This window comes from Lycorma delicatula, chromosome 8, assembly GCF_047948215.1.
Source record: "Lycorma delicatula isolate Av1 chromosome 8, ASM4794821v1, whole genome shotgun sequence".
Lineage (NCBI taxonomy): Eukaryota > Metazoa > Arthropoda > Insecta > Hemiptera > Fulgoridae > Lycorma > Lycorma delicatula.
In genome coordinates this window covers 12,304,797-12,871,629 of record NC_134462.1, presented here as the reverse complement: position 1 = coordinate 12,871,629, position 566,833 = coordinate 12,304,797, and the positions used below count along the sequence as shown (strand labels likewise).

Below are 566,833 nucleotides of genomic sequence, written 5' to 3'. Positions count from 1 at the left end.
GGAGTCATCTCTGTCTTTTATTAGGAATTTGAGGTTCGAGTCCCGGTCAAGTACGGCATTTTTCGTTATAAAATTCATTTTTATCCACCATAGTAATTATTATTGGTGGCAGGCTGTCGTTACTTTTTACAAGTAAATGAATACATAAAATAGCAGTTATTTTCTTTTTTATACAAGGAATTACTATACTAAAGAGTAAAATATTTTTAAAAAAACACCAGTTTTAAAAAATTACAAAAATATATTTACGTACAATAATTAATTTAAAAAAAATTAAATTATTGTAATTAATAAAACTTATTTTAACGTCCCAAAAACACAGAAAAATGGTACACATTAAGATCAAATAAGAAAAATTATAAAATCCAAAATAGATTTGGAAACCGTAGGTAGAAAACGAAGATTAAAATTACTCGGACAGATGATCCGCATCAATCCGAATAGAAATAAATAAAATTTCGAGATGATGATCTCGCTGTACAGGTGATCTTGCTGTACTGTATTACTCCCTTTACCTTTTAAGTTGAAAATTTAATGACATCAATGCTCCGTGTATAGAAGTAATCTGGCTAATTTTGGTCAAAATCGGTATAGAAATTCTGGAGATATAAGGTGATTTAGGGGACGACACCGAACATACACACGTACATATGAACATCCGAAAAATTTCCATCCGGTTTTATGGCTTCATTAGGTGTCAAAACGTCAAGATCCGGTAAAAAATGCAAGTGCTCAAACTGTACCGATTACAATACTTTCCGCTATAGCTCTGCTACAGCGCTAGACGGGAAAGAAATAGCAATTGTACTCTACTGTTGAAATAAATGTGATAAACACTGAACTGCTGGAAATTTCCGGTAGGGTTGCCATAGGCCGAGGTTTTTATGTTATTCAGTACCCTTTAAAGTGATGTCAAAACCTTATCCTTTTCATTTAAAATTTCTCAGTTGCTTCCTTTAGAGCCTCTTGAATGGTTGGGTTATGTTGGTCCACATCGAAAAATATATCGTTTCGAAAAGCAATTACTTAATTTAATTTTTCTACGTTTAACTTTTAAAACAGTTTTTTATGGGTTGCATAATTTGTCAATACTGTGCACACACAACCAACAAATCAAACAATATATATATATATTTGTATTGATTAAAATAGAAATAAAACATATAGCTATGTCACAGTATTTTTTTAAATTACCATTAACAGCGATAAGCTCTTAAAATATTTAAATGATTATAGGACAGCAATAAAAATTATTTTTATTTTCGGGGAAAACATCTCATGTTCACTTCTTAATTTGATTTTTTATTATCTTAGTAACAGAGTATTAGTTTTTTTTTAAGGATTGAGTTAATACAAATTGCTAAGTAAGATATAAGTCTAGCTGAATTTGTTTTTACAAAAAAAAAAAAAAAAAGTATACTAATTTTTCATTTTTATTTATTTTTTATTATACTTAAATGTGGAAAATTATTTATCTGTAATTCATAACGGTATGACTTTTTTGTATTAAATGTAAATTAATCTTATTCTTTTTTTTTTTCTATGATTCTGTCATTAATAAATAAGATATTTTAACGTCTACATTTAAAATGTACATACAAGTGAAAAAGTTTGGTTTCGTTTAATACCTTGTTAAAAACTTAGAACTTGTGTTTATTAACGATTTAACAAAGTTAATTTATGCCATGCTTAAAATAGTGTTTTTCGACCCCAATCTATTGTATTTTACTCTAGAGTTTTCAAAAACTACTAAAAGAAAGTTCTAAGAACTATTTTGTTTTTAATTTTTTGATCTCAGATTTCATTAAATATTAGTGATTTTTAATGAAATCTACCCCTTAATTTGGTTCCCAAGAATTACACCCTGGCATAATTTTACTGAAGGAATAACTTTTAATTAGGCTACTCTAGAATTATTTGTAAAATTTTTTAATTATTATCAACAGTGTAGTACTCTTAATATTACTTTTAATATAATAGTTTGTAATGAAGTAATAACAGATTCATCGCCAATAATTAGTCATGATTTTTTAATACTAAAAATTAGACGTTATGTGAGGAATGGGAAATATTATGAAACTGAATGATGGTGGTAGTGTGGAAAGGAAAGCAAACTAAATCGGGCGAAAAAAGTATTAAAATATTGAAAAAATAGGGTTATATAATTTTATGATTTTTTAAAATAATTCATAAAATATACACTATCTTTTATTATTTTATAACAAGTGAGGCAGTTTTATAATTTGAATAACAATTTTTTTTTTTCAATAAAAATCTAATTAGATTTCACTACAATTTTATTTACTGTTAATTTTATATTTTCTAATATTTATTTAATACACTCTTCTGAATAACTAAAATATCTGCTAAATGATTCTATAATATTAGAATGGAAAGAGAAAGTAAGTAATAGAAAATATAAAGAAAAATAAAGCTTGATAACTCGATAATAATATTATATATATATATATATATATATATATATATATATATATATATATATATATATATATATATATATTCTGTAAGCAATTTGTTCTCAAAATACAAGCATGTGTTTGTAAGTATATATTTTTTATATTATAATAAATATATTAGGTTATTAAAAATTTATTAATTGTTTTTATTGAATTCTGATTGCAGGTAAGATATAACCTTGATCTTATCAAAAATAATTGAACGTGACTTGTTGATTAAGTGCACGCTTTTAAACGACATTAAGGTATTGTAACTTTTATTATGAATTATTAATAAAGAACTACTATTATTACTATTATAATTATTATTTCATAAAACAGATTAAACATTTTTATGCCCGAGATACAAATGAAAATCTACTTGAAAATTACACTTTTTTATTGTTTTTTTTATTTAAAATTAAAAATTAATTACTTTAAAAAATAATTAAAGCCCCCCGAGGTGGTCTAGTAATTAACTCGTCATCGCAAATCAGTTGTTTAACAGCTGATTTTCGAAGTCGAAGGTTCTGAGTTCAAATCCTAATAAAAGTTAGTTGCTTTTATACGGATTTGAATACCAGACAGCGGTAGTTCAACCGCAATCACCAAAGTACCGGTGTACTTCGGTGGTTGGGGTTCAATTAATTACACATGTAAGGAATGGTCGCCTTAATCTGTATGCCTCATTTACATGTTATACATATCATCCCCATCTCATTGGACCATAGGGGGATTGGTTATTGTTTTCTAGTTAAATAGATTCCAACGTACACATTGGGAGAAAAACAAATAATTTAAATCTTCTTTGAATGAATTCATGACTAGTTATTTTAAACAATAATAGTAATATAAATTGGAAGGCTTTACTTGAAAAACATCTAGGAAGAACATTAAGCCGTAGGATTCCGATGTTTTTATATTCTATTAAAATAATTAATCCTTGTACTTTATTATCTTAATGTAAGCTAAACTATTCCCGTTATTTCTTTGCTGTAAAGTTTAAATCTTATTAATTCGCTTTATAACAACGTTTAAAAAACGGAAGGTTGTGCTCCAATAATTTTAACATGATAATACACCGATTTAAACACGTAAAAAATTCTGTAACTGATATCTTATTAATTGCTAAACATAACCAATTTTATTTTCTTATTATCGTTGTTCAGTTTAAGCATATTTAAAAAAAAAAATCTGATTTGGACACCACATGATTTCCTTGTACGCCTATTAAATTACAAATAAACAATTTTTTAAAAATGAAGCATGAAGTTTTATGCTTCAGTTTACAAGTAAACATAAACTTTTATTTCATTAATAACTTCTGATATTTTTTTTTTAATTGTTATGATTGAATTATTATTTATGGTAATTTTTTTTTACAATTATTGGTTAATAATTATTAAAAAAACAATATATTTAAATTAAAAAAAAAAAAAAAAAATGGAGATGAAGTCTGATTCGAACCGATGTGCCTTCCCTTGAAAGATACAAATATTTCATTAATTAAAATTTTATTTGGATATTACTCTGGAACCAATGAAAATAAGTACCGCTTATGATATATTGTTGCAAAACTCTTAATGAGGGCTTATTACTACAGTTAAGAAAAAGTAAAAAATTCAAATTATTTTGAATTTTTAGCTTTTTTGGACACTTTTGGTTCAGTCGATTGAAATAAAAAGGATGCACAACTAGATATTATAACAATCCTAAATCCAAAATTTCAATTTTCTACGGCTAATAATTTTTTAGTTATGGGAAATACATACGTACGTACAGACGTCACGCCGAAATTAGTCAAAGTGGATTCAGGGATGGTCAAAATGGATATTTCCGTTGAAATCTGAAAAACGAAATTTTTCGCGATTACAATACTTCGTACAAGGATCTACAAGTACTATATTTAGTAGGAAGATAAAATTAGTGGGCGACTTGCCTTACAAGTAGCAATCAATATTTTTTTATGGAGTAATTATTTTTTATGTAAAAAAAATGTGTTATTACATTTATATAAAAAAAAAAAAATCTATAAAAGTAAACGTACTAATTAAAAAAAAAAAAAATAAAAATAACCACCTTCAACTGAAACTCAAAAAATGGTGTATAAATAGAAAATGATTGGCTCAAAAAATACAAAATAAGGCAAACATGATAAGGAAGTAATGATTTTAGAATATTTTTACGCATTTCACACGGGTATAGACAAAATATATGGTATAGCTAGAAAAGAGGAGAGGATTAAGATTAAGACAGGAAATGATGTTTTAAAACAGGTGAAGAAATTTCAGTATTTGGGGAGCTTTATAACTGATGACCAGACTTGCGCAATAGAAATTAAAACAAGAATATGCAGTAAGCAGGCATTTAATATGAAGGGGGATGACTGCTGTGTGGAAAGTTAAACTTAGCGTTAAGGATTAATGAAATGTTTTATTTGAAGTGTGATGCTCTACTGAACTGAAACATGGACGATGAGAAAGGCAGATAGACCAAGAATTGAGGCTTTTAAGATGTGGGTGTAGTGAAGAATTATAACTGTCAAATGGCAAGATCATGTAACAAAAGAAGAAGTATTAAGGAGTGTATTCGAGAGAACAGAGAAATGCTAAACGTCATTGAATATAGGAAAAGGCATGGTCTAGGAGATTGTAATTTCTTAGACCAAGAACAAAAAGGTGTTTATTGGTGGATGGAATAGAAAGCTTGGTGAATGCAAGTAAAGGAACAGAAAGGAAAAAAGGTTTCAAATGATGGATGGGATTGTGGAAAAGGGTAAAAAATTTGTTGAAGCGAGATAAGCAAAGGACAGAACAAGGCGGAGAGCAGCAGCCGTGACAGGACCTGCCCTAATGGCATAAAACAATGAATGAACACGGGTATTATTTACAGTTAGATTAAAATGTAATTCTAGAAAACCATACTCGGGTATTATTTACAGTTAGATTAAAATGTAATTCTAGAAAACCATACTTTCCAGTAATTTTTTATCAATTTTTTTTGAAAAACAAAAATCAGTATGAAATTACACCTAATCAAAAAATCAATTGGGACTACAATGAATTTAGTATTCATTATCAATTTGTTTCAATATCTAGACTGACGAAAAAGATAATTAATAGAAATAGAAACAGAGATAAAAATATATCGATGATTATTTTACACAAAAATCCTACTCTTTACAAAATGCAAGATGTATTTCATATAAAACAAGTTGAAAAATTGTTTTCATATAATTTCACAAATTTCGTGGCGATAATCACTCATTTTTATTAAAGTTTCTAAAGTTAGATGAAATTAATAACGTCAAGACTAACTAAATAATTTATTTCATTTTAACTTTTAATCTAGAATTTTTGACTTAGCAGAATAAAATAAAATTTTTCTATTGTTAATAGTTACCAAAAATAACGTTATAAAAACAAAAAAAATTTACAAAGCTGGATGTTGTTCAAATCAAATTCCAGTTATTCAAATCTCCAGATAAGTTTTAAATTTAATTTTTTTCTTTAGTAATAAGGTTTCAAATTATATATTTTTTTTCTATTCTGTACTAGCATAATTTTGTTTATCCTAATACGTAGTTAAAAAAAAAAAAATATTCGTCAAAAATCAGAAAGTGTAAAAAGTGATGTCACAATACGTTCTTCTACCTGGAGTGTCTCAAGTAGTAGCGGTTGGCGTTGTTAATAATACAACCAATGGGGGGGGGGGGTACTATAACGCGCCAAGATATAAGATCAGTTGCTGGACTAATTATCCATCCCTATTCTGCGTAACAAATATAGGTTTCTTTTGTATATTTTGTCTAGAAATATATCATTTTATGCTGTGTAAATAAAAAAATTAATTTAAAAAAATAAACAATAAAATTTACTCTCTAATTCGGGGCAAAAATTGAAAATTGTTTTCATCCTGATGTTGCATTAAAGATAAAAAAAAATCTTTTTATGCGTCCACGTTTCAAGAACCCTTTAGTCCCCCCAAAAAAAAAACAAAGAGAGTTTTATTTCAGGAAGTTTTTGTATATATGTTTGTTGGTCAGTGTTTAGATTTATATTTCCTAACTGGCTTAACATAAACTTTTCGAAAGCAGCTCAAAAGATTTCTATATAGGGGAAATATATTTAATAAACTTTTGGACAAATTAAGAAAATCTGATGTTGACATCTCATACTTTCTTATACGCCTATTAAATTGCATATACACATTTATAAAAGTACATAAAATTTTATTTCTCTAATAATTTCTGGTTTTTTTTTCATATTTTTTTTACTGTTATTATTGAATTACTAAGTATTGTAAAAATCTTTTTTACAATAATAAAGCAATATATTAAAATTGAAAAAAAAAATAAAAAGCAGAAATTAAGTCGGATTCGAACCATGTGCCTTCCCGTTGTAAGATCCAAATGTTTAATTAATAAAAATTTTATTTGGCTATAATTCTCGAACCAATGAAAATAAATATCAGTTATGATATATCGTTGAAAAGCACTCAATGAGGGCTATTACTGCAATTAGGAAAAATACCAAAATCCAGATTGTTTGATTTTGGAATTTTTGGACATTTTTGGTCAAATTGATTGCAGTCAAAAGGGAGGCGCACAACTAGATGTTACAACAGCCAAATCAAACATTTCAACATCCTACGGTTAATCGTTTTTGAGCTGTGCAAGATACATACGCACATACGTAGTATGTACGGTCAGACGTCACGCCGAAGTTAGTCAAAATAGATTCAGGGATGGATATTTTCGTTGAAATCTGAAAACCGAAATTTTTCTCGATCACAATACTTCCATTACTTCGTACAAGGAAGTAAGAAGGGATGGGTAATTTACACTTTTAAAAATTTTTTGACTTTTTATATAGTGGTCGTACAAAACTTGAGCTTTAGTACGATGAAATTACTTTAAATAATTTAAAATTTAAATTTTTAGTCAATCGGGATGAAGGAAGCTTTTTTGTTGCTATTATAAATTTAAAATTTGTAAATTAAAGTCCTTTTTTTTCCTGTTTAGTCTCCGGTAACTACCGTTTAGATAATTCTTCAGAGGATGAATGAGGATGATATGTATGAATGTAAATGAAGTGTAGTCTTGTACATTCTCAGTTCGACCATTCCTGAGATGTGTGGTTAAATGAAACACAACCACCAAAGAGCATCCAGAGCATCCGGTATCCACGATCTAATCCCTGTAAAAATAACTGGCTTTACTAGGACTTGAACGCTGGAACTTTGGGAAGACGCGTTCACCACTAGACCAACCCGGTGGGTTGTATATTAAAGACCTGCATAAACACAACCCACCATATACAAAATTTCATAGATCCAAGCTAAACCGTTTCTGAGATATAAAGTCAAATATAATCTAAATATATAAAACGATATGTCGTGAGCGATTCATAATCACCACCCAGAAAATACTACTGAAAATAATTGATGAAAATATTATATGTACTTATTATTGTGTAAGTCCACACTAAGAGAGGATTTTTGAAATTCTGAGTTTAAAGGGTTAAAATGGATTATGTGAATGAAATTTATTAATTTTTTTTTAATTTTTCAGTAAGAAATGATGTTATCAACTTTATTTTTTGTATGTATAATCTTCCTGTAAATATCTAAAAAAAATTCCAAATTTTTTGAAATTCAATCTTGAAAGGAGTAAAGAAAGATATAACATTTTTCAATTATTGAAATTTTTCACTTTTCCGACTTCACTAAACGAGATATTTACTCGATTTGGGGTTAAAAATAATCATCAGAAAAATACGAGTATCTAAGAAAATTTTAATTTTTTTTTTTAATTTTATTATTTTAAGGGATAAAAAACATAATAGTTGTTTATATATTTTCTGCTTTATGATATCGCTGTTGAATCAATCTATATGAGATTTGGTAACATTGTGATGTTAATTTATGTGTGTAATTCTGATTGTGTATTTCCCTAGTGAAGCCACGACAAGAAATTAAGAAAATCAATTAGTAGATCCTTTCTTTCTTTTCTGTTTTTATTTAACCTCTGGAATCACCGTAAGGTACTACTTCAGAGGGTGATATGTATGAATGGAAATGAAGTGTTTCTCAGATTGACATTCCTGACGTGTGTGGTTAATTGAAACCCAACCATCAATAAACACAGGTATTTGTACTGACCAAACTGTTGCTCTGAAGAAATTACAATAAACTGATATTTTTTATAAATTGAACAGGCTTTAATTCTTATTTATAATTATTATTCTTACAAGCATAACTTTAACTAATACACAGGGAACCAGGGAAGGGCGAGCGAAACGAGCGCTGACCGTTTAAACATTCCCCTCAGTCCGCAACGGGAAACTTAAGTAACTATAAGGCGAGGGTGAAGCTTTCACGGAGAATGCAATTTGCATGTATGTATTTTTTTATTTGACAATTATATCTACAATCTGTTAACATGGAACAATGAATTGATGTGTTGAATGCTGATAATTGCCTTCGAGAGAAAGCGGAACAGCAATTAACTCGTTTATATTTTATTTATACTGATTGATATTCTGTAACAGCTGCCATTTTGATGATAATAATAAATTTATTTTTACTTCTTTGTACGAAGGAAAGGAACTACTGTGATCGCGAAAAATTTCGGTTTTTAGATTTCAACGGAAATATTTATTTTGACCATCCCTATATCCATTTATATTAGTTTCGTCGTGACGTCTGTACTTACGTATGTGTATATATTTTGCTTAACTGAAAAACAATTAGCTGTAGGATATTGAAATTTTTGATGTAGGACTGCTGTAACATCTAGTTGTGCACCTCTCCTTTTGATTGGAATCGACTGCACCAAAAGTGTCCAAAAAAGCTCAAAATCCAAAGAATTTGATTTTTAACTTTTCTTAACTGCAACTTAACATATATCAGAAGTGGTATTTATTTTCATTGGTTCCAGAATTATAGCCAAATAAAATTTTAATTAATGAAATATTTGGATATTACAAGGGGAAGGCACATCGGTTTGAATCCGACTTTATCATCTTTTTTTTTAACTTTTTTTTAATTTAAATATATTGATCTATTCATAATTATTAACATCTGATTGTAAAAAAAATTTTGATGAATAATAATTCAATAATAACAATAAAAAAAGAAAAAAAATATTAGAAGTTATTAATGAAATAAAATTTTATGTAGTTTTTATTTTGAAAAAAATGTGAATATATAATTTAATAGGCATTTTAAAATTAAGGCATATATAATTTAATAGGACATTTTTAAATGTGAATATATAATTCAATTTTTATTTTAATTTTAAGAAAGTCATGTGGGGTCCAGATCAGATTTTTTTTATAGTGAGAAAAATTACCATACCTGACCGGACTCGAACCCAGAACCTGCGGATGAAAGGCAGAGACGCTTAAATACGAGTATATATAGAATTTTTTTTACGGGAAGCGGATTTCTGAACTTTTAGAAATGTGGAATTGAAAACGTTCAGAAAAATAAAAACTACGAAGGTGGTTTTGGATAATTGTTGTATTATTTTTACCTATTATTAAAGTTTCACAGTTAAATATTTTTTTAATTTTTTTATTTTATTTTATAAATGTAAACAGAATTACATTTATAGTGAAATCATGTCATTCAAGTTATTCTACGTCTAGATGAGCAATTTTAATATAAATTAATATATATATATATATATATATATATATATATATATATATATATATATATTAAATTTAGATATGAAATCAGAGAGCGGTTATTAATTAACCTATAATTTTATTAAAACTGTTTTTACTTAACCTATCAATTATAGAATGTAATTAGGCTATAAATATAATAATAAGAAAATTAAATAATTATATGATACATAAATTATTAATGATTCATTTATATGAATAAATATTTTCGAATTTATTTATTCGTTTAAAAACCAGTAATTACTAATTTATTTATATTTTAGTCATTTTAATTACATGTAATAAAGTATGAATTCATCATTCGTAATTATTAAATGTAGTTTATATTAAACATAATTTTTAATATTTTTGGTATTAATATACAATATATAAGATATATTTTTATTTTTTAAATTACTAATTATTGCTGCTTTTAAAAATAATTAATTATTTTCATATTTATTTTAAAATTTTGTTTGTTTTTTATTTGTTTATTTTATTATTTCAAATTAATAATATTATTTTTGTAATTCATACCATTTATCGTAAATTAATAATGTGGTGGTCACTACAAGAGAAAAAAAATTACGTTACTAGAGGGTTTTTGTTATATCATATAAATATATATATATATTTTTTTATTTTTGTAAGTATGGTTTTGGTATGGTTAGGTTAATGCCCTTAAGGGCTCTGAGAAACTTCCCCGCAATACGCCAAGCTGAGGGGGGGGTGTCCGGTATATTTGAAATGGAATGGATTGGAAGAGAAACTTGAGGCCACAGCACGCTTAAGACTAGAGGCAATGCCTGAGGTGCCTTTACTGCAACTTGCTGTTCGTTAGTCTGTAACCTGAAGCATGAAAGAAATAACGCGCTATAGTTCAGCTCAGCTACTCTACTGTAGTACACTGCCTTCGGCCTTTTTTTGATGTTGGAAAATACATGGGTTTTAATTAAAAATAACAAGCGTTAGAATTATATTTTTATATATATATATATTTTATGTTTTATATATATATATAATAAACCTTAATCATATATATATGCAATATATTTACAAAAATTAAAAAATGTATTTTATATTTCACATAACAAATTATATCTATCTTTTCTATACTCAATGTTCAAATGAAAGTTACGCTTAAAAAAACATAAAGTAGGCCTATAATTTTTATATTACAAAATACAGTAATATACGGTGAACGTATATATCCGTAAATCCAATTGGAATCTTAAATTGCTTCTACGGGAAATCGATAAAAGAAATTCTATTCAGCGGAAATCACAAACCGTAAACTTTATTTCCTCTAAATGTCATTCATTACTAATAATTTTGCGTAACCGGTAAATTAGTTTATTCCTGTAAGCAAGCACAGCTTATAAACATTCTTTTAAAGTCTCAGGAAATTGGTGATGTGTTAGTAATTTCATATGCGCCTGGAGGTTTTTATCTTTAGTATAACATAAGTTCAATAAAAACAGGCAAAATATTTGTATTAATATAGTTTTATCTTTAACTGAATATACTATTCTATCTTTTTTACTTCCTTGTACGAAGTAAAAGAAGTATTGTGATCGCGAAAAAAATTCGGTTTTCATATTTCAACGGAAATATTCATTTTGACCACACTGAATCCATTTTAACTTGTTTTGGTGTGACGTCTGTACGTATATACCTTGCATAACTCAAAAACGATTAGCTGTAGGATGTTGAAATTTTGGATTTAGGACTGTGGTAACATCTAGTTCGTGGTCGCCTTATTGAAATGGATTGAGAATTCAGGGCATTAGCTTTATAAAAGTAAAACTCTAGGTACGATAGCAGTACACAAAATTTCAGCTCGATACGATTAACTATTACTGTTAAAAATACTAAATGGTGGATAGCCCGTAAATTAAGCGTTTCCGGACATATGTTAAAATAAAGGTTTTTTTATACTTCGAAGTGAAGTACTATCCCCTGAGTTCTTAAACCGGTTTTTGTAAGCACCTGCTTATACATACAGAGTGTATCAAGACGTTCTTCCGGGACTTTCATGAGCTTTTCTACTCGTGAAAATAATGGTAAAGTTTCCTATAAACGTACGTTATAAAATGCTTCCTTTGCGAGTTAAGGCTTAACTTATTTTACCGGAGTAGCTGAAATCCGAGCGAAATCTTTTACTAGCCTTAACTCCCAAACGAAGCATCTTAGGACATATGTTTATATGAACTTTTTCAATTGTTTTCAGGAGTAGAAACGTTAATGAAAGTCCCGGGAGAACTTCGTAATACACTCTGTATATATATATATTTATCTCTCTCTCTCTCTCCCTCTCTCTCTCTCTGTATGTGTGTGTGTGTGTGTGTGTGTGTGTGTGTGTGTGTGTGTGTGTGTGTGTGTGTGTGTGTGTGTGTGTGTGTGTGTGTGTGTGCGTGCGTGTGTGCGTGTGCGTCATTGTCAAAACTCATAATTTTGAATCCACTTTAATAATTTTAGCCATATCTCAGCTATTTATAAACTCATTTGTGCTGATGAAGTGTCATTTTGTTCACAATGAAAGTTTTAACATTTTATCTAACAGAATATAATTCGAAAAAACTAATATGTACGGAGTTATTAATGATTAAACGTTTTTAATGAACGCCATTTTGCAATTTGTTTTTCGTTACAATTTAAAGAACAATTTCAAACTTATTTATTTTATAGATAATATTCCTGAATGGATTCATTTTTTTACAAAATACCTTAAATTCTTTTAAAATATCTCAATCCGTTCTTAAGGTATATTTTTTAAAGAAAAACAAAACAAAATGGCGAAACGAGGGGAGAATAATTAGGATAGGATACTTATCTATGCGAGATTTTTTAATTTAAATTTATAAATAACAAATTTTTTCCAACTTTGTATTTACCTATTCTATTATTTAGTTTCTCTAACATTTCCTTTACATTCGTTTTACTTTTAAAATAAATTTTTTCCTAACAACGATAAGTTTATGGTGTTTAGTGTTTTCTTTTTTTAAATTAGATAGAACATTATGTTTTAACGGATAACAGAGAGTTTTGTTTAATTTTTATTTTACTAGTAGTAGAAATCTGATGTGAACAACACATGACTTCCTTGTACGCCTATTAAATCACATTAACATATTTTTATTTTTTTTTGAATGAAAAATATATTATATCATCTAATTTTTTTTGTTATTATTGAATTATTATTCACCTTAAAAAATTGTTTACAATTAGAGGTTAATAATTATAAATAAATCAATATATTTAAATAAAAAAAAAAGTTAAAAAAAGGAGATCAAGTATGAATCGAAACGATGTGCTTCCCCTAAGAACCAAATATTTCATTAATTAAAATTTCATTTGGCTATAACTCTGGATCCAATGCAAATAAGTACCACTTATGATATATCGTTAAAAAGCTGTGAATGAAGGTTTATTACTGCAGTTAAGAAAATGTCCAAAATCCAATGATTTTGGATCGTGCACTTTTTGTACACTTTGGATCAGTTGAATGTAATCAAAAGGGAAGGTGCAGAATTGGATGTTTCTACAGTCCTAAATACAAATTTTCATCATCATATGGCTAATCGTTTTTGACTTATACGTGATACGTACGTACGTACATACTTAGGTACAAACGTACCTAAGGGTACCTTTGACTAGTACCTAATGTACTAGTCAGAATTGTTTCTGGGATAGTCAAAATGAATATTTCGTTTGAAATCTGAAAACCGAAATTTTTCGCGATCACAATACTTTCTTTACTTCGTACAAGGAAGTAAAAATGAATAATTTTCTAAAATTTAAATAATATAATGGTTTATTTTTTCATTCAAAGTGGTTAAAATTTTGATAATTGACTTGAGAAGATTAAAACTAGAAAATTATCGATCATTTCACAGGAAAACGTGTTAAAAATTAAGTACAGTATATAAATTTGAGAATATATAAAACTGTAAGTGAGAAAAATAAGAATTATTTAATTTATATTAACATTGTATTTTTTTTTTTATTATTTTAATTTTTTTTTTACATTAGAGAAATTGCTACCGGTATTACGTACTGATTTGTTGGAATAATATAATATATGTATATGAATATTAAGTTTCTTTACAAAGATAAGAATAATTTACATATTAACAAACGCTTATATTTATCTGTCATTTTGATGTATTAATTTTTATATAAATAACGTCTATTGATTGTGTATATCATAGAAATTATTTATGATAAATTTAGTCACAAGATTAAAAATAATCTTAAGGAATTTAGTTACAATGTGTAGAAAAATTGTTAGATTTAATAATACATTACTTGTTGTATATTTATAAGCTAAAATGAAGAGCGACTGGTTTTCTGAAGATGTACAGCCTGTTCCGTTGTAGGTCTATAAAATAGCCTTAAGCTGGAAGACGTTTTTTAAATCCTGTTTGTTTGTAATTTGACCGAAATTCACAAATTTTTATTATTTAAAATTTATATACAAGAATATAATTTTACTATATAGTCGAAAGAAGTAAATACATAAGATTACTTTAAAGAAAAGAAACCGATTATTATGTTTGTGTTGTGTAAAAGTTGGCTGGATTGAAATTATTTTAACATTTTTTACTGGTTTTCATTTAAGTCCGGCCGGTTAGGTTCAAGTATGAAACTGCATCATGTTTTAACGAATATAAAAAAAACATACAAAAAATAATGCCTGCAATAAATTTTTTCCTGATTAAATCGTGTTTAACTTATTTACAAACCGCAGGTATTATAAATATAAATACACCACGCACACACACACACACACACACACACACACACACACACACACACACGCACACACACACACATATATACTACACAAGTGCTTTGTACTGACAAAACACTTGTGTAGTGAACTCAATATAAATATATTAAAAACTTTACAAACATTTACATATGTGTGCGTGTTTGTGTGTGTGATATGTATATATATATATGTAGACTTGTGGAGGAAATAATCAAAACGAAATAAAATATTCCTGGATAAACAATGATTAATACGTTATACCTTATTCCGTATTAGTTGATACCGGACAAAATCCTCATATAGGACATTAAAATTAAGCTACGAATACCTGAAATTATGTTCTTACGCATTTTTAACGAAGACACTCAAATTTACATATATATTTATAAGATTAATCTATAAATTTTTTTTTATCGGGAATCTTCGTAAACAAATAAACAATCTTTCGTTGCCTCTTACAAACATTTATTTTCATTAATCCTAGATTCTACTTACAGTATTTACGGAAATTCTTACCTGTAAACAAAGAAACGACATTTAAAGTTTATTCTTTAATGTGTCAATTCCTTTTTAACAATCCTTGTAAATTAGTTTATTTTTAACCTCCTGGACCACCGTTGACCGGGATTCGAACCCGGGACCTCCGGATGATAGGCCGAGACGCTACCACTCGCGCCACGGAGGCCGGCATACCACATATGATTATTACATTTAATCCGTACGGAAGAGGGGACTAAGGTCCCCTCTTCCGTGTAAGCTGGTCACTATTCTATCTACGCATTGCGCGGCAAATTCAATATTAAAGAAATTTAGTTTCTTTACATATTTCTAACATTTAGATTATTTAAGTTGTAATTTATTCAAAACGATTAATTAAGAATAGGTTTATACTTTTTTTTAGAACTTATTTTTTTCTTTTCGTTCCGACCACTACGGACAAGTTTGCATAGTTTGACTTCTTTTTTTCCCCTAAAAGTTTCTCATTATTTTGTTCTGTTGTCGCCTTTCTTCCATCCATTTATTCAGGTTTATACCCTTCTTTTACTTTCTCTCTGGAAACTTAGATTCTCGAATCACTTTTCTAAATTTATCTATTGCCTTTACACAGATCCTTATAAATGTTTGTCAATCTGCATAAATTTTCATAAAATTGTAATCTTCTTTTTCGAATTAAGTCCCCGATTTCTATTCTGTAAATTTCTTTTTCACTTTCCAATTTGTGAATAAAATTCTTTTTTCTACTTTTGTTATTTCTTTTTCTGAAAAAACTACAGACATTCTGCCCCCATACAGTGTTTCTGGTAGGACTACTTTTAAGTGTCTCAATTTGGAGAGTTATATGACAGTGATAGTTTTTATTGTAAATAGTTTTCGTAAGATGATAGGCCGTTTCCACTTTTCTTTCTCTATTCTTCATACTATTTTGACTTCCCTGTACGAAGTGAAGGAGTATTATGATTGCGATAAATTTCGGTTTTCAGATTTCAATGGAAATATCCATTTTGACTAGTTTCGATGTGACGTTTGTGCATACGTTTGTACGTACGTATGCATCTCGCATAACTCAAAAACGATTAGCTGTTGGAGGCTGAAATTTTGAATTTAGGACTCTTATAACATCTAGGTGCACCTCCCCTTTTGATTGGAATCGAGTGAATTAAAAGCGTTCAAAAAAGCTCAAATAAATTTTGATTTTGGACTTTTTCTTAACTGCAGTAATAACTCCTCATTCAGAGGTTTTCAACAATATATCATAAGTTGTACTTATTTTCATTATTTCCAGAGTTATAGCCAAATAAATTTTTAATTAATGAAATATTTGGATCTTACAATGGTAAGGCACATCGGTTTGAATCAGACTTCATCTCTTTTTTTTAACTTTTTTTTTACTTTAAATGTATTAATTTATTACAAATTATTAACCTCTGATTGTAAAAACAGTTTTACGATAAATAATAATAAAAATAAAAAGAAATGAATAAAAAACAGAAGTTATTAATGAAATAAAATTTTATGTACTGTTAAAAAAGTGTATATGAAATTTAATAGGCGTACAAGGAAGTCTGATGTCCACAAGAGATTTTTCCAATTATATTCGGTGTTATGGTTTCTTCCAAATATTAAAATTTTTGAACTCTTCTTATTTCTTTGTTGTCGGAAATTTTAAGGGTTTGAGTTCTGTTCTCTTTGTCATTGGAAAAACAAGTTAGATTTTTAGGTTTTTCAAAAGAAATTTGAAGACCAATTTTGCTTACCTATTAACTTTATTTTGGAATCTTGATTTTAGCCTAGTTTAATATCTCTTGCAAAAATGATAGAACTTCATTTTATTAATAAATTTTCCTCGACAAAGGTTTGTGCACTTTAGTTACCGTAGTTACTATTATTGTTTTTTGTAATTTAGTTTCTTTTTGAGTTTTCTATAAAGCCTCTGTTAGTATTATTAAAGCCTCTGTCAGTATTATTTTCACAACCATGAGCGTAACGAACCCTGTGAGGGTCCTATCTAGACGGGAATAACGAGCGAAGCGAGCCCTGATCGGCTAGTTGCAATATATAAATAATCATATTTTTCATAAGATATTTTTTCCTTATTATTATACAAAGAATCGATTTTTAACGTTTTCCCGTATATTTCAGAAACGTGCTGTATAAATATTTTCGTATTGTTACGTAATCTTATATGAAGACGATTTATACGAGGAAAAAAAGAAGATATACATATTAACATATTAAACATTTTTTCTAATACTGGTGAACTTCACTGGTAAAGGAGTACTGAAAATTTCTAAGTTATTAAATTCTTATATTTAATTATAAGTTCGTAACAAGCTGACTTTAATTGAAATTAGTAATTACAAAAAAGGAAAAGTTAATTAAAAATTATGATTTTATTTTAAACAACAATTTCTTCGTGTAATATCTATTGAATTACATAATATATCCAGAATAATTTTCATGACGCACGAAGAATTTTTTTTCATTTCTTTTTAAGGAATAAAAAAAAACAACGATCATTTCAAACTGAGAATTAAAAATAAAAAAATAAAAAAACAGAAAAGAACCTTTCACCCTTCTTTACCTTATTCCCATTAATGCCTGGAGGGGGTCACCGTTAGTGGGTCAATTACCTAAGGCGGCATACTGAGCAGCCGCAGTCAAAATTACCTGTCTTAAACATGCATACAAACTTACGTATACATATGTATAGATGTATATACATAATGTATATACCAAATAAATATGTGCATATAAAATTCATAAATATATATATATAAATACATAAATAATTAAATATATAGTAACATAAAATGGTACTTATTTGTTTTATTAAGTTTAAATTGAGCCCAAGGAGAGTATAAACACAGAAAGCTAGTTTTTATTATTATTATTATTACTATTACTATAAATATTAATATTATTATTACTAGAATCGACCTAAGTTCCAGGTTGGAGTTCGTCGGGTGAAAGGTAATCGAGTACAATCTTTTTTTTCATACCTCACATGATACCATATATTATTTTAAAAACTGATGAAATAACAGCTTTTTTGGCTTTTTGCTACTGGTTCTGGATTTTTATATCCGATAAAATATTCATTGAAAGTTAATAATTATAAGTAGTTCTGAAGTGAAATTCTTTCACTATTAAAAAAGAAAAGAAAAAATCTCTACTAACCCACCTGGCTGGTCTAGTGGTTAACTCGTCATTGCAAATCAGTTGTTTAACAGCTGATTTTTCAATTTGAAGGTTTAAAGTTCAAATCCTCGTAAATATTTGTTGTCTTTATACGGATTTGAATGTTAGCGAGTTCAGTGGATACAGGTGTATTTTGACGGTTGGGGTTCAATTAATCACACGTCTTAGAAACAGTCGGCCGGTGTCTATACAAGACTACTCCTCATTTAGATGTTATATATATCATCCGCATCTCCTTTGGTAGTGGGAGCAGGGTGTTGCTTATTGTTCAGTAGTTGAACAGATTGCAACGTACATATTATGGAAAAATAAAAGAAATATCTATCTTTACTAAAATAATAAAGAATAAATACTAATATTATGAAAGAAGGTGTAAAATAAAATAAAATGACTTGTTATTATTGAATTCTCTAACATTTAAATGACTATAAGGATTTTAAAAATTAATTTTAATTTTTTTAATTTTATCAAACTTCAAAGTTTAGGTACAATCTCATCTATACAGACGGCTCTGTCTCGGCAGACTATTGTACCACCTGACACCGAGATATTATATAAGCTTAATGCCTGTTCCTCTGCGTTATTTTGCGAGGTCTATGGAATCTACTCCGGCTTGAAGTTATCGAGTTCCGCAGTGATGACAGCTTCCTAGTAATTACAGACTCTAGGAGTGTATTTGAAAGCTTGAGCTGCAGACGTTCTGAATCCATCGTCCAGATTATTCATGATACCCACCGGGTTGGTCTAGTGGTGAACACGTCTTCCCAAATCAGCTGATTTAGAAGTCGAGAGCTCCTGAGTTCAAGTCCTAGTAATGTCAGTTATTTTTACACGGATTTGAATACTAGAACGTGGATACCGGTGTTCTTTGGTGGGTTGGGTTTTAATTAATCACACATCTCAGGAATGGTCGAACTGAGACTGTACAAGACTACACTTCATCTACATTCATACATATCATCCTCTGAAGTATTATCTGAACGGTAATTACCGGAGGCTAAACAGGAAAAAAGAAAAGAGATTATTCATGATATCCTTTTAAGGATAAATAAGTCTGTAGTATTGGCATTGGGTCCCTGGTCATTGTGGCATCCTAGGGAACGAACAGGCTGATAAGGTTGTCAAGCGAGCGGCAATAAATGGTCTCCGAATACAATTGAATGTGAGAGAGACTTCATGAGATCTGTCCGTGTAAAATTACGAGCCAATGAAATAAGTTCTGGCTGCTGAGTCCTCCCACAGCATTACATAATATCCCGAAGGATGTGCTCGAGAAACCTCTTTCCCCAAGCAACAGAAGAGACGAAGTCATCTTGACTCGGCTAAGGAATGGACACCCTCATCTATTTGGCTCTCCTCAGCAGATCTGAGGCGTGCAAGGTCAAATGGATCGTGCATCATCTGCTCTTTGATTGCCCAATACAACTTTGGTTCCCATCTGATTCTGAATTAAAAGGTTAAGAGCAAAAAACTGTGGTAAAATGTTTAATTTTACCACAGTATATATATATATACATTTTTTAGAGGCGGGAAATAAGCTTTAAGAAAAATTTATATATATATTATTTATATATACGTTATGCTTAACAAACTTTCTTAAGTAAAATTTTCTCTAAATCTAATACCTCCTTCAATAGAGGTTAAGATAAGAAAAAAAATTAAAAAAAATCTTTCCTGTATTTTAGGTCAGGGATGTATAAATATATAATTTTTTTTGCTCAATAAAAATTATAATTACAATCGGCTCTCCTGTGGAGCCATAAGTAAGTTTCCTGACAAAAGCACGTGATAAGAAGGTCCTTAAGGAACCCCTAAAATAAATAATACACAATAAAAAGCTGCAAGCAAACGAAGTCAAATATGAAATTTCAAGCTCAGTCATAAATCATAAACCAATAATTTCAGCACAATATAGTCCACAAAACAAACATTAATAACAAATAAAAAAGAAGAGAAGTAACGTGAAATTAGATACGACACCACTAAACTTGACGGTGTTAGATTCCAAACTGTTACGCAGACCCTAAGTTGAGTACATGGGCTCGTTTCAACCGTCGGACGTCTTTGCTGTCAAGTAGATTAATTGCAAAGTGGTTTACATCTCAAGCCTCTGCAGGTATTTGACATTGCGCTGTTGTGCAATTTCACGAACCGATGTGAGCTCCAGATAATCGTGAATCTCATCATTCCGTGAACCATGGAACTTCGGCAGTTACCCTCGCTACTTTGTTCTGAAATCGTTGTATAATTTCCACATTACTAGAACTAGCCACAACTTCCCCACAATTCTACACCGTACGTCCAGATTGGGCGCAGGATAGCCTTGTAAATTAAGATCTTGTTGAATAACGTGAGGCCTGAGTTCCTTCGTAGCAGCCAATGAATTTCCCTGTACCTTGCGTTTAGCTGTTTCCTCTTCATCCTCACGTGACACTTCCAGGTCAAACGCCGATCCAGGTGAAGTCCCAGATACCGCACAGAGGTGTATATTTAAAAAAAAATATTTAGACATTTCTTGATAGCTCTAAATTTGATGTATAAACTTTAAAAAAAGTTTCGATAAATATTTAAACCGAAGGGAAATAGAGCAAAAAAGGAAAATAACATAATTTCAATTATTTTAAGAGTTGGGGGTTGATTTTTTAAAGTTTTTTTTACTATCTACACACGCATTGTTGTAGGTAACAAATTCGCTTTAATAAACTTTTCTCTAAATTTCTCTGAAGAAAACCGAAATTAGTTTTTTCCAGATATCTCCCCATTTCCTTAACTAATTTTGTAAAAAAAAATTAATATGATCAGTGCTCCATATATAAAAATAAATATTTGAACCAAATTTGAAGAAAAACGGTTCGGTCAATCCTAAAATATAAGGCCAAAAGCAGTGCGATACATATGTACGCAAATAGATGAGTTTTATGGTCTAGAATTAGAGAAGCCTAAAACTTGACGATTTGCAACAAAAAAAAAAAAAAAAAAAAAAAAAAACACAAAAACGGATAAATTTTCGACATGATTACTATACTTTCCCCTTTATTACACCTATTGACATTGTGCTGTTGTGCAATTTCACGAACCTATGGGAGCTCCAGATAATCGTGAATCTCATCATCCCGCGTGAACCACGGAGCTTCGGCAGTTTAATTTTTATTTTCGCGGCGAATATAATTCACCGCGAAAATAAAAATTAAATACTGAATAGAAAACAAATCAAGATTATTTTTTATTTTATTATAAATATAAAACTTTTACATACATGTAATGATAATTTTTTTTTTATATCTGTCATTATCAGCTGCAAGTTGATTTTACATGTTTATTTAATTAAAAATTATTTTTTCTCATTTAAAGTTTATAAATTATACTCCTAACAACGTTGTTATTTTTTTAAAGCTTTTTATTTAAAAGAATATTTTCAGTTATTATTAGAAATTAAATCAATATAACTGAGTAGGATTTATTTTGATGTCAATTTTTTTATTGTAATCTACCATATGTTGATGACTTGATTTAAAATGGTTTTTTGATAAAATGAGAACCCAGAAAAATATTTAAACTCCAGCATTTATAATGAATGACCCTAAAGGGATAATTATACGGATGTCTCAATTTTAATTATTTAAAAATACTTCAACATTTTTTAAACAAAGTTCATTTATATTGCAGTCAATTATACTAATTACAGCAAGAAAAACAAAATGCAAATTTTTTAATAAAAATTGTAAAAAAAAATTTATATATGTATTATAATTAGGAAATAAAAGTGTTTCGTACAATTTACTTCACATATAAACAGATGTAAAATTACTTTACAAAATTACATTACAGATGTAGAATTAGTTATTCATTTAACACTTTTTAATTATTATTATTTTTTATTTTTATTTTATACCCGTTAAAAATAAGTTTCTAGTCGCAATGTTAATTATAACTGTGATATAAAAACTATCAATTAATTTTCCACTTTTGAACATATACGTATGCGTGAACGTTTTTCATTGCAATTATGAATTTTTAACCGTAGCATTCACAATGCAAATGATATTATGATCACAGTTTTTAGTTTTTATTTAAGAAGAAATAATTAATTATATTTACATCGCGTTTCATGTTTAAAAATTAAAAATCTAATATAGAAACAACATCGATTTCTCGTTCATAAAATTTGACCTACAATCGCGAAAGTAAGCTTACAGGTTATTAGTAATATAAACTGAATCCACTGATGGTACTAAACTTGATGGTGTACCTCTAAATCTTGAATAATATAGTAATTAGCATCATAGCCGGTTAGTAGAAATGGATAGCATTTTGGTTTTAAATCAGTTAGTTTCGTGTTGAATTCTCGGAAAGAGTCAGTGCACACACGTAAATAAAAAATAAATAAAATATCTACATACACCCATATACATATCCATATATATATATATATATATATATATATGAAATAAGACATATTTTAGTTAAAAATATTTTCTTTATTAATCTCTTGGGTTAACCAATCAACTATACAAAGTTATAAATCAAATTCACTACGTTTCACTTAGAATTCTCTAAGCTTCCTCAGGTGACACATTCATACAGGATACACATCCTGGATACACATCCTGGATCCACATCCAGGATACACATTCATACAGAATTTTCTTGCATTTTGAATGTGTATTATCACCTGAGGAAGCTTAGAGAATTCTAAGTGAAACGTAGTGAATTTAATTTATAACTTTGTATAGTTGATTGGTTAACCCAAGAGATCAATAAAGAAAATATTTTTAAGCAAAATATGTCTTGTTATTTCATTTAATTCTATCTAATCAAGAGGAAAATAAACTTAAACAAATTATATATAAGTTAATATTCATATATATTATTTTTATACCCGTCATCTGAGACCCGTTATCTCGTCATCGAAATCAGCTGATTTCGAAGTCGAGAATTCAAAGGTTCAAATCCTAATAAAGGTTTTGAAACCTTTTATAAAATTTGAATACTAGATCGTGGATACCGATGTTCTTTGGTGGTTAGGTCGCAATTAACCACACATCTCAGGAATGGTCGGCCTGAGACTGTTCAAGACTACACTTCATTTATATTCATACACATCATCCACTGAAGTAATACCTTACGGTGGTTACGGAGGCTAATCAGAAACGAAAGAGGAAAACAATAATTTTGACGTAAAACGCTTCGGGCTATGACAGATCAAATCAAACTGCTAAGCTACTAAACAATAAAACATTAAAATGTTTAAATATATCAAAAGCTAATCCCTCAAAACGATCTATTTTTTGGTGTATGAACCCAAAGTATATTCTGTCGGATACTTTTGAAAGTAGCTATGAAAAATATTAAATAACGGATATTTTGTTTACAGCTGTTTTAGCCAGTGTTTACACAAAAAAACTTTGTTTTTCAAGTCGTTTAAAATGATCTATCCCAACTGAATACTCTCCATTTCAAAGTTTTGAGTTATCGCTTATGAGGGAAAGGTAGAGTGACCCTTTATCTCTGTCTGAGAGAGTGAGAGAGTAAACTATACTTGAATACTCGAAAACGTTATAAAAAGTAAATTTTCTAGTAAATCTAGTGATTAATTTATAGAGCAAAAAACATGGGGTCGGAGATACTGAAAAATATTTAAGCGATCTAAAAGGGGAAGAAAAAAAAATTATTTATCTTGAAGAAATATATTAATCGTTATTCAGATTATTACAAAAGTTAAACGTAAGTAAATATTACATTTTCAAAATTATAATTTATGCACAATTTTCTACGATAAAATACAATGATTTATAATTGTTTAATTAAGTAATAAAATAGTAATTAAAATACCAATGTAATATTACAATTGATAAACTCACAGGAAACTATACGTTTATCCTGGATTGATAGTCAATAGAAACGTATAAGTAAACAAATACTATTAACTGATTATTGAACTGTTATTATATGTTAATTAAGTGTGTAAATTAATGTAATTAACAGTTGTATAGAACATGTAAATTGAATTTCAATATTATTTTATTAACGTTACATTTGTAATGTAATTTGTCCTAACACGCATTCTATAGTATGTAATAATATTGTTATAAGAATTTTAACAAATTACAAAATCTCTTTTATATTTAACCAACTGAGATATTTGTTGTCCCCACAGGAAAAAAGATTTTATTTATTATCCGAAAAGGAACACTATATAGAAAGTTAAAAAAAAAAATATTTTATTACCCCCTTATATCATTTATTAAAAACACACTGTGTAAGTTACAAAATACTGTACAAAGAGGAAGAAGAAAGCCGTTGCTTGACATTAGTATTTTTTACATCTGCTTCAGTTTTCAATACTTGAAATTTTTTATGAAAATTTATCTTGAATATATATATTTTTCATCCTGTTATTTTATATTAAAGGGTATCCTGAGGGAATAATTGCCAAAAGAACTACTTTTTTGCAAGAAGGATAACCTAAATATTTAAAATAAAAAAATCCAGACATTGCAGAGATTTTTCTTCGTGTCATATTAAAGTAGATTTTGTCGTAAATGCTATGTAAAAAAAATAAAACAGATATAATAGAGCGAAAGATTTTTTGGATTACTTTTGAAAGAGGGACATAAAGAAAAGAAAATAATAAGGCTTGTACGATAAAATAATAAGCTCGTAATTTTTAATTGTTCTTAGCAATTACATATACAATCCAAAAAAATTGGATTTTGGACTTTATCTTAACTGCAGTAATAAGCCTTTATTGAGAGCTTTTCAACGATATTTCATAAGTAGTACTTATTTTCATTTGTTTCAGAGTTAAAGCCAAATAAAACATTTTAATTAATAAAATATTTGGATCTTATAGGGGAAGACGTGTAGGGGAAGACATCGGTTCGATGTGTCTTCCCCTAAAGGGAAGTGGGAGCATGTGGTGTTTACATCAGATTTTTTTAAAAACTATTATCACATTTTGTATATTTCATTATTTTTTTGTTAATTATGAAAGCAGTTGATTATGAGAGTTCTACAAGTCTTCTAACAGTCATGAAAACAGGAATATGTCTTTATATATTATTATTATTGTATTAGTAAAAGAATCATTCAGAACTACCTAGCGATCTTTAGTTTCGGACGAACATCAAGCCAACCAATCATATGAACATACTACTACATGTATATTACAAACGGACATTCTGAATGATCTGTCAGTGATATATAGATATATATATATATTTTAATAAATTTTATTTTTATACATTGACAATCCAAGTATAACTAATGTAGAACTGTATTAAAAAGAAAGTAAAAAAAAGAAATTATGCATCTATAATTTAATCGTAAAATACGGTCATTCGGTAACAAATAGCTTTTAAGCCAAAATTGTTAAGAGGGTTATGATACTTTCAGTAATTAAGTAATGAATCAGTAAATCAGTAACTATTGAATCAGTAATTAACTGTAATTCAGTAATCAGTAATTCAGTAATCCGGCCGACATGGCGGGAGTGACTGCGTCTCCACCTTTCAACCGGAGGTCCCGTGTTCGAATTCCGGTCAGGTATGCTATTTTTACACGCTACAAAATTGTCATTTCATCTCATCCTTTGAAATAATATTTAAGTTGGTACCTGCAGGTATTTGACAAACTCGAATACCGTAAAACAATCATAACACGGATTCCAAGAGAATCTACAAGTAACCGGTATTTGTTTGAAAAGAATATCATCCTCGAATTTAGTTTGTTCGTCGATTAATTAATTGTTATAATAATATATATTAAATTTTTCAAGGCTCTTGGTTTTCTAAAAATCGTTAGAAATGTCGTAAATAATATGATAGTTTATTCAAAAAAACAATTAATAATTATGTAGATACCTAACCTGTTTTTCACTCTAACCATTAACATTCACAACTGCGAATTTCCTACATAACGGACGTAATTAATTTTACAATATAACGACCGGTTGTTATGATTTTAATATTTTATAACTTTTTTAATCTAATGATGTTAATTTTGATCTTAATACTTTTAAATTGAAAGAAAATTTCCTGTGATGGTCGAATGACCGAAAATACTAGAAAAAAAACTCAGACGAATTGTTAATAAGGTTGAATTTTAATTTATTTTATTTATATATCAATAATCTTATATACCAACGAGTGCCATGCTTGAAAAATTAAATTTTTTAAAATTCTTTGAACGTTAAAATTTAAAAAAATAAATCAATTTTAAGAAGTAATTATTTATTCATTTCATTTTAATAAAAACATATTCTAATTTAACAAAACAATTTATTTTGAATTACGAATAAAACACTGATTATTAATTTTTATAATTGAATTCGTAATAGTTTATAATTTTGACTTAAAGTTTTGTTTATAATAAAAATAAAAATAATTTTTTATTAGAATTAATCGTTAAGATAGATGATTAAGATAAAAGACTTCCTGTTTATATTATCATCATTTTATAGACTAATTGGATGAATAATAAAACTTGATGATAAGAGATAAAGATAATGTTTATAAAAATCTGGACTTTTACAATTTTATAATCATTTTAAAAGTTACTCTTTTTTCCTGAAGATATTCTGTTATTTAAAATAAGAATAAAATCTAAAATAATAATTATAATAAATAAAATGAAAAAAGTATGATGGATTGATACATAAAAGTGTGTGTCGGATGGATGATTGGATAAGATACGGTGTTTTTTGTTGTTGTTATTGTGAGCATTTTTATACCTAATGAACACCAAATATGGTTTAATAGGTACTAGTTAACAATTTTAAATGTTTACTACAAAAAAAAAAAAGATAAAGAAAGAAATAACAATTGAAATATTTTTCTGTTTCTGTTTAGCTAAACGTTCTTTGTTTATGACGTAATTATCGTCATCATTAATGAACATCTTCACAATTTAGTTACTCGAAGTTTTACAGTAACATACCTAGGTATATTATTGTATATATACCTAGGTACCTAAGTATATATACATTACTATATACCACTGCCATAGGTACCTAAATAGTAAATGTATATCCCGATACAGTGTTTTATAGCTCCAGGGGTTACATTGAAATTACAAAACTATCATATATTGTCTCTAAACTACATTCTAGGGAATGTTAATATTTAAAGAATCTTGTTCTGACTTTTATTATTACAAAATTTAGTTTTCAATGTACCACCTGGTAAATTTGAAATAACGTTTTCTTTTATTGTAAACGAGCATATAAAATCGCTTTTTTAATCTACATACTAGGTATTAATTAACCAAAATGTATTTATAAATATACAAGTATTCGCAATAAGTCAATAATTAAAATTTATTGCACTCAACTGAAAGAAGAATAAGTTTTTGTCCTAGTATTTCTTATTGTTGTAACATAAATAAAGTTCTAATAAACTAGATTATTAGAACTTTTTAAAATAAATCAGTTGATAAGTGTAATTACTCAAGAAATACCGTCGGTTTATATTCAATGGTCAACAAAATGAGAATGTTCCTTCATTTACCCGGAAAGATCAAGGAAAACCACGGATCAAGCATTAAAAAAAGTCATAATACATAAAAGTTAATATTTTATGAAATTGTGCAAATTTATCGTTATACGATAAAAAAACGATATTAATAAAACTGTTAATTGTTGATAATTGAATATTTATATAAGTAAATGAAACATCAGCTTGTCCCAGTACACTGAGATTTATACAAATGTAATGAAATAAAAACGATAATTGAATAAAATCCGGTTATCTGAATGTTATGTTAATTCCAATACCTTGATTTAATTTTTAACTAATTATAAAGGTGTTAATTGCTAAATATTTTAAGTATAGGTTAAATGATTACGCAAAATATTATTCATTTTATCTAAATCTGAAGATTTCATTTAGTTAGGAGAATTAAATATTAATTGGGAATAAATAAATTATATGATCTTTAAATCATTTTGCTATTTAACCCAAAAAAATTTTTGTTTTTGTTTTTTGAAAGAAATGGATTATTATTTTTAATATCAACAATTTACAGGAGACTAGAAGATAAATTCAACAGTGTTACAGATTGAAGAAACGAATGAGATAGGTAAAAAATGAAACGTTTAGAACCTATGTTGAAAATCTCTCTCCTCTTGGCGTAGATGATTATTCCTTGTGGAAAGCAATAAGAGGGTTCAAACGACCTCAAAATTCTGATAAGACCGATTCTAATAAGTAATGGCATTATTCCAAATCATCAGTTTGGATTTAAAAGCGGCCATTCAATCGCTGACAAAACTAATAGCATTATTATTAGTGTTATCTACGGATATAAAGGAAGGAATTTTAATCGGCAGCTTTCCTAGATTTCAACAATCCTTTGACAAAGTCTGGCTATCCGGTCTTTATAAGTTAAAATCATGTCTACCTCAACCGTTTTATTTAGTCCTACCTAGCTACCTGGAACAAGCACTTCGCTAGTTACATGTAATAAGAAGTTACCTGACTTTATCGATACTCAATCAGGAGTCCCACACGGTTTAGTTTTGGGTCTAATTTTATTTTGATCAACATAGCAGAGTCAGTCCGCTAAGTTTGGGAATGACATGGCTATTTTTGGCCTCAAACAACTTTGGCCTTGAGTAAATATCAATCTGCATTGAATCTTATCAACGTATGGCTATATAGATGAAAGATTAAGATAAATCCGGCTAAATCAAATCATTTAACGTTTACAATGAAGATTATCCATTAGAGCCGTGGCTGGGGAGAGGTCACGGTGATGTGAGTTATTATGTTGCACAGCTTCTCTCCGGCCATGGAGAATTTGGTGAATATTTACACCGATTTGTGAAGCGAGAAATGCCCAACTGCATATACTATGGTCTGGTAGATTCACCTTACCGTACATTTTATGAATGTGACATATGGATCGGAAGTAAAGAGCGAGAAGGCCTTGGATGGATTACACCCGAAAACACTGTAAGCTATATGATACAAGGGGTTGTAGAATGGAATGCTATAGACGGTTTGGTCACGGAAATTCTTCAGAGGAAAGAAATACAGTTTCGTGACTAGAGCAGGGAACAGCAAGTATAAAGAAAAAGGAAGAGAAAGACCGAGACCCGGCTACTGGAGGGGATCCGGGAACGGCATAGCTGGACTTGGTTTCCCTCCCTGGTGGCTTGAGGCAAGAACAAGTTCCAGTTGCTGTGACAGGGCCCGGGAACGGCATAGTCGGTCCTGGTTACTCCGCCTCAGTGATATGAGGCAGGCGAACGGGGTGAAAAAAAGATCCGCCCCCCTGGGTTAAGTATTGCTTGAATGCCGATCCAGCCCAGGGGAACAGGAGAAAAAAAGTGGTTGTCCACATATCTACCTGGATAATGTTTACATACTACATAGAAACAATGTAAGGTATCTGGGATTGCAACTGAACCGTCGTTTAAAATGGAGATACATAAAAGAGAAGATAAAGTAATTAAACACTAAGTTTAACCGAATGTTGTGGTTGCTGGGTAGAAGATCTCCTTTATCTTTATCAAAAAATTACTAATATGTAAGGAATTCATGGAAACAATAACGTTGAGGTTGTCCAGAGGTTCCAAAACAAAATATCTAGGGTCTTAGCAGAAAAGCTGTGGTTTGTAAGAAATAATGAGATCTCCGATATATAAGGATGTCGTATATTCATGAGGAAATTCGTGCGAAATACATTTTTAAACTATAAAGGACACGTGAACCACTTAGCGATGAATATGTTGGACAACAGTGCGATATTAGACGACTAAAAAGGGGTCGTTTATTGTACCCGGGTTATGCTGCATGACAGATTTTACCTTTCAGAATGCGACGATATAGAAGCTGCTTGGATGGCAACTGAAATAATAATTATTGGTGATAACCTAGTTTATCATATTAGATTTACATTCTTATATTGATTTTATGTGTTTAACTACGAGTGAAAATAAACGAGATTGGAATTATTCTAACATTATACAGAGGACTATTGATTGTGGTCCAGCCTGTCGTACTTTCGTCAGAAGTTATTCATTTATAAATCGTTCTACTGTTTCTTGTTTTTGTTAAGTTTAATATTTTTAACTAAGTTCTTTTTAGAACTCCTTTAATAATTTGTTTCCTGTTGCAAATTATTTATTATATAATTATATAAATTATTTTATTATTAGTTTTATTTATTACTTATGATTATTTTTTTTTATTTTTGTTATTACGGTTGTGTTGGTAAATACTAATTATGTATTGTAGAGAAGTAATGTAAATTATTGGTGTCTGTATTTCACGAGGAGTATCTCTGGGAACTCTTCATTCATGTTATTATTCGCCAATCCATTTACTTATGGTTTCAATGTATGTAGGAACCGATTGTAAACAAATACTCCAAAAAAAATAAAAAATAATTTTTTATTTTATTTTTTTAATGACGTCAAATTTAGCGACTGGTTAAAGAGATTGGTCTTTGTTTCAAACGAAATCATTTTCACCGTTCCAGACGCCCAAATATTTTATATCACGGGGAAACCGAAAATTTATTATCGTTAATAGTAATTTTGTCTACCAGCAACGGTACATCTATTTGAGGAGCATAATACAACGATTTTTTTCCGTACTTAAAATCATTTTATAATAGTAATAATAAACATTATACAGCCAGACTATTTAAGAAACAATCAACAGTGATAAAAGTGTCACTTAAAGGTATTTCGATATGCTCAGCGTATTGATGTACAGCAGTTTTCTTAGTAAAGAAAACTATGAAAAACCACTTCACTCCTCAGCTTCTCTTTTTAGACGGTCGAAGACAGAGTGCTTGCTTTGTTATTTCTACAATAGGTTAAACCATTTTCGTGTTTAAATGATTTCTATCAGATCGTCTTAACCGTTATCATTATTGTATGTAATATACATTGAAATACATGAAGTATATGGATTTTTCTCAATTCATCGGTTTAATTTTTATTTATTTAAATTTTATTTTTAATATTTCTTAAATGACAAATTAATTTTTTTTAAATTTCAATCTTCAAAGTTAAAATAACTGAATTTTACGAAGCAAAAAATTGCTTTATAGATTTGTTTTGTTTTGGGGAAGAAAAAAAATTGTGAATTTAGTAGAGAGAGATTAACTCATATTTATTTTATGAAAACTTAATTTTTGTTTGGAAATCTCAAATCTCGTATTTTCTGTAACAAATCTTATAAATGTTTGTTCTCATATTTTTATTCTTTGGTTAATAAATTTATTTTTATTAGTATTAAATAATTTTTAAGGAAATAGGATTAAAAGTTACAGGAATTTTGGATAATGACTCTTTTAAATTATACATATATGTGATTCATTATTGGAATTTAAAGTGTCTAGTTTTGTGAGAAATAAATTATATTTCATCTACCATTGTTATGAAAGGAAATTGTGACATTCTAATCGTACAATCTCGTAAAACGAAAATATTTTTCCTTAAAAAGTTTTTTTTACTACGGGAGTAAAATTCCTTAAAATTATTTTTGGTTCTATTAAGAAGGAAATTTATTAAAATTTAATTTTATTAAGGAGATAAAATTAATATTTGACTTAATCGGAAAGCCATGAATATTTTTTACACAAACAAATAACTGAGGTGCTTATTAAAGGAAGTTACGCAATATTAGAGACTAAGAAACCCTATTATTTTTTCATAATTTTGAAATAGCCTAAAATTTTTATTTTTAAAATTGGCTGCTTTAAAAAAAAAATTTTTTTAAGTCTACACTGAAAATCCACCAACCGAAATAAATATTTAAATTTTCTTTCTTTCTGAGAATAAAACAACTTTTTTAATTTTAAAATATGAATTATTTTTTAATTTTCCTAATGTGAATGTCTCAATCTGTTGAACTAAGTAAAAAATAAGCAACCTCCCCCCCCCGAGCCAATGAAATGAGGATGATATCATGTAGATGACATGTAAATGAAGTGTAGTCTTGTACAGACTCAGGTCGACCACTCCTGAGACGTGTGGTTATTTGAACCCCAACCACCAAAGTACACCGATATTCACTGTCTAGTCAAATTCGTATAAAAGCAACCGTCGTTTTGAAAAATCAGCTATTATACAACTGATTTACAAACGAGTTAACTATCAGACCAGCTCGGTGGGAAAAAATATATATATGATTTTATTTTTAAAATATTAAGGTGGAAAAACCATTCGGTATAGATCTCATAAGTAGTAAGTTACAGTCAAAAATCTGAATCTGTAATAAGATTAGAGATATAAACTTTACCTGTAACCTGAAAAATTATTTTTTTTTACGACTTTCAAATACTATATAGATTTAGACTCGCTTTAAATTTTATAATGTAAAGTTAAAACTTTTATTCGAATAAAGCTGTCTAACGCTAGAAGGTCTTACTTGTCAAGAAAGTATAGTTTTGAAAAAAAACTCGGAAAAGTTTTTTAAATCGGTTTTTTAAATAAGAATTTTATAAAAATATAAATTTTAGGAAAGTTTTAATAATAAATACGATTGCTTTTGAAAAATTTGGTTTCTGTTTTAAGAATACAAAAAAATTAATTACCCATTGGTGGTCAAATAATCAAGGATTTCTAGTAAATACCTTTAATTAATTTATTTACACAATAATTTAGAAATGCAATATTTAAATATATGAAAAGCAACAGATATGGTTGTAGTTAATTGAATAAATTTTCTTATAAAAACATTAAATTAAAAAAACTTTTTTCATACTTTATAATACTTATTCAATAATTCTTCAAAATATGACTTTTTGAAATCGGGGCTAAAATTGAGGCGTAGTAACTTATTAATGTTTGACTTTAATTGTGCATCAAATTTTTTTTAGAACAGTATTAATTTAAATAATGAAACATTTTAAAAATTTTATTTAAAAAGCAACAAAAATACTCGACTAGTATGAAAAACAACTTTTCATAAGAAATACAAAGACCAGAAATTTGCATCTTCATAATATATATATATATATATATATATATATATATAAAAATAAAACAATGTAACAAAACGACTAAGAGACTTCTTCCAGATTGAGTTACGGCTCCCTAGAATGCAAGAATATACATTATTTTTTCAACCTTCAAGTTTTCAAACTAATTTTATTTCTTTTAATCTTTGTACTGTAATATCATTATGATAGCCAAAATACTTTAAATATCACAGCATGATATATTATTATACATGTTCTGATATTTATAAATCACTATGCTATACTCTCCAATACTGAAGCAATGATAATAACAACCAAAATGAAAAATATCATAAAATTGTCTCTGAAAAAAATGTAATTTTTCTTTTTAAAAAAAAAGTTCACTTATTTGGGTTTTTACGAGAATATACCACAGGGTCATCCACCAAAAGAAAATAAAAAACCGGTTGATTTGTCGAAGAGAAATATATATATTTTTAAATTTTTATCATTTATGTATGTCTAACCTATTTTTTTTTTAATAGAGATAAAACCAGACAGATTATTAAATATATATATATATATTTTTTCTGTTTAGCCTCCGGAACCACTGTAAGGTATTACTTCAGAATATGAATGAGGATGATATGTATGAATACTATTGATATAGTATAACATGTAAATGAAGTATAGTCTTGCACAGTATCAGATTGACCATTCCTGAAATGTGTGGTTAATTGAAACTGAATCAGCAAAGAACTACATCCACGATGTAATATTCAAATCCGTAAAAAAGTAATTGCTTTTACTGGGATTTGAACCTTAGAACTCTCGACTTCGAAATCAGCTAACGGAAATGCTATGACGAGTTCACCTTTAGGCCAACCTGGTGGGTAAGGTTATATTAAATATCTGAATTTTTTCATTCTGTTTTAAATTATGAAGTTAAAGTAATAGCTAAACTATACAGTTACATATAAGCTGGTTTAAACTATACAGAAATTTTGAAGAAATCCAACGGAATACGTAAACAACAAAACAAATTTTTCAAATTACAAAAAACGATAATAAAGTTTCTAATATATAAAAAAATAAAGAGTAGTAAATGTATTTACCTTCATACAATATAGTACATACATTTGACTGCAATTAAATGATCTATACATAAAAGCATCATTCCTAACTAGAAAAATTTTGAGAGGGAAACGGGTGTAAAAATCCAACCTAAGAAAAATAGATTACATTAATTTAACAAAATTACATATGAGAATCATAACAAGTTAAAGGATAATGTAAACCGCTTACTGAAAAATGAAATGCGATTGTGAAAATAAATGATAAATCGGATAAAATTCAATAATTTCAAAAGTTTCTTCATTTCTGTGTGTTCTTGTTTCAATCAAAATCAAGCCCAGTTTTATATCATAATTTAAGCGTAATATCACATAACATGAACAGTCAATGAGAATGTGACTCGCCACATTTATCCAGAGGATATCACCAGATGACGTGATATATCTGTAGTGTGCCCTAAATACGGACAAATTTTCATGGCAATACAATATCTTTAATTAGATATAACTTATTATTTAAAACTATCATCCATTTATTTGACCAAACTTCCTTCAGTCGATGTACGATACTCACGTACAGTCAAAATAAATTATATTTTTCTCGAAAATTGGCTGAGTGTAGTCTACCTTAGATCCTTCATCGTGTAGATTTTTTAAATGGTTAGAAACATAGTAAAGACTAACACGTGTATTCCAACTGACTAGAAGAGAAATTACTTCGATTCCTCGCCAACGTAGAGCGGCCGAAGGGATTTAGTAGAGTAGGAACCCGGGCGGCTAGGGTCCGCCTGGTCAGTCTGATTGACCGAAGGTAGGCGCTTTGGCAGCGAGCCACGGTTAGTTAGAAAGAGGTGACTATGATTGTTGAAGCTGTCGGGGGAACAGAGACTGCACTGCCGTTGGGCATGGGACGCCATGCAGCCATGAGGTGTAGCGGCATCTCGACGATAGTTTATGAGGTGAATATCACGCGGGACTCTGCGATAGAGCCGAGTGGGAGTAGGAGATCTGTCCGCCTTCCTAGTGGACCAGACCGGAGTCCATAATTTAACCTATGTCTGGGGTTTGATTAAAGTTTGAGTTCATTAAGGGAACTAGGACTAAATTTTCGTTGTTGCGATCAACATGTTTGGTGGTATGTTGTTTTCAATTTGCCTCGAATTACGAGATATTCACGAAATTGGTTCATAATAAGTAGAACTAGGCGCGGGGTTCGCGCTTCCGCGTGCTCGGTTAGCTATTTCAGAAGGATACGATGTAGGACATTCAAGATGTCCGGACGAGGCCTACAGCGAAGACAATAAGCCGAGTTATTAAATCACCGATGCAAATGTCTACGGAGGCATTTACATCGGTGGCATTCCAACGAGGCGAGGCTTATTATTATGAGATGTAAAAAGTCAGAGGGCGACAGACGATTCCCGTTAAAGCCCAAAAGGAAGAGGTTGGTGGGTTGGGAGGGGGGGGGGTGGCGACCGCAACGTCACTAGGCGGGTGTCTTCCCCTACGGGGTTGGAATGATTAGAAGAGAAACAGACGTATCCTAATTAAATTGATTCATGGGGGAATAATCCAGACAGCGCTTGAAATGCAATTACTGTAATACAGTACAACGGAAAATGGAGAAATTCCTGTGTGACTTGAGGTGTATGGCATATAAATTGCAACTTACAAATATCTTACAACTTAAAAAAGGCTTACAAAGTTTCCGGCTACACTGGTCAATTCATGATTTTCAAAATCAAATTTAAGCACAAAAATTCCCAAATTTGATAAAAACATTTTTTAATTTATTGGCTTCCTTACTCTATGAGGAATATTTATTAATAAAGAAGTGATCCCTAATAAAAACAAATTAATTTAAAAGAAAATTGTTAAAAATAAAATAAAAAGAAACCAAACTTTTATGAAAGTAATGAAAATAATTGATTCTCATTTTGGGTTCGGAATATAACTGCCAAAGCTAATTTAACTTTAATAAAAAGGTTTAAATGATGAAGAAAAATACAATTTTTTTTCTTATTAATAAAATCTTTAAAAAGCTACAGCCAGAAAAAACAGAATATATATTTTTTAGCAGTGTGGAATAAATTTTCAAAAAAATATTCATATATAAGTTAAGCTTAATAAATTTGTTTATGTATAGTTTTCTCTAAATCTAACAACGCCTTCAATAAAGGCTAGAATAAAATAAACAATTGAAAAAATCTATCTGTATTTTAATCCGGGGTCTATAATTATAAAAAAAAAAAATGTAAATATTTTGAGGTAGCTCTATAAATGAAGTATAAAACTTAAAAAAAAAATAAAAAATTAAACGTATTTAAACCGAAGGGAAATTGAGTAAAAGAACAAAAAAAAATGAATTATTCAAATTTTAAACGTGGGTTTTTTTTTTAAAAAAAAAAGATTATTTATATTCATTGTACATAACATTTCGTCTTAATAATTTTTTTCCTAAAATTCCTCTAAAGAAATCAAAATTGGATTTAAATTACGATATCCCCATTCCTTTAAAGAATTCTGGAAAAAAAGATCAATAATATATGATCAATGCCTCATATATAGAAATATTTGAGATAAATTTGAAGAAAATCGGTTCTATCAATACTGAGATTATATAAATATTAAAGGTTCAACTTACCAACAACAGTGAATGTTAAATTATTCTAGCGCTTTCGGATTTATCAGGAATAATCGATTAATTACAAAATTTATATTTTTGCATTTAAATAGAAGAATAAAAACTAAAATGAAATAAAACTAAATGATTAAAATTTGTGTATTCATAATCATTTATCATTTTTTTATTTATTTTATTTTAATTTCTATTTTATTATTTAAGAGCAAAACTGTATATTTTATAATTAATCGATTATTCCTGATGATGGATGAATATAATCCGAAAGCGCTAGAATAATTTAACATTTACTATTGTTGGAAAGTTGAACCAGTATTATTTTTATAGTTTATATAAAATACCAATGGTGCCATACTAAGAGAATTTAATCCCGAGATAAAAGGCAAAAAGCAATGCGACACACGTATATATATGTTTTTTTTTTTTATTATCTAGATGAACTAGTTGAACTTAAAATTTAAAGACTGGCAGTACACGATTTTTTACATGGTCAGTATGGTGACCATACTGACCATACTTTCACGTTAATTCTAGCTATACTTACCGAAAAAGTAAAAATTAAATAATTTTAATCATTTGATCTAAACCATTATTTATTCAAAATTATCTTTTCTAGTTTTCATTTTTCATTTATATAAAGTTAAAATATTTTCGTCGTAGTTATTTATGAAAATATGCGTACATTAGAAAATTAAATTAAGAATATTCCATTCGTGGTTAACTGAATTATATCATTGTACCATTAATGTACACAAATACGTAAGTACGCATTGAAGTTACACCACATGGATTTGTATATGTATAAATTTAATAAATAATTTTATATATATAATGACAACACGTTATTTTAAATAATGGCTTACAGTAACATGATGTATATATGTAGGCTATATAAAACAGTTTAACGAAAAAAAAATGTATATTAGACTTTTGTTTTTTGACATCTTAATTAATTATGTATAATTTTTGTTAGGCAGATCTAGCACAAATGTATGTCATCCCATTACATATAATATATATCACTGTATTATTCTTTACATTAATACATTACTCATATAAAAAATAACATTAATATTAAATTAATTTAAATTTTATATTTCCATTTACAATAACTTATAATATTATTATTATAATAAATTCTATATATATATATATATATATATATATATATATACACCTTTAATAATAATAAAAATAATAACATATAATAATAACAATTTTATTTATCTAAATAAACTGGTTTATAAACATTGGTTGACACTTGTCAAGTTGTTATAAAATCTTGTAAATGGTATTGTTATAATATATATAAATATATATATATATATATATATATACATTTGAGCTTAGTTTGTTATTTTGAAAGATAAACCAGAAACAGCAGTGGTTAAAATATATGTAACCTTGCAACATTTGTGACACGAACATAATTCAGCATTACATTGCTCTGAAACAAGCTATAGCATTTTGTTTATTCTCTTTTGAGTAGCAATGCTGATTTTGCAATTTATAATTTATATATATGTATGTAGGCATATCTGTTGGTATTTATATGTATACATATATGCAATAGAGTATTAATGCAATTATTTCAATAGTAATTGCAAATTACAATATTTATTCCATTATTAGGATTTACTTGCATAATACAAATGCACGAGTATAAGATAATAAACAGAGAAAATATTAAAAAATTTAAATCTATTAGAATTTTCTTATCGATTAATAATAAATAAATAAGTAATGTCTTAACATAGTATGAAATCTTATTGAAGCAAATTGAATATATATTTATATATATATATGTATATAAAAACGTTAACTAATTCATATAAGGTTAATTATTTTGTGTTATTTTTTTTTAATTTTCCTCAATAAAAATTTTAAAGGTTTGTTTTTTAAATAAACATTTAATTAAAATTAAATAAATAAATAAAATTGATCTAATTTATAAACTACCAGGTATGTAAAAATAGAATATCAAGGTTTTAATTTGTTATATCACTTGAATGAGGTGTACAGTGTGGATTTAAGGCAAGAATCAAAGAGAAAAAGTATAAATTTAGTTGTGCGCATTGCCTAGATTGCCCACCGGGCTGGTCTAGTGATTAACTCGTCTTATCATCTTATTGGAAATGTTAACACATAATAGTCGTATCTGGGGTCAGAAACTCCACATAAATACTAAAAGAATTCCCAAAATTAAATTTTTTCTGATATATCGATGCCAAGTTTACGGACCGTTCTTTTTCGCTGAAGCAAGCGTTAAGAGGATTTGCTTATTTAGATATGCTACGTACATGGCTCTTTTATCAACAGCAAGATGGACCGGAGAATATTATTTAGCAACAAAGTGGTACGCATCTTCACTGGCATAACTCTGTACAGGATCGTTTTCCAAACTTCTGGATCGGTTGACATGGATCTGATGCCTGAGCATGTTTTCGAGATCACACGAACTGATCCTACGGTTTTATAAGGTTGGTTTTATTATCTTGTGATCTCACGGTTTTATTATCTTGTATTCATGTCTCCGCTACCTATTGGTCTATCCAATTTCAGGCACAGGATTGAAGCAGCTTTCCATTACTTCCGGCATGCTGGTTTAATTACGGGACGTATTCTACTGTCGGTTGAATATTGTTGCCGTGACGAAAGCTGCTCACATAGAACAAAACAGCTTAAACAAGCTATCCTTGCAAGAAAAAACTGTAAGAATTCTTTGTTGTAAATCCTATATTTTGAAATAAAAGAAATCATCTTTAGTTCAGGTAATCGTAATTTTTTTTTCATTTTTGTATGTATAATTAAGAAGGTGAAAATATGTTTATAGATGATAAATGAAAGAGATCTAGAATCTAGAAAGAGAAAGTCACATCAGTATTTTTAATAAAAGATAGATGAAATTGAAAAAACCCTGTAAAGATAAAAGAAAAGTAAAATTAAAAAAAAAAAAACAAAAAGAGAGGTTATTGAATTACAGGTACTTGAAGACTAATATAAGAGAAAGAATAACAATATAAAATAGAAAATAAATATAATTATAAAGAGTAAATAAAAAGGAAAATTAAAAAAATAGATGAAAGGCGTAAGGGACAGGATGTGGAAAAATGGGAAGAAATATGAAGGAAGTAGAAAAAAATTAAGAAGAAGATAGGGAAAAGAAAAGGCAGAAAAATAAGGAAAGAAAAAATTGTAGGAAGGAGATAAAAATTTTTTAAAAAACTAAAAAGAAAAAAGCAGAAAAAATGAAAAGGAAAAGACAGGAAAATAGCATAGGAAGGCAGAGAGGAAACGATTTGTGGAAAACAGAGTAGCGGAAGAACATGATAGTCAAGAAATTGTTAGATAAATGTTTTACACTCGAAATAAATGCGTAGATTAGCGGTACAGTATACATATCATAAAGTTTAACTTGTTATAAGTTAGTCCGTTAAATACGTTACAAGATTAAACTCAAAATCTGTTTAGAAAAATTTTACTTAAAATCTAAACCAAGATGATCCTTTTAATTATTAAAAAATCATCAGTAGACAGTGCTGAAAAGAAAGTATATGAGAAAATGTGTCAATAAATAAATTAAAAATTCTGACAAAAAAGTTGTAATACTTATCTGGCAGTGGGTAACTTATTTTTATATAGTGGAAAAGTAATGATAAATGAAATGATTTACCTAAGATTTCTTTTTTAGACTGCCAGTTATAAAATTATCAATATATGTTTAAATAAAGCAAAAAAAAAATTTTTAATTCATATTTTTTTCTACTCACCACCACCAAAATCACCTTCCAAGAATTTTTTTGATTTTTCTATGTTTACTATGTTAAATGGAAGAAACTAAAAAAAAAATTCTACTGCAAAATGTACAACCTGTACATTTAGATGTAACATTCATTTAGATTCTAACATTAGGTATAAAACATTTACCTAATGTTTTTTTTGGAAAGAAGGTGAGGGATGAACTATGATGAAATTTTAGTGTAATATTATTATTAAATTTTTATAATTTAAACTTTTAATAATATTAAACGTTTAAATAAACCAAAATTTACAAAAAATTAAAAAAAAAATCGATATATTTAAATTTTGATCGGCTTCGCCACCCCGAATATTGCCTCCAAATTGCTCAACTATTTCTATCTTTAATATTCAAATTCCCAGTTCTCAAGAATGTAAATATTTAGGTTTACATCTTGACCAGCGCCTTACTTGGGTAAAACATATCAAATCTAAGCGAATCCAGTTAGATCTAAAGTTTAAAAACATGTACTGGATATTCGGACACAGATCTCGGCTCTCAGTAGAAAATAAATTATTGATTTATAAATCCATCTCGAAACCAATTTGGGCTTATGGGCTTGAATTGTGAGATACATCTAGCAATTCCAATATTAACATACTTGAACGTTATCAGACAAAAACTCTGCGAAAAATTGTAAACATCCCTTGGTATATAAGCAATAACCTCATATACGAGTGTAATGATTTTAAATTACAAACCGTTAGGCAAGAAATCTCTGTGATCAGTCAACGATATCAAAATCGTTTGGATTGGCATCCAAATTATATGGCAGTCAATTTATTGGATAACTCAGTGATTTTTGAAGATTAATGAGAAACAATATTCTTGATTTGATATATCGATTTAGTGGTTTTATAAACCAGCTTTCTCTTCAATTCATTTCTTTTCGTCGTTAACTTTTAAGTTACTAACCACTGTAGCTTCTTAATGTTCATTCCAAATTAAGCTTATTTGATGATTGTTCAATTTTAATTCTGAACAGATTATAAATTTAGTGTAACATTATTATAAAAAAAAAAAAACTAAAAAAAACTTATATTACTACCGTACCTAGGAAGACATAAAAAAATAGGTTAAAAACTGGCAATAAATAAATGATAGTTTTTTTCAATTTTTGGGAAAGGAAGAAATTTGGGGGCAAATATTTTTTTTAAATAGTAAGAAAAGTATGCACGAATGTACTTAATATAAAGTGACACTATGTTTGTAACATTTTGAGAAAATTGACTCCAAATAAACTATCTACCCCACTCCTTGACAATATTCAGCCTAAAATTTTATTTAAAAATCTTCCCATATACACGAGTCTCTAAATTTTATTAAAATGGGTTCATCCAGTCAAAAGTTATTAAGCTTTAAACACGCTAACACACGTACATACGGACGTTACACCCACATTTGTTTTGTTTCTTTGGGTCCCTCGGTCACGATACCTCATTTTTTGACTGATTCCTTCTTGTAGTATAATTCTAGAGCTATAAAGTAAAAAACAGAAATAAAAAAATGAAGTTTAAAAAACTTCAGTTTAAAAAATGTCAGTTTAAATGTGTATTTAAACTGACAAATAAATAATATTTAAAAAGTACTATAAAGGAGTATTTTTAACAGTTTTTTTTTTAGAACAAGATTAAAAATAAAATCAACTGTTATCGTTTCAAATGATGCAAATAGAAGACAGAAATTTACAACCAACTTCTCACGTTTTATATATTGTTTATGAAGTATATGCTCCTTGAATCTAATTTTAATATCTTTTTAATTTGCAGTAGGTGTCCTAAATATCAATTGCTATCTATATAAATCAACTTATAAATGCCCATTCTTTAGTTTTATTTTTGATGTTTCCGAGAACAGATTTAGCCATGATATCTTTACAATCTAATTCATACTAAAGTTACAGTTCAACTAAGTGGTTTTATTAAAAAGTTCACTGACAACACAGAAAAAAAAAGCTAAAAAAAAATTTAGCAAATGCAGCAGAAAAACTATTCTTTAGTACAACGGAGCAGTAGAATCAGAGATATTTATGTTTTGTAATAATTTTTACTTTCTTGTACGAAGTATAAGGAAGTATTGTAATCGCAAAAAAATTTCGGTTTTCAGATTTCAACGGATATATCCACTTTCACCCTTTAAATCCATTTTGACTAGTTTCGGCTTGACGTCTATATCTCTCGCATAACTCAAAAACGATTAGCCGTAGAATGTTAAATTTTGGATTTAGAACTGTTGTAACGTCTAGTTCTACACCTCCTCGTTTGATTGCAGTCAACTGGACCAAAAGTGTCAAAAAAAGCCCAAAATAAAAAAATTGAATTTTAGACTTTTTCTTAACTGCAATAATAAGCCCTCATTGAGAGCTTTTCATTGATATATCATAATTGGTACTTATTTTCATTGATTCCAGAGTTATAGCCAAATCAAAGTTTAATTAATGAAATATATGGATAGGCAAAAAAATAAGGGATAGGCACATCGGTTCGAATCAGATTTCATTTCCTATTTTTTTTTAACTTTTTTTTTTTAATTTAAATATATTGATTTATTAATAATTATTAACCTCCGATTGTAAAAAGGTTTTACAGTAAATAATAATTCAATAACAACAAAAAAAAACGTAATAAAATATATATGTAATTTAATAGGCGTACAAGGAAGTCATGTAGTGTCCACATCAGATTTTTTAACAATAAAATATTTGTTAATTCTATATCTTCGGTTGCTTCATAATAATTTTTTTCATTGTCGTAATTATAAAAAAAATTTACATTAAAAACTTTTTATTGAAAAATTTATGTATAAATTATAAAAAAAAAGTTGAACTAGGTGTGAACTCCTTGGGATTCAATACTTAAGGTGCGTTTAATATTGGTAAACAATTTAGGGAGGAATTGGCCTAAATATGTCAAAAAAAACCGAAACCGTATTTTAAAAAATTTACGTATTACCTTTATTATTTAATTAAATTATTATAATTTATAATATTAATATAGATTTAATTTAATATTTTGACATAGTAAATTATAGCGTAATAAATTTTATTATATGTTATTTAAATTTTAAAATCTGTTTCGTGTACAAATGTTATAAAATTAATGGGTTGTCATGTTTTATTATACTAATGTATGAATTATTAGCAGTTTTATCGGCAAAGCTTAACGTTCTCCTTTACCCGGAGACGGATTTCACTTAATAAAATACATTTTCTGTGTATTTTATAATAATTATCTTTGATGTATTACAAAATAAATAATCTTTAAGACATTATTTTATCAGAAATACTAATAATAACGACACAGTCACAGTAAGTTAATATGAAATGAGTTAGGTTAGAATCGTACATGTATGTGTGTGTTTTATTTGAGCTTTAAGTGATTGCTGAGGGCGGATAGCATTGTGCATTATGGAAATAATACTGGTTAGTATTGCTTTCACAACACACCTACGGGATTGATGATAGGAGTTGACCTTTACGTTGTTATACCGGACATACTAACATGACTGGACCGATGCCTGCCTATACCCGCCCGTCTGGCTTTAGTTTTCTGTTGTCGCCCAATTTCAGAGCCCCACCCGTCATTTTAAAATCGTTGTGTTGAATGGTTAGTCGTCAGAAAATAGGGCGCCTTTAGGTGGTCCTTGAAGTAAGTAACAATTAACATGTCATTTGTTACATATAAATGACTGCATCATTTTATTTATGAGAAAAAAAAATTATTTATATATATCTAATATAGAATAGATACAATTAGCAATCAGATACTCTACTAACAACCAGTTACTAACTTCTTTTCGAATTCGGTAACATTCCTTTATTTAATACAGCGTATAACAAAAAAAATACTTTGATTTCAAAAGGCTTTCAATTTATTAAATCCATTTACGTCAATTGTCTATTGATAATTGCATCAATACATTTTTTAAAACGTTTAATTTTCAAGATCGAAAATCACATTGTAATCATTATTATTAATGTAAATGACATGGACACGTTTTTACAAAGGTGGTTCCCATAGAACCCTTTGGAAAATTTTAAAAATTGTTTGAATTTTTACTTCTTTGTACGAAGTAAAGTAAGTACTGTAATCGCGACAAATTTACGCTTTCACAATTCAACGGAAATATCCATTTTGACTATCCCTGAATCCATTGAGACTAGTTTCAATATGACGTCTGTACGTATGTATCTCGCATAACTCAAAAACGATTAGCCGTAGGATGTTGAAGTTTTGGATTTAGGGCTGTTGTAATATCTTGTTGTACACCTCCCCTTTTAATTGCAATCGACTGGATCAAAAAAGGCCAAAATCCAATTTTTTCTTAACTGCAGTAATAAGCTCTCATTGAGAGCTTTTCAACGATATATCATAAGTGGTACATATTTTCATTGGTTCCAGAGTTATAGCCAAATAAAATTTTAATTAATGGAATATTTTGATGTTACAAGGAGAAGGCACATAGGTTCGAATCGGACTTCAACTCCTCTTTTTTTTAATTTAAACATATTGATAATTATTAACCTCTGATTGTAAAAAAAAATTTACGGTAAATAATAATTCAATAATAACAATAAAAAAATATGAAAAGGTATCAGAAGTTATAAATGAAATAAAATTTTATGTACGTTTTATTTTAAAAAAAAACGTGTTTATGTAATTTAATAGGCGTACAAGGAAGTCATGTAGTCTCCACATCAGATTTCTTGTGATTTCTTATACTTTATCTATTTTTAAGTTGCGGCTGTTATTAAAAATGTTATTTGGGGTAGTTGTCGATCAAAAACGTCAAATGGTACCCAAATGTTTACTAAGAATTATGTGTATTTTTCTCAGTTGTAATGTTAATACTGCATAATTTCTATGATAAAAATCATTTGATCAATGTGGTTTAATCAAACCAAAGCTTATTTATTGAACATTTTAATCTTTTTCGTAATTTTACTCTAAATATTGCATTAAATATTTAAAAACTCTGTGATATATTTGAAATGAAAATCTGTCGAGGACAATGATATTCTTTGCCGGGTTTTTTATTATAATGTTCCTTTTTAGCACCAACCATAAAAATATTGATCTGAGAAATTTATTAAAATTTATTAAGGTAAAGATAAATTTAGTTATTTGTTGATGATATACATATAACTTTGTGATAAATCAGAAAAAAAGTTTTAAATAAAATTTTTACAAACTTTGTTTTTAAGTGATCTTCGAATTTATTTAGCATAACTCTTTATCTGTATTCAATATTAATTAATAATAATTATTACTAATTTATTATAAACGTTCAATCATATTCATATAAGTCTAAATTCTAACTCGGTATATAAATAATTATATTAACGTATGTAATGTTAACATTTATGTAAAACAAACAAAAATATGAGAATTTTTTGACTCCCTCTGTACACCTTCCAAACTATCGTTGGTTTTGTAAAACATTTTTATAATGAAAGCACGCTATTGACCGTTTCGTTATTCTATGATGACTGAGTGGCAAGGTAAAACAGTGCTGGCAACTGCACATGGTTGCCATTACGCATTTCAAAAGGTCCCGTTATATTGTGTCACTTTTTATAATATTGTATCAACATATCTTAATGATCAGAAAAATGACACTTTACGGCTCAATATAATATCTTTCCCATAAAAAAAGAATGGTGCATGGGGTTTTTTGTTGTATGCGCTCACATTTTTATTTTAGCTGCTATTGGCGCAGAGCGGATCAATGATGGTGTGCCGGACGGCTGAGCGTAGCACACGAACGATTTATACTTATCGAACGATCCATTTGTCCGAACGATTTATACATCTTGATGCGAACGGTTTCCTAGTAAAGTCAGTTATTTTTACACGGGTATGAATACTAGATCGTGGATACAGGTGTTCTATGGTGGTTGGGTTTCAATTAACTCCACATCTCAGGAATGGTCGACCTGAGACTGTACAAGACTACACTTCATTTACATTCATACATATCATTCTCACTCATCCTTTGAAGTTAATACCTTATGGTAATTACCGGAGGCTAAACAGAGAAAAGAAAGTATTGTTTATGAATAACGAATTGTCTTAAAAAGGAAATTGTTTGCATAATATGCAAATACTGTACAAGACTACACTTCATTTACATTCATACATATCATTCTCATTCATCCTTCATCCTCTGAAGTAATACCTTACGGTGGATCCGGAGGGTAAACAGAAAAAGAAAGAAACGATAAGAACGGTTTATCTATCATTATATTTGTATTTTGTGGATGATAAAAAAGGAAAACTTTGGTGTTAGAGCTGTGTTAAAAAATCACAACTTAAGAAATAGCTAAAAATATTCAGGACGCGGCGGGCCGTTGTCCTGCCTTTTGACTAGTAATAAATATTATTTATATATATATTTTTAATATAAAATACAGTATGTACTACGGATTTTAATATTTTTAATGATAAATTTTTAAAAATATCTAATTTCTAATAAAAAAATACATGTTTTTTATAGAAGTACATCATTATTTTACTGTTACAGCGCATTCCTGGTACAAGCAAGGAAGTTATGATAGATTACATGAATTTACTTAAAAAGTTAATATAAAAAAAAACCGCTTACCAACAATTGTATTCGAAGCGTTCAAGCGCTTTCGGAATTAAATTCCATCTTCAGGAACTCACATATTTGTTCTATTTGTAATAGTAATTAAAACTTCACATTTAGATTATAAAAAATCTTGATATTTTCTTAAAACATACCAATTGGTCGTCACATGTACGTATGATCATATGTATATGAACATATGTACGTATGTGTACATATGTACTTATGATCATATGTATACATATGACGACCAACTGGTATGTTTTAAGCAAATATCAAGATTTTTTATAATCTAAATGTGAAGTTTTAAATACTATTACAAATAGGACGAATATGAGAGTTCCTGAAGATGGAACTTAATTCCGAAAAAGCTTGAACGCTTCCAATTCAATTGTTGGTAAGCGGTTTTTTGTATATCAACTTTAATTATATACTATACCAACAGGCCATGCTTAACAAAATTACATGGATTTACGTCAATATGCATACAAATATGCTTATCTTCTCATAACACTATAAGTATTAACTATTCTTGTTGTACAGCATATTGGCTACATAACTTTTCTTGATTAAAATAAACAAAAATATTTATTTATATTTCCAATAAAATAATACTGTAATAGATCAACGTAGTACGTAGCTATTATATTTATATAGGGTAGTATATCTGTAAAGTAATTATAAAGTAATATAATGTTTACTGCACTTATTTATTCTCTTTTAATAATCTTTTAATTAATATATATTTATAGATTAAAACATTATATCAAATAATATAAAGAATGTAATATCCTGCAGAGCAAAGTAATAATAATAATGAAATAATAATACTGATAAAGAAGTAGCCAACCGTGTTAAAAAAAAAAAAATCCAGTGTAATTTATATAATATACATAATAGTAGTTGTACTTATTTCCTTAGGTATAAGTAACTGATGTTCGTGTATGTAAGTCTTAAGTATATTATACGCGTGAATGCACGCGGAGTTTTTATCTTCATGTCCCTTAATTTGATACCATCAAGATAGTCACATTCTAAATTCAACACTATTTAAAACATAGCTCAGACGCGCGCTCATAGAAACCATATATATATATATATATATATATATATATATTTAAATTTTTTAACATATTTATTCTGTAATGTTGTATAACATGTATCTTTTGTGATGACCCTAACGTCTTTTTTATCGTCAGGTCATCTTTAACTCCCGCACCAAATTACAGAATAATACTGAGACATATTTGCATCTATTATCACATACATGTATCTCTTACTTCCTTAATATTAACTTGCTTTTCTGTTAATTTTTTTTTCTTTTACTCGAGTAACATGTTATGTAAAAAAAAATTGAGTAATTTGTTTTTTTTTTAGAATTAATTTTATTCGAGTCAAGAATTAATTAATATTATTTTACTTCAATATTTCAAATTTTACTTAATTAACCTCACGTTTGTTTCTGATACCATTATTTTATTATTTTACAGAATCATCCTTTGTCAGCAGAATTAAACACTTAATCTAACGTTACCTTATGTACGAAACAATTGAAAACAATAAAACAGAAAATATAGGGATATTGTGGAATTATCTACTCTATAGTCATTAGTCAGTTATGTTCAGTTTCTTATATACAGTGCTGATGCTACTGGTACTGCGGGAAGATTATTATTCTTCTTTTAATTGAAATAAGAATCTGTCAAGAGTAAAACTAGAAATGTTACATACATTTTACCAGATTTTTTTTACATATATGTTCCTTTTTCTTAGCAACTTCAAAACAAAAATTGATCTGAGATTTTTACCACAAATTTTTGAGGTAAAAATAAATTTAATTATACATAGATAATCAGACAAATTCATTTTTAAAGGAGGAAAAAATAATTTGCATGAAACTTTTAGTTATAATTTTGGTATCAAATTCCAAAATTTTAAAAATTTAAATTTTAAAAACTTTTTTTTAAATTCTTATTTGTAACTAGTTAGAAAAATCTCTCAAGAGAAACTTTTCAAAATTTAAAAAATGACAGAAACCTGAAGATTGTAAGGCTTGTGGTTATCATATTTGTTTAAATTACACGTTGTAATTTAATTTACAAATATAATATTTATAAAATGTTATTTCATTTTTAGAATAGACAAATATGTATAATTAATTACAAATCTACTTACGTATTATAATTACACAAAAATTATACCTTAGTTTCTATATTTTAGGACTTATTTGAAAAGCCATTTGAAATATATCTTACTGTGACTATTCAAAAATTATTAAAAAGGAACCTTCTCTATTTTTATTGAGTATACCGGTTTTAATAACCATTTTTTATTTATTTATTTATTATTTTTTATATTATTTTTTATTGGTATATACGTAGAAATAATAAAAGTCCCAAACGAAAAATGAAACAGTTTTGATTTTATAATTTTATTTAGGATCTTCCACACTAAGGTTCAAATCCTATTAAAGGTTAATACTTTAATACGAATTTTGAATACTAGATCTATGTTCTTTGGTGGTTGGGTTTTAATTAACCACACATCTTAGGAATGGTGGACCTGAGACTGTATAAGACTACCTTCACTTACACTCATACATATCATTCTCATTCATCTTCTGAAGTAATACCTTACGGTGATTCCGGAGGCTAAACAGAAAAAGAGAGAAAGAAAGAAAACAAAAATAGGTTCTTCCACACTAAGCACACCAGAAAATATTTTTTAACAAAAATTGTTAAGAATTTATTTTTACCTCGTATAACGATCGCACTAATAAAATTAATAAATACATTACAGTAATAAATTATTTTTATTACTATTTCATTAATATAATGTAATTACAATTTGTGTTTGTTGAAATGTGATGCAGTATAACGAGGTTATTTAGAAAACCATTAATTCTCTTCAATGTGGTAATAAAGCACAGATAATAAAACAGAAATATTTTGTGATGTATCCTGTTGATGAATAGTTAAAAAAAAACCTTAATTAATTAATTTATGTCAGAAAAAATTATACTAATGTTATTTTAATAAAATAAAACTTGTTTTGTGAGTAGGTTATGCTACTAAATCGGATATTTCATAACTAATACTGAGAATACAGACACACATTTTTAGTAATGCATAATCATAAAACCTGCGTACGTATGCTATAGAAGAATGTTTTATAATATCAGACAAAGGTCAGATTAAGAAAAAAAAACTAGTTGTATCTGGGTCTATTAAGATGATGTGTAATTGTAATAAGGATAAAATCAACACTTAAATGTATAACGTTGATTTGGAAATTTTAATACTCTAAACGATCGAATCGAAATGTTTAAAAGTCCATTACTCTGTCAATCTCTCTCTCGGTCCCTCTCTCTCTATTTCTTTACATCACACGCACACGCACACACAAACACAAGACATATAACGTAATCATAAAACAAAATAATAGCTAATGTCAAACTGGCCCTGTTCCATAAACATTAACCTTTGTCCTCTTCTTCCGAATGTAAGAATGTCAATGGAACCCGTTTGCCGGCAGCATCCTGGTCTTTTTAATACTTTACAAAAACATCGCAAATTCTTTTTATTTTCAAAGTTTAAAGGTCATCAGATGTTACATCTGACCCAATAAAAAATATCTACATTAGTAAATGATTAATCAGTCTGTAAGAATTTTTTTTTTATATTCCAAAGTAAAAAAAAACGTATACATTATGCACAGTATGACATTATTTTACTTCGACAAAACTTCATGGGATGCAGACATAAAAAGAAAAAAACAAAACTTGTTATCTTCTCTTGTTTATTTCTTTTTAAATTTTATTTTAAAGGATAGGTTGACATCATTGTCAAAGGAACAACAAAATTTATCACATTCTTTAATGTCTTTACTACAAGAAAAAAAAAATTATTTTTGAAATTATATCGAAAAATTCTTTAACAGATACATCAAAGTTAAATTAGCTTACAAATTCATGGTTAAATCTTTTAAATTAGAATAATGTATTTTGGTTAAAACCGTATTTATTTTTTCTACCAAAGTACAAATGTAAATGGAAAAAGTTATGTAAAATAATAATCTATCTATTTATCTAGCATCCTGAAAGTTTACGTTTCCTGGGTCATTATTTGGATCATCTTTTGACGTGGAAGGTTCATGTGAGAGAGAAGAGAAGCAACTAAACATGAAGTTCAAGGAAATTTACCTTTTGCTGAGTAGGAGATCTGAGATATCTCTTTCTAATAAGCTACTTTTATACTTAGTCATTTTAAAACCGATGTGGACATACGGCGTCCAACTATGGGGCACAGCAAGCAAGAAAAATGTTGAAATCATTCACCGGTTTCAGCAAAAACTAAGATGTACAGCTGAGCTGTCTTGGTGTGCTAAAAACAGTGAAATCCACAAATATTTGGGTATACGGTACGTCAAGGAAGAAATACGATTCAGTTTGAAATATGAAATTGGGCTAAATGACCACGTTAACCACTTGGCGATAAACCTCCTAGACAACGGTAAGGATGTTAGAAGACTTAAGTGGTTACCCGTTCTGAACCTTAGAAACTCCATCTTGTATTACACCCGCAGTGTTACGCATTTACCAATCCTTCATTCCCTTTCTTTGTTTTTGTTTTCAGTCAATTTGTTACGGGCGCAACGCCTTATGTTGCTGACGGTAAGAAGTGGTTACCGAACAATTTCACGGGAGGCGATCTTGGTGATCGCAGGCGTGAAACGAGTAGACTTGATTGTGTCTGAGAGACAGCAGCATTATACTTCTAAGTCGGGTGAATTGACTTTGGAGAAAATGAAGAAGAGAGAACCGCATGGTGTCGCCCTGTGGCAGGCCAGATGAGATAAGACAGAGTGTGGGCGTTATACGCATGATTTTCCCTAAAGTTGATTTGCATTAGGTTGTACCTCTTAGGTACACCCTAATAAGTATGTGATGCAATTTCTTTCAGAGCAAGACGATTTTCGGGACAGACTACAGAAATTTGGCCTGGCGGAATCGGAAGCCGATTCCATACCAGGATACCAGTCGATTCGACCTGGTATGCATCCGCAATGCGGATTGTTGGACGATGCTTATCATGTGATATATGAATGTGCTAGGTGTAACTTAACGCAACTCATAGATTTGATCTAGTGATGGATGCGTCTTTGCAAATCAGCTGATTTCGAAGTCGAGAGTTCAAGTTCAAATCTTAGTGAAGGCAGTTACTTTTATACGGATTTGAATACTAGATCGTGGATACCGGTGTTATTTGGTGGTTGGGTTTCAATTAACCACATATCTCAGAAATGGTTGACCTGAGACTGTACAAGACTACACTTTACTTACATTCATACATGTCATCCTCATTCATCCTCTGAAGTAATGACTGACGGTGATTCCCGTAGGCTAAACAGGAAAAAAGTTATGACTTAATGCTTGCAGAGAACATTTGTCGGCTTGATATTATCGGGTCGATTCTTGATCTTCGTGTTAATAAGAAAAGCCGGACCGAATGGGTTATCGTAGAACATTTTATTGCATATTTGGCGAGAGAATGAGTCGCTGAAGGGGTGTGAAGTTCTCTTAGACTTTCCTTCTTCGTGTTTAGGTTTGGTTTTATTGTTGTTGTATTGTTTCTGTTTGATTATAATTTTTTTTCGTTGGTTATGTTATGTTACATTATATATTGTTATTGTTATGTTTTGTGTTGCGTTTTATGATTCGCTGTGTGTCGAACTCATTTTTACCTTTCGGGTAGGTAGAGTTCAGTTCCTTCGTTCTTAGAAAATCGTTCAGCCTTGTTTGAAACTTGGCTAGATGTGTTTTGTTTTGGGTTTATGCTAGTTAGTAGTACATCGATGGGAATATCGCTTGTAGCATTCTCATTGGTGGCATCCTGACTGAGGCTTGATTGATGTCATTGCCGAGGTACTCAAGATGACCTCGGGTAAAGCCCATATGGGATAGGTACGGAAGGGTTGGTGTGGCGACCGAATTGTTACATGCAGGGTGTCTTCCCCTATGGGGTCAGGATGTTTCGGTTTTCATTTTTAATTTTTTATTTTCTAAGTGTTTCATCAATCTGATATTTTTATGATTTTGGTTATTGTTTTCTACTATACTACTCATAGAACAGTTCTTCAAAACTACCTTGTGTACGTACTACGTTCTATCATCAGAAGATCTATACAGTGTTAGTATACAATTTTTGAGTAATTTCATTGAATTTTTTTTTTTTTTAATTTATATATGTGATATAATTTACATAAGTCCTACAAAAATTTAACCTATTGTAAAAATAGATTTGACAGAAAAAAATTATCATAATACAAATTCTAATAACTCGTCTTTTTTATCAGAACCATTAATTAAAGATTATAATAAAAAAAAGTTTAAATATAAAAATTTGAAATAATTTTTACAAATACGAGTAATCTAACCCGTGTTTTTAATTTTAAAATGTGCATAGAATTAAAATGGGTTAAATTATTTGAGAAAAAATACAACATTAAATTACAAAATTCTACAAATGTTATCATTTTTTGGCAGTTTCCATAAAATTATAAAAAGTAATGTATTTACAAAAGATAAAACCAATTTCAGAGCAATACTTTTTAAACTATTTAGAAAATCTTACGTTTAGAAGTCAAAGCAAAAATAAAGCTACTAACTAACTTTTAATGTGGCGTGATTTCAAACAGTCAAAAAATTAAAAATATTTTTCACAATTTAAGGAGGCTTTTTTATAATTTCAGTTTAATATTACTTTAACTTAATTTACTTTTTTATATGTTTACTTTCTCGGTTATGTAGATGTACTGTATACCTGCACAGTATACTGTATAAGAGAATGTAATAGAAGTATACACTATTCTGTATAATAGAAGTTTGCTAATTGGGTGAAATTTTGAATTTTTGAAATTTTTGCAGATTTTGATGTTTCATGTTTTTTTATGTTCAATTAAACAACATTTTTTCAACATTTTTATGTTCAATTAAGAAAACACAATTTTATTATTGAAAAATTTCGGTAGGATGTACACATACATTATCATTGTAGGCATGTTGACATATTTTTTGAATGATATTTTTAAGCTGGATTGACGGATTTGGATGAAATTTGGCACAATGATTTCTGTAATTGGATAATTGATGATATTTAATTTTGGTCTCATCTGACCAAGGAGATAGGGAGATACGGCCTGTACGGATGCCTTACCTCAAAATTTTACTTAAACGGTAGGACATTTTTTTCACGAAATTTAATACAATCTTAGTTATTTTCAAACCCCAATAAAAGGGATTGGAAAAAAAAAATTGTTTTTATTCTTTTTTCGTTTCTGAACTAGTCACATATCTGTTTTTCCTGTTTAGCCTTCGGGAATCACCGTCAGGTATTACTACAGAGATGTACGAGTGTAAGTGAAATGTAGTCTTGTGCAGTTTCAGGTCGACCATTTCTGAGATGTGTGGTTAATTGAAATCCAACCACCAAAGAATACCGGTATCCACAATCTAGTATTCAATTCCGTATAAAAGTAACTGCTTTTACTAAGATTTGAACTTTGGAACTCGCGACTTCGAAAAAACCTGATTTGCAAAGATGCGTTCACCACTACACCAACTCGGTGGATAAAAAGCCACAGTGGGTAAAAGTCATATATCTGTACTAATTAAATGATTCCATTACTTTAGTTATTTGGATATCTATTCCGGTAGCTTCATTGAAGAATGGGGGATATTAAATCTTTCGTTAGTTATCGGTTTGCTTAATATTTTCACTGTAAATTAACCTATTTTTATTAAATTTTTTACGATGATTTTTGAATGTAGGTTACAGATTGTATTTCGTTTTGGTTATATAGGTGAAGGAGGTTGGGAGGTACTATTAAGAGAAAAATTTTGCTGGAAGAATAAAACAACCTTTTTTACATAATTTCCCGACGAAACTGAGAAAGTTATGCTACTTTTTGCCAGTTTTTTTTTCAATTACTGTTTAAATTTCTATTTTTATAAGTTGGTTCGAATTAACCAACCAACTAATCTTTAACGTGGCTCAGTTTCAAAAGGTTGAAATTTAAAGAATTATATACTTTATTACATTTTTAGAGTTGATTTTTACTAATTTGGGTTAAGTTACTTTACCTTAACTTCATTTAAAAATTTTTTATAAGTATGTCTCTAAAAAGCTATTTATATAAAAAAAAGCTACCTAGGTAAGGGAAGACAAAAAAATTTGCTTCTTAATAAAAATAAGTACAAGTATCCAGAGATATATTGTAAAGAGGTTCACTAGGGCTCTCTGGTATGAGGAATTTATATTTCTCCCATAGTTAACTGTCTTTTTTTTTGTCTTCAGTCATTTGACTGGTTTGATGCAGCTCTCCAAGATTCGCTATCTAGTGCTAGTCCAGCAATTCAGGAAGAGTTGTGACAATCCATTAAGCCCATTTCTGTTTTGTATTTAAATTTTTTTTTTAAAACTACTTCTTTACTTAATAAATTTTAATAAATGTACAACAAAATTAATATTATTTTTTAAATTAACGAGTAGTATCTACCAATGCAGCAATCAGATGGTGATTGCTGAGTGAGGGATAAAAATCGGAGTTGTATCCACGTTTTGTATTGAAGAAAATTTTGAAACAAAAACTTTTAATGAAAGAAACATTATACCTTTATTAAGTAGCAAGAAATCTTATTGTAAAATTCTATAAAAATGCGAAACTCGTTTGGTCGTAACTGCTTCAATATCATACAAATAAATGAAATGCCATAAGGTCGAGTTAAAACTGAACTAGGTCTTCGTTCGATCAATAAACAATAAACATTCATAAAAATGACCTAACAATGCTCAATTAAAAAAAAAATTAATTTATTAACTGATGTATTAATTATCACATGTACGGCATATATATCTTGCTCTGAATAAAATATTTTAATTAAGTTGAAAAACAAAAAATTGTAAGAAAAAATGAATAAAAACTTCTTTATTTTAAATTATATTCTTTATTTTCTTGTAGATATGTTTTGTTATTTCCATGAACTTCTGATTTCTCTTTTATGATGACAACATAAACCAAACCTGGAGAAATTATAGCGCCTAAAGGATGTTCAACAGTTTGTAACACGAATGACTGACTAAATCAGTGACGGAATTAAATTGCTCTCTACCTACACTAATACGAGTGACAATATTGCCTTTAGCATATATATCTTCTTCGTTTCTAGCTCATTTTCTTTTACATGAATTATTATTTTCTCTACAAGGCGGTATTAGAATAAATTTTAAGTTATGAAAATAAAGGAGTCTGTTTATACCGATACTTTTACACTCGTACGCACTTGCACGAGACACGCACACTCTTACAAATAAATAAATAAAACATAAACAGAACTTCGTTTAATAAATTCTGAAAGGTACGTTGCTTGTGTATAACGAATTTTCTCAAATAACAGATTTTGCTTGGGGAGAATATATTTTTAAATTAATATCTATAAAATTATCAAATGACAAGAACAAATATACTTAAAGTTTATAAATTATACTAATATTAATTTATAAATAATTTTTTTTTAAAGAATATCATCTTGGATCTTTGGTTTTAGCCAGAACTACACTGCAACGGATATCTATGAGGGTAGAAAATAAAGCTGACAATAAATTTCATAATATTACCGGCTACGTTGGTCAAGTTATTCAATTGATTTTTGAAGAAATTTTCTATCGGAGGTTTTTTCAAAAATTCAGTTATTTTAAACTCTACTTGTATCGTTTTGATAAAAAAATCCTTTTGATTGAAAAACAACACAATATGAATTATTCTTTTTACAATATACGAATGTGTTATAAAATATTAACCAAAAATCTTCAGTTATTTCTTCATCGACATTAAAAAAACGTGTCGTAATAAATTTAAATTTTATTGATTAAAAAATTATTTTTTTTATTAAATATAATATTACTTGTTTGATTAAATTTTATCATTTGATTTTTGAAGCTAAGATGTTCAATAAAATAAAGGAATAATCAAAATGTTCAATCACCTAAATCTCGAAAAATAAGTTCGATGTTTTGAAGATTTGCAGGCAGATGCGCATATGGAAGCTTTTTTAATGATTAAAATATTCACCAAACTTGAATTTAAAAAAATAAAATCGAATTAAAAAAAATCATTCGATCTTTTTAAAATTTAGGAGCTCCCTATCAGGAAAGGGGTAATAAGCTGTTTCAATAATTCTATTGCTTAACAAATCACGTTTTGAGCATTAGGAATTTGAAATATGAAATTTTTTTCATTTTGGGGCTCCCATACTCACGAGGAAACATTCGGGTAAAAACAATTTTCAAGAAAATCTGTAAGTAGTGATAAATTAAAAAAAAGAAGTAAAATTATTTAAAAAATACAAAGATAATTGTAAATCAACAATCTCGTAATTTTCTTATAAGAAGGAAATTTTTGGCTAATTTCTTTTTCAAGAAATACTAAAAAGTAAGGGCTAACAAAAAATTAAGATTTTTATATTTTAAATGCAACGGGTAACTGCGAGATGGATTTATATTTAAAACAATTTTTTGAAAATTAAAAAAAAATACTTTAAACTACCACACGCCATTGGAGTGGGCAACAAATTTTTATAGTTATTTGAAGGCATATTGATGAAAAAAATATAGATGTAAAAGACTCCCATTCTTTTTTTGAAATAATATTATAGAAAAAAGGAAAGATACATAAAATCATTTTTTTGGGGTGTGGGTAATCATTTTTGGTAATTTGTGATCTCGATAAAAAAAACTTCAACTTTTGTAAAAAAAAACCTTTTTTGCTAATGTGTCCCAGTAAAGATTTGAAATTTTATTTTGGTTAAAACACCCTCCCTTTTTATAATTTTTGCAAAAATTTAATACATTCTTTCTTCCCGAAGGTAGTATTTTTAAGAAAATCGATCAACCGGGTCCAGAGTTTTTACATATATACGTACAGTCGCCACCAAGTAATGGCGAGGTTGAAGTAGCCACGATTACTACCCAATATATTACACATCATGTTTATGCTACTAAAAGATTGTGTTCCAATGTTTCAGAAAAAAATAGTATAACACTGACGTGCGGGCTGATCATCCAAGCTCGCGTTACGTGGTGGTTACTGTATGTAAGAACATCTGACAAAATAGATTTTTCTGACTTGGGAACATGGGAATAACAAATTTTTTCGCAGATTATTTCAATATTTTTTTTTTGTTGATTTTTTTTACATGTCTCTTTAAGGCACAAAATTAAAAAAAAATCTGATGGGGAACTACATGACTTCCTTGTACGTCTGTTAAATTACATATACACATTTATTTAAAACGAAAAGGGCATAGAATTTTATTTCATTAATAACTTCTGATTTTTTTTTTTTTTTGGTCTTCAGTCATTTGACTGGTTTGATGCAGCTCTCCAAGATTCGCTCTCTAGTGCTAGTCGCTTCACTTCAGCATACCCCCTCCCACAACGCACATCCCCAACAATTTATTTTACATATTCCAAACGTGGCCTGCCTACACAATTTTTCCCTTCTACCTGTCCTTCCAATATTAAAGCGACTATTCCAGGATGCCTTAGTATGTGGCCTATAAGTCTGTCTCTTCTTTTAACTATATTTTTCCAAATGCTTCTTTCTTCTTCTATTTGCCGCAATACCTCTTCATTTGTCACTTTATCCACCAATCTGATTTTTAACATTCTCCTATAGCACCGCATTTCAAAAGCTTCTAATCTTTTCTTCTCAGATACTCCGAACGTCCAAGTTTCACTTCCATATAAAGCGACACTCCAAACATACACTTTCAAAAATCGTTTCCTGACATTTAAATTAATTTTTGATATAAACAAATTATATTTCTTACTGAAGGCTCGTTTAGCTTGTGCTATTCGGCATTTTGTATCGCTCCTGCTTCGTCCATCTTTAGTAATTCTACTCCCCAAATAACAAAATTCTTCTACCTCCATAATCTTTTCTCCTCCTATTTTCACATTCAGTGGTCCATCTTTGTTATTTCTACTACATTTCATTACTTTTGTTTTGTTCTTCTTTATTTTCACGCGATAGTTCTTGCGTAGGACTTCATCTATGCCGTTCATTGTTTCTTCTAAATCCTTTTTACTCTCGGCTAGAATTACTATATCATCAGCAAATCGTAGCATCTTGATCGTTTCACCTTGTACTGTTACTCCGAATCTAAATTGTTCTTTAACATCATTAACCGCTAGTTCCATGTAAAGATTAAAAAGTAACGGAGATAGGGAACATCCTTGTCGGACTAACTTTCTTATTACGGCTTCTTTCTTATGTTCTTCAATTGTTACTGTTGCTGTTTGGTTCCTGTACATGTTAGCAATTGTTCTTCTTTCTCTGTATTTGAACCCTAATTTTTTTAAAATGCTGAAAATTTTATTCCAGTCTACGTTATCGAATGCCTTTTCTAGGTCTTTTGATATCTTTATCATATTGTTTTTTTTTTGTAAATAAATTTTAAAATCAGAGGTTAATAATTATTTATAAATCAATGTATTTAAATTAAAATAAAATAAATTAAAAATAGGTGATGAAGTCGGATTTGAACCGACGTGCCTTCCAAATATTTCATTAATTAAAATTTTATTCGTCCGTAATTCTGGAACCAATGAAAATAAGTACCTCTTATGATACATCGTTTAAAAGCTCTCAATGAGGGCTTATTACTGATTTTGAGCTTTTTTGGACACTCTTGATCTAGTCGATTGCGATCAAAAAGGGAGGTGCACAACTAGTTTTTACCACAACAGTCCTAAATCCAAAGTTTTAACATCCTACGGCTAATCGTTTTAAGTTATGCGATATACATACGTACAGACAACACGCCGAAATTAGTCAAAATGAATTCAGGGATGGTCAAAATGGATATTTCCGTTGAAATCCGAAAACCGAAATTTTTCATCACAATACAAGGAAGTAAAAAGAATATATAAACCCACAAATTTAGTTTGCATAAAGATAATATTTATATTGCTACGTTACATTGAAGTTTAATTATATAAATAAATATAATATTTGTTTTTAAAGAAATGTTCATCTAAAATTTTACGACTTTGTTTTTTTTTAAATATGAGATTTAAGCAACTATAAGATAAATTGATAACTGGTTTTAATCATATAGTTAACATTCCTGTCTTTCCTGAGGCATCGTTGTTAATAAAAATAATAGTACATGTAAGTTGTTAATCTACGTATATTTTTTAAATTGATAGTAAGCATGAATTATTTTAGTAAATAATATTAATGTTGATATTTTAATATTCATGTTATAAATTTTTAAACATTACATTTCCTATTAAGTTTTTTTTTAAACTTGTTTACATGTCTATGTAGTTTTTAACTATAATTCTTCTATTATTTTTATTATATTTTGTTGTTTTTTTTTTTATTTCTCTTATCTTGCTCTTTATAGCAATCATATATTATGTCCAAATATTTTTATTTAATGAAAGAAAAATGTTTGCTCTTGTGTCTTCCTCAAAAAAATTAGAATTTGTTTCAAGATACAAAGGTGGATATCAGACTGCTTCTATACGTGTAGACATATATTTATAAAATTAACAATGTTAATTTTTCCATGAGTTTATATTTATGAATATGAACTTTTTTTCTCTGTAAATGTTTACGTATTTTCTCTGTAAATACAACTTTATAAATATTATTACATTTTTATATACTTATTGCGTATGATGTATTTAAAAAGTATTTGAAAACAAAAAAAAATTTTTTAAGAAAGTTTGAGGAAGTAATCTCGGGGAGGTACTCCTCGAAAAGTGATCAAACCTAGTATTTATAGAAACAATGCTTTCAGTTTTATTAATACATTAAAATTATTTTTTACATTGACTAAATCTTTTCAAAAATCAGTTACTATAAAACATTTTATTTTAGTTTTTAACTTATAGATTCGATTTCTGTTTAGACTTTAAGTTTTTAAATTCAGCGAAGACAAAATGAGCGAGGTCTATTTAAGCATAATACCAACCAAAATTATTGAACCAGAGCTTCAACATGAGCCCTTTGGTAATCATAAATGAAAACCAAATAAAGTAAACTACTTAAAAAAGAAAACAAAACATAAAAAATTCTTAATAAAAAAGGTAAAGAACCAAAAAGAGTATAAATTAAAAAAACAAAAAAAAAACATAAATTATGTTTTTTTAGGGTTTATTTTTCTTTTTCTTCTTTGTTTTTTGTTTTTTTAATTTAGTTAATTGTACAGTCTACTGTTTCACGTAATCACTGGTACGTTTTCATTTGAATTATTGTTCGTTAATATCATATTTAACAGATTTAAAAAAAATCTAGTTACAGTTTAAATAATAGCATCTACCTTCCCTACGTTTATTTCTTCAAATCGATATTACATTATTTGTCGCTTCCGTGATTATAAAGGTATGGTTAGTTACATTTGAAAAAAAAAACAACATAACCAGATTTATTTTGTTAAAAAAAAAGTAATTGAAAAAAATTAATTTACAAATAAATTACTTTCATGATTCATACTCGTTAAAAATAGCATTAGTGTTTGTTAAATTAATTATATAATAACATAGCAATATTAACCATTTCCGAATAAGTTAAAAAAATCACTGATTATTTAATTAAAGAAAAAAATACGTATTGAAACGATGCATATACACATCGCCTATTATTGTGAGATAGGCAACATGCATGCATATTTGATACGTGTTTAAAGAGTAAAACCGTGCGTGAATACCTTGTCATAACAATTTGCATTACATTACGATTATATTCAAGAATAAACTTAATTAAAACTTCTCTCAACGTAACATTAAAACGTTCCTTAACACGCCTGCTTGCCAGCCTTTCTCTTACACAATTACCTTTCCAATTGCTCTCATAATAAGCATGCGCTCTTGTATATACATGTACATTATTTAAAACACATACACGCACACTAATATTATAATACTGAATACACAAATATACATCGGGGTTCATCCTCTTAAGATATTCTTCGTTGTTAAAGTCTTAAAGTCTTTGAATTACCAGGAAAACAGCGATAAAGGAAATATAAAGAAAATCCAATTTCTCTTATGTAGAAATTTTAATTATCATAGCACAGTTATTAATATTTAATAACGTAAAGGTAATTTCTATTCTATGCTATTCTATCTTTATAGACTAAGAATTCTTCATTTATGATTATCTGATTACGAATAATTTTTAATATTTCTTAAATTAAAATTGTTATTTCATTACTCTTATATGTACACAATACTAAACCCCTAAAAGCAATGTGGATTTGATGGATTTTTTTATTAGAAGGCTAATAAAAATTGTAGTTATGAACATAAAATACAAATAAGTTAAATTATTTTCTTATTTTAGATCTAAATAAAAATAATAAAAAAAAGAAGAATTTAGACCCAGATTAGTAGAAAGCCAGCAAAGATTTGCATAACTTTCCCTCCTAATCCGGGAAAAAAAACTTTTAAATAAAATAAAAGTATAAAGAAATAGCAAAAAAATAAATAAAAAGAATAAAGCATAAACAAAGAAACTAGCTAAGTAATAAAAAGAAACTAGGGAAGTGTTGCGTGACTTCCTGACTACGGTGGTCAGGTTATAACTACCAAAGTAACATTTAAACATCAAAATAACCAAATTTCAAAAAAAAAATTTGATTTTGTTACTTGAAATATCTTTCTTAGTGGGGAAAATCTTTGAAAAATTTATTTATAAAAAGGTAATCCCTAACAAAATAAATTTAAAAGAGAATTATTTGAAAGGATAAAGTATAACTCTTACGAAAGCAATGAAAAAAAAAATGCTTCTCGTTTTGGGTTTAAAACATGCGATAACTACTTCAATTTTAATAACCCTTTAAGAAATTAAGAAAAATACAAAAAATAATTTTAATAATAAAAATTAAACGAGTTAGAGAAAAAAACGAAATATATATTTTTTACCCCTGGGGATATTTTTTTTTCTTAATTCTCTAAAAATATTCAAATATGTAGGGTTAAGCTTAACAAATATGCTTAAATAATGTTTCTCTGCATCTAACACCGATTTCAATAAAGACTAAGATTAGATCGTAAAAATAAAAGAAAAACTTTTCTGTGTTTAAGGTCCAGGGTTTTAAATTTTGGGAAATGGTACACATTTTTTGATAGACCTATAATTGTTTTTTTTTTTTTTTTTTTTTTTTTTTTGTATAATATTCCAACATAATTTAAATTTTAAGAAATGGGGGGTTATTTAAAAAAAAAAAAACACTGATTATTTATTATACATTGTAAGTAACAAATTTGTTTTTATAAAGTTCTCTCTAAAATTCCTTTGAAGAAAGTCGAAATCCCTTTTTTCGGATATCTCCTCAACCTACTAAGGAATTTTTAAAAATAGTTAATTTAATAAAAACCCCTTATATAGAAATATTTGAGATAATTTTGAAGAATATCGGTTTGATCAATCCTGAAATATAAGGCCAAAAGCAGTGCGACACACATACAAACATACTTATGTTTTCTGGTCTGGATGAATAACTTTTGGACTCTAAAACTCAAAGATTTTCAGAAAATCCGATACCTATTATCTTTTACATGATTAACAGATTTCATCTTTGATATAGTAACCCTAGCTATATTCGCCGAGAAAGTAAATAATGATTCTAATCTTTAAATAAGATTTTGTGGTACGGGATCCATCCATTTCCCCATTCCCCTTTTGTAACCAGAATTAAATCGCGTCAACCGCCTTCATTCAGAAATTATCAAAGGTTAAAACTTTAAAAGGTCAACTAAAGGTTGAAAATTATAAAAATCAATCTTATATCTATCTATAATCAACATATTAATAACCACAATACATATTAAATAAGTTTTTTTACACAAGAATTAGGATGCAATCCATATTCAATACATCCTGCAGGAAATAATAATCCCGCTCGAAATCTCTTCAGATTGATGTTTGAAGATATCGAGCAAACATCTGACGAAAAAAAATAGAATTATTATAGTTCAATACATAACAAAATTTCTTTATATATATATATATATATATATATATATATATATATATATATATATGTATATATATACATAAACACGATTTTTTATAAAGTTTAACCTTTCAAAATGGCGACTTCTATGTATAAAAAAAAGAAAATTAATACGATGGAGTGTAAGGTTGTATCATGAAGCAGCCGCTGCTGTTGCAGATTGACAACATGGTCACTCCTGTCTTTCAAAAGCGATTTATTTCTACGTTATATATTATTTATAGTTTGTCTTTTAACGACTACACGTTAGATACTTCGCTCTTTTAAGTTTCATTACATCTTAAAAATAAATAAAGTTTGTCTTTGATTCCGTTCCCTTACTACCACACATCATTGTACTCTTAATATACTATTAAATATTATTTTCTACTTTTACTTTCCCGTTAGTTAGCGCTATAGCTGTAGAAGGGAAAGTATTGTAATACTTTCCTGCGGGATACATGCTGTGAACACCGTATATATGCGGTTTTCACTGTTTATTTACATTTTAATACCTAAGGAACCCAAAAAATTAAAAAAAACTGATGGAGATTATCTGAATGTTAATATTCGTATGTACGTGTGTGTGTTCGGTGTTGCCCTCTAAATCACCTTATATCTCCAGAACTACTGAAGCGATTTTGACCAAATTACTTTTATATATGAGGCATTCATACTGTTAAATTTTCAACTTAAAAGGTCAAGGGGTGAGGTTGTAGAGCAAAGTCACTATCAGTATCTTCAGATTTTGCCTAATTAAGGTCTAACTTTTGTTAAGTACATCTGTTAACAATTAAAAAATAACTATATTAGCAAAAATTGTTTTTTGCAAAATTGCACTCGTACTCCAAAAAAATGCTATTATATTCGCCTGCTATGTTGTGACGTCATAGTTGAGCGCTAGAATTAAATAAATGAATAATATTTAAAAAAGTAACTCGGTCTGGCTGGGTCTCGAAATCGATCACCCGGTTGACCCGGTATCTGGTGCGGTAAGCCTTCCGATTACATCAGTCTGCCGTACAAGCAAAATTTCTTCTATATACGTTGTTAAATTACAATAGTTTAGTTTAGGCCAACCGTCGCCGTCAGTACCGCCACACCCGCGCGAATTAAATACAGTACGCACACGCGCTTTGAATTAATCATTGAATTAAATAAGCGAAAAAATATTATATTTAAATATAATGGTAAATATTTTAAACTAAGTTTGAATGTAAGCCGTGAATAAGAAATAACCTACAGTTTTAGGACTCAGTTTTAGGACTGTAGGAAAGTCCTACAATTGTGTTATCAGCTTTTTTTAAAAATAAACCTACTTTTATCTTTTACTTTTTGAACATTTTATTTGAACAAATATTTTTTTAATTATTTAAAATAAAGGCAAATACATAAGACGAAGCGGAAATATACTCGTAAAGTCAGTGATATCTGGTGAGGGTGGAAAGCGGACTACCATTTTTTTTACAAGCTAAACCTTTTGCGTGTGATATGAAATATTTTAGTGTGAAAAAAATATAACTACTTTGGTATTCAAATTCGGTGTCTTCTGAATAAAAAAAAAGACGTTATCCATTTTCTATTATATGGCTGATAAAGTAATATTATTGGCGTCATTGGCTGAACGTTCCATAATCAATGACGTAAAGTATATAATAGATCATAGTTTTCATCATATAAAGTACGTTTGAGCAACTTCATAAATGTTTAATAGCATTAGCGCTCTTCTCAATAGGTCGCCATTTTGGAAACGTAAAATTTTATGAAAAAATATTTCATCTTCGTCTTTGGCTTAGTAGTAAAAACATTTACTGTTAAACTACAAAAAAATTAGAAAAAGTGTTCGGTCGTAACTGCATTACAAACACAACTAAGTAACAAAGGTCTAGTAAAAATAGAACCTCATTTGGGTCGATGAATTAATTAATTAACTAATCTATTTTATGTTTTTACAATCCAAAATTTTAATATATGTATATAAAAATTTTAACAATTTTTCCATTTTGTAGTTAAAATATGAGAAATGTAATTAAAAAAAAGCACAAATTTTAATTAAATTTTTTCAAAAACTTTTTTTACTAACCAGAACACATATAAACATTTAAATAGAGTCACACACTGTAATACTACATATAAAATTATAACTGTAATTAACGGTGACTTCATTTTTAAACAAACATTGAGTTCTGCCAGAGTATTAACCTCGCGGGAAAAGAGTTAGAAATACAATACACTACTAGCATTGGCTTCAAGCTCTATTTTATTTCTCTCCTGAGTTTCAAATAAAAATTATTGCATTACAAATATTTCAACCAGCGGAATGATTACATATATATCTTTATTTATTAATTTAAAAAAAAAAAATATATATATATATACAAATTTATAAAAAAAAATGGCTTTTTCTATTAATCTCAAATCTAGAACGGTACGTCATTACTAATATGCTTTTATTATTTGATTGCTTACAATAATAAATAGTTTTATTATAAATGTAATATATATCCTTGTAATATGTTGCATTATAAAATGAAATCTTTTAATATAGATTAAAAAAAAAAAGACGTTGGAACAGTTAAACAGTCAAATAATGGTATCAGATAATTTCATATTAACATAAATATTTATGTAATAGATGTTAAAAAAAAAAAAAAATAGAAAACCATCTGTCCACTTTAGATGTTAGTTCAACGTACATTCAAATAAATACTGAACACTGTTATAATATTTATTTTCATTGCATTACAAAATCAAATTTGAAAACATTATTATCTTAAATGACAAATCATTTTATTGAACGTTGATAATTTTAATATGAATATGATATATAAATAAAAAATTATTAATATAACGCATTGTATACAGTAATATTATTCGTAAGTTGTAATAATTATTTCGATCGATTTTCTAAATATATCTATTTATAATTAAAGTATTTATATAATACAAGATACCGCTTCATCGCGATCTGCTTGGAAGGGTCGTAACGTTTGAGCCTTTCACCGGGAATATCTGGGTTCAAATCTCGTATCAGGTATACACATTTCATGCATGAAAAACACTTCCATTCAATATTTTCATGAATAAGCTTAAAATGTTTACAAGTCTAATTGTCAGAAAAAAAAAATTCGTCAATAATGGACGAAGAAATTCATATAATTTTTAATATTGATAGATCAAAAAAATAAAACCAAGAAATAAGCAGATGTTTATTGTGATCAGAATATAAAAACACATTAATATAGATCACGTCAATAAGAGATAAATTACAAATATAAAAACAGATTGTAAGATAAAACTAGCCGGTCAGGCTCGGTTCGCTCACCCGTCCGTCTAGGAAGAGGGGTTCGCCCCCTGGACACTCGACGCATTCGTATCCTAATCATGTTTGTGAAAATATTAAATATTTTACAGATATTCATTAAAGAAAAAAAATTGTTATTTTATTTAATTAAATTTCTGTTGCCGTGATGACAAATAAAATGTGAACAACCAACCAAAGTCAACATGCTTTTTATTGGAGAGAAGAGAAATAGATATGTTTAAAGTCTACATTAATTATTTAAATAAAAATACATGAAATAATGCAGACACATGAAAATAAAAAATGATAATTCACAATTTTAGATGGCGTTTATTAAGGCTATTTATATTTAATTCATCTTTATGTACACCTTGAACAAACAGAAAATTCAAGTTTTTTAAAAATATTTTAAATAATGTTACTTAAAAATTCATCGACAAATTAATATTATTTAGGCAAGAGATAATCTTGAAACTGCATTTTAAATAAATTGGTTGGAATTTTTTTTTAATTTTTGGTTTTTTAATTAAAAATAAACGAAATAATATTCTCATTATTACAAAACGAATGAATTAATATTTAAAAATAACAAATACAAATTTTGAAATACAGAAAGTCACAAAAAACATTGTCAGTATAGGCCAGGCGGTATCTGTTTTGTTTTGAACTCTTTCTATGTGAAAGCTAATTTTTTACTTTAATGCCTCCGAAATATCATCAGACATGATTAATTCGTTATGCGCCAGCTGAAAAAGGTATGTTTAAATTTTTATTAAACAAAATGTAAAAAAATGCAAAATTATCCATTTTTAACTTCCTTGTATGAAGTAAAGGAAGTATTGTAATCGCGAAAAAACTCGGTTTCCAGATTTCAACGGAAATATCCATTTTGACCATCCATGAATCCATGAATCCATGTTGACTAGTTTTAGCATGACGTCTGTACGTACGTATGTATGTATGTATGCATCTACGTACGTATGTATCTCGCATAACTAAAAATCGATTAGCCGTAGGATGTTGAAATCTTGGATTTAAGACTTGTGCACATCCTGTTTTGATTGCAATCGACTGAAATAAAAGTGTCCAAAAATCCCAAAATCCCAAAAATTAGGGTTTTTAACTGTTTCTTAACTGCAGTTTCTTAAACCCTAATTGAGGGTTTTTCAACGATATATAGGTGGTACTTATTTCCATTAGTTCTACAGTTGTAGTAAAATAAAATTTTAATTAATGAAATCTGTTGATCTTAGGGTAGAAGGCACATCGGTGCCTTCTCCCCTATTCAATTTTTAATTAATTAATTATTTATATTACTTACTTAAAAAATATACAGAATACTAAAAGTTAAAAAAAACTGATAGAATGAAATATCAGAAATCTTTCATGTCATTTTTGCTCTTATAAAATGGTGTCACTTCTTTATTCATGAGACAAAATAATAAAGTAATAATAAATATAAGTGCATTTATACAAAGGTCATGATATACCTATAGATTAGTATAAAAAATAAATAAAATATATATATATATATATATATATATATATATATATATATATATATATGTTAAAAAAAATAATCCTTTCATATGCTAACGGTAATAAAGAAAAAAAATTCAAATAAATGGGTAGGTTGAATAAAACTGGATAATGTAAATATTCTGTATTAATAATGCATATAGGAACAGACATTTTTTTATTATTATTATTATTATATTGTTATATATTATAATTTCCCATTAAAAAAATAATAATCAAATAATATTTCAATGTATTCAAATCTCATCTTGTACTGAGTTTTGAAATAAGATAACAGTCAATGTTAAATTGTATTAAAATATAAATATACAATTTATTTGAAATATTATTTAGTTTAAATAAAAGAATAAAATGGAATTTATTGGTAAAATGAACCCCCTGCAGGTTAAATTTTATGAAACATTAATATTTTTTATAAAATTATATTTTTGACAATATAATTTATTAATAAATTTTGCAATATAATATTTTATTTTATTAATAAATAATTTATACATATGACTTTCTCTAATATATCTTGGTTTACTTGTGTGTTTGTATACGCATAAAAATATATTAATTTTATTTAAAAATATCATCATTATATATAAAATTCGATTAAATGCATTTTTATTAAAATGACTAGTGTTTTATATATATATATATTTGTTAGTTGATTAAATGTAATACATTTAAATATATGCATTTATACCGAGTGGACTGAAAGTCAGTTTCTCTCATTAATAATAACAAAAAAAAAAAAAAAAAATGCTAATAAAGAAAAGGATTAATATACAACAGAAAGTGTTGAAAGCGTTGTCGTCTCGTCTATACATTAATCAGCGTTTAACTAGATATTTTCCTGATAAACGTTTTATCCCGTTTATGAAATTAATTAGACGATTAAAATCTCCCTTTAACCAAGAGGTTCCGCTCCGTAGACCATCACCGTTTACATTATCCTTATGCATTTGAGAATACTAGTGATGAATAACAACTAAATTTTTTACAAATTATAAAAACTATCAGTTTATTTAAATTTTTTTAACATAGCTTCCGCAGGTATACTTTAATAAAATAATTAAAAAGTGAAAAATCCACCTTACCAGTAAATAAAAAATACTCTCTCTAGATCTTTCGGTTTTTCAAATCAACATCAGAAGATTAAATATAAAGTCTGCTCTGGTGGAATAAAACAAAATTAACAGAAACCATGTTATCAGGAATATTTTAATTGATTAATTTATGATATTTTATAACTATATCTCTTTATGTTTATATTTAGGGTATGTTTAAATAATTTAACCTCTTTAAAAGATTTTTGTTCATCAATTAGATTTTTGTGGTTACTGTAAATATGAAATTTCTCTAAATTAAAGGTATTAAAATAATTATAAGAAATATCTAAAATCTTTATGTAAAATTATTAGGATTGTATGTATGACCGTTAAGGTGTGTTAACCATAATTAGAATTTTTTTTTTTAGATTTATTTTTCGTATTTACAGTAAACATAAAACTCTAATTAATAAACAAACATTTTTTAAACAGGATAAATTATTTAAACATGCCATAAATATAACAAACAGATATAGTCATCACAATTAAAATATCATTCCTGATAACTTGGTTTCCGTTAATTTTATTTTATTCCACCAAAGCAGACTTTACGTTTTCTTCAATATAAAAAAAAATTATTTATTAGCTCGGGAATAAAATCTCAAGCTAAGAATCCCTTGTTTTACTTCTTTCGAAAGAAATTTGATCCAAATAATTTTTTTTGTGTTCCCACATCAAATATGAACTTCGGGTATATTAAACGTGGATTTTCAACAGACCAATTAACACCAATTATCACGGTTTTCCTGGGCCATTTAATTTAAAGCACGATTCATCAAATTATGTCACTGATCTAGATAAATGTGAATAATAGACTCCTCAAATAATCATCTTCACGAAGTGCATGAAATAATCTTGGCCGATAAATGTTTATTCGTGAAAAATCCCAACTAATATTTCTATAACCTGTAGTTTTTTTTTCAAAAATCAACTAGTTCAGAACTATTGATCGTGAAGCAACTTTAATGACTAATATTTTCATATTTTACGTCCATTTTATGGAAGTCTTGTCATTGTGAAATTCGCATAGAATTCTTAATGGATGGCAGTAGTGTAATATTTTTCCAACGACATACCTGTTCTAGTTTTCGGAATATAAATGGCATTATTTCAATACAGGTAGATTATTAAACTGAAAAGTAATTGAATAGTAATTATATTAGTTTAAACAATACCAACTGAGATTACAAAATTTCCCATCTATTAAAAAGATTTTGATAAATAAAAATCGTTTAATTAAATTTTTTTAAGTAAGGTAGGAATTCTGTGAAATGTAAATGTATTATACGTTGAAAGAATGAAAACGTTTTTTAAATGAAAAATGTTAATAATTAATATATTCATTTAAATTAGCTTTATATTTTATAATTTTGTTTATACACGCTTATATTGACGTATTACAGTTAGAATACATCTGAGCTAGACAGATTTTGACAAGGTGAAATATATTTCATAATAGTCTTATTAAAAAATTTGATTTACTACTTATTAACAGAAAATATTATCAATTTGTTATTGCTATTCAATTTTGTAAATTATAACAGATTCGTATCAATTATGTTTGGAATTTTGGAACTAATGCAAAAGAAGCCGTTTCAGTACCAAGTATGGTTAGCCAAACCATTCCTACAAAATTGGATTGGCTTCTGTATCTATAATCTGTCTTTCGATACAGCCATATATTATCAGGAATAAGAAAAAAATTTAACAACATTTAAAAAAAATAAATATTATTATTTTCATCTTATAGACAGCTAAACTAATCGTTTATTTATAATTCTTTTATAGGATACACATATTTATACCTTACAGGAAAAATATTAACCGTGAAAGACAAGAAAAAACTAGTAGATAAATTTTGATGATATCAATAAAGATACCATTCAAAGAAAGATTTATTTAAACAAATTTTTTAAACGCTATATAAAATTTAAAAAGTTGTAAAACAGGTTAAAAGAGTCGATGACATTCTTTTATGGTGTTTTATAATAAAACATAAATTTTCTTTACATATCTAGGAAGAGAAATCTATTTTTTTTTTTCAAGAAAGGAAGACATTCTTTTATTTGCAATGCAAATTATGTCCGATTAATTTTACATACCGCACTTTGTATTTTCAATAACGAACATGTATAGTTCCCAATAACGGAGAACAGTGTTTGTTTATAACACTTTTAAACATAAATAAAACTGACTTTAGTTTTTTTTTTTTTGTAATAGATCAGAAATAATACATTAGAGATAAGTAAACTTTAATAGCAATCTGTTCTTCTCATACGTGTATTCATAAGTCGTAAGTGAAATTATAAATACAAATTGATTGCTATGATTTTTATTTCTATCCTGTCAGGACTCGCCTCGCTCGTCCGACCGTCAAGCCAAAGGGCTTTTCCCCCGTAACCCAGGTCGATCCAGGTGAACCCTGGAGCTGACTCAGACTCTCCCTAGGATTGCAGAGCTCTCTTGGCTCGCCATTCCCGTCTAATCAGAGGGCTCCGCCTCTGGATTCTCACAGTGTTCGTTATCTACATGGCTGTCAGAATAATGCTGATGAATAATAACAATTAAAGTATTCAGGTTTTATAAAAACCTCAAAAAGAAACTAAATTACAAAAGACAGAATTGCAGTAAATATGGAAACTAAAATAAATACACCTCTGGCGATGAAAAATTCATAACTTATTTCCGTTGCTATAGTGGTAGATATTTAATAATGATATAAAAGGATTAGTCTTTTTTTTCTTTAATAAATATCTTTAATTCACAACTTTACCCCCAAGGGGACTAGGGCCTCATTATATGCCTTAAAACCTTTCCTGGGATAACATATGAATGTATCCTCCAGATCTGAAAGGGATCGGTTCGTTGTTTCTCGCGTGATGCGGTAATAAACAAACAAACTAATGGACAAATTTTTGGAATCATATCTTACGCATAAAGCCAAATTTCTCTGTTTGTTAGTTAAGGTATAACGTGAGAACCAATCGACCGATTACTTTCAAATTTGCAGGATACATTCGTGCTATCCCAGGGAAGGTTTTCATCCATAGACCGAGTCCCTATTCCCGTTAGGGGTGAAGTTCTGAATTAAAGATATTTATCAATGAAGTAAAATCATTTTGTCATCATGGAAAGAGAAATAGGTTGTGGAGTTTTCCTCCAGAAATATCAAATGCCTGTGTACGTTAGTTACTACTATTCCGTCTTTTGTAATTTAGTATCTTTTTCACGTTTCTATAAAGCCTGAATACCTTAATTGTTATCTATCAGTATTACTTTCACAGCCAGGAAGGTAACGAACTGTGTGGTGGTCCAGGGGGCAGATCCCTGGCTAGACGGTTGGACGATCGAAGTGAGTTTGTATATTTAAATATCACTTGTTATTCTTGACATTGAAAATATTGAAAAATAAAAATTTAGGTTCATTTCATGAAAAAGAAAATATAAATTTAATTGAAAAATCTATTTTTTAGAAATCATTTATTTTACCTTTATCGATGTAACTTAATGAAAATTGAACATCGCATGAGAAATCAAAACTTTTTTTAAGTGTATTATATATACTAGTATATACTAGAATGGCAAACAATTATGTCTATAAAAAATGAATGATATTTAAAATATCATAAATTAAGCGATCTGACATGAATCACTTCTGAAAGTTACACAACGTTCTCAATAAATTCAACCCTTAAAAACCAGTTTTACTACGGTTTTCCACTGTCCTCTTCAACGAACGAATATACTTTTAAATAAACCACAAAATCCCAAAAATCTGATGTTGATATTCAGCTGAAGTGTCATCTCTGTGTTCCTCCACAGAGACTAGCAATATAATAAGCATCATTACTCTCAAACAAAGCGACTGTAATTAGTAGATGTCCTTTATATTTCAAGTAAGTTACAAACATCGCGAAACTGGAATAGATAATAGATAAATTACTATGTTTATTCTAATTTTTTATGAAACAATAAAAAAAAATTCCTTTCGGCACGCCGGAACGCCTCCGCCTTCCGAGATAGATTTCACCGGGGCAAAATAGGGGTAGGCGTACTTGGATTGATCGATCCTGTATTTATTAAGGGAGCTATGATTTTTTTTGTCCTTGAAACCCCATTTTTTCCACTCCTTGACCCTTATCGAAAGAATAGTAGGAATTTTAAACGAACTCGATATTTTACTTAATAAGTAATTTATAGCCATATTTTGTTTTTTTTTTGTTTCAAACAAAATTTTTAGGTAATGTTTATAGGACTAACGACCACTTTAAACCGATTCGATACTGTGCCTATTAAGGGAGGTATAATGTTTTTTGTCTTCGAAACCTCATTTTTTTCCATCCCTGGGCCAATGGTTGGCGATATCAAAAAACTTTACTCAGAAAGTTTTAGGCCCTTATCAAAAGAATAGTAGGAATTTTAAACGAATTCGATATTTTACTTAATAAGAAAATTATAGCAAATTTTGTTTTTTCTAAATGCCCCCCACCCTATTTTCACTTCCATGGGCTGATTTTGCCCATTAACGAACGGGACCAAGATGTTGGGTTGTTATATTTTATGTATCAATTTGAAAGTGATTGAGGCAAAATTACGGCAGTTATCGTGTCCACAAGAAAGTGAAATATATATATGTATAAACTTTTGGACTGACGGTGGTTTTGGTGGATGTGAAACGCGAAGATGTATCGAAATTTTCCGGAAGTCGAAACATGATACCCATTGTAATAGGTATTTCTTATGAAATTTACCTAATAGTAATAAAAATTAAAATCATGTATCATTTACAAAAAATAAAAAAAAAATAAATAAATAATCATGAAAACATCAACAACAAAAAATAAAAATAATTATGTTTAAAAAAATTAACAGGAATAAGTTAGATATTTAAAATAAAATTAAACTGAATTTCTGGAAGCTTTCTTTAGAAAAATAATTCGTAATTGCATTGAAAAATAAAAATAAAAACAAATGGACAAGACATTACTTTAATCTACACACCTCTCAAATTAGACAGGAAGTATTGAATTAAAAAAAATGTAAATCTTATTAAAACATTACCTTTCAGAGTACGGAAAATGTGCAAATCTGAAAGTATATCTGATATAATCTTTATGTATACACAAGTACGTTGAAAAGTTTTCTAATCGTGTTTGCTAATATGCAAATAGTATTTATATATTTTGCATATATTCTACTTACTCTTATTAAAAAAGTCGTACAAAAAAATTTTTTGATATGTGTGTATTTGTGTAAAAGAGAGAGAGAGTGAGTGAGAGATAGGGTGAGAGAGAGAGAGGAGTGGGAGAGAAAGATTTTAAGTAGATAAGTGGTGTTACGACTGACAATGTAGGTGTTTTTATTATTTTGTTATTGTGAAAACCTGTTTATCTAAAAGTAACAAATTAAAGTATTTTTTTAAATTTATTATTTAAATCTAGTAATTTGCAGAGTATTATTATTACTATTATTATTATTATTATATATATATATATATATATATATATATATATACATATCTCAAGTATTTACATATCTCAAGTATAGATAGACAAATCACAGTAATATTTGCTTAGCGTCTAGGCAATAAAGTTTTAAATTAGAAAACAATCAGGACTTAATTACTTTCGCAAATTACAAAATGGTGGCCCTGTTTATTTTTAAATCCGTTATATCTCCAAAAATATAAGTTTTATTAAAATGTATGTTCTTGCTGAAATATTAAGCCTTTTATTCTGAACAGAATGACATTTTATTTTTTAAAACCGGTTAATAAATAGCCGAATTATGGTCAAAAATTGATGTTATAATTTCGTGTCGGTTTTCATGTCCGCAACTTTGCGTTCAATTCGATTAAATATTAATTGTTTTTGTCGAATGATAAAAAATGTCGAATAATATGACGCCTTGGTTCAATACCCCGGTTAGGTTTAATTATTCTAAATATTTATTATTCGCTTGTTTATTCAAATAAATAAGTCTTTATTTCATTTATAATATAATTTATTTTTATTATACTTTGAACTTGTAATTCATGCATATATATCATTATTATATCAATTAATTATACATTCTTAACTAACACGTTAAGTCTTCGAAGGATGGAACAAGACGACTGACTATTCTAGTGGAAGCCAGCGTAAAATAATGCTTTGCTTTTAGCGTAGATGGAGCGAGTGAGCCGCCAGGAGCTGTAAGCCGTACGGAGCTGTGTGCAGCTGTCCGAAGGACTTTTAATTTTTAAAGTCCTTTAAAATAAAATTTATAGTTCACATTTAAATACTTCGGTTATATTATTAATTCTAGTACTGTAAATTAGTATCAAATTTAATCATAATTTTCTCACAATAATAGACCTTATGACAACATCAAATACAAAATTACAACATCAATTTTATCCCATAACTCTACTATTTGTCAACCGATTTAAAAAAATAAAATGTCATTTTCTTCAAAATAAAAGGCTTAATAGTTTAGAAAAAACATAAATTTTTATAAAACTAATATTTATAGAGATATAACAGATTTAAAAATAAAAATGGCCGCCGTTTTGTAATTTGCAAAGATATTGAAGCGAAGACATTTTTTGCTACTTTTACAATTTTATTACCAAGACGCTTCCCAAATATTAATGTGATTCATCTATTCGAACTTGAGATATAAATTTTAATATAAAAATAACAAAATGGAGGATACGAGAAATTCCCATTTTTCCCAAAGATATCTTTTATTTAATTTTACTAGTAGAATCCGAAAAAGTAGCCAGCTCACCATTTTAGAGACATTCTGTATAATGTAAATTTTTAATCAATTATAATAAAATTGTACTGATTTTTATCTTCTATTAAAAAAAAAAGGATTTAAATATTCACGCTGAATCCTCTTCTCAACACATGCCCTACTTTTCTTAAGGGAATAATTATAAAATAAATTTGTATTAAACCAGAATTATAAATAATAAAAATTATAAATTTAATTGTAAATAGATCGTTTAAGGAAAGTTGTATATAAAAGTATTTGAAGAAATAAATCAATAATTTAACATTTAAATAAAAAATAAAACCGATAAAAAGCGGTTTGGGTTTTGAATTTACTTATAAAAACGAATTTATATTTTAATGATCAACGATTCTAATTTTTCATGTATGTACAATAAAACGCTAGTAGAAATGAATGAGATAGAATGTTACTTAGTATCAGTTTCCGAGTTGGAAAAAATCCAGCCAATACAAAATAATATGGTTTGTATTCTTGTTTAGTTTTATGTATTTACTACAAAATTGTAATTTTTGTATATAAATTTCTATTTTTATTCGAATAACATTAACTATCCAGTATAATTTATCAGTTACTGTAAAATTTAAATTTTATTTGTTTAGTGTTAACCAATCTTTTTTCTTATAGCATTAAAAGAAAAAAAAAATATCTGCAGTTTTGTTTTATGTTATCGTGGAAATAATTTACAAATAATTTTTTAATTCATAATTTATCTTATTTTATATTCTAATAAAAAAACAATATTTTTATTTAAAAATAAATTTTTTATACAATATTACAATTCAGTTAATAAATCTAACAGTAAAATGATCCATCAAAGTTTAATATTTTAAATATCTTCACTTAATAAAAATTTTGATATTCGAATAAAAATAAATGCAAAAAAAGAAATCGTTTATTAGTATACTTTCAAAAGAAAATAATGTGATAGATTTATATCTGATTGGAATGGTTTTTTTAAACTGAATTGTTTTACATAAATTTATATTTGGGATATTTATTACTTTTTATTTTATTTTTTGGATACAATCCAAATGATTTTCCTGTTTTGGTAAGAAATAAATAAATAGTATTATCAAATAATCATAATACCAGCTTAAAAATGTGAGTTTTTTAAAAATAATTTGTTTTTAAATTTAAAGTATATATTTTTTAACTGTCTCACTTAATTCTATAATGAATTTATTAATTCATACCTTTAAATTAATTTCATGTTTTTACTAATCATTATTCTTTTATTAGGATTGCTATATGAAAATGACGAGAGCCACATTTTCTTGGAAAAAAAGCAGCTGTAGTTTTCCATTGCTTTCAGCTGTGCAGTATTCAGAGGACTGAGTGATGTTGACATGGCCGTTTAAGTCATTCTGACTCACGCCCCTAACAACTACTGAAAGAGCTGCTGCCCTCTTTCAGGAATCATTCCTTAGTCTGGCTCTCAACAGATACCTCTTCGAGGGTATATGGACCGATGGTTGCACCTTCGGTCCAGCTACTCTGTATCCCTGAGTACTCAAGCCCCCTCACCAACGGCAAGGTCTCATGCTTCATAGAGGAGGAAAGGAAACTTGGCGTTTATAGACCTAGAAAAGGCATTCGATAACGTAGACTGAAATAAAATGTTCAGCATTTTAATAAAATTAGGGTTCAAATACAGAGATAGAAAAACAATTGCTGACATGTACAGGAACCAAACAGCAACAGTAATAATTGAAGAACATAAGAAAGAAGCCGTAATAAGAAAGGGAGTCCGACAAGGATGTTCCCTATCTCCGTTACTTTTTAATCTTTACATGGATCTAGCGGTTAATGATGTTAAAGAACAATTTACATTCGGAGTAACAGTACAAGGTGAAAACAAAGATGCTACGATTTGCTGATGATATAGTAATTCTAGCCGAGAGTAAACAGGATTTAGAAGAAACAATGAACGGCATAGATGAAGTCCTACGCAAGAACTATCGCGTGAAAATAAACAAGAACAAAACAAAAGTAATGAAATGTAGTAGAAATAACAAAGATGGACCACTGAATGTGAAAATAGGAGGAGAAAATATTATGGAGGTAGAAGAATTTTGTTATTTGGGAAGTAGAATTATTAAAGATGGACGAAACAGGAGCGATATAAAATGCCAAATAGCACAAGCTAAACAAGCCTTCAGTAAGAAATATAATTTGTTTACATCAAAAATTAATTTAAATGTCAGGAAAAGATTTTTGAAAGTATATGTTTGGAGTGTCGCTTTATATGGAAGTGAAACTTGGACGATCGGAGTATCTGAGAAGAAAAGATTAGAAGCTTTTGAAATGCGGTGCTATAGGAGAATGTTAAAAATCAGATGGGTGGATAAAGTGACAAATGAAGAGGTATTGCGGCAAATAGATGATGAAAGAAGCATTTGGAAAAATATAGTTAAAAGAAGAGACAGACTTATAGGCCACATACTAAGGCATCCTGGAATAGTCGCTTTGATATGGGAAGGACTGGTAGAAGGAAAAAATTGTGTAGGCAGGCCACGTTTGAAATATGTAAAACAAATTGTTAGGGATGTAGGATGTAGAGGGTATACTGAAATGAAACGACTAGCACTAGATAGGGAATCTTGGAGAGTTGCATCAAACCAGTCAAATGACTGAAGACGAAAAAAAAAATATTAGGATTGAATTTACAAGCGAAAAGAATGAATTAAATAAATCTTAAAAGAAAACAAAAATAATTTATTGAAATAATTAGTTTTTATTTTGTTTTTTTGCAGGTAAGATTCACAAAAATTGACTTGTTTATGGAAAAGAATACAATAATGGAAAAAATACTATTGATAAAAAGGTATGTGTTTTTTTATGTTTATTAAAAAACAAAATGTAAATTAAAAACTGTTCAATCTTTTTAATGTTTAAACTACAGTTAGTGTGCTAATAAATCGACTCATTAATCTCTCATATCATCTTTAGCTCTCTAAATTGTATTAGTCTTTAAATTTTAAAATTTGTTAGGCTTTGTTAGTATCAAAACCTAATACTAACATAGTATGTTAGTATACTTTAACAAAGTTAGTTATTATTCCCCAAAAAAATAGATTAATATAATATAATTAACTGTGTAAATACAATAATTTCCATATGTAAAGCGAACATGACCATCATTGAGTCTTGATAAGAACCTATTTAACAATTTAGGTGTAAAACCTAAGGCATAAAAACAATTAAGGCGTCAGTTTAGGCTTTATTTCCTCATAGTTTTACATAAATTATGAAAAAAAGAAAATAAAGATTTCTCGGACGCATGACCCGGATAAATCTAAAAAGACTAAATAAGCAAAACTTTCGAAACGTGATCCCAGCAACAATCTCTTATCTACAAATTATTAAAAAAAAAACCTCCAAGCTTATAGTTACATTAAGGATATTATCAAGAATTTTCATCATGAATTATAAAATTTTTACTTTCCCGGCGAATACAGCTACAATAGCTTTATTAAAGGGGATAGTATAGCCAATAAATAAAAAATTGGTATCGGGATTTTTGAAAATCTTTACGTTTAGCATTTTACTCGTACGTATTTGAACTAAAATTATTATATATTGTTTATGAAATTTTATGCTTGATTTGGGAAATAAAAAAAAAACGAAACATATAATCCTCTTATATTTTCCATACATTCTAATTATTCTCCTTCCTTCATCTTACATTTATAAACCTTTCTTTTTTCCGTCTAGCCTCCGGTAATTACCTTTCAGATAATACTTCAGAGGATGATATGTATGAATGAGTATAGTCTTGTACAGGCTCAGTTCGACCATTTCTGAGATGTGTGGTTAATTGAAAACCCAACCACCAAAGAACACCGGTATCCACGATCTAGTATTTAAATCCGTCTAAAAATAACTGACTTTAATAGAAATTTGAACGCTGGAACTCTCGACTTCCAAATCAGCTGATTTGGGAAGACGCGTTCACCACTAGACCAAACCGATAGGTTATATTTATTAACCTAATGATACCATATATGACTCCGTCCACGAAGGGAGTACATGTACATTATATCCTCCAAAAACTAGGGCCCCATCAAATGCATTCCTACTAAATCGAAAGAATTTGTCGATCTCCTGGGCGGAATTGTAGAGTCTCAGCCTTTCATCCGAAGGTCCCTGGTTCGAATCCCGGTCAGACACGACATTTTTATAAGCTACAAATTTCCATTTTCACATTTCGTAGGTTTCTTTGGTAAAGTAATTCATCAGTAAAAGAGAGATTAACATTGTGGCCTTCAGTGGATTGTATGATTGGACAACTTGTCGAGAGAATAACAGAAATATTTTTGTTAATCTTGCGAGGAATAACCAGAGTAAAAAAAATTTCAAAACCTGATCTACAAAGGACCGGAACGCAATCCCCAACTCTGTTCATCTTAAAATAAAAACGAATATATAATATTAAATTCCCGGCAGGTTCTGCAATTAATAGGAGAATAAATAACAGTAATTTAACAGTTAATATGTTTCTTGTTATTTTTTTTTTTCAATAATCTAACAGAAGGATAAATATTGTTTTATTTTAATCTGGCTTGTCATTAAAAGTCAGATTTTGTTTTTTAAAAAAAGATGAAATTCCGATTTCAAAGGACGAATAACAAATTATTGTAACAATATATTTATTTTTTAATGCATAAAAGGGTTTCAAAATAATAATAAAATAGTAATCCAAAAAGAAACATACGACGGACAACTTTATAAATTTACATTATTGGACTTTTCAATCTTTATTTCTTTAACCCTTTGGACGTTAATATATTTTGTGCGTTTTTTTTTTTGTTTTGTTGTTGGGAAGACTTAAAAGGATTGCATTTTTTCTCCCTTCTTTAACTTTAATCGGAAGTATACGTTTAAGTGTAATGTCACCTTTGCCATTTTCTCTCTTGTGACAACCTTCATTTCCATACAAAATAAAAAACTTCCCCCAATTTTTAAAGCCGTCCACTCTTTATGTGTACTTTATATATATAGTCTTTATTACAATACATATTTCTATTTCTCCATCTAATTCATACAAGTGATACCGTATAAAGACTTCACCATCATATATATATATATATATATATATACATACGTATTATGTAATTAGTTGTATAGGCGGACATGAAATACCATGATGGTTATTACGACAAGACAATGCGAAGGGCATTTTAATAAATGAATAAAACATATTCACCGCTCTCCTATGATCACGTGAACTAATCTCAAACACCCTTCCTACCTACTCCCCTCTCTTCTACACTTCCTACTCCTCTTCTATTCTTTTCAACCCTACCATCACCCTACATAAAATAATAATAATAATGCCTCTTTAAATATATACACATATATATTTCATTGTTCGATGAAATTTACCTTTCGAAAAAATCATTCTGTATAAATTGTCCTTGATATTTTACATTATTGCATTTCCTTTTTTTAATATATATATATATATATATATATATATATATATATATATATATACATAAATTTATATAAAATTTGATATACAGTGAAGTAAAGGATAAGATATATAATGTAGTTTCTATGTCGTTTGAAATCTCTTTTCTCAAAGAATAACACGTTTCTCAATATGTGTATAAAACAATCACTACAATTGCGGAAGAAAATTTAATTTCATCACTATTAAAAATACTGAGATTCACTAATGAAATTGTTCGTTTAGTAAAAACCAAAATTAAATGTAAATAAGAGAAAATTAAATTATGAAAATTAAATATTAAGATAGAAGGTAATAATGTACTAAGTTGCAAAATTTTGTTAACTAATAATAATAACATTTAAATCGGAAATCAAAAGCTGATTGGCATAAGCAATGAGGACTTTCTTAAAGAATAAAAAAAACAACAAATATTGGTTAAAGCATGATGAAGGTGCTCAAACTGAAATGTAGCGTTTTATGGTAGTGAAGTATGTTGAATTAGAAAAGAATAAATCCTAATGTGGTGTTATATAGAGAATGTACAAAATTAGGAGGCGCTTGAAAAGAGATTAGGAGACTACGTTCATCTGTTTGTGGTAGACCTTATATTAAATATATCTAGTTTTAATTAATTCAGTATAAAGGGAAGTATAGAAAATGAAGACCACCAAGGGGCATATAAAATAAATAACCGAGGATGTAGATTGCAGCAGTTATATGGAGCACAGGAGTTAAGAATAGAACAGAAAATAATGAATAATAGCATTAAACCAGTCAAATAACAGAAAATTATTATTCTAATCAATCATTCGCTGAACATTTTGTCTTTTATTCCCTTCAAACGTAACAAAAATTAATTGAAACAAAATGATTGACGGCTAAAAAGTTGAAATTAATGCAAAAAAAACAATTTGGTTTTTTTTTTGTAGTGAGTGCACAATGTTTGGAAGCTTTTAAAATGCGTTTAAAATATTACAAAATGAGCTTGTTTATTCTTCATATAAATTTTACTGACTTTGATAACCTTTCTTTATAACAATCATCATTATCGCGTAGTTTACAAAAATTCAGCTCACTTCCTAAATTAACGACCCAAAAGAAACAGCGAATAAAGCAGGTCAGCGAACAAAACATTTAAATAAAAAAACAGTCCGGTTAATTTTGATTCGAATTCTAATCATTATATACCAATTTGAGTTTGTAACTCATTTATAATAGAGTCTACGGTATTAAAACTACTGTCTACATCATTATTATAAAATCTAGCCAGGGGTGAAATTTAGAAAATTTTTCTTTTGATAAAATAAACTTTAAATTACTTAATTTGGCCTTAATCAAAATTTTGATTTTAACGAGAACAATTTATGGAGTACAGGAGAACAAAACCTTTAACTTTTAATTTTTTTTTTCATATGACGCATTAAAAATAAATTGCAGGTTTATCCTTGAATGTATGAGGATACATGAACAGTAATATGTTTTATGTTTAGTTTAGACAGTAACAAATAAGTGAAGAGTGAGGGGATTACAGTACCGTAACAGAGTTTTGAAAGGCTGCTTGACTGGCATACCCTGAAGGATTTAAGTCCGGCAAGCAGTATACATATTGCGGAGACAATTGAACCGAGCACAGGACCTTTAATTTTAATAATCCAGTGACTACCATAACATAAAACGTACGCATACATACACACCTACAGGATACTTACGGTAAGGTACGACACTATAACACGTATATGCATTGCGGCGAGCGGAGCACAGCGGGTCGAAGGTAGCTTCTGGCGTTTTTCGAGCTCGCTACCGGTTCAGGCTGAATATATACTACACGTACACATTTACAAACTAACACACACTTAAAAGCCTTCATTTCGTATACAACAGCCACTGCTAACGTCTCTCCTCATTTATTACACGTACGAAATGAATTCTCTTTTTTATTTCCTCCAGGTGCACATTTATGCGCGCACACATGCACACACACACACACACACACACACACACACACACACACACACACACACACACAAACACATGTAGAGAAAGAGATATAAGGATAAAGAAAGAAAAAGAAGTTCATACACATAAATTAGTGAGCATAATACAACTACTGTGGACAATAGCTCATGTATATTACCTTTACTGGTAGCTGGGTTCAAATAATTTAAATAAGTTTCATTTTGTTGTAGATAAAATGACGAGTTATTTGTAAAGTAAAAACTATTTTTAAAAGAATAAGAGATATAAAATAATAAGAAATGATTTTTTATCTATTTCAATAGATGTTGATATATCTAAATATTTTACTTTTCAGGCGAGCGAATATAATTAGACGTAAGGGGAAAGTAATTGGGTTGCCGATTATTTTTGCAAATCTTTACGTTTTAGGATCCAACTAGTTCATCTAGACTGACAAAATAACATATGTATTATGTGAGTGTGTATGTATGTGGCACTGCTTTTGGCTTTACCTTTCAGGATGATCGAACCGATTTTCTTCAAATTTAGCACAAATATTTCTACAAATAGGGAGAGAGGATCACGAAAAAATTAATTTAGATTTTTTTCAGAAGCACTTTAGAAAAAAATTCGGAAAATTTGTTTTTTTTAAATTGCTATAAATTAAACAAAAAAATATTTTCAAAACACCAACCCCCTCCTCTTAAAATTGAATTTTTTGTTTTATTTCCTTTCGGTTTAAATATTTTCCAAACTTTTTTTGGAAATTAAAAATTAACGTAACTTTATCTGCAGTATTTGATACCATAAAAACTGTGTTTTATTGTTCACATTTTTAAACATGTATATTTAAAAAATTACTTTTCTCAACATCAGCATTATTTCGTCTTGTACATATTTTTCAAATTCAGTTAGGCTCCTCCAATATTTTGGTAAAACAAGGTCGTTGTGAAATGTCGAAAACAGAATTCCCATCATTGTCTTCAAAGAAATATAGACTTATTATACCAGGGGATCTTACTGCGTATTGTAGTTCTGTTAAATGATTTTCAGGCATTTTATCATGATTATTTGTTGTCCGATACCGGAAGTTTTCTTTATTCATACAAGCGGAAAACGATACATTAGTCATTTGCATATCGTGAATAACGCTTTCGTTTTGAAGATTTGTGCCTGCATTACTTAAAACTTGATCGTCATTTTGAGCCTGTATTATTTAAAATTTATATGATACGAATGTTGTAGTAATTCTTTCGTACATTGTTGTTTCAATAAGCTGTATAAAGCTGAACGATCGTTTTGGGATACGTAATACTGCGGTTCTTACAGTGTCATTGTTTCAGATCTACATAATTATTCTTTTTATCAGAGGTATATTTTTCAGTACTGAATAAGTTTTTAAAAATCTGTACCTAAAATTAAAACGGTACGGGTTGACAGCACTGAATTATTCTGATAAATATTAAAGTGGTAACGGAACAACAGTTTTTTGATTTTTTTTTTTAAGAATGATTAAAGTTCCCGCTTCCACCTGTTGGTAATAAAGTTCTCGCTTTATTATAAATAATTGCTGTTGAAAAAAGATTTTATTATTACCGAATATTAACCATCATACCCAAAAAAGATTATGCTTATAATCACCCTTATTAATGAGTCACCTATTACTGTTATGAAAGTTATTAAATTACCTTTATAAAAAAAATTAATCCTACAGAATACAGCAAAACAATATAAAAAATCTGATGTGGACATCACATGATTTCCTTATACGCTTATTAAATTACGTATATATACACATTTTTTTAAAATGAAAAGTACACAAAAGTTTATTTCATTAATAACTTCTCCTATTTTTCCATTTTTTTTTCATTCTTATTATTGAATTATTATAAACTTTTTTACAATAAGTTAATAATTATTAATAAATCAATATATTTAAATTAAAAAAAAGAAATGAAGTCTGATTCGAACCGATGTGCCTTCCCCTTGTAAGACCCAAATGTTTCATTAATTAAAATTTTATTTGGCTATAACTCTGGAACCAATGAAAATAAGTACAACTTATATATATCGTTGAAAAGCTTTCAAAAAGGGCTTATTACTACAGTTAAGAAAAAAACAAAATCCAAATTGTTTGGATTTTGTACAGTCGATTGTAATCAAAATGGAAGGTGCACAACTAAATGTTACAACAGTCTTAAAAATGAACATACGTACGTACAGACGTCACACCGAAATAAAAATGGATTCAGGGATGGTCAAAATGGATATTTCCGTTGAAATCTGATAACCGAAATTTTTTGCGATCACAATACAGTATAAGGTAGTAAAAATCATCTTGAATGGTTTCAAAAACTTGAGGACATTAAAAGAGTTTATATAAAGTGCACATTTTGATTGTCAAAAAATCGTCGTTACTATTTTTAAAGTAATTGGTTAATAAAAATATTTATAGATACAGAAAATAAAAAAAATACTTGAGAAACAATAATACTTAAACAAAAACCTGTTTATTGGTGATAATTATTATTTTTTTTACTTTATATCCAGTTTTCAAGTACTGTATTTTTTTTTTTTATTTCCTACTGTATTATATATTTATGAGCCAAATATTTGGTTATTCAATTTTCAATCTTTCTTTTATTGGTTCTACTATCTAAAATTATAATTATCTCCACTTACACATTAATTTTCACGTCCTCATCATTTCGATGGTTTAATTTTGTGTTTAGCATTTTCAAAGTTACCGGAGACAGATGTTAATTCAAAAGACAAAACCGTGGTAACATTAAAATTATGAGGCATTGTTCAAACTTTTTCACATTTAACCGACGTTTTTTATATATGTTTTTCTTTTTAGTAAAGTTATATCGACGACCTTAATAAATTTTATTATTCTATTATATTTTAAAATTCTACCATTGATTGTACGTTTACATTTAACACTGTTCAATAAACTCGGTTGTATCTTTTATTAAAATTTATTTCTTTTCGATAAGAAATCCAATCCGTCTGAAATTCCGTTTAATTTTAAAACCATCGAATTAAATTCAGTTACCTTTTATAGTATGGTATAAAAAAGTCGCTTATAATAAAACTCTTTCCATTTATTTAATAGAAGTTGTTTTTTTTAATTTAATCACAGTAAATTACAAAATTCAAAATATGGAATACATTCAATTGTAATATATTGATATGACGCTATCGTATTTTACCGGAAATCGAATTTAAAGCTAGCTTTATGAGTAGAATACTAATCGATATTATTATTTTTTTATTAATTTCATTTTTTTTTTAAATTATTTTAATTCTTTAAGAACTACTTTGAACATAGAGAATCTACTCGGATCGTACAGAATTCCAGATCAAGAGATATTGAAATAAATTGGTTTACATTTTTTATGCCTAAGGAAAAGTTAAAAATATTCCATACTACAGTCTAATGTGTTAATAAATTATTATTTAATAAATTATATATATACATAATATGTTATTACAGTCACCATATTAAGTTATTTTAAGTTTACTTAACATACAGTATACATATACCTATATTTTTTTCTTCATCGAATAAGAATTTGTATGCCTTTCTCTTTACCGGGATAAATAACATTAAAGTATATAAATTTCTATAGTTAGGAGAGTTGTACCGCTTCAAGGTACAATAATGCATTGAACTGTTTCTTATAAGCTTACCCTTGAATACTTCAATGACTGGATCGGACCGGACTGGACAAAGCTGAGTATAATTACTCTAACTGTCGTTTGTATATCGCTAACGCAAATTGATTTTATTTTACGTACATACATAGACCTATACTCTACTTATTACTTAGCAATTTATACATACTTCGCTAATTAAATATATTGTTTTATTGTTTAATATAAAACCATTCTATTTTAAAATTGTCAATTAGAAGTTAATTGAATAAAAGCTCTTATTTATTCAAATAAAATTATATAGAATGAATTTTTTTATTAGTAGCCTCAGTAGGTAAATTCCTTCCAGTAATAAAACGTTACGGAAATAGCACAATTGAAATAATTACATGATTTTTTCTCATAAAATTACATTTTTATTCTCTTAGAAATTGTAAGGTTAGATTTTTAATTAAAATTAATTTATTTAATTGTTAGACGAAAATAAATGTATACCGGGTGATTCAAAAAGAACTTTACAACTTTAAAAGTATATAAAAATTTATTGAGATAAATTATAGATTCGGTTGAGATCTCATTTCATAGAAAAACACACCGAATTTATCACGCAACATTCACTTTGGTTCGATATGGCTTCTATTTGTAACACTACACACATCCCACCTGAAGTTGATTTCATTCCAGACTGCAACCTCTGAAGCTGCAGCGTTTATTCGAAGTCTTCGCTCAACAAGATCGGCAGGAAAAGTTGGTACATAAACTCGATCCTTTATGAAACCCCATAAGAAAAAATCTAGCGGTTCAAACCGAATCTATAAGTTATCTAAATAAATTTTTATATGCTTTTAAAAAATGTGAAGTGCTTTTGAATCATCCGGAATATATGTATTTTTTTTTCTCTTCAATCATTTGACTGGTTTGATGCAGCTCTCCAAGATTCCCTATCTAGTGCTAGTCGTTTCATTTCGGTATACCCTCTACATCCTACATCCCTAACAATTTGTTTTACATATTCCAAACGTGGCCTGCCTACACAATTTTTCCCTTCTACCTGTCCTTCCAATATTAAAGCGACTATTCCAGGATGCCTTAGTATGTGGCCTATAAGTCTGTCCCTTCTTTTAACTATATTTTTCCAAACGCTTCTTTCTTCATCTATTTGCCGCAATACCTTTTCATTTGTCACTCCATAATCCACCCATCTGATTATAATGCTCTATTAGATATATGCTATAGATTTACTATTTATTACTTGCTTATTGTTTTTCAATTAAAACAATTTTTAAGAAATTCTACGATAAATTTTACGGTTTTTATATTTTGATACAAAAAAATCTGTAGTCTTTTATAATTGGGGAATTGATTAAAAAAACTTTCAGTTCGTTGACTTTAATTGTTTTAAGGATTTAGTCTGATTTTGTTTCGGTAGGTTTTCCAAGAAAATTAACATTTTAAGAATTTCTAAACAAATATACTTCGAGGTCAAGGATGGAGACTACTGATTGTAAATATTATATCCTGATTAATTTTGAGCCTTCATTAGAACGTAGTTTATCAATTCATAAAAAGTAATAAAAGTAATATTAGAAATGAAAAAAATACTCTGACTTTCATGTTATTTATTTATTCTTTACTAACTACAGGCCTAGTTCCCTAATCGTAGCTATCATTTTATAATAATTTTTTTTTCCTGACAAGAAATTAATTTTAGTAGCTATGATTAGGACTTGGATATTCCCTAATGAAGTGAAATATTTACATTTTTTTATTTGACGTTGACAGTTCGATCTCATTTTTAGTTAATATGGTTCAATATAAAAAGATAAGGTTAAAAAAAATTGTTATCTTTCGTGGAATTGGTTATTTATACTTATAGAATGGAAAAATAATGTTACATGAAAGAAGTTTAAAAACTTTAAAAAATCGTTATTTTTTTAATTTGTTCTGTACCCAAAAATCACCCAAGAATTTTTTTTTGATTTGTCTACGTTTACTATGTTAAATGGAAGAAAGCCAAAAAAAATTCCGCTGAAAAATGTACAAAAAATTAAAAGTTATCTAAGATTAATTTTTTGGAGGTGGGAGGTGAATTATTACGAATTTTTTTATTTATTATTCTAAAAATTTTAAATAAACTAAACAAATCTTTTAAATTGAAAAAAATATTTTTATAAACTTTTATCGGCTCCCTCACCCACCAATATTGCCCTCAAAGTATTTTTTCTTGGCCACTTGCACTGTTACTATGCTTAGGAAGGAATTAAAAAATCTGTTAAAAAACATGCAATAAATAAAAATATAAATTTTTCTATTTCTGGGGAAGGGGAGAATATGGGGGCAAATTTCTTTTAAAAACGGTAAGAAGCATGCATGGATGTACTCAGTTTAATGTAAAGTGAAGTTACGTTTGCAAAATTTTGAAAAAATCGACCCCAAAGAATCTATCTATCTCACCACCGGGAGATATTGACCCCGAAAATTTACCAATAAATTTACCAGTCTCTTTGTCATATTTCATCATAATCGGTTTATCCAATCAAAAGTTATTAAACTTCAAACACGCCAACAACACACGCGTATATGTATATACGTTCATACGAATATTATCCTCCCACTTTTAAGTTTTTTGGAGTGTCTGAATCTTGAAATGTCAAGAAATACAAAAAAATATATATTCCATTTTTTAAATGGAATATATGAACTATGCCTTCTTCAGCATAGTTCTAGAGCATGGAAAATTATGAACTAAATTTTTATATATAACACACTTAGGTTACAGTATAACTGCATAATTATTATAAAGAAACATTTAAATAAAAATATATTTATTAACTAACATATTAAAATAAAAAAAAAATCATAATAATATTGTATTGTTAAAATTGTAACATGCAAGTAACCTATATTGTAATGAATAAAAATTAAAATAAAATGAAAGCAGTTTGTATCACATATTTTTAAAATTAATATTATATTCAGTGCACTATGATATACATAATAATGTTAGGAATAATAATAATATTAACAATAATAAATTTTGGGAGTGGTATGAAATATATAATAATAATAAAATAGACACATCAATATTTTATGCTGATTTCTAGGAAAAATGGGAAATAATTATCATACAATGCTTATCTTGAAATCTCCAGGCGATTTACATCGTCGACTAATTCATTCATTTCATTTTTTTTTTTTTTACTTCCTTTCTTTCTTCTCATTTCTTTATTATTATTTTTTTAATATACATTATATGTACATAACTATATGTGTTAAAAATAAATAAAGGACAGGTCATTAAATTAATTCTGAATTTTTTATTCCTTCTGCAATAATTAAGTATATGACGGAATAAAAATTTGTAAACAATCAAAAACAATAGTACATTAAGGAACGAAACTGTTTTGGTTATATTTTAATTATAAATGCGTCGTATAAATCATTTAAATTTACTTTAGAAAATAACATTAACTATAAACTTTTATATGACTGTAAACATTTTCATTAGAATAAACAACAATGTTAATGTTTTTACATGTACATAAAAACATACTGGAATCTTGTGACGCTTCAAACGGTACGAATTATAAAATAACGAGCATAAAACACTGAAAATATTAAATGGACACACTTAGGTAAAATTTAAATACCCTTTTATCCTAAATATGTGTTTTTTCGTCATAGAAAATCCGCCAACAGCAATTTTTGATGAAATAAATAAATATTTTATTCATAAAATTAAAAAAAAAGCTGGCAAAGTATTGCACGACTTTCCCGGTTAATAATATTAAAAATTAACAAATTTAGAACTAAAAAAACAAAAAAATAGGATATATATATATACATATATTTTTTAGAGATTGGGAATAAAATTTAAAAAAAGATTTTCTAAAATTAATTCATATATAGGTTAACCTTAAGAAATTTACATAAGTAAAATTTTCACTAAATCTAACATCTCCAAAATTACATAAAAATAAAAAAATAAAATTTAAAAAATATTTCTCCATTATAGATCTAAGGTCTTTAATTAAAAAAAAAAGGATAGACATTTTGTATACTTCAATATATAGAAGTATATACTTCCAAAGTTGTAAACTTTAAAATTTTAAGATATGGCGGGGCAGATTAATAAACAAAAAATGGATTTATATATATTGATTGAAGGTGAAAAATACGCTTTTAATAAAGTTTTCTTTCAAATGCCTTTGAAGGAAATCGAAATTGGTTTTCTCCCCCTCTTCAACGAATTAAAAAAAAAAAAAAAATTAATGAGATAAATGCCCGATAAGTAGAAATATTTGAGTCAAATTAGATGAAAAACGGCTCCGTCAATTATGAACTATAACACCAAAAGCAATGTAACAAAAATACGTATGTAAGTACATAATAAGCATATGCATGCAAGGTACTTTTTTTATCTAGTTGAACTAGTTGATCCTGTAAAAATAAAAAAAAAATAACGTAAAGACACAAAAAAACTTGATACCCCATTTTTGCCCACGCCATCATACCTCTTTCATATAGCTACTCAAGCTATATCCGCCGGGAATGGAATATTTACGTATTATTAATATTAATTTTAAATTACAGATACAACATTTTTCGATTCTTTGCATAGAGCTTACAACTGTTTTTACAAAAAAAAGACTATTGCAGTTAGAAAATAAAAAGAACTTTTGAGTCGTATGGTATTTAATTATTTAAGGGTTCAGCACGTAAATGGGGTGTCTTATAATAAAAAAATTTGTTACGGATGTAGGATGTATTCCGAAATGAAACGACTGGCACTAGACAGGGAATCTTAAAGAGCTGCATCAAACCAGTCAAATGACGACCAAAAAAACTAATTAAAAAGATTTTAAATCAAAAATTATTCGTATAATCACATTTTGCTTTTCGGTTTGCTTGGAATTTCTCCCGCCACCACCCCTAAACCATAAGACCGAATGTCTGTGCCACAAACGGCTACTGAGCCTCGAAACACTTTAGCGACCAGTGTCCCAACTAGCTCCTAGATCTAACCTAAAAGCGTATAATCACATATTGTCCATGGCATATAACAAATAAAAAACTCCTTATCAATATCTAAGTACATTTATAAAACCTAGTCTGATATATTAAGAAAAGGCACCCATTTACTTTGACTATAAATCTCCTTGATAACAATAAAGAAATTTTTTATAAAAAAAAAAAAAAAATCAAGATTCTAGCCGTGGTTGTGAATGTATGTCACGAATCATAAGAACGTTGCAGTGGAACTGACATGAAATACAATTCATTCCACTAACTCACGTAGCTATTTTCAAGATAAAAAGCATTCTATGCCAGACATACTAAGAAAAGTAAAGACTGAAGTAATTTACCGTGATGTTCTTCAGACGAATATACTATTTGCATATCAGCATAACTAGCCCTCTAAACTACTAGCAACATTCAACCCTAAAATTTATTCACCTTAGGGATAGCATAATGTCATCATTACTCTGAAGAAAAGCAACTATGACAATTACCACGTGTCACAACCAGTCGATTCAGTCGATTGTTAAAGGTAGCGTAAAGCTAGAAAAATGAATGAATTCCTTTATTTTGTAAAAATGGAATTTTACTCAGTATCAACACGGAACGTAGTCGTGTGATTTTATTCCAGTAATGAGAGACATTAATGGGAAGAGGGTGTCTTCTTTAAAATAATTTTAACATACTCATGTCTGCTTAGTTTGTAGTTATAAAACTGATTTTAAACTTTTCTTATTTATAAAAAAAAAGTAACTTATTCATAAATATCCATTATTCAGATTTCTATAGTACTTCAAATAGTTTCAATAGAGTAGCTGGAAAAAGATTCGTTAAATTTTAGCGTAAAGATCTGTTAAACTATTTTATTTTTTAAACCAAAATATTCTATAATAATAATAAAAAAAAGTAATTTATCAATTTTAATAGTCGATGGAAAATCAATTCTTTTTATTATCTTTATTCTTCTTTTTTTGAAAACATAGATAATTATCCATAATGTAATAATTCATTCATAATCAGTTTTCTTTCATAATTAGGAAAGATTTTTCTTTAATTCATTTCGCAAAATTACTGCAGTTATCGTGTCCACAAGAAAGTGATAACTTTTGAACTGACGGTGGTTTTGAGGTCTGGCGGATGTGAAACTCGAAGATATGTCGAAATTTTCCGAAAGTCGAATCATGGTACCCATTACAAAAGGTAGCTTTCTTATGAAATCTAACTAAAATGTGTATATGTAATTTAATAGGCGTACAAGGAAGTTATGTGGCGTCCACATCAGATGGTTTTAAATACATAAAATTAATTTTTTTTTTTTTTTTTTTTTTTTTTTAACCTCCGAGTCCACAATGAAGCATTACTTCAGAGGATGAGAAGAATGATTTGTAGCGTGTGTGAAAATGCCATGCCTGACCGGGATTCGAACCCGGGACCTCTGGGTGAAAGGCCGAGACGTAAACATTATTTATCTCATCTGAAATATACATTAAAGAAAATTAATTTAATATATTTTACAAAATTTCTTTGAAAAATCTGAATAATTTGTAAATTTGAAATTGTTCATTCAGAAATTTTACTTTAATTAAATTGCGGTTAGAAAATTATTTTTTTTTTATTTTTTGTTAACTTGTTATTTCCAGATGGAAAACACTAATCAGTAAAATAATTGACTAATATATTGAGCAGAAATTTGAAAAGAATTCATAATAATCTATAAAAATTGTAAATAAAAGCAATATTAATGTGTATATATAACCCAACTTCTTTGTATTTCCATTTTGTTAAGTACAATGTAAAAAAAAAAAATGGAAAATAAAAATCCAATCTGTAATCATACATTTAATCAACGTCGGTTAAGGTCATCTTTCATATTAATAAATTACTTGTGTAATTTAACCTTCTTACTTCGTATTATATGTACATTACTAAGCATTTATTTACAAACACACACACACACACACGCATGCGCGCTTACGAATAAGTAAGAAAAATACTAAGCGCCTGTAGTTATTAAATGCAACAAATTTATGAAAAAATGGTTAATAACACAATAATTACGAGTAGTAAATATAAATAGAATAAAGTAAATATTATTGTATAATATATTACAGCATAAACAATCATTACAAGCAGCATTTAAATCTTATTACAAGATTTATTTAATGTATTCATCATTAACTGTACAGGCAATTTATAATAAAATTTTCCTATTAATAAAACTTCTATTTAAATTGAATAGAAAGAAATATTATATGCTAAGTTACGGTATTCATTCTTTTCTGAGGAGACAATTGTGTAAAATGTAAAGATGAAGAAAAATTCCTTACCCTGATTAAACAGATTAATAAAAATCAAAATCTAATGTGATTTATTTAATTAGAAGAATATTTAAAATTTAAAAAAAACATTTTTTCAAAATACGATTGATAAAATGATGAAAAATGAATTTTAAAGTTATACGTATATACGTTAATAAATCAACTGGCTTTCGTTCCAAATTTTTATTTTTTTTTTGTGTATTTAAAGTTGAATTAATGAAGGAATAAATCATACATTATTAAAAAAAAAATTGTTTTCGTATTACTTTCGGTGGTTCAGTGATAGTGGGAAGTGAAAATAAATTTTCTTCACTTTTTGAGGTACGAGGAGTACAAAAATACTATTCACTTAAATTGTGTTTTCTTTCATAATTATTTATAGATCTATGTATAAAATTCTTTGGCTCAAAAATTTCCAAAATTACAAGATCAATTTCATTTAAATTTAGATAGGCTGCAGTAGAGAATGTGAAGTTGTGCATCTGAGAATTTGATGAATATTGGATGAGTCGTTTTTGATTTATGATAAATTTAAGGTCGAAAAGACTTTAGATAATGTTGACTGGGTAATGGTGTATTTTTCACCATTCATATATTTCACTGTGACTCACTTATGCAGTGAGTCTAAATAGTGAGCAAGTTGAAATATTTTATGCTTGTATGAATTGACTTCTAGTTAATCGAGTGTATCTAGTGCGTTTTACTGTGAAATTTACTGTACGTTTCTGACTGCGAAATGGTGAGGGAGTTGGAAACGAAAAGTCTGTCTGTTACGCAGTACTGTGCAACAGTATTTTTATATTTATCTGAACTTTATCGAAATTTTTAAAACCAAAAAAAAAATGGTTATAGAAGTTAGAAGTTTAATCAGTTTTATTAAATATTTTTTTTTTTACTTTACATAGATAATTTAAATCATTATACTTTTTGCGTTCAGGATAATACAGTACATTAGAATTTTTTTTGTAAAGTTTGTTGAATATATTCTTTCATTTAAAAAAAAAAGAAAAAAACACGTACTAATGATGTTTTATTATCATTATTACTATTATGAAAATAAAGCTAATTTGATAAAACAATCTCTCACTCTCTCACTCTCACTCACTCACTCACTCACTCACTCACTCACTCACTCACTCTCTCTCTCTCTCTCTCTCTCTCTATATATATATATATATATATAGTCAAGCTGGAATGCTGGATGTATCGTATCGATTAATTCTGTCATCAGCTAATCAAAAACTGTTTTAAAAAAAATATTAGATGATTATATATCACATTATTTATCTATATATTAGCATCCCCATCGCATTGCTATATCGACATCCCCATCGCGGTTTCGCCCGCGCTCTATGGTTACTTGCGTTTTCCGTCGCGGTAGGAGATGTTTAGCCAGTCATAACTGGCTCGCTTGCCCTTCCCATCTAGCCAGAGAACTCTGCCCCTTGGATCTCGCTGTGTTCATCAAACTCATACTTGTGAGAATTAAAATGATAAATAAAAATTAAAACGTATTCAGTTTATAAAAATATCAGTGCATAATTTCTTCAGAGTATCTGTTTGGTCAGTAGAGAACCCGAAACGCCGAGTGATCTAACAATGTGAATTTCAAAACAGTCGGCCTCAATCTTAAAAATATTAGTTACAACTGGTTACAATGTATTTTAAAATGTAATGTTTAATATGTTAAAAATGTATTTTTCCCGGTTGCTAGCATTATTCGACAAACACCAGTGGAGATGACAGTACTTCGTTTCTCATTTTATTTTATGTTTTTATAGGTAACTGAAGGTAGGTGCAGCCAGTCGCGTCGAATATACCGTAACGTGGCTGTTTTGAGCCGCCACGACATACACCGTTGCCTTTAAGCTTTGAACTTCAAAATATCCTTTCTTAATGTGCTCTTTAAGAAGACCATACTCCTATATACAAATTTTCATCAATTTATCTTTAATAGTCTTTGCTGGATGTCAATAGAAATATACATTTTGACCATCCCTGAATCCATTTTAACTAGTTTCGGCGTGACATCTGTACGTATGTATCTCGCATAACTCAAAAGAAAAATTAGCCGTATGATGTTGAAATTTTGGATTTAAGACTGTTGTAACGTCTAGTTGTGCACCTCCCTTTTTGAATGCAATCGACTGGAATAAAAGTGTCCAAAAATATCCAAAATCCAAAATATTTGGATTTTGGACTTTTTCTTAACTGCATTAGTAAGCCCTCATTGAGACCTTTTCAACGATGTATCATAAGTAGTACTTATTTTTATTGATTCCAGAGTTATAGCCAAATAAAATTTTAATTAATGAAATATTTGGATCTTACAGTAGGAAGACACATAGGTTCGAATCCGACTTCATCTCCATTTTTTAAACTTTTTGTCATTTAATTAAATATATCGATTTATTAATAATTATTAACCTCCGATTGTAAAAAGATTTTTACAATAATTAATAATTCAATAATAACAATAAAAAAATCAGAAGTTATTAATCAAATAAAATTTCATATACTTCTCCTTTAAAAATATGTGTATATGTAATTTAATTAATATGCATACAAGGAAGTCATGTGGTGTCCAAATCATATTTTTTATGAAAAAGGTTCATCACAACAGCAACGACCATTAGTCTGGTGGAAATTGGTAGCGTATTAAAAGGTGCCATGCCTGATCGGGATTCGAATCTGGGATCTCCTAATGCCTCCTTGAAATGCCAAGGACGCTACTTATTCAGCGAAAGAGGTCGGCAAATTATTTTTACTGAAGAAAAGAAAGAAGAAAACCATTTGCAGTACTTTTTTAGCTTCTAAATGACTGCAGGGTTTTCACGGATTTAAATAATATTTTAAACGTTTTTTTTAAACTGGAATTATTTCAGTACCAGTCAAAACACATAGAATAGTAGACTTCTTTGATATCTAACTTAAATACTAAATATTTGTTCAATTTATTTTTTTGTTTTAGTCTTTTCGTACCAATATCAGAAGTATTTCTTTAATTTATTAAATAATTAGTAATAAGTGGTAAATAATAATAAATAATTTAAATTGTTAATAATAATAATTTATTTTAAATTATCTATTCATATTTGACAATCTACCAATTACAATTTTCTAATAAATTTTTAATTCTTGTTAATTTTTCTATAATATTGTCGCAGATCACTACAATACAGTTTATGTTTTTTTTAAATCTGCTTTATTAATATTTAAAAGAATTTTGTTCACTCATATTAAAGAAAACGACATTTAACATCAGCCATTTCATTGCATTTAAATCATTTTATTCTCTGTATGATCAAGACGAATCTTTTTATTATATGAAAACAGGTTTAGCCGTTACTAGAGTTAGAAGGGCGTACAAACAAATAAACAAATACCACCCAAAAATATAAAATCTCCACCACCTAGCGTAGTCTGATAAAAAGTAATTTAAAACTGCGTCCCAAATAAAATGAAAAAAAAATGTTAATATTGATTTAAGTAAACTGTAACATTGTCTACTAGCCTGAAGCTTCTTTTAAAAGTTGAAATTAACCAAATATCACGTCTATCGTATCCCTGCAGGCAACGTCCCTATAGCTACGCACGGGTTATATACGTTTACTGAATAGTCTGCCATCAGAAATTTGAACTTTTTGTTTAAACAAGGTAAAATATTGGACCCTAGAGGCCTCATATCATTGTACTTTAAAGCTCACTTTTAATGTATTCATTCCTGTCAGAAGCTTAACTTGCTGACGGGTTTTTACGTAACTTTATTATACTTTTATAGTATGTTTTAAAATGTATAAATTGCTTTTATTTTATTTATAATCATCATTTTGCGAGATATTAAATGATATTTACATTATAATATTGCAGTTTAAACATTCTAAATATACATTTTAACAAACATATATGTATGTTTTATTCGCAGATGGTTTGTTCGCTTGTAATATTATCTTGGAAACAACATAAATATACTAGTTATTAAATATAAAATTACCTTGCTCGTTAATAAATATTTTTATTATCAAAAAATATTGTAAATTACTAAAAAATAAAAGATTAATATAACAACAAAAATAAAGGATGGAAACCTTAGATATCAAATATTATTACATTTTAAATTCCTACCGAACCATCTTAAATGTAAAAAAGCTGACAATTGTAAGACTCACGATGTTTCTGATGTAAGGCTTACACACGCATGCGTATACAACTTAATTAAAAATATTTAACATTATTACCCCCCTCTGGGCTGGGGGTCTGACTCAGATGCCTGATGGAGGGCGTGATCATGCCGACTTACTTCAGGTCTTTGAGGAAGGGGTCTCTGATAAGGCTCTTTTTCGACTGGTTCAACGGAGTTGGCGATAAAGGCATTTTGTTCTTCTACACTGGTGACAGAGACTAGAGAAATTGGTGAAGCTTCTCAGGCGTGGCTACTGAAATTAGCGGTGGGATTTGGCCACCCTCAACTACCCTCCAGGCCTTCTTCGGGCACCTTGGGTTGGGAAACCGGTTAGTGAAGGTGGTCTATGGGCAGGACAAGTGCTTGTCGATAAGTCGAACATCACTGTTTTATCTGGTGATGCGGTTGAAGTTGGGGGAACCACTTACGTTATTGTCACTGACTCTGCCAGGCGGGAGGACAGAATGTTTTAAAGCTTTATGAAGACCATCCCTGATGTGGTGATAGCAGTGAGTGGGGTGGGTTTTTGCGGGTCAGTAGGAGGGTCGGTAGCTACATCTTCCGGTTAGTGAAATGTACACCGGAAGTGAGCTGTACTCCTTTGGAGCGTAGAATTATGGTTGCTCCGACGTGGGATAGCCTCGTCCAGGAGGGGTGAGACGCTTCAGCATCTCATCACCGATAAGTGGACGGGACTCCTGGCGGAGCCACGGGGAGGCAAATCAGACTGCAGTCTCGGTGGGGGATCTCTCAGGGTGTTCCTCACTAGAGGAAAGGCGTAATGACCGGAGTCCCAGTGGAGGGATCCCTTCGGGGCCCCCTCATTTGAGGCATTGTGAATATTCAAAAGAACGAGTCCTTGAGTTCTGGGCCGGAAGTTGAGCCGGGTGGAACCTTGAGTTTTGCCGAGGTAATTTGAGGCAATGGCACCCTCCGGAGCTTTTGTTAATGCTTAATTGTGGGTCGGCTCTGGAGGGCGAGATAAACAAGATGGAAAAAATAATAAAATAAAAACATTTAATATTTTATTTAAATATAATTTTTTTTTTAAATTTAATTCAATGATTCTAACTAAAGTGCACGCGTATACCGTATTTAATTCGCGCGGGTGTGGCGGTGTTAGCGATGATGGTCGGCACTAACAAAACTAATGTAATTTCACAACTTTACATCGGACGAATTACGCTTATTAGGTCGGCAGACCGGTGTAGCCGCAAGGCTTAACGCACCAGACACCAAGTCGACCGGGATATCGAGTTCGAGACCCATTTAGGCCGAGTTACTTAAAATAATATTCATTTATTAATTCTACCACTCACCTTTGAAGTCACAACATAACAGTAGTTTAGAGAATTTTTTGGGGTGGGGTGCAATTTAAAAACAATTGTTTTTTGCAAATATTTTTATTTTTTAATCGTTAACAAATGTACTGAAGAAAAATATGAACTTAATTAGGCAAAATCTCGAGATACTGAGGATGACCTTGCTCTATAGCCTCATTCCCTTAACCTTTTCAGTTGAAAATTTAATGCCATCAATGCCCCATATATAGAAATAATCTGACCAAGTTTGATGAAAATCGATCCATTAGTTCTGGAGATATAACCTGAATTAGAGGCTGACACCGTTATACACACGTACATGCGAACGTACGTTCCGGATTAACATCCGGAAAATTTCCATAGGGTTTTTTAGATTCCTTTGGTGTCAAAACGTCAAGATTCGGTGTAAATGCGACGTACCCAAATTGGACCGATTACAATACATTCCCTTCTAGAATTATAGAACTATCTAGACGAAAGTGTAAAAAAATGTACATGCATTATGTTGTAGATATAGAAGCAATTCATCAGTTTTAGGTTAGTTTTTTAAACGTGTATCTTATATAGTTAGTTTTCGTCTAAAAGCTAAAATGTTGTGAAAACTTTTTATTGCATTCATAGAGAAAGTTCAGTAAAAATTCGTGGAAAACAAAATTTCACTTAATATTTATCAAACGTTCCGAATATGTTATACTGTAAATTTTCCTTACAATTTACTTCCAAAGGTCATCTATATCCTCATAAAAATTGAAGATTTCCTTTTACTGAAATTAAATTCAAATTAAGAAATTGAGTTTAATATCAAGCACAGGGTAATTGTTGTGAATAATAAAATTTCCGACCCCTTAAAAATAACCTTTCAATCATTAAACATAAAAAATTAGCTCTATACTATCTATTTTTCAGTATTAGACTATCGTATCCTATAAGTCAAAAGTTTTAAATATAAAGAGTAGAGTTACGAAAAGTAATTTTAAAGCAAATTGAAAACAAAAAAATATAGCTTAGAAAAAATAGGAGTAAGACAAACCTGGCCTAACCTAATTTGCGGCTATTTAATGTTTTAAACAATTCGTTTTAAAAATTATCTGTGGTCTACAGTATCTCATAAATACTTGGTCGACGGTGAAACAATAAAAGAAAGAAATAAAATAAGATTTAGCAAAAAGAATTTATTTAGCAAGAAGAATAATAACTCCGTGGAGAAGTAGTAGACTCTCTGTCTTTCATCCGGTTTTGAATCCCGATCAGGCATAGCATTTTTCATACGATAGAAAATTCCATTTTCATATTCTACGCACAAATTTCAAATTTATGTAGCAAGGTCATTAAACAAAAAGAAAAAAAAATGTAAATCACTAAAAAAGAGTTTCATTTAGAATAAAAATTAATGATGCATTCATACTTATGAAAAATTATTTTTTTAACGATAAATTCAGTGCAGAAAATAATAATTACAGTTTTCTAATAGTTTCTCGTAGATTATGCATCGAGCCCATAATGATAGCCGTTAATGCACGAGTGCGAAGTAAGTTACGACACTCTCCAAGGTTCGTGTCATAAATTTCACAAAAGTCGCATTAATAGCCATTATAGAGAGTTGCATACCGTATTTTTTCTACGGCTAAGAAAATATTGGGATTATTGATTTAAATCATTGACTGTTTACGGAAAATTTATTTTTAATTAAGAAAAAAAAACAAAAAAAAAACATTAAACTATATATTTCTGTAGCAATTGGTTTATTAATCAATCACAAGTTCTGCCTTTTATTTAATATAGATCGGTGTTAGACATTTCTCCCTCAGAATCTTGACAGAATTAATAAAAGGATAAACATTTGTCAGATTACTTATATGCATGGGGCATTGATGTCACTAATGTTCAACTTAAAAGGTCATGAAGGTGAGGCTGTAGAGCAAAGACACTCTCAATATCTCGAGATTTCGCCTAATTAAGATCGTACTTTTCTTAGGCACATTGGTTAACAATTAAAAAATAGTAATAATTACAACAAATTTTTTTTGTAAAATCCACAGAAAATTCTGTTGTAGTCGTCCGCTCTACGTTGTAATGTCACAGGTGAGCGGTAGAATTAAATAAATGAATTATATTTAAAATAGAAAAAAAAAATTAAGTTGGCCTGGTTAGGTCTCAAACTCGATTTCCCGGTTGACTCTGTTCCTGATGCGTTAATACTTGTTGCGGCTACACCAGCTGCCGAACGTTCAAGAGAAATTTATTTCTAAGTAAGTTGTGAACTTACATTAGTTTAGTTAGTGCCCACCATCGCCGCTAGTACACATCCGTACGAAACAAATACGGTATGCGCGCGTAGTTAGAATCATTGAATTAAATAAACGAAAAAATGTTTTATTTAAATAAAACGATAAAATTATAAATTAAGTTATGTGGGTAAGCCGTGAGTCAGAAATAACCCACAGGTTTAGCTGCGGACGGTAAAGTCCTACAACTATGTTTCAACTTTTTTTACCGTGCTATTGTATGCTGTTTTATAGATTCTCCGTTGAACTGTTGTAATACGAAACGAGCTTGGTTAGATAGAATTCATTACGGTGAATGATACATTATATATATATCGCAAGAGATAACAAAAGGACAATTGTGTGTGATATAAAAAGATGAAAAATTACTAATTTTATAGAAAACTGGAGTGAGGGGTGTTCGAGAAATGTTAGGTAGACAAATATCTAAAATATTATGTTTTAAGCATATACAGTATACCTATGTAAAAGTTCCATAATAAAGACCAATACAACAGGTACTGTTTGAATCAAAATTTAACTGCGTATTGCATTACGTTTATGGAGATCATCTAATAAAACAAAAATCCCTTTCGGAACTCCGGAAGGCGTAGGTAGATATTACCGGTGTTAAGTAAGGGATAAAAAAGATTTCCTCCTAAAAGTTAAGAAAAACCTCAAATTTACACAATACGACTACGGTTGCATGTGAAAAAATGGTTCACATGCTTAGCATACGTCAAGCACTATTTTCTTTCAATTCCAGCAACATTTTGGTCGTCATCCCTAGCCGTAAGAGTTGGTCATATCAAAAATTGTTTAAGACAAGAGTTTTAGGTAATGTTTAGAGGACTAACGACCACTTTAAACCGATTCGATACTGACCTACTAAGAGAGGTATGATTTTTTGTCTTCGAAACCCCATTTTTTCCATTCCCTGGGCAAATGGTTGGTGATATCAAAGAATTTTACTTAGTTAGTTTTTAGGCTCTTATCCAAAGAATGACAGGAACTTTAAACGAACTCGATATTTTACTTAATAAGAAAATTATAGCGATATTGTGATTTTTCGAAAATGCCCTCTCCCATTTCCACTCCCGTGGTCCGATTTTTCCCATTAACGAACTCGAAGAAGATTTTAGGTCGTTATATTTTATGAATCAATTTGAAAGTGATTGGCGCAAAATTACGGCAGTTATCGTGTGCACAAGAAAATAAAATATATATATATAAACTTTTGAACTGACGTTGGTTTTGGAGTCTGGGAGATGTGAAACACAAGATATGTCGAACATTTCTGGAAATTGAATCATGGTACCCATTACAATAGATAGCTTTTTATGAAATCTACCTAATCATGTTCACTTGATATTTTTAAATGGATGAATTTTTTTTTAGAATTAATACATCCTGTAAGCCTATAAAAACAAAATATTAATAATTATTATGTATTAATAAACCAATAAATTTAACTTAAATTACAAGAAATTCAGCCATAAAAACTTACGTAATAATAAGATAAAAAAATAAAAAATATAAATAACAAAAGTTCTTTCAGACCGTATCTCTCTGTTAGTAATTTTCACAAGGTTGTTAAAGATAATTTCTTAATAAATAACTATGACTTAATACACAAACCTTTTACAATAATTACTCATGCTAATTGACTTAACATATAAGGTGTAGTTAAAGAAAAAAAAAAGGAAAAACGAAACAACAAATGATTTTTATGCAAAATACTCATAGAGTTGTTAATTTATTTTCGTTAAAATATACAGTATTTCGAAAAAAAAAGATTTATTTATGTGTTCGTTATATATATATATATATATATATATATATATATATATAATTTTGTAAAACATTTCTTGTTTGACTTGTACATTCATCACATAAAATGTCTAGTTATAAGATATAATATTCCACTATATGTTTGTAGGCTTATTTATTATTTATGTTTTAACTTTGTATAATGACAATTGACATTTTCTTAAACTTAATTTGCCCACATATTATTACGATATAATTATAATTATAAACACATGTAAAGCAGTCAAACACTAATGAGTTAGCATTTAGTCTGTCACTTATTAAATACAAGTCTTATGTAATGTAATTGCTTTACAATGTATTATAAGTACATGATTTTTGTTATTATTATTATAATTTAACGTTACTTTACATATTACAAAAATCATGATAAGTATCATTTATATCTACTTAATAAATCTCTCTCTTTCTCTCTCACACTCTCTATCCCTTTGTCGCTTTGTACTGCTTATTTTCCTAATTATTATTATTGCCTATCAAGTCGTAAAGAGCCTAGTTTTAAATTACATTCATTATAATAATAATAATAATGCAAGATGGCTAATCCAAAATTATAGATAAATTAACTTTATTATTTGTTATTAAATTTTATTTATTTTTTAGAGTTTTCAATAAAATTAACGAAGTTCTTAATTTTACCTATATGTCTTTTATTATAAAAAAAGAGCAAACATTTTATTATTATTATTTATTTTATTTATCTTGAGAAATCCTGTTATAATTTTTTTACGTTACGCGAAAAAGTTGTTAAAACTTCATCATTTTTTCAATTTAAATAATTTTCTAAAAACGTGCATGATTATTTTATTCGATTTTATTGTAAAAAAAGTTCTCTAGGTTATTATTATTTTTTTTTTAATTTTTGAAAATATTTAAATGGTAATTATAACAATACATCGACTCTCCTTTGATTTAATGAAATTTCGAATATTCCTTATTTAGAACCAAAGTTATTCGTTGCAATTGAAAGTATTCGTCGGAAATGCTTTTCATCCACGTTACATTCCTCGTAATTTACACAGTATTCTAACCAAAAATTTCGTAATTCAGCCCTGTTTAAGTGCAGTATACAATAATGTCGGACTAAATAATTTGGTTTCAGTGAAATTAAATTAAGAATGATAATAAATTCACTTTAGACTCTTTATTTTCTATTTAGCCTCCGGAACCACCGTAAGATATTACTTCAGAGAATGACGTGTATGAATATAAATTAAGTATACTGTATTGTACAGTCTCAGGTTGACCATTCCTGAGATGTGTAGTTAATTGAAACCCGACCATAAAAGAATACCGATATCTACAATCTAGTATTACCAGGATTTCAACCTTAGAACTCTCGACGTCGAAATCAGATGGTTTTCGAAGATGATTTCACTACTAGATCAACCAGATGGGCTAGATTCACTTTAAAATAAATTAAGTTAGATTAAGCTTAATGTGTGGGTTTTGGTAAATGTACAATATACATTTTTACGAAGTAAATAACTTTGTTTATGTGAAATTTAATTGAGTTTAATTAGGTTTAGATCAAGGTTAAAATTAGGTTAGGTTAGGAACGATTCCGTTACCCACCGATTTGGTCTAATTCTGAACGCGTCTTCGCAAATCAGCTGATTTCGAAGTCGAATGTTCCAATATTCAAATCCTAGTAAAGGCAGTTAATTTTATGCGGATTTGAATACTAGATCGTGGGTACCGGTGTTCTTTGGTGGTTGAGTTTCAATTAACCACACATCTCAGAAATGGTCGACTTGAAACTGCACAAGACTACACTCATACATATTATCCTCATTCATCCTCTAAAGCAATACCTGATGGTGATTCCCGGAGGCTAAACAGGGAGAAAAAAGGAACGATTCTGTGTACTGGAGTTCATTCGATATCAGTAAACATAATCTTACCTTAAGCTTAATCTAATTTAATTTATTTTGAAGTGAATTTTATCCTATTTTTAACTTAATTTCAAAAAATGGAAAAAACAAGATTTTTTTTGAAAATATTTATGGAGTATTTATACATACAAGCTTCAAATTTAGCCTCAAAGAACGTTTTGATATGATAAAGCAACAAGCCAAATTTCAACAAAATCGGTCGGACAGTTTTTGCACATTAATTTTGCAATCCAGATTTGAAAAAAAACGATGTTTTCCAATTTTGTACAGCCTGAAATAAAGTCTCTAGATACTTGAAAATTTAATTACATATAAAAGATCACTCAAACTTTCAAATGAACTTTGAACATTTTAAATCAGTTAATTAGGAGAGCCTAATTGCATTTTTGTTTGTTTTTAAACAACTTTAACATCTTCACGAATTTTTATTTAAATGAATTTTGAAAAGCACACCTTAAAAGTACTTGGAATGACACTTCTTAAACAAAAGAGTTTCGATTCTTTAATTATCTTCGCAGATATAACCGATCAAAGTTGACTACTATTGTGTAAATTTAGGTATAAATTATTATCGTAAATTAACTGACAGACATATAGCAATAATTCGCGTTCGCCAGTATGATATCTGAACGTTTTAGCTTGCAAGACATCAATTTAAAAAACATCAAACAATTTTGTTTGTTAAAATTGCAAGTACGTTTGAAAAATTCCCTAGGCTCTCCTAATGAACTGATTTTAATTTTTCAAAATGCATTTGAAAGGTTTAGCTCTCTTTTATATGTCATTAAATTTTTAAGTATCTAGAGACTTTATTTCAGGCTGTACACAATTTGGAAAAATCGCATATTTAAAAAAATCTATTTTACAAAAACTGTCGGACCGATTTTGTTGGAATTTGGCATGTTGCTTTATCATATCAAAAGGTTTTTTCAGGCAAACTCTGAACGTCCTATGTGTAATATAAGCACTCGAAAAAAATTCACAAAAAATTTTGTTTATTTTTTAATTTTTTTGACAGTTAATGCTATTTTTTGATTTGCAACCGATGGTATTGTGTGTAAAATTTAATGAGTAACCTTTTTTCTCTCTCGATCTTTTCTCTAAATTGAACATTTACCGAGTTATTTAGAGAAATAAGATAAATACAAAATGGATATTTTTTTCGATTTTTTTACATTTTGTTTAATAAACATTTAAGGACAACTTTTTCAAATGGCGTATACTACAAATAATTTTTAATGATATTCCGGAGACATTACAGCAAAAATTAGCCTTCATATAGAAAAATGTCCAACCCAAAACAGATACCGCCTTGACTATATCCACAAAAGAAAAATGAATTACACTTATTAGTGAAAATGAATGAAAGTTATATTGTAAAATGTATGTTTTATGTTTTTAAAAATATTTCGACACAGTTTTATGATTTCAGATAGTTGTACAATAAATAATAATATATATTAAGATAAATAAACAGAAATTTATATAAATAAAAATGTTAATGTTCGTTTGTTCAAATTCCTAAATCTCCGAAAATTCTTCACCAATTGATTTGAAATTATGACACAACGTTGCATTCGAATACGCGCGCGTTTTTATGTAAGCACTATTTATGTACCTAAGATATCACACCTACGACAGATAAAACATGCTTTTTTTTTAAAACAGCGCTATCTGTTGGACGTAAAAGCAACACACGTTACACAAAATATTTTACGGTTCCATTTTAATGTTTCCGATATGTGTGTCCGCTATAGACTAAAAAACTATGGACCGATTTACGTGCGGGGAAAAAGGGAGAAAGGGAAAAGGGAAAAATTGAAAAAGGTAAAAGGGAAGAAGATAAAAAGCGAAGGGAAAAAGAAAAAAAGGGGAAAACGAGAAAACGAGAAAAAGGACATGGAAAGGGGGAAAAGGAAATGGGAGAAAAAGGAATGGAAAAAGATAAATAAGGGAAAGATAAGTAGGGGAAGGAAAGAGAAAGTGGGAAGAAAAGGGGAAACGGGGAAAAATAATATGGCAACAATTAAAATGGGTAAGTGTAAAAAGAAAAGTGTGGGAAAGGGAAAGGGGAAACGGAAAGGGGAAATGGAAGTGGGAAAGGGGAAAAGGAAGAAAGGGTAAAAGGGAAAGGGTAAATTTTGTGAAGTTCCGTAATGTTCATTTTGTTAATGTTTTATTAAGCTTTCAATTGTGTTCATTTAATTTAAATATATATACTCAAATTTAGCAATAGCGAAGCACTGTCGGGTTTGCTAGTTAACTAAATAATAACATAATAAATAATAACTAAAAAAGTTGATTTATAAACAAAATCTGGTATCGTAACAGAACGTTAAGTTAAACGATCCCGGCAATTGTTATTATTTTACCTAAAAACGCTTTCAATTTAAATTTAAATTTTGTCTTACTTTTTTAATTTCTATAAAGTTTTTTGGTTCAGCGTAAACAAAAATAGCCAAAATTATTCTAATGTTGACCACTAAGAAAAATAAATTAAAATTGGCACTTATGCAGTTTGATCACACAACTTTTTTTTTAGGTTAGGTTTTTTTTAGGTTACAGTAGTCTTAAGGTTCTTGTATACATCCATTTTATAGTAGTAAATCATTCTAAAAATTTTGTCGACCCTCAAATTGGTGCATGTACCAATCACATCGAACCAACATGGCAAAAGGCAAAAAGAAAGCATAAGCAAAGTTTTGGTACCCACAGACAACATTTACAGTTATATCTGAGCGAATATATTTGATTCTATATATATATATATATATATATATATATATATATAGAAACAAGTTTATGAGGAATATCCGAGCAATTAAAGTTTTGTTTGATGTTTGTATTTTTGTTTCCTTGTACTACGTACAAGGAAGTATTGTAATCGCGAAAAATTTCGGTTTTCAGATTACAACGGAAATATCCATTTTTACTAGTTTCGGCGTGATGACTGTACGTACGTATGTATTTCATATAACTCAAAAACGATTAGTCGTAGGATGTAGAAATTTTGGATTTAGGACGGTTGTAACATCTAGTTTTGCACCTCCTCTTTTGATTGTAATCAACTGAACCAAAAGTGTTTAAAAAAGCCCAAAATCAAAACAAATTTGGATTTTGGGCTTCTTTTTAAGTGCAGTAATAAGCTCTCATTGGAAGATTCTCAACGATATATCATAAATGGTACTTATTTTTATTGGTTCCACAGTTATAGACGAATAAAATGTTCCGAATCGATGTTCGAATCAAAATTCATCTCATTTTTTTTTTAGCTTTTCTTTTAATTTAAATAAATTGATTTTTTAATAATTATTATCCTTCGATTGTAAACATTTTTTTTACGATGAATAATAATTTAATAAAAAAATAAATGAAAAAATATCAAAAGTTATTAATGAAATAAAATTTTATGTACTTTCATTTTCAAAAATGTGTATAAGTAATTTAATAGGCGTACAATAAAGTCATGTGGTATCGATATCAGATTAATCAAATAAAATTTAGTTAATCAGTTCTTCTGTTTCAATTAAATGCGTATTAAGCTTTTTTCATTGTTTGCACAATTTTTGGATTGTCATTAAAATTAAAATTTTGTTTGGGACGGAAAATAAGTGCCTTAAAATTACATAACTAAAGGTAATTCATAACGTATGCTTTAAATATTCGCCGAACCTACATCTGTTAGGGCGGTTAATCATTTTATAAATAACATGCGAAGCTCCTCGACAGGTATCGGAAAGCACACCTAGTACAGATAGACGTTTTATATTATAAACACATACTACATTATAAATGATAACAAAATTAAATAACTTACGTGATGGAAAAACTATTCTATAATTCATTTCATTAATGTAGACACTCAAATAAACTATACTTAAATAAAGAAAAATCAAATTTACTGTATTATTGTAGTTGCAACGCACAAACACACTACAGTGGCAGCATATAACGTTCCGTGCCTGTTCATACAGGTCCGTGGACACATCGGATAGCGCGCAGGCGCATCACAAACAACTCTGTTATCTGTTAGTTCACCTGTACTTGTAGAGTAGTCAGTTAATATTAAGATACAAGTATACGCGCTAATTTAAACATTTTTGAATTAGCAGGCCTTGTAATATCAAAATGCTTCATATTGTCTCTTAACTTTATTTACCAATTTATTTCGTTTACCCTTTTAAGACCCTAATTTCAAAATTTAATGGTAATAATTAAATTTTAAATATTATTACCATTAAATTATGTAAATATGTGTACAAGGTTTAAACGAAAGCAAAATACGCGATGGAATTTGAAAATTTCTACTAAAACGGTTATTTTTTTATTTTGGAAAAAATTTTGTAAAACAGAATTTTATTTTTTAAAGAGATAATTTAAATTTATGTTAATGTACCCAATTTTATTTTCCCAGCGAATGTGTATGTGTATGTGCGTGCGTATGTATGTCACACTGTTTTTGGTCTTAAATTTCAGAACTCACTTAACCGATTTTTCTCAAATTTTTTTATGTTGGGATTCGATCGCATTAATTTTTTTCAAAATTCATTTACAACATGGGGAATATCGCGTAAAAACTGTTTTTGATTTACTTCAAAAGTATTTTAGAAAAAACCTTATTAAAGCAAATTTGTTACCTACAATCCATACACAAATAATCCAAAAACCTTTCAAAAATCAACCTCCTCTTAAAATTGAAAAATACGTTTTTTGCTTTTGCACCCTTCGGTTTAAATATTTTTCAAAATGTTTTTGAAAGTTTATAAATGGTCGACATTTTTAAAAATTATTACCTAAAGTGCAGAAAAATGTTTTTGAAAATTTTCTTTTGTTGTTTTAAGCTCCACTGAAGGGAGTGTTATTTTTGGAGAAACTTTACTGAAGTAAAGTTTTTGTTAATCTTAACCAATATATGAATATTTTTAGAAAACTTTTTCTTAAAAAAATTTATTTCCCACCTACAAAAAATATATGTTCTAAGTTTTTTCTGGCTCTAACGCTTTAATTTTTATTATTAGCACCTTTATTATATTCTGGACTCAAAATGAGAAGCCATTTTTTAATTACTTTCATAAAAGTTATTTTTTCAATATTTAAAAGAAAAAAAAAACATTCTTTTACATAAATTTTTATTTTGTTAAGTATCATTTCATAGTATTGAATTTTTCCTAAATTTTCCCAATAGAGTAAGGAAGCCCCTAAAATAAAAAAATTATTCGAAATTGGGAATTTTTTTTTCTGATGAATTAATTCACCACAGAAGCTTATTAGTGGGAATATAAAAATTGAAATTTGTAATATATAAATTTGTATGGCATTTTTTAAAAAGATGCTCACGCCTGACCGGTATTCGAAGCCGGGACCTCCGGATGAAAGGCTGAGACGCAACCACTCCGCCTAAATCAAATCTTATCCCATCAAAGTAAGAATTTGAGCCTTCAAATTTATCTTGATAACTTTGAAGCCTTTGACTTTTTTTTGACATAGCGGGCGGCGGATTGTTGGCACATAGGCTGGTGGCTGGCTTACCGCGCTATTAACTATCCTGAACAATTCTGCCAATGTTCTGCATACTATGTTAGTATTCAGACCTATACGAGATGTTTTCGTAAAGGAATGACCATCTAACCGTTTCACCCGTCCTATCAAACTATCTCTCTCGCACACAATGTGCACAGCTATACGCCGCCCGCAATACCTTTGACCTTTCAAAATTTAAATGCAGGGTTTAAATTATTTTTATTGCAAAGCTTTTTTTTAATTACGATAATTTGATTTTATTGTTATGTGCCTAATATTTTTATTGTCACTTATATAAACCTTACATTATTTCAATAATTAACTGTATTACAGAATTTAATGGTAATATTCTACCGTATAATCTTAAACATTAAAGGTTTACATTCTTAATGTAACTATGTACAGTATATACTACAATCTTTTTTAACCAGTATTACTTTATACTGCATTTATATTTAATATTTTGTAAATATTGTATTATAGTGTCTGATAGTTAAAAATACTTATAAAGAGGGTATCTAAATAAAAACCCGTATTTTAATTTAAAAAAAAAAACAAAAACTTCCTTTTTTGTCAACAATGTTTCATATTTTTATTACAATTTAAAGTACAATGTAGGAGTCTAAATATAAAATAATATTTCAACCAAATTACAGCCATGGCTCAGTCGGCAGGTGTCTTCTCTTTTAATAAAATGTTAAAGTACATATTCACATATTTGTAAGTAAATTTCTTTAATAAAGCGACGAATTTCGTTCTTCAACTACAGGAGTGTCTGCAGAAAACATGTTACTCTTCAAATAACCCCAGAAAAAGTAATCACAAGGTGTTAAATCACACGACCTTGCTCGCCTGTACTGAAACGAAAAACTACACCATCTGAAAATCTGGTCCGCAATAACTGGATGGTTTCACGTACTACATGCAGGTTGTACCGTCCTGTTGGAATCATATATTTTCCATTCCATACCTTTTAATTTTTAAAAACAACGTTCGAGTATCTCACCTAAAACGAACAGCATTTACTGTAACAGTAACACCAGCTTCGTTCTCGAAGAAATAGGACCCAATCACTTCCCCAGCCCAAATTGCGCACCATATCGTCACTTTTTGTGGGTGCTTAGAATGTGTATGAACTACCTTTGGGTTTTCACTACCTCAAATTTGACAGTTATGTTTATTCACAAAGCCGTTAAGGTGGAAGTAAGGCTCGTCACTAAAGATTATTTTTCGTTGAAATTCATCATCCACTTTCTAAAGTCCCAACATCCTATTGACAAAGTTTGTTCGTTGTTCTCTAGGTTGTTTACATATCTTGCGTTTATTGAATTTTTTATGCATGAAGGAGAAGGTTTTTTTATCTAAATTTCATCTACTGTAACCCGTGAAATGTTTAATCGTTCTGTTTGGTGACGTATTGATATTTTATGATTTTGTTACACTCTCACTCACTGCAACGAAATTTAGTGCAGACCGACCGAAACGTAACGTTCACGCGGCATTCACTTTGAGGGAATCTTACATTCACATCTAGATAACGCTACAGCAGAACTATAGCTTTTAGAAGGGAAAGCACTGTAATCGGTCTAATTTTGGCATATGCGGATTTCATCGAATCTTGACGTTTTGACACCTAAGGAACCCAAAAAGCTAAAAAACGGATGTTAATTTTGGTATGTACGTGTATTCGGTGTTGGCCTCTAAATCACTTATATTACCAGAATTACTAGATTGTTTTAGAGCAAACTTGGTCAGATTACTTCTATATATGAGGCACTGATGATATTAAATATTCAAATTAAAAGGACAAGGGGGTGAGGCTGCAGAGCAAGGTCACCCTCAGTATCTCGAGATTTCGTCTATATTTTTCGTAGGCGCATTTGCTAAAAAATAAAATTAATTAAAAAATAACAATATTGGCAAAAAAAAAATTTTTGCAAAATCGCACCCTCCCCCAAAAAAATACTATTGTAGTAAAATACTATTGATATGTTGTGACGTCACAGGTGAGGTTAGAATTAAATAATTGAATAACACTTAAAGTGTAAAAAAGTAACTCGGTCTGGTTGGGCCTCAAACTCGATCGCCCGGTTGACCTTGGTACCTGGAGCGTTAAACCTTGCGGCTACACCAGTCTCCCGACCGGACAAGAAAAATTTGTTTTATGCAATTTGTGAAATTTCATTAGTTTAGTTAATGTCGACCGTCGCTGCTAGTATCGCCATACCCGCGCGAATTAAATACGGTATGCGCGCGCACATTACTTAAATAAACAAAAACATATTTATATTTAAATAAAATGATATTTTAAATTAAGTTATGTGTTAATGTGCGTGTAAGCCGTGCATCAGAAACGACCCGTAGTTGTAGGACTTTTCCGGAACGCGGATTTAGCCAAGTGACAGGAAAGTCCTACAACTGCGTTATTAGGCCCGGGAACTACAATTTTTAAAAATGGTCAATATTTATAAACTTTCAAAAAATGTTTGAAAAATATTTAAACCGAAGGATGATAGAGCAAAGGCAAAAAAACATACATTTCAATTTTAAGAGGGGGTTGATTTTAGAATGTTTTTTTGATTATTTATACATGGATTACAAGTAATAAATTTCTTTTAATAAATAAATTTTTCTCTAAAATACTTTTGAATTTCGAAAAAATGAACGAATTTCGAAAAAAATTAATGGGATCGATTCCCTATATACAAAAAAAATTTGAGCCAAATTTGAGAAAAATCTATTCAGTGAGTTCTGAAATTTATAACCTAAAGCAGTGTGACAAACATACGCACGCACATACACATACATAATTATGGTCTCCATTGAACTACCGTCAGGTCTAGATGAGCCAATTGGATCTTAAAACGTAAAGATTTGACTTCCTTGTACGCCTATTAAATTACATACACACTTTTTTGTGCATAATATTATTTCATTAATAACTTATGTTATTTTTTTCATATCTTTTTTTTGGTTATTGAATTATTATTTTTTATTAAAAAATGTTTACAATCGGAGTTTAATAATTATTAATAAATCAATAAAATTTAATAAAATTAAAAAAAGAACATCCAAATATTTTGTTAATTAAAATTTTATTTCCCTATAACTCTAGAGAGCCAATGGAAATAAGTACCACGTATAAGTGAGCTCTCAATGAGGGCTTATTATTGAAGTTAACAAAAAGTCCAAAATCCAAATATTTTTTGATTTTGGGCTTTTTGGACAATTTTGATCCAGTCGAATGCAATTAAAAGGGAAGGTGCACAACTAGATGTTGGAACAGTTTTAAATCCAAAATTTCAGCATTCTACGAATAATCGTTTTTGATTTATACGAAATACATACGTACGTACAGACGTCATGCTGAAACTAGTCAAAATTGATTCAGGGATGGTAAAAATGGATATTGTTGAAATCTGAAAACCTAAATTTTTCGCGATCACAATACTTCCTTTACTTCGTACATGGAAGTAAAAAGGAAAACATAGTTGTTAAAGCTGTGTTAAAATGAACAGCTAAAAATATTTAGGTTTTTGAACATTATTTGTAAAAGATTTTCGGTGTAAAAGTTTTTTTTTTTTGTTAGTTCGCTAAATTCATGAACGTTATTTAGTTACAATTGTCAAAAAAATTTAACAGAATCATGTGTAATGAAACATAAACTACGTAACATTTCGCGGCGGGCCTTAGCCTCACCTTTTTAGTTTGATTATTATATTTACTAATATTTTTTAAATTTAATTCACTAATTAAACAGAAATATTTTCATTTTTTATTAAATATTTAATACATTTGAGGCAAAAACGTGTATTTTACTATATGTAGTAGAAGAATGTTTACTTTCAACTGTATTCTTGATCGAAAATATATTGAAAGGCTCGTTTAGCTTGTTTAATTTAATCCCATTAAATTAATCTTTTTTTTTTAATATTAATTTAATGAAAGATGTTTTTTTAAATAAATATATTTTTCTTAATAACCATATATTAAAAAATAATACCATAAAGTACATTTTGTAACATTGACCTAATGTCACATAACAATTTATATCTAGTTAATACAAAATAAATTTTACATTAATAAATTTTCAATAGAGCTAACTAATCACGGATAAGTTACTAAGCTATACGCCAAAGAGATATGAATTATAATAACTTTAGTTGCTTTCTGGTTTGCAATCAATCACATAACATTTTACACCCTACAGCTAAAATACTGATTGTTATAATCCTGCAGTTATAATACTGCAAATATTTACGTAATTTTCCTTACTATTATACATAGTTATTACATTAAAGTGGTTGATGATTGCGTTTTCACTTGCATTGAGATATGTATTACATAAATTATAGAATAATTTGTTCGGTGTACGCGTACGCTTCGTAGATATATATATAACTCATCTATGTCACTACGCTAAATAGAATATATTTCCATAATATTGATATTCATATACAAAATGCATTGATTTATTTTTAAAAATTGCAATTAATTTTTATAATAAATGTATATTCTATACGAAAATCAAATTAAATTATTTTATTAAAAGGAAACTGCATTTATTAAATTAGTTATTTAAATTACATAACTAAGCGTAGGTTAAACTGCATTCGCAGGATATTATATTTATATACCCGTACATACACACACTTTATTTTGGAACAAATTAACTCTTATTTATTATTATACCAGTTTTATCACGTATTTTTTTCTTGTTTAAAACTGGAACAACTTTCTGATAAAACTACTACCTGAGTTTACTTGAGTATATATATATATATATATATATTTTACGAAAACTTGATTATTTTCTGATATCGGACAACAATTACGAATTACAATAATATACAGATTAATAAATAATAAAGAATATTTTCAATTTTTAAGCATAAAAATTTAATTTAGCAAATGCACTTTTTTTTTACCACCGTAAGTTGTTACCTCAGAGGATAAATGAGGATGATACGTGAATGTAAATGAAGTGTAGTCTTGTACAATTTCAGTTCGACCATTCTTGAGATGTGTGGCTAATTGAAACCCAACTACCAAAGAACACCGATATCCACGATCTTATGAAAGTAGTTTACTAGGATATGAACCATAGAACTTCCGACTTCAAAATCAACTGATTTGCGATGACGAGTTTACCACTAGATCAACCCGATGGGTATCAAATCCATCTACCTCAAACCAATCTATTTATTTTTTTCGGTATGAGATCCCGCACTCCAAGTCTTGAAAAAGGCGGGGCAATTTAAAAATTTTTAATTGAAAGAGTAGAATTTTGACTAATCATTTTAAAAGAAATTGAAAAACAAACAGTTGTGTGGTAAAAATCTTCAGGCTTCGACAATTTTAACCAAAATGGCCGCCATTTTATTTATTTATTTTCACAGCATGTTTCAAAAGTTACTTACAGTTAACTCTAACTAGTGATCTCCTATCAAAACATAAATCGTTTTTAAGGTAAAAATATTGGCAAAATTTCATGTTTTTAATATTTCAGTTATATTTATATTATATAGTTATTATATTATATTACATTTATATTATTTAGTTATTTAAGAGGCATTGTAAAACACTTTTGAATCTAGTTGTGAAAAAAATTAAATGATTATCATTTTGGTTGGAGTTGTCGTAGTCCGAAGTTTATAACGTCAGAACTTTTATTTCTCGAAGCCCTATAAAATTATGTATCACAAATTTACCGTTAAAATTTTTTTTTTTTTTTAACCTTTGAGCTGCTCCCTAGGAACTTGATGGTGGTGTTATATCGCAAAGTAGGTCATCTAGATGAAGGAACATTTGATAAATTTTTCATTTCTTTAACGATCAACTTCTCATACTATATGAATACTTATATATATGTAATTATTATTAATTTAATTGTATATTTGCCGTTTAGAGATTATATAACAAATAAAAGTATATTAGATGAGCTAGAAATATTCTTTATAGCATTTTCAAACAAATATATCTATATAAAGAAATAAACTTTATTTATTTTATTTTTTTGTTATGAAAGAGCGGGCATCAATAACTATGGCAATTAGCCCGGTGAAACTTGGTACGTGTGAAAAGACACCATGTCTGACAGAGATGCAGGATTTCCGCACGAAATGCTGTGACTCTATCTACTCAGTCATGGAGGTTGGCTTATTTACTGGAGGTTGGCTTATTTACTAATTTACCTAAAAATAACTCTGTGAAACACGTAAAATTCTTTTTCTTTTAAACCACGATCCTCGGTCAGGCATGGCAATATTTGTAGGGTAGGGCACCTAGCTGGGTCCTGCAGCGGTCCCAAAGCGGACCTGACAAAAGGGTTTAATTGTGGGGCTGAGGGGCATCTATGGAAAGACTGTCAAACTGAGGCTAAATGCTCCTTATATAAAGTTCGAGGGCACTTGGGGGGCCGTGGTTGTAGGACTAGTAGCAAGAAATGAGACCCGTCCGCCTTTGCTTTGCAAGGGAACGACCTAGGGTTGGGACAGCCTCGTCCAGAAGGGGTGGGACGCTCAAGTGTCCTACTTTTTACGACTGGACGGGGACTCTCTTTGGAACTTCATGGGGTGTAAAGTAAGACGGTAGTCCCGGTGGGAGGACTCCCTTGGGTCCCCTCGTTAAAGGCATGGCGAACGATTAAAGACAGAGTCCCGACTGCCTGGGGGGGGGGGAACCTTAGTTCCTGCCAAAGTAGTTTGAGGCGATGGCACCCCCTGAAGCTGTGTACAAACTTAGTTGCGGATCCGGCTTCAAGGGGGGATAAAACAAAGGAGAAAGATAAAAAAAAACCTTACGATTCCGCCGATTTTCAAATACGTTCACATCGTTATTATATTTAAATAAATTATGGTAAAATATTTATATATTTTCCACAAAACTAAAATTTCAAATATTTTATAATTTAAAGAATACAATTTCATTTTTGGTTTTCGAAATACTGCTAAATTGAATATCCAACTCTGATTCAGTTTTCATATAAATTGTAATAATAAATTACCAGGGAAAATTTTCATAATTGGAAATTGTTCTAAAAAAGGGCCTACTTCTAAGTATATATAATTTATTATATAATATTATAATATGGTGTTTAGTATATGTTGAATAACTACCATAAATCAAATACCGATGAGATTTTAACGTGTAATTTTATATCACAGGAAGAAATTTTATTTCACATTAAAATCTTTTAATACGATATTGGTTTTAGATCAAATCGGATACCACACCGTCCAAGAGCTTACCTCAGAGAAATTAAATTTCATTAAATATACAACTAAGTTCATATTTTTTACTACTGAAATAAAATAAGGCAGGTTCAAAAATTCTTCAATGTCTATTTAATATAAAAAAAATAAAAAAATTCATTACTCTAACGTAATCGTGGTTAAATGAATGCATGAAATTGTCTTTTGTCCTTAGAAACGCTAAAGATGAAACTACATATACATTGTTTTTATTTATACACCTAAATTTTGAATAGGGTATATCTTTAATAGGCTTAAAAGGTGATTGAGAAAAATATCTACGATTCCATCTATTATCGCTAACATAATAAATTTTCTTTAAACATGCTTTTACTTGAATCAAGTCTAATGGTAAACTCGTCGACGAAACTCAGCTGATTTCAAGTCGATGTTCTGAGTTTCAAATCCTAATAAAGGTAATTACTTTTATTCGGATTTGAATACTACATCGTGGATACCACCGTTGTTCTTTGGTGGTTGGGTTTCAATTAACCATCCAGTCTCAGGAATGGTCGGCTTGAGTTAGTTGAAGACTACACATTTACCGGTACATAACATTACACTGATAAGTCGCTAATAACGTTAATTGTTGTGAGACTGTAAAATAAAAGTATTAAGAATATATATGCTTTACGCCATTATTAGAAAATACCTACTTTAATAATGGCATACATAAAAGGTAACAAACATTATAATCCGACTGTAATATATTTGTATATAACTATTTTGTTATTATCAAATAGATAAAATAATATTTTTAAGTGAATTGGAGTATGAAATTTTTTTATAACTAAATTTTTAAATTGAAGTATATATTAAATCGTCTTATTTAATAATATTATATACACACGCGCACGTAAAAAAAAATTATTTTAACACAAACAGAATAATGTTAGAAAATTTCATGTGTTTATAAAGCTATATAATTCATTTAGTTACGTGACTTAAACTGACACATGATTACTTAGCTACTTTTTATTACCTACAACACAATGTGAAAATAAAATACTAATAAAAAAAATATAAATAGTAATACATTTCAGTTTACGTTTCACTTAAGGTAGAGAATTTTTAATCGTAAATAAATAAAGTTTAATTACAGATAAGAACATTAGAAAAAGATAAAATTAAATTTGGCAGGGAATTAGGAATTCCAGAGGAAACATATAAAAAATATAATAATAAACGATCTTAAATAAATAAAATATATAACCGTGTTTCAATATCTATAATACTCATTTTCAGAAAAAAATTAATTGATCGAAAAAAGTTAATATATTTATTAAACATTTTCGTTAGTACTTTTACAACCCATTTTTGTTGCATTTTTTATTTATTTATTTGTATTTAATGTATTTATTTTTTGTTACTACTCGTTACCAATTAAATTTTTTGTTCTAATTTCATTTTATTAGTGTTTTTTGTTAACATAAAATTATACTTTTTTTAAAATTATTTATCAAACACTGCACTGTTTATTTTTTATTGACTTATTTTTTGCATATTCAAGACGGTCATTTAATAACTAAAATAAAACAAATTCATTCCTTAAAATGTAAGAAGTAATTACTACATCTTTTTAAACTATTACACGTTATTTTTGAGAGGGCAAAAACTGTCATATCGCTCTTATGTATTAAATGACACACATTAAAATTATATAAATATTTTTTATTTTGCTAAAGGACTTGTTACACTTCGTTATTTGATTAATAAATGGTATCTTCGATGAAGGAGGAATTGTATAATTAAATACGAAAGATCACTTGAAAATAAAACTATTTCTATGTAATTTAAAAGTAAGTCTATTTATTTTAACAGAATGAGATATCTACAGATGAGCAACATAAAAGTGAACCATAATGAAACCGCTACCCAACACTTTGAAAGACTCTCACAGAACTAGCGCGACTAGTGGACGTATATGTTACTACTGATCATTGTTGCCGTTTGTCAGGTGATTAAGTGCCAGTGCAACATTGTGAATGCAGTTGTGTTTGTTTAACCCACCGGGTTGGTCTAGTGGTGAACGCGTCTTCCCAAATCAGCTGATTTCGAAGTCGAGACTTCCAGCGTTCAAGTCCTAGTAAAGCCAAATTATTTTTACACGGATTTGAATACTAGATCGTGGATACCGGTGTTCTTTAGCGGTCGGGTTTTCAATTAACCACACATCTCAGGTATGGTCAACTGAGAATGTACAAGACTACACTTCATTTACACTCATACATATCATCCTCTGAAGAATTATCTAAACGGTAGTTACCGGAGGTTAAACAGAAAAAAAAGAAAAGAAAGTTGTGTTTGTTTAAAACGCGTTATTCAATCCGGAAGAGAATAGCTATAGTTGAGGCCTATATTCGTTCTTGATCATTTGAAGAATCACGTCAAATATTCGTAAAAATATTTCCGAATGCCTATATCTTAGCGAATCGTAGTATACACAATTTAGTTAAAAATGGCGTATAACAGTTCGTTTTCAAATGCAAAACGAAACAGGCAACCTTCCGTTCGGACTTCACAGGCCATTGCCGATATTGAAAGGAGAATTACTGCCGTTCCAACAAAATCACTACGCAAGTTATTCCAATAATCTGGTGGTAAATACACATCTTGTCGTAAAATTCTTCATGAATTAAAATTGAAAATCTACCGCGTTACAACTGTGCAACAACTCAAGGAGACAAACAAACCGAAACGACTTGATTATTGCAACTGGCTTCTCGAAAACACTGTTGGTAAACAGATACGAGTTGTCTAACTGCAATTTTTTCCTTTGAGGCTACTTAAAGGAGAGAGTTTATGCATATAATATACACAATATTGATGAAATTTAGGTAAACATCCAACGAAAAATCAACAACAACCTTTTGCGTCAGATGACTCTCCTTAATAAGGTCAGACGACCACAAAAGTGCATCGGTACCCAAACTGGTCATTTTGAACATTTTTTCTAACAATAAGGTAAATAAATGATGCAACATTTAAATTACGTTTTATGTTTTTCTTATTTAATTTATCAGTATCATTCATAAAATTTCATTACAATATAACCTACCGATTCTGCAGCGGTTACGTTATGTGTTCGGTTTTATGTTGCTCACCTGTACAATCTGTTTCATCTGAACAACGAATAGATAAGTAAATGACGTACATGTCTTGAAGGAGCAAAAGCAATTAAGTTCTATTAATGTGCATTTACTTCTTAGAAATGGTGAATTAAAAAAAAAAAAAAAACAGTAGGATATAAATGTTGTAAACATCAAGTATCGTCACGTTTGTGATAAACATTTGAGTCTTTAATGATACATTGAAGCAAACTTTGAGATCTTTTCTGTGACTACAGATATGTTTAGGTATTGATGTAGGTAATGAATTATTTGTAATGTACTGAGATGAATCTGTGATGTTGGGTAAAACTTTCTATTGAAAACATTTTAATTAGCTTTTATATTAGAGTTTAACTGATATTCATGAAAATAGAATGCAGTAGGTTCAGTTCGGGTTAAGAATGGTTTTGTAAATTACTAACTTGTACACAGATATTTTTGAATTTCGATTTAGAATACAATACGTTTACGAAATTTATTATTCACTCTTTTTCCTTTTTATGTGTTTTCCATATGATCCTTTTGTTAAGGTTTACCCACGTATTTTGCCAAATCTGATTGTGCTAGCTAAATTTTACTGACTTTTTTTTTAGAGAGAGAATATAAGATCAATTTTTATTTTATTTTATTTACTTTTATTACTTTACGTTTATTTTTATTCATTAAACAAAATATAACATAAATTCTGGCATACTTCAATGTTCTTTAACTCTTCTTGAAGATGCAGTGATGTGGTGTCTGGTGATTCGTGAATTTTAATAATAATATTTAAAAAAATATTTTTTACTTAATTTAAATTATACTAAATCTCTATTTGACTTAATTTTTTTTAAAAATTATAATTATAATAATAAATATTGTACTATAACCGATATTATTATTACTTAACTTTATTAGATCATTTCGTTTGATTGAATATCTGGTTTAAATTAATTAAAATATATCTTTTTACCGCACAATGATATATTGTCGTGGGCATTCACCGGTGGGCGAGTTCGCATAAGAGTATAAATGTATTGTATTTAACTAGTAAATGCGAATCTAAAGGGCAACACAAAGAATTACTGTTATTTTGTAAGCTCGCTCACACAAAGTTTATTGTTATACCGTGTTATTTACTAGATACGAGCATATAAAACGTTCTATATACATCAATCTATATTACAGTTGAATATATAAGTTATGAGTTATTCATATTTACGTACATAATTTAAAAGGTCCATAACTGTCCACCCAGTGAGAAATCAACATCCATACTATTTTCTATCTCGACCATTTCTTTTTGTTATTATGATTATTATTATTATTACTATATTTTTTTATTATTTATATCTTGGCTGGAATTTCTCCTTTTATTGTCGAATAACAAACAACATATAAAATATGATTTATTGTAAGGAAAATAGTAATTTACTAAATTCTGTTATACTTTTTTAGCAAATATCAATATTTTATAAGCACTGCCTTCAGCATGTATATTAAAATATGTTAATGAATATTATAGAATAGATAAGTATAATGATTTAATGTTTAATCTCACGCATATGACAGGATTCAAATCGGGGGAACTCAAGATTTATCAGTTTCAATTTTACTGGTAGAAAAATTTTCTTCAATTCGTTTTATGTTTTTTTTTAAATAATATTTTTAAATGTGTCCTTTTCTAACTTCCATTTCTACAGTCATTTACAATCTGATCGGTTTTACTTACCTGTCTAGATAACGCTGAAACAGAGTTATAAATCTAGAAAGGAAAGTATATTAATCGGTTCAATTTGGTCATATGCGATTTTCACCGGGTTTTGACGTTTGGATACCTAAGGAACCCATAAAACAGGAAGGAAATTTTCCGGATATTAATGTGTATATACACATTTACCGAACACACGTATATATGGATGTTCGGTATTAGCATCTAAATCACCTTATATCTCCAGAACTACTGGACTGGTTTTGATCAAACTTGGTCAGATTATTTCTATATACATGAGTCATTGATATCATTAAATTTTCAACTTAAAAGGTCTAGGGGATAAGGCTGTAGAGAAAGGTCATCCTCAGTATTTCGAGATATTACCTAATTAAGGTCATCATTTTTTTTAGGCACATTAGTTAAAAATTAAAAAATAACAATATTTGCAAAAAAAAAAAATAACAATATTTGCAAAAAAAAAAAATACTTTTGCAAAATCGCACCACATCCCAATAAATGCTCTAAACTAGTGGCTAAGTTAGCATACAACTTCACTACTACTCTTTGTCACCAAAAGAAGTGCTAGTGTAGCAATCCGCTATATTATAATTTCCCTTTTTTCCTCTGGGAAATTTTCTTCTTCCTCTTTGACCGGAAAATTTGAAATTCCACACGATTGTCAACCAAATTAGTTTTTAAATATTAATTATTTTATTTTATTAAGTTAATATTTCAAAGCTTGGTAGCATTGACATATCGCTGTTGTATTCGTCTGATATGTTATGACGTCACAGATGAGCGGTAGAATTTAAAAAAATAAATTAATGCGAATCTTGGAGATGTCTAGGGACAGGCAGGCAGCCTCCTTGCCTAGGATATCTTGGCTCACCAGTACGCAAGAGCTGGAGACTCGAGATGCTTCTGTTGATGGCATGAAGGACCCTGAAATCCCTGAAGGTGTGAGGGCGCGATAAGGAAAAGGACATGTGGAAGGCACGTCTGTATCCAGATAGGTCAGGGTCGGGTTAGGTAGCTTTCCTGTAGAGGGGCGTTTCAGTTAGCCAGAAGAGGAAGTCGGAACGTCTCGATGATACACGGAAGACCCCGATGAGGGCCCTAGAACGGGACTAAGCTAGGGTGGGGCAATCTGCTTTCACGTCACTACGGGAGTAACTAGAAGGTAATGCTGAAAAGTAACGCCAGTTACTCCCGAGGTAGTTAAAAAAAAAACATCAAAATAATATCATCACTAGATATAACATCACTAGATTTGGCGATAGTAACTGTAAACTGTCATTCAGTAGCCTCTAAGTCAACTACTTGGAGACGTTTCAACCTTCGGACGTACCCACTGTTATCGACCACAAACCTTGGTGTTTCTGCAGTTGTTCTCGTTACCTTGTTTTGTATGATATCTACGTTACTGTTACATGAAGTTCCTCAAAAGTCCACGCCATTAGTAGAGATTGTTCGTAGGATAACTTTGTAAATCAGAAATTTATTGGACAACGTGAGGTACCAGTTTTCCGTAGCAACCAATGCAGTTCCCTTTACTTCGCGTTCAGTTATTTTCTTTTCATCCGCACGTGATGCTTCGAGGTCAAACACGTCTAGATGCAGTCCTCGGTACCTCACACTCTGTGTTTGCGGATCAAGAGACCATCCAAGTTCACACTGGGACAGTCAACCCCTTCCCATGGCAAACGAGACGTGCTTCAATTTATTCTGATTAATTTTAATCTTCCATTTTTTCTTCTGCCATGCAAAGATAAGGTTCAATGCCATTTGCAGGTCCCGCAAGGCAAGTTCAATTTTTCGAGATATGATACAAAATATTTGTGGAAATAATTTTAAATATCCCCGCATCACTAAATCAAATTTATTTAAAACTTCGGATTTTTAATAATACAATCATTTTAGTCAATCTCAATTTTCTACGAGCACCGTGGAAATACTCTTAGATTCAAAATGTCAAAAACTACCTCCCTTTTTTTTAGTTTTTTCCAAAACTTTAATACCATTAATGCACCATATATAAAAGACTTTTGAGCCATTTTCCTAGAATTTATGTTGAGTCCGTCGGGAGATATTTATCAAAATATTGCGCAACGTAAGTACGTATACACATATTCCGGAAAGTTCTATAACTTTTTTGTATCTTTTAGATTAAGAGACGGTCTTGATACATTGTAATTTACAAAAACTACTGATACAAAAATTTTGACCTTAGCTATACCCATTATAAATACCTTTATTTCTCTTTATAGCTCTTTACAGAAAAATTCTTATAATCTTTCAAATGTATTTTAAGCTTACATTTTATTTTATCTCAGTTATATTGCAGTAATTTCCAGATTATTTTTACTGTTATTTTTTTTTTAACGAAGTAGTTTTTGACTATAAATTAATACATAACAACTTAATTGGCTAATAATATTAACAATTATCAATGAAAATTATATCATTAATTAGGCTAATAAAATCCTGTTAAAAAAAGATAAAATTATCCATTATCTTATTAACTAAAATATAGAAAGAATTTTAAAGAATTATTCCTTTTTTAAATTTTAATCTTTAAACATGAAATTGTAATAAATATAGACTTGTTCTACAACCAAGAAGTTATAACCAACAAGTATTATTAATTGCAATCTTCGTAATCAGTTTTTAAATTTATTGTTTGGAAATATTTCAATGTATTTTAACAAGTCGGTAAATTATTAATAATGTATTATTTATATATTATATAGTTTATATATTACACATTAATACATAAATAATAATGTAATTGAATAAAAATAAAAAAAAATAATTAATGTGTAGCATTTATTATGATATTTTCTTTGTAAACTGACTGCACACCTCAATTCTTTAAAGCTACACAAATAAAAAAGAAATATTACACATTAACTCGAATGCAGTCAGAATTTTTTATTATCTTTTTACGACTTGCATTTTTAAAATTAAAAATAAATTTTCTGTAAAAAAGATATATTAAAGATTTACTGGCAAAATACAAAATACAGTTAACCTTTTAACTTCATAAATAATTTATAATTATAATAATTAATAAAATATTCTTTTAAGTTCTTCTTTTCTTCCACTTATTATATTTCTCCCATAATAGGGAGATCTCCCTCTCATCAGGTCCGTCCCTCTATCTTTTTCGTGGTCTACCCAATCTCCATATTCCAAATCGAAAGACCACAAAATATTATAAGCAGGTTAATATTTTTAATTAATTTTTTAGCTAATTTTCTTTTATAATGTAATTTCCAGCTAAATGATAAAGAAATTCAAGAACAAAAAAGTAATTAAATTGACTTTTACAATAAGAATCAAAAATTATTTAATTACAAAAACTATTGTGATAACTTATTTACAGATAAAACAGCAATTATTTTTATTCAACATTTAAATAAAAAAAAATTAAAAAACAGCCACTTTTGGTGAAATTTTGCCATTAAGGTGAAAAAACTTTATAAAAAATTGGAAATCAAGGGAACTATTTAGATTATTCTAATTTACTTTAAAATTAGTATTGATAATTATTATTAGGAAGATAGCTGATAATCATTTTTAAGAAGATAATTATTAATAAGAAGATTAGAATAATCTGTTATTATTATTAATAAGAAGATGATAATTAGTAAGGATGTCCTAAGAAAGACATTAAATTTTTTCCTTTTAAATTTTCTTATATTACATTTTTACATACATTGGAAAAAGGTACATAGGTGTTTTGCTCAAAATAAAATTTAAAAGTTTTACTGTAGGATTTATCTGAAATTTTTTCATACAAAAGTTGAAGCCCTTTTTAACAAGATAAATTGCTTAATTTTTTTTTAATGTTCATCTTTACCATCAAAAATAATAATTAAATAAAATCAAAATAATCGCAATAATTTAATAAATTAAAATTGAAACCCCAAAAAATTTGTTTGATTTTTTAAAAATTGAGGGTTCCCACATTAAAAGGGGCTTTTTTGGGACTTTTATGCTCACAAAAATAAGTTTTAGGCATTTATAATACGGAATTACAAAAAAAAACTTTTTGAGTGTGGGAATCCTTACTCCAGAGGATGTCATAGAGTAATTGGGTAAAATTAATGTTAACAAAAGTTGCTACAGAATGGCAATTGTTTTTTTTTTTAAATCTGCTCAAAAATATTTAAAAAATAAAACGGTAGTCATAATTTTAAATAAATTCAAATGTGATTTATTAGGAAAAGGTGAAAACTTTTTGCCAGTTTTTTCTTTGTTGTAAATGTACTAGATATTTGGAGATAATGAAATGTCAATAATAATTCGCATTTTAAACGCAATGGGTTTAAAACTACACACTGAGATTTTAAACTTTTAAAAAATTCAAAAAAACGATTTTTCGTTGCTGCAAACTATAAGAATGGAATTATATGGAAAAATATTTATAGTGATTTAAAAGCTCACTTAAGTAGAAAATATTCACGTATAATCTCCCCATTAACTCTTTTCTGAAGGAAAAAAAGCAAAAGAAAAAAAAACATTTCAAGTAATTTTTTTGATGGTTGTGGTGAACATTAAAAAAATTAGACAATTTATTCTGAATTTTAAGGGCTTCAACTTTTGTAAGAAAAATGTTTTGATAAATCATTCAGTTATTTTTTTAAATTTTGTTCTGAGCAAAACACCTCGGTCCCTTATCAAAATTTTACAAATATTTAATGCAACATTTAATCCTCTTGAGTACGGTCATGTTCCTACGAAGTTTAAAAAAAAAGTTGGGTAACGGAGTTCGGAGTTATTAAGCGTCAAACAAGCCTCCGTACATAAAAATTTACTTAAAATAACGGTTTTTCGGGCTTAGGAATAACCTTAGATTTTTTTTTAGGATACCTAATATGAAAAAATCCCTTTCGGTACGCTGGTAGGGGAAGGTAGATTTCACCGGGCTAAATGGGGGGGGGGGGTGGAGAGGAATATTTCCACCTTAAAGTTAAGAAAACTTTCAAATTTACTTAATACGACAACGGTTGTATGTGAAAAAAAGTTTCACATATTTAGCATACGACAAGCCCCATCTTGTTAGAATTTCAGCAACATTTTGGTCATCCTTTACTATAAGGGTAGGTCATATCAAAAATTGTTTAAGGTAAGAGTTTTAGGTAATATTTAGAGGACTAACGACCACTTTAAACCGATTCGATATTGTGCCTATTAAGGGTATGATTTTTTTGTTGCGAAACCCCATTTTTTCCATCCTCTGGGCCAATGGTTGGTGATACAAAACCTTTACTTAGAGAAGTTTTAGGCTCTTATCTAAAGAATAGTAGGAACTTCAAAGGAATTCAATATTTTACTTAATAAGAAAGTTATAGCGATATTTTGTTTTTTTTGAAAACCCCCATTTCCACCTCCAAGGTTTCATTAAGCCCATCAACAGATTCGTCCGAGATTTTGGATCGTTATATTTTATGTATCAATTTGAAAGTGATTAGTTCAAAATTACGGCAGTTATCCTGTGCACAAAAAGTGAAATAAATGTAAACCTTTGAACTGGCGTTGGTTTTGGGGTCTGGGGGATGTAAAACACGAAGATATGTCGAAATTTTCCGGAAGTCGAATCGTGGTACACATTACAATAGATAGCTTTCTTATGAAATCTACCTAAGTTAAGATCTTGTTTTGGTGAAAAGTATTTTTTTTTTTTTTGAAACGTCCCATCGAGACACAATTTTGAACCAAAGAGTAACTTTTTGATCATGTTTAAAATCGATTACTATACTTTCTCTTTAGTATAGCTATATATTTCAATTTAGCGGGAAAGAAATTTATTATTTTACCTTATTTTTCTTACCAAATTTTTGAAAGTTAAATTTACCTTTAAACGAGAAAGTTTTCGTTCAATTTAAATTGTTAATGAACCTGTTTCAATTTACGTTTCTAGATATGGACTCTTGACAAATAATTTACCCGGTCACAAAATATTAAATCATCTTTCTTTAAAAAAAAGCCTATAACTTGATCGTATTCACAAAATAATTAAATAACGGTAGCTGAATTAACGGTTACACCACTAAAAGTAAACACTATTCAGTTAAAAATTTCTAAATCCCATGATATTTATGTAATAAATATATATATTCTGTAATTGTATGGAGCAACTTGTATATAAAATAATAACTATACGTACTGACTCTTTATTAAAGAGCACCTTCGAACGAAATAATACAATCGACTTTTTACAATCGATTCCACAATCAACTAAATAAAATAAATAAAAACCAACTCGTTTGCTAACTTTGCAGTTGTATTATTTCCTGACAATGAGAAGAGCTTAGAATAGAGATCTACTCTATAAATCAATAATAAATTACCGCTGAAGCTTAATCGGTGGGTGGTCTGCTTCCACATGTGAATCATGCTTTTTTTTTTAATTAATTACCATCAGCCCATTAATCAATCGCATAACACTTTTGTGCAGGAACAAAAAACTAACGTTATTAAGAACAAAAAAAGAAAAACGATGATTAAATGTTATTTACGAATGGACGAAAATGGATGTTTCAACTCTTATATTAATTGTAACAGAACAAACAAAGCCTTTATTGAAAAATTTATGATAATATGTCTAATAAGTAGAATAAATATTTCTCTTGTTTAACTACTTCGTTATAGTTTGACACCCGATTTTTTGCATAAACTATTTTTTATTAATAATAATAAAATAATAATAATAATAATAATAATAATAATAATAATATGAAATGCTTGTTAATCAAACTATCATTTTAAAACAGTCTTGACTTACTAGAATAGGAAAAATATTTTTATCTATACTCTAAGATTAAGAGAAAATATATAAGATATTGTCCCACATTCAGCAATCATAAAATAAAATTTCATAAAAATCAGTTTATCCATTCTCAAAATATCAAACAAATTAAAACACTAAGATCTTTGTAAAATTCAGAAATTTTAAAGTGAAATTATGTTACAGATTGACTTGAAGTTTAATTAAATGTTATTTACGTATATTAAAAATCCTTACTGTTGAAAGAATAATTTAATTTAGTTAAAATTATTATCTTAGTATATTTTCAAGTTTTTTATTATTACAATAATTTATTATAATATTCTACTAGCTGGAGAGACGTTCCTACGGCACGCCCTCCGGGCGGGTTGCCCTGGCAAGTATCGTCTCGGAATGGGATTATTAGGTGTTCAAAACTGATTACCTCTTGTGTAAAAATATTTTTTTTTTTTGAATGATGAAAATTGATATAATGAAAGTTAAAATTAGAAATTTGTCTATAAATTGATACTAACGAATCGGGATTTTCCGCTAGTGTTCGGTACATTCCGGTGCCTACGTTTTGGTTATAGTTCATTATTTTATGAAGAAAAAATATCACATAAATAAAAAAAATATATATTATTAATGTATATTTCGCATATATATCGATATATTATAAGAAGTATACACCTGACCACCACGAGACTTGTACTGACGAATCGGGATTTTCCGCTAGTGATCGTTACAATCCGGTGCTAAGCTAAAGGACACACACACACACACACACACACACACACATGTCATTTACTAGAATAGGATAATAAAAACAAATATTCGATGTATTTATTTATTTTATTTAGACATTTAATTGTGTTTAGAAACAGTACACTAGACCAAAGTTCATTGTACGTACCAATTTATAATAAATGTTCAAAAATGTTATTTTCAACACATTTCTTGGCAAGCTTCTGTACTGCTTTTTATTTCTTCGGGCTGTCTTAAGTTGGTCATCCGCATTTGAAACTTCCAACAAAATAAAATTCGAATTTTTCTAACTTTCCTTTGTTCTATTCAACTTATCTTACATTTTTACATTACATTTTTTCAGAATTAAATTCTCTAGAACTTAAAAGATTTTATACGTTTAATTTCCCATTTAAGAAAGTTGTTGTACATTAAACATAAAAAACAAGGTTTTTTAACCCAATTTATTGGTTTTCACCTCAGATTTCTCAAACACTACTGCAGATACGGTACTAGTACCTACTTTATTCGATTTTTCAGATCAAAAATCATAAGAAATCATTAATTTCACCCTTAATTAACGTCCTAAAAATTTCAGTACGACCTCATTTTACCAGGGTCGCTGAAATCTTTCACTAGCAGTAACACGCAAACGAAGCTTTTTAGGACATATGTTTATAAATGAACTTTTTTCATAATTTTCACGAGTTGAATAAGTTATGAAAATCTCGGGAGAACTTTGTGATACACTCTGGATATACATACATCCTTCTGGAATTTTTCAACGGAAAGACTTGTACTAATTTGCATACTTTACCTTATTTATAATACTGTATTAGCTATACAGTACAACTATATAATCGGGAAAATAACTAAAACGATTTTTCTACATTTTATTTTTTCAAATTTATAAAAAAATAATGGTATAATAGTAGCTTCTGTACAGTTTTAAACTATTCATACTAATTCTATCGGTAACCAGATACTATAAAAAACTACACCATAAATAAAAAAGTAACTTAAAGTAATATTAAAATGAATATTGTAGAAGATTAAAAAAATAATCGAACGCATAAATCATTTAAAATATGTGAGAAATATGCGTCTTTAAATAAGTTTAACATTTATCATCAAAAATATATGGTTGTCTGTAAGCTATTACCGTTAAAAAAATAATACATATATATAATGTGACGAACATACAAACGTTAGTCACGTTTAACTTTGTATTATTTATTTTTTCATATAAAAATGGTTGATAATTTCACATTAATAATTCAACTTTTACGGAGGACCTTTTTTTCTTAATGTAAAAATTAAAATATATTCTATACAATATATATGTATATATATGTATATAAATATACATATATAGAGTTCTGTAAATGGATATTCCTTTTTTTTATGATAAGATATTAAACAATCCTTCTATATATGATGGTTGTGTGTGTGTGTGTGTGTGTGTGTGTGTGTGTGTGTGTGTGTGTGTGTGTGTGTGTGTGTGTGTGTGTGTGTGTGTGTGTGTGTGTGTGTGTGTGTGTGTGTGTGTGTGTGTGTGTGTGTGTGTGTGTGTGTGTGTGTGAGTTTAAATATATATATATATTTATGTACAGGTTTCTTTTCATTTTTAACTTTAAAGTTAAAGTAGGTAAAAGGTTTATAATAAACATATTAATACTTGTCCTACGTATAAAGATTATAAGTTCAAAATTTAAATTATCTAGATGTCATTTTACATAACATGTACTAGTAGACATTAAAATCCCATTAAATAAAAAATATTGAAAACATTGTTTTAATGAAATTCACCTTAAGTATATATTTATATGTTACACGCTTGGTTATTTTGTTTATAATTTATATATTTTTAATTCTGATTACATTTCTCGAAATGAAATTTAATAATCATTATTTAATTTGAAACAAAATTAATTCAACGAAATTTTCTTATAATAAAATTACCCGTAATTTTTTTTATAAGTAAATATTAAATGGCAATACAATATTCAGAGAAAGTTTACTTCAAATACTTTCTACGTACAAAGGTATAGGAGAATAGCCCACCGGACTGGTCTAGTGATACCTCCTAACAAATCAGTTTTTAACAGCTTATTTTCGAAGTCAAAGGTTCTGAGATTCAAATCCTAGTAAAATTACTTATATTTATACAAATTTGAATACTAGGCAGTAGACACCAATCTACTTTGATGGTAAGGATTCAATTAACCACACGTCTAAGGAGAGGTCGGCCTGAGTTTATATAAGACTACACCATTTACATTCTCATCTCACTGGACCATGGGGAGGTTGCTTACTGTTCACTAATTAAACAGATTGCAAGGTACACATAAGGGCAAAAAATACATATATATGCTAAAGCCTTCTATGCCTCTATGTATAAGAATAAAAACCATGCCGTAAAATGTAAAATATAAAATATTGCCTATACATGAAGGTACAAAAACCTCACAAGAAATATTGTATAATTTTTTATATCTTTGTAATACAATAATTCTTAATTCGTAAAATTCCTAATTCCTAAAAACACATACTTTGGGACATAAATAGAAAAGTTTGTTTCCAATAAAACTGTGTATAACACCCTCTACACTGCATAGCTTTCTTTTTAGGTAGATTTCATTAGAAAGCTGTACCTATTGTAATGGGTACCATGATTCGACTTTTGGAAAATTTCGACCTATATTCGCGTTTCAGATACCCCAGACCCCAAAATCACCGTCAGTTCAAAAATTTATTGTACATTTATATACATATATATATATATATATATATATAGACTTATATATCACTTTTTTGTGACACGATAACTGCTGTAATTTTGCGCCAATCACCGTCAAATTGATATATAAAATATAACGATCCAAAATCTCGGTCGAATACATTAATGGGCAAAATCGGATTATTGGGGTATGAATGGTAGGGTTTTTTCGAGAAAACAAAATATCGCTATAATTTTCTTATTAAATAAAATATCGAATTCGTTTAAAGTTCCTAAAAAGGAACTTCTTTCGATAAGGGCCTAAAACATACCTAAGTAAAGTTTTTTAATATCGCCAACCATTGGCCCAGGGGGTTGAAAAAATGAAGTTTCGAAGACAAAATCATCATGCCTTCCTTAATAGGCACAGTATCGAATCGGTTTAAAGTGGTCATTAGTCCTCTAAACATTATCTAAAACCTTTGTCTGAAACAATTTTTGATATGACCAACCCTTACGGCAAGGGATGACCAATATGTTGCTGGAATTGTAAGAAGATGGGGCTTGTATACTAAACATGTGAAACTTTTTTTCACATGCAACCATTGTCGTATTGAGAATATTAGAAGTCTTTCTTAACTTTAAGGTGGAATTCTTTTTTATCTCCTACTTAGCACCGGTAAAATCTACCTCCGCCTTCCGGCGTGCCGAAAGGGACTTTTTTTTTATTAAAACCTGATTTTTCCCTTTAAAAAAATAATAAAATTCCAATTAATAATTTAGTCTATTATAAAAAAAATATATTATAATAATAATAATAGTAATAATAATTTAAAAAATAATAATTCCGCTAATTCAAAATGATTTAAAACTATTATAAAAATTTATTGAGACCAAAGAAGATTAAAAAGATAAGCAGAAAAAAACACTAATGGCTGACTATTTATTAAATTAAATTCTATATTAATTTTTAAATCTGTTAATAATAATCCTATAATAAAATATTTTCAATATAAATCGTAACAATTAAGCAAAACTTTGTAGTTTTTATTTCAGATATTAAGGGAAGATTAATTCAGAAGCGATTCATACAATTTTATCGTAAGTGATTACACAGTTTTATCATATAAAATAACTGTGTTGTAAATATTTCAGCATAAATTGTCTTCATAGATGCACTTCATTATATTTCTTTAAAATATTAAAAATATAAACGAACGATTCTCACGAACCTCACTTGGTAAAAGATTATATTTGAATGTCAAAAGCACGTAACATAACTAAAATTATTTTAAATGAAATAACTATTAACAATTTAAAAACAATTAATTGTTAATTATTAACAATAAATTTACAGTTAACTGTACCTGTTTAATAGAATCGGCACCTCTGACGAAATTAATAGCTAATTGTTTAAGATAATCAATATTGCTTTACAAGCGGCCATTTCATCCATTGAGCAAACTCATAAAATTTAGTATTATCTATCTGGAAAGGAAACAAATATTGTTAGAAGCCTTTGACAAGGTTTAGCTACCTGATCTTCTTTACAAGTTAAATTCAAGCCTACCGCAACCATTTTATTTAGCGCTACATAGCTTTCTAGATGGACATTTTTCACAAGTTAGGTATAACCAGGAATTGTCTAACTCCATCAACACCCTGTTAGGGGTTCCCCAAGGTTAAGTTTTGGGTCCGATTTTATATTTTATCTTCACTGCAGACCTCCCCAGGTTAAAGTCTCGTCGCAGTGGCGACTCGGCTTTAACCTCGGGTAAACTGCAATCTGAATCTTATCAACATGAGGTTGTGTAAGTGGAAGATAAGAATTATTCCTTCTAAATCAAATCACGTGAAGTTTACGATGAGGGGAGGTGATTGCCCTCTCGTCCAGCTAAATGATACTTATATCACTGATACTAACACTGTATGGTACCCGGGTTTGGATCTAGATCGTTGTATGAACTGGAGGGTTCATATAAGAGAAAACAGAAAGCGGATGTACTGGGTGATAGGTGGGAAATCTCATTTATCTCTGTCAAATAAATTATTACTATATAAGGTATTCCTGAAACTGATATGGAACTATGGTATACAATTATGAAAAACAACTTGTAAGAGAAACATTGAAGTCACCCAGCGATTCCAAAACAAAGACTTAGGATCATAATGGAGGCGCCGTGGTTTTTGTAAGGAACAATGAGGTTCGCAACTACCTAAGGATCCCATATATTTGTGCGGAAGTCCGAGGGTAAACAAGGAATACGTGTCTAGATTAAATAAACATATGAACGATCTAGTGGTGAATCTGTTGGACAATATTGGGGATGTTTGACGACTAAAAATGCTCCAGTTGTTAGACCTGGGTGAAACGTGACGACAGAATATCAAATCCATAGACTGGGATGACGACTATGGTGTCAATTATTCTTGATAGACTAGTTTCTATATTGTATCTATCGTCTCAGATTTTTATATTAAGAGTTGATTATATTATATTTACTAGCTGGAGAGGCGTGCCTTAGGCACGCCCTCCGGGTGGGTTGCCCTGGCGGACGGCGTCTCGGAATGGAATTATTAGGTGTACAAAGCTGATTACCTTTTGAGTAAAAATATTTTTTTTCAATAATGAAAATTGATAAAACGAAGGTTAAATTAGAGATTTTGCTCTAGGAATTGATACTAACGAATCGGGATTTTCCGCTAGTGTTCGGTACATTCCGGTGCTAAGCTATGGGGAACGGACACACGTACGTGTGGGTACAGACCCACATACAAATGCCCTTTAGTAGGGTAGGATATGGTGATGAGTAAGGTGGGAATTCAGTTATCATTTAAAATTATTCGACCTGAATGTATACTTAAGGAATATTTCTTGTATTGTGTCAGTTGTACTTTCTATTAATATTTAACTATTGTTCATTTTGTTATCGGTTGTTAAATTAGTTTTTATTATCTCTTACTGTATTTTTTATCTTACTTATTCGCTCCCTTATTATTCCTCTTGAAATCTCTTATAAATATTTTATCTTTAGTAAGATATTATTTTTAATTATTCTGTTATTCATCATTCATTAATGTCTATCAACGTATATTACTCTTAATGTTTATATTCGACGAGAAGAAGTATAATTGATTCATGTTACAACTTCTCAGTCGATTTACTTTGGTTTCAAAGTGTGTAAAAAAATTAGTAATTTTAGGAGTGTGTGTGTGTGCGCTCGCGCGCGCGCTCACCCCGCACGCGCGTGTGAAATAATTAATTTATGTAATTTGTGATAACATTTTTTCAAGAGCCTAAGATAAAATAAAAATACAATAAGAGAAAGGACACATAATAAAACTGTATATATATATATATATATATATATACGATATGTGATAGTAAATAAAGATCATTATCCAAGTAGGTTATATAGATCACATTATCCAAATGTGAACTCATGTGTTACCTTCAAATTGAAACTAACCAATAATTTTTATCATTAACCAAACTACATACAGTCACTGTAATTTAATACCACTGCCTTTAGCTTGTATAACAAGTAGAATAACCTTTTCCAAATGGTAGCTGCAGTAGAAAAGATTTGTACAAGGTTTAATTTTCCATGACGAGATTATCCCAAGGATATAACCCATTTTTATAATAGAGTAAGAAACTAGTAATAAGTTTATATATATATATATATTTAATTGCAAACAGGATATGTAAATCTACCTTTCCAGCTTACAGAACTATGATAAGTTGAAATTAATATTAACGGATAGTAAATTTTTGTTAGATAAAAACTTAAAATAAATAAGACCGATTCAAAATAGGGAAACTATGGTAAAACTAAAACATAATAATTTTTTCAATTCTTTAAAAAATATCAACATTTTTAGAAATCAATGCTAAATTAAAAATAAAAAAAAACAAACAATCTCTTACTCTTAAATTGGCGCCGACTTTAAAAATATTTAATTCAAATAAGATTTAAAAATTATTATTTTTAAATGGTGATGCAGTTTTTACAAGTCCGTTTTTTTCGATTTTACTAATAGAGATTGTGTTGCAGTATTTATCTTTTATTATTCTATTGTTTTCTTTTTTCAAATATTCCTTCATCATTTCATCCGTTCTTTTTTTCGGATCATTAATTCATGTTTGTTTTTTTTTAAATTTGGCTTTGAAATCTTGCAATTTTTGAATTTTTTTTTTCTAAATATTTTCCTATGTTCGATTTCCTTTCTAGTTCTTTCAAAATGTTTTCTAATTTCTGAAAACAAAATTAATTCACTTCTCTCTTTAAAAAAATTCAAATAATTTCTATCTAAACATTAATCTTTCTTTCTTATCGAATCGGAAAACTGTTTAGGTTTTTTAAATTTTTTTTTGGTAGGATTATTTGGAATTATTTCTTTGTATGGGAGCTCAAATATCTCTTAAAATTCTTCTTTCTATTTTTCTTATTTGTTCTTTACTGTTTAGTTTTAAACATTTCGATATGGTAAAGACTTTCAGGTTTAATTATTATAATGTATATAATTCTTAATTTTCTCGATTATTTAATGAATCTCCATTTTGTTTGATCGTTTGTTTCGATCACTATTTAAATTTTTCGATAATTTGGATTTTCCAAAGTTTGAATTTAAATAATTTGGTGCATTTTTTCATTTTTATCATGAACTAGCAGACACGGCAATGCTTTGCTATTGCTACTATATATATATATATATATATATACATATTGAGAGAAAGTGACAGAGAGAGAGAGTGAGAGAGAGTTTAAATGAACACAATTGAAAATTTGATAAAAAAATTAAAAAACTTAACTTCACAAATTTTACCTTTCACTTATTCTCCTTCCCCTTTTCCCTTTCACATTTCTGCCTCGCCCCTCTCCCAGTTTCCTTTTTACCCTTTCCCGTTTTCCCCTTTTCTCTTTCCACCTTTTCCCCTTTTCCCAGTTTTATATTTTTTCTTTTTCCACGCGCGTAAATCGGTCTATTAGTTTTTTGGTCTTTAGCGGACACACATACGAATATGCCTTTTATATATATATATATATATATATATATATATATATATATATATATATATATATATATATATATATATTTATGTAGAATAAAAAAGTTTTTTTGTATATTTGTTTGTTTGTTTCGAAAAGATCTCGACACCGGCCCACCTAGCGTATAGTTTTTGCAAAAATATTTCTTTTCACGTAACTAATATTCATATTCTGAATATGAACCAAATCGGTCCATAAATATAATTTTTCTAAATATCTCAACCCCAGCACCATCTAGCGGGTTCATTTTTTGCAGAGATAATTGTTTCCATGTAAGTAACATGTATTCTGAATACGAGGCAAATCGGACCATAAAAACAATTTTTCGAAATATCTCGACGCCAGCGGGTCCAAACTAATTCAGAAATCTCCCTTGCATGCGTCCAACCATTCCCCAAAGTTTCATCGCTATCGGGTGAACGGTTTAGGAAGGCATAAGAGACATACAGACAGACAAACATTCATTTTTATATATATAGATTTAGAGCGTTTTCTTTATGGAAATTTGAAATTCAGTTATTCCGCTATTTAGTAAGTTTTATAGATTGAAAGAATAGTCTTTATGTTTCCAAAGTATTTGGCATTTTGGTTAACTTGCATTTCTCCCGCTACCACCCCATTCGGTCGCCCTAGAGCATATGACCAAATGTTAGTGCCAAAAACGGCTACTGTGCCTCAAAAACAGTTTAGCGACCAATAATCTAATAGCTCCTAGTGAGCTTATCTAACAGCGTGAGCGGACTAAGCGAGGTGTCATACACCACTTACTTACGTGTCTCAACCGCTCACTTGTCATACAATAAAATTAAACCGGGGAGGCGCACCCCTTGTTATTATATTAAAAAGACAGTATTCCTATCAAGCCTCGGTTGCTGAATGCCAGCTAGTACCTGTCCAAGTATTCGGCATAACTTTGTTTTAAATGCTGGCCTCCGTGGCGCGAGTGGTAGGATCTCGGTCTCATCCGCAGGTCTCGGGTTCGAATACCGGTCAGGCATGACATTTTCATACACGCTACAAATTAATCATCTCATCCTCTGAAGCAATACCTAACGGTAGTCCCGGAGGTTAAAAAAATAGTTTGTTTTAAATAAATACTTTATTTTTCTAAAATATTTAAATCTTTTGTTTTATAATATTGAAATTTTTTTTTTTTTTAATGAACTTTGAAATTCTTCTTCTGTATTTAGTTTTTGTAGAATTTATTCATAACATTTTACTCAGAATCAAATTTTCTACAAGTTTTGTTTAAAACCTTTACTTGTTTATTATCCATTTAACAAAGATATTTTAAACATAAAATAATGTTGTATCTATCCTAATTTTTTATCTTTTACCCGAGATTTCTCGAGAACTACTAAAAATGAAATTCTATTTATTTTTCAATTTCTCAGATCATAGTTCATATATAATCACTATTTATTTATTTATCGTATGGTACATGGATATGATGTGTCCAAAATATCAAAAGTAAACATTCAAACGATTATAGAATAAATTCGTATATAATATTTATATATGTATAATTACAAATTTCAATATAACTTAAGACTGACATCTAGATTCTTCAGCATTCGACTCCAAGTGGAGTAGAAACGATAAGCATCCTGTAGACCTCCTTTATGCTGGCTGTACTTAAAACAAACCACTCAATTTACCTGTTAATTTCAGTCTTTAGAATTATGGTCTGGCTTAATTTTACCGAAGGCGCAGAAATCAGAGCGAAATTTTTCTTCAGCCAATACTCACTAAAGAAGCATTTCTGACTAATATGTGTATGTACTTTCTTTTTTATTTTCAACAATAATACAACAATACAATAATACATGTTCAATAATTCATATAATAAATAATACGTGTTCTGAAAGTTTGTTACATACTTCGTGACGCACCTGTATAAAAATCAAAGAAGAACTACTGAAAAATAACCCTGCCGTTATGATAAAATATCATTTTCATGACACGTAAAGATGAGAAACCTATATACTAAAAAAAGTTAAAAAACAAATACAGAAAAACTATGTAAACGATTAATAAAAAGCTTAATGTACGATTTTTTGAACCAACTAATTTTCTTATATTTTCTCGTGAAAATAATCTGAATATTAAAATGACAACACATTATATATCATACCATAACAAAAGAGCAATAAAAAAAGATGAGTTTTTAAAACGACGTATCTAGACAATGTAATTTTTGTTTTAAAAATGACATCTTTTATCAGAACTACGAGAAAACTTACTACATTACCATAAGAGAAACTTCCTCTATAAAATATTAAAAGAATCATTGTAATCGGTCAATCTGATAAAGAGTAAAGTTTGAACATTCAAAATATAAAAAATACATTCGGATGCAACTGAAAACTTTCTTCATTCACTGAAGTCTGCTAATAAAATATGAATTATTTCAATAAATTTAATATAAAATTATATTTATAATACTACAAACTATTTAAAATTACGTTCTAGAAATTTTATTTTAGTAAATAAATTGATAAATACGTGGAGACTTTAACGTTGGGTATATAGTAGTATTCCATATTATATGTTAATGAATTTCAAATCGAATATTCATTTTAGTTATTTTATAATACATGAATAGTAATTTCATCATGTAAATAGCGTATATACGAATAATCTGCACTTTTTTTTACAAAATAATTGATTTTTATTAAGCGTATAGGAGTTAAATAAAGTTGACAGATTTATACTTATAGAGTTTAACGTAACATATATTTCAGTATTATTAAAAAATATAAATTATAAAAATAAATTTAGTGTTGATTGAGAGCGATAAAAGAAAGGTAGGCCAGTAATAAAAGAAGATCCTATTTACTGTGTAGCACTCAGTTATTTGCTCAACCGTTAAAAAAAGAATTATAGCTTAATATTTTTCCGGTCTTTGTGGTGCGAGTGGTAGCATCTCGTCCTTTCATCCGGAGTTCCCGGGTTCGAATCCTGGTCAGGCATGGCATTTTCACACGCTACAAAAATTGTCATTTATATCATCCTCTGAAGCAATATCTAACGGTGGTCCCGGAGGTAAATAAAGGAAAAGCTTTAATATTTTATTCATTTACTTATTTTTAATTATTAGTACATAGACTAATAATTAGTAAATTAAATTATAATTACTAATAATCTAAGTTGTAATTTTTGAGATAAGATTCTTTTCAAATTACATTTTGATCAAGTTTAGGGCTAAATTTAAAATAAAGGTTAATAAGAAATAAATAAGCAAATTTTAATAAATTTTTTTTTTATTTCTAAGCAGTTTTAAAAATTACTTGTTTTAATCGTAACTTAAATGAAAATTAAATTTACATCAAAAGCAAAATTTATAACTGGTTAAAAAAATATGAATGTAATTACTTAGGTTATGTTGTCCCTTGTCTTTATAAAGAAATATACGCATATATATATATGTGTGTGTGTGTGTGTGTGTGTGTGTGTTTGTGTGCGCGCACACACACGTCTCTGTACCTAAACAGCAACATGTTCTGATTGCCTGGCTGAATGATCTATCAACGCCTAGCAAAAACTACTGAAGATAAATTGGTTAACTTTATATTCATATTCTTCCTACGTTGTCAGCGCACACTAAGAAAGGAGTTCTTGAAATTGCGAGTTTAAAGGGTTGAAATAGAGTAATAATGAAGCGAACTATTTTTTAATTTCTCATTAACAAAAGGAAATATGAACTTGATTTTTGGTTTGTATAATTTTTATGTAAATATCTACAAACCAAGAGAGATTTTTCGAAATTCAGCCTTGAAAGGGTTGAAAAAGATAAAAAATTTGAACAATGCTTGCAAATTTTCCGCATTTCCGACTATACTAAACGAGATATTCACTAGATCGGGCTTGCAAATACTCTTCAAATAAATATCTTAAAACCCTTTTTGTTTTTTTTTAATTTCGATTTTTTAAGGGGAGTGCGACAGTGTACAGCACGGTGGTTCTATCAACTAGCTGTACCTGTTTACGGTTACTTGACTGAAAGCCATAAAATAAACATAATTAAACAGTAAGAACCGGGCAAAGTACATTTTTACCCATACTTCATACGGGTAACCAGTTATAATTAATGTTTTTAAGATGGAGACCGTTTTGACCCGCATTCTTACATCATTCAAAGTGTAGGATTCTGTATTAACCAAACTGTTAGTCTGAAGAAATTAAATACACTGATATTTTTTTATAAATTGAACATCCTTTGATTTTTATTTAACAATATTATTGTCACAAGCATGAGTTTAATGAACACAGGGTTGTCCATGGGACATAATTCCTTGGTTAGACGGGAAGGGCAAGTGAAGCAGGGCTGACCGGCTAAACATTCCTTGACCGCGCCGGGAAACGCAAGGAGTGTGTATGTATGAAAGCTGGCAAAATATTGCATGCCTGCGCTAGTCAAGTTATAGAATACCCTGCACAAGGTTTTCATTGCAAAACATTTTTCAGCATTTCAGGTCCGGGGTTTATAATTAAAAAAAGAATGTAGAGATTTCTTGGTAGCTCTATGTATGAAGTATAAACTTTCAAAAATATTTAAAACGAAGGGAGATAAAGCAGAAAAACAAAAAAGTTATATTTCAATTTTAGAAAGTGGGGGTTGATTTTTTGAAAAAAATTTTTTTGAATTATTTATATTTGTATTGCAGGTAAGAAATTTGCTTTAATAAAGTTTTCGTTAGAATGACTCTGAAGAAAATCGAAATTTGATATTTTTGCAATGTTCCCCAACGCCCTTAACGAATTAAAAAAAAAATCTATACATAGGAATATTTGAGCCAACTTGAAAGAAAATTGTTTTTTGTTAATCCTGAAATATAAGACGACAAAACCAGTGCATCACACATACGTACGCAAAGTCATACGCATATAGACCTAAGTTTTTTCTGTAGATGCACTACTGCTTAAACCCTAAAACGTAAAGATTTTGCAAAAGATCTGATATCCCAATGATTAACACACATAATGGATACATATTCTTGAATGGATAAATATAAATCCATTTTATCATAATGGGATTTTATTGTCTTCTAACGTAACAGTAATAAACATATTAATAAAAATTAAGTAATATATGGAAGAAGTTGATACAAAGGAACGAATTTTATTTTATTTTATTTAATACATTTAAAAAATTTTTATATTCTTTTATAATTGCCTTTTATAATTGCGATATAAAATGCCGAATAGCACAAGCGAAACGAGACTTCAGTAAGAAATATAATTTGTTTACTTCAAAAATTAATTTAAATGTCAGGAAAAGATTTTTGAAAGTATATGTTTGGAGTTTCGCTTTATATGGAAGTGAAACTTGGACGATCGGAGTATCTGAGAAGAAAAGATTAGAAGCTTTTGAAATGCGGTGCTATAGGAGAATGTTAAAAATCAGACGGGTGGATAAAGTGACAAATGAAGAGGTATTGCGGCAAATAGATGAAGAAAGAAGCATTTGGAAAAATATAGTTAAAAGAAGAGACAGACTTATAGGCCACATACTAAGGCATCCTGGAATATTCGCTTTAATATTGGAAGGACAGGTAGAAGGGAAAAATTGTGTAGGCAGGCCACGTTTGGAATATGTAAAACAAATTTTTAGGGATGTAGGATGTAGAGGGTATACTGAAATGAAACGACCAGCACTAGATAGGGAATCTTGGAGAGCTGCATCAAACCAGTCAAATGACTGAAGACAAAAAAAAAATAATTGCCTTGTACATTAAAAATTAAAGAAATTGTATTTTTTATTAAAATAAACCTATAACCTTTTTATTTTCTATCGTATAGCTAAATAAATTCTTAACTATATTTATACAAAATTACAAAGATAAGATACTGTATTTCTAACTTAACAAATTAGTAAAGATTTAAAACTTGCAACATTAATCATGAATTGTTAAACCTATGTAACTTGTACCACTCCTAAAAAAAATTTAAAAAGATAATCAGATGTTTATAAGAAAATTTTACACCTACATTGAAGGTAAGGTACGCCAACAACTGAGATGTTATACCTTATCGGTGCGAACATGATTGTATACATGTAAAAATAATCAGCGGGATAACCGATGAACTTATGTTGCGTCTATGAATAATTTTCTGTATTAAAATATTATTAAATAACTTTACATTTTTGATTAAATGTAATAACACCAGCATATAAGAATTTATGCGTTATTTTCTTCTACTTCATCTTCCTGTTTATTTTACCTTCATAATTATTCTATTAAAAGATTCTCGTATCTTTAATAATTACAAGAATGTTATTAATCTCCACATACATCAACGGTACATTTAAATCGTTTCTCATAAATTTATTTATTAACTATTTATATCTTTAAGAAGTATTAAATAATTTATTTTAAACAGTACATCTTAATGCATGTACGCAAGCAGAACCATTTCTCCTTTCTCCTTTGCACATCGGTTGATCACTTGATTATGTATAACTTTTTCTCAGTTATACTGTTATCATTACAAGAATATATATATATATATATATATATATATATATATATATATATACACGTAATGAAATAGATGACAATAGGTATAAAAGAAAATTAATCAAATAAAAAACAACCTGGAAGAAGTACGTATCCATCATTAGCCGGATTGCTTACGTGACGTACTAGTATTTGTATGTAATTCTTATAATAGTATTCTACTTTCACTATATATATTATATATATATATATATGTGTGTGTGTATGTGTGCGCGTAGATAAGCCGTAATATAAAAACAAAAAAGTATATAAAAAATAAAACCAAAAGCTATTTAAAAAACCCAATAAAAAGCAAACGCAAGAAAAGAGATTTCCTTACTCTAGTTATTACTTATATAAATCTGTTCTATTTCTTATTAACTAAAGTATTTTTAATAAAATAAGTGTCTTGGATGATTTTCTGCACTAATTCTGTGTGAAAAAATGTGCTGTTATCTAGTAGAAACTGATCGAGGTAATGAGCTAATCAGTCAGTCGTTTCTAGCTAGTAATTTTTGGCAACACATTGATACGAGTTTTTATAAAAACTGTTTTAATCAATATTATAATAGATAAATGTGTTTATGTCAACGTGCCAGTAATAATCATTATTTTAAGGTAATAGGGTTGGGTTAAGGATATTATATAATTTATTCGCTTCCATTAATCTCTAACATCGCGCGCTTCATTTGTACGCTGTATATTTTGTACATTCTCTCTTCTACCATAAATATGTGGCTCTTTCTACTCGGCTACGATGTATGTCATTCCTAGAAGTTAAAAATGGTAAGGAGGTTCGATGTTAGATATCAAACATCAGTTTTTCTTTTTATTTTACTTGTACACAAGAATTGTATCAATGTATAGCTGTTTAAATAAATATTTTACCATTTTTTGGCCAAATAAGTTTGGTTAGATTATATTTATTATATAAAAAAACCCAACATGTACACACAGTATAGATCTTTATTTATACCCTCATCCTAACAGTCGTAGTGCGTTGTGTTAGAATGGCCTCCGTTTAATCAGAAAGTACCGAAATTTTTATCATCGTTTACATAAGAGCCTAAAACGTTGAAACGATCAACCGTTTCGATTTCGTGACTTATTTCACGTTTTTTTTTTTTTTTGTAACATTTTAACCTCTTTCCGTATAAAGAAAAGCAAAGTGAATTTAGGAATAACAAGTTTCAAACTGTAGTGGAACGATATTGATGTCTTCTGGCTCCTAATAAGCAAAATAAAAAACCGTTACTTGGCCTTCTAAAAATTTTCCTTTCTTCTAATTTACTCATGTATTTTAACATTTTGAAACCGTAAAGTCAATTGATATATTTTATGCTACTTTATCGTATTTGAACTTATGTTGAACATTGAAATTTTACGAATTATAACACGTAATGGATTTTTTTTCTGTATATATATTATATTGCCGTTAAAATATAATATTGCCGTTAGTAAAATACTATATAGATAACATTCAGTGTTGCCACCGTACAATCGATAATTTTTCTACATTTTAACCAAAAGAAAACCTTACACAATTAAGTGTGAAATTATTAAACTACTGAAAATTATTTTATTAGAAATCGTTATATAAAGGCAACCAGGGTTAGTGTGTATGATCTTAGAAGGAGTACATATGAAAAATGTAAAAGCAGATACTGAAATAAACATTTGAATACTGAAAATGGACGGGTTTAGGATATAAGATATATGTTGTATGTTAAACATAACTATTAGAACAGAATATGAATGTTGATTTTAACAGACTGGAACGGGAAAATTTATTAAACCATTCAAATCAAAAGATAAAAAAAAAGTATTAATATATGTATAAAATGAGTAAGTAATCGAATTAAAAAAAAAAAAATTATAATCTTATATCTAATAAATTTATTTCCTTAAGATCTGAAGAATAAAGTTGGTTTTGCAACAGTGTTTAATTTATAACCGGTTCCAATTTACCGGAATACAAAAAAAAATTATAGGGAGAGAGAGGCCTGCATTTAAATACCTAAAGGACTGTATATGTCTGCAATTGTATTTGCATTTTATACAGTATAAATAAATAAACAAAAATAAATACATACAGCGATGAGTCCAAGGAAAATTGATAAAGTTCAGAACATAAAAAACAAAAAATAGTCCAATAAAACAAAGAAAGAATAACTAATCAAAGAAACAGTGGAACAAATCAAAGAACAAACAAAAATAACTGATGAAATGAAATGAAGAATTTTGATGATGTACAACACCCTAGGGTGAAGCTGATTCACCTCAAATCTTGGAAAAGTTACAGATCTAATACATCCAGTCGCTTTAGGCGCCTAACTTCTTTGCTGTTATCCAGGAGGTTAATCCGCAAGCTAGTTCACATGTTTTTTAACTGGATTACTATAAAATAAATAAAAATATATATTAAATTTAACGCAATATATATATATATATATATCTGTGTGTGTGTGTGTGTGTATGTGTGTGTGTGTGTGTATGTGTGTGTGTGTGCGCCGGTGTGTGCTCACGGGCGTATATAATAAACATAGCCAAAATGTTTGAAAGCTAAATCATAAAATTAAAAAAAGCAAACAAGTACTTAATTTTGTGACCTTTTAGCCCAATTTTGATATATTTTGTTTATTTTTTATATTTAACATACAAAGATTATTGTCTTTTTTTTTTACAATAGATTACAATAAATAACTTATATATATAATTTTACCAAGATATAGCTAAATTTAAACATGTAAAAAAAATTAAACATGTAAACATACAAGATGTAAGTTCAAATAATTTAAACATAGCCTAGAGTAGCCGATATATTTAATTTTTTTTATGTTTTTAAATTAAAATTAAATTTCATGTTTTATTTGTAAACATTATAAAAAAAAATAATAATACAAGTAATTATGTTCTTTTTTAACATGAATAGGCTATTAAAAAATATATTGTTGATTGATAGAATTAAAAGTCAGCTTATTACAATTTATGTCAAATTATATAATTAAATAATTTATATTTACATGCTTCTATATATATATATATATATATATATATATATATATATATATATAAATCCTTACAGGTTTGTTTTTTTTGAAATATTTATCCATCCGGTATACTAGAATGTTGTAACAAGCAAGGTAAGATAGACAAACTAAAGTAAAAAAAAAGAAGAAAACATATATATATTTCAAGTAAAACAGCGTCATCGTTTGCAGCTGTGTTAGTATGAAACAGGCTAATAGAAGAGGAAGTAAGTAGGATAGACGATAGAGAAACAAAACGAGGTAGATAAAGAAAGTACGAGAAGGAGGAATGAGTTACATAGTGTTAGAGGGTTCCGACCCGACTTGAGTAATTGCTTCCGATCGCTTTAATGTGAGGCCTGAAGGTGTAACCGAATTTCGCAGCAATAGGCTACACTAGCGCGGTCCTGTTATCCCTCGAGCAACTAATGAACTAACTAATAACAGTCCGCCCACACCTGACTAGACTGACTAGATTGTATGCTAGCATTCAATTCTGTTCAAGTTATTATAAAGTATACGTATGTATGTATACTTCACGCACTATTTCTAACCTAGAAAAACAAAAAAAAACGAACTGGATTTGACATATTAGCTACGTTGTATATTATTGTTTTATAATATTATAGATATTTAATAAATCAGTAATGTAGTAATACAATGTAAACGGTCAACTATCATATATATATATATATATGATATTATATATATAAACAAAAAACCGTTCCTTAATCAAACAAAATAAACAATACGATATACGTGATAACAATAAATACAGCTACTACAATGTTCATGATGTTGTCACGATAAGAAACGTTAATATATTTTATTAAAATTATTAGTTTATGGTAGAATGTATATTTTTCGTTAGCTAGGTAGGACTGTACTTATAACAATCTTTTATCTATATGACACATTAAATTTATTAAGCCTACAGTTGTACAATATGAAATATAAAAAATACATTAACACACCTATATATATATCTCTGAAGAACATGCTTAATACAGATTACATAAAATAGTCTATTGGAAACAATAATTAACTAAAAACATACTGTAATGTAAAGGGATATTACGTATAAATTTCTTTACAGGTCCGCTTTCGACACTCATTCTAAATTCGAGATTTACATTTCGTAGTTTACAATATATTTAATCCATATACAGAATAATTACAAATTTCACAGCACTCTCTCTGAGATGATTCTATGGACAAAAATAAGAAAAAAACGTTCATATAAACAAAGTTCAGAAAACGGTTCATTAGCGAGTATCGGTCTTGCAAAATATTTAGCCCTGCTTTCTGATCATTCTGTAAAATTAAACCGTACTAAAATTCATTTGAATATTCAACTTTTTTTTCCTGTTTATCTTCCGGAAATCACCGTCAAGTACTACTTCAGAAGATGATATGTATGAGTGAAAGTGAAGTGTAGTCTTGTAAAGTCTCAGGTCGACCGTTTCTGAGACGTATGGTTAATTGAAACTCAACCACCAAAGAACACCGGTATCCACGATCTAGTATTCAAATCCGTGTAAAAATAACTGACTTTAATAGGACTTGAACGCTGGAACTTTCGACTTCCAAATCGGTTGGTTTGGGAAGACGCGTTCACCACTAGACCAACCCGGTGGGTTAAAGAGAACGGTTACTTATTTTTTTTAAATCTGATGTGGACACCACGTGACTTCCTTGTACGCCTATTAAATTACATATACACATTTTTTTAAGATGAGAAGTACATAAAATTTTATTTCGTTAATAACTTCTGAAATTTTTTTTTTGTTATTGAATTATATTTTATCATTATTTTTTTTACAATCAGAGAGAGGTTAATTATTAATAAATCAATATATTTAAATTGAAAAAAAGGAGATGAAGTCTGATTCGAATCGATGTGCCTTCCCCTTATAAGATCCAAATTTCAGTATTGAAATTATCCCGTACTGTTATCCACGATCTAGTATTCAAATCCGTATAAAAGTCTTTACTAAGATTTGAACGTTGGAACTCTCGACTTCGAAATCAGGTGATTTGCGGAGACGCGTTCACCAGTAGATAGATCAACTTGGTGGATTTGAATATTTAACTACTAGATACTAAACTTAATTGATGATCAGCTGTTATTGCCGGCCTATGAAAAAATGCAATTTTTCTCATTTTTTTGCTATAGAATCATCTCTTAAGACATAACTACACAATTTAGAATCACTCTGTGTTACGAACTCAAAAAAAAAAACTCCATAAAACTGTTTTTTTTTTTATTCATAAACTAATTAACTGGTCTGACGATTCTTTACATTTCCTTCTACAATATATTAATTTTGTATTATCATATGATGTTGCATCCTTCTACAGATGTTTTAAAAAGAAGCTTGTGTGGTTTTAATCTTTTACTTCATGTTTAACAAATCGTTTTGGGGTGGAGAAAATAGTTCTTGTTATTTCTGGTTTCTTTATTATTATTGTGGATCTAAAACTACACAAAAATTATTTTAAGATTCAATTTAATTTTGATCCCAACTGGGACAATTACTAACTTTAATTATCTGTATATATATATATATATGTATGTGTGTGTGTGTGCTTATGGTTTTATGAGAGAATTAAATTTAAAGTTATTTATGTTAAGGGTGAGGAGTACGAATTCTTCCTGTGTTTGTGTGGTATTTGGGTTGAAATCATCTTGGATCTCGGTGAAGGGGTGGAAAGGCTACTCCCGTTGAGTTGGGTCGACCTTGTGGAATGGGGTGAGACATGAATTGTATATGACTGCGCAAACAAAAAGGGAGGGAGATACAAATTAATAGGGAGAAGTTTGTATATATGTTTATTGTCATATAAAAATTTTACAGCTATTATCTAAAATTATCTGTGATAAAAGTCGTGTTTATATATATATATATATTGAATTGAAAAAAGCGCTTATCTTCATATAGTAGCAGCCGTAGGAGAATAAAAGGAAAAATTCAGAATTTTCAATTTAAGAAAAATAAGCATATTTCTTAGCATACGATTAATTTTTATTTCATAAAACAAAAATAATTTTTTGTTCTGAAAGAATATAGGAAATCTCAAAACCAAAATTTTCGTATTGAAAGATATTTTTAATAAATCCAAATGTTGATTCAAAAATGATGTTATATACCCGTAGTTTTACTTGTAAATATTTTTCAATAAAAAGTATTTTAGATTGTAATAAAAAAAATATTTTTTAAATTAAGAATATATAATAATAAATATAACAAATAATAATTTACTGATTATTTTTACAGTTAATAGCGTATGTATTTACATTAATTCTTTTTAAATGTCATTTTAATAATAATATTTCTTTTACATTTAATTTACTTTCACATATTTTATTTATGTGTAACAAATTATTTTTTTTTTAAATCCTCTGACATGATTTTTATAATAATTATAACTTACCTACAGTTAGTCATTTCCGTAGTACAGATGGTAGAGTAATATTAACTTGAAAATTATAAGTAATATATTATTACAGGTATGGAAAAAGGCGTAATTTTATCCTTCTACTGACTCATTTAATTTCCCTTCTTAAAAAATAAGTAATATGTTAAATGTAAAAAAAAGCAAAGGAGATAAAACCCGCTAGACTATAAATTAGTAATACAAGCACTCTTGGGTTATATACATCCAAAAGACTCGTAATTACATTTCAATATTATCACTGGATTTAATCCAGAAAATTATTTGAGTCATTTAGAATAAATAAGCATCTCAAACCAGATTATTTATGCTTATTCATGGTGATTTAGGCTTTTAAATATATTTGTATTGCTAATCTATACGTATATAATTTATTTAAATACGCAAAACGTTCATGTAATATATTCAAAAAGAGTGTGTTGGGAGTAGTAAAAATATATTCTAGAAAATTAAATACACTAATGAAAATTACTTTGTAGATAGTATATGTACGTAATTTAAATAAATTTGAGTATAAAAAAAATGAAATTTATAGTTTTACTTCATTCGTAGAAAAAAAAAATGTTATTAAACATGAAAACAATTACAGAAATATGGGAGAGGAGTAGTTTTAATACGCCGTATTTCATTAAAAGTTTATACTTTAATATCTAAAAGGTATTACTATTTTCTTTATTTAAAAGAATAAATACATATATATTTCCAGAAACTTAACTGTTTATTTTTATAAACGTTTTACCCAAAAAATCTTCTATATCTAACTTCAGTTAGATTAAGCACTCAGATCATTATTTGATTGAGTGTTTAAACACCAAAAATACAATCCTCATACCAACAAAACAAGTATTGATCACGACAATTTTATTTCACAATTCAAATTACTCTAAGTCACCTTGATTACTTAAAAATTAAGAAACAACTTCACAAATTTAATAAAATTTTAATGAAAATATACACCATCTCTGGCTGCTTTGGTCCGCTTTCCGGAGCGAGATCAATGCCTACACCCTCTACAGAGTTCTCCGCACATATATTCTCATCCTAACAGTGAATATCTCGGGTAACCGGAGTTCGTTGTCAAAACGCCTACTTTGGCGAAGTAACTCAGGTGGACCCCTAGCCACCCGGAATGCCATTCTATTTATACATTTATAACAGCAACAGACCCTTTCAGCCATCCTACGCAAGGGTAAAATTCTCAGGAATCCAGCAACTATTTCCTCCATTCTAAAGAACATCCTAACCCTCGTAGGGGAAGACACTCTCCGCCATCCTCTCCGTTCCTAGGCCTTATGGGCTTTATCGAAGGTCATCTTCGAAACCTCGGAATTTGACATATTCTAGTCCGCCTCGGCCAGGATGTCACTGATGCCAATGCCACGAGTGACATTCCCATTGGTCTACAACTCAAAACAAAACACATCTCACCTTAAGCAGTCTTAAGCAAGACCGGAATGACTTAACTAAACAAACAAACTATCTATCCGTAAAAGGTAAAAGTGAGTTCAACACACAGCACGAAACATAAAAATATTACACGGAACAATAACAACACAGTAACATTGAAACAAAACAAAGGACAAGAACAACAACAAAAACATAATTTATAAAAATCAACAAAAACAGAACACAAGAGAAATCCAAGTAGGGCTCTAAATCCCCTAAGCAATCCTTTCTTTTGCTAAGTACACTATAAAACTCCTCACTATTGCCCATTCGGCCCGGCTTCTCTAGTTTACACAAAGACCCAACGCCGAACCGATAAGATCAAGCCGATAGATTGTCTCCGTGCGCATTAACTCGTACTTCGAGTATTCATAAAGAACATGGTAGGTGTCATCCAATTTTCCAGATTAAGAACACATCCCAGAATCTATCAGGTCGAATTTCTGCAGTGTTTCCCTAACAGCACCATGGCCGGAAAGAAATTGAATCACATATTAAATAGGGTGTACGCAAGAGGCGTCCCGCAAACCAACAAAACTTGGAAAGAGAACATGCATATAACACCCACTCTCTATCTCATCCATCAACCCTGCCACAAACCATAGCCATTTTGTTCGAACTTTATCCGAAGCCAACTCACCGGACTTCTTAGCAACATACCGCTGGTGCTTTTTAGACGCAACAAGTCAACGAAGTTCATGAATATTTGGGGTTACCGTGCGTTCATGAAGAAATGTAACGCTTTAGTTAAAGATATAAACTACAATTGAACAGCCATGAAAACCATCTTAGTATGAACTTTCTTTTTATCTTTTCTGTTCAGCCTCCGGAACCACCGTAAGGTAATACTTCGGAGGATGAATGAGGATATGTATGAATGTAAATGAAGTTTTGTCTTATAAAGTCTCAGGTCGACCATTCCTAACCCACCGGGTTGGTCTAGTGGTGAACGCGTCTTTCTAAATCAGCTGATTTGGAAGTCGAGAGTTTCAGCCTTCAAATCCTAGTAAAAGCAGTTACTTTTACTAGGATTTGAATACTAGATCGTGGATACCGATGTTCTTTGGTGGTTGGGTTTCAATTAATTGCACATCTCAGGAATAGTCGAACTGAGACTATGCTAGACTTCATTTATACTCATACATATCATTCTCATTAATCCTCTGAAGTAATCCTGAACGGTAATTCCCGGAGGCTAAACAGGAAAAAGAAAAGGTCGACCTGATTTGGTCTATGAGTTTGCTGGATAATAGTGATATTAGACGCTTGAAAACGTTTTTGATCGAGAGGATAATGTGTAATACCTTAATACCTAATGTATTTTCTTCCCACAACTGTTTATTTTACCATTATTCTCTCACCACTATGTTTTCAGATTTATTGATTATGTTTTATTGCGTTATTTTCATAGGCTTTTTCTCATGCATGATATATTTTTCATGCATATAACTTAATAACTTTACATGCATAGATTTGTTTAAGTTTTTTCACTGGAAACCATCAAAGCTATTTTATTGTCATCTGATTTATTTATAGTTTTTCTCTACAGTACAAAAACTGATTGTAAATGAAACTTTACACAAAGAAAAAAAAAATTAGGTGGCTATATCTTTAAGTACCTCTGAAATTTGTAATAATTAATTATTAAGAAGTTTGGTACTTGTAACACAACTTGAGATTTGAATCCATCAGAAGCATAGTTTTTGGAAGATTTTCTTTGGATAAATGTAGACAAAAAAAAAATTAGTGAATAAATAAATTTTTCCTTTAAAATAATATATATATATTCAGTTACTTTGTATGTAAGTATGTGTATTCATACCCGTATAATGGTTGCGTCGTTGTAAAGCTAGTGTTCTTCTAATTATCTGTGGAAATCGCTTGAAGGGAAATGAGAAGGGGGTCCAACTGTGATCAAGTCTTAAGATAATGTACTATACCCTCTGATTTATTTTTAGCCTTAAAGGCAAATGCTGGCCCCCACCGCATTCTTGACGCCCCCGGCGAAACACACTACATAGTACACTGTTATACCTCCACCGACCAACGCCCTGCTCAATGTTCGCCCGCACGTATTCTGTCCTCCTACAACTAGTGCAGATCTAAGTTCTGATAAGCCGTCTTGTTTCTACTTCGCACTCATACCCTTAATATTTCTTCATGCTTGCAATTTCATGATAAAACATATCTACAACAATAATTTCGTGAGTCAAACAAAGAAATAAATATATTTCGCTCTATTTTTATACGGATTCGTTATTCCAACGTCACAATCAATTATTTGTTTCGTAAACAACAAAATACCTTATACATTTTTGTAAGTTTATTTTTATATTTTAACATAATTCTAGTGGATAATGCGATAACGGTTGTTTGTTTACCTGAAATATGAGCTTGTAATTGTCTTAAGAATCTATAAATAATATTTATTGGATCATTAATTTAGTTTTAATAATCGATTATTTGTTATAATTTCCTTACCTTTCCCAGTTTTTGTTACCGGTATACAAGTAAAGTATCTAAGATACAATGAGCACCAGTCACAAGTTACTTTTTTCTTACATTAATGATGTTCATTATAAAGTCAATCCCCATGAAGAATAGAGTTAAAGTGTAAAACTTGAGAAAGAGTAAAAATTGTAAAGCCGAATATCACCTGCAGTCAATGAATGAGGCATTCTGACATGCAAACCTTATTTAGGCGGGTGTAAAAAGCAACGGGAAACCACTTCGCACCCCCACTTTTGTTAGTAAGTCTGGCCTGAAATGACTGTTATTTTTTATGATTATGTTATTGAGTCTCATATATATATATATATATATATATATATATAGATTTATTTAAATTAATCTTTTTATAGTCCATAATTCCTCTGTACGTTAAATTTTAACTATATATAGGTATATATTGAATCCGCCAAGTACAGAATTAAAGAAACATTCTTACATTTTTATTATTTTTTTTATTTCCTTTACATTAGAGCGCTTTAAGAAGAAATTTTAAACATTACAGAACATACATTTGTTCAGTCAAAAAATTATTTAAAGAATTTAAAAACATCTACTAAAATTTACAATTAAGATTAAAATTTTTTACTCTTTTACCAAAATTAATTAAAAATTTCTTTTAATGTTTTTTTTATATAATGTTAAAGCAGTACTGTATTAATAATATTATGTACTGTAGTTCAGCAATTAACATTATATAAAACAACTTATTAAAAGAAATTTTAAATAAATTTTGGTAAATTAATACTTTACTCAATAACCAAAGTTATAGAAAGTAACCAAAGTGTAAAGGTGTTGAATAGTAGTTATATGAGTAAATGTAAATGAAGATAAATCAGAAAACATTACTGAGGATGGGCTTATGTTTGAAAGCGCTCTAATGTAAAGGAAATAATGTAAAAAAAAGAAAAAAAAAAGATAAGAATGTTCTTTAATTCTGTACTATATGTGTAGTTAATATATATACATATATAAATACAATTATTATGTATACAACATTTTACTTACTAATTTTTTTCATTTTTGCCACTATGTACTGTTTTCAACTAATTCACTTTTTCAGTTTATTTTTCTTCTACCTTTCCTTCAACATTTCCCAGTGTCGTTCTTCTCTTTTTTCTGTCCATGTATATTTCTTCCGTTGTTTCTGTTTATTTCTGGAAACCTGATTTGTTTTGTAATTTCTTTCTCGATGGTGAATGTTTTTTGATGTCTTCTTTTGTTATTTTCAATTGTTCCATGTCGCTTACAGTTTTTCTAAATAATTATTTATTGGTTTTTAGATTTTTTAAAGTGTGTAAATAGCTTGTTAGGGAACATTCTTTGCAGATAATTCAATAAGTCAATTCTTTTTTTATACATCCGATATTTTTTCTATGTTCATGTTCAGTTCATTATTGTGCTTCTTCTGTATTGTTCTCCATCATTGATTTCATGGTCCCTAGAACCTTTCTGAGTATTCTTTAATGTTTTGTTTGTAGTTTATCGATTAAAAGTTTCTTCTTAAATGTAAGATATTCAACCGCATATAAAGATTCCGGACGAATAACTGTAGTAATATTTTAATTTAACGTTCATTGATATCGATTTCTTATTGTAGCTGTTAGTTAATCGATAGTCAAATTACATTTCATTGATTCTTGTCCTCATAACTTCCCTTTCAGAAAGATTAACTTCAATTATCTCCCCTAGGTACTTTAATTTTTCGTTTTTGTTCATTTTCCCGTATACCGTTATTAATTTTTTTAGGGCTGATTCGATGTTTGTCATGAGCTTTGTTTTCTGTAGGAGATGTGCACTCCTGTATTTTCTGCTTGTTCTTTTAGTAAGGTTATTTGCTTCATTACTATCTCTATTGAATCTGATATATTAGTCAGATTATCTGTGAAATCTAAACAGCATATTGTTAATTTTTTTGCTGTATCCCAATCTAATTTTGTGTTAGTCCACTTTTTTCTGTATTCTCTAATAACTCTTTCCAGTAAACAGTTAAAAATATATATATATATAAATTTAAGAAGTAATGATCTTTTTAAATTAACATAATAGTAATAATAATTATAATAACTTTAATTGGTACATAATAAAAAATCATTACGCTACTCTGCTTATACTACACGTGTTATGTCTTTCGATGAGATTGGAACTTAATACTTATTTCATAACTACAATTTAAAATTAAGGACAGTCTTATATTAATCCAGAATCTCTCTTATATTAAACTATTGCAGTTTGAGTTTATTAGCTTTTGTTTTAACTAACGAAAAACTAAATGAAAATATTTTTTATATAACTTATCAATTTAACTCGATTTTAAGTAGTTGTTTTAATGTACAAAAAATAAATATCCTATGCCTAAATATGGTCATATGCCTATGTATGCCTCATTCAATGAATGAGGCATACTATTATCCTACAGTTAATTCAGCTTTGTGTAGAAGGCAATAGGAAACCACTTTACTCCTCAATAAACGTGGCATAACGCGTTTAGTGAGGAGACTAATTTAATTAAAACTTTTTATTACATTCGCCCATTTGAGCGGTTTCTGCAACAATATATTTACGGCCTATTTTTTAGTTAAAATCTGCTTCGTTAAAAAATAGTTATTTTTAAAAAGATAAACATAAAAATTACTTAATTTTAATAACTTGCATAAAAATCCTATACTGTAATTAAAAGTAACCTTTATTACGTCAGGTATGGAATAATATTTGAATAAAAATAAACATCTTTTTAAGTGACTGTAAACAGCCTTCACTTTGATATATTGGATGCTTCAGAAGTTTCTGTAGAGTTTTAATTTTTTTATTAGAAGATCCTTGGAGTAGTCTTATTGATTTTACATTCATCTTGTATTCTATAACGTTACTTTCTTTGTCTGGCATAAACATTTAAACGTAGTATAAATATTTTAAAAATTATAAAATTACGATTTGAATTATTTCTGCCACTATCAGTAAAACATGTACCTTTTAATAAAATCCCATTTTTATAATAAAAATATTTACTTACAGCTCTTTTATTTATAAAAATTTATAATATTCTTTTTTCTCTATCGAAAGAAATGAAAATTGATGCAAAGGTTTACCAGAATTTTCTCCATTTTGGAAAATGGAGTATCTACCTATTTTAATAATGTACTCAATCATAACTCTGTTATTTTAAATAATATTTGAATTAGGGCGGAGACATTTGATTTAAAACAAAAAGCTTTAGATTTTACCTAAGAAAAACATAATTTGTGTAAATTAATAGTTATCAGATATTGGGTAACATAAAAAATATTATAATGATCTCCATTTTTAGATTTTTTTAAATTTATAAATATACGAGCCTATAATTTTTTTTAAATTGAAAATATATAAATTTATTTGTATAAAAAAGAATACTAGTAATAATAATAATAACTAACAGTCAAATAAAAATAAAAAATTATTAGAAAAATTAGTAATACAAAAAAGAGTTTCAAACATATAAAAAGCTTACGTAATAATAAAAATACACGTAATAAAAAATGCTTATAAAACAAAATTGAAACTCAGACATTTACACTTATAAAATTAGAGAGTTTATATGCATGTTAAAGCTTAAACATGAATACAAATATGAAAAAAAAAGCTCGTGTATACTTATGTATGCACGTAAGAACTTATACTTCTTTGGCGTGAATAAAAAAAGAATTTTTTTACGCATTCAAACATATTTGAACCGAGTATTTGATCTATAGACGCCATTAAATACCGTGAATAAAAGTTTTAATAAATAACACTTAAATAATATTTATTTTATTCAGTTTTTTATACAGTTTAAAAAGTATTGAAGTATTCGTTTTCATATAAAACAAAATTCATCAAATATATTATTTCAATTAGTTTAGTTCCATTAATTCTTCGGATGACGGTTGAATAGGCACGAGGGTTATTAGCGGCTTTAAATGTGAAAAATATGATACAAATAGTTTTATTTTATAATAGTGTATTTTATCTATAAAAAAATTTTTTTTTGGTAAATTTAAAATTATTTATGCAAAATCAAGAATTTATCTGATGTGTACTATTTTCTGTCTCATTAAAAAATTAAAATTTTACTCATAAAAAATATACTTACATAAATATAACCTCAAAACTTGATACACAGTTTCCACAAAAAATATATATATAAATATACGCTGAAATATAAATAAAGTTTTATGAATATGAACAACAATATTCACAGTTTAAAATATCCCTCTTCAGAAATCCGTGCATATAAATATATATTTATTACGGTTCAATATCTGTTATGTTTACAACACGTACTAATTACTTAATTGCATTGAACGACTGACTGAATTAGACACTACACGCATGTGCATGCAAACTGATTCACTTGGTCCGGCGCAAATCTTCATGATGTGATGCGTAACTTACAGAAAGTACATTCTGACCAGTTTATTCTAACGCGCCAAAAGAAGTATAACTTCAAAAAGGAAAGGTGATTAATTAGAAAAACTCTGTCACAGTAAGTGCGTCAGAGGGCGGATTTCCGGTTTTAGTTAACCTTGAAAACGTACCCAGAAACCCATCTTTTTACCTCAGGAACTCCAGGAACCTAGGAGTTCCTAGGTTTTTTTACCTCAGGAAATCCCAAAAACCCAGTTTTTCACCATAAGAACTCAGGTACCTGTGAACTGATCCCCTTGAAAATCATTAAAGTTTTATTTATACTTGGTTTACATAACCGCACCTAGTTTCGTCAAAATCGGTTAAGTTTTTTGTACGGTAGAGTAGACGAAATTATCTTATACAAACATACATATAAACACTGCAAAATAGTATTTAGGAGACTTCAAACGTAAAGAAAAGTTTGTCCTTTCTTACCCTTTATCCCCTTATAAAATCTGACCGGGCGCAGTGATGATTTCTAAAAATTCTTTGGAAATTGAATAAAAAAAAATATTTATTGTATTATTGTTTAAATATTTAAATTTCTCGGTTAGGACATCAAAACTTAACCAAAAAAAAATATTTCTAGCGCCATATAATTAAACATTTAATTTAATATATATTATTTATTACCTACGATAGTGCAAATAAAAGTATTTCATATAGTTCACCAGTATTACATAGGCTTTGTATAGAGCAGTTGATATGCATTAAAATAGATGAAGAAAGAAGCATTTGGAAAAAATATAGTTAAAAGAAGAGACAGACTTATAGGTCACATACTAAGGCATCTTGGAATAGTCGCTTTGATATTGGAAGGACAGGTAGAAGGAAAAAATTGTGTAGGTGGAATATGTAAAACAAAAATTGTTAGGAATGTAGGATGAAGAGGGTATACTGAAATGAAACGACTAGCACTAGATAGGGAATCTTGGAGAGCTGCATCAAACCAGTCAAATTACTGAAGACAAAAAAAAAAAGATATGCATCAAACCAGTTTTACCTCTTAAAATAATTTATTCTTAAAAAAATAAAAGTGAAATGTAAAAGAAATTACGCACAGTAGAACGAAAAAACTGAAATATATCAAAACCCTGGTTTTTTTGGCTCTAACTCCAGTTAATCGATTCGCTATAGATCAATCAATAGGGCTCTATTCCAATAGGTTTACATCATCCTAATCAAGTTTTTATCAAAATTGGTTAAAATTTGCATCCTGTAGAGCAGATGATAATATATTAAACGTACATTTGTATATAAACATGACCGGGCGCAGTAGCGAATTCAGAATTTTCTTAAAATCCGCTAAAAATGACTAGGTAACGTAATCGATAGAAGCACATTCAAACAACAATAAAAAATATATCAAATTTTGTAAAAAAAAACAGACTCAATTAAAATTTGTTGTTATTTTTGTCACCTTGTCAGAGTGAATAAAAATAGTTTAAATAAACATATTTTTTCATTTCTTCTATATTAAGTAAATAAAGAGAACTTAAAATTTAAAAATATAAGAAAAAGAAGATATTAAAAAAACAGACACTATAAAAACAAAAGACCACGAGAGAAAACTCAAAACTATAATAATCGAAAGAACGCAAAGAACAACATGTGAAAAAAGTAAGTTACTAGAAAGAGAGAAAACAGAAAAGAAGAAGAAATGAAGGAGGTTGGAACTTGGTCCTAAAGTAACCAAAATTAAAAATAAAGAATAAAAATAAAAAGGCAGGCATACGGAAAATTAAGCGTTTTCAAAGCTTTGAGTAAGACAACATTTACATATTTTAATATTCGAAATTACTTTCCAGTCTAACATTAATTTGTATAACACTTGTATATTTATACTGAAACCTATTAACTCATTCCTAAAATATTAAATAAAATTCATATACGAATCTGCTCTTTCTCTTTTCAACTGACCTATCTTCCTACTAGGAATACAAACCAAAAATTATAATGAATAAAAGATTTATAAAAAAATAGTCTTACTGACGTAGCACCGTTGTCGACTCTTGAACATATAAGATATTGATTCTCACATTCAAAATATATTTTAACGCAATAGTTATATTATGAAAAAAAACCCAAATCTGATGTGGACACCACATACTTTCCTTGACGCCTATTAAGTTACATATACACATTTTTTTAAAATGAGAAGTATATAAATTTTTTTTTCATTAATAACTTCTGATATTTTTTCATGTTTGTTTTTATTGAATTATTATTTACTGCAAAGTTTTTTTTACATTTACAGGTTAATAATTATTAATAAATCAATATATTTAAATTGAAATCAATATATTTAAATTGAATGAATCGATCCAATGTGCCTTCCCCTTGTAAGATCAAAATATTTAATTAATTAAAATTTTATTTGGTTATAACTCTAGAACCAATGGAAATAAGTATCATTTATGATACATCGTTGAAAAACTCTCAATCAAGGCTTATTACTGTAGTTAAGAAAATCCAAATATTTTGGGCATTTTTGGTCCAGTCGATTGCAATTAAAAGGAGAGGTTTGAATATATTACGTGACTACCTCTAAAGAAACACTTGTGTGTTCATGTGTATTTATATCATTTATATTATACGTGATTATATATATATATATATATATATATATATATATATATATATATATATAAAATTAATAATACAAAAATGTAATCTGTAATAAAAATAAAAAGTAAAATTCATATACAAATCTGGTCTTTCTCTTTTCAGCTGACCTATCTTCCTACTGTGAATATAAACCAGAAATTATAATGAATTAAAGATTTATAAAAAACTATATGTTACAACATACTACGGCTAATCGTTTTTGAATTATGCGAGATACATACGTACGTACAGACGCTTCACCGAAACTAGTCTAAATGGATTCAGGGATGGTCAAAATGGATATTTCCGTTGAAATCTAAAAAACGAAAATTCTCGCGATTACAATAGTAAAAAAGTAACTAGATTCAATTATTTCTGTAATAGGTAATTTAATTTTTTTTTCTTTAATAACAAAAAATGTTTGAATTATTTTACTAAAATTAATTTTTTTTAAATTTTAATCACTTTTATCTTTCAACGGGACGGACGGACTATCTATAAAAAAATGTTTTAAATATTTAAATTAACTCTGATTATTATGTAATGAAATAAAAGAACCATGTCTCACTAAGATTTAAACTTTAATAAGTAGGAATTAAATACTTTTGGAGAATGTAAATTTAAAAAACAATTTAAATATATTTAAACTAATGAAACAAAAGCCAACAGTAAACGGAATCAATTATTAGTAATATGTTTGTTAATGTTAAACTACATGAAACTAACAGGTACACTATATTAATCAAGTTACTAACAAAAAAATAAAAAGTATATTTTATATACATCTTTTATAGGAATTTATTTTTTTTAAATTAAGATAATTTTCCAAAAAAAAAAATATTCTTTCCACTATTTTAAATGAATTAGCTAAAACCATTTAATACTATTAGTATTTAAAGATAAAGTAAACAATATTATGTTTAGAAATGTTTCTATTCATGAAATTTTACCTGAATTTCATTGTATTTTCAGTGGTTTTACCTTTTAGAACCGGATGATAATAGTTAAACATTGTTTATTTTATGAAATAGAACAGTTTATTTATGTTTATTAGAGATTAAATTTTTGTATTATTAATTTTACATATATATATATAATCACGTACAATATAAATGATATATATTCACACGAACATACAAGTGTTTCTTTAGAGGTAGTCACGTAATATATTGAAACAATTTTTTCCAGAAATATAAATAATATTGTTACAAAATAAAATAATTAAATATTAAAATCAAATCCGTATAATATAATTACAATATTATTATTATTATTATTAATAAGAATTGTAATAGGTAGAACCACCTAGGGCAACCGTGCAGTCATTTGTATTATGGATAGTTAAAGTACAAGAAGAGTGGATGCGGATGGTCGTGGGTACAGTATACACTGGGACTGGAAGCTACCAACGGAAGCTGTGCGCGTGCTGACCACGCCCCGATCTACAGCGCTACTGTCTGTCAAGACCGATTGCCTGACCGTGCGTGCAGTAGACACAATCACCTATCCTCACTTCGCTCATCATTACCGTTTTACAATTTTTGTCTATCGCTTTAATTTTTTATTTACACAAATCAACTTTTTACAACGGATCTATTCTAATTTATATACAATTATTTACGTACATATAAAAGAATAAAAAAATGAAATATTTTCCATTAGTTTATCTGTAGTAACGTCGAACCTTCTTTTATTCAATCTCCTTAATGATTCTAAGATTTTATAGTAATCTTTTATTCTCTTTCAAGATTGACCTACATACTTCTATCGTCTCACAAATACTGGACTTTTAGAATAAAATAACTTTTAGATTACCTTTTATTCTTGCTCAATTCTTAATAAGATCTACTTATTTATGAAAATTTATTTTTTTCCATACGAAAATATGTGTTTTTTTTTTTTTAATATACTAATTTTCACGTAAGACATTCATATATGAAATAAATAAAATATAAATATTATTTTTATATTATAATCTGATTATCTGTCAGGGTAAAGCTATTTGTCATATGATATGCTATATTAGTAAATTTGCAATAATAAAGGGGAAAATATGATCATATCAAAAATGAAGTAATGCGTTTTTCCAAATCTTTATGTTTTACGACACCACTAGTTCATCAATACACAAAAAAACTGTATGTGTGCTCGGGGGGGGGGGGGGTCTTACTGCTTAGAACGAACCGATTTTCTTAAAATTTAGCTCAAATATTTCTGTATATGGGGCATTGATCGTATTCATTTTTTTCAAAATTCTTTAAGTAGGTAAGGAGATAAGCAAAAAAAAAATTCGATTTACTTCAAAGGTATTTTCGACAAAATTTTTTACCTTTAATTCAAATATAAATAATCAAGAAAATTAGTCAAAAAAATTAATCCCCCATTTTTTAAAATTGAAATATATGTTTTTTGTTCTTTTTTTTCTATTTTCCTTCGGTTAAAAGATTTTTCAAAAATCTTTTTAAAGTTTATACTTATTTATAGAGCTATCAAGAAATTACTACATTTTTATTTAAATTACACCCAACCTAATATAATCAGAAAAGATTAAAACTTTTTTTTTTAATTTTAGCCTTTATTTAAAGAGGTGTTTAAAACTTGACTAAAGCAAATTTGTGAAACTTAACCTATATATAAATAATTTTAGAAAAATCTTCCTTCAAATTTATACCTCACCACTAAAAATGTATATCCTGCTTTATTTTTGTTTTTTTGGCTTGAACTCTTTTAATTTTTGTTATTAACAGGTGGAAAAGTTTTAAATATTGCAAGTAAATATTTTAAATATGTAAATAAGAATTAATCAGATTGATTTGTTTTAGAAAATTAAAAAGTTAACTTGCGAAGTTTATACTTATGAATGTGCAATCTTAACTAAAGAGAATACTCAGATATTCTTCAAACATGACAACATTTGCCTCTATCAAATTAAACCACGAAACTGTTCATGTAATATTTCATAATACTTTGGTTTACCGTCTAGCCAGACTCTGGACCCCCGCTGTATTTGTCATCCTGATAGGTGTAAGAATAATACTGATAAATAACAATTAAAGCCTGAAAAGCTCTCTTTCCTCCAACGTTTCCCTCGTTTTTGACGTAGGAGCTCTGATATGCTTCTGCGTAGATGAAACATACCCCTTTTAGTTTCCTTCTCCATTACACTAGAATACCGTATATCTCGGAAAGGGATCAAGGTAGAGAACTGAAAATCGGATATGTTATAAAACTCATAGTCTATTATTTTTATGTCGAAAAACGTAATGAAAATCGCTATTAGGTCGTCGTCCAAGACGAAAACTTCACTATTTCATCCCCAAGGGGGCTAGGTCCTCGACTTTTTATCTATCACTTAAAATCTTCCCTGGTAAACAAGAATATCCAGAAAATATAAAAAGGAATCGATCGGTTGGTTCTCGAGTAATGCTATTGCAAACGGAAAGAACTGCCACAAATGTTCGCATTAATATATTAATGGGAATGTTTGTCATTTTAAATAAATTACCGAACGTTATAAAAGATTTTCCCAAAAGTTTATTTAAAATATAATTAAAAAAATTATATTTTACAAAAACAATATCTATCGAAGAATTTTTAAATCGAATTAAGAAATTTTTTTAAAATTAATTTTCTGTATCACGTTTAACGTGTATACAGGTGTAGCGTGAAGATCTCCCGGGACTTTCGTTACCTACTCTACTCCGGAAAATAATGGAAGAAGTTCAGTTATAAACATATGTCCTAAAATGTTTCGTTTGTAAGGTACGGCTAGTAAAGATTTCACTCGGATTACAGCTACGCCGGTGAAATTAGGTCGTACTGAAATTTTTAGGACTTAAGAAGCAGAATTAATGATTTCTTACTGGTTTTAATTTGAAAAATCGAATAAAATATGTCTTAGTACCATATATGGTGTAGTTTTTGAAAAATCTGGGGTGAAAAACAATAAATTGGGGTAAAAACCCCTGTATTTTATGTTTGACGTACTTTGTTAAGCGAGTAATAAAAGCATAAAACTTTTAAATAAAATTTGTAGAAAATTTAATTTTCAATAAAATGGTATAAGATAAGTTAATAAAACAAAGAAAAGTTAAAAAAAAATCTAATTTTATTTAGAAACAGAACTTTAGACCAAAGTAAATTTATATAAGTTTATAATAAATGCTAATAATGAGTCCGCAATTTTCAAGAAGTTTCTTGGCACGCTTCTGTATTGCTTTTGTTGCTCTTTTTAGTCCTCCAGGGATGTCCTTAAGTTGCTCAGCTGCTTATATATTAAATTAATATGAATTTTAAAAACATTTATTTGTTATTTTATAATAAATTGTAATATATTTTATGATGGTTTAATAGGTTTTATTAAGGTTTCTTATAGTCCATTCAATTAAGTTCTGAGCAGGTCCTTTTTGTGGTGTAGCGTGTACGTCTATTTCTGACGTAATCTATTATAATTTATTATTATGTACTCATCAGAATAAAAAATTTGTTTACTTTTAATGTCATATAGAGGTCGTTTTATTTATTATAGGCACACAAATTTTAACTTTAAAAAAACTTTAGTAATTTAATAATTTTTTTTAGTATTTTTTAAACATCATTCATTTCAAAAAGTAAACGTTTTTATTTATTAGAAGGTTAATATTAAATTTTTTTGTAGAGTGCTGTTATTATTTAAATTAAATTATTAAAAAAACTGTATTTAAAAAAATTTATACTTTATTTAAGTATACAGAAAGTAAATTTATAAGAACTGAAATCAACATTCTTGTGAAGAGAAATATTTCTATTAATTCGTAAACTTTTCAATAATTGATTTATTAAAATTATCTCTTTTCTAGAATTCTTAAAATAATGCATCATTAAGTTCAACAGTGTTAGCTCGAATTGTTCATTTAATTTTTTGTTTTTATTAACCTTTTTATTTGATTTATCTCTTTTGTATTTTACCGACATTGGTTTTTTTTTAATTTTATTTATTCTATATTAATATTATTGTATTTTTTATTTATTTTAAATACCAAACTTTTATTTTATTTTAACCTTTTATTTTTTGTATGATTAACTTAAATCGTATAGCCGCCACTAATCGTGACCAATATTTGTAATGTACTGTTTTAAAATTAGGTGTGAAAACATTAAATGATCTCCATTTTGGTTAGGGTCAACAACATTGTTTTATATTCAATTTAAAAAATCAACATCATTATACCGATTCAATTTAAGCAGGCAGGTGTTAGTTCATTCACGATTTTATTATTTTTTTAAAATTATGATTGAAAAGTGGACACGCGCTGTCGATTCTTTCGTCCCCATAAAGTTTTATGGGAAAACCTACGCACCATTTTATGGGAAATTTTATAGTTTGTTTATTTATTGTATGTGCTCACATATTTACTTCCTTGTACGAAGTAAAGGAAGTATTGTGATCGCGAAAAATTTCTGTTTTTAGATTTCAACGGAAATATCCATTTTGAATAGTTTCGGCGTGACGTCTATACGCACGTATGTATGTATCTCTCATAACTCAAAAACGATTAGCCGTAAGATGTTGAAATTTTGGATTCAGAACTGTTGAAACATCTATTTGTGTACCTTCTCTCTTGATTACAATCGACTGAACCAAAAGTGTCCAAAAAAGCTCTAAATCCAAAAACAAATCTGGATTTTGGATTTTTTCTTAACTGCAATAATATGCCCTCATTGAGAGCTTTTCAACGATAAATCATAAGTGATACTTATTTTCATCGGTTCCAGAGTTATAGCCAAATGAAATTTAAATTAATGAAATATTTAGATCTCATAAGGGGAAAGCACAGCGGTTCGAATCATACTTCCTTATTTTTTTATTTTTTTTTTTTTTTAATTTAAATATACTGATTTATAAATAATTATTAATCTCCGATTGTAAAAAAAGTTTTATGATAAATTATAACAATAAAAAAAAAATTGAAAAATATCAGAAGTTATTAATGATATAAAATTTATGTACTTTACATTTAAAAAAAAAATGTGTATATGTTATTTAATAGGCCTAAAAGGAAGTCATGTGGTGTCCACATCCGATTTTTATTTTAGCTCCTATTGGCGCAGAGCAGACCAGTGTTGGTGCGCCGGGCGCCGGCTTCCCGAACGATTTATACTTCTTGATGTGAACGATTTATCTAAAATTAGATTTTTTTATACTTTTTATGTAGTTTTAAAAGGCTGACCGTTTAACTGTAAAAATTATTCAAAATTAATAATTTATTAAAAGTGAGCACAAAATACAAACTAAACCAAATTGGTTTTCTTTAACAACCTAACAACATTTTTGTAATCGCACTGACTGGAGGCGGTGTGTATAATTCATTATTTCCTATATAAAAAGGTATATTATTCTGTTGCTTTTATCGGTTCCAGTATTATATATATCTAAAACACTTGAATTATTAGGTAACAGATCAGAATTGGTTTCTCTGAGATTAATAATGTCCTTTACATAGTCATTCTATGTGTAGAATAACAGCTGCATTTCGTTGTCACGGAATGCTGATGCATTGTATTATATTTAACTCCAGTAGGAAAGCGCATTAGTTTCTTCACTTTCCTAAATAACTATGGCATAGTATGACTATTATTATTGAGATAATCTGTGCCGTATTCATGGGTAACATATGTCTCGTATCAAATCTCTCACAACCGTTACTTTATGATTTCATTGTACATCGCAAAACTCAGTGTATAACAATTAATCTTTTTTATTTATAATATTCAATTCTGGATAATTTTTGTGGATCGGCATGGAACTTTTTATTTCATTAATGATGATTAAGTGTAATGATTAAATTAATATTATTTATTATTTTCAGGTGAGTCATGGAACTACTCTACAACAGTTTAAGGTACCGTAAGAGTTTACTGAAATTTATCAATTTTAATTTAGAGTTATATGTTTAATACCGTCATAATTTACAAAAAAAATAATATTCATTTACCTACTTTTGTATCTATATAAAAACCTTTTCGTAGTATCTCAGAAAAAAATTAATTAATTACAGGATTATCGAAAAAGATTGCGAAAGTAAAAATAAAAAATCATACCCCCTATATAATTAAGGTAAACTATTTATTAATTGGTACTGAAAATAATCAGAATATGATGAAGCATTTTAGACGTGATCGGCTGTGACCTTGAGCTGATGTGCACAACGGCACAACGCACAAGGTGCATTCGTCATATGAGCCTACTCTCATAGGAAATATTTATCTAGATATGCTGTAGTTGTACGTTTTCCCGCAAGTTGAAAAAATAGAACAAAGAAAGTAACGTCGCTGTAATGTTTAAACAAGATGGTATATCCCCAACTTTAGTCTAGGCGTTCGACGTAGTCTCAATGAAAGTTTCCCTAATCGTTGGATCGGTAGGGCCGGGCCAGTGCTTTGGCTTTCGAGAAGCCCAGGTTTAACTACCCTCAATTTTTTTTCTACGGGGATACGTTGAAAACATTGTCTACAGTGAAAAACTCAGGGATGTTCAACATTTAAAATGAAGGATCATCGCTGCTGTTGCCACAGTTACGCCCGCGATATCCAGTGGTCCTTGACAGAAGTCGATTATCGGCTGGATGTTTGCAGAGCGCCCGACGGAGTTCATATTAAAACATTCTAAGGTATGTAAAAAAATTCCTTGAGTTGGTGAATTTTTAAAACAAAACGGTAGTTTGATTATCTGCAGTAGTTTCTGAGATGATTTTTACTTCTTTAAATTGCTGCAACCTTTTTCGATAACTCTGTATTTAATTAATTAATTTAAATAATTGTTTTTTATTTAATGTAAATATTTTTTATAGTTTATAAGATATAGAAATAAATACATTTTTATGATAATTTCAATTAGAGTTGTCACTTTTTTTTGTATTGTAGACTTATTTAATTGTTTAACAATTAAGAACAAAAAAAAAAAATTGGACGAAATTACAAGTGTTGTTCCTTTTTCAAAGATTTTCAAAGAATTTGGATATCGCTACTACCCCGGTAATGTCTATATACATATTGTTGTACATATAAAACTTTTTCGTCCGCTCCACCGGCCACAAATCTTAACCGATTTTGACGAAACTTGGCGGGGTGATGTAAACCTATTGGGAATAGAGCCTTATTGATTTTCAAGTGAATCAGTTTACAGAAACCGGCAAAAATCAGTTTACAGAGGCAAAAAACTGTGTTTTGGAGTGCCTTTTCAAGGAAATCTGCTCTTCTATATATATCGCTATAAATTTCTTATTAAGTAAAATATGCAGTTCGTTTAAAGTTCTTACTGTTCTTTAGATAAAAGCCTAAAACTCACCTAAGTAAATTTTTTTGATATCACCAAACATTGGCGCAGGGGGTCGAAAAAATGGGGTTTCGAAGACAAAAAAAGGATCATAACTCTCTTAATAGGCACAGTATCTAATCGGTTTAAAGTGGTTGTTAATCCTCTACATATTACCTAAAACTTTTGTCTGAAACAACTCTTGATATGACCAACCCTTACGGCAAGGGATGACCAAAATATTGATTGAATTGTAAGATTGGGCTTGTCGTATGCTAAAAATGTGAAACTTTTTTTCACATGTTAGCATTGAATGGTTGCACTTCACATGCAACCATTGTCGTATTGAGTAAATTTGAAGTTTTTCTTAATTTTAAGGTGGGAATTTTTTTTAACCCCTACTTAACACCGGTGAAATGTACCTCTGCCTTCCGGCGTGCCGAAAGGGATTTTTTTATATTTTTAAAAACCGTGGGTTTATTTTTGTTGAAAGGCAGATATTCAATTTAATATCTGTAGTAGACATCTGAAAATAATATTAATAGTAGAGATAAACAATAAATAATTTTTAATACGATTTTATTAAAAAGTTATTTAATTACTTCTTATTGCTGAATTTGATTAAATAATCATTGAACGACCATCCCTAATACCAATCGTCTGGGTGGACGGGGGGTTATATTACCTTGCCTCTGGTGTTAACATGTATTAATCAAATATAATAACTATACCGGAAACCCAAACTAATAATTTGAAATACTATCATCTGTTATTATTTATTTTAGGTTATACACGTTTAAAGCCCAATATTCTACGAATATTTCGTCACAGACTGGAATAATTTGAAATATTTATTCACGACTAGATAAATATAAGGTTATGATTTAGCATAATAATCACGAACGAATGATTAAATAAAATGAATGTTATAAATTAAAGATATAAAATTAATGTTATTATATGATTTCTTTACAATAAAAATTATCAAAAAAAAAAAAAAATAGTTAATACAATTATTATTAATTCTCCCAAAGTTACATCTCATTTCCTCCGGCATTTTCTTCAGTTTTTTTTTTTTTTTACTTCAACCTATAGAAGAATTGAATAAGAGATTTACCCTTGTAGTATATTATCTTTCTTTCCCATAAAAAAAGGATGGTGGTTGGGTTTGTTTGCTTCTTGTATGTGCTCACATTTTTATTTCAGCTGCGATTGGCGCAGAGCGGACCAAGTGGTGCGCCGAGCAGCTGCGCACAACACAAGAACGATTCATTCGTTCGAAGATATATACTTCTTTATACGAACGATGTATCTAAAATTACTAATATATTTTTGTTTTCCGGATAAAAAAGGAAAACATTGGAGTTAGAGCTGTGTTAAAAAAAATCACAACTCAAGAAACAGTTAAAATGTTCAGGATTTTGAAGAGTTTCGTTGTAAAAATTTTTGTTGTTGTTAGTACGTGAAATTCATGAACGTTATTTAGTTACAGTTGGCAAAAAATATTAAGCAAAATTATGTATAATGAAATACAACGCATGTAAAATTTTCGCGGCGCCTTTTTTCTAATATATACCAGAAGTTGAAAAATAGCTTCCTATTTAAAATTTATTATCTTCGAAATTTATACTGATTTTACACTAAATTATATATTCTTTTAAAGTTAAATAGCTGTTATTGTTTTCAATTCTAATTGTATGCAATTTCGGAAATAATTGTTATTGAATTATATCAAAAGGCGTGTTGAATTTTGTAAAATGAGACCAACGCGGCGAAACGGGGTGCAAAGCTGTTCAAAAACTTTTTTGGGGGAATATATCTTTCATACTTTGTTAATCACCACTGGTCTGACACTAATTTAAACACAGGTTGAAACATTGCAGAACAAGACAAAAAATACTATTTGAGGAACACTTAAAATGAAAAAAACATTTTGTTCACAATTTCCGTATAAGATTGACATTTTTTTTTTGTCTTCAGTCATTTGACTGGTTTGATGCAGCTCTCCAAGATTCCCTATCTAGTGCTAGTCGTTTCATTTCAATATAGCCTCTACATCCTATATCCCTAAAAATTTGTTTTACATATTCCAAACGTGGCCTGCCTACACAATTTTTTCCTTCTACTTGTCCTTCCAATATTAAAGCGATTATTCCAGAATGCCTTAGTATGTGGCCTATAAGTCTGTCTCTTCTTTTAACTATATTTTTCCAAACGCTTCTTTCTTCATCTATTTGCCGCAATACCTCTTCATTTGTCACTTTATCCACCCATCTGATTTTTAACATTCTCCTATACCACCGCATTTCAAAAGCTTCTAATCTTTTCTTCTCAGATACTCCGATCGTCCAAGTTTCACTTCCATATAAAGCGACACTCCAAACATATATTTTCAACAATCTTTTCCTGAAATTTAAATTAATTTTTGATGTAAACAAGTTATGTGTCTTACTGAAGGCTCGATTCGCTTGTGCTATTCGGCATTTTATATCGCTCCTGCTTCGTCCATCTTTAATAATTCTACTTCCCAAATAACAAAATTCTTCTACTTCCATAATCTTTTCTCCTCCTATTTTCACATTCAGCGGTCCATCTTTGTTATATCTACTACATTTCATTACTTTTGTTTTGTTCTTGTTTATTTTCATGCGATAGTTCTTGCGTAGGACTTTATCTACGCCGTTCATTGTTTCTTCTAAATCCTTTTTACTCTCGGCTAGAATTACTATATCATCAGCAAATCGTAGCATCTTTATCTTTTCACCTTGTACTGTTACTCCAAATCTAAATTGTTCTTTAACATCATTAACTGCTAGTTCCATGTAAAGATTAAAAAGTAACGGAGATAGGGAACATCCTTGTCGGACTCCCTTTCTTATTACGGCTTCTTTCTTATGTTCTTCGATTATTACTGTTGCTGTTTGGTTCCTGTACATGTTAGCAATTGTTCTTCTATCTCTGTATGTGAACCCTAATTTTTTTAAAATGCTGATCATTTTATTCCAGTCTACGTTATCGAATGCCTTTTCTAGGTCTATAAACGCCAAGTATGTCGGTTTGTTTTTCTTTAATCTTCCTTCTACTATTAATCTGAGGCCTAAAATTGCTTCCCTTGTCCCTATACTTTTCCTGAAACCACATTGGTCTTCTCCTAACACTTCTTCCACTCTCCTCTCAATTCTTTTGTATAGAATTCTAGTTAAGATTTTTGATGCACGACTAGTTAAACTAATTGTTCTGTATTCTTCACATTTATCTGCCCCTGCTTTCTTTGGTATCATGACTATGACACTTTTTCTGTTGAAGTCTGACGGAAATTCCCCTTTTTCATAAATATTACACACCAGTTTGTATAATCTATCAATCGCTTCCTCACCTGCACTGCGTAGTAATTCTACAGGTATTTCGTTTATTCCAGGAGCCTTTCTGCCTTTTAAATCTTTTAATGCTCTCTTAAATTCAGATCTCAGTATTGTTTCTCCCATTTCATCCTCCTCTACTTCCTCTTCTTCCTCTATAACACCATTTTCTAATTCATTTCCTCCGTATAACTCTTCAATATATTCCACCCATCTATCGACTTTACCTTTCGTATTATATATTGGTGTACCAAGATTGACATAAAAGTTAATATTTATAAAAGACGGCATATTCCCTGGTTTTTGTCTCGATTCTTATTGATTTTCACAATAAACGGTTTTCACGACCCGATAGGAATATCTACTGGATATAATATCTGAGAGACAACAGAGTGGTTTGCATACAGTCCAAAAGTGATATCCTATTTTTTATATGTTATATATTTTTTTAAAGTTTTATTTTTATTAGAAGTTATATATATTCTTTTATAATATAAATCTAGTTCGCATGGGTAAAAATTGTTGAAACAGATGGAAATTACTTGCGAATATGATACTACACTGTTAGTCATTTTTTTCCTGTCTTTATGTTTCTTTTTTTTGTTACATGAATTATCACGATCTCCATTCGATATTCCTCAGAACTTGGTTAAAAAATGATTTTTTTTATCTATTTCTTTCTCTTTTCAAAATTTCCCTTTCTAATACCATCCTTTAGTAATTTATTTTTCCTGATTTGACTTTTACCTCTAATTTATTATATATATATATAAAGGAAACCACATTAAAATACATATATATAAACCCAGGAAAGTGAAAAATTGTAATATCATTATTTTTATAAAAAAAAAAAAAACAATAACACAGCTTTTCAATATTTTACAACAAAAATTTATTTTAACAAAGTCAAAAAAAGTAAAAACGATGACCGGGAATCGTACCCAAATCAGTTAGATCAAGCAGTTGTTTATGAGGCAATTATGTTCACTATTACACCACCACCGCAACTTAACGGAATCGCTTTTAAATATACTCTTACGGTTATAGCACCTAATTTACATAAGTACATACATATAAATAAAAAGATAAAACCTCGAAAGGTTTTATAAAAGATAATAAATTAATAAAAATAAAAAAAATCTCTATAAATACAAAATTTAAGCACTTGAATAAGGTGTTTCATCCAGAAGAATATTTTATGATTTTCATCCAGATGTGGAATATTTGACGCTGTTCAGTACACGGAACTTTTTAAAAAAATCCAAAATAAAGAAAGAGATTTATAAGGGAAATATTTAGTTCTATATAGGACGACACATACATACCTGTATAATTTCTTCAAACTTTTTTTCTATATATATGTATATGTAGAAGCAGATGTTACTTTTACATAACGTAGTATTTCGAAAGATTAAGCTTATTTCGTTTTTCTAATAATATCTAAAATACTTGAAATTTAATGTTATCCTTTGATAAAATACATGCAACGCTAGATATAAAACGGATAATTTATTACATGGCCATCCAACAAAAGTGATTTATAAATTTTTAAACGTAAATCTTTATATACTAATTAAAAAAGTTCAAGTTATTTCCGTGCATTGATTTTAATTAAAAAAATTATTAAATTAACTTTTTGATTAAATATCAAATTTCTTTTACTTTAAATATAAGAATATGAAAAGTTTAATGTTTCACTACAATTTCATCGCATTGTTTTGACATTCTATACAGCAAAAATATAACCGCTGTTATGTATATACATATTTACCAACCTTTTGTGTACAAGGGATGAACTAGTCATTACCGGGCAGTATGTACAACACCTAAGGGTAATGGTTTAAACCGGGGGTCATAGTTAGGTGTTGTATTCTTTAGCACGCATAAAGTTGTTTTTGGTATACAATTAGTTTCTATTTTATGTTTACAAAGTAAATGTATATATTTTAAATACAATAGTTTGTATGTTATACTTGCATTATTAATTTCGTTGTTTGTTGCATCTCTTTGTTGTAGTAACAAGAAATTAGTTTAAATATATAAAATTTTTTAATAATTTTTTAAATTTAAATGAAGAAAAATTTAATAAAATCCTGTAATTTATTTTAAGTAATTCTATTAGCCTTAATAAAAAACAAAACAAATTTATAACTAAAAATTATGAACTTATTATGAAGCAACTCGTTTAAAAGATTTTATGAGTAAACTTCTCGAAATAAAAAAAAAATAAAAAAATAATTTTATTAATTTAAAAAAAAAAAAAAAATATGATACGATTTTCATTACCAGAAGAAAAAATCAATTTTTAAATAAATAATCATAAAATTAACTAAGTATAGTATGAAGATAATTATAAATTAAATGATAAATAAGAAAACACAAAGACGCGTACAGAAGATAGAATGGACAAGCGAATGATTATACTTATTTAGTAAAATAATAAACTATAAATGAACTGAAACAGAGGAAAGAAAAAAAAAAACAAGATTTTTTTATACTTAAAATAGACCTTATAACACTTGAAACAGATTTCGGAATTAGGAAGGCTCAGTAAATTAAAATGTAAAGATTCGCTTTCATCACCAAAATGTAGAATGGGAAAGAAAAAAGGAAAATATTAGGTTGTCTAAAACGTACTGCGCCTTTGGAGGCCAAAATTCAAAACACATTTACAGTTATTGGAAAATAAAATAAGCCACAAATGCACAATTTTTTCGATGACTTCTGCCATCTTTCCGGCAACACCGTAATCCCGTCGTTGTAGAACTACTCTGGTTTTCGGTCAAAAATCGTGACAAGTGGTTTTAACAGATCTCTTTTAAACTAACTTAACACGATTCCGGGAGTTATGCAGAGACCGAAACAAATGATAGTCTGACGGTGCCAGATCCGAGCTATAGGATGGATACATTAAAATATCTCCGGGTCGTTCTCTCAATCTCTGACGGATAGTTAAAGATGTATGGGGTCTGGCGTTGTCAGGGTAATATACGACACCATTTCTGTTGACCAGTTCTGCCCGTTTCTATTAAATTGCTAGGTGCATTGCGCTGATCGTCGACAGTATATAGATCTGCTCTTTATCGTTTTGCCTCAGGGAAGCAGCTCGTGATGCACGACGCCCTTGCAATTCCACCAAACACCTTCCTATGCATCAGTGTGGGCTTTGTCGTAGACCGTGGAGCTTCTCCTCGCTTCGACCACGATCTTTTTCGCACATTGTTGTCGTACGTTATCAACTTTTCATTAATCGCAATCAACCGCTTCAGAAACGGCTCGATTTCACTACATTCCAGAGAGATGTGCAAACCCACCGGGTTGGTCTAGTGGTTAACGCGTCTTCCCAAATCAGCTGATTTGGAAGTCGAGAGTTACAGCGTTCAAGTCCTAGTAAAGCCAGATATTTTTACATGGATTTGAATACTAGATCGTGGATACCGGTGTTCTTTGGTGGTTGGGTTTCAGTTAACCACACATCTCAGGAACGGTCGAACTGAGAATGTACAAAGACTACACTTCATTTACACTCATACATATCATCTTCATTTTCCAAAATAGATTTCACATTAATATTTGATGTGAAATTATTTATGACAAAATTCTGGGACCATTTACTTTCAATGTAAACCTTACGGGAGATGCATACATTCATTGCTTGAAAAATAATTTTCCGGCTTTTTTGGAGGATGTACCTTTACAAACCCGATTGGAAACGATTTTCCAGCACGATGGTACAACGTCATATTTTTCTTTAGTAGCTACAAATTACTTGAATGGTAATTTTGTTAAACAGTATTAGACGTGGTGGACCAATCCATTTGCTAACACGATTACTGGACAACGCCACTAGATTACTTCATTTGGGACCATATGAAAACGATAGTATACTAACAAAAATTTAATACTAGAGTTTTTCATTGAAATACGAAATGCCATTTAATTTATAGGAAACGATCCTGAGATGATCCGAAAAGCTACCGAAAATATTTTACGTCGGGCAGAGGGATACATCGTGAAAGAGGGAATTTTTAACAGGTACTGTAACTGAAGTTTGTTACTATTCTTTTACCGTTTATCATTTCATATAGTTCATGTTTATTTTTTTATTTATAGTTGCATCAACAATTAAAGTCATTAGCGACTTATCAGTGTAATGTAACTATACCGGTAAATTTGTAGTCTTGATCAAACTCAGGTCGACAACTTCTGAGACGTGTGGTTAATTGAAATCTAATCACCAAAGAACACCGGTATCCACAATCTTGTATTCAAATCCGAATAAAAGTAACTACCTTTATTAGGATTTGAACCTGATTACTTTCACTTCGAAATCAGCTGATTTACGACGACGATTTTACCACTAGACCAACCCGATGGGTTACTCTGTTTGTTTTGTTATATTAAGAATAATTTGTAATACGTACGGAAAGAATAATACGATTTTCTGTCTATTTTTAGTTTGTTTTACTTCGATAAAAAACCTATTTTAAAAAATTTTTATTTACTTTCTATTGGCTGCATTTGCATACATTTTCTCTATAAGTATTGTTACTAAATCTTCCAAATTTAATAAAACTATTGTACTATAAACCTAAAAAAACTTGTTTTTCAACACCGAATTTTGTTTTACGTCGAATATCTTAAAAACTACTGGAATTAAAGTTGTGGCTTTTTGTTTTATCCTCTTCTCCAAGCTCAAATTACATAAGAAACCACCAAATTTACTCCTTAATTTTGGTCCCAAAAATTACATTAGGGCTTCTTTTTATTAGAAAAGTTGAAATCCGGGCGAAAATTTTCGTTAACCGTAACTCGAAAACAAAACGTTTCCAGACTTATGTTTATATGAACCTTTTTTCATTATTTTCACCAGTAGACCAACTTCCTGAAAGTTTATCCCTTTCTTCGTGGGACACTCTGTATAAGTTACGAAATATGTTAACGTTGAACTTATATGTTTGAACATACAAGTTAAAAAAGTTTTATTTTAAATAACTATAATGAACTTTAATCACACCTATTGTTTATTTTATAATTAATTGTATATTATTTTGCTTTGATCAAGAGTTTACCACGGTTTAACAGCAGTCAAATGTTGGGCAATTCCTTTTTCTATCCTTGGAGTGGGATATCTACCCATTTCTAATATGATATACGGGGTACAATGTATAATTATGTATCGTTCGAAAATAAAATTATTTCGTTTATGTAAGTTTTTGTTTTCACGAAATTATTTCATTAATAGTGAAATTAATGATGGAAGAGAAAATATATTAAACATGCAGAATGACACTTAATATTTTTTGAATACTTCCTTATTTATAAAACATATCAAATTTATCTATGTTAGTTTTTATACTGCTTTATTTCTATCATTAGAAAACTGTCAGAACGTTTGTTAATCTATCTATAATAATTTTCTGACATCGTCTTCCGAATAAAGCAATTCAGCCGGTCAGTCGTTCGATTCACACTTCTTATTCAATTGTTTCACCTTTTATAACTTGAAGTTGAATAAAACCCCGCTAGCTTTTTTTTTAAATCTAATAATAACAACAAAAGAACCGGTTTTCGCAGCGTAAGTAAAACAACTTACACATAAACACATATTCGCCCACATTGCTCACACATGGTGATTGCTGTCTCCAGTAATTAGAATAATTAATTATATAACAGCCGCCTTAACAGTATTTCTTTTAATATTAAATTGTATTGAAATAATAGACTGTAAATGTAGTCAGTTACCTTATGTGAAAATAATATGTATTGAAAGTTAAACTTTTTTAATAACTGGTTATTTTATAGATAAATTTTTATTAATATTTCTAATTGATTTTTAAATATTTTACAACATTAATTACTCTATGATTAGAGAACTAGAATCCGAAATGTAAATTCTAAAAAAATATTTAGTACAAAAATTATTAAAAGTTTTATTTCCTCTGAGCCTTGTATTTCAAAAAATATTTCACTAAAATTTATTCATAGGTTATGAATCACAGAAAACTATCACCATAATATGAAAAAAAACCCTCATCTGTATTTTAAAAAACATTTTCTATGAAAAGTGTATAAAATTTTTATTTATTTTAATTTAAATCGCATAAATTATTAGCTAAAATATATGATGTGGATGTAACTTAAGAAATATTTTACAGAATGAGAGCGGGTGAAATTGTTTTTTGTACTACGAATATTGCGTTTTTTTTTGTTGAGATTACCAACAATTTAATATAATTTTTTTTTTCATGAGAGGCTGGCTCATTAATAAATGAAATATATAAGTATGAAATAAAAGACGTTGCTAAAATAATAAATTTAAAAAATCTGACGTGTACACTACACGGACTTGCTTGAACGCCTATGTATATATGTAATGTGTATATGTAAATTATATAAACACAATTTTTAAAATAAGAACATAAAATTTTATTTCATTAATAACTTCTGATATTTTTTCATATTTTTTTTAATATTATTAAATTATTATTTAATGTAAAAATTTTTTACTATCAGAGATTAATAACTATTAATAAATCAATATATTTGAATTAAAAAAAAAGAGAAGAAGTCTGATTCGAATCGGTGTGCGTGCCTTCCTCTTGTAAGACCAAATATTTCATTAATTAAAATTTTATTTAGCTATAACTATGGAACGAATGAAAATAAGTACCACTTATGGTATATCGTTGAAACGCTATCAATGATGACTTATTTCTGCAATTAAGAAAAGTATAAATTCCAATTTTTTTGGATTTTGGGCTTTTTTGGATTCTTTTGGTTCAGTCGATTCAGTCATCAAAAGAGGAGGTGCACAACTAGATGTTACAACAGTCCTAAATCCAAAATTTCACCATCCTACAGCTAATCGTTTTTGAGTTATGCGAGATACGTAGATAAGTACGTACAGACCTCACACCGAAACTAGTTAGAATTCGGGAATTCAGGGATGGTCAAAATTGATATTTCCGTTGAAATGTAAAAACCGAAATTTTTCGCGATAATAATACTTTTTTACTTCATACAACGAAGTAATAATATTAATAATCTAAAAATTAAGGATGATGTACCACTTGATATATATATATTATTTCTAATTCTCAAATAAACATAATCAAGAAAACTTATTTTATTTTATACTTTTTTGTTAATTTATTTTATAACAATCATAGATACATGAACGGTAAATCCCTATTTTTAGATTGTTATAATTCTTTTTTCCAATAAACATCTTTAATACTCGAACAAAATGAGCAGAAAAAATTATTAATTTATACCATTTAATAGAAAAAAAATATTCACAAATTTATTTTGCATGTCTTCGTAAATTTTTAATAATTATTAAATTAATGTTTAATAAAATCGTAAAGTCGTAATTCATTAATAATTTATCCTCTTTTGTTTCAAGATTAATAAACTTAATATGCAATTCGATTGTACAATAACGGTTGGGGATATGAGAATGTATATGTTGAATATATTAACCAACAACACCCTCATTGTATATTGGCCTACTCCTTTAGATTTAACTTACATTATATTAATTAGAGGTGAACGGTTCATTATTAAAAATTTTCTACAATTTTAAATAGATGTTTGTATGTACGTTACAACGATATCTCAGAAACGGCTCGACCAATCGAGCTGAAATTCTAATTGTAGCTTCTACTACTTATAGCGATATTAAAAATAGCTACGTCACAAATTAATATTCAGGTAAAGGTAAAAATATATTATTAAAACATATTAAAAAAAAAAATTATTAAGGTAAAATATTTTGGTAACGGCTTGTCTCCATATGAAGTACAATTCTAACTGTAGTTTTTTCTACCTTTATTTCATCAAAAATCTTAATCAGATTTGAAAGAATATAAATATATGTACGATTATTCTCCGTAAATATTCAGCATTCTGACTGTTTTCCACGTAAAGGAACGGTATTTTATTGATATATATGGAGCTACTTTCGGAAATCAACATTTGGTTGAGTATAAAGACACAGTGCTGCGACGTGCAGGATATTTAGAAGCATTGGCTTTTAGTGGTGTATCCTTCAACCGCAGATGCTCATAACCATTTGGTGTTTTGATGAATATTACATATGGTATAGCGAAAAAATAAATGTAAACGTAGAATAACTGCAACCGTAAAGAAATGTGAAAATTTTGATAATCGAAGAACATATTTTCGTTGAATTATCAAATTTTCGACCATATAGGAAGTACATTTTTATTGAATTTTTATCGTCGCTGTATAAATGCAATTCATTCCCAAACATTCAGAGGAATTAATAAAACTTAAACTACAGATATATTTATTTTTTGTAAGTTTATAAATTAGATTTTTGTTAGTTTATTATTTTAGTTTATTAAAATAATTAAGTAACATCGACTAAACGTGAAGAAGAGTTTAAGAAATTTGACTAATTTAATATAAACCGGCCAAACGTGCCAGAATAATATCGTTAACTTTTTCTTTACAATCAATTTCCCAATTTGGAACCATACGTGAATTGTATGAAACACAATGGCATGAAAGAGAATTGTCCAAAAACAATCCTCATGGTTAAACAACTAAAAATGATAACAGATAATACACAAAAAATTGATAAATAAATCTTGATTTCCTCTTCACTCCTAGTAAAAATAAATGTATTTTAATTTTAAAAGGAAACAAGAATTATTTCAATATTAATACCGTATCAATAAATCGGTTAATTAAATCACGAAAGTTATTTATCGCTTAAAATAACTTTCCAGGAAATTACATAGACTTAACAAATATTGTAATAGAGATTTGAAAATCTATCGACTAAAATATCCAATAACTCTTGAATATTACTACACTTTATTATTTCATCTCAATCAACATTTTTGTTTTAAACATTTTTTTTTTTAATATTGATTTATTTTCACGATAATAAAAATGTACAGAGATTACAATAAAAATACGATGTAATTAATCAATTAAATACAGATAAAAACTAAGGTATTTTATAATAAAATACTTTTATTCGTTTTTCAACTGGTCGATTTTTAAGCGGCTTAAATATCATAAAATCATTTTTTTGTCTTATTTTGAGAGTATAATTTGTAAATAATCTTAGGTAATAAATAAACAAACATGCAATTGTTTTTATTAATACGTTAATATACTAAGAGTAAACATGCTTCAGGAATTTTTAACATTTATACATCTAATAATTACAGTTAAGCAGTTAATCTAGTACATTTCCATAATAACAGATCTTAAGAGATGAAGTTGTTAATTGAACTGCACTGACTAAATTACAATGGTAATTTCAAGTATGAAAATCCAGTTACTAACACCTTTTTATAAGGCTTAAATGTATATCCTGCAACATCGTAGGACAGCTATTTACAATAAATGAGCGGTGATTTTGCCAACCGTTAAACCAACAATAGTTTAAATAAATTATTAAGGATTAAATCATGAATATAAAAGTAAACTTAATTTCATCGTAAAAACTTATTTTTATTTAACTTAATTACTAATGACGGAAATATTTTATCAGGTATTAATTTATAAACACTTCAGTATCTTTCTGATGAATATTTTATTACGAAATTGGATGCATGAGAATATAAGTTAGCAGACAGTTTTAGCGTGTGGTATGTAAAGGAAAACGTGAGAAATTCCTCTCCACGATCCTACAATGTTCACATCACTCGAATCTTTACTGGTTTAGACACACGGATTATCTTCAAGAACGTTTAAAATTAACATTTACTAGAATCGAGCAGTCTTATTGATAAAATAAAATAATATGTAAACTAATTAAATTTCTTTTAATTTAAATTACGTAATGGTAAGCATAGAGTTACTAATAATAAATTTTCTCAGAATTAAATTTTTTACAAACCTTTTTGCAAAATTTTGTTTGTTTACTGGGCATTTAATAAAGTTTAAATTATTTTAAGTTAAATTTTTTGTTTAGCGACTTTTTTTAAAATGAAAAGCAAGAGTTACTAGGAAGAAGTAAAATAAATGATTTATTTTTTATTCTTTTTCGCAGTCGGATCTAATAAGTTCTACACATGCATAGTCCTAACTTCTTTTTATTTCAAAAGTCTTTCACTTTTCCTTTAACTTTTCTCCCCTTTCTTCGATCAGTCGACTGTTTTCTTTTTTTTTGTTTTTCTAGAAAATTAAATTCATCCATTTTCTAAAAGATTGTCTGTCCCCAAGATTATTTTTTTTTTAGAAAATTTAATAATTATAGATCGTTTTCATTTCTTTTTTTGTATAAAGTTTGGTTTTCTTTTTTCATAAAACATTTTTTCTGTTAGTTTCCATTAATTTTATATAAGTGACCATAAAATTTCAATCTTCTTTTTATAATTGTACGGTTTGTTTTTCCAAAATTTTGGTAAATTTATTAAAATTTTCTCGAGTTTTGGACTGGGGATTTCAATTTTTTTTCTACGTTTACTAGATTTATAACTGAGAAATTCAGTAGGCCTTTTGTACTACATAATAAAAACCGGTAATATTTCGTTTATATTGTCTTAATTTCGCTTTTTGCATTGAATTTTCTTTGAAACATTTTACCTTTTGGATTCTACTTTTATTACTGGAAAAAGATTTTGTTTTTTCATATGTAAACCAAATTGTTTACACATTTTTATAAATCTTAATTTTTGATTTTCACTAATATCGTTTGCCAAAAATATCAGATTACCAGCAAATACTAAAAGTTTTACGTCAGAGATTTAGATTTTATCCTTATTTTTATATTTTCATTTATCTTAAGTGTTTGCATTGTCCTACTCTATTCTCGAATTATTTTTTCCAGAATGCAGTTGAACAATATCAGTGAAAAACTATCGCCTTGTCTAACTCCTGCTTTTATTTCAAACGGTTTGGAAATCACGCCTAAAAATTTAACTTTTGTATATTTTTTTATTAATTTCTTATTAAATTCTCTTTATATTAAATCACATGCCTTTTTGAAGTACAATAAAAGATGTATGTTTGTATAAAAGGCTATTTTCTTTTCCATTTTTTATTAGCCCATTTTTTATTAGGTTTAGTGGTTAACTCGTCGTCGCAAATCAGTTATTTAACAGCTAACTTTCTAACTCGAAGGTTCTGGCGTTCAAACCCTAGTAAAAATTTGCTACTTTTATTCGGATTCGAATACTAGACTATGGACACCGGTGTACTTTGGTGACAGATTTAGTTAGCCACACGTTTTAGGAATGGTTGGCCTGAGTCTTTACTAGACTACATCTCATTTACATGTCATACATATCACCTTCATCTCATTGGGCCGTGGGCGGGTTGCTTGTTATTTACTAGGTGAACAAACTGCAACTTAAACGTTTGGGAAAAAAATTTGTTGTTATACAACTTTTTTATATCTTTATTTTTAAGTAATATATTGTAACAAGACCGGTAGAGCGAGCCTGAGTAACGGATTCCTACCAATTATCATGAAAGTAATATAAAGTATAATAATTGGAGAAATCCAGAAAGGGACAAAAAGAGAACACTTTCTGTAAAGAATAGGTTTGTTTTACTATCGTCTTTTGTTATACTGCCCGCTAACATACAATGAACACCTGTTGTGAGAAGAGACCAGGTTTGAAATTCATGGAAACAAAAGCCTCGGTCAACTGTTCTCACACTACGAGTTGGGTCCGGTTCGGCAGTTAAAGAGTCTAGAAGTATAAATAGCTCTGGAAGACCAGCTAAATCTCAGATATAGAGCCCAGCAGAGATGCGTCCTGAAGGGCAGCCATACCAGAAGCGGATGAAGAGCTTCTAAACATCCTCTCCTTTTCAAAACTTACAATAAGATAAAATAACCCAGCAATTGCGACTCCTCCGGAAAAGGGGACGCATTACTCCCTCCTTACAGGTAGTGCCCCGTTGTGGCGTATTCCTGCTAGCCTATTAAAGAGTTAGCACCGAAAGGACTTCAGTGGACGGTCTGAAGGGGAATTACGTCGGGAGGACAGGCTTTATAAGCCTAGCCTTCCGCGGTCGGCCCATGAAATGGGTTCGATTACGCTGGTTTAACAACGGATTGGAATGCAATTAAATCCGTCTTAAATTCACTAAAATAATAATAGACAAAAATTGAAAAATTAGATCCGAGATTAAAAAAAAATAACCTTTTAAAAAACAAGCCCGATTAGAATGATCCAGCAGCAAGGGACTCTGTCCAGGTTCTGCGATAAAGTAGGGAGTAATAGACTCCTGCCAACTTTGCATTCCATTCCATTCCCTAAATCTCAGTTCTGTTCTGCGAGACGTTACTACGTCAGTCCAGCGAGGAGAGGCTGCGAGTTGTGTGGGTTCGGCGGAATTCTGCGAACCAGTCCACCGAGACGTTACTATGTCGGTCCAGCGAGGAGTGTCCCAGGTGAGTCTGCGAAACGAGAGTGCGAGATGTCAGTTCAACAAGGAAAGTCTTGAATCCAGTTCGATACGAGTAAGATGACACCACGAGTAAGTCCAGTAAACAAGAAATACTATCGGTGAGTTACAGTAAAAATATAAGTGTATAAGTGAAAGAAATAATGCAATAAACTTCATTCATAAACTGTTAGGGTAGATAGCAAAGTTATTTACAAGTGAACACTATACGATTGTTTGTTAATACAAGACTAGTGGTTAAATAGGGCTAAGACTAGCGATTTCTTTTGTTTATGAGTCTGAATTCTAGTTTTCTATTTATCTATTTGGAATAAATTCCGAACGATTATTTATTTTGATCTCTGTCTTTTGTGTAATCTGTATTTATTATTTACTAATGAAATTTATCACTATTTGATGTGTAATATCTTGATTGTTATTCTTTGTTGATTACGCTCCGTTTTTATGTCATATTTACTGTTTTGATTATATTATCTATTATGTCATGTACTATATTATGTATTAATTGTTGGAGTTGTTATTACTGACATGCAATATTATTATCGTTTACTACTATTTTCCTGATTATCATTGAGATTGTGATAACTATATTAATATTTATTTTCATTAATTGTCACTTATTATTATTGTCATTATTGTTATTAATATTAACTTGTCTGGTTGTAATTATGAACATTTTAAACCAATAAATTGTAATTATTTAAACATTCCAAACTGTCAACCTCTGAATATCCTGATCAATCTGCGAAACACGTGACAATATATATATATAATACTGGATTTAAGAGTTTTATTTATTAAATTCAATAAAAACAATTTCTGGAGATGTTAAACATTATAGATTTTTGATTATGAATTAAAGCAGCAATTCATCGTTTCCTTAAATTAGTTTACTTTTTTATGTTATTTTCTCATTACACTAATGTAGATGTAGATCCCTTGCAATAGTCGTATAATTTAAAAACTATTGAATATTGAAATTAATCATTAAAATAACAATCTCACTAAATTATTATTTATCAGTAGTGTAATTATTTATTTACTGTATTTTAATTTGTTAATTTTTACAAACAATTTGTCTTTTATTAGTAATAATAGATAAATAAAAATTCCCTTTTCTATAAAATTAATAAGAGAACTGTTATATCTTAATAAATAAAGGTATTTCAATTCATTTTATATATACAATTTTAAAATAATTAATAAGTTTTTTTTTAAGTGGTAATATTAAATTTTTTATTAGACCGTAAAATATACTTCTATAAATAATAGTAAAGGTTTTAATATACAAATAATACCTTTTTCCAGTCCTCCAGATAATCACTCGTATTAATTAAAGAATACTATTATAATTATTGTCAACGGCATTTAGTAAAATATACACATAAAATCATTTTTAATTTATTAGATACTGCAATTAATATTTTAAAGAAATCTTATTTATATATATATATATATATATATATATATATATATATATATATATATATATAAATTTAATAGTAACATTATTTTAATTAAAAAATATATATATATTTTACGTATTGTGTGTAAATAAAATTGTGAAAATTATACATTATAATATTGTCTTAATCATGGAGGTATATATATAAACATTGAAGCTAGAACGAGATAGATACATAGAAACTATCTTTTGCTTTACTGTTATTACCTTACTTAAACTCAGACAATGTCTGCTTAGACTTTCTTTCTTGTAAGTAGACTTACAATAATATCTGATATACTTAAAATAATACCGTAAAGAAAATTGACTGTAATCTTGAACAAGTTTCTATTTTCTGTTCATGGTCGATACTTAAACTTCCTTTTACCTATTAAGTAATGGTAATGATACTGCTTTAATCTTTTTGCTTTTTAATGGGTAACGTTTTAAAGAAATATATATTTTAAATAATACTTGCATAGTAATAGTGTTTAAAAAAAGCTTATACTTTTTTAATAATTAAAAATTAATTTATTAACATATATTTTATATAAGATAAAAATAAAAACAAAACTGGCAAAGTCATACAATACCTTGCACAACCTTTTCATTATAAAATATTTTAGGTTCATGGTCCGATATCTTTTTTAATAGTTCTTTTTTTTGCCGAATTCCTTTATTTACAATCAGCTTCTATATTTGCTTGGTTGAGGATCATGCCATGATATTCTCAACGAGTAAAAAAAAATAATATGAATAAACCAAGCTAAATACCTCGAATAAATACTAAATAGTAACTTTGAAATAACATAATATTTGATAGTGTCTTTGAATGTAGTTAAATATCTTCCCACAATCAGTCAAGTCGGATACGTCAATAGAATAGAAATAAATAAAAGATTAACTACTCGTACGTACGAAGTATAAACTTTAAAAAACTTTTTGAAAAATATTTAATCTGAAATAAAGAAAAAATAACAACAAAAAAACTTATATATATCTATCTGGAAAGGTAGGGGTTGATTTAATGAAAATTTCTTTTTTTATTTATATATGTATTGTATCAGATGGGTGGATAAAGTGACAAATGAAGAGGTATTGCGGCAAATAGATGAAGAAAGAAGCATTTGGAAAAATATAGTTAAAAGAAGAGACAGACTTATAGGCCACATACTAAGGCATCCTGGAATAGTCGCTTTGATATTGGAAGGACAGGTAGAAGGGAAAAATTGTGTAGGCAGGCCACGTTTGGAATATGTAAAACAAATTGTTAGGGATGTAGGATGTAGAGGGTATACTGAAATGAAACGACTAGCACTATATAGGGAATCTTGGAGAGCTGCATCAAACCAGTCAAATGACTGAAGACAAAAAGAAAAAAAAATGTATTGTAAATAAAAAACTTCTTCAATAAAGTTTTTTTTTTTTAAATTCCTCGAAGAAAATAGAAGTTGGTTTTTTCACGATATCCCCCCACCACCGGGACGAATTTAAAAATAAATTAATATGATTAAAGTTCTGTATATACGATTAGTAGTAGTATTTGAGCCAAATATGAAAAAAAATCTGTTCGGTTAATCCCGAGATATAAGGCCAAAAGCAGTGCGACACACACACGTACTTATCTTTTTTTGGTCTATATAAACTAGTTGGACCCTAAAACGCAAAAATTTTGAAAAACATCGGTATTTAATTTTTGACATTATCTCTCAATATGTTCCTCTTTTATGTAGCTATTCTATTTAAATTCGCTGGGAAAGCAAAAAAAGAAAAAAAAAAGAAGTTATTTTTCTGTATAATTAAATGCGATTCGAGTACTGATTAAATGGGATTAGTAGACATTTCATGTATTTTCAATACACTATTAGGAAGTTTAAAAATGAAATATAAATTGAATTTTTTAAACTCAGAAATTGTTCATTCAGATCTTTACATAAATAAATATACAACTTTTTCAGAGGAATAATTAGTGATAATATTCTTGGTCAAAAGTACTTAGAAAGCTTATATATGCAGGCGAGCAATATAGAGCTTAACACAAAGAAATGAAAAAAATTTTTAGGACATATTGTAAAAAAGAAAAAAATTCATATAATCATCCATCCGGTGTGTACTTCGATGATGTTTTGATCCCGCAAATGGAGACTGTGCGGTATCTGGACTTCACCTGGATCGGCGTTTGACCTGGAAGTGTTACGTGAGGATGAAGAGGAAATAGCTAAATGCAAGGTACAGGGAACTATATTGGCTGATACGGAGGAACTCGTGAGGCCTCACGTTATCCAACAAGATCTTAATTTACAAGGCTATCCTGCGCCCAATCTGGACGTACGGTGTAGAATTGTGGGGAACGACTAGTACTAGTAATGTGGAAATTATACAACGATTTCAGAACAAAGTAGCGAGGGTAATTGCCGAAGTTCCGTGGTTCACGCGGAATGATGATTCACGACTATCTGGAGCTCCCATCGGTTCGTGAGATTGCACAACAGCGCAATGTCAAATACCTGCAGAGGCTTGAGAATCATGTAAACCACTTTGCAATTAATCTACTCGATAACAGCAAAGACGTCCGACGGTTGAAACGAGCCCATGTACTCGACTTAGGGTCTGCGTAACAGTTTGGAATCTAACACCGTCAAGTTTAGTGGTGTCGTATCTAATTTCTTGTTACTTCTCTTTCTTTTTCTTTTTTATTTGTTATTAATGTTTGTTTTGTGGAATATATGGTGCTGAAATTAATGGTTGTGATTTTTGACTGAGCTAAAAATTTCATATTCGACTTTAAGTTTGCTTGCAACTGTTATTGTGTATTATTTATATTGGGGGTTCCTTAAGGACCTTCTTATCACGAATATTAATATCCAGAAAATCTCCGTCCTGTTTTTTTAATGTTTTGGGTTCCTTATGTGTTAAAATATAAAGATCCAGTAAAAACTGCATATTAATTGGACCTATTACAATACTTTCCCTTCTAGAGCTATAGCGCTAACTAACGGGAAAGTAATAGATGAACAAATATAACAAAGATAAAATTTATTATTCAAATACATACCAAAGAGATTTCCTAACTACTTCAAAACGTGTACCATTAATTACAGATACACAAAAGAATGAGCTGTATAATTAGCTTAAAAACATTTTTATGGGAAAACAATTTCTTTGTACTTTGAAAGAGATTTGTTAATAGGTTTTAATTTTTAACACACACACACACACACACACAGACACATTTGTCTGAATGATCAATGAAAAAATTTGAACTGACTGGGTAAAATTACAATTGCATATATGTATCGTATTTTTAATTACAAATTTAATCTGTAAGAGATATAAATAAGCTAATATTTAGCTAATTCTTTTATTATTATTATTATTATTATTGCATTTTTTTATTAAATATATACAAAGATGAAGGTTAAAGTAATTGCAACTTTTATTCGTTCGTAATATAAATTACTCACTTTAATGATTTTTTCTTTATTATCGTTGGTCGGTAGACAAGACGCCATATTTAAGATAGGTTATGCTGAACTGTTCTAACGACTGGGTAGTTATTAACAGGTCTAATTTACATAGAATTTAATACCAAGGCCCAAAGCCTCAGGTGCCAATCTAGAACACAAGGGAAGCGTATCCATTTAAATGCCCTAAAGGTTTTTAGCACTCAAAGTAAGATATATTGCAACAAATTGTATGCTTGTTCCAAATTTTTAATTAGTATAACATTAAATTTTATTCCATCTTATATTTCATTATTAAAATATAAATCATTAAAAAAAAACCTTAATTAAAACAGTTTATTCTATGTATTGAATCATACTGTAATTGCTTTTAGGGGTTAATTTATTTTTTAATTTTATTTTTTAAACAACATTGTACGGCAGTGTAAGCCTTCATAAATAAACGATTAAAACAGCTAAAAAAAAAAAACAAATCACATATCAGTTATAGTTACTCTATCATAGGAAACTATTAATATGAATTAATGAATTATCCATACCCCTAATAATAAAGGCCTGGCTGTAATCAGGCAAAAAAAAAAAACTCCTTATGAATATGAGAATAAAGTTTTGTACTTTAATACAATATAAAAATAAGAAAACGTAAAGAAAAACCCTATTATTTAGAAAATATATGTAAACATTTTCATATATACGAACATAGAAACACACTTGTGCAAGTAAAACAGTTTTGAATAAAGGAATAAGTACATAAGAATTTTTGTTAAAAAAATCAACTGTATTTTAAAAATTACGTACTTTCAGTACATTCAAAAAAGCAGTATTAGAACTATTATATTATTATTATTATTATTTATTAAAAGGAATGTTGATAAAGATCATAAATAAAATCTACATAATTTAAAATTGATTGCTATATTTTATAAGGTGGTGGATTAATTTCCTATAATGCTATTGGCCGTAGTCATAGCAACAAGCTTCCATTACCGCATTTCATAGCGTAGCAATTAGGATGATCAAACAATCGTTGCCGAAACTTTACTGCTTACCAATCGTTAGATAGGTATGCTATTTAATAAGAGAGTAGTGAGCCAATTGTAATCCTTCTTCGCTTCTACTTTCTCCGTCTACAGTTGTTATAGTGTATTTACTGTAGAATTTAATAAATAATAAGTCAGTAAGTTATGATTAAATTCTACGCTAATTTAAATAAAAAATCCAGTCGTTAGAACAGTTTAGCATAACCTATCTTAAATATGGCGTCTTGTCTACCAACCAACGATAATAACAAAAAAAAATAAAAAAAATTAAAGCGAATTATTTCATTTATATTACGAATGAAATAAAAGTTTCAGTTGCTTTAACCTTCAACTGTAGAATATTTAATCCAATGAAATGAGATACACAGTTTAAATAAGTCCACCTGACCTTCAAAGAAAGCTCAATTTAATAACATAAACATCAAGCTCTTACTTTTATCTATATAATTTCATTCCACAATCTTCACACTTGTCGACGTTTTCAAGTATCTGAATAAATTTTCTCTTAATATCTGCTAGTAGAACCGTGCCTATCAGCAAAATAAATATTCCACTTTCTTTCCATCTAGGCACACTTCTCTCCCAATCAAAGTGTTCTTCAGTTATTTCCTCTAGATATATGTTAAAAAACGTAGGTGACAAGCAACACCCTTGCACAACTCCTCTACGCAATCCAATCTATTCTCTTTTTACCTTTTTATTCTTATTTTGGTTAAAAGATAACTTAATATCTTAAAGATTTTTTCAGAAGAAAGATGACAAGCCAATAGGCTAAGATACGGTTGTATTTTAGCCTACATAAGCTACCTCCTGTAATGGATGTATCCCTAATCTGCATAATAAATATTTAAATATATATTTAAATTTTAGTAAAACCTGAACGAGAGAGAGTGATATGTTCATGAAATTTATTTAAAAGAAATTTTACTAACAAAATTGAAATTTTTAGGAGTATTTTAATTTTAAAACAACAAAAAAACTATTATTTCATTTTGTATTGTTCCCGTCTAATGATTTAAGAATTTATTTTATTTTAAATTAAGAGTTAATAATACGGCAATTTTTTTCAAACGCCATCACTAGGATCGGTTAAAATCATTTATTCTTTAAAAAATATTTTTTGTTTGCAAGTATCCACAAAATGGTTTCACTTTAGGTTAAGGTTAATTTTTAAATTATTTTTATTATTTGAACAAATTAACCTAATATATCTGAATATTATTTTTATTTGTTAAGAAAATAAATTAAATAAGTAAAGATCATAGAATAAAAATAATCTTCTTATTTGTTGAGGTACGAAATCATTATAGGCTAACATTACCTGAAAATTAGTTATCCCATCCATAAAAGGTTTTTCGTGGGAAAGGATTATTTTAATATTTTAAAGTTCACGTTATTTTTTCTCGCAAGATAAATTTTGTATATTCCTAAATGTGAGGCGTATATTAGGTTTTGTTAGCCAATCTAGAATACAGGTCTGAATAGTTAATTTTTATTTTATCTTTACACTTTTGATTGGAATTACCTAAAACTACTTGCTTTTTTTTATCAACCTATTTTTAACATTTTTATTCTATAAATAGTATTAGAAATATCTATTTAAATAGATTTCGTAGTTGTTATTCATTTGTTAATTAATATTTATTATTAGTTGTTCAGTTATTTTTAATTTACATATTTTTCTCAATATATACTTCTAATAATAATAATTTTATCAATCGAAATAATGATTTAGTTTGAAAAAAATTTTTATATATAGTTTTTTATTATTTTTCAGTTTATTAGTTATTTAGATTATGATGTATAATAAACTTAAAATAAAATGTAAAACGAAGAAAATATTACTTGAATAATAAATTTTAGAGTATATATACATATAAAAATAGTAATAAAATAATATTATGATAGTTTATAAGCCGGTATTTCAACATTTAATGTGTGTATGTATATATAAACAGAAGTTAAAAATAAAAATATAATTATAAATTATTAACGTTTTATGATAATACTAATGTTAATAATGAAAGAAGTGTTTGCTGGGTGAAAGGATTCTATAAGGAAATTATAGAATAGATGTGAAAGGACGTTTATATGTGCAATTTATGTGTAATTGTCTTTATAATCGTTGTTAAAAAATAAAGAAAAAAATTAATGCGTTTAATCATACATAGTATATGCTTCTTGTAGCCTTTCACTTTAAGAATGATATATATATATATATATATCATAATAATAATAAAAATTCATAGTTCTAAATAGGTAATAAAAAAACCTCAATAAAGACCAAATTTATTTTAAAAGATATTGTTTAATATTATTAGTATTATTATTAATAATAATAATAATAATAAAAAAGTAATGAATTTTAATGAGCACATCTTTTTTGTTAATAAAATAAACTACCATTGGGGAAAATATGTTTCTTAAATACTTGTTAGTTTGTGTTAAGTAATTGTTAACACAAATTTTTTTATGTACAAACATATTTATTATAATTTTATAATTATTTTACAAGTTTCTTTATATGAAAAAGTATCTTCTATATTAAAAAAATTTATTGAAATTATTTTTATTTGTAAAATTAAAGTAATTAATAAAATATATATATATATATATGGTCGAAGATGACCTGATTTACGTCCGAAGTCATTCCCAAAAATAATATTATCATGTCAAGAAAAGCGCTCTCATGTCAAGATAACAAGCATCTTATTTCTTAAGGCTTACTATAGAAATTAGGAGGGAAGTGGTTTCCCTTTTCTTTCTTATTGAGCCAAATATATATATATATATATATATATATATATATATATTTGCATAATAGCATGTCAAGCCGATCAAAATATAGACGATATTCATTACTATAAGTAACATTTATACTTTCTTTATGACACGGACCGGCTGTACAATGAGCAATAATGCTTTCAGAGAAAGTATTTCTGACTAGTGTCTCTTGGTTCTTAACATCCATGAGAAAGTTTGGATCAGGTAGTATTAAGCGACAGTTCTAAGGTTCAAATTCTACTCATAGTAAAGACTATTATACGGATTTGAATACTACTAGATCATGGATATCAGTGTTCTTGGATGGTTGGGTTTCAATTAACCGCACATCTTAGGAATGGTCGTCCCGAGACTGTACAAACTTCATTTACATTCATACATATCATCCTCATTCATCCTCTGAAGTAATACCTTACGGTGGTTCCGGAGGCTAAACAGAAAAAATATAGGGTATTAAGCAACAGCATATAACACAAAATTTTTTTTAAAAGGCTGATTAAATTATTTTAATTTTTTTGTTGTTTGCTCTTTAAAATAATTATGAATAACCTGAATAGCTAGCTTATAAGTCTTATTTCTATGTCGGAATTGTACAAATAGTTAGCGATTAAAATATTTGAAATGAATTCAGCTGCAGGTTCTAAATCAAAAAAGCTACGCTGAATGTCTGATCACCAATCCAATAGATTACTAACAAATATTTAATATTGTATACAATAGTTGTGAACTTTCATTACAGTCGTTTGTTTTACTTAGATGTTTCGAAATTTCTGATTTTTTTTGTACTCATAAGATGTAGTACGCAACGGTAGTTTGATCTTATGCACTTTCCATACACCGCTGTTAATAAAACTGATTCTAATACAGATATGTGGTAGGAGATGTAATTTTTCACTAATAGAGAGTTTTCAGAGAAGTGTTTTTATACTGATTAAATCAGTAAGTAAATTTTTTTGGAAAATTAACAACTATTATCTGTGATTTAAATCGTATTATCTGTTGTAACCTATCCCTGAATTATGGTAGTGTTATCACGTACTTAATCATCATATACAACTGTAAGATCTACATATCTGTTTATTATGATCAGTATACAAATATTTATAAACTATTTTTATTTTGCCGGTAGCTAGAATAGCTGTATTAAAGGGGAGAGTATGATCGTGTCAAAAATGGGGTATCGGTTCTTTTTTTTTTGCAAATTTTTACGTTTTATGGTCCAACTAGTAGTACATTTAGACCAGAAAAACTTACGTATGTATGTGCGTATGAATAACGAACTGCTTTTGACTTTATATCTCAGGTTTGGGCGAACAGATTTTCTTCAAATTTGACTCAAATATTTCTATACATGGGGCATTGATCATATTAATCTTTTCTTCAAAATTTATTAAGGGAGTAGGGGGATATCACGAAAATGCCAAATTCAATTATCTTCAGAGGAATTTTAGAGGAAACTTTATTAAAGCAAATTTGTTACTTAACACTACATATAATGGGTGTTTTTTTTTTAGATTAATAGAACTTTGAATTGGAATAAAACACATAAAAAGGTAAGTTCGAAGCCAATTTCGTTTTTATCTGGAAGATAATTTTCTGGCATTTAATTTTTGAATTTCCGGCATACGTCCACTACGACTAGCTCTGATGAACCGGAATCGAGCATGTCAATTTTGAACCACTTTTTCAAGTAACTGGAAACATATTTCGTTAATAACACGAGTGATGTTTGCTTCAAAAGCGTCAATTGTTTCTGGTTTATCAGCATAAACTAGGGACTTCACAAATCTTCAAAGAAAATAATCTACTGGCGTTAGGTTACGTGATCTTGGAGGCCAATTCACTGGATTATTTCGTGAAATAATTTTGTCGCTAAATTGTCGTTTCAATAAATCGATTGTTTCGGTAGCAGTATGAGGGGTGTAGCATCATCCTGTTGAAACCAAAACTATTGCAGGTCGATGTCATGCAAATTTAGAAACAAATAATCACTGATAATTGATCTGTAACGATCACCATTGACACTAAAATGCGCTACGGCCTCATTTCTAAAGAAATAAGAACCGACGATGCCTCCAGCATGTAACCCACACCATACAGTTAGTTTTTCATGATCCAGTGTAGACTCCTAAATTTCCTGAGAATTCATCTTACTCCATATACGGTAATTGTGCTTGTTGATATAACCGTTTAACCAGAAATGAATTTCAACATTAAAAAAATTTTTTCGATAAAAAAGAGGATCAGTTTCCAATTGATTTAAGCGCCATACAAAAAAACAAACGACGCTTATTGTGGTCTTGCGGTTTCAGTTTTTGCACCAATTGCATCTTGTGTGGATGAAGATGAAGATCTTTACGTAAAATTTTCCATGTAGTGGATAGACAAATTCCAACTTGTTGAGAACGGCGACGAATAGACACATTCGGATCTTCTTCAACACTATCACTGACAGCACCGATATTTTCGTCTGTATGTACAGATTTTTGTCTTGTTGTTGGTTTTTAATTGAGTGGAGTAAATGTTTTTCGTAATTTATTAATAGTTAGACGAATAAGTTGCTTTGATCGACAATTATGTATACCATAAAAAAAATTGCTATGTGCTCTATACCTTTGGCGAACAGAAGATTGATTTTGGAAACGTATTTCCATAATTTGTAATCTTTGCTGCGGCTTCAGTATTTCCATGATCATTTGCCAATGCTAACTGATCTAAAACGACAAAACAAAATGTTATCAAAACAAAACAAATGACAGCTATTTCTGTCAAAACTTGTATCACTTTAAAAAAAAATAGCCATTATATACAAATAATTAAAGCAACTTTTTTTCTAAATTCAAACTCCATTTTTTAAAATTCAAATAAATGTTTTTTGTTATACTTTTCTATTCATGTATAGTTCTATATCAGTTTTGCTTAAAAAATTAATTTCACAAATAATTTTATTTATATAAAGTTGAATACAATACATATATCTTTGATGATATAAAAATTAAAAAAAAATTAAATATTCTACGATAACAACAAACCAGATAATAAATTATAGTAAACTATTTTTTTCAATTTCTTGAATTTTTTGAACTAATTTTTCCTTTAATTTTAATGATAATTTTAAATTATCAGTTTAATTATCGGCTGTATGGTTAACTATCAGGTTACTCGAAATTAGTTAATACGGAAGCCAGAAGCCATATTTAATTAACATTAAAATATTAAACCAAATGCAAATATTACCAGTAATTACAAATCAATCAGGAATTACTAAACACTAAATCAATTGGCCAACCACTTATTTAATACTTGTATGAGTTATATATATTTTATTTTACTATATTTGATTTTAGCCTATATTTTTGTACTCGTATTTTATATTATACACATTATATATATATATATATATATATATATATATATATATATATATATATATATATATGTTACCTTCTGTAAATATGGTAACATTTGATAACATTTTACACTTGAATACAACGATGCGGGTTTTCCCCAGCGGAACTGTAATATACATACGACCGGCAAGCAACACATAATAATCCCTAAAGGGATTTATATGCCAGCCGCTAAGCCCTAATTTCAACATCGCAATGACCTGCTTACCGTTTATTGCATGTACCCCTTGTAGTATAAACTTTGACATATGTAACGTCAGTTGTCCCCTAGGTAGGCCACAAACCCTCCTCCTGCTGAACATCACATTTACTTACGTGTCGCCGAACAAGAATTACTGGTGTTCTACGTGACAACAATCTACCCCTGAAAATCAATAACTAACATTCTCTTACTCTGAAACATCCCTTCATACTGAGATCAGGAAGAATAGAATCCGCCTCAGGTTTGAAAACACAACCTCCATGTATATATTAAATGATATGTTCCCCACCCCGTACCCAAACTAATCGACTGACATAATGTATGCTTTGATGTTATTTATTACTAGGCCAGCAGGGGATAACAGTCATTCTTGGTACCAGGAAACTGCAGTCAAATTTCTCATACGGTTCAACGGCCACTGATAGAAGGACGTAACCCTTTCTATATACTAAGATATATATTATTTCACTTTCCTTTGTTCTTAGTAAGGGATTACTTGAGGTTAAAAAATAATTTCTATGGATTTAGGAATACACTGATAAAATGTTTTTTTTTTTCTTAATTGGTAATTTAGAACAAATTTATAGAATTTTTACTTGATACTTTGGATTAGTGAACATATAATAAATTAAATATATAATATGGACAGGAATATTTTATTAATTTTTATTTTTTTAATGTGATTTTTTTAATATATTTTATTGCCTCAAACTCTTTTATTTATTTTTTATTAGATATTGATATAATCAACAGTTATTAGATATTGTGGTTTATAAATATCCTGTCATTTTTACATCCTTGTACGAGGTAAAGGAAGTATTGTGATCGCGAAAAATTTAGATTTTCAAATTTCAACGGAAATATCCATTTTGACCATCCTTGAATCCACTTTTACTAGTTTCGGCGTGACGTCTGTACGTACGTATGTATATCGCATAACTCAAAATGATTAGCAGTTGGATGTTGAAATTTTAGATTTAGGACTGTTGTAACATTTAGTTGTGCACGTCCCCTTTTGATTGCAATCGACTAAATCAAAAGTGTCCAAAAAGTCCAAAATCCAAAAAAAAAAAATTCAATTTTGGGCTTTTTTAAGGGCATTAATAAGCCCTAATTGTGAGTTTTTCAACAATATTTCATAAGTGATACTTATTTTTACAGAGTTTTAGCCAAATGAAATTTTAAATTTTAGTTAATGAAATACTTGGATCTCACAACGATAAGGTCCATAGGTTCGAATCAGACTTCATCTCCTTTTTTTAAACTTTTCTTTTAATTTAAATATATTGATTTATTAATAATTAATTATTAACCTGTGATTGTAAAAAAAAAATTACAATAAATAATGATTCAATAATAATAATAAAATTTAAAAAAATGAAAAGAAAAAGAAACGTTAGGGAGGCATCCATTCTCATTGTTTTGTGATGGTCGGACAGCATCTTGGGAACCCATCTCGCATACAGTTTGCGGTGCTAAAGTCTTTCACTCACAATGGTGTAGAGAGCTGACCTTGAAATTTCTGGACACGAATCACTCAATACAGAAATTGTGAACCGACTATTTTCTCGAATTGACTCATCCACTCGCTCAACGAGATCATCGGTTGACACTCGCTTCCTTCCCCGACCGCCTGCATCATGGACATCTGTACGTCCTGCTTTAAAGTTCCTGCACCATTGTCGCACTTTGCTGTCATTCATTAAAGTTTCACCGTACACATTACTTATTCATCGATGAATTTCAGCCGCATTACACTCCTCAGCCTGAAGAAATCGAATTACCGCATGCACTTCACGCTTGGCGGGAGATGCTATTGTTGTAGACATGTTTACGTGTTACCTGCGTGTTCAGAACTAAACGAAGTGAGGCGGCGTGATTGAAGGCGATACATACTAGAGACGCTGCGCAAAGGTTCATCCGATTTTTGCGCGGGTTTTTATTTCGCGACAGATCGAACCTTGAAAAAAAAATAACCCTCGTAGGTAAAATGAACAAAATTGAAAATTTGATAAAACTTTAACAAAATGAACAATACGGAACTTCATAAAATTTAACCTTTCAGGTTTACCCTTTATTCGTTTTCCTATTTCATTTCCCCCTTTTATTTTACACCTTCCGTCATTTCTCCTTTCCCATTTTCTTTCTCCCGTTTCCCTTTCCTCCATTTTCATTTTTACCATATTCCCTTTCCATCCATTTCCCTTTCCTTTCCATTCTCTTTACCTTATTTCATTTTCTCCATCATCTTTTCCCCCGTTCCCTTTTTTATTTTTTCTCTTTTCTCCTTTCCGTTTCCTTTTCCCGTTTTTTCTTTTCCCCCATTACCTTCTTCCTTTTACTTTTTTCGATTTTTCCCTTTTTTGATTTTTCCCTTTCTCCCTTTTTCTCCGCTCGTAAATCGGTCCAGTAGTTTTTTAGTCTATAGCGGACACACATATCGGAAACATTGAAATGGAGTCGTAAAATATTTAATTTAGCGGTGTTGCTTTTACGTCCAAAAGATAGCGCTGTTTTTAAAAAAAAAAGTATGTTTTTACCTGTCACAGCTGTGACATCTTAGGTATATAAATAGTAGGGATATAAAAACACGCGCGTATTCACATAAAACGTGGTGTCAAAATTTCAGAGCAATCGGTGAAGAACTTTAGAGATTTTAGATTTTGAACAAACGAACATTTATATTTTTATTTATATAGATGAACAGGTCATACTAAAAGATGTTTATACATTATTGCATTATTGTACATTTATATTATAATTTTGTACTGTTCATTTTGTTTTGATTATATTTTAATTTACTAAGTGAAATTAATTTTTAATATGATATTATTTATACTATTATATTTGTTCACTTATTTCATTTAATTATCTGTACGATGGCGATATTATTGCTTTATATGTAAGCTAAATTTTATCTATGATTTCAATAAAGAAATTGAATCGAATTGTAAATTTTGGCTTTTTTTTTTAATAAATAAATTTTAAAAAAATCGCTTATGTTTTTACAGGAATTATATGTTGTAGGCGAATTGAAAAATCAGGCTTACTGTAAAGAACGCCGTCATTTTGCAATACGCCTGGCAAATTAGAAAATTATCTAGCAATTTATAATCTGCCTGATATTTTTCATGCTTATTGTAATGAGCCCGTACAGCTTTAGGCTGATTAGGAAATGTGCAATTATTTGCTCATTAAAGAGAAATAGAGGTAAATAGAGGTCCAATATATGCATTATTCTTTATAATTGTAAATATAATCTAACCAAACTTAACTACCTTCGCTAACCTTGACTAGTGAGCGAAGTGAGCGTAGGTTAAGTTTTGTTAGATTATATCTATAATCAATCTGCAAATACCTATTGATTTGGAAGAAAAAATGTAAAAACAATTACACATTTTCTAATTAGCTTTATTTTCTAATTGTATAGCCTCATTACAACAAGCCTGAAATATATCAGGTTGATTAGAAGTTGCTGGATTATTTTCTAATTTGCCGGGCGCAGTGCAAAATGTAATAAGCTCTTTACAATAAGCTTGATTTTTCAATTCGCCTACGACATATATATCGGTAGGATCCAATAAAACAAGGTAAAGAATTCTAATGTACTATTTGGAAGAAATATAAAATTATAAAATATTAGGATTTTATCCTTATTGACTAGTTTACTTGACTAATTCCAAATCTTTTATGCTATGTGATTTACAATGTATTGATAATAAAAGAAAAAAATATATACATATTATAATTTTTTTCGATAATAATACTGGTTCTCAATAAAGAAAAACTAGTCATTATGTTATTATACCTGCACAAAATAATTTTTCCTAGGCAGTTTTTCCTTGCAGTTTTACACAACTTGTATAACAATATATGTATCCTGCCTTATTGTGTAGGATCGAATATTTTTTTTGAAAATAGTAGCATCGGTATAGCAAATAAAGAAAATAAAATAAAATTATCAAATCTTGAAAACATAAACCACGATGTTGTCTTTGGAGACAGTTACACATCGTAACTATCTCCCGTAGAGACGAAATTGTAGGCATCGGCGCACGAATCACGAGTGTAACGTAGAAAAGGTGATAATTCAATTTGATTTACAGTATTTTGCATTTTGTAGAAGGAAGTGGGTTGATTGGCAGAGGTGATTGTATTTGACGGGGGTTGTGGGGGGAGTAGAGAGTGGGAATAACTTGTGTAACAGAGAGGGGGTGTTCCCACAGGGTCGTGACCTCACACCGTGAATGCATTACCTGCCGCATCTTCGCTTTCCTTAATGTCCTGCCCTCTTACTTTAGCCTTCTAGCTTTTAGAGTTTAGTTTAGTAACGTCGTATAACACCGTGAGAAAAGGGCTGGTACATCATTCAGTGTTTTTAAAGCCCGCCCACCAACCCTAATTCGCTTCAGGGTGGATGTTCAGAAAGACTAACTGACCCGAGGAGACATTTTCGACTATTAATGAACGATGGGTAAATCATTCACATAAGTTCACATGAAATGCAATAATAAAATTTAAAGGAACCGTAAAACTTATAAAAACAATGATTCGACGAAATGCAAGCAAATCTAAAACAATATTAAAAAGATTTTTCAGACAATTTTTCAAGAAGTAATAAAAAACACTATCAAAAATGAATTATAATTAGTGAGATAGTAACAAAAAACAACGTTGATAAAAAGTATATCAACGTAAGCTAACTACAAAACTTATCAAAAATACTTTTTAGTAAATTCATAAAATTATAATTGGTTATTATTATAAATAAATCCTGCAATTTTAACACTTACAAACAATTTTAATAAAATTAAACATTTAAATAGTGTTGAATGCAAAATTAAATTTTTTAAAAACAGTTCATAAAACTCAGAAAAAAAATTAGTGAGTTAATGTTCGTGACAAAATGAACATTTTTTATGATATTTTAAAAATCTTTAAATAAATTTTCAAATTCTTTTTATAAAATGGATTTCATAAAATGTTGAAATATTTGGTTTACAAAAACAACCCACAAAAAAAAATAAAAAAGGGAAAGATTATTTTTAAATAATTACTATTTGATTATACACCCTTTTACTTTATCGAATACATACGGACTTGAAAAAGTTTAAACTATACAAGATAGTTTCTTTCACCGGTAGATAGTGGATACCGGTGTTCTTTGGTGGTTGGGTTATTTAAATTAACTACACATCTCAGAAATAGTCGACCTGAAACTGTACAAGACTACACTTTACTTTACTTCCACTCATAAATATCATCCTAACTAATCCTCTGAAGTAATACCTGACGGTGATTCTTGGAGGCTAAACAGGAAAAAAATGATAGGTTCTGATCACCAAAACTATTTATATCTTTTTATTCAAATTGATCCTAAGGTTACATAGTAGTCCTCTTAACTTTGGAATGGAATGCAAAGTTGGCGGGAGTTTATTTCTCCCTACTTATCGCAGAACCTGGACAGCGTCCCTTGCTGCTGGATGATTCTAATCGGGCGTGTTTTTTAAAAAGGCTATTTTAAATGGCGGGTCTAATTTTTCAAGTTTTGTTTATTATTTAGTGATTTTAAGACGGATTTAGTTGCATTCCAATCTTAACTTTGTTTGCACAAGGTAAGAAAAATTGGGGATAATTCTACTAGTAAAATAAGGAAAAACAATTATATCCGATTAAATTTTTTAAAATCAGTTCCTGAAACTCAAAAAGAAGTAATACATTAATGTTTAAAACAAAATAACTTTTTATAAATATTTTTAGCATATTTAAATAAATCTTATAAGTTGTTAGTTGTTTTTTTTTTAGAAAAGAAATTTAATAAAATAAAAGTACTTAACTTCAGAGTTACAACTAATAAAAAATTTCTTCTTATTTTTTCTTAACTGTAAAATGAATCTTGGGTCAAAAATTATGAATGAACAATTGGTGGATTTATTTATTATATTTTTAATTTAAAAAAAGTCGCAGAATTGGATCTAGGATCTCCCAAAAAAAATAAATTATAAAGTCAAAAAATTAGATACGAAAAACAAAAGAAATTTTTTTAAGTTCGACAACATTTATTTTAGTAAACTTCCATTAATAAATAAAAATATATAATAAAATTTGTAGACAAGTCAATTGAAAACAAAAAAATCTTTAAGAAATTCGGGTTTTATTTTATACAAAATATTCTAAATGTTACATTGTTAAACCAAACCAAAAGTAGGGGTTTTAAATGATCTATCTTTCGGTAATGAAATTATAAATAAAATAAAATTAAAAACGTTTACAGATCAATTATAATAATATAAACCATACCTTTCAAATAATATTTTCTTCCAATAGAAGAAAAATAGTAGGGCGAAACAACATTTTAATTCATAACGGTAAGGATCCACAAATAATGTAATAAAATTAAAAAAAAAAAAAAAAAAAAAAAAAAAAAAAATAGAAAATGGTTTTACGTAATGATATAGAAAAATTCAAACTACAGGACATCATATCCGCTCTATATGTATTAAAATAGCGCATATAATTAAGTTCCTACCTTCCTGTGCGGTCTATAAATAAAGATCCGGGCGAAACAATTAAAAAATGCAAAATTCTTCTCTATACTATACCGGGTCATCATTCTGTTTTTGGATCTAATTAACAACATATGCTGTCGTAAAGATCCATATTTTGTAAGAAAAGCTACAAATATACTTGTTACATGAACAAGGGAAGCAGCCTACAAACGTAGAGTTAAGAAAACCGCATTAAATATCTAAATAAATATAAAATATATCTACACAATGGAAAGCAGAACTGAAGCAGTGATCTCTTCATCATTTATTTTCTGCGCATTCGATAAAAGGAAGAAGGAAGTTTTTATGCTACTTGTTTTATAATCTGCTTATTATTATTATTTTTAATATATATTAGAACAGCCGGAGTGATGACTGTGTTGTGTTATCAAGTTTAAAGAGTCTAAAATACGACCTCCGATAATACCCATCAGGGCTTGAACGGAGGGGGTAGTGTGGTGACCAGGATTGTCACAAGGCGGGTGTCTTCCCCCAAGAGGGTAAGGCTCTTGTTAAAGAATATGTGTATATATCCACATAAAACATGTCAACACTTACTACTTAAAGAAAAGCTTGGATCGATAAAGTACTTTATAAGCTGTTAAAAATTTTGTTGTTATAAATTTTAATCGTATAATTATTTCGTTTTGTTGCCGTAAGCATTCCATTTATAGTTTTATTTGTGTATTCATTTATTTTTTCGTTTTTAATCCAACAAGTAGAATGTGGAAAAATAATTTTTTTTTTAAACATAATAATAAATAATTCGTAAGTATTTTTGGCTCAATTAATTAAAAAAAAAAAAAAAAAAAAAAAAAAAAAAAAAAAAAAAAATAGCCATTAACATATGTAAATACAAATTGCAGAACAAGTTATTTAATTTATTGAAAACTTGCTGAGTGCGAACCGAACCGCTGATGAAAGCTATTCTCAACCAACGCGTTGTGGTAAGGGGGGCATAAAGAGTTTTAATTCTTCCGACAACTTTGAAAAGTATGACAAATTCACGGACGCGTGTCAGAAAATGTTATAATACACACTGATATCTTGTATGACCTCTTTTCATCGCTTATGCGAGATCTTTTATGAAGTAGATTGTCATTTAAAACATGCTCGAATGATATTTTACATGTATTCTTGATATTACACCGATAAATATGTTATTCAAACCAGTTAATATTGCCGTTTCGGTGACCTCTAAGTGTCTCTTATCTTTACCGGCAAACAGTGGAATTTATAATAAAAAGGTCCACCAACTTTTTAATGTTATAGGTTAAATTTGCAATCAAGCTTTTGAAACTTGTTCGCATTTGACTTATAATTATTTTATTATTGTTTCATTTATTTTTATTATTATTTTTACCTAATAATTTTAGTTAAAAAAAAAATAAAAGAAACTTTATTGCATCCGTTTTGGTCGACTAACATTTTATACGTTAATCATTATTTACGCAAGACCATCTAATTGATGAAAGTAAATGTTACATTATCAATGAATTAATAAATAAAATTACTACGGGAATACATATTGCCAGATGTTTATTTTTAAAACTGAGTTACGGTTATTACGATAATTATCTACTTTTATGTAATAATTCTATCGATTCCTAAATTAAAATGAATTATTACGTAGTTAAGATTACTTTAAATCACGGTTTCGATTTTGATAATTCAAGGTTACTAGTATCAGAGTTGAAAATCTCCTTCCAAGTTACACAGTAAAATCTTTTACTGTTGTGAAGTTGTGTTAAGAAATAAAATAATTGCTGTAAAGCTTTTATTATTATTATTATACCGCTATCTTTCTATGAAACGAAGCATGACATTATTAAATAAACCGTAATAAATTACAAATTTAAAAAATATATATATAAGTAATTCATATTCCATTTAAGTATTTTATATCAATTTTTTTTTTCACAAAATATAATTTTTTTTAAATAAATTTTGTTCTCACTGAACGACTAATTATTAAAGAAAACCAAGAACAAAATATACGTAGAAAATAAATATTTAAAAAACATAGATGCGTAACAAGCTACATTCTACGCTTATATGGCTGATTCTGTTTTCGTGGAAATAACGAAATTTTTTATAAGATTTAAGTAAATCTATATTATAAGCCTTAACCAAAAAATCCCTGGTAAACTAAATCAATTTTTGTTTTAATAATAAGTGGTTTGTTTTTGTATTAATTTCATCAAGTCATCGATTCATTGGATGGTGATTTAGAAAATTACCCAATGTAAATAACTGGTGGAGGTGTCCACTGTTAGCCACTCCCATCTCCCATCTCTAGTACTTCGACAATGATTTGGAACTGATGTTTCAAGAATTTTTATATTACTTTTATTTCACCATATGATGGTGATAGATCCTTATCGTAATTTATTAAGTGGTTAAACGAAAAATTAGTAAATAGGATTTTTTCTTATTTTTAATCTGATCTGATTTAAATTATATTTATTTTGATGAAAAAAATCACTATTTTACTAATATCTTTTTTAAAAAAAATAAATAAAACAATATCAATTAATATCTGGTCATTTATTAATAAAAAAATGTTTTTATCAATAAGACTAATTAAAAAAAGTAAATTAATTAAAAATATAATCTTTAAAATTCAATAAATAATAAATTGTTATATAAAATATATATTTATTATTTTTGTAAACTCTTTCATTATTTAGTAAATTTCTAATCCTATGAACATTCCTTATGATATCGTGTGTAGATTAGGTTCCCTCTACTAAGTTGGACTAGTGTAAATAATTCAACCCACCGGGTTAGTCTAGTGGTTAACGCGTCTTCCCAAATCAGCTGATTTGGAAAGCCGAGAGTTACAGCGTTCAAGTCCTAGTAAAGCCAATTGTTTTTACACGGATTTGTATACTAGATCGTGGATACCGGTGTTCTTTGGTGGTTGGGTTTCAATTAACCACACATCTCAGGAACGGTCGAACTGAGAATGTACAAGACTACACTTCATTTACACTCATACATATCATCCTCTGAAGAATTATCTAAACGGTAGTTACCGGAGGCTAAACAGGAAAAAAAAGTGTAAATAATTAATTGTTTCACAATAAAAATGAGTTCATTTATCAGTTAATTTACCAAATTATCTGTCTTGATGTTTAATACTCTTACATCCAAGGTACAATATGCACCAATTAAAAGTTGCTTTCTCTATGAGCAATGATGTTAATCATACAGTTGATTTCTGTCTTGCACAGTTACTTTTATACGGATTTGAATACTTTTTTGTTCTTTTTTTAACCATACAGGGGCAACCGGTAATCGCCTAGAAGACGCTGCCTCGGTCGGCCCTGACTGACGTGGCTGTAGAATAACCCACCCTATCGAATACTCGCATACAGCTAAAACCGCTGCACTGTCCATCGGGGTCCCTCCTGGTTCATTGAGACATCATGACAACTGTATCCAGTTGCCTCTCTTTAGAAGAGAGGCAACCTTCCTTCCTTCCTTCCTTTCCTTCCTTCCCGTCCCTATATCCTAATCAGAGTTCGGGTATGCACCCTACGTATACCCCTTCCGAATCGCGCGCCCACGTCACGGATTTGAATACTAGATCGCGGATACCGGTGTTCTTCGGTTGGGTTTCAATTAACCACACATCTCACAAATGGTCGAACTAAAACTGTACAAGACTACAATTCATTTACACTCGTACATATCATTCTCATTCATCCTCTGAAGTTAATACCTGATCGGTAATTCCCGGAGGCTAAACAGGAAAAAAAAGTCTCTATCTTCCACAAACTCAAGATCTTACTAGTAGAACTGAATATCATCGGAATTTCAGTGGAATTTTAAAGAGTATATTAAGCTAAATTAAAAAGCCAGTAGAAAATCACTTCATTCCGCACTTTTAAAAACATAAATTAACATATCATTTTTATTTATAAGAAATTTAATCCCGTTTTCAGGAGTGACCTGTAATTAATATCAGGCCACGTATAACGGAATTTAATACCTGAATAATGCTATATTAAATTATCCGATAAAAACAATTTTTATGAAATGTTTTTTTACTTCCTTGAACGAAGTAAAGGAAGTATTGTGATGGCGAAAAATTTTGGTTTTCAGATTTTAACGGAATTATTTGTTTTGACCATCACTGAATCCATTCTAACTAGTTTCGGTGTAACGTCTGTACGTATGTACGTATGTATTTCGCATAATTCAAAAACGATTAGCCATATGATTTTTAAATCTTGGATTTAGGACTATTGTAACATCTAGTTGTGTAACTTCCCTTTTAATTGCAATCCACTGGACCAAAAGTGTCCAAAAAAGCCCAAAATCCGAAAAAAAATTGGATTTCGGACTTATTCTTTACTGCACTAACAAGCCCTTATTGAGAGCTTTTCAACGATGTAACATAAGTGGTACTTATTTTCATTGGTTCCAAAGTTATAGCCAAATAAAATTTTAATTGAGTGTTTGGATCTTACAAAGGGAAGGCACATCAGTTTGAATCAGACTTCATCTCCTTTTTCTTTTTTTTAACTTTTTTTTAATTGACTTTTTTTTAATTTTAAATATATTGATCTATTAACCCGTTATTGTAAAAAATGTTTACAATAAATAATTATTCAATAATAACAACAAAAAATATCAGAAGTTATTAATGGACTTTTAAAATTCTATGTACTTTTAAAAATGTGTATATATAATTTAATAGGCATTATTACATTTGTAATAGATTTGGTAAAACATCTCATTATTTAATTTTAATTGAAAATTATATAATTTAGAATACTATTTTTGGATTTTCTAGTTTAATAAATTATAATTTATTATTCTAGAATTTCTGATTAATTTTATCCGCATAAAAAGTTAATTACAAAGAGAATGAAATATAGACCCTCACAAGAACAACATATACACTAAGGCATATATACCCGATCTTTAATAACCTGAAAAAAATTATTATCTTTTACTTCATTATTCCTCTGATATTTTTGGACAATATTCTCTCTATGACGGAGTTGATCATCATGTCGTTTATTTATTTTTTGTTGCCAATCAATTGATCGCTCTTTGGTTTGATATAATTCTTCTGATCTTAATTTGTATACACTTTTACTAGTTTTCAAACTTTCTCTATCTTTATATTCATCATCCTTTGTTAATTTTTTTATTCTTTCGTTGGTCTTAATATTTCTTTCTCTTCCTCTTTATATTTATCAACTTCTGTTAACCGTTTTATTCTTTCTTTGGTTCTAGCCTTTTATTCCTCTTTATATTTATCATCTTCTCTTACGTTTTTTATTCTTCCCTTGATCTTAACATTTTCTTCCTGTTCATATTCATCTTCTTGACATTTTTAAATATATTGATTTGTATCTATTAATATTTATATATTTAAATTTATTGATTTCTTAAATTATTAACCTGTATTGCAAAAAAAAAACGTGTTTACAATAAATAATAATTCAATAATAACAATAAAAAAAAATATATATATGAAATACATCAGAAGGTATTAATTAAATAAAATTTTATGTACTTCTAAAAATATGTAAATGTAATTTAACAGGCTTACAAGGAAATCATGTGGTGTCCACATCAATTTTTTTTTATAAAGTATTACCCCATCCATTAATATTCCATAGATTACCTATTTTTACGCTTATATTGTTATTTCTTCATAATTTCTGTGGAAGTTTGAACAAATAGGAATTATATAAAAAATAATCAGGATGGTTTTTATAAAATCAAATACAAATTTATCCTAGTCGTAAACTAAAAAATTCTAAAAATAATCTTGAGAGAAGTGATGGTATTTTTTTATACAAAAATAGAATGTAAAAAAATAAAAATAAGAAAAGTATAATAAATTAGTTTCTAAAAGGTAGTTCATTACTCAAAAAAAGGAACAGTATTAATCTTTAAATATACGGGACGTTAAAAACGATTTTTTACGCTATTCTACTAAGAAGATCAGATCAGCTTCCGGAATACACACGTTTAGATGAGTCTTCACATATATTAAATGAAAACATAAATTTCATCTAATGACGACCGATCCCCCTCCCCCTCCAGTCACATCACATAACACATAAACACCAGACAAACATGACGTCATACATTTCGAATGTTAAGAATCTAAAACCTGATCTGCTTTTTGCTTCAAGCAGTTCGGGTATAAAAAATTAAAAGGATTCACTTGATAAAGCATCATTAAAGAGTTCTTATGTCTATCAAATATGTTGATTTGAATATTATTAATACAAATAAAAACAAAAAACAGGTCAGATATTTTAACCAAATGATGCTTAAAATAAATAAATATAATTTGAAATTGTTTTTATAGGGATACTTTATCAGCTTTTAATTATGTTTAACAATAAAATGGTATTACGGATATGAAACTATTGAATACAACTTACTGAAACAAATATAAAAGTATTTTTCTTAAATTTACTTCTATCTATTTTTAAGACAAACACGCGAACGCACGCATAGTACAACTAAGAAACAGAACTAATGTTAGGTAGATTTCATAAGGAAGCTGCCTATTGTAATCGGTACCATGATTCTACTTCCAGAAAATTTCGATATAACTTCGCGTTTTACATCCCCCAGACCCCAAAACCACCGTGAGCTAAAAATTATATATATTTCACTTTCTTGTGGACACGACAATTGCCGTAATTCTGCGCCAATCAAATTGTTTCTTAAAAATAACTCGTCCCAAAATCACAGTGGAAGTTTGTTAATGGCCAAAATCAGACCATGGGGTTCGAAATGGGGGGGGGGGGGTGTTTCTCAAAAAAATAAAGTATTACTACAACTTTCTTATTTAATAAAATATCAAATTAGTTTAAAGTTTCTACTATTCTTTGGATAAATACCTAAAATTATATAAGTAAAATTTCTTGATATCACTAACTGACCCAGGGGGTGGAAAAAATGGGGTTTAGAAGACAAAAAAAAAATCATACCTTCCTTCATAGGCACAGTATCGAATCTGTTTAAAGTGGTCTTTAGTTCTCCAAATATTACCTAAAATGTTTGTCTGAAACAATTTTTGATATGACCAACCCTTACGGCAAGGGATGACCAACATTTTTATGGAATTGTAAAAAGATGGGGCTTGTCGTATGCTAAACATGTGAAACTTTTTCACATGCAACCATTGTCTATGGAGTAAATTTGAAGCTTTTCTTAACTTTAAGGTGGAAATCTTTTTTATCCTCTACTTAGCACCGGTGAAATCTACCTCCGCCTTCTTCCCAGCCGGAAGGGAGTTTTTTATTCGCAATGGAATGGAATGGAATGCAAAGTTGACGGGAGTTTATTTCTCCCTACTTATCGCAGAACCTGGACACAGTCCCTTGCTGCTGGATGATTCTAATCGGGCTTGTTTTTTAAAAGGGTTATTTTATATAGCGGGTCTAATTTTTCAAGTTTTGTTTATTATTATTTAGTTAATTTAAGACGGATTTAGTTGCATTCCAATCCGTTGTTGAACCAGCGTTATCGAACCCATTTTATGGGCCGACCGCGGAAGGCTAGGCTTAGAAGCCTGTCCTCCCGACGTAATTCCCCTTCAGGCGGTCTACTGAAGTCCTTTCGGTGCTAACGCTTCATAGGCTAGCAGGAATACGCCACAACGGGGCACTAACTATAAGGAGGGAGCAATGCGACCCCTACTCCAAGGAGTCGCAATTGCTGGTTTGTTTTACTCTACTTGTAAGTTTTAACAGGAGAGGTTGTGTAGAAGCTCTTCATCCGCTTCTGCTATGGCTGCCCTTCAGGTCGCATCTCTGCTGGGCTCTGTATTCGCAATGACAGCACGTGGAATTTTAAATTAATTTAAACTTTCATTCCAGTATTCCGGATACTGAGAATGATATTTCGTTTCATTAATCCAGTGATAGGTAATACGAAACAAAAGAAAGTATTTGTAAGCCTGACGGAATAACTTGGATTTATTTTGATTTCAAACAATTTATCTTTTATCCTACTTTAAAACAAAAAGAAAATTCCTCTCAATTTTAATTTTATATATTTTTTTATATTTCTTCGAGATTTATTAAATGGGTTGATATAAAAAAAAATTATTTTTTTTATTTTTTCGATGTTAACCATCGAAATATTATAACAAAACTATAAGAAATGTTAGTAAATTACAAAGAAGTGGAATTACCTACTTTTACATACGTTATAATAATTTATATTTTGGTAATTTTAGACAAATCGATCGCAAAATATAAAGTTTATACCACAGTGGTAATTTTCTCAAATAAAAAATTACATTTACATCTACTTACGTAATTTGAATATATTTAAAACGTTTTTTATCGTTTATTGTTTAACGCTTGATTATTATAGTTTAATGATGTACTGCCTAACGGCGTTCTAAAGTAATAAAGTATATTATCGAATAGATATTAATTGAAAAAAATAGGAACGGAATAAAAATATACGTATTTTTTTTACGTTCGTTAACACACTCCATACATTTTTTCCTGTAATTATTAATTTTTTATCAACGCATATTCAAGGAACGCCTTAGCGTTCCTTAAATACGGCTATTCCATAAGGGTAGGATTTCTAATAAGCCTATTCAAATTTTAAATAAAGTTTATACTAAAATACATAAAATAAAAAAGTCACTCTAAGTAATCGAACAAAAATAGAGTAATTTTTTAATTTTTATAAAATTCAAAATTTAAATTATTAGTTAATTTTAATTTTAGCTTTATTTCACAACATTTTAATTTAAAAAGAATTGACTTTTTAATACGTGAAAGTATTCTTTATTTATTAGTTTTAAATAAGGTTATTTATTTTTATATATTAAAATATCTAGCATTTATTTTGTTGTCAGTTTAGATATATTTTTGATTTTATTGCATCTTTTATAAGTACATACAAAACGAGGAAAAAACAGAAATTAATTAAAAATTAATAAAAAGTAAAAAATAAATAATAATAATATAAAGGCTATTTGTTTTTACTCACAAATTATTAATAAGATAAATTATTCTTTCAGGGATAAATAAAAAATTAGGATAATGCTCGGTCAAATTAATTAACTAGTTCGAAAATTATTTTTTTCTTTGGTAAAATTACAAATAAATACAAAATACTCACTAATTCTGAAATAATCTCATGGCAAACATGATAACATGCGGAAAAAACACACAAAAAAGATCAGTATTAAGCGTGACAGTATGTGAATAAAAAAATAATGATAAAATGTGTGATGAATTATAATTGGTTAATCAATGGTTTTTACGGCTGGTAAACAGATTTATGATTTACTAGTTAATAACTCGTTCCAGTAAGGACATATTAGATTATTTAAATTAGTTAAATGTAACAGAATTCTTTAAAGATAATCAAAGATTGTTATCAAGGATAACATCTAAATGTTATCTGTAGCGGGACATACCTAATTCGACGACCCCCACTGATAAACGAGGTCATCGTGTAATAGCTAGTCTGCTTCCGTGTGACATCATTGTTTTCTCAACACCATCTTGTTGTCATCCTTTGTTCCAAACCCCACAAATTGAGTATGCAAGCCTGGGCTGCCCTGAATTCGATCTCATTTCTCGAATCTCCTTCAACCAGCAATGACACGACATCCAATGGGTAACTTCAATCGCATCAAAGAATCGAATTCAACAACCCAGACTAGGGGTCCTAAAACACTATCCTACGAACAACCTTTAGATATCGTATTTCATACTTCTGAGAAGCCGTCTCGAACAACCGTGTCTGGATTGCTGAAATAACTAATCAACACATTCAGCTAATTTTTTGTACAATCACGCTTCTGCAGATGGAACGGGGCAGAGGGCTACCACAAATTATTAAAAGCTCCTTATTTGCGTAAAAAAGATACCTACGACATACTCAAACTTAGAATAACAGAAACAATACTCATAAAGTTAAAAATAGCATCTCTGTGCTTCTGTCTGGGCGAAAACCAAATTGTTCATCCATCAACATCTTTCTAGAATTCAATCTATAAGTAATATTAATAAAAAATATCAAAAACCAAGCGTTAAAGGCCTATAAGAGGAGTTGATAGTGGGGGTCCTTGTCACCACCCTTAAACAACAATTTAAGTACATCTTTTTTCCAGAAAATAAGGAAATAGCCAGCCAAGAGCATCCTATTCAAAATTCTAGTCAAAGTACCAACAAAAAATTCCGTTAGAACGGACAAGGAGCTCCATCCTGATTCCATCGAAACCCGGGAATTTATTCGTACCAGAACTGCAAAAAGAATTGAAATTGCCTGACGTATCTCTGCCTCTATAATTCCACAGATAATCAGAATGAAAAGCAGCAACTTCCTCTCAGATCCGCAGATGATGGTTTCGTTAGTCACAACATCATCCGGCAATAAATCATTTAATAGATTATTTAAAATTTCAGTTTTATTAGAAACAACACCCTGCAGTTTTATTAGAGCCAGCAAAAAAATATTTTTCTTAAGCTTATGTTAGGAAACACAACATCTCAACCATCCTTGTTTCCTTGCTCTCTAACAAAAGAACGTCAAGAATTCCTATTTGATGATCTGACAAAACGTAAATATTCAGATTTCTGCCTTCGATAGTCATCTACCAAAACCGCCGTTTAGGATCACCCTTCCGCTAAGCAGCTCTCTTGCGGTACGGGACTGTTTCAACAAAGACGACTATCTAGTAAGCCAAGGGGAAATTCTCTCTCGGTAGGAACTATGAGGAATTAAATTCTCAGCTTCTTCGTTGAAAGCCAGAAAAAGTTTTTCTGCCAGGTCTTTCAATTAAATACCATATAGACTTCGGTCTAAGACATGGAGTCTAGCAGAGAGAATATTAATAAAAGTTTAGGGCGTCAGCCTTACTGTACAGGAGGCGCCCCTGCTGAACAGGGACATTGCATCTATAAGCGTCTCGCAACTCTTTAACCATCTTAAAGATAATTAATCGGTGATTACTAAGAAAATCATTAACAACAGATCAAACATCAATCCTATCAGGAATATTCTTGATATCATCATATTTGTTCCAACAAATCCTTCTAACTATCATTCCAGCATATCTTAGTTACTTACCAAAAACATTAGACCTCTAATTCATACTGCACAGTAAAGCCTTCAACTAATTTACCACTATCATCTATGAATCTACTATGCCAAAGAAGCAGCTTAGCATTTACATCGCACCTAGCTAGCTAGCACTGTAGGACATTACCAACAAAACCAAAAATTCTATCCTACTTTTCCAAATGTTCCTCAGTGGGATCTCTATATTGAAAATACGAACTAACAACACAGTAGTCAAGACTATCAGTAACACGTTTAAGAGCGACATGATGAGCATCAGGGACCTGCCTCAAAAAGACGCAATCCAGTGTCCTTCTACACAGAACTGCTTACATATTACTACTTTCAGTAAAAAATGTTTGCAGACTATTAAAAACTGGTAGATCACGCTGTACCAAATATGAATGTTGTAGAAGAATTATATCGAGGGACCTTCTTTGAACAATTTCACTCAATTTCATCTGTGGAATGTAAACACCTTGAGGAGAATTTATCTGTCCAAATTTAACAGTGCAATGAATTAAAATACATCTCAACAGCTTTCAAATAACAACCACACTCTAGACCAAATGCTTACAATCCTTGTCCAACATTATACAATTTACACTAGTAGGAGCCTCAGACGTTTTAGAGCACTCATCACGCTTGTGATTCTCGTCACCAGAATGCACACAGAGAATTTTCCCTTATGACCAAATCTAGAACACTTAAAATATCTTTTCTTGACTCTACAAGAAGAGAAATCCACAACTTACCCTCAGAAACCAACTTGTATCAATGTCTCATATATAGAAACCTTTTGAGCCATTTTTGAAAACTTTAACTTGAGCTACTTCGGTGGTATTAATGATAATTTAAACTAACACGCGTAAGTACGTACATTTTTTTGGAAATTTCTATAACTTTTTTATGTGATTTTTGGGCTAAGGGAATCTTTAAACGTCGATATTTGCAAAAATGTCGATATTAAAAATATTGACAAATCATTATACTTTTTCTTTATATCTACATTATAGCAGCAGCAATAGAGGTAAAGCCAAGGGAAAAAAATTACTAATCTGTACCTGTTAAGTAATTTTTCCTGACTGACAGATTCACCAACGACCAGCAAAAACTACAGAAAATAACTTAATAAAAATTTGTGTACATGTTCTTCCTACGGTGTCAGTACACACTAAGCAAGGATGCTTTTTGAAATTCCGAGTTTAAAGGGTAAAAATGGATTTTTTAATTTTTTTTTAATCCCAGATTTTTTTTTAATTTCTCGTTAAAAAATACAAATATCAACTTAATTTTTAGTGCGTGTAACTTTAATTGGTATCTAAAAACCAATTTCTAGATTTTTCGAAATTCAACCTTGAAAGGGATGAAGAAAAGGTAAATTCTGAACAATGATTTAAAATTTTCTTCATTTTCGACGATACTAAACAAGATATTCACTAGGGGCTTGTAAATATTGTTCAGATAAATAATAAAAAAAAAACATTTTCGTGTTTTTTTTTTAAATCGCTTTTTTTAGGGGGTGCAACATTGTACTGTGCGGCGGCTCAACAATACTGCCACTTTTACTGAATGTGTCACGCGTCTGGCTGCATCTGTCTTCACTTATTTGACTAAAACATATGAATAAAAGTAATCAAACATTTAAAAAATTAGAAACGAAGTACGGTCACCTTCTAGTGATGTTTGTCGGGTAACGCTAAGAACCGGGAAAAATACATTTTTACCCGTTAATACCCGAGTAAGCGGTTATAACCAATATTTTTAAGATGAAGGCCGACTGTTTTCAAATACACATTCTTAAATCACTTAAAGTTTGGAGTCCTGTACTGACCGCACTGTTACTCTGAAGAAATTACAATACGCTGATATTTTTTATAAATTGAACAGACTTTAATTTTTAATTATCATTATTATTGTTACAAGCATGAGTTTAATGAACACAACGGGCTTCAAGGGACAGAGTCCTTTGAGTAAACGGAAGGGATGAACGAAGCGAGCCGTGAACTGCTAAATATTCTCTGACGCTGCGGGAATCGCAGATAACCATATAGCGCGAGCGAAGCCGCTATGGGGATACTAGTTTTGTTATGTAATTACAACTTACAAAACTTAATTCTTCATTATTCACAAATCTACTTTACTAAATCAAATGTGGAAAGGATATAAAAAAATGTGTAAAGTTTAAAAAATATATTTACTTTGTACATACTGTATTATAATCGAACAGTTTATAAATTATAACAATGCAAATTTTATAATAAATAAATAAGTACCTACGTAAAAGCGTATGTTTTGTGTTTTAACATTGACTATTTTATTTCTACTATTAACTTATGTTTCTCAATTTTATTGGATAATAAAAAAGTTATAAAGAAAGCAAGTTTACGAAGTACTGTAAGTGTTCTTCTTAATCGAAATTATAATTGCAAGACGACTATCTCACGCGTACTTTACTCTTATGACTGAAACAAATCTATATTATATATAGTTCTTTTGTTTAGTAAGAAACATTAAAAATACCGCCTTGTGATGGTCGTAAAATAGTTATGAACCATCTCTCATTCTTCCTCTTGAAATGTAAGCTCAAGAAATGTACGCGTTACGTTTCGTAACGATTCATACAACTGAGAAGTGTAAAATCTCATTACATTTTTTACAGCATCGACTCGAGTAGGTTATACAGTAAATCTTGCTATTTAGTTCCGCTACGCATTTGGATCATGTTTATAGTTTTCATTTTTTTTTTAAATAAAAATATGTACTTGGGTTATTATTATTATATATGTTACTGACCTAGTGCATCTAGGTCTGCATACCTTGCAGTTTTAAATTTCTATTATATATATATTTCAGCGCGCACTATTCTCAGGAATTTTCAAATTAAGTTTAATTAAAATATAATATTAGAAAATATGACACTGGATCTATAATACTAAAAAAACTGACGATGGTTTTCTTTTTAAAAGATTTATTAAAAGGACTCTTTTTTATATTTAACACCCATAACCACCGTAAGTTATTACATCAGAGGATGATATATATGAATATAACACCCGGAACCACAGTAAGTTATTACTTCAGAGGATGATATATATGAATATAAATGAAGACCTGAGAGTGTAGAAGACTATACACTAGTACACTCTTGTCACACAGTTTTGTACACTCTCAGGTCAACCACTCCTGAGATGTGTGGTTAATTGAATCCAACCGCCAAAGAATACTGGTATCCACGATCTGGTATCCAAATCCATATAAAACTAGGAATTGAACCTTAGAACTGTCGACTTCATAATCAGCTGATTTGCGTCCCGGGAAGTATTGGCCAAACGTAAGGGATTGATTCGGACATTAAAATAAACAAATATGTTCATACACAAGAACATGTTTGTGTATAGACAAACTCTGAATTTCGTTTCACTTTCCCGCTGTCCGCCAATTTGTTTTTTCTTTATATATATATATAAAAACGTATATCTTAAGAACTGAATGAGGTATTTTAAGTACATCAACAAAACAACAATTGAATTATGTATAAGATATTAACCCTTTTATGGTGAAAAAAAAAACATATAATTTATACAAATCAGTTGATAAACAGATGAGATATGGCTCAAATTGTGTAATGTAATCGCAAATATTACGTAGTCGACAGCTTTATTCTTTTTTTTTAATTTCCTTTAAAATTAATAAAAAAGAATTTCTCTTTTTAGTAATAATAGAACAAACAAATTGAACTCATGGTGGTGCATTCTAGTCGCATTGAAAATGGTTCATTCCTACTAACGCATACATTCTTTACATACACCCGTTTATATTTGAGTTTGATGGTATTAGCTCTATTACTGAAAAGTGAGTTTGCTGCATCTAACGCTCAAGTTTTTGATCATTTAGCTAGTAACGAAAAATTAGAAAATCTTTCTTCAAATGATTTTATTTAAGTTAGGATAGAACTAAGAATAAATAAGGTTTCGGAAGATTTTTTTTTAATATAATTAAAAGAATTGTGCTATTGAAAGTATCTCTGACGTGTTGGTAGAATATGAAAAAAACCATGGTAGCAGGATAAAAATTACCGATGGAAATCGTAAATTTTTACAACAAAGTAAATCTGGTAGTCAAACAATTTTTGCGTTATTGTATACTCGTTGATAAATTATTAATATAAATCAACTAATCTATTAATCGATTATTAGTATAAACTATTTTCAATGATAAATTACTTAACTTAATTCTGACATATTTAATTAGAAATAAATTAAAAGATTTCCTTTTACCAAAACAATATTTCGAAGTGGATGAGTTTTTTTTAAATATTTACTAATTAGATATACTTAATTTTTTCCGTACTTTCTTTGATCTTTCTTTAAATACGTAATCAAATATTTAGAATTAACGATTAAAAATGTTTATTTTATTGTGCAAAAGTTATATTTATATATTGTCTGTGCGTAACTGCATCGCTTTATTTTTATTTATTAATATGTAGTATAATCACATCTAAGAGATGATGATCATATGAAAAGAACGGTTTTCAGGATAGAAAAAAAGTTGTGATCATACCTTGCCAACTTAGATTTGAACTAAAGAGAAAAATACGGCGACGTTATGAATAAATCCAGAAATTATTAAAGATATTTTACAAAAAGATTGGGCAGAATGTCATAAGCGAACTAGGATGTCCGATTCCAAATGAAATGTGTTAAGATATGGCAAATAAGAAGACTTTAATTGCTGAAACAGTTCCTTTTTTCCGTTGAATATACACCGATACAATTCATATGATATATTACCTGAATAAAAAATTTACTTTATATTTAAAATTTTTTGACAAAAATTGTATATATTTTTATCAGTCACGTAAATCTTTTAGTTATTAATCACGCTAGTATATTAATAGTTAAAAATTTATACAAAACAATATTCTGAACGGTTTTAGCGTTATTAATTTAAAATAAATCTTAAAAGCCTAAAATAAGTTAGAAATATATTTCAGAGAATCTTTACATAATATGGAACACAGAAACGCTAAAATTAAATGTTATGCTGTGTTTGTGTGTGTGCGTGCACGAATTATGTTATGTTTTGCGGTTAGAATAAAGTTCTTTTATTTTATAAACATTCAAAATTTAACAAACGTAAAATAACCTTTTAGCATTCTGTTTAGTTTTATTTGAAATAAAAAAATCTGACTACACAGTTGTAGGACTTTCCCGTCACGCGACTAACACATGCATACCCACACAACTTAATTTATGTGATAGACTAGCGCTCCTTGTCGTGATAAGGGGTAATCATTATATTTACCTTAGCTCACCAGGATTGATCTAGTGGTAAACTCGTCGTCGCAAATCAGCTGATTTCTAAATCGAGAGTTCTAAGGTTCAAATCCTAGTAAAGCCAGTAACTTTTATACAAATTTGAAAACTAGATCGTGAATAACGGTGTTCTTTGGTGGTTCGGTTTCAATTAACCACACACCTCCGGAATGTTCAATCTGAGATTATTCAAGACTATATTTCATTTACATTCATAAATATCATTCTCATTCATCTTCTGAAATAATAACTTACGGTGGTTCCGGAGGCTAAACAGAAAAAGAGAGTATATCAACTTAGCCATTAGTTTAGAGAATTTTTTGGGGTAGGGGTGCAATTTTGTAAAAAGTTTTTATTGCAAATATTATCTTTTAACTGTTAACCAATATGCCTAAGAAAAATAAGACTTTAATTAGACGAAATCTTGAGATACTGAAGATGACCTTGCTCTATAGCCTCACACTCTTGACCTTGAAAATTTAATGGAATCAATGCCCCAAGAAATCTGACCAAGTTTGGTCAAAATCGGTCCAGTAGTTGTGGAGTTATAAGGTGATTTAGATGCGACACCGAATGCACACGCGTACATACGACATGCGGAAAATTTCCATCCGGTTTTTTGGGTTCCTTAGGTGTCGTCAATATCCGGTGAAATCCTCATATGCCCAAATTGGACCGATTACAATACTTTTTCTTCTATAACTAGTTACAGCGCTAGTCGGGAAAGTAAAATTTGACTAAGTATTGAATGACTTTATTGACCGGGAAATCATGCAATAGTTTTAAAAATAGTATTAAACAAATTAAAATCGGAATCTCAAAAAAACTTTTTTTGACTTTCTAAAAATTGGGAGCTCCGCATAGAAGATGGTATAATTTTATGCTAAATAACTTAAAAAGTTTATTTGTAATTTTACTAAGTTTTAATTAGTGATAATTGGGAATTGCAAAAAAAAAATTATTTTGATGGTTACCTTATTCCTGGGGGAGTAAAATGGGTAAAATTAATGTTAAAAAATTAGCTTCAAAGTTGCAATACTAAATTTAAAAAAAAAATTGTTCAAAAATATTGAAAAAATAAAAAGATACTGCCATAATTTTAAATAAATTCAAATGTTTTTTTTTTTTTTTAGGAAAAGGTGAAATACTTTACCAATTTTTGTAAATAAATCGACTATACATTTGTCGATTATGAAATTGTAGTACATTCACATTTTAAACCCGCAATGGGCTTTGTTCATTAACCTTTTAACTTTTGAATAATTTTAAAAACGATATTTTTTTTTATCAGAGACTGTAGTAAAGGAGTGGGGAAAAATATTCAAGTAAAATCTCCCATTAATACCTTTTCCGAAGCAAGAAATAGCTAAAAGAAAATACAAGCCATTTTTTTTAATATTAAAATAAAAAATTTGGCCAATTTCTTATCCTGAGAAATAACTTTTATAAGAAACATTTTTTGATAAAATGTTCTAATAAAATTTTTTAATTTTATTTTAGTTTAGTTTAAACACCCTCATCCCTTTTTTCAAATTTTGCAAAAATTTAATATAATTAATCCCTTTGAGGACGGCATCTTCATAACAAATTGGAAGAAAGTTGATTAGTGGAGGGTAGTTTTTAAGTTTCAAACAGGTACATAAAAATTCTATCATAAAAACGGGTATTTTGCACTTAAGGATAACGTAAATTTTTTTAAATTCTAATTTAAACAATTTTAGTTTTATAACATCCTTTACTCAAAAAAATAATAAACAAATAACTAAAACTAAAACAAATCTTTCTAAAAAGTAAAAAATAATTTTGTTTTCAAGAAAATTACTTTTAAAACATTTTTGATTTATGCATGATTAAAACGAAAAGCGTGGTGATGCTCTTATATTATATAATTACTTTTAATTAGAGCATACTCCATACTTTTTTATCGTTTTAGAAAATATAATTTCTATAAATAAATTTTTTTTTAAAAGTAATTTTTTGAAAATAAAATTATTTTTACTTTTTATTACGATTTAAAAAAAAAAAAATTTGAAGAAAAGCATGTTTTTAAAACTAAAAAAAAACTTTTTTATTTAGAATTAAAAAAGATTAATATTAAAATTAAAATGGAATACTGTATTGTTATCTTACTTACGTTGCAGAGTAAAATATCCCCATGTATGAGATTGGGAAATAACTTTAATTAAGGTTGCAAGATTTGAGGACACAGTCTGAGCCATTGTAAGTTAAAGAAAAGCATGTAAAAAAGGTTATGCGCCGATCTCTGTTGCGGAATGGTAGCGTCTCAGATTTTAATATGGAGGTTTTGGATTCGAATCCCCGTCAGACATGGCATTTATCATAGGATAAAAATTTCCATTCTTATAGGACAAAATAAACAAAGCAGTCTATGCACGTCATTAAAAAAAAAAGTTATGACCTTTTTTTTTTGTTAAAATTCTTCTTCTCAAATGTGCTCCTTAAGACACAAACTTCATAAAAAATGTTATTTTTTGAAATCTATTATTACACCTTCCCTTTAGTGTTAGCTATGCAAGCTACATTAGCCGGGAAAATAATAATAAACAAAAATTACTGTTGATGAAGATTTCACACATTTGTAGTCTTCATGAAGTAAGAATCCATTTCAAAATTGTTAAGATCCCGATCTGAAATTAATCCTGTCGCGATCAAAATAAAAATCAAATCCAGTTTTTAATCAAATCGTCTTATTTCGTTAAATATACGCGAAAATTAATATTATTAATATTAATATTAATTAAGGCACATGAACGTTTTTTTTTGTGCGTAAAAATCTATAAAAGTTTACTTTATGTTTTTTTTTTTTTTTTTTTGCCTAATAATATCATCTCATAAGCTTGAAGCTTATGCGTGGGATATAGAAATGGAATATTTTAGCGTATCAAAAATGCCGTGACAGTGATTCGAACCTGGGATCTCCTAATGAAAGGCATAGATGCTACCAATCCGCCACGGATAAAACTTCCTGTTATCTGCTATCTTTTTACAAACGATATCCTATAGTGTTGAATACATTTAGGGATTACTTTCTTAAAGACTGTTCTTTAATGTATTGAACTCAATATCATTTAAAAATTCAACATTAAATAAATTTTCTGAAAGCAAGTACATGTAGTTTTTTTTTTCAATTTTATCAAGATGGCATTAACTAATGATAATCAATCAAAGAATTTTTTTAATATAAAACTTATGTATTTTAACCGTTACACATCTTGAAGGTGGATTCTATTTAAAAATTCAATAAATAAATATTTTATGAGCTAATCAAGAAAATTCAATGCAATTTTTAATCGTGTCAAGATCTTAAAGATTATGAATAAAAATATATAGGTTGGAATATACATCTAATTGGATGAATTATTTATGAAATTAATTCCAATCATTCTATCATTGTCATGAAGGGTAATTATGTTCCCTTTACATAACTTTGCTATGTTATACGTGAACTAAATTAATTTTACTTTCAACAGACACCTGTCACAAAAATTTTATCATTCTTATATAAATAAATGTATTTCAGGCTATCTGAACATATTTAATATAATATGCTTATATTATACACTCATGAATAGGTTTTGACGTTAAATAGTTCTAGCAAAATTTTAACAGCATTTATTTATATATTTTAATATATAATATAGTAATATTTAAGTTAAGATCATTAACGTTACGATTGATGACTTATATGAATATTAGGAATGGTGATCATAACATGGTCGACCTAGAAGCAACTATTAATTTCAAATTTCCTTTGGGTATCCTTCTTTGAAAGTTGTAGATATTAATCCAGTTTAAATAAAATGTAGAACGTTTTTATCCCAACAAACTTAACATGCTGCAAAGCTAAATTAAAAAGTTTTACTTTTAATAAATAATTGTTGGCGTAAAATAAATATTTTATATTTTCAGTAAAAAGGATTGATACAAAGAATCTGATTTTAATCTTCTTAGAATTTATTTTTTCCACTTAAATATAAATTGAACACAACTTTATTTTGTATAAATTAAAATAAAAACCAACGTTTTTAAATAAACTGATTACGTAAAATAATTAAATGACAAAAATTAATTTAAAAAACCTCCTCTTATAGGAACAAGTATAATTGTATCCAGAACAGCATGTTTTTTTTTAAATAATAAAACAAAAATATTTCTGTAAAAACTAATTTTTTTATAGTTCTCATATCTATTTATAAATTAATAGAATGCTAAAAGTTTTTATTTTATTTTTATACGTTTACTGATTGTTGATCTTAAGCTAAAGATTTACCCTTATGCTATGATACATTTTAGAACAACTTGTATTACTCGAGAATAAAAATCTACATAGATTGAATTTGGGCTACCGTTTTTCAAAATTCAATACACTACACTAAGAAGGAAAAGGTGGTACTGTTCTAAAATAGTTAGAAATGCACCGACCGAGAATTAGATGAAAAAATAACATTAAAAGGAACTAATATAAACCGGTAACACAATTCAGAGGTAAAATGTTACTAGTTTTATAGTTCCAAATCTAAGCCTAACCTAAAAATTTAAAGTACTTTCTTTCATAATTCTTGTGCAATCAGCAGTATTCCAATTGAATAGAAGCCTTGATGCTTACCGACAACGATACGGAAAGAAAGCAAGATTATTTTTTTAATTCCACTATAAATTTGTTAAAAGTATCCCATAATGTTTCTTTAAATAATCAAATATTTATAAAGTATTACTACTACAATTCCCATTATTTAATAAACGCATTAATAATTTATAATTTTCTAATCGTACATAGCTTTTAGGATGTCAAGTAGAGTATAATATTAAAAAAAATAACAAAGGACCTAATATGGATCTTGAGGAACCCATTCCATTACAACAGGTACGTCATAAAAATACATTTTAATAACATGAGGTTCATTTAACAACACCGTTATAATTTAGTGACTAGGTGGCCAGATAATAGGTGCTAACATTAAGAGGATAACAACAATAAGCTATTTAATAACAATTGAAAACATGTTCGGCATACTTTATTATCTAAAGAAAACTTATTAGAATTCTATCGCACAGATAAAAAGTCTGTATCTAATGAACTCATGACATATTTATTTGTTTGATATAAGATAACTATAAAAAGAAAATATTTCGTGGAAATATTATCGAATTTTTCATGATCAATGAAAAAATTATTAATCTTCAAATTTTAGGAAGTTCAGTTAATTTGCAAGATAAGGATGGTTTGTACCTTTTTTTTTCTGCTACCTAAGACATCCTATTGTACAGCGATCATACAACTAGCAATATTTCAGACCCCCCAGGGAGAACTACTATGCATCTATGCGTTTAGGCTTTCTAAATTTTGATAATAAATTGATGGAGAAATTAATGGAAACCATGTAGATCATACTGGGAAATAGTGCAGATAATATGCTTTTACTATGTATATATATTATATTCGTATATATATTCTTTTATTTTATTAATAAGCTGATAATATTATACTTTTAAAGGTTACTAATTTTTATGTTATCATTTACAAATTAATTAATGAATTTTTCACCATCCTGACCTCCGTAGAGGAAAAGACGATCCCGGTCGCCACACCACTCCTAATAACAACACAGTCATCATTTTTACCTCCTCAGAATGTCACCGATTCAAATAACTCGGCAACATTTCTATCACTGTATTTACACAACTTACTATCACCTATTCCAATCACGACCACCTCTACTATAAAATTAACCGATTCGCGGAAGCGGGATCCACGCCTTCTTCTAACACCGAAGGATCAAAAAAAAATCTTTCTATATCTAACTTCAGTTAGTCTATACACTCAAATTGTTACTTGATTGAGTCTTTAAACACTAAGAATTTGTCGTGGTACCTGCAAAACAAGTGTTAAACGCAACAACAACAATTTTGTCCTACAATTCAAATTAATTAATAAATCTTTCAGCAACAAAATATTCTCTAGCTCCCTTAAGACTTCTGTTGTTATTCATCTCCTGAAGAAAGGTTCAATACTTAATTTGAAAAATTATAAGCCAATTTTTTTGTTTCCCATATTTTTTAAATATTCGAAAATGTGAAAAATTGATTTTTAACTTTTCTTAAAAATCATACCGTATTAACAAATTTTGTGCATGGTTTCAGGAAAAAAATTGTCTACTGACGTAGATATTTCTCAGTTTTTAAAGAATATTTTAAATTCCGTAGATAACAAAAGATTCAATGATGGATTCCACTTTCAATTGTGTTTTTCTTTAGATTTTATCAAAGCATTCAACATAGTTCCACATATTTACTGATAAAAAACTTAGTGGTGATAGTATGAGAAAAGCTGATTATTATTGGTTAAAGTTATACTGACCAACCGTAAACAAGCAGTTGAAATTTCATCTTCTGCTAACAATCCACATGTAAAATTTAGGTCATTATTTCAAAATGTAGAACTCGGAGTGGCTCAGGAAATATCCAAGAGCCCTTGCTATATTTATTTTTTATTACTGATTTGCTTCAAAATCTTAAGCCATTTATTCTAACCCTTTGCGTAAGCGAAAGATAATTATTTTAAAGGAACTGGAAATTCTTTGATAACAGCTCAAAAAATTATTAATTAAAAGAACTGTAAATATATAACTTTAAATACGGATAAAACAATTGCAACCTGTTTATCAAATAGACCTGACATTGTTGATCGCGTAGATAGAATTCCCGTTAATGATAATAATAGTTATTTTTTGCCCACAAAGCGAAATTTCTGTATGTTTAATTGGACGATAAGTTCTCGTGGAATGATCAAGTAGTAATTGGATTTCAATTAACCGTACTTCTAAGGATTGGTCGATCTTAGACTATCCAAACTACACTTGATTCACATTCACACATATCATCCTCACTCATCCTCTGAAATAATACCTTACGGTGGTTCCGGAAGCTAAAGAGAAAAAGAGTATTTGGGACGATCAAATTGATTTCTTTGTGTTTATAATTTATGAGTGTGCAATCTTTTCTAAAGAGAATCGTTCTTTCTTCTTTTTTTTCCTGTTTAGCCTCCGGTAATTACCTTTCAGATAATACTTCAGAGGATGAATGAGGATCATATGTATGAGTGTAAATGAAGTGTAGTCTTGTACAGTCTCAGTTCGACCGTTGCTGTGATGTATGGTTAATTGAAACACAACCACCAAAGAACACCGGTATCCACGATCTAGTATTTAAATCCGTGTAAAAATAACTGACTTTACTAGAACTTGAACGCTGGAACTTTCGACTTCCAAATCAGTTGGTTTGGAAAGACGCGTTCACCACTAGACCAACCTGGTGGGTTAAAGAGAACAGTTACTTATTTTTTTGAAATCTGTGTGGACACCACGTGACTTCCTTGTACGCCTATTAAATTACATATACACATTTTTTTTTAAGATGAGAAGTACATAAAATTTTATTTCATTAATAACTTCTGAAATTTTTTTTTTTGTTGAATTATATTTTATCATTATTTTTTTTACAATCAGAGAGAGGTTAATTATTAATAAATCAATATATTTAAATTAAAAAAAAGGAGATGAAGTCTGATTCGAATCGATGTGCCTTCCCCTTGTAAGATCCAAATTTCATTAATTATAATGTTATTTGGCTGTAACTCTGAAACCGATGAAAATAAGTACTACTTATGATATATCGTTGAAAAGCTCTCAATGAGGGCTTATTACTGCAGTTAAGAGAAAGTCCAAAATTCAAATTATTTTGAATTTTGGGCTGTTTTTGGACACTTTTCTTCAGTCGATTGCAATCAAAAGGGGAGATGCACACTAGATGTTACAACAGTCCTAAAACCAAAATGTCAACATCCTACAGCTAATCCTTTTTGATTTATGCGAGATACACCGTACGTACAGACGTCACGCCGAAACTAGTCAAAATGGATTCAGAGATGGTCAAAATGGATATTTCCGTTGAAATCTGAAAATCGAAAATTTTTCTGATCACAATACTTCCATTAGTAAAAATAATAATATCCATCTTTATCAATCCAGACAACGAAATTTTTTTCGTATAATTCGACACATTACTTTCAGTTTACCAGGACGGACCCATCTTCATCTTTATCCACACCTTAAAAATTTGTAATACTTACAATTAATTAAATCAGCAACTGTGACTCCCTCCGGAGAAGGGGGCGCATTGTTCCCTCCAAACCACTAGGGCCCCGTTGTGGAGTATTCCTGCTAGCCTATGAAGTGCTAGCACCGAAAGGACTTCGGCGGACGGTCTGAAGGGGAATTACGTCGGGAGCGCCAGGCTCAATAGCCTAGTCTCCCTTGGTCGGATCAAGTAATGGGTTGAGAACGCTGGTCCAAAACGAATAGGAACGCTATCACAAATCGTTCCATAAATATAACAAAAATTAAAAATTTATAACCGACACTAAAAATAAACCCTTGAAACACGCCCGATCATAGAATCATACAGCAGCAAGGGACATTGTTCAGGCTCTGCGATTCGAAGGGAGAATTGTGATACTCCCGCCAATTTTGCGTTCCGTTTCAGGACGGACCTAATTATGACAAACCACTTGAAAATTTTTTTACAAATCTATTTAAAATACAAATAAAAGAGTTTATTTTACGGATACAATAGTGCAATGTTAATGAATTTTTAAATAATACTATTAAACAAGAAAAAAAAAACACGATTTATCTGAGACCAGTTCAGCGTGTAGTGTACGTGTTTAAAATTCAAAATAATCTTTAATGAATTTAAAACGGCTTCTGAATTGTGGATTTTATTTTTTAGTAATTTTTTATTTTTTGTCTAGTTACCTCAACATTATTTCATGAGTTGTAGTTTAATAATTAATATGGCCTTTAAACAAGTTTATTTTTTATCCTATAAATTGTTTTTATATTTGTAATTTATCTTACATTGATGTGATCTACGTGATGTATTATTATGTTCCGATCAGAATAAATAATTATTTACAAAGTTTTATTGAAAAAAATTCTTTAGCATTTCTACTTGAAAAGTTGTTAAAGTAATAAAAATCGAAAAAATTATTTCTTTAAATTCTACTGTAAAATTTTGTCCCACCCATTTTTGAAAATTTTATTAATTATTCTTTAATTAAATTGTAAATTTATATATAACATATTTTTATATAGTTTCATGTAATTAATTTAAACAATGGATGAATATTTTTATTTTTTTATTAAATAAAATTAGAAATCCATATTTTTCGGTTAACTGTTTTTTGTTATATTATTAAAAATAAATATGATAATATTTTATTTTAGAAGATTTAGAAGAAGAATCATTTTAGAAGATTTTATTTGTTAAACTTGGCATGTAGATAAAAGAAAGTTATAAAAGCTTCAAAAGATAAATTTTTCATCCTTTTGAGATTTCTATGCTTTTTTCTGTCTGTTTGATCTACTTATAATAGAAGAAACTGATATTTTTATTAGTTATAGGGGTATGAAAGGGTAGTTAAGCAAATTTTTTGATGAACAGCTAGCTCTGACTATCGAGTATCACTCACTGCAAAAATTATAGTCTAAAATACAATTTATTTTATTTAGATTTTTATTACTGAAAAATCAATTAAGTTTCTACAAAAAAAAAAATAAATAAATAAATAAATAATAATAATAATAATAATAGACCTATAACTTTAATGAGTAATTAATTTTTACTTTCCCGGCTGACATGGCTAGTATAGCTGTACTAAAGTTAAAGTATAGTAACTGTTTCAAAAAATAACTTTTTCAACATTTTGCCTCGAGAGGAAATTTTAGAAAATAATCCTTTTAACAAAATAAAAAATTCTCACTTCTTATATTAGTAACATATTTGCGGCAGGCCCGCCGCAAATTACACATGATTTTTTATTATATTTCTTTGCCAACTGTAATTAAATTACACTTATGAATTTAGCTTACTAACAACAAAAAACTTTTACAACGAAAAGCTTCAAAATACTTAACAATTTTAGCTGTTTCTTGAACTGCGATTTTTTAACACAGCTCTAACCCCAATGTTTTCCTTTTTTATCCCTAAAACATAAATATAATTTTAAATAAATCGTTCGAACAAATGTATCGTTCGTGCTTTGCGCGCAGCTATCCGGCCCACCACGTAGTCCGCTCTGCGCCAATAGCAGCTAAAATAAAAATGTGAGCACATACATCAAATACACAAAAACACGCATCATCCTTTTTTATGTAGACTGATGTACTGCAAAAAAAAAGTAATATTATTACAAAGCCCAAAACCATCAATTTTATGTACATATATATTCTGTCCTGTTAAAAGCTTAATAGCTCTGGACATCGTAAACCAATTTTCTTGAAACTTGGTAAGAAGATGCCGTCATCAGAAAAATCTATTACATTAATTTTTTGGAAAAATAGGAAAAAGGAAGGTTTTTTAGGCAAAATAAAATTTGAAAATTATTCTGGAACGTTTTATTAAAAAGATTTTCTTAGAAAAGTTGAACTCCTTTTATCAGGATAACAAAATGCCCAAATTTTAAAGTGGGCATTATGCCCACTTCAAGAATTTACTTGTGTTTTTTTTTTCTTTTTTAGGTATTTCTTGCTTCAAAAAAGTGTTAATGGGAGATTTTTACATGAATATTTTATATCTATCAAAATTTATCTGTACCTCTCAGTTAACAATATCAACCGAACTATTAAAACCATATATGTCTTTATCTAACAATTTTCTCTCATTATAGCACGAATACTTCACTAATCTTGACAGAATTTGAAATCTTTAATCCTCTTCAGCTACCTCTATCTATCTATGATTCTATACTCGTCACGAAATAAACAACCCTTTCACAATGGTTTGTGTTATTTAAATACATTTTTCTTCATACTAATTTCAGGGTAGGCTTATTTACTTCCACCTAAAGTTTCCTTAAAAACCTATATTCTACTCCCGAACTTATAATTCACCCCTTTGTTATTTAACAGGATATTTTTAAAGTATCTTTCTTTATTGTTATTGCTTAAATTTTTTAATAATAATCCTACCCTACTAAAGGATATGTGTATGTGTGTCTGTTTGTGTATGTCCATTCCCTTAGCTTAGCACCGGAATGTACCGATCATTAGCGGAAAATCCCGATTAGTTAGTTCATGTCTCGTAGTGGTGAGGTGTATACTTGTTATATTATTATGTATCGATAATACATTTTTTTATTTATGTGATTATTTTTCTTTATAAAATAATGAACTATAACCAAAAAGTAGGCACCGGAATGTACCGAACACTAGCGGAAAATCCCGATTCGTTGGTATCAATTTCTAGAGTTAAATTTCTAATGTAACTTTCGTTATATGAATTTTTATCATTCAAAAAAAAAATACTTTTTCACAAGAGGTAATCAGTTTGGATACCAAATAATCTCATTCCGGGACGCCGCCTGCCAGGGCAACCGCCTGGAGGGCCTAGCTGCGGAGAGCATGCCTCTGCAGTTAGTGCTTTAATAAATGGTTCGAAATGAACGCCTTTATAAGAAGTACGAGTTACTAGTAAATAGAAAAATTAAATTGATATGTTATGTAATTAAAGCCTAAGAAAATAGTGAATCGTATAATAAATGTGTATTCCAAAAATCGTGATTTTATAGGTGGTTAATCCTTGATAATAAACAATAATATCTTATGATCCTACTTTAATAAATAAATCATTAATTTTGGATATAGATTCATGATATCCGAAGATCTATCAATATATCCAGTATATAGGAAGCATCCTTTGTTTTTCTGTTTAGCCTTCGGAACCACCGTAATATATTACTTCAGTGGATGGTATGTATGAATGCAAATGAAGTATAATCTTATACAGTCTCAGGTCGACCATTCCTGAGATGTTTGGTTAATTGAAACCTAACCACCAAAATAACACCGTTATCCCCGATCTAGTATTCAAATCCGTATAAAAGTAATTGCTTTTATTAGGATTTGAAATTTAGAATCTGGACTTCGAAATCAGCTGATTTGCGATGACGAGCTCACCACTAGACTAACCCGGTTGGTTGTAGGAAGTATTCTGAATTCAGATAAAAATTTTTTGGACCTATACCTATTAGATTTAAATTTGATAAGGTTAAAAGATGATTAATGAAAAACAAATTGGATGGAGAAATCAAATTACGACGAGATAAAACAGGTGATAGAAAAGTAATTTTAAAAGAGGAACGTAGACTATAAATATATCTTTATTTGTATACCGAGTTGATATACCTTACTTTGTTTTACTGATGATATTACTAACTTGTTTATTGAAGTAATGTTAGATAGTAAACAAAACAAAAAAATTACATGTGACAACAAAGTGATTCCTTTAAAACAATATTTTTGTATTACTTATTTTATAAACTTAAATAACCACGAAAGAGTGTCCCATGGACCCGTAAGCACAATATTTCTGTATCAAAATATATTTATGAGAGAAACAAGCCGATTTTCATAATTCTCCGTAATAAAATAGTTTTTAAACAAATAAAGAACCTTTCTGTTGTGTATTAAGTATATATTAAGTAATAAAATTATAATATGGTTAAAGTAATAAAATCTTTAACGTAAAAACTTTTATTTAAATTACTTTCAGATAATATACCGTTCTACTAGTTACATAACATAAATTATATAATAATTCGAATAAACATTTATATATAAATGTAGCGTTATTTACGACTCATCAAACACATCTGAAGAAGCGTAGTGTGTAAAGGAGTTGCTGATAAAAATAGACACAAGAAAGATATACTCAGAATAAGTGTAGATAGAGGAGTAGTGATAGAGAAGATGAAAGAATGTGTGATAAAGAGTAACACTACGTGAAGTGTTATTGGAATAAAGGTGTAAAATAACTTCTTAGACGCATCGCTGGCGGCTTGTAGTTATGAGTCTTTCAATTGCACTGGACCGTATACCAGCCAACAAATCCTTTGTTAGAACTTATACATAACATACAACTGGTATTAGGAACAGCGCATTATGAAATATTGTAGTATTATATTTTTTGATGTAAAATTTATTTTAAATAATTCTTTGTTTATTTTTACTTATAGTTTATATCCGTCGAAAAATCAAAATTATTCATACTCTTTTTATTGAAATCTACCTTTCAATCTTACCTCCCCACCCAAATGCGGTTAACCATTCTCCGAATTCTGTAATTATTTTGTGCACAACTAGAAGTTACGTCAGTCCTAAATTCAAAATTTCAACATCTTACGGCTAATCGTTTTTGAGTTATGCGAAATACGTACGTACGTACAGATTGTACGGAGAAACAAGTCAAAATGAATTCAGGGATAGTCAAAATGGATATTTCCGTTGAAATCTGGAAACCGAAATTTTTCGCGATCACAATACTTCCTTTACTTCCTACAAGGAAGTAAAATATAAATAGAGAAGTAAACAAAAATGACTAGATTTGGCGATTATAAATGCAAACTGTCATTCATTAACCCCTAATTCAAGCACATGGTGACGTCTCAACCTTCATACGTCCCCGCTGTTATCAATCAGATTGATCTCTAAGTGGTTGTTATGATTTTCTAAACGTTTTTGGTATTTAATACTGTTCTGTCTCACAACTTTACGAACAGTCGGAAGCTCCAGATATTCGTGAACCTTGGTGAACCTCATCATTCCGTGTAAACTATGGCGCAAAACTATATTTGAATTATCATTTTTGATACTGTCGCGTTTTACGACGCTGACGTTCAGTTCATCAAATTATTCTACCGAATTGAGAATAAGGCAAATGGCTAATAGAAAATGGTATTAATATGGAGGGATGGGTAGTTAAATTTAGTGATTCAGTGGAAAATATTTACAAAATCTTTCCTTGGTTTTGGCCTAAGTTCAGTATTCGGCTTTCAACCACTACAGTATACACATCTGTTACATATCATCCCATCTTTCTTTATTTAAAGAGAATTTTAGATTTTTTTAAACTGCACATTAATTTTTTAAATTGCCTAGTGGAGATAAAATCTATCTGGATAATTAGGCATCCGGAAAAATCGATGTTCGGATAATCGGTGTCCACTGTACAAAACTTATAAAATAAAGACACAGAATTAATAAGATGAAAGAAAATTTTCAATGGTATAATTGGAATATTTTATTTATAATTCTGTGTATGTACATAAAATCTGAATTACTAATACAAAAACTATCATATTTACAAAAAACCTTATCTAACCGGTTGGAAAGAGTAGACTGTCAGCATAATGGGGTAAATAATATTATAACGTAATTTTAAACAATCAAATGCCCATAAGCTAATAAGATTTGATATTAAAACTAAATTACTGTCGTGACTAATTCGGCTTCTCATTGCCATAGTTATGGTGCCATCACAATAAATTATATATTAAAAATAACGATCGAGGTATATTTTGATTTTGAGTAAAACTTGCATAAATACAGCCTAAAGATATAAGTTATTCAAGTGTGGAGATAAAAATCACTCGTAATATTTAATTAAATAGTTACGAATAAGGTGTATGACGCAACAAGCATAATTTTTTTTAATCTTTTATACTTTCCACTTTCTGATAGAAAATTTTGATAAAAGCTTCATCCAAAATTCTCCGTTATTTATTTATTTATTTTTAAATTAATGCTTTCCTATTCGAGATTCTTCTGGTAAGTTATATAATTTTGTTACTTCATCTTTTTTCTGGTCTACGTCGTTAACATAGTCCATATATGTCATTTTATGTTTAGTCTATTTTGATTTATTTATGCTGCTTTTCTAAAAAAAAAAAAAAACAAAAAAAACCTAAAATGTTGTTTGTTTTCTAATGTTTCTTTCTTGTCATTTAGTGGTCGTATAAAAAATTCGTTGCACGTTTGTTTTTTTTTTTAAATAATAACATTCTTTCCCTAGACTTCAACTTAATATTTTTTATTAATACAATTCATAAATAATATAATATGTATATAATTCATTTAACTTGACATTACAAATATATTATGATTCACGAAGAATGTAACAAAATTTTAGGACATATTTACTAATGAAGTAAGAAAATTCGTATAAATATTATTTCGGATACAATCTATTAGCGAGTGTCGGCTGACAAAAAGTTTCATCCTGTTTTTACACCTTCCGTAAAATTAAGCCACACTGTAATTCTAGGTATCCAATTAAGGGGAAATTTAGAGGTTTTATGTGAAATCTGATCTGAAAAATTACATACAATAAGTCCCAGAACTGAACGAGTATTTTTTAGTAGTGTTCGTGAAATCTGAGGTGAAAACCAATTAATTTGGGGTAAGACAGACAACCTGTTTTATTTCCTTGTGCGAAGTAAAGGAAGTATTGTGATCACGAAAAATTTCGGTTTTGTCAGATTTCAACGGAAATATCAATTTTTACATTTCCTGAATCCATTTTGACTAGTTTCGGCGTGAGGTCTGCATTTACGTATCTCGCATAACTCAAAAACAATTAGCCGTAGGATGTTGAAATTTTGGATTTAGAACTGTTGTAACATCTAGTTGTGCACCTCCTCTTATGATTGCAATCAACTGAACCAAAAAAGCTCAAAATCCCCCAAAATTTGGATTTTGGACTTTTTCTTAACTGCAGTAGTAAGCCCTCATTGAGAGCTTTTCAACGATATATCATAAGTGATACTTATTTTCATTAGTTCCAGACTTATAAGCAAATAAAATTTTAATTAATGATATATTTGGATCTTACAACTGAAGGCACATCACTTCAAATCACACTTCATTCCTTTTTTTTAATTTAAATATATCGATTTATTAATGATTATTAACCCGTGATTGTAAAAAGTTTTTTACAATGACTAATAATTCAGTAATAACATTAAACAAATATGAAAAAATCAGAAGTTATTAGTGAAATAAAATTTTATGTACTTCTAAAAATGTATATATGTAATTTAATAGTCATTATTACATGTGTGTATATGTAATAGATTTGGTGAAAATCTGATTATTTAATACTAATTGAAAATTATAATTTAGAATCATATTATTTTTGGATTTTCTAGTCTAATTTCTCTTTAATTTTATTTAATTATTTTGGAATTTCTGTTTGATTTTATCTACATTAAAATTAACTACAGAGTGACTGAAAAATATACCCTCACCAGAACAACATATACACTGAGGTGTACATGCCCGATCTTTAATAAAGTGCAAAAAATTCTTATCTTTTAGTTCATTACTCCTCTGATATTGTCGGAGATTATTCTCCGTAAGTCGGAGTTCATAATCATTTCGTTTATTTATCTTATGTTGCCAATCATTTAATCGCTCTTTGGTTTGATATAATTTTTCTAAACTTAATTAATTTGTGTACACGTTCTCTAGTTTCAGCAATTGTGTAACTGTCCATTTTATTAAAGAATTGAAGGATCGTATCTCAGTTTCAAATGAAATAAGTTTAAATGAAATGCAACAAAAAGATGTGTATATGTAATTTAATAAGTGTATAAGGAAGTCATCTGGTGTCCACATCAAAAGTTTTTTTATATTTGACGTACAATAACTTTGTTAAATAGGTAATACGCATATAAAACTTGTAGAGAATTTGATTCTGTTTAAAATAGTATGAATAAAGTCCACAGACTTTAAATAAAAATTTAGACTGTTTATTAAATAAAGTTTAAACTTTTAATTCTTTAGTTTTTTATTTAATAAGATTTTTTAAAAGGGGTTTTTCTAGAAAAATTATAATGTTCTGGTAACAAAAAAATTAACTAATTCTCTTGATAATGGTGTTTAGATGTATTATAAAAATTGTGTGAAGATTTTATATTATTTCGTCTTATTTGTATAATTTTTAATGAGTTAAATAATGTATTAAATATTTAAATCAATAAAACAAAATTAATGTCTTCTTCTGTCACGAAAAATAACCTTAAAGTTTAATTAACCTTCAAAATATATTCAAAAAAGCTTTTTTTTCAGAATAACCTTTTTTAAAAAACATTTTTTCAGTCTGGCTATGTTTTTTTTTCTGTAATTTCAATTATGAATTTGATATTTTTTTTTTTAATTATAATAATTGGTTATGAAATCAGCTGCCCAACATGTTATTAAAATAAAAACTTATTTGTTTATTAATTAATAAAAAAATACAAAATTTGTTAGTTCCTTTTTTATATATATTGCCTTAAAGGCTTAAAAATAGTAAAGATAATTTCACATAAGACAAAAACTATAATTTTGTAGATTTAAAATTAAATACTAAATTTAATTTTAGTTTTTTTTTTCTCTTTAATTATAGTAAATTAGAGGAAATTACTTGATTAGAAAGAAATGTTAATAATTTACAAAAATAAATAATTATTATTTATCAGACCGCAATATTTTGATGACTAAGCGAATACCTCAAGCTATACATCTTTGAAACAGTTAGAAAATTAGAGTTTGAAAGGTTTAATGAAATGAGAATACGAAATGAGATAGTAGATGAATAGAAGTTAAAGGAAGAATAGAGATAAAAGAGGATGTTTGATGAAAGGTGGAGATAACGTGAGGTTAACTGGCTGTAAAGAGTTTTTAATAGATAGCAGTTATCAATGCAACTGGTGTTTAAGGCTTTCCGATGCGATATAATTGCTCTTCTAGAGTACATTTTATGGCCGGTTTGCGTGGCCCATTCTTGACAGACGGTAGCAATAATAAAATACCCTAGGATTATTGTCATTAAAAATCAAACTACCATACTCTTATCGTTTTTGTTGTTCTTGCTTTTAACATTTTTTTATTTTTATTTTACTATTATTTGTGTTGTGGTTTGTTGCCAATTCATCCACTGTTACATTAGTCCATAGTGAATATTATCCTTTCTTCAAGCGGGCTCTTTTTATCTCTTATTTTATGTTTTAACTCGGAACAAGTAATTAATGATTCTTAACATTTTAATACTTCATCGTTTAAAACTATTACAATTACAATATACAATATTACAATTTTTTTTTATTCCTAAAATATTTTGGAAGACTCCATTTACCTAGTGCAACATTCTTGGTCGGTGTTTAGAAGACTTCTGTCTCTTGTTAATGTAATTAAATATACTTATAGCTTATTACATTTATAGATCGCCAACCCATAATGGCTGGCTAGGAACAATATTGAGGAGGCGTTAGGGTTAAATTAAGAGCAATTCAGTGAGGATTCCAATCTTTATTTTTTTCTTTTTCTTTTTTTTGTTTATCCTCGGGAATCATCGTAAGGTATTACTTCAGAGGATAAATGATAATGATATTATGAACGTAAATGAAATGTATTGTACAGTTTCAGATTGATCATTTCTGAGATGTGTGGTAGTTAATCGAAACTCAACCACCAAACAACACCGGTATCCACGATACAGTATTCAAATACATATAAAAGTAACTGTAACTGCATTTACTAGGATTTGAACCTTAGAAAGAGGTTTCAAACTGTTTTTTTTTTTTTTTGTTTAGTCTCCGGGAATCACCGTTAGGTATTACTTCAGAGGATGACATGTATGAGTGTAAGTGAAGTATAGTCTTGTACAGTCTCAGGTCGACCGTTCCTGAGATTTCTGGTTAATTGAAATCCAACCCCACCGAAGAACATCCGTATCCACGATCTAGTATTCAAATCTGTATAAAAGTAACTGCCTTTACTAGGACTTCACGTTGGGACTCTCAACATCCAAATCAGCTGATTTGGGAAGACGCATCCACCACTAGACCAACCCGGTTGGTTAAGAGGTTTCGAACTTACGTTACGAGAAGTCCACTATGAAAAAGTTTGCAGAATATGATTATTTTATTTTAATTTAAATAAGTTTTGCTGTTGAGATTTAAAAAAAAACATCTAGTTTTACAAACCGTGATATTTTTCAACTTACGAGACCAAGAAATATAAATATTAAATAAAAAAAAAAAATATTAGAAAAGATATCTACTAGAATTAACAAATTCACAATGTTTAACTATTTCCGTAAAAAATTATCCATCTTTAATAAAAAATATTCATACTGACTCATCATTCATGGGAATTGATTTAGATTTATTAGATTTTTCAGGAATCGAATCAGAGGTACGAAATTTGGACCCGTAAGAGGGTTTCATTTTGAAAATTAGCAAAAAAATTAATTAACAGAATTTTTATTCATGCATGTGTAATTAACGTAAAACTACATTCTTTTTCTGGTTTCATTCCATAAAAAAATAACAAAATATGAGATGAAAATGTGTTACTAAAATATGTAACGAAAGAATTAATGAATTAAAGAGACATTTGAAGTAAAAATTTCAAACTTTGTACCAGATTAGTTAATTACTTAAAGATTTTTTTTTTTAATCTGTAATTCCCAAAACCCGCCGAGGTGACCGAACTGGAAGGTTCTGGATAGGGGCTCAGAAAAAAAAGCAAAAGATTTGCCGCTTTAGAAAATTTGAATTCACAATATCATCTGATCCATTCGTTTGATTTTGATGAAACAAAAACCAAAAGACAATTTAGAATTTTCTCTCAATTATGTTTGCTAAATTATACAGCTGCAGAATGCGATTAGGTTTGATGTTAAAAGTTTTACCAAAAAGAACAGCTAAGGAGGAAAAAAGAACCTATAGTTTTCATAATTAACCAAAACTTTCTACTTTAGAATTATTAACTCTTTGAGTAAAAAATAGTATTGAGTAAAACCTCAGTACTAGTATTGTTGAGTATACTAACTTTTTCTCTATATATATTAAACAGAATGTATTACAAAGTTCTCTCGGGACTTTCATAAGCTATCTTACTCGTTAAAATAATGGTAAACGTTCATATAAACATGTCATAAAATGTTTTTTTCCTTGCAGAATCATTGAAACACTATACTGTATTGTGCATTGTTAATCAGCTGTTTTCATTTTATTGCCAAATGAAATAATTATTTTTCAAATAATTTATTGTATTTCTGTCATTGTAAAAGAATTATTATCTAAGAAATTTTTATTTTACAACTGTTGTCTAATTATTTTTTTTTTTTAATTTTTAAAAACAATTTTTAACAGTAAATTTTGTTTTTACAAATTTTTCACATCACCAAAAAAGAATTTGGTTTTTGTTTATATTAAATAACTTTTTTTCTGACAAATGATTAAGTACTTTTCTCCCCACTTCTCTTGCACCGTTTCCAGTCACTTAAAAATCATCATTTCCCTGAGAAATGGATTGGTCGTGGAGGTCTAAATTCCTGGCCACCAAGATCAGTTTATCTAACACCTTTGATTATTTATTTTTTTTTGCATCTGGGGATGGATAAAAAATATTATATAAAAAACGAAAATACATTCTCGTGAGGAATTAATTGTCCGCATTATGGATAAGGCTGAGCAACGTAAGAACAGCCCTGAAGAATCAAAAAGAGGAAAAAAGCAGTGCAAAAGCGTGCCAAGAAATGTGTTGAAAATTTATTATAAACTGGTACGTATAATATACACTTTGGTCTAGTATATTGTTTCTAAATAAAATTAGAATTTTTCTAATCTTTTTTTGTTTTATTCACCTTATCTTACATCTTTTTGTTGAGAATTAAATTCTCTACAAGTTTGATTTAAAATTTTTATGTACTTATTACTCATTTAACAAAGTTATTGAACGTCTAACACAGAAAACAGAGTTTTTTTACCCTAATTTATTAGTTTTCACTCGAGATTTCTCATAAACTACTGTTGATACGGGTCTGGGACCTATATTATTCGATTTTTCAGGTCAAAACCGTAAGAAATCACTAATTTTGTTTCTTAATTAATGTCATAAAAATTTTAGTACGACCTCATTTCAAAGGAGTTGCTGAAATCCGAGCGAAATATTTCAATAGCCGCAACTCGCAAATGAAGGATTTTAGGACATATGTTTATATTATTTTTTTCTATTATTTTCATAATTATATATATTTATTATATTTATATTAGAATTATATATATATAATAAAAAATAAAATTAAAAAAATAATTTATAAAAAAGTAGTAGCTACCCGCGACTTCGCACCCGTACTTGATGTGTAGCTTGAGATCTTCGATGCTTGTTTGATATTCAACTTAAAACGATCAGCTCTGGGTGTTGCTTTAAGTTCAGCTTACAGGTATTTTTGTAACCTAATACTGAGCGAGTGAGACCGATAATGACGTGAAAAATAAGTGAGAAGGAATTAGCAGGTTAAATGGTGACTCACACTCCCAACCTGGTAAAGAACGAAACATTTTTACACCAATCTTCAACTTTGATTGTTAATGAGTTCTGAAATAAGAAATTAGAGCTTAGAAAATTACATTTTGTAGCAAATTTTATGGGCCATCATAAAATCACCTCCACTTTGTACGACTCCTAACCATTTTCGAGATATTCGCGAAAAAAACATAAAACTGCGCATTAAAATTTTGCTAAAGAAATGGAAAATGAGTGGGGGTAGTTTTAAAAAAATTAAATATAAATACAAATTTTCATTTTGTTTAGAACTGTTAGTATGCAAAATTTAATCTCGATCGTAATAAAACTGTATATCTGTAAAAAACAAATGGACATACACAACTTTACTTTTCTTTATAGTAGTATATATGCATATATATATAGTAAATATATAACTACTACAAATCGTAATTAGCTACATCTAAATCTTCCCTTAATTATTTTACTGAAGGAGAGAATTGTTGGGATTTTTCTTTGTAATTTAAATGTACAGTTTATTTTTGTCAAACGTGTTATTTTACAATACCTTCATTAATTCAAGATATCAATTATTCTTATAATATAGTGTTAAAATCAGTGGCAGCTCGTAGCTAAAATTAGTGGGGGTGCTGCTACAGAAACATTTTTTGGTTAAAGACTTCTGTAAAATAAAAAAAACTGATAAAAAATGAATCAAATAGAATAACTGGAAGCAGGATAATAATCTAATTCTATACTTTATTACATTCAATAATATGATACACAGTTTTTAAGCACATTACGCTTAAAAATCGTATTCGGTTCAACCGAATAAATGATAAATGTCAATACAAATAATATTTTTTTAGTATTATTAGATAATAATTTAATAAAATTTCCGCTTAAAAACACTATAGTCCAACGGTGCTTAATTTAAATTTCTATGTACACAGAAACAAATACATAATTAGTTTATATTAATTACCTTCTCTTTCGCCCTTCCAGCGTGTCGTCGTTTTATTCCGACATCGTCTGATTACTTCTGAAAAAACCAATTAAATCACTATCATATTCCTTCCACCGACTAAACTAAAAAACGGGACGAACAAGGAACATTCTAAACATACGCGGAGTAAAAAAAAATACCAACACGCCAAGGTCGGAACTGCGGGAGCGACAGTGCTCTCTCTCTCTCCTTCACAGCCTCGCGAGCAGCTACCTATGTGGGCATGAGCACAACAGCACAACACCACGCCGCTCGAACTATGAAGCGCACAGTTCCATACAAAGATTTTTTATTATTTTCATAAACTGGGGGATGGTTACTGACATTAACATTAAGGATTATATATTGTACAAGTATAAAGAAAGAATTAAAGAAAAAAGGACTCATTATATTAAATGTTATCGATTATATAAGTAGTGATAGGTAGTGCTGCAGTTCCATAGTGCCTACACGCAAACTACTACTGGATAAAATAATACCAGCAGAGTGTAAATCACTATAAAATTAACAGTTCATTTACATTAACGAAACATATATTTTCTATTTAAATCACATGTTGGAAGGCGTACGAGCGGTATGTTTGAGTTAGTGAACTACTACTTAAAAGTGATTTAAACACACCTCTTTGACGTATAATATTTAGTGACAAATTATAATTTATTAATATAGAATTTATCTAAAACTATTATATAATAAAATTAAATAATTTTTAATAATATGAACAACTGTAATAATCCCGATGATGCATAGATTATTTTAATAATAATAATAATAATAATAATAATGGACTTATTGATAATATTCTGTAAATACACTATAAAGTTCAAAAACAAAAATTGTCCGTATTTATGCACTAATATTAAGCGATAACAGAGAGTGGGGTAAAATAACATTAAGCACTGTTTTGTATTGACGTAAAAGTTTTTTATATTAATAACGATCCATTGTATTGAATCTTATAAAATTAAACCCCAATGATATAAACCAATGGTGGTTTTAAAGATATATTAACTGATTTCATCTTGGATCTTAAATGAAAAAAAAAAAAAAACAACCGACATAAATAAGATTATTTTATTACTATTATTGTCATATAAACATGTCACTGCCTCAATAAACAACGATTCACACAAAGAGACATTGTGGTGAATGGAACAAAAGAGAATGATGTAAATGTATATAATATGAAAGTGAGCTTTTTTTTTGTTGACGGTCAACGTTGAAATATAGGTTGAACAGAGTACATGAGTACCACAATAAGAAATAATGTAATAACAGTATGATATCATATATATTGCTTGGTGAAATAAAATTATAACAAAAAATAAATAAATTATATTCTGAAAAAACTTCATTGTCACGAAGTTATAAACATTATTTTAACAGTTCCAGTTAATAGAATAATTAGAATTATTTACAATAGCAGACAATACCGATTCTTTATATTTTTAGCATATATTTATGTATAAATTTGAAAATTTTATTCAGTTTCTTATGAATTTATTCTAAATAAATTAGTATAATGCTCATTTTATTATAACATTAACATAATAAAATAATTTATTGCATTTAACCTCAACCTTTTTGAAGGCCAGATTGATTATCAGTTATATTAAAACTTCTGTTTTTATTAAATATAAAGTACAACATACATCAATAATTTTGTATTAAAATTATCCGTGTAATATACATCCATTAAAATGTATAAATTTATTTAATAAAGACGTTTTACTTTATATGAATATCTGACCTTTTTTTAAAAATATAAATTATTGCTAGTTATTTTAACTACTCATTTTATTCGTAGATATAATATAATCTATTTTATGTTTATTTTTATTTGTAAATTCTAGTTGGAAAAAGTTTTATATTTTATTTGCCGAGTGAGCGATAGGCTATAAAATATACAACTACCTACACGAATATAATGAACATATTAACTACGTGTACATAATAAATTTATGAAAATTGGTTCAAATTTAATCAGAATATTATGAAATATTAAAAAAATAAAAACAGATTTAATATCATAATGGTGAAAATAAAACAATAAAAATTTACCGAAAACAAATTGCGTATATGTAGCCTAAAATCGTTTCCTTATTTATTGTGTGTTTGTGTGTGTGTGTGTGTGTGTGTGTGTGTGTGTATATGTGTGTGTGTGTGTGTGTGTGTGTGTGTGTGTGTGTGTGTGTGTGTGTGTGTGTGTGTGTGTGTGTGTGTGTGTGTGTGTGTGTGTGTGTGTGTGTGTGTGTGTGTGTGTGTGTGTGTGCGCGTATATATATTTATAAATACTTTTAATTTTTTTATAATTTGTTACCATATCTGTTTTCATGTAGTAGCTGTTATTAAAAATGTTGTACACGGTAGCAGTCGAAGAAGGTTCAAAAAATTCTATAATAATTTTTTATTTTAGTAGTTAAGCTGTAAATAAATTTCATTTTGATGATATAAAACGTCATTTGGTCAATAAGGTAAACCGGTATCCAAGATTGTCTATTTAAAATTTTAACTATTTTTTACATCTATACTTTTAATGCATCATAATTTTTAAGGCGAAAACAACATTTTGATCAAAGAGGTTAAATCAAGTCCAATTTTTTTTTTTACTGAAAATTTTGATATTTTTCGTAATTTTACTCTAAATATTTCATAATTAAGTCATTAATACTTAAAACCTCAGTGATATATTTGATATAAAGATCCTATAAACCCGCGAAAATACAAAATATTTGCCGTCTTTGTTACACGACCGAACAAAAGGGAGTGTAATGTATATAGGGTGTATGTAAGTATGTTTGTTCCACCGTAAGAGCTTAACGGCTGAACCGATTTAGATGTATGACCCCCACATTGGAATCCTTACGTTACTAGGATTGTATTTTAAATAAATTAAAAAAATTTAAATAAAAAATTATACTACATATAAAACTGTCACCCGCACGCTTTTTAATTATCCTGTATTTGTAATTCTCCTATATTAAAGAGAAATGTTTGTCAGCAATGTCTTTTTATGGTTGTCGTGTTTTTTTAATTTTTAATATTTATCTCTTATTTATATTTGGAATAAGAGCTATTAACATGTAAAACATTTTATTACAATTACAAATGGACCCATAAACATACTTTAAATATTCAAGGAACAGGTTTTTTTTATTTTGATTTTTATTACATAAATTTGTTAATCTTTATTCAATTACAAGTACTAATAAAATGGTACAAATATTTATTTATTAATTTAACAAATAAATGGAAATAAAGATCAATTAATTGTGTTTGTCCCAGCAGTTAGCTGAAATGAATTCTACCGTTAATGGTCAGTGTCCCCTTTATTAGAAGAATTTTTATTTAAAATGTTCTCAATTTTATAGAGATTTATACAAATTTTAAGTAAATTTATTGCTAAGTAACTCAAATATATAAGAAAAATTGTTTAATCATTAATTCTTTTAGTATATTTTATACATAATTTTTTAACAAAAATATCAATATAAAAACAATAAATTAAATTTTATTATATTTTTTTTTACTTAACTATCATTCCATTATTACATTAAATACGATCCTTTCGAGTTAGATATATAATATAAAATAGTAAATTAAAGAACGTCGCGGTTTTTTTTAAATATATTAAGTAAATTATATTAAGAATTTTCTAAATATTTTTGTACTAGAATTCCATGAGCCATTTTACTTTATTTTGCTATAATTATTTTTAATTTATTTACTTTATAATTATACTATTATATTTTACTTTCACAAATGACCGACAAACATTTAAAATGTATTTAACGATATCTAATAAAAAACGTTAATTAAAACAAATTCTTGGTACATTATTTATCGTACTTTAAATAGATTTTCAATTAATATATCAAACTACTTATATTTAATTACATTACATACACAAGTAAAAGCGTTCTAGCAAACTTACAAAAAAAAATCTTTTTTTTTTAATTTTTTTAAAAAATATCCTGTCTACTTTTTTTATTTTTAAAGGCTACATTCTTTTCAAAGATATTTCTACTTGGATTCTAATTTAATTTTTCTTTTGACTCTAATTTAATTTTAATTAGAATCAAGATTAATTCTAATACTAATATATCAGTATATTTATTATTAATAAATATCAGTTGTGTTATAAAAAAAAAACAAAAAATAATTTTTTTTAAATTAACTAAAATTATACTAATAAAAATAAACTAAACATGTTGCTTGATATTTGACAACATATTGATCACCTCCTAGAAGGTAAAACAAATAAGTGCCAGATCTTACAGTAATTTCAAATCCTAGTAAAGGCAGTTACTTTTATACGGATTTGAATACTAACTCGTGGATTCAGGTGTTCTTTGGTGGTTGGGTTTCAATTAACAAACATCTCAAAAACGGTCGACCTGAGACTGTACAAGACTACACTTCATTTACATTCATATGTATCATCCTCATTCATCCTTTGAAATAATACTTTACGGAGGTTCCGGAGGGTAAACAGGTAACACAAGGTCTTAGTTTCGTTAATTAATATAAAGTTCATTATATAAAAAGTTCTTTAATATTTAAATACTCTTAACGTATTTATATTTTGTCATAATCGTTTAAATGTTGGAGCTTTAATGTATTTAATGGAATTTTTAAATTTAAATATCATCGGCTACGGATTCATTTGCATGTTTACAGTACACTCGGCTCCTTTCGTATGCATTCGACTGCTCGACGATCAGCGGCTCCTTAACGTCACTCGGCTCCTTTCAGGTGCATTCGACTCTTGACGACATCACTCGGCTTCTTTCGGATACACTCGGCTCCTGATGAAGCAACGGTTTCAGTAACAACATTATTTAAGCAAGTCCAGTGTCATTCTTGCGACACCACCGGGTTGGTCTAGTGGTGAACGCGCCTTCCCAAATCAGCTGATTTGGAAGTCGAGAGTTCCAGCGTTCAAGTCCTAGTAAAGTCAGTTATTTTTACACAGATTTGAATACTAGATCGTGGATACCGGTGTTCTTGGGTGGTTGGGTTTCATCAATTAACCACACGTCTCAGGAATGGTCGAACTGAGAATGTACAAGACTTCACTTCATTTACACTGACACGTATCATCCTCATTCATCCTCTGAAGAATTATCTAAACGGTAGTTACCGGAGGATAAACAGGAAAAAGAAAGAAAGTGTCATTCTTGCGGTCATTCAATATTCTTTCTTCAACGGTCACTCTTGTTGCGTTACAGCCAGTCGCCTAAAAATGGCAATCGCATTATTCTTGTACAATCACATTAAATAACAGTTCCAGTTCATAATTCAATTATAATAAGCATTTAATAATATATAAATAACTAATTTAATATTTCAAGTATATAAAACATTCAATTTATACATACAAAGTTATATTCAAATATAATAAAGAATTGATAATATCAACTTATGACTAATAATTATATTAAATAAGTTCGGCGCTGATTCTTATCAGTGTCGAAATTGCAAATTGTATTTATCAAATTATATTCTAAAAAAAAATTCATTGTTTCAATGAAGATTTATTTTATATCCCTACACGCAAATAGTTTACAAAACAAGTACGAATGACTTTTTAATTGAACTTGAAAAACTCACTGAACTTAAAGTAAATGATTTCAGTTATTTATTTATTTATTATTTAAAACTATGAAAAAGTATTATATTACCTAAGTAATGAAGAATGTGGCTCCATTTAATTCTCAGAATAACCAAATTTCGTGAAGTTTAAATCTAAACGAATTTAAAAAATTGTTCTTACATAATGAAGAACGTAATTTTCATCGTGCCAAAAAATAGCTTTCAAACCACTAAAATACATTACTTGACTGTGTAACAAAAATCTAACCATTTAAGACGCGCGCAATTGACGCTAATATCAGTAACTCCATTAAAGAAAAAGCAGTACAATTACCTTTAATTAAGGTTCCATGTAATTTAAAAATAAATAAATCATAATTTTTAATAATTTAAAATCATAAAAATTAATTACATTTTTTATTTAATTTTATGTGATATCAGTCTTATTTAACCTACCGCATGGAGATTCTTTTTTGTTAAGGGTAGATGTTCCAAATGTTATTTAATTTCAATGACCTATTTAACTTAATCCACTAATTTAAATAAACGTGATTTCAGATCTTGTCTTTTATCCTTATTTAAAATTTTATTTTTAAATGGCTACTTTTCCAATTATTTTCAGTCTTCTGAAATTGTGATGTAATTGTGTTATTGGAAACTTCAAAATTGGATGCTTAATTTATTTTTTAAATATGGAATTTAATGTGGTAAAAAACTCGAACCCGAAGATTTATTATTATTATTATTATTTTTTATAAATAAGGTAATATTTTCATTCTTTATACTTGGTACATGCGTTTTTATATGCTGTTTTGATATGAATTATTCCTCTTTAAATATACGTCTATTATGTTTTCTCTTCATATAAAACCGTTTTTTACGCTACTATTAACTGCATAGTAGAAATTTGAACGTACTGATGCAGTGTGCCGTTAGAAAACTGAATAGTGGAGAAGCGAGGTCTCTTCCCCTAATGCTCTTTACTATTTATCCTGTTCCTCTCCTCTATGTCTCTTTCTCACCCCTTCATCTTTATAAAGAAAAGAAAACAAGATATCTACCGTTCCCATAGGTTATTATTTTACAGCAGGAAAATAAACAGTGGACGAGTCAAAACATAATACTTCTCTCTTACCGAGTCAGACCACATATAACCGGAACCACGTTATAATTAAATAACATCAATTACGGAATTTAATTGAATAAAATTCACTATCACCCCACCATTAATACTTGTCTTGCTTTTAGATACTACCTTTTTTTTTAATTCAGTAATAATAATAATCTTCTTTTAAAAACATATGACAAATTTATTAGTTTTTTACACTTGGTTTACCTTTCATTTCAAGTAAAGTCAAAGAAGTGCAATGATAAATTTAAATACATATATTTTTTATTAAATTTCTTAAAGAATATAATTTTAATTTCTGGAATTTAATGTGTAGAGAAGTATATATTATTCGATGCAACTTATTCATACAAACACGGGATGTTTTTTAGAAATAACATTGTAGTAATGATATAGATTGATTTTTAATGAAATTTCACTTCTCTTCAATTGATTACGATTTCAAAATCAAGTTATTAGATGCAAAAAAAATGTTTCTTTCTTTTTTTTTTTTTTTTTTTTTTTTTTTAGACATCCAAAAAGTCAGATCAGTTTATAATTCCGTACATCTCTAAAGTGTCTCTGAGATGTACTTAAAGAAAAAAAATTAACGAAACATTAATAAAAAAGATAAAAGATAAGCTTAAGAAATTAAAGGACCAAAAAAATAAAATTAAAATATTATAGTTAAATTATCAAAAAAAGGCATTAAGTTATCAAGCAAGTAAATATGTGATTATCCCGATATTCCAAATTAAAGAAACAAAAAATATTACACTTACATAGGGCACTGCCTAATTATTTCACCTACAAAACGAATATCGTGATTGTCAACAAAAAAAATCGAATAAAAACCATGGATTTCCTTTCTTCTCGTTTTATTTTAAGGACTTTATTTTATAAACGTTTTTGTACGATTAATTTTTTTTTTGTGTTGGTTTAACTATTCTTTATAGATATCGTTTAATTTGTTATTTTTTCTGTTTTTTTTTTTTTAATTATCTTAATTTTTTTATACTCATAATAATTACTATGAGAATAATTACTCCTTATTTGAAGATGATTTTTTAATTTTTTTATTTTGCCTTTTCAGTTTAAAATTATTCCTTTATTTTTTTTATTAATTTAAATGTACCTTTTTTCCGTATTTTAAGTGGTTTTTGGATTTTTACATGAGTTTAGTTATTTTTGTAATATTTTAGTTGTATATGATTCTTAAAATATTTTCTTCTGATATTTGTTTGTCGTTTTTTTCGAGTTTTGTAATTTAAGATATAATTTAGTTGACTGGTTGATTTGAATATTTTATTTCTAGTAATTTACTGGGATTTTTTTTAATTAGTTAGGTTTTATTTTTTATAGGTTTAATTAACATTTTTAGAATAAATTTCTTTTTAATAGAAAAAATAATTGAAGCTTAACCTTGAAAATGTAAAGATTTTTATTTTTAAACAAAGTTTATTTATGAAACTGTTCCCAGTTTTTTTTTTTTTTATGTAGGGTTATTTCTTTATTAATGCATTTTTGGACCTCTTCTTATTTTCTTATAAGAAGACGTCCAAGTACAGGAGAAATCCAACCGTAGCCCGATCATTTCCACTGGTGTCTAGCTTATTAGCCATAATATTAGACTAATATCATTTTTTTATACAAAATTATACGTAGATATCTCTGATGTTGAACGTATTTAATATTCTGATTATACAACTAAAATGACTTAACTCTTCCAAAACTAACAACAAAGTAGTTTTATGGAATTAAAAATAAGTTTGTCAATTAGCCCCACGCTCTTTTACAGTTTTGTAAGCTTCATTTGCATGAAACTTCATTTTTTCTTAGAATTCTGAAGATTTTTAAAGAAAAAGTGGATTTTTAAACATGCTTACCCGTGAAATCCATTAATAAGGTACTTTCGCTTAGTTAAGCCACCGTTTTCAAAGATGATTTACATATATTTAATGTAACTTTTCACTATCATAAATCTCTTTGCTGTATAATATAACTTGAAAGTTGAAAACTAATTATAACTTACTAGGAGTTATCAGAACTGCTAGATTCAGAAATCTTCAAAATAAACAAATTGTTTATCTTAACCTCATCCAGCCTACAATTACTAATATTCTTTTCTATTTCTCGAACTAAAACTACTTGTCATCTAAAACCGTATTAATTATACTTATGATAGTTTATGCATTACACATTTAAATATTTTACAAGAGATCTTTAAGAAGCATGATCATCCAGAACCTGGGAACGGTTATTCGGTCAGTAAACTATTTAAAATTTGGCCTGTCCATTATGACTACAGGATCGCTACATCCAATCCAGAACAGCAGAGACCTCCTTACCAGAATTATAGTAGGCAAGTAAATATCCATTTTGCTTCTTTATATAGACGGTCGGGCTAGTGAGTCGAGCCCGACCGTCTAGCCGGGGGGCTCCACCCCTGAACCCTCTTCGCGTTCGTTATCCTCATGGTTGTGAGAATATTAAATATTTTACAGTTATTCATTAAACAAAAATGAATTAGTCATTTTACTGCCACGGTCATCATTATATTTCTGCCATGGTGACAGATATATAATGAAATAAAAGATTTAATTTTTGTTTCTTTAATGGATATCTTTAATTCACAACTTCAGCCCCAAGGAGGCTACGCCTTGATCTATGACTTTTACCTTCCATAGGATAACACGAATATATTCTGAAAATCTGAAAGGAATCGGTCGGTTGGTTCTAGCGTGATGCTGTTACAAACAAACTTTCGCATTTATATATAAGATATCCTATCCTACTAAAGGGCATTTGTATGTGTTTCTATTTGTGTGTGTGTGTGTGTGTGCGCGCGTGTGTCCCTTAGCTTAGCACCAGAATGTATCGATCACTAGCGGAAAATCCCGATTTGGTAGTACATGTCTCGCGGTGGTCAGTTATTATATATCGATATATAGCATATATATCGATATATATGCGAAATGAATATTAATAATATATTTTTTTATTTGTGATTGTTTTTCTTCATAAAATAATAAACTATCACCAAAAAGTAGGCACCGGAATGTACCGATCACTAGTGGAAAATTCCGATTCATTTGTATCAATTTCTAGAGTTAAATTTCTAAGTTCACTTTCGTTACATCAATTTTCAGCATTCAAAACAAAAAAAAACTTTACACAAGAGGTAATCCCATCCCGAGACGCCGCCCGCCCGGAGAGCATAGCTGTGGAGGTCGTTCCTGCGACCTCCACATATATATATATATATATATATATTTGCCTCCACATATATATATGTGTGTATGTGTGAGGGAGAGAGAGAGAGAAAGAGTGAGAGATTCTATCTTGTACAAATAATCATTCATTATAAAGTGCACCACTAAGTTATTGTTTCTTTTAAACAATTTTATTCATTTATTGATGTCTATTTAATGTAATTTATCAAGCTATACGAGTGCATAAACGATTTTACACCGTAGTGTGCCTTTTATTCGCAACATTCGAAATGCTACTTACCAAAGATGTACCGTTTTAAAAAAACCAGAAAAGAAATACAGAGCTGAAATATTGAAAATAACTCATGTACAAGAACTGAAATAACTTAGAAAATGAATAAGAACAAAACAAAAATATATGAACTTGAATTGAATAAATATATGTACATATATATATATATATATATACACACATACAACATACAAATGTAATTACATAAGTGTCTACATAAAAAAGAATAAAAATAATGAATGAAAGAAAATAGAAAATATGCAAAACCCACACAAATTACATACATATGCATTTCAAACAACCTCGACCTCAGAAAAGCCACCAGGCAACACCCATCACGATCACAATTCCTACTAACATCTCAAAAACTTCCGGAAACCTTTTTTTTTAAAAATACTCTATATATTTCTAGAAAAAAAAGTAATAAATAAATAACATCAAAGGAATCTATACATATTTCTATGTCAAACACAATACTATAATTTATTAACCTGAGTTTAATTGTCACTAATTAATCTACTTTTTTTTAAATTATCATTAAAGTAATATTATGCCAAAGGTACTTCGTTATTAATTCAATGAAATATTTATTTAAATATATAATGTGCATATATTTAAATAATCAAATAAAAATCCTTGAATATTTAAAAACAAATTAAAAAGGAAGATATTTATTACAAATACATCTTTTAGAAACAGATATAAAAAAATTCTAACATTTTACCTCTACACGTCTTATCTTTTTTTTTTCAATATAAATTTAACGTATTAAAAAAAAATGCTAATAAACAGTGATTTGTTTTCTTTCCACGGAATTAATTATTCACTAAATTAATGAACAGCTTACGTTGAATTCAAATATGTATGTTACATTCATTATACACACTATAATTTCGGCTTTTTTTCTTCACGTTAAGCTGATAAGTGTTGTAATATAAGTAAAAAACAAATTTTTTATTTTTTTATTTTTTATTAATAATGATAATGTTAAAATACCAAATTACCTAAGTACGTTAAAGATAATAAAGCACAATTATAATTTATTTTATTAAAGATAATAACATTCTATTTTTATATGTAATTATAATGAAATTATACATAATATTTATGTATAAAAGATTAAAAGAAAAACGTAAAAGTAATAAAAAATAATTATAATAATTATGAGTAATAATTTTTCATTCTTTAGAAGAAACAAGCATGAACTATATTTTACATCAGCATAAAATGGAATTTTATGTTATTTTTATCACCACCAACTACAACGGTGATTTGATTTGGATTATTGTAAGCCTCTATAGAGTATTGCATTTGTATGCGTGTGCGCGCGCGCGCGCATACATTTTCTCTTATTCTTTTCAGCTTTCTTTCTTTCTTTCAATGCATAAGCGTGCGATGAAATTTATATGCATAAGCGTACAAGAAATTTTTCATTTGTAATAAGAAAATTAAAAAAAAAAAAATCCATTATTTATTACATACTTTTCTACTTAAATAATTATTTTATAATTTTATCTAATCATATAAAAAAGGAAGAAGTTTAATATCAAAAGAGTAAAACCGGAATAATTGAGTTCTATTATATCTATTATTATTATTACTATTATTATTTCTTTCACGAACCTGAGTTACCTGACCTCATGTACAAGATATGTTATATTGTGGTACAAGTATAAGGTGCATACAAGTGCAACAACGAATACGTATCGAGTACACATTTACTAACTTTAACTAACTTATGGTGCTGAATTGTAGTTATAAGCAGTCGTATAATATGACTCGTGGTTTCTTTATAATCCAGTGAAGGGTAAACTAATATTCCCAAAAGATTACGTCATTATATATGGTGTTATATAACATGTATGTGTATATCTGTATATATATATACAGATATATACTACCTGTTCTAAGTAGTTGCCTTATACGGGTTATGAATACAAAACACTTTTGTTTTTTAAAATTATATCTAACTCGAATATTTATTTATCTGTTACATTTCTAAAGTGAAAAAGAAATCGGACTTCAGATTAAATACGTTTCACTTCATGTTAAATAATATATCTCAATACACATATTGTGAAAATAAATAAAATATTTACGATAAAGAAAGAGAAAAAAAAGAAAATAATTTCTTATAACTGTGTTCCTGTTAACAGAAACAGAGGAGCTTTCATTTTTAACATCTGAGAATCACTTTATCAGTTTTTTTTCATTCATATGCTATATGAAATGAGGAATAAAAACAACTTTACAGAATGAATAATTGGGAATTTTTTAAAATAAATTGTGTCAAATTAATGATAACAGATTGTCAGTTAAGTTGTTTAAACAAAAAAGTATACATTTAGGGTACAATTAATTTACGTATAGTTTCTTCATGCTGTAAGTTGATGATTTAATATATTTTCTTGTAAAATTACTGAATCCTTTTCTCTTTAATTGTATAAGTTATCCGGCATAAAATGAAGTTAGCACAAAGAATTAATAACACATCTGGTGAAAACTGAATCAAACTGTATTTCTTTAGACTGCGGATACCAGATCTTATTTATAACATGAAAGGGAAAACTCAATCAAAACAAATTTGTATAAAAATTTGGTACTTTTTCGATTTATACCACCAAAATATTTCTGTCCAAATCAACTCAAAATCACTCGAGAATAATTATGTTGTAAAAAAACCTATTTTTATGCAAGAAAAAAGGAAAAAACCTTTTATTCAATTTTTGAAAAAATTTTGACAATAAGAATTATTGCTTATAATATATATATATATAAATCAATGTTTGTTTGTTTGTCTGTTCCAACAACTCGAGATCTACCGGACAGATTTGTCTAAAGTTTTGTACACGTACACTTTGAAGCTCTGCGGTGAACATAGGCTAATTTTTTTGGACCTCCGACATAACGAAATTTAAAACACTTTATTTCTTCCTTAAAACTTATTTAATTTTCAAAATGACTTTGATTTTCAAGAAAAAAATTTAGCTAAAATTTTTTTCAACATTGAATTGATTAATTTTGAAAATGGCTGAAGTTTTAACGTACAATTATTCCTAAGTTTAAAGTTGATTTAGCGCACAAGCATATGTAATTTTTACGATTCATTCATTTACAATTTTTTACGGCTGTTTAAAAACATAAATAAACAGCTGCTTTTGTTTATCATGTGTTTGTTACTAATTTAACGCGTGTAAAGTATTTAACTGCAATCTTTTAAATTCTGTGATCTTTTTTCAAAACATCTTACCATGCCTAAAAGACATTCTTCAATCGGGAGAAATACAAAAAAAAGCACGTATGATGAAAACTGTTCGTGCGGGAGAGACTGAAGACGAAAGACAGTCAAGATTGGAAAGCGAACGAATACACACAGCCATAACCCCTCAAATTAAGTTATTTAAATTAAATGTAAAACTATAAACGCGTTTAAATTGAGTCCCAAAGTTTTCAGTTACAAAATTCAGGTTGAAAATTTATTACAAAGGATAGCTGAGTAAAAATGAACCTCATCTAAGAAAAGTATAGTATTTATTTAAAAGTGAATCATGCAAAAAAGTTGAAGTTACTATTCCAGACTGTATGCAAACATTAGAAGACGCGGGGTTGAGGGGGGGGTTTTCCCTCAGTTAAAAAAAAATTAAAAATCACGTTGTTTTTTCAAATTATCTACCGAAAATGTTTTCACAGTTGTTATAAGGGAGTTATTTTTTGAGGGTGTTTGGGGGGGAGGGCAGCCCCCAAGTCGGTATATTAAAAAAAAATGGATTTTCTGTTATCAGATAACGTATCTAAATTTCTAAATTGCATGAAATGTTTTCTAAAAACATTAAGCTCTTAACTTGGAGTAAAGTTGATAACGACAAAAATTTTCCAGTTGAAAAGAGAACTTTGGAAACCTGGAAAACCAAAGCGCCGAGCTAAGCAGGGCTGAGCGGCTAGTTATAGATATAAATTGATAAAACTTAACCTACGCTCACTTTGCTCGCTAACCTCGACTAATTAACAGTAATGCTTTGATTATTTAAATAACAAATAATTGCAATAATTACTGAATTTATTCTTTGACCGCGTTGAGCGGAGGGTGGGAGGTAGCACAGCATAGATCGGCCAAAACTGGCGCTCTCGCTCATTTCCATTCACTGTAGCTCACGATTTAGACGTGATAGCGCGGTGATTCGTGTGTTAATAAGTTTATTTTCAACAACATTTATGTGTAAAAAAGTAAAGTAAACATGTAAAAAAGTATAAAAATTCAATATGTCAGCCTCAACCAGCGCAAAAGCCAGCCGGAAATATAAATTACGCATATCGTTGGAGAGGGGAGGTTATGGGCACGCACAGGTATCCCAATATCCGTTGTCCAGCTAGTGAGACTGTTTCGGGAGCGTCACAAAGCTGGCACGCCGTGCTCAGTGAAGACGACGACAACGCGAGCACCTCTACCGCTGCTTATTATGCCGTATGTCTCTTACTTGTCATATCACAGACCAATGTTGAACAAGATTGTCATCGAATTTTAGTGGAAATAAATATTATATATCATTTAGTGTCTGTTTTATGCTAAAATTAAATGTAGTATGCAGTCAATGTCTCGTTTTTATTTCAATCCCATACGCTAAAAGTGACTCGCTGACATACAGACCGACCAATATATCTGTAGAGTTGGCCAAGTGAAGGACTAAAATTTTCCATTGGAGACTTTCAGTTTTTAAAAAAAAAAGTAATACGATGGTGACACTCCCATTTATCTCACCAGATAAGTTGGTCAGTCTATAGCTCGGAGGAACTTCGTCCAAGGTCTGTAACGTTTCACGTTAAACCAACGGCCGTGCGCCCCGACATAGCCCCACCCGACTTTTTTACCTTTTCCTTTTTTTATATTGATCGTACAAATTTAACTATTATAAAAAGATAATAACTTTATTATCGGATTCGTTCCTCAAAATGTAATCATAGATAATAATATTAACAATAATTGTTTAAGTAAACAATATCATGATTGGAACATTGATAATATATTTTAAGATCTCTACTTTTCTAGAAGATATCAACAAATAGTTACGAATTTTAACAATTATACGTAATTTGAATATTGGAAATTTTAATTTAATTTATTAATTTTATTGATTTTTATATTTATTTTCTTATGGTTTAGCATAATTTAGCGTTTACTTAACAATATTTTTGAATAAAGTTTATGTATTTAAGAAAGACATTGATATTTATTTTAATGACCCAAAATTAAACAAACATATATTATACATTTTACTTTCATTATATTATTTACTAGCCGGTCCGTCCAGCAAGAACCTGGACCCTCGGGACTCAGAGCAGCCCAGGCGAAATCCGGAGCCAACTCAGGGACTCCTCCGGGCCTAAGGGGCCTACCGTATGGCCGCAGAGCTCGCTCTGCTCCCCATTCCTAATTTTTCAGGGGGACCGACGTCCTGGACAACCGCAAAACTTGCTTCGGTCGTCATTCCCATCAACCCGGAGGGCTCCATCCCCTGGATCCTCGCATGGTAGATTATCCTCACGATTGTGAGAATAATACTGATAAATAATAATTACAGTATTCAGACCTTATAGAAACTTAAAAAAGAAACTAAATTACAGAAGATAGAAGATAGTAACTGCGGTAACTAAAGTACACACACCTTTTACGACTATAAATTCATAACTTCCTTCTTTGACGTGGCAGCAGAAACGTAATATAATATGAAGTAAAAGGATTAATCTTTTTTTATCCTTAATGAATATCTTTAATTCACAACTTTATCCTCCTTAGGGCGAATAAATAATGAATATTTTTAATATCTTAACCTTCAAGGGAGCAAGAGCCGCGGTCGATGGTTTAAGACCTTCTCTGGGTTAACACGAATGTATCCTGCAAATTTGAAAGTAATCGGTCGGTTGGTATTCACACGTGATGCGATAACAAAAAAACAGACAAACAATATATATATATATATATATATATATATATATATATATCTTTATACATTTTCGAATAATTGCGATCTGTGAGATCGAGAGTGTACCTGATGCATGCAAAAGTTAGGCTTCAACCTATTAACAAATACCCCCGTTTGAATTTTGAAAATCGGACGACTGTTTGCAAAGCTATTATAAGAGCACCCCATTGCACCTCCCAAAACATTGCCCCAGGGACACTCCGTTTGTTATCTGTTGATGGTGACAATCGAATACCTCACACACATACCTCACCGTTCCAGCCTCAAACACAGTCCCCAAGTGAAGCCCATTATTGTTAAACAGAAACTTTTTAAATTTATTTAATATAAATTTAATTCTATTAATTTTATAATATTATTCATTCGATTACTTTGAATCATTCAGTTCAAACCTAGCTCACGCTGTGATAGAAACACACAGTTCACAATTCATTAAAGATTTTTTCCCGAGATGAAATATATCTAAAAACCGTCTCAGTTATGCAAGAAACGTGGGCAAAAATTTGGTTGCGATTGATCAAGTAGTTTTTTTTATTTATACGAACAAAAATCCTCTTACTAAACCTCTTACAAAAACCCTCTTTCTCTTTATATAATAGTATAGATTTCATTACAACTAAAATCAGAGATATTAATTGTTTCTTTTTTGATCTTTGCTCTACGTTCATTATTGCAATTTTTCAATGGATTATATCAACCGTCTGCGTTTAAGGATTCTTTTCTCTTTTAAAGATGGGTTAAATTATTCATCTATAATTCAATTATTTTAATTTGTTTAATATTCATTGTTATCTATTATATCTTGTATTTTATTTTTCTAATGGTATATTTTTTAATATGTGTATATTTGTTTCTTTTGGGAAAGACAAAAAAAATCAACTTATAGATGTAAAAATACTTATAGATTTGACTTAAATACTTATAGATTTGTAAAAATACTTATAGATGTACTAATACTTATAGATGTGAATGAAATGTACAATTAAAAAAAAAATATATGCACAGTTTATTTGTGTTTCTAAGTAGAAAATGTCTGAAAAACTGAAACAAATGACCTTCAGTTTAACTAACAGAATGAGCTGTATGTGTCTGACAGTACATTCCATGTCGCGCAATATTCATTAGATAATAATAATGCAATATTGTTTTCTTTAAAAACAAGAAGAATTGTAATACGTGAAAGTTTTACCGATAAAAGTTAATGAAACATAAATAAAACAAAATAATAAAATTTACGTAAGTTTTACGTTCTTTTAATTTTACAAGGTTAATTTGTAATAATTATGCTATGTATTTTTACAAATATTAATTTCATAAGTACATTTCTTATGGTTTATTTAAAAAATAATTATTACTATAAATTACATTATTTAACTATATAACTACACATTTTTATATTTTTTTTAATTCTTCCGATTATTACTAAATACAGCGTACTTTTCTAACTTACACATTTTCTCTGTGAAATATTTTAGTAAAACACATTGTTATTAATTTATAAAAGAATAAAAAAAAGAATCAAAAAGTTGTATAATTTTTCCTGCATTGCCCTTGACAGATTTTTATATCAAATTCGTCTTAGGGTTTTTTGATTATTAATGGCTTAATTGTACAATATCTAGAATATAATTATGAAAAAGACCAAAATATTCAGTTAAATAAATTTTTAATTAGTTTTAAAAAAAAGAATAATTACGAATACGATAAAATTCCTAATCTAAACTTTTGGGCTCCAGAGGATCCCATTGATCATATGGGGTTTATTTATCAAAATTATACTGTAAATGTATAATTGCTAAAAATAAAAGTTTTCGTAAAAATTTGTGGGTCCCATTTTATTACCTTCTCGATACCTACCTCATACACGATGTTTCATAACAGCCGACAACTTGACAAACAAAAAATCAGAAAATATAAAATTAAAAATTCTTAAGTCGCCTCCTATCGTGTCTCCTTTTAAAAACAGTTCCTTATCATCTATATTAATATTAGATACAGTTGGATCTTTTCAGTTTTGAAAATTAAAGTATTAAAAAATTGATTTTATGTACTGGTCCTATTCAGCTCTCTTGTCATTTTGAGCTTAAAATTATTGGAGTGATTAAATACATCAATAAGTTGACCAAATTTGGGGCATTGTTATTCAATAAGCATAACAAACTTATGATTACTAAAAACAAAATCTGAGAACAAAGTTGTAATAATTTGTACTACAAACTGGCATTTGTATTACTAACCTTCTTTCTTTCTTTTTCCTGTTTAGCCTCCGGTAACTACCGTTTAGATAATTCTTCAGAGGATGAATGAGCATGATATGTATGAGTGTAAATGAAGTGTTAGTCTTGTACATTCTCAGTTCGACCGTTCCTGAGATGTGTGGTTAATTGAAACCCAACCACCAAAGAACACCGGTATCCACGACCTAGTATTCAAATCCATGTAAAAATATCTGGCTTTACTAGGACTTGAACGCTGTAACTCTAGACTTCCAAATCAGCTGATTAGGGAAGACGCGTTAACCACTAGACCAACCCGGTGGGTTTGTATTACTAACCTGGTATTGCTTATTTATTCTTATACCTGCATGGGAAAAGTAATAATTATTCCTGAAAAAAGTTATCGAAGATTATTTTTTTTTTGGGTTGGGGTAATTTATGATAAAGTTTTTTTTATAAAATTATCCTTATGTATTCAATTAACAAAAAAAATTTAATTCAAATTATCAGTATTTTTGATTTTTTTCTCTTCCCTCACCTGTAAAATCATTTTTCAAGAATTTTTTTTTGATTTTTCTATTGTTATTATTTTAAATGAAAAGAATTTAAAAAAAATTCCAGTAAAAAAAAATGTACAACCAATAAAAAGTTACCTAGACCACTTTTTAGGGTTGAGGTGAATTATGATGAAATTTTATTGTATTACTACTAAAAGTTTATTACTTAAACTTTTAATATCATTATAATTTCAAATAAACCAAAAAAAGTTTTGATAAATTCAAAAAATAGTTATTTTTAAACTTTGAGCGGCTCCCCATCGCCAATATTGCCTCCAAACTATTACTTTTGAATGATTTACACTACCACTATGCCTTGAAAGACATTAAAAAAAATCTGTTAAAAGTGTGCAATAAATAGAAAGGAAGCTTTTTCGATTTTGGGGGAAGGGGAGATTTTTGAGACATTTTTTTAAAAAAATGGTAAGAGAAGAATGCACTATCTACTGAGCTTAACGTAAAGTGAGGTTATGTTAGCAAAAATTTTGAGAAAAATTGATTCTCAAAAAATCCCCCCATCTCCTGGAGATATTGACCCCAAAATTTTACCATAAACTTTCCCAACATACATGAGTCTCTGTACAAAATTTCATCAAAACTGGTTGGTTTAGTCAAAAGTTATTAAGCTTCAAACACACCAACACAAGTACGAATGTTACCCCCTATTTTTTTTGTTTTTTTGTTTTCTGGGGTTCCTCGGTCATAAAACGTTGAGAAATACAAAAAACCCATACTCCATCTACTGACTGATTACCATATTCTCCTTCTTTTAACATAGCTCTAGAGCTATGATGCCAGGAAAGTAAAAGATTACCGCGTGATAACCAAATATGGGAACCTTTTTTGTCAATTGTTTTTCAAAATATGAGGTAAAAGCTGTTTCAAAGTAGCGTTGAATATCCCCCACCCCTAAATCCCCTAAATTGACTTAAAACTTTGTCATTCTATGTAAAGTATTTTCGACATACTAAAGCTCAAATTTCTTAGAATATAATACAAATAGTCAAAAGATAAAAGTCGGGATAAATACTCCTCTTTTTTTTTATTTTGTTCAAAATTGAATTCCATCAATGCCTCATACAGACATTTTTTTATCCATTTTTTTTAGAATTAATATGAGCCTTCCCGGGAATAATAATAATCAAAATAGCCGCATGCATACATATTTCGGAAATTTCTATAACCTCTTTTTTATGAATTTTGGAGTAAGGGTTTTAAAACTTTGACATTTGTAAAAAAACCTGAAACTAAAAATTTTTTCCGATCAATTATACTTTCCCTTTAAAGCTCTGTTTCTGCAACAGAAATAGAGCTAGCCGAGAACGTAAAACCAAAAACTGCTAGCAATATATAACATAAGCATTATCGATAAATTATAGAAGGGAACTACAAAAAAATAACGGTCATACAGGATTCTCGTTTATAAATATTAAAAATAATAAAACTGAATTAAATGAAGGAAAATCCAAAATTGAATTAACATAAGGCCCTCATCTAGGCCTTCAATCTAAGTATTACACATCAAACAAATTAATGATATTTTTACCAAAATATTGTTAATATTTTACAAAATAATCTACCGATATTTGTATAATTTTAATGATGTTACTGTTTAAGTCAATAATTTTGGATATTAATTTTAAAAACCTTTTAACTCTTACAGGAAGCTTACGGTTTGATAAGTAGCTTACAGTACTCTTTAATTAAACTTTCTCTTGGATTAAAAAGTTGATGAATGTTTAATATGTTTTTAACCGAAGTTTAAGCTTTTAAAATTTCAATTATTATTAAAAATTCATTGCTACATTATGTATTTAATAATATAAGGAAAAGATATAAGAAACGGAGAAAATAACCATAATTACCTCTTGTAATGTTAAGTTTTGTTATGTAATGTTCAATTTCTCCAAAAAATTAATTCTAATAAAAAGAAAACTATGTTGTGATAGTAATGATTCAAACATCTGAAACCAAATGAAAAACTTTAAATATTATATTTCTTTCTTTGATTTATTCTATTAAAAAATCATTAAAAATTTAAAAAGCTGTTCTAAAAACAAAAAATCTTCAATTCCTCATATTGAAGATTTGAGGAATTTAAGTTCGAGATGAGATAGGGCGAATCTGTACAAAATTCAAAATGAGACAACAAAAATGTGAACTGGCTCGCGGTTAACCTCCTGGATATAAAAGCGAGGACGTTAGGCGCCTAAAGCGCCTGCATATATTAGATCTATAAATTCTCTAGGATTCGAGGTGAATCAGTTACCCTAAGGTGCTGCGCATTGTCAAAATTCTGCGTTTGGTTTCGTCATTTATGTTAGTTCTTTGATTTATTTCACTGTTTCCTTGTTTGATTATTTATTTTTTGTGTTATTGATAAAACTATTTTTTGGTGTTTTCTTTGTTTTTTTATATTCTTGACTTTATCAATGTTCTTTGTATTCAGTACTGTATTTCCTTATTTATGGTTATTATATATTTATGTATACTTATACTACATATACAGCTCTTTGGTGGATTTCAATGGAACCTCTTTCTGCATGTCTTTTTTTTGTATTCAAATTTGGTTACGGTTCCAGTAAATTGTAAATTAAACCCTGCGTCAAAATAATCCTCAAATTTTCTTTTTTAGTAACTAAAGATAAAAAAAACAAATTTTCCCAAAGTATAGTTAATTTGGTGGCAATTTAATAGAAATGAGCTTTAAAAAACTGAAAATTTATAAATCCTTTACTTTGTAAAATCTTTCTTATTTATAATTAATTATTAAGGAATTAACAGGAATTAAAAAAAAAAAGAAAAAAAAACATCTTTACGGATCCCACTCATGTAAGTTTACGGTGGGGCACTTTTCTTTAAATTTTTCTTAAGTAAAATATCCTTCCTCATGAAGCAGTAGTTTAAGTAAGATATTTCATTGGTTTAAATATTTTTAATTTAAATTTTCAAATACAATTGTCAAAATGACAACGGTTGTTTGTAGTTTTTCCTATAAATGCTCTTAGAAGTATTTGTTTTATTTGGTGAGTTGTGGGAATTGTATATTTTTAATTAATATATATTACACTGATCACCAATGATTTTGTTAAATGAGTAAATAACTGATTCTCATGTACTTTTCATGCTGATTTCAAATAAGAAATTATAATTGTTCTAATAATTGTTCTAAAATCAGGCTAGCATATTTAGTATAAAAATGACCATCTAACTTTTAGTTTTCAATTTTAAAATTTTAAGTAAACGATTTTTAAGTCTTTCTTATTTTTAATTTATTTCTATTTTTTAGTTTTATTTAAAATATTTTGCCTTAAAAAAAACTTCCCGTCCGAAAATAATAAAACTTCCAATAAAAATATTAACGTTTATGAAGCTTCGACTCGATAAAAATAAGAAAAAAAAACAAGAGAAACTACGTAAACTAGAGAAACTACTATGTTGGTTTGTTTTTCTTTAATCTTCCTTCTACTATTAATCTGAGGCCTAAAATTGCTTCCCTTGTCCCTATACTTTTCCTGAAACCAAATTGGTCTTCTCCTAACACTTCTTCCACTCTCCTCTCAATTCTTCTGTATAAAATTCTAGTTAAGATTTTTGATGCATGACTAATTAAACTAATTGTTCTATATTCTTCACATTTATCTGCCCCTGCTTTCTTTGGTATCATAACTATAACACTTTTTTTGAAGTCTGACGGAAATTACCCTTTTTCATAAATATTACACACCAGTTTGTATAATCAATCTATCAATCGCTTCTATCTAGTTCAATCTAGTTCAATCAATCGCTTCTATATAGTTTGTATCTATCAATCGCTTCCTCACCTGCACTGCGCAGTAATTCTACAGGTATTCCGTCTATTCCAGGAGCCTTTCTGCCATTTAAATCTTTTAATGCTCTCTTAAATTCAGATCTCAGTATTGTTTCTCCCATTTCATCCTTCTCAACTTCCTCTTCTTCCTCTATAACACCATTTTCTAATTCATTTCCTCCGTATAACTCTTCTGATTTCTTTTATTAAACCTTAAAAAGAGTAATAAAAATAATAATTTTACACCGGGATAAAAAAAAAGGTTTATACGTTATTTATTATTAATATTCTTAATAAAATATATAAATAATGCATCAAAAGAAGGATAGTATAGTTGTTAACAACTATACTATAATTTACTGACATATATTATATTGACATAATACATAAAATTATTGCACTTATATACTTGTATAATTTAACTATCTATGAATAAAACGTAAAATTATATTTGCTGTAATCTATTTGATGTTAAGAACAACGATTAATATTCATATATGTATAAATTTTCTGCATATTATATTCGAATTAGATATATAAGGCATTTAAAAGCCGATATCTAGACTACAATGTATTTATTTATTTTTCTATTTTATCAAAAGAATCTTAAAACGTTAAAGATGTTTATTGAATAAGAGAACGATAATAAAATAGACAGAAAAGTAGACAAAGAACAAGACTGATATAAATGAAAAGTAGAAGTTTCAAGATAAAACATTGAAGGTGTTGTAAAATGTAGTAAAAGAAAGAAAGAATGGAAGGGGGATAAGTTTATATTAAAGACAATCGACAACGGGATAAAAACAAACACAGAAGGTAAATAAGTAGATTTATAGCCAATATATAGGCCAAGAATAAAGTAACTGGTTTCTCAGTAACCTATGAAAATTTATATATAAAAAAAGAAACCTCGTTTATTATTTTTAAATAAATATACTTCACAGTAAAAAAAATCATAAATTACTCTAATAATTAGGTTAATATTGAGATCTTGAAATGTTTTATGTATATATATATATATATATATATATATATATACACACACACACACACACACACACACACACACACACACACACACACACACACACACACACACACACACACACACACACACACACACACACACACACATAAATACAGAGTGTATCACGAAGTTCTCTCGGGACTTTCATAATTTATTCTACTCGTGAACATAATGGAAAAAGTTCATGTTAACATTTCTCCTGAAAAGCTTCGTTTGCGAGTTACGATTAGTGAAAGATTTCCCTCGAATTTCAGCTACCCCGGTGAAAAGAGGTCGTACTGAAATTTTCAGGAGGTTAATTAAAGAGCAGAATTAATAATTTTTTTAAAACTTAACTTTTATAAAAATATACTCTATACCTAGCTATAACGAAATAATTTTAAGTTAACATTGTTATTTTTGTTTAAAAATTTATAAACTGAAAAACAAACCCACCGGGGTTATTCTAGTGGTGAACTTGAAATCGCAAATCAGTTGATTTCGAAGTCGAGAGTTCTAAGGTTCAAATCCTAGTAAAGGTGTAGTTAATTTTATATGGTTTTGAATACTAGATCGTGGATACCGGTGTTCTTTGGTGGCTGGGTTTCAATTAACCACACATCTCAGGAATGGTTAACCTGAGATTGTAGAAGACAACACTTCATTTACATTCATACATATCATCCTCATTCATCCTCTGAAGTAGTACCTTACAGTGGTTCCGGAGACTAAACGGAAAAAGATGACTGGAAGATATGCTACCCTCCTAAAAAAAAATTCGTCAGATAATTTTATTATTTCTTATTTTTTTTTATTTTTTCATCTATTTATTTATTTACATACTAGCAGACCCAGCAGTGCTTTGCTATTGCTAAATTTGAGTAAATATATAGATTAAAAGAACAGAATTGAAAATTTGATAAAGCAGTAACAAAATGAACATTACAGAACTTCATAAAGTTTAACCTTTCCCTTTTTCCCTTTTACCCTTTACCTTTCCCTCTTTCCTTTTCCCATTTTCATTTCTCCTTTTCCACATTTTCCTTTTCCTATTTTCATTTTTACCACATTCACTTTCCCCCATCTTCCTTTCATTTCCCCTTTTCCTCTTTTCCGTTCGTCCCCCGTTTCTCTTTTCCTTATTTCATTTTCCCTCTTCTTCTTTCCGGCTTTCCCTTTCCATTTCCTTTTCCCCGTTTTTTCCTTTTTTATTTTTTTCCATTTTCCCCTTCTTCTCTTTGTATCTTCTTCTCTTTTACCTTTTTTTGGTTTTTCCCTATTTCCTTTCTCCGATTTTTCCCTTTCTGTCTTTTCCCCTCGTACAAGTCGGTCCAGTAGTTTTTTAGTCTACAGCGAGCACACATATCGGGAACATTGAAATGGAATCGTAAAGTATTTAGTATAGCGTGTGTTGCTTTTACGTTCAACAGATAGCGCTTTTTTCAAAAAAGCATGTTTTTACCTGTCACAGGTGTAAAATCTTAGGTATATAAATATATAAAAACACGCGCGTATTTGAATGCAAGGTTGTGTCAAAATTTCAAAGCAATCGGTGAAGAACTTTCGGAGATTCAGGATTTTGAACAAACGAACATTTACTTTTTTATTGGTATAGATATATATACTTTTTCTTCAGGGTCAATCGGTAATGATTGTTATGCGAGCCGAAACTCGCTAATGAACCGTTTCTGACCTATATATAAGAAAAAGCTTTTTTTACTTTTGGCTGTAGAATCATTTCCCTAGAGATTGTCTCTCGCAATTTTGAATCACTCTGTGTACTTAAGTAAGGTTTTCTCTAAATCTAACATCCTCTTCAGTAAAGGCATAAGATAAAGGAAATCTTTCAAAAGACTTTTCTGCATTTTAGATGTAGGATCTATAATTTAAAAATAAATGTAGACATTTCTTGATAGCTCTATATATAAAGTATAACCTTTCAAAAAATATTTAAAGTGAAGGCAGATCGAGCGAAAAGACTAAAAACACATATTTTAATTTTAAGAAGTGGGTGTTGATTTTTTTGAAAATAAGATATTGGATTATTTATATATGCATTGTAGGTAATAAATTTGCTTTTATAAATTGTTTCTCTAAAATGGATCTGAAGAAAATTGAAATCGGCTTTTCGTTTTTATTAAAAAAATTAATTAGATTAGTGCCCTGCGTATATAGAAATATTTAAGCCAAATTTGAAGAAAATTGGATTGTTTAATTCTGAGATATAAGGTTAAAAGCAGAACAATACTATACGTATGTAAATACATTTTTTTGGTCGTGATGAACTATTTGGATCCCTAAACATAACGATAAAAAAAACCCGTTATCCAATTTTTTATATAATCACCATACCGTCTCCTTTAATATGATAATTCTAGCTATATTCGCCGGGTATGTAATATACGTATATTTAAATACTAGTTATGAACATGAATTAATCAGTTTGAGAAAATGTTAACTTTATTAAACGAGTATACAGAAAAATTGAGATTTATCTAATTAATATTATTTTTATATACACATCAATAGAGTAATAATATTCTTTTTGGTAAAAGCAAATCATTTTATTTAATTTTAAATTAACTCGTTGAAAGAACATTAGATTGTTACATAATTTATTAAAAAGTGGCCACGGGAACATAATAAAATCCTTGTTCCTACGCCAATACGTAATGTGAGAAAAGTTTTGTTGTCCAGTTTTGTAAAAGTTGTTTTTATTTTTATAGAAAAGGTAGAAGAAAAACAAGTATATAAATGTTAGAATTTTTAATTAAAAAAAAAAAAAAAAACAAAATCCATCAACATTATTCATCTTTACCAATAATCTGACAACTTGTATCCTATAAACTCGTTTTAACTTTTTGATAAAATTCCAAAATATATTTTTTATGATAATATACATAATCATAAAAAATATTTACTAATGATGAAAATTTATCGTTTTATTAAAATACATTTAAGAGAAATAATATTAAATAATTTGTATAAAAAAAAATCAATTTGATCGTTTTACAAAAGAAAGATCATCTACTGAGACCACCGTGGGATCAACTTGTACTTTTTTAAAAACGTTCATCCAAATTAGTGCATTTGGTGCAAAGTTATGTCCGAGGAAACAGAAAAAAATTAATAAATAAGTAAATATATAGATCAAACATCCTGCTTTTATCCCTTCCATATAGCTATAGCTGCTATATAGATGGGAAGTTATGAAGATCGGTCAAAATTGGGCAATCCTGTTTTCACTGAATCTTGACGAATTGACATCTAAGGACCCCAGAAAAATGTCATCGAAATCTCCGCGACAAATTGTGTGTACGTACGTATGTATGTTGGCGTGAAAATCGCCTTGTATCTCCAGAACTATACGACCGATTTTTACCAAACTTGGCTATAATATTTCTATAATAGGGGCATTGATGCTATTACATTTTCAATTCAAAAGATCAGGGGGTGAGAGAACAGGGTGGAAAAACGAAATCGTCTCCAGATTTTGAATAATTAAGGTTATATCTTTTTTTTTACAATTTTTTGAATATTAATAAACATTCGTAAATGTATTTTTTGCTAAATTTCACTTCCATCCCTAAAAGTGGTTTTAATTTTGAAGAGAAGGCAGTACATGAGATGATTTTCGTTCCATTTTTAAAAAAATATTTTTATGAACAATTATAAAAAAACATCTTTCATGTAAAACATTTTTTGCTAAATTGCACCCCGCTCCAAAAAATCGTAATAATTTTGAAACGTTGTAGACGGCAGTACAGTAGTATTTTTTGTTGCAATTTTTTTTATTAGCATCTCGTTGGATCGAAAAATTTATTCCTCATCAAAATGGGGTCTTAATCCAGCCGATTCCCCTTACACACCCCACATCCCATTTAGCGGCCGAACTATTGTTGCAGTCATTTGCTATGTTGTGACGTCATAAGAGAACGGTAGAATTAAAAATAAATAATATTTAAAGTGTAAAAATTTATTTGGTCGCTAGTACCGCCACACCCGCGCGAATGAAATACAGTATGCGCGCGCGCTTTAGTTAGAATAATTGAATTAAATAAACAAAAAAATATTGCATTTAAATAAAATGATAATATTTTTAATTAAGTTGTGTGTGTAAGCTGTGCATCTGAAAAATCCGCGTGACGGGAAAGTCCTACAACTGAGACGGAAGTACGCAGTATATTTTTTAAATCGCACAGTAAACTTTTTTAAATCGGTTTATAAAATTCCAAGTCATTAACGCAATTAATTAGTAGATGCTAGTAAGATCTAATTCTAAAATGAAATAACTAAAACAATATAAAAAAATTACAAAAAAAATTGTTCAGTCACAATAAAATGCAACACTACTATCTAAAGATCTAATGTGCATTATGCAATATTAACTGATTCAATGACAAAATAATTAAGCAAAATTTCAAAAAAATAATGATATGCACTTAAAATAAAATATATGCACTTTATAAATTATACTTAATGAAATAATTCAAAATAATTGACTTTATTATAAATTATAAAAATAGTAATAAAAGGCTACTAATGCAACTAATACATTTAATGATATTAATATAGCTTATAAGGAAATAATAAAGAAAATGAGGAAAAAAAGAAAAAAAATTACTTCAAGTCAAATATAATATAGAAGTAATATATTACTTCTCCTAGACGATTAGAAACAGAAGACTTCTTTGGTTACATCTTTAGAATAATAGAATACTGAACAAATTAAGAGATTTCTGAAAGAAAAAAAAAAGACCAAAATAAATTGGATTGAAGCAATTAGAAGGATTTCCAATAAATCGCTGTTGAAGAAAAAGATAACAATTTCTTTAGAAAGTTAATTTATAATCATGAATTTCAAAAAAAAAAAAAAATCAGACGGTCACAGAAAAAACTGACCAAAGGAAGGAGAAAGAAAATAAGTTAAATTATTACTGAAAACGTGAAAAAATGTTGAAACAAATATTATGGACCGCGATGGTCTAAATGAACATAAATATAAGAGAATTTGTATGCTATTTGGAGAATTTGACATGTTTTATTTGGAGTGTGATGCTCTATGGAGCTGAAACTTGGACGATGAAAAAGGCAGATAAAAAACGAATTAAGATGTGGGTGTGGTGCAGAATGATAAATGTCAGATGGTAAGATCACGTAACAAATGAAGAAATATTAAGGAGAATCGGAGAGTACAGGAAAATGCTAAATATGATCGAATATAGGAAAAGGGACTGGCTAGGACATTGCATGAGAAGAAGGTGTTTGTAAGTGGATGTGACAGAAGACTTGGTGAATGGAAGGAGAGGATTTTTTTTTTGTCTTCAGTCATTTGACTGGTTTGATGCAGCTCTCCAAGATTCCCTATCTAGTGCTAGTCGTTTCATTTCAGTATACCCTCTACATCCTACATCCCTAACAATTTGTTTTACATTTTTGTTTTACAATTTGTTTTACAAGGAGAGGAAGATATTTCAAATGATTGATGGAATTACGGAAAAGGGAAAATGCTGATACAAAGAGAAATGCTGATACAAAAATGCTGATGCAAAGGATAAAACAAGATGGAGAGCGGCGAAGAAATACTGGGAGACCAAATAAAAGGTAGAGAGCAGCAGTCGTGACAGGACCTACCCAATACCAGAACACTATGAATGAATGAATGAATGTATATTGCTTTAAAAAACAAAAACATTACGTCGTATGAACTCTAATAACAAACAAATAATTGATAATCTTTGCTAATAACCATGGATTAATGATAATATAATTTAAAAGTTTATGAAAACAGATGTGACTAGGTAGTTTGTACCTACAACTTAAATAAGATTAATTGTATTTAAAATTATGATGAAACGCTTTTAATGAAAATGATGTTCAACATTTTTAATCAAATGTTAATTAATTTTATAAAATAATTTTTTGGTGATTTTTATCAATTATTTGCACCAAAATTTTATTTTTATATAAATTCGATCCACTTATTTTACTTTTGTAACAATAAAAATCAAACCTGTAGTTAAAATAATTTGAATTTTATATACATTTTAATTAGACGATACGCATACTTACATAAAAAAAAAATTGTTAAAAATTGTACCCTAAATAGTGTACTTCCTACATGATTATTGGTCAATGCGCCACCAAAACGTGGACATAGAATAGTGAAATTCTATAGTCTTAGAAACGGTTTTCTCCTATTTTAAATCAATATTTTTGGTTCAAAATATTTTTTTTTATTAATAACTGCAGTGAGGCGTGAATTATTTTACTCTGATTAAATAATAATTATTTAAAAATAATAAATTTAAATCGTATTTAAAGAACCCTTAACAGTGCACCTGAAATTCAATCTGCTGATTTCAAATCTAGTTTAAAGTCTTAGCAATATTATTATTAACTTCCTAATAAGCTAAAGGCTAAATAATATTATGGAAATACGTTAAACTAGGCTACAAGTTTAATACACCATATGACTAGTTCCTTTTCTGCTTCATAGCACACACACATTTCTAGACAGCAATGAATTGCGTTCTACATAACAGGTTCATGTTAAGATTATTCCTTGGGCCGAGCACTACCTAACTGATTAGTAATTATAAATAACAATTAATATGAAAAGAAGACAGCTTGTATTAATTTTATTGCATATCTATATACTATTACTAGATAACTACATTAATTATCCGACAATGAATGCTTCTGAAGAAGAAACAAACTTATAAATCGAGAAATATACACGTTACCAGAGTTAAACTGGTTTATAAAACTATCATAAAACTAGCGTGTAAGTTAGGATTTTGGAATTTCAAAAAAAGAAAAATTAAAAAGAAGGCTCGACTTATATATATATATAATATATATCGAGGCTTAAACTAAAACCCTTAACTTATTTTTTTAAATTAGTTTATTAAGATAAAAATGTTAAATGCATACCACAAAATTAGAATAGAAAGAAAGAATAGCTAAGAGATATATTTCCAAAAAAATAGTATTATATATATACATACAGAATGTTTCTAACATGGTGAGCTGGCTATACTTTTTCGGATTCTACTTGTAAAACTAAACAAAAAATACCCTTAAGAAAAATGGCAATTTCTTCTTCGCCAAAATTGGCTGTCTGCCAGTTTGGTATTTTTATGTAAAAATTTATAACTCATATTCGGTAAGAGAAATCACATTAATATTTAGTAAGCGTCTTGGTAATAAAGTTTTAAAATTAACAAACAATCAGGACTTAAATACCTTCGCAAATTACAAAAAGGCGGCCATGTTTATTTTTCAATCCGTTATATTTCCATAAATTAGTTTTATCAAAATTTATTTTATGCTAAAACATTAAGCCATTTTGAATAAAATGACATTTAATTTTTTAAAATCGGTTAACAAAATAGCCGAGTTATGGCAAAAAATTGATGTTATAATTACGTGTCTGTTTTCATGTACTCCACTTTACGTATAATTCCATTAAATATTAGTTGTTTTTATTTCTTGTTAATTCTAGTATTGTAAATTAGTATCAAATTAAGTAATAATATTTTCACAATAAGATTTAATATTAAATAATAATAAAACAATTCATATTAATTTTTCACTTTTGAATAATTTTACATAACGACTATTACTGTTGATCATGTAACATCGTAAAAATGAAGCTTCTTTTAACAAGAATGGTGTTCAAAACTATCACAACCAGCGTATCTGGAGCGACAAGAAACATGTTACCTTCCAAAGTAGCTATCAATGAAGATTTTCCCTGAACATATGGGCAAGTATTTTTAATGACTATCTTTTGGGTCCTGTCATTCTACCAAATCGTTTAAATGGAGAAAATTATCTTGCTCATTTAACCGAATATCTTCCACATTTTTTGAAAGACCTACCTCTACAATTAAGAGGATATATGGTTTCATAGAAAAGATTAGAAGCTTTTGAAATGCGGTGCTATAGGAGAATGTTAAAAATCAGACGGGTGGATAAAGTGACAAATGAAGAGGTATTGCGGCAAATAGATGAAGAAAGAAACATTTGGAAAAATATAGTTAAAAGAAGAGACAGACTTATAGGCCACATACTAAGGCATCCTGGAATAGTCGCTTTAATACTGGAAGGACAGGTAGAATAAATTTTAAGAAATTTGGAATACTCCCAGAATTTTTAAACAGTTAAGGTAATCTCTCAGAAAAAACTGGAGACGTGTAATTTCTAACGGTGGACACGTTCAAAATCTCTGATAACTTTAAACAATTGTTAACTGTTTAAGTACACCTAATGTTCTAGAGTAAATAACGTAAGATTTTCACTGATAATTGTTTTATTTTTTTTAATTATTAGGTGTATTATTGTGAAAACACTATACTTAATTTGATACTAATTAACAATATTAGAATTAATAAGAAATAAAAACATTTAATATTTTACCAAATTAATTAAAAAGTTGAAGACATGAAAACAGACACAAAATTACTTCACTTTTCTGCCATAAGCCGGCTATTTGTAGACCGATTTAAAAAAAATAAAATTTCATTTTGTTCAAAATAAAAGGCTTAATATTTCAGCAAATAACATAAGTTTTGATAAAATTTATATTTATGGAGATATAACGGATTGAAAAATAAACATGGCCGCCATTTAGTAATTTGCAAAGGTATTTAAATCCTGGAATTTTTTTTAAATTTTAAAACTTTATTAAGAAATATTTATGGGATTCCTCTATTCGAACTTGAAATATAAATTTTTATATAAGAACAACAAAATAGCGGACAGAGGTAGAACGAAGGAGAAATTGCCATTTTTCCAAAGGATATTTTTTGTTTAGTTTTACAAGTAGAATCCGAAAAAGTATAGCCAACTCACCATTTTAGAAACACTTTGTAGGTATATCTAATAAATAATTTATTCATTAACAGTTAAAACTAAGCAAAATTATTATAACTTCTCTAAGTGTTGAAGATATTTTTCTTTGTTGTTTTTGTTACATACAGACAAACAGTACAACTTTTATAAACGATTAATTCCTTTTTGCACTGAAGAATTGAAAAAAATATCCATAATACTGTTTTTAATCTGTTTACTAATTAAACTTTTGTATGTGTGATTGCATAGATTACAGAATTACTTATGTATGTTACCTTGCACAAAAAAAAGTTACTGTCGACTTTTACCCAGATTAACGAGGTACCAAAAAACTTTTATTATAAGTACATCCAAATCATAATAAACATCGACATATACACTGAAATTTATGGTACTAATGTTTACAACAGTGAAAGTTTCACAAATGTAACTTCTACACTTAATTAAAAAAAAAAAACTTATTAATTGAAGAATTAATTTATTTTTGTTCTTATGAAAATTAAATTTTCAGGTACGCAAAAAAATTTTTGTAAAACAAAAAACACTTAATTAAAGAGTAAAGTACTTTATTATTGTTTATTTTGGTTTTCTGCCAGATTTTCATTTTATATTTTATAGTAAATTGATAAAATTTTAATTAAAAACAAAAATAATTTGCTGGAAAAAAAATGTTAACTTTAATATAAATGAAATGTTATATGAAATTAGATTTTAAGTTTGTTGTAAACTAGTTATGGATTAAGTAACATGATTATTTTTTCCTTCTTTTAATTAAAAATACAAACTGGATTTGATATTTTATATTATTACTCCGTTTCAATAAAAAGAATCAACCCTATAAATATTTTATAAGTAGTTAAATTTCTGGTTGTATTTGTGACAGTAAAAAAATATCTGCAACCTATAAAGTAATGCAACACTGTAATATATTAATTATGAAATATAATCGGCAATATATATATATATATATATATATATATATAATTAAATAAATAATTTACAGATAGACTATCATATATTCCGAATGGTATTTTTTTAATTACAACAATCCGTTATTGCTAGTTAGACCTCGTAGAAACATATTATGAAAGTGAAGAGTTGTATGAACTTCATTCAGTGCAAGAACATTTTATTAGAACTGCATCATTACTTAGGTTGTTATGGCCTAGTTCTAATTTACTTTTTACTACATCATTATGTCAGTCTTTTAAAAACTCTAAAAGTAAGCGATATGATGATTTATTAATTTAAATGTTCTGATAGATGACAGAATATTAGCATTTAGCATATTATAAATATAATGTTACAGATAGGCAATTCAAATTAAAAAAAAATTACGGTAAAACAATAATTTGTATTTAAAAAAAAGAAATATTTTTAATACGCTTCGTACGAATATAAAATCATTTGAAGATTATTTGATCCTTATTAACTGTTATTAAAAATCAAAGTCAAGAGTTACGTGAGAACAGTTTGAAAAATGATTTCGTATCCATAATTATTCATTTTCCAGCAACTACTGGATTCATTTATCTGCTAGAAACTACGATAAAAGTTACCAAACGTACATCAATTCAGTTGCATTATATGTTTTGAAATTTTAAATTGGACAAACCGGTAGATATTTTAGTTGTCGCCCATATTAGTAATGAATTTATCATATTAAGCAATAAATTCGATATAATATTCTTTAATTTCAACTAAAATTCCAATGTAAAATAACAAGTATAAATATATTACTCGCAAAAATTAACTAAGAAATATTATAAAAATAAAAGGCAACATATAAAACAATAAGTGATAAATTTTTACAGTCATATTTATGATAAATAATTTAAAAACCTTTCAATACTTCTAAGTTTGTAAAAGTTGTAAAATACAAATAAGATGAAAATGAATATACGATATTGTTAATCAAGAAGATTGCTGTCATTTAGTTAAGGAAGACAACAATCCAAAACTACATTAAGAACATTTTATTGTGCACACCATGATACTATACGCTATAATTACAATATGGACTGTAACACAGAGATACTCCATTTGATTTGATTCGTGGAATGTTGTCATGCATAACCGGTAATAACGTACAGCAAGTGTTGAAAATGTTCACCACCTTCCTGAAGACAGGATTGAACCCTTCGCACCATATTTTTTGACACCCTTCGTAGAACATCAGGACTAATGTAATTCATTTCTGGAGTAATGGCCCGTTCCAGGTCTTATAGAGTACATGGGTTTTATCAATATGCACGTTCTTTCAAAAACCCCTAGAGAGTCCACCTAGAAGTCTGGTGACGATAAGTTAGGGGAACGAGGGAACCACAGACCTTTTGAGATTATGCGATTACCAAACATCTTTTCCAAAAATTCCATAGTATTTTTGGATATATGGCACGTGACTCGTTATGTTGCAGGTAACAACAGCGTTCATCAGACGGAAAAGAGCTAAAAATTGGATATATCGTTATACATTGGATATATAGCGATAATTATATCCTGGTGGTATGCCGGAGTATCAAGTGTTTCGTAAAAAAAGATCGGGCTCACTAGTTGTCGTCGAGAAGTAAGTGCGCAACAATTCATGTAAGAAGTATGGATTTTGTGTTAACCAATGGAATTCTTTATTGTTCTAATTACTGGTGTAACCGCTTAATGTATCTTTCAAAAAATTGGTAAAACGTAGTTAGTCAATATCAGTATGCTCAAGACAAATGATGCGCGCGATAAAATGATGGCAAGTATATTTACTGTAGAGAAAATACAACATAAATAGTGTGCCATCTGTGACAGTTCAGGGAGTACAATTTTAGGAATTAATAAAGTAATATTTGATGAATTTAATTTAATTTTATGAAAAATTTGAATCTGATGAATTAATAAAATTATATCTAATGTTATAAAAAATTTAATTTTAGTAAATTAGTGAAATTTCCAGAATATTAAGTGGAATATAATATTGCGATATCAATCTTCGAGTTCTGATCTGAGGTCTGGAATAATGATAAACAGTGTAGATTGACATGTGCCTAGATTGAACGTATCCGGAAAAAGATTTTGAAGTACTACACTCTTTGTAATTTGATTTTAGAGAGTGTATCTGAAAGGTAATTCAAGCTTTTTGATTTACAGTCATGGTTGAGTAATAGCGAGAGAATCTAAATATATAGTTATTTATGTTTGTTGAAAATAAACAATATTATATCGGTTTTTTGTGTTAATATGACATATACATCCACTAATACGTCAGGCAACTAGAAAAACTACCGGTTTGTCCAATTTAAAATTTCAAAACATATATTTGAACTGAATTAGTGTTAATCAGTTTCTAGCAAATAAATTACGTGAATAGTATTTAAATACTGAGAGTAACGTCTCATACTTGGGCATTTAATACTCTTGTAAAGTAACAGAATTTGTGACTATGTAACAACACATTCTCCAGGTGTTTGGATTTGCCAAACAATACAGTAGTAGAAGTTAATTATTTCAACAGTAAAATTTTGAATCTTAAAAAGGAGTTCAAGGCGTACTACAAGAAAGACATACTAGCTCAAAAGCTAAAGATAACATTGAGATATATGTAGATATATATTTTTATGTATATTCTATGAATGAATACCCGTGTATATATGTATGTATGTATACATGCGATATTATCATCATTAATATATAGTTTTCTGCCTTCAGACAGGTCTCTTGCATCACATTCATCTACATTCACCTCTATTTCTAGTTTTTAATTCCTGATAGCTGTCATTTCCTTTTACATCGTCCATATTTTTACTGTGTCGACCTCTTTTTTTGCACCTTTTTAGTAATCTTTACTGTCCTTCCAGCACTGGTTTAACCCTTCTTCTCTCATGATATATCTTCCGATTAGCTTTCCTATTCTGAATTAATCTTCAATTCTCGTTCGCTATACTTATTACTTCTTTATTTTGTTTATTTAATCTTTCCCGCGTCCAGATTTCAAATGTCTCTAACATTTCTTTTCCCTGTTTCTAAGTTTCCTTACTTGATAATCGATGCAGATGTTTGGAATGTAAGAAATCACAAGACGCTACCTTAAGTTTTCGTTTATTCTTTCTATAACTATTTATTTCTATTAAATGCATCCCTACGCATTACAATTCTATCTACTTTTCATTTTTGCAATTTTCTGTTAACAGCGTACCTGAATATTTCTACTATTTTACTTGTTCAATTATTCCTTTATTGTCCTGTTATCTCCTACCATAATTACTTTTGTTTCCTCAAAATTAACTTACATTTCATATTCTGAGGTAATGGAATCTTCTATACCATCGGCAAACCTTATAAAATTTATTCTCATTCCTTTTACACTGAATCCATTACCTTTTGCTAGAACACTTTTTTATCATATTTTCACTGTGTATTATTTTCTTCTTGGATATGTTTATATGTTTTACCTTAATTAACTGTTATTATTTATTCTTAATATATATTTAAAAAAAAATCTAATGTGGACACTACAAGACTTCCTTGCACGCATATTAAATTACATATACACGTATTTTTAAAATGAAAAATATATAAAATTTTATTTCACTAATAACTTGTTATTTTTTCATATTTTTTATTGTTATTATTGATTTATTATTTATCGTAAAAAATTTTTTACAATCAGAGGTTAATAATTATTAATAAATCAATATATTTAAATTTAAAAAAAAATAAAAAGGAGTTGAAGTCTGATTCGAACCGATGTGCCTTCCCCTTATAAGATCCAAATATTTCATTAATTAAAATTTATTTGGCTATAACTCTGGAACCAATGAAAATAACTACCACTTATGATATATCGTTGAAAAGCACTCAATTAAGGGTTGCTACTGAAGTTAATAAAAAGTCCAAAATCTAATTTTTTTGGATCTAAGTCTTTTTTAGACACTTTTGGTCCGGTCGATTACAATCAAAAAAGGAGAAGCACAACTAGATGTTATAACAGTCCTAAATTCAAAATTTCAACATCCTACTGCTAATCGTTTTTGAGTTATGCGAGATACATACGTACGTACAGATGTCACGCCGAAACTAGTCAAAATGGATTCTGGGATGGCCAAAATGAATATTTCCTTTGAAATCTGAAAACCGACATTTTTCGCGATTACAATCATTCTTTTACTTCGTACAAGGAAGTAAAAGTTTTTTTGGATAAAAATGTATTAATTGGGGAAATACGCAATGTATTAATAGAGAAGTCTATTTTGTTTGTCATATCTGGGATATACAGTTACATTTTCGGAAGAGACTGCACCACGGTATATGGATGAGAGAAAACACTAAAAATTATTTTTGATCGATTAAACTAATTTATCAAAATTTAAGAAATGAACTTATATATGCATACAGCTAAAACTGAAATATTAAAAATGAATTATATTTTTATACATCTCTAACAATCCAGAAATTATTTCATTAAAAGAAAAAAATCAATTGAAGAACATCAATCAGAATTATTAGTTTTTTTTTTTTTTACATTTTGATAATAACGAATAATAAATAACAATGTCACGATATACGTAGCATGAGTAAGTAAGAATTAGGTACCGAAAGGTCATGAAACATGAACGTGCTTTTTACAACAACCACAACAGCGCAACAATTCCTAGTACTTCAACTTGCATCGAAAGAAACACGTCTCCATCAACAACAAAAAAAATATATATATATACTTTACCGTACAAGAGAGTTAAGAGATATCGTGACGCAGGTATTTGGCCAGTTGTTGATTTCATCGTGATTAGCGTAGGCCCCGCTAAGCCCACCTTGTGTTGTTGCATTTCACACTCGCTCCTTATATTATTTAAAAACCCTCATCCTTCGTCCTTTTCTTTTCTTATTGTTTCCTTTCTCTTTATATCTTCTTCATTTTATTAATGTATCCTATTAACAAGAAAACTGTTTGTTTATAGTAAATAATAAGAATTTATGATCGATCTAGGTGGCTTGGCAATAAAACTAGCTTTAATAAGCGGATATTAGTATTAGTAAAACTCAAAGGTTATATATTAGTTAACAGAGAAATATGGAGAAGTTTTCTGCAAAAGCAGACAACCAATACGAAATGATGATTTAATATTTTATCACATTAATATAAAATTAAGCAACTAAAATCAATCAGAAATATAAAACTATCGAATATTGATAATTTCTTCATTATAATCTTAATCCAAATACGTCAGTATCCAATAAAACGAATAAATAACATTTTTATTAGACAAAAAGTAAAAAAATATAATAACTGATTAAGGGATACTATGGACTAGAAATAGTTATAGGATTTTACAAAAAAAATAAATTTATATTTTAAAGCTTTTTCTAAAGCATTTTAAATGATTGTATCTAGTATAATTTATAGAATTAAGACTTAGAGCATGAAATGTAAGTCTGATTTTTTGTAGGAAAATCAGGAAAAACATATATAAAAATCTGATTTGGACACCACATAACTTCCTTGTAAGCCTATTATATTACGTATACACATTTTTTAAAATGAAAAGTACGTAAAATTTTATTTCACTGATAACTTCTGATCTTTTTTCATTTTTTTTTTTTTTTTATTATTTTTTTATTGTTATTATTGAATTATTATTTATTGTAAAGATTTTTTTTTACAATGAAAGGTTATTAATTATTAATAAATCAATATATTTAAATTTAAAAAAAAAGTTAAAAAAAAGGAAATGAAGTCGGATTCGAACCGATGTGCCTTCCCCTTTTAAGATCAAAATATTTCATTAATTAAAATGTTATTTGGCTATAACTCTGGAACCAATAAAGATAACTACCGCTTAAAATATATCGTTGGGTACTCTCAATGAGGGCTTATTACTACAGTTAAGAAAAATACCAAAATCCAAATTCTTTGGAGTTTGTGCTCTTTTGGACATTTTTGGTCAAGTCGAATGCAATCAAAGGGGAAGATGTACAACAACATGTTACGACAGTCCTAAATCCAAAATTTCAATATTCTACGGCTAATAGTTTTTGAGTTATGCGAGATAGGTACGTACGTGCAGAAGTCATGCCGAAGCTAATCAAAATGGATTCAGGGATGATCAAAATGGATATTTCGTTGTACTTACAAGGAAGTAAAAATTTATAAAACACAGGACTTGCGTGAATTAGTTGAGTAAAAAAAAAACCCTTAAAGATAATTAAATATTCATATTTAATTCTGTTTCCTCAAAATAAACAGTTACCATATTTAATACGCTATTTCCCAAACAAATTACTTTTATTGTGATATAGATGATTAGGGGACCTTAATGTCCTTCTGTTTATAAGTTACCGACCCGTACAAATACCTTCCAATCAAATCATCTGAAATTAAATTAGATTTCCTTTTATAGAAAAGATTTACTCTGTTAATGAGTTTTAAATAACGTCATTCTTTTTTTTCCTGTTCAGCCTTCGGTAATTACCGTTCAGATAATACTTCAGAGAATAAATGAGGATGATATGTATGAGTGTAAATGAACTGTAGTCTTGTACAATCTCAGTTCGACCATTCCTGAGATGTGTGGTTAATTAAAACCCAACCACCAAAGAACACCGGTATCCAAGATCTAGTATTCAAATCCGTGTAAAAATAACTGACTTTACTAGGACTTGAAAGCTGGAACTCTCGACTTCCAAATCAGATGATTTGGGAAGGCGTTTTTACCAAATATCAAATTGGGGTTTTAAATAACTTCTTGCTACTAATTAAATAAACCTGAATTTTTTGCGTACTTGGTTTAAGTTATACTTATTAGTAATTAAATAATTTTAAAAATACCGCCTTAAAGATTGTTATTTTATTATTAACCAATTTTATTTATATATTATCTATGCATAATTACATCTTTATTACTCCCTAAATTACGCCTAATTATTTTCATGCGATAATTTCAACTAAAAACTTTTTTTAATTTTCCTAGCGAATATAACTAAATAGCAAAATGATAATGTCAAAAAAGAGGTATCGGGTTTTCGCAAATTTTTGGGTTTTAGGATCCAATTAGTTCTTATTAACTTATATAAGTATGTGCGCATATGTGTCGCACTGTTTTAGGATTAACCAACTCAATTATCTGACTTAAATATTTATATATATTGGAGATTGATGGTATTCATTTTTTTAAAAATTCGCTCAGGAGGTAGGGGGATATCGTGAAAAAACTGACTTTGATTTTTTTTCAGTGAAATTTTAGGGAAAACTTTATTACAGCAAATTTGTTACCTACAATTTATAGTTATATGTAATCCAGAAAGATTTATTTTTCAAAAACTCAACCGTCATTTCTTAAAATTGAAATATATGTTTTTTGATCATTTTCTCTTTCTTCCTTCATTTGAAATATTTTTCAATTTTTTTTAGTTTATTCTTATATACAGCTACCAAGAAATTAAACAAAAATTTTTAAAACATTTATTCCCTAATTCTAAAAAAAATATATTTTGTTTTGTAACCCCTCTTAATTTTAATTATTAATACTTTGTCAAAGGTTTTATTTAAAATGATATACTTTGTAAAGCTGTTCTATTAAAGATTTTTTTTCATGGTTTCCCTTGATCGTTCCAAAAAAATGCTGGAACAATTAATATTTTTCTTCCATGGACAACTATACCCATCCTAACGTGACTTTTATCAATAATTATGTAGTTATTTTAATGAATTTACTGATTACTTATTTAAATTATTTTAGATTATATATATATAAAAGTAGTCATTTACAAATTGCAATGAATAACGTGAGGAGTGAGAAAAATACATATTGGCGTAAATAGAATACGGTCTAGTTGGTAATAAACAACCCACCGGGTTCGTCTAGTGGTTAACGCGTCTTCCCAAATCAGATGATTTTGAAGTCGAGAGTTCCAGTGTTCAAGTCCTAGTAAAGTCAGTTATTTTTACACGGATTTGAGTACTAGATTGTGAATACGGTGTTCTTTTGCGGTTGGGTTTTCCATTAACCACACATATCAGACAGAAATGGTCGAACTGAGACTGTACAAGACTACACTTCATTTACACTGATACATATCATCCTCATTCATCCTCTGAAGTATTATCTAAACGGTAGTTACCGGAGGCTAAACAGGAAAAAGAAAAAGAAAAGAAAAGTTGGTAATAAACAAAAATATCCTCTAATCAAATCTTTTTTTGTTAAAGAGGTGGGAATCCCATTTACTGACGCCTAAGCAGTGTCGGGCTCGCCAACAGGTGCCGCAAGATGTTATTAATATGCGTATGTAAACCTGCGCACTACCGAGTAAACCGCCACCCCTGGCTACCACCCTTCCTGGAAACGCTAACGAAGCATTCCTTCTGGAAGGGGGGTTACACGCCCACTCGCATACTCATACGTCATAGCGCAATCGCATCATAATAGGAATATCAACAAAAACACATCAGTCGTAGCAAAACATCAGCAAACATGATACATCACCATATACAAAGAAAAAAATCACACAATTTATACAAACACAAGAGAAGCAAAACTCAAAAAAAGAACAAGTTTCACAACAATATAAACATTATATAAAAAAATCATCAAAACCAATACAGCAAGAACACAAAAATACGCCTGAAAATTGACATTCATTAATATTACACGATCAGTGTAACAACGCAACACTAAAAATGTATACATCGGACAGCAGTAAAAATCTGCAGCCAAACAGCTAATCCTCAAGGCATGCAGTAAATACAAAATACTACATACTGCAATAAGGCCCTAAGAAACAGGGAATTAAATCTTAGTTTACTTTATAAATCTTTCTTAAACTATTCTTTATTTATTCACGATTGAGAGAATTAATTTATCTGATAAATTATTACTATTTTACAGAACATACATCCAATCTATGTTGTAAAGCATTCCAGAAGGCCGATACTGGAAGAATTGTTACCACGCCTTCATATACTTTAAATAACATTTACACTTTCAGATTGTTAAATCAATAACAAATACATTTTAAGAAAAGTCTTTAAAAAACAAAAAAAAACTAATTTGTTATGTTCACACAATAGATTACTAATTAAAGTTAATTATAAATTAATTACACAGATATAAAGAAGAGATATAAATTAATTTCCGCGCATTAAAGAGAAAATAAATATACGAATAACTTACATCTTGGGTATGAAATTATTACTCTAACCCTCTAAAGCGGTTTAGCTCCCTAATTCAGTCGATCAACACTCAACAGGTACTTACTTCCCTCTAAAATTCCTATAAGTTTTATTACTTTGACTTCAACACGTACAACTTTATTTCAATAAACGAAAATTATTCTACATGTACAAAATATACCTTAATTGTAAATACTTTATATGAATTTAGCGTAATTTGAAATATATTTGTAATATTATTTTAGCTATCGTTTTATATATGTATATAAAGTAAATAAAATTTTCATTGTTGAAATAATGTTACATTTTGTTTTACAAAAAAATTAATTTTTTAATACGTGAAATATAATTGAAAATTATAATTTCAAAAATCATTAGGGTTTTACATTTCATCAATTTCAACAAAGATTAAAAATATAAATAAATAAAAAAATACATAAAATAAAATAGGAATACTAAAAATATTTTTTTATGAAGCAGAATATATTTCTTTTAAATTAATTTTTTTTTTTCATTTTTCAGGAGAAAATGCGATTTGAGACCGGAGGTCGATACAAAAGAACCAAAAGACTTGACAGCCGGGCGAGCTAACCTATTAACAACGGCTCAGATAAAAATGAGGTAAATTATTAATTAATATAATAAAAAAAATTATTTTAATCAGTTTTTTAGAAATAAGGAATGGATTAAAGTAAAACCTTTACAGAAATCTGAAAATAATTATTTTTCATTATGTCAAAGGGTTCTGAGAACTGATAACACGTAATAAATCGTTAATGTTAATCCTTCGTAAAATTTAAATCGTTTCTTATTAAATACACAGATAAATAAGATTATATTCATGTAGAACGATAGAACTGAACAACATAATAATGCAATCTTCAAATTTAACATATTGTATTAAATGTTCAACAGAAAATAATACTTTTTCAATTAATCTTTAAATTTAAGCACTTTGAAGTCAGTGGTAAATGAAAAAAAAACAACGATCAGGAATGGGAAAAGGAATTTAGAGAAAAACAAGGTAACAGACTTCTAAACCTCTATATCTTGGTAAAGGTATATAGAATAAAGGAATGTATATTATTTTTAATCTCAAGTTTTCCAACTAATTTTCTTAAAGTTTCACGTGAAAATACTTTGAATATTTGAATAACAGTAGGAGGGTGTATATGATTACGCTATAAAAATTTAATACTAAAAAGAGATAAGAATAAAAAATATTCACTTACACATTTTTTAATTATCTCATAGAGACAAATTTACCAATATAGATAACTATGATATTTATACACAGCTATAAAAAAACTAGATATATGTTAACACATTTGAATATTACGAAATACATTAATACAGAACAAAGAATATAATGTATACACCCATTTATCACGCGCTCTATTTTGTCCGGAATTACGGTTACAAACTTAGCCTGCACATCGTACGTGGATTTTCAGGTTTCACATTGATAATTATGTAATTGTCAAACTTACATCGACCTTTACAGAATTCTAAATTAAAACCGATTTGTTTTGACTACGACGTACATCCAACGAAATAAAAATAAAACAAAAAACTTAATAATTATCTTTTTACCTACGACTGGCGATGTGAATTAACTTAAACTCTTCTTTCCAATTTTCTCACACCTAGGCTATTCTTATTTCTTAGGAAAACATTTTTATCGATCATTTTATGATTACTTTTCATCGCGACAGCTACCTGTACACGAAAGATTTTCGTGTACAGTAGCATTATAGAACGAGTGAAAAAAAGCTCTGTGTTCATTCACTGTTGCAGAAAAATTGCGTGTTATTATTTACGCAAAGCAGCATAGAAATCGTGTTACAGCTAGAAAATTTGATGTAGTTTAGCATTCGTGAATGGTGGAAGAAAGAAACCGAATCTCATAGCTAATAAAAATAGCAGAACATTTCGGCAGAAAAACGAAAAGATCCATAAATGGGAGAAAAACTTGCACCGCATACGAGGTCTGTTCAGAAAATAATCGACTTTTTTTAAACACCCGCCAATGGAGATATTTAGTGAAGTGCTGTCGGCAGCATTGCGTTTCGCATAATCTCATCTGTAACCACATGTTCTTGGGTTGTTGATATCTCGTCTAGTTTTCGTATTACTGTTATTTGAGTGCAACGTGTTTAAGTGTTAGTAGCGATTTTTGTAACGTGCGTTTTTTTGAGAGGAACGATACAATGTAAAACTTTGCGTGAAACTGGGAAAAACCTTTACAGAAACTTTTCAAGTGTTGAAACAAGCTTACAAAGATGATATTCTGGATTGTATGCAATGTTGCGAATGGTTTTCAAAATTTAAAAGTGGTCGTCAGTCAGTTGAAGACGGCTCTCGACCAAGAAGGTTTTCAACTTCAACTGATAACACCCACGTTCGGAAAGTCAACGATCTGGTGCGCGAAAATTGCCGATCGACTGTCAGAGATCTTGCAGAAAGGATTAGCATCTCGATCGGATCGTGCCGTGATATTTTGACTGAATAATGGAACGTGCAAAGGTTGTTTCTCATTTGATGACCGAACAGCAGAAAGAACATCGAGTGTACAATTGTCGGCAACTTCTTGAACAAGCCGATGACGATGAAACATTTATACAAAGGATCATAACGGGAGACAAAAGTTGGATTTACGGCTACGACATCGAGACAAAAGTTCAATTATCAAAAAATCGTACATTACAAAAATCGCTGATAACACTTAAACATGTTGTACTCAAATAACAATAACGCAAAAACTAAACGAGATATCAACAATCCAAGAAGACGTGGTTACAGAGGAGGTTATTCTAAATACAATCTTGTCAACCGCACATTACTAAATATCTCCATCGGCGTGTAACTAAAAATGTTCGGTAATTTTCTGAACAGACCTCGTACAATGAATACATTACAATGCCAGAATTCGCACATCTAAAGATGTGTGAATTCTGTAGGAATATGTCCTGGAATTTGCTGATGAATTAAATATCGGTAGAGATGAAATTAAAGCTAATCTTAACGGGGTACGCCGGTTTCTTTGCCGACCTAGCTTTCTCTATTCGAAGAAGGACGACAATAAAAAGCGGATACCAGAAGTAAACGAAGATAAAAATTCAAAGATATGTCTCAACTTGTAAATGCGGACCAGACACCGCTGATTTTTTAAATGCCATTAACAACAATTAAAAGGATAAAAAAACAAAAAATTAAAAGGATTAAAAGGACTGAAGATGTCGGTTACGGAAAACAATATTGCTCAATGATGACTATAATAGTTTCGTCGGGAAAAAATTACCTCTGTATGTAATTTTTAAAAGAAAACATCTACTGAAAGTTAAATGTCCTGTAAAATGTGTGTAAAACTTTCTGCCCCGCCAGCTATTATTGTCATACGAGCACAAGATAAGGGATGGACGAGTAATGAATCAGTATTGGAGGGATTAAATGCGTCTGGGAACCTCAACCAGACGTTTTATTACTAAAACCTTTCATACTTATAATAGAAACATTAAGAGTTCATAAGAACGATGATGAAAAGCGAAGTCTGATTACTGGAAAGTTAAATCAGTTTATTATTCCTGGTAGAATGACTTCTATTCTTCAGCCTCTAAATGTCTACGTAAACAGACTACCTAAAACCAAATAAAACTAAATTCCGTAAATAATACACAGATTGGATGACCAAAACGATACACGAGATTACATCGTCTAGTAAAATTAAGAAACCGTCTTTGATAGAGATTGTAAGTGGATTATTGCAGTTCAATCACAAATCCGGATGATTTAATTAAGAAATCGTTCAAGAAATTTCATGTTTTGAACGCTCTTCAGGAAAGTAAGGATGATTATTTATAGATAAGCGATTACGAAGATAATTGCAATTCTTTCGAATGACAGAAACTCGAAGAATGATGATCATAATTAAGGTAAATACCAACTAAAAATTCTGATGTGAACACTACATGACTTCCTTGTACGCCTATTAACTTACATATACACATTTTTTTAAAAATGAATAGTACATAAAATTTTATTTTATTTTATTAATAACTTCTCATATTTTTTATTGTTATTATTGAATAATAATAATAATATAATCAGAGGTAATAATTATAAATAAATCAATATTCAAATTAAAAAAAAAAAGTTAAAACAAAAGGTGATGAAGTCTGATTCAAACCGATGTCTGTCCCTTGTAAGATGCAAATATTTAATTAATTAAAGTTTTATTTGGCTATAACTCTGGAATCAATGAAAATAGTACCACTTGTGATATATCGTTGAAAAGCTCTCAATGAGGGCTTATTAGTGCAGTTAAGAAAAAGTCCAAAATCCAAAGTTTTTTGATTTTGGGATTTTTTTTGACACTTTTGGTCCAGTTGATTGCAATCAAAATGGGAGGTGTACAACTAGATGTTACAAGAGTTCTAAATCCAAAATTTCAGCATCCTAAGATTAATCGGTTTTGAGTTACACATACGTAAGTACAGACGTCACGCCGAATCTAGTCAAAATGGATTCAGGGATGGTCAAAATGAAAATTTTCGTTGAAATCCGAAAACCGAAATTTTTCGCGATCACAGTATTTCCTTTACTTCGTATAAGGAAGTAAAAATCTATGCTTATAATTAAATATTTTTCAGAATAGATTGATTTACTGACATTATACAAATAACAAATACTGTTATATGTTCAATCTTCTATGGTAATATTTTTAATAAAATGGAAAAAAGTAAAATTACATTTTTTTTAGTTTTTAAAATTTTTCAAAACTACGTGCGCGTAGTGCATCGGTTTATGTGATATTAAATGAATAAAACCCTTTCAAATCTCGTACATTTTTCGTTTAAATTCTAAATACAAATCTATTTAATTCAAAGAGATAACCAGTAATAACATCAGATAATAGTAGATCGAAAACGGCAACACAAATCCACGAGGATTGTAACAATGAGTATTGAAAATACTTTGAAGTTAGCTTTTTAAAAACGTTTTATTATACAAAGTGTCTCATAAGTTTCCATACATAGAAAAATACATTTTTTTTTTATGAGACTTATTTTTATTTATACAATACATTGTATAACTAATTGTATAACATTGTATACATTGTGGCTCTACATTGTATAACCACCATTATTTACCATTAACTACCATTGTTTTGAAAACACATTTCGATCCGTCTCTTCCTTTGCTGAGAATACATTACCCCATAAGTTTCTATACATAGGAAAAATAAACATTATCTTATGAAGGTCATGGTGTATAAGGAAAAGATACAAAATATAAATCATCTAAATGAGATGATTATGTTTTGTATATTTTCCTGATACACCCCGGTCTTCAAAAAAAAATGTATATTTTTCCTATTTATGGAAACTTATGTGACACTTTACATAATTTCGTTCGATTTATCATTATAAAAGTTTAAATTTTAAATAAATATCACGATGAAGAACGTAGAAAATAAAAAAATATTAATACATTTAAATCAATTTAATCTTAATTTTTTGTTTAAAAAAATCCTTCCATTTTAAATAAACTAGAAAAACCTAAAACTGTGATCATTAGAGGAATTTTTTCAACAAAATTAAAAAAAAAAATTACTAAAAATGATTCATTTGTTCATAAATAAAGGTTGAACGTACATAAAATAAACAAATAAAAATACGGTTCGAATTCCACCTTCTCTTTTATTTTTGAAATTGATTAAAACCATTGTACCAATTCATTTTTGGATTTTTTACATTGAATACGATACAACGTGATTTTATAATATTATTTTGTATACTGAGCAAAACAAATTATTGTGTATACAAAATAATTGAAAGTTACTGAATTTATATGTATATAATCTAATATCTTTTTTATATGAAGTATACAAAACACTTGAAAAACAAGAATATCCTGCAATAATATCTTTATTATTTACTTAATACTGTTAAAAAAAAATAAACAAGAATGGCGGAGGAATAAATAAAATAATTCTTATTTATAAGATTGCTTTTGTTCTTGTTGCTTTAATTCTTATTTATAAAGTGCTACAAGTAACCAAAAATACTTACAACAAAAAATCGCACTCGATTAACACTAAAATTAGACATTACAAAACTGTGGTTAAACCACTTTACTTACGCCACATTACTTACGCGAGCGAGACTTTATTTAGATTAAATCAGAATCCTGCGTTCAACTTAGGACTGAAGCAAAAGTTCAGCCCTAAGTTGAACGCAGGATTCTTAGAACCTGCATAAACAAAAAATATAAATCTGAAAATCAGTACAGATTATTGCCTAATAAATTTCTGTACGAAACTTGGAATCCTTAATTGATACTATAAAAAGGAAGCGAATTTATTTCTGTGCACGCTTGTTAAGATTACCGCAGGATACGATTACTAAGAAAATTATCGATCAATTTTTGTCTTGGAAAGACAAAAAAATCCGCCATTATAGATAAAAGAAATTAAAGAAGACGTGCAAGAATTAAATTTGACTTACGAAGATTTACTTAATAAATTCGAAAAATTAAAATTTGTTATTAAAGATCCGAATACCGACTTTAAAGTAAGAACTTTTAATTATACAAAAAGAGTTTATTCAGAAGAGGATCCTAAAGCAAGATCATTAAGAACGACTAAATATTGGGAGAAAGTAAAAGCTAAGAACTTAAAGGCCAAAAGATCGGCAAAAAAGACTTGAATTATTTTGACTAAAGTGGTCCTTTGCGGCCTTAAAAGTAAAAAAAAGGTTGCTTTTATTGTTTAAAAAAAAATCAGGTAAATATTTATTATTATTTAAATACCTGGTAAATATTTCGCCTGATTTAACATTATTCTGATAATATAATTTTAAAAAAAATTTTCTTGGTCGTTTATTTGTACTCGTATAATGAATTTTAATACGAGTATATTTGTGATTTTATATAATTATTATTTGTACATTTTAAGATTTTTACTAATTTTAGAATACGACTAGTTGTATCAAACCAACAAAAGTACTTCGGTTAAAAATAAAAAATAAATAGAAATATAATAGGTTTTTTTAGTTACATCTAATCTTGTTAAACAAATAAAAATGAAATTATATATTTATTTTCTTTTGAAAACGTAGACAGTTATGAGAAGCCATGTGCAACGATGAGAGAAAACAGTGTAGTGTTGCGCTAAGGTTATCGGTGGTGTTCATGCGGTCTCAGAGATAAACCATCAAGTCGGGGCTTTATAACAAGGTTCGTCTCTGTATTAGCCCGAGGCGCTACAGTCGCTCTCGTCCGATACACCCCCGAGGGACAGAGTGTTATTAAAGACCCACAAACATAATGGTTGTAGTCGGACGACCGCGACTCGGCTACGCCGGTCGGTGTGGCGACTAGGACGCTCTCTCTTCTATTTACATTTCAGCATTCCTGACTGGAACTTTTAACTAACTTGCCCAAGGTTGGAAACATTTTGTACGTACGAGTATGTAACTTTACTGACTAATTATATATATATATATGTATATAATTAGTCAGTAAAGTTTTATATATATATATATATATATATATATATATATAATATCAATTTGTTATAATTCTTTTAATGATGATATTTCAATTACGAAAATGTCAAAAAAATTCAATTGTTATAAACTTATATAATATTATTTTTATTGTTTCATTTATTTCATATAGATTTATTGGAGGATAAAAAATTTATAAAACTAACTGTACTCCATTGACTTGAAAACAATTCGATTACTGTCAATCATATTTACAACTGCCGATCATTTTTAAAATTAATAAATGCTTGAATAAACCAATCAGATTTTTGTCTATTTATCTTCTTTTTTTTATTTGTTTGTAGAATGTTTAAAAAAGAAAGTTATAAAATTTGTTCTTTCAATTTGAAATTTTAACTTGAAACTAAAATCTTAAATATAGTACTGAAGTATATGATGCTTCTATTCTTGTTGTAAGGATTCGTTTAAAGCGTAACAGCAGTCTGAAAAATAACGTTAATCCTAAAAAAGCTGATTGGGCTATTACAGAAAACCTTTCACGTACTGAAGAAGACAAATCAAAAAATGTGCGGTTATTTAATAAAGTATTAGCCTAATTAATTTTTACTAACCCTATCGAAAAATTAAGAATTGTGTAATTGAAACTGTTATTATTAAGATAATAATTACTATTATACTTTCTGGTAAAAACACCATAATTTCTATGTAGAGTACTATTTACATTTCTAAGCTTCATTCTTTTTATATGTTGAAGCGTTTCGGAATCACTCCATTATCAAAACTTATTGTATTCTTACAAACCTAAGTAAAATAAGTCTAGATAATGAAGTGGTTCCGAAACGCGTCGTTATATAAGAAAAGAATGAAGCTAAGAAAAGTAAACAGTATTAAAAATTTAAAAAAACTGTTAATTGAGATTAAAATTAGATATCAATATTTAAAATTAGCTTTTGTTTTAGAAGAAAAATATCAACTTTAGTTATGGTTAGAAAGTAAATTGGTTTCTACAACTTTAATTAGCTTGTCATATGTTTGGATCCGTCAATTAAGTAAAAAAAAACCCTTAAAAAATTTTAATTTACTCAAAATTCCTTTTTTTATCATATAGTCCTGTAGATAATAAAAAATATTTTTGTTAAAAATTTGGGTGGCTATTTTATATGGATGATAAAGATTTTTGATGATTATTAATGGAGCTGAGGATGTATGATATGATCTGAAATGGACTCCACGCGTAAAATAATCAAAATACAAGTAACATTAAATATAACTTAATATTTACATATATATAATAAATTATACATACAATGATAGAATCTGTTCTCTCCCGTTGCTTTTCAATTTGTACATTAAAGTAATTAAGAAAAAAAATTGAAAGATGTGTAACTAACCAATAAAAAAAAACGATATTAAAATACAATGACGACATTGTTCTTTTGACAGAAACAAAGAATATGTTACAAGAATTACTGAATGGTATGGATCAATAGAAGAGAAAAATTAATTTAAAAAAAAAGTAAAAAAAAAGTGATTGAATGTGATAGAAAGAATATCGTGAGGAATTAAATATTAAGATAAGGGAATGAATTACAATACACCTGAAGAGGGACGATTTTATTACTTAGTTAATAAGACAATAAAAGATATATTAAGTAATGCAGACATCAAATGCAGATTGGCACGAGTAAGGATAGATTTCATATGGAAAAATAAATCTACTACAATCAAATATAAATCTAAGAATAAGAAAGATATTTTTTGAAAATATTTCTTTCAAAAATATTACAAGAGTAAAACATGGAGTATAAAAAATATAGAAAGAAAAGACCTTTCAAATATAGTGTTACAGGAAGGTGTTCAAAGTGGATCGATAAGATTCGAAATAAAAGAGATTTTAAGACAATTAGGAAAAGAGAGAAAATTATGTTAAAATCTTGTAAAGAGATTAACTACGTTAGTAGGCCATGTTACGACATTCAGATTTAATTAATTCGATTATAAAGGGTAAAAAATGTAGAGAAAGACAACGACTGAAATGTATAAAACAGATAGATAATTAATGATATGGAACAAAGTAAATATTTTAGAGATAAATGTATGTTGTGAAAATAAAAAAGTGTCCCATAAGTTTTCATACATAGAGAAATACGAGTAAATATTTTTTTACGAAAACCATTTTTATTGTATAATATTCTCTATTATTTAATTTGAAAATGTACTAATGTAGTTATATAACTACCATTGTTTTGAAAACACATTTCGATGCTTGTCTTCCACTGATGAAGAACACGTAATCCCATAAGTTTCCATACGTAGGGAAAATAAACATTTTTTATAAAAGCCACGGTGTATCGGGAAAAAATACAAAAGATACATCATTTCAAGGAATGTATCACCAACGCCTTTACAAGCATTTTCTTGATACACCATGTCCTTCATAAAAAACATTTATTTTTCGTATGTAAAGAAACTTATAGGGCATTCTTTAGATACAATAGGTGTATACAAAAAGTTTTTTATAGAATATTAGCAAGGAAGAGAAAATAATAGGAAATAACATTAAACCAGTCAATAAACATATGACGCAAAAGGTAAAGGAAATATTAAATAGGATTTATGTTTAAATTGTTGTTTCTTATAAAACTATCACTTCTACTAATTTATTTCTTATTAATAGTTTTTAGGATTACTAATTCTCGTGACAAATGTGACATTTACTTAAACAAACATTCTATTTTGTTATTAAAGAAATAATTTTTTCCCATCGACATATTTGAAAATAACTAAAATATTTAAGAATTTAATATTGCTAGAAAATATGATTTTAAATTTCGCATTGATAATCCACACAATTATTAATAATGTATGATTTGAAAATAAATATACATGACTCTTACAGATGGGAATGCCTTTTACGAGGGGAAATATACTGACAGATTGTCTGCAAAGAAAAATACTCTATAATGTGAAAGTAGAATTTGAGATAAGATAAAAAAATGTTAAATAAAATTTAAAAAGTTGTTCGATTTGTAGAGAAGATATTAAAAAAATGTTTTTCTTTGACGCTTCAATGAATATCAGCAACCTAATTTGATAAAGTCAATGCAAGTAATTATTATATACACGTATAAAAAATATAACAATACAGTTGTAAGACTTTTCCGTCATGCGGTTAAAGCTGCGTTCCGGGAAAGTCCTACAGACACACACACACACACACACACACACACACACACACACACACACAGCTTAATTAAAATATTTATCATTTTATTTAAATATAATATGTTTTTGTTAATTTAATTCAATGATTCTAACTAAAGCGCGCGCACATACCGTATTTAATTCGCGTGGGTATGACGGTACTAACGGCGACGGTCGGCACTAACTAAGCTAATGTAATTTCACAACTTACATAGAACATGTTTCGTTTCTACTACCGGTGTAGCCGCGAGGCTTAACGCACCAAGTACTGAATCGACTGGGCGATCGAGTTCGACATCCAGTCAGACCGATTTCCTTTTTTAAACTTTAAATATTATTAATTTAATAGATTTTACCGCTCGTCTGTGACTTCATATCATAGCAATACTTTAGAGTATTTTTTCGGGTGGAGTGCGATATTGTAAAGTTTTCCAAATATTGTTTTTTTTTTAATTGTTAACAAATGTGCCTAATAAAAACCTTCGTTAGATAAAAACCTCAGATACTGAGGGTGACCTTAATCTATAGCCTCATCCCCTTGACGTTTTATGTTAACAATTAAATAGCATCAATGCCCCATATATAAAGTAATCTAACCAAGTTTAGTCGAAATCGGTTCAGTAGTTCTGGAGAGATAAGGTGATTTATAGGCAAACACTAAACACACACACGTACATACTAACATGAACGTCCGGGAAATTTCTATCCGGTTTACTGGGTTCCTTAGGTGTCAAAACATCAAGATCCGGTAAAAACCAGATATATCCAAATAGAACCGATTACAAACTTTCCCTCGTAGAGCTATAGCGCTATCTAAAAGGAAAATAAACATTTATAGATTGGTATATAATTAGTAATTACTTAATTAAGGAAAAATATGTTTAAAAACTCCTTACCGACTTCAGTAGAAAAATGAAAACTTATTTTATCTGGAGAATTCCGGGTTCAAATCCCGGTGTAGCATAATATTTTACACACGTTACACAATAGGGTGAAATATGATGCACATCCGGCCGCAAAGTTCTTGATAAATCCCATTCGTGAAACACAGGATATAATTAGTAATTACAATTATTTCATAAACGTTTTTACAAAATTAATAAAAGAAATAAAAATATGAGCCTAATTAAGTAAAACAAAAGTTTAAAGTGGTTATTTATTTATAATAACTAAATTTAATTAACTTCATTGTAAATCTAGTCCAAATAAATATTACCTTATTTCCGTTGCACGTTTTGAAAATTAATCATCTTCAGTAAAATTTAATTAACTTCATAATAAAATAAATAACCATGAACAAAATTGTCGTTGTTTAACTAATTACGTAGATACTAAAATATACATGGTCGATTTTAAAATAAAATTTATTAATTTATTATTGATTCAAATCAAATCACAGCGATTGAACACGAATCACTTTTATACATAAGATTTAAATAAGTTATTTCTGTTTATTTAACTCCTTTTTAACCTCATTCATTTATATAGCTTACTCTGTGTTGTATTTTCAAAAAAATAAAAAATAAAAAAGTAAAAGATAGGCTATTTTAAATACATATGTATTTTACATGTAATACACAGTTCTTTTTTTGTACATTATTGTTATTTAACCGTATTTTTATTTGATTAATGTTTTTACTCGCAGAGAGTTAACTTAGTATTAATGATGATAGATTGTTTAATTAGTAGAAATAATTTAGATCAGCCGTGGATAATGTAACACGAGATAATTAAACTCTGTAGTTTAAAATAATTTTGCATATCGTTAAAAATTTAATTCTGAAAATAACGAATAATACAAAAATAATGAGGATATACTAATAAAGTGCTATAAAAATCACTGTATAATATAGCATTTATAACTACTACTTCTGTAGTCTGCTGCTCAGAAGATAAAGGTCATTTTCATATTCAAGTTATTGTAAATCACCCGTACTAGGCCGAATTATTTAATCAAAATTTGTTTTAAAAACATCGCCTCATCTGAGATATAATAATGATTATTTTATAATTATTCTACAAATTTTCTTGAGCTTATCGTAAAAAATTACTTTTTATTTAAAAAAAAAAGATTATTATTACTTGAAGATCACTAAATAAAAATCGCTCAAAGGTGGGGTAGGTCAATGAAAAAATATTGATTAATTATTAATAACTAGGGAATATTTTTAGATTTTATTTCCCGTTTTTTCTAATGGACTTTAAGATTACTGTTTACAGATAACAATTATTATGAATTACTTATTATGGGAGTTCCTTAAGAACCGCTTATCCTATCAAACCAGCTTATAAAGCTGGTTCGCTTCTTATTAAAAGATTTACTTACGGTTCCACTTCAGGAGCCGATTTTAAAAGTACTGGTTGTTGAAGGAAAAATAAATAAAATTTCGCGTTTGATATTGGCGTAAAGTTAAGCTAATTAAGTAAGACAAGAAGGTTACTTTATCTTTACGTCTTCTTTATCGTTGTTTTTTTTTTTAAAGAAAAATTTCATAAATGAAAAAAACCGGTTTAAATTAATAAAAATGAAATTGTAGATAAAGTAAGATCATCCCCAAATAGAATTAATTACACGAAATAACTATACTATATTCAGTTAGCTTGTAGAATGAAGAATAAACAAAGTCATTTTTCTGCTGAATCAAGTCCATTGTATCAGTGTCGATTCACAACGCGGCCATATCTATATCCAAAACTATAATCATTATTCATATTAGTCACCGTATAATTAATTAGTTATATTCTACACATGTAATCACACAATAACACGTTTATAAATTTATAATATTGTCTTTCAGTTCTATTAAAACCCTTTTTTTCTTCTTTTTTTTAAACTCTGGGACCACCCACCGTTACGTATTAATTCAGAGGATGAAATGAATCACAATTTTTTTGTAGCATGTGAAAATGCAATGCGTGACAGGGATTCGAACCCGGGATCTCTGCATGAAAAGTCGAGACGCTACCATTCGGGCCACGGAGACCGGAAAACCCCTTGATCTTTACATATGATCGCTCGTTTTTTCTCGTGTTCAATTTTGAGATGCCTGTGAATCGGCTGCCTGAACACTCGTACGCGCAGTTTGTTTACTTCCATTCTATAAGCAAACTGAATTTGGTATATTTATTAAATGTTTTACTGAATAAATAAGATAGAGCGCGATTTGTGTAATCTACAGAAAAATAAATAAAATAAAATATATAAAATAACATGTGAAAAATGAGCATGATAAAGGTATTTTATAATATATATATATATATATATATATATATATATATAATTTTAAAGATTTAGGTCAACTTTTTAAATTTATTAGTAAGTGCGTGTGTTAAAAGATGCGTGTTTTTAATGACAGATACACATCACGCACTGAAATTTATCCTAAAAAGTAGTTCAATTCTATTAGTTCATTTTATTTCCTACTAAGGGCACTCATAGATATAGACACATAAATATAATATTCTAATGTATATTTTAAGCGTACATCCTGTATGAATATCAAAACACATTCGCACACGTATACACACAAACAAACTGTGTTTTTCATGTATAAATAGTAATATATAGTACATTAAATAGAATGCATTTTATCTGATTTATAAATACAAGCTATAACACTACCGATTTACCCATATAACAAATCTTTGCTACATAAGGGGCAGTTAATGTCAGCAAAAGGAGTGTTAAAGATGTAAGGGTGAGTGTATTTATATTTGATGTAGATAAGTCATTATATGTATACAACAAGGTGAACTGAATACAGTAGTTCATAAATATTGTTCACCATATAAGTTCGAATAGATACTTGTACATTACTTAGCAACGTATATAGCGAGGGAGGGGGGAAAGCAAGAGAAAGTGAGAAAGAGGATACTTAACTAACCTATTGGTAATGCAGAAAGACTCGATCATTAGGTGAAGACTGCCTTTATTTCATATACAATGCATAACTCTTTATGTTAAATAAAATAAATGTACGTTGCAGTACGCTATTATTGGTTTTAAAATATGCTAGACTTCTTCCTATGTAATAAGAACAAAACATGTTTTATAACCGATTACAAAGAGGTTAAAACATTTTATTTACCTTAAGTAATTAGTCCGTTCTATATGCTTACATTTACAATATATTATTTTAGTATATGTCTTCTTGCTTAAAAATAATAACTCATCAATTAGAAGTGAAAAGAGAATTAGTTTATAGTATTTAATAAAGTTAATCCTTTAATCTATTCAAAAAAAATTGCTTAATTATTATATTAAACTGATATATTAAAAATAAGTAATATACAATTTATTAAACAAAGAGATCTTAAAGAAAAAATTAATTTAATTTTTCAAGCTGTGACGTTATAATAATTATCTTAAAAGAAATTGGATTAAAGATTAATTTTTTTTTATATTTAAATAAGTTTTTGATAATTTATTACATGGAATTATACTTTTAATTAAATGACTTCCATACCATTTTTGTTTAAAAAAACATAATACATATTAATAATACGTATAAATATAAATCTACTTTTTTTTAAATGTTTCAACAGTTTTACATATCATTAATTAATTAAAAGATTTAAAAGTATAACGACCAGATTTAATAAAAATTTAATTTAATTGTAGACTAAATGAACCTCCAACTTGAAATATTGTACGATTAAAATCTATATTTTTATATTAAATCTATATTTTAAAACCGGTTTTTTATTTTAATTTTTCTGTTCTTTTGTCTTGGTTACTTTGTAATTATTTTAAATGAGCAGTTAACATCATCGAAGATCAGCTGATCTGTTGTTAATACAATATTTATTTTTGTATCGCTGTAGGATACTTGTTTTTTTTTTAATCTTTGGGGCCACCTTTAAATACTGCTTCAGAGGATGAGATGAATGACAATTTTTGTAGCGTGCGAAAATGCCATATCTGACCAGGATTCAAACCCGGAACTTCCGGATGAAAGGCCGAGACGCTACAACTCGCGCCACGGAGGCCGGCTGGCTGTAGGATACTGGGTGAACAAATCAGAATTAAAATTATAATTAGTTTTAATTATATTTATGTTTAATATAATAAATTAACTATTTTTAACAGTTATAATAACATAATAATTAAAAGTAAATTCAAGAAGAACCGTATTTAAAGATAAAGAAATATTAAAAAAAAGAAAATCATTAAAAAAACTTTTAAGAAGAAATAGAAAAAAAATCTATTTTTGTATAATAGCATTTAAAAATTAAATGTGTTTTTTAAGTGAATTAAACGTAAATCTATTTTATTTTGAAGTAAAATAATTAAACGATTCATATTAAGGAATTTTCAATTAAAGCACAAAAAAAATTTTTTTAACGTAGAAAAAGAACGATACGGATTATCGTTTGGAAGGAATGGTGTTCATCATTTATAAAATAAAATTTATCTAAAAAAATTAAAATTTACGATATGATTGTTTCTCAACTTCACAGACTTATATTCCTTTTATTCTAACAATATTGATTTTTAGCGGGCGCGCGCGTGTATGTATGTGTCAAGGAGGTAAATTTTTATGCTTTTTTTCTATGTAGAAGCTACAGATCGAGGCATAGCCGTATGAATTGTATTTTAACTGTATCACTTGATCGATTTTGTTTCTCAGCCAAATTTTTTTATAGACTACAAATTAAACCGTTATTTTCATACATACGTATACGCACACACATATATATATATATATATATATATATATATGAGAGAGAGAGAGAGAGTTCATAAAATACATGAACCCTCAAAAAACTTTTCAACCGTTTAACAGAATAAACTTAATATATATTGAAATTTAACAATTTATCTTAACTGAACGATCAATTTTTTTCGGTATTAGATTACCGCACCCTAAGCCTTCAGGAGCCCCATAGGAATTAAGTTCAAATATTAAAAAAAAATCAAACTGTGACGTAAAAGCCTTTGTACTATGACAAGCCCAACAAAAAATGGCGTCCATTTAATATTTTTTTATAGCTAATCTCAAAAGCAGCTTACAATAAACTTCTAGTAGTGGTCTCATACCAAAAAATAGATATGAGCATTTACTAAAATTTATTTTTTTAGTGTTTCATACTTAAACAATTATTTAAATTACTTGTAGTACAAGGCCACTTTTGAAACTTACTGTGAAAAAAACTAAATGACCGCCGTTTATATTACGATTTCCCTGGTTTGAAGATTTTTTGTGGATTTCATTTCAACGCCTTTAAAGTAATATGTCACAACCAGTGGCGGCTCGCATATAAGCAGTGTGTAACTGCAGCACTACCTATCACCACTTTATATTATCGATAACATTTAATATAATGAGTCCTTTTTTCTTTAATTCTTTCTTTATATTTGTACAATATATAATCTTAAGCTTAACGTCAACCATCTCCCAGTTTATGAAAAAGAAACAAAAATATTTGTATGGAACTGTGCGCTTCACAGTTCCAGCTGCGTGGTGTTTGGCTGTTTTGCGCACATAGAAAGATGCGCGGGAGGCTGCGCGCACAGAGAGCACTTCCGCTTCCGCTGTGCCGACCATGGCGTGCTGGTGGAAGGTAGGTTTTTTTTATCCCGCGTGTGTATGGAAGATTCCTTATTCGTTCCCTTTTCTAGTTTAGTCGGTGGAAGGAATATTAAAGCGGTTTAGTCGTTTTTTCAGTAGTGATCAGAAAATGGCGGAAAGAAACGGCTCTTTGATTGTCAAATCTGTGCAAAAAGACGCTGGAAGGACGAAAGAGAAGGTAATTAGTAAAAACTAATTATGTATTTGTTTCTGTGTACGTAGAATTTTAAATTAACACCATTGTACTATAGTGTTTTTAAACGGAAATTTTATTGTTATTATCTAATAATACTAAAAAATATTATCTGTAATTAATTTTTATTTTTTATTCGATTAAACCGAATACGGTAGAATTAGATTATTATCCTCCTTCCAGCTATTTTATTTGATTCATTTTTTTCGGTTCTTTTATTTTACAGGAGAAAATTTTTACCATGGCTTTGAAAAGGCCCAGAAAAAAATTTTCTGGAACAGAAAAGGGTGTTTTGGCTGAAATAGGAATTCAAATCTTTACTGAGGTACTTTAGCCAAAACATTTCCTTACAAAGTTGGAAGTTTTTTTATCAAGATCACAAATTACCAAAAAATTTTATTTAATATTCATTCCCCTCCCCAAAAATATGATGTACATATATTTTTTTAAATTACTATATATTTTTTTTTTTTCAGCTGTATCTTGCTTCAAGTTAATGGAAGATTTTTTTAATATTTTTTTTTTTTTGTCTTCAGTCATTTGACTGTTTTGATGCAGCTCTCCAAGATTCCCTATCTAGTGCTAGTATTTTCATTTCAGTTTTTTTAATATATATTTTCTAAATAAATAAGTTTTCAAACCACTATAGAATTCTTCTGACCATCCCACTCCAGTGATATGTGGAACAAAAAATATTTTTTTTTTAATTAAAAAAAAATTAAATTTAAATCCATCTCGTAAGTTTTACATTGCACTTAAATGAAGAAATTTTTATTTTTTTATACCCCTTACGATTTAGTATTTATTGAAACAAAAAATTAGACCAATTTTCATCCATTTCCTGGAAAATTACATCTTTATTTATTTAGAATTATGGTTGTATTTCTAAAAACAATTTTAAAAAGTTTTTTTTTTTTTTTTTAATATATTATCACCACTTAGGGATTATTTTCTTAAAAATCAGTTTTACTGGAATGCTACTCCTTTTGTAAAGAAGCCTTACAAAGGAAAAACAAATTCGCAATTTTGAATTTTTAATGCTCAAAACGTGTTTTGTCAAACAATAGAGTCACTAAAATAACTTAATGCCCTTTCCTTAGCCGGCCTTATTGTTTGTATAATTATTATTTATATAATAAATCTCCCTCCCTTATTATTTATATAATTAATTCATTGCCGGCTCTTTTAACTTCTGGATCACCTGCATTTATTTAGGTTATTGTTTAAATTGACTTGAACGAAGCAATGATTACTAAACTGAAAAAAAATCAATATACAATTTAATATGTAGTTTTAATTGTTTTATACAGAAATCGAATCGGCTACGAAAATATATTTACTTTAAGATTCTTGAATCATATTATAATAGTAATAATATTGCGTAATTCCTAATTATAGTTTGCACTTTGAAATTATAAAATAGAACGGAAGTGTTTACCCTACGGGTATAACAGTAAATAGTTAACTTCTTTGTACGACCCTCGGTATAGGAAACGGAGTCTACCCGCGGACAAACCGACGTGCTTCCATTATGTTCTACTATAGAAACAGCTGCTCAATCCATCCTTATAGAGAAAGCTATTGTGATGGTCGACCCGATTTGCTATTAGGGGAAGAGGAGAACGTAGTTAATGAAAAGGGGCAAAGTACGAATAGAGAGGAGAATGAATCCTAGAGAAAGAGAGGAAACCCCTTGCGTGATTAGGGTAGTTTATTGACTTTTTAAAAGCTATAAAATACCATTATTTATTTTGTCACTCGTTTTATTTAAAACTAACGAAAACTTTTTTTTCTGTTATCAGTATTTATGTATTTAATTGAAAAAAAATTGTTTGATTATTTAATTATTAATTAATAATTTTGGAAAAATTATTTTTCTTTATATTTCCATGAGTTTCGTCTTAGTGTGTAATCTAAACTAGCTTATTCCTAATAATTCTTTTCATCACTCCTAAACAACTTACACTCTTTCTACTTTCTCATCACATTTAGTCACATTATAAATTTTCCCTATTTTTCCTTTCTAGCCTCCAAATGGATAATTTCTTTAATTTATTATCTTCAAATCATATCAATTTAGATGTTGTCTTTTAATTTTTCTTAAATATCCCGCATACCTTTTCTTTTCCTTAATCGTACATACATATTCTTATCTCCTACCATTTTTGTGTTTTATACGTGCATGTATATATATATATATATATATATATAGTAATGTTATTAATTCAATTTTAGAAAAACAACTTTTGCTGCTATACGGTAGAATAAATTCTATCACTACATATTTGATGCTAATTTTCACTATTCACTTTTCCTTCCAAAATATATTATTCGATGTTATATTTTAGTAATCGATTATGGACTGGTAGTTCATTATGTACACCTTACACAAAAACAGGATTTTATATTAAACAAAAAAAATGATTAGAACAACTCATTGATGGGTTGGATCTGAAATATATATAATAAAAATAAAACTATAAAGGAGGTTATTGTTTTAAATAACTTCGACTTGGAGGTCATCAATGTTAATGATTAAAAAACAGCGCTTGTAAAAAAAATATTTAGCCAGTAATATTCAGTACTATTTAACATTCCATAGTGTCTGGTAATCCGTAATACAGAAGTTCAATGAACTCATTAATAATAATAATAATAATAATAATAATAATAATGTGTAACCTATTTACTAGATGTACGACAGTAATTTTAATCTTTTCACATCTTTATATTTATGTCAGTTTAAACCACATAACGGATTTACTATAATCTGAATATTATTATAATTCTTTTACAAAACAAAAAAAAATAAAAATAAAACAAATTTACAAAAGAAAGACAGGCTTTCATTAAAAATTTGATTTATTATAAAATTCTAAACTATAACTGAAAAGAATTTCAATAAATTATAATGTTCTATTTCTTATTATCATGATTTTACGCATTGTATTGTTCGTTTAATTTAAGAATGAATACCAAAAACCAACAATACTACAAAAAGAATAAAGTAGTAATTTTCATAAGCGATATGCATGCATAAAATTGGTAGATATCGACATTTTTACTTTCATTTTACTTTCCAAGCGAATATAGCTAGAATAGATCGTAAACTAAAGGGGAGAAAGTACGATAATCACTTCAAAATTGGGTATCGAGATTTTTGCAAATCTTTACGATGCAGCTAATTCATCTCTCTTCTTCTGTTTGGCCTCCAGAATCACCGTAATGTATTACTTCAGAGGATGAATGAGGACGATTTATATGAATGTAAAATGATTGATTGTAGTCTTGTAGTGTTCCAAGTTACTATTCTTAGATGTGTGGTTAATTGAAACCCAACCACCGAAGAACACGATATCCACGATCGAGTATTCAAATCCATACAAAAGTAACTGCCTTTACTAGAATTTGAATCTTAGAACTCTCTACTTTGAAATCGGCTAATTTGCGATGACGAGTTAACCACTAGATCAAAAGTGGGTGGCTCCAACTAGTTCAACTAGACCAAAAAAATTTGCAATGTATGTAAACTTACATAGTATGTGTGTCATACTGATTTTATCCTTATATGTCAGGATTGACCTAAACCATTTTCTTCAAATTTGGCTCAAATATTTCTGTGTATGGGACATAGATCATATTAATTTTTTTATAACATATCCAAGAGCCAAAATAAGAACCTACTTTTTCATTATTATCACAAAAATTATACTTAATTTTTTAAATATTTTTAACCGATTCTTTCTTTAAATTTATTTATTTTTCGTCAAAGGTCACTTCTTTATAAAATTTTTTTATAAATTGTCCGTACAGCGTACGGGTGCTCCCAAAATCAAACATTTTTTTTTTTAATTTGAAAATATTTATGTTAACTTTGGTGACCATTATAATCAATTACAAAGTCTGTTTAAAACGGAAACTCCAACATTTAAAAAAATTCCGATAATATTGTTTTTTGTTACTTATATTTTTATTTTTATTACAAAAATAAAAATAAAGCTTTTAATTATTGAATTGCAAAAAATTTACGGGGAAACTTTAAAGGTTGAAGAGTTACGACAAAATGTTAATAAAGTTCTAAAACAGAAAGCTCTCAAAAACCGTTAATAAAAATTAATCTAAAATTAGATTTATTTTTCAATTACTAAAATACCATCATTTCTAGAAAAAAATATCGTTGATAAAAATAACACCCAGGAACAAAATAATGGGATCGTTACAGAACTTAACATGTTAAATTCAAAATGTAAATAAATGTTTTCCATCATCTACTGTTTTTTAGTGATACGTAAGTATCACTAAAAACACCTAGAACATCCCTAGACACCTAGAACATCCCTCATTAGCGTCAAAAAATAGACTGCGAATATACTTGAACTTCACTGTAGCCGGTACGTGTTTTCCATGAATTTCTAATGGAACGTTCCCCTTATCGTTACTGGCGGCGTCAAATCCAGAAAGAAATCCAAGAAATGAATTTCATAGACAAATTACACCCCAAATCTTTATATGACTAATATACTTCACCAACAATGACACGGTAGTCGGAGATTTATGATTTCCTAAAATGTTTAGACTTCAAAAAAGTGTTATAGTCATGATACCAAAGAAAGCAGGGGCAGATAAATGTGAAGAATACAGAACAATTAATTTAACTAGTCATGCATAAAAAATCTTAACTAGAATTCCATACAGAAGAATTGAGAGGAGAGTGGAAGAAGTGTTAGGAGAAGATCAATTTGGTTTCAGTAAAAGTATAGGGACAAGGGAAGCAATTTTAGGACTCAGAATAATACTAGAAGGAAGATTAAAGAAAAACAAACCGACATACTTGGCGTTTATAGACCTAGAAAATGCATTCGATAACGTAGACTGGAATAAAATGTTCAGCATTTAAAAAAAATTAGGGTTCAAATACAGAGATAGAAGAACAATTGCTAAAATGTACAGGAACCAAACAGCAACAGTAACAATTGAAGAACATAAGAAAGAAGCCGTAATAAGAAAGGGAGTTCGACAAGGATGTTCCCTATCTCCGTTACTTTTTAATCTTTACATGGAAGTAGCAGTTAATGATGTTAAAGAACAATTTAGACTCGGAGTAACAGTGCGAGGTGAAAAGATAAAGATGCTACGATTTGCTGATGATATAGTAATTCTAGCCGAGAGTAAAAAGGATTTAGAAGAAACAATGAACGGCATAGATGAAGTCCTACGCAAGAACTATCGCATGAAAATAAATTAGAACAAAACAAAAGTAATGAAATGTAGTAGAAATAACAAAGATGGACCACTGAATGTGAAAATAGGAGGAGAAAAGATTACGGAGGTAGAAGAATTTTGTTATTTGGGAAGTAGAATTACTAAAGATGGTCGAAGCAGGAGCGATATAAAATGCCGAATAGCACAAGCTAAACGAGCCTTCAATAAGAAATATAATTTGTTTACATCAAAAATTAATTTAAATGTCAGGAAACGATTTTTGAAAGTGTATGTTTGGAGTGTCGCTTTATATGGAAGTGAAACTTGGACAATCGGAGTATCTGAGTTTCGTATACTGAAATGAAACGACTAGCACTAGATAGGGAATCTTGGAGAGCTGCATCAAACCAGTCAAATGACTGGACAAAAAAAAAAAAAAAATGTTTAGCATCAATGTTTTAAAGAACCTCTACCATGACTTTTCGACTTGATTTAACAGTTCTTAAAATTATCCAAATTTAAAGATTCTTATTTGGGATCCTACAAAAATTCCTTCGATGATTTTTAACATCATTAACACGAGGAAAAATTTCTTTTAAATGCTAAAATCCAGCACTATTTTTATCCATCGTCGGTGTCAAACTCAAAAGGAAAACATCTACCACATTTTGGGTAAGTTAAATAGAGTGCCCTGAATGAATATAAATTCTTACATTTCTTACGAAGTTTACTTACTTATCACAAAAAGAGTGGTGGATGATAGAAAAAAGTATTTGAATTTACTATGAAATTTCTATTAGAATCACATATTTTGTTCATATTTTTATCCATCGCCTTAAGAAAATTTTTGAAAAACCCTAATTTTTTTAAGGAATGAAAGTAGAAGAATCATTTCCAAGTTAATTAGTGGGGGATGTAAAACATTTTTCTGTCCAGGCGTAAGTGCTTCACGCTTTGACCGTACTTTCCAGACTGCACAAAAATTAACAATATTTAGTGTCGCGAGTAGCAAACTTATTAATAACTCACTAACCTGTAAATCACAACAAACAGTAGCGTTGAAACTTACTTATACTGAATTTTTCTAACAAGACCTTGTAATATGTTTCTTTAATGTTAGTTTCATAAGTTTACGGCAGGAGAATAAAATTTATTGCTTGTGCAAAAGAACAACATCTAAATTAATTTTAGAAGAATTAATTTCTCTGTAGTTAAGTTCATGATGAAACGCATCAATGACAGACAGTATATACATTGTTACTGTACAATAAACTTTCTTCAGAATCTTGAAACTCTTCCTGTCAATTACGGAAGAAACACGCTTTAGCGTCAATATGGAGAATTTTCATCTTTTCAACATAGATTCCAAAAGCTCAGCTTTTTTCTTCGAGAAGTTCAAATCCCGAAAAAGGTCGTTTAATTCATCTTGAGTTATCAGATGAGGTTCTCAGGGAAGGATTCTGCTTCAAAAGTAAGATCATCTTTTTCCTCATGCCGAATTTCAGTGTTTATCTCATTATTTCTACAGTTAAATATGTTGGAAGATATAGTATAGGCAAGTCGTCACCATGAGGCACATAACAAACAGTCTTGTGACTCATGCCACACATCGGTATGACAAAACTCATGTGCCTATTACCCTTAGTTAAGACTCTCAGACTTTACACATAGATCGAACAGCACGTTTGAATGGGCCCAGTTTGTACCGTGATTCCCAACTTTACAGCTAAAATATTGTTCATAGCATTTTTTAACTAGTAAAGTCAAAGTTTATTGTTGTTTTTCAACGTCAAATCCCCATACGCTAACAAAGGTTATCCTATCATCAACACGCTTCCTAAGCGTATTTATTCACAAACACAACATACTTAATACAGAACTGTAAATCATAAAAGAGAATAAAACCACACTATGAACATACACTGTTAACGTTTAAAAATACCGGTGTGTTAATTGCCCTGAGCTGACTTGTCAGAATGTACAATATCATCATGTATGTAAAGCAAATAAGTTTGTAATGCTGTGTTTTTACCCACCCTCTGTTAAAAATCATTTAAAATATTCTTTTATACACATAAGTTACACCGAAAAAAAAAGTCGAATTACGCAAAAGTAATGCTTCAAGAATGTTATCATATATAAACTGTGGATGATGGAAAAATTCTACATATTTTAATTCAGCGTAAAAAGATGCACTAGGAACACAATAAAACTATTCCAAAAACTGTATCTATTAGTGTAAATGAAACATATGAATCACTAAAAGAAGGAGTTACTTTATTCTATTAATACAGGTAGAAATATTCTTTTTATTTTATCGAATATTTTTTTAAATTTATGTTAACATTTGATTTGAATGTTTTTTACGCTAAAAATTCAATTTCTAACGATGATGAATGTTTTTAACAATAGGAAATAGCCTTCTAGTAACTCATATATAACCTTTTATAATTATTATTTTTATTAATTCTTTTTTTTATTTTATACATAATTTTCGTTTAAAAACAAACGGAAAGAATATATAAAAAATTAACTTTTATTAATTTTAAAATTAATCGTCAAAAATTAGCTCGCGGTACATTGTTTAACAGAGGTTAGACAAACATTTAAATTATCTGACGTTAAATTTATTAGACAACAGCGATGACATCAGGTAACTGAAACGTTTCCATACACTGGACCTGGGAGATGTAATCAGAGGAGTGATCTGGAGAATGAACCTAAGAGTGTGAACACAGAATTACTCTGACAGTATGTAATGAACGTCTCTTTGATAGTTACGTATTACATCTATTTTTACTTAAGGATGAATATTTGTTTATCTATAATGTTGTTTTCATATATTGGTATTGATGGCATTTTTTTTTTTTTTATTTACATATTTTTTCTTCCAGTGATTTATTTCTATGTTATGTTAAGTGCTGAACTTTGAGCACATGTACAAGTGCTGCCTATCTTATATGTGAGTATATGTGTTTGTATGCTTTAATGAGGGATTTCGTCTAGAACATCTCTTCACGTGATTATCATTAACCAAATTTTCTTATGGTCCCTATAGGTACCGATTGTAAATGCTAACCGATAGAAAAAAAAATTTAACTTTCATTTCATTCGTACTTTATATTCAAACAAAATGAAATATTAAATTAAAGAACGTCACGGTTTATATTGAAAGCTTAAGTTATATTACGATTTTTCTAAACAGTTTTTGCATTTGGAAATGGGGTCAATTTATTGAATTATAGTTACAAAAATAAATAAACTTTTAACCTCCCAAAAAAAAAAAAACATATAACTTTTTTTTTAATTTAATTTTCAGAACCGAAAACCTAAGTATATTCAGTATTAATGTAAACGATATGGGAACTTGAAAAAAAAATCCCATTGGACCCGAGTTAAAAATTAAAAACACATTTTGATGTTTTCTTTCCCGTGTAGGACTATAACACAGCTACAGCTGTAGAAGGAAAGTATTGTAATCGGTCCAATTTGGGGATAAGCGGTTTAACCGAATCTTGACGTTTTGACATCTAATAACCCAAAAAACTGGATGGAAATTTTCCGGATTCGTTTGTACGTGTGTGTGATCGATATCGTACTATAAATGACTTTATATCTCCAGAACTACTGACTGATTTTTAACAAACTTGGTCAGATTACTTCTATATCGGGCATTGAAGCGAATAAATTTTCAAAAGGTCAAGGGGTGAGGTTGTAAAATAAGGTCACCCTCAATATCTCGAGATTCGCCCAATTAAGGTTTTATTTTTCTTATACATTTTTTAACAGTTACAAAATAATAATATTTGCAAAAAAAGTTTTTTTTTTTAAATCACACTATATCCACAAAATAAGCTCTAAAGTAGTGGCTAAGTAGGTATACTGAGTCAATAGTACCCCTGTTCATAAGAAGCGGTAGTGTAGCGCTGATGTACTAAATTATGTTGTGTGTATAAGCCCCGCGATGGGAAAGTCCTGCAACTGTAATGTCAGCTTTTTATAATTTCTGATATTTTATGTTGTGAACGAGGTTGTCGAGCAAGGGTGTCAAATTGGGCCCAAATATTTTACGAAGAATTTTGTTGTTTTTTTTTCAATTATAATTTTATTTCGGTATAATTCTTTAAATAAAATGTCATTTGACCAAGGGGACTGAAATCAGACCAAAATATTTATTTATTAAACATTTTGATCTTTTCACATTTTTGCTCTAAATATTGCAAAATTAGTTCATTAATATTTTTAACCCAATGCACATTTTAAAGGACTGTAGAGAAATATAAATGTTATATGTTATATAAATATTATTTATAACAATCCTTTGCCGCCTTCTTTCTTTTCATTTAAACTTTTTTGAATTCAGTATAAGAATTAAAACAAATTACTTTGAATTTTGACATTTAGTTGCGGAGTCATCAAAATATATAAATCAAAAGAATTAGAAAAAATATATTTTCAACTGTTTGTACAGTATTTGGTCGGTTTCATAAATTTTTTAATATATACTTTTAAAAAAAATTTTTTTAATTTTATTTTCATTTAAAATCTGAATTAAAGGTCTTAATTAAAGGTCTGACAGTAAGAAAAAAACCCGTTTCCAAGAAATCCAATAATTTGAATCTTGATAAAAATTATGAAAAGGGTGCACAGAAATGACGTGAGCCCTAGGAAAGACGGTTACTTTTATACGGATTTGAATACTAGATCGTGGATACCGGTGTTCTTTTATGGTTAGGTTTCAATTAACCACACATCTCAGGAATGGTTGAACTGAGACTATACAAGACTACACTTCATTTACATTCATATTATCCTCATTCATCCTCTGAAGTAATATTTGAACGGTAATTCCCAGAGGCTAAACAAGGAAAAAAAGAAAGAAATTGCATGAGAAGACTACTGAGCCCTGAGTTAAGGCTTTCAGGAATTCGAGAATATATATTATTTTTTACTACGTCTTAATAAAAATAAAAAAACGAAATGCAAAAACCTACGAAAATTACGTGTATATGTGTATAAAAGCTTGCTTACTCATAATTTGGTGTCGATTTCTACAGAAGAATTGAACACACCTGTTTTTCATTTTTAAAAGTATTTTTTGTGAACTAGATTTTATTTTTTTAATCTATTCCAATTTTTGTTAATTTATTTAAAAAATGGTTATAACTCCAAAAATATCGCCTTAAAGCTCTTAAATATCTTAGGGCTAAGGTAAACCATAGATGGAGACAAGGAGTGGAACAAATTAAACATATACTAGGAATACAGGTTGTAATAAAAATGTCAAGGATAAAATATTAGGACAGAACGGAAAGGAATGAAAAATAGCATCAAACCATTCAACTGACAGATAATTCCAAAAAAAATATATATATAATAATTTTTAAACACTTTTTAGTTATGTTTTTAACATAAAAACCTAACTCCGAATACTTCTAAACGAAACCATAAACCTGTTTAAGTATCTTCTAGCAAGATATTTAAATTATTTTAGAAAAGTAAAAAACAAAAAAGAATGAGTACAAAAAACTACTGGTATAATTCGATTTATCCTAATATAGATTTATTGTGATTATTAAAATGCCTTGGTGTGAAATTATTTGTGATTCAAAACCGATCAATTTTTGAACAGTTAGTCTTATTAAGAAATTAAGCTCAACGTAGTAAGGCTAAACAATATTAGGCACTCCTTAAATTGCCTGAAGCTAAATCAAATATATAGATCGATATCAATTAGCACTTCTAATAGTTTTTGTAAGCTATTAGATGTTCTACAGGTTGCCTAAGTACCTAATAAGGCGAATGTAACCGAATTAAATAAAGTTTAATAAAAAAATATCTAAATTGTTGACTTAACTAGTAGTAATAGAGAATATATTTATGTATTATCAGGTAATTTATTTTTAATAGACGTTTTTAAAAAAAATTACGTTCTTATTTCCATTTGCGTATAATTACTTACCCGTCTAGCGCTATAGCTGCAGAAGGGAAAGTATTGTAATCGGTCCAATTTGAGCATTTTCACCGGATCTTGACGTTTTGATACTTATGGAAACCAAAAAATCGGGTGGAAATTTTCCGAATGTTCGTATGTACGTGTGTATGTTCGGCATCGTCGTCTAAATCACCTTACATCTCCAGAACTGCTTGACCGATTTTGACCAAATTAGTCGAGACTACTTCTATATATGGGACATTGATGCTTTAAATTTTCAACTTTAAAGGTCAAGGGGGTGAGGCTGTAGAGCAAGGTCACTCTCAGTATCTCCAGATTTCGCCTAATTACGATCTTATTTTTCTTAGGCACATTTGTTAACAATTAAAAAATAACAATATTTGCAGAAATTTTTTTTTTTCAAAATCGCGCCCTTACACCCAAAAAGCGCTCTAAATAAACTAGAGGCTAACTGGGTTATTGCGTCAATAGTACCCCCTCTCATCACTAGGAGCGCTAGTGTAGCACTGACGAGCAACTGCTGTAGTCGTCTGCTTTGTTGTGTTACCAAAGGTGAGCGGTAGAATTAAATAAAAGAATAATATTTAAATTGTAAAAAAAGTATCTAAAGTGGCCGCTAATACCACCACACCCGCGCAAATGAAATACGGTATGCGCGCGCGCTTTAATTAGAATCATTGAATTAAATAAGCAAAAAGTAAGATCCAACCGGCGGGCCGAGACGTGGAAACCCGTTAGAGTAAAGGACACTCCCCTGGGCTTTTCTTTTCTTCTTTCTTTTTCCTGTTTAGCCTCCAGTAATTACCATTCAGATAATACTTCAGGGGATGAAATGTATGAGTGTAAATGAAATGTAGTCTTGTACAGTCTCAGTTCGACCATTCCTGAGATGTGTGGTTAATTGAAAACCCAACCACCAAAGAACACCGGTACCCACGATCTAGTATTCAAATCCGTGTAAAAATAGCTGGCTTTACTAGGACTTGAACGCTGGAACTCTCGACTTCCAAATCAGCTGATTTCGGAAGACGCATTCACCACTAGACCAACCCGGTGGGTTACTCCTTGGGCTGTATAAAAAAAAGTATTATATTAAAATAAGATGATAAATATTCCAAATAAAATTTTGTGTATGTGTATATGTGTGTGTGTGTGTGTGTGTGTGTGTGTGTGTGTGTGTGTGTGTGTGTGTGTGTGTGTGTGTGTGTGTAAGCCGTGCATCAGAAAGAAGCCCGTGATGGGAAATTCCTACAATTATGTTGTCAGCTTTTTTTTTTAGTTCGGGTGAATGACTTAACAGACAGTTTATACAGACTAAACACATTTGTGACATGTAACATGAAATGTGTTTCGTTCATGACAATGAATGAAATGAAAAAAATGAAAACCAGATTAAAGTAAATTCTGAATTTAGATTATTTTATTCGAATTTTATATATTTACTATATTTTTTTAAAAAAATTTTGGAAATGAGCTCCCTAAGCAATGAAGCATTTTTGTGATCGCTTGATCATATTGAGAGACAACTGGCACAAAACGGTATTCTTACCGTTGATTTGTTGCTGACTGTTCGCCTTCAGTACGTCAATTTTGTGAAGATTTGATCCATTAATTCTATCCTTCAAATAGTCCAAAAAACAAATTTCCCGACAACTCTGGAGAAAGCGGTGGCTAGCGGGTTCTATTGTCAGTTTGGTTTTCTGTAAAAGCTACACGAACTTGTGCTAGTGAATCGTTTAACGTGCGAAACATTGTTCTGTCTTGTTGGAATAAGCCGTACTATTTTTTACGATCTGTTAACTAATGGTAGAATTATTTGAAAATTTTATTGTACACTTCTGTAATGACAGTTCGGTCAAAAAATATTGGCCTCCTCCTATGCGATTACCAGAAACAGCCCATTCATTGGTTTTGGTTTTCTCATCAAAACGTTTAGTATATCAGAATTTTTCATCAATAAATATCAACAATAAACATATACATATATATTATAACCGTACGAGTATATAGTTGTTAATAACAATCTTAGTATGTCATATTAAAAACTGATAAACAAAAGGTCGTACTTAAAATTAAAGCCTACTGAACTGTTTCGAAACTTAGCTCTAAAGTTCACTTTGTTTACTACTATTTTAATATTATCAAAATAAGATAATTTATTCTTACAACTTTATTTATTTATAGGTTAAGATTTAATATAAAATATATTTCTAAAGTAAAATATTATTTATGATAATAAATTGTAGTTACATTTTGAAAGGTGATCATTGAGTTAATTATTGTACTGTTAATAGCCTTAAGGTTTAGTAATAATTGTAGCTATATATATATATATATATATATATAGAGGTAGAAAGACAGTTGGGCGTATTTTGTCAGTGTACTGCTTCTAACCTACGCGTGTATCATGTATCTTTTACCAACTTATATATATATTTATTCAAGTATCTTACCTACCTAGTTCGCCAGCATCAGCCGCAGCCGGCCGGCTAGAAGCTAAGAGAATCGGCTTGTTTGGCCTGTTATGTTAATAATTTTTTCACTTCTAATTCAGTGCAAGTTTTGATAACCACGAGGGTGCTGACACACTTATTAATAAGAAAAAAAGAAACACTTACACCATCAGTTTAAATTTGATAAATAAATTCTTTAAGTATGTATTCATACAGATAATGTCGATTATTATATCTAGTTTTACGAGTGAAATTTTAATTTTTATTCTTTATATGCTAAAAAAAATCGTTCCTGATAAAATAGTAACGCAGAACAAAATGCAAAAGCTCATCGCATATAACATGATATTTTGGTTACGTATCATAACTTAAACTATAAACGGATTGATATAAGACAAAAATCACTCCCGAAAATTTTCGGGAGTAATTGTTTCCAACAATTACTAATAACCATTTCGTACCGCATTTACTAAGTGTAGATATAATTTTTTCATTCCTTTCTTTACCAAACACCCAAACCTACGATAATGCAGGTGATATTTATCCTTTTTCATCCGGAGGTCCCGGGATCGAATCCCGGTCAGGCATGGAGTTTTGACACACGCTACAAATGATTCATTTCTTCCTCTCAAGCAATATGTAACAGTGATCCCGGAGGTTAAACAAAAAAAAGAGAAAGAAAAGGTGATATTTACCCTTAGAAATAAACTTTTATCCACTACAGGAACCGCATGTGTAATGAACATCATTACTCTCATTAAAAACAACTAAGAAAGAATCCTGTTTCTATCTAAGGTGTTTAAAATAAAAAGAAACAGAGTAATTTATTAGAATGAGGTAGTCATTTATATTCGTTAAACCACGTCATAAACAATATAATCACGCTAATATAAATAATAATTAAATTAACCGTATTTGTTCTTATAAAAGCAAACCGTACATGCTGACTTATCATAACATCCTTGTATGAAGATATATTTTCTATAACCGCAAAGTTTGCAGAAGAATTTGTAAAGCAATATAAAGAGTTTTACCTTGAATTATGTAACGAATTCAACATCGATTGTTGAATGTTGGCGAGCATCTAAGGCATTAACAAAAATTTATCATTAGATGGTTGGAAAATTTATTTCCTAATATCAAATAAAATAACGGGTTATTTCAAAACTAAAAAATAAAGGATTATAACAACTAATATATATTTTTTTTTAATACGCCGATAACAGGATATCTGTTATTCTTGACAGTACCTTTTAGTTTAACATCACTAAATATGTGTACAAGAAGCGAGTATGTATGCGCACGCGCGTCCGTGTCTGATTGTACAATACTTGAATATTTTAACAGCTGATTTATTTCATTATACTGCAAACAGTTATTTTTATTTAATATACTGCAACATGTTCAGTAAACAGGTGAGAGGCGACAAAAGTTATTTGTTATAAAATGTTTCCGTATATGGCGGAATAAAATATTTAAATGTAAAGTTGTTTTATACTAATTATTTTATTATTTATAAACCGTATTATTATCTAATTGTGTTCATCAAATAAGAATAAAAACGAGCGGTACATTAATATATCGGTAACAATACTGTAAAAGACATTTTATTATTATTGTTGTTTTATTTTTTAATCGATTTAAAGAGAATAACCCGTTATTAATGGTTAAACTGTATACATAGTAAGTAAATCATGAAGAACATAAACTATAATTATTATGAGTTATATTCAATAGTAAACTACGACAAGATAAGTAATTATTTTCTTATATGCATATGTGTTTTTCTATTCAAACGACAATCAGTATAAGGTAAAAAGGGGATTTTAAATATTGTTTATCTCAACAATGATATGAATAACAATGGAGATGATGTTTATACTATTAATAACGCTCGTATTCATTCCATAACAATGGACCTGCGTTAAAGAGTTAAGTCGACTTTTATATATAATATGTGTTACATTCTACAGGCTAATACCGTCACTATTCGTGGAATGGATAGTATTTTTTTTTTTAATGTAATAACCATATGTTCCTTGGTCGTGATTTTTATTCACGTGACTATACTTAAATAACAATAATAATAAAAAAATTAAAAATATATTTATTAAATCTATCTAAATTATATAATAGAGATTGCTTGCTTAATAAAGCAACATCAGAAAAAAATAACACATATTTATATAACAATATTAAAATAAACTAAAAAATAGTTCGTAAACGGTGTACTAAATGGAAACAACACTGAGAAAAAGAAATAACTTTCAAAGCCAATCAGGCAAAACAATCTTACTGTTTGGAAAATAATTAATCACTAACTACTAATACAATCTTACTGGAAATATGAAACTTAGAAATACAATGTTGTAGAAGTTCGCTAAAGAAAAATTGATGTAATTATGTAACTAATGAGAAAGTTATGAGAACCAAAAGGGAAGAAAAGACAATATAACAAAAAAAAAAGAAAAATAAATTAAATACTTAGATATTTACTGAAATCATGATATAATGATAAAATTAATATTGGAATATTATATTGAAGGAAGAAGATTTATTAAAGATTGACATATTTACAAGTTCTGAAAAAAGGTTTTAAGATACAAGAAAATCATACAAAGATCATAAGAAAAATACAGTTGGAAAGGTACTGTCAACCGCTCTTTGGATTGAGCATTCCAGAAGAAAAAATTACGCTCATGTAATATCTTCTTTTTTTTTTGTCTTCAGTCATTTGACTGGTTTGATGCAGCTCTCCAAGATTCCCTATCTAGTGCTAGTCGTTTCATTTCAGTATACCCTCTAGCGGTCCAGCGGTCCATCTTTGTTATTTGTACTACATTTCATTACTTTTGTTTTGCTCTTGTTTATTTTCATGCGATAGTTCTTGCGTAGGACTTCATCTATGCCGTTCATTGTTTCTTCTAAATCCTTTTTACTCTCGGCTAGAATTACTATATCATCAGCAAATCGTAGCATCTTTATCTTTTCACCTTGCACTGTTACTCCGAATCTAAATTGTTCTTTAACATCATTAACTGCTAGTTCCATGTAAAGATTAAAAAGTAACGGAGATAGGGAACATCCTTGTCGGACTCCCTTTCTTATTACGGCTTCTTTCTTATGTTCTTCAATTGTTACTGATGCTGTTTGGTTCCTGTACATTTTAGCAATTGTTCTTCTATCTCTGTATTTGAACCATAATTTTTTTTAAATGCTGAACATTTTATTCCAGTCTACGTTATCGAATGCCTTTTCTAGGTCTATAAACGCCAAGTATGTCGGTTTGTTTTTCTTTAATCTTCCTTCTACTATTAATCTGAGGCCTAAAACTGCTTCCCTTGTCCCTATACTTTTCCTGAAACCAAATTGGTCTTCTCCTAACACTTCTTCCACTCTCCTCTCAATTCTTCTGTATAGAATTCTAGTTATGATTTTTGACGCATGACTAGTTAAACTAATTGTTCTGTATTCTTCACATTTATCTGCCCCTGCTTTCTTTGGTATCATGACTATAACACTTTTTTTGAAGTCTGACGGAAATTCCCCTTTTTCATAAATATTACATACCAGTTTGTATAATCTATCAATCGCTTCCTCACCTGCACTGCGCAGTAATTCTACAGGTATTCCGTCTATTCCGGGAGCCTTTCTGCCATTTAAATCTTTTAATGCTCTCTTAAATTCAGATCTCAGTATTGTTTCTCCCATTTCATCCTCCTCAACTTCCTCTTCTTCCTCTATAACACCATTTTCTAATTCATTTCCTCCGTATAACTCTTCAATATATTCCATCCATCTATCGACTTTACCTTTCGTATTATATATTGGTGTACCATGTAATATCATAAATACAATTAACTGTTACGTTTTTATTAATTTTAAACATTAATAATGAGGGTGAAACGTGGCAACATAGCACAAATTTCTTCAAGTTATTCGCCTAAATCAGTATTAAATTTAGAATTGTATTGTTAATTGGACAGTAACTGTGTAACTGCCGCTCCATATTGGAAACCAATAACAATTTTTAGATTTTTATACAGTATCCATATCAACGCACATTGTTATCAAGATTATTATGCTATTACGAAAACGTAATTGTGGTAAGCTTTTTAAAAAAATTAATTAATTGTACGGGTACAATGTCGCAAAATTTATTTTTTAATGTCGCTAATTATTCGACTACATATTGTGAACTTAAATGAGATATTATCTTGTTTATTATTTAATTAGTAATCAAGCTAGACGTTTATTTTTACTTTTCCGAAAATAGAATAGTTTAATTAAAGGGGAAAGTATGGTGATCGTGTAAAAATTTATTTTTTCTAATATTTATGTTTGAAAGGCCAACTATTTCATCTAAACCAAGAAAAAAAATGTAAATATTTATATGCGTACTACTTTTGGCCTTATATCTCAGGATTGACGGAACCGATTTTCTTCAAATTCGGCTCGAATTTTTCTGTATATGGGACGTTGATCATATTATTTTTTTTCAAAATTCCTTCAGAGAATGAGGAATATGCGAAAAACCAATTTCGGTTTTATTCAGAGGTATTTTAGAGAAAATTATATTAAAGAAAATTAGTTACCTGCAATGTATATAAAGAAAATTCACAATTTTTTTCTTCAAAAAATCACTCCCATCTCTTAAAATTGAAATATTTTATTCTTTTGTCTTTCTCCCTTCGGTTAAAATATTTTTCAAAGATTCTTTGCACATTTATTCGAGACGTGAGGCAAAAACTCTTTAGAAATAATGTTAAATATTTCCAGGTCAACTTAAAACTTCGGAATTTTAAATAACTTTTTATAAAGTATTTTCATTTTATTAAACCTTGATTTTCTACGACAGTTATACAAATTCAAAAATTAAAAATAGTGAAAACCACCTCTCCCATTTTTTATTTTGTCCATAATTTAATACCTAAATGCCACATACATAAACACCTTTTGAAAATTTTGATATTTTTTTTGTCTAATAGTGCGTGATTTTTAAGATAAAACGTCCCTGGATCAAAGGGATTAAATCAAATCCAAATTTTTTTACTAACTTTATCATCGTTTTGCAATTGATTGCAGCCTAAATACTGCAAATTAATTTATTAATAATTTAAAACCCTAATTTTTTTTAATCAAAATCTGTTAAGTAAAACGCCGGGAAATTTTTGCAAATTTCAAAAAAAAATTTTTGTTGTAATGATTAGGATTTTTTAAAAACTTGGTACAATTAAAATGTGAACTTAAAAAATTAAGTTGTGAACAGAATATTGTTAAAAATTTATTATTATTTCCTTATTAGAAGAAAAGGAATTATTGTAATCACGAAAAATTTCATTTTTCAAATTTCAACGGAAATATCCATTTTCACCATCGCTGAATCCATTTTCACTAGTTTCGGCGTGATTTTATTACGTTCGTACGTACGTATGTATCTCGCATAACTCAAAAACGATTAGCCGTAGAATGTTGAAATTTTGTATTTAGGAATTTTGTAACATCTAGTTGGGCACTTCCCCTTTTGTTTACATTTGACTGGGCCAAAAATGTGTATACACATTAAATGTGTATTTGGAAGAGTTTGTGTTTTTTCTATTATTGAAATTTAAAAGAAAAATTTGAAGATTACCCCAAAACAAAAGAAGGTACAAGTAATATTTATAAAAAGAAACTAATTTTTAGATTTGTGAAAAGTATTATTATAAGTGAATTGGAAATAAAAATAGATTATTAAAAAAAGTAACCCGCTGGGTTAGTCTAGCGGTTAAACTCGTTATCGCAAAATCAGCTGATTTTCGAAGTCGACAGTTCTAAGGTTCGAGTCTTTGTAAAGGCAGTTGCTTTACATGAATTTGTATACTAGACTGTGGATACCGGATACCAGATTACCGGAGTAGATACCGGATACCGGATACCGGATTCTATGGTGGTTGGATTTCAATTAAACACACGTCTCAGGAATGGTCGGCCTGAGTTTTCTAAAAACTGAATAATTACCGGTATATTTACACTTACACGCCAGACTGCGAACAGATGCTTTGGCATCTCTGTAGATTACTGTTGAATCATCTCACTGTGCTGTTAATATGTAACCTGGTATTACATAAATAAATCTATCGTTTGTCTTATGACAAAGATGAAAACGATTAATTGACAAAGATAAAAACGATTAATTTCAATACATAAGTTTTAAATCGTTTTAAACATTTTATTTATAGTAATTCGACTACAATATTTTTATTGAAACTTTAAAAGAATATACATTTGAAATCCTGTTAAAGAAATCTTAATCTCACAAACAACATACACGTAGAATGTACGCTTTAACGTTAACGATGTAAAATTTAAAATTTAACTCGTTAAGATAGACCTAAAAAATGTTTGTGTTTGATTTATGCACATACAAGAAAAAATTCGTTGACTGATTTAGATATACTACACACAAAAATTAAAGGAGATAACAGTTTTTGCATTAAAAATTCTAACAAAAAAAACGCATAATCGGATTAAGCAAGAGTCAGTGTATTGAAAAACAGGCTTTTCTTAACAGTATATTTTTATTCAGATGCAAATTTTATGATAATAAATTTTTTTTTATATATCTATTTAAAATAAAAATTGTTACAACTTAATAAAACATTATGGTCGATTTAATTTTATAGCTAAAAAGGGGACGGGATATTTATAATATTCTGGATAGTTTTTTTTTTTTATTTGCCTATTAATACTTCTCGTTAATGATATTTCAAAATGAATAGGTTCTGAATTTAATTAAGAAGGTAATAAAACCACAATAGGAATTGATAGTAATTCCAAAATACCACTTGAGGTTTATGACCTGATGTTTTTCATTAAGATGCCTTAACCGGTAGTAATAAGAACTGTTATTTATAGAAGGTTTCAGGTTAGATTAATCGATTAACCGTTTTTCTTCATCTTTTTTGTTTGCATTCAAGCACATTATATTTCCGAACATTTAAGTATATTTTACTGCAAATAAATATGCTAGCTAATTAAAAGAAAAAAATAATTATTTTTAACAATGATTGGTATACATTACTACTGGAATATTTCAAAATTAAATTAAAAGTATCAACTGCAGTATAAAACTACTGAAAACATTTGACGTTTTAAAACAAAATTTGATTGATGTTTCAGATATCTAAAACACAATAATTTAATAACTATTTCTGCCTTTACATCAATAAAAAAACTGACAGGATGATATTTAAAAATATCACCTCCATTTGCATGAATGTAAAAACTATAAAATTATTGTTTAAATCTAAATAAACCTTAATCTAATTTTTTTTTAATTTTTTTTTTTTGTCTTCAGTCATTTGACTGGTTTGATGCAGCTCTGTAAGATTCCCTATCTAGTGATAGTCGTTTGATTTCAGTATACCCTCTACATCCTACATCCCTAACAATTTGTTTTACATATTCCAAACGTGGCCTGCCTACACAATTTTTTCCTTCTACCTGTCCTACCAATATCAAAGCGACTATTCCAGGATGCCTTAGTATGTGGCCTATAAGTCTGTCTCTTCTTTTAACTATATTTTTCCAAATGCTACTTTCTTCATCTATTTGTCGCAATACCTCTTCATTTGTCACTTTATCCACCCGTCTGATTTTTAACATTCTCCTATAGCACCGCATTTCAAAAGCTTCTAATCTTTTCTCCTCAGATACTCCGATCGTACAAGTTTCACTTCCGTATAAAGCGACACTCCAAACATATACTTTCAAAAATATTTTCCTAACATTTAAATTAATTTTTGATATAAACAAATTATATTTCTTACTGAAGGCTCGTTTCGCTTTTGCTATTCGGCATTTTATATCGCTCCTGCTTCGTTCATCTTTAGTAATTCTACTTCCCAAATAACAAAATTCTTCTACCTACATAATCTTTTCTCCTCCTATTTTCACATTCAGTGATCCATCTTTGTTATTTCTACTACATTTCATTACTTTTGTTTTGTTCTTGTTTATTTTCACGCGATAGTTCTTGCGTAGGACTTCATCTATGCCGTTCATTGTTTCTTCTAAATCCTTTTTACCTTCGGCTAGAATTACTATATCATCAGCAAATCGTAGCATCTTTATCTTTTCACCTTTTTTTGTAATATATTAATTTTAAATTATATCGATTAGATTTTTTTTTTAATACAATGTTATAGGAAACTAATAATATGATTTTAAATAGCAATCAAAATAAATTTCAGGGGATATCAATAGTTTTAGAAATTAAATGGAAATTTTGGCTAATATTTTTTAATCTTTGTGTAGCACAACGTAGTAGAGTTTTGTGAATTGATGAAATAAGTTTATTTGTTTTACTTAGCTAAAAAAAAAACAAAAAAAAAAAAAAACAATTGTTAGTAAATCCAAAACTATGTTAAAATATAATACAAGACGAATTTTTTTAGGTTTTCAAATAAAATTTTTTTTTGAATTGAAAATTATACGAAGCTCTTTCGTGTATTTTACTCAAATTTCTTTGTTATTCATCGTAATCATGATGAATATCAAACTACTATACTGTCTTTTGTAATTTAGTTTCTTTTTCAGTTATTTTCAAAGTCTGTATACCTTAACTATTATGTATCAGTATTATTCTCACAATCATGCGGCTAACAAAACGGTGGGGATTCAAGGGGCGAAGTCCCTACTAAGACGGGAAGGTATTGGACTTCAAGTTAGCTATATAATCTAGTGCTACACTGTATAAAATTGTAAAAATTATATTTTATTTAATACTATAGTAAAGTTTAAAAAAGATTGTAATTTCTTTTACGGGGTAAATAAACGTAGCACTCATTTGACCCAAAAAATAACGAATATTAAATCTGAATTTGTTGATGTACAAATGTCCGTATATTTGCGGTCCTTGACTAGCATCCAGTACATTTATCTGAACTTAATGTTAAGCTGCCCGCTTTTCTCCCTGACATGAATCCATAAGTCTAAGTCGGAAAGCGATCCGGATGCAGTCGTAGGTATCGCACACTGTTAGCATGCGGGATGAAAACTTTATTAAGTTGATGTTGAGAAAAGTTACCCCTCTTCATCCCAAAATTAACATGCGTAGACTTAGCCGGATTAACCTTTATCTCCCATCTACCTTAATTCGTTAATTAGATCCAATACAGGAGCGGCAGCTATCATTAATTAATAATCAATTGTTGTACTCAGCGATCCTAAAATCAATTTTGACCTAAAGAATCCAACTGCGGGGAAGATAAGCGACAATAACATCGAATTCGATCAGCGATTCCAGAACAAATTATTGAGAAATATAACAGAAATGACGTGGTTTGCGAAAAACACTGAAAAATACACGATTACCTGGAATTTCCAACGGTTCAACGGTGATTCGGTACAAGATACAAAACGAAGATTGAACAAACTTGTGAACTGGCTCGCGGTTAACCTCCCAGATAACAACGAGGCGTTAGGCACCTAAAGCGACTGGATATTAGTGTGTAAGTTCTCCGAGATTTGAGATGAATCAGCTACCCTAGCGTGTTGTACATCAAAATTCTTCATTACCGTTTCCCCAGTTAGTTTTGTGGTTCGTTGATTTTTTTCACTGTTCCTTTATTTGGTTAGTTTTTTTTTGTATGAAATCAATAAGACTGTTTTTTTTGGTGTTTTCTTTGCTTTTTATCAATCTTCTTTTGGACTCATCTCTGTATGTATTTATTTATATTTATCATATATTTATTGATACTGTATGTATAATATGCATAAATATGTTCTTTGAGGGTTTCCGTTCTGCATACAAGTGTGTTTTTTTTGTACTCAAATTTTATGTCCAGTAAATTAGAACCGATTGTAAAATAAACACTGCGGTAATAAAAAGTCTGTATAACATATTTATTTAAATATATTGAGAGAGAGAGAGAGAGTGAGAGAGAGAGAGAGAGAGAGAGATAGCGGTAGAGAGAAACAGTTAAATTGAAAGTATGTAAAGAATAATGACGTAAAAATGGTCTTTTACATAAAAAGAAAAAGTTATTTAAACGTACTAACATTACACGCGAGTCACATTTCTGTATCGATAATCTTAACATATAAAATGAATAATTCATCAACCTAAATATAAAATTAATGTATTCACATTTTATTTTGGCGTATGTGACTAATCTAAATGATGTTTACTAAGCTTTTTTTACTTTTGTTTTTTTTTTAAATTCCTTAATCCACATTTATTTTTAAAATTCATTTAAAATGGACTTGTTTCACCTAACCAGGAAAAGTTAGTAAACATATACTAAGTTTTAAGATACCAGTTGATTAGTAAAAGATATGCAAATCTTAGTAAAAAAATAAAAAATAAATAATAATAATAATAAAGATAAAATAAATAAAAATAAACATTTCAAAAGGTTTATTTAATTTCGCGATTTTTTAATTGTAATATGCAAAATATATTTTGATTAAGAGAGAAATAATAGTCAAAACAGTTTTGAAATCGGTATACTTCAAGAAGATAATGCTTGTTTGGGTAAGTTATACTAATTTTACCACGTGTAATTTCTTTTTATCTTACATTTTTTTCTGTTTTATCAACTAATTTTTTTATTATACTTGGTTTTGTTATTTAATAATAAGTAAAGTTCACTTGCTCCTATGATTTTACTTAATTTTTCAGAATTTATTTGATAAAGCACATATAATGCTAACGAAACTTTTGGATTTCGGTTTGTTATTTTCAACGATAACGAGTGTTATAAAATGTAACATTGAATAGAATAGTGTTCATTCTTCATATTTGTTTTCCTTTTTTTTCTAATTAATTGTCACGAAATTGCATAAATGTCGATATTTTGCCGAGAAACAGAGCTATTCAAGTTAAATATAATTTTTAAAAAATCTCAGACTCCAATGATATAAGAGTATATTTAACCAAAGGTATTTAATTATACTTTATATATTTCAATAATCATCAAATTTTGTTGATGTTTACTATCCTCATTCTCCCTTCAAAACAGTAAAAACAAAATTTATAGAAAATAAATTAATGTTCTTGTTTCACGTCCAATTTATATTTTTTTTCTCGACGATATCACCACATAAGCATGAAATTGGAATCCCACGCACGCCTGATCCACGCCAAAATAGACTCCAAAATAGAATTTTGTAGCGCGTGAAAAATATCATGCCTGACTGGAAATCAAACCAGGAACGTCCAGGATGAAAGGCCGAGACGCTAGCACTCCGCTACGGTAATTTAGCAACTACTACTTATTTAATTATAATTCATTAATCTTACTAAATAGTCAGTTTACTGTAACAACACATGAAGATAAACTAAATATCAATTATTAGTTATTTGAATTACATTACTGTACTTTTTTATTCTTTGTACGAAGTATTGTGATCGCGAAAAATTTCGGTTTTCTGATTTCAACGGAAATATCCATTTTGACCATCCTTGAATCCATTTTGACTAGTTTCGGCGTGACGTCTGTACGTACGTATGTATAACTCATAAACGATTAGCTGTAGGATGTTGAAATTTTGGAGTTAGGACTGTTGTAACATCTTGTGCACCTCCCCTTTTGATTGCAATCGACTGGACAAAACGTGTCCAAAAAAGCCCAAAATCCAAAAAAAGGTAAATTTTCGGCCTTTTCTTAACTGCAGTAGTAAGCGCTCATTGAGAGCTTTTCAACGATATATCATAACTGGTATTTATTTTCATTGGTTTCAGAGTTATAACTAAATCAAATTTTAATTAACGCCATATTTGGATCTTATAAGAGAAAGACACATCGGTTCGAATCCGACTTTTTTTTTCTAATTTAAATATATTGATTTATTAAAAATTGTTTACCTCTGATTGTAACAAAAAATTACAATAAATAATAATTCAATAATAGTAATAAAAAAAATTAAAAAAACATGAAAAAAAATCAGAAGTTATTAGTGAAATAAAATTTTATGTATTTTTAAAAATATGTATATATAATTTAATAGGCATACAAGAAAGTCAAGTCATGTGGTGTTCATATCAGATTTAGTGAAACGACTGATTATTTAACATTTATTGAAAATTATAATTTAGAATCGTATTATTTTTATTTATACATTTGTTTCAGTTTACTTGATAATAAGTATCGCTATAAAATTTAGTAACCTTCTCCTGTTTCGTTTTTGTTTTCATTTTGTTGATGGTTACATCATAATAATTTTTAAAAAAACATAGTTTTAGATAGATAGACTTACATTTATTTATTTTTTTTTTGTCTTCAGTCATTTGACTGGTTTGATGCAGCTCTCCAAGATTCCCTAACTAGTGCTAGTCGTTTCATTTCACTATACCCTCTACATCCTACATTCCTAACAATTTGTTTTACATATTCCAAATGTGGCCTGCCTACACAATTTTTTCCTTCTACCTGTCCTTCCAATATTAAAGCGACTATTCCAGGATGCCTTAGTATGTGGCCTATAAGTCTGTCTCTTCTTTTAACTATATTTTTCCAAATGCTTCTTTCTTCATCTATTTGCCGCAATACCTCTTCATTTGTCACTTTATCCACCCATCTGATTTTTAACATTCTCCTATAGCACCACACTTCAAAAGCTTCTAATCTTTTCTTCTCAGATACTCCGATCGTCCAAGTTTCATTTCCAGATAAAGCGACACTCCAAACATATACTTTCAAAAATCTTTCCCTGACATTTAAATTAATTTTTGATGTGAACAAATTATATTTATTACTGAAGGCTCGTTTCGCTTGTGCTATTCAGCATTTTATATCGCTCCTACACTTATCTAAAGAGTAATAAAGGAACTTTTACTTAACCTAATATTTCAGGTAAGATTGTTGAATTAATAATTATATAAATATTTAATGTTAATAAAAACTAATATTTTAGCAATTGTGTAACTGTCCACTTTATTAAAGAACCGGATGATCGTATCTCACTTTCAAATGAAATAAGTTTAAATGAATTGCAGCAAAAAGTATGTATATGTAATTTAATAGGCGTATAAGGAAGTCATCTGGTGTCCACATCAGATTTTTTTTTAGTAAATTTGGCAAATAAAGGTGTACAATAAAAATTGGTTCTTATCTATTATCTCGAAACGCACCCCCCCCCCCCATAATTTCTCGTATAATAATAATTTTTATCGTTTTATATTACTAATGGAAATTTTTTTCTTCTTTTATATTTGAAAAATAATTACGGTAATAGTTTTACATTATCAAAAATAATAACTGCATTTTATTCATCGGTGTAACTATACGTCAAAATAATAGACATGTGCGCCTAGGCATCAAGTTTATTATCTTGACTCCTCCAATATTGAAGTGCTAACGTTATAACAAATCGTTGAAGTTTTATAATGTACAAAAACAAAAATAATAATAATAAATAAATAAAAGAATGTATAATTTTTCTTACCGTTTTATTAAGTGCAGCGAGGTGAAAATTTACCGATGGGCTGTATGGTTTCGAATATATTATTCTTGAAATGTTTAGCACGACTCATGAACTCCGATAAATGCAATGCATTACGGTGCTTTGTCGTGGTGTTTTTTATTCCGCCTTTTAACGGAGCCCTACAAATTTTCTACATGCTGTATATGTGTGTACTCTGCTGAGGGGATCTAAAAAATTATACTTGTGGTTAGCCGTCTAATATGTGAAATATGCTACTTCTAGTTCGTCGTGTTTGTATGCCTTCTAGTTTTTAACTTTTCTTTGATAATTTTAAGTGAAGTATTTTCGGACCGTTTAGCGATCTTAACAATATAACTCGTTTTTTTCTATATATTTATTTTGAAATCCATATTTGAAGCGTTATTTAACTTGTATTTAATCTTTGGGGGCTGAGTAGAATTCGTAGATTTCGACAATACGAACGAAACCACCACACTTGTTTTTGCGATGGCATACGAACATATTTCGCGCTATTATATATTCCAGTCGACAACGGTGACGTTACAAATATTTTAGTTGCGAACGCCAAAAATCTGTAGAAGTTCTTTACACCAGCAGAAAATAAAATGTTACAGTAAAAACATTACGGATATGTTGTTTCGCGTAAAAACAAGAAACATCATAAAATTCCATAAAAATAGGAAAGTTTATTTTGCTGTATTTTTATCACAAACATATAATCTAGCAAAACACCAAAAAGAATTCAACAGGGGTAATTGCTTATACAGCATTTTGTAAACTGAAAAATAAATACAGTAGATAATTTATAATAACATTAACAATGAAAAGAAAACAGCGTAATTAATAATCATGTATTTAATAAAGAATGATTATTTAAGTATAAAATGCCGTGTAATTTACACACTATTATTACAATTAATATTAATTACTATTTGTATACATATAGAAATTTAAATAAGGATACTTCTGATTAAAAGTACTTTCGAAACTAGGCTATAAGATATTTTGTAACCTGGCACCAGGAAGATGAAACTAATAGCAAATATCTTTAATTAATATCTTTATATATTAAGATAAAAATCCAATGTAAATATTTTAGTGACAAATTAAAAGGAGGTGTTTATTAAAAAATGATAAACATGTAAAAGGGGTGTCAAAAAATACATTTCTTGAAATGATTAACAAAATAAACAAATAAAAAAAAAATAAATATATATATATAGAATCTCTGTCTCAATTATACAATCAAACCGAACACAAAAACTAGAAACGTATTATATTTTTAAATGATGACAACTATAGTAAACAAAGTAGTTGTTTTTTTTAAAATTCATTAAAATTTCAATTTGAAAATTTAATTTCATATTAACATTTACAATATTCTAAAACATACAAATATATATTCTTTTTCTTAAGAGATAATTTTAAACATATATACATATAATGTCAGCTATTGATCAACTTTCATTTCCATCTATTAGAAGTCGATTTGTTACTTGTTAACATCAAAAGAAAGAGTTTCCATTTTAAAAGAGTACAAATATCTGACTACACCTTATATTATTAATAATATTTGTGCTCGAAGCTAGAAGAAGATTTATTTATTTAAATTTTTTGGCAGTGAATATTTAAAATAAAAATAAAATAAAGATCAAGAAGAATTAGGAGAGAAAAAAAGGTGAGGTTGATTGGATAACTTGACTTGAATAAAGACTAAAAGATGTCCAGTTGTTCAGCTCAAGACCGGACTTGGCACGCGATGTGTCCCGCTTCTGATTTCTTTTTTCTTCTTTTAACAAAGATGCTACTGATTATTATTTTGATAAGCTTGTGCTTATTTTTTACTGTTCAACTCTTTGCCGGTGCTATTTTAATCGAATAACCTTTTTTTACTCACTCGCACGCACACACACACACACACACACACACACACACACACACACACACACACACACACACACACACACACACACACACATACAATATTAAAATGAAATGTATCATATGATACAATGTTAAAACATAACACTACAACTGAAAGATAATAGCTCTTTTTTAATCATCCCTAGGCAGTTAACAGATTTTTCTGAGAAGTTTATTACTAGACTATTAATCTATCAAAATTCATTTATATACTTAACCTATATTAATTAATAGCATCGAACAAAATGTAATAAAAATATAATTCTTTATGTCATAATATTCCATTTCCACTCAATTAACAGTTAAAAATAGAATTATACTTTATATGAGATGTTTTTTATTATTTTTTTTTATATTAATAAAATTATTATTGTTATTACCCGGTTTAACATTCGTAAGCCTTTAAGAGGAAAAAATATATATATAAAATAAAAATTTCATACTGGTAATTTTATATGCAAAAGAAATTAATATCTAAGTGGTAGCAGCTAATTTAAAGATTTATACAGTCAATCGATAATTAATTATTAATAAGAATTATGTTAAATCACAACGTTAATTTATAATACGAAATAAAAACACTTAAAAACAAATGTAAAGCAATTAAAAAAAAAGAAAGGTGGATCTTCTACAATATATAACCTCATTTCTCAAAAGTTTAAAATATAAGTTGAAATTACAGTTTGTGTATTTATGTTTCTGGCAGTGTATTATTAAAAGAAAAAAAAATACAGTTACACATTTTGATTAAAATCAATACTAAATTTATCGCAGTTTGTTATTGACCGGTTAAGATAACAGAAATGGATTTCCTGTTATGACCATAATTTGTATTTGCGGTCATCTACACGGGTTACCCCAGTAGACACACACAACACGCACAACTTATTATTCTTTAGCTAGATTAGGTTAATTTAAGGAAATGGTTGACCTTGGACTGTATAAGACTACACTTCATTTACATTCATACATATCCTCTGAAGTAATATCTTACGGTAGTTTCAGAGACAAAACAGAAAAAAAGAAAGAGGTTAGGTTAAGGAAACTCACCGGTTGGTCTAATGGTAAACTCGTCATCGCAAATCAGCTGATTTCGAAGTCGATATTTCTAAGATTCGAATTCTAGTAAAGGCAGTTACTTTTATACAAATTTGAATACCAGATCGCTGGATATCGGTGTTCTTTGGTGGTTAAGTTTCAATTAACCACACATTTCAGAAATGGTCCGACCTGAGACTGTACAAGACTACACTTCATATATATTCATACATATCATCCTCTGAAGTAATACCTTACGGTGGTTCCAGAGATAAAACAGTAAAAGAGAAAGAGGTTAGCTTAAGGTAATCCACCGGGTTGGTCTAGTGGTGAACGCAAATCAGCTGATTTGGAAGTCGATATTTCTAAGATTCGAATTCTAGTAAAGGCAGTTACTTTTTTACAGATTTGAATACTAGATCGTGGATACCGTTGTTCTTTGGCGGTTGAGTTTTAATTAACCACACATCTCAGGAATGGTAGACTTGAGACAGTACAAAACTATACTTCATTACATTCAACAAGTCATCTTTATTCATCCTTTGAAGTAATATCTTACCGTGGTTTCGGAGGCTAAATAGGAAAAAGAAATGGTAGGGTAAGTTTTTTTTATACAAATGGGGGTATCTACTGCAGGAGATTCGAAAAAATATTTATAATTAATAATCATAAAAATATGCACTGTAGAAAAGAAAAACTATAAGATGATATAAAAGAAGAAGAAAAAAGCAAGAGATCTTTCTGATAAAGTCTATTTTGAAGACTTTCATGCGTTATAAAGATTTTAAGATTGAAGTATAAAATTATAGTACATCTCGGATAAGATTATAATTTACAAAAATAACGCATGCAAATATTGTTCAAAATTGTGCAAATATTGTTCAATACGTGTCAACAGTAGGGATTTATATAGATTACATATCGGCTGTTGATGTTTGTAGATTGCAGTATGCAATGCATAGTACATCTGTCTAACATTTCTTGTTACTGATATTATTGTAATGATCTGATACGAAGCATCCAATAATAAGATTCATTCTTTTGACCGATGGTGTCAACCAATCTACGAAAACCAATCACAATGATCATTATTTTGATCAATAACGTGCATCAATTCACCCAGTCATAAGTCTTTCATCCCATAAGTCCAGCAGCAAAGTTGGAAAAAGTGTGAGTTAAAATAAAATACCATTTATTTCGAGACCCAGATTTCATGCCATCAAAATAGAGTTCGCCTCAGAGAACCTACTGTCCCGGATTAGTCGTCCGACAATCGGTGGGAACCAAACCGGTGTTTTTTGTTTTATTTTTAAATTATCTAAAGTTAGATTATCAAGCTTGGCCCGGGCATGATTGCTATCAGCCCAGGAGATTGCAGACTGAAGAACATTTTTCAGGACCAACTTAATAATGTTAATACCCGTTTACCACAGCCACGAAAAATTAAATTTTTTTTTAACTGAACGACCAGCATTTTTATTGCCACCATAATTAAAAATGCATTTTGTCTCTATTCGGTGATTATAAATCTCACTATTACAGATATAATATTATAGTATACCTTCAATAAATATTTTATGATACATAAAATGTAGTATATACAAAATACGAATATATACGTGTATATTTTATAAATAAATCTAAGTATAATCGTTTGCAGTAAGTGTATAACTGCATTTGCATTATAGCAATAGTATTTATTTTGTTTACAATTTGTATCAACTTTACTGAGATTTATTATAAACTTAGTATCATCTTAAACACTGGAATTATCCTCACTGTTACAACTATCAATTGTCACATAAAAACAAGACAATACAGGTCAGTCGAACTAAACAGTACATAATAGGATTGATTTATTTCCTGCCTCCAAAAGAATACAAAAACGGATAATAATTTATATACAATAACATGACAAAATTGTATGTTTTTGAAAATCTGAACAGATAAAAAATAGTAAACAGAAAAAATGTAAACAGTAGTCACCAAAAATACCGGCAATATTCTTATTAATATTAACAGAAAGACATCGGAAGCCTGAAGCCAAAATAATTAAATTTGATTACAAACATAAATAACGCAATGTAATACAATAATTAAATGAATTAACATATAATCCACCGTACCAGCACGTTGATACATTCTCTAGATCTTTCGAGTATACTAGTAGGACCGGGACATAGTTAAATTTTTAACTATGATTTTAAACTTTAATGCATCAATTTTAACTCCTAATGATGGCTTTCAAATAACCCGAAAGATCTAGAGAACGTATCAACGTGCTGGTAAGGCGGATTATATTAATTGTTAGTTTATTTATTTAACATATCAGCGGTACCGTGTTTGAGAAATTAATTGATACAATAATTGTCTTAAAAAATCAACCTTTTCAAAGTCTAATAAATTACGGTACAAAATGAGGATTAGCAGTCTCCACGATCTCTAGACATACAGCAAGTGAAAGATCTAACAGAAAATAAAGTTTGCTTTTTTCTTTTTCTGTTTAGCCTTCGGAACCACCGTCAGATATTACTTCAGAAAAAGAATGAGGATGATATGTATAAGTGTAAATGAAATGTAGTCTTGTACTGTCTCAGGTCGACCATTTCTGAGATATGTAATTAATTAAAACCTTACTAACAAAGAACACCGGTATCCACGATCTAGTATTCAAATCCGTATAAAAGTAACTGCCTTTACTAGGATTTGAACGTTAGAACTCTCGACTTTGAAATCAGCTGATTTGCGAAGACACGTTCACCACTAGACCAACTCGGTGGGTTAACTGTCTTTCAACATCTTCACATCAAGAAACTTGACGATAACACCTCTTCTCCTCTTCTCCAAATATCTTCCAACATTCCGTTATACAAATTTCATTTTACGTTTACATTGTTCAATATTTTAGTATTTTGAAGGTATTTCTGCTTTTCTTCTAATTCACTGTTCTATTCATATTTTCAAAAAAAAAAAATAATACGTATTCTATCATTTTTTTCAGTTCAAATCCCAAAAACGTTTCTTTCATTCTTACTTTATCCCTTCATTTTTAAGCAATAAACTTAGGACAAATTTCATTTCGCACATTGACATAACAAGTTAATCCAAAAATAGGACAAAAAATTCATAAGCGTATAACCAAAAAACGTGGATAATTTAATCGATAGGATAAATTTACAATAGTCCTAATTGAATATGTGGAACCCATTGAAGGAAATAAAAAAAATCATTCATAAAAAATTATGAAATATTATCACTGTTGTAAAAGTAAAAGTTTATTATTACTTACAGGGAGATCGACCTAAAGTATATTTCGACTGTAGTGTCCGCTTTGAAACACCACGGAGATCTACTGGGATAGAACCCACATGATTTCAGAAATATGGGTATATAAAAAACAATTGCATGCTGCCATACAGATGCGTAAAGTGTGCAGGTGGACATAGAACTGTGAACTGTGTCAAAATTTATAATACTACTCCGACAACGTGTGCGCTCTGCCATTCGGATCATCCTGAAAATTATAAGGGATGTAGGGTGTGCAAGGAGATCTTAGAACGGAAGGAGAGGAAAAGAGTCACTTATGTGTGGAAAAATACTTCTCCTTCAGGATCGCAAGCGGGAACATTTGACATTAATAAAAGTAACTTTCCTTCTTCGAATCGGAGGTCGAAAAAAGACTCGAAAGATCGTTCTTCTGATATCCCCCGATCTTATGCCGCGGTTACAGACAACGACTTTGGTGTTCTTCTGACCGTTACCACAATACTTATAAAAAAGAAGGAATCTCAAAAATAACGACGCAGATTGGAAATCATATTGAAGTTGGTGGTGGAGAGGGTGTCTAGACTAGTTACTTTGAAATGCCTAAATAATATCGATGATGTGAGTCAATGACTGACCTTCATTGTACAGAAGGCAGCCTGGCGTTCAACTGCCGAGAGGAAGCATAGGGGTCGGGAAGGCACAGACTATCCAAGAGAGGTAATGAATTTTATTGCCACTAAAAGAAGATTTCGGAGAAGAAGGCAATTGTACAGGAGGCCTGAAGATAGGGCAGCTATGAATAGGAATGTTTGTAAGTTAAAAACGCTGATAAAGGCTATCTGTAAAAAACGAGACGTTCTAACACTATGTGGAAAGTTTTTTCCCTTCGAGTAGAGATGCCAATTGGTTGTGGAAGGTCACAAGGAGACTTCTTCAGCCTCCGCTCTCATTTTCACATTTAAGAACACAAACTGGATTGACTCGTAGTGACGGTCTGAAGACAGAACTATGTACTTAACACCTAACCAAGATCTTTCAACCGAATGAGACGGAGGAAACAGATGAGGAGAAATTTAAAACTTTTTAGATAGTCCGATTCCTCTATATCTGAAGAACATTTCGGAGGCGTTTTTTTTTTCGAACAAGGAAATCCACGATTACCTAGGGATGCCGTCTATTCGTGAAGAAATCACCGGCTGACCATGCTTAAGTTCAAAGTATTTACTTAAGCATAAAGCGTACGAAAACCATCTAGCTGTTAACCTTTTGGATACTAGTGAAAATGTGAGACGACTGAAGAGGCTGTATGTATTGGATCTAGAGAATGTTTTGCTTTGAATATAATCCTTTTCTTACTGAAATTTAGCTGATTATATTTATGAATTATTTTAATTTAGTAATATGAATTGTTTAAGTTTCCTGGTTTCGACTTTGTTTTCTTATATGTGATCAATGTTAATTTGTTTTTTTTTTTATCATGTATGACTTTTAGCAATTTTTTTTATATTCTCGATTGTTTGTTTGTTTTGATAAACATTTAATTATTATTTCTCAATACTTATATTATGTTATATTATTATTTAACTTTATTTTTATACTTAAAAGTTAATTGTCGAATTGTTTGTGTATGGTTACACTTAGTTATATTTTTATTCTTTGTACTTTTTATTGTACTATACTGTATTTAAACCTTTATATTGTCTTGGAAAGTATCACTGGATACCTCCCTTTCACGCCATTATTACTCTGTTCTAGTTACTTATACTTTCACTGTTCAGGAAAATGATTGGAAATAAAGAAATACATACAAAAAATAGTAATGAAAGAACATAAATGTAACATAATTATCTATTTATTTTATTTTGTAAATACTTATATTTACTGATATAAAAGTTATTTTCCATAAAATATATATTGCCTGAAGATTAACAGCTTGTTTGTGACAGGCTACTTATGGTACAACATGAAAAAGTTTCAGTTAGTTATAAGCTGTTAATAAATTTAAAAAAAATATATATCATTTAAAGTTATTTCAAAAAAAAGAAAATTAGATCTCTTACACATTTTTTATTCCTTTTTATTTTTGAGGTAAAAGAAAAAAAAATTAGAAGACAATATTTTGTAGTATTATGCAACAACCCAATTTAATTCCCCACATTTTTATCGTCCTGTTAGGTTAATTCTCATTATGCAAAAGAATATTCTGTAAGAAATTAAACCTTAATATTTGTATACAAATAGTTTTATTATCAACAGACCTTGGGGAAAATACTTATTAAATAAAGTAAACGTAACTCTAAAGCATGTGTAAAGTTAAATTGACATTTAATGACCGTAGCTCTTTCATAACATAAAAACCCGTAAAGATTTTTTTGTAAAATTAATTAGTTAGGGACCATGTATGTAGATAAAATAAATCAAGATTTCGTTGAAATCTGTTAACAATCAATTAAAATAATACTTTCTATTAAATTTTAATAGGTAAAAAAAACTTCTGAAATTTAAACGGAAATCAAACCCAGGATAAATTGGTTATGAAATCAATACGCTTAAAATTACAATTTATTAATTTTTTATAATTATCAATTTTATATATTAATAAATTATCATTATTAACTCTTTTGCGATTGGTTAATTTTTTGATTTCAGCACTTCGCCGGCGACGTCACCAACAATGTCCAATTCGTCGTCGCCGACGCCGACTCCGCCCACACATCCCCCACCACCTTTAAATTATAATCATAAAATTACGGGAATTCCTTGCGTTGCAGCAGCTTCACGATATACCGCACCGGTACACATTGATGTAGGCGGGACTATTTATACATCTTCACTCGAGACGTTAACCAAGTAAGTTTTATAATTTTATTTTTTTAATCTATTCTGTTTAATAATATTTTATTTTACTTTTCAATCGTTTTTTTAGGATTATATCATAATAGCAGCAGCTATTATATTATGTATATTGATTACGTTATAGACTACTTTACAAATTTTTTAGTCCACTTAAGCTAATCCGATTAAAATTTAGTTGTAACTGGTTAAGATATACTTTTTAACTTTCGCTAGCGTACCCGCTTAGAATTAATTTATTCGTTTTATATAAGGATATAGATTATCTTGTGTAGTTACTTAATGTTAAAATATATTTTTTCAATAGATGTCTTACAATCGGATTCTTATTTGAAAATATCTAGAGACTTGATTTATATTTTACATATGAAATGACGTAAATATTTAAGTTATTTTTCATTAAAAAAATTGTGTTCTAAGGTGTTAAGTTTTTTATATAGTTATGAATACATAACTATATTTATCCTCTATGGAATTTATAAATAACGCTAAAAAATACTCACTTCGTAATTTTAAGAGATGGTTATTAATATTTATGTATGAAAACAAGCTATATATTTTTTGTACATTGAATTAACTATATCTAAATGTACAAAAAATGATATTGCCTATATCGTTATTAATTTACTCTGATTCACTTTGTTTTAAGGAAATTTTTAACCCTCCCCCCTTCCTTTTCTATTGTTTAGAATAACGTTACAAAATATTTTTCTGTTACTATGTGCTCATGAAAAAATATATTCCCTTAACAAACCTTTTCAGTTGAATATCCCCCACCAAAACAAAACACGCCCCGAACACACTGAGTAAACCAATGAGAGGCGTAATCTCATAATATTATGAAATGTGTTATAAATATATGTATATATATAGTGGTCTGAAAGTTGCAGTACAGCCTATTATTTCAGAAGTTGTAAAGAAAATGAAACATTTGGATACACCAAAGTAAAGGGCCCGCCTTTAGAGCATAACACAACAATGGCCGCCATTTTGAATTGCCGTTCGTTTATTTAAATGGGAAAAAGGTCATGTGACACATCAAACCAAATTGAAATTCTACCAGGAATTCATTTTTGCAATCAGATTTCACATACTGTTACTATGTAGGAGTTACTGGCATCAAAAATTAACACATGATGTGTTCAATGTGTCGACCGTTTTGTAGAATGCTTAACTCCAGTCCCTTAATCCAGTCAGCAGACACTCGCAGAAGCACTTCTGGTGCGATTTCCGTGCAGCACAGCGTAATTCCTTGTTGCAGATGGTGAACATCAAAAATATTCTCTACATAAACAAGTTGCTTCAAATTCCCCCACAAATAAAACTCTATAGGTGTGTGGTCTGGTAATCTTGGTGGCCATTCCACTGAACGACGCCAACCAATCGATTGCCCAGGCAATTGGACATTGAGCCACTGACGAACATTTAGTCCAAAGTGTGGCAGAGCACCATCTTGATGAAAAAATGAAGGGAATGTTCTATTTTAATTTAAAAGGGAAAAAAGACAGTCTCTCTCTTAGCATGTTCAATTACCGCTCAGAATTAAGGGATCCATCGATGAAGATTGGTCCAATCATACGGGATAATCCCACACCACACCATAATTTTAACATCTCCAACAACATTGGATGGGCCAATCCAGTGGGGATTTTCATCATACCAATATCGGTGATTCTGGCGGTTCACCTCGCCACTGACATAAAACATTGCCTCGTCACTGAGTAGGACACTCTGTAGGAATGTAGGGTTGATCTGATATTGATGTAACGCCCACGTACAGAACTCAACACGTCATCTGGGCCATCCTCAGAAATTTTTCGCAGCATTTTCATCTTAAATGGGTGCCATTTGTTGCTATGAAGAATACACAGAATGGAGGAACGACTAACACCAATTTCACTTGCAAAACGTTGATTCCTGCGTTGTGGGCTCCTCGCAAAGCAAACAAGACCATCGTCCAGGTTGTATCATCAGTGGAACTTTTAGGACGAACAGTACGTCACCTGTCGGACACATTTCCAGTTTCCTTGAATTTGATATGAGACATGCAAAATGTTTATACGAAATCGGTGGTCTCTGTGGGTGGCGCCTATTGAAATCTGCTACAACGACTCGACTGCTTCGTTCACCGGACATCAGGATCACCTCAATTCGATCTTTCTTCGCCAAAGCCATCATATGTCAGACGCAACAGAATAAGATTTTCAAAAGTTTGGATGCGAGTAACTCTTCCATCGTAACAGTTATCTGAAATCTGATTGCAGAAATGAATTCCTGGTAAAATTGTAATCTGTTTTGATACGTCACATGACCTCCTTTTCATTTAAATAAATGGACGGCGATTCAAAAATGGCGGCCATTGTTATGTAACGTCTCAACGGTAGGCATAATGGCGCCTTATTAGGAGTGAGGAAACTCGCATCTAATTTACGTTGGTGTATCCAAACGTTTCATTTTCTTTACAACTTCTGAAATAATAAACAGTACTGCGACTTTTGGACCACTCTGTACTAGCATCCCCGTCGCGGTTTCGCCCGCTGTATATATATATATATATATATATATATATATATAGGCTTTTTTTTTTATATATTCCCACCTACTCCTCTGGAACGGATCTACAATCAAGTTTGACTCCCACCAGAGGAGTGTCCTTTACTCTAGCTCGCCTCCCCGCCCGCCGGCTGTATGTCCGGCACGGCAGGTCAGTTCACCGGTTAGCTCTTTTATTTCGTAGGTGGAAATTCCACCTACGACAAGCCGTCATCAGCGAGCGGTTTCTTCTTGACGAGCTTCCTCATTTTTCTTCTTTATAACTGCGGTTATAAACGACGAGATCACATTAAAGTTATCCTCGTTAAGTAGCATTTTATCCACCACATTCTCCGTAGATAATGGCCCTATACGTCTTACACAGGATTGCCTGCTTTCAGTCCAACGGTTAAATTCAAATACTACATGTTCAGGGGAATCATAAGCCCCACAGTAAGGACAGTTGTTGTTATCTACCCTTAATCTCGCACATAAATAGGACCTGAACGACCCATGCCCTGTAAAAAATTGCGTTATCCAGTAATTTATGTCCCCGAACTTCCTTTCTATCCATGGTCGGATCAAAGGTATCACACGATGTGTCCATCGTCTCGTGTTGGCTACATCCCTACGATGTTGCCAATTACGCAGCATCTCTTCATATGCTTCTTTAGAAGGTTGTCCACATGCTATACTCACTCGCATCTCCGCCAGTTGTTTAAGCGGAGGAACTCCTGCAATTACGAGTACTGCCTCGGTGGAGACTGAAGAATATGCGCATATCACTCTTAAGCCCATGCGCCGTTGAATTCCTTCAAGGGCTCTTCTGTTCTTGTCGGCACGCAGAGCTCTTTCCCAGACTTGTATACCGTAAAGTAAGATGGAATTAACTACGTGAGCGTAAATCTTACGCTTCGCAGTTCTGGATCCTGTCATATTACCGAGTAATCTGCTAAGATTTTTGACCGTGCATTCAGCTCGTTTACGTATTTCATTCACGTGTGCCGTAAAACTCCTCCTCTTGTCAAGCCAGATCCCTAAATATTTGGCTGAAGTCTGTTGCTGGACAAGATTACCCCCTACTCGAATTAGGATGTCAGATATTCTCCTACGACCTGTCATGACTACGTATTTTGTTTTACCATGCGAAAGTTTTAAACCTTTAGTAGACATCCAGACTTCTGCCATTCGTATCGCTGCGTTTGCCTTCTCTGATACCTCTACTTCAGTTTTTCCCTTAACAACCAAGGCCAGGTCGTCAGCAAAAGCCACTGGGAAAACACCCAGAGGATAACTCAGCCCGAGAATTCCGTCATAGACCAGATTCCAATGGACTGGCCCCAAGACAGAGCCTTGAGGCACAACGCTGTATATGGTTACTTCCGTTTAACATCACGGTCAATTTAGTTTTTATTATATTTTTTTAAGTAATTTTTCAAGTAACCTGAAGTAGGTGCAGCCAGTGGCAGTGGCTACGTTAATTGAGCCATCGCACTGTACCAACACTTAAAAATCGAAATTAAAAAAAATCTGAAAATCGTTTTTTAGATAATTATCTGAAGAGTATTTACCAGCTCAACTCTACAGAATATCTCGTTTAGTACTCGTACAGTGGGAGAAAATTTACTATCATTATTAAAAATATTTTTACCTTTCGTCAGTTCTTTCAGAAAATGTATAAATTGATTTTTAAATATTCACATGAAGTTTACAACACATATACCAAAAATCAAGTTGATATCTTCATTTGTTACTAAGAAATTAACAAAAATAACCGGGTTTAAAAAAATAATCAAAAATCAATTTTAATATTTTAAACTCGGAATTTCAAAAAATCTTGAAATTACTTTTATATTCATATGAAGATTACACATACAAAAATTGAAGTTAATATATTTTCATTTGTTACTGAGAAATTTAAAAATATAGGAAATTTCATTTTTATTCCATTTTAACCCTTTAAACTCGGAATTTCAAAAGATTCTTTCTAGTGTTCACTTGCACCGTAAGAAAAACGTGTATACAAATTTTCATCAATTTATTTTACGCAGTTTTACTGAGTGTAAAATGACATGACAGGTTATTTTATACAGAGTGATTCGCGCTGCGTTACCGGCGCTTTTTGAGCTCATTCTGCTAGCGAAAATAATGAAAAATGTTCATATAAACATGGGTCAGGAAACTCTCCGTTAGCGGGTTACGGCTTACGAAAAATGTTATCCTGATTTCTAGCCAAAGAGTGAAATAAAATCATTGTGAAATTTTAGGAACCCAAATTAACGGGTAAACTTGATGGTTTCTTAATTCTTTTGATTATATGAAAAATTGAATAATACATAATGAAAACTATTGGAGATAGGTTCTGGACAGACAGGTTCTGGAGATAGGTTCTGGAGGATAGATATCTACAATAGTTTTCATAATATCTGACGTAAAACATAAAACGTTTTTGTCTAAAACATTTTTTTTGTATTATTATTTTAATGGGATTTTTTTATTTATGATTGTTATTTTTTTGTTATTTATTTGGTTTTTGGTGTGTGACACGTTTCATTACGTTTATAATATAAAAACTAATAATATATTATATATATATATACTATTATATATAATAGTAATATAACAATAAATGAGTAAAATTTATTATCAAAACTTGTAGAGAATTTAATCCTGAGAAAAGTGATGTAAAATATATTATTCCATTTGATAACACTTTGTAAAGTTTAGTTTAATTTAAAATGAGCCTAATTTTCTTGTTAATAGGTATTATTATGGATATTTTACATAAATTTATGTGTTTTTAATAGCAGGGTCATAATTTTTTTTTTAATTTCACTATTTTATATCTAACATACCATACTTATAAACAACGATAAACCAATATATAATGAATTATTTATAATATTCGTCGAATATTTTTTTGTTTTCATTATTTATTTAATTTTGCTTTTTTATGGTAAAATTGTAATCGATTTTATTTTAATGATTTTGTATAATAATATGAAATAAAGAAAAGAACACTTTACGTGTGAAACGTGAAAGCCTGGGAAAGGCGTGATATAAGTTAAACAAGGAACACGCGTGAGGCGAATTCATGTCATCAAAAAAGAAAGAATAAGATGGAAGAGAAATAGCGGGAACCAATGTTTCCCACGGTCCATATTATAAGCAGAAAGCTTACTTTAGGAAAAAAGTATTAAATTAAATCAATTATTTATATAATATTTATTATCATCATTTGATGCACTAATTATTTAATTACGTATAATAATTATAATAATAACCTATTTGATATTGAATTTATTCAATTAGTAGTAGTGGAATTTTAAACTGTTTTGCATATAAGGTTAGTATGACGTATTACTTACAGTTAATATAAATTTTCTTAATGGATTCTGTTATTGAATTCTATTATAAAATATAACTGTAACTGATTTAATTTGCGTAACTGATTGAGTTCATCGATGAATTTCTCTTTCGCATAGATAAATTATTTATACTGAAATCTAATTTAATCATGTTACGTAAAATAATAATAATAACATTAGTAATTTTATTGTTCCCATCTATATAAGTTATTAATTTTATTATTACTAATTATACTGGTCAAATCCGAATTATTTAATTTATTTTACTTTATAAAACAAAATATTTCTTTATAAATTAGTTTATGAAAAAAATGGAGTTATATTAAATTTATTTATATTTAATATTAATTATTTTTAGGTAATCACTACACGTAATTTTTTTTATCAGTATTATTAAATTATTAAAAGAGTACCTCTAAACATATCTAAAAGTGGTTCGGCTGTTAAGCTAACTACTACGATATGAATGAAGGTTTGAATCAAGTTTATACTGATCAGTTTAAAAATAACCTTAAATTAAACCAAAATTAGAATACTTATTAACAAAGATTAGTTTATTAAAATTCAAAAATAAACAAAACATAAATAATAATATCTACAGATATTTATAGAATATATACACTGATAGATTAGTAGAGTAATTCAATTTTTTTAGAACTAAAATTTAATCTATTAAAATAAATATACAAATATTTGATAAATTATACTGGAAACAGAAAAGTGAATTTTAAAATTAATATTAATAAATAAATAATTTTATACTTTAATCGGTATATAAAGATGCATTATATAAATCATATGAGGAACAGATAGATTTACTACTCTACGAATATAAGCAGCTTCCTGGATACGTGAAGGGAAACCATACCTTGATCAAAGCAGATTCACAAAAATACATAATTAATTATAAAATAAAATATAGATGTAATTAAAGTTAATTTAAATTATTTAAAATATAAACAATAAAATAATATTAACATAAATATATGAAGATATTAAATATAAAAAAGAAAAAAAAATACTCAGAATTCAGAAAGGGTTAATGAAAATTATTAAGCACACATTTTTACTTTCTTGTAAGAAGTAAAGGAAATATTGTGATCGCAAAAAATTGCGGTTTTCAGATTTCAACGGAAGTATCCATTTTAACCATCCCTGAAACCATTTTGACTAGTTTCGGCGTGACGTCTGTACGTACGTACGTATGTACATATCTCGCATAACTCAAAAATGATTAGCCGTAGGATATTGAAATGTTGTATTTAGGACTGGTATAACATCTAGTTGTGCACCAACCCTTTTGATTGCAACCAACTGAAAAAAAAGGTCAAAATTTCAAAAATTCTGAATTTTGGTTTTTTTCTTAATTGCAGTAATAAGCGCTCATTGAGAGCTTTTCAACGATATATCATAAATGGTACTTATATTGATTGGTTCAGAGTTATAGTCAAGTAAAATTTTAATTAATGAAATATTTCGATCTTAGGGGAAGGCACATCGGTTCGAATCAGACTTCATCTCCTTTTTTTTTAAATTTAATTATACTAATTTATTATTAATTATTAACCTCATTGTAAAAAATATTTTTATAAGTAATAATTCAATAATAACAATAAAAAAGAGCATGAAAAAAATTCAGAAGTTATTAATGAAATAAAATTTTATGTACTTTTTTTCATATTTAAAAAAATGTGTATATGTAATATACACATGGCGTGCAAGGAAGTCAAGTGGTATCCACATCGAATATTTAGATAAAGTTAAACAGAATGCAAAAAATTCAGGCTTTTTAATTTAAAAAAAAAAATTAATACAGATTAATCATTAATATTATTTCTACAAAAGAAAATCTTTTAAAGTTTTTTAAACAAATTATTGGGGAGATTTTTTAAATGAATCGATAATTTATTAAAAATTGCATTCTCACAAACCAAAGTATTATTTTGAGTTATACGAAAGTTATACCAATTATATATATATATATTTATTTTAATACCTAAATATATATATATATATATATATATAGATTTCTTAAGAAAGCTACCTATTGTTATGGGTACGATGATTTGAATACTTCGGAAATACGAAGTATTCCGATTCGGAAAATTTTGACATATCATCGCGTTTCACATCCCCAAAACCGCGAAACCACCGTCAGTTCAAAATTTTATATATATGTATATTTCACTTTCTTGTGGACACGATAACTGCCGTAGTTTTGCGTAATCATTTTCAAATTGATACATAAAATATAAAGACCCAAAATCTCGGTCGAGTTCGTTAATGAGCAAAATCGGTCTGTGGGGATGGAAATAGGGGAGCTTTTCGAAAAAACAAAGTATCACTATAACTTTCTTATTAAATAAAATATCGAATTCGTTCTTACTATTCTGTTGATAAGAGCCTAAAACTTATTAAAGTAAACTTTTTTGATATCACCAACCATTGGCCCAGAGGGTGGAAAAAATTGGGTTTCGAAGACAAAAAATCATAACTCCCTTAATAGACACACTATCAAATCGGTTTAAAGTGGTCGTTAATTCTCTAAACATTACCTAAAACTTTTGTTTTTCAATAATTTTTGATATGACCAAAATGTTACTGGAATTGTAAGAAGATGGGGCTTGTCGTATACTAAATATGTGAAACTTTTTTTCACATGCAAACATTGTCGTATTGCGTAAATCTGAAGTTTTTCTTAACCTGTAGGTGGAAATTATTTTTATACCCTACTTAGCACCGGAGAAATCTACTTCCGCTTTTAGGCGTGCCGAAAGGGATATTTTTTTTGCTCTCTCTCCCCTCGGTTGAAATATTTTTCAATTTTTTTTTGTTGAAAGTTTATATATAGTACTATCAAGAAATGTCTAAAAACAATTTTAAACTACAGACCCTGGATCTAAAATGCAGGAAAGATTTTTTAAGAATTTAAATTTTTCTAATTTTACTTTCTATTGAAGATGGTGTTAGATTTACAAAAAACTCTTTTTAGCAAATTTTTTAGGCTTATATGAATACTTTTAGAAAATTTTTTTTTAAAAATTTATTCCTAACTCTAAAAACCATACCTATTCTTTTTATATACTCTTTATATATATATATATTCTTTTTTATATACTCTCTGGCTCTTAACTCTTTTAATTGTTATGCAATACTTTGTTAGCTTTTTTTTAATTAAAAGATCATGAATTTATTTTCATAACTTAAGAACAACTTTAATTTTATTAAAAATAGTAGTAATTCACTTATTCATAGTGTTCTGTCATTAGAGCAGGTCCTGTCACGGCTGTACCTTGTTCTAGCCTTTGCAACCTCTTTGTTTCAGCAAATTTTCCATTTTTCAACATCATTAATAATAATAATAAAAACACATATAACATATATGTATAATAAATACTACCTGATTTAAAAGTATCTGAGACACGAATTGTTTAAAATATTATTTTTTTTAAATATGTAATACCAGTTGTAATTTCCTTTGTACTTTTTTACTTATTATTCTTTTTAAAAACGTAACATTATTGTCCATTAAAATTGATAGAGAGTATATAATAATATAGATCAATAACAGTGATTATGTTAGATATTTTTACAAAATAGTCTCTTTTTATTTATTTATTTATTTTTTCATAGTTGTGCTGGTTTCATTTTAGAGTAATTGAAAAAAATCTCAATTTCTTTAACTGAACGATTTCTAGAGCAAATATAAAATTTTATGTTCGGTATTCAGTTAAATTACGAGAAAATTTAACTACAATTTATACACTGCATACGTTGTAAAAAGAGAATTCTGCTTTAAGCGACTCTTTAGTAATAAAGTTAAGGAATTTGGCATGAAACTGTATAATTATTATTGCAGGCATACTTGTTATAGGTTAACTGTAATTACCATTGTTTGGTTATCGGTCTAGTTGGTACAAAGTAATTATAAAAATATTTTAATACTGACTAATAAAAACGTTGAAAAAAGAATATTACTTTTTTATAACACTAATTATTTCTATACGAAAAATGTGCTTAACTGAAAAACAGTTTAAAATAAAGTTGTTATATCAAAAAATATCTTTCACGTTTAAATTTTAGATAATATTTTTATATAAACTGGATAAACAAAAACTAGAAATATGAGTATTTATTTCTATAAATTCATAAATTAAAAAGTATGTATTACGTAAAATTTTATAAGTAAAACTGCAGTTTTAGTTTTATTTTGTGTTTACTTTTCATTAGTGTAAAACCTTACTCTAAACGCTCAATATGTTTAGGCTTGAATATTCTTTGCTGTGCATTATCCTTTAGGAACCCCTTTCTGAATTTATTCATTTAAAGAAAAATTCATATAAGTATGTTAAAAACTCTTATAAGTAATGTCTTTTTTTTTAACTATTTCAGTAATGTAATTAAAGAAATGCAGAGTGTTCAAAAAGTGACGCAACCTTATGGGAAAAGGAGTAAGTTACAATAGTTGTTTAAAGTGGCCTCCATTATTTGATCACATAATTGAATACGACGTTACATGCTCTTAAACACATGTTGTAACGTTTGTTGAGAAATTAGAGAGACATATCGTTCAATTTTGCTTTGCAATTCGGGAATGGTGTGAGGATGAGTTTCGTAAGCAGCATCCTTAAGGTATCCCCAGAAGAAAAAGTCAGAAGGGGATAAATCAAGAGACCAAGGGGGCCACAACCTCTTCGAAATCACTTGCCATGAAAGCAATCATCCAATAAAGTCATAGTGTTGGCTGTATGATCCAGCCGGCAGAATAGTGTTTACAAATTGTTGCTCCATCTATTTGTAGATCTCACTATTCACTGTGCTGTGAAAGAATGTCATGAAGATTCGTCTACGTGACATTGCACAACAAACACTCACTTTTTGTCCGTGCAGAGGAGACTCTTGCAGCTGATGTGGATTTTCCGTACACCAAACGCGTGAATTCTGTGAATTCACGTATCTCATGAAGGTAAAACAATGCCTCATCAGACCATAACCAATCATCGAATTCTTCACATCTGGCGTTATAGAAGACATGAACAGAAAGCTACACGTTTTCCAGTGTCTGCAGGTAACAACTCGTGAACGATATGAATTCTGTACGGATGAATCTTTAAACACTTGCTTAATGCAGTGTGAGGGCTACCAACGGAGAGACCGGACTGGCTAGATAGGCGTTGCACAGATTTCTTGGGACTAACAAAATATACAGCTTGCACGTCGGTCGACTTTTCTGGTGTTAGCACTTTCGGTTGACTACTTTCGGCTGAATCTGCTACATTCCCTGTCTCTTGGAACTTGTAGTACAGTCGCTTGATGAAGGACTTGTTTGGTGCATCTACAACATACTTTTCTGTGAAGGTGTTCTGGGTTTGGGCATAACTGGCACAACTAATGTATTGGGAGACAATGAACATTGTCTGTTGCATTGGGTAACCCATTTTTCCTTAATTAAACTTGCAAAAAAAGAAGGAAATATTCTTACACAAGGTTGTGTCACTTTTTGAAGACTCTGTAGAATAAACCATCTTTTTTTAATTAACCCAGTGAGTATATGTTTGTACAAGCTGAAGTATTTGTTATCTAAATTATTAAACAATATTGAATTTTTAAATTTAGATATTTGCCCATTTAATCATTTCCGAATTGTTAATAAAAATAATTTTAACTTACTTTTCCTAAATACTATTTTTGCAATAAGCTACCTAAACATTAAAAAAAAGGTCAATCGAATTAGACGAATTTTACGTTATTGAGAACAATTTTGTTACTTAAGATAGTTATGTACTTATGTTGTACATCGCACTAGGCTTAATAGAGACATAAAACAGAATCCATTTTATATGATATTATAATGGTAAAATACTATAGTTTTTAGCAAGTTAATTGTTAGTATTAGTTATATTTGTTTTGGTTAAAAATAATCATGAAATTTCGCGACATGTTTTTGATCTATTTCGTTTTTAAATAAAACTAAAATTTCTTAAATTGCATTTATTTACGACTCAATTTATTTAAATGTTTAAATAAAAATTTTAAAAATTAAATTCTGAACAAATACTGAAGCAAAGATTTAACTTTTTTTCTTCTTACGGGCATCTAAGCCGTGCTCCTTAGATTAACAAATGTGTTCTAGTTTTGTTTTACTGTATTTTCGTTATTAATTCATTTAATAACGAAAATACGTGCTGTTATTTAAATAAAATTAAGTTTTGCAAACATAGCACCGTTGGTAAAATATAGTTTAATTTAAATATAATATTAAATTCAACTTAACAATAGATTAGTTAATTCCCTCAAACCTTTTTGGCTATTCCGCCATCTTCAGGAGAGTTGATCTTATAATAATTTAAAGTTAAAATATAAAAATATATTTAAAAAATGATATATATACATATATAAATAAGATTTACCAAACTTATATTTGAAACAAAATTAGAAAAAAATCATATTTTTATATATATGTAATATATATCAGAGCCCTTTGAAGTTAAAACGGGATTGAGGCCAATATTGTTTAATCTAATCCTCGAGAAAATAATAAGGGAATGGCGGAAAAAGAAAGAGGAAAACGGATTAAAAGAAATACAACTAGGAGCTGGTAAAAAAACCAAATAAAAGTGGATTGTTTGGCATTTGCAGATGATATAGCAATAATTACAAAAAATGTTGAAGAGGCTAGAGAATCGATAGAGTTACTAGAGGAAATAGCCATAAGGACGGAACTACAGATATCTTACGAGAAGACGGAATACATGGAATACCGACATCACAAGGAGAAAGAAATAAAAACAAAAGGAGGGAATATCAGGAGAGTCGATAGTTTCAAATATCTTGGAGAAATTATTCAAGCTAATGAACTCGATGAGGCAGCTAACACGGAAAGGACCAGGAAATTAGAAAGAGCATACGGGATAACAAAGAATATTTACAACAAAAAGAGTATATCATACGGATCAAAAATAAGACACTACACTACTGCTCAAACCAGAGGCCACACTCTACGCATCAGAATGTTTGATACTCAGGAAGAAGAATGAACTGAAGGAGATGGAAATACGTGAAAGAAGAATCTTGAGGAAAATATTGGGACGAAGAAAACTAGAAGACGAATCTTACAGAATAAGAAGTAACGAAGAACTTTATAAAGGGAACAACGAACCGCTGACATCGATGATGAGAAAACGAAGGGTGAAGTTCTACGGTCATATACTCAGGATAACGGATGATAGGTTAACGAAGGGTGTCTTTAGTTTTTTAACAAATATGAAAGCGACTCCGGATTGGATCGTCGAAGTTAAGAAGGATCTCAGCGAACTACAACTGAACGAAGGCGATGAGTGTAACAGAACTGAGTTTAGAGATAAAATTAATAAACACATTTTCCGGAAACTTACAGATATGATAAGAACTGGGAGGCAGTGGACTGATAAACAAAAACAAGTTAAACGAGACGAAATGAAATTGTACTGGGAAAACAGACAGAAGACATCTGTTGTGCAAAACGTTCAACGCAGTCCAAAGAGACCATAACGAAAAAAAATATATATATAATAGTATTAGTTTTATAGACTAATACTAATAGTATTATTAGTAAAATAATTAGTAATAATAATTTTAATTAGTAATTAAATAATTATTATTAGTTTAATACTAATACTAATAGTATCAGGTTTATATATATATATATATAATATATATATATATATATATATATATATATATATATATATATATATATAATTGTTAGAATCATAACAATTGAACGTCATAGGTTAAAAATTTTTAATTTAATGTAAAAGTAAGTACGTCCGGTTAGTAAGCATGGCACAATTGTTATGGTAAGATAACAATTTTTAATTTACGACGACCGACCCACCGGGTTGGTCTAGTGGTGAACGTGTCTTCGCAAATCAGCTGATTTTGATGTCGGGAGTTCCAACCTACAAATCCTAGTAGAGGCAGTTAGTTACTTTTATACGGATTTGAATACTAGATCGTGGATACCGATGTTCTTTTGTGGTCGGGTTTCTATTAACCACACATCTCAGTTATGGTCGACCTGAAACTGTACAAGATTACACTTATACATATTACCCTCATTCATCCTCTGAAGTAATACCTGACGGTGATTCCTGGAGGCTAAACAGAAAAGAAAAACTTAAGACGATCAATTGTTATGATTCTAACAATTTTATCTTGTGAATTTTATATTTTAAATTAAAATTATTATGTAACCACTCCTCCTGAAGATGGCGGAATAGCCAAAACATTTGAGGGAACTAACTAATCTATTTGAGGGAATAATTTGAGGAATAATTTGGAATAATTTGGGGAATAATAGGGAATAATTTGAGGGAACTAATCTATTGGTAAACTGATTTTAATATTATATTTAAATTAATCTTTCTTTTTTCTTTTAATACCCTCTTGAAACTGTTTAATAACTTTATTTGATTTTTATTTTGTAGTGTTAATACCTAATTCATGTATAACGTTTGTAGACTTCCTTACATCACTGGTTTCCTTGTTTAGTTGTATTTAAAAGATTGTTTTAATTAATCTTTCGGAATTCATTCTGTTTAGATGACCACAAAATATGACCTTTTTCTAATTTTGTTTCAAATTTTTGAAAAGTTTGATAAATCTTTTCGTTGATTCCATCTTATTACTTCCATTTATCATATTTTTACTTTTTAATTTTTAGGAAAATTCTCCTTTCTCTTGTTTATAAATTTTTAATTTCGGTTTTTAAAAAACTTTTGGTTTAAATTAATTAAGAAAAACAAAATTCAAATCTAAAGTATTAACAAAAAATCTGAAAGTAAATGCGCTTTACAAATTATAATCTTTTAACGTTTACTATAACTTTAATTAAAAGTTCTACGATCCGTATTTTTCGGATCAAATAACGTGTAATTAATACTAAGAAAATTTTATTCCTAATAATTTGAATTCCTAGAATTTTACTGTAACATAATCTTATGTTTGAAAATTAACTCATAGTGAAGTTTGTAAATCAGAATATAAAACATTTCGACACCAAAATTTGTATTCACTTTTATTTTTTTTACCCAAGAGTGGAAATAAAATTTAACGGATCCTATGCTCGTATTTAATTTCACCACCTCCGCAGTTTAGTATCGTAAATTGTTTATTCTACTAATTTCAACCCTTATTTGGTTTCATTCTTTTAAAGATAATTTAAATGGTAATCCGAAAATACTTTTTCCGGAATTTCTTAATATTGGAACCACTAAGGCATTTGTGACTTAGTACCTTTGTTACTTTGTGGGAAAATGCTGAAATTTACCTTCGGTAAGTTTTTAATCATTTTATATATCTTATAACAAATTTTCTGCTGGTAAAAACATAAAAAATTTATTTATATAATAGTTCCACTTACCAAAATCTTTAATAGTATGTTCGAGCGCTTTCGGATTAGTAATCCAGTCATAACAATGATTGGAAAGTCTCAATTGTTATGAATTGTTAGATAACAATTGAGCCCTCACACTGACATGACAGATAACATTTACATTATTTTACCTTTTGAAGATCAATTGTTATATTTATAATTTTTGTTTTAAAATTTAAGATGCTATATTTAATGATACGTGAAGTAAATAATTATAATTATAACACATCAATGTTCCTGAGGATGGATTACTAATCCGAAAGCGCTCAAAAATACTATTAAAGATTGTTGGTAAGTGGAACTATTATTTAAATAGATTATATATCAATATCAACGGGACATGATTAATAAAATTAATATTAAAAATATTCACATGAATTAGGTACTCCATATTTATCCTCCGATTAAAGAATAAAAATTTTACCTCCGATTATATTTTGTAAATATTAATCTAGATATCGATCTCAATTCAAGCCTAAATCAAAACGTTTTTACCGAAATTATAAAATCCATCATAAATCATGGTTTTAAGAAACTTTAAAGAAAAAATTCAAAATATATATTTATTCTGATTACCTTAGACTATTTTTATTTTGTTCTCTTGAAGTCCATAGTAAATATCTAAATTATAAATTACATTGTAAAGATAAATTATAAATTATATTTTCTATGGATCTTGAGGTATAAAAAAATTCTAACAAATGTGGAATTAGGAGGAAAAGCAATTTAATTTATCTTACATGATCGATAAAGATAATTGTTGATCCCTTTTTCTGGACTGAATTTAAACACACAGAAATAATCGTGAACGATTTCACCTCCCGTTATAAAAAAATGTAAATCAAATAAAATAAATAAATATGTTACATTATACACGCTTATGTATCCATACGTATTGTATATTTTCATACTTAGCGTGACAGTTATATGTAGTGACAGTTTACGGCTTCTCTAAGCTTGTCTAAAATGTCAGCTGTTGAACGCAACATTAACTTATGAACACGATCCTAGTACATCTGGACTGAATCTTTGGTACGGTCTGGTATGAATATTGGGTATTTGCCAGTCGTGTGGGTTGTTGAACATTGTTTGTTATGTATTCTTAAGACTGCTGCTGCAGAATAATTCTTCTTTTGCAAACAATGCCAAAGATTGTCTGCAGGAAGCTTGGATAGCGACCAACTTAATATTACTGTCATTTTTTATTGCCGTAGAAATATTAAAAATACATATAATATGTAAATATGTGTTTATTCCAATATAAAAAGTATAACAAATAAAAAATTCGTGATAATATTTTAATAAATATGCTGCTCTTACAAGAAATGTTTTTTAAACTATATGTTATAAATTTACGATTAAACATTTCGGGATTATTTTTTTCATTGTTCATTCACTACCTCGTGTAAGCCACCATATAGATACGTTTAATGTACCTACTTTTAAACTCTTTACTTCTCAAAAAAGAAAACAAATTTGATTTTAAGTCACAAAAAAACTCCTTAATTTTTATTCTGTTACTGGTACTACAGATCGCAATAAGATGTTACAAAAAAATTATTATTATTTTATAGTATGTTTAAAATCAAAAATAGAAAGAAAAAACATTACAGTGAAAAAACTATTTGAAAACAAATATGAATTTATTATATTTTTAATAGAAGATATTCCTGCTCCTTACTCTTTTCAGTTTTTAATAATAATATTCCATAGAAATTCCAGAAATCTGATCGGTTGATTTTTATGGACTGGCAATTTTGAATATAAGTTTTGTCCTCTACTGTAACTTTTGTAAAATGTTTTACTCTATAACAGCACGTTCTGGATTAATTTTTTTCCCACAAGGGATTTCTACAACAATAAAGTTTACTTTAAATGAATGAGTGACCTGTAATTAATGGATCTATAAATTTTTTCAAACATATTATTGAGATAAGAATCTTGGATTTCAATATAACGCTGTCAGATTAGGCATTCGTCCAGATGATGCCGCACGATAATTGACCGTGAAATGTTGGGAAAGAACTTTGTTATTTAAAAATATACTTCTATTCCTAAGTTAAAAATTACATATATTGATTTAGTTGGGTTAATATTTATTCTCCAGCTCAAGTTATTTTTACACTACTTGAAAAATTAAAGTTAAAAGTAGGTATTGGTAACACAATAGCAGTCTTTTAATGCCAGTCAGCGTAAATTTTATGTTGTAGCATTCCGATCTATAAATTGAATACAGAATTGATCAAAGTATAGATCTTTGTGAAATTCCTAAGTACTTTATATCTAAATAAGCGGTATCATTTCGTACTAAAACCAATCTTTCTGTTAGAAATGAATTAACAATAAAAGTATTAGGAATAAGGAAAAAATCGTTTAATTTTAAATAGCAAACCGTTGTACCAGATTTTATCAAAGATTAATTTCTATCAACAATGAGAATGAATTAATTTTACGTCGGTTTAGAAAAAATTCCGGTTTTTTCTCATTAACGCACTTCCTTGGATTAAAAAAACGATAGATCAGTTTTTCTGGTGCATTAATGAGCTTTCTTACTGACGCATTTAGTGTACATAGGATACTAATTTTGAAATGTTTTTTTATAATTTATTCCAGTTTTTTTTATAATTATTATTATTGCAGTAAGTAATTTGAATACATGTAAATTAATTTTATAAGATATATTGAGATCAACCTAAAGCCAATAACTGTCTGTAAATTTTATTAATTAAAAAAAAATTAATTTTATTTAATTGAGTTTCGTAATTTTTAAACAAAAATAATTATGTGTTATGAATATAAATAACACTACATAAAATTATATAGTAATTTTATATAATTAGTTATAATTATTGTGTATAAGCTAATTGTATATTATTATGTTTTTGTAATTATTAAATGTAATTTGTAAATTTGTAAGTGTAATTGTTAAATTTTTATTTCCTATTAAAAAGAATAGTTAAATTTTAAATGTTTTGACTAGATTAATAAAACTTGACGACCTCTGTGGCGCGAGTGGTAGCGTCTCTGCCTTTCATCCGGAGATCCCGGGTTCGAATCCCGGTCAGGAATGGCATTTTGACACGCTCAAAACATTCATCTCATTTTCTGAAGCAATACCTAACGGTGGTCCTAGGTTAAAAAAAAAACTACGGGGTTTAAATTAATACTATAAAATTTTCTACAATTTAGTGTTTAATTTAAATTTTAGAAATTAACAGACAAAACGTATCAGGAATTTACAAAGTCAATAAACAGGACAAATTATAATTACGGTTAATCTTGTTTTTTTTTAGAGTAATGAATTTAATTATTTGTTATTTATATGAATACAGATACTATGAATTCTACTGGTGTCTAAAAATTTTCATTGTGGTTACGTCTGACATCTGATAAAAACAACATAGCAAAACCATTATGCGATTTTATAAATTCACATTAATATCATCGACATTTTCACCGCTAAGATGAAAATCAGTGATACTTGTTCTGCCTGATTTAAACTGTTCAATCTTATTAAAATTTGCGCGGTTAATATTTTCCACCATAATTTAACCTGCACGAGTAAATAACCTTTTATGTTACCTTTTTGAGGGGTTTTCACCTTCAGTAAATAAAAATTCTATCGCAGTACGTTTTCTTCCACTGTAAATTTTTAAATCGGAGCTCATATATTGAAATAAACAAAAACATTTATAATAATGGAAATTATTTTCGATCAGCTGGTATATTCTATGTCAGGAGTACTGACTTGAACGTCAAACAGTTTCAGTTTATTAAATAATTTTCTATTTTTACTATTTTGTACTACCCTCGTATTTTACGATAACATAACCATAATTTTAAAAATTAAAAAAAAAAATGTTTTTAACTAGTAGAGCCGGCAATGCTTCGTTGTTGCTAGATTTGAGTGTATATATAGATTAAATGAACACAACTGAAAGATTGATACAACATTAAAAAACTGTACATTACGGACTTCACAAAATTTAACTTTTCACTTTATAAAAGTCAGAATGTAAATAAATCCAATTGTCAAAACAGCACTACCTATCGGATTTAATTCAAACTACTCACTAAACACAGTAGTCGGATCAAAATACCACCAAATTTTGTTTCTGCCGGTCAGATCGAGGATTTCAGTAGTTTTAAACTTTCTCCGGACAACCCGGACCATTTTTCAAAAACCTGCGCGTAAATCGGCCCAGTAGTTTTTTAGTCTACAGCGCCACATATACGATCATTGCCATATAGAAGGCATTCTATATATATATATATATAGAAGAAGAAAGTCTGTTTGCATATTTGTTTGTTTGTTTTGTAAATATCTCGACACCGGCGTCACCTAACGGTTCATTTTTTGCAAAAATATTTTTTTTCACGTAACTAATATATATTCTGAATATGAGCCAAATCAGACCATAAATGCAATTTTTCAAAATATCTCAACCTCAGTGCCATCTAGCGGGTCCATTTTTTCAGAAGTATTTCTTTCCATGTAAGCAACATATTCTGAATATGAGCCAAATCAGATCAGAACACAAATACAATTTTTCGAAACATCTCGACCCCAGCGCCACATATCGGGTCCAAACTAATCCAGAAATCTTCGCGGGTGTGCGCACAATAACTCACTAAAGTTTCTTCCCGATCGGATGAATGGTGTAGAAACGCAAACGGGACAAACAAACATTCTGTTTCATATGTATAAAAGATAGTCCGTTTAAATGAAAATAAATAAATAAATAGATCTGCAACTAGAATCAACCTTTAATATCCATATATGATTAAATTTTCATTATGATTTTAGAAAAAAAATATATTCCAAGAAAAGTTATAAAATATAATTATATTTATAAGTAATTTAATGTAATTATAATGAGATGTTCTAAAATACACCATGTTATCAATAAAAAAAATTTAAAAAATTCAAAACTTCTTTTTATGATAATTGTGAAATATCTATAGTCCTAATTTAATTCTAATTTCATAGCCTAAAGGTATTTTTATAAAACAAAATCAAGATAACAACAATCAAACTGGGAATAAAACTGTTTATAATGGGACATTAAGAGAATGACATTCAAAAGAAATTCGAGAAACATTAACTGTAATGCTATAATGATGGTAACAAAATTATTATAATAGTATAGAATGGACTTGAATTATAGTAAGTAATCACTTTCATATGCCTTGTGAAAAATAATAAAAAAAGGTTGTTAATTTTTTTTATGTATGGACTTGTTTTATTTTTAAGAATTGTATTAATTAAAATCATAATCAAGTGTGATTGCTTAGAGTTTTTTTTATAACTTAAAAAAAAGAGACTCCGCCTACTTGCCACTTTACAACTTTGCTACTAACTGACTTCAGGCTGTAACTAAACTACGTACGTATCTGTAGGCGATTCATTCGTAGAACGTATTAAAGTCATAAAAAAAAAACTAATTTTTATTTTTATAGTATTTTTTTAATACTGTAAAATCATAAAAATAATTTTAATTTTTAAATTGCTAAATATAATAAATTATAAACGTACGTTTGTGTTCTAATCTAATTCTTTATTTTATAGGTATTTTATTTCAAAATAATACCGTTCACAAAAAGTGTTCCAAATTTTTATGTAAAAACATTTTGTGGATCAAAAATCAAATTAAAAATGATTTTAATTAATAGAAACCAAATTAATTTTTTTACAAAGTATTACAAACGCGAAAAATTTCTGTTTTCAATTTCAACGAAAATATCCATTTTGACCGTTCCAGAATCCGTTTTGACTAGTTTCAGCGTGACATCTTTACGTATTACGCATAACTGAAAAACGATTAGCCGTAGAACTTTGAAATTTTGGATCTAGGACTGTTGTAAGATCTAGGTGTGCTTTTTCATTGCAATCGACTGGACCAAAAGTGTCCAAAAATTCCAAAATCCAAAAAATATGGATTTTTTCTTAACTACAGTAATAAGCGCTCATTGAGAGATTTTCAACGATGTATCATAAGTAGTACTTATTTTCATCGGTTCCAGAATTATAACCAAATAAAATTTGAATTAATGAAATATTTCGATCTTACAAGTGGGAGGCATATCAGTTCGATTAATAATTATTAACCTCAGATTGTAAAAAAAATTACAATAAATAATAATTCAATAATTATTATTAATTAAAATTTTGGATTGGATCCTAAATTGGTAAATATGATCGGTTTAACATTGACAAATACAAAATCTAAAGTGAATTTTCGAAGTGAATCGTGGCGAATTTTTCGAACCTTTTTACATAAAATCCGGACTGAGACAAGGCGACGGACTTTCGCCTGTATTATTTAATTGTGCACTAGAATTTCTGATGCGCGAACGGTTTAAAATTAATCCAAAAAATATTCGCATAGGATACAAAAAAGATAACTTAAATTTGAATTGCCTAGGATTTGTTGACGACTTAGCTTTATTAGATAATAGTATCGCAGAAGCTAGAATACAAGTAACAAGTATAGAAGAACTTGCGAATAAAATTGGACTTAAAATTTCTTACGAAAAGACAGAAATGATGGCTATAGATCTTTTAGTTATTAATTCTGTGAATATTAATGGAAACAAAGTAGAACTTGTAGAAAATTTAAATATCTTGGTGAGATCATTACTTGTAATTGTAACGAAAAACAATATTGGACTGAAAGACTTAATAAATTGAAGTGCTACAAGTAACCAAAAATACTTACAACAAAACATCACAACAACATTAACACTAAAAAATTAGACATTACAAAACTGTTGTTAACCCGGTAATTACTTACGCGAGCGATACTTTATTTAGATTAAATCAGAAAAATAGGACTGAACCTTTGCTTAAAGTTGAACGCAGGATTCTTATAACCTGCATAAACAAAAAATATAAACACGAAAATCAGTATAGATTATTGCCTAATAAATTTCTGAACGAAAACTTGGAATCCTTAATTGATACTTAATTGATTCTATCAAATCCGTTACTGTTTTTTCTATTCGACTCTAAATTATATATAATTATTAAACAAAAAGTGAAAATTAAGGCTCTTTTTATTATATATAATATTCTTGAATATAATAAAAAAGAAACGGTTGAAAATATTTATAAATTAATAGAAACGTTTAATTTATTAATTTACTATTTATAAGTGAACTCAAACATAGCATCGAATATTGTTCATTATTATTAAAAATTCCAATCGAATTAGTGCGGTAGGCATGAGAGTTAGGTCGTTCTGGTTAACCATTGTGTACCATCGAATTTCTGGCCATGTTTGATCAAGATATTTGAATAGGACGTAAACAAGCATAGAATATAATTGCGACTCCGATGACACACACATGCGCGAACATGTAATTTACAAGTGTAGTGTGTACGTGTTATACTCAGATTGTAGTGTTGTATTATTGCTGACAATACACCGCAGAATTCTGAAGGCCTGTAGCTACGACCCAATAATCTAACCCCGACCTTATTCATATCCTACCCAACAGTCCAGTAGAAACACTGTTACAGGTCTCTCTCTCTCTCTCTCTTTCTCTTTCTCTCTCTAGTGATTTTAAATCATTTATACGGGTTTATTATCTCGCTAAAATAAATTAATAAATGAAAACTCAATTTTTAATAGGAAAATAAATGATCATTTATTTAATTTCGTTATCTTACGTATAAATAATTAATTAATTTTTGAATTGATTAAAAAATCAATTATTAAATAACAATCTTTTACAATTTTCTTTAAATGTCTAGTTTTTTAGTTCTGTTTTAAATTAAAAATAACGATAATTGCTACGACATCGTTATCGATACATCGATAACGATAAAAATAATGACATCAGAGTATTATTATTTACTAATTAGGAAAAAAAATTATTTTCGATAAGATAAATACTAAAGAAAAAAGTTATTTATAAAAAAATAAATATAATAAAAAACCTCATCAATTACTCATCAATATTCAGTGATTATATAATCACTGAATACTAATTTTTTTCTTTTAATTTCTCTTAAAAAGTTATGTATACAATGGGTAGTTATGAAAAATTTAGATGTTGCATCATGAAAACGGATCAAACGATTAAAAAATGTAAACCTGACTTGTGTATGGATTAAATATACTTAATAAAAAAAGTATTTTTTCATACTGGATAAATATTTTTTAATAAATATAAAAATACAATTCTCGTGTGACACTGAATTAGAAGAATCTCTGTTTTTGTTTACAAAAATTTCAAAATTTTCATACCGTCAAACTTTTTTAAAAAAAGGTTTTTTTATATTTACAAAATTATACTTTTAAAAAATTAATATTATATTTAATAGATACTGAATTACGTATAATATTTAATAAAAAATTATATATATATATATATATATATATGAACGCGGTGTAACACAAAAAATTCTACCGCGAGTTTCGAAATCTATTCTACTCATGAAAATAATGGAAAAAGTTCATATAAACATACTCGTATGTCCTAAAATGCTTAGTTTGCAAGTTACGGCTTGTGAAAGATTTCGCTCGGATTTCAGTTACCCCGGTGAAATGAGGTGATACTGAAATTTTTATTAAACCTTGGCGCCGATGACAGCACAGTTCACAATACCCGATATACTTAATGTACCTTACAAAATGACTTAAACACCAGTACTATATTGCGCGTTGTTGATCAGCTGTTATTTTATTGCCAACTTAGAAATAATAATTTTTCAAATAATTTATTGTATTTCTGTCAGTAATAAAAAAATATCATCCAAGTAATTTTTATTTAATTATTTTAATTTTACAATTGTTGTGTAATTTCAAGTTTTTTATTTTATTTCTTTTTACAGCAGTTTTTAACAGTAAATTTTGTTTTTACAAATTTTTCAAATTAAAAAATAAATGTAATAATGTACTTTTCTATATAAAATTCGAATTTTTCTACCTTTTCTTTAGTTTTCACCTTATCTTACACAAATTTGTTCAGAATTAAATTCTCAACATTTTTTATTTTTTTATTTTTTTGTTTATTACTCATTATATAGTACGTCAAACATAAAAAAATAACAGAGGGTTTTTTTTACCCCAAATTTGACAAAGAATTTGTATATGTGGTTCTGGGACCTATTTTAATCTATTTAAACACATTTACAATTACAAACCACAAGCAATCACTAATTCTGCCCATTAATTAACGTCCTAAAAATTTCAGTACGACCTCATTTCGCCGGGATAGCTGAAATCCGACCGAAATTTTTCACTCGCAAACGAAGCATTTTAGGACATATGTTTGGATGTACTTTTCCATTTTTTTCACGATTAGAATAGGTAACGAAATTACTGGGAGAATTTGTGACACATTCTGTGTATATAAAACACCAGGTCAAATGTTGGCATCAGTTAATATTTGGGTAAATATTAACCAACAGCCGCAATATTTTTGTTCAGTTATTAAGTAATAATTGTCCCATTGAAATCGGTCTTGTGGTTTAGGAGGAGATCTAGAACAAACATTTAAGATCTATTTCTGTAAAAAGATTTGATACATTTATTTTAATTAATTGGATATTAATTTTTTTTTATGTTTAATTAATAAAATGGGTTATTTTAAATGAGTAATATAAAGAGACCAAGTAATAATCAAAAATATCACTAATAATTTTATTTTGCTATTAATGTAGTAGAAGTTTATTTTTTATTTGTTGATTTTTCTTTAGTTTTTGTAATTCAAAGTATTATTTTTTTTTGTGTTCAGTCATTTGACTGGTTTGATGCAGCTCTCCAAGATTCCCTATCTAGTGCTAGTCTAACATTCCACGCTCCGACTCGTAGAATGTTATTTTTTAAATTTCTGGTGACCCCTTCATTAGTAGTCCCCACCCGTAGATCCGAACGGGGGACTATTTTACCTTCGGAATATTTTACCAAGGAAGGCGCCTCCATTATTGTTATGTGAAAATGCAGAGAGCCACATTTTCTTGGAAAAAAACAGCTGTAGTTTTTCATTGCTTTCAGCTGCGCAGTACTCAGAGGACTGAGTGATGTTGATATGGCCGTTTAAGTCATTCTGACTCACGCCCCTAACAACTACTGAAAGAGCTGCTGCCCTCTTTCAGGAATCATTCCTTAGTCTGGCTCTCAACAGATACCTCTCCGATATGGTTGCACCTTCGGTCCAGCTACTCTGTATCCCTGAGCACTCAAGCCCCCTCACAACGGCAAGGTCTCATGATTCATAGAGGAGGATTCAAAGTATTATAATCATTCTTTTTTATATTTATTTTTCGGACTTTTCGGACTCTGACTATAAGTATTATATCCAATATTCATATCAGATTTATTGTATAGTCTGTGTTTTTATTCGATAAAGTCAATTTTATTATTATTTATTAAAAGTTATAAAAAAAAATTATTTTTTTTTAATTACAATAATATTAATAAATCAGGAATTAGATACATATTTATCTAATACATTTAAGCGGTTTTATATATTTTTAAAAATAATTTAAAATCTTAGTGTTCATTTTATTTTTCCTGTCGATTCTGTTTTATCAAACCAGAGAAAGTTATTTTAATATTTATTTATATGTTCCTATTTGCATAACATAACATTAATATGTTTTTATATTTTTAATTACATTTATTATTATTACATATGAAATGACCGGTCAATTTATGAAATATATTTATTTATAAAAATATTTCATTACATTTATGCTATCTAAAAAATTACATGATAAAATGTATTATTCAACCGGTTTTTAAAATTGTTATTAAAAGAATTATTAAATTAAAAATGATTGATGAATTAAAAAAAAATTGATAAATTATAAAAAATATAATTTTCGGGTTTTTTTTAAATTTCTTTTAGTAATGGACTACGTATTAGTTGTGACCTAATTATTTTGAATGACTTGTTTTGTCAATAATTAAGTTATTTTACTGTCCATTATATATCATGTAATATGATATTATAACTAAAGAATATTATTATAGAAGGTTGTTAACTGTTTATAATATATTAAAAATAAAAATAAACAAACACGCTTTTGTAATATTTATGAAAATGTTCTATTCTTGTTCGGCTTATAGCATAATGGAATACATAATCTAATTTAGATTTAACTGACTTAAACTTGTAAATATTAACCTTTTAAACTATTAATATATATATATATATATATATATATATATATATATATATATGGAATTTTACTAACTTTATATTTAAATAAATGTATTCAACAAGTTTTATATATTATAAATAAGTTTTAAGTAAAATAATTAAATAAGTTTCTTCATTTTTTTTTCATTGAGTTCAAAAATAACCGTAACTCTGAAGTAATTATTAATAAATAATAAATTTCATTTTATATTCATGCTTACATGGTTTTAAACGGTTTTGTAATTTTTGCCGTGAAACACATACGTACTTTAGTTAAATTAGATTATTCATAACTATCGCTTTAGGTATAAAATTATTTAAAACTATGCACTTTAAAACTGCATTTTAATATATAAATTGCACAACCTTATAGCCTTGTTTTTTTTTCTTTTATGTGATTAAATTTGATTTTAAAACAAACAGGAAATAATTTTCTTAAGTTTAAATGCATATATACGCATATATTTTAAAAAGAATTTAAACGATCGATAAAATAAGTTTTAGATTGACAGTAGAATAATGTTATTTATAAAATTATTTCTTATTTATAAATTCCTTGAATTTCTACACATTTAAATTTGCATGTAATGAACATACCATTGATGATCCTAGTCTCTTTTGTTTCATCAGAACCAATCTTACAATATTAATAATAAATAAATTATACGACAGTTAGAATTTTGTAAACTTATATATTTTTCCTAACGTGTACGTTGGAATCTGCGCAACTAGTAAACAATAAGCAGAACCACAGGCTTGGTCTAGTGATGAACGCGTCTTCCCAAATCAGCTGAGTTGGAATACGAGAGTTTCAACGTTCAAATTCTAGTAAACTCGGTTATTTTTACACGGATTTGAATACTAGATCGTGGTTACCGGTGTTCTTTGGTGGTTGGGTTGCAATTAACCACACATCTCAGGAATAGTCGAACATAGACCGTACAAGACAACATTTCATTTACACTCGTACATATCATTCTCATTCATCCTCTGAAATATTATCTGAAAGGTAATTACCAGAGTCTAAACAGAAAAAAGAAAGAAAGTTAAACAATAAGCAACCTTCTCTACGGCCCAATGAGATAAATATGATATGTAAGACATATGAATTAGGTGTTGTCTTGTACAGACTCAGGCCGAACATTCCGGAGGTGTGTGGTTAATTAAACCGCAACAACTAAAGTACATCGGTATCCACTTTCTAGTGTTCAAATCCATATAAATCAACTAACCTTTACTAGGATTTGAACCTCAGAATTTTTGATTTAGAAATCTTAAACAACTGATTTGCGATGACGAGTTAACCACTAAATTGTCGCGGTGGACTGAAACATTTATCTTGAAGAAAATATTTGAAGAAAAATTCTGAATCTTTTCCATTAATTATTCTCAGAGAAAATTTTTTATTAGTAGTGAAAAATGTAAGCTCCCCGTTTATAGTACTTATTTAATTCAGCAATCTTATTACTGTTTGTTTTTATTTATTAATTTTTTAAAATAATAATAATAAAAACATTATTATTAATAGGCTATTATTTAATCTAAAAAATTAGCATTATTGTATTATTATTATTATCGAAAGATGTCGATCAGGTAAGAATTAATAATTTGATTGCGTGCGTGTGCTGCATTTAAATGATTTATAAAAGAATTAAAAAATAAAAATATTTTTTAAAAGTAAAATTAGAATCTGATAACAAACTTGTTATACTTTCCAGGCAATATTTATTTATTTTACATAGCGGAGAAATAATTATACATGAAATAAGTTTAAAAGATTCAAAAAATAGATATTTTAAAACATTTTGACCCTAAAATCACTACCGAAGAAATTTGTTTTTGATTTGTTTACGTTTACTAAATGGAGGAAACTAATAAAAATCCGCTGTAAGATTTAAAACAAAAATAAACTTACCTGAAATGTCTTTATTGGGGTTGAGGGATGAAATATTATTGTAATATTTTATTAAAAGTTAAATAGACCAAAAAAAATATAAAAAATGATATTTTAAAATGTGATGTGCTCCCCACTCCTAATATTGCCCCCAAAGTATTTTTTTTTTTTTTTTTTTTTTGCGGGGTTAGTAAAGTGGTACTAGTAGTAGTAGTAGTAGTAGTAGTAGCAGCACTTTAACTATATCTAAGAAGATATAAAAAAATGTGGACACCACATGATTTCCTTTTACGCCTATTAAATAAAATATACACATTTTCTTTAATGAAAAGTACACAAAATCTTATTTCATTAATAACTTCCGATATTTTTTTTATTTTTTTTTTTATTGTTATTGAATTATTATTTATTGTAAAAAAACTTTTTACAATCAGAGGTTTATAATTATTAATAGATCAATATTTTTAAATTTAAAAACAGATAAAAAAAGTAGATGAAGTTGAATTTGAACCGATGTGCATTCTCCTTGTAAGATCCAAATATTTCATTAATTAAAATTTTATTTGGTTATAACTCTGAAACCAATGAAAATAAGTACCACTTATGATATATCATTAAACAGCTTTCAATGAGGGCAAATTAATGGAGTTAAGAAAGAGTCCAAAATAATTTTTTTTTTTTAATTTTGGGGTTTTTTTGGACACTTTTGGTCCAGTCGATTGCAATCAAAAGGGAAGGTGCACAACTAACTGTCAACAGTTCTAAATCCAGAATTTCAACATCCTACGACTGATCGTTTTTGAGTTATGCGAGATACATACGTACATATAGACGTCATAACTGATTCAGTGATGGATATTTCCGTTGAAATCTGAAACCGAAATTTTTCGCAATGATAATACTTCCTTTATTTCGTACAAGGAAATAAAAATTCGGCTATACAACCCACCGGGTTGCTCTTATGGTGAACTCGTCATCACAAATCGGCTGATTTCGAAGTTGAGACTTCTAAGGTTTAAATACTAGTAAAGTCAAATTTGAATATTAGATCGTGGATATCAGTGTTCTTTGGTGGTTGTTATTAACCACACATCTCAGGAATGGTTGACCTGAAATTATACCAGACTACACTTCAATTTTTTTTTTTTTTTTTTTTTTTTTTTTTTTTTTTTTTTTTAGGGCGAAAAACGCTTGCGCGTTATCATCGCCCGGAATCTTTTTTTTTATATAAAAAATAAAGGGATTTAAAACTATTCTAAAAGATGAATAAAACTTACAACTAATATCACAGGTAAAAACTAATATAAAATTAAGAGTAAATAGAATTTTACAAAGTCCAAGATGGGTGTAAAGGGCCCATTCTTGGATAACTAAAAACCATAAAGGGTCTAATATAAAACTTAAAACTAGGTTAAAAACTAAAATAAAAAAATTACGTAAAACTTAAAACTAACACTAATTATATAATTAAAACTAGGTTAAAAATAAAAATTAAAAAGGAGAAATAAAGCATAAAACTAACATTACTAAAATCTTACAACTAATATCACAGAGAGTCTTTAAAATATAAAAAAAATAACTATATAAAATTTAACAAATTCCGATAAGGAATGTAAAAGGCTCCTAATCGGATAAAAAAATCAAAAACTCAGAAAAAAAGAAACTTATTAAAAACTCTTCGAGCATTAAAAAATATACGCAACGATATTACATTTTTTGCATTAACCCAGCACTACGAAGAAATAAAAACAACCGGGTTAAAATTTCATTATCATTGCACAAGACACCACGGATGTTTCTGGGTAGATTAAATTTACGACGCAACGCCGCATAACATATGCAATCCACGAGTATATGGTGCACAGTCATGCGACAGTTGCATCGTGCGCATAGGGGTGCTTGTCCTCTTATCATCAGGTAATCGTGTGTGATCCTCGTGTGTCCTATCCGCAATCGACAAAGGACTACTTCCTCACGCCGAGTTTTTCTGTATGAGGTGTCCCATGGTAACACAGAATCTTTAATCTGTCGGAGTTTATTATCAACGGTAGCCGTCCAGTCACCTTGCCACCACGTTCTCAGTGATTGTTTTACACAATTAATAGAATCAGAGGTAGCAATTCGGTTGGTGAAAGGAGGCTGATTACATGCTTCTTTGGCAGCAGAATCTGCATGTTCATTACCTGGAATCCCTACGTGGCTAGGGACCCAGCAAAAACTTAATTCTGTGTTGCGATTATTCAACTCGGCGATTGCGTTATAAATTTCAATGACGATAGGATGTTTAGAATAAAAATGTTTTAAGGCATGGAGAGCACTACACGAGTCACTGCAAATAAGAATTTTTCTATATTTAGGGTTAATGATGTTTAGAGCCTTATTTATAGCGTATAGTTCAGCGGTAAACACACTCGTAATACCGGGGAGACCAAACATATAAGTTCTCTCATTGACAACAAAAGCACACCCAAATGTATCGTTTTGTTTAGATCCATCAGTGTATACAACCGCGTCTGGTTTCATCTTGGAGAGAACACACTGAAACATTTGTTGAAAGACAATAGATGGTGTTGATTGTTTATTGTATGTAGTCAGGTCAAAATTAAAATTTATGAGGTTTATTCTCCATGGAGGATATGAGCTAGGGTACATAGGAAAGAATGACGGTGTGTCAACATTTATATGCTGTAGCAGACGCCAGGTACGGACACCTACAGGTGCAGTACGACGTGGATGATCCTCATACTTTCCTAGATTAGGATTTCTAAAGACTGACTCAAGAACCGGGTGATTTGGCTGTCCTCTGAGACGAGCAAAATAAGATAATAAGAGCTGGTCTCGTCTATCCCAAAGTGATGGTTCACCACAGTCTACAAGTAAGCTTGCGACAGGACTTGATCTAAACGCGCCTGTAGCAAGCCGAAGGAAAGCATGATGTACACTATCCAGCATTTTAAGCACGGTTTGACGAGCTGAAGAGTAGGCGACACAACCATAATCTAAACGGGAGCGAACAAAGGAATAGTAAAAACGTATCATACATGATCTATCGGCTCCCCTGTTGGTGTTAGTAAGGACTAGCATCATATCTAGAAGTTTGGAACATTTTGTTTTCAATTCTTTTAAATGTTTGACCCAAGTAAGACGGCTATCAAAAAATAAACCTAAAAACTTGACGTAAGTAGAGATAGTAATAGTCTCTCCGTTCAGAAAAATTTGCGGAATAGAAGGGTTTCGTAGCCGAGAAAAAACTACACATTTTGTTTTTTCGGATGAAAATGTGAAACCAGTAATCCTGGACCAAGCTTCAAGGTGAGATATAGTGTTCTGCAGTAGTCTCTCTGCTGTAGGTGCTGAACGGCTTGCAATGTAGATAGCAAAGTCGTCAGCAAATAGAGAGCATGAGACAGGAGCCTGCACACATTTGGTAATATCGTTTATGGCTACAGAAAATAAGGTGGCACTTAATACACTACCTTGGGGCACTCCATTCTCCAAGATGACACTATCTGAGAGCGAATCATCCACACGAACACGAGCCGTTCGGTGATTTAAGAATCCCCGGATAAAAGCAAGCATATTGCCCTTGATTCCCCATTCTTTAAGAGTGTTAAGAATACCACGTCGCCAGGCTGTGTCATACGCCTTTTTTATATCGAAGAAGATAGCGACGAGGTGCTGCCGATTTAGGAAAGCGTTTCCTAAATGTTTCTAGTGACACTAAATGGTCAACAGAAGATCGTCCTTGTCGAAAACCACACTGTTTTGGAGATAGAAAGCCATGTTTCTCCAAGTACCATGTAAGTCTGCGGTTTACAATTCTCTCCATTATTTTACACAAAACGCTTGTTAATGAAATAGGGCGATAGCTTGAGGGGTTCGTCTGGTCTTTACCAGGTTTTAGTACTGGTATAATAAATGCTTCTGACCAGCCGGGTGGGAAGACTTGTTCGGAGAATAAACCGTTGAAAATATTCAAAAGTTGTTGTAGTGCCGAATTAGGAAGGTGTGAAAGCATGGAAAGGCGAATGTTGTCCGGTCCAGGGGAAGTGTCCCGTGAATTTTTAAGTGCATGTAACAATTCTTTAAATATGAATGGAGTGTTTAATTCACCAACCGAATCACCAATGTTTAACGATAATACTTCTATTTGTATCTTGTACCGTTGAAAATCGTTATTATATGATGAGGTGAGAGACACCGAGCGGAAAGATTTTGCTAGACTATTTGCCACTTCCGAGGATGATGAAAGGAGTTCTCCTTCATCAATAAGACCAAGAATAGATTGTTTCGGTGATCCGAAAATTGCACGAATTTTCTTCCATACAGTAGACGTGGGAGTAGTGCGTGAGATAGTGCTCACGTATTTCGTCCATGAATTCCTCTTAGCGTCCAAGAATACTCGACGGCAAACCGCTCTAGCCCTGCGGTATAAATTTAGATGTTCTGTTGTAGGCCTACGATTAAATTTACGTAGTGCCTGCCGTCGATTCCTAATAGCATTTTTGCAATCATCGTTCCACCATGGAACGAAAGGACGTCTAGGATTACCCGATGTTTGTGGGATATATCTGTTGGCATTCTCAAGTATCATGGACGTAAAAGAAGAATATTGGTCGAGGATGTTCGCTCCATCGTCATACTGAGATTGGAATGCTTTATGGTATCCGTTCCAATCTGCCTTTTCAACAATCCATCTCCGTGGCCTTCTTTTAATCTCGCAGTCTACACCGAAACTAATAATAATTGGTCTATGATCACTGCCGTGAAAGTCATCACAAACCGACCAATTAAAATGAGGGAGTACATTCGGTGAGCATATGGAAAGATCAAGGTTAGATACAGTACCAGTTGATAAGGACATGAATGTGTGTGATCCATTATTCAGTAGGCAAAGGTCAAAATCTTGTCTCAATCTGTTTATCATATTTCCTCGAGTGGAGTAGAAGGTTGAGCCCCAGGAAATATGATGGGCATTGAAGTCTCCTACTATTAACGATGTAGATGGTATTTGTGTGACGAGATTTGAGACATCTAAAGCACTGAACTCAGTGTTCGGTGAGAGATACAGATTGCAGATATGCAATTTGAAGGGAATTGAGACCTTTACTGCAATAGCAGGAATGACAGTGGTTAGTTGAATTCTTGTAGCTGACACCCCATTCTTCATGAAAATCGCTACTCCACCAGTCTCCCTACTGTCTACTAGGCAGTGGTATCTCTCGCAGAAGTATCCTCTAAGTGTAATTCGGTCATGTTGTAGAATGTGAGTTTCTTAGAAACACATGATTAGTGGATCATGTGTGTGCGCTAGTACTCTAATATCTTCAATGCGGGACCGAATACCTCTAACATTCCACTGAATAATGTTCATAAGTGTAAAAAATAAATAAAAAAATAAATTTCGGAAATTATATAAAAATTAGTTGTACGTGATTCGGTTTTTCTTTTTTGTATTTTTTATTTTAAAGAACTCCGATGCCCTAGGGTCGGGTGGTTCTTCAACCATATCCTCCAGTATATGAGGTGATGGTGGAGGAGATTTATTTGAATGGGATGCTGTAGTTGACATCCCAGAAGAGATAGTTATGTGGGTTCCCTTTATCGGGAGCTTATTAGGTGGCTTACTGCCAGCTGTGATAGTCGCTATTCGTGGCGGTACGACTTTGGGAATAGGAACTTTCGTATGTATCATACTGTTTGATTCACTAGCTGCGACGGAGGACTTTTTATTCATTTTTGTCAGCTCTGAGATAGTGGCTGTAAGTGAAGCTACTAGATCAGATAGCATCTGAACAAGTTTTTTAAGCTCATTGCAGGATCCACACTGCTGATTATTAGCATTTGTAGAAATTTGTTTAGATGTAGCGGTGGCAAAAGATACGTCTGGTTTAACCAGGTTCCGTGAATTGTTTATCTTTTTATATTCTCTACGTGCAGCCGGAAAAGATAGTTTTTGCTCCGTACAGATTTTGAGAATTGCCTTTTCTTCTTTAAAAGTTGGGCAATCTCGGGAGCGGGCTGTATGTGGACCACTGCAGTTTGCGCATTTTTCACTTTCTTCGCAGTTAGTGTCATTGTGACCTTCTTTAGCACATCGAGCACAGATCTCAGTTTTTGTACAAGATGTTGTAGTATGACCAAAACCTTGGCATCTGAAACATCGCCGTGGGTTGGGTATGAATGGTCGTACCCGAACCGAGAGGTAACCCACTTTAATCTTCTCTGGTGGAACAGGGAGACTGAATGTTAATATAAGAGACGGTGTCGGTTCTTCTGTTCCGTTCTGCCGTTTCATTATACGTTTCACTTCGACAACATCTTGGTGGCAAAGCTCAGCAACTATTTCCGAGATATCTATATCTAGAAGGTCTCTACAAAAAATTACACCCCGGCTCGTATTTAACGTTTTGTGGCATTCTGCACTTATATTTATACCACCCATATTACGGAGACGTAAGATAGATCGACTCTGTTCATCGTTGAATGTTTCAACCAGAATCGATCCGTCACGTAATTTCCTGATATTCTTTGGGGAGCCACTTGCACCTGTTATGGTTTTGTTAATTAAGAAAGGTGAAACCTTTTGAAGGGAGCCACCTTCCTGACTATTTCTGAGAACAACGAATCTAATATTTTTATATTTCGATTCTAAGAAATTCTCTTCAGTAGGACTTTTATCCTCGTCAGACGAAGCTGATCGAGGTCTCTTCGCAAGACTTAATTTGGTGGTTTTTTCAGATGGACCACCAACCATCATTGTTTTTGTTGTTGGAACTGAAATTTTGGTCCCACGAGTACCGGCGAAAAATGGACCACTCCAGCAGAGCGCACGCGTACTGGAGCTAGAGCTAAATACAACTGGGTTCGCCCTGGTGCCCAGAGGACATCGTTCGAGACTCACTACGTAGAGCCATTCACCCATCGGCACGATTTGTTCCCACCTTGGGTTACGGTTGCGTTTCGTAAGATGTCGCAACACCACCGAGTGTAAATGTAAGAAATATCAGTGTAGGTTGTTGTTGTGTAATTGTGTATGTGTGTATGTTGTAATTTATGTAGTGTTCTTGGTGTAGTATATGTGTAAAATGTAAAGTGTTCCGCAGCTCATTGTATAGTGGGAAGGAAAGCTGCGGAGGCTAGGCCCGTGGGGACGCCAACCCCCAAAGTCTTAAAGAATAAGACTCCCCGTCGGGGTACACTTCATTTACATATCATCCTCGTTCATCCTCTGAAGTAATATCTTACGGTGGTTCCGGAGGCTGAACAGAAAAGAAAGAGGCTAAAAAATATGCAATAATTATAAGAAAGATTTTTAAATTCTTGGGGAAGGAGGAGAAAAATTTGTTTTAAAATGGTTAAATAAGTATGTAACCATGTACCGAGATTAATATAAAGTGGAATTATATTTGCAAAATTTTGAATAAAACGAACCCCAAAAAACTGTCAAATCCACCCCCAGGATGTATTGGCCCTAAAATTTAATCAACAAATTGCCCCACATTCGAGTATATGAGTCTCTGTACAAAATTTCATCAAAATCGGTTAATTCAGTCAAAAGTTATAAAACTTCAAACACGCCAACACATTTACATACGTATAAGTACGAATATTATTCTCTCCTCACTTATTTTTGTTTTTTGGTGTTCCTAAGTCATGAAACGTTGAGAAATGCCGAAAACCCATACCCTATTTTTTTACTGATTACCATACTTTCCTTTTGCAACATAGCTCTAGAATTATGATACCAGAAAACTAAAAATTAATTTTTAACAAAGCGAAAGTAAAAAAAAGTAAGGGAATTGCTTTGTGTTAACAATTACGCTTTGTATTTAGTATAACACTTTTTATTTATTACTTTAAAGATTCCAGTTAGTTATCTTTATACAATAATTAACTATTTTATTTTTACTGTGAGTATTATTGTTTATTTTGGACTTTTTAAAAATGAAATAGCCATTTCATATTTTTATGTATACGGAGTACTAGATTGTAAAGCTTAAGGTTTTCGCTTTCATTTAGATCTTATTTTTTTAACACACCCAATTGTGTTTAATGATATTTTGGTGAATTATTATCCGTTGTGTAATAAAATTGAAACAGTGTAACAAAAGAAAAGAATAATTGAATTCAACAATTTTCTGGAAAGATTCCAGAAAATTAAGTCGATCAACCGTTATAAAATCTAATCTTATATATTGGCTGATACAAATTACCTAATTAAATTCCAGAAAAAGAATTAATAGATATTTATTTAAATTTTTATATCTCAATAATAAACATAATACTCAAATTACATCTACCGATTTTCTTATAATTGAAAAAAAAAATGATTATACTTAACAATAAAATTCGTGCGATACTTCGAGATAAAATAAAATTAGAATTCTGTTTTCGGTTATTAAGAATCGAGTACATTCCAAGAACTACACGCATAAGTAAAGCTAAAAACAACTTTTTAAAACTTACAGGCGCCAATGCCATGACAGCGTCTGAGACAACTGGTCCTTTTGTTATCTGATGCCTAGCTAAGACATCAATTGTGATATACTAGACTGTAAAACATACACTAAAATTTATTTAGATTTATTATAATTATAATTTTTTTTTTTAAACTTATTTATTTATTAGTAGTCTATTGATGTTTTATATGCCGGTTAAATATGAAGGAAAAAAGAATAAGCATTTAAAGATGATTTAAATGAAATATTCACTAAAGAATTATGACGTCACAACCGTGGGAATATGCCGGTTAACACAGTTCTTAAGAGAGGAATAGCTAGCACATCATAGTGCCTTCGGCAAATCGTTTTTCGTGACAAATTATGTGATAGCCTTTAACGCGAGAAGAACACTACTTTTCAATGATCTAACCTAAGTAGCTTGCCATTCAATTTTATAATAACGTTTATTAGTTTCATTATTACTTTTTTACAGATAAATTAAAAATTTTATATTAATTGATTTAACGTTTTTTCTTATATTTGACATTTTGATAAAGTTAACATTTAAATCGCTCATAAAATAATGACAAAATAAATAGTACGAATCATCATTGATCTGATGTATTTAAATAAACAAATTTAACGTTAAAAAACAAACTGAAAAATATAAAACTGATAAAAAATTATTAACAAAAAATCTTTACCCAAAGTATTTGGCCGATTCTTTTTCTATTATAACACCGGATAATGAAATGTATTTTTTGTTTATTATTTTTGTTTAAAATCTAATTCTACACATAATTAATTATGATAAATATTAAGACTTTAACTTAAAAATTTTGTCATAATAAAAAAAAATTATTGTGCACGAAGGTCGTCGACTTTTCGTTATTTTATTTTTTATAACTTTTTTCGCAAGAAATATACAAAACATAGATTAAATAAGAAAAATAAAAGAGGTACATCTTTTTCATTAAATATTAAAATATATTTTCTGTTTATAAGAAAATTAAATTATTATAAGCGTGATTTGAAAAAAAAATTAGAAGAAAAATGCTTTAGAAGTTGAAGGAATCGCTGTAGAAGGGAAGAAAATAAACTATTTAAGTTTCACAGATATAGCTTTTTTTTACGAGATGAATAATCAGGATATTCAACAGATAATTTCGATATTAAGATACATTATTACAGAATATTGAGTAACAAGCAAGTTGGTCTAGTATTCGCAAATCAGCTGATTTGGAAGTCAAGAGTTCCAGCGTTCTAGTAAACAAAGTCCTAGTAAAAGCAGTTATTTTATACGGATTTGAATACTAGATCGTGGATACCGGTGTTCTTTGGTGGTTGGGTTTAAATTAACCACACATTTCAGTAACGGTCGACCTGAGACTGTACGAGACTACACTAATACATATCATTCTTATTCATCCTCTGAAGTAATACCTGACAGTGATTCCCGGAGATAAAACAGAAAAAAAATATATATATATGCAATTAAAAGGATATATTATTACGAATATTTTTCACGTTAAATAGGGATGTAAATTGGAGTTAGGTTAAACAATAATAAAAAAGGATATTTTCTTTAGTTCTGTTTAAATGTTTTGAAAATTTTCATTATTTCAATGAAAATGATAAAAGATAAAACTATTACATAGTACTGTAGGTCTTATGGTAAAGATTGAGAATGATAATAATCAATGACCCCTCTCCCCAATATAATATTTTCTCTAATTCAAAATGTTTGGGGCTAGTGAAGGAAAAGGCTTAAGACTTAAGGCTTTTGTAAAATTTTTTATTTAAATTAAATTTTCTAAATCGTCGTCATAATTTCTAATAATCACTATTTAATGACAGAATTAGCGATTTAATAAAAGAAACCGAATTACTTACCTCCTAATACATCTTCCAATTAAACTATAAATTAATTAACTGATAAGTTCTATCGTTTTAGTAACTAAGACGTTTGAGAATAGTTTATTCATTCTGATCGTTAACATCAACAGATAAAAAGATGTCATCTCATTTATCGATCTATCTTCTCGTTATATATACAACGGTGTTGGAATTACAGTGTTCATATAAATTTAATCAGCATTAGTTGAGAATAATAATTAATTATTGTAGCAGAAGTCATAATTATTACGACTAGAATGTTAAAAGCAATTCAAGAAACGGATATTAATTTAAAATTATCATCGCAAGTCTATACATGAATTATATTTTCGCTGCTGATTTTACAAGACCGAAAGAGATAAATACACACACATAACATGCACGCGCTCACGCGTGTGGACACACTATAGAAAAAGGACGAAAAAACTATTCCTCTTTTTAAGAAATGATAGGTAGGACAGGCCTACTACCGGTCGTTAAAATAGAAGTAGTAATCTCGAACGGAAAGACTAAGAATAAACAGACTAGAATAATGATAGAGGTGAAGTTAAACATCACATATATTCACAGTTATGCGCGCGCTCATACCGTACACAAACATATTGTAATAACAAAGAATTAGAAAAGCTATTTATTTTACGTAAATGTGGGAACAAAAAAACCGATTCTAATAAATATTAAACCTTAGTTATCTATAAATTTGCTGAAACCGCAACGTTTGTAAGAGATATAAAATTTAAAAAAATATTTCTGATAAAACATATTCCTGCTAAAGAATAAGAATTTCGATGATTTATTGGTGTTATGGATTAAAAGGCGCGACTGATTACCTGAAAGACATTTCATGCATTATGTTTATTATATAGCTATAAAAGGTAGGTGAATGATTATTTAGGTACTGACATCCTTAACACGGAAAATTTAGCAGATTCACAAAATACATCTACAATATCTAAAACAGGAAAGAAGATATCAAGTATAATTTAAAGGGAATGGATGACGAAAAAGGATGATATTCCAAAGTAGATAATTAAGATTTATCGCGATTTTTTACCGTCCATAGGCATTCCATACAAGATATTTTAAAATGAAAAGTAGATCTGATTTTCCTTAAATTATAAAATTTTCTGAAGGAATTCCTTGTTATCTTACTAATTGAAAAGAATATTCAAATGTAAAATTAAACCTATCGAAATCAAAATGAATTTTTACTCTACAAATAATATTATCTTTATTTTATTACAATATATTGCAAGATGGCATAAAATTTGAAATTTTAGCTGTTATCCCTTTTTTCCTAAGGTGGATTATAAGCATCGCAGTTATTAACAGACCGTGTCAGATAGTGTTAAATAACACTATCTGTTATCCTTATTTATCCTTATTTTGATGAACACTGCCTTATACGCGTATGTACAATCTCTACTTATTTGCCATTACCTTCCACATTATACAGTTTAGGCAAATTACTTGTTATGAAATGATTGAAGAATTGTTAAATATGCAAAAATATTAGTTTACCTACGTTTCTTCTTCCTAGTTTCACATTTTTCCCTTAATCTGTAGGAGTTTTAATGTTTAAATTTTAAAAAATTCTCTTTCGGCACGCCGTAAGGCGGAGGTAGATTTCACCGATGCTGAGAAGGGTATAAAAAAGATTTTGCATGTGAAAAAACGTTTCACATGATTAGCATACGACAAGCCCCATGTTCTTACAATTCCAGCAACATTTTGTTCATCCCTTGCCGTAAGGGTTGGTCATATCAAAAATTATTCAGATAAAAATTTTAGGTAATATTTAGAGGACTAATGAACACTTCGACACTGTGCCTATTAAGAGAGGTATTATTTTTTTTGTCTTCTAAACCCCATTATTTTCACCCCTTGGGCCAATGGTTGGTGATATCAAAATATTTTACTTATATAAGTTTACGGCCCATATTCAAAGAATAGTAGGAACTCTAAACGAATTCAATATTTTACTTAATAAGACATTTATAGCGATATTCTGTTTATTTCGAAAAAGCCGCTCCCATTGTCACCCCCAAAGTCCGATTTTTCCCATTAACGAACTCGACCGAGATTTTGGATCGTTATATTTTATGTATATATTTGATAGTGATTGGTAGTGGTCGTGTCCACAAGAAAGTGAAAAAAAAAACCGTGATATATTTATATCGCGTTTCACATTTATATATATATATATATATATGTATGTATATAAACTTTTGAACTGACGGTGGTTTTTGGTTTTATTTGAAAATAGGAGGAGAAAAGATTATGGAGGTAGAAGAATTTTGTTATCTGGGAAGTAGAATTACTAAAGATGGACGAAGCAGGAGCGATATAAAATGCCGAATAGCACAAGCTAAACGAGCCTTCAGTAAGAAATATAATTTGTTTATATCAAAAATTAATTTAAATGTCAGGAAAAGATTTTTGAAAGTGTATGTTTGGAGTGTCGCTTTATATTTAAGTGAAACTTGGACGATCGGAGTATCTGAGAAGAAAAGATTAGAAGCTTTTGAAATGCGGTGCTATAGGAGAATGTTAAAAATCAGACGGGTGGATAAAGCGACAAATGAAGAGGTATTGCGGCAAATAGATGAAGAAAGAAGCATTTGGAAAATATAGTTAAAAGAAGAGACAGACTTATAGGCCACATACTAAGGCATCCTGGAATAGTCGCTTTAATATTGGAAGGACAGGTAGAAGGAATAAATTGTGTAGGCAGGCCACGTTTGGAATATGTAAAACAAATTGTTAGGGATGTAGGATGTAGAGGGTATACTGAAATGATACGACTAGCACTAGATAGGGAATCTTGGAGAGCTGCATCAAACCAGTCAAATGACTGAAGACAAAGAAAAAAAATGTGGTTTTTGGGGTCTGGGGGATGTGAAACGCGAAGATATGTCAAAATTTTCTGAAGTCGAATCATTATACCCATTACAATAGGTAGCTTTCTTATGAAATCTACCTAAAAAGCAGGCCATCAAATAACCTTGATGGTAAGGTTAGTACATGAATGTTATATGGAAAAACTACTTTTATTTTTTTTTATTGTTTTTTAAGCTGTTCTATTAAATCTAGGTAAGTATAACACTTAAATGTTTATGTTAATTTTAAACAATGAATAATATTTCTACGTATTGTTTAGCGGGTTTGGTGTGGTGAACTACGATTTTAAGTAAGATGCATTATACTTTAGGTATAAGACGTATTATTAGTAAAGCCGCCAGTCCTTTTATTCTCAGGAAGAGAAATCTTAGAAGAGTAATGCTTTAATATTCTTTATTTAAATGATCAGAAAGGTTTTAAATCGAGGTGTGTCATGTAACTAAAACGTTGTTCCATTATTTTTACATTTTTAAATTCAACTCGTGTATAACAGATAAATGTATAACTGCATTTCAAAAATTAGATTGGAATTTAAAATTTAAATAAATGAAATCTGTACTGTGGATTTTTTAATTAAACTATGTTCTTGTTATGCATTACTTAACCTACTGACGATTACTGTAATAAATTGATAGGGTTGTTTGGTGAGTGATTATTATACAAAATTAATTATTCGTCAGATACCTATCGAAAGAGTCATGAATATCTATTACAAATTAAACATGAAAATATGCAAAAATTAATATGAAAATGACACGTGTAAAATTAAAGTCGTAAATTTAAAACACTTTATGTATCTCCCTTTTCTACATCTTCGATTAGATTAAAAAGATCTGCGATCAAATATAAGACAAAGATATAATGAAAAAGATAAAACAGTTTAATTTTTGTTGTAATAAATATAATGACGCGTTTAAATTTTAAATATCTTCATTTGAATAACAATTTACGGTTAGCTAGACCCATATATTGAATTCTAACGGGGTTTATTGTTACGTTACTTTCATAACAAAAATGTAATCTCATGTTGTAACCTGTTACGCAATGTCTTATTGATAATAAAAATAAAAAACAAAACTTTAGAGAAGTGTAGAACCTGAATTTAATTAAGAAAGTAATCGGTAAAGAAATAAAAAATTTTCATATAAAATTAAGACCCTGAATTAACATAATTATAACAAAATCTTATAGATTATTTTTTTTTTTTTTGTTTGAATCTTGAAGCTTGTGCTGGGATACGGAAATAGAATTTTTTAGCGTATGAAAAATGCCATAACTAACCGGGATTCGAACCCGGGACCTCTGGATGAAAGGCCATTAATTAATTACTTGTTAATATTTGGTAATAAAAGATTCTAAATTTAGATAAAAGAACCTAAAAATAGTCACGTTATATTATAACCTACAAGTGAATTAAAAATAATTAATAATAATAATTATAGTATCATAGTTTTTATTATTAGTAAATAAAAAATTGCCATAAAATTGTCGGATTACTTAATTTTTTTATCCACTTTATTAAATTCAACAATATATTAGTTGTTTATAAACCGATTTGAATAAACGTGGAGTAATTTTTTTCATAATGAAAGACATAAAATTTTATCTAATAAAACACAATTAGACTAGATTAATATTTTCGGAGGTATTAATGATTCGAAAATTTAAACCACGCTATTTTGGAATTTTCAAAGATAAAATTTTCAAATTATTTATTTTATAGGAAACTAGCCGGTCAGGATTCGCTTCACTCGCCCTTTCCGTCTACTCTGGACCCTTACTCTGTTCATTTCTTCATGCTTGTGAGAATAATGGTGATAAATAACAATTAAAACCTCTTGAATTTGTAAACTATTAATGAATTGTAATTTTTTCAAAGGAATATTTTGGTCAGCACAGGACTCAAAACTTTGAGTGATCTGAAGTATGCGGGTTTCAGAAGTGTAAGCCCTATCTTAAATATATTACTTTTTAGCTAATTACCCGTTCTTGGTAGGGGTAAAAAAAAATTTGCACTGTTCTAAGCGTTACCCGACAAATACCAGGAGGAGATGATCGTACTTCGTTTTTTCATTTTTTATTTTATTTTTTCAATAAAATAACCGGAGATAAAAGGAAATACCTTTAATAACTGAGATTCAGTGAAAGGAGAATCCTAATTTTTCCCTCTTCTCAGTAGAGAGGGGGCAACGATTACATATATATATATATATATATTATTATTATTATTATTATTATTATTATTATTATGCTTTTACGGCCAACATGGGACCACGTAAGTCAATTTTAGTTAGATCTTTTCTGGGAAAAGCGTGCTATTTTACTCTTCCGAGCTGCCCAGTATTTCTTCATCCGTTCCGATCTTGCTTTCTTTTCTTCATCCGTAAACACCCTCTTGCTTGTATTTTGTCGTTTGCCTGTCTTTTGTTTAAATCTAATGTTTTTGTCTTTTAGCGTTGTAATTTTTCCAGTTTTATTCTGTAGGTCGGTCAGGGAAATTCCCAATTCTTTCATATCTTCTCTAATTTCTTTGATCCATCCTACTTCTAGTTTTTGGAACCAGAGCTTTTCAATTATATTTCTTGACAGTCTTGTTTCCGGTGTCCTTATGAGATGGCCAAAGAAAGAGATTCTTTTTTTCTGCATAGTATCAGTAACAGGCTCTATTTCTCGATACACCGCCTCATTTGGCACAATCCACCATTGGCCTTCTTTTTGGTGTTTTTTATTGATACACGTTCTGACAATTCTCTCTCTATTTTCAGAATTTCCGTAGGTGACTTCTGGCTGAACTACAGTTTTATAATGTTTAAGTTTTGTTTTAGTCGAAAGGCATTTTTTGTTATATGTTGACCAAGTTAATTTTTGGGATTTAATCATTTTATTTGCCCTGTTTTGCCATGTCACTTTTTCATTTAAATTATCAGTTATTATTTCCCCTAGATATTTAAATTGTTTTACTATTTTAATTTTCTGATTGTTTACCGTAATGTGCTCTATTACCAGAGGATGGCCATTAGTTCAGTTTTCTCGAAAGAGATATGAAGCCCTATCTTTTGTGCTAGGTTTTGAAGGCTCATGATTTGTGTTTTGGCTTCTTGAATATTATTTGCTAAAAGAGCGAGGTCATCTGCAAATCCCAGGCAATTTAGTGTGCTGGAGTTTTTCTTAGTACCCATTATATATATATATATATATATATATATATATATATATATATATATATATAATGTACAATATATATTGTACATATATAATGTACAATAATGTAATAATGTAATGTACAATATATAATGTACAATATATATTGTACTTATATATATAATGTACAATATATATATATATATATATATATATATATATATATATAATGTACAATATATATATATATATATATATATATATATATATATATATATATATATATATATATATATATATATATATATATATATATATATATATATTATATTAATAATTGCTAATATATACAAGCGGATAACGAATGTAGGGAACAGAGTTACTCATGTTATAAGGAATTCCTTCCATTACAAGCGGAAATGACCTCTTCACAGTGTTAGGTACAGAAGACTCTATTGCCCTGTGATGAGAAACTCCTCCTAAAAGTGGAGGAACTTCTTCTGGAAGTTAATTGTATTAGAAACAGAAGGTCACAGGAAACCAATATATTTAAAATCGAAGTGATAATTCCTTCATTAGGTTATAATGATGACTTCTGTTAAATCTTTCGGAGTTAAAATAGCTTCTCATTCGGATCTCCGGGAGGCAAGAAAGAAGAAGTTAATACATGAGATGAAGATTGGAAACCGCAAGAGTACGAAAGAGAACGCTTGAAACAAAAACAGATAAATATAGTGGAGGCGTAAGGTGCCAGCCGTCAGGCAAAAACCAGTTGATGATTGTATAAAAAAATTAACAACCACTATGATAGACAACAGAATTGTTTTCTTTATTTCAACACAGTACTTCGATTTATAAGAAAAAATAGCTTATTTTAGTGAAGAATAATCTTTAAAAAATTAAATACAAAACAAACAATATACAAACATATGCATCTTCTGTTACGGATGATTCTCATAAGACAAGGTCAGTATTTAATTTAATGGCATTTAGAAATTAACTAAACATAAGGTCTGTAAATCTCACATTTATTAACAGATATCTCCTCTTGAGTAAGTTTATGTTTCATAGCTATAGCAAAAACATTTCATCGTGTATAATAGGATAAACTAAGGGGAATATAAAAAAACAAAGAGTAAATTGTAACAATAAAAAATTAATTCAAAAAATTTACATAAATCAAAAACAGAAATGAAAATGAGATGAATTATATCTCTTAATTAATTATATAATTAATTGGAAGAAGGATGAAGGAAAGCTGCTGTTTATCCCCAAATCTGGCTTAACGTGTATGTAAAAAATATAATAAAGTTTTGTATGAGTGGATAAGGGAATAATTGTAGGGAATAATTGTAAGGGAATAATTGAAAATAGATTGTATAAGGTTCAGATATGATTTTTATTTATCAGATGAAGCACACGATATGAATCGATGATTTCAAAATTAGATGACACTACGCAGAATATAAAATGTAAATGAACATTGGAAAAACAAAAGAAACAACGTTATGAAACGATAAGTCATTGTAAAAACAAAAATAATGTAGGAAGATACAATTAGAATTGGAGGAAGCCTCTTGTAAAGTGTTACATTCGAAGTGAACGGCTAAATGGATTTGAAACATGAATAAAATAAAAGGAAAAAGAAAAGCTGGAGGCTATAGAGGAGATTGAAGATATTAAACGGACAGCCACAGTGAAAAATGAAGTATTAATGAAAAGAGCAAACGAGAATAGAAGCTTAATCAGAACAATTCATAGAAGGAGAGTTAACTGGTTGGATAACACATTGCTTGAAGGATCAGTATAAGGTGCAAAGAGAAAGGGCGGAAAAGATTAAAAATGATCGATGATTTAAAAGGAAGTCAAAATTTTAACTGGAAAAGAAGAGAATGGAGGCGGATATAGTGCGAAGGACCTGCCTCAGGTCAAATAACTTAACGATGATATCTTTATGTCAGATGTAATAATGGTTGTTTTTCATTACCATATATATTTTCTTATACAACTTATCAATATCAAAATACCAGTCTTTTTATATCTAAAAAAATAATTATTTCCAATTGGGATAACAATTATTTAAAAAATTACTGATAAATAGTAAACTATTTTTCCAAATCCGCCCATATTGTAGAATAATGATAAAAATATTAATTATTAGGCAGTTATACGCCATTTTTTCAAAAGTTTTTTTTTTGCGAATCCACACAATTAATGTTGTTTATATTCCAACAAGGTTTAAGTTTTTCTAATTTTTATTGAAGATAAGTTTTAATAATTAAATAAAATTAAATAGATTAAAAGAAAAAATAATGGGAAATAAAATAACAGCACTTTTAAATGTTTTTTATTGTTAACATGAACCAAGTTATCGACCATCATACTCATCGACAAAAATATAATAATTGCAGTACAGATGGTAAACACTTCAGTAACCTAATGGAATCGTTGCTAAGATATTTATGAGGTTCGTTTCAGTGAGTTTGGGTTTTAACAGAATAATATTGAAAGAAATTCATAAACAATAAAAAAAAATAGTTATAATTATTGTCAAATATTTATGCAACTTATTCTAAAAGCAAGGAATTTTTTATTTTAAACATAACAATAATAATAAATGGTAAAACAGAAATAGAGAAGCTGATGGGTAATTTGAGGTAGATAATTATCAGTTGAATATATCAGTTATCTCTTCACATAGATAGTGAAGTAACTATCTTTATATATATATCAGTTAGATATCAGTTGTATCACCCAAGGGCATCCGTGGAAAGGGTATTACTGTCAAGATCTGAAAATGGTCGTGGAATAATCGATCTGAAGAATTAACACATTACACAAATAAATAATCTCTCCAGATCACTTCACAATAAACCCCAGATCTCGAGTCTACGTTAATAGTGAAAGTTTTTCGAAATTACACTCCATGGAATCTGTCCAGTTTTGATAACTATTTGCATGAAGTTAATCCAAAATTTAGAATAAATCATTGAATAAGTAAGGTAATTTATGATAGACATTGTTTTGTTCTAGTCCAAGAATTTGTAGACAGAACCATTCCTTATTTCGCTGAGAGTGGTCGAATTATAGACAGAGAAAAAGGGATTTACAATAGCAAGTGACCGTAACGAAAAATTATATTAAGCATGTTGTACATGATCCCAGCTTCCTTATGATCTGTGCAGGCGATGTTAACACTACCAGAAAGCATTGATCAAGTAATATCAGGATGCAAATCCCTCGTTCAAGCTGACTACTTCAAACGGCAGGATCAAGTTGGTGTCTGTGTGCGAGCCTAGTTATACATATTATATATTGTTATACTTAAAACCTAACTATGTTCTTTGTTGAAGAATTATCGCTTTAAGTTGTACTTCGATCGAGCAATCCTTGCTAATAGAATTATTAACCACAAGATCAAACGTTTATTAGCAAGTGAAAAAATGTTCGTCTAACAACTTTATTTTTATAATCGAAGAAAAAAAAATACAGTAGTGATTGTACTACCGTAGAAGTTGTACCGAAAGTACTTTTGAAAGTATTCACTTCTCTTTCTTGCTCCTGTTTAGCCTCCGGGAATTACCGTTCAGGTATTACTTCAAAAGATGACTGAGAATTATATGTATGAATGTAAATGAACTGTAGTCTTGTTACAGTCTCAGTTCGACCATTCCTGAGATGTGTGGTTAATTGAAACCCAACCATCAAAGAACACCGGTATCCACGATCATGTATTCAAATCCGTATAAAAATAATTAACTTTACTAGGATTTGAACTTAGGAACTGTCGACTTCCAAATCAACTGATTTGGGAAGACGCGTTCACCACTACATCAATCCGGTGGGTCTCTTTTGGAAGTATTAAAAGATTCTAGGATTGTCGGAGCCGCTACATAAATTCATCCAGAAGGCTGTAATACTAAATACCTATAGAACAGTTAGCGTATTCATGAGTTCTCATTAATAACTAAAGATTTTAAGTACATTTAACCTTCAACAATTTAATTTTTTTCCAATAATAAAATAACTTCTCGCTGTTTGGAAAACAAATACCTGACAATCAAGTATTAACAGTTGGTATAGTCTACGAGAAAACAAAATATTACAACCTTTAATAATAGTAATAACAAAACCATTTATGTAATAAAAATTATAAATAGAAGAAGGAAATGAAAGCCGTATAAAACGGGCGATTAATAAAAAAAGAACATTATTAACTAAATATTAGTTGGAAATAATATTAAATTGTAATAACGAGAAAAACCTATTAAAGTAAAAATTTATAACTTAACACCTTATTAAAATTCTGTTGATTATATCTTTTAAACTTTATGTAACTATTATGCTCCCGAGCTAGAGCAGATATGCCGAGCCAAAGTAATATGAAATAATCAACAGACTATGTATATATTAGTTATTTATAAAACATCGCAGTATCTGATTGCACGAAATGATAATTTATAAAATATTTAAGCGTGAACACGTTCAAAAGTTTTAAATGCAACAATAATAGAGAATTTTTATCTTTTAATTTTATGTATTTTTAAACGAGTAACCTGCTTAATTGTAATGAATATATATAATACATTTAAAAATAAATAAATAAAAAAATTTATTTTAATAATTTAATGTTGTTTATAAATTAAGTTTTTAAACGTTTATGACTTAATTAACTTCAGTTTTTATCTTACATTCCCTTTATTTTTAAGTATATAATGGATTAAATTTTTAAAAAAGAAGCTTTTAATGCATTTTGACTGTAGGATTATCATATATATTTTTATATTTAAAATCCATTACAAAAAATATATATGATTGCTTCTGGTTTATAAAATAACTGGGTTGATTGCGAAAAAGTATACAGAGCGAAAGTATTTATATTAATTATAAATAACGTAACCTCTTGAGTTTTTATGATGCTTCTTTCTTCAACCAGTAATATAAAGAATATATTAAAAAATTTGAAATATATGTAATAGTAAAAACAAAGTTATTATATCTTCCTTACATTGGTTATTTGTTCTTACATAGTGCAAAAATAATGATTTATGAAAAATATTTAAAAAATTTTAAATATCGATATTTAAAAAAAAAATTTCTGCTCCCCTACCCCGAAAATCACATCCCAAGAAAATTTTTTGTCTTTTATGTTAAATGGAAGAAACTAAGAAAACTTTCACTGAAACAATGTATAATCAATGAAAATTTACTTATGATTTCTTGTTTGGAAATTATGATGAAATTTTATTGTAATATTATTAAAAGTTTAAATAAAGTGAAAAAGTTTTAAAATTTCCAAAATGTTTAACTCCAGTGAAAGGTTTCACTGGAGACGTCTTTTTGCAGCATGTCATTTGTTTATTGTAATAAAATTTATTTAGTTCCGGTTAATTGGACCGATTAAAAATAAAAATAACTTTACTGGCAAAAGTACATTCCCCAGTTTTAATTTGAATGTTAAACTTTTTACCAAATTATAATACATATAAAGATTTATTTACAAATACTTTCAGAACCTTTGTTTTTTCCTGTTTAGCCTCCGGTAACTACCGTTTAGATAATTCTTCAGAGGATGAATGAGGATGATATGTATGAGTGTAAATGAAGTGTAGTCTTGTACATTCTCAGTTCGACCGTTCTTGAGATGTATGGTTAATTGCAACCCAACCACCAAAGAATACCGGTATCCACGATCTAGTTTTCAAATCCTTGTAAAAATAACTGGTTTTACTAGGACTTGAACGCTGTAACCCTCGACTTCCAAATCAGCTGATTTGGGAAGACGCGTTAACCACTAGACCAACTCGGTGGGTTTGTATTTGTAAATTTAGTATTTACAAATACTAAACTTAAATATTTTTCTGTAACAATACAAAGCATGTTTTAAAAATAGAATGCTTCTTTGGATGTTCTCGTTTGAAGCAAAAAGGCATAAAGACCGAGTTCCGGCTACTATGGTGGAGGAACAGGAACGACTTATACGGACCTGGTAACCCTACTCTGGGAGTTAGAGGCATGCATTAGTAGATAACATCCAGCCGGCTTATAAAAGGACACTACCCCGGATTGTGTTATGCTACACTGTGGAATCCGATTTGGGGGAGAAGGGAAAAAAGTAGGAGTTAAAAAAGATTTCCACCTTAAATTTAAGAAAAACTTCCTATTTTCTCAATACGACAGTAGTTGCATGTGAAAAATGGTTTCACGTGTTTTTGAGAAGACCCCCATCTTTTTACAAATCCAGCAACATTTTGGTCACCCCTTGCCGTAAGGCTTGGTCATACAAAAATTGTTTCAGACAAAAGTTTTAGGTAATGTTTAGAGGACGACCACTTTAAACCGATTCGATACTGTGCCTATTAAGGGAGGTATGTTTTTTTTGTCTTCGAAACCCCATTTTTTCCACCTTCTGAGCCGGTGGTTGGTGATATCAAAAAGCTTTACTTAAATAAGTTTTAGGCCCTTATCCAAAGAACAGTAGGAACTTAAACAAATTCAATATTTTATATAAGAAAGTTATAGTCATATTTAAATCTCTCTCATTTCCCTCCCCCAATGGTCAGACTTTGTCCATTAACGAACTCGCCCGAGATTTTGAGTCGTTATATTTTTATGTATAAATTTAAAAGTGATAGGCGCAAAATTATTACAGTTATCGTGTCCACAAGAAAACGAAATATATATATAAACTTTTGAACTAACAGTGGTTTTGGGGTCTGGAGTATATGAATATACCGAAATATGATATGATATGATATGTCGAAATCTTCCGGAAGTCGAATCTACTACTGTACCCATTACAGTAGTAGCTTTCTTATGAAATCTACCTAAAACATTAAAAAAAAAACCTGCTCCACGAAAGAAAAAAGTTATTAATTCGATTGTATGTTCTCTTTTCTTGGTATGCTTAAGCCTTACGTTTGCTCAAATATATCGATTCCAATGATTGTTTCATTTTATCTTTATTCTGGAGGGAAGTACCTCTTATTGTCCCATTATAAATTTCCCTAGATAATTTTGATGATATTTTTTTAACGAAAAATTACATTGCCTAAGTAGACGATTTGAAAATATATTTCTTTGTTTTCATCATTACTTCCTATTTCATTCTTACAGTCTCATAAATTCCTAAATTTTAACAATACACTATTCTGATATTCAAAATATCTTTACTAAAAAAATTAGAGAAATAAACATTAAGAAAATGTCACATTTAAGTTAGTTTTATATATTTCTTAAGAAATAAACTTATCGCCGTAGCATAACTTCGGAATCCTTTTTTTATATACGAGAAGCGTTATTTTTTTGTTTGTTTTTTTAGGAATATTCAAATTTTAAGTAGAACTAAATCATAATTATATAAAGTAAACACACTTAAAAGTAAATAAAACCTATTTAAAAGAAAAAATTAAAAAAAATTGTAAAATGCAAAAAAATATATTTTTTATTTCAATCCTTTTGTTTAATTTTTTTAAAGCACCACAAAATTGAAGATCAGTAAATTATTTTTAATTTGGCAACAAGATCTATTTATAAATAAAGAAGAATGTTTTTAAAAAAGTCTTACGTTTTAGTGCATTTTTTGAAGTCTTGTTTTTTTTTTTATAAAAATTTATTTTATTATTATTTATTATTTTATTTTTTAATATTATTACATTTTGTAATTAGAGATAATGTTTTAATACAAATGTTTAGTATATCGGTGAGATGTTTAAAAACGAAGTTGTATCGACTTGTTTTTTAATCAGAGATTGTCGGAGTAAAGAGGTAGGTCACTGAAAAAAGATGAATATATATATAAAAGAAAATTGTAACAAAGAGAAGAAAATAATTGCAATGAATTATGGAAAAAGGGTTGATATGTAATTAAAATATGAAATGAGAGAAAGCGCAAAAAGTAGAGATCGGAATATAGAGCCGGGGTACGGTAGAAATTGTACGTAGTAAAGTTTATACACCCAGAGGGAAATGCAATCTCTTTCCGGAGGACCCTCAGGCGATATAAATATGAACATCGCCTTGGGCGTATTCCCTTTCCTAGTTTCTGACGATATTCAGTTCACTCTCATAAATTGGTATATAGAGCCGGTTTGTTAACTGGCTCGAGGTTCGTCAGCGTCCATACCGCGACGCCTCTAGCCGGCTTCCGACTAATATTATCATCCTCTTGCCTAGCCGGCCGGTTGGCTGTTTGCAAATCCATAGCCGTAGCATAGTTTGCTGTTCAGCTCCCATTGTTTGGAAAGCGCTACGCTGATTAGATTGATCGAATCGTATGAACCAATCTCTGACACGTGTTGTTAATAACTTAAATCCGCCATAATGTTGACACTGTGGACCGTACGATCGGTCGATCGACCGACATTATATATATATTCTACTCCTCGCATCCCGGCACTAACCCTCTCTTCTCGTCGCTCTTACTCCTCTTTAATTTTACCGTCTCCCTCGTTTCCAATAAACTCAGTATGCAGAACTGATTGATTATTATTGCTTACAAATTATTAATATTTACTCTAACGTCCAAATTGTTTCTTTATTTACAAAAATAAAGAGTTAACAATAAATTTTTACAATTTTTATATTTACTTAAAATGTAAAAATTTATTATACACACCTTAATTTATATGATAAAAAAATAAATGGAAATTTAATAAAAAATTAATTAACTGGAAAAGCAAAGAGAAAACAAAAACAAACTATTTTACGTTTTGAAACAATTATGCACTAGTACTTATGTCGATTTTTCCACCCCAGTATTAAGTAATTAGGTAATTAAGTAATACTTAGTCCATACTTGAATATGAAAAATATTACAGCATTTTTCATATATTCATAAAAAAAAATACTTTATAGTTTTCGGTTTGGCGTTATTAGAAAAATAGGATATTGAAATATATTATTGGATAATCAGTTTTTTATATTTTTTTTTTTTTTTTTGTCTTCAGTCATTTGACTGGTTTGATGCAGCTCTCCAAGATTCCCTATCTAGTGCTAGTCGTTTCATTTCAGTATACCCTCTACATCCTACATCCCCAACAATTTGTTTTACATACTCCAAACGTGGCCTGCCTACACAATTTTTCCCTTCTACCTGTCCTTCCAATATTAAAGCGACTATTCCAGGATGCCTTAGTATGTGGCCTATAAGTCTGTCTCTTCTTTTAACTATATTTTTCCAAATGCTTCTTTCTTCATCTATTTGCCGCAATACCTCTTCATTTGTCACTTTATCCACCCATCTGATTTTTAACATTCTCCTATAGCACCACATTTTTTATATTATTAAGAATAATAATTAAATTTAAATAGATGATATAATTTTGGGCGGGGGTTGAGAACTCCTACCTTAATATTAGTAACGATTGAAAGTATAAAAAAGGGCCAATTCACTGAAATCGAGGAGGAGAAATCGAGATAATAGATATGAGGCGTACTTGTTTTTTACCTTTATCCGCCCTTCCTACATCTTGAAGAAAAAATATTTGTGTTTTTAATAAATTAATGAGTAATTAGTATATCCCGCATGTTTGGCGATGGAAATTAACGATGAAAATAAGCTTTTACCAAAAAAATTATGTTGTATCGAGGTATGTTTCTGAGTCAGTGATATAAAATTTTAAACGTTTGATTTCCAAATTTTCACGATTTGATGAAATTCATTTAGTATTGAGCCTAGGATATTTTTAAATTCCAAATTATTTATTCATGGCGTTCAACAAAATACGAACGTGATGGAAAAGAACCAGTTGTGAAAAACATTAAAAAGTACTGAAACAGATATTTTAGAATTTGGATTCTTTTATTCGCGAATTTTTCTTCATGATGTACATATTTATTTTTATTATAATACCCGTAAACAAAAATATATTTGTCATTTGAAAACTGAAAAATCATTTTAAATGAAAGTCAAATTTTAAAAATCTTCCTACAGTTTATTGAACGTCACACATATATTATCTCAGAATTTAATTATCCAAAATTTTTATTGCAAAATTTTCCATATTTACGGAATATTTAACGAAGTTATTGAAGGTCATTCTTAAAAAGATCTGATGTGAACACCACATGACTTCCTTGTATGCCTATTAAATTACATATACACGTTTTTTACTGTACTTCATTTAAAGTTATTTCATTTGAAAGAGAGATACGATCCTCCAATTCTTTAATAATGTGGACAGTTACAATTGTATTGCGGTAGACACCACTTTGCATAACATTTTTTTTTAACATTTAATTTCATATTAATTTTATTTCACGTCGCTCAAGTACTTCTGTGGTGTAAGTGAGAACGTGTCGGATCCGTAACCCTGGACACATCGGTCCGAATCCGACTTCGTATACGTATATATATTTTATTTTAAATATATTGATTTGTTAATATTTATTAATAAAATTATTATTAAACTAATTATTAATAAATTATCTGATTGTAAAAAGTTTTGAATTAAAATGAAAAGTACATAAAATTTTATTTCACTGATAACTTCTGATTATTTTAATTTTTTTTATTATTATTGTTGAATTATTATTTATTGTAAAACGTTTTTTACAATCATAGGTTAATTATTAATAATAAATCAATATATTTAAATTAAAATAAGAAAAAGTTAAAAAAAAATATATATATATATATGTATGTGAAGTCGGATTCGAACTGATATGCCTTCCCCTTGCAAGATCCAAATATTTCGTTTGGCTACAACTCGGGAACCAATGAAAATAAGTACCACTTATGTATATCGTTGTAAAGCTCTCAACGAGGGCTTATTAATGCAGTTAAGAAAAAGTCCAAAATCAATTCTTTTTTGGATTTTGGGCTTTTTTGGACACTTTTAGTCCAGTCGATTTCAATAAAAAGGGAAAGTGCACAACTAGATGTTACAACAGTCCTTAATGTAAAATTTCAACGTTCTACGGCTAATCGTTTTTGAGTTATGCGAGATACATACGTACGTACGTACAGACGTCACGCCGAAACTAGTCAAAATGGATTCAAGGATGGTCAAATTGGATATTTAGGTACAAATCTGAAAACTGAAATTTTTTGCGATCGCAATATTTCTTTTACTTCGTACAAGGAAGTAAAAATTGTTTCTATGATACCCGATTTTTGTGTTTTACAAAGATTTTCTAAAAATTACAAAAGTTACATTTCTTCAATCTATTTTTCAGATTAAAAACCGTATAAAATCTTCAAATTTATTTCTTAATTTAAGTTAAAAAATTTCATTATAACTTTTACATTTTATCCACGAAGTAGAAATGAGGGCGAAATTTTTATTCAACCTATAACTTGAAACGAAGCGTTTCCTGACTAATATTTATATGAATTTTAATCGACTTTAAAAAAGGAGTTATGTAATCGACCAATATATATTATTTTATGCTTGTTTGCGCTCCTATTAATCCGACTGAAATAAATCTTGATGCAATCGACGTTTCGCATTGGTAATACGATAGTAAAACAATTTTTTAGACACAAAAATCGGTCTGAATATAGAGAAAGACAATGTTTAACGGGCGGGTAGGTAGGAACAGTGGGAGTCCATATATTGTATATGTTACATGATGGTATAATCTTCTCTAGGGCAGATAATGTGAATTTCTGCACAAGATATGTAGCGTCGTTAATAAAATCATCAGAAATCGAGATACCTCGTCTTAAACCTTTCAGAGCTAATATACATTACATATGTAATAGGCAGCATCGGTAGGGACAGTGAGAATCTTATAATTCTATATACGTGCATCACGTTACATGGTCGTAATGTCGGTTCTATTTATTTTTAAAAATAATTATTTTTGTATAATTTCACTTGTAGAAAATTCCTGAAATTCTTTTAATATCTTTGTGAGACAATCTGATTGTGTGTACATGCGCCAGTAAATATATATATATATATATATATATATATATATATATATATATATATATACGTATAAATTATAGTACGATAATTAGCTGATACGTGTAAGATAACTGAGACGAGCCCCTGGTTATCAATTAATTGTTAGTATTTAGTAACGTTTAGGAATGTATGTTACCTGTAGCCTTTTGTCTTAATAATATTATTTTAATATAGTTCTACAATAGAATTCGTTCAATGAACACATCGTCCTATTTTAAATTCTACCAAGACTTTCACAATGTAAAGGTCTGTAATTCTCCATGTTCGTTGAATAGTAATTATTATTACTGATAACATTTAGAGTGCAAATCTAATAATTATTGTAATATTAATTTTGTGTGTAATAAAGAAATATATTTTTAAGAACACATACCGTTGAGTTCACAATTTAACTTAAAACGTTCTGACAAAAATCTGAGAAAATAAATCCCAAAGAAAATATATTTAATACTAAAAGACCCGGAAGTGCTTCACTATTGGAAGATTAGAGTATACATTTAAATTAAATGAACACAAATGAAAGTATGATATAACATTAACAAAATGACATTACGGAACTTCACAAAATTTGACCTTTCCCCATTTTAATTTTTACCATAGTACCCTTTCTCAGTTTTCCCTTTCCACCCCCCATTTCCAATTTTTCTCCTCCTTTCCCGTTCCTTCTCCCATTTCTCTTTCCCCTTTTCCTTTTTTCTTCTTTCCTCTTTCCATTTTCATTTCCCGTTTTTCATATTCCCCGTTTTATTTTTTCCTCGTTTTTACATTTTCCCATTTCTCTCTTTTACCTTTTTCGAATTTTCCCTTTCCAATTTTAATCATTCTCCCCGCGCATAAATCGGCGCATATCAGAGACATTGAAATGCAATAGTAAAATATTTAGTATAACGTGTGTTGCTTTTACGTCCAACAGATAGCGCTGATTTTTTTAAAAAAAGCGTGATCTTTTCTGTCACAGGTATGACATCTTAAGTATATAAATAGCAGGTATATAAAAACACACGCGTATTCGAATGCAACATTGTGTCAAAATTTCAAAGTAATCTGTGAAGAACTTTCGAAGATTTAAGATTTTGAACAAACGAACACTTACTTTTTTATTTATATACATATATATAGATTGCAGACAAAACAAGGATGTGAAAAAAAAATTAATTTTATAAAAAATTATTTCTGCTTCTGAGATGCAATTCACCAAATTATTTATTAATTTTGAAATAATTTTCTAAAAACTAATAACATTGGGTTAATTAAAAATTTTGAAGAGTTAAATTTTAAATTTAAATTTCTTCTTTTTAATACAGTTTACATAATTACAAACGTAGAAGTTTTTCAAACTAAAATATAAAGTTCCTAATGCATTTTTATCTCATCTAAAAGCTATTATCATCAATCTGAAAATAAAAAAAAATAATAATAAAAAATTATTAACGTATTTTTAATTCTGATTACTATGCAGATACAGTTTTAAATTCATACTGAAATGATATTTTACATCAATTTTATAATGTATTTCTATAAAGCTATTTGAATCTATCAAATATAACAGTAAAAAAACAATTTAACTCTTTCTTTACAGGGATATTTAAAAAGATAAGCGTTTTTATTTGATTATTATTAATTTTACGAAAAGAAACAATTTGAAGAGATTGAAAAGTTGCAAAAGAAGAGTATAAAGAAGATCGATAGGGATCAACAGTGGGAGCGTAAGTGTTCCCAGGCTGCGGATGAGATTGTCCAAAATCGTGATGCAAGTCTAATGACCGCCTTAGGCGAGCAAGAATATACTCAGTACGTCATTACATTTCAGTATATTCTGCCTTAGGAATGACATTAGCACAATACGTATATAGCATATATATAAGTTACTCTTTCTTTATAGTGTACTGTAAACAAATATCTTCTAATATTATTATGAGTTTTATACAATTGTACGTAAAAGTCTAAAACACTATAATTAACATAACTGGAGTCATGCAGTAAAAAAAAAAAAAAACATTATTTGGTTTAAGCCGAATTTTAATTTATATTCAGAATTACTTCGATTTTCTAATCGTTACAGATTTTCGTATTTAGGCTTATTCAAATGTTATATTATATAAGCCCAAAAAAAACTGGTAAAGTATTGCATGAGTTTCTTAGCTATTAATAATCAAAATTAAAAGAGTTAGTGCAAAAAAAAAACTAAACAAAAACAGAATATATATTTTAAAGATAGGGAATAAATTTTAAGAAAAGTTTCCTAAAAATTAATTTACTTTGATAAATAAGTTTAATAAATTTGCTTAGGTATTGTCTTAATCTAACAACCCCGTACTGGGATAAAGCAAAAATAAAAAAAAAGAATTTTCAAAAAAAATATTTCTTTATTTTAGGTCCAGTGACTATAATTTTTAAAAAACTATAGATATTTTATGACAGCTCTATCTATGAAGTATAATATTTCTTCATATATAGAGCTATTAAGACACGTCTACAATTTTTTTAATTTATAGATCAGGAATCTACGTGTAAAGTGAAGAAAGGTTTTTTGAAAATGTTTTTTCTTCTTATTATTATAACTTTTGTGAGTGTTACATTTAGAGAAAATATTAATTAAGAAAATTTGTTAAACTTAACCTACAAGTAAATATATGAATATCTTTAGGAAGATTTTTCTTAAAATTTATTCCCAATTTAAAAAAAAATATTTATTCTGTTTGATTTTTATTTTTTTGATCCATAACTTTTTTAATTTTGATTATTAATAGCCGGGAAATTAATGCAATACTTCGCCAGCTTTTTCATGTTTTAATTTAGGAGTACACGATCAAATATTGATGGGACGTATTCACTTTTTTCTTTTTTCATTTCTAAGGAAACAGTGTAAATATAGGTCGGTTAATTTCAGTAAATTGATATATTATAATTTCTTGTTACGGTTATAATTTTTTGTTGATCTATCCAAATTTTAAATAATAATAAAACTACAATTTTTTTTTTCATTTTGAGTTCTGAAATCGATGTCAAAGTACTTAGTAACAGTTTAAGTTCTACGCCGACTAATAAGTAGAAGATTAAAGAACCTTTTTTTCGAGCTTTTAGTAGAGTTTTAAAGCTTGGTTTGACATTTATATAATTTTTATTTTGTTTTTAAAATACAATTCTGTCTCTTGAAGTAGTAATAAAAAATATTTCATTAGTTTTAGGCCTCAAATCCTAAAATGAAATTTAAAATTATATATAAAGTATAGCTTATCGTTTTACGTTCTTTTTAATTTAAACTAAGGTGATACACATCAGATTTATAAAAAGTTGATCTCGTAGATTTAAAAATTTAATTTTACAAAAACATTTCTAAGAAGTACAGGTGATCGAGAATTTATATATATACGAAATAAGGTTGATATGCCACCGTTTGAGGCGATAGAAATAAAAACGAGCTTTTGCCACGGGTGAATTTATTTGAATTTCATCTTAGTGTTCACCGGTATAGACTTTATGGAATCTTAAGGCGTTCGTTCGTTTCTCGTAAAAAGGGGCGTAAAAAGAAGGTTGGTTATAGGTGACCGCTCTGACTACTCGGATGGAACAAACGATCTCAAATAAAGATGCTCAGTGACGTGTCAAGGCACAAATAAGCCGAGTAAAACGAAGCCTTCCTCCTTAGGTTTTGCTTCGCTTTAACCGAGTCAAAGCCGGTTTTTATAACACAGTGAAATCACCTTCGATATATAACTCGTACGGAACGCATTATAACTTACTACCTTAACTTATAACTCGCTTCATTCGCTTAACACTTAATAAAACACGTAACAGCCGATTAGAAAATTAAATGTTTATCATCGGCTTCTTTCATATACACAATGTACTTATAATCGCTTGAAGTTACCTATAAATACATATAAGAATATATTTAAATCTATCTGAAGTAAAATTCATCAAAGTTATTATGTTAAGAATGATTTTAATGGATTAATATTTCTTTCATAACAACTACGTATCCTTTATCTGTTTAATACACCTTTCGTAATTTTTCGATACGTATTAGATTTAAATTACAACATTGAAAATATCAAACAATTTGGTATAATTGAATATGTAATATTTTAAGATTATCGCTTAAGTAATAAATCCATTAATTGTAGTACATTGTAATAGTATTACTGATAACTGTATTTTAAAACTTGTTTTATTTATAACTTTACAGCTTTGTGTTCAATGATTCTGAGTGATTTTGAAAGTGATTCTAGAGCTTAAAATAAGGAAAAAAGTTCATACAAACGTATGTCCAAAAACGCTTTGTTATGAGTTACGGCTAGCAAAAGGTTTGTCTGAATCTTAGTCCCTCGGCGAAACGAGGTTTTTTCTCTTCAATCATTTGACTGGCGTTATGCAGCTCTCCAAGATTCCCTATTTAGTGCCAGTCGTTTCATTTCAGTAAAACAATCTACATCCTGTATCCCTAACAATTTGTTTTATATATTCTAAACGTTGCCTGACTGCACAGTTTTCCCAATCTACATATCCCTCCAATATCAAAGCAAAAATATTTCAGGATGCCTTAATATGTGGCCTACAAGTCTGTCTTTTAACTGTATTTTTCCAAATTCTTCTTTCTTCATCAATTTGTCGGAACATCTGTTTATTTGTTACTCCAGATCGGATTGAACATTTTTTAATGAAATGTTTATGCATAAAAAGCGAGATGATTTGTATTTTATTTCATTCATATTTTAATTATGTGTAATTTATAAAAAATATCTTATTTTTAAATTAAACCTAACATTTTTAAATAAAATGAAAATATAACAAATAATATTACTTTCCTTATTAAATTCATTTTTTATACTTTTTTCCTTTAATATGATATACAGAAAGTTTCTGAATTTGAATTCTCTAAAATTTTTTTTTTTTTTGTTACATCGTACGACTTACTCTCTCTTTTTCTATTTAGCCTCCGGAACCACAGTAAGGTATTACTTCAGAGATGATACGTATGAATGTAAATGAAGTATAGTCTTGTACAGTTTTAGGTTGACCATTCCTGAGATGCGTATTTAATTGAAACCTAACTACCAAAAAACACCGGTATCTACGATCTAGTATTCAAATCTGCGACCGCCTTACTGTGAAATATTTAATCGCATTTCTTTCTTTTAACAAATAACATTACATCCGTTTCATGATAACGATTTTTTTTCGGCTGCAACAATAATTTTTTATTTATTTTAATAATATGAACATACAGTATTTTTACAGAACTCTTTTAGACAGACTTTTTTTAATGGCTGAGTACTGAAAAGTTATATCAAAACATATTTGGTCATATTAGGCCAGGATAATAATGAGGAAATATTAATGAATTTATTTTTTTCAGTTAAGAGGACAAATTTTTATTTTTTTATGTTTTACAGGGACGTAAATTTCAGTTATATATATTTTTTAAATAAAAAAACGGTACAGTTATTAAGTTTTCAAACAAAAATTAACTAATTTTTTGTAAGAATTTCTATTATGTAAATAAAATTTATTGGTTAACAAAAATTCATCGTGTTTTATCAGCGATATTTATATTTTATTTATTTAATAATTAAATTATATAGATAAAACTAAAAGAAAGCATTAAAAATAACAAATTTCGAGATACGTAATTCGTATCTCGATTTTATCCTTCGGGCACTTTTATAACAAAATCTATACAGTTAATATTCAATTAAAAAATATGTTACTAATAATTTTTACTACTGTGTTTTTTTTCTTTTTAAATAAATTATTAAATAAAAATAATAGTTATAAAATCATGTTATATAAATCAATTCGTTTTGGTGTACTACTGCAATTTTTCAATATTTCATACGTTAAATATCAAATGAACAGAAATGGATTGTAAAATTAAATGGTAATTATAATACAGTACATGTAATGATAAACAAACTTAAATTAGAAAAGCTAAACAATACAAGTTAATTAAATAATTATGCTGGCAGTGATTTTAAACAATGCTTTCTATTTATACGTACTATTCGAAAATTATTCTGTACAGAACTTAATACTGAAATGATATTTAATTATAAATATTATTACTATTATTATTATCATTATAATTTTATTTATAGCATTATGCTAAATATTATAAATAATTAAAATTTAACCAAAACATTCTGTTATATTTTCGTAATACCTGTGTAACCTTTAATATATAATAAAAAAAAAAAATTATATGTATTACGTAACAAATTTATGTAACAAATTTTTCAAATAACACTTTTCTGAATTACATAAATTACGAATTAATCTCTCTCTTTCACTCTCTCTCACTCTCTCCCCCTGTGTGTGTGTGTGTGTGTGTGTGTGTGTGTGTGTGTGTGTGTGTATATATATATATATATATATGTGTGTGTGTGTGTGTGTGTGTGTGTGTGTGTGTGTGTGTGTGTGTGTGTGTGTGTGTGTGTGTGTGTGTGTGTGTGTGTGTGTGTGTGTGTGTGTGAAGAGGACAGCTTTACCAGTACTAAATTAATTTTTTTTTACAGACATCATATTGAAAACTTAATTCAAAAGTTTTTAATGAAAAGTCTAAATATCCTCAACAATAAAGAAGCTACCCATAACTTCAAATACTATTTCAATAAAAAAAAAGAAACGATTAATACTGTCTGCACAGTAGCCTTCATAAAGGCTGTACAATAGAAGTTTTGGGAAAATTTAGTACTTTTTAACTGGATCCGAATTTCCGGACGAATATCGCAAATATCTCGAAAAGGGTCCTAGCGCTCTGAAATTTTTTTCGACCCCCCTCAGCGATACTTCATCCGCTTCTAATGGTACCCGCCGGATGATAATATTTTCAGTGCCTCCGGGGCGCCGTTCGGAAATCAGGGAGGGAATGTAATGGGGTTTCATCGCAATATCTCAACAACCGCTTGTCCGATTTTCACGATTCAAACGGCATATGTATCAGCAGGTCAAGCGCTAACTGTTTAACGCATCCGGTACACTCTTGATCGACCGGATCTTGGTTATCCGGAAATTAAATGGTTTAGCTCTATGTTTTGATTGCACTCGCCCACCGTAAAACGTAACGATCCGATCTTTCGCTAAATATGTTCTAATGACTTAAAAGAGTGGGGAGCTCAGATCTTAGCTCCCCACTCTTTAGGCAATTCATCACGCATATGCAAAATTTGGCAAGAACAACAAATTTTTAATTTGAAGCTATGACTTTCACATAATCTTACATATCACGATCAAAGCTTGTTGTCAAATCCATTGTGTGATAACGTCCTAAAATTATTTTTTACCTTTTGCGGGTTTAATTTAAAAATTGTGTTATAAAACCTTTTTATTCATATTTTTTATTTTCAACTTTTTAGTGCATTTAAGATGAGTGGTTTTAAAAAAACAAACAATTTTATATATTTTTTATTAAAACAATAAGTCGCTATAATAACTTAATATTCGTTTCCTGATGAAAACCCAATATTTTTTTACATTAAGTTTCGTTGCTGTAGGCGGAACAAAGTACGTATAACGAATTTCTCATAAAAATTTCGTTTTAATAATTGTGGCTGTTTGTTTTCTAGACAGGAAATTACAAAAGGAAAGTTTTTATCTGCAAATTAACACGCATTGTTTCCTCCATTCCTGACATATCTTCTTCTAACACCATCAACAATTTAGTCCGTTTATCAGTGGCTACGCATTACGTAGTTAATTTTACGTTTTACTCCACCTTTAAAATTTAAATTTGCCTCTGAGACCAATCTTCCATTACTATATAGCATCGTGCCTTTTTCAGTACATTATCGGTTATGCAATCTATCGTTTTCATCATGGATACATTATCTACCAAAAAAATTGAAAATAACAAATATATTATAAAAAAAAAAAACAACAAAAAACAGTGCATCAGAAAGGAGGATATACGGTTTTAGTTAAAAAATAAAGTTGTACTGTTGTAATTATTTTAGAAAATAATATTGCTTTTGGTGATTTTTGTTTTTAATTTCTTTGTATTCCAATAAATAAATTATACTAGTATATTTGTGACTTTTTTCTTCCTCATTTTCATATAGTTGTTGAGTTGTGACTGTATTAACTGCTTAACAGTACAACTTTCCAACAACCCACATTGATACTGTTACCCAAAATTTATGTTGTTTAGAAGCCGTGCTCACAAAAAAGAAAAGATTCAAATCAACCCAAAAAGAATAAAACTTATAAACTGATTTTTTGACACCAACCACTTTCTTTAATATTAGATCACATTTTGGATTATTGCGAAACAAGTACTACAGAGAAACCAACTCGCATCTGTGTGGTGCTCGCAAAAATATGATTTGGCCTATAAACTTGATGTTTTGGGACCATTGGGAAACAAGCTCACTAGTGGTATTTGCAGAAATCTAATCTTTTCTTTACAACATAAAAACCTTGAAAAACTTTAGAAACGTACCCAAAAACCTAGTTTTTCCTAAAACTTCCATCCCTGTGAACCGATTTGCTTGAAAATAAATAGTAATCTATTAACAATAGGTTTACTACACCCGACAAAACTTTGTCAGAACCGATTAAGATTTACATCTGTTAGAGTGGACGAAAAAATGTTATACGTATAAAAATGTACATAAATATTACAGAATCGTCTTCAGGAGACTCCAAAAAAAACGAAATGTTGGTTCCCCCTCTCGACGACATCCTCTTAGAAAATTTGATCGGGCGCAGAAGCAATTTTTACAAATTCTTTGAAAATCCGTTAAAAAGCATGGCCATATAGCGAGAGTATTTCCTCTATGATAAATATCTATTGTTTCTAAAAACCGTTTTACGATATTACTAGTATAATAAGATTATTCTTTAAATTGATTCAATCTTTTACAAAATTTGCTATCAATGATTCAATTTTTTATTTAATTTTAATTATATATGAAAGACGTTTAACACTTCAATTACGATGCAAAACTCTTTTTTTTTATTTAGTTTAAAATAAGCGATATCTATTTTAATTCTAATGAAAAATATATATTTTTTGTGAACAGTTGTAATGATTTTGGTTTAACATCAAATATTTATAAAAATTGTTAATAAATCACAAGAACTGGAAAACTTATTTTAATTAAAAATAAAATTCTCGTCTATCCTTTCCTTAAAAATTATACGTTTTTGATTTGACTTAAAATATATTTTGTCAACGAGAAATAAACGTAAATAGAATATCTTTTTGGCATATTACGACTCATTATAATTAAGATCATTTTTTTTTCTGTAGAACAAAAATATTAAATCGGTTTTTCCGGACGAAACCCTAAGTAAAAAATATGCTAAAATATCACATGAGGCCATTCAATGATGATAACCCTACCCCCTTGGAAACAAACAGTAATTGTTTTTTTGTCTTCAGTCATTTGACTGGTTTGATGCAGCTCTCCAAGATTCCCTATCTAGTGCTAGTCGTTTCATTTCAGTATGCCCTCTACATCCTACATCCCTAACAATTTGTTTTACATATTCCAAACGTGGCCTGCCTACACAATTTTTTCCTTCTACCTGTCCTTCCAATATTAAAGCGACTATTCCAGGATGCCAGGATGTGGCCTATAAGTCTATCTCTTCTTTTAACTATATTTTCCAAATGCTTCTTTCTTCATCTATTTGCCGCAATACCTCTTCATTTGTCACTTTATCCACCCATCTGATTTTTAACATTCTCCTATAGCACCGCATTTCAAAAGCTTCTAATCTTTTCTTCTCGGATACTCCGATCGTCCAAGTTTCACTTCCATATAAAGCGACATTCCAAACAAACATACACTTTCAAAAATCTTTTCCTGACATTTAAATTAATTTTTGATGTAAACAAATTATATTTCTTACTGAAGGCTCGTTTCGCTTGTGCTATTCGGCATTTTATATCGCTCCTGCTTCGTCCATCTTTAGTAATTCTACTTCCCAAATAACAAAATTCTTCTACCTCCATAATCTTTTCTCCTCCTATTTTTACATTCAGCGGTCCATCTTTGTTATTTCTACTACATTTCATTACTTTTGTTTTGTTCTTGTTTACTTTCATGCGATAGTTCTTGCGATAGTTCATTCTTAAATGATTATAATTTAATATTATAATCATTTACAAACAGTAAATGATTATAGACAATGAATCATTAATTATATTATGACAAATAAAAATTAAGAAAGGTAACAAATTTTAGCGTGTTTTTTTCCATGCTTCATTCTAAAAGGGGTTATACGTATATTTGTTAATAAAGCATTTCAGAGTTACAATGTTTGTTGGTAGTGCTAATCTTTTCTGACCGGAAGAAAAAGTTTCTTTTGGACTTACTCATACGGAATACAATTATTTAAAGATGAAAGCTAAATTTACAATAATTTTTACAGGATAAATAGAGGTTCCACTGGTTTTTAATGATTTTTCTTCTACAAGATTTTTTTTATAATGAAATATTTTAAGTGAAAAATAAATGTCCTCTCATCATTGTCAAACATTTTTTTAGGAAATATTTTTTGTAACTTTCTCTAATGGATCAATTTTTTTGCCGAAATAAAATATTGAATATCATATCTTTAATCGATCTAGCTACTAATAATTCAAATTTTTAGTGAATTAATAAGCAGCTGCCACTTAAAACCAGGTGCAACTGTTAATTAGCATAATTTAAAAATTAAAACAATTTGCATCTTTAATTCAAATTTTCTTCGACATGATATTTTCATAATTTTTTAAAAATTAAAACTTATTCAGCTTTTATTAGATACTTTTTCAAACTAATTGGGGTTAATTTTTCCCCAAAAAGGCGATGTAACAATTAATCAATGATTAATACTCGTATTATCGATCGAATTGATTTTCATTATTATTACAATTAAAAGTAGGTCAATTGTTTAAATTTATTATTTTTCCCGATAGAGTAGTGTGTGTTTGTGGGTGCGCGCGTGTGAACACCTCGTAGTTCAATAATTTTTTACGAGAGTCTAAAATTTTTTAAAATGAATTATGAACCCCATCCATTATTTGTATGTTTAGCTAGAATAATGTAAAAAACTTTTAACTGAAAATCTTTTTCCAATAATCTTCTGAATACTGCATACAAGTACTAAAAAATACGTTTAAAAAGTAAGTAATTCACATAACATAGACATCTTAAAATTGTTTGAGTTGTTTTTAAGAAATTAAACTTTGAAATTTAGGAAAATAGCTTTTTTTTACTGCTATAGAAAAGTCCCTACCTACTTCTGCTTTTGTGTTTGATTAATTTCACGTAAATTTCGTATATAAGACGGATGCCGATCTCTGTAAAGTTTGTTCAACCATCATTTCGATAAGTACTTGTATTTAATTTTCGAGAACGTTTTACAAACGTTCTTCACAATTTTCATTTTTTAGTTTTCATTATTATTACGGTAGAGATATAATGCGTTTTGAATATATTTATTTGCTTTCTTAAGAGTAGAGTCATTGTATAATGTATTATTTTATAAGGATTAAAATTAAAATTTTATATTTTACAGTAAATTGAATTCTCCCGCTGAATTTAAATAAGTAATGTATTAACTCATTGTTTTATAAAAGGGAAGGGATAGATTAATTTGTTAAACTATCTATTACGGTCTTTTATAAGAAAGACCGTAATAGGTGATTGCCTTTTGTAACAACAACCAGTCACACCCACAGATTTTTTTTTGTATATTTATATATGCCGTAGCTTTTACATCTTTAAGTTAAAAATGTTTATTTATTATAATTTAATTAATAATTAATTTAATACTATATTATCATAATCATAAAATTATGATATATTATTTTTACCTGATATATAGAATCGTCAAATAGAATAAAACCCCTTATATCTTATATCTCTATATTATATATTTATTTTACGTAAGAATAATGATGATCATTATATAACTTTTATAGTGAACAGTCTGAAAGTTTCATTTGTAGAGCTTGGAGACGAAATCAAGGGAAACCACTTCACTCCTATCACTTCCCTAAAAAAAAACATGGGTGTTAGTTATTCTTGGGAATAATCTATCTCCTTTTCGTGATGGTATGCGACTCCGGTCTCTTACCATCATTATGAGGTCATGTAAATTTGTGTATCTATAGTAAACTGAAAATAAAATATTCAATTATAAAATGTTAAAATTAAACAAAATCTCTTCGTTAAATTAAATAATTTCTTTCTTTTAAATTATCTTCGATTTACAAAACACGACTAAATGAATGCAATTTTATTAATTGATGTTTTTAATATGACCTAAATAAACGTTACACATGTAATGTAAATATTATAAATAAAAATAAAAATCATACATCCAAAGCCGATTTCGTGCCAAATCCCTATTCCATTTAATTGTAACCAGAATAAAAAAAACTGATCCATTTGTTAGCTTCTGTTCAGCGGATAAGTGGGACTATTAAGTTGATTGGTTCATCAAGTCGGCCGGTAAATGGCGCCAAATTTATGCGGTTTTATCATTAGGTTTATAAATATTAGAGACAGGACATAAATTTCAATTAAACCCGGTACTTTTACGTCGGCGTTTTCACCGATGTGTCCGTCATGACAGTTACCAAATAGGCGATTGCCTTTCGGTAACAACATCCAGTTACACCCACACAACTTTTTTGTATATTTATATATGCTGTAGCTTTAAATCTTTCAAATTTTAAATTATTTATTATTATTTAATTAATAATTAATTTAATAATACGATAATCTATAAATAATAAATGATTTTAAGAGGTATATTTATCATGAAATATTTTTAACTGATTAAAATTAACAAACAGTGTTTCCCTATAGATTCACGTCATAATCTCGCTTAATCTATTATACAATGTAATCTTATCGATACTGATCTAATCTTGCTTTTTTTTAAGAGCACCGGTCCAATTTGTGCAGTAGCCAAATATCCTGATTCTTAATACGTCTAAGAAAAGATAAAAAGTCACAGAGTTGAATCGGTATTAGTGTATATATTAAAAAACGAATTACATTTATACCATTTACAAAGTGTATTTATTAAGTTTAAATAACAAAATCGTCGTTTTGGTATCCGGAAAAACTATGAATGCGGTTATATAAAAAAATAAAATTTAAATTAAAAAAAAATTCGCCTTTACGGTATGTAAATTAAAAAAAAAAGACAAAATACCTCAGACAAAAATTCAGAAACTCATTACACAAATTCATTGCCTAGAAAATTTCTTTCAAATTTAATTTTAATTAATAAAAAATAAATCATAACGTAAGAAGCAGTAATCTCTCTCTCAGAGGATAAAAGTTACACCAGATATTCATCTATCATCGCATGTTTTGATGTAATTATTAAATCCAAATGACAGAATTAAGGAGAAAGATTTGCAATAGATATTTTGTGTTGACGATTCATATGAAAAAAGAAATAATAGAGAAGATTAAATGGCCGTTTAGTCCTGGTATATTAAAGTGTGATGTGTAGACTGCTAAAATGAGGTATCTGAGATGGTTAAAAAACAAGAAAAACCAAAAAAAGATTAGAGATATTTCAATTAAAATATCGAAAAAAGTGATCGCTTGCATGAAACAGAGATAGATAAATAAAAATTTAAGCCTATTGTAATAACGGGTGTCCGAAATTAATGCAGGATTTAAATTGTGCGCTTTTTTCACGCATGGTTGGCAGTGTTCTGCGAATTCATAAGTTGCGGTTAATCAATATGGAGCTCTACTCAACGGAATAATGAATGAAGACGGTGAAATTCAATACAAGGAAATTACGTGGATTTTCGAGAAGAGAAAAGCCCTAAATAAAAAAACTATAAAAAGACTAGTTGAAAATTTTGAACAAATAATTTTAGTTGGAGATTAAGAAAAAAAGGCCGATCTTGTACCGGCCATTCAGCCAAAATGATATTACCACTGTGAGCAATAGTGTGGTGGATTCCAATACTTCACAGCACCTGAACGTATTACAAAGTACAATGCAGCAGATTTTAACTACTCTGCATCCACTCAAGATTCAGTTAATCCAAGAAGTGAAGCCAGCCGACGATTTGAATCACCAAGAGATGGGCTAAGACCGTTCTTGAAAATGCTTGCATCGTTTAAGTACGGCTTATGCATATCCAGAGAGCGACAGTTTAGTGCGGATTTCATTTTTCTGGTAATAATTTTATTATTTGTTCTTTTATAAAATTGATTTATTGTATTAGTATTATATCCATTTGTACTGGCAATATTTTTAATTATTTCAATTTCTTTATTTAGAGAAACTTTATCATATTTTAAATAATGTATTGTTCTATATAATAGTGCATTAAAATAAATCTTTTTTGCTGGTAAGTTGGGTTAAAAAAATCTTTTAATTATTTTTTATAATTAAAATATATCAGTGGACACCATGTTTAAGAATATTAATAAAATTTTGCTCGCATCAAACTCGATCTATTTATATCAGCTTATTATCAATCTAAAAAAGGGCTTTCTATAAGAAAACCTAACCCTTATGTACTTACAAGTGCTCTTATTATACTTATGTATTTATTTTTTGTACCCCCTAATGTCGTAATGTAATTAAATTTTAGTTATTTATCTAATAAAAAAACCATCATTTTTTTTTCTGAATTATACGGTCTTCGACTGCTAAGGTCATTAGCCCTCGTCACAATCTTTAAAAGAAACTACTATCACCATCTGGATCCTCATATGTAAGGGTGTAAAGGGCCCTTACATTTTATTTAAAAGCACAAACTACACAATAAACATTAAAACATAAAAGACAAGGACAATCACAAACACTTACGGGGTGTAAAGGGCCCCGATATTAAAATTTGAGATAAGGTTCTCAAAAGACCATGAAATTAAAATTAAAATTAAACTTATTAATACCATTTCTTTCTTTCTTTATATATATATATATATATATATATATATATATATATATATATATAAACTACCGCTTAGAGTATCTTTTACCACAGCTTTAAACTTTCATTTTATAGACTTTTAAGAAGTCCACTGGCGTGTAGAAATGCAACTATATTTCCATTATCCAGATCAGCACTAATATTATTTGTAAAACGGAACCTCTTTCTGAGGGCCTCATATATGGTACACTCTTCTATTAGATGCTTGATTGTCAGTGTTTTTACAAACACCGCACATTGGTCTCACTTCGCCGGTTAACAAATATAAATTTGTTAATCGCGTGTGACCGATTCTAAGTCTGGTCACAGCTACTTGTTCACGGCGAGTCAACTTAAAGTCGCTTTTCCATTTATAAGGAGAAGTTTTTACTGAATTTAATTTTGTATTTAAACTCCTCCATTCAGCGTTCCACTTGTTTCTTACTATGTTTGTTAGATCTCAGGGCAACAATCATTGTTGTTATTGTTGTTATTATTATTATTATTATTATTATTATTACTACTAATAAATTGAATTCTAGAAAGAACAAACTGACTTAAGCAGCGAGAATAATGTTTTTTTATAACTGATCAGTTTAAAATACTACCATAAATCGTGAATAGGGAGTGATACCACAGGGCCATTTGCAGATATGGTCTAATCTTCCAAGCACTAAAAGCATGTTGCTTTTGGATATTTAATGTTAAAAATATGTTTTTTTTTTTCAGCAGAATTTTAATGAATTTTTATCATGCCTCTTCAAACAAGTAATAAAATGTACTTTTGAAATAGGTTCCTTAATACGGCAAAAGAAAAAACAATAAATCTCTTTCATCCTGACTAATGTTTATGAACCCGCCCCCACCAGTTTTTAAACTGTTCAATAAAAGGTTTAAGACTGCTACGAAAAACCAAGTGATAATACTTAATTTTCTTGGATTTATGATTTTATTAGTTTAATGATACTTCCATGGTCGGTAAAAGACCTTTCATATTCTTTTATGAATCAAGCCACTGTGATAATTAATTTATAATGATTGATAATGTACGTAACTTAATTTATACCCGTACATAAAAAAAAGATTTATTAATTCATTAACTATCTGATTCTATCCTACGGTTCTGATATAGCTCTAATCAAGTACTGCTTGACCAATTTAACATTTTCCACTTAAAAAAAATGTGAACTACTGGCAATTCCATATACTGTAGCACGTGTACCGTATACTATTAGTCGATAAAGTATAGAAAGTTCAATTGGTATAAATTGCTACATCGACAACTGGCTTCTTGCTATCTATGTCACTATTGTGTCGCTACCTAAGCTTACTATTAGCAGGGATAATACTAATATCCTTGGTTCAATTACACTATGTATATATGTAAATCGAAATTTCGACGAGTGATACTTTCGAAATGTACAGTAAGGGTTAATATACTGTTTTATACCGATGTCATCTTTATAGTAAATTTTCTTTTGTTGTAAAATTTTACATAATTACTTCCTATATCATATTTATAAATTATTTTTATTAAAATTAGCACGTAATATTTAAAGAACTGCATCTTTACTAATAAGTTTGAAGCTTTAAAATTAATTTAACAAATTTAAAGTTGGCTTATTTTATTTCCAAGAAATTTCGTTTAATAAATGAAATTTATCATCAAAAATAATCAAATATTTGTAAAAGATTTTTGACTAATTTTTAATTAACGAATTGGTTTTTTTAATAAAAAAAATGTAAGCTGTATTATCTAATAACCAATCCCTTCTTCCTGTAATCCTGTTAAAAACGTTTCTTGAACTTTTTTCAGGTATGTTTTCAACGTTTTAGGTAGATTTCATAAGAAAGCTACCTATTATAATGAGTATCATTATTCGACTTCCGGAAAATTTCGACATATCTTCGCGTTTTACATCCCCCAGATCCTAAAACCACCGTCAGTTCAAAAGTTTATATATATATATATATATATATATATATATATATATTTCACTTTCTTGTGGACACCATCACTGCCGTAATTTTGCGTGTCATTTTCAAATTGATACATAAAATATAACGACCCAAAATCTTGGTCAAGATCGTTAATGGGCAAAATCGGCCCATGGAGGGGTGAGGACTTTTTCGAAAAAACAATATATCGCTATAACTTTCTTATTAAGTAAAATGTCGAATAGTTCCTACTATTCTTTGGATAAGGACCTAAAGCTTATAAAAGTAAAGTTTTATGATATCACTAATCATTGGTCCAGAAGGTGGAAAAAATGGTGTTTCGAAGACAAAAAAAATCATACCTCCCTTAATAGCCACAGTATCGAATCGGTTTAAAATGGTTGTTATTCCTCTAAACATTACCTAAAATTTTGTCTGAAAACTTTTTTGAAATGATCAACTCTTACGGCAAGGGATGACCAAAATATTGCTGGAATTGTTAAGAAGATGGGGTCTTCTCAAAAACACGTGAAACCATTTTTCTCATGTAACCATTATCGTATTAAGTAAATTTGAATTTTTTCTTAACTTTTAGGTGGAAATCTTTTTATTCCCTACTTAGCACCGGTGAAATCTACCTTTGCCTTCCAACGTGCCGAAAGGGATTTTTTTTTTGTTTTTTTGGATACATTATCTACCAAAAAAATTGAAAATAACAAATATATTATAAAAAAAACAACAACAAAAAACAGTGCATCAGAAAGGAGGATATACGGTTTCAGTTAAGAAAGAAAGTTGCACTGTTGTAATTATTTTAGAAAATAATATTGCTTTTGGTGATTTTTGTTTTTAATTTCTTTGTATTCCAATAAATAAATTATACTTGTATATTTGTGATTTTTTTTCTTCCTCATTTTCATATAGTTGTTGAGTTGTGACTGTATTAACTGCTTAACAGTACAACTTGCCAACAACCCACTTTGATACTGTTACCCAAAATTTATGTTGTTTAGAAGCCGTACTCATAAAAAAGAAAAGATTCAAATCAACCCAAAAAAAATAAAACTTATAAACTGATTTTTTGACACCAACCACTTTCTTTAATATTAGATCACATTTTGGATTATTGCGAAACAAGTACTACAGAGAAATCAACTCGCATCTGTGTGGTGCTCGCAAAAATATGATTTGGCCTATAAACTTGATGTTTTGGGACCGTTGGGAAACAAGCTCACTAGTGGTATTTGCAGAAATCTAATCTTTTCTTTACAACATAAAAACCTTGAAAAACTTTAGAAACGTACCCAAAAACCTAGTTTTTCCTAAAAACTAAACTTTTTCCTAAAAAACTAAACTTCCCAAACTTCACGAAATGTTGGTTCCCCCTCTCGACGACATCCTCTTAGAAAATTTGATCGGGCGCAGAAGCAATTTTTACAAATTCTTTGAAAATCCGTTAAAAAGCATGGCCATATAGCGAGAGTATTTCCTCTATGATAAATATCTATTGTTTCTAAAAACCGTTTTACGATATTACTAGTATAATAAGATTATTCTTTAAATTGATTCAATCTTTTACAAAATTTGCTATCAATGATTCAATTTTTTATTTAATTTTAATTATATATGAAAGACGTTTAACACTTCAATTACGATGCAAAACTCTTTTTTTTTATTTAGTTTAAAATAAGCGATATCTATTTTAATTCTAATGAAAAATATATATTTTTTGTGAACAGTTGTAATGATTTTGGTTTAACATCCAATATTTATAATAAATTGTTAATAAATCACAAGAACTGGAAAACTAACTTTAATTAAAAATAAAATTCTCGTCCATCCTTTCCTTAAAAATTATACGTTTTTGATTTGACTAAAAATATATTTTGTCAACGAGAAATAAACGTAAATAGAATATCTTTTTGGCATATTACGACTCATTATAATTAAGATCATTTTTTTTTTCTGTAGAACAAAAATATTAAATCGGTTTTTCCGGACGAAACCCTAAGTAAAAAATATGCTAAAATATCACATGAGGCCATTCAATGATGATAACCCTACCCCCTTGGAAACAAACAGTATTTTTTTTTTTTTTTGTCTTCAGTCATTTGACTGGTTTGATGCAGCTCTCCAAGATTCCCTATTTAGTGCTAGTCGTTTCATTTCAGTATACCCTCTACATCCCTACATCCCTAACAATTTGTTTTACATATTCCAAACGTGGCCTGCCTACACAATTTTTTCCTTCTACCTGTCCTTCTAATAGTAAAGCGACTATTCCAGGATGCCTTAGTATGTGGCCTATTAGTCTGTCTCTTCTTTTAACTATATTTTTCCAGATGCTTCTTTCTTCATCTATTTGCCGCAATACCTCTTCATTTGTCACTTTATCCACCCGTCTGATTTTTAACATGATTTTTCAAACTTATGTAAGCGTACAAAAAACGTATTTAGTAATTAAAATTATAAACTTTAATGTGAAGTAGTACCTGAAAGGAAACATTCTACACATTACCGTATTGTATGAAAAATAGTCTACACTGTTGTTGATCGCAACTCCTTACTGTCGAGTTGTAATGTTAAAATGATCGGCCAATAATTATTGCGTACTTAATGTAATTATAGTCTTAATTCCAATTAAAATTAAGAGCTGTTTTATTTTTAGTATTATTGAACTAAGATAGGTACATATTAAAATAATTATTACTTAGTTGGTAATGGAAAATGTTGGGCAGTGGTTAAACCATGACTACTAGAAAATAAATTTTATAATACTCGTGAGAAAGTTAAAATGGCAATAGTCCCAAAATAAAACTTATTTTTTTGAGTTACGTAATAAAAATACAATAAGATTATGATTACGAGATTACGATATAATATTGTTATAATAAATCATCATCATCACACGGTTAGTTACCCTAAGGCAGGTTCATAGTACCGAGGCCATCTCCATTCTTTATTCTCAGCTAAATTTAAAAAAATTCCTGCTTGTTATCATTTCCTTGTAGATTTTCGGAAATTTTTACTGTTTTCCAACTGTTCTTTCCTGGACCTTTCACTGATACTTCTAATAATGTTTTTATCAACCCTTCTCTCATAAAATATCCCGGTCATTTTCCTTAACTGTCCTCATTACTTTACCATTTTTCACTTTGTATAATTATTTAACCTTTTCCAGTATCCTACATACAATAAAAAGCCTTCAGTCTTTCTTTTTTTTTCTTTCGTAATATTCTTATTTCATATTAATATATTAATGTACACTCACAACATAACAATTCACTAGAGATTCTTCAAACCATGTTAGTACATAATAACTATTCCTTTCTTTTAAATTGTTTCTTAGCTACTTTGTTTCCACTTATCAATTTTATTTTTTAACATTGTATTGTAATCTATACTGTTTTGCCTGATAAATTCATCCTTTTATCGTGGGACATGTTATAAAAAAATAATAATAAAAATGATTTTCTATTACTAAAAAACTGTTAAAAAAAGTTTCCCACAATATGATAATAATAAAAAAAAAAACAAAAAAAACATTATGATATGATTTCAAAACAGTATTATTTATTTATTTTCAAATCATAAAAGAAATAAGATGATTGGATGAAATAACTAAAAAATGAAGAAGAGAAAAAAAGGGTCAAAGAGTGCAAAAATATCTTTTGCATATTATACGGAGATAGAAACGAATTTACATAACATATAATCTACGTGAGGAAAAGGTTGCAAATGACAACAATAGAAGGGATAAAAAGAAAAATAAGACAAATTTGAATTTATGTTTGACACAAAAAGTATCTTAAGTATAAAAAGAATTAACTTGTTGATAAAAAAGGTACGTTGCTAATTTTTACAAAAGCGGCAACTTTATCAATATTTTTCGAATTTTTTTTATTATTATTTTTTTTTTTAGATTGTTCAAATAAACATATAAAATAAAACAATCCTATAAAAAAGATTTACTTCTAAAATAAACTGAAAAAAAACTAAAATATTACAAGTTTACATCTATTTTTTTATTTTTGAATCAGCGTAAAATTAATATAACGACTAATTACAATTTATTAAACCTTAATTTTTGGGTGACTTTTAAAACGTAGAAATTTAATGAATAAATAGTAAATTTTTACCTTTTTTTTAGTTTATACTATTAGTGAAATTTTATTCTAATCGTTTGTTTTCATAATTATAGGTAGATCAAAGACAATACGCTGACCGTATAAAAAAAAACCGTTCGCGAGAAAAATAAAAGTGTAAACTTCTTTAAAAAATTATCCAACTTGAATAAGCATTTTTGGAATACAGAAATATACTTTACTTTTCCATAAGGTCATTCATATTCTATGTAAATATATATATATATATATTTACACATATTGTTTCAAAAGTAGGCTGCAGAACATCCTAAATATTGATCTTATATCGAAAAATATAACATCATAAGGTAGAAACATTTGTTACATATTATTGTTTCTCTATTAAGTACTTATTTAAGAACTACTGCTGAACATTTTCGAAACTAATTCTGAAAAAATTAAATAGCCGTTTTAGTTTGAATCGTTGTAGCTCGAAGAAATTTACGTCAAAATATTTGTTCTTTGATGCCCTTTAAATTTACCAAAACCCTACCCTTTCCAATTAAAATTTTTGAGTATTCCTTCATGCTAGCCCTCCGGGTGTTTGGGATGTGTGGGTCTCACACTGAAAATTAGGTCATTTAAAAGTAGAAGCATTCTCTAATTTTCCCTACTGTTCTGATTATTAAGAAACTACTAAAACCACATTTAAAATAACAGAGAAAAATATTAAATGAACGTTATTTTGTCTAGGATTGTTGTAGGCTATTTTTTATGTCAACTTATTTCTCCTTTTCAATACTTTTGAAAATGATACGTCACAATCCAACTGTTTAAAATCGTATTAATTATCTTCCGCTTACGGTGTGGATTGAGGAGTGCGGTCTCCTCATCCTATAACAAAAATTGATAGTTTTAAGGTAAAAATGGTAGGTAAATTTTATTTTTCAGGTTTAAACGTGGTTCCTATACTTTCTAATGCCCTTCGTACTTGTGTATTTTGTGTGTATATATTTTATTTTAACTCATTATTCATTGGCGATTCGTAACTAAAATTAGTGGGGTGCTGCTGAAGAAAAGATTTTTGGGCCTTTTCAAAATCATGGTTAAAGTTTTCTGTAAAATAAAAGAACGGAAAAAATGAATCAAATAGAATAGCTGGAAGCAGGAAAATAATCTAATTCTACATTTTATCACATTCAATAATATGGTACACGGATTTTAAACCGTATTCGGTTTAACCGAATAAATAATAAAATGTCAATAAAGATAATATTTTTAGTATTATTCGATAACTTGTTAAAATTTCCGCTTAAAAACACTATAGTTCAATGGTACTTAATCTAAATTTCTATGCATAGAGAAACAAATACATAATTAATTTCTACTAATTACCTTCTCTTTCGCCCTTCCAGCTTGCGTCTGGACAGATTTGATAATCAGAGCCCTTGCTTTCCGCTTTCTTCTGATCACTACTGTAAAAATAACCAAACCACTTTCATAATCCTTCTCACCGACTAAACTATAAAAGGGAACGAACAAGGAACGTTCCATACACACGAGTAAAAAAAAAACTACCTTCCACCATGGTCGGCACTGAGGGAGCGACAGGCTCTCTCTCCCTCGCAGCCTCACGTGCAGCTTCCTATCTGGACATGCGGATTACAGTCAAACACCACGCCGTTGGAACTGTGAAGCGCACAGTTCCGTACAAAGGTGTGTGTATATTTTTAAACTGGGGGATGGCTACTGACATTAAGCTTAAGGATTATATATTGTACAAGTATATAAAGAAAGAATTAAAGAAAAAAGAAATCATTATATTAAACGTTATCGATAATATCACGTGGAAGTAGGGGTGCTGCATTTCCACAGTGCCTGTACGCAAGACGCCACTCTCATTATACATAATTACGCTGTAAAAATCTCAATATTAAACAGTCAAACGGTTGAAATTATAAATATTTCAAATCGATTATTTAAACGTAATTTTTCTCTTAAAAACCTTGTATGTAAGTTAAATGGAAGAAACTTATTACGACACTAATATCGGGCCTTCCTCCACAAAATAAATATGAATTATCAAAATTGAGGGTAGATGCCAAACCTTAAACTTTAATTATTTTTTCAGTTTTACTTTATTATTATATTTGTTACCATGGCAACAGAAATAAGTTGGGTAGTTTTCCTCGTCAAAAGTCCATGTACTTTAGTTACCATAGTTACTACTTTAAGCCGTAGCCTGGATACTTTAATTGTTATTTATCAGTATTATTCTCACAACCTTGAGGGTAACAACCACTGTAGTAGCCCAGGAGGCTGGTCCGCCGGCTAAACAGTCGGCGAACGAATATAGCCTCGAGCGTTTAGTATATATATTGTCGCGTTTGCGGCTCGATCAGGATATTGAGAGATGAACAATTTAAAATGTTTACACCATTACAATTTATTGGTTTAAAAACAAGTAAAACAAAACAAATCAATAATAATCACAACAGTAATAATAATAAATTAAAAAAATAATAATAAGTGATGATAACAACTAGCCATAATAATAAAAAATGTCAATAATAATAAACAGTGATTACATACAAAACAGAATTTAAAGTAATCGTCAGGATTTATTCAGGGGTAGTTAAATAATGGAAACTAGAATTCAGTCCCATTAACAAAAGACATTAACTTGACCGCTAATCTTAATACTTCTAACAACTAGTCTTCTTCTATTAACAGCAATAGTACAATAGATAAAACAAGTATAAAGTTCTTTTACAACAAATACATTTTCTGTTCACAAATAAAACTACCCTAACAATTTATGAATAAAATTAATTACATTATCTCTTTCACCTGTAGTCTAATAGTATTTCACCGAACAATTTCTTGTTTTCGTGTACTGTCCACATTGAAATTACTCGTGACATCACGTTAATCGCGCCTAACGTATACGCCAAAAAGGTCGCTCCTCCACTGACTTCCTTGCAGAATATTCTCGCTGACTCGCTTCATAACGTCTCGCCTAGACTCATTTCGCAGAACTGATCTCAACCGATCTTCTTTGGAGTATTTATACTCCTATATTTTTTACCAGCCGGTCCAGACCCCAGTTGAGTGTGAGAACGATCGACCGCCCTCACATTTTCCTATGAAATTCCAAACCTTGGTCCGGTAACTCTTCTCACGAAGAACAGTGTTGTTTAAGTGTGGGAGCGGGCAGTATTACAAAAGACGATTGTTAAACAGACCTGTTACCTTTACTAAAAGGGTTTCTTTTAGTCCCTTTCTGGATTTCTCCCATTATTATATTTTCTGCTACTTTCTTCTTAATCGGTAGGAATCCGTTACTCAGGTCCGTTATACCAACCCATCGGGTTGGTTTACTGATCGAAAAATCAGCTGATTTCGAAGTCGCGAATTCTAAGGTTCAAATCCCAGTAAAGGCGGTTAATTTTATTAGGATTGAATACTAGATCGCGGATACCGGTGTTCTTTGGTGGTTGGATTTCAATTAATCACACATCTCAGGAACGTTCGACCCGAGAATGTACAAGACTACACTTCATTTACATTCTACATATCATCCTCTGAAGTATTATCTTACGGTGGTTCCGGAGGCTAAACAGATAAAAAAAATACCAGTCTTGTTACAATATATATATATATTTTTTATTTATTTTTTTATTTTATTGACTGGTTTTAAATTTGACAGTCAAAGAACTAATAAACTAGTAGTTCTTCTCAACAGTTCTGATAAGATTAAACGAACAATGTAAAATAAACGTTAACCTACTAAATTAATAATGTTTAAGAAATATAATTAGAAATATACGAAGAAAACAATATACCGATTATCCACCCTCTATTTTGTAAAATTACTGTAATTATTTCCTATTAACACAAAACTTTTTTCGTATCTCAAATTATATTTACAATCGATTTGATAGATTAGAAACAATAAGTAAATTTCATTAAAATAATCAAGTTATAAACGAGTTTTCCTTGAAATACCTCAATTAATAAATTCTACACATCAACAGTAAATCAAAGGTAGCATAAACATTGATAAAGTCCAACCGGTAATGAACTAGAGAAATCTTAATAATATCCAGTACTACGGGCCACAACATGAAAAAATAATAGTAAAATAGGAACAAATAACATAAGAAATACAATGATCATAAAAATAAATACTTTGATGTTTTACAACTCGTCCTGAGTATCACTGTTAGATCCCTATTAACATAATCACCAATAAGATGTTAATAGGTAGATAACGTGGTCGTTAAGTCTTATTTTGCACTTGGTTGCGAATCGATCGACTTCCTCTCGAACCCACGGTAACCCTAAGTACTCGTGAATTTCGTTCTTCCGAACGAACCTTGGCGCCTATCTAATGTATGTTGCAAATTTATTTTGGAAACGCTGAATAATCTCTATATTGCTGGTACTTGCTGGAGTTGGTACCCTATGGTTGGATTCCGTATGTTGAAATCGGTTTTGGGTTTTGGTAGATAGATAGGTATAGTTGCGATTTCCTGTCTAATAACCAGTATAAATCCTTAAATTTGATCTACAGCTGTTTCCTTTTTTCTTTAATGTGAACCTTCCATGTTAGATGACGATCTAGGTGAATACCTAACTACTGTAACTTTCAGCTTGCGGGATATAACCTCCATCTAAATGGATTCCTAAGCAATCAACTTTAAATACAAAACTTGAAAACGTCATTTTCTGTTTTTATAAAATGAAGAAAGTAAACTTTTATTTGTAACAATCTTCGTTTCAAATTATTTGTAACATTTTAATTTGTTCAGGGAATTCTAATTTTAATTTATATATATTTGATTTTTTTATCAAATCCTAATATGAGAAACACAAAACTGGTTTCTTTTGGATTTTATAAGATAAAATGTTATCAGAAATGATGAAGATTTAGCCGTAATCACATAACTGGATTTCGATTGGTAATAACAAAAATAAATTATACGTGATTTATTTAATGGTTAATTTCGTTCTTTGTCCGCTCTACTCAAAACCACTATAACAGCAATATTAAAAAAATAAAAACCTATTATAGACCAACATTTACTTCAAATCCAATAGACAAAAAAAGATTTAATAAATAAAAGCGAATAAGATGAACAAAGCACCAAAATTAAGATTATTCATTTTATAACGAGTAAAAGCAGAGGTTTATTTTTTCCTTATACGAAGTAAAGGAAGTATTGAAATTGCGAAAAATTTCGGTATTCAGATCTCAACGGAAATATCCATTTTGATCATCCCTGAATCCATTTTGACTAGTTTCGGCGTGACGTCTGTACGTACATACGTATGTATCCCTCATAACTCAAAAACGTTTAGTCGTAGAATGTTGAAATTTTGGATTTAGGACTACTGTAGCAATTAGTTATGCACCTTCCCTTTTCATTCCAATCCACTGGACCAAAAGTGTCCAAAACAGCCCAAAATCCAATTTTTTGGATTTTGACCTTACCTCAACTAGAGTAATAAATCCATACTGAGAGCTTTTCAACGATATATCATAAGCGGTACCTATTTTCATTGGTTCCAGAGTTACAGCCCAATAAAATTTTAATTAATGAAATATTTGGTTCTTACAAGGATAAGGCACATCGGTTCGAATCAGACTTTATTTATTTTTTTTAACTTTTATTTTTAATTTAAATATATTGATTTATTCTTAATTATTAATCTCTGATTGTAAAGAAAGTTTTACAATAAATAATAATTCAATAATAAAAAAAAAATGTAATAAAAAATATATGTAATTTAATAGGCGAACAAGGAAGTCATGTGGTGTTCACGTCAGATTTTTTTTGATGTCATTAAATAATTCCAAAACTATTAAAAAATGTTATTTAAATATTTGAAAAGTTTACAATTAGGGTAGATATTGTAAAAAAAAGTATACAGTAAATTAAAACCGTAATTAAAGCACTAATAACAATAAATACGCTGAGTAAAATAAGTTTATAAAATTCAAACCGTTTTAATTTAACCAGATTCGGAATCCATTTTATTTTTAAAAAACAGACTAAAATTATAACTTTTCTGAATTTTCTTGTAGCATTACTGAATTTAAAATAAATGAACATTTTAAAATCACTTTTTAAAATTTAATTTTAAATTATTTTTCAGTTGTCAGATTGTTTCATTAATTATCATATAAATTTTTAATTAAAATGTAGGTCAAGAAAAACTACAGGAAAAATAGGTACTGTTCAATTTTCTTTAATTTTATCGAAAATAATTTCAGTACTAAAATTTAGGTAGGAATTAAGAGTATTAATATACAGGTCGCGCTGAAACTGTAAAATAAACTATTTTGTGGTAGAACCATTTTCTAAACGCAGTGCGTTTGGAAAGTTCCTGTGAACTAGAATTATGGAGTGTAATGATGAATCTTAATTATTACTTTTTATTTTTATTTCATTATTTTATAGAGACGGATATTACAATAACTGGAATAGTATATAAAAGGTGTTGAAAATGACCTTCACCAACCTTAATACAACAGTGCACCCGTTTCAATTTGTTTTCAAACACTTTAACCGGCTGATGTACTGGAATGTTTCGTACGTATTCCGTTATTGGAATTTTAGTTCACCAATCGTGCGTGGTCTGTTGCGGTACATTGCTTGTATCCCAGCTCCCCATAGAAAATAATCTGGGGGAGTCAGATCGAGCCTATCGTCCACACCATAAACCCCTCGAAATGATTCGTTCATCAAATATATTTTGTAAAAAAATCATTGACCTGTTAGCTATATGCGCTATGGTGTCCTCTTGTTGAAACCGATTGTGATAGATTTCCACTTCTGTTAACTAACGAAATTTGTTAAAACAGCACAATAACGATCACTAATAACTATATTTTTAAAAATTTGCGTCCTACTCCCACTGACCCAGCTTCGCACTGATTTTTGTTTCTTCTAAAAATTGTTCGTGTAATTCATGTGAGTTAATTGTCAATCACAGTCGTGTATTTTGTGAATTAAAATATCTCCCCGGATGAAACCACGCTTCATCTATAAAAAAAAAAAGTAATATCTTGCTGCTGTGCTAACTTACACATTGATGGACTTTCGGCCATAATATCCGACATATCAAACACCTTCTGTTCGTTTAGTTTAGGTGGTCTTACGACTTCGATCAGCGTCTTAAATAGAGGATGATGCCTGAAATTTCTCAATAAGAACTGGAACTGCATTACGGTGAGGAACAGGAGTATTTGGAAACTTTCAAGAACGCTTGTGCTTCATTAAATCAATGTACTTGTCGCCTTTACGAAAGATGTATTCAACGAGAAAATTGCGTTCCTCTACCGAAAGATCAATTACGTTTCTCACTACTGATTCCGATAAACGAAACACACGAACGAATCGAACGGCGTTCAATTACAACTCAACGACTGACGTTGTGGTTTATTACTGAACTACGCCCAAAAAACCTACAGGGCAACATTTCAAAAAACAGAAAGCACCACATAATTGTAAAACGTACTGACAGCGACTTTCCGAACGTTCTGTGTAATCTTTTTAGTGTTTTACTGTTGAGTAGTTATTTAAGAAGTATTGCAGACTACTTTTAAAACTAGTTGTGCAAAGTATTAAAGGCAATCATTTTGATAAGGGTAGTCATAGCATGAAGGATTTAAATCAAAAATTTTGTTCTTCAATGCCCTTTAAATTAACGTCATAACCTACTTTTTCCATTAAATATTTTTTTAATTGTCTCTTCTAGATGTTAGGGTGTGGTGGTCTCATACCTTAAAAATAGTACGTTTTGAGTTAGAAGCATTTACTAACTTCTGTTTTTCTTTGTTCAACTAGGTTGAAAAGTATACACATATAATCATTTATATATTTTATTTTACTCAAAAATAAATGCTTCTTCATTATTTTGGCATCTCTGTATTTTTCATACAAAAGGTTGCCGGCACGGAATCCGGATCAGCATTTCACTCGATAAAAATTTCTATTCCTCATTCCACCTAGTATATTCCAGTCTATAATTACATCCATGTTAATATCCACCAAATACAAAAAAGATTGAACGAAATAAAATAAAGATAAATAATTAAAATAAAGTATCTTTTAGGAAATAATAATAATATAAAACCTACAGGTACAACTTATGTCTTGTATTGTTTAAACGTAACGCGTACAAGGTTCCTTCCTGTTTTCAATTTTAGCCGAAGGGTTTTTAGGAAGAATAATAGAGTTGAAGATAACAGATTAAGGGATGATGTTCTGTTGAAACGCAACACAAAGGGATACTGACCAAAGGGCAGAAGTAAAGTAACATGAAGGGATGTTTGCGATGTCTTGTCCGACGGACGTATAGGTGAAGCGAGGTTAGGCCGGTTATAGTTTATACAACTCGAAGAAGTTATCTCTTATTCATTGTTGCTCGTTTCACCTGCCGAAGGGCACGATCGCAGATCAATTGCGCCATTTGATGGATTTATCGTCGGTTGTTGCTTGTTGTTTAGTTATAAGGCAACATACAACAGCTGAGCTCAGTTCTTTGTCGGCAGCAGAGAGTTGCTACTACCTACCTTTAGAGTCTACTGTACCTACCACCGTTCGTTTCCATCACTGTTGTTTCTTGTCTGCATAAATCCCCTTTCTAACATTTTCCTATTCGACCGCAGTCGCATACACGTACACATACACGCACACATATACCGGCGATTCCTTTCTATAACAACAGACCTCCTGCTAGGCCCGAACTGCTCTCCTTGCCAAATTATGTTACGACTTGTTCTAATATATTGCTGGACGAACAACAGACATCCTAGCGTCGTTTATAATTTATTATTTACCTTTCCTTAATCAAATACGCATTATTTATCAAATAAAGTTAAATTCTATTGACTATTGATTTTTTTATCGGTTTAAAACCAGTTTATATTATATTATTATCATTTATACACTCAACCTGTTTTGTGTGCGTATATGTGATGATCACACACCTAACAACATTAAAGCTCTCGCAAAAGGTGGTACAACGTAAATTTAATGCGTAAAAAAAGATTTTGTATTAGTTTGAAACAAAATAAAGATTCATTCTTACAGTATATAAGATTAGTTATTTATTTTTATTTCAATAAAAATAAACAATATAATAAACATATGAACAATTAAAATTTATTAAAAGTTCCTAATTTCGTAATTATAAGATCTTAACGAACATCCCCCAACGGACAATTATATATTTCGGACAATCTATGTACATACACTTATATATATGTTGTTTTTTTTTTGTTAAGATGAACCAGTTGGAACCTAAACCGTAAAGATTTACAAAAACCTGATATCCTGTTTTTTACATGATCATAATAATTTCCCTTTTAATACAGCTGTTCTAGCTATATTCGCCGGGAAAGTAATATACTCGTATTTATTGAGAATTAAAATTATTAAAAAAAAGAAATTCATTTACCGGACATTAAATATAACTGAAATTTAAATAAGTGACAACATTTATGCAATTTTTAAGAAGTAAATTTACAAAAAGGACGTCATACAATAAAATTAAAATTTAAGAACGTTGCTGATAAAGACGATTCTGCATTAAAGTGGTTAAAACAGTAATATATTTACGGTAGTTCTTAAAAATTTCAACTTTTAACATACAGAAATAATGTATTAGTATTTAATATAATATAATATTAATTGGTAATGAAGTTGTAATAATAATATTAGATTTCCGTTGAAAAAGGAAATTAGAAATGTAACGAGAAAAAAATGTTCATTACTGACACGTCAAGTAATGTTTAAAAATTGCTTAAAAGCTTACAATAATAAAACGTTTCATCTTTATTTTAAAAAATCCCTTAAGCAAATTAGCAAAAGTAAAATGTTAGTTGTATAGTAAACTTTTGTAACAAACAAGTACTCATTTAAACTGCAGGGAAACATACCTCCATTTTCTTTAATTTTATTTATTTATTTTTTGTAAAATTTACTACATTTTAGTGCCGACCAAAAATTTGAAAATAATAATAATTGGAATATATGGATGCCTTTATGAAAATAATATATACAGTTTCAGTTTATCAATTCTCATGAAATGACTGTTTATTTCGTAAATAATTAAACCGATTTTTATTGCTCATCTTCGATTTCTCGGCTCGATTAAATAAAATATAAACAATCTCTCAGTTTGTAACAGTTTCAAAAATTATAGAATAATGAGGTAAAATACCGTAAAAGATCTCTTCGATGATGAACCGTTATATAAAACAGTAACCCTTGTTTTAGGTAGATTTCATAATAAAGCTACCTATTGTAATGGGTACCATGATTCGACTTCCGGGAAATATCGACATATCTTTGTGTTTCACATCCCCCAGACCTCAAAATCACCGTCAACTCAAACGTTTATTTATACGTAAACCTATATAAACGTAAAAATGTATGCATTTATACATATAAATTTCACTTTCTTGTGGACACGATAACTACTGTAATTTTGCGCCAACCATTTTCAAATTGTTCATTAAAAATAACTCGTCCCAAAATCTAGGTCAAGTTCCTTAATAGCCATAATCGGACCATGGAGGTGGAAATGGGGGCAGCTTTTTCGAAAAAAAACAAAATATCGCTATAACTTTCTTATTAAGTAAAATATTGAATTCGTTTAAAGTTCCTACTATTCTTTGGATAAGGGCCTAAAACTTGTACAAGTAAAGTTTTTTTATATCACCAACCATTTGCCCAGGGGTGGAAAAAATGGGTCTTGATGACAAAAAAAAAATCATACCTCCCTTAATAGGCACAGTATCGAATCGGTTTAAATTGGTCTTTATTCCTCTAAACATTACCTAAAAATTTTGTGTGAAAAAACGTTTGATATCACCAACCCTTACGGCAGGGGATGACCAAAATATTGCTAGAATTGTTAAGAGATTGAGCTTGTCATATGCTAAACATGTGAAAGTTTTTTTCACATGTAACTATTGTCGTGTTGAGTAAATTTGAAGTTTTTTTTAATTTTATATATTTGCATGAATATATTTGTATTTGCACTTTTTATTAATTGATGTGAAGAAAATATTACTGGAATATTAAATTAATTATCCGATATCTAAAATTTAAATAAGTATTGACAATTTATTAAATTCTATCGACAGAAGAATTACGTATCTGCACTCTTTATCATGTTTAACATCCATAATTTTTATGGAAAAAAAAATCTTTATTTTATAAAAAGGTTTACTTTAAACAAATAAAGCTCAATACTTTATACTTGTTACTTTCATTAAACTTTCAATAGGTTTATAACAAGAGTTGGCACAAGATAACATAGCTAGACTATATATGGATATTTTATCACTTGTACAGCTTTTTCGAAATTCTCTCTCTCTCCCTCTTTAGATGCACATGTACAATATTACTCCTTGGTTGCACTACATAGATAAAAATAGGTTTACTGAAATAATAAATAATGGATTTATTTAACACAGCGAATACGTGTCCTGTAGTTGGAAATGAAATTCCGGTAATATAGTCTTATGTAAAAGGCTGCTCTTACAATCGGCTGTATCATAAATTAAACTTAATCGATACAAATAATAGTAGTAGTCGAGGTTTATTAAAATTAATAATTATATCTTGCCTATTTAAATTTATTTTTTTGAGATCTGATAAACGTATCATAAAAAACATATTTCTAATTAATAACTGAATATATTTAAACAATCTGATGCATTTTCCAATCTAATAATATTTAAAAATCCGTTTATTTAGTTTTTTATAATTATTGTTTTTTTAGTTTAACTAATTTTTTTATTAAAAAAATATTTATTTCATAGATTTAATGCCTAATATTTTTAAATGCTAACATGAATGAACATGGTTTGTAGATTACGAACGTTTAAGTTGTTAAATAATAATTTACTTAAAAAATAAGCATTATTTTTCCTGCCTCTGTGGCGCGAATGGTAGCGCCTCGGCCTTTCATACAGAGATCCCGGATTTGAATCCCAGTCAGGCATATCATTTTTCATACGCTAGAAAAGTTACATTTCATATTCCTACGCACAAGCACAAGCTTCGAGTTTATGTAGTGAATTTCATAATAAAAAAAAACCAGAAATAAAATAAAATAAATAGCTATGCAAAGTAATGATTGAAATAAATTAGTTAACAAAATTACACTCGACCTACCCGGTTGGTCTTATGATAAATTCGTCGTCGTAAATCAGCTGATTTCGAAGTCGAAGTTCTCAGGTTCAAATCCTAATAAAGGTAGTTACTTTTATTTCGATTTGAATACTATATCGTGGATACCGGTGTTCTTTGGTGGTTGGGTTTCAATTAACCACACCTCTCAGGAATAGTCAACCTGAGTTTGTGTTCAAAACTACAAATTTACCGGTACAATTATGTTATACTCTAATAAGTCGCTAATGAATTTAATTTCTGATGCGACTTTAAATAAAAGTATTACATTAAATAAAAAGCAATTTACATAAGATTTTACTTAAAATCTAAACTAGGGTGGCCGTTTGTAATAATAAATAATCATCAGAAAAAACTGCTAAAAAAGTATAAATAAATAAAACATTCAAACAGAGAAATATTAAAAGTAGAAATTGTAAATTCAGATTTATTTATTTAAGTGAACTTAAATAGAAAAATGTTTTAGAAATCTCAGCAGAAGATAGAGATTTAAAAATCGAAATATATATATATATAATCTTATCTAACACCTGAAAATCAGACAATACAGCAATAAAACCAGTTCATATGCGTTTAAGTGCGTAAACACGAACATAGATGCTGTATATATACGAATAGAATCCATCTTTATTCCAGAGATTACAAAAAATATTGTAAAATGATTTATACGTTTTATACGTTATACTGATATATTGGTTTTTATTTAATTGAATTAATTATTTCATCATAACGAAGGTAAAAATTATTTGTAGCTGAACGATTTTAAAGCAATATATAAAAACGTGTTGTGTCTACATTAAAAATAAATAAATAAATCATATGTAATTAATAAATATTGTTTCTTAAAGGAAAAAACAATACAATAATAATAACCATTAAAAATTACTAGATAGTATTGACAGAAATTACATATAAGAAATGATGTAGAGGTCTGTATATCACGAGAAGATACTGTATTAATGTAGTTAAGATGTTTATATATATATATATATATATATATATATATATATATAAAGTAAAATTTATATATAAAGATGTTTATATATATATATATATATATTAAAGCCAAGAAACAAAGTTGTCCAGTTTGTTACTTGGCTTTGTCAGCTAGTACATTGAAAAGAAATACAAACCATAATTATTTTCCTAGTATTAAAATAAGTATTTTTTTCACGCTTATTTTATAATTAATATTTAATTTATTTTTACAGGTATCCTGAATCCAGATTAGCCAAATTATTCAATGGAAGCATACCAATAGTTTTGGACTCATTAAAACAACATTATTTCATCGACAGAGATGGTGGAATGTTCCGACACATATTAAATTTTATGAGAAATTCACGACTATTAATACCGGATAATTTTGCAGATTTAGATCTTTTATTGGAAGAAGCACGATATTTTGAGATTGCCCGTAAGTTTTTATTTAATTATATTAATTTAAATATATATATATATATATATATGTTATAAATACGGCATCATTAGGAAGCTATTCTTATCGAAGTAAATACGATATACTCGTATATCATCTATTGCTGATTGGTCAGAAAAACTTTCCAGAAATAATACTGAACTGTCAAATTAGTTAATTCTTTTGTTAAAAATTGTATTTATCAATTGTAAGAATTTATACACGAGTAAAATAACATAAATCAAATTTAAAACATTTAATTATTTCTTTAATTCTTTTTTAAATAAAAAAAAGGAAACTCTAACGTGAAATAATTTTAACGAAAATTGAGTCTTATTTATCGGTATTGAAAAACTGCCAAAGAAAAACGCTGAGAATTACCTAAATGAAATAAAAATCTAAAAAAAAAATATGGATTTTGATTGTTAAGCAACGATAAGTAGGAACTGATGGAATAATAACAATTATTAACGAATAAATTTAAAAATGGAATATGTAAAAGTAAATTGATGAAAACTAACAATATGTAATTTAACCTCTTAAAAGTTTCTGTAGTGTTTCATAATAATGGGATTTTATTTACTTTTTTTAATAGTATTAAGTTTTATTTTTATGTTTTTAATTTTTATTAACCTATGGATACATGCATACTAGTATATAAATAATATATATATATATATCGAAAATGTATTACTAAGTTCCCGGGACTTTCATAATCTATTTTACTCATGAAAATAATGAAAAACTTTGTATAAACATATATATCCTAATATGCTTTGTTTGCGAGTTACGGCTAGTCAAAAATTTCGCTCGGATTTCAGCTACCCCGGTGAAATGAGGTAGTACTGAAATTTTTAGAACGTTAATTAAGGAGCGCAATTAGTGATTTTTATGGTTTTCGAACTGAAAAACGAATAAAATAAGTTCCGAGGCAATATCTGTAGTAGTTTTGAAGGAATCTGGGGGAAAACCAATAAATTGTTGTAAAAAACCCTGTTTTTTTATATTTGATGTAAAATAATTTTGTTAAATGTTTAATAAACACTTAAATCTTATAAATAAAACTTGTAGAGAATTTAATTATGAAAAAAAATGATGTAAGATAACTTAAATAAAACAAAAAGTTGGAAAAATTCGAATTTTGTTTAGAAACATTACACGTCAGAAAAATACTTATTTAAAGTATTTTTTTTTTTATTACAGCAAATTTATTATTAAATGTATTACATAAAAATAATTTATATGTAAGAAATATTATCACATAAATTATCTGATATTTATGACTAAATTGATGTACTTTAACTTAATAAATAAGTGAGATACAGTGTACTTACTCGCAAACATTAATTTATATTACTATTGCAGCACACTAAAAATATAATATTACGACAGTATTGTTATAAAAAAGAGTAAAATATTTATTACGAAGAAGATTTAAGTTTATACTACGTATTGTAGAAATAATATTTTTTTTAAATTCTATGAATGGAGGTCAGTCGATGAGGTAATATACAAAAACAAAATTATTTTTGGCGACGTGAAAAATTACTAAAAAGATTTATTAAAATTTGCTGATAAAAAATGTAAAAAACCGGAAATTACAAAGCAATAGTAGAATAAAAATAAATAAATAAAAGTTACTTATATAATCATTTTTTTAATTAATATTAGAAAAACACTAAATTTTTTGAAAAATTATTATTTCATTTGGGTAGCAGAAATCCAAGAATAATCTTTTACTAGCCATAACTCGCAAGCGAAGCATTTTAGGACATTTATGTTTAAATGAACTTTTGATATTATTTTCACGAATAGAATAGGTTACGAAAGTCAGGAAGAACTTCCTGATATATATATATATATGTACTATTACATAAAACTGAATATGAAAGATTTAAAAAAATGTATAATCAACCGTAAAATTTAGAGGTAATAGAAAACTATAAAAATCCTTAATACCATGGGGAAAATTAATGAAACAATAATTATAAGAATAACAATAAAATAAGCAACAAATTAGTATGGTTATATATCTGTTGTTAATACCATTAATATAACCATACTGCTTGAAGGATTGTATGTTCTATACTATACCAAAGTTACTATATTAAAGTGAAATACTAAAATTGTTCGCATTACGTTACTGCAAAAATCCTTAGTACCTACAAAGTTATTCAGTAATAAACTGAAATTTAAACATTAACGTAATTATTTATTGTAGAAAATCCAATTCATAGTAAAAATTTTAAAGTATTTTTACTAGCTTTTGTCCGCGGCTTTGCCTGCGTGGATTTTGGATTTGTAACTAGATTATTTTATTTTATTTTCAAAATAAACATTAGATTTTTACCATAAAGATTGATTTTATAGTGGAAATAACGGAAAATCGGTTTATTTACTTTGGCGAGGATTTTCGTCTTGACAAATTGTTTCTAGTGGTTTGCTTTAACCTGGCAATGTTCATACACTGCAGACTTTGTTGATCAATGATGTCTAGCGTTTGCAAACGATTTAATGATAATAACTTCGATATTCTTATAGAAATTGATAATAGATGGATTTAATTAACTAAAATAAAAATATTTCATTCATGTATGCAAAATTAAATTTCCTACAAATTATCGTACGATTTTATAGTTTTTTGTATTCGACAGTAGATAGCACGCCAGGTAACGTATCGAATAATTTATTTGTTTATGTACTCGTGTAAAAACATCTACGACTTTGAATTACACCGTGGAATTTAACAAAAATTGAAAAAATTACCGAATGGAAATAACAACGAGCAAGTAATACAGTAAAACACGCGTGCACGCAAAAATAACTGTGTGACAAGTAACAACATTTCCCATTAAATCTAAACGATAAAACTATGAGGCTTGAGCTTTTTCTGAAATACGATCATTATTCATTATTACATATTGTTGAGATTTAGAATTTTCTACAAAACTTTGGTCCATCCTTGCCTTCCCAATTAGATATTTGAAAAAATGGTGAAATACTATTATCTGATTTTTAAGGAGTCTCTAAATGCCAATTTTCTCGTCTGTAACACATCATTTCCGGAGTATAAAATTTTCATAAGAAAAATTTTCCCCTTTTTGACAGAGTTTTCCAAAATCTTCCTTACTGGAGAACTACGTTAAAAAACAATGTACCCTCCAAACTTCACCTCTTTTTTTCTTTTTCTGTTTAGGCTCCGGAACCACCGTAAGGCATTACTTCAGAGAATGATATGTATGAATTTAAATGTAGTGTAGCCTTGCACAGTCTCAGGTCAACCAGAAGTGTGGTTAATTGAAATCCAACCACAAAAGAACACCGGTATCCACGATTTAGTACTCAAATTCGTATAAAAGTCGTTTACTAGATTTTGAATCTTAGAACTCTCCAAACTTCACCTACGTAGGTTAAACGGTTTGAGCTGCGCGATCTCAGTCAAGACAATTTGTATATATATATATAAATTTGTTTATTCTGTTATTTTAAACTTGAAAATAATTCAAATGGAAAATTTAAATGTAAACCGTAAAATTTAATTAAATCTAATTCTTGGTATACTGTAAATTATTCCTTATTTTCCAAATACATTTTTAAAATCAGACCCGATATCTAAAATAAAAATCAGTTTAATTTAGAATTTAAAACAGCAATTAAAAATAAAATTTGCATTAATTTTTTAATGAAAAGATCTTTGTTTTTTGTTTGGTTAACCTTCTAAATTTAAATAAAAATATATTAATTACAAGTATATTTAAAAAGTATATAAAATAAAACATATATTTATATAAAAGGATATATTCTAAAAAGGGAAAACAATTTGCATTTTCGTGTCATGTAATGTAATAATATAGCTATTATAAAATTATTTCAGGTCGATTTTATAAAAATAGAACACAGTTTCCTAATATAGAATTCTGGTTGTCAAGAAATGAACGACCTTGTATCTCCAGTTATATCAAATTCATAAAGGCCTATTTTTTTTTTATTACAACAAATTTATTATTTAAATATAATTTAGATGTAAGAAATATCACATAAATTATGTGATATTTATGACTAAATTGATGTACTTTAACTTAATAAATAAGTTAGGTACAGGGTACTTTATTACTCGCCAACATTAATTTATATTATTAGTGTATTGCAGCACACTAAAAATATAATTTTACGACAGTATTGTTATAAAAAAGAGTAAAATATTTATTATACTAAACTTAAAGAAAATTTAAGTTTATACTACGTAGTGTAGAAATAATATTTTTTTAAATTCTATGAATGGAGGTCAGTCGATGAGGTAATATTTTACTGTTTACACAAAACAATTCAATTCTAAAAATATTAACGTGTAAAGCTGCTATAACCTAAGGTGAAAACAGGTAAATTCAGTGGTAGAATTCTCTTCATATTCAAAAAGTTGTTGGAATGCCAATTTTTTCCAAGTGATCCTTTTATAAAACAGTGTTTTTCATCCCCAAAGGGAATTTATAGTAAAGTGTTATCGGTTTAGAATTTTTTTCAGCAGGAGATCGTCGTATTTAATGCTTCTGGAAATTTTAACACTCTTTCTAATCAGAAATTATTGAAACACGGTTAAAAAACCGCATAGAACTTTACCTCTTAACAGTATAGGTGATAGAATTTCATAAATTTGTTTTTTGTAGTTTTTTCTGCTAAAAATAATATCGGAATAAAATATTTTATTCCATAAAAATAGTTACAAGCTAACATTATAGATATCTTGTATCATATATTTATTAAAAAATATTTCTTTCTTAAGAAGCAGGTGAATTCTTTTTCTTCCTGAATATGTTAGTAGAAAAGTTATTACTTTAGAATATTATCACTAAAAATTAGTGATATTAGAAATTTCAGCCTGTCGAGATGATTTGTAAAAAGTTAAGCTCTCTGAAATTTTAACACACCATTAATTCGACCATTTTTTTAACAGATTTTTCTTTTTAGATGTTTACAACATGATTGAAAAATTTTCTCTCGTAAAATTTTCAAACAAAAATAAATATACTATCAAATATATTTAATTTTTTGTTCTAAAATTACTAATAGAAAATAACTGATCCAAAATAAAAGATTTTTTTTAATGAAGGTTGAAAATTAGATGTAGGAAGAGAATTAATGTTAAAGAATAAAAAAAAAACTGTATTTGATGAATTCATTAATGAAAAAAAAAAAAAATCTGTAACATATTATATCCAGCGAAGTTGTCTTTCCTAACTAAGAATGATCATAGAGAAAAGAGTAAATGAAAACTGAGAAGAAAGCCAAGGTGCTTACAGATATTAGAAGGAGAAGAAGAACGTATAAAGAATCAAACGAACATGATCAGGATCGAAGAACTTTAAGTTTTAAAAATTGTCAAGCCACAATCAGTAAAGCAAAAAAGAGAATTGACAAATAAGATTAATCGTATATTTTTTGAAAAAGAAATGCTGGAAAGGAAAGAAGAAGAGTTGAAATTGTCTGAAACGCTTCCTGGACTACATATACGTAATGTTTCTTTAATTAATTCACTCATTCACACGGTGAGACGAGCAAACAGTCTCCGAGTAACTGGGTATACAATGTGTGGAAGGTAACGATCGTGCGCGACGATTTGGCAGTGCTGTACCAGGTTGAGTTGTAATAGTAGATAGTTGTTAGGTTACAGCCAATGACGATGAGGAAGCCAGATTCCATCCCAGTAAAATCTAGCGTTCAACTCTGAAACGGGAATTATGCTATAATCACAATGATAACTAGATATAATATTCGTAGGTCGAATAGATGAAGATAAGGTGAAATCGACAAGACTAGACATATCAATATCTCCTTGTGAATACGTAGGTGGTTTTCGTTAACTATTTTCCAAGTTGAAATGAAGTGTAAAATTTTATGATTTAGATAATATGTGATTAAAATATTTTAAAGAATAAGTTATAATAAACTAGTTTCATATGTTATAGAACGAGTTAATAAAAATAAAATTCCTGTTAAAGCAGTTCTTTTATTAAAAATAAATAAATGGGGTAATTTAAATTTTATCTATAAATATTTTAAATATAAAGTGATTTTACTTTTAAATTATTACTTGAATAAATATGTATACCATTATTATACTTGAATTTAACCTAGAATAAAGAATTTTTATTTATCTGTATGAAATACTTTGTAAAAAATTATCACGTTTTTATATTCAAATTGTTAAATAAAAAGTATTTCTAGATAATACTACTGTACAGCTAAATATATTAATATTCATTATTATCCAAAGTCTTGTATACTTTCTACGGTCTTATACATTTCTTATACTTAGTTTATACTGGTTTACGGATTAAAATGGAATAATCATGTAAGAAATTCTAAGCTAATATTATTAAAAGTTTCAATCAATATTAAAAAACAACATGTTGCAACAAAGCTATTTTCTGAAATTAAAATATTTTACTAAAATAATCTAAATAATTACGAGTTCATTTAAGATAATCTAATCGTTTTAAAATTAGAATAAAATGTTATTTCTTTTCAAATTACAAAAAACAGACCAAAATATATATTGGCTATAAAATATCCCATATTAAAATCAAACTACGAGTATATCATACAAAATATAATAATAATTTTAGAATTTATAAAAAGAAAACTTGTGCATTCCAGAAAATCTTTTACGAAAAAGATCTAATGTGGACACTACATGACTTCCTTGTACGCCTATTAAATTACATATACACATTTTTTGCTGCACTTCATTTAAATTTATTTCGTTAGAAAGTGAGATACGATCCTCCAATTCTTTAATAAAGTTGAGAGTTATACAATTGTGGTCGAAACCACATGCATCACGTTTCATTTTGATTTCCGCATCAGCATTTAAGTTTATATATTAATATTGTTTCACGTCGCTCAAGTAATGTGGTGTGAGAACGCGCCGGATCGGTAACCATGAAAACATCGGTTCGAATCCGACTTCATATAAATGTACTTTTTTTTTCTTTTTTTAAATTTAATTTAAGTACATTGATTTATTAATAATTAAGTTAAAATGAAAAAAGTACATACAATTTTATTTCACTAGTAACTTCTGATTTTTTTCATTTCTTTTATTATTGTAATTATTGAATTATTATTTATTGTAATTTTTTTTTTGTTACAATCAGAGGTTAATAATTATTAATAAAGCAAAAAATTAAAAAGAAAAGTTAAAAAAAATATACGTATATGAAGACTAATTCGAACCGATGTGCCTTCTCCTTTCAAATATATCCTTAATTAAAATTCTATTTGGCTATAACTGTTTATAATACACTTTGAAATACTCTCAATGAGGACTTGTTACTGCATTTAAAAAAAGTCAAAAATCCAACTTTTTTTATTTTTGGCTTTTTTGGACACTTTTAGTCCAGTTGATTGCAATAAAAAGGGGAGGTGCACAACTAGATGTTACAACAGTCCTAAATCCAAAATTTCAACATCCTACGGCTAATCGTTTTTGAGTTATGCGAGATACATACGTACGTACAAAAGTCACGCCAAAACTAATGAAAATGGTTTCAGGGATAGTCAAAATTAAAATTTCCGTTGAAATCTGAAAACCAACATTTTTTGCGATCACAATACTTCTTTTGCCTCGTACAAAGAAGAAAAATAAACCTGCTGGTAATAAATATTTAGGAATAAGAAAGAAAATGTTTAAATGGTTTTCATGCATGCGGTAAAGCGATTTATTATAGTAAAATGAAGACGGGAAAGTAAAATAAAAAATCTACAAATGTGTTATACAGGAGAACTTTGGAAAATTGACAGAGTAAGAAATGAAAATTTAAAACAATTTTAAGAGTGAATATTGCACTAAAAGGAAGTTAATAATTATTAAAGATAGATAAAAGTTACAATAAATATATGAAATAAATAATTGAAAATGTAGGATATAAGTAGTATGTTGAGTCTAACAGTCTGGACCACAAAAAAAATTCTTTTCATAATAAAAAAATCTAATTAACATTAATTTATATAATGTTATTATTATTATACATTATATTAACTATATGAAATCTTACATTAAAAGTATAGTTAATAATGGATTTTCAAATCCATATTACTAGCAACCATTGTTACTGAAATTTAATTAACAGTACTATCAGGATAGGTTGCTAAAATTAAACAAGTACCGTACCTCGTTTATAGCCCGTTGAGTCGTCTGTAATTATTTGTATTAATATGAATAACAAAGCAGGTTCCTTTTCACTTTAATACCCAAAAACAACAAATAATACGGCAAATAACTATTCACGATAAAGATATCGTTTGAATAATTTATAAAACGTTGGTGATACGTATGTACAGGCACCAAGGGATTAAATTATACTTAACCGTACTTGTAAGTTATTTTACCTGATATAGGAATGATCATAAATCTCCGCTACCAGATTGTGGTGGTGGTAACATTATTCCAGCTATCAAACCAGAAATATAAGTTGCCGATGATTAAAATGTTACATGTGGTTGTAAAATCCTACCGAAAGTATGAAATGGAATATACAGAAGCATGAAATTTCGATCGATTGCTTTCAAATTTACAGGATACATTCCGGTTATCCTAGGGAAGATGAATCCTGTTATCCTTAGGACTGAAGTTGTAAATTAAATATATTCATTAGAGAAAAAGACAAAAAAAATTAGGAAAAAGTTAACCCTTTTACTTCATTATTATATTTTTGTCACTTTGGCAAAAGAAATAAGTTGTGAAGTTTTCCTTGTGTGTGATTTATGTTAGTTACTGCAGTTATTATTATTCTGTATTTTGTCATTTAGCTTCTTTTTCAGATTTTTATAAAACCTGAATACTTTAATTGTGATTCATCAATATTATTCTAATAACCATGAGGGTAACGAACAGTGAGAGCGTCCTGGCTAGACGGTTGAGTGAACGTAGATAGTCCCGACCGGCTAGTATTTTGTAAACAAAATTAAAAAACCAAAATTGATTAATTTCACAGAAATGACTCCTGTAAAATTAATATTTTATTTGGAATACTATTGTAGGAATATTTTTTTTAGGAATCCACATTAATTTTCACAAAATTATTAAGCAAAAGGTTATTGTTTTAAATTTTAAATTTCTTTCAGTCAACGGTTGTGTGTGTGTGTGTGTTTATTTTAAAAATTATTATTACATTTTAAAAATAATAATCAATTTAAAATAATTGCGACGAATATGGGTATATCCATATCCAACATAGATCAACACATAAGAGTTACTGTTGAATATTGAAGGGAAATTATAAATCACACAAAAAATCTTTAATTTAGTTATTCGAAAAAAATTAGAACTAATTTTTTTTTACTTTCCTCGCATAGCTCTAGAGTTATACTGCTAGAAGAAAAGTATGGTAATCAGTCAAAAAATGGGGTATGGACTTTTTTTTGCATTTCTCGACGTTTCTCGACCTATGGACCCCAAAAAAATAGGGGCTAATGTTCGTACGTACGTATGTACATGTGTTGAGGTGCTTGAAGCTTAATAAATTTTTGACTGGATACACCGATTTTGATGAAATTTGTCACAGAGGCTTGTGCACACAGGAAAATTTGTTTCAAAAAGTTTGGAATCAATACCTCCAAGGCGATGAGTAAATAATTCCTTTGAGGTTAATTATCTCAAAATTGATGCTACGATTTGCTGATGATATAGTAATTCTAGCCGAGAGTAAAAAGGATTTAGAAGAAACAATGAACGGCATAGATGAAGTCCTACGCAAGAACTATCGCGTGAAAATAAACAAGAACAAAACAAAAGTAATGAAATGTAGTAGAAATAACAAAGATGGACCGCTGAATGTGAAAATAGGAGGAGAAAAGATTATGGAGGTAGAAGAATTTTGTTATTTGGGAAGTAGAATTACTAAAGATGGACGAAGCAGGTGCGATATAAAATGCCGAATAGCACAAGCGAAACGAGCCTTCAGTAAGAAATATAATTTGTTTACATCAAAAATTAATTTAAACGTCAGGAAAAGATTTTTGAAAGTATATGTTTGGAGTGTCGCTTTACATGGAAGTGAAACTTGGAACGATCGGAGTATCTGAGAAGAAAAGATTAGAAGCTTTTGAAATGCGGTGCTATAGGAGAATGTTAAAAATCAGATGGGTGGATAGAGTGACAAATGAAGAGGTATTGCGGCAAATAGATGAAGAAAGAAGCATTTGGAAAAATATAGTTAAAAGAAGAGACAGACTTATAGGCCACATACTAAGGCATCCTGGAATAGTCGCTTTAATATTGGAGGATCAGGTAGAGGGAAAAAATTGTGTAGGCAGGCCACGTTTGGAATATGTAAAACAAATTGTTAGGGATGTAGGATGTAGAGGGTATACTGAAATGAAACGACTAGCACTAGATAGGGAGTCCAGTCAAATGACTGAAGACAAAAAAAAAAATCTCAAAATTTTTCCTCACTTTACATTAAACTCGATACATGCGTAGATGCTTATCTTATATTAAAAAAAAGTTTTTTTCTCCAAATTCTACCCCATCCTCAAAAATCGAAAAAAGATATCTTTATTTATTACTCATTTTTTTAAATGTCTTCATAAAAAATTATTATAGTAGTTTAAGTGTCCCAAAAAAAAAATAATAATACTCTGAGGCAATATTGTGGGTTGCGGAGCAGAAGAAAGTAAAATATTTCGATTTTTGGATTTTTAAAACTTTTTTTATATATCATTTTTTTCCATTATATAAGAATAAATAACCAATGCCTGAAAAGTATATCAACTTTGTTGTCAGCTTTTTTAATGTATTAAAACTACACTTTGTACATATTCGTAATAAAAATAAGACTGAAACTTTATTTAAAATAAACGAAACATAATAAGTGCTACAATTAGATTTTCCTAGAAACAATTTCTAATTACACAGGAACAGCGATTATTCCTGATTACTACTTTGACTAGTATTCGGATATTTATAAAAATAAAATTTTGATCGAACTCGATCAGAAATTGGTTTATAAAACTAGTTTAGATTGATGTCTAAACTAGTGCCTATAAACAAAAACATTCGCAGATATCTACAGTTTTATTATCTATATATTTTTATTTCTTGATACAATAACTCTAAAAAAATAAATAATCTAAAAATTAAATTTCTCTTAATAGTTTATCATAATTCACCGATTTCATTAAAAAGAAGTTGAAAACTGATAAATTTAAAACGCAATATAGAATTTAGACATTATTATAGTACTGCAATTAAAAGTTTACCTTTGACAATCGAATGAATGACTGAGGTTAACAGATGTTAATCTGTTCATACTAATATTAACGATTCATCGATTTTGTTTTCTCGGCACATTTTATTTAAAGAACAAGTAGTTTTAACGTAACTGCTTTAAAATTTTCAAATTTTAAACGACGCATTTCCTAAGGGTTCCGATTAAATAATGCTAACAAATTCACAGACTATCTCTAGATTTTCATATCCGCACACTAAAAAGTTGAAACAGAATTAAAATTTAATAATAAAAAGTTTTCATAATGAAAAAATGTATAATAATGTTCAGTTTCATTTAAAAATTTATATAAAATAAAGTTTAATGTAATTGCTAAAATTAATTTTTAATGTACGATAAGAAGATTAAATTAAAATGTACTAAATAAGTTTAAATTTTAAAGATGGAAGGAACAGAGGGATATGAAACAGAGGAGCTCGTAATCGGAAATTATGTATGAAACTTGATGGTAGACGACGCTTTGGCAAACAAACGTTGTGTGTTATTAGCAAGGTATGAATCGGTCGGTGTATTTAGAATAGAATTCAGAATACCGGGTACACTACGAATACCGGGTTGCGAATCTACCCGGACGCAGGCAGATTGGCCCCAGTTGAATAATTGAGGGCTGCGGGCGGGACTGGCTCATTACCGGGTACCCTAGAGCGGGACTCCCTCCGGACATAATCTCTTCAAATTCCCCGCTCAAAAGAGAACCCCCCGCGGCGAGCAATCTGCTGTGATCGCGGCGACCCCCCTCTGCACTTCCACGCCCTTTTACGCTCCCTTCCACTTTTCCTATCTCTCCCACCCTGTTTTGTTTTAGTCCAATCCCCCCCCCCTCTATCACCGACCCCCACGACCTACAATAATTATTTTCGCAACTTCTGACAAACTAAAATTTTCAATCTGTAACTATTACGCAAATATTTCGTTTATTCAAAATAAATATAAACGCAATATATATATATATATATATATATACATATATAAAACACATGCATGTGAATAAAGATTTTTAAATTTTCTACCTTGTGGCTACTTCAATTACAATTATAAAAACTGAAAGCTTTCATATTTATTTAAACAAATGGTAATATAGTAAATAACTCTAAAATTTGTTTTGGTTTATTATTTAGTCGAAATATTAAATATGAAATTGAGAATAATTATTGTGCATGCTAAAAATCACCACAGACGTGTAACATAATAAAATATTTTCACGTCCGACTACATAGTACGCACAATCACTCACACACGCGAATATACACACATGTTCTCAAACAAACATTACAAATTTCGTGTCATAGTAGGCCTATAATGAATAAAATAAGCTATATTTCTGATATTTAACGGAAATAAATTTTTTTACTGTATATAATATATCTATTACATTATGATCTTCAGTGTATTTTGTTTATTTTTTTCTTATCGATACACTAAATTGCTTGTAAAACTAATTAAAATATGTGAAAACAAGATATGTATCTATTTAAAATTTCGTTTAAAAATAATTAAATTTTGAAAGAATTCCAGATATTTTTAGAAAGAATTTAAAAATTAAAAACACAACTGCCAAAAACTTGAAAAAAGAACAACAATAAATCGAACTAAAAAAAAAGAAAACAAGGTATGGAAAGGACTAGACATCGTAATGCAGTATGTAATTAAGTAAAATTACGGGTGACCAATCAACTTTCACAGTTTTGACTTGTTTAAATGTATTTTTTTAATGTTATTTGTTAAATGTATTTTTCATGTTGTAGAAATAACAGGCATTTAAGATTGCTTAACGATTAAGTTCTCACCAGATCTTACATCGATAAGTGAATTTTTTCCCTCAACGAAAATATTTTACACAGTCAGGAGGCTTTGAATATTAATTGTCCTATTTTAAAGACCTCGGAATAGTAATTATTCTATGTTAAAGAGCTCCCCCCGACTGCATTTAAGTATTTTCGTCGAAGGACAAAATTTTCTTATCGATGTAAGACCTGATGAGAACTTATTTGACAAACTTAAATGCATGCTATTTCTGCAACATGAAAAATATATTTAAACATATTAAAACTGTCTGAAAGTTGATTGTTCATCTTTTCATGTTGTTTAATTAAATAATGCATAACGATGCTTAGTTCTTTATTTCCATACCTTGTTTTCTTTCTTTTTAGTTCGATTTATTGCCACTTTTTAGCTCAATTTATTTATGTAAATTTTGTTTTTTTGTTTTTTGACAGTCGTATTTTTTAATTTTTATAATTGTTTTTTTATATATATATATATATATATATATATATATATATATATATATATACATACATATTTATATAGCCTGTGACACTCCCGGTAACGTAAGGATTCTCATGCTAGGTCATACATCTAAATCGGTTCGGCCGCTGAGCTACGGTTGAACAAACAAGCGTACATACATACACCCTAAACAAATTACACTCCTTTTTGGGCAGTCGTGTAAAAATTATAATTATTCTCCGAAGATTAAATTTATAATATTGTTATTATTATAAGCCTTGTCATATAATGAGATATGATTTGAAGAATAATTTGAAGATTAAATGGTTTATAAATTGACAATAGTTCAGTATTTATAACAATGCATCGCAAGCTAGCTCCTAAAAGACTATATTTCCTCGAGAATCCCTGGGGTTTTCTTTAAACAAAGAAAAGCTGTTAAAGTATTGCATGGCTTGACCGGCTAGCCGGTGAAAGTCATAATTACCAAAATAAGATTTAGAATCGAAATTCTCTCATTTCGAATACAATTTTTTTTAATTTTAGACACTTCATTACTCTGTGAGAAAATTTATGTATAAAAAAGAAATCTTTAATAAAAAAAAAAATAATTTAAAACAGAATCGTTTAAAAATATTGAATAAATAGCATATAACTTTTATGAAGGTAATTTTTAAAAAAATTGATTTTGGAGATAGGAGAGCAGAAAAAAATAGCAATTTTTTTAATATTTAAACTTTTTCGGTATATCTAAACGTATAATGATAATTTTACAATAAACATTCATCACAGATTACCCCCACCCAAAAAGAAATCTTACGTAACTTTTTTTTTGTATAACTATTTTTCCAGTATGTACGAATAAATAACTGATGCCAGGAAAGTACAACAACTTTGTAGTCAGAGTTTTTGTTAAAATACAAACGTATGATGCAGAATTAAAAGTTGACTGTTTTTTCTCTAGATTTGATAAATTAGTAACGATGAATAGATTTCAATAATTATATTTATTTTAAAGCTTATATTCATAACTCCTTATTTAAATATTAATTATAATATCTCCTTTCAAGAAAAACGTACGTTTTTCAAAAAAATTACTTGATTTAACGGTTAAATTTGGTATTTATAACAGGATATTTATATCAAATTTTAAATTTTCATTTGCATAAATGTTTATTTATTGAATAATTTAAAAAACGCTTTATTTTTCTTTCGTTTATCTTAATTTATTCTTCACCTAATTAACTACAAACAGACATGTTTGTATTAATAGAACATTAATCTATTTTTACTTCCTTGTATGAAGTAAAGGAAGTTTTGTGATCGAAAATAATTTCAGTTTTCAGATTTCAATGGAAATATCATTTTTGACCATCCCTGAATCCATTTTTACTAGTTTCGGTGCGACATCTGAACGTACGTATATATGTATCTCGAATAACTCAAAAATGATTAGCCGTAGGATGTTGAAATTTTGGATTTAGAACTGTTGTAACATCTGTTGTACATCTCCCCTTTTGATTGCAAACGATTGAACAAAAAATGTCCAAAAAAACACAAAATCCAAAACAAAATTTGGATTTTGGAATTTTTCATAACTGCAGTAATAAGCCTTAAAATAAGTGGTACTAATTTTCATCGGTTCCAGAATTATAATCAAATAAAATTTTAATTAATGAAATATTTATATCTTATAAGGGAAGACACATGGTTGGAATCAGACATTTTCTCTCATTTCTCTACAGCTTCTTCTCTGTCCAATATGTATAAGCTTTCTCTAATCCTTATTTCTCTCTTTTCTTCCATTTTAACTTCTTTGTACGAAGTAAAGGAAGTATTGAGATCGCGAAAAATTTTGGTTTCAAGATTTCAACAGAAATATTCATTTTGGCCATCCCTGAGTTCATTTTGACTAGTTCTGCGTGGCATCTGCACGGTATGTATGTGTATGTACGTACGTGTGTATCCCGCCTAACTGAAAAACGATTAGACGTAGGATGTTAAAATTTTGGATTTAGAACTGTTGTAACATCTAGTTGTGCACCTCCTCTTTTGATTGCAAACGACTAAACCAAAAATGTCCAAAAAGCACAAAATTAAAAAAAAAATGGATTTTGAACATTTTCTTAACTGCAGTAATAAGACCTCATTGAGAGCTTTTCAACGATATCATAAGTGGTACTTATTTTCATTGGTTCCAGAGTTAAAGCCAAATAAAATGTTAAATAATGAAATATTTGGATCTTATAAGGGAAGGCACATCGGTTCGAATCAGACTTCATCTCCTTTCTTTTTTAGTTAATAATCATTAAAATCTGATTGTAAAAGAATTTTTACGATAAATAATAATTCAATAATAACAATAAAAAATATGAAAAAATATCACAAGTTATTAATGAAATAAAATTTTATGTACTTTTCATTTAAAAAAAATGCGTATATGTAATTTAATAGGCGTACAAGGAATTCATGTGGTATCCACGACAGATTTTTTGGTTAAAGGAAATTTTGAAACGTCAAAATCTTCACAAAACCTCTAAAATAAAGAGGTATACTTTCCCTTATTACGATGGTGGTTCATTAATTAAAAAATTTGAAAATATTTATTCAATGACAATGAATTTAACGCTAGAATAATTCCCGACTGTATTTAGGCAATTCCCTCATCTTTCTTAGTTTTATTATTTTAGTAGTAAAGGATTCTTCATTTATTTGGGCCATTCTTATACCGTATTAATAACCCGCTCAATGGTGCCGAAGTTTGTGCTACACAAAACCTCTTTGAAAGGACCAAACATAAAGATATAATGGTAGGAGATCGGGACGGTAAGTTGGATGCGGCAACACCTCCACACCCAATTTCTAAATAGCTTTTGAGAAGTATAGGTACGAAAAGAATAATTAGGACTTTTGAGACAGAATCGGGACGTTTCCTCTTTATTGCGGGTTTAAATCTATTTTCTGGCATGTTAAAATAGTACTCGTTGTCGATTGTACATTGTTTTTCCAAATAATCTTAATAAATCGAGTCTTTAGAGACTCAAAATAGAATTAGTATCATTTTACCGGTCGAAAAAAAGGTACTGAATTTTTTCTTGGCCAACTCTAATGTTCCCATTCTACAATCAGACGAATAGATTTCAACTCAGATTTATGAATTCGAGTTTCATGATAAGTTATTATGCCGTCTAAAAAAAAACATTATTTCCTGCTAAAACCGTCGATTAAGTTCTGAATATGAATGTGAATTCAAGTGCGTGTGATTTTGGTTCGACTATCTCCGAACCCATCTCGAACACGTTTTACGGTAATTCAGCTTAATATGGACAATGGGATGGACAGTGTCGATACGAGTATTACGAATTTCAATGATTTAAAATACATATATATTTTTTAAATGTCCTCTTAGATAAGATCATTAATGCGATTTTGCAGAACCAGTCGAAACCTCCACCGGTTTTCCATTACGATGAAAATCGGTGACACTTGTTCTGCCCAATTTAAACTGTTCATCCGTATTGAATAGTATTTTTATCCGTATTTTTTAACAACCGCGTGTAAGTTTTGGCCGGTTTCATACCTTTAAAAAATAAAAATCTTATCAAAGCACGTTGTGCTTCCACGGTACACTTTTCAAAGGGAGCCAACATTTTGAAATAAACAAAAGAGATTTTTTTTAAACAAAATTTGTTAAACAGCTGATATTTTGTATGTCAGGCGAGCTAAATCGAACGTCATACAGTTTCAGTTTACTCTATTAAATAGTTTTCCGTTGTTGCCATTTGTCTGTTTAATTATATACTGAACAACGACCTTCCTATACAGTATACCGTACTGCTGTACAGTATAACTGTATAATTAAGATTGTAAAAAACGATAAGTAAATTACGAACATTTTTCTTTTTGTTATCTATGAGTTTATACGTGCTTTTCTTTAACTTAATGGTTCAACTGTGTCCTCAAATCTTGCAACTTTAATTAAAATTATTTCCCGACGTCATAAAATGGTGAAATTTTACACAGCGACGTTAAATCAGGTGAAAATAATATTCTATTTCTTCTCCGGGACCACCGTTAGGTATTGATTTAGAGGATAAAATGAAATGAAAATTTTTCGCCTGAAAACGCTATGTCTGACCGGTATTAGAACCCGAGACCTCCTAATGAAAGGCAAAACTCTGCCACTCGCGACACGGAGACTGGCATATTTTATATGTCACTATCTCTTTTCCTGTTTAGCCTCCAGAACTAACGTAAGGTATTACTTCAAAGAGGATGATATATATAAATGTAAATGAAGTATCTTGTACAGTCTCAGGTCGACCATACCTGGGTTGTGTGGTTAATTAAAACTCAAAATATGTCTGTGTATGATGTAATGGTATCATATTGAGGAAGGGAGCTGAATCGATAAGATATAGCTATCGATCCGATTGTTTTGACTGTCGATTCAATATTAGTAGATCAAGTGGCTGTTACAGCGGATTTTAATATAACTAGTGTAAATTTACCATCTAAAATTTATGTACGCTAATCATCTGATTTATTTATAATAATAGAATGTAATTATCCAGGTTATAATATAGAATAAAACTGTATTTAAATATTTTTTTTGTTTCCTAAACAACTAAAACAACTAAAAGTAAAAACTTAATTGTCAGTTCAAATAGTTATACAATTAAAATGAAATTTAAAAAATAACTTTTTTATAAACTTGCTTTTCTCAACAAAAAAAAAAAATAATAATAATAAACAAAACAATTCGTACTAAAAAGTAAAAAATAATTTCAAGAGAATTACTTTTAAAAAAATGTTCTATTTATGTATGACTAAAAAGAAAAGCGTGTGGTGCTCACTCATATACAATCACTCTATAATCACAGCGCGCCTACGCTTTTCTTTTTAGTCGTGCATCTTTTTAAAAGTAATTTTCTTGAAAACAAAATTATTTTTTACTTTTTAGTACGACTTTGTTTTTGCAATTTTTTTTAATGAAAAGTTTTAAAAATTTTTGATCTCTATTTCTTTATATATAACATAAATGAAAGGTATATAAACTGAAATACGATCGAAAGAGTTGATTTCTTTTCCGGGTAGAAAACTTTATTAAACTCACGTTTAATGAGAAGCCCCCCCCCCCCATATTATTATCTCATAATTATTATTAAAACCTATAATGAAATTATAAATTATATAATTATTATACATAACAGTTATATATATATTCGAGGGGTAACGTCTCAGTCTTTCATCGGGAGGTCCTGGGTTCGAATTCCGTTCAGGCATGACATTACTCATACGGTTACATTTCCATATCCAATGCACAAGCTTCAAGCTTATGTGGCGATTATCATCAAGCTAAAAAAAAATATAAAAAATATTAAAACCCATATTATTATAATCTAATGTACCATTGGATTTGGTTTCAAGTAAAGTACAATTAAAAACTTAATTTTTACTAAATAATTATTCTATTTTCGTAATTCACTTATTACGAATTTTTTATTAGATGTTTATTTTTTTTTTTAAATAACAATAATAATGATTGATTAAGCTAGCCAATAAAACATAAGACAGATAAATTATAAATTTTTATAATTAAATGTAAATTATAAAAAAATATTTAAATTGTATATTATTATTTAGTAATAAATCAGTAAAAGTGTTTGATATTATGACATTTATTAGGTTGATTCTAACGGATTTTTATTTTATTTTAATAATCAAAGATGCTCACCTTAGATTCCAAGGTTTTATATTAGGTATTTAAAAAATATTTCAATAAAGAATATAAATAAGCAATAATTTTAATTACCTTAACATTTATATTCTTCAAAAATGATCTGTAAATGGTTTATTTAAAAGGTTACAAACGAAATAAAACGTTAACTGTATTCCATATTTTGCAAATAATTTTCTTACTAGAAACATATGTAGAGTATATCGATTGGATGAAAAGGTTTTCACCTATATATAACACACGCGCACGCACGTGTATGTATGTAGTTTGTTTTGTCGTTACTAAATAAAGTAAGGTTGTATATTGCTTGTGGCTTGAAGTACTGGTTTGAACAAAACAGCCTCAAGGGTGACTTCTTGCTTTACACACAGGTCCTACTCAACCTTAATGAGTATACGGAGGAAGGACAGGTGTTATGTGTTATATAGCGAGACAAGGACACTTGGCGGCATCCAGAATTTGGCCTGCGGCAGGACGTGGGATACATCCTGAGGTCACCATGGTCGCCGACCTGCCCTGATGATTTCTTTTTTTTTATATCATCATTTCTTTCCTCCAGTGTTATTTGTTGGTTCTTAAAAAAACAATCTAATCATATATATATATGTCCCTAATGAATGTTTTTGAACTAAATGTAATCTTCATCATGTTTTTTCATCAATCTATATTTTTCCTTATATTTACTATATATATTTATATATATATATAAATCATTAAATTTTTATTTTCTCCCTGTTATAAAAGTAAAAGATGTAATTAAAAACTGTTTGATGATCTTCGTTTTAAACGTTTTTCCTTTTTCTTCATTCCTGAAATCATTATTTAAACAAAACACAAAAAATGTCTGTAAGGTAAATACGTATATTTTGTGTGCGTGCATACACATTAAACTTTTATAAATTTATAGTTGTTACATAGAATACTGAACGTGTTTCGTTTGGTCAAATTATTGAAAATCTAATTAAAATTTAGGAATAAATTTTATATTTCCTATCAATTCAGTTGTAAAATTACACATAGACGCGTACATGTGTGTAAAATAATCTCTTTAATCGAAATTTGATTAGATTTTCAATAATCCGACCAACGAAACACGATCGTTCAGTGTTTTATGTAACAACTATAAACTGATAAAATTTTTATCTACATATTATTTCTTACAATGAAAATATAAAAAGATAAATTAATCTATTTATCGTCAAGGATGTTTTTCTTGTAAGATATATTTTAATCCGCTATATTTTAGTGAAAGGCTACAAATAAGATGAGAGAAAAATTAAAAAGGAATAATTATCTTATTTTTAAAATGGGATTTTAAGTTCTTTTTTATGAGAGATAATTCTTAAAATTTCATTTAAATCTGAGCAATTTTAAATTTCATACTTTAATGATATCTTCCAGCGCATTTTTTCTGCATACAAAACTACACTTAATGACTTATTAAGAGTTTGCACTCACACAATAACAAGATTTTTAACGTAATTAAAATTTAGCTCAGAAGTTATATTTTCACAGATAACTTGATCGCCCTAACAACTTCGGCACTACTACTAAGTAAATACAACTTAACTAAAAAATTATAAATTACAATATACTCTGTCACCAGGAAGACTAAAGCTTTCGTTGGCTAACTGATATGAGATAAAAGTGAATCTCATGGAAAGCTTACTAGTAAAAGTAAGAATGAAGTGGTTTTGTGTTGTTTTCTCACCTAACCGAATTTACTGTTACATATCAGCACAAAAAGCCCATTAAAGTATAGCTGAATCTTTCTGTAATACTTTCAGATTGTTTATCATACGGATTGGATATTTAATAAACATCATTACTATCAGAGAAAGAAAACAACTGATGTATCTCAAATGCTCTCTCTCTCTCTCTATCTCTCTCTCCCTCTCTCTCTCTCTCTCTCTCTCTCTATATATATATATATATATATATATAAATATCATCCATTGTCAGACCGGGCTTTCCCTTAGCGGCAGTTGGGTTCGCACTACAGCGTGGCAGTGGTGGCCCCCAGAGCCCCGCAGTGTCGGGTTGGCGTCGACTGTCCTTTGCCGGCGCGGCCGAGGCGGTTCTCCCCGATCCCACGCTAGGCCGGTTACTGCTGCTGAATGCGCCGGCCAGGGCGATTGAAGCCCGGCGACCTGGAGCGGAAAGACAGCGTCTGTGTCCAGCGGCTCCCTCGGCGGGCCGGCCAGGCCTGCTGCTCCGGCGGGGATGTTGCATCCGCCGGAAGGCCCCATGTTGAACCGGCCAGGGAACTTCAAGCCGGAAGTTGGAGTGAATTGAAAATGAATTGAATCACTCTCATGCACGCTCTTTTATTGGAGCCTGAGAGTGGTGGAGTTACAGCGCCGCTATGGTGGGTGAACTGCACGGTGGGAGTGATGCTTGTATCAGCGCGTCAGTATACTGTGCGCCAGCTCACATAGTTCGCCCGCCAATATTAAATTAGGCATATATGTGGTAAAAATACATATAGTATAGCTATAACAATGCGTAACAGATCTGAAGCAACAGATTAATGCAACATTCCTGTGAAAGATTATTTCTTATAAATTCTGTTTTCTAAGCAGGGGAAAATTTTGTGTATTATTATCTTTTTCTTTTAAATTTTCATATTTACGATTTCTTTTTATAACCAAATTAATTAACCCGGGATATCTAAAAATATAGGTAATATTCTTTTAATTGTACGAGATTCGCTTTCTCCAAATATTCTTTCTTTTTAATATCTTTCTGTCATTACATTTTTAAAAGCCTCTATGTTTGTCTTCCTTGATTTTTTTTAATATACATGTTTTTTTTGTTTTGCCTTTGATATAAAATGAACAAATTCTACTACAAAGCGCTACTATTCCTTTACGCTACGAAATTAAATAATACATATAAATTTTCGCTCAATTTTTCTTCATAGTATATTTCAATAATTATATGACGTATATTTGAATTGTATATTCTGAATCTACTTCATTGGTCAGTTCATTAGAACCAGAAATCATTAACAGCATGATGAATCTTTATGAAACGAATATCCTTGACGTACTGACACCGATGGATCTCCGCTAACTATGAAACCAAGTTCTGCCGTTTTTTATTTAAAAAATGTTTAATATATCCGCCGCACTCTGGGTTATGTAGTTAAACATGTGGTTGATGATGTAAATGAAACAACTCAATTATTTTTTTTAACAATTTTGGTACAATAGACTTGTCAATGACTCAAAATAGATGAAGCTGATATCCGGCGTGGAATAGTAGCGTATCGGTTTTTAATGCGGAGGTCCCAGATTCGAATCCCGGCCATTGTAGTAGTAGTTATTTTTTTCATAGCTACAGAAATTCTATTTCCATCTCCCACAAGCAAGCTTCAAGCTTATGTAGCCAGATCAAGAAAAAAACAAAATGTCGGTTACGGTAACATCCATTATTACACTGTTGGATCTAACGGCAAATAAGTTGTAGAATGAACCTTTTTTATCTGTCAGAAAATTCTACCTAATATATATATATATATATATATATATATATATATATATATAGATGTAAAATCATTTCTAATAGATTATTCTTCCGTATCATAAACATCCTTTTCCCGACTTCCACTTCAAAATCATCACTGCCAATATTATTTGTTCTTTTCTGAAAAAAAGATACATATTTTTTTGTATCTTTTTTTGTGTATGTTAATCGAACAAAATGATTTAATTTGACAGATCTTGCATAATTTGTTAAATACCAGTATCAGTAGAAAAACTTCTCGATCTAACACAGAGATGCGCAAGTATGAGCAATTCAATATGACATTTGCCACGTTCGATCCTTTTGATTGGGTACTGCAACGTTTCAGATACGTGCGTCCAGTTGCTTTATGGTAGCGATCAAGAAAAGCAAGCAATATTTGACATTTTCAGAGAAATGAATAAAAGTGAGGTTTAGACTGTTATAAATTACTTTGTTTTTAAAGGTTTAACCCCGACGGACGTATAAAAAGAATTGGATTCCTGTTTAATGTATTTTCCCCATCGTTTTCGACGTTAAAAAAAGTAGGTTGCTGAATTTAAACGTGGTAGTACATCCATTCAAAATGATGCACGCTTGCGGGTCTAAAATCTGCTACGACCAACGAAATTGTAATAAAAATTCACTATGTCATATTAAATCCTCTCCGTCGATCTCCGCGCCGGAGTGGTAGCATCTCGGCCTTTCATCCGGAAGTCCCGGGTTCGAATCCTGGTCAGGCATGGCATTTTTCGTACGATAAAAAATTTCATTTCCATATCCCACGCATAAGTGGTAATATCATCAAGTAAAAAAAAAAAAAAATGAGTGATAACAACAAACATCTCGAAAGACCATGTCCTCTATATTATACACGATATTTTGGATATGAAAAAGTTTTCCGCACGGTGGATGCCGAATTTATTAACTTTCGACGAAAAACGCATTCGATTTAACAAATCTGGAGGATATTTAGATTTATTTAAAGGTGAATTCACTGAGTTTCTTCGACGTTTTATAATAGTGGATCAAACATAAATTTACCTTTACACGCCAGAAATCATTTAGCAGTTCAAATAATCGGTGGGAACAGGTAAAATTGCTCTAAAAGAAACGTAAACGGTTCTATCTGCAGGAGAAATATATCATAGCTTCTCTTTTTTGATATTCATATGATACGGTGACTATTTTGCCAAAAGCAAGACCGTCACCGGAAAGTATCACGTTTCACTAACGGACAGATTGAAGGATGCTATTAAGGCTAAACATCCACATCCGGTCAAAAATAAAGCGCTCCTCAACCAAAATAATAAGATTTCACACACGTCTCTCTGGTTGTCGCATCAAAACTCTATTATCTATGCTTCGAAATGCTTCCATATGCGTCGTATTCACCAGATTTGGCACCTAACGGTTACTTCCTCTTCCCAAATCTAAAGAAATAGTTTGCCGGACGATGATTCACTTCAAATTATTAAGTCAAAGCTAAGATACCCACTAATTTTGCACAGTTGAACAAATCGCAATATACTGAAGGTATTAAAAAGTTGTATAGTCGTTGATCTAAATAAATTGAAATGAAAGGTAAATGACTACGTTGATAAATTAAAAAAATAAACATTTTAAAAATGCTTGTGTTTTCTTAGGGTGAGAACTTTCCGAACCGCCCTCGTGCTGTAAAAAAATAAAGATATAAAATTTTAAATAATATGTCATGATAAATAAATGTAGTATATTCTATTTAAAGTGCGGCCATAATACAGGTGTCTGTGTGTGTTTATACTTTTATATTTTACACAAAAGATTAATGGTTTTAAGGAATAATAATTTTGATTAATGTTAATAATAGCAATATGCTATAATAATAATAATAATAAATAATGTTTTACATTACATTTATAGGATCAGCCTGAAATCAAATAGGGGTTATTCTCTACCCGTAACCGCGCGCTTTTACGTATATTATTCATTTTTGTATTACGTTTATTTATATACCGACATTTTATAGGGGTATGTATTTAGGACTATATAAAATGAAAATCAGCGAATTTATATCAACATCGAAAACCCATATCTAAAAATCTGTATATATATATATATATATATATATATATATATATATCCAAAACGGAAGTTAATTCGCAATACGAAGACTAATTAATTTGTTATTAATTAGAGCCTCTCGCCACACTATTTCTGTTTAAAGGGTAATAATAATTTAATTAAAATTAACGTATGGACGTTATGACGTATTAATCATTGTTGTTTAACTGAAAATGACTTGGTTTGCCTGGAGGTAGCTTTATTGTTAGTACTACCAGACCCGTATCAAAAAGGTGATTATGTGTGTATATGAGTAATATATATATATATATATACACACACATAATATAATATTATATTATAATACAGTATGGTATTGTAATGAATGTATTAATAACGTGAACTGTGTGTGCTACCTCATAAGCACACTATGCAGACGTGTTCGGACAATTTTATTCCAGGATCTTGCTCCCGGGCTTCGTCCGCCGTTGTCAGATATGTTCGTTAAACAAGTGACCTAATTTTAATAACCAATTATTACTTTTACTACTACTACTACTACTACTATTATTATTATTAACATTATTATAAATTTAAATGTCATCATAATATCGTATAAGCATTTATTAAAGGTGATCGGTTATATGAGATCTTTATTTATATGAACATTTTTTACGAAATGTATACGTGGGATTACGAGATGTATTACATGGGATTATATGAAGAAATTTAGTTACAGTCATCGGATATAATCAGCAATAACATATAGAATATATGTGATAAATTTTCTTATTTTCTGATATTAAAAATCAAAACTATACATTTTTATTCGTCACATTCTTTTCTTTTTATTCTTTGATAATATTTACAACGATGTAAAAAAAATTGCAAATAAAATTTTCTCTGTTACGCTGATAACAAATTATGCACTTAACACAAAAAGTTGAACTACTTAATTTTTCTCAGGTTATATAAATTGTCGGAAAGGAATTCTCAAAATTTTAAACAAAAAAAATTTCATATGAAAATTTTTTAGAAATTTTATATCTTGAATTTTTTACTAAAATTTATCACCATGTATAAATTTCAAAAAAATTGTTCCCGAAAGTTGGGAAAAAGAATCCGAGTTTAAAATTTCAACAAAAAAAATTCTAAATTGAAATATTTAGTAAATTCCACCATCCAAATTGTAAATTAAAAAAAAATTACCAGAATAGAAGTTTTAATTTTTTCTTTTTTAACATTATTTTATTCTGTGTAGTGCATTCTGAGTTATTAAGTAACAAAAGACTATTTATCATAGAGAGGAATCGGCTCATTGATAAATATTTCTAGTAAAGGAATAAAAATTGGATAAAGAGTAATCAAAAATTTATTAAATGAGATAAATACGAGAAAAGAAAATTACTAATTTTTTTCTTTCTTTAACTAAAACGAAGTTGGCAGCTCTACATATTCTTGAAATGTTGTATTAGTTAAACACACATTGCCTTAATTTTAATAAAGAAACAAAACCAAACTAACCAGTGTTTTTATTTACATTAAAAGTCGATTAACTGTTGAAGAGTGGTTTAGCTTTTAAAAAATACTTCCATTTAAGTAAATAAATAAGAAAAAAAAATTTTTTTAATGCATTATTTTAAAAGATCCAACCTTTGAAGTGTAACCTTTTCTTTTTAAATTTATTCATTTATTATCTTCCTTAAAATTACAAACCGTTAATAGTTCATTTTCTTACCCGTGATCAAAAGATTAAAAAAACTCTAAAAACAAAAATTATTTACAGTAAATTTTTTTTACAATCGAAGGTTAATAATTATTAATAAATCAATATATTTAAATTTAAAAAAAAAAGTTATACTTATATGAAATCGGATTCGAACCGCTGTGTCTGTGGTTACGGATCGGACACGTTCTCACTTTCACAAAGTTACTACTTGAGCGACATAGAACAAAATTAATATATAACCTAATATAAAATGCTGAAACGGTTATCACAAAAAATGTGATAATTGTCCACTTTATTAAAGAATAAAAGGTTTGCATCTCACTTTCAAACGAAATAAATTTTAATGAAGTGCAGCAAAAATGTGTATATGTAATTTAATAGGCGTACAAGGAAGCGATGAGGTGTTCACATTAGATTTTTCATTAATCATTAAGGTCCTGTACATTTTCCACTGCTACATTAATATCAATACCTAATCGTTACACATATATCCTTTTTCTTATATTTTTACCGGGGTTTCCTGTATGTCTTAATTATAGAAGGAAAAGGTTAAGTTGCATCCTTGCTGTGTTCATTTTTTATTTAATTTTTATCCAGTCATGCTTTTTATTTTTAATCACTTTTTTCCATTTTTATATAGTTTCCAAATACGTTTCCCGTGTCTGTATTTGACCATATCTATAGAGCTAGAATTCTCTTGCACATTCTTCTTTTAAATCTGAATTGTTCATTAATCTAAACGAATCTTTTTTTTATTGGAAAAACAAAAATAAAACTATAAGGTGGTAATTATAAGTATTTTTGTATACGAATTAAAATTTTATAACGATTTGCAAATTTCTAATTAATCCTTTACTAATTGTCTTTTTATTATTTTTTTTTTTTTTCAGCTATGTGCCGTCAATTAGAGCAGATGAAAAAAGATAGAGATAGGAATCGTACATCATCAATAACTACAAGTATACCAGCAGCTTCCAGTCCGAGGCAACGAGGCTGTGATGCAGAAAAGGACCACAGACCGCACGGAGAAAGTTACGAATGCGTAGCGCTTCATGTCAGTCCAGATCTCGGTGAAAGAATAATGTTATCGGGTGACAGAGCTCTTTTAGACGAAGTATTTCCTGAGACTAATCAAGCGTTGATGGATGCAAGATCTAGTGTAGCATGGAACCAACACGATGCTAGACACGTCATCCGGTTTCCGTTAAACGGATATTGCAAATTAAATTCTGTACAAGCCGTTACTAGACTTCTTAATGCCGGTTTTCGTGTTGCTGCAAGCAACGGTGGGGGTGTGGAAGGTCAACAGTTTTCAGAATATCTTTTTGTGCGTAAAGTGTGACGGTTGTGACTAAAGAAAAAAACAAAAAAACTTCCAATAATTCATTTAAATTAGATCTATAAGACAATGTAAAAATATTTCATCTATTTTTTCACACCACATTAAAAATAATTTTTAAATTAAAAAAAATCATAATAAATTTGTACAGTCTTTTTTCTTTTTTTTTTTTAACTTATGCATAGTGATCATTTATTATAATTAATAATGCAATATAAGAAAGAGGCTTGGATTATAATAATCAGTCTTTTTTGATAAAATAGTATTTTAAACAAAATAATAATTTCCTAATAAATAATAAATTCAGAAAATCCTATTCACATGTTGGTTTTAAATTAATTTAATACTAAATCGATATCTTCTTATGTAATATATCGATTTAGTAAGAAATCTATGATAAGTCGGAAAATTTCTAGTAGACAATCAGAACTTAACAAATCTAATATGAAATCGAATCATTTTTTTAAAATTATTTAAATATATTATTCACTGCTGTAACTACGTAATATTTATTTTCATCTTTTATTTTGTCAATATTATTGCTCTGAAAAATATTAAGGAAGACTGTTTCGTGTCAGTATATTACTGAACTTCATCATTTGAACTGAGTGTAAACAGAAATTTCTAAAGAAGGTGTGGAACAACGAATAATCTTTATACAATATAAAATGGTAGTTAGTTCTTCTGCTACAAAAGTTTCTTTAATACTCTAAAGTATATAAAATTAATATAGATTTGACTATACAATATTTAATTTTTATATGGCAATAGAAATATTTGTATATTATATAATAAATAAAAGTAAATTAAAATTTACTGATGTAATATTATCCTAAAGTGGATTTTATGTAATTAAATAATCCAAGCCTTAAAATTTGTAAAGAATGGTGATGGAAAAACGTATGTTATTTGTGAATGTAAGTTATTATTAAAAAAAAAAGAAGCGTTGTAAATAATTTTTCAAACTTAAACGTGCTTTCGTTATTTAAGTATTATATACAGTAATTGAGGCCTACTTTCAACTTCATAATACAATTTGTTTATAAGTTTATAAACTACTACTTGTAATATTAAGATCTGATTTGAAATTACATTCATATACAGGTGCGCGCGCATACACACACACACATACATACACACACACGAATATACATCAAATTATAATCACATTTTTATCAAAATAATTTTGTAAATAATATTATTATTCCAGTTAAAAATTGTCATTATTATAAAATGTTAATGTTATTTTTATTGTTAAATATTGATTATTATATTCTTAAGTATTAATTTTTATTATTATTTAATATTTAAACATTTCAGTGATAAAAATAATTTGCCTAAGTAGAAAATACTGAATTTATGTCTTTTCTACTTTTTATAGCAAAATTAGAGAAGTTCTATAGAACCGTATCGGGGATAATAATTAATCTTTTAAATTAAAAATTTATATTTGTCAAAAATGATTGATGTCACGTCTAAATAATTTAAAATATGTATTGCTTAATAAAATATTAGTTCCGTATTATTATATATTTTTATTAATTGAAATTTTTTTAATTCAATTTTTTTCCTGATAAATGAAAATAAGTGGAAATATATATATATAATATATTTCCACTTTTTATTGTAGAAATTGTTGCTTTATACTATCTATCTCAATTTTTCTTATATTTACGAAGTATATAAGGTACAAATGTAATAAATTAGAATTCTCTACTCTGAAAGAAATGAGGTGCATTAGACAGACAATCCCTACGTTGAATATAATAAAGATATAATTTTTATGTTCGAATATATCTGAACTTTAATAAGAGTAGTATATTTATATATAATGGTATGCAAAAAAATATCGGTATAACGCTCGAATAAGTAATAAATATATTGGGAAACTACCTTATCCCTCATTTTTTCTTATAAATCTGATTTGCTTATTATAATTGGATGTAGATCAAAACGTTTATGTGGCTATATCATCGAGAGAGAAAAAAACAATATGGATTTTATAGGGTATAAAGAATGCCAAGCTGATCGGGAATCGATTCTAAAATCTACCGGATGAAAGCCAGAAACAACGATACTCTGCCACGGAAGTCGAGAGATTTATAGATCCATTTTTATTAATTGTATGAATACTAAATATTTTCATATTTATTTTTTTAATAGAAGAAATTTTCAAATAATAAACTTCATTTTAAAGCCAGTTTTGTTTTTTTTTTGTTGCTTTTACGACCTCGTAGGATCACTTTAGTTCAATTTCTAGGCCAGTCAATTTTTTAATCTGTTCTTCTTATTTCCGAATCGTATGAGTCGTTTTATTCTTGTTTCTTTTCTTTTTGCCAACATCTTTTTGAGGCCTTCTAATCTTTGGTGTCTGTCCTCGTCTGAATACACCCTGTTGGATTTCTTTTTGATTTTAGGTTCAAATGTTATCATATTAGTTTTAATTAGTTTGTCGTATTTTCCATATTTTGTAATTCGATCTTCTTTGGAGATTCTCAACTCTTCCATATCTTTTCGGACTTCCATTATCCATTTCGGTTTTTTGTTCTTTCCCAGTATAAGTTAATTATTTGGTTTGCAAGTCTGGTGTTTTCTACTCTATGTAGGTGCCCCAAGAATGAAATTCTTTTTTTCCTGAAGAAATTTGTTAGCGGGTTTATTATTTTATATACTTCTTGATTTGGGATTATCCTTCACTGTCCTTCAACTATGTTTTTCTTATTTATGCATTTTTTGACTATCTTCCTTTGTATCTTTCCGATCTTTCTACTTCTCCAATTTTGTATCGTCCGAAGAAAGTCTTGCTGGCGTATTGTATTTCTGGAAGAATTACTGTTTGGTAATGTCTGATTTTAGTTTTTGTCGATAGGCATTTTTTATTGTATATGTTTTGGGTAGTTATTAATGATTTATTAAGTTCTCGGTTCTTTTTCGCCAGTTTATTTTCTCATTGATGTTATGTGTTATGGTATCTCCTAGGTTTTTAAATTTTCCCACTAGTTCCAATTTGTTTCCGTTTACGTTTACATGATTATTGCATAGTGGATCCCTGACCGTAATATTTATATTACCTAAAATATATATTCCAAGGGTTACATGTAGATGATATGCTTGAATAGTCATTAAAACGTACTGTCCATTAAATATATTACTAAAATTAAACTACAAATCGCATGAAATAATGAATCTCTTGTTTTTTTAATATGTAATTTTTAAAAATTTCTATTTTCTGGTTTTTCCAAACAAAGGCACTTTTTTTAAATATGTATATAGTGATCATGCCTAAAGATGTTAATGGTAAATTAACAAATAAATATATTAGTTTAATAACTTAAATGATAAATAAAAGAATCAAAATACTGATTTCACTACAATACAATATTTTTTTTATTTTTCAATATTCGTTTTTTGCAATCATATAAAACTAAAAAGTTAAACATTTTATATGTTTTAGCATTTTTTTTTTTTTTATTAATAATATTATGTTTTTATTATTATTTACAAAATGAAGTAAATATTGTAGCCGAACGAAATTTATATAAATCATTTAAAATTTTAATTAAAATTAAATATTTAGTCATAAATAATTATAATAAATTACATATTAATTATAATTAAGTTGTATGTTATATATTCGTTACGTTATAATATTGTAATATAGTATATATATTTGGGATGGAATTTGAAGTAATATTGAGCTGATGAAGGGGAGATACAAAGATGGTTTATAAACAGATAAGTTAATTGCTTAAATTGCTTCTAACCTCATACCAAAACCTACCCTCTCTTTATAATTACTGATTGCTTATCGTATTAGTAAAATTAAAATAACTGTTATACTTCTTTTTTTTTATTATTATTATTTTATTCATCTGAATGATGAATAATAACAAGAAATTATTTTTCTTCATATAATATTATTACACGTTGCAATAAAATACGAGTAATTATTACTAGTAATCTAAACAAGCTATTACTGCATCTTCTAAACAACATGAAATACCAACACTTTTTTGTTCAGGAAATGCAAAAAATCTTATCTAATTACTGGGAAGGTATTAAATCACTGAAGTTTTTCCATGCTAATCTAAGAAAGCTAATTACATTACAATCAATCTTATCTGTCCGTAACGGGGAAGTAACTGTCTTAATGATGTTTAACTAATAAAGTGATTGAATTTTCAATCGCTAACTTCCCTCCTTCCAGTTATAATTTAACGTTGATTTATGTAACAAAAGTGGGAAAAAATAAACTGTTTTATAAGATAATGAACTAGTTTGTAATATACAAATTAATTTTTATAGCGGTGTAAATCATTAAGTTAGTATTACATATATATATGTACAAGAATTTACATATCGTAAAAATTTAAACTTAAGGTTATCTTAAAATTTCTCACCATACGTTTCAGATGCAAAGTAAATCACAAATTATTTGCTTTCCTCTTTTACAAAAAAAAAAAAATTGCGTTTTTAATTTTTTTAATAATATTTTTTATTTTTTTTATCTGTTAAACTATATCCACCTCTAAAAGGGTAAAAATCCTTTGAGTACACTAATCAGATTAATATTAAAAACTTCATTTTGAATAAAAAATAAGAACTGATTAGAAATATATGCTGAAAATGACGTTTTACAGCACACTTTTTCTACTAGATTTTCAAAACTGTACATTTTTTCCAGCCATTTGCTTAGACAAAAAGAAAAAACCGAAATATTGTTCGATAAATAGATTTAGAGAAGTAAACGTTCAAAATTGGAGTAGAAAATTGTAAAAAACATGGATAAAATGCCTTATTTACTTATTTTTTTATCTAATCTTCGATTGTCTGTTTACGAAAAGACAGGATATTCTTTGGACCGTAAAATACAATGAAAACATATGTATATATATATATTTCGTGCAGCTTTCTGAAATTATACTAAAACAACTCCTTTTATATTTTACCCTCATACATAAAAACATTTAATTTAAAAAAAAGAAAAAAAAACAAATTTTATTGACTGTGTTTGAATAATATTTTGTACTTAAATATTTTTATAAAATGCCTTATATTGAACAATCAATTTTTACGGAGATATTAATAAATAAAAAATTTAATTTTCCACCATTTTGAAAACATATAATCATAATTATTTCGTAGAAAATTTCAAATTAAAAGATTCTACCAAATATTTACGGCATAATTTTTTTTAAATGGATTACGTCATAATTCATTTTTCTTTTAAATACGAATTGATATTTTCAAAATAAACATGAAAAATTAGACATCCAGAAACTTAGTTTACGGCTTAATATTTATATTGGAATTTCTTTTATTTATATTAATTTACTGAATTTATAATTCAGGTTACATTGATGAATTTAAAATTCGTATTACATTGTGTTGCTAGACAAAATAAAAGTTTTTGTTTTGAGCTAAAAAAATACATCTGCCTACTTCAAATTTAATTAATTTTTTAATTTATATGTTACTGGCTAATACAATACTAAAATTTTGTAAAATGAGTAAAACAAGGTTTTATTTATTATTATTAAAAATAAGTAATTTATGAATAATGAATTAAAACACCGATAATTAGTAACAAAATTACTTCCTTATGATTCAAATTATTTTTTTAAATAAATCTTTTATTCAAATTAAGAAAGAAAATATTAATTTTTTTTTTAAGATTACAATGAATAAAAAATAAAATAATTTCTATGGATACAATAAGCAGTTATGTCTAATATTTGAATAAAAATAACATTTATACAATTTAGACATATTCTAAACGTAGAACGTCGATGAAAGATATTTTTTCTATTTCAATATAAGTGGGAACTTTTGAACTCTCTCTGTACATTAAACTAACTATTGCTGGTTTTGTAAAACATTTTTATGGCGAAAGCTCGCTGTGTTGACCATTAAATTGCTCCATAATGACTGAGTGGCGAGGTTGCCTTTGGATGAAACAGTGGTGCCAACTAACTGTCTATGGCTGCTATCACGCATTTCAAAACTTCCCGTTTTTATATTACCTTATACACACACACTCACACACACACACACACACACACACACACACACACACACACACACACACATATATATATATATATATATATATATATATATATATATATATATACACATGCACACACACACGCATTTCTAGATACTGATTTCAGTTTTTCGATTACTTTATAGCATTATAGAAATATTAAGTAAACTAAGAAAAAATAATCTGGAAAATAATAAATAAATATTCGTAATAAAAAACGTAAATTTAATATTAAATTTCGGGTAAGAGCATTCAGAAATTTTAAATAAACCTTAATTGCATCGTAAACCAAAAATGATTGTACTATTGCAGAACACCCTGTTTGTAGGTTATGTATTATGAATACTTTAATAGAATTAAGATTTCTAAGTTTTCTCTAAGAAAATGACTTAGAAATGCTGAAGGTAAGTCATATTTCAAGTAGGACCTTTTCATGATATACTCATTATAATACATGATCTTCTTATAAATTTATTAAAAGTAATTAATATTTAAATATACTGAAAAGTAGTCGATAAATACTAATATTTATGTAATTTTAGTTTAAAATAAAAAGTAATTTGTAATTTTATAACAAAAAAATCGCTTACAAAAAATAAAACTTTAGTCCGAACTAGATGTGGATTTGGACGTTTCCAGAATCCATCATCATAGATGATAATCGTTATCATTGTAATCTAAGTTTACATTTTTATTATTTATTTTTTTGCTAAACTGTTTTTTTTTTTTTTAGAATTTTATATTAACGAATTTTTTTCGGTAACAGTTTCAACATAATTTTTTCTCAATGTATAAAATAATGTGTTTGTAAATTTTATGGAAAGAGTACAAATGACAAACCAGGTTACAAGATAGGTGTTTTAAACATTTCATAATTTACATAATTTGTTGTAATGCACAATAAAAATTAAAAATACAGCTATTATGAAATTGCTATTTATCTGACGAATAAAAACATGTTTTTAACATGAATAAAAAGTGTTTCGAATATTATTTTTAACGGAGGCTTTAATTCAGTTGATATTTCTAACTTTTCACCTTGAAGAAAAGAAATTTATTAATTTTAAAATGGAAAAGTATTCATTTTAAAAAAAATAGAGTTTCTATGCTATTTACTACATAATGAAAAATTTATTTTTCAAAGATAATCATCTCCCTTGAAAAAAACCACCAAATTTTCAAATAAAACTGCACGTAAACCATTAGTTTTCAGAAATTGAAGTAAAAATTATAAAACTAAAAAAAATTATATATTATTTCAAAAAACTGACTTCTTTATTTTACTTTCGATAATTGTACGTATATACCCAAAAACTCCTATTTATGGAGCAATAAGTCATGTAGCTTGTGAAAAAAAATACAAGCCTGAACGGGATTCAAACATAGAACCTTATAATGAAAGTAATGTGATATAATTTATTTGAGCTACCTAAAAATATTACTACTCAATGTGTACACATCATCTTGCAGTCGATTGTTACGTAGAGGCATGATGGTAATGTTAATTTTTATATCTATACAAAAAGTTCTGAATAGAATTCTTACTGTTTTAGAACAAATAATGAAAAAAAAGAATCGCTTAATCTAACCGTATAAATAACCCATTGAATAAATTAATATTTAAAAAATCTAAAAAAAAATTATTTTTCATATAATATTTTTTTTTAAATTAATCTTATATTAAGAGCAATTCTTGTATGTACATCGATTAATTGACTGAACTATTATTGAAATCCCCATCATAGAAACTGCTACTTTAACATGGACGTAAATAAACATAAGGCTTGAATACAAGATAAATATTAACTATATAGTATTTTCTCTATTTGAAGATCTGTATGTATGAAAGTAACTTTTTTTTTTAAAATAAAAATGAAGTAGCTATTATTTGCAATTTTCAGATTTCCAAAAAAAGATATGTATCTAAAACGTCTTCCTTCATTTTTTTTACACAGTCAACCCTAAAATGTCTTCTTGTTACTACTTCTTACTACTTCTATTATAAATAAAATTTCAAGTTATGATTAGATATATATATATGGTTTTTTTATTCTGTGATCAAACAAAATTTATTCAACTTTTTATTATAATATCAACGATAGAAATCATATAATTTCTCACAAATTACATTTATTTTCAAATAAAACTGTAAAATTAGCTTTAATGTTCGTACTAAAAATTATGTTCACTTATTAATTCGAAACACATCTTAATAATTACAATAAAATTTTTATTAGATATTAAATTTTTATTAAGCAAAAAAGTTATTGGGCATTTTTTATTTAACAAAAAAAAAATATCTTTCAAAAAAACTGAATCTATAATAAAATACGATAAATAAGAATATTTAATCAAAATATGTATATAGATTAATTTTTAATAGAAACGATCGTTATTTAAGTAATAAAAATATGATAAATAAGTATTAAAATCAAAAGAACATTTTTTTATTATTATTCTCTTTAAGTAATTATCATTATTTTTATTGTTATAGTATTTATTATTATTATTATTAAATATGTTTTTCTGTTATGAAATACTGTTTATTGCCTTTTTATTTATTATTTCAATAAGGCATTATTATTATATTTTAATTGATTTGTTACCTGTTTAGATATCACTGATGGTGAATAAATTAAATGAATTTTTAGTAATAAGTATTAAGAAATGAATTTATTTATTTAAATATTATTTTATGAAATTTATAAAACGTGTTTTATTTTATTTTGTATTGTATATAATAAAATTATTAATGGCATATTAAATGATAATCGCTTGTTTTTATAATTTTTTTTTATTTATTTATTTTACCTCTATATTATATTCCATGTTGTGTGTGTGTGTGTGTGTGTGTGCGCGCGCACACACACACACAAACACACACATATATATATATATATATATATATATATATATATGGCGCACACGCATATGGTTGGGAAAAAGAGTATGGTGAATACTAGAAGCACGATTTTTATTGCGCTATAATTTTCCAATTGCTTGTACCTGAATCTTTCATATACAGTTTATGTGCAGAAATATTTATTTCCTTTTTTTTATTTATCTAAAACCTGTAATCACTCATCAGATTGATATATCGAACATCCATCTATCAAAATTTTCTACACGCAAAGTTTTTGTAAATTACCGTTGATCATTATACACAAAAAGAATTTCCATACACTGAAATTTTATTCAAGGTGAACCGATGTTATTATAACTTCTTAATTATGACACAATAAGGATATATTTCAAGGGACCGCCATAATGAGAAAGGAGTGTAGTAAAATGACTTCTAAAATCACCATGATGCCACGGTACGTCCTAGCGTGGGATTTTGAATATATGTTCATACTTACCGAATATAAACACTGTGTAGTTGAAATATTAAGGAGGGCGAGTGAGATAAAGAACGGATTTTTATATCGTAAGAAAATTTGTTCTTTTCTACATCATTCTTGCAATTAGTTTCAATTTATGTAAAGAAAAATCTATAAATATTTCTTAAAGTTAAATCGATTCCGTTTTTCGCCTATTTTAGTGGTAGTGTAATTTTAACATTCCTTATCTTCTTTAATAGAAATATCAAAAATTAATACTCGTCCGTCAGTTTTTTGGCCGTGACGACTGTTTAAAAAAAATTTATTTCGGCTTTTGGAAAAGATATAACAACACTGTAATACAAGAAAGTTCTCAACCTTATAAAGAAAACACAAATTTTTTAAGAAATTTTTATTTCTTTTTTAATTTTCAACGTAGTCACCTTGAAATTTGATATATAAAGGGACCAACTATTTTCCAAACTTTTTAATATCCTCTATAATGAAATTTGTTCAACTATCCAAAATAAGTGGTTTTCTCAGATTTGATTTTTTTTAAAGGGCGCAAAACGAAGTTTCGTCATCAGCACCCGAACATGATATTTGTATGATATAAAATTAAATTAAAAATATTAAACTAAAAATTACACTAAAGTAATGTATAAACACATCCGACATACGCCAAGTGACATAAATAGAAAAAAAATTGTATGAATAATTAAATTTTTGAATCGCATTCAAAAACATGACATTCCATAACATAGTCACATCGTTCCCTAAAATATTTCTGATTTTAGCCCCAAATTTAAATTGTTGACGCCATACCGCGTAACAAACACAGTCCATAAGTATGTAGTGTACTGTCAGTTGGCAGTTTCATCTTTGACCTCATCATTTGAAGTGAATGACGATTCACTTCAAACCAAGCCGTTTCTTGGCTTTGTCTAGCAAGCCATTTCTTCAAGTTTGAAAAGAGAAAGTAATCGCTGGCGACAACCAGAAACGTATGTGTTACAGCATTATCGTGGTGAAAGAGCCGATGTAAAAGTTTAGCCTGACTAACAGTGAGGCTACTGTATTGGATTGTTCTCAAACGGTCTTCATCCTCGTGAGTTAGAACTAAACCTAACAGATTTTCTTTTATAGCGTTCAATAACGTTAATATCGGCAATTATTATGTCAACGCCTGGTAAATAGTCATCGGCAAAACCATTACCGCAATCAACCGTCAACCATTTTCCTTGATAACGATATAGATTGATATTTATGCCTACTTCATCTGCACCACCACATATTGATAGTCTAAGAGCCCACACTTCGAGAATCCCTCAAAATTGTAACTCTAACTTTTCCTGCCGTTTTCTTTAGCCCAATTTTACTTACTTCCAGCCAATTTTTGAACTGCTACTTAGCATCTGGAGTAAAATGGTGAATCAAATTTCATCTACTGATATAAAAAATAGAAGAAAATCAGCGAAATTGAATTTAGAAAAGTTCAAACATTCTTGAGAGTTGTTCAGTAGAATGCGTAACAAACGCGGCACTCATCGAGCTGAATTGACACCCATAACATCGTGAAAAACGTTGTGGATGCAGTCTTTCGAGACGTTTGCGATGTCAAGCTTTCGTACCTTTGGTCAGCGATCATTTAAAACCGCATTGTGGGTTTTTGTGACAATGTCTTCGGTACTAGAGGTTTTAGAACGTTCCAAATGTTCGTCATCATGAATCAAAGTTTAAATTCGACAGCTCGCTCATATACAGTGGAAAACAATCGGTAAGAATCTTTTAAGTAAGTGGATTTGGGGTTAAATATTTTAAAACTGGGCACTTTCATTTTCAGGATATGTAAAAGTTTGTTTGCTTTACTTGATCATCACAATCAAGCAACTAAACGCAGCCTCTAAAATTTTGCAGCGCGTCACGTAAAGCATCATTTTTTAAAAATTATATTTTTTTTAAAATTGGTTGGAAGATTTAAATTGTTAGACAATTTATTAAAAATGACTGGAACTAAAATAAATTAAAACCTTTTTTCATTAGCTAAAGTATTACGCTAGTTTACAAGAAAATATTTCTGTTGCTTGGTTTCAAACAAGTGAATGTTATATTTTTAGGAATAAATAACGTTTTTCTTTTACGTTTTCGGCTATAGCTCTAATGTTACTGCAGCAGCATACCTGAAAAAAGGGAAAGTATAATGATCGATCAAAATTTTGGGTATCGGGGTTTTTGCAAATTGCGACGTAATCCAAAAAACACTGAAAAGTAATTAAGATCTACGGACGGACGTATATAATTGTGTTGGCCTGTATTTGACTGAATTTGAACTTCAGTATTATGAAAGTGCTTATTACATTATTTAAAATTCCAAGGCTTTAAATCGATCGTATTTAGGAGTAAGGGGATATTCAACATTATTTCTAAACAGTTTTTGCCTCACATCTCAAAAACTTGTTAAGCAATAAATAAGAAATTTGGTACAAATGTTTTGCTATATAAATCTTAACTTCTGTTTGATTTTCGATCCCGATGGACAAGCGGGCCTCACGGTACCTATAGTTCATTTTAGTAAACTATAATTTTTTTTAATCTTGATGAATAACACTACACAAAATAGTGCCGATTATTGAAATAAATAATTACTCCAATAAGTAAAATTTTTCAACTTCAAAAAATCAAGGCCTGATTGGGATCCGTACTCGAGGTAACAATTTTTGTAAACTCTAATTTCTGAAATTGAAGATCCACCTGTATATAGAATTAATTAGACAAAGGTTCCATGGGACTTGACGTAAGAATAAAAAAATCTTTTTGAAGTTTTTATAATTTTTAATACTTAACTATTATTCAATTTGTGGCTGTTATTAAAAATGTTATATGAGTGGTCGTTTACGAGCAAGGGGGTCAAATTGAATCAAAATCTTTTACTGAATTTTCGATTTCTTTTTTTTTTTTTAGCAATTATACTCTAAGTACAATACAGTTTTGACTATAAAAACGTCATTTAGTCAAGGGGTCAACTGTGATCCAAAATTGTTTACAAAGAATTTTAATTTATAGTTTTAATACTGCATAAATTTTAATATAAAAATGCCATTTGATCAATGGGATTCAAATTTTTTACTGATATTTTGACCTTTTACGCAATTATTTTACTATAAATACTGCATAATTAAATCATTAATATTTAAAAACTCCATGGCGTATTTTTTTAATTTGTACACAGATAAAAAATTTTAACGCATAGAATTTATAATCATTTTTATTTTACTGAACGACATTGTTTTGCATGTTTGAATCGGTTCAGCCGTTGAGCTTCTACAGGTTTCTTGAATAAATAAAAACTTATCTTTTTTTTTTCTTGAATTTTTTCAGATAGTTTTTAACTTTCGTTTAATTTTGGGATAAATTATTATTTAACATTAAAGATAAACAGAAAAAAATAAGAGGTCTTCCTTAACTGATTTCATGAAAGGAAGTAGTTCGCAAACCTAAAATTATTGGACTTCAAAAAGTAAAAACTTAAAGAATAATTTAATTATTCTTATTTATTTAATATATTTCACGAAATTAGTTTCATTTTTTAATTGATTTTATAAAAAAAGTATTTTCTTATTATTGTTTACACAATAATATTGACAATTATTGTGCAAATTTTGACATAAAAACTAATCTCTACGTTGAGTGCTGTTTACCTTTCTTAGCTCATTTTTTTATTATATATGTTGACGCTTTCGAAATAACTCTATTGTCAAAATTTATTGTACTAGTGTTTTTAAATTTCTGTTAGTCTTTGCATAACGTTTACTCAACACCCCTCTCTTTATTTGACGTCATACATTATCTGGCCTTTTTCTTGTTTATTTGTAATTAACAGTTATACTTTTCTTTTAATGTTATGTTTTCAGTAAATTGAGGTTCTTGAAAAGAACTTCTAAAAACTAAATTCTCACTCCTTTTAGGGTAATTTCCCGTAACCGTAATAGTTGTAAAAGATCTGGGGTCATATTAAAAGTACTTCTAAAAATGAGCAGTCTTTATTTTTTCAAGAATAACATCAATTTTATGCCTACCTTACTACAGAGAATGAGAAGCTTTCCCATTACTTTCTTCTCTGAAACGATTACACTGATGAACGTAAATACACTGAAATATAGTTGATATTCAGCTTAATAAATTACACATGCAATTCGTCATCGTATTTGGCTGTTAAGTGGAAGATTATTACTTTCAAAGAAAGCAAGAAAGTAATTTACGCCTGTTATACTTCAAGTGTTTTACAGGGATTATAGTAAAAGATTAAGTTATAGTTAAGATTAAGTTAAGGGATTATAGTTAAGAATAAGAAAATGTAGGATATTAATGATAAAAGAACGATGATTGAATCGTAAATTCTGTCCTGTGAATAAAATTTCTAATTGTGAACAACATAGGCTATTTCAACTCAGCCGAAGGGCTAACGACAAAGTTACAAAGATTTATATTTATATAAAACAATTTTTATTTAAAAAAATATTAAATCGATTATCTCGATATAGAATGACGTTTTTCAAGGTAAATGATATAAAACACATTTTCTGGTTTAACTATGAGAATTATTTCATGAAATCTACTTAATTTGTTTGAATTCATTCAATAAATCGTGTTCAGAACGAAAATATTGTTAACAATTTTAACATACTTTATGCTTTAAAGAACTATGAAACAAAAGAAACAGGATCTTTTTTTTAAATTCCGATGAATAAAAGACAACATTAAACAATAAATTATATTAAAATAAGAAAAAATAAAACATACTCTCCTACATAGAATATTTCAAATGCCCCACTGGTTTAGTGGAATGCATTTTAAGATATAAGATCGTTCCGTTTGTTTGTTAGTCGTATAACGACGTAACAAGTCCTTGGTCAAGGATGGGAGAATTGGAAGAGTCCTCCCACTTAAACAGAATATTCCCTGAAGGCATTCAGCGAGATGGGAAATGGCAGGGAAGAAGTGTTTATAAACTAGTACATCTGTTGGAACCTTCCTCCTTTGTGATACACGTACATATGTCAAGATATACACACACTCGCGCCCGTACACACACACAACGCGTCTCTCTCTATCTCTTTCTCTCTCTGTGTGTATGTGCGCGCACGCGCGCGTGTGTGTGTGTGTGTGTGTGTGTGTGTGTGAACACAGATAATTTAGCAAGCTCAAGAAAAAAGTATTTATTAAAATTATACGATAAAATAAAAATCTTATTGATCATTTTACATTAATCATTACTGATAGAATATTGTTAACTAGAAATCAATATATTTATGTATACTTTTCTAGTAGTTTGCAAAAAAAAAGTAATTATTTAAAATTATAGACCATAATTAGTACATTTAAAATACCTGTTTAAATTTGGTAAACAATGACTACATACAGCAAATCATTAGATATTTGAATTTTGTCAGTACACAACATTATTATTATTATTATTTCTATGATATTATTAACACACGATAATTTTTTATTGTGTGATATATTACGTTAGATGCAATAAATCAAAAGGATCTAGGCGATCTCACGTAAAATATTAGTCACTCCTGAAATTCACATAACCATTCTCAACAGAAAAAGATCCTTTATCAGATTTATTTAAGAAACTGAGGTGTTAAGTAATTTCCTGTTTATTGCCTTCTTCACCGAACCAAAAAATCTCTTTTGTACATCGACATACGAAACCGGTAGTTATGAATAAATTTAACCCTAAAGATGACACCTTCACTCTGTCCCTCGCAGAAAATAGCTGTACAATGATCATCATCACTCCCAGAGAAAGCAATTTTGATAAGTTCCATTTCTATTGTAAGTGTTTTATATGCATTAAAACTATGTTAAAGACTGGAACAGATAGTTTAAAGTAGAAAATTAATAAACTTTATCAAAAAAAAAAAAAACAACGCATTATACATTATCTCTGCTAAGCAAGGAGAAGATGTAGAATTATAACAAGTCATTAGAAAAATAATAAATACCAGCAAATAACTAATCGCAAAAATGAATTACTTTTAATAACCTGTTTTCAAAACCGTCATTAAAAATATTGTATAAGAAGAAAGATCAAATAAGAAACCAAAAAAAAATTAACTGCTAAACTATATAATAAAATGCAAATAACCATAACAAAGGTAAAATAAATATCTAAAAGAGCATTTAAATTATTTAACATTAGTAGTTAATTTACTGAAAAGTAAGCACAGAGTAACTGTAATAATGACAAATTAAAAAATATACAAAAAATATTTCGCAAAAACAAATAAAAAAATAACATATCTCCTTCTTATTTTGCATTGCTACGCATTTTTTTGTGGGTAATATTTTCATATTTACAGTGCACCTGAAAAAGGTTGGATATATATATATATATATATATATATATATATATATATATATATATATATATATATATATATATAATGCACTATTTAGTGAATTTTAGGTGTTAATAAAAAAATAACAAAGCAGTATTGAATGTATTATTGTTGAATACAGCTTTGAAAACAATTCTATTTGCAACACTTATTAACTTGAAACAAGTGAGCACCACATTTGCACCTTTTGTTGTGCGTAAAATATCCAGACTATATTCAATTTTAAACCGGAGTTACTCCATTAACTAGACTTTTTATTTTGATTTTTAATTCGTTGATGTGGCGACAATCGTTGCGTTTATATTTGACAAACCCTTAAATAATGAAAACGAGAAGAGTCACGTATGGGAATAGAAGAGGCCAGGGAATAAAGATATCCGTTAAAGAAAAAAAAAATTAATCCCTATATTTCATTATTATATTTTTGTCACCATATCAACAGCCATATCGGTGCTCCCGGAAGCTGAAGAAAAAAAGAAGAAAAAGGAAAAAGAAAGCCTACCAGGCTGGTCTAGTGGTTTCAAATTCGAAGGTTCTGAGGTTTAAATTGTACTAAAATTTTATTGTTTTTACACGGTTATAAATACTAGACGGCGGATATCAGTGTATCCCGCGGGGATGCACTACTCGGGGCGTCCCCGTTAGAGGCATTGGCATAAAGACCGAATCCCGGCTCTCGTATTGGAGGCCCAGGGACGGCATAGGCGGGCCTGGTGGATCCTACTCTGGGGGTTTGAGGCGGACGCAAAGTGAGATCCGACCGGCGGGCCAAGACGTGACGGCTCGTTAGAGTAAAGGACACTTCCCTGGGCTGTGTAATACTTAACTGCAGGATCCGGCCCGAGGTAGAAGAAAAAAAAAAGAAAAAAGTTACTACTATTTTACCTTATGTAATAGTTTTTTTTTTCAGGTTTTTAAAAAGCCTGAATAATTTAATTCATATTTATCAGTATTATTCTCAACCATAAGGGTGACGAACACTGTGGGGATCCAGGTGGCGGAGCGCTCTGGCTAGACGGTAATCGCGAGCAAAGCGAGCTTAGCAGAGGTCCAATGGGCGGGACCCCCTGGCAAGTCAGTAATGGCGAACAAAGAAAGCTCTGTAACAGTAGGATACACCTTGTAATCCCGTGAAGCCCACGGGAGCCCTGGGTCGGCTGTAGGGTTAGCCTGGACCGACTTGGGCTCCGGGAGTCTAGGGGCAGAGCCTCCTGGCTAGTATATATATATATATATATATATATAAGATAAAGCAGAAAAGAAAGAAAGGTAAAGAAAAAGAAATATTTGATAGATGTTAAGATAAGAAAAATAAATTCAATAGGTAATAATAGTTTTCAAAATAAAACCGATCCGAGCCGGCTTGAACTGCAGTTATTTGAGCTTCGCATTCAACGCTACTATCTTCACTTATACTACTAGCGCCATTATTGGTTATGTATCTTACAACTCTAGTCTATCGTTGTGAGTTGTAAACTATTCACGCTTTTGTCTAGTATAGATTCATTATTTTCAGTAAAATATCTTATTCAATACAGGAAAGGGTCGCTATAGTGGAAACTCCTTTCAAGAAACACGTTTAATATTCTCGGAGAAATTTCCAAACGCCAGTATTCCACTAAAGAGTACCATACACGATTCGGTTTTAAAAAACGGTGTAAAACGGGATCAGTTTCATACGAAAAACGAGGTGGGTAATCTTACATTAGGACTCCAGCGGGCATAGTCGATATTAAAAGAAGAATTTTCCGATTTGTAAAAATTTGTACGTAAGTTATCACAACAAAGCCGTGTAAAATATTCACCACTTAAGATTCCTATATTTAAAAATGATACGTATATATTGGCTTAAGATTCTTCATCATAAAGATTTGAAACCGTATCGTATACCAACTTTTCAACAATAAAAAAATCTGGTAAATCGAAACATCATAATTATTGCGGCTGGCTTCTCAAAAACATTGTCGATGGGTAGATAGACTCGATGCTGTATGTCGTATCAGATAAGGTACGTTTTTATTTATCTAAGAATATTAAATCACACAAAACCAGTATCGGATGACTGAAAATCCTCACCAGATTTTTGAGTTTCCACTTCACGAAGAAAAAAATCAGTGTATGATGTAGCGTTTCTGGTAATCGTATAGAGGAGCCGATATTTTTTTTGAAAGGACTGTCAATACAAAAGTACGATTACAATTTTCGAAGAATTATGCGTTCGGTTATCAGATAGGGTAAAGCAATACGGCTTCTTACAAAATGGAGGAACGAGTCATCACACTTCAAATGACTCACTGGCAAGCGTTCATGCACCACATAAGAACGAACAATTAGCAGAGGGCGATGAACTTCGCGTACCTCAGATTTGTCTAGTTGCGATTTTTTAATTTCCCGCTATTTGAGATTATGAATCAAATTTCCATACTACCGATAAACTGAAGTCGAACATTCAACAAGAAATTGACTCCACTGACAACAGTATTTTGCGTCAAGTGTCTCTCAATAAGATCACTCGACAACAAAAGTACATCGCTGTGCAAGGTGCACACTTCGAACATTTATTGTAAAAATATGATAAATATGTAAACTTTGGCTAATTTACATACAAAATTAAATTAATTTTACGTTTTCATTTCTTTATTTAATCCATAAGATGTTATATATTCCAACTGTGTTTAGTCTGTGGTGGTTCGGTTTTAAGTTAAAACCGCTCTATAAAAAATAATTCTGTTTTAATACCTTGTATAAAAACACTATACGAAAAAACTGAAAAATATTAATTTCGAAATTAATAAATTATCAAAGAACAGAAAGAATTATGAGTTCACTAAAATCACTATACAGGCAAAGATGGATTGAATTTATATAAAATAGTCTTTTATACTTCTATAAAAAAAAAATAAAAAAATAAAAAATAGGTATTAAAGTAACGCACTAAAATGTTAAAAATAAACAATTGTTCAGTTAATTTCTCAAACATGGTTACCGCTGACATATTTAATAAGTTATTAAAAACAATAAAAAAATGGAAATCCACGTTACCAGCAAATTACGTCTAACTGGAGATCTTTCGATTTATTTCAAAACCATCATCAGGAGTTAAAATATTATAATTAAGTTAAAAAACTAAAATAATATCAAAGTTTAAAATTTATACAATTGGGACTGATTTTTTTTTTTTTTGAGTTTATCAGTTATTATCCTACTCCCTTGAGCCAAACCCGAAACCAAGCATGAACACAGCTCCAGGGGGTGCCATCGCGTCAAACTACCTAGTCGAGTACTGACGTTCCCTCCAGAACGGCCGGGACTCGGTCTTTAATTAATCGCCATCCCTTTAATGAGGGGACATAGAGATCTCCTACCGGGACTCCGGACTTGACACCACACCTCCCCCGATAGAACGCTCCCGAGATTAGATTTACAAAGGGTACATGATTGTTTGCATTCTAACAGTATACTCCATTATTGAGTATATTGTTAGAATGCAAACAGTCATGACTGTATAAGTATTTTAATCTTTAACATTATTTTAATTTTTTAACTTAATTATAATATTTTAACTTCTGATGATGGTTTTGAAATAAATCGAAAGATGTCCAGTTACACTTAATTAGCTGGTAAGATGGATTCCCATTTTTTAATAATTGTTCAATTATTCTTTTAATTTTGACTTTTCGAAGAACGTAGAAAATTAAAAACAAATTAAGACCGCTTAAGTTTGCGGTGACTTCAAAAAACATAGAAATTTAGAGAATCTGAAAAAATTTAACTTTTTATTTAATTTTAATTTTAATTTCTTGGTTACCCATTATCATCCCCACATCATAATGTTATCTGCGTTAAGGGAGAGCTCTTACACCTCATCAGTCATCATTTTTCTCTACTCCTAAATTATGATCCTGACAGCTTCCATTTCAATTTAAATTGTCTATAAGTTTTACTCTTTGTCTCTTTTGATTCTTCTTAGCACTATTTTAAGCAAACTTTCTTTTCTCACGATATGTCCTAGGTCATTACTTTTCCTATTCATCATTATTCTGACTAAGCTTCATTCTTGCTGCCTCTCCTCATTATTAATTTATTTTTCACTATCCACTAGTTTTCCCCGATTCTTACCGTTCCCAAATTTCAAACGCCTGTCATCATTATTTTTTCCATTCGTTTAGTGTTGACATTACACGTTCATTCAGATGTTCACATAAAAACCTTTTACACTTTATTTACAGAACAACTGTTTCTTTCTGTTTTTTTTAAATGCTTCTTTACCTGTTACTATTCTAGGTACAGGAAAATATTGATAGGTCTACAAATCAAAAGTAGTTCACAGAAAGAATACAATAATTATTTTTTTTAAAACTGGAACCGACATCAAGATCGTGTAATCTGATGTACGTATATAGAATTATAAGATTTTCATTGTCCCTACCTGTGTTTTTTTTTTTTTTTTTTTTTTTTTACTACTTTAAGACTATAATGGATCATTAGTTCATTTTTTTGTCAAGTTCTTTCTTTTTTTGCTGATTTGTTGTTTTTCAGCTTTTATTTTTTGCCAGTAACTTCTAAGGGTTTCAGATCTTCTTGCCCTTTCTTGTTACACCCGGCTTATTGTTTTCTTGGGTTTTGATAGGAATCTTGTTTCTTTATTTTTTAATTTCTCATAGTTTCCGGTTTTCGTTTTTAGTCACATACACCGAAAAAACAGACCGACTAGGGACTGAAAACAAACTAGAAGCCCTGGTGGAAAAACTAAAAGAAATTGCATCATAAATTGCACCGCCAGATAAAAAAAGGAAACACCAGTGGTGGAACATTATCTGTGATCAAGCACTGGCAAACAGACACAAGGCTTGGTTGATTTTCCAATCAAGAAAGACAGAAGAGAACCAACAAAAACTAAGAATGCAAAGAAAACTCGCACAAAAAATAATCCGAAATCAAAAGAGGGAGTATCACAAGAAATTACTAGAACAGATTGAGGAAGACTTCCATAAAAATAATACGAGACAATATTACAAAAACTTTAAACTGAAAAACACTACATTTAATGCTCCAACACTAATGTTAAGAAATTCAGAAGGAAATCTGGCACGCACTGATAAAGAAAATGCCAACATCATGAGAGAAAGCTTTAGAAAACTTCTGAATTGTGAAGAACCAAAAGAACTTCTGGAAATAAACACAAATACCCAGATTAAAACGCCAAGAGAAAACATCCTTCCACCAACATTAGCAGAAGTAGAGATAGCGCTGAAGCAAATGAAAAACAACAAAGCAAGTGGAGAAAATTTCCTGACTGCAGAATTATGGAAGTACGCGTCAGAAAAAGTACACAGAAATCTCCACAAAGAAATGGTAAAAATATGGCACAAAGAGGAATTTCCGGAAGAATGGAAAACCCCAATAATCCACCCTTTACATAAAAAAGGTGATAAAACCCACCCTGACAACTATAGGGGAATTTCCTTACTAGATTGCACTTACAAAATTCTATCAAGAATAATTTACAACAGAATCAAAGACCAACTGTAACAAGAACTAGGGGAATACCAAGGGGGATTTAGACCATGGCGAGGCTGCCCAGAACAAATTCTAAATTTAAAATTAATTATAAGGTATCATAAACTAAGGAATAAACAACTGGTAGTGACTTTTATTGATTTCAAGAAAGCATATGATTGTGTACATCGAGAATCCCTGCTAAAAATCCTGAGAAATTTAGGACTTCACCCAAAACTAGTCAAAATCATCGGACTAACACTAACGGATACCAAATCCAAGATTAAATTCAGGGGAGAAATATCTGATCCATTCGACATCAAAAGAGATGGACTGTCACCGCTTTTATTCAACTGTGCCCTTGAATTTATAATACGGGATTGGAAAAAATTAAATAAAGACAACGTTAAAATTGGAAAAGGTATCTCAGTAAATCGCCTAGGCTTTGCGGACGATTTAGCCCTACTATCCCAAAATATAGAAGAGGCCAGATACCAGCTGTCAACACTGGAAGAGATTTCAGGAAAAATCGGTCTAAAAATTTCATACGAAAAAACCAAAATTATGGTGAGAGACCCGCTATGCATAAGCAAAGTAAAAATAAACAATAATGACATAGAACTAGTAGAAAACTTTAAATATTTGGGTGAAAACATCACGCACAACCTCCAAGAAAATCCAAACTGGAATGAAAGAATAAATAAACTCATCAAAGCCAAAATAAAAACACAAAACATCTATAACAAAAAATGCATGTCCATAAACACAAAAATAAGACATTATAACTCAGTTATCCGACCAGAAATACTTACGGATGCGAAACCATATTTGTCTGGTACGGATGCGTACCAGACAAGGTTTACCGAAAAAAAATTAAAGCCTATTATTATCAGTATGTTGTAATATCTTCAGTCACAGTTTGGTCAGTACAGGAACCAAAAGTGAGTGATCGAAGGATGTGGGTTTCAAAACAGTCGGCCTCCATTTTAAGATTATTACTTATAACAGATTACCCGTACTTCTTACAGATAAAAATGTATTTTGCTCGGTTTTTTAGCGCTACCCGACAATCATTACTACAAGGTGATCTTACTTCGTTTCTCTTTTTTTATTTTTTATTTTTTTCTTCAATTAACCCCGGAAGCAGGTGCAGCCAGTCGCGTCGCACATACAACAACAGGGGCAATGGCTGTTGGTTGAGCCGCCCCGCCGTACACCGTCGCACCCGTTAAAAATTGAGATTCAAAAAACCTGAAAATGGTTTTCAGATATTTATCTGAAGAATATTTGCAAACTCTAATCTAGTGAATATCTCGTTCAGTATAGTCGAAAATTGAGAAAATTTGCAATGATTGTTCGAAATATTTTTCCTTTCAAGGTCGAATTCTGAAAAATTCAAAAATTCATTTTTAGATTCTTATAATGAAGATTACACACACCAAAACGGTGATATCTTTATATGTTACTGAGAAATTAAAAAATAGTAAATTTCATTGTTACTCTTTAACCTTTTAAACTCGGAATTTCAAAAAATCCTTTCTTAGTGTGTCATTAATGTTTATATATATATATATATATATATGTTTATATGTTTATATATATATATATATATATATATATATATATGTTTATATGTTTATATATATATATATATATATATATATATATATATATATAGAGAGAGAGAGAGAGAGAGAGAGAGAGAGAGAGAGAGAGAGAGTAACAACAGAGTAGAATGTTTATTTATTTGTAAGGCAGCTGAATGACAATTAGATTAAAATTGTCTATATACATGATGTTATTTTTGATTAAATTTTTTTTTTTTGTTTAGGTTATCTGAAAAAAATAATTTACAACTGTATCATCGAAGAAATTTTTTTAAGATAATATCTTATATTAATTTGATTAAGATAACATCATCTAATACGCTCAATTTTGTAAAGGGAGATTTGGAGAATACGATTAATTATTTTCGTGACTGCATTAAAAAAAAACAAAAAAAAACATGGTTACAGACTGTAATGAGAAAAATTGCCTTACTTTTAAATTTATTTCCAAAAGTAAAAATATAATCCAATGATTAACAGTTTGAATGTACGGATAATCAGAGTTATTCTTTGTTTGCAAGTAATAAAAGTAATCAATAAACGAATATATAAATAATATTTACTATGAAACACTTAATTTAAGTAATAGTAATAATAATAATAATAATATATTAAGTTTTTTAAAAACTAATTTCTCAAATATACAGTTGTTAATTGTTACATTTTAAATATATAGAATTAAATAATTAAGCCATCAGAAATCTTATTTTTAAGTACACCGAAATTTCATGTAATTTATCATCAACAGCCGAACGTATATCAAGACTTTGTCAGCATCACCAACAATGTCATGCAACATCTACCTAGGTGGTTGAAAATGAAATAATCCGGTTCAGGTGTCTCGCTAAGTAGTCATGACCAGTTTTGGAAGACCACTTAGGAGGAGTCACGGGTATCATTTGAAACTTGAGTATTAGCAAATAAGAATGGACAAGTTTTTTAAGCTTTTTTTTTCTTTATACTTTTTCATTATTAATGACACCACTGGTTTTTTTTTGGTTTTTTTTACTTAATTTTTCTGTCTTAGTGTCAGCAGAAGTGAGAAGTTTACGCTGCTACATAAACATAAAATAATTAAATCAAATATTCATTATGAAAAAATAAAAAAATTTCAGAAAACATTCTAAGCTTATGTACATAAATAAACTTAAATATTAAGATACGTAGTATTAATTTTAAATGAAAATTTCCGAAAAAAGTAGAAAAAACTCAGGAGTATATTTCAAAAAAAAAAGCGTTATCACTTTTCAGATGTTCATTTGAAATTATTTCCTCTGATATTCAAAAAAAAAATTATTTAAATGAAACAGTGTTATTTGATTTTTTTTTTTGTAATTTTCATTTTCCAGATTCTCCTGTCGGTTCTAATACTTCCCGGTCGGCAAGTCATCTCCCTCCCTCATCGTACAATTTCCTTCTGTATCGCTTGTAAACCTTAAAAACGTTCACCCGATCAATTATTTTTCTTTTTCAAATATTTCTTCACAATCATTTTGAACATAAGCAAAGGTTTTCTTATTTCCACTTTGGCCGGTGGTTTTTCCAATAACAACTGGCAGTATGTCTAGCGATTTTTTATGTACATCCTGTCAGCAGTTTAAAGAATCTTAAAATATTCATTTGTTATTCTTTTTAATTTCCCGGAAAATATAGCTGCAGTAGCTACATTGAAGAGGAAAGTATGCTGATAGTGTCAAAAATGGGGTATCGGGTTCTTTTTTCACATCTTTTTTTTTTTAAAGTTTTACTGTCTAATCAGTATCTAAACAAAAAAAAAATATGCCTACGTATGTGTATAGCACTGCTTTTAGCCTTACATTTTACGATTGACCGAACCGATTTTCTTCAAATTCGGCTGAAATATTTCTATATATAGGATACTGATCATATTATGTTTTTTTCGAAATTCGTTAAGATGGTAGGGTATTATCGCGAAAAACCATTTCGATCTTCTTCGAAGAATTTTATAAAAAAACGTTATTAAAGCAAATTTATTACCTACATTGCACATATAAATAGTCAAAAAAATATTTTTTTCAAAAAATTAAACCCCGCTTCTTAAAACTGAAATATATGGTCTTTTTTATTCTTGCTCTATTTTTCTCCAGTTTAAATATCTTTCAAAGATCTTTTCAAAGTTTTTACTTAATACAATTATAGAGCTATAAAAAATGTCTACAATTTTTACTTTCTTGTACAAAGTAAAGGAAGTATTGTGATCGCGAAAAATTTCGGTTTTCAGATTTCAACGGAAATATCCATTTTGACCATCCCTAAATCCATTTTGTCTAGTTTCGGCGTCACGTCTGTACATACGTATATATGTATGTAACTTTCTTTTTCCTGTTTAGCCTCCAGGAATTGCCGTCCAGTTATTACAGCGGTATCCACGATCTAGTATTCAAATCCGTATTAAAACCTTTACTAGGACTTGAACGCTGGAACTCTGAACTTCCAAATCACCTGATCTGGGAAGAAGCGTTTACCACTAGACCAACCCGGTGGGTAAATATGTATGTACCTATGTGCATATATATACGTAGGTATGCACCTCGCATAATTCAAAAACGATTAGTCATAGAATGTTGAAATTTTGGATATAGGACTGTTCTAACATCTAGTTGTGCACCTCTCCTTTTGATTGCAATAGACTGAACCAAAGTTATCCAAAAAAAGCCCAAAAATGCCCAAAAAATTGGATTTTTGACTTATTCTTAACTTCAATAATAAGCCCTCATTGTGAGCTTTTCAACCATATATCATTAGTACTTATTTTCATTGCTTCCAGAGTTATAGCAAAATGAAATTATAATTAATGAAATATTTTTATGGTAGAAGGGGAAGGGCACATCGGTTCGAATCATACTTTATCTTTTTTAACTTTTTTTTTTAATTTAAATATATTGATTTATTAATAATTATTAACCTCTCATTTTAAAAAAAAGTTTTACAAAAAATATAATTCAATAACAATAAAAAAAAAAATAGATATATAAGTTATTAATGAAATAAAGTTGTATTTACTAAAATAATGTGTATATGTAATTTAATTTGCGTGCAAGGAAGTCATGTGATGCCACATCAGATTTTTTTAAATTATTATCCCTGTATCTAAATTGTAGAAAGGTTTTTGAAATTTTTTTTTCTTATTCTAGTCTCTATTGATGGGGGTATTAGAGAAAACTTTACTTACGCAAATTTGTTTAGCTTAACCTATACATGAATATTTTTAAAAAGGTTTTTCTTAAAATTTATTCCCTACCTCTAAAAAATATGATTTTATTTCGCGAACTCTTTTAATTTTTATTATCAATAGCCGGCAAAAGTCATGCAATACAGCTTTTTTGACGATTTATTCATCACCTAGAAAAATTACAATTTACAGGAGTATAACAATTACGTATATTGTTTGATAAAATAATATGATAAAACCAAAAATACTTTTACTTAAAGAAACTAAACACTTTGATTTTAAATCTTGAAAATTAAAGTTTAAAAAACTAACATTTTAAGTACCTTACCCATTCAGGCCCGCTTGAGCCCTTACTTTGCCAAAATAGGCGTTTTGGCACCAAGCCCCCGTCAGCTTACCTATTTGTTTTCAAAACAGAGGTAGAATGCGTTAAGTACTCGTGATAAAGCTGCGATTTGAGAGAGTGAAAGCGTTGACCTCGCTCCCAAAAACGGATCAAATCTTAGTAAGTTAGTTTTTTTTTTTTTTATCTGAATTTTTACGGGCATCGACTGCTAAGGTCATTAGCCCTCGTCACAATCTTTAAAAGAAACTACTATCACTATCTGGATCGTCATATGTAAGGATGTAAAGGGCCCTTACATTTTATTTAAAAACACAAACTACACAAAACATTAAGACACAAAAGACAAGTACAACACACAACACTTACGGGGTGTAAAGGGCCCCGATATTAAAATTTGAGATAAGGTTCTCAAAAGACCATGAAATTAAAAATTCAACCCATTAATACCACATCCTTCTTTCTTTCTTCTAAGAGTCTCGTTCATAGTTTGTTTGAGCACCCTCGAGGGGACCAGAACCGCCGTTGAGCAGTATATCAGTCGCGCCAGGGTGCCGTGGCAGTTGAATCCTTCTTATAAACAGGCTATAGGCATGCACCGCGCACACCCATAACCTCACGCCCTCAATCCACCCTTGAGGGTCCCCCATGCCATCATCGGACACACCCCGACTCACTGCTCTTAAATGCAGGTGAGCCAAAATGGCCTAGGCAAGAGGGCTACCTCCCGTCACTATACGTGCCACGCTTCGAGACTCCCTTATATATATATATATATATATATATATATATATATATATATATAAACTACCGCTTAGAGATTCTTTTGTCACAGCTTTAAACTTTCATTTTATAGACTTTTAAGAAGTCCACTGGGGTATAAAAATGCAACAATATTTTCTTCATTTCCATTATCCAGATCTGCAGTAATATTATTTCTAAGACGGAACCTCTTTCTGAGGGCCTCATATATGGTACACTCTTCTATTAGATGCTTGATTGTCAGTGTTTTATTACAAACACCGCACATTGGTCTCACTTCGCCGGTTAACAAATTTGAATTAGTTAATCGCGTGTGACCGATTCTAAGTCTGGTCACCGCTACTTGTTCACGGCGAGTCAACTTAAAGTCGCTTTTCCATATATAAGGAGAAGTTTTTACCGAGTTTAATTTTGTATTTAAACTCCACCATTCAGCATTCCACTTGTTTTTTACTATGTTTGTTAGACGGTTTTTAACATCTGCCACTATTACAGGAAATGCATCCAAATCATCGCAGACTGTTGCCTTTCTGGCAGCTTCGTCTGCGATTTCATTACCTGTAATATCAGCATGCCCCAATTAGGACATCCTTAATGTTCTTGTTCCGAATTGCGACAAGTGCACTTAAAGAATCGGAACATATTAGCACTCTCTCTTCGCAATAGTGTTCAGTGTAGCGAAGTTAATATTTCTATTTTTGTTAAAATTCCTTAATTAAATTTCTTTACTATCTTTGACAAATAAAGAAATGAATTTGGATATTTATAGGACAAAATTATCATTGTTGCAATCAACATGTATTTTTCAGAGATATGAGAATAGAAATTTATATGTTTCTAGTAGACTCAAATGACCTTATTGTATTTGATAATACAGTCTTAGTTTGAAATTTACTTTTTGAGATGCTTATTTTACTTTTTGAGATGTTTATTTTATGTCCTCGATGTTAAACTAAGGCGCTGGGGTTGCGCTTCCACGGTAGATAAATTAGTTACTTGAGAGGCTACAAATTAGAGTAGATTAGCGAAAATTTGGTAGAAGCCTATAATGAAGTAATGTTGTGTTAATATCCTGATGGAAATGTGTGCCGAGATATTTGCACTGATGGCACACTGACGGAGGCCATACTGATTACTGTGATATGTAATCAGATTTAGAGAGTTCAGAGGGTAAGCACATCATGATTAGAAACGGAGAAGGTGATTTGACGAGCGGGATCGTCATAAGGTGTCTTCCTTTATGTGATCAGGATGAATAATATTTTGATCGATTATTAAAAAAAAATCTTAAAACGAGATTTTTCTGTGAATACTAAATACGTATCTTCTAATTACTTAACCGTATAAAACAAATATAGACTAGTTATATGTGTTTTACATACATGCAAAATGCAAACCGAATGAACGGCGCATTTCAAGAAGTGATTCAAAGAGTAAAGAGGATTAAAATATGCGAAAATTACTACCAAAAATACATTTGTTTAAAACCGGTTTTGTCTGTCCCCTCTTTTTCATAATTTTCAATCAAAAATTCATATTTCATGCGCAAATTGAAGTACTGAAAAGAAATTCTATTCCCTTGTTTAACAAACAATTTTCTACGAAATAAATAAAACTCGTGTTTTTATGTTTTTTGAAAATTCTGTTATTTAAAATTGTTCCTGCCAACTTTTGAACTGTTATGTCTTGGTAGCTATTAAAATATGTTTTATAAGATAAAAAGTATTCTATTTTGAACAAAAAATAAAACCACAATTACCCAAATGTGACTTCAAACCCCGAATTAGTTACCGATTAAAATTTGCAGTTAATTAATACTCTAAATTTTAACATCGATATATCTAATTGGGTTTTACTCTATTTCGACCTTTAAAATTTGTTTAATATAAAATTACTGTAAGGTTTAGATTTTTATTTCGATGATAAATGTACAGTATAGATTTTCAATTGCACATAATTACAATTATATATAGTTAGATTTTTAGAAACATAAAAAGTGTTATTAGAAGGTATCAATCTATACATCCTTCGTTGCATCTTCTACTAATACATATATATATATTTGGGAATAGGTGAAGTGAAAAATGATTGCCTATACACTTATCGACTTATACAGCACGGCACCTCCTTCTTATTTTGCTTCTATCGGTTGAGTAATAGTGTGTTTCAATTTAGCTTTGCGCACAACCATCGACAGGATTAATGAAAAAACCCTAAGTTACCAAGGATGTAACCTTATATCCTTTGAATTAAAAGCTGTATCCAGAGGGACATTGAATTACAGCTATAAAAATCATTTCACAGTTGATTAATAAGCGGATGCGTTACCACAACGACTGATTGTCATTAATTTTTTCAACCGTGCAGATGAAGCTGTCGTTTTGATCGGTTTCCGATTCAACTATTAAGTTACAAATTTTATAAAGGATTTTTCGTATTTAAAACATCAATACTCTTGCGTAAATAATCCAAATACATTTTTTTTTAACTATACAGATGTTTACTTTACAAAGAATATTTTAAAAATGAAAAGAAAAAACATATTAAAAGTCTGTTTATAAATATTTCTCAATGTTTGTTTTAAGATAAAACAAAGATTAATTATTATTTTGCTAATTTGTTAAAGGTTTATTCATATATGCAATACACTAATCGTTAATTCATTACCTTAAAATAAGGAATGAAGACTTAACAAGGAACAGATTGTTAATTTAGTTCTATTGACCTTGGTTAGTCCAATTCTGGAAAGCACAATTATACAAATATTTCAACTTCGAGGTCGTTAATCACAGAATCAACTAATTATAATAACACAATTAAAGGAGTTCCCATAACACGCGCGCGCGCATATATATATATATATATATATATATATAAGCGCAAAATTCATATTGTTATAATATTAAACAGTAGACAAAAGTATTTTCTAGCTAATAAGATTTTTATTGATTTTTTTTAATGACGAAAAAATTGAATAAAGAGAAATCCGAATTTTTATTTGTTAGCAATAAATGAATATTAAAAGAGAATAACGTATATTTTTCCAAATACGTTTCAATTGTTCATTTGGAATACTAATAATTATTGAATATTTAATGGAATTAATAATTGATATTAATAGACTATATGTTATTTATAAAAAATAAAGAGAAAAACAGAGCTAAAAAACTGAAAAAGAAAATTATACAACAATGTAACTTGTTCTTTTTTCTTTTAATTTATATAAATAATAAATGAAAACCGAATAAAATGGGGGGTAAATAGTAAAAAACATTATTTCGGATAAAATGTTCTATCCGGCTGAAGTAGCGTAAAAGTGCATCGTTTAATAACATATGGGATACATTAATTTGATGGTATTCAATATGTATTCCTGTTATCGGGGTCAAGATAATGACCGTGTAAAAGACTTAAATTATAAAAATAACCAGTCGCGGATACTTTCTTTGAGAGTAACTTTCTTTCTTTATACATGTATAGAGGCTATACAGTGATGTTTACTGAATAGCCTCTGTAAATGTATAAAGTAATGGAAGCTGAAATCTCATCTTAAAATAATAATGCACCTGTCAACTATAGGCCTTCACTTCTAGATATAACGGTAGAATGCGAAGTGCCATACAGAAGTTTCTTCAGTACCATAATGCTTGTTATTTATTAATGATCTGCCTCAAAATCTTGAACTTATTATTGTTAACTTGTTCGCAGACGACACTATATGAATATCTGAAGATTATTTTTTTTTAAATATTAGAAAAATATACGTTAGCGGTTTAAAGAATTATTCACCGTTTGAATTGTAATTATTAACTTTAAATATTGATAAAACAGTTTAGATTTGCTTCGCACGCAGACATGACGTTTATAATTGGTTACATAGTTTTCTCATTAATAGTAAAAACAGAATTCTTATTGCTCATAATGCTAAATTTCTGGATATTAGTTATACCATCGCATGAGATAATCAAATTTAATTAATTTGTAATACAATAAAACCACACTACGTTACTTCGAAGAGTCTTAGTAAAAATCTACACAATTAAATACTTATTATACCTACGTATATATTCCTACCTGAAATATAATATAATAGGCTCCCACAAAAAATCAAAACGAGTTTGAATAAACGGGCTGTCAGAACGTTGTTTGCCGTCCATAAATATGAATCACGTATTTAACAAACTAAAACTTGTATATATTTATGAATACGCATCCATTTCCGAAAACAATAGTCACTTATTCTTTAAGTGAAAATAACAATATCTACCTCCATTAAACCAGGCAACAAAGCTATTTTCGTTTAACTCAACACAGTCGTTCGGCTTACTAGAAAGGGCTTTATTATGTATCCGTTGCAATTTTAATAAATTAACGACCCATCTAAAACGTTTTCTCACCAAATTATTAAAATAAAATTAAAATATTGTATTTATAGACACCATATTACTAGAAAGTTTTTTATATAATACCGGTTGAAAAAGTAAACCCTGAATCTTTTGCATCCGGTTACGCAGTACATAAATATGTGTTCAAATCGGTTTCATTAATGTTCAATGAATTATTTATTTTGTTATTTATTTATTAACATCTAAAATACTTAATTATTATTAATTCTTAAAATTATTAATATGGAATTAAACAGTTCTATTTTCCATTTTAAAATTAATTGTGTATTTTGTAATGCTGTTATGATCTAGGTATTATGACGGTTGCTCTTTATCCACCCAGACAAATGTTAGGGTGGTTCTTTTTTTATCCGTTCAGTAGCATATCTATTTATTGTTGACGCGATCTATATTCTTTTAATGATAATATATTACGAACAGAATTATATATTATAGAATAAAAATGGCATCCTGGAATAGTCGCTTTAATATTGGAAGGACAGGTAGAAGGAAAAAATTGTGTAGGGAGGCCACGTTTGGAATATGTAACACAAATTGTTAGGGATGTAGGATGTAGAGGGTATACTGAAATGAAACGACTAGCACTAGATAGGGAATCTTGGAGAGCCGCATCAAACCAGTCAAATGACTGAAGACAAAAAAAAAAGAATAAAAAATTCATTTATCGATCAAATAATAAGTTTCATAATTTGATTAAAATAAAAACCGTGACGAAATACGAATTTATTTCGTATTTCATTTAAATATATTTCATTTTCCAATCAGCCGGAAGGATTGCAATAAGCCTGATTTTTCAATTCGCCTACTACATACACTATTGTTTCCTTATAGTCTACTGATGATGATCGTTTAACAATCTAATATAACCGTTTAGCATATTTATATCCAAGAATAGAGAGCTAAGCTTTCTATAGTTACATGATAAAAATTAAATAAATACACTTATTTAAATAATCTTACCTAATCGTATTCATTCATCGCTTCATTCTACGAAAAAATATCGATTAAAAATATGTGTTTTAAAATATTCTTTTTTTTAAATGAATAAATATACGGATGCCTTTGATGTTTCATTTAATTAATAGGTATATACTCACTGTTATTTTTTCCTTATATATTATTTGGTCGAATATTCTATTTATTTATAAGCTACTTTTATATTGTTTATTTGAAAAATTAATAATCTTTTTTAAAGTTGTATCTAATATTAAAAAAAATAATAATAATAAACGCGTTAATATTAGCCAAATAATTCCATTTTGTTAGTTAAACCGAAGAAGTATCAAAATTAAATATAGTATTACGTTAAAATTTAATTAGACGGTTCATTTTATATATTCGTATACAAGGAATATCCTGATAATAGAAAATTCTCATACATACATATATTATGGGTTGTTTTATTCTATATTATTTTCATTCGTACAATATAGGCTACTTGAAAGAAAAAGGATAACGTATTCATGGAAGTTTGACGGCGTACTCCCAGGCGAGTTTTATGAAAAGCACGTACGACTAAAAACCAATTATTTAAAAAACGTGAAACAATGTGTCGACGGACAACAGGACAATAGTGCGGTAACAAAAGAGGTTCCCGAGGGCGAAGGAAAAACAGAGTCGCGGCCGCCGTCAAATATCGACTGCGAGAGGTAAAAACAAGAGAACGTGGAAGGGAGCGGGACGGAATTATGCAAGCAAAAGGGTAAATAGAGAGAGGAGGGGAATAGCCGAAGGCGATCTGTCGCTATGGCAACCGCAACTCAATATAGAGCCCCGTCAATCGGAAGCTGCCCTCGGGCTATACCGCACGCTCCCGAGGCGTCTCCTCCGGCATTCAGACTAGGAAAATTACGTCCCTATACATTACACCCGCCGGGAAGCAGGATAAACTGCTGACACCGCTAGAATATTAAGACAATGGAGTCAAGTCCCTGGAGCGAGCGATAATAAGAGAACTCTTCCGTTTACTCTAAACATAAATACATACAAGCTTATACACTCTTTCTGTACTTTTTATTATTCTTTGATCTCGCAGTACGTTACGTTTGATCTAGACTCCGCGTCTGCCGACACTAATGACGCTCGGCTAAGTTTGTTTGACATCAGAACCGACAACACTTGATGAAAAATATTTTAATATTGCAAAAACAAAATAAAAAAAAATTCGCCTCGCCTTTCTGAAACTGGCTGCTAGAATATCTCTTAAAAAATACGTCGAGATGCAAAAGGAAAAAGTTATGTTTTTCAGGCGAACTCGGATATTACATTTAAACGCTCGCGGGTCTTTTTTCTGCATTTGCGCGCGAATAACGTACCCGCCTCTTCGACTGTCGTCCTTCCACAATTTTGACCTACGGGCGACGCTAAAGGCGCCGGTTTGCTGTAATACAAAAGTGAATCGAACACAGAATATCCTACACGTATATTTTATTATCGACTACATACAAAATATACGCACAAATACAAAACGTACGGGTTATTCGGGTTACATTAAATAATAATTTTTATCTAAATTAAAAATCTAATTTTTTATTTAAGGGACAGAATTTTTTCGATTTTGTAAATATCGATACGACATTTTGAATTTATAACGTTTTTTTTACTGAAAAACACTTCAAAATCTATAAAAAAATATAGATATTTTTTATATCGGGTTATACAAATCTTCATCTAAAAATAATATTTCAGATTAAATTCAATAGTTTATTATTCGAAATATAAATGTAACAAAATAAAACAGATCAATAAAAAATAATAACTTATCTTCCAATCGATTTACAGTTCTCTTCTATAAATTTTTTTTTAATCATCAACCATTTACTGGCTTTCTTCTTTGAACGAAGTTCAAATAAGTAAAAATTATCTGTTAAAAACTTAATTTGTTAATCTGATAGATTAATACGATATTTATTAATAACATTAAACTTAATCTGTTAAAAACTTCTGAACGGAGTGAGATTTTGCATGAAAGCGAGACATGGACTCTTGGCGTGAAAGAGGAAAAGAGAATTAAAGCTAATGAGCGGTGATTCTACCGCAGAATGAAGAAAGTCTGGTGAACAAATAAAGTTATTAAATTATGGATGGTTGACACTGATAACGTAAAATAAATCACGTTAAAATAAAGAAGGTCCAACTCCAACCGAGTTGGACATTTGTTAAGACATGCAGGTTGACAGAAACGATATTCGGTTTTATGGAAGGAACGAATGCTAGAGGAAGAAAGACCCTCAAGTATATCGATCAGATTATAAAAGACATGGGGTGTGATATCTATAGCCGTTTTAAGAGATTTACTGAAAATCGGAAAACTGAAGATCAACTGTAAACCGATCCTAGGATTGTCAACAAAAGAAGATATGGTGATCAATTCCTAGGCATTTTTTTGATTTCCAACATTTATAATAGCCAAATTCGATTTTCAATCTTTCTTTTAGTTTTTTCAAATTAACCTAAATTGCAATTATTATCTTTAGAAACCAATTTACATATTAATATCACTGTATTTTGAGGAGTTTTGTATTATTTTTGGAGTTCCGAGGTCAATTTTTTAAACGTAACCACGGTGACATAAATGTGTGATTTACGTTATTGTTTTTACTAAGCAGAATATATACCTTTAAACTGGAAAAGTAATAAAAAAAAATTATAAACGGAATAATTTGAATATTTAAACAAAAATAATAAGAAATCTTAAATAACGGGTAAGAAAAATAAAACAAATACCAACTAATTATATCATTCGAAATTCAATCGGTATGGAGTTAAAAGCATTAATACATTGTTTCATATAAGATCTATAATATTAAATTAGAAACAACAGATGAGTTGTTGGGAGAGCTTAGAAATACATTGTACCTGGACACATGTTTACACATAAGCACGCCCTTACTAAGTCATTAAGTCGTCGGTTCTGCACACAAACTTTAACATATAATCCACATGCGCTTTTGAGCACGCAAATAAACGAATAACATACATGCGAATTCATTTTCAATCTGTCTATAAATAAGACTTTAATAATAACTTCGTTACTTTTATATGTAAATTTAAAAGGTTTTAAGTTTTATCAATTTCTGTTTTATATTTGTAAACAAAAAAAAAGAATACTGAAATAGTATACATAGTAAATATAAATAAACCTCTTCTTCTGGATAACATAAAAATTTATCCTAAAGCTATGCAAAAAAAAAAAACACTTCCTGAGCGTTTTTTTTCCTGGCTTTGTTTAGATTTTCATGAATAGAAATTCCATATATAGCTGTGTGTTTCTACTGACAGCCTATAGGCTTATATGCAAACCATAAACATTAATTTTAATTTTAAATTATCTTTTAAACTAAATTGTAACATATACCTATTTCTATTAATTTATCTTTAACCCTGTATCTTAAATAATCAAATTTTAATTTACCGACATGTCAAACTTCATTTTGAAGTTCGATTTAAAGGGTTAAAAAGGTATAACCACGATATAAGCAGAGTTTACATTATTCAGTCGAATGAAAATTTTACATATTAGTATTTATTTCAGGGTTGTGACAATATTGTCGTCATCGTTAGCACCAGGAATTGTTAACTAATATTGCGGTTGTTTACTCGAGTAGTTACACACTTTTTCCCTAAGAAAATAGTAAAATTACTGCAAACTTACTTTATAATAAATCTAGATGATATAGCTTAATGTCTTCTAAGTCTACTTGTAAAATAAGTATTTCTAAAGTACATCCCAAAGTTTACAGCAAATGATCGGGTATAATTTTAACTACTTAAAATTTAAGGTTATTATTTAAACATTTTATAATATTGTTACACTATATTACAACAGAGCTCAAGGTTAAATATTGTTTTGAATAAAATCAACGTTTCAGTACAATTAATCGGCTTATAAAAACGCGATGAAATGGTTTGGTAACAACAGGAAAAAATTTCATAGTTAAAATAAACCTAAGGAAACAAAAAAAGGAATACTAAAATAGTAATCAATTATCAACAAAGTTCAAAATTATAGTATAAACTAGCCGGTCAGAGCTCGATTCGTTCGTCCTTCCTGTCTAGCCAAGACTCGTCTGGACTCCCGTTGTAATCATTATCGTCATGGTAGTAAGAATAACACTGATAAATAACAACTAAAGCCTGATGAAGAGCTCTCTTTCTTCCAACGTTTCCCTCGTTCTTGACGTAGAAGCTCTGATACGCTCCTGCTGTAGACGAAGCTCCTGTTATTCAGGACGCTCGGATGTCGTGTTTATTTTGGCTGCAGGACCAATAGTTTTTTCTTTTCTTCGATGGCATTTTGGTAGGTTTGAAAGATAACGAGTCAAAAGTTCTAGTAAAAAATTTCGAAAATATTAATTTGCTAACGCTGTTTTTCCAATATAATAATTTTCCACTTTTAACTGTCCTACTACACGAAAGTAATTTTTTTTTCAATTATCATCGATTTGCATAGTAACGATTTTATTTCGTTGCTGTATTTTTTTAAACTTAATCGCAAAATTTGAGGTGGATTACAGGCTACACTATGCCAGTAAAAAAGGGGTTGGGGGCATTTTTTCCCCTTTCCATGTCCGACTGTGTCAATACGAATACGCTTCTGTCACGGCGCCAATTTGTCCATGATCGCCTACTTAATCTGTGCGTTGTAGCTAAAGCTACTTCTGTCCTTATGTGACCATGGTAGCTCTACAATGACATAAGTATGATCGGTGATCATTTTTTGTAGTATTATTATGTTTAATCTTTTTTTTTATTTTTTCGTCATTTTTCTAAGTTAATAAGTTTAAATTTTAATTGATCACAATCTTTAACAATTTAGTTTTTTTGTATGTTACAAATTTTATTTATTTATGTAGGAACTTTTAGTTACAACTTATTTTAAAAATAGTTTTAATTTTTATATTTCAAATTTTAGAAATATAAAAGCGTAGCGCTCTCGGCCAGCAGTTTACCGAGGACCACGCACTTCTGCTGTTTCAGGATCGTAGATACTTTCCTTTTTTTAACAGACTTTGAATAATAAGAAAGGATACGTTTCTTTCTTAAAAGTACAATTTTTTAACTTTTGACAATCTAATACAGACAGTCAAAATAAACAATCAAAACCCATAAAAGTTGCTAAATGAGTTAATTTAAGTTAATTAATTAATAATAATAATAATAATAATAATTTTTTTTTGTCTTCAGTCATTTGACTGGTTTGATGCAGCTCTCCAAGATTCCCTATCTAGTGCTAGTCGTTTCATTTCAGTATACCCTCTACATCCTACATCCCCAACAATTTGTTTTACATACTCCAAACGTGGCCTGCCTACACAATTTTTCCCTTCTACCTGTCCTTCCAATATTAAAGCGACTATTCCAGGATGCCTTAGTATGTGGTCTATAAGTCTGTCTCTTCTTTTAACTATATTTTTTCGAATGCTTATTTCTTCATCTATTTGCCGCAATACCTCTTCATTTGTCACTTTATCCACCCATCTGATTTTTAACATTCTCCTATAGCACCACATTTCAAAAGCTTCTAATCTTTTCTTCTCAGATACTCCGATCGTCCAAGTTTCACTTCCATATAAAGCGACACTCCAAACATACACTTTCAAAAATCTTTTCCTGAGATTTAAATTAATTTTTGATGTAAACAAATTATATTTCTTACTGAAGGCTCGTTTAGCTTGTGCTATTCGGCATTTTATATCGCTCCTGCTTCGTCCATCTTTAGTAATTTTACTTCCCAAATAACAAAATTTTTCTACCTCCATAATCTTTTCTCCTCCTATTTTCACATTCAGTGGTCCATCTTTGTTATTTCTACTACATTTCATTACTTTTGTTTTGTTCTTGTTTATTTTCACGCGATAGTTCTTGCGTAGGACTTCATCTATGCCGTTCATTGTTTCTTCTAAATCCTTTTTACTCTCGGCTAGAATTACTATATCATCAGCAAATCGTAGCATCTTTATCTTTTCACCTTGTACTGTTACTCCGAATCTAAATTGTTCTTCAATAATAATAATAATATTTTAAATATTTTACAGTTACGTTGATGATTAGTATATATAGATACGTTTATTTTACATGGTAACAGAAATATAATGAAGTAAAAAGATTATTTTTTTTTTTTAATGTGTATCTTTAATATCTTAGCCCCCGTAGGAATTTCATGATAATTCTAATTAATTGGAGATAATGACCTATCTAAGGTGGAATATGATAATTTTATTAAAATTTGTGCAGACGTTTGTACGTGAACGTCCCTAGTTATCACTTTATTGTATTAGAAGATTAGTCAATAATAATTAGAGACACTGAACAACTAAGCTATGTATTTTCTTTTAAGAGAATTACTTCATCTAGTATTAATGTAAAGGGATGAAATTATTCAATTTAAACTTAGATAAGCAAATTTATGCTTTTCAATACGTTTTAAAAATATTACAAAATATTCCTGTTTAACGTCTTACGAAAAATACTGAGCAGGTAGGTTGAGGTCGTTTTTTTAGTCACTAAATATTAAGATAATATGCAAAATGTTCAGTAGTGATTATAGAGATTTCTGTAATCTGTAAATTCGTCATTTCCACAATATTTTCATTAAAACTGTTAATCAGAAGTATATTGTGATATTTTAAAATCGTAGTAAAAAGCATAAATTACGCTTGATTTGCTTATGTAATTTTAAGTTAATAATTGCACCCCTTTACCTACCCGATAGGTTAGAAGTTGAATTCTAACCTGGTTATGGTTTCCAGAAGAAGCAGATCTGCCTAATCCATGAAGTGAAGAAGAAGTTTAATTTAATGCCATCAATGCTCCATATACAGAAAATATTTGAGCCATTTTTGAAAAATTTATGTTGAGTCAATATGAAAATATTAATCCAAATGTAAATCAACACATACATGTACATACATTCATTTACTGAAAATCTCTGTAACTTTTCTGTTTTTGACTACAGAGATCTTGAATCGTCGTCGACAAACAAAACCTGATACCTAATACCTAAAATTTTGGCCAAAGCTGTACTTTATTTTTATATCTACATTACCGAATCAGATTAAGCTAGAGCCGAAAAAGTAAAAAGAAATCCCAGAGAAAATATTTTTCAGAAATGATTCACATTTTTACTAAAAGTCGGGTCAAATTTATTATTTTTGATAAGAAATCTTATAAAATAATCATGATGAGTAGTTTTTTTTTTAACAGAATGCTAAACTATTTTTTAAGACTGTCCATCATAATAAATGAAATGATTTTCATATAAAATTTTGTACTAATTTTAATTCGAACGCATAAGAAAATTACGTATTATCTTAGATGTATTATAGAATATAAAACGTATTGTTACGCTTTATGAAATTAAATATTATTTTATAATTATAGAAAATTAAAATATTACCATTTAAAAAAAAAGAAAACATAACATTTCCGTTTAAGTTTATGGATAAATATTTTTATGTTATAATAATCAATGTGGAACTTACATAAACTTTAATTATAAATTTAGAAGGAAACACTCACTACTCGTCCGCTCGCATCGTCTATCTCGCTCTTTTCCTAGCCAATCGTGAAGAGACCGAGTTTCAACAAGGACCTTTGTTGAGATTAAAAGATAACAAAACTAATAACGCTGGAAAACTTTCATCGCCTTTGTTTGAAAGGGCAAATTCCAAGTGTAAAAAGTTTTAGTAGCTGGAAAACTTCTATCGAGTTCACGAGGAGAAGGGCTTGGCGAAGGGAAATATACCGTACTATTATAAGAATAGTATACTTTTGAGCTAGAAGGCTGACGCGAAATAGAGAGAGAGAGAGTGAGAGAGTGAGTGAGTTTTCATTTGAGTGAATAATGCCTTTTATCAAAACAAAAGGAGATATTGTAAATTGTTCAATGTTGACAATTTATATAAAACTAGTTTGAATTTCATTCCAGTACAAATTGTTTCTATGAATAACTAAATTGATTTTCATGAGTTCTGCAGTACATTTATTTCGTTTTCAAACATAAGCCGAATTTCGGTTATATTATTTTATATTTCACGTTAAAAACATAAAGAATTATTAAATATGGCCATCACATATCAAAAAAAGTATAAAAATGTAGTAGAATATTATTTATATAACATATTAATTACATAAATAATTCCGTAATTTTTTATAACCAGTGGGACTTAACATTTTGTCTCAAATTTTATAACAATATTTATGTAGCGAAGTTTTAAGTCGTTGATCATATCATGTAGTGTAAGAAATATTTGGAATACCAGTGGCCTGAAGTGTGTTAATACAGTCACATGTGATGTTGGTACATTATATGCTAAAGCAATTAAAAAATAGAAAAGTGAATAATAATAATAATAATAATAATAATAAACGTATGTTGTACGTGAACAATTAAGTGAGCGGTTTATTTTAACGAATTTTTTTAATATAATTTATTTAAAGCATTTTTAAATTTAATAAAATATTTTGACAATAAATGTTATCTTATTGCAATATTTCAAATTTAGATTATTTAAAAATAAAAATTCGGTAATACGATGAGTCAAAGTACTTATATAAACAATAAAAATGATCTAGAAGAAATATATCGCCGGCCTCCGAGGCGCGATTGGTAGCGCCTCGGCCTTTTATTCGGAGGTCCCGGTTTGAATCCCGGTCAGGCATGGCATTTTTCACACGCTACAAAACATTCATCTCATCACTTGAAGCAATACCTAACGATGGTCCCGGAGGTTAAAAAAAATCGTTTGTTCTAATTACGCATAGTAGCGTACATTTCTTATCAAAATAATCCTGGTCGTTGCTTATGAAACAAATACGAACGAGAACTAAAAGGATTTTTGTGTGGAGCCTTTTGTTTTATATACTTTTAACTCAGATTTATACCATTAGTTAGACACAAAATTTGTCCTTCCAGATTGAAACCTGTACTCTGAGGATGCCTTATACCAGTGGTTTCCAAATTTTTCCGAGTTGCGGCGCCTTTTTTCAATTAAAATTTTTCCATGGCTCCCTACCCTAAGAAAACCATGACTACTCATAATAAAGAAATTATAATAAATAAAACTCTCTTGAAAACTCTTGTATATTCCTTATTTTTTTATTTTATTAGCATTAAATTAATAATTATAAATGCCTTGGTTTAATTAATAATGAAACTTTACAATATTTCGAGGCGCCGCAGTGAACAGGCCGCGGCGTACAGTTTGGGAATCACTGCCCTAAACATTAAATTCTAGGATTTTAAAGCATCTCTTATTTTATAAAAATTACTGCTTCGTTGATCACACTGTTGGAATATTTTACAGATTATTCATTTCAAGGAATTTCGTTTTTTTCGATTATTCCCAAACTGTCTCGAACTGAAACCGATTTAAAATTTACTTATAAACCTAATATAACAAGTTTAATGAAGTCTTTATTATTTGGTTGTGCGTAAAGGGCCACTAAATCGGTCAATAAATCACCGATCCCAGACACCAGGAGAAATAAGGAAATGAGGTGTAAAGTGCATCAATTTCTATGATGGAGTTTACGAAAATTTCTTGTTTCTCTTATTTATGGCTAACTGCCTTTTCAGAAAAATAAATTTAGAACTTTGAAAAATTAAAATACTTTTAATTTACGTAAAAAAAAAAAAAATACTTCCTGTAGTTCATACTATTTTAATTTACAATGAATGTTCGAAAATTCCACATTACATCGATGCATATTTCAATTAGTTTCGTTAAATTTTCTATCGCCAACCTAATGATAACTTCGCGTTCCTTGGGGCAGTAGCATCGAGAATGCGAATGATCATTCATTATGTATGCCTTCTTTTTGCTTGTATACCTCTCATTTCATCCATCCCCATAAAAAGTAATCTAAGGGAGTAAGTTCCGGTGATCTAGGCGACCAATTTACCGGCCCTCTACTTCCAATTCATTACCGATTCAATTTTCCATCTACGAATTTTCTTACTTCATTCGTGATATGTATTGGTGCTCCATGAAGTTGATAGTACAATTTAATACATTTCTCTGATGAGAAATTTTCAGGCACTGTAAGAAATTTTTTTGTTTAAAATTGACAGATAATTTCTTTTCGTGACATGTGGTTCTACAGTGAAAGGGTCTAATAATTAACGCTGTTTTTAATTTATACAAATTCATAACGTGTTGCTGTTATTTTGTTTTTAATAATAAAACTCTATGGGTTTTTGTTTGTGATAACTTTATTAGATAGATATTCTCATAATTAAATTCTCTACAAGTTTTGATATACAATTTACGCATTTTATTTAACAAATTTATTTTATAAATAAATAAATTAAAGTTAATTTAATTTAATAAATAAATAAATTTATTTTATTTAACAAATTTATTGTACTTCAAGTCTGAAAAAAAACGTATTTTTTGTCACCAAAGTTTTTGTTTTACGTTGGATATCATGAAAACTACGAGATATACAGTTCTAGGACAATTTTTTTTCTCGGGGGGAGTTAAATCCGGGTGAAAGTTTTCGCTACTAGTAACTTAATAACAAAGCGTTTTCGGACATATGTTTGTATGAACGTTTTTCCTTTACAAACACTAGAATCAGCTGCCAAATTACCTTACCACCTAAATTATTCTGGATTTATATGTAACTAGCAGACCCGGAAATGCTTTGCTATTGCTAGATTTAAGTATACATATAAATATATATATAGATTAATTAAATGAACAAAATTGAAAGTTTGATAAAACATTAACAAAATTGAACATTATCCCCCTTCCGCGTGTCTCATTTTTCCATTTTTATTTTTCCCCGTTTTCCCTTTTATCTTTTTTCCATTTTCCCCTTCTTCCCTTTTACTCTTTTTAGATTTTTTCCTTTTCCAATTTTTCCCTTTGTCCTTTTTTCCCCGCGCGTAAATCGGTCCAGTAGTTTTTTAGTCTATAGCGGACACATATATAGGAAAAATTCAAATGGAATCGTAAAATATTTAGTATAGGGTGTGTTGCTTTTACGTCAAACAGATAACGCTGTTTTTTAAAAAAAAGCATGTTTTTACCTGTCACAGGTGTGACATCTTAGGTATATAAATAAAGCGCGTATTCGAATGCTACAATGTGTCAAAATTTCAAAACAATCGGTGATGAACTTTTGGAGATTTAATTTTTTGAACAAACGAACATTTGATTAGAAAATTTCGTATATTAAATTAGTTATCGTCCTGAAATAAAATTTTCAAATTAGAAAGATATTTTCCTTAAGTTTTTTTGATGGGAAGAATTCTGAATTTCGATCTGGAGGTAGCAATCGTATGTATTTTAGAGCCGAATTAATTATATTCAAATGGATTTAAACAACAGATCATAAAATGTCAGTTTCTTATTAAATAATAGATTTTGATTTACGAATAAGTATCAGCAAAATGTCAGATCCAATTTACAATATTGCGTTAAAATTAATATATACTATTTTTTTTTTTTTATAATAAAAATGAATATTTCTGAACTCGTATACAATGTTTCGTCCAGCCAATATTACCTTTGTTGTTGTTGTAATCAAATCTATTATAATGTAGAGGATAGTGGCAAATAATAGAATTAATATAAGTAATAAAACACATCATATAATATGTGTAGCCTACATGCATATTAAACATATATTATACATCATCATACAGTATTTGGAAAGCGAGACATGTCACAATAGGGATGATATTTGATATCGCCTAGTCGGTGTATGATATACCATGTCAGCTTCAGGACATTTATATCAATGTCACTCATGTAAATGTCTCTCTTGAACAGGACGAGGACAAGTTTATTGCCTGACACCTCAATATTATCACTGAGGTATTTAATAATTAAAAGTGGAATTAAATATTAATATATCTGTTGTAATTTAAATGTCATTGTAATTTACTCTATTATTATATTTGTGCCATTTAATTGCTTGTTTATGAATGATATATATATATATTATTAATAAATAATATATATACATATTATTAATAAATAATATCGTATTTACTCGTAATTACAAAGTTGAACATTTATCAAATATCTTCGTAATATAATTATGGGAATTATCAATTTCAATAGTAATTCTCTTCATTTTAGTTTGGTTTTCCTATCTTTTAAAACTAAAAGAATTCGCGCAACTCCTGCTGTTATACGCGAATAAAGTCTTTACTCCGTCGTTAAAGGGAAAGATTGAAAAAAAAGTCGGATCAGCTCGGCTTGCCATTATCACTTTGAATTAGAGAAAATCAAATTACAGTACTATATCTCTATAAACAAGAATTTTAAGAAAAGGAAGAATTGTTATGTAAGTTCATATCTTGAGTTTCAGAAAATCTATCCAAATTTTGATACGAGGACATCGATAATAATCTTTGATATCTTTGCAGAAGAAAGTATACACTGATACAGATCTATATCAAGCTAGTAAACTTTTTAATACTTTCTTAAATCATATTTTGGTAATTTGGGGTTAATTAATTCAGAGATTTATTTAGAATAAGAATTAGTAATAAACACCTCCAGGACATGACCTGGACTGGCAAACGTGGGTGACTTTAAACCGGCTTCGAACTGGGGTTGCACCAACCAGAGTTAACCGCGCTAGATGGTGTCAAATAGAGCCTAACGACCTGAACTGCGAGTGCGATGAGATTCAAGACTCTGAACATCTCCTAAAATGCACCCTCTGCCCAACCAAATGCACACTAGCAGATGTGTGGCAAGGAAATTTCTTCTGGTGTTTCGGTGGCACAATACTGGTCGCAAAGGTTTTAATGTCTCATCGCTCGGACACGAAAAAGTAAGTAATAAATTCACCAATAATATAACGGTACTTCAGAAAAATTACGATAAGTTATAGTATTTCATCTTCCGACTTGATAAGATGTGTAAAAAAAATTAATTAATAAGGTAAAAGCGTTAAAGGAAGATATCAAATCTAAGATTGTTGTTGAAGTCTTTGCTTTGGAACAGGTATCATCTTTTGAATAGCTTGGTCGTGTTATATGGCATGATTCATAAATAATGTAAAAGACTTTCGGGATATGTTCTAACGGTAAAAATAAAGAAGAAAGTTCATATAAACATAGGTTTGAAAACGCTTCTTTACCGATTATTCGCTGGTGAAATATTTCGCCCTGATTTCTTCGCCTTCCGTAAAATTAAGCCAGAATGTAATTCTTGGGACACATTAATTAATTAATTCTTAGGTATATTTTGTGGTTTTCTATATAAAATCTGACCTGAATAATTGAAAAAAAAATAGGTGCCATAATTTTATTTTTATTAGTTTTCAAGAAATCTGGGGTAAAAGATAAAAGATAAAAGATTATTGTCTGGCATAAAATTTTTGGTGTAAAATCACTTTGTTAAAAATTTAAATCTTTCGCCAGCCTACACTCCTAACAATTCGTTTCTAAACCTATGTTTATTAGAACTTTATTTTTTTATTTTTACCAGTAGAACATAACCTGAAAATCTGTCTTTGTAAACCATTTGTTATATGAGGGGGCCTGATGTACGGGTATGAAGCCTGGAAAGTGCTGTGTGGAATTATACAAAGAATTCTGAGCTACAAAGTGAGGTAAGAAATAAAGCTAAGATTGTATAAAATATTGGCAATTTGAATTTTAATTCACGTCAATGAAATCTGAAGAGGTAAATGAGACACAAGCAACTTAGATGCGATTCTTTAAAGCGATCAGGGATGTTCAAGACTAGAAAGAATTCCTAATGTTCTTGTTGGAGAGGGACCACAAATATTGTCAATTAAGAACAAAAAGGTTTATAAGAAATCCTGAAAGCAGCATGTTGATTGAATGGGAAAAAGGAAAATACCACAAGAACTTGTGTGTGCCCCTCAGAAGATGGAGTTTGTCGACCGGGATAGGCTGTATGCTTGTAACATGAAAGAAAAAAATACTATTATTATTATATTATCATTTTTAAGCATTTATTTTTTTAACTATCTTTAACTCAATGGTATTAATTTTTTTTTTAATTTTCAAAAGTAAATAAAGGTAGGTATGAGCACGTGTTGTGTGTGTGTGTGTGTGTGTGTGTGTGTGTGTGTGTGTGTGTGTGTGTGTGTGTGTATGGTGTGTGTGTGTGTGTGTGTGTGTGTGTGTGTGTGTGTGTGTGTGTGTATGTATGGGTGTGTGTATGGGGGGGTGTGTGTGTGTGTGTATGTGTGTGTGTGTGTGTAAGTACGTGTTCGCTCGTATGAGGGTAATTATTACAGAAAAAAAATTATTTGGTAATTCGTATCTTTTCTACTACAACGCTCTCAAAATTTCAATCATTTATTTATATTATTTTCTATAGAATAATGACAAGTTTTTTCGTTTTCAATAAATGGTAGTCGTAAACCGAACGATCTTTTATGTTCGGCTTATCGTACAATGCGATTATTTGACTACAATGTAAGTTACTAATCATTTTGCCACTCTGAGCGCATGCTTTTGATAGGGCTATGCTTAAAACAGATTCTAAAGAGAAGACAGTGTGTTTTACGGTGATACCCATGAAATGTGTTTGGATACATCAGAGAAATATGTAGCTAGATGTGCCGTAATAAAGAGCTTCAGTTAAATGTTGCAGTAAGAAAACGGGCAAGATTGGAGGGTAATGGATAACCGTTCGATGCAATAATTATTTTTATACAGTCATGGAGGGCTCACTAATACTCAACAATGTAACTTTATGCTAATAACCTATATAAGAATGTGATTTCAATTACGAATTGTACGAGAAGTTTGTGCCAATTCCCGGAAATTTCTTCTAAGAAATGATCGAAAAATAGGAAGCGTCAATAAAACAGTAAAAATTGACCCTATTCACCAATCGAAAGAACAATGATGGGAAAATTTAATAATCGGTTGTTGAGAGGATTTGTCCTGGCGACAATACTATCTGCTAAATACGCCGGGCCAAATCGCTGTAAGAGCCCATTGAACCCGATAAAACTGCTACCTAAGAGCTTGTTTATGATGGAAATCTTAGATCGAAATCATTGAAAATCCTTGAATGATTTTTTCAGAATTTTACAGCTGTTAACCGTTCTCATTTTTTTTTTTTAACCAGAAACTGGCGCATGTACTCAGACTATTAAACTATTATATTATATATTCGGACTCAGACTATTAAATTTTATATTCGACAGCTAAATAACATAATCGTAGAGAATGTGGCACAAGCTGAGACCATCTCAAAGTTATTGTGTGAGTTGTTATGAAGGAGAAGATACCCTATTTTTTCGAAAAAATTTTAATGGACTAAAGGAATTTTGACTTTCAGAATAATGCAATATAATTTAAGGATATGAAACATAGCAAAGGATTTTTTTTTCTTTCAAAATTTTTGTGTTTGTTGCACTCAAAATACGAATAAAAATTGGATTTATGAATACGTTCTTCGTATACTAGGTTAAAAATTCATTTCTATAGTTATTCGGTAGAACATATTTAAAGTTTTGTCAGTCATACACAGAGCGTTTGGAAAGTCGCTGAGAAGTATACTTTACAATTATGTGATGTATCCTGTTCTTTCGGCGTTAGGTTGGTTGCCCTGCAGGTTCGTTCGGTAACCCACCGGGATGATCTAGTGGTGAACGCGTCTTCCCAAATCAGCTGATTTGGAAGTCGACAGTTCCAGCGTTCAAGTCCTAGTAAAGTCAGTTATTTTTACACGGATATGAATACTAGATCGTGGATACCGGCGTTCTTTGGTGGTTAAGTTTTAATTAACCTCACATCTTAGGAATGGCGAAACTGAAACTGTACAAGACTACACTTCATTTACGTTCATACATATCATCCTCATTCATCCTCTGAAGTATTATCTGAACGGTAATTACCGGAGGCTAAACAGGAAAAAGAAAGAATCGTTGGGTGTTGCTCAGTAATAAACCAAGACGTCAGTTGTTGAGTTGTGATTGAATATGCTTCCTTCTGTTTATCAGAATCAATAATTGCGAGAAACTTAATTGTTCTGTCAATAGAGGAACGCATTTTTCTCGTTGAACATGTCTTTCGTGAAGGTGATAAGTATACTGGTTTAGTAAAGAACAAGTTTTCTGAAAAGTTTCCAAATACTCCTGTCCCTCACTACAATGCAGTTCGAACTCTTATCGAAGAATTTCAGTTAACAAGCTCTGTTTAAGACGCTGATCGAAAACTGAACGAAGAGAATCTGTTTGATGTTCCGAATGCTATGGCCGAAAGTCCATCAAAGTTAATGCTTAAGTTAGCACAGGAGCAAGTTCCGGACACCCTACTGCACAAAGCTGTAAGAAAAAAACTGAAACTTTTCACCTACAAAGAATTGTGTGTTCAAGAACTGAAAACTACAGATCATCCCATGATTAAATTATTGTCAATGGATTAAACGTTTTATTGACCAAAATTCCATCGTATCCTCGACATTACATTTAGAGAAGAAGCGTGGTTTCATCTGTGAGGCTATATTAATTCACAAAATACACGAACGTAGTCGACAACCAACTATGAATTACACGAAGCGAAAATTGTAGTCCGAGTCGATGCGAGTAGAACGCGCATTATGGGTCCAATATTTTTTGAAAGTACAGTTAATAGTGATTGTTATTGTGCTGCTTAACAAATTTCTTTAGTCAGTCAACAGAAGTGGAAATCAATCACGGTTGGTTTCAACAAGGTGGCGCCACTGCGCACACAGCTAAAAGGTCAATGACATTTTTACGAAATGTCTTTGGTAAAAGAATCATTTTGAGGGGTTTGTGGCCTGCACTATCGCCCGATCTGATTCCCCCAGATTACTTTCTATGGGAGAGGGCAGCAAAATAAGCAGTTTATCGCAAAAAATCACGCACGATTAACGAAATAAAAACCGCACTACGAATAAGACATTCCAATACATCAGCTTTTTTAAAGTGTTTGAAAACAAATTGAATCGTATGTAGTGTAGCGGTGTATTAATGTTGTAGGAGGTTATTTTCAACACTTTTTATAAACTATTCTAGTTATTGTTATATTTGTTTCTATAAAATAATGAAATAAAAATACAAAGTAATAAAATAAGAAAGTTCCGTCATTACATTTCCATAATTCCAGTGCACGGCAACTTTTCGAACGCATTATATTAGAAAAAGACCCGGGGAGATGAAGGATTAAAAAAGGTACAGCATATAAAAAAAAATAAATAAATAAATAAAAGAACGAATTAAAAAAATAATAAATAAGAGAAGAATAAGTGGATAACAACAAAGGTGTAGAGAAGATAAATAAAAAAGCGGTTTAAGCTGCGAGAATTATATTTTTATATTATCATAATAAATTGCCACGGCCACTTTGATCAATTCATGACAAATCTCTTCAATGGTTAACTTTGATATTGATGGATATCTATTCGCTGCTATGCAAATCAAATCACCTTCCACGTGCTATCATCCTATATTATGTTATTATTTGATACTTTGTATCGTAAGTTACAATATTTTTATTAATAAATACTAGTAGCTAAACTAATATTAATAATTATCAATATTTCCTAACTAATTTAATACCGTGTTGTACATTAATTTTATTATATTATTGATTAGCGTTGTATACATGTATTTTTTAATAAATATTTCTAATAGTCAGTTCTAACGACATTGAATAATACTTTTATCAATTTTTAATATATTTTTTTTTAAATTCTCTTTATTATTTTTGTTTAAAAAATTGGGAAATCCCAAAATTGGGAAAACAGTATGTTTTTTTTTAATTTTCAAAAGTTTTTAAACTTGTGAAATATTGGTTTTCATTTTCCAATTTTTTTATTATGGATTTTGACCAAGTAAAGGCATCATCCAACAATTATTTTTTATTAATTTAATTTTATAAATTTAAAATAAATGAATAAACAGGCATGACCTTGGGTGAGTGAAACGATTCTATTTTCTGTTTATAAAAACTATGTATTTATAACTAACTGGATGTTGTAAATTCTGGAAGAACGTACTTACAAGGCAGGAGTTGCGCGTGCATGTGTGTTCATGTTGCGTTAAGAGAAGCTAGTAGCAGTAAAAATTTTACTGTTTCTTAGAGTGTGGTAGTAGTTATAAAAACTACAACGTGACCCCAATTAGTTTGTTATGTTTTGACTAACATAGGGCCTATATTTTGATTATAGTATTACATGAAGGATTATTAAGTAGTGATGTATACTTAACAAACTAGCCTATATGTGCCATAAGTAATTAATTTAAAACAGGATAGCGCATATATTAAATGCAGTAAAATAGTTACGATGAAATAAAAAAGATTTATTCCTAAATTAGTGAACAATAAGGAAACCCTATACGGCCCAATGAAATGAGGATCATACGTGTGACGTTTAAATGAGGTGTAGTTTTGCACAGACTCAGGCCGACCATTCCTGAAACGTACGGTTAAGTGAACCCGAACTATCAAAGTACACCGGTATCCAGTGTCTAGTATTCAAATCCGTATAAAAAGCAACTGACGTTTAGTAGGATTTGAACCTCAGAACCTTCGACTTCGGAAATCAGCAGTTAAACAACTGATTTGCGACGATGAGTTTACCACCACATCAACCCGGTGGACTATATAATAATTAAAATTGATATTAATGATTAATATTTTAGTTATATAAAAAAAATCGATTGAATATTAATTTTAAAGCAATAACTTAATTTACGAGTTCAAGAATATCATTTAGATAAAGTCACATTAACAATTAATTGTTTTCAGACAAGTGTAATGAAGGACATAATATCAGTTTTCATGTAGTATTACACTCAGTGAGGATAGGAGCTTACAATTTTTTCTCGTATTTGTAAATTCGACTATAGCGTCATCTGATTTTTTTTTTAATTTAAACTTTCTGAAAATGTTACTTCGTAAGTTTAAATGAAACTATAAATATAATTAACATATGCCTTATTAATTCAAGGAAAACTAATAATTTTATTTATGTGCATATTAAATCGATCCAATTTCTGTTCATTAATCAATGTTTGAATTAAATTACGTCCAATTTACAGAAAGTGCTTCTTAGCAAGATATTTTGGCTGGATCTTGATATTTATTAATAACAGAAGATCATGTTTGGAAAAAATCATATATACATAAAAAGGTAACAAAAAACGAGAAGATTTGAAATGTGTTGTGGCAACCGTGTACAGTCGGCATCACTACTTTACGCAAAGGCAACCACGTCACTCGGTTATGACGGAGCAGTTGAACGATCATACCGTGTTTTTTCAATAAAAATTTTTTACAAAACCAACGATAATTTGGAAGGTGCACAGAGAGAGTTCAAAAGTTCCCGGTTTTGTGTCACCCTATTTACAAAAGATTTGTATACGGTATTTATTACTATAAAAATACAAAAGGTAATTAAGATAATAATGAAAATGCTAGATTTATATAAAAAATTATCAATATAAATAAAAATGTAAATGTTTGTTCAAAATCTTAAATCTCCGAAAGTTCGTCACCGACTGCTTTGAAATTTTGACACAACGTTGCATTCGAATACGCGCGTGTTTTATATACCTAATATGTCACACCTGTGAAATATAAAAACAAGTTGTTTTTTTTAAAAAACAATGCTATCTGTTGGACGTAAAAGCAATATACGCTATACTAAATATTTTACGATTCCATTTCAATGTTTCCGATATGCTTATCCGCTATAGACTAAAAAACTACTGAACCAATTTACGCGCGAGAAAAAGAGAAAGGGAAAAATAAAAAATTAAAAGAAAAGAAGATAAAAAGGGAAGAAGGGGAAAATGGAAAAAGAACAAAGAAGGAAAACGGAAAAAAGGAAAAACGGGAGAAGGAAATGGAAATGGAAAGGGAAAAGAGAAAATGGGAAGGAGAAAAGAAAAAATGGGAAGGGGGAAAGAAACAGTGGAAATGGGGAACAGCGATAATGGTGAAAATTAAAATGGGAAAAGGAAATGTGGAAAGAGGGAATAGGAAGGGGGAAAGGAAACGAAGGGAAAGGGTAAAACGTAAAAAGGGAAAGGTTAAATTTTGTGAAGTTCCGTAATGTTCATTTTGTTAATGTTTTATCAAACTTTTAACTGTGTTCAATTAAGCTACATATATATATATATATATATATAAAATATCACATGACATTACGTCCCATTTAAAATTTTTTAGCCTTGCCTTCCGCCCACCCCTGAAGGATGAGTACACTAAGTTGGGGCTTGCTGAGTTAGCCTCTCTTATTGAAGAAAATTTCTAAACAGAGAATCGGATACAAAAATAGAAAAATTAAAAGGAAGCAAGATATATCAAATGACCATTGGTCCCATTTGAAATTTTTTTAGATGGCTCCAACCCCTGCCGCCCAAAAAATAAAAAAAATTGAAAAATATACAATCATTGAGTAACCCCTAAGAATGCCGCAGATCGGACCCAGTTATAAAATTTTCGAGGGTGTGATATACTCGTATATATAATAAATAAAAAAATAAATAATGTGATATATATATATAAAATAATAAATCAATAAAAATATTTTTACAGACACATTTATATGCTCAACAACCGATGCTGGTAAATATGATTCGTGTAAACCGATTTTTAATAAATTATAAAGTTGTTAATAATTACGAATACGTAACCTTTTTAAAAAAAAAATAGTAGATTATTTGTAATAAATAAAAATATTTACTTGTACTCGTATCAAGCTAGACATAACAAATTTTGCGTAACATAATATTAATATTTTAGCTCCCCAGAAAAGATCATATTAAGCTTCCTGTTATATTTAATAAATTACATAATGATTTAAAAGAACTTCCGACATATACGTATTTAAAGTTTAATTAAACGACTTCCTTTTGTAGTAATAATATTACTTTAATTAAATGAGTTTTTAAATCACTGTAATTAGACTCAAATTTTATATACACATGTTTAATGTATAATAACAAAATACATGATCAAACATTTATCAATAAACGCCTTCATAATTAATATTAAACTCTACATAAATATTACGTATTTTTTTAGATTTACAAGTTTGCAACACTAATAAATACTTAACTGATTTGAAATAAAAAAAAATACAATTTGATTTCTACAATAAGAAAGAGAAATTTAATTTTTATAAAAAATTATATTAATATATTAAATTATAGCATTACAATAAATTTTATAACTAACCGTAGAAGTTTAAATTTTCTCACCATCAAACGTCAAAAAATTTTTGATTTCTAGCAGAGTCCAACAGCAGAAATTTCAGAATAAACCCAAAAAATATTAAACTGCAATCAATTAATTTGTATCGTTAAGAACCAGAAATTAAAAAGAGAAAACGGATTAAGAATTTTTATTTTTATTAAAAATTTGGTGTGCGCTTTAATAATGCATAAATGAAATCTGGAAAATGTAACATTACACCCTTTTCGAAAGTTAATTGAAAGTACAAAATTTTTGTATTCGTGGTTGGCCAACCTAGTTTTAATTGTTTCCTTCTAAATACCAGCCGAATAATATTTACAAAGTTTTGAAATATTATTTTGCAGTTCAGTAAGTACTCGGTTTTTTCTGCCTTACATTGTTAGTCCATTCTTTTGTATCTTTATTGTACAAATAGATTTTTAACAACGGATCTAACAGCTTTAAGAGTAATATAATTTCATTACATGAAAACACTTCTTTCACTCAAAGAAATAAATCGGTTAAATATAAGTTGAGTTTAAATACCGTTATCAAAATCATTAAAGAGAAAAATGAAACCGGTTCAGTATCATCTCAACGTAAAGAAAATTTGGGAATAAAATGAACTACCGATCAACGAGATGATGCATCTTAGATAAGAAAAACTTAAATTCTTAAAAAAAAGCTTTGGCCATCAAAAATATGTTCCAGAGACTGAAATTTAAGTACTTTTTTCCGGGCGAAAAACGCTTTTGCGTTATCACCGCCCGGACACTATATATTGGTTGAATTAAATAAATTAAAAAATTAATTAAAATATAAAACCCATCAATATAAAAATACATCTTAAAAGAAAAAACATTTATCTGAATTAAAATAATAAAATTACCATCTGCATTACAGGAAATGACATAAGTAGTTGGAACACACTACAGTATTTCAAATATTTGAATATTAAACTGACGGCTCTATGAAATCGTCAAACATAAGATAACAACATTTTATTATCCAGAAAAATAGTTTGCAAGATTAAACTTAGCCCCTTGTTTAAACTTGCGACGCAATGCGGCGTAACAGATTCAGTCCACAAAGATGTGCACTGTCGGCAGTCGCAGCGTGCACAAACAGGTACATCTGTTTGCGTCATCAGGTATCCATGAGTGAGCCTAGTGCGTCCTATTCACAAACGGCAAATAATAACCTCCTCTCGACGGTTATTTCTGCCTGAGGAACTGCACGGTGACACAGGATGAAGTTAACTGGATGAAGTTTATTGTTAATATTAGCATCCCATTCACTTTGCCACTCATCATGAACCACACCATCTTTAGAAAACAGGCAAAATCGTTCGAAACGACGCGATCGGTGAAAGGAAGCTGGGAACAAACCTCTTTTACCGCCCCATCAGCGCGTTCATTGAGTGAAATTGCAATATGGCAGAGAAAAAAAAATTCCAGAAGCTCATAGTTGAATTACGTTGATTCTTTTGCGAAATAACACTCGAATCTCACAGACAATAGGGTGTCTGGAGTACACGTCATTAATCGCCTGCAGGGCACTCGTGGAATCTGAGCAAACAAATACATGTAGAAATGTAGGGCTAATTATATGTAAGATCTTATTAATAGCATACAGCTGAATCAGATGTTAGTTAGAGAACACCTCATCAAAGGTTGGATGATTTCGTTGGGCCTTACTAAGGGCTACGTAAGTGCAAATCATTTGATTTCATTTGTTCCAAAAGGATGGTTCACTACTTTCCACCAGTAGACTTACCACTGTGCTTGAACGAATTGCACCTGTAGCAAGACGAATAAATGAATGATATAACTGTATCTAGCATTCCAAGAGCAGTAGACCGAGCGGACGAATAAACCACATAGCCGTAGTCCAAGCGGAAACGGACTAGAGCTCGGTAGAAGCGCAACATACATACTCGTTCGGCTTCCCAATGAGTATTAAATAAAATTGTCAGCATGTCTAACATTTTTCAACATTTTACCTTCGTTTTAATATGTTACCCGCGTTAATCGTTGGTCAAACCACACTCCTAAAATCCTAACCCGTGTGCGTGCTTCAACTGGTCCACCATGTAAAAATACTTGAGGGTCAGTATCTTCCCTCAAGAGTAAAAAGCAGATGCATTTCGTTTTCTCCGGAGAAAACGTAAATCGAGTCGTTTTACACCACGATTCAACCACCACCGTGGTGGTTGAAGCGTCATGGTTGATAAGGCGTCAAGTATTTGGTTGCTGCCAAAAACAATCTGTTTGGAAGCAGCCTCTCATTAGTAGTTAAAAGTTGTAGATGTTAAGTAAATTGAGAAACCATCAACAAATAATGAACACATTATGGGTTTCGCAAGCAGTTTGTTATACTATTTATACGGCAAATGACGTAACACTTAGGACACTTCTGTGGTATTCCGTTTTCTAGTGGGTATCTTTCGGACATCGTCGTTCCAACTTGAACTGAAAAGGACCGATTGCTAAGGAAACCCCTGATAAATGCAAGGAAATTTCCTTGTATACCCCGTTTATGCAGTTTATTTAGGAATCCTATCCTCCAAGCCGTGTCGTACGCCTTTTGTACATCAAAAAATATTGCAACTAGGCGTTGGCGAAGTAGGAAGGCGTTTTGAATAACCGATTCCAGGATACATGATCGATAACCGATCTTCCCTGGCGGGAACCGCATTGTTCGCGGAAAATTTGGGCGTTTCTCTCGAAGTACCACACTAGCATGAGTCAAAGTCACTAAGTACATAAGTCAACGGATCAAGGAAAATTGTTGCAGGCTAATCGGAAGACTGTTAAGCCGGCGAAAAACACCTGTAAGATAAAAAACGACTTGAACGGCCTAGAAAATACATTTTCCTTAAAATACAATTTTAAGTTCAAAGAGTAAGAGAACAGTACGTACGAAGAATCGATGTTGAAAAATTAAAACATATCCACCAAATCACAAAGCGACCTTAAAAAGATATTTTGGTTTGTTTTTTTATTAAATGAGATGGATCACTCGTACCCTCAGAAAGTATGATGATCAGTGAAAAATATTAATTACTGCTGGAGAAAAGAGTGTTACCAGAGTTGACAAAACTTCAGCTGATGGATCTACCGATGAAACAATACCAAGTTTCGTAAAAGAAAAATTGTTTTCTAGGAAGGGATAAATGTACTCGACCGGCCAGGTAACGCATCAGATATGAATGTTTTAGATATTGAAAACCACGAGGTCCATTTTTAACGATGAGATCAGTTAAATTATTCAGATGGTTATTATGATAAGTGATTGCGTCATATATATATGGGTACGGTTTTATGATTTAGGGAATCACAGAAAGTATAAATTATTGGTTAATTTGGTGCCTAATAGAACTGAAATGTTATTTAAAGTTAAAGGAGGACGTATTAACTACTAAAAAACGTTTTAGTATAAGTTATTTTATTTGTTTTTAAACTAGAAATAAATAGACCGTTTATGCTGCAAAAATAATCTTGTTTCAGTTACTTTCCGCATGGGTGTACAAATAGCCGACCAATTCAGTGTTCCAGTCTAATAACAGCATGCCTTTAAAATTGTTGTTCTGAATTATTTCTCTGAGCTCTTCTGCGTTATAATTACGTACAACAACAAATTAAAATTATTCTTCTTTTTAATTAAAAGCAATTATATTTTACATAATAATTACTTTTATATATAATAATAAATTATTACGATTCTCCTCGTTATTCATAAAGTTTTTTTTCATATTTTCTTATAAATTTCTTTTATAATTTTCCGGAATTTCTCTTTATGCTTTCAGTCAAATACTGGAGCATTATTGTTTAATTATTCATAAAATCACACATCTAACATTCTTTATCTGAACCATTTGATGTATAATTACGGTGTGATTTAAATAGAATATTTATTTATCGAAATAAAGCCATCAAAATCTATCTAAAGGTATTCCTATACTAGCAGACACACAAACAGACATACATATTATAATCCAAACCAAGTAATTGATTAAAAGTAAAAATTAATAATTAAACTTATTTCCTCTTACAACACAAGACATCAAAAGTTCTAAAAAAAAGATCTGATTATAACTTCTGAAAGAATTTAAATCTAATTAAGAACAACAAGAAAAAATTCTAAAAATAAATTTTTGTTTAACTGAAAACGTAATAATTAATTGAAACGTATTTCTTCTTTTAGGACGTTTAATTTTTTTTATTTGACCTGTCAATCATTTTCATTTTTATCGAATATGTTCTGGTAAAACCGTATGATTTGATACAGATTCCATAGAACGATATCATTAAAGCGATACAGATACAGATACAGATTCCATTAAAGCGATACTAAAAATTACGTAATATTAATAAAAATTCTACTATATGTTTTGGTTTCTATTATAAAGCAGCTACAAAATATTAATTATAGGTCGTACATATTATTTTTTTAACTTTTACTAAAAAATTGTATTTAATAAAATCCAATAATATTAATACTTATTATTGAAGTAGAAGGGGTCAAAAGGTATAATTAAAAGGCTTCATTAAAAGCTGACGGCCGAGGCCGACACAAGCCTGAAACATTTTCAACTTCCTGTATAAGTAATTAACAGGCAACTTAAAACACGTGTTAATGAAATCCAATATTGAAAGCTTCTTGGAGAAACTCAATATCCACTAGAGATAATTAAAAGTTAGTTAAGAGTTTCTGCCCACGGCTTGGTAAGTCTAAAACTGCAACGACTTGTTTCTTACACAGCAGGCAGTACTGGCGTTTTCAACCAAACTTCATACACTGACGATCTCAACCAGTACTTCTTCTCCCACTCCTTTTAAAATTAACTGCTACTGCTTACTTCGTTCCGCTTTCAACCAAGTGTTTATAATTTTAAACAGGTTTAAAATTATATAAGCTATATATATATATATATATTCCCCCTTAATACCCCTTTTTTGCTTTCAACTCGTCATGTTGACTTATTCCTTCTTCTTGTATTATATCCATTTCAACAAATTTATAAAACTCATTTTTACCTTCTTCGTTATTTATTAAAATGAAATTTAATTTTACTAAGTCTAACTTACAAAGAAACAGGTTTTTTCTTCTTTTTACTCCTTTTAGGAAATTTAATAAATTTTAAAATTTTATTTTCCATCTTACAATATTTACAATATTAAAGAAATATTTCACTAAAGATATTAATTTACTAATTATGTAAAAGAAATGAATTTTATTTTTATTTTTTTAGAACTTTATTATTATAATAAAGTTTATTAAATTAATTAAAAATATTAAAGGTTCTTTTTAGGTAGTTACAGTTCTGTAAACAGTACTTTTATATATATATACAACTTGATTATTAAAATTAAGTACAAAACAAAATTATCGATCGCACTGGTTGTAAAGCATTTAGCCAATATCAAGAGTACGTCAGAATATTATAATAAAGAATTATATTAAAGAAAAACGGACAATCACACGGTAATGAATGTAAGGAGCTACTTTCAATGTATCCCATTACTTTTTTGTTTGTTTTTTTCTCAGAAACAAACGATAGTTTAAATAATGTAAAATTAAACTTTAAGAAACACGAAGTATCTTAAAGTTTAATTTTACATTTTAGTATCTTCCGGGTAACCGCTGAGAAACAGATTGGAAATAATGTGTAATGTGACTGTTGGGGAAACCATATATTGAATTTTTATTGTATGCTTGACGACGAAACTCTCCTCTATCATACTTCTCTCACAACGATCTAAGAAAGAAACCTGTCGATATTTTGTAACAAAATATTGTACTAAATATCGTTACTCCTTAGACTTTCCGCCTAATACGAAACTACCTCACTGCAAAGAAGAAAATGAAGAAAGAAGAAAAAATACATTTCATCATAACAGTACCACAATCTCACAAATAGAGCGTCAAAAGATCAAATTAAAACAGGATCTTACTGATTTCAGTCACAAAAGAAAATTAAAATGCAGCAGTTAGATTTAGGATAAGGCTGTACCTGCAATACGAGTAGCAAGAGTAGTCGCCATTATTAATTTACATAAAAAATAATTATGTATAGTACGGTAAGAACGACGGATGATGAAATGTAATACGACACCGCTTGTAATAATATGTTTGTTATCTGAAATTTAAAACTACGCTAACGTCGTAACTGGGTGGCCGAGAGTTACCACCCACCGACTGCTGTACGTATTGCTACTGTAATGAAAGATTTACACGTAAAATTACATATATATAGTTGCATCACTGTCGTGGCTTTACCCGCACTATATATATGGTTACTTGCGTTTCCCGTCGCAGTCATAGTTCGCTTCGTTCGCTCTTCCCTTCTAGCCAGAGAGCTCTGTCCCTGGGACTCCGGTATGTTCATTGAATTCATGCTTGTGAAAATAATAATGTCAAATAAAAATTAGAGCTTATACAATTTATAAAAAATATTAGTGTATTGTAATTTATTCAGAGCAACAGTTTAGTCAGTACGGGATCCGAGAATGTGAATTTCAAAACAGTCGGCCTGCATTTTAAAAATGGTAATTATAGCTGGTTATCCGTGCGAAGTACGGGTAAAATGTATTTTGTCAGGTTCTTAGCGTTATCCGGAAAACACCACTAAGAGGTGACCGTACTTCTCATGTTTTTTTTTAATTTTTTTACGTTTTTATACATTTTTTTTTAATTTTATGTTTTTTAGTCAATTAACTGGAGGCAGGTGCAGGTAGTCACATCGCAAATACAGTAACATTGGCTGTGTTGGTTGAGCCATCGCGTCGTACACCGTCCCACTTCTTAAAAAGTTGAAATTCAGAAAAGACGAAAATGGTTTTTAGATATTCATCTGAAGAGTATTTCCAAGCTCCAATGTAGTAAATATCTCGTTTAGTATAGTTGAAAATGGGGAAAATTTGAAATCATTGTTCAAATTTTTTTTCCTTTCTTCACTCCTTTCAAGATCGAATTTCGAAAAATCTAGAAATTGGTTTTAGATATTCACATGAAGATTACAAACACCAAAATCTAAGCTGATATCTTCAGTTACCGAAAAAAAAAATTAAATTTCATTATTACTCCATTTTAACCCTTTCAACTCGGAAATTTCAAAAAATCCTTTCTTATTGTGCATGTACATCGTAAAAAGAACATGTATCAAATTTTCATCAATTTATCTTCAATAGTTTTTTCTGAGCGTTCATGATCAGTCAGTCCTAACATGTTGCTTTTTAGGTATATATATATATATATACTTTATAATGGATATACAAAAGTCATCTATAATACCCATAAATAAATCATATAAATAAATAAATCAGCTTCATTAAAAGGAAACATTGTGTCTTCTTTGATCTTCGGAAGGCTTTCGATATGACCTGGCGTCATGGTATAATGCTCCAGATACATGAATGGGGCATTCGTGGCAATCTGCCCATACTGCTCAGCAACTATATGAATGACCGTACCTTCCAAGTACGCGTCAACAATGAATATTCATGTGAAAGAATCTTGGAAAATGGCATACCGCAGGGTTCGCCGTTGAGCGGTACCTTGTTTACCATTGCGATTAATATCTATCATTGCGATTAATTTCTACTGGAATGGCTAATATCAACTGATATTAGCCATTCCAGTAGAAATCAGCAAAAGCGTCTATGTTGATGATCTGGCAATCATGTATGCCAGCAACAAGACTGCTATGGTGAAGTACAAATTGCAACGAGCGATCAATGCTCTAAATGAAGTTGCAAGGAATAATGGATTCCAATTCTCACCAGAAAAAACGTGCTGTGTACACTTTTGTAGGAAGAGAATTCCTCATCAAAGTCCTGCGTTGACAAGATGATAATCCAATACAATATAAAGACAGCGTAAGGTATTTAGGACTAGTATTGGATAAATCCCTTATATGGGGATTACATATACAGGACTAGAGTGATAGATGCAAAAGAGCCCTAAACATTATAAAATGTTTATCGAACTTAAATTGGGCCTCAGAAAAAGAGACATTATTGAGATTGTATAAAGCATTCGTTCAATCTAAACTAGATTACGGATGTATCGTATATTCATCCGCTAGAAAGTCGCACTTAAGAAAGTTAGACGTAGTTCATAACAGCGGAATAAGATACGCAACAGGCGCTTTCCGCACAAGTCCGGTGGCTAGTCTGATGTCCGAAGCCGGAATAATGCCACTACATTATAGAAGAGAGATCCTTTTGCTAAGATATGCAGCAAATATATGGGCTTTCCCTGCTAATATAAATAATAAATTGTTTACGAATCATCCTATGGCTGCAGTATATGAACATCGTGCTACCTATTCCAGACCAGCCGGAATTAGGTATCACGAATTAAGAAGAAAATATGAAATTGCTTTACCAGAGACACTAGCGATTTTTACTAGAGAAATACCGCCACGGCTTTTGCCAGCGGTTAATAAAAGTTTGGATCTCTCTCAAGGAGAAATAAAAAAGAAACCAGCAGTGATCATCCAGCAGGAATTTTTGGCAACCGTCAGTAGTTACGAAGAATATTTTAGAATTTATACTGACGGTTCTAAAACCGAACATGGTGTTGGATGCTCGATATATGTAAATGAAGAAGCCCACTTTTGGAGACTGCCAGATGTGGACAGTGTCTACACGGCAGAACTCACTGCAATTCAGCAAGCTCTTCGCTACACTGAACACTATTGCGAAGAGAGAGTGCTAATATGTTCCGATTCATTAAGTGCACTTGTCGCAATTCGGAACAAGAACATTAAGGATGTCCTAATTGCAAACATCCTGTCCATTTTATACGTTCTAAAACAACGAAGACAGCGATGCGTATTTGTATGGACTCCGGGGCATGCTGGTATTACAGGTAATGAAATCGCAGACGAAGCTGCCAGAAAGGCAACAGTCTGCGATGATTTGGATGCATTTCCTGTAAGAGTGGCAGATGTTAAAAACCGTCTAACAAACATAGTAAGAAGCAAGTGGAACGCTGAATGGAGGAGTTTAAATACAAAATTAAACTCAGTTAAAACTTCTCCTTATAAATGGAAAAGCGACTTTAAGTTGACTCGCCGTGAACAAGTAGCGGTGACCAGACTTAGAATCGGTCACACGCGATTAACAAATTCAAATTTGTTAACCGGCGAAGTGAGACCAATGTGCGGTGTTTGTAATAAAACACTGACAATCAAGCATCTAATAGAAGAGTGTACCATATATGAGGACCTCAGAAAGAGGTTCCGTCTTAGAAATAATATTACTGCTGATCTGAATAATGGAAATGAAGAAAATATAGTTGCATTTTTACATGCCAGTGGACTTCTTAAAAGTCTATAAAATGAATGTTTAAAGCTGTGACAAAAGAAACTCTAAGCGGTAGTTTATATATATATAAAGGAAAATGGTATTGATAAGTTTAATTTTAATTTCAAATGCATGCATATATATATATATAAGGGAGTCTCGAAACGTGGCACGTATAGTGACGGGAGGTAGCCCTCTTGCCTAGGCCATTTTGGCTCACTTGCATTCAAGAGCAGCGAGTCGGGGTGTGTCCGATGATGGCATGGGGAACCCGCAAGGGTGGATTGAGGGCGCGAGGCTGTGGGTGTACACTGTGCATGCCTATAGCCTGTTTATAAGAAGGATCCAACTGCCACGGCACCCTGGCGCGACTGATATACTGCTCAACGGCGGTTCTGGTCGCCCCGAGGGTGCTTAAACAAACTATAAATGAGACTCGTAGAAGAAAGAAAGAAATGGTATCGATAAGTTTAATTTTAATTTTAATTTAATGGTCTTTTGAGAACCTATCTCAAATTTTAATATTGGGGCCCTTTACACCCCATAAGTGTTTGTGATTGTCCTTGTCTTTATGTCTTAAATGTTTTGTGTAGTTTGTGCTTTTAAATAAAATGTAAGGGCCCTTTAAACCCTTACATATGACGATCCAGATGGTGATAGTAGTTTCTTTTAAAGATTGTGACGAGGGCTAATTACCTTAGCAGTCGATGCCCATAATAAAAAAATAAAAAATAAATCATCTGAATTTTTGTCTAAGTACATCTAGCTTTACCTTTTCGCAGTAGAGAAAATAACAGCTAACTTTCTTCATTTCTGATTTCCATGTTTCACTGTTAATAATACTTTTTATTTCCATTCTCACTGAAGTTTTTTTTTCTGTATGCATCAATCGTTTTAAGTTAATACTTGAAGCTGGCATTTTTTGATTGTAAATCAGTTTCGTTGTGGTGATGAGTATACGGAATACATCAAAAAAATGTTTCATCAAAGATTTTCAGACACTGATATTCCACATTGCAATTCTGTTGCAAAATTCGATCTATAATTTCCGAGAAACTCGATTTGTTAAAGTCGTGCCCAAGTCTGAAAGACTGGTTATTCTGTGAGGAAAACTTGTATGACATTTTTGATCGCATATTTCAAGGTAAAAAATCAGATCGCATAAAATTCATCAGAAAATTAACACAAAAGGCAGTTATCTCAAGGTGTACTGACTAACACTTAAAAATTATACCCGTACAAAATAACAATATATCGGTTAAACACAATTTTTCTAAACCGGTTAAATATAAGCTATGCTATCTGGATTTACAAATAATTTTTTCTTTTAAATATGCTCGATATAATTTTTTTTAGTTCACTCTTGGTTTTATTTATCGGGCCATGTCAATAGCCAGAATATTGAATGAATGACTATTCATTCAATAGTCACTGAATAGTCGTTGACTATTCATTGACTACAATGAATAGTCATTTTAGTCTGTGATTAAACCTGATGAGATCTTAAAACAAAATAAAACAATACATGATGAAAAAAGCTGGGTGAACTGATGAAAAAACGAGTTTGCTTATGCTATATCATGTAGTTTCTACTAGGATACTACGGAGCACACATTTTATGAGCGCCCCAGATGGAACGATATCAATGAACGGGCGGGTCTAGGGCGGATCATGCCGGAGGAAACAGTAGCCTACATGCTACGAGGTGCCGAGCAATGGAAGAGGGTTGCGGGAATGAATGGTTCCTGTGATCCTACGGAAGAAGGTGTCAGAGTACAGCGAATAGGGTGCAGACTGACTGTTGCGTTATCTACTAGAGAGGGGATCTACTGCTTTTATGAGGGGATCTACTAATAATACTGAAGTCTGGGATGAAGCGTGGTGACGTCTAGGGCTAGGAAGGTAGTTCCCACGCCTAGGATGTTCCGGTTCACCCACATGCAATAGTGGAGGATCGGAGCTACCCGATGATGGTACGGAGGACCCTCAAGGTATGAGGGGACGAGTCGCGTAGGGTAATCACCAGAAGTGCGCAACGCACATCTAGTGCTTCCTAGGGTAGGGACGTGAAGGTTAGCTCTCTAGCTGACGGATGGGCTGGCTATCCAGAAGAGGAAATCGGCCTGTCCTGATGACGCTAAGGAGACCCCGGTGGGATGCCCCTAGAGGGGGTAGACAGGGAGGCAGGCTGCTGCTACTCACACCCTGAAGTAATTGAGTGATGCTTAATCATCGGACCGGTTGCATTTCGGATGTTTCCAACCGAAAAGAAAAAAAAAATTAAATCGTTTATCTTTCATCGGCCGACTAAATGAGGAAGAAATTCCTGGATAGTCCATTCAACTAAATAGAGTAACAGCGCATACCGCTAATGTTTCCCTAAATTTTTTGCGTTAAATTTTCGGGAATAGGCTTATTTCAAAGTGCATCTGGGGACCGAAATCCCAAAAGCTTATACCTATAGATTTTAATTTACGACAAGCGATGAAAGATTTGTTTACAAGACCACATCTCATAGCCTGGATGAACTAATTTGTAAATACAATCACTTTTTTGGTGTCTCAAAAATGTAGAATCGTATTCAGGCATGCCTGGAGGCAAATTCTGACTGCATTGAGCATCTCTTTTAAATAAAAATTGATTATAGTAAGCGTTATTCCTAAATCTACTTTTTTTTTTAATAAAACATTGGTACATAGTTTCTGCTGGAACACAGTTATAATGAAATATTTTTAGATTATTAAAAAAAAAACAAGTAACCTGAATAATATTTTACTGTAAGTAGTTTTGATAAGTTATCATATTATTGCGTATTTTATATATATGTTTTTTTTTTTTTAATAAATTATAATGGTAATTCTTATTCTATAGGAAGCTAGAATTGAAATGTAAAGAAAGAAGAGTTATTTATAACTTTTATAAATAAAAAACTGTAGTTGCGATTAGAGCTCAACACCAAGTAAGGTAAATTCTAGTGTGGAAAGAACTATAACAACGATGTAACTTATTCTATCCTGTTTAAAAAAAAATTGCTTGTATAAACAAGCAATAAATAAATTGAAGAAAACATCGAGTGTTGTAACAATTGAAGGAGGAAAATTAAAAGGTTAATATTTTAAGTTAACTTTTTTAAACGACTGCGACCTTCTTACTTAAGGGACATGACTAACTTTATACTAAAATGACCAGTTGTGATTTTAACATTTTATAAATTTACTTTTTACATAATTTAATTGTATAATATAAATTGAAGAATAACTTTTCCTGAGGATGGTCGAATGACCGAAAGTACTAGAAAAGACTCTGACGAATTGTTGGTAAGGTTGTATTTCATTTATTTTTATATAAATAAGGTTAATAATATTTGTTGGAGTAAAATATACGAATTACTATTATTTATTATTGATTATTTCGAATAAAACTGAAAAAAATTTAAACCTGAATAAACTTACGTAAATACTTAAATGAAATCTAAAACAAAGAAGGATAATAGCGCTTTAAATATTAAAGTAGATAAATATAACAAATAGAAAGTTATAATAATTTCATATTTAGCAGTAAAATTACAAATTAAATTTAGAGAAGTCATAAAAAGCAGTGCGTTTTTTACTTCCCCGTCTATACAGCAGCTATAGCAAAGCTGTAGTTACATATAAAGAAAAGTATGGTAATCGGCCAAAATTGGGCATATCCGGTTTTCACCGAACTATGACGAATTGACCCCTCAGAACCCCAGAAAAACGAAAAAAGGCATCAAAATTTCCGCGACAAAATGTGCGTACGTACGTACGTATGTATGTTGGCGGGTAAATCACCTTATATCTTCAGAACCACTTGACCAATTTTTACCAAACTTAGCTATATAATATTTCAATAGTAATGATGCTATTTTTGTTAAGATTCACCCATACCTCTAAAAAATAGTTTTAGTTTCGAAGAGCTATAGAAGGCAGTACAAGGGATTATTTTCGTGGCATTTTTAAAAAATATTTTTCTGACAAATTTAAAAAAAAAAAAATCTTTTGTGTAAAGTTTTTTGATAAATTACATCCCCACTCCAAAAAATAGTAATAATTTAGAAACGTTGTAGAAAACAGTACAATGTGTCTCTTACGTTACATTTTTTTCTATTAGCATCTCGATGGATCCACAAATTTGTTCCCCATCAAAGTGGGGTCTTAACGCAGCCACTTTCTCCCTTACGCAACCCACATCCCACTTAGCGGCCGGACTACTGCTGCAGTCATCGGTTATGTTGTGACGTCACAGGTGAGCGGTAGAATTAAATAAATTAATAATATTTAAATTGTAAAAATTTATTTAAAATGGCAGCTAGTATCGCCACACCCGCGCGAATGAAATACGGTATGCGCGCACGCTTTAGATAGAATCATAGAATTAAATAATCAAAAAATGACAAATATTTTAAATTAAGTTTTGTGTGTGTGTGTGTGTGTGTGTGTGTGTGTGTGTGTGTGTTTGTGTGTGTGCGTGTGTGTGTGTGTGTTTGTGTGTGTGTGTGTGTGTGTGTGTGTGTGTGTACCAAATCAATCGTATGTAGTACGATAAATAAATATGGCCAGTGATTTCTGGATTTTAAAAAAGTGGTTCTCTGTTATGCGAGAATATATATATATATATACTTTAAAGGCAAATTCATAAAATGAGGTGTTTGTTTAATAGATAGTCAACCCATCCTTAAATCTATTTTTACATTTAGGGCACGTTAACACAGGTTTCTCTACCAACTTTATTTCAATTTAATAATAAATATTCTTTTGTTTATCAGAGTTAAATTATACTGTAACTATTATGCAAAATATTATATTTATAAAATAAAAGGAAAAAAACATAATAATGGGATACCCTATAGGAAACTTATAAAATTAAAAAAATCAAAGAAATCATTTACCATCTAGTAAGATGTATGACTTACATGTAAAATTAAAAAACCAGACGAGTCGAAATGAAAACTCTTTTTGAAACCAGTGAGAAACGATACATTTTCAAAATTATTTGGATTTTTTTGTAAGAAATAAGGATTCAATATTAAAAAAAAACCAATCTTATTAAAGAAGCAAAAATATAATTTTTGTATCTTTATGTCATTATTACTATTTAACATTCAAAAATATAATACTATTTACATGCCGCCAACTCAGATAACGTGGTCTTCCAACACATCTGATGCGATTTACTCGAGATGTCACCCACTATTTCCAGTCTATCTCTCAGCGGCTACACGTAAGATACTTTTCTTTATTCATTCAAGTTAATTCATAGGAAAACCTAACGTTTGTCTTTGAATGACAAAAAAAATGGATAAGAGAGAAAGTAACTTCCTAATAAAAAACCTATTACAATTGTTTTACATCGACAATTTCGTTTTGTACTTAATTCAATTTATTTGCGGAACTCAATTTGTTAAATTTAATACAAAATTAGTGAAACCTATCGTTCAATAAATAATTAATTAACGACAAAATAATTAATTTTCCGAATAAGTTTGAAACTTGCTCGAGAGAATACGGCATGTAATACTTTCAGCCCTATAAAAAACTATAAGCTTGACCAGGAGTCGAGCTGGAACCATCCAGATGAAGGATGAGACTCTACCATTATGCCATGGTGGTAGAAGATCGGTGGAGGGTTGAATAAATTTTATCGACCGAAAGTAAGTGCAATTTTCTTTAGCTCTTGACAACTATTTGTAAGTAGTTTCAGATACTTAAGTCAAACACATCACGAACGAACTATCATGTTTATTTACTGATAATAGTTTATCTATTAGTAAATTAAGATCGGTAGTATAACCCTAATATTTTTCATTATTTTTATTTTATTTTATAATTTACGAGAATTATTTTACTTTTATTAAATCCGGATTTGAATTTCTTTCCCGTACAATCAAACCTAAACAATATTAAAACAGTACAAATATGTTAATGATAAACGTATACACATTCTAATAGAAACAAAACGTGTATTTAATAATAATAACAAATTTTGTACTAGAAATACCTTATAATACCGTGGGCATAATTCAGATTTGGTACACGCTTTAAGCGAAATTGTATTCCTTCTTTGAGTGACGTCAAAATGACGTAACTAATGCTGGAGGGATTATAACACCAACGGGGATTCCACCGATTTCAAACTTGAACTTACAGAGGTAGAATGTTGTTGAATAATGTAGAATATAAGGAGTCTAAGGAATCGAATCTAGAGTGTAATTTTCTTATTAAATAATGAAAAAAAATAATAATATGTATCAGTTGAATTAGTTCAAACCGTAAAAATACATCAAAATGTTTACTTCAATAAACTTGTTCTTATGTACTCGTAATATTTATTATTATTATTTTATTTATTTATTATTTATTATGTATATTTATTCATTATTTTATTATTATTTTAATTGAATATAAATTATTTTTTGTGTTAGCCTAATTCAATTTTATTATATTATTTAATAATTAATGCAAATTTTTAAGAAAATTAATTATGACTATAATTTTATTGGTTTTTTTTCTGACAATTATTATTTTAATCACCAAAAGAATCTAATTTAAAAATGTATTTTATTTTAGCCTCAGTAGTTTCAGTTTATTACCGTAGGGTAATTCGGAAATACTTTCTTATATGAGATACATATCACAACTGGAGATATGATTTCTTGTCGTCCTTCAGAATGACAATTAAAAACTTATTTTTTTTTGGAGAGGGTAGTGTTACGGGTATCGACTACTGCAGCCTTTTCCTAAACAAAAAAGGAAAAAAAATATTTCCTTCCCTGATAAAATAACTAGTGACTTAATCAGAAGAATATTCTTGTCAGACAGATCATCCGGAAATTGACATGTCATGGATATTAAAACCTCAAAAAATCTGATGTGGACAACACATGAATTCCTTGTATACCTATAAATTACATTTACACATTTTTTCTTAAGTGAAAAGTACATAAAATTATATTTCATTTAAAACTTCTGATATTTTTTCATATTTTTATTATTATTGAATTATTATTCATCGTAATTTTTTTTTTACAATGACAGGTTAATAATAATTAATAAATCAATATATTTAAATTAAATTTTTTTATTTAAATATATGAATATGAAGTCGGATTCGAACCGATGTTCCTTTTTCTTGTAATATCCAAATATTTAATCAATTAAAATTTTATTTATTAAAATAATTTCTTAAATAAATTATATTAATTTATTTGGTGGTACTGGTATGGGTTCCTGGCCGTTGTGGCATCCTCGGGAACGAAAGGACCGATGAGGCTGCCAAGAGAGCTGCAATAAACGGCATCCGACTTCAATCGACATGCGAGAGAGACTTCATGCGATTAGTCCGTGTAAAAGGTACTTACGTATTAACGCCACCGCAGCTACAGCTTTATTTAAAATTGAGTATTTATTTTATTGAGTCTCTTTATTAATTTTAATAAATTAACAAGTTAATTGCAATTATTTATCTAAATATCAATAATTACTGAATTTATTAAATAAATACTCAAAAAATTACGGCGTTAATTAGTGAAGGTTAGCGAGCGAAGTGAGCGTAGGTTAAGTTTGGTTAAATGATATTTATAAAATATTAATAACCATTTATTAAAATTAATAAAGAGACTGTTTTGAATCTATGTTAAACTCTATATCGGTCCATTTTCCACCGAAATCCGATCGACTACTGTGGCTGCGGTGGCGTTAATACGTAAGTACCGTGTAAAATTGCGGGTTCAACGGAATAGGTTCTGGCTGCTGATTCCTCCCACGGCATTACATAACATCCGAGAGAATGTGCTCGAGAAACCTCCATCCTCGAGCAACAGAAGAGACCAAGTCATTTTAACTCGGCTAAGGATTGGACATACCAGGCTTACCCACGCTCATCTATTCGGCTCTCCTCAGAAGATATGACAGGCTTGCAAGATCAAATGATCGTTGCACCATCCGGTCTTTGATTGCCCAATCTTTGGAACCATCCGACAAAACTTAGACCTGAGTTCAGATATGAAACTTTTATTAAACCAGAAAGAAGGTATAAAACGTCTATTGCGGTTCCTCTCCTACAGCGGAATGAAGTATAAGATTTAGTGATTTTTGTCTGATTTATGTATTTCAGTTTGTATTTGTTGTTGTTACTTGGCTACGTTTATTCTTTATTGTTCTTGTTTCTTTTTCTTGTTGTTTATGATTTTTGTTGTTTTATGTAACATTACGTGATAGTGCTACTTTAGTCGCTAATGACTCTAATTGTTGATGCGAACTGTAAATAAAAGCATTAAAAAAAATATATAATACTAGCAAAAGCTTCTAAAAGGTTTTGAAGCAACTCGTATTACTATATAAAAATAATTACTCGGGCGATCACTTTTGATTATTATTTACAGATTAGGTCTTTTCAAGAAAGTTCCATTTTTTAAATAATCCCTGAATGCCCCTACATTCGATCACCTTCTATTAACTTAACCTGTAAAATTTAATATAATTGGTAAAATTTACTCGATTCTTCAAAGAAAAACCTAAAACGTTTGGACTGATTTCAGAGCTGGATTTACCATAGTTTGATAAATTCCTTATAAACCCATTGCTTGACTGCAGTTTTAGCTTACTCAACAGGCTAACTCGGGCTCAATCAACTGTTTTTAAAATCTTTATCGGTTATAGAAAATCCCATTTTTATTACTCACTCTCTCTCCCTAATCTCCCATATTAGTTTTATTCCAAAAAGTAATAAAACGCATAAATTCTTTATATATACTAACGAGTAAAGAACGACATTAGTTTTAGTTACGTGCTTTAAATTCTACGTAAAGCTTCTAGAATATGATTATATGTTTCGTAATGTATTTTATTTCTGGTCACAGTTATAAGAATAAAACAAATATAAACAACAACATGAAGTTAAAACCGGATCCACCATAAAAATTAAGTAATATTAACAAATAATAAAAAAATTGTAAAAGTAAAAATATATAAGTATATAAATAAATAAGTTGTACAGTTGCTTATAAATACTCCAATTAAATGAAATAGGGTGAAATAGTTAAATAGGGTGATCCCACAAAAAAAAAAAACTGGAAAAACTTATACATTTCAAAATTTAAATACTTTATCCATTTCGACGTGGATTATAATATCATACAATATTACTAACAGAATCATGCGTCGTCCTACTAGCTTGATTCCCAATGCCGAATAATGAACACAAGCAAAGCCGCATCCATAATGCGGAAAATTAATTCCTCACGAGAAGGTATTTTTGTTTTGTATACGATATATTTCATCCATTCCCATACGCAAAAATCTAAAGGTATTAGATAAGGTGACCTTGGTGGCGAGGAATGTGGATCTGCACGACCGATACATTTCTCAGGAAATGAAAACTTAAGTGATTGGAAACGGCATAAGATAAGTGGGGAGGGAAGTACTTACTCATTTGTCAGAAAAATACTTATTTAATGTAAACAAAAACCAAATTATTTTAAATAGTAGAACAAATTATAAAATTAAATAAATCCTAAGCATTAACTATAAACTTTATAACAAAAAATTCTTATCCAAAAACGTAAAATTAAGATACTTATTATAGTACAGTGTTAAAGCCAGAGGATTAATGTCTGAATGTTTATCTCTTCCGTAGTAAATGTCCAGTAGAAAATTACGAAAGAAGAATCTTGCGAAAGATATTCCCCTCTACAAAAACCAAAGAAGAGTGAAAAATACAACCCGATTAAAAATTATACGAATAAATCGACAACAAATTAAAAAGGAAAACTTTACTTTTACAGCCACCTTTTTATAATGAACGAGAATAAATTTAAAAAAAAAGAAATATTCGTCCACTTCAAAAACAAAAAAGGGGAAATAAAATGGTTTGCAAAAGCCTCTAAAGAATTAAAAGAAAAAAAAATAATCGCGGAAATTATTAAAGACAGATAAAAATGATTACAAGTACGAAAGGATTTCGGAACAATTCCCCTTCCAAAAAAGTAGGAGCAAAATGGTTACAATAAAGAAGAAAAACTAAAAAAAAAAATTTTTTTCATTCTTTTCTTTCAAGAAATTTCTTTCAGTCTCAAGAACGAATTTAAATAATGTGAATTTTAAAAGAAAATAAAGAATCTAAACGTAATTTGATACACGATCATAAATCGATTTGCAAATCGGAAAAAAGAAAAAGTATGTAAAATTTTAAAAATTTCACAATATTTCAAAAATTTTAAATTAATTATTTTTTAATTCTAAATTCTAAAATGTTTTCTCTAAACCGGCTAATAAGATAGTTTCTTATAAGGATATATTTCTTATAAGGATATACTTTGATTAACACCAATAATCAAATCATAATTATTTTTTTTTTACGTTATAAATAAATAATCAAAATAAACCAATAAATTAATTATTAAAATTTTTACAGTGAATTTAAATAAAAATGAACACTTAAACGTAAATTAATAATCTAGCGATTTTTTTTTTTTTTTTTTTGTAATTTATTATTAATAAATATACTACATGTCTTGGAATAGAAATAAAGTGAAAGTAAGGAAATAATTTCAGAACAGAAAAATAGAACGAACTTGAAGCAGGTGTTTATAATCAGAAAGAAATGATATCAGAATTAGAAAAAGGTGAATCGATTCCATATAATAACCTAAGGATGTAAATCAGATATAGGAAAAGAAAGAGATGAAGAAAGAAACGGAACGAGAGATGAAAGAAAAGAGATGGGAACAGTAATTAATTTCTTTCGATGTTCATCTTCACCGTCGTTCCGACAAGTAACTACTTGTCTGCCTGGTGGACCGATAGAAAAGAAGCCTCTTTTCTTTATCGTTTTTAAAATATCCTTGCCGACATTGACGACAGCTCATTTCAAATTACAAAGTAGTTTTGACTTCCAACTATTAACCGATGATGAGCAAAATATTTTACTGAATTTTTAATTATATCACACTCCTGACTATAATAAGTAAATATTATTAGAAAATAATTCCGATTATTGTATACTCATACGCGTTATAATTGACGATGATAAGTTTGAAGTTAAGTAACTCGTTTCCTAATAGCATAAACAAACCAAGGGTGGTCCTATTTTAACTAACATCACTTTTCTGTTAACGAATGAAATGTTATTATAAAATTATTTTTAAATAAAATAAAATAATAATATAATAATACATGAAAAATATAATTAAGAGTTTTTTCTGAGGCTAGATAAAATAAAGTTATGATGAAATGTTATTAAAATTTAAATAGACTAAAAAATATTTTTTTAATTTAAAAGATCGATATTTTTATACTTTGATCGGCTGTCTCACCCTCAATATTTCCCCCAAAGTACTTTTCTTTTGGCCACTTACACGGCTTCTATATTTAGGAAGATATAAAAAAAACATCGCTTAAAAAATATGCAATAAACAAGAGATAAATATTAAAAAATTATAAAACATGTCTGCCAAAATAAATTGCTTTTTAATATAGGATAATTATTAACACAGGACAATTAAAGAGCGTGCGGGTGACAATTTTGTATATAAGTTTTTCCAATTTTTTTAAATTTATTAAAATATATATTTATATAGCCTATGAAACTCCCGGTAACGTAAAGATTCCAACGTAGAGTCAAACATCTTTTCTTTTAACCTTCGGGTCCATAGTTATGTACAGCTTCGGAGGATGAGATGAATGATCTGTAACGTGTGTGAAAATGCCATGCCTGACCTGTATTCGAACCCGGGATCTCAGGGTGGAAGGTCGAGACGCTACCACTTGCGTCACGAAGGCCGATAGAGTCATACATCTAACTCAGCCGTTGAGCTGCTAAAGTGGAACAAATAAAATATATATATACATACATACACCCTAAATATATTACATTCCTTTTTTGAGCAGTGTGTAATAAAAAGATAGCTTTTACGATTTTGGGAGGAGCGAAGAATTTAAAGCAATTCTTTTTTTTAACTTTCAGATAAGCATGTAAACATGTATTGACCTTTATATAAAATGTGGTTTATTTTGCTAAACCTTTTAAAAAATTGACTCTACCTACCCCTCCCCCTCAATATAATGATCACAAACTTTTACCAACAAATTGCCCCATATACACAAATAAATGGTTTATCCAGTTTAAAGATATTAAACGTCAAACACGCCAACACACTTTAGTACGATTATTATCTCCCTAATTTTTCTTTTTTTTTGGAGTCTCTAAGTCGTCGAGAAATTAAAAAAAAACCCCACTCCCATTTTTTTTTTACTGATTACCATACTTTTTCTTGCACCATAACACTAGAACTATATGCCAAGAACGTAATAACTGAAAATCCCCCAATTTTTCTTGATTTCACTTTTAATGAAGAAAAATAATATACCCTAATGATCAGTTTAGCTTTTGATGTTTTTGAACGAACGGTTTTCTGGTTATCAGTTGTTTTTCAGAAAATAAAAATAAGCATTCAAGTTTTAAACAAAATGTTTATTTTTTTTTAAACCGGTATATTCATTTTTTAAAACCGAATGAAAAAATAAAACTAGTAAATTAAGTTTAAAACTCATTAGTAAAGATTTACTGCGACTATTATCAAATAATAAACACATTTTATAGTAAAATTAGCCAATTTAAAAATTCTCTAAGATTATATCTGAACGTTTATTTACATATGTATATGCTATCCTATAAACTTTAATGAATTTTATGGCTACAGAAAGTCTTATAAACCTGTTAAAATACCGTTTTTTTTCCAATTTGTTTCATTGTAAAATAAATGTGCTTAGTATGTTTATAGAAGTATACTTCAGTTTTCAATATTTATGATTTTGTTAATACATTCGGGTATATATATTAATTGTTACAAAATATATTACATAACGTAATCCAAGAGATTTTACGCAATGTAATGTTTTTGTTAAATTCTACTAAAATCATATTTCATTTCGTGGAATTTTTATTTTTTTACGTAAAAAATACTTGATTACAAAAAAATATAGTACAGAGTTAACACACTAAAATTTGTATAATTTTAAAAGGACGAACAAAGAAAAATAAATTATTTTATAAATGTTTAAAATATTTTATTATATTTATTTGTTATTTCATTGAATTTTAACCACGATTTTGTGTGGTAGTACAATATTAACTGGAAACTTGGAAGCTATTCCCTTAAGATATATCCGTCACGATTTCTGCAAGAAATAAATTCCTATTACAAGTAATTCCTTAGACAGTAATTTTCTCATGCTATTTTAAGTCTATATAATATTTTAACCATAAAAGCTATATTTCCTTTGTTAAAAATTGTATTTCTTAAAATATCTACAACTTATTTTGTTTTGAGTTAAGCCATAATCAAACCGACTAGTATAGTCGAGCAACGATTTTTTTTACTTTCAATTTTAGTTAGTATGTATCGTAATTATACTAATCATATTTAAAAATCATTAAAGCCCTTTGTAAGTCTGAAATACAAAAAACACATTTTAAAAAAAATTGTGGTTGTTTTGTACCCGGAAAATAATTTTTATTGGGTTTGGGGATAAAGCTTTCTTCATATTCTTCCGATATATGGTTTAGGATCTCAAGTAATATTAATCACATCTGACAATTGCTTGCTTTTGAAAGATTAAGTATTTTTAGAAAGGTTATGATTATATTAGTTTATTACTTTTTGAAAATAATTAAGAAATTCTATACATTTTAACATTTTATTGCAAGACTTTTTTTGGCAATTCAGGCTGCCAAAAAAATGTGCAATGTTTATGGATATTATGTGGTATCAATAGGTGTGGCACAAATCTGAATCAAACGTTTACAATCTGGATATTTTTATTTCAATGATACATTTCGCTCTGTTCAGCGGATGATTGAAAAAGTCGATGAAATCATGGAAAAAACTATGCAAGAAATAGATAGTGCATTATGCATAGTATATTTGCGGTCTGTATATTAAAAACGAACTAATCATCCACCGCAAAACAGTTTTAAACTGTTTGAAGAAAGCTGGATATAAAAAAATCCCGACGTTCGGCCACATTACATTAACAATGTAGAATTGAATGTATCGAATATCCATTAGCAAATCATTGCTAGAACAGAAACAAATCGAAAAATTTTTGAAAGGGCTCATGAAGGCAAACGGATCATAATGACAATAATGTACGGAAGTTACGGTGGTCGAAGTAGAATCAAGCTCTGAAAACTGTTGGAAAGCCACAATTAAGGAAAGTCATTCTGTATGTACGTGGTAGGGTTGGAAAGGAATCGTTTACAATAAGCTGCTACTGCCCGGTCAAACGATCGATTCTAATCTCTACAATCAATAACCAAAAAGATTACGCCAATCAGTCGAGTTTGAGCAACCAAAATTGATTAATAGGATAGGTGTCGTCTAAGACTTTGTCTTGTAAAGTTTCAAGACGTCACACAAGGTCCTTCACGTCTTTAGTGACCCGTTGAAAATTGAGAGAGCTTAGCCACCGTAAAGGTAATGCATCCACCGTATAATATTGGACCTTGCACCGACAGACTACTATTTATTTCGGTGTCTTCAGAACTCTTAACAGTATATTTGCTTCATAAAAGGCTTGTGAAAATCACTACAGTTTTTCCTTCAGAAAAAAGTGCTTGTGTCGGAATTATGATTTTACCTTAAAAAAAAAATGGCAAAATATAGTCGATCAAAACAGCACATATTGATTTAATTGCATTTATTTGAATAAAAAAAGAAAGAATATATATATATATATATATATATATATATATATATAAATGTATTAATCAAAATTACGAACAAATAAATAAATCCTAACAACTCCAAATATCATATATTACTTAATATCAGTACATTGAAAGTGTTTTATAATAAACCATTAGGAAAAGGTACTAAATTGGGTGATAATAAAGATGAAAAAAAATCTGATGTGGACAGCACATGACTTCCTAGTACGCCTATTAAATTACATTTGCACATTTTTATTTTTTAAAATAAAATGTTAAAATTTTATTTCATTAAAAACTTCTAATATTGTTTTCTTTTTTTTTTTTTTGTTAATATTGAATTACTATTGATCGTAATTTTTTTTTACAATCAGAGGTTAACAATTATTAATGAATCAATACATTTAAATTACAAAAAGAAGTTAAAAAAAAAAAAAAAATATGAAGTCTGATTCAAACCGATGCGATGTGCCTTCCCCTTATAAGATCCAAATATTTCATTTGACTGTAACTCTGGCACCAATGAAAATAAGTACAACTTATGATATATCGTTGAAAATCTCTCAATGCGAGTTTATTTCTGCAATTAAGAAAGAGTCCAATATTAAATTTTTTTTGCATTTTAGGCTTTTTTGACACTTTTGGTTCAGTCGATTGCAATAAAAATGAGAGGTGCACAACTAGATGTTACAATAGTACTTAATCCAAAATTTCAACATTCTACAGCAAATAGTTTTTGAGTTATGTGAGATACGTACTTACAAACGTCGCACCGAAAGTAGTCAAAATGGATTCAGGGATGGTCAAAATGGATATTTCCGTTGAAATCTGAAAACCGAAATTTTTCACGATCACAATTTCCTTTATTTCATAAAAGAAAGTAAAAACATAAAAAAATCATTAAAAAGTGAAAATTTATAATTATGATAAACTTTGAAATATATAATTACGTAATATTGACATTAGTAATAATTAATTATGTTTCTTCTTCAATGTTTTACTATTATTAGAATCTATTAATTTTATAGTTGAGGGTTGTAAGTTACGGTAGATGGTCGTGGTCGGAAGACTTCATGCAAAGGCGATAGTAGGTTGTGTAAATACACTGACGGAAATTTCTGCCGAGGCATTTACATCGGTGGCATCCTGACGGAGGCCAAACTGATGACTGTGCTGTGTTTAGAGAATCTAAAAGCTTACCTCCGGTAAAGTCCACAGGACTAGAAACGGAGGGGATGGTGTGACGATCGGGATTGTTAAAAGGCGACTGTCTTCCCCTACGGGGGGTCAGAATGAGTATCGTTACAATTACTAACTTTTATTTTTTAGAATAAAATTGTTTTTGAGAAACTTGTTGTTCTTCATTTATTATTATCCTTTTTATATAAGAATTCATTCTACTACAATCCGTTGACATATTATCAATAAAATTATTATAGGTTTTTCTGTATTTCGTATTTTATTACTTAAATAAAACCACCTAATGGCTGTGAGCATACCAAAACCAGTTAATAAAAGAAAAAAAGAAAATCTGGTATAAACCGCGAGTTCTGATGTTCTTTGCCTGTGCACCGTCAAAACAAATTTTGCAGGATCACGGTTTTTTGGGTTTTTTTTTTTACCTTCGGTACCACTGTTAGGCACTTCAGAGGACGATATGAATGATTTGCAGCGGGTGTGAAAATGCCATGACTGACCGGGATTCGAACCCGGGACCTCCGGATGAAAGGCCGAAACGCTACCATTCGCGTCATGGAGGCCGGCACAGGATTACGGTTTTTTTTTGTTATTTTTTTGGAGTTCATCGGTTTTTATCCCTCGATCTGGAGCCAAACCCGGAACGAAGCATGAATACAGCACCAGGGGTACCATCGCCTCAAACTGCCTAGTGGAGAACTGACGTTCCTCCCACACAGCCGCAGGACTCGGTCTTTAATCCCCCACCATGCCTCTAATGAGGGGACCTCGTAGAGCTCCCCCCACCGGGACTCCGGTTTTGACACCACACCTCAAATGAGGAACTTCAAAGGGATCCTTCAAAAGGACAACGGTCTTACTTTGCACCTCTCAACAAAGTTCCTGTCCTCAACTAAGGAAGTCCCTGTCTAATCACCGGCAGCGGGACACCTATGCGGTCTACCCCTCCTGGACAGGGCTGTCCCAACATAGGTCTTCCCCAAAACACAGGAAAAACACCTCATTATTCGGTCTTGGTCCTGTAGCCGCATCAGCCGAGAGAATGCCCCTGAGAATTACAAAGGATACATTTGGCCTCTGTTGGACAATCCTTATGTAGATGCCCCGCAATTCCACAGTTGAAACAATGTCCTCTCCTGTCGGGACCGCCGCAGAACCCAGCGCGGTGCCCAAACCCCCAATATCACGGTTGTTTATATATATGTAAACGGTATGTCGTGGAACTGTTTGTTTACATTTGAACGAATGATAATTTACAGGTGTGGATAAATCTAGCTCCATTATATGCCAATACAATATCGTTTTCTTAAGTCGAATACAGTCAGCATATTAAAGGAAATTTTTAAAACTTGTTCGGTGATTTCGAATTAGGAGAAGTTTTCTGAAGATTGTCATCAAAAAATCACTTTTAAAGAGTCCTTTATTTGGTTTGGAACTCGAATATGAAATCTTTTATATCATCAAAAAGTACGGATTTAGAAAAGAACATCTAATTAAAATGGAACCTAAGTGATGGAAAATATAAATAAAAATTTCCAAGATATTCAAATCGCTATTGAGATATTATAATCTGCTCTTTAACTCATCGAATGAATTATTAATTATGACTAATAGGACAGTTAATCGACTAGTTTTTGGATTAAAAGTCTGATAGAATTCGAAGATGCGAACACAAAAGTAAAGTCAAAAAAAAATAAAAAATATAAAAAATAAAAAAATATATATATAAACTCGTATATACATATAATCTTGACACAGTTTTACGTATAAAGCACTATATTTAAACAAATTATACGATACATAATTACATTTAAAAAAAAAAAACAATTATACGTATTATTGGATTACCATATTATAAACAGGTGGTACTATGAGTGTTATTATTACATTTGAATACAACGTGAAGTAAGCTACAGGCCTACTATATTTTATAGTGGATAGTTACAAGTTGTAATCAAACCTATTAAAATATTTACATATAAGGATTTACACATATACCTAACAAGGTTTTTAAAAACACTTAATATACCTCATATAATTTTTATTATTCCTTTTTTTACTACAATAAATAAAAGATAAAGATAGCCTTTTAAAGGAAGTATTTTTTCTATTTATTTTTAGTTTTCCAAAGGATTGTTAATGTAATAATAAAGTGTGTTATGCAAAGAATATTCATGTAATGGCTACAATTAATTGAGTTATTGCAGCGCGAAACTTATAAAATTAAAATTTAACTAAATAATATTACGACTATACACCTGCATAATTTATAAATGTAAATACAAATTACAAACAGTTTAATAAGGGCTATCGTGCAGTTATTTAGCATTTACTTCTGTATACGGTAAACACATGTACTTGGCAAAAGTCTCTGAACAGGTAATAAAATTAATCAAATAAATAATTATGAATAATATTGTATATTTTATAAAATTATGAACACCGTTAAAGAATTATATAGTTGCTAAAATGTAAACAAAATGTTTTCTTTTTTTTAAAAAAAACCTATTATAAGTTTCAGAAATTCTTTAAATTAATCCTATCAATGTAATGGATATCTGTCAGATAGATTAACTAGGAACTAACCCATTAATTAGTAATTAATTATATTAAGTGAACCGAAACAGATTCTAACCTGAAACTTTGAGTTGGGAAACTCCCTATGATTTGCTAATTTGCTAACATTAACCTTTGACGTATTATCGTTATAATAAATCATAATTATTGTGAAAGCAATAAAATTTCGCTAAGAAGATAATCGATAAATTGAATTTTTAATATTTAAATAATTTTAACGAAAATAATTATTACCTTCGTTAAATAAATTTAGAATTGAACTTTATTCGTTTTGGGATAAAAATAACCACCTAATTTAAAATCGTACAGCAAAATTAGTTCAATAATTGATTTATACAAGGGGTCCCATAAATTTTCATGCAAAAAAATTTTTTTTTTATTAAAACCATTTTTATTTATATAATATGCTCTAAAAAAACTAAGATTGTTTTGAAAACACATTTCGATGAGTTGTTTTCACTTCTGAAGAACACGTAACCCCATCAGTTTCCATTCATAGGTAAAATAAACATTTTATTTAATGAAGGCCAAGGTGTATTATTGGTGTAGGATACCCTTTTCTTTTTCCTGTTTAGCCTCCGGTAATTACCTTTCAGATAATACTTCAGAGGATGATATGTACGACTGTAAATGAAGTGTAGTCTTGTACAGTCTCAGTTCGACCGTTCCTGAGATGTGTGGTTAATTAAAACCCAACCACCAAATAACACCGGTATCCACGATCTAGTATTCAAATCCGTGATGAAATAACTGACTTTACTAGGACTTGAAAGCTGGAACTCTCGACTTCCAAATCAGCTGATCTGGGAAGACGCGTTCACCAGTAGACCAAGCCGGTGGGTTGGTGTAGGATACCCTGTTTACAAGCTAAACTACACGGTATTCCAGAGAATATCAAATTTATTTATTTATTACCCGGAAGGAAACCTACAGTCGATAAATTGTTTTACCATTTATTTGCTTTAATTTTCGCCATCTAAAAGCTTTTAAATAAAATCCACCCGCAGTGAGTAAACCACTGAAAAGGTTACAACAAAGTTCAGTTACTTTCCTGGCAATGATTAATTATTCTTATAGTAGAAAAATAATGTTTCATGAAAATAAACAAAAGAAAGTTTTAAAATTTTCGAAAATCGATTTTTTAATTTTGATCGCCAGCCACATCCCTAATATTGGTTTCAAAGTATTTTTTTCTAGCTCTCTTGAACTACTATTATTCCTAGGAAGACATAAAAAAATGTTTGGTTAAAATAAATGCGATAAATAAAAATATTAAAAAAGGAGAATTTAACTACCACTCGCACCACGGTATTGTCTCTGCCTTTCATCCGGAGATCCCGGGTTCGAATCCCGATCAAGCATGGAATGTTTCGTAGGCTACAAAGTTCCATTCCTATATCCCGCGCACAATCTTTAAACTTATATGGCGATATCATTAAGTAAAAAAAGCAATATAGAGTATATAATAAAAACTATTTAAATTAAAAGTTAAATAAAAAATAAATTAACGTAATTTTTTAATTAAATGAACAAGAAAAACAAGTATACCGTATTTTTCAGTACGAGTAAACATTCTAAAGTATATACCTTTTTTAATCGGTATATCATAAATCAATATCTCATGTCTACCGCACAATTCTTGTACATTTTTATGATAGTCGCTACACTTGTGGAATCTGGGCATGATGAAATTCTCAGTTTGTTACGGTGTTGACTGAATTTATTTCATTACATTACTTAATAAAACATTGATTAGTTCCATATCTTAATCGACGATCTTTAATTTAATTCTTTCTCGGCAATAATCCGTTCTCTTTTATATATACAAATTATTTTTTTTATTTTTTCTCTATATATCACTGTCTCACTAAAATTCTTTTATACAATAATACAATTAAACAATATTAAAAACAAGACACCGTAATAACGCGTAGTATATAATATTTAATCCGGTAATCTGCAATAATCATACATGAAATCGTAACCACGGAGAATAATATTTTAATTTGCACATTAATCTAATTGTATTATGCGCTTTTAACCGAGTTCGAAAAAGGAGGTTATCAATTAGACATTTTTTATTTAATGTATGTTACGCTATATCTCCGATGTTAGTTAACCGATTTTGATATTTTTTTTTTATTTTTAACTAAAGAGTATACTATCGGTATTATCCCCTATAAATTTTAACCAAATACGATGATAATCTTAGGAAAAATCGAACGGCTCGACACCCTTAGCCGCTGATCGCTCGCACAGTACAAAAGAAGAGATTTTATAAAGAAAGTTATAGAAAATAAAAACAGACTAGAAGCAAATAATATTACAAAAAAGTTACAAATAATTATATTTTCATTTATTAATTAAAGTAAAAGTATTTTCAACAAAAATTATTTTTGCAAAATTTAACAACTATTAACAACTACACAGCCGGGTCAGCTGGTTACGATCAAAGACAAATGAAAATCCCTCACTTTACACTGTAATAAAACAAACAACTGCATATCTATTACTGCAGAGTACTACTAAAAAGAAAAAAAAATACGTAAAAACGACGGAATATTATGACAGAGAACGAAATAAAACCGAATATAAAGTTGACGCCGGGATATTCCGATAAAGGCCCTAGTCATGCACATCGGTCATGTCGGAACATTCCACCAAAGACCGGTAAGGCATTAAAAATAATATAAATGGGTACTAGATACCACTAAACATTGTGAAATAAAATTATTTTTAAAAAAATAATAGTACTAAAACGTTACAAATAATTATATTTTTGTTTATTAACTAAAATAAAAGTATTTACGACAACTATTTTTGAAGTCGGTGCCGGCCAACAAAAAATAAACTTAAAGCTACGTAAAGTTAGTACCTCAACCGATCGCTAAGCGGCTAAACGAGATTCCCACATGTAAAATGGGATCTCAAGTGTATATAAGATATCCGACAAGATCTTAATTAATAAGGATATCCTGCGCTCGATCTGGACGTACGGTGTAGAATTGTGGGGAGCGGGGTAGTACTAGTAATGTGGAAATTATACAACGATTACAGAACAAAGTAGCGAGGGGTGATTGCCGAAGCGTCATGGTTCACGCGAAATACTGAGATTCACGATTAACTGGAGCTCCCGTCGGTTCGTGAAATTGCACGGCAGCGCAGTGTCAAATACCTGCGGAGGCTTGAGAATCAAGAAAACCACTTTGCAATTAATCTACTCGATAAAAGCAGGGTCGTCTGAAGACATATCCGTGTACTCGACCTAGGGTCTGCGTAACAGTATGGAATCTAACACGTTCGAGGTTTAGTGATGTCGTATCTAATTTCTTTATTACTTCTCTTTCTTTTTAGTCTTTGTTATTAAAGTTTGTTCTTGTAGACTGTACGGTGCTGAAATTTAATTTTTTGTGATTTATGATTGAGCTTGAAATTTCATTACGGATTTACTTGCAACTATTTACTGTGTATTACTTTTTTGGGGGGTTCCTTAAGGACCCCCTTATCATGTGCTTTTGTCAGGAAACTTACTTATGGCTCCGCAGGAGAGCCGATTGTAATTATAATTGTTATTGAGTAAAAAAAAAAAGACTATATAAGAGAGTGCATCTCATGATCATACCTCATCTTTAGTTTCCATAGGCATATATACTTGGTGATAATATATGTACCTAAGCGTCTATAAAGTACTCTTATATAACATTTTTGTTTGTCGCATTTTATTCTTATATTATATTTTCGTAGATCTCATTTTGAAGTAGTAAAACTTCTATTACCAATTTTGCATTGTTAGAAGTAGGATTTGTATTATATAAATGATACATTTTTTTTTTAAGTTGCGTTGGTTGGCATCGACTTCAAAAATAATTATTTGATGCAAATACTTTTACTTTAGTTATTAATAAATAAAATTATAATTATTTGTAACATTTTAGTACCATTACTTTTGAAGTCGGTTTTTATTTTTTTTAAATATTTTATAAAAAAATAAATTTTCTTTTTCGAAGCAAGACCGCCACTTAGGACCTAATACAAGATGACTTGTATTTTATAGAATTTATATTACTACTTCATTACAACAAAAGTTATCTTTTTTTTATATAAAAAGTAATTCTTACTTGCTTTATTAATAATTACCAAGAAAGCTCGTGCCACACGAAAACGTACCGAGTTTTAGAAAATGTTTACGGTAAAATGAAAAGAAAATATGTAACCGTTTACCGGATGACAATCCTCACAAAGAAAAGACATAGATCCTTTTCTTATGTTTCTACATTGTTTTCTACATCTGCATTTTCAATTTTCACTTTTCCAGCAAATATAGCTAGAATAGCTATGTTAAAGGGGAAAGTATGGTGAATATGTCAAAATGGGGTATCGGGATTTTAGCAAGTATTTACATTTTAGAATCCAATTAGTTCATCTAGACAAAAAAATATATGTCAAAGAATGTACACTATATGCCTAAGTATTTAAACATATACGTATGTGTCTAAGTATGGACGTATGTTATTCGCACTGATTTTAGCCTTATATTTCTAGATGGATCGAACCGATTTTTTTCAAATTTAGCTCAAATATTTTTATATATGGGGCATTGATATTATTTTTTTTCTTTTTAATTCGTTAAAGGGGTGAAATGATATCGTAAAATAACCGATTTCGATTTTCGAGGAATTTTAGTGTAACTTTAAGCAAATTCGTCATATTTGTTGGAATATATTTATGTTTATTCATATATTTATATTTATTTATTTACAATTATTATTATTATTATTACCTTTCTAAACACGCAGACATGATTGTGAGCCGAGCGAAAAGAAATCTTGGTCTGTTGAAATGGATTGCGAGACCTTGTGTTGATCCTCGAACTGGTGTCTTATTCTTCAAGTCACTTGTTCGAAGCCGGCTTGAATATTCCACCTCAACCTGGAATTTTCGAAGAGACTATACATCGAATAACATTGAATCCATTCAGAACAACTTTCTATCTTGGCTGACTCACAAATTTAAACTTCACTATCTTGGCAAACAACAGCTTCAATTACTACATAATTTACCATCTCTTGTATGTCGAAGAGAATACTTTGATTTACTGTTTTTTCATAAATCATTACACGGGTGTAATCCTACGGAAAACGAAATACAGTTACGTATACCCGGACGCAATATTCGAAACTTTTGTCCTCTTGCATACTCTACACAACTTATCTCACCCACAGAGAGATGCGCTTCAACTGCTGTAAACAAATATGATAAAATAGACTTTTTTCAACCGAGGAAGAATTTTGTTTTTGAACCGAGTAGGTTTTACTCCGATATAACATAGATATTAAAAACCCATACATAATACTGGATTACTACAGAACTTCTCTAACCCTCTTCTACTTGACCGTAGTTAAGTTATATAAATTAAAACAATTTTCTATTAATAAATAAATAAATATTTTAATAATTAAAATCAATTATATTGTATAACAATGATGTAAATTTATTTTGTGTCTATTTTACCTGACATATATATATTGACAGTGCTGTATAATTAACTGAAATTCTAATTAAATGTAATTGGATGAAGGAGATAAGATGTAAATTTTTGAATTTATAACTAATGTTATTATTGTTATTAAACTATATTATTTAAATTTGTTTCCTGAATTATGTGTATTTTTAATTGTGAGTACATGTTTATCTGTAATCTTGTATTTATGCAAAGACATATAATAATATAATTGTGTAACATAATTAAAACAATCTTATTTTTATGAACTAATAATTGTATGAGCTATGATTATGAACCAATGACTAATAATTATTATGAACTAATGATTAAATTTTGTATTTTTAATTTATATTTAATGTACATATATATATTTTTTTTATGTACTATTGTGTAATATATAGCTATAGTTAGCTGTCCTATTGCACAAAAAATACAAACAAATAAATAAATAAAAATATATAAATAAATTATAATATACATATATATTATATAATATTAATTCACTAAGAAAATGTATAAGGCCATTTGGATGAAATAAACACAAGACGATCTAGAACGACTGAACATCTCAGAAGAAGAAATCAGGGACAAAAGGAAATTTAGAGATTAAATTAAAAATAAAAACACTGAACAAGATCGAAAAAGAGAAACCACGGAGAGGAAGAAGAAACAGAGTGAATGGATGAAGAAGTTTTGGGAAGAATAGGAAGTAAAGCCATGATTGGTTAAGTTCACGCGCTCTGCTGAAGAGCAATAATCGGAAATAATAATATAATGTAATATTATATACATATATATATATATATATATATATATAGTTATGATTAAACACAACTATGATGTGTTTTTAAAAAGTATTCATTTTATTTAAAAACACAATATATCATACAATTTTCATTGATACACGCAAATACTAATTATATAATATAAGTTATGCATACATGCTAACTTTTAAAATAGGATGATGTGAATCGAACGAGTACTAATGAAGTACTTTTGAACGATGTTCATCGAACTAATTATTATTATTAAAGTTAAAATAAAGAAACAAAGGTTGCAGCTGCATTACATTCTTTCACACGGTGGGTTTTCCTGGAAACCAACGATAGGCAACACACGTGGCTTAAAAAATGTAATGCATTATCTATTCTCAATAATGTAACATATGAATAATTCAAATATTCAACCCCCATCTTTTAAAATTAAAATATACGAGTATATTTTTCTTTTTTATTCTATCTCTTCAGTTTTCATTTTTGTTGAAAGTTTATATTTCATATAAACAGCTATCATTAAATGTCTAGAATTTTTTTATTTTATAGACTTCGGACCTAAAATGCAAATACGTTTTTTAAAACTTTGCTTGAATTAATATACACGATATATTATTATATTATATATTGTACAATTAATATAATTTCCACTAATTTTTATAATTCTTTTCATAGTAACTAGAAAAAAATTCTATATAATTTACAATCTTTTGAAATTAACGAAGTATAAACAAACGCCTTTTTTTTGTTAGCGTTTTAAAAATACCTATTCGGTATCGAAGATAAATAAACAATATAAAAAAATGAATCGGTGTGTTAAAATTAATTACGTAATAAACAAAAATTAATAGTGCATATTCTATATAAATAGGTAACTGGTAAATTACGTAGTAAGAATTTATTTATTTTATTTATATTTAGGTCTCAGGAATAGTCGGCCGTAGTCTATACATGACTACACCTCATTTACATACCCATTCATATTCATATGAATTATCCTCATCTCAATGGGTCGCGTGGGAGTTGCTTATTCTTCACTAGTTGAACAGATTGCAACGTACATATTACGAACAGAAAAAATAAAATAATATGTAAGCGTACATTCACATCGTCATAAATTTTGTTCTATTTTTTCTTTCTTTTTTTGTTAGATGTATTAATTCACCGCAGAAGCTTAAAAAGAAGCTTGCACGTGGGAATGTAGAAATGGAATTTTGTAGTGTATGAAAAATGACATGTCTGACCATGATTCGAACCCGGGAATCCCGGATGAAAGGCTGAGTCGCTACTATACTACCACGGAGGTCGGTAACTTAACATTTTTTTTTATTTATTATTATCTATGATCGATGAATTAATTTCCCTTTTGTAGGATAATTTCAGTTTCTTTACGACGTCGAATGTTTCCATCATTTTCGTATGTCGTTTTCGAAAAGTTAATTGATTTATCATTACGATTATTCTGTTACTATTTTTCTAAACATTTGCATCGTCTTATAGTTCTGCAGTACATGTGAAGTACGAGAAAGTTAGTTGGTCTTGAATTTTTGTAGATAATGACCCATCTGGTTCCTCAACACGTGAAAAAAAAACAAATAATAATATAATGTACACTTTCCTGTTTTTACTTCATTGTAGTAAAGAAAGTAGGTTTACTTCCTTGTTCACGAAACATTTCGGTTTTCATATTTCAAAGGAAATATCCATTTTGACTAGTTTCGGCGTGACATCTGTACGTACGTATGTATTTTGCATAAGACAAAAAACGATTAGCCGTAGGATGTTGAAATTTTGGATTAGGATTGTTGTAATATCTAGTTGTGCACCTCCCTTTTGATTGCAATCGAAATTAAAATTAAAATTTTAATTAATGAAATATTTTGATCTTAAAGGGAAGGCACATTGGTTCGAATCAGACTTCATCTCATTTTGTTTTTTTTTTAACTTTTATTTATTTTGTAATTTTTCTTTTAATTAAATATATTGATTTAATAATGATTAACCCGCGACTGTAAAAAAAAGTTTTACAATAAATAATAAAAAAAATGAAAAAAATGATTAGTGAAATAAAATTGTATTTACTTTTAAAAATGTGTAAATGTAATTTAATAGGCATTACATATGTATATATGGAATAGATTTGGTGAAACATCTGATTATTTAATATTAATTGAACATTATAATTTAGAAACGTATTATTTTTGGATTTTCTAGTTTAATTTCTGTTTAATTTTATTTAATTCTACTGGAATTTCTGTTTAATTTTATCTACATTAAAGTTAACTACAGAGTGACTGAAAAAAGACCCTCACAAGATCAACATGTGCACTGGGTCATACATGCCCGATCTTTAATAAATTTCAAAAAATTCTTATCTTTCAGTTCATTACTCCTCTGATATTGTCGGACAATATTCTCCCTAAGCCGGAGTTGATCATCATTTCGTTTATTTGATTTTTGTTGCCAATCATTTAATCGCTCTTTGGTTTCATATAATTCTTCTGGTCTTAATTTGTGTAACGTTCTCTAGTTTTCAAATTTTCACTCTCTTTATATTCATCATCTTATCTTAATCTTTTTTATCCTTTTATTGGTTTTAACATTTTCCTTCTCTTTATATTTATCATCTTCTCTTAATTTTTTATTCTTCCCTTTTTCCTAAAATTTTCTTCCCCTTCAGATTTATCTTCTTGTCGTTTTTTGAGATATATGTTTTCAAGTTATCTTTCTTTTTCATTTTTGATTATTCACCAAATAATCTAATAATAATAACTGAATATTTTACACCGTAAGGTCGAAATTCACATTTTTAACCGGTATAAAGGAGTTCACTAAACGGAATAGTTTAATTATTATTAACTTTTGTTTATACAACACACCAGAAATCTAAAACTTTTGTTAAACAGCAACTCATGAAGATACGAATAATAAAGGGACTTTTAATCTATCCTAATAGTTTATGTAAGATTGTTGAATTAATAATTGTGTAAATATTTCATGTTAATAATAACTAATATTTCAGGAACTGTGTAACTGTCCATTTTATTAAAGAATTGGAGGATCGTATCTCAATTTCAAATGAAATAAGTTCAATAATGCAGCAAAAAATTGTGTGTGTGTGTGTGTGTGTGTGTGTGTGTGTGTGTGTGTGTGTGTGTGTGTGTGTGTGTGTGTGTAATTTAATAGGCGTACAAGAAAGACATATGGTGTCCACATCAGATTTTTTTTTTGCATTGACCTCCACTCGTTCTACTAATTAAAACGAATCAATTTTATCCGATAATTAAATCAATGATTCATTATCTGCGATTCTAGAAAGTATTCTATTTAAAAACACAAACTTGTGGGCTCAATTTTATTTTCTAGATTCTGTTTAATATCATGTAAGAGGTTAATTAGTTTTTAATCGCCAAAGCGAGCGGAGGCCGACTCAAAACCATAATAAGGAAAAAACATAAAAATCTATTAAAAAAAGTTTTCTAATTACATGTTCACATTATGATTTGGTTAAATAATTAAGAAACTGATTGTTCCATAATTAATTAATATCTTATTACATATCCTTTTCCAATACACACACACATATATATATATATATATATTTTTTTTTTTATCAACCAAGTGTAGTTTTTTATAAGAAATTATAAGTAATGAATCTCTTAATTAGAATAATCTGCTCAAGTATAAAAAAATAGTTAAATTTATTCAGTCTCTACAGTAAATGCTGATTAAGATTAAAAATAATTAATCGGTGAAACATGCCGAAAACAAGGATTTTAATGAGAATTAACTTGCCAGAATTTTTCGTAAATTTGTTTTACAATTACTCAAAAAAAAGCTCTCATATTTTGTGAATATGTTTAGGTTAATATTATATTTGCAACAGTAGACATGAATATGATTTTAAACTTTTGATGATAATAATTTTACAAAACAACGCAAACCACACTTAAAACAGCCTGAAATATGTTATTCAGAGTGGAAATAACGCGTACAGAAACTTTGAAAATAATTAAAAGTATTCATTTTACCTTTAAGATTTAATATCTATAAAACTATGCGGTTTCCGTTATGTTTTTTTATTTATTTTTTGTCATTCGTTAAAAAATTAACTAAACTTTACAAACCCAAAGTTCGAATATTCTATTTTTCGATGAACTTATGTATACCAGGATAACATATGTATATATATTACAGGCCCTATGTCTGTGCATTTAATAAAGAGAAAAACAAAATACACGTATATTACCAGGTGTTTTTTTCAAAATCGTTCATCAAAATAACTTGATATAATTGATTCTTTACTCGTTATTAACAAAAACTATAAAAACATAAATAAAATACAATTTACGCGAAATAAAAGCGGTTTAATATTAATAAAAAATAAATTGTTTAAAGACCGATCAGAGCATTTGATGCAAAATGTAGAATGTCACCTTCTAAAAAGAACATAATAGAAGAAGAGGAGGTTATCTGAAAGGAGGCCTAGATTGGGATCGGAGCGACGCCCCGGGGAGATTTCCAAGGCCAGTTTGTCGGTCCCGCCACCCGTGCCTCGGGCAACACTCCGTCCGTGCTCGCCCACATGTTATTTCTCCACCCTGTTTGTTACCTATCCTGAAGCTGAAAACAACGAACAGACGTACAGATGTAGGCGTCCATCTGGTTTCATTATAAGTTGCAATGTCATTCCTTTTGTCAGTCGTTATAGCTTTTTAGATAAAATAACAGTCATAAAGTTTTTACAAGTTCTTCCAATGTTTTTGAGTTAAAGATACTACTTACAAAAATCTAAAATTCATTTTTATTCGATTCACTTTAAATCGGGCTCAAAGTTTTATAAAATGTTCCGTATTAGAATGGTAACGTAAATATTTGGGTATAAAAAGAAGCATTAAAGACGCTGTATATTTTTTATTTCCTCGTAAAAATGTACCGTAAAAAGCGATTCTAGTATTCAAAACAAATATCAGGTAACGCATTCAACAGAATAATATTTACTCATTAAGTAGTAAAATATTATACAAAATACTTTATGCACAAAACATTAGAATTTAAAATTACTTTATCGGTAAAAATGTAATAGTATCTTTATCACTAACCATAATAGTTAGTAATAATTAATAAAAATGAAAATAATTTAATAAATAACTTTAATGGTTTTTTTCTTGATATTAGTGACATTTCCAATTCAGGTAGTAAAATTACGAAATAATACATCGTTAGTACACTAAGAATTTATCGGGATAGATCTGCTGTAGTTTATATTTCAATCTATTAAGTGCCACTATTTTGAACGTACAGCCGAAACAGGGAAAAAATGAATTTTTATAACTTTTCCAACTGTTTTTGGAGCATGGAACGTGAAATCAAAACTTAAAACCACCTTTTAAAATGATACAAAATGTTCTTCCACTTGAACTTCTACTGTCTCCAACGTTTGACACAGTATAGCCAGACTTAAAATGAAAAATTACAGGAAAAGGATTCTTATCGACGTAATATAATAATGAACTCGATAACCGCTTAAAAATAAAATATTGAAAAACTGAAAGTATACGGCCGATATTGAACCTACACTGTTTAAATTAACTTATATTAATAAATAACAAAAGTAACCCGCAATAAACGCTTCAGTACTTTATTTCTTTAAGTTACTGTTCATACGTTGTATTTACATTAGGGAATGAAATTTTTACAATGATATTTCTTCCCGTGTCTTTAAACGATAGATTTTGGCGGTAGGGAACCTACATTTTCCATAGACAATAGATATAATCATAAAAACAAGCTACTACAATCGATCGACCGAGTTTAACATTACCAAATCATTATTGTACCGTATCGTAGAAACATATGTGAAACGCAAATGCTGTTCTAACGGTATGATAGAGCGAGTGACTGAAAAGGACATTATGCGGTCCGGCAACTATGTTTCAAGCAAGCCCTACCTACCTTCAAACGTTCAACTCTGAAAAATATAGGAGTAGGCAAGTTCTAAATATAAGCTCTAAAACAGAATGCTTTTGTGTAGTCACACCCGGCTTTACAAATTTATGTACTCCGATTACGAAAGGTCAATTTAAAAGTAAGTAATGTGTAAGACCAGTCGAATAAGAAATCTCTTACGTTATGTCTATTCCAACCGTCCAGATAAACTTTATTTTGTAACACCAACTAACTAGATTAATAGATTCCCACAAACATTAACATTTAATCTTTGTAATAATTTATTTAAACTCTAAGTTATTTATTAGATAACAATATACGCAGCTTTAAGATGGGAAAAATTAAGATTAGACTCACAGTGGCATGAAAACTAAAATTAAAATTAAATCTTTAAAAAATATATTTGTTTACTGGTATAATGCAAATATAAAATCTAAAAAGCTTTTCCGAATGTTTGAAAGTTTTACAAAGAAGAAGAATAGAATGCAAGCGGTTCATAATAAAATATGAATTGATAATTGTGGCTTAATACTTACAATAATATCATAAAATATGCAACGTATCCAACAAAACCAATTTTTATGGAGCAGAAGCAAAGGTTACCTTGAGAAAGATAGAATAGCAGAATACAATAAGTTGTAATAAAAATCTTATAAAATACAATTAGCAAGGAGAAGGTGGTCTTGTTAGAAATGAGAAAGTATGGAGAAAGCAGACAAGAGAAAAGCTATAAATCTAAAGAAACAGATTATAAAAAACCTGAGAAAATGAAAACAATAGATATACATTTAAAGATGGAATAGGATGTTATTCCGCACAGCACAGCCTAAAATTTTTTCTTCGTTCTGAATAGTTAATTAAGTAATAAAATTTGAGATGCGGACGACATCGTTTTAATTTCAAATACTATTGAAGACCTATAATAATTGACCTTAAACTTGATTAAAAAGGATTTGACAAAATCAAATTAAAATAAACAAAGTAATGGAATTATCAAACGAAATGATACGAATACTGATTTTAAGATTATTATAGAAAGAGTTTTTGTTTATAAAAATCAAAGTTCTTTTGAAAGAAACTAAAAGAATGTTTAATAATAAAATGTCAATCTACAGCTAAGAATTAGAAATCACAAAGGATAAGCATTAAAACAAACTGATAAAACAATTGGAACGTTTGAAATATGTAATCCCATTGAAATACAGTTTATATTCAGTCCTACATATCACATCCAGTTCACCACTAGCTGCGTGATGAAAATAATGATTCAAATAATAAGTTACATTCTTTGAAAGTAATAACTCTCAAAGAAAGTAACTCTGACTAGTACCACTTATACCTTGGATTCTTTAAATATATTTATAAGAAAAATTGTGAGACATGGTATAAAGTAATAAATTAATCCACGTCTTTCTGGGAGAAAGCAAGTTGAACTCATTACCTCAAAGCATTAAAGTACGAAAGGCACATACGAGAGCCGTTCAGAAAATTCCCGGCCTGAAAAAGAAACAAAGTTTTTCCAACATTTTTTTCAACGTAGACTACTTGGAAAGTAGACAAACTACTTTCCAACTTTGTAACAACCTCAGTATAATACGATTTGTCCAACTCTGCAACATAAGCGGTTGTCTAAGCTTTGATATCCCATTATTTAAAGTGAATCTTCGTGCAGCGAGCCATTTTTTCAGAGAAAATAATCGCTGAAAACCAAATCCGGTCAATACAGCGCATGTGGAAGCGCTTCTAAATGTAGATCATAGAGTTTTGGAACGACAACCAGAGACGTGTATGTAACTTCATTATCGTGGTGAAGGAGCATTTTCTTTTTAGCCAAATGTTGACGTTTAGCTTGAATAGCACCCTTAAATCAATCTATTAGTAAAGCGTAATACTTTTCTTAGGTGAGGTCTACCTACCTTTCTAAATCTAAATCTACCTTTCTTTAGATAGTCTATGAGCACCACTATGAGAAACCCAAAAAACATCTGGTGTTATACAATTTTTAAGAAGCTCAGTGAAATCTGATTAAATAGTTCTAAACATCCTTAAGAAGTGTTCAATCGAACCCGTTTTTGATCGTTTTTTATTTGACAAACGTGACACCCATTGAACGGAAAGCGTTTTCATACCCAAAACATCGAGTAAAATAATATAGTGGACGCGGTTTTTCGAGATGTTTGCAATGTCATCAAACTCGCGTACTTCAGTCGGAGATCATTTAATACGGCACTGTGGACTTTTATGACGAATTCGTCAGAAGTAGCAATTTTTTAGCGTCCTGAGTGTTCATCATCTTGAATGGATGTACGACCGCGTCTTAAATTCAGAAGCCCAAATTTTTTCTTCGAAAAGCAAAGGGGATAAATTCTTTAACTAAATCTAATTCTTTCTGTATGCTCATCGGGGTTACACCTTTTAAAACAAAACACTTTATAATAGCTCGAACATCAATTTACCATAAAATCTCAAACTTGTTATCTTACTCGATAGCCACAAATAAGCATCTATACGCATGCATTTAAAACTTTGCTGCCCTTTATCTAAAAGCAGCTTTATCAATTTTGCAACACTTTAGAATGACGTAAAGGATCATTCTTGAAAAATATCACGATCATTTGACCATACTTGCGCCATCTCTGGGTCAGCCCGAGAACTTTCCGAACGACCCTGGTAAAACATTGAACGGGGATGAAAACTGTATTAGTATCGACTCAAATATGAGGAAACCAAACAGAACGGTTTGTTTTTATCGGATAAGTTTAACAAGTCGTAACATTGTTAATAAATGCATGTAGGTTAATCCAAGTGTGTGAACAATAAACTTGCCGACAGCGTATACAATCTGTATAGGTATATACTCAAATGAGTTTAGATTTGGCTCCAATTTTAATGGACGTTTTTACCTGATTTTACATCGCCTGATTTTGAAGGTAACGAATTAAAAACAAGAATACGAATGTGAATTTATTTGTATTAATCGATGCACGTCCTATTTATAATTACACAGTGACGTGAAATACGTAAACTAATTTAATAATTATAATTTAAATAATATAAATATTCAAAAAATAAAAATAACATAAACAATATTAACTTAAGGCCAAGACAAGCAATAACATGGGGACTTATAGATCGATTAATAAATTGTTTATAAATATCCTTACAAAGCAAAAACTAATTTCTGAAGGCCTATCGCAAAGTGTTGTACGAGTAACAGGGTGTGTTCGCCCTCTCGTTAACGCACTAATTTGTTATTTGTAGGTGAATTAATAAGCTACCGTTTTTTTTTAACTTAATTATTTAAAACGTCAGGTAGATAAACCGAATGTAGGAGAAGAAGCTGTCGGACTACAACTCCGCAGGAGGTATGCTTAACCTCCTGAATTGAATCAATTATAAAAGATGAAAAAATGATCGAGCTACACAGCATGAATAAAAATGATTATGAGACGTGAATTACATAAATTTAAATGTGCGCGCGCGCGCGCGCACTTACACACACACACACACACACACACACACACACACACACACACACACACACACACACACATGCAGATTTTAATAATAATATATACCAGTATTAATAATTACTTCAAGATGTATCTGCTTTAATAAAATTTAAAAAATACTTTCACAGAGATTTTTTGAAGTTGAATTTATAATAATCATAATAATGGTTTTAGAGAAGCATTTTCTCTTTTAAATGTACTGTACATCAAATATTTTGATATATAACCGGAACGAACTAGTTCATAAATTACGAAATATACCAAAACGATTTACAATTTTTTTTTTTTTGTAGTCATCATTAATAATAATATAGAGCTTAACTTAGTGAGGCCTGGAGCAAGATTTATAAAAAAAATTCTTAAAATCGAAATGATAAATATTATGGTGCCATATACAAAATACGTCATCAATTTTTTTAAATAGTTTTTAACCTCTTTTCTCGTTTTATTTTGCCCTGATATAAACATTTGGTTTGCTTGTCATTTTTCCCGCCACCACCCCAAACTGTCGCCCTAAAGCATAAGACCGCAAGTCTGTGCCACAAACGGCTACTGAGCCCCGAAACAGTTTAGCGACCGGTGTAATATATTTACTAAAATGGGTAGGCGCACCCCGTCAACTACTAAAAATATTTATGACATCCATAAATTAAAATTTTCTTCGTCTACACAGCAATTCGCTGTCACGCCTAGGTCGCTGAATGCCAGCAACCTAGCAACCAGCAACCATTTACCTGTCCACCATATTAAAGCGCTTGGAGCCTTAACTGGTTGGTGGTCAGCCATATATCTCTAAGTTAGCTTCCCAGAGCAGTGCGGTAGGAGTCTTTCCCTTATGTAAACTACTGATGACGGTTAAAAAAAGCAACCGCATCAAGGAACTCCCACACGGTCCGACAATGAGGCTCTTGCCACAATGACTCGCCGCTTGTGAGGGGCCGATTTTCCCCTAGATTTCTAAGTTCCAAGGTAGCCCGGTCTCCGGCCTCCCAAGAGCAGGGTAGTCAAACATCAGGTGTTCATTTGACTGGACCTTCCTGCAGATGCACAGCTCATCGGCTGCCAGAAGGAACCGAAACGGACATCGGTTCAAATTAACATGGTTGGTGAGCACCTGGACAACCGTTGCCCTTAAAATCGAACTCAAGGCATATTATCCCCCCCAGATCCCGTATTAACTTGTACAGAGATTTTCCCTTAGAAGTGGTGCCACATTCCAGCTGCCATGCATTCATCGTGAGACTCTGCAGTCTCTTCCGCAGGCGGGAGATCACCGCTAAATCGATTGGAAGAACCTTTCCCAATACGTTGGTAGTCTCGTAGAAGTTTGTTTTAAAAACACCAGTGCATTTAATTAAGGCTCTGCGCTGAGCACTCCTTAAATTCTGAACGAGTGCCCTATTCAAATCCAACCTATATACCCAAACGGGCGCCGCGTAAGAGGTCATTCTTTCGAAGACACCTCGATACACCATGTACATATGACAGCCAGACAACCAATAGTCTTTCCGAGCAATCCTCCTAAGTTTGTGCATTACTGGGATAGCTCCGCCGCTCCTTTCCTAATGCGGTTGCTAAACAGCAACTTTTCATCAAAGAAAATTCCTAAGTACTTACGGACTCTCACTCGGCTGAGTCACAGCCTTTATACTTAATGTGGGGTTTCAACTACACGATAATTTGTCTGCACCCTTAAGAAGCATACACTTCGTCTTGGGCACAGAAATCTTTAAATTTTGAATGTCCATCCAGCCCTCCGCGGTTGAAAAGGTTGCTTGCGCTCGATCTTCCAGCTGCGGTTGTGAATTACCACGATCTAAAAGGAAACAGTCATCGACGAAAGCCTGGGCTGTGACCCCTTCTGGGAATGTCAATCCCAGAAACCCGACAAATACCATGTTTCATAGCAAGGGACCAAGAACGGAATAATCCTGCGGGCGTCCCCTGGTGACGGATTTTTCCACAGCTAGGTGCGCATCTATAAACAGAGCCGTACGATTAGACAAATAGTCACATATTACGACCTACAGGGCTACGGGAACATTGCGGCATTCCAACTCATAGAGGAGAGAATTCCAACACAAGAAAGGAAGTGCTGCCTTTATGTCTATAAAAATTGCCAAAACATATTTACAGTCGGCGCTTTCCACCGATCCTTGGTGTCAACCCCTTTCGTGAAGCCACACTGGCCTCGATTTAGAAAACAGTTCACCTCAATTCATTCCCAGAGCCGTTCCACAACCAGCCTTTCAAGCAACTTGCCGATTACCGGCAAGAGGTTGATGGGTCGATAACTGCCGGACTTCAATAAGATCCTTTCCTCGTTTGAATATACTGTTATAATTCCTGATATAAATATACTCAAATTCATTCTTTAATCTAATCTTTGATGAAGTCATAAGTTAAAATAAGTACTCTCTTCACTTAAAAGTAAAATAATTCCCGAATTAACATTTCACAATAAATATATGATATGGAACAAACCGGTTTTAAAATATTTTCAATTATACTCTACTTTTTCTTCTTTTTTTAGACACATTTTGCCACGTAGTTACTCAGAAATCTTCCAATAACTTTTTAAATGTTTTATAGTTTATTTATTTATACAATAGAAACAACAGGATGACCGCCCAATTATAGACGCTAAGATGGATGACAATGAATTTTGTAACACGTGAAAGAAGGTGTCTGACCGGGAATCGAACACGGAACCCGTCAGATGAAAGGAGAGACGATCTTATTACACCACGAAATCAGCAGTTATTAAACAACTATTACACTATTAAGATAGGGTAAATTTTTATTTTCATTATGATATATTATTTATGGTAAGACACTCTTGTAATAATTCATGCTGTTAGTAGAAATAAAAATCTGTGTCTTCAATTCAAACCGTTGCTAAATATTATTTGGACGTAAAAGGGTAAACTAATAAAAAAATAATAATAATAAATCTAAGGCCAACCTGCGTGGCTGAACAGCCACGGAGGTCTCAGCGTTTCATGCGGAGGTGCCGGGTTCGAATCCCAGAGAGACAATGGCATCTTTTCGCTACTAATTTCCACAAGGCTAATGACCATATCTGTTGATTCCCGCTCTTAATAAAAAGAAGAAGAAATAAAAATTTATTTAATATTTCTTACAGTTTGATTTTTCATTTTAAATTTAAAATTCTAAATTCTACTTTTTTATTTTAAGTTCAATCTAATTTTACATCTGGCAAATTAAAAACAAGCAACTATCAATAATTTATTAACCCTTAATTTGGCAATCACTCCAAAAATCGAAGTTTAAAGAATTATTTTTTTTAAACGTCACGTTTTGTGAATATTTTATTCATTTATTTATTTCAAAAAATTTATAATTTTTTTTTAGAAATAATTTGATTTTTACGTAAAATACTGCTGCTTTTATTAAAAAAAGAAAAAAACACGTTTACAATAAACGCGAAGGAGCGAAATGTTGAAAAAAGTAAGTAATGGATACACAGAAATATCACGGGAAAACTATTGAGCGTGAATTAAGGATCTTTGGAATGCTGGAATATGTATTACTTTATTTAAAATTTACTGACTAATTTTCTGAAATTTTTACACAGAATTACTTTAAAAATCAAAATTCCATTAAACTAATATTACTCTATATCAACCTAACTAAAAAGCTTGATTAAAAAACCGTCAATAAAATATCTTCTAATCGATGAAGAAGTTTTTTCAAAAATGTTCAATTTAAATTACTTGGAAAAAATTAATATGAAATCTCTAGATAAGCGCTATCAAAAAAAAAAAAATCATAGTTGAAGACTTGTCAAAGAAAAAAGTAAATTCCGGTCGAATTGAAAACTTATTTTTAAATAAACCTACCACAATTTTTAAAATTGTTACATTTAAGCTGATAAAAATTAATTCTCTTTTCATGAGTACAAAATGATTTAAACTATCACAAAATTAAAAAAAAAAAAAAAAAAAAAAAAACAATTTCAAGAAATACTTTCAAAATGAACTTTCGCAAACCACAACAAAAATATTTTGTCTACTAAGTTATATATTTGAATTTTAAATATTTTATGTATATTTTTACATCTTTAAACTCAAATGTCAGTTTTCATATTAACTATTTGTAATACATATATTATACATACATTCTTAATACATTTTAAGAAAAAAATGTGTACATGACAGAATCTAAATAGACGTTATAGAATCTTTAAAAGCACCCTCAAGATATAACGGCCTTAAATAAAATGATATATGTGTTCCTGAAACGTAAGACCATCGTCGAAACATAATATTACCAATAACTAACTATATGCCCGAGTCCAAGTACGACAAGTCATGTGTGTGTGTGTGTGTGTATATATATATATATAGGACTGCTGCCCCCCTCACATACACGCATGTACGTATGAAGAATTTCTAATTATATTAATTTCAAATTCAGATAAAAAAAAAAATAACGAAAAGACATACAACTAAGCGAGCAAACCAGCCAAAAATTATATTACACAACTAAGCAAACCTCTACATACGGTAAATATAAAAATCCAAGATCGCTAAAATTTATAGTAATTTCTTTAATATTAATGTTTCAGAATAAATAACAAGCGATCGATGAGGATAGCCGCTTTATTAAAAGAATAGAATCAAAAATTTAGAACAATGAATAAGTAAGTACCATATATTAGTAGCAAAGTAAAGAGAAACGCTTAAGAACCGTTAAAGCGAAATTAAGATCTCTAACTAGATAAGCGTTTCGGCTTAAAATGCATCATCATATGTCCATACAATAAGTTAACGTAAAATAAATATAGATAAAAAAATAAATAACAAAATTTAAAACTTCTTTTTGTCATTTGAAGATTTTGATGCTATTGTTCATTCTTTACTGTTCTGTGCTAACCTTTTAACCTCGAAATATTCATTGTAGGGATGTGACGCATATCCAACCGATAGAAGAGAACGTCCTATAATTTAACTACCATATCTCTCGAGTAATAGAAGCGACAGACGCTTCAATCCTGTGCCTCAAATCGGTTAGATAAGTAAGTAGTAGATGGACATATATAAGATCCTTTATAAAACCCCAAAGGAAAAATCCCATGGGATTAAATATGGTGATCTTGTAGTCCATTGCAATGAAGCTTTGGCCAATGACGATCGATCCAGCGATTGGGAAGACATTATTCAACCGATTACGCTCAGAGTTACGCCATTAAGGCGAACCGTCTTTTTGCCAAATAAAATTGTCTGGTCCATCGTACTGTTGAGAAAAGAGTCATATATTCAGCATATTCAAATAAGCAAGCAACACCTATTACACTTGCGACGGAAAAAAAGACCCGTAAACTAACCATCGGGAATTTTGTACAGAAAATATTTAATTATGCGGAGTCCCTTCTCATTGAAGTGTTGATGAGGATTTTTTGACCGCCAGGTAGGGACATTGCATGTGTTAACTTTTTCACTAAAATGGAATGTTGAGTCGTCAATACGACTCAATCTACCTTCATTCTTCAACATTTCAGTTGCAAAATAGGTAGACTTTAAAGCCTTTATCACTTGTAAACGGTACGGACGAATATGTAAACATTTCTTTAAAACAATCCATACTGTTATCACCGGCCCTATTAGTTCGCGAATGTTCTTCCGAGCAGATTTTTTAGAACTTCACAGGAAAACTTCCTTATAAGTTCAACATTTTCTTCATCCGCTCTCGATCACCCCGAACTGTTTCAAAACAATTATGACATCGATAAATTTTATTATCACTTTTAGGATCGCAATTAAACTTTCTACGGAGTGCTCGTCGAACTGTAACGATATTTTCACATTTATCAAACTGCAAAACACAGAAAGTTTTCTGTTCAGCAGTCGAAATCTTTGCTAGTGGCGCTGTAAAGCGGAAAGATAAGGAATCAATCTACGGCCATACACGCAATTAATACTGTCCTTTTTGCTCTTTGATTCTAGCCTTAAATCAACACTGTACACCTCAACCAAGAAATATTATAACAAATTAAAACCCTGATATTATTTTTTGTACACCCGGTATTGCAAGATAAAACTAAAAATTAGTACCTGTATGTTTATTGATCATTCAATAATTAAAAAGAAAAATGACTGTAGAAAAATTATAATTTATTCAATGACAATGAAATGAACGATACTTTTTGACATAATTCCCGGCTAAATTTTAAGACATCCCATTTTCTGTGAGCTTTCTTATTCCAATAGTAAAGAAAACTTCACCACGATCTTCCCCTTTCTTGTACCGAAATTTTAACCTGTCCATTGCTGCCGAAATCGATACCGCATAAGAGCCGTTTGCGAGAACAAAAACAAAAAAATTTGATGACGTGAGAAAGGGACTGTAAAGTGGATGCGGCAATACCTCCCGGCCCGACTTTTGAATACTTCCCATGTCTTTTGAGCTATATGGGAAACGGCTATTATCATGAAAAAAAATTACACTTTTTGAAGGAGAACCAGACATTTCCTCCTTATACAGGATTTCATTTTATTTTCTAGCAGGATTCACTGTTGATTATAAGTTGAAAATATTTGTGAAAATAATAGAAAAAGTTCATATAAACATTGTTCTAAAATGCTTCGTTTATGAGTTACGGCTAGTGAAAGATTTCGCTCTGATTTCAGCTATCCCGGTGAAACGAGTCATACTGAACTTTTTAGGATATTAATTAAACGCCAAATATAGTGATTTCTTACGATTTTTGACCTGAAAAATCGAATAAAATATGGCCCAGAACCGTATCTACAACAGTTTTTCAGAAATCTAGGGTAAAAAGCCACAAACTGGGGTAAAAATACTTGTTTTTTAAGTCTGACGTAACTTTGTTAAATAAGTAATAAACAGAAAAAAAATTTAAACAAAACTCGAAGAAAATTAATTTTAAATAAAACAGTGCAAGATAAGTTGAATAAAATAAAGAAAAATTAGAAATATTCGTATTTTATTTAGAAGTTCAGCATCTACACCCAGGAGACGATCAGCTTCGCTTGGAGTTCTGCAACTGGTGGAATACAAATCGACAACTCTGCAAGTTTCGTTTACCGATGAAGCAAATTTCACTCGAGATAGCGTCGGCAATTTACGCGATGAGTATACATGAAAAAAAGTAAATCCTCATGAAACGATGAAAGGCAATTTTCAGCACCGATTTAGCGTTAATGTAAGGTATGGCCTTCTTCACAATCAGCTACTTGTACCTCATATTACCTGGCCGCTTAAATTCTGAGGTATACTTCCACTTTTTTTAAGAAGATTGCCTCAGGTGCTTGAAGATGTTCCTCTAACGCTGAGTCGCAAAGTATACAATCAGCACGATGGTGCACCTTCTTATTTCTCTTGTGCCGTTTCAACTCACTTAAATCATCATTTCCCTGAGAAATGGATTAGTCTTTGTGGTTCACTTTTCTGGCCATCATTATCGCCTGGTCTAAATCTGACCTTCAGATTTTTACATATGGAACGGATAAAAAATATTGTATACAAAATTAAAACACCTTCCCGTGAGGTATTAACTGCCCGCATTACGGATCCGGCTGACCGACTTAAGGGCATCCTTGAAGAACTACAAAAGAAAAACGAACGTACAGAAATGTGCCAAGAAATGTTAAAAATGGAGGGCTCATTTTTGAACATTTATTATAAAGCTGTACGTATTAAATTTTCCATAAGTTTTGTTTAAAAGTGTTTTGTGTTTATACCCGTTTAACAAAGTTACTGTACGTCAAACATAAAAAAAACCAGGGGTTTTTACCCCAAATCTGTTGATTTTCATCCCAGATTCCCCAAAAACTACTGAAGATAAGATTCTAAGACATATTTAATTCAATTTTTCTGGTCAGAAACCATAAGAAATAACTAATTCTGCATCTTAATTAAAGTCCTAAAAATTTCAATACGCCTCATTTCACCGGGATAGCTGAAATCCGAGAGAACTCTTTCACTAGCCGTAACTCGCAAACGAAGCGTTTTAAGACATATGTTTACGTGAACTTTCACGAGTAAAGTAGGTTGTGAAAGTCCCGGGAGAACTTTGTAATACACCTGTATAAAAAATGAAAACTTCCATCTTTGCTGCGGAGTGTCCAGCTGAAAGCAAAAAAGGTTAGCTGATAATACTTAAATTCTCCATTAATCTAGTTTGGTTAAGGGTTTATATTGAGATAATATTATCGACTAATATTTTATCAAACTGAATAATCCACATCTAATTTATTTTACGAATTAATTTTCTTTTATTTACTTTTTTTTATTTCTATAAAAAAGGTAGAATATTTTTTTTCTATCTCTTAAGAGCTGATTTTTTGTATTATTTATTTATTTACAAGTGTCAATGTGTTTGTTTTGCC

At 29.2% G+C, this 566,833-nt stretch overlaps 1 protein-coding gene across 1 annotated transcript; it reads left to right on the top strand.

The window, feature by feature from the left end:
• Positions 1-80,163: 80,163 nt before the first annotated feature.
• On the top strand, positions 80,164-461,258 carry twz (BTB/POZ domain-containing protein twz). The gene is made up of 5 exons (XM_075373596.1): positions 80,164-80,228; positions 288,998-289,096; positions 341,872-342,072; positions 433,075-433,280; positions 460,707-461,258. The coding sequence occupies exons 1-5, from the start codon at positions 80,185-80,187 to the stop codon at positions 461,156-461,158; spliced, it is 1,002 nt and encodes a 333-aa protein (XP_075229711.1). The 5' UTR covers positions 80,164-80,184; the 3' UTR covers positions 461,159-461,258.
• Positions 461,259-566,833: the final 105,575 nt, after the last annotated feature.

Bases quoted from the DNA above. Each gene is read 5' to 3' on its own strand.
- twz (XM_075373596.1), top strand. From the start codon at position 80,185: ATGGAAAAGAATACAATAATGGAAAAAATACTATTGATAAAAAG. The intron at 80,229-288,997 runs GTATGTGTTTTT...TTCATTTTTCAG, and splicing joins AAAATACTATTGATAAAAAG to GAGAAAATGCGATTTGAGAC. The intron at 433,281-460,706 runs GTAAGTTTTTAT...TTTTTTTTTCAG, and splicing joins ACGATATTTTGAGATTGCCC to CTATGTGCCGTCAATTAGAG.